Source organism: Syngnathus leptorhynchus, chromosome 4 (assembly GCF_054491065.1).
Source record: "Syngnathus leptorhynchus isolate UIUO chromosome 4, UIUO_Slep, whole genome shotgun sequence".
Lineage (NCBI taxonomy): Eukaryota > Metazoa > Chordata > Actinopteri > Syngnathiformes > Syngnathidae > Syngnathus > Syngnathus leptorhynchus.
In genome coordinates this window covers 17,696,655-18,273,370 of record NC_141198.1, presented here as the reverse complement: position 1 = coordinate 18,273,370, position 576,716 = coordinate 17,696,655, and the positions used below count along the sequence as shown (strand labels likewise).

The following is a 576,716-nucleotide window of genomic DNA, read 5'->3' as shown; positions in this document are numbered from 1 at the left end:
TCCAGATGGGACGAAGATGGAATACGCACCAGGTGCAACCAAAGGCTCGAACATTAAGGTGACAAGGAGGCTACCTGTTTTTGCAAGGGTATATTTAGAGCAGTGGTTGTCAAAACACCAAGTACCACCTAAAAAAAATCACTTAGCTCTCCGAGCATCGCTATCATTAAAACGAAAGGGAGCTTTGCTGAAACAATGGCGGAATAGCCACCCCTTGAAAATAACCATCCGTCGTTTGCCATATGACAAGCAAACAAAATCGGAGCGAAGAAGCGTCAACATCGGCAACAATGAAGTGGTCTTTTAGAGTTGGATGGATATCATTCAACTTAAAAGATGAAGAAGTAACACGTCATGAGCAACATTTCTGCTTGAAATGCAAATTGATCACCTGATTTGGAATTTGAAGTGGATTTGCAAAACTTAAACGACAAGCTGCTAAAACATAGTGACACGACATATGAACCCAGCAACTGTGGCTAATGTCATCTGGTTTTTGGTGCTAACGCTAGCTTCGTCTTGCTAGCACTGCTATTTGGTCGATTCTGGATATGCGTTTGTTGCGACATACCACAACGGGGAGTTGGCTCACTCTGTTGTCTAATCTACACTTTTGTTTCCCTTTACGGACAAATAGATTGAAACGCACTCGTTGTTTTCCCACTCCTCATATAGGACTCGAAGCAATAACAATCTATTTCTTTTATCGGAGACGGCAATAGTCCGTGCTGCGGAGATCTATAGACGTTTTTTGTTTAAGACAACCATGTGGACAAGAGATGAAAGTCAAAAGGAACAAAAAACACATTTTATGTGCTTACTCTGTGCTTGTCAAATATACATACTGTACCGCAGGGCTTGGAACTTCAAAGCTATTTCAATATGTAAACTATTTCTGCTGACCATAGCAGAACTGTATTGTAAAAATTCTAAAAAAAAATACAACCTCAAAGCCTCAGTGGATCTATGAGGTCTGAGTCGAGACGCCGCCGAGAATGAGCTGGACTTGGAATCTTTTTTTTTTTTTTTATAAGCTCCTCTCCACTTGCACTAAAGTTTTCACTCCAACACCCATGACAATTTACTTCTGTAAGTGAGAGCGAGCACAAACGCCAGCTGTAGGACGTGAGGAGACTTCACTGAATGAGCCCATTATGCCGGTTCGGGGTCAGAAGTCCAGCAGAAATGTTTCAGATTTGCATCCTGTATTAAAGCAACAAGTAGAATTGACGACTCAATGCAAAATCAGTATTTGTATTTATATCTGTAACAGTAATTGAATAATTATCATCACGTGCAGTGTTTGACACCTCGCTCGGGAACTGCCCGCCATTGCCCGGAAGTGTTTTTTAGTGTGAAAGGGCAAAGGTGCTCCGTATTATTTTGGGAAGGCAAGCAGGCAGGATACTTGGTTCAATATTGACGCTCTCTGTGTAATTATGTACATTCTTCCTGCTGGGAAACCTGACAATGCATAGGCAACAAATAAGCCCTTTGTTGCTTTGTTGAAAAAACCTCGATGAAAAGGCCTACCTTAGCGTGATACCTTTTTACTTTGCTGCTATTATAGTTCCTAATGTTGTAAACACCATTTATAGTGGTCCAACTATGCAAAACACCATAATATAGAATGAAGGTGTCTAATAATTTCTTCTTAGCATCTGGCTGTTGACTACAGTACGATATATGGTAAACCTCCCGTCTCTAAGACGGTTTCCATAAGACTCAGATGCATTTGCAATTCCAATGCCAACCACTAGATGGCGGTATATTATTGCAGCAACGGCTGTAGGTTAATTTTTTTTAATCTTACATATATCTTAGACGCATCATTGCTGATGTATATCATACGACGATAAATCAACTTAGAAAATTTGCTCAACCAACGAGCGGGCAGCAGTACTTTATCTTTATTTGTAAACAAGTGCCTGTGAAGTAGTTGCGTTTTATGAGCTGAGTACATACTGTGCAATGTGGGACAATATTTGTTTGTAGCGTTTCACATGCCACATACAAAGAGATAAAGACTACCTCTCGGCAATAAAGCCGAGATGCGAGGAAAGTGTTAGCAGAAGCCAATCCCTGAGTACTAGCTAAATTCCAGTCTTGCTTGTGCATGCGGATGATACGCAGACACATTTTCCACCCTCGTCACTCACTAGCCAGCATCTGTTTGCGCCTTTCAACAGACCAGTGACAGTAAAAGGAAATCACAGACATCCTGTCGCTCAAACAGTTGTGTCACTGCCCCCTCCCAGCAACAAATAATGGTCAAATATTCCGACACAATTACATTTACAAGTCATTTTCATTACAAACACATGCATGTGGTCTTTTGTGCGTGAATTGTTTGACATTTCATTTGCATCCTCCAATTATGTAACAAAGTCTCTTTTTAGCGGCGGCTCGAGACTTCCCTGCTCGGTACGAGCTTTATTGAGCTGTGATTGGCCTGAGCATATCATCAATCACTGCCGCCTCCCCAGGTGCCCCCCCCCCCCCCCTCCCACCCACCCCTCCATATTAGTCTCCGAAGAGCCAATGGCCTGAATGGATATTGCCGAGGGATAGCCTTCATCTCCCCGGGGGCCGGAAACTGGAGCGGGGACCACCTCACAGTCTGGCACGGAGATGAAGGGAACACGACGGTTAAACAAACACACCATTTAGGCCTTTATGTGCTATGATGCATCAAGGCCACGTTGTTATCCATCCATGAATTGCTGCATTTCTAGGGAGGGGGATTGTCGGGCAGTGATAGAACATATACATTCAGCCCCATTAGCCAACATGCGACGAAGAGATGCTACCCGTGGTGGTGTACGCGCCCTTTTGTCTTTGCTATGAAGTAGATAAGAGCAAACTAGAATGGAGTGACCCAAGCTGAGTTCAAGTGCATCTATTAAGGGAAGCAAAACATACATATATATTCTCTGCTGCTGATACTGTCAGTGGTGGGGAAGAACAAAAGTAGGAAAAAAAAAAAGTACAAATACTCTGTGCTGTACTTGATAGATGTGGAGGTACTTCACATGACCTTTTTTTTTTTTTCATTTCAGCTTTTAATCCATTTATTGTATCTGGACTTTTGTATCTTTTTGCAAATAGTGTGAATGATGACACTTCAGATGCTGTATTTATTTATTTATTTTGTTTACTTTTCATTCATCACCGAAGTACTTTTTTTTTTCTTCCCTCTACTGAGCATGACTTTTGCCATCTCTGTATTGTGGAATTGCGTAATTATAGAGAGGCACTAGTCTGATGAAGCAAACAACCGATATTATTGAGTGATATCACATTAAATAACACTATTGTGATGTCTTGAAAGGGTTCTAACACATCAGCAGCATGCTGCAGTTTGCAAAGAAAGGTTCAGTAAATGAAGTTAAGTGCAGTGTGAGGTATTGACCGCTAGATAGCACCATTTGACACTTGACTCCCCACTTAAACGTGTTCAGGTTTGGCAGGCAGGGTGTAGTGTAGTCAGACCCATCTATAAAAGAGTCATTCCAAAACAGGAAAACAAAAAATACCACATGAATGTTGTACCTTGAAAGTTGTTCTTGTCATTTTGTAAAATGTACAAGCAATTATTTTGTCCGCATACCAATTTTACATGGGCAATACAGTACATGAATGCTTTTCTTTTGACGTGTGCTTGGCCGCATTGAGAGAAGCCAGATGAGCTGGCACGGGTGTCTAGTTAGGAAGCCTCCTGGACGCCTCCCTGCTGATGTGTTCCGGGAGAGGTCCCACTGGGAGGAGGCTAGACTGGAAATGCCTCGGGATCTCTCCGCAAGTGCTTATGGATGAATGGACGGATGGGCGAATGGATGGATGGATAGATGAACGGATGGATGGATGGTTGGATGGGTGGACTGATAGATGGACAGACAGGAACCGGAGTGACGTATCGTAATTTCTTGGCTAAAAGCCGCACCCGAATATAAGCAGCAGCAGCTAAAATTCGGGAAAAACGTTTTGTTCATTTATAAGCCGCACTGGATAAGCCGCCGGTGTGTTAATGTTGAATTTCCATATATAAAAGAATATGCACAAATCAGACAATATCATAAAAAATCCATCGATAGGCCGCACTGGAGTATAAACCGCAGGGTTCAAAGCTTGCGCAAAAGTAGCGCTTTATAGTCCGGGAAATACGATCATTTTGATGGTGAAGTCAATGCATTGCGGCCACATAGTGTATTTGAACAACCTTCCAAACACGTGTGTTCTCTTCTCTGTTGGAGTGTGTTAAAAAAAAAAAAAAAAAAGTTCATTTTCCCGCCTAACCCCTTCAACTCTCTGTTTGCCGAGGAAGGAATGAAGTGGTATTGAAGAACGAGCGCCTTGTCGTACCCCAGCCTGCATTATTGAACATTCTGCAGCATATCCAGGAGCAAAGACGCCAGGTCAATGTGAGAGAATCCGATCAGGTGTAGTGGACATGTTCTATCTAAATCAAGGTCAAACCTGTCCTTAGACAAGCACAGAAGCTCGCGGGGAACCAAGCATTTGGGAATACTCTTTGGGTAGAGCCAGCTTAATATTATTGACAGGAGAATAATTGCACTGCAAATTGCTCTGATTCAAACTCGGCGTAAAGTGTTATACAGTTAACAGGAAAGTCAAGTGAGGTTACAATTCACTGACATGTCCGAGCATCTCTCTGTGGAGAACCCAAAAAGGCATTTACTAAACATCAGGAAGCATAAAACTGTTAGAGTTGACATTCAGGCACCTTGTCCAACCTCTGATCAATAAAACCACCTGATTAAAATCACTCAAAGGCCCAATTCAATAAAGCCATAAGGAATCAAAACGATAATGCAGCTTCAAATGCAAAAAAAGATGACATCACTGAAGCAGAATGATATCATAGGGAGGGGTCGCTGCAGCAGCTTGACAGCGTGAAGGGTGATTTAGCTATTTCTGGCCATACGAAGAGAAGAACCATGCAGCTTGTTTCACATGACCCGAGGTGTCCTGCTGCTTAATCGCTTGGAGGCATGCATGTCAAGTAGGCCATGGGGAACTACAAAAAAAAAAAAAAAAACAATTCCCGATTAAAAAATTCTTGATTTCTTTCTTTGTGGATTGGTGAAATGTGACAAAATAGACAACCACCCAACAAACTGCTGCGTTGTTTCCATTTTTTTTTTTGCAGATAAGCAGCCTCACTCTTGATGTCTCATAGTACAAACTGTATCATCATTATCTTGCTCTCAGGTTGTCTTGGAAACTTTAGCTGCAGAAAAAAGAAAAAAAATCTACAATGCCTTGTGTGGGAATAAAAGGAAATACATCTGGCTGAACAAGAAAGTATTTACCTTTGAGTCATTATCAAATTATTGTCACAGTTGACTGCACTGGAAGATGAGTGATTTAATGGGATGCGTTTGGGCGACACTGAGCCGGAAAGTGGTGGTGATGAGTGTGTGTGTGGGGGGGGGAAACGCCACAGGGACCTGACACGAGCAACGTCTTTATGACATATGGACCTGTAGGAGTTCAAAATATTTCTCACTTCTTTCACACCTATCTATCTATCTATCTATCTATCTATCTATCTATCTATCTATCTATCTATCTATCTATCTATCTATCTATCTATCTATCTATCTATCTATCTATCTATCTATCTATCTATCTATCTATCTATCTATCTATCTATCTATCTATCTATCTATCTATCTATCTATCTATCTATCTATCTATCTATCTATCTATCTACCTACCTACCTACCTACCTACCTACCTACCTACCTACCTACCTACCTACCTACCTACCTACCTACCTACCTACCTACCTACCTACCTACCTACCTACCTACCTACCTACCTACCTACCTACCTACCTACCTACCTACCTACCTACCTACCTACCTACCTACCTACCTACCTACCTACCTACCTACCTACCTACCTACCTACCTACCTACCTACCTACCTACCTACCTACCTACCTACCTACCTACCTACCTACCTACCTACCTACCTACCTACCTACCTACCTACCTACCTACCTACCTACCTACCTACCTACCTACCTACCTACCTACCTACCTACCTACCTACCTACCTACCTACCTACCTACCTACCTACCTACCTACCTACCTATCTATCATGTGTGAAGACTGAGCACCAAGTCTGTTAAAAAACTCAAATAAACAGAGGTAAAATAAACCCAGCATCACTCCAAAGTATCATATGCATGTAAAATAAGTGGATTGAAAATTTCACTGGGCCAGATGCTGAGCTTTGCAATAAGATTCTTTCTTCAGAGGCTCATTTGTTGACAAACACAATTCACGCCCGGAGGCTGTGAGATTTGACCAATTATCCATGTGCGCCATTGAGCATCCCCGCTCGAGCTGCATCTAATAACGCATGTGTTTGGCTCCACGGCACCCACTGGAAAGGCCATTCAGACCGTTCAGCCAGCGCAGAAGCTGGCGGGGAACCTATCATTTAAATCAGTGTGTGCCTAATAAAGCAGCAATTGCAAAAGGCATTAAAGCATATGATGGTTTTTCTTGGTGCCGTTTGAACAGTTGGATAGTCCGTGTTTGTTTCCATATCAACGCAAAAGGAAGATAACTAAATGTGTTTACGTTCCGTTAGTTCAGAGATTGTCAAACATGCTAAAAGCTATCACGTATTCCCGATGTAGACTATGTTTGGAATTAGATGAGTCGTCACGCAATTGTGTCAAAATGTGAGGTCTTAAATTGTTTGACTATCCAGTTTGGATGAGAAGTCCTCTGAAGGTCAGAAGACTCTCTGGCGCAGAGTTGGCTGCTCAGACAGAGCAGAGCGCCAGTGACAGCCATGCATTATGTAGAAGACGGGAAGGGACCACTGAATGTAACATTAAGACATTTACACGCCAGAAAAGAGAGGCTTGCTTGACTTTGAAAATATTACACTGACATGGACATGGAAAGAGAGGTGTGAACCCCAAGCTTGCGTGGGAAGTGAGTGGGCGGGGCTTGCGGATGACAGTCAGAACCTGATCGTTTGCATGCTTGCCCAAAGATGGATGGGCGGGGATGACCCCTAACCTCTCCACCTTTTGCATGCTTGGAAAATGAAGAATATTCCATATTCTTCTTGAGTTGTCTTTGCAGTGTTTTGCAGGAAGATAAAGGTGTCATTTCCTTTGCAAAGACAAAAAAAAAAGTATCAACAGAAGCCAGGAATACCCTGTGGAAAATGGCCATTATTAAATTTTCTCTGAAAAGACCACGATGTGTCAAACACGGTGGAAGCAGGGCACAACTACCAATGGAACAGGCTTGCTTGTGTTTATTGATGATGTGACGGTTGATAAAAGTAGCACAAATGTATTGTGAGCTGTATAGGAATGTAAAAAAAAAAAAGAAAAGATAACCGATAGGATGGAACTTTTTGTGCAGATAGAAAACGACCTGAAGCTTCTTTATATTATGAAAGCAAGAGAGGAACTTTGGAGGGCTAATGAAAAGGAATATTTTAATGGCTAAGTCAGTGGCCTGCTCTGACCTCAATAGCGCAGCAGATTTCTAACTTTTTACAAGTGCCACTTTAAAAATATACTTAGCTCTCCAAGTACCATTATGACTAACATTATAATACAGTAATGTAATAGGCCAAAGTGTTCATTAAAAATAACAAAGCTTTTATTCCTTATTATTTCCCCCGAGATAAAACTCAATTGTACATGAAATGTATATATATATATATATATATATATATATATATATATATATATATATATATATATATATATATATATATATATTTATATATTTATATATATATATATATATATATATAATATGTGATATGTCTTGTCACCGTGGGATAGTTGGAAACGCAATTTCGATCTCTTTGTGTGTCTTGTTATTTTATCTTTAAACAGCGTCCTTGAGTGCCATGAAAGGCGCCTTACAAATAAAATGTATTATTATTATTGTTATTGACACGTGAAGAAGTTGACAATAAATCAGACTTTGACTTTGAAAAGTTAAAAAAAAAGTAGTTGTGGGATCAAAGTTTAAAAATGCCAACTGGCAAGCTTTATTCTATTTATTTAGATAAATAATCATCTCATCATATTCTTACAGACTGTTGGATTACTACTTTTGAAATCAGAAGTCTTGGATAATAGCTTGTTCCGTAATTGAAAGTGTAAAAATATTTGATTACAAATTACAAACGGGTAGTGATGCATTTAAAGACATTCAGAAATGTCAGCACTCGCTATGGCCCCTCCAACAATAACAAGAATGTAAGCCAGTTCATTACAGCAAAATAAATTAAACTCATACCACAAGGCGCTACTGTAAGTCCAGAGTGGAAACTTACCACCCACCCACCATAAGCTGCAACCCCCTCAGCCTTTGCTGCACTATAATGGCTCCTTTGCAATTAAAAAAAAAAAAAACCCAACTCAGACGGCAAGGGTTATATAATGTATTGGCAAGCGGTTGACGAAGATCCCCCATCCCTCCGAGAACTCTTCCCTCGCAGGGTCACATCTGTCCTCCATTGTGTGTGGGAGAGACGCCTGGAGTCAAGCGCATTCATCATCTTCAAAGTTGTTGATGATATGTTTTATTAACTGTGAAAGATTAATGCTTCAGATTAGGTCACTGCAGGAAGTGGCATCTCGTTCACTCTTCACGGTTGGTTTTACTGGAATAATAGTGATATATTTTAATTTGCTGTAAAAACCCAGATATTAGATCAGCCAAATGTCGTTTGGGCTTATTACTCCCGGCGGTAGGAGTAGCGCCATAGCTTTCTGCATTTTTTTTTGGGTTGTTTTCTTTTAAAAAGAGTGATGGAAATTTCGAGAAATAATTAAAACATTACATTTGACCAAGGGAATCTAAAATATTTCGGAAGCCGGCGGCTAGGGTAAGACTGTAAAGAGACGGCTTAAGAGTCATAAAAAAATGGAGAATATTACGCACAAATATACGACACGCAAGGCGATGTACTCCGCAAGCTTCAAAAGGTTCTGACACGGGGAAGCGTGCCTCTCGATTAGTCTTTCAACAGCCTGCGAGTTCTTAATCTTTATCTCTGGCGTCAGTTGAGGTGAATTGGAGGCCTTCACCCCCCCCCGCCACTCGTCTTCTCCGCATAACTCGGCCATTTCTCCTCATTACCGCTTCAAAAGACGACGTGGCTCGGCATGATAATGCGGCGGAGCGCTTTTGGCTTGTTAACGCTATTCGCTTGGTTTTGCGCTCTATGACTGATGTGCGTTCTCCATTTGGCCGCCCACGCTGATTTTGCACCTCCTGTTAAATTTGTAAGACGGCATATTGAGAATGGATGTTTTATCGCATTTGCGTGGGAAACTGAATGGATATACAATTTGCATATACATGCCGTAGACTCCCCGAATCCCACAGTGCACCATTTTCAAGTTTTACAATCGATTTTTATTTGTCGTTTCATTGGATTTCTATTTTTTTTTTTCCCCCTTCCAGCCAACTGGGACGCCACATGTTGAAAGTTGCCTCCAGCTTTTTAGTAAATTGTGATTTGAATGGCAACAGAGCAGCCCAGGCCCAAAACAAGATGTAAAGAAATGTATGGAGGAATAAATGCGGGCAAAATGGAAAGACAGCACACACAAAAAAAGAAGTGCACCTTCTCTGTTTTGTTTCATATCCTTTTCAATTCAAATAAGCCATCTTAAAGAAAGGTTCTTATTTCACCAATTTATGTGAGCACATGGCGTTTTGACAATTAGCTCACGGCAGCAATTCATCTTGGTAACACCGAGATCGGTTTGCGGAGCTGCCACGCACGCCTCATAGAAATATCTCATTAAAAATAAGATTAAGTTCCATGACAACCAGTTTTCATGCTTCATAATAGTTCCTTTCACATCACAAACATGTTTGTGTATGTGAACGACGGGAAACGCGTATTACACGCGTGTCCGGTCAGCGGATCGGGACCGCACGCTCGTCACAACCTAAATGGGGGGTTTTGATTTTTTTAATTACCATCATTTAAAATGATGTTCTGCCGCAAATATTCATCAAGTTGGGACTTTGGAGAATGAATGCATAAAATCTAGATGAGGAGGGAATAAATGATTGGATGTATCGCACGCAGCAGCGGGGCAGCAAAAAAGGTTTTCAGTTTGAGCCCTCCAGCATCAAACATAAAACAGTGAGCCATCCATGTGGCTTCATACTGTTTGTATCCACTCAAAGCTTCTTGTATTGAGTGAAATACAAATAACTCTTGTCTTTGTAAACATGTCGCCCAAGCAAAGGACAGTGATAGAATTTCGTCACAGCGGGGAGCATTTTATTTTGACGATCGAAAAACATACAACGAAAGAAAAAGAGCAAGAGATGCGTATTGGCGTACGTAGAAAGCGAAATGATTGCTTGATGGAGAATTATTGTTCATATTTGTATGTCCTGCGCTTAGCTTAGTTTTTGTCACCGCAGGGGTGCGTATTCTTTTCAAGAATGGCTCAATCATCATGAAAACGTGGAATCACGTAAGCCGCGAGTCTTATTGTGAGTGGATGTTAGGCTCTCTCTCCATCTGTCAAATGCTGACACGTAATGGAGGTCATGGAACTGTTTGATGAGATAATACCTGCCTGTTCACGTATGTGAACACTTGGCATTTTCCATCATGGTTGTAATTGAATAAATAATTCTAGCTTTTTAATCAATTCTATTTCTAATCATTCTCAAAGTGCTCGTCCCGTCACCTCGGCCACTAAATGTCGACTCGTTTGCCTGTCAGACGTTGGAATTGACAGAAAACCACCGAGTGCACTCCAAAAAAGGATATTGAATGGCAGTTTCATTCCCTTACGTCTTTTGTGTGACAATAGCGAATTGATCATTTTAGGTTTGTACGATGAATATCATCAAATCAAGTGGAATTAGCATGATACATGACAACATGAAATCAAACAATTGATTATATTTCCATGCCGAGATGTCACCAGAAAAATATATCTCGCTAAATGAAAGCATTTTAAATAGATCATTTCATTACGTTCTCTCAACAAATTGCGAACTGCACCCGTGCCGCCTGGACAGTAGTCACGTCGGTATACCGCCACAATGTGATAATGGTTGTTGGCGTGCTTCTCATCAAACAAGCCGTTTCTGATGACCTTTATGTTCATTAGAGCCCGGTGCTAAGTGCAGTGTTACAAACAGGAAGATGGAAATCCATCAGCCTGTCCAACTACTGGCATCATCATTCCTGTAGATGTTCCAGCCTCAAGCCAACAAAAAGTGGTTATACTGTAGTAGGTGGCCTGACCTCAGCAGATGAGAGCCAGCCAGGACAGCTGCGGGGGACAGATGCCATCGTTTGGGGATTTAGAGTGGATTTCACAATATTATTAGGCTGCGCTGTTGCGCTTCCCATGATCCCATTCACTCTGCAGGAACGAGTCCCCAATCCGAGCCAACATTCGTCTGGAGACTTATCAGTCGTACGGCATAGCTCGGAGATTGTGAGTAGGGCTGAATACTGCGTGGAAAGTCCTCATTAGTGTTGAATGTGAGTGAAAGACGCTGAGGTTGGCGCTATCAAAACCATTTCTTTTTTCCAACCTGTCCGATATGTCCTTCTTTATCATATACCTACTTTAACTTTCTGAGCTCTGTTCAGCTTCACTTTTGCCACTTGGTGATTGCTTTTGATTGGAGAAGGTTGAACCTTAGGGACAGAAAAATGTGCTAGGCTGTTTTCTCCAGTCTTTGTTTGACTATGGATGCATATATATTGGTAACTAAGCTATGTGAAATATGTTCATTTGTCCTAAACAGTTTAAAAACACACACACAAAAATTGTGCAAAACTAGAACTTGTTTGCTGACACGAGCTCTGGCGGAGCTGGGGGGGGGGGGGGGGGCACTGTCCCCCTGAAATATGGTTGGACCACCCCCCCAAATGCCATGCCAGCTGGATATTTGAAGTTATTGTCAATTTTGGAAAATGTTGCATGTTGATGTAAATATTTCACGGAAATACACTTAAGTTGAGATGACCAAGGCCACATGGCTTGCTAAGCCCTTGGAGGTATTTCTTACCAGTTGATTGGCAGAGATCCCCACAGAAGTTCCGACTTATCTCGGAGACATCGGGGAAAAGATGGAGTCTAAATGACCTCGCAGAGTATGGACGTGCTGCGCAGTGAAGGTTATTTGAAATAATGCACAATCCCTTCTGATTCTGCCCAAGATGCCCTTGCTCGTTCCTTTCCCCAACAAATGTTTTCTCCATTTGTGTTGTGTTTTCTCACCGCATTGGCATTCTGCTGAAGAGTAATCGAGATCACCCGAATAATGAATGAAGAGAGACTTTAACAGTCTCTTGTGGCTTTCATGGTCATTTTTGTCCCATTCGAATGCGCTACATGTCTGACAAGTCAACCCAAAATAACATTTGCATTGTTTTCATTAGGTGAGCACAAGATTGGCCCAGTTCTGCCCAAAAAAAAAAAAAACTCTCCCCATAGACGACACAAACAAGATAAACAGATATCACACAAAACTTGCTCGCCCTCAATACTGATTGTGACAAAGCGCCACCAAGACAAATTTAGTCCATATAATACATGAGACTAAATATAGCTCAAATGCCAGCTGGTATTGTGATGTTCTACATTTCAGCCGTAAGATGGATGTTGTCATCCCAGATTTTTTTTTTTAGACGTTTTTAAAGAGCATTAAGTGGATGTGCTCTGCTTTGTTCCAGACAAGCTTTAAGAAGCATTAAAGAGCATTTGGAAGATGTCTGATTACGCTCCCACAGAAACTCAAATATGTGAAAGAGATTTGGTTCTAAATGTAGTTGTGGATTTGGTTCCTTTTGGCTGAAAACATTTGCAAAGACTGAGACCTAAGACGTAAGATTACAGAAGGACTGATGGATGATGTGTTTGATTGCCTGTTGACAGTTGCGTGGGACATGTCCACGGCATTTGAGAGCAGAGAGAATGACTTGATTTTTATTCGATATTTCTATTTGAAGCAGCCTGTCACAAATGTTGCACATTTTTTAAATAGTGTTTATTCCCTTCCGCTAACCTGGCGGTCTTTTGATGTGGCACGTCTGCGTGAATCTGCCAATTGTGAAACAGCGACCTAGATTGGAGGATCCATAAAAGCTCGGAAGCATCCACAGCCGCATTGGAGCCAAATTAAAAATCATACTCTTATCTTGTCTCGGAGCATATTTAAAACTAAATATGGTCTATAAAAGTGAAACTCCAACAAGGTTTGAAAGTACACAGCTCAGTTTTGTTTTGGTCCTGTACTCTTGTGATGTCCAAAACATTGTTAAGCATTTCAGAAGCGCATCTGGCTTTGCCGTGTCCATTCCGTATACCCGCCCGCTCCCTCATCAGTCTTTACGATGCTCTTCTCTTCTCTCGTAGTTACCCGTGCGGCGCCCGAGGCGAAGCCGGGGCCGAATAAGACCGCCGTCTTCCTACCGTGCGATCGATTCAATGCCCTGAGAATGAAATGAATGAGAATATTTACAGGCTTGTTTGCAGCCAGCCAGAAAATAGCAAAAAGCACTTCAAGCAAGTAATTCTCCTTTACTCGTTGAAAGGATGTGCTCATTTTAGACAGCCTACTATGCATGTAAGTCATTCTTGAAACCATACAGAGACGGATCACACCTAGGGGGAAACCTAATTCAAATTTGATGAAGGGCCCTTCACACTATCACTCCTAAGTTCATTTTATTTAAACTCTGATTCATTATTTTAGCCACTCCGGTCCATTTGGGCAGATGAAGAAACCAGAGGTGGGTAATAGAGTAGCCAAAAATAGTACTCTAATAAGAAAACGCTCACTTGTATGACTCGGGAAAAGGTATTCTTCGAAATAATTACTGAAGGGGGGGGGCATTATTTATTCATTCGTTCGTTCATTCATTCATTATCTTATTCAATTATTCATCCGTTCGTTCGTTCATTCATCCATCCATCCATCCATCCATCCATCCATCCATCCATCCATCCATCCATCCATCCATCCATCCATCCATTCACGTATTGATGCATTTATTTATTTATTTATTTGCTGAAGTAACTACTTGCATTTTAGTTGCATACACTAGACTAAATAATTTATCTGGAGGGCTGGGGTGTGTGATTTAAATAAGCAGCTTGACATTCTGTGAGAGTATAGAGAATAAAAATGAAGCTGCTGCCTGGAGCCAGTAAGCTTAGATCATCAGACCTACAGTGACTTCCCCAGAGCTGCAGCCGCTTGCCAAGTTGAGGTGAAATCTCTTCTAAAAAAAAAAAAATTGGGAACATATGAATGCAGCTGTGTTTTGATTTTATTTTCCAACTAGTAAATAATTTAAGTATGGTGAGCTTGATATGTGATGGGAGTGTTGTGACCTTACCAAGATGAGCCACACCATCTAGATTCATATGTTGGAAGACCAAACATTTATTCATCTACTATAGGCATTAAAAAGTGCTCCAGAAATATTTGGACAATTAAAAAAGTTAAGATGATGATTTGAAGAAAAGGCAACCACAAAACCTTCACAGATATGGTTTTATTTGTCAAACTGAACTGATTTTTGGGAGTTTTTTTTTTTTTGAACTGTACACAACATCTGGTGTCCCTCAGCTGGCTTGAACCTAACCAGCATTATCCCTCATTACATTTTCTACAAGGACACCCAGGTTGAGCAGATAAAATGACATAGACATACAAAGACACGATGAGTTTCTCTTCCTTTTCTCCCACTTGTACACCACACAAGACAATCATTAGTGAGTGCAAAGTAAAACCTGTGTGGAATGCAACAACTCAAGCATCGTTGTACTATACGCTTCAAACTCATCATGCAAATCTGCTCACGGGCGACAAGGACCAAATACGGGATGAAAAGATTTGGCAGTAAACACATTTTCTTCAAATAAAAATGCTCATTATTTGACAGGTCCATGAAGAATGCAAGTCACGGATTGATGGTTTTTCTGTGTAAATATTGTATTTATACACAATAACACTTCATACAGCGAAAGATGTCTGAGTAAATATTATTACTATTATTTTTATTATTATTTGCTGTGATTGTTCTTGTTTGGACAAAGACTTTTTTTTTTTTTTTTTGCATCCCTAAATTTAAACGCTAAGTGAATGAAACAACTGGTTGGGACATTCAATGAAATCATTTACTTTCTCTTAATACACTTTCATTTTCCGTTTCAGGCTCTAGTGCAATCTAAGATTGGATGTGTTGCCTTTGGACAAGATAAAATAAGCAAATAAATTCCTTCCTGTCATGTGACACGAGAGCTCTTTCACTTCCTCCAAACGTTTTGAACAAATATTAATTGGAGGCCATTATAAAGAACATCCAATTAGTCTAACGCCATTACCAGCCTTTTGTATTCTGAACGAGATATTTTAATCGCTTGTCACTTCCACAGCACGTTACCTACTAATGCACTGCTAGTTTTCCATTGATGTTTTGTCATCGTAGTGCACATTGGAATTATTGTGACAAATATAGCGAGAACCACAAAATACTTCACTTTGAGATCGTAATTGCATCGGCCTTTGAAAGGAAGTATCCCATTCGGATTAAGACGTAATCCGTCTTGAGTTTGAAGAGTGCATTGTCAACTGTTACCATGGTTATTGCAAGCGTGTGAGATCATTGCTTGTGTTGCTGTAGAAATCATCGAGCAGCTCGCCTTTCCAAAAAAAGAGACAATCAAAGTCAATGGTTCACTAATGGACTTAACTCTTACTCACTAACCATTGTGGTTAAATAATAATGCACAGATAATGTATGTGGCTTTTATGAGTGGCATACTGTATATCCTGAGCTTTTGAATAAATTCAGCTGACATATCGACACGACACACTGAAGACAGATTTATAAAAACAACAAAACAAAAATCATTTCAATAAATACAAAACGCACACAAATCTTGGAAAGAATGAACAAATGAATACATAAGAACGTTGGGACATGTCAACATTTGTGTCAATGCTGCAATACAAACGGATGAATCGTTAGGAATATTTATCAACTTCACAATTTTTTTTGTTGTTGTTGTAAATGAATGGGAAAAAAAAAATAAACATCTCGAAATTGAAGTCATTACGTTCCCGGCTGGAGTTATTGACTGATTTGTCGTATTAAGCAGTCCTTTTATTCACGCACCATGCAATTTCCTAGTCTTTTATATATAATACAAGAGCATTAAATAGTGTTTTCTTTGATGCAATAATGCGAGTGCGCATTTAGGTGAAAGCTTGGCCTGACAAATTTCAAGAAAGAATATATTTGACAATATGTTTGTGTGTGCGTGTGTGCGTGTTTGTGTGTTTGGGTGCCAATGCAACATGGCTGACACATATTTTGTTTAAAAAGTGACTCTGTACAATAGTTTGTATGGCAAATCCAGAGTGAGACCCCCCACCCCTCCCAAAACCCGGACCCAAACATGTATCTTACAGTTCTCAGGAACAATAAAAAGGCAAGAATCACACTGTAAGGAAAACTAAATTGACATAAAAAAAAAAAAGAACCGAGCATTAAATTATTGTCCAAATAATAGTTCAGAAATGGTGACCCTTCACAAATTCTTAAAAAAAAAAAAAACTACTGTAAATCAATTTCTTCTTTTTTTTTGTTTTTACAAGTTGCACAGTTTATTTTTCCACTACTGAGTGGCATACGCCGGTATACCGTGAAGACGGGAGAAATGTTGACCCCGAGGCCGTCAGTCTTCCACGGTGCAGCCGAGTACCTCGGCACGCAAAGTGATCCTTCCGTACCACGACCACGGAAGGATACGGATGAACCGAGCGTAGATGGGTGGATCCATCACGTTCTTTCTGTGCGTGTCGTTGTCAAAGTTGCCCTGAAAGACCTGCAAACAGGGAAACATAGCTGAGAGCAAGTAAAACAAAAGAAGACTTGGCGTGTTAGCATCGTGCGAAAATATTTGTACGAGTGGTAAAAATGTCAAAAGTGACATTTAAAGGTAGAAATAGACTTCATTTCAATTTTGGCCCTCACATCTGCCATTTTACGGTCGTGAATTTCCAATCTGCAATTGTAGCTCTCACCTTAATTAAGGTAGCTGGGTTTTTCTAACTATTCTCAGAAATGAAACAAGCTGAAAAATATTTCCAAAGTTCCATTCTTCTATTGTTGGCTTGGCACGGCAAAATATAATCAACATAACACTTTGTGCTGCATGCTGATAGCAATTGTCGCTGGCTCACATGTACACACTGCATTGCAGCCACTGAATCACCCAGGCAACTAATGGAAGCTAAATGAAGTCTGATAATTAATTTATGAATCACTTGGCTTGCAATAAACATTGAAACAACAGTGCGGGGCCCAACTCATGTTTACAAACAGGCAGGATGCAGCATTGCATTGGTAAGTGCTTAATTGACAGTAGACTGAAGTTTATTAAGAGGAAATGAATCTACAGGGGTAGCTTCATTGAAGGATATGATCATTCCAATTAAAAAGCCATGATTATGCCCATTTAATTGGAACGCAATGGGATTCACTGTTGTGCAAAATGGAAAAGAGCAGTGGGCCAAATCCAAACAAATGATGAACGATGGGACATTTTTAAAGCTCATTTTCATTTATTTTTTTTGTAATTCTGAACACTGCTATTATGGGGGTATCGTTGAAACGGATGATCATAGACAACCCACAGGCTTGGAGAATATGAGGCTTTGTGGTGTATATTTTTGAAACAAACTTTGACCTTAAATAACGTTAAAACCTCTTGCCTGAGTATAATGGAAGATGAATTTGGATCAACTAAAATATGGCCCTTTTAACACATGAAGCAATATTTTATAATGATCTGAAATTCATTATCTGCAGATGATGGGTGTTGTATCATTTCATGAAACTCTTACTGACTTACTGTAAATGTACAAATGAAAGGCCCCAAAAGGAGGACAACATTTCTTGGCAAGCAAATAGGCAAAGTCACTCCCTCCCCTTTGTGCCTTCATATAATACTTCATCCTGTTTGAATTTGTTTCTTGCTGCCAAATTTGTTGAGTGTTTACCATTGAATTTTGTTTTCTCATGTGTCACCCTTATCTGTGTCCTGAGACGAGGTTGGCAAAAAATCCTTTAAGTCCTACTTTACAACTTTACGATTCCATCAGAAACTCTGTTTTAATGCCGCAACGTCAACGGACGAGATTGTCAATCCAAACTTGGAGCGATTCATATATTGAGCTCAGACTGTTGGTCGTGACTTTTACTTTCTCATTATAAGGATAGAATTTGCAGCTTAATGTGCAGTATGAAATGTTCCTAATGAAGCTGCATATCCGCCCACTAAATATCTTTAATCAGCCCGAGGCAAGACTGAATTTAATCCTTAATTGCAAACCAATTTGCAATCTCGTCTCTGGGGATCTGCAAAACTCCAGTCATCGGGACTGGATGGAAGATTCTAAAAGAGACACAATTGTGCAACTTGAAATTCTTCCTCCAAACTGACCCTGGAAGTGCAAACTTAGCAATTAACTATTGATTACGTTTTCTGCTATCAGTGCTGTCTTCATATTGCCACGAGAGGCCTTGTGTGCCTTGGGAAAGACAATGTTCCAATGTTTTGTGTAGTCTAAACACCGCATTCTGATTCATGTTGAGTTTGTGGAACAGAATGAAGCAGTAAAATCCACCCATTTTGATCCATCTCAATGACATCACAGTTGCTCAGGTAACAGCCAATCACGGCTCAGCTGTTTTTCCCAGTTTGGTCATGCGAGATTTCCCTGGGCGTAAACAAAAATATACAGTTAGCCTGTCTTTGGCGCGGTGCTGGAACAAAACGGGCCCTTCCCCAAACTGTTGAAAGCAGAAAATTCTCAGAAATGTCTTGGGCCAGAATTAGGATTGACAATGAAAGCCCGATGAATCAGATATGTGACCATCCAGTGAAAGGTCACCCATGTGACACGTCTCTCGTGAAGGAAAGGTAAACAAGAAGATCCCAATATGAGCTGCTGACTGCCCAAATCTGTATTCCGACAGAGGCTCCTCTCTGAATCTCCATCTAACTGCCTTTAGCTGCCGCCATACAAGAGCTGAAGGCGGCGGCTGAGAAGAATACTTAGAGGCATCTAACACTGGGCCCAAACCAAACACACACACATGCTGTCAAGTCCACTATCGGGGTATGGCAGGAGGAGCCACTGGAGTCCAACAGTCAAATGTGTCCTCTGGCATTAATAGCAACTTGAACCGTCAGGGGGTGGAAATGGGGGGGGGGGGGGGGAACACCTTGAAGAATCATACTTGTGAAAGGTCCCCCGGCTCATTCTCGGGACAAAGTGATTGGCATTCTCCGCAGCCCTGCTAAACAAGCCCTCTTCTCTAATACACAGCGCACACGCCGGCAGACCGGCTGTCCTTGTTTTGTTCTCAAGTATATTGCCCAAACAACAAGAGGGAGGTGAAATATCAGATAGATTTAAAATTCATTGTTGCGTACATCCTAGTGAAGGTGCTAAAAATGGAATACCTAGATGAGGCTATGTGGTCTTTTTTTTTTTTTCTTTTTGCTCAACGAAACATTAAGGGAATTTTAGATGACAAAACAGAATTCAACTCACATTCATAGCGACGATCAAGCACCAAAAAAAAACCCCACTTCTTTTTTTTTTATGAAGGAAATATTTCTGCATCACTACAATGCTCCTCCATTGTAGATTTGAATTCATTATTACACATACATCATGTCTTCATCATAGATAAGTCTCAATGTAAAAACAAGCCAATTTGCATTCAAAATTGGAATAACGGTCCAATGAAAGGATGTTATTCTATTTAGCATGATTGTCTGCTTACCTTTCTATGTATTTTATCCCCATCATAAATTTACCAACAACTTCCACACCTTTGCAACACATTCTAATTTCAACTTGCTCTAGCGCAAAGGTCTTCAAAAGATTTCCCCATTTTCCACCGTCATGGTGTCACTCAGTCACAAATAATCACAAGAGGCAGACAGCGCTTATCTGTCAGTAACACAGAGAGCCAGAAAAGTAAACAGCATGGCCAAGACAAAGGTTTTTTAGCTCTGGCCGTATCAACACAGCGGCCACCGCAGCCCCCACCGCCTCCGATGCCGAGGCCGATTGGCGGCGACACGTGTACTCGGCTGAAGGGCCGTAAACAAGATTTTCTCAACGGAACTGGTCAAGCTTGGTTGACGCTACCGTCTTATCTGATCCGAAAGCAGAGAGGCAATATCAGTCTAAAGCCTGGAAGAGAAGATGTCCGAGTGGAAAAAGAGACTCAGCCAGACTACAAAATGGACGTCGGGCATTTTAATCAGCTTCGTCTTTCTTTTTTTTTTTTTTTAATGCTTTTTCTGGAATGTCTTCATCTTTAATGGTGTAATGAATATATAATTCAAAACTTAAGTGTGGGCTCCATCCATGAGCATGTATTTAAAATGACCCCCCCCCCCCCCCCCCCCCCGATATGTGCATTATGCAGAAGGTCGTGTGAACGTTCCATACCTTATCCTTTCCTTGCTTGTCATCTTGGTACACTTTCCACCGCTCTCCGTCATTACTGTACGCCAATTTGTACGAGCCCACAAACTGCACGTGGCCAAAGTCTTTCGCTCCCTGGGTGATTACACCTGTGATCTTGGTAGGCACCAGCAAGTCCACCTAAAGAAACAAAACAAAACAAAAAAAGCTGAGTGAGTGGAAGAGAGACAAAGTGAAGCAGAGTTGAAAAACGCTGATAAGATTAGAAGAATGTTATTTTTGCACGTCTGCGTGGTTTTTTTTTCTTGTCATCATGCAACGAGAGAATTATTGAATAGAAACACGGTCACGAGGGATGGCTTTCATTATTCACGGATATTGAACAGCAGGGGCAAGTTCACAAGCTTCACTAAACAGTGTCGAAATCTCATGCAGTTTCAAAGAGCCGCAAATGTTGATTGGGTTTCATTTCAAATAGGTTCTTTTTTTTCCTTACAAGCAGCTGAAATGTTATAGTGCTTATGGTTTCGAAGTAAAAACATTTGTATTGCAATGGTTGCTTTTACTCATGTAACTTTTGAAAAACATGAGACTCCAAGAAGCTTCCATTCTATTTTTCAAATCATAACATTGTGTGGAACCAATTTTGAGTGTAATTCAATCCAGCGCTAAAATGTTTATTTTTTTTAATTTTTTACTGGAAACACAGATGATGCAACTCACATGAGACCAAGCTGACAAATTTAGAAACTCGAGAGAGTACAAGAGCTACAAAGGTGACCGATCCTTTTGCTGAATATACAACAGTGAGGAAAGATACATCACACTAATTGGCCTAGCCTACATCCGCGATCACAGCGCACTGACAGCGGAACCAAACCGCACCCAGTGTAGGTTAAAAATAATCTTTTCATAAAACATCAGGGTAGGCTCCGCCTTCTGGTTATCTCGTAGCCCACCATATTAGCCAATCTGCAATATCGCAGTGAATAAGTTAAAGGTATCGCTAACGAGGAAGCTATTGCTAGGGCATGTTCATTTTAATTCTGTTCCATTTGCACAGGTTGACTTGATGTTACTCTAAGCAAGCAATCAAGCGTGGCATCCTTGAATCGAAACGCGTAATTGTTATCGCGGGTAGTGGTCAGATAATCCAAAGCACCTTTTTGCAACACCAGCGCTCAGCACTTTGATGGATTAAACTAAATTTGTGAGCGAGATAAGCTTGTTAGAGTCGCACCCCCTCCCCTCCCATGAGCTGGTGCTTGTAGGAATCACTAAACACTGTTGAGATGAATCCATTTTGTGTTTCTTGCATCAGTGGAAAATGAGGAAATACGATCCATGCGCTGCTAACGTTTGTCACCGACATTGTTACACAAGCAGAAGTGACCCTAATTGTCGCGACAGAAGGCAAAAGAGCAACATTTGTACACTTGAGCCCAACAGACACTCTGGTGCTCATTAGCATGAGATTCGCCGGGTATCCCTATTAGGGGTAGCTTTGCTGGTGCAAAATAAACCGACGAGGGCAGTCGCAGGCTTTTTGCTATCTTATAAATACAGCACATGCACGCGTAACATATTGCTGACAGCATCGCTCGAGCTGTGCCGCTTTAGCCGTATGTGGTGAAGCCTCATTTAGACTTCTTAGCCTGCAGCAAATGCATGTTCTCCACTAAGTCACAGTGCAAAGTTCAGAGCACATAAAACTCCCGGAAGCATGAAAGAAACGATGCTATGGACCATTAACTCCACAAACACGGTACGAATGCTGCTTCAAACTGACGAGAACTTTAAAAAAAAATATAGATAAACATTTTGGATTTATCGAAAGAGACAGCCCGGAAAATGCCATTCATACGTACAGTATGAGATGGAGTCAGTAAAATGTATTTATAGAGCACATGAATGCCCAGCAAGTGCTCCACCAAAGTGCAAGAAATACAGCATTTAAAGATAAAAATACATTTACAAAATAGATACAAATCAGAGGTTGAAATTCATCAAACAATTTCAGTCAGAGAGAAAACACAAAGTAAATACAGGTCCAATCGTCTCGAACGATTTGATTTTTCAGATTACTGTCAAACAGAACAGACGAGCGTGGACAATTTAAGATTCTTTGGGTAAGCCAACGTACATCCATGTTTTCAGGGGCCGCGGTGGCCGTCGGGAATTTCAGAAGATTCTCGATTGGCCGGTCCATTTCAAGGTCGTTGGAATCCCTCCCGATGACAATGGTCTCGATTGCTGTCCGACCCGGCCATCGATGAATATTCATTCCCAAGTCGAATTTGGGCGGCTTGAAACTCTCGGAGTGAAAATAGATTTGCTCTAAGGTGACGATCACCACTGTGTTTTGCAATATCCAAAAAAACAAAACCATGCGGATGGTATTTACAAGGAGAAACAAACAAACCTGCAAGACATCAAGGATTGATTCATTTCCTAATGGTCAATTTGGTTAAACGTGTACAGTTGAATCAATCAAATGAGCTGAAACAGATTAGCCAGAAACATAAGAAATGGATTTTGTCTGCCTTAGCGCTGCGCCAAACAAATAAACCTGTGCTCCTTCATTAGTTCAGACCATGCTGGACAAAACAGAATGGATCAGAGGAGGTCATAATGAATGGAAAGCTGATCAGGACCACACTGGAATATCATTTCAACAAATCATAATGTGGCTTCATTTTCATTTACATGCACACGGCGTTATCGTAACACAGAATAATGGCCGAGCTATGACAAGATGCCGTTATCGCTCAATTAACAAGTCCACATATATTTCTGCTTGGATTTTCATCCATGATTTTTTTTCTTTGGTTTGTGCAACATGAATAGCTCTCAATGTGTCATTCTCTATTTAGACAGAAAACGATATAATTGAAGAAAAGTAGTATTCTAGTTTTTCTTGCGCCTCCTCGTGGAGATAACTACAATGTGGCAACCGAGCCTGGTCTCCTCTCCATCAAAAGCACTTTCTCATAAAAAAAAAACACAGAATAACCTCACATTGTGCCATAATGTGAATGTTGCACCTGTGGAAAAATGCTTCTTATCCAGTTTATAGCACCTCATTACGCTAACTTGAATTTAACCCCAGTATGACAAGACGTCATTAATTGCCGAAATGTCTTTTGCATCGGATAACTACATTGAATTCCTTTCGTTCATTTTAAGTGCATAAAAATAAACACTTGACTGGTTTTAAAGGCACTTGATGTAGTGGGCTGAATTACAATCCATATAGCTGCTCACCAGCGTTCCTTTTGAATGAATAGTGTGCAGCGGGCTGAATCCCCCTCCCTATGTAGCCTTCATCACATGCTGAAAAATGTGATGCTGACCGACCTGGCAACGTCTGAAATATCATTTCTGTGACATCAGCCAAATGTGGAATGTAGTAGTCAGTATAGAATGTTACACATCAGCCTGACTTGTTTTGGCAGGACATTACAATGAAGTCAGCCGGTCGCTTGTTCAAAGCACATCTCCGAGCCAAAAGTGTCAACTGGGGGATAAAATATGAGGAGAAAACACAGGGGCGAATGGTGGCAAGCACACAAACAGTTTTACATGGCACGGACATCACCATGCATTAGACACTAGCTCCCTCCTGCACTTCCACACTCCCTCTTTATATGGCAGTGGAGCAATTGTGCAATTTCGGCGTACCTGTTATTCCGAGCGGACATATTTTGGGCTCTACGATGTGCGTAGAATATTTTAAATATCCATTAATTATGGATAAAATAGATGATTTTAAATGAGTTTTCTTTCTGGAGCACATGAGCAATCATGACAAACGCTCACTGGTGAGTTTGTCTGCAGTTTTCCTTTATGAATAAATGGTCAAATATTTTGTTGTTGAATCATTTGATTGGGTCATATTCTTTTTTTTTTCCTCCTTTACAGTCAAGCGTGTGATACGCATTTTGCCTAAAGTTTAATTTAGCATACGCTCGATAAAGAGCTTCAATTAAATTTGTGACTCGCTCCGCATTTAGTCAAGCTTGATCATCACGCCAATCTGTTCAGTGTTTCATGTTACGTATGCCATCGCGTTCCATCCGCAAGCGTTTGCGCTACCTTGGCATTCAATCGAGGTGACACGAAGGGTCTACAAACCATTGTGCAGCGGTTATGCCGGTTTATTAATTGTGGACCTCGTGACGAAAATCTTCCGTGAAGTCATTTCCACATTCATTGGCTCCACAAGACTCACATTTGTCGGTGGAAATGAACAGCACAATGCATACTCACAAGTTTTTGAATCGGCAGTCTTTTTTGCCAGCTATTATCGTTTTGTATTACAAAACGTATTGTAGTATGGCATTGAGATTCGACTGAACAAATCGTAAGCATACCGTAAAATCACTGTCTCGTATTTTTCCCCTTCTCCGACGAGACTCAAAATAATCCGATAAGCATACTAAACTAAAATTAAATATGTTTTTTTTTTTCCAACAATGGGGGGACACTTTTCAGCGCTTCACCTGATGTCGTTGGAGCCACTTAATGGTAGACTCCAACAATACAGATGGAGCCCCAGTTCAGCTTGTCAAGTTTACTCGAAATGGCTGCGGGAACAGATGAAGGGAATTGGCCATGGCAACACCAACAGGAAGGAAATCAAGCGTGATGCTGTGGGTCATTTAAAGCTTTCACGGCAAGGAGAACAACATCTGTGACTTTCATAGTGTGTCAGTAAGAGTGAAGATGAAAAATGGCCCAGATATTGCCTGAGAGCGAGACCCGGTAGATTTCACTCTTTTCTTAATGTTTACCGTGGCTGAGCACGTGACGGACACTGTGACGATATTAGCAATAAGAAGTCTGTTCCGATGTGTGTCCTTGTCGAGAATCCAATCTGCGGCACACGGAGCGTAGCGCGCATCAAAAGAAAGGTGGGCTTCACAAACTTGAAATATTCCTGCGGTCGACATGATTTCGGATCAGTCTTTGATAAGTACGACGAAACCCTCCATTTGAAGTCACATATTTGTGTTAATTGCATTTCATCTGCGTAGAAGATGTTCTGTTTTGTTGGAGATTCTTCAGAAGTCATTTTTTTACAGGAAATAGTGGGTCAAGTCTCCTTTGCCTTTACAATATGCTTGTTATCTCTCAAAATTGTTACTGTAAAAGTGCAATTTGTACAAAATATTACTGGGGATATTTGTTTGTGGAGCACTAGCTTTTCGTGCTGGCGTGCCAACGACTAGTATTGATAAGCCTCACGTGAAGCCGGTTTTGTTTGTGTCGAATGAATACGCGGGGATATCGAAATGTACAAAGGTGAATGGAAATGAAAGCAAAATATTCACATCCAAAATGAATTCTAGTTCAGGTCGTTGCACTCCAGACAGTTGTGGCGGATTCCACATTTAAAGCGAGAGCTGCTGAGCACTCGTGGAATCCATCATCACCCCGATAAAACAGATACGCGCGCCCTAAGTTCAACTGAGAGTCAGCAACGAGAAGGTGGAGAGCAAGTGTGTGACGTGGAGGCGTGCGATGGATGTGTTGTGGAATGATAAGATGGCGTCCTTGGATAATGAAAAGTTACACAGGCACCAGCAGCCACGTACAAAACATTTAAGCGGGTGTATAGGTGGACGCCAGGGATGCTAAAAACCTTCCAACGTAAGTGAATCAAGGCAGCAGATGGAGTCGCCCTATACGTATTCCGTAATTTAATTTGGTAGCAAATTTAATCATACTGGTTGTGGGGAAATTGAATAAAGCAGAGGAGGAAAGAAGTCTAATGAAGAGAATGTTATATAAATCAATAAAAACAAAAATAGAAACTTCCAGAATGTTGAGATAAAGCCTTAAAAAGCCATAAAGCAAGTAGCGGAACGGCAGGTTCCACTAATGAAGCCATCTAAATATTGGGTTTATTTCGGGAGGTACGTATTTCCAACACCAAACACAAGAGTGCTTTAGTAGAATTAGTCATTAGTGTTTAATGTTGTATGAATATGTGGGGTTAGCTATCGGCCACCTTTTTTTTGTTTGTCATTTGCCCATGACTAATTTAGCTCCCCACTGTTGTTCTTCTTAAAAGAGATAGAAACAGATACAATTGACGTGTATGTTATCATCCGCAATCCGGGGACACAATTCAATGTCGTAATTGAATCAATGACAACTAAAATCACAACAAATAAAAGTGAATGGGACAGGTGGAATGAAAAAGTGTTCAAATAATGAGCAGCCAGTGGAATAAAGCAAGCATTCATTGAAAAACTGATGAAGAGGCAGACCACAAGGGAAAAGCACCTTTATCTCTGTACAAGTAGATCAATAAAGCGTGACAACAAGAAAGATGCTGGATTCGCCAACAAATATGATCTTTTTTTTCCCAATATATATGTTATTAATTTATTTTGTGTCTGTGTGTGAGGGGGGGGGGCGGCAGAATCAATCTGGAAGAAGTCAGACAATGACTCAGTGGTATAAGTTGCATTGCTCATAAGTCAACAAAGATGTCGGCTCCCGTTCTCAAGATAAAACATAATTATTGCTTTTCAACTTGATCCCAATTCACTTTAAAAGTCTTTTTGATACCGTGCCTCAGTGGATGGAAGGAACAAAGAAACTAAGTCTAACTAATGGATAGAAATACAGCGCTCCATTGGAGGTGACGATTAGATCGGGAAGAAGTGCCAAAGTATCCGCCAACTGATAAAAGCCGGTTTGATTACAACGGCATGCTCGCAAACACGGACGGAGCGCTAATCAGTCACACATTAAAAGCGTATTGTTCCCTGAGGTCTCCCTAGCACGTGGGACATCTACAGCGACGTGTGTCGTCCTGCGGCTTGCAAACAGATGGCCTATTTACCTTTTGTAGGATATCAAGTCATCCATTCCGCAAAGGGCATTCTGAATTTTATGACGGGAACATACTTTAGAAGACTTACAAACGGGATGAGCAGACTGAGCCTAATCGTTATATTAGGTTATATATATATATATATATATATATATATATATATATATATATATATACATTTAAAAAAGATTCAGAGGCCCTTATATAAAGAAAATTGAGCCAGCTCACTTTGGTGTAATTTATTCACGAATAAAATTGATTATCACTGTCACACAAAAAAAAAAAGTTTGGCGACTACATCATTTTTCCAACTTGACACATTTACTGTGAAACTGCTTGATTCTTACTGCTTTAATTAAAGGTGACTAATTAATTCTCTGTAAGTTCTGGTGTTAATTTCTCTCCTCATCTACTTTTCCTAACACTTGAGTTTTTTTCTCCGATAGGGATCAATGTTTGACAAAGCCTTACAAAGCAAAACAGTGCAGAGTAACTACTCAGGCCCTTGAGTAATCTGGTGTTTATGCTGAGATTTGAAAAATAGTCCCCTCACAAAAAAATCACCTCACACCTTATATAACATACAATATAGGCACTGGGTAATTTTGCATTTTTAATTAGCACCCGTATACATTTAACATTTTTAAAATGCTAAATTATATAGAAAATTCTAAATGATTATAATAATATATCATGAATTATATGAAATTATATACAATATATCCAGACATCATTTATTTAACAATAACATTTGGAAGTTTCTGAATTCAACGCTCTCCCAAATTTCCCTTGGTAAAAACCCATCAGAGCTCCTTAATGAGTAAACGCCTTCCTCTCGCACTTTCACACTTGTTGCCACTGGCAAGTACAATCTGTCACATTGAGCAAACACGCGTCACACCTGATGTTCTCTCGGCAATGGCAGGAACAAGCCGGCAAGGCGTGCCCTCGTTGCTGCAGTAAAGAAGAATTTCAACAGCCGAGCCCAAAATTTGGTGTGAACAGCAGATGTTAATGACACCCACAACTGCAAAGGCACGGCGGATCCGCCTGAAACGACTGACTTTAATGTTGTTGACAAAGTCTAACCATGGCTATTAACCACTCTTAGACTTTTTAATGTTTCCTCATGGGATCTGTGAGAATGCGAGAAAACGTGATCACATTTTAGAGACTTCTAACATTCCGTTCGACCAACCTGAGCTGACACACAAAGCTACTTTGAATAAAATAATGGACGTTGGATGTAAAAGTTGATTTGGGGTCACGTAGAACAGGTGCACGTTGCCTTAACGGGGAGACTATGAAAGTTGAAAATAATCAGGGGGGGGGGGGGTTGTTGGAGTGTATAATAAACTAATCTTCTTCCACCAGCTGGAGCACTCGGCAGCTCAATCTGACAAGCTTGAGCTTCCCTCTTTAAAACATCTTGAACGCTGATTTTTTAATTTTTTTCTCTTCCGCACACAGCCTGAAATCATTCCGTCTTGGACAAATCCCAAACAGGCATGCTTCTTCTCGTCTGTTGAACCTTTTAGAGCTTGTTGGCAGCGCCCAGTTTAACTTTGTTTTCGTTTAGGGAAAGCCGAGATCAGCTTTTCAACAAATAGTTCTGTTCAAATATTTCATCACATGGTTAAACTGTCCGTTATCCTCCGTTGATGTAATTACGTATGGTGTATAATTTCATCGTTTAGCCGACGAGACGTTTTTTTCTGGGAATACAACTGTTGATCTAAACAAAGAAATGGATGTCATTTCCAATGGATGTAAGAGCCGAAGTGACTTCCTGCAAAGCTTGTCGTTAACCTTCGACCTTCTTCCTTGCTGGCCTCGTCTTTTTGGAGCGGTGACTTGAAAAATGAGTTTAATTTGTTCCGTGACCTCGCTTGTAATTCACAATCAAATGGAAATGCCTTTCATCTGTTACAGCTTCAGAATTTCTTTTATACAGTATTGGAAAAAAAAATAGCACCTGTAAAAACATGAATGAATTAATTAATTAAATAAGACCAATGACGACAAAGTGAGGTCGTATAAGCAAGACCATAGAAATGTAAATGCAAACAGAATGCGAGGAAGCTGCCTAAAAGATTCATACCGAATGATTTTTTTTTTTCTCCCATTAAAGTAAAGTGAATGCATCAAGTAGTCCGGTTTGAGATTAGTGCCTGAACAGTTTGCAGCGAGGAGAATAGTGCTGGGTGTCTTGATTAATTGGAATACTTAACTTGTCATTAAGGATGATTGATTTCATTCATTTGTAAGGTTGAAACGAATTTCGGAACGTGAATGAATTATTTGTGACGGTGGCGCAACAAAGATAACAAATTGATTTGAGGTTGAATACATATAAGAGTGATAACTTCTTGATTAGTAGCAGTGAAGTAGGACACAATGGCCAAGTCTTAATGTTTTCTCTTTTTAAGCCTGTCGGGGAGCATTGATTTTACTCAGCGCAACTATATAGCGTCTAAAGATTCCTGCAGGCACAGCATGTAATATGAGACAAGTTTTCTTTGACCCACAACGATCCATTTTGCTTCGCTCTGGTCAGGATGCGGCCGGCCGGCTTAAGTACCCGTCTGCTCCGGTACGCACCCTGCCATACCTCCAACAAAAGCTTTCAGAGTAATCACAAACATATCTGACAAGAGCCCAACCAATCTAATAAGGTCCGGATAAGTCCACGGGCAGGCTGCACCAATGGAGCGACGGTCACGGCAGAAAGGCCAATAAATCAAAGAAATCACTCTGATCTTCAATTCCCTCGGAGGATGATCCACATCGCCGTTCCCTCCGCGCTATCGGTTTTACAGATTGAACTTGGAGCCGGGAGGCTGGCTGGAAAAGAAGTCCGCCTTTTCTGCCTTTTTAAAAGGATTACGGCCACGCCACAGATCGTATAAATGAAGACGTGCTGCTAAATGGACAATAATCCTCAAATGTATTGGTCTCATCTTGTTAAACACAAAGCGTGGGGGCTAATGGTTCATTTAGAGGCATATCGTTTTAGGAGACATTTTTGCCCATCACTTACTGTCATGAAAACAAAACGAGTGCTTTGATGGTGATAATAAACCTCAGCCAAAGCCAAAGATAACGGCGCCTATTCAACGATGGCAAGTTGAAGACATTAGAAAGGCAAGAAATATAAGTCTAGCGCCAACCGACGCCACTTGCAAATTGTCCGAGCACGGAAGACCATCTTCCAAACGGTACTCTGGGCTTTCCTTACCTGGAGCCACTGCGACTGGTCACTACGTCCCGCGGTCCAAGCGTTGACTTTGCCCTGCTTGTCCAAACGGGCTTTTCCAGGCTCCCAAGTGAACATGTCCATGTTGAGCGTCCTGAAGATGGAGGAGGCCGTCACTTGGTAGTCCTGAACGTGCCCAGATTTCATCCCCAGTGGTTCAGAGCAACCTGGAGATGACGAGAGCGGATTTCTTTTGATTTTCCGTCGGCCACGTTGCAAATATTAAAATAAGGAAGCGAGTTTACGATCGGGTCACTTACCCGTCACCTCACATCCGAGCAGTTCCATACGTAAGGTGCAGTGCCTTCGGCACACTTGGGGATAAATGCGCACAAACTGGGCTTCGACGGGTGGAGTGAAGGAGTTGGCTGACGGAGCGTTGTTGTCGACGTTTCCTCTGAAAATCTGAAAAAAAAACGTACAGCATACGGTGGTGACGAGGGTGCCGGAACGGATCAGTACAACTAGCAGTCTATCTGGCGCCATGTCTCTGGTGTCTACTTAACACTCTACAAATTGCTCTCCCTCAAGGTCAATGAGCTCCAAGTATTGCGAAAATAGATGGTTTCTCGCACGATTTGAGCCGGTAATTCATAAGAAGAGTGGTGTATTTTAGATTAGTGCTCCAATTATAGAACTATTCCTTCTGATAGTCTGACAACGCTCCCTTTTCGAAGGACTTATGCAGCGTGAAATGTTACGTTTACCCAAGCTTCACGTTCACTGTAAAAGCATTTGCGGTTGTGCTTGAAAACATCACGCGGTTGAGGCGCCCGGCTACCATGTCACGAATATGCTGTTCAGTATTTGTAAATTTGCCATTTTTTGGGGTGCTAACCTGTAGAATATTGGAATTGTATAAATAGCCGATATAGTGAATTTTGCCATTACAATTTCCACGGATTCTTTTACATTACCGTATTTCTTCGACTTCAGCTATTTAAGTTCTATTCCGTATATTTCTTTGCCCATCTGTGATATCACGACAGTTTAAGCTCGCATATTATTGAGGCTAATACTGTGGATGAGGCTCATGTTTTGTTTATGTTGAATAATTTGACTTTGAAATCCAGGTATGTAAGATTGAAAGTAATAATTTTAGTCCGTGTCCTGACTTTTTGTTCGAGTCTTGATCTTTAAACCTTTGGAGGTCAGGGTTATCCGGCACATAGCCCAATGTGGGACAGGGGTAGTCTGCTGTCAGGAATGAAAAAAATATATAATATATGAAAAATATATTAAAAGTCCGACATGAAAAAAAATCATAAAAGTGAGAGGGATAAGGGGTAGCGAGCTAAGTGCTGTGTCTGCTAGCTAATTAAACTGCAATCTCTGCTTGTCCTCTGCCCTGCCCTTGACTGAGTGAACAACCTTCTACTGCTACGTGTAGCTTCAAAAATGGAGACACCGTACATGGTGGCCTCCAGTGGTGTTTGGTGCAGATAGATGTGTATTCCTCACCATGTCCTCATCTTTGCCCTTGACTTTGTATGTTCTCCATGTCTTCCCATCCTCACTGTAAGCCACTTTGTATGACTTGACGTACTCCGGGCTGCCAATTCGTTTGGCTCCCTGGGTAATTAGGCCCGTGACCCTCATTCGCCTCTGCAGGTTAATCTGTGGGAATGAGAAGAAAGAAAACAAAAAAATAAATCATGCAAATGCCAGAAATGACAGGCTTCACGGGGCTTTGTGCGTCAATTGAAGTCATAGAAATCAATGCAGTCTCTTCAATCTCCCTTGTCGGGGCCATCCATCTTTTCAGAAAGTCTGCGATCAGATAGAACGTTTAATCAATCCTCCCATTCCAAAGCCAATCTGCCATCTCTGTGCCGACTGCCAATATGGTGCCATGTAAATCGTAGAAGAAGATGAGTTAAAGAGAAGGAAAGGAGAAATGTGTTAGGAGCGCACAGAAAGACCATTACCGAGACACGACGTGTTTTTTTCTTTGGCATCCGTGTTAAATAGCTTTGAAACGTTTTTCGGGCTTTTTACCAGATTGAATTGACTGAAAATGGCAACATGATTTTCTTTTGATGGTCATGTTCCATTTGGTGGTTTTAATGGCACAGCCACACCTGTTAAATGAAAATAAGAATAGAAAAAAAAGACACCATGCAGGTGTTCATGTTGTAAAATTGGATATTGACACAAATATTTACACCAAAACTTTGGGTTATTTTTCATTAAGTTGAGCTAGCTCATCATTTTATTGTTTAATCACCAGCCTTGTATGATATTGTCAGACACAGTCGCACAAGGCTTTCTTGCAGTGTTAATATAGGCCCTAAAAAACATTTTTTTCTTCTTCTACAAACCCAAAGCAACTTATTAAGTTAATCATTTATAAGGACAGTACTTAGAGCCGCATAGCTGCAGTGACCCTCTAGTTTCCATTCAGGCCGTCTTTCTGTTCACTGCCCCTCCACAGAGACGTATATTTCTTTCACTAATTAGAAGCTCTCTTACTAAAAGGCCACTGCCAAGGTAATTGGGGTGATCCTTCACATTTTTAATGAGCACTCAGTAACACACCTCTGACACTTCAGTGCTAATAGTGATGCATATATTTGTTTGAGTGAGGCACCCTTGGAAGCATCTTGCTGAAATGGTGGCTTGCAAACTTGCATGCATGACCCATTTTCAAGGAAACATTGAGAGGCAATTCACCAAAAAATTCCAGTTTGGTTTACATATTTATCAAAATGATTGATTTAAAAAAAAAAAAAAAAGAGCGTGTTTAAAACAATAGAAATAAATCACATCTTTCTAAATAGAAGATGAAATATTTAAAAGAGCAACGAGTCTGTGGGTTTTAATTCCAACTCAGACCCTTCAAAGTCTCCCTGTTCTTCTGTTCCACTGTCAAAAATATGTTTTATGTATGTCTAAATCAGCAGGCAGACGGCTCAACCCCCGTGACTCTGCACAGAATAAGCAGTAAGCAAAAGGGAGATAGAATAGGAATGCTAATAGCCACTCAAAATCACAACACTCGTCAATTAAATCACTAATATCTCAAACCTTTCCCCATTTAAATGAATGGAAATCATGCTTTGTGTTGATGCTTCCCAATTATGTGTTAGCATTAAGCTAGTGGGCGAAAACTGATGTGGTTGTTTTAAATACACTTCTGTTTATTTTGACAGAAAATCTCAACTGGCAAAGACATGCTTGGAACCTCTTTTTAAAAATGTTTTTCTTTAAATACCAAAATGCTGATTATTTTGAAGTTGAGATGAGTTTACTGCCACCATACAACACTCGCATCTCAAATGAGAAAAAAATGAATAAATCAAGATGACAGTTCATATGGCAAAACTCCCAAGTCTGTCATAAGCATCTTTGCTCACAATTTTGCTCCATTATTTTTCTTTTATCATCTCATACAGGCCTGTGGAAATGAAATTCCTTTTTACAGCACACGTCCTGCAAATGTTGACGTGTGTCTATTATCACATTAACTGTTTAATATCTTCTCAATTATGCATGGACTTTCACACGCGCTTTGGGCTTTTTCAATCCCCCAAACCGTATTTTACCGATATTGGTCAGACCTGTAGTACGTATGTTTCCCTGGAGTGCTCAAATGTGTGAGCAAGTTGGTGAAAAAACTGTGGGGGAAACGACACTCACATCGATGTGTGAGGAGAAACAAGTGCATGAACCAACACAAACAAGCACAGCGCATGCGAGCTCGTAGGCAACGCTGTGATGTATTATTCAAAGTCTGTTGCTTTTTGTGATTCATTTGTTGAGGTTCAGAGGAAAAAAAACTCCACTGACTAGCTTCCAAGGATGCCACACTGCACCAGAACAAGACTTTCCAATAGCCAGAAGAATCTGATCTCTTCACAGACGAGGTTGTCATGTGTCAATATTACCGTGGCACATTATAGACAGTCAGCCAAATGGTTTTGTGACACAAAAGCAGCCCCAAAGTACTGATACAACTACTCGTCTGTTCGTGTCCCAATTATCTGAACCCACATGTTGAAGAAACACACAATGCCTACAGCATCCCGCTCAACATCCCACACGACATCATTAAAGGCAAACAAACTGCCTGAATGTTTGATGTCCTCTTCTCCACAACCTCTGCATGTGCCAAGCCCCTCGTCTCGTGTTAATGTTGCCTTCACGCTTTTCTTCGACAAATCCCTTTTTTTGTTGTGTCTCATTTTTCCTGGAGGTACCATTTCTATGTCTCTGTATGAATGATAGAGAGGTGCTAAATTGTATGTTGTGCTACAGGGTTATGGCTACAGTTTTATTGACAATTTAAAGGGATGACTGGCGTGTTGTGGATCACATAGTAACCTTTCATATTACTGCTGGCCCAAATATAATTCCATTTGTAATGTCAGTCATAGAGGTAGCCAGGCTGCCTCTCAAAGTTCAAGTGAACTGGGATGTAGCTCCATGCATTATGAATTAAGAAGCAAGAAAAAGGCCATTTTTAACATTGAAGCATCATTTCAGACTGCTTATTGGCCTTAACTCAGTTTTGCGTATTTACCTGAATCCACGGCCATCTGTCGTTTTCAGCCGCAGTCCACGCGTTCACCAAACCCTTCTTGTTGAGGCGTGCAAAATACGGGTACCACTTCTGCAAGCCAAATAAAGCCCGGTGGGTGGAGGAAGCTGTTATCTGTTGGTTGGAGATTATGCCGCCTTCCATGCCCAGTGGTCCAGAGCACTCTGAGCAAAGAACGCACAGTCGAACAGTTGTCATATTTTCGCTCTCAATGGTACACAAGTGCGGCAAACGGAGTCATGCTGATCTTAGAGGCACGTAAGAAAAATAGCATACATTTGTAAACACATTTTTCATAGCGACTGGATAAACAGCTGATTGATTTCTTTTGTTTGAGATATTTCCAGCTCATCTGAAACATTCCTGGCTTATTTTTTTGCACGCGGCACTCAGAATAACAGCTACCGTGTTAAGTCTAATCGTTAGTAACCAAACGTCAGCGTGTTGAGAGAAAATTAATTACAGGACTGACACACACGCACACACATACAAATCATACTTGAGTCCTATGACAGACCTTCCAGAGTATACAGCTGTGAAAAAAATGTTGCCCAGAAGGAAGTGTTAAGGAAGAACGACCCAATAGGAACAAGTCAAGCACATCATGTCCAGCTGCTAAAACAAACATGGAGCCAGCAATGTCTCGCAACTGTCCAAAGGGACGCAATGGAAACACAACGAGAGCAAGTAATATCTGTCTTTTTTTTTTTTTTTTTTTTAATACCACCGTTGTAAATCCATCTCACCTCAGATGACCTTTCGTGTGTGTGTGTGACTCAATAATTCCAGACGGATGACAGAATGTCGGCGGTGAATGTGGCATTGCACTATTTATCTGATTTTTCCCACATCAAATCATTTGACCCTCATTTTGGGAGACTCCCATCTCACTACAGAGTCCTTTTGTAACGCTTTTCAACAAAAACGACTCCTAGCCCGTGATCTATTAAATGGATTGAATAAATTTATGAATCCATAATGAAAAGGATAACATTGGATTTGAATATTTTGCCAAACAAGGTAACACGGTCATCATGTAAGAGTGGGTGCGAGAGTACAACAATACGCTAGTTGTGGATGAGAATAGCCGTTAACTTCACTACCATTCCCAACGTTGGTCCTCTTCAAATAGTCATACCGACGGGACTAAGGGAGTGTCGTCAAGGAACGAGGACAAAGCGAAAATGTGATGTCCACCAAGTGTGAGACAACAAATGTATTCATTTGTAACCGATATCACAACACTTGTGTTGTTTTGTGAGTTTAGAGAATGGTAATCACTTCAAATTTGTGGTCAAAAGACAAGCAGTCAACCAACAAGACACTCTTGCAAAGCCACGGTCCTTCTCACCTGGCAGACGTAAGCCGCTACTCTTAATGATCCGCCTGCCGGTCGTCTATCAGAGCAGCAGAGGCGGGCGGCCCCCGAGCCTTGGCCTGCTGGCCCCCGAGCATACATCAGATCTGAGACAGCCCCCATCACTAACGGCACCGCCGCCGTGTGACGCCTGGATCCATCTCGCGCGAGCCCTACCAACAGCCTCCACGAATTAGCCGAGCAATACTAATGAGCACGAGGCAGATGGCGAGATAAATAAAATAATAATAATCATATCCACCAGGCAGCAGGTGACAACAATGGCGTCATTATGTGATACGTGAGGCTGGATAAAATTAAAAAAAAATACCCATTAGAAAGCCTTTAAATGTTGCACGCTAATCTAAATGATATAAATGGTAATATATGCTAATTTGGTACAACAGAGGCGTTGCCACACATTCGGCACATACCAGAAAGCTCCACTGCTCGATTGTCTCATTGACCGTACTGAAATATATCATTTGGCAATCATAGAGAGAGAAAAGTGAAATGTAACCCCTTGACAAAAGCTATATGTATTATAATACAGAAGAAGCGTACTGTATCTTCTCCGCCAGACACCTGCAAAGTAACCCTGGAATGCTTTCTGTGAACTGTAGACATGCCGTGAGATAGAAAAGCAGATGAATACATTGGTGAGTCACAGTGCAGCGGAGGCTCACGGTTCCGAGTGTACTGGAACATTAATCCTAATCTGCTCTCAGAGTGAGTGGGAAAAATCCTCAGAAGAAGCATAATAAACACACTAAGTTCCTTTTGAGCTCCTGAGCATTTTGTAAAAGAGAAAGCCACTTGTGATAAGACAGAAGCTCTCTCTCGTTCTCTGTACAGCCAAGGGGGAGCACTTAAAGGAAAACTAATTGGTCGTGGTAGTTGTACTGTTTGAACATGTCATTACTTTGTGCTTGGGGGGGGGGGGGTCTCATGTGTTTTTGTAAACATGCATTTTATCTTTACAATTTAAAAATGTATTCGTTGTGATGTGAAAGGAAGGGAAGCTGAGTTGTGTGAAGTAGTTGGATCTTAAGCATTTTCGGATGAATAACAAAGCAAGTACATACTATGTTGGCAGTTCCTCCCCATGTACTCCCCGGGACATTCGCAGGAGTAGTTTGCAGCGAGATCGGTGCAAAGGCCCCCGTTCTTGCATGGCTCTCTTTCACATTCATTCATATCTGAAAACACAAACATAGATTCACAGTAATCACATTTTTATTTCAACTAAACGTCAGAACTGATGAAAATTCAAATAGCTATGCAAATTGGGTATTCTGGACAAATTGTGGACAGTAAAAGAGATTTTTTTTTTTCCCCCCCAAACTTTTGAATTGTGATTTATTCCATTCATTTCACTCGATACTTTATCTTTGGACATACATCAATGATGTGGTACAGGAATAGACATGATTAGAACTCAATTTACACAGCGTGGTAAATACTTGAAATAAACACCAGCGTTAGTATTTAGCCTTTATGTAGATAAAAAAAGGCTTTGGTGTCAATCATGTTAATTGTATTACAGCTAAATGAGGTTGTCAATCGCCTGTCTGACCATCAACACATTGCCAAACTACAACTCACAAGATACATTATAACACCGATGTATGATAACAATAGCCTCCCGTATTGATTTTTCTCAGGCCTTGGTCCTTGGAATGTAAGAGAAAAATGAAAACAGCACCCACCCACAGAATGACAGAATTATTTCACCACAGCACAAAACAATACACTAGTTACTCGTTTATGTTTAGTTTTTTTTTTAAAGTTCAAATACAAAGGTTATCGGGGGGGGGGGGGGCAAGTCACAAAAATAGCCCGGAGTTGAACACACAACAGAGAAAAGCATCGTGAGCACTTGTACCGTTTACCTTCATTTTATGAGCAGTCATAAGCCCCCAAGGAGATCAGAAGCAGGACTTCACAAGCGCAAAATCATAAGGGGGAGAATGATTGCCTCAAGGAACGTAGTACTAAAAGCAGTCAATGAAAAGGAGACAGTGAAAGAGTGACAGCATGACAGACCGAGCTAGAACCTTAACAGATACGATGGAAGCCAAAGCCGTTCACCCAGTGAATTGCTAAATAAACCACTTCGGGAGACTTCTTCAAATGAAAAAGCGATGGCGATACGCTCTTATTAGTGGCGGTAAACTAAATTAGCTAATGATGTTGACGTGCTGTTTTGTCAATAGAGGGAAAATAGATTTACCTTTGTGCTCTTTTTAAGTGTGAAATGATGAATTTGGTTATGTTTCCTACTACTAGCCTATTCTACTGTATGTAGAAAACCGATAGGATCTTTGCTAGGAAGCAATATTTTGGTCAAGGTTATGACTGCAGGTAAAAACAAATTGAACAGCTCCATTTAGTTGCACACTGCTCTCTGGGTCCCTGTTCTGACTCTGAAACTGTTGACTGAAACGTCCCTTTCTTTGCCTCAGCTCCTATTATTCTCAGAAAAGTGTCTCCGCTGGACAATAATGAGAGCAATGAATAGTGCTATATGTCAGGGAGCAAGGCTGGCCGTGAGCGTAAATTGGCTGCCGAGTGTCCAGGGAGCGAGAACATGCCTTCAGGTCTGCATGGGTATGACTCTGCGGTGACCTTTCTACTGGACTGCAATGACCTCCGTAGTGCTTGCACCTGCTGTGGACACGTGGCTGGAGAAAATCTGTCTTCCAGTTTATCCAGGTCACAGTAGAAAAGTGCCTCTTTGAGATTAAAGATTAGCATATAGATGGAATTGTGAGACCGACCAAAGTAAAACAATGTGTGGCTTTTATTTTCAGAGAGCCAGTCAAACATTTTAATTGTTTTCCTACGAAATACATTGAATTGATTTGATATCTATGATCTATGTAATGTAACCATTATATCCCTTTTTTTTAATCCTCAAAAACAAAATTGAATGAAACCGTAGTCCACTAACTTTACCTAGGCACAACCAACCATACTATCGACATGTTTTACTCTAACCTAAATACGATGACTTTGTACAAGACCTAGATCTGTTCTATTGCTCCTAAATGGCCGGGCAAATTTTTTTCTCCAATTCTGCCCTCTATGCATTAACAGTGTCTTCAGCTAAAGTAAATATCGTCAGATGAGTGGAGGCCACCCACGGCAGAGACTTCTCAGTTTCACAAGAAGCAAGCGGCTCCTTTTGACTTTCAGGCTATGAACGTTTGTCTGACCTCTCTCCGGTGATCGTCAGGAATGAGGCAGACAATATAATTAATCTCTGACCCTGACTACTCAGAGCTTGTTTGAAGTAATCATCTCACTTCCTTAAACTGTGCGGTTTAAGCCCGGAAAAGCCTCCCTGCTGATGTGATTCATGGTGGTCTCGCAGTCAGACGCTACAGAAAAGCTTGCAATTCTCTAGATAACGCCATGAATTTATTAAGGCTGATTTGCAAATCAGACGCCCAATGACGTCAACATTTTTTTATGCGAGTCTGGGTGGAACCGATCATCATCGGTTTGTAAGCTTAACGACTGTGGCCGAAAGGGTGGGTTCTGCTTGTGTTTACCTAATCGAAGAAAATCTTTGATTCTCAAACGAAACCGAGTGTTATCGTTAAAGTGCTTCTGGAGATGCGACGATTCATGAAACTGCGCTTGCGAGATTAAGAAAGGTGTACAGTATTCCAAGGACTGTGGCTTTTTGAAGTGGGATTAGTTTGCAAAGGAGTTAATCAGAGGCACTCGAGAAGCCCTTTAAAATGGTTCTTAGCGAATGTGATGCTGAAAGCCGTCAGTGGAGAATACGTAACTGGACGAATTTTAGGGAATATACAAACCAAGGATTCAATTCGAAAACAAAGTTGTAAACAAACTTCAATCACTTTGAGTTGAATTATTCTTTTTCTTGCTGACCTTAACTCTGAACGCTTATCCGATTATATATGTATTCTGGAGGAAATATTGTTCTATGCTTTCTTATTAAAACATACTATTATGGGCCAAATCTACGTTTGCAAATAACATCCTATGTTTTTTTTTTGTGAACATCTTAACTGTGATTGTCTGGAGCAAATGCAGCTTTGTTTGCTCGAGCGTTTCAGTGTGGCTGCTAATGCCAGACAAAAGCCTAGGGCAGGATTGAGCCAGGGTTTAGAAATGCCTTTGAGCTGATGCTGTCACCATCTTCCAGGTCCTGCAGGTCCTTCGTTTGTGGAGAGGCCAGGAGGTCACAGTGTAGCTGAATTAAAGCCAAGGGGGATGTAAAGTCATCGGCCAAACTTTTTCACAAAAAGGGAAAGGTTGAAGAATTGCTTTATGTCGGTGGGTTCTTTAAAAGGGAAGAGAGATGACCTTCAGCAAATGTGAAACCAAATAGGTTTCTATACTTTTCTATTTTTTGCAGAGAACAGCGAGCTTTCCATAGACGGTTATTGAAGCAAGATTTTCCACTACGCTTTTTAAAGATGTGCACTTGCAAAACTAAGGGCCACTTATCTGGTCTTGTTCTGTGTTGAAACAAGGAAAACCGTTTCCAAATATAAAGATAAAGGCTTCCTTATAAAAAGGTTGAAGAACATATTCATATCAGGAGCTCAGGCAAGAGTAGTCCCTAACACCTTGGGCCTACCTTGTTCACCTCACTTTGTGCCCTCTGACAAAGAGGAGATAGCTTTCTCTTTACACTACACAGGATGAACATTCAGTCGCATAAACACGCGCACACTATAGACCTTGGATGGAACTTGATTGCATTGTATAGGAAGGAAGACAGTATTATGATCTGGTGCACACAACTGTAACTACTTGGTATACAGACTCTAGTATCCAATCACACAAAAGCGCTCTAAAGTAGTTTAAAAGCAAGGTTATTCAGAATAAAGAGAGACAAGAAAGAAAACATATGACCGGAGGCAGATGCCACGCTAACAGAGCAACGTGCTAAAAAGGCAGTCATTTCAGTCATCTATTCCAGTTCAGTGTTCAACCACAACTATATGAATAAGATGACACTTTGAATTAGCAGCATGAGAAACAACTGTGAAAATTTCTGTCAGAAAAATGTTACCGTGGCTGATTACATCGTGAAAGGACAAATCTTAGTGATTCCATATGTGAGCCTGAACACTGTACGGATTATTGTTCTCGTTGGAAACCGCTACTTCTGGTTCTCACGGGTCTGTTAGCAATGATTCTGACTATTTTAGCATTCTCCATTGCTCTGTGTCGCTTTTAATCCAATCAAACTATCAATCAGTCCACTGCACAGTTTCCTAGCTATGTTTGAACAAAATCTTTCCACAGATGATCAACAATCTTCCACTCCTTTGCAGCCATAATTACATTTTTTTTTTCTTTTGCTTTGTGTGGTTAAAAACCTACGGTTGACTGAATGGCGTAAATGGGCTAACCTTAACTATATTTTTGTATTGAGCCTCAGAGACCATTAGCAGCAAATCTGTGAGCTGTTCAATCATGTCTAGAGGTCTGGCTGCGTGACTGTGGTCACCCTTTGAGGTATCTCGTCAACTGTGGAACTTTTCACCCCGGAGACGCTCATCTCTTCCTGTAAATGTATCTGGCCACAGTTTGAAAAGAGTAAAAACAGTGGGTGGGCTGTCGCGGTATGTGAAAACAGTCGTAACCTCCGTACAGATCTATACGGCACAGTAATTGAGCACAGTGGCAAGCCTGTGTGTTCACTATCAATAGAAATCGAAATTTTCAAAGAACTAGTTACGCTTCCAAACACTGGAGAATATATTGATTGTTGGATATAGTTTAATAGTGTATCCTACGAAAATGATTCCCTTATTTTTGCATGTACATTTTTTTTCTGTTCTTCTGTTTTGGTGTTTGATAATAGTTAGCAAGAGAGATGCCATAACGTCTCAAAACTTGATGACTAGAAACAACCGGTTAGCTCGACTAAAATAGACAATGAGGCTATAACTAAGCACAGAAAAGGCAGCAGAAAAAAAACGACTTCACCACAGACTTGGAGATCTATTTACATGATTGGATTTACTTTGAGAGAGACAGAGACCCTAATGCCTCCAGCCAGAGCTGTCACCAAAGCAGAGGCAGAACAAAACTGGTGTGCACATTACCATAATATTCATTATCCTTCACAACTTTTATGACCCAAAGTCAGATTTAGAAAAAAAAAAAAAAAAAAACAAGAACAGACCTAAGGCACCCTGACTGAAACTTAAAAGTATTCCTTCAGCCTGTTTACATAGGAACGTCTTTCCTCGAGCAAACATTTCTTCCAACTTTTAGCTGTACATTTTAATCAATTTAGCTAATCCTTCCCCCGCAGCATCATTTTTGGAAGGGTGAGGTGAAAATCTTGGGTTTTGGCGCTTAAATAAATGAAGGCTTTGAGCAGCTCAGATGAATAGCAGGCAGATTTTGTGGACACACTGAAGTCTATTTCTTGGAATTACAAATATGAATACCATCCTGATTGTGACACGTACGTCAGCTCAGAGTATTTCCGCCTCCCCAGAAATCTGCAATGGGCATGCTGAGCGTTTTGGCTGCTCTTACCGTGCACAATGTGAGCAGAAAGTTAATTGAACTGACTTTTACCGAACTTCAAATTCAAGTCCAGGCGTGATGTCAGCAGTGCGGTGAACATTGCAGAGGATATAAATGAACATAAAGGGGAAAAAAGTACAGGCGCATCAGCAGATTGATGAAAGGTAGCCTGTGATCTGTGGCAAAAGAATTGATTAAAAGTCACCACGCGCAGCAGATTTAAGTCGGAGCGATTGTCCTGTGGCAAGAGCCGAGATAACGGCTGTCGATGAGCAAAATACGTTGTCTGTCTTATTCATTCACGTTTCCTACATTTAGTCCTTATCGGTTCTGGCCGACTACCACGTGCTCCGAGAGGAATGGCCAAACGTCCGTAGTCAGCAGCCGCCATCAAAAAGACAACCATCAGCAATTCAGGTTGCAGCGTTCATTTCTTTTGTTCAACAGGCCGCTGCCATGTTGAGCGTGACTTACGGTTTGCGGTGAGCGGAGGGAAAAAAAATAACACACTTGCTGGGAAAAAAAAAATATCTCTTTATGCTTCATTTGTCCTTGATAAACTTAGAGCACGCGCCCTTAAAATGATTTGGCACCCACATGACAAGCAAGGCAATCAGTTGCTATCTTAACGCGGTGACAGTTCATTACGATGTTTGACTCCTTTCCCGATATCGGTTGGCTCGCTCTGGTTCATGACACACGCTATTACGAAAGATGAAGGACTGTGAGGATGAAGGCTGAGACGATGAAATCGATCAGACTAAAGACAACCTCCAATTGGAATGGAATATTAAGCTTGGAGATTTGAATTTAATACGAATACATAATGTTATCTAATGAGCTGTCTGGTGGTGAAAGTCATATTTTTGGGGGGGAAGCGAATGCCGAGTTTTTTTTCTCATTTGAATCACATTTGTAGAAACTTCAAACTGTCGTGTCCATAAATGAGTCTCAACATTTAAATGATGCCCGTTCCCCTAAATCCAAGTACAGTACAGCTCATTTCGGAAACTCGGGAACTTCTAGTTATTTTTCTCGTCCACGTGTGACACTTTAATAGCAGAGCTTCATAAAGCAGCTCTAACAAGCGGGATGTGCTATGCACGCATTAAGGATAATGTTCAAAGGTGTGAAATTGGATTTAGCTCTGACAGAGCAATAAAGCAAATGCAGTAAAAAGCGGCAGGAAGATAGTGTGTTAAAGTTCAAATCCACAAGCGCTTTTAAAACGCGGGATTTGCGTTTGGTTTAATATTTAACTACTGCTAATGCTTCCAGGACGTATTCATAGCCTGACGAGACCAAATATACAAGCCCGTTAAAGAAAAGACTGTTCCATGCAGATACACTAGCGGCTGAAGCAATTAGTTGACTTTACTCTGCAATGACGTTTATAGCTTGAGGTTGATTATGCGGCAATCACTTCTTTGCAACAACACGGACTGAACTCAACAGGTGCTCGTGCTGGGTTTAGACTCAAGCGTGCCCCCCCCCCCCCAATAATTATCCAGTGTATTTCAATTTCAATTGATTTAAAATGTCGAAGAGATTCTCCTGAAATAACGTATTTATTTATTTAATTTATAATCATTATTTATGATTTCTACATCTTTTTTTTATTTTGTAGTCTGATCATTTCCCTCAGCATTACGTTAGACGGCCAAGTAGCAATTATTTATGTCTGTTTATCATTTAATTGCCATAGAGCTGTCGATTGGATTATTTGTCTCTCCAGATGAAGAATCGTCAATCTCTCGCTCACTCATTTTCTCACATTGAACTGTAATGACTGCGAGGAAAATTGGCAGCCATTAGTGCATTCAACCCATTTCAAATCAGCTTCCCGCAACCCTGAGGGCTTAAAAGAAAACAATAACTGAATGATGATGAGAATGCTTGCCAGCGGCGCACTGTTTTGGCTGGAGACAAATACGATAACGTGATAGCGATATGTTGACTTCATCCGTTTCCCTTTTGTGGGATATGTCTTTTAATCAAAACATGACTTGTCTGGTATCAGTGTTCGTCTACGAACAGCATCATTAGAGATCGTAATTGAGAGCTTGCTAATTGAAATGTTGCATAACATATTTACTTTGTGGACTTGATGGAAGGACCTGAATTTTTTTTTCTTTTCAACTTACTGTGTTGGCAGTGAACCCCACTGAAGCCTGGTGGACACTTGCAGACATATCCAATGAAGGTGTCCCCCCTGTAGGTCTCACTGATCTCACATGCCCCTCTGTTGTGGCAAGGGTTTGGGTGGCAAGGCCCTAGATGGGGGGATAAAAAAAAAAAAGGTAAGAATTTGGTGCAGTTAACCAAAGACCATTTCAGGATCAACCTAAAATTCACTCAAACTTTTTACATGTAAAATGAATTTCACCTTCCCTAAATTATAAGCATAATACATTAAGAATGTGGAGAATTGCGTGTTGAATGTGTGTCACGTCCAAATTTTTCAAAGAATGAATTACCGCAAAAGCATGTCATAAAACAACAGCGTGCTGTTCCACATTTCGCACCACCATTGTTTCAATTCAGCGTTTTCCATGTCGAGAACGCTCCGTAGCACTTAATCATCTGTGCTTTGGAGGGTTCGAAAGAATGGAAACATGGAAAGCTAAAGATGATTAACAACTCAGGCCGTGACTGATAATTAATATTTAACACCCCCTCCTTCCTCTTATCGCTAATGGTGATGATCAAGACATTGAGACTTTTACAACTATTGAAAGCAGAGCATATGACACATGAATTAGCTTCGAGCTACTTTATATTACTTCCCGAGTAAATGTGCAGCATGTGCTTTATGACAAGGTCTTGAGTGAGGGTTATTCCTTTTATAAATGAATGCAATGCAAATGGCTGACTTGTAATGGAGTGCTTTGAGGCAGACCAAACTTCAAAAAGATCAAGCAATTTATTGGTTATAGAACAGAAGAATAAAAACATGTCATGCAAAAACATGCTTTGGAAGTATATAGATTGCGTGCGTCATCATCAAAATAAGGCCACAGTCGAGAATTGAACCACAAACCTCTTAACTCTAAGGTAGATGTGCAAACCAATTGAAGACAATAAAAATAAAAAAAAAAATCTGTTCATCAAATACTGTCAAAATTGTCAAAAGGAAATACTGAATTTTCATCCGCTTGCCGATGAAGGTACCTTGAGGGTTTCGGGATCAGAAAGCAAAACATTTAATATGAACCAGTCATTCACCGTCATATGTCTTCCACCAAAACCTCAAAACGTCCGTGTTGACAAACAGCCGTCACATTTTGATTGTCATGTAAACAACTCCGAGATGCAGTGCAGGTTTTACTACAAATAAATGAATACAGTTAGTCAGGGGGGAAAAAAAGAAATACAACTTAACATCACAAGTAAGCAGATTATTGTTCTCCTTCGGTAATTAGAATTCCAAAACAAGGTAATCCCATCCAAGTGGTTGCATTTCCAAGTGTTACTAATAATGAGAGTGGCAGCAAATCAAGTGTGTAAGAGGCTCGGCCTGCCGAGGGAGTCTGCTTGACAGCTTTCTGCCATGTTTTGACGTGACGATCTATAGCGCCACCAAAGCGTGCTGACACCTCGCTAATGGAGAATGCATAAAGCAGAAAAAAAAATGGGAAAGGGGTGGGAGGGGACATAGGTGTCCGTCAGTCTGTCTGTCTGTCAGATGCTCTGAATGGCAGACGGTTTTTAGGGTTTTAAAGAGAAAATCAATCGGAAAGATAGTGAATAGCAACAATGATTGATCTGCTGACACTTTGATATGTGGAAGTGGATGGAAACGTGAGCTGGAAAATGTAACGAATAATAAAAAAAGATTAAAAAAAGCTCCTTTTTACTCATGGAAATGTGAAGCCGTAGACATCTCGACATCAAGACTATTTGGGGTCTATTTGAGCCACAGCTGTAATCTGGATCGCAGAAAAGAAAATACTTCAAGTCACTTCAGGCCAAGCACGGAAAGGGTCTCACCCCAAAATATCCCAAAACCTATTTCCGACCGTTCCTCAGACTGTTGTGACAACAAAACCTTCACCAACTTTCCATGATTGAAAAAACTTTAATCATTTACTGCCTTGTCCAGGAATGATAACCAGCAGACATGACAGATTTTACCTTTGTGGTTTCTAATTTGTGTTATTTTTGTTACCCTCTAATACAATAGTTTGCACGCTTTCTACATCAAGTGTCACCTAAATAAAGACTTAGCTCTCCAAGTACCACCGCTCTAGGCAACATTACAGCGGTATAGCAGGCCTAAGTGTTCATCAAAAACCAGGCAGAGGCACTGCATAAATATTGTTGTTACCAACTGCAATTTATTTCATTTGAACATATACATTTCTCTTAAATCATCAAAGTTAACTCGACTCAGCGATTAGTCACCGATACCCATACCCAAAACAAGTACCAAAGCCACTCATACTTATGATAAAAAAAAAAAAAAAACACATCCTAGTATAGCATCGTAACCATGGACCATACATGTCGTCTCGCATCTCTTTGGGAAGTCAGTAATCTTTCCCCTCACCGCTCCATGTTCCTTGTGTGATGTCGGACCATGTGATGCATGTCTGAAGGCAAACGGCGGCAGCTTTCCCGTTTGAATGTCAACTACTCTAGCCATCGTGCGCCCTGTGATTGATGTGACTTGGCGCACGGTCCAGCGAGAGCGTTGTGATTTTTTTTCCACGGCTGAAAAGAGAGTTCAATCAATCAGGCGCCAGAACATGTCCGGTGCTTTAATGTAGAAAAATAATATTTGTTTCCTTTTGGAGATATACCACCAGACGCCTTCGGGTTTAAACAATGGGTTAGGCGCTCGTACATCTTAGCTGACAGGTGTCATGGACGGGCTGATTTCTAAAAACTGCCTTTCTAATTCAATCACACTATAGCAATTACAATACAGGCCTTCAAGGTGAACTATCGTAATTTCCAGACTATAAGCCGCAGCTGAATATTAGACGCACCAGCTAAAATGAGGGGAAAATCCTGAATTTGTTCATCTATAAACCGCACCGGACTATAAGACGCAGGTGTTTTAAACGAAACGTCCTCATTCCTATAACCTGTATCACCAAAACAGATACGATATCACAAAAATCATGAAAAATCCATAGGTGAACCGCATCGGACTATAGCGTCTTATAATCTGAAAATTACGGTATATGGGTTCCAATAGTAGATCTTGACATCCAGTATATTAAAATATTAACCAGTATTGTGATCTCATTTTTTTTCCCCACTCCTAATTAAGATTCAGTGTAAAATTCCCCAAAAGCATTTGAACAGCATCACCAATGTTGTGTTTCCTCCAACTGTACATCATTATGGTGGGTCACAGAGCGGTCAGACACAGTATTGCCCACTGGATGGCTGATTTCTCCTGATCCCGGGGAAATATAGGTCAAGTTATGGATTGAGCGAGAGGAGCAAATACACAAGCAGTGTGTTTAATCCAATGCTTGACAAACAAGCGCGTCTCACACAGCTTCGATTTCACCGAGCGTAACCGGCGTCTTGAAACCGACACCGACATTGTCGGATCAGCTCCGGTTCCGTGGTGCCGACACATCGACCGCATTGTTGTACTATAAACGTAACAAACGGGTTTCACGGGCCTTGGGAGACATGGGAGCTTGAACGTACAGCCGGCCTGGTCTCAGTCAAATGCGAGGTGGCCTAAATGTGTCAAATGTGGTTTAAGCCGGCCTTTCTGTACAGTTGCGGTTCACAAGCTCAGTGAACCCATCCTTCACCTCCACTGATCAAGGTTGGCACCAAAATGACATCAGTACTCCTAGCAGGGGCTGCAAAGTGCTCAAGCTGCGAGCGTCTCCCGTACCACCGCGTTCTTGCCATTTTGTCATTTCAGCCCATCAACGTTTGACAAAGTCAGACAAATGCACTTAGAGTTGAACGGATTAAGATGCGCGCAAAGGCAAAAACGGCCGGGAATATGTCAAAGCGTAATAAAAGCCGAGGGTCACGTTGAAGATCGCCATCTCTCTCCAAGTCTTGTCAGAGACAAAATGTCACCCAAATGTCACAGCACCAACCTTAAAGGTCTCTTCAAAACAAGGTTTTCTTCTTTTTCTTTGATTCTGATCGTAAGCGACTGAAAATTGCCGATAATAACATGAATTACCATGTGGATTTTTATTTTTTTTTTTTCAAATAATCAAAGTCGTTGGTGTGAAGTTTTGAGTAAACTTTAAGTTGATCACAGTTCTAGTCACATAAAGTTTTCAAGTCTTTATCAATGGACAAATAAATGTGAGTTTGAAAGTTCTTGTAACAAAAAACAAGCAGATTTTTTTTTTTATTGTCTCATTCAGCCCGTATATGATAATGTATATGCTTTTCAGTCCAAGGTAATGCAGTACATGAAATAAAAAAAGACATTTAAAATGTATTTCACAGAGTGAAATTTGAGTTCTTAGATGAATAAGTAACTCAATGACTCGTGCTGTGTTCTTCTCTGGCTTCTCATTTTTTTTGGCACCCACGAGAGCATGTAATAAATGACAGTGCATTGATACTGAAGAGGGACATTTGGAAATTTGAACAGTAGAGCCTCTTGGTACATAATGGAAGACTGGCATCTTTTATAATCAGACGTTATTAACCCAAGATGGGTTTGATAATACTTATCCAGATTTGGTTTCATACAAAATGAGACCGCATTCGGTAATGACGATGAATTTGTGTCGTAAAGCAACTGTGAATTTCAACACAAAAAGGTGAGGGCCATTTGTTCTCATTGTATTCATGTTCCACATTCAGCAAAGCTATTTTCCCCCCCCTTCAAAGTTTTGTCGCTAAATTCAAAGTGGGTCACAGTAGCGAAGAATTTTCTATTTGTAAATTGGTGAGTAGGCATTCTAACATAAAGAAAAGTTGAAATAGAGCCAATTTAACAGATGCATTGCTGTTGAAAACAAAATGAAAGGCGATACTCTGCCATGTTTAGCAGACTCGGCACATTATAGTCCCGCTACTGTCAAGTTTCAATGCAAATGTGGATTGAATAGATGAAAAGATTTCAGAAGAAAACTAACAAATAATATTCCTTTTACTGAGACAAGAGGACAAGAATATGTAGATGAGATATAGCTCGACGTACAGACGATATGCAAATTGTGTCATGAGCAATGACAAGCTGTGTGGTCTCATGCGTGACTTTCCTCATCATACTGTCCTATTTTCTCTTCAAGTCCAGTTCCAGGTCAGCGGTCACGAGTCACACCTAATTTGGGTCGATATGAAGTCGGATAATTGTTTCTCCGGCTGTTCTTCTCATTCTGCCTGTCATGTCAAACGTGGAAACCTTTAGCCAGTGCCTGTCGTATTGAACGCTATTAGACTAATAAGGCACAAACAAGATTATCCTTTTCGATATTTTTGCCATTGCTTTGGATTTCCAAATAGTTCCAAATGAGATCATTATATTCAACTGTGATGCTTTGCCATACTAGTGACCCGACTCAGTTTCGATATTTGTGCTCCGCGAGGACTCGGCACACTTCACCGCAGATAGTAAACAAAACTTCAAAAAAAAAGAGGCTTCACTCAATTCTCAATTACACTCAATACTCAATTCATATTTGTCAAACTAATTGTAAAACTAGAGATAATTACTGATTGTTTTTAATGCTAACACGTAATTGAAAACACCATTAGCATATAGCATTAAGGAATACATATTTGAACACTTACAGAGGTGCAACACACGTAGACCGACAATATGGTAATATTCACGTTATCGTTATCCTATCCGCTCTACAATTCAATTGAAAGGAAGCATCAAAGAATATCGCTACACTATGACTGGCACTATAAAGAAGGAAGGATGAAGCTCAGCCGAGACTCACTGTAAGACACTGTTGTGCATGCCCACAAGACACAAATCAATGGAAATCATGTTATCAAGCATAAAAATCCCCCACCTGCTGAAGTTGGTTCCTCGCCATCTGCTGCTACGGATGGTGAGAGGAGGGGAAGATGGAAAATCCAGCATCTCAGCTATCTTGCACTATGCGCTCGTCTGACTACTACTGAGCCAACATTAATTACAATATGTACTCACATATGGGTAGTAACAGTTTGCGTGCACTCTAAAAAGGACACACCTGGTTCCCACGTTCAAAATCCTGCCAAACCTTCCCTGCCCCACTTACACCAAGCAATTATCCCATGTCCTGGTTGGAGGCCTTGGACTAATATGTATCCATCATTCTGGACCAATGTCAGATTAACCCCTGTGGCACACGAGCTGGCTCCAAATCTGTAGCCGCCGACTTGCTCGGCACCACTCCGGCCCAGTGGCTGAGATTTGGCTCATGGACAATCATTACGGCAGTCCTCTATCTCCATCATCGCTCATAAATTTGCCCCCGAAATGGGCCAGACAACTGGACGCTCGTGAAAAAACAAGGGAGTCTGACAAATGGGATGACAGATCGGTGGTTGGGGTGGTGAATCCAAACACATATGGGATCTCCATTTAAAAAGAAAAAAAACTGGTAAATATTAGTGTGGTTTTTCTCGTTGACATTCCCGCTCGGCTCTTTCCACGGGGGTCAAGACACACAACCCAGCGCATGTTTGTGAAGATGAAACCAATATAATGGCACCTCGGAGTGCAAATGAGTTATATACAGTAAATGGAAAGACGGAGGAAAGATAAATACATGTTTGCTTCATCCCTTTTACCGACTAATAAAAGTGGTGAATCATAAGGATGCATAAAATTCCACACAGCGGACCCATTATCTGCCTTGAAACCTTTTTTTTTTTTTTTTCCCATCAGGACTTATTTTACAATACTTAACCTCATACGGTAGATAAAAAGTCCTGGTGATACATTCGGGGATGGCATTTGAAAACAAAAATGCATGAAATGAAAGAACCCAACGTGACAATATTTGTTTGTTTCTGGCATTTCTAACTCTCACCTCCTTTTTACCTAAATAAGCGTTATGCAGATCTACCGGTTTATACCTTTCAGACTCTGTATTTCGAGACGAAAAAAAAAAAAAGAAGCAAATTGTCTCAGCCTTGATGAATCATAAAGCTGAATTGATCTATTTGCATGTCTTCCTCTCAGTATTTCAAGTGCACAAAATGAACTGCACTGAAACGCTGTCCATTTGGCAGGCACAATTCTGGGTGAGCTCCGTTGGCAGATGAGCTTTTATCGTACCCGAAGCTACAGTTGATCGAGTGAGGGTTACAAATGACTCAATAGTGCAAACCACGCTAACATACCTTGTGCTTAATAAATAAATGAAACAAAGAAAGAGATGAATGCCTTAGGATCCGTTTTCAAGCACGAGACAAGTCCATCCTGGGACATATTGGTCTTATCTGACTGATAGCCAGGAGGCAGGAACAACATCCGTAATCTAAATGGGACCAGCTAGTCCGTCCAACATGGCGCGGATACGTCTTCCAATGTGTTTAGTGGAGATAGGAAGGTCTGTGTGCAGGGAACATGATACACAATACTACATTTGCATGTCATCACTGGACTCCATGACGAAGATGTTAAAAAGAAAAAAAAATATATAGACACTCGTTGCGTCAAGGGTTTGGGCTTCTTCAGTCTGATAATGATGATTAGTACAGGCAAATAAAAAAAGCTAGAATACTGAACTGCCAAACAACGTAAAAAGAAAATATCCACCATTAGAAATGAGACATGAAAAATAAAATGTGCACTCGCACAAATTGAAAGCGGAGAGAAAAAGGCATATCACAGGGGTGCAAAGATTAATCATTAAATTAGCAATTATTCGTTATTAATACATTTATGATAATATATTATATAATATTTGATTACTTATTAAGAGTCTGTATATTTGTCCAGATCCTCAGAATTTTACAGTAACTATTTTCAGATTTTTACAAGCACATTTGTCATTCGTATGATTGATTTCATTCGTATTTAATTCATTTTTATTATTATTACATACAGCCTAAGGTTTTCCTCTTGTTTGGACAGAAGCGATGAATCCTTCACTGACGACTGGATTTGACTGACTTTGATGTCCAAAGACGCTATAAAGCTCATGACTTGCACCTTCATGGCAACTTACCACATGGCCATGTCAAAAACAATCCGGCTAATGGATGGTAGCCGTATTGAGACGACTGACAGTCGGCTGTCACTGCTAATGCCGGCAGCCTAGACGCCACTCACTGGGCCAGACAAATCCTGTTTGTGTCTGTCAAGTCCAAGTCCTTCTTGTCCTGAATCTAAAGCAGTCAAACTTTTTCACTCAATTCTTCACGGCATGGGAGCCCAATGAGGGAGTATGTCAAAGTATGACTTTTACCAAATACGAAAAGAATCTGCGTGTAAATTCAAGTCCTTTTCTTGCAAGTCCAAGCAAAAAAGAAAATCTGCCAAATGACGGCCCCTATCACAAAAAAACATAATTAGGCTGCTTGTATTTCAAGGCCTGACTGTATTTAGAAATGAAGCAATTATGCGTAATCATCTAAATTGCCTGATTAAGACTGTATATAATTACTGGATCAAGTTGACATGTCAGATTTTTTTCTTTTCATTTGCAATAATTCCACCTACATAAATTAAAGGCAGCGGCGGTGTCAGACGGAAAACAAAGGCTACAAAGGTCGTTTTAAAAACTCAATATCATCTATTGATTGTGGCGACGTAGTTAAGCATCTGCTTGTACTCTTTCAGGCACGGACTAATTTAATTGGCCTGCACTATTGAATCGACATTTTTTTGGATACAACTCATTTTTATTTCTATGCATATTTACATTTCATTACATTTATAGCTTGCTTTTAAACATTTACTAGTTGGAAACTTGATTGTATCTTCATGAATCTGCATATATTGGCGATTCAGTTTAACGTTATGGCACACGTACGGCAACAATTCTCACTTTTGTGGACAGAAGCTACACACACACACAACTAGTTCAATCCACAGCAGATGCTCATAGCACATCCATCTCCCACATAATGTCACCCTTCGAGGTGTTTGTAGCATCACGGCAGTCCTTATTAACATTAAATCATCTCGGTTTGGAGTGGGTGGCTGGCTGGCTGGCTGGCTGTGAAATGACTCACACACACACACACACACACACGCGCACAAAACAATAGCAAGAATAATTAGAAAGACATTGTTGATGCTTCACTAAGTAAGTGAATAAAACACAGCAGCCATTTTTAGCCACGCCATTTTGAATGTGAATAGCTCATCCGTCCGTGTCAGAAGAGAAGCATTCGAGTGTGAGATCGGGAACATTTTCAGCTTTTAGAAAAAATGTCTTGCTGTCCATTTGCACCAAAAAACTGTCATCCATTTGTTTTTGCCGCCAGTCGACAGATATCGAAAGGCACAAATGATTTGAAAGTTCCAGAGCATGCTTGTAAACACTACACGGCATCTATTTGGATCGATGGCACGTGTGTACCAAATGAGACGACATCAAGAATACACAAATAGAAAACTTGGCAACATTATAACAAATGTCAATAAAAAGGCAATCTCTGATGTTAGTCATTACAGTTGCACCATTGATCTTCGGGCAACTCATGCACGTTGCATCCAATACGTCAAGACACAAAATGTTTAAGAAGCAGCAAAATGTAACCTGTAAACAGCACTTGGAATTACCTCGGAGCACTTGAAATATTGAAATGATGGAGGGTGGGAGAGAAACCCAAATATGATTTAAGTGTAGCATAAAATGCGTTACAGCCTGTCACGGTTACCTCCCGTTTTGGTCTCAATACATTTTGGTCTCTCGTAAAAAAGGAACTTTGTGAGGAGTAGTTTGATTCAAGGTGAAATGAAGAGATAGGGTCAAGTTAAAACGCTTCTTATGAAAAAGATCAATGAATCATTGATGACAGAGAACACCGTGACCAAGTCAGGTCTAAAGTCAAGTTAAAGATTAAAGACAGCTTAGATATGGAAAAAGATGAATGACGGCCAACATTGACTGTCCCCAAATTTATTTGAAACATTTTTCGGTGATATGAACTGACATGTTTGGTATCAGTTATTGATCCTGCCAGGCAAAAGGGGCTGTGTTTTTCAGGTTTATCAAATGTGACAAGTAGAGTTAATGTAATAGAAAAATATGCCACATCCAAAAACCCAATCATGATATCAAACAGACTTATACCCTCAATTTTTAAACAATAGTGATGTAATTCCCCCCCGGTGGTATTTTCCGACAGCAAAAGAAGTGAGAACAATATCAATGACTTCCTTTTTGTCATAATATCGCAACTTCAAATAAAGTCCTGGCGCCTTGCAAATCACACCCTGACAGAAATTTGCGTTGAAATTCTTTCATATTAGCACCGGCTTTGATAGTATTACGTGTGAACTAACAAAGTGTGGCATTGCCTAGTACCAGCAAAACATTTGGATAATATCATATTATTTTAGTCTGGGGTTTACCTTGTAGAATGACTCATGGAAATCCTAACCCTACCAGTCCAGTTCTTACCCCAAAACAGTTTCTAGTTATCTGCAACGTTTTTTTTTTTTAATGACTGGAAATATAAATTGACTTGTACAGCTCCTCTCTCTCTGTCTCTGTCTCTCTCTCTCTCCAAAGTGTTGTCGAATTGCAGCTTGTGGCAACGTTCAGCTTCACAACACGTTTCTCCATTTCTAAGACCCCCCACAAGCACCCCCAAAGCTCATTACAGATGCCCTAGTTTGCTCATGAGCCAGGAGAGTCTTTTTAGCCTCATTACAAACTTGGACACCTCCCATCGTTTGTACCTTCCTACCAGACAAGCATGCACCAGAGTTTCCCAGAAGAACCTTAAAGAGACAAGGGATGGAAGTTCTTCTACAAATGATCAGAAAGAACTGAAACAAAGACAGAAAGAAACATTTTTTTTTTTTTTTTTTTGGACCAGCCTGAATCAGAAACACACGGATGACATTTTAATGCGTGGCTTCTGTATGAGCCAATAGCACTTGAAACTAGGTCCAGATATCTGGTGTCGATCCAAAGAATTGTTGGGCTAGGGGTTTGTGTGGTGGCCACGTGGGTTGCGGCTTCATCCCAAAGACATTTAACAAAATGAGCGACAGAAAATGTGATGGCAGATTGATGTCGTTTAATACAACAAACATTAAACATGTCAATACTCAACGTGAACACAAATAAAAAGAAATAGAATTGATTTCAACCAAAGATCGAGTATTCGTGTCTGAAGAAACAAGTTTGCCTGAGCAAGTCCTGCCCCGACCTCACTTTACTACGATGTGTGTTTAATTTAATGGAGCAAAAGTTACTGTGTGCTGATCTCTTCAGCCCTTTTATCTCCGTGTTTAATAATCCCCATGGCTTGTTGGAACCCTTGGCCTTTTACTTGATAATGGAGTGTGATAACTCAGTGGCCATGATGATTATTTTCCTTGATTTTATTTGAAGTTTTATCAGTCGTCGTTTGTTGAAATAACTTTTCAAGTTCACTCCCTCTCTTTTGACCTTGTCATTATTTATGCAATCCAAGGAAACAAAACATGCAGCGTTGAAGTCTATGCAATGATCTTTTATTGTTGTTGAAAACTTCAAGTCCAAATATTTTCCTTGTAATTGTTTATGCAATCCAAGGAAACAAAATCTGCAGTGCTTAAGACGAGTGAAAGACTTCAAGTAAAACAAAAAAAGTAAAAATTCCCTCAATTTTGCAAGCCAGTGCTCACTCCACTGTCTTATTATAGCCGTTCTTCTCTCAGATCGGAATAAAGTTTTTGGATAAGCACCTCCTCAGCATGTGTCCTTGCACTCTCCATAACTGTCCCTCTACTGTCCTTCTAATCAGTCAAGCTTGAAATGTGGGCGGCAGAAAAAAAAAAAAAAAACAACCCGGAGCAGCATGAAGACAAATAGCGGTGTATCCATTAACTTGTCAGCATCACAGACAAATAAAATCTCCTTCAAATCCTAATGGGACTCAAGTCCTGATCAAAAGTGAAGCCACTGACCAATGATGAGCGATGGCATTATGAAGATTGACTCATAAATCCCCATCAAGCATTAAGTACGACTTGTCCTCCAATGACTGACTTTGACTCCTTTTGATCATTATGGCAAAAGTAACCTTGGCAGTGGGGATGACCTCTCTCGACTGATTGAAGACGGTGACTTTTAAAAGTGGAGCGGAGGACGCCGTAGAGGTCGGCCGCAAAACCGTTGTTATTCAAAGTCACCTGGAACACCTTTGCTAGCCTGAATATAATGAGCTTTTAAAAAGATTGCTATCATCTGCTATACATTTAATCCATAAAACCGTTCATGGTTGCAACTCAAAGTCCAAGCCAAGACGGGGGGCTCAATTCCCGGTTTGACTTCTGTCAGCTTAATTGGCTTTTTCCTTTGTCCAATAAGTCGGGTCATTTGGTCATTGGCCTGCTTACCAAAAACGCTGCTAGTGGAGGTAATTTGCGCCACTCCTCGACAAATTCAGGGTAACATTTAGATACAACGTTCCCTCGATTATCGTCCATCGCCGCGTTTTGGTTCGTAACAGTGACATGGTGAATTACCGGTTGACCTCACCTTTTTCATTTTCAACGCGACACATTTTTTGGACCTGACGAGCTCTAAGCCACCGCTAAATTTACAGATCCACGTATTTCCGTCACATCTGAGCAAGGAAACTATCCGAATCCGCCCTCATACTGAATATCCATATCTAGCGCTTGTCAAACTTGAAACACGCATCGCTTACAAAAGCAACCATTGCTGAAGCTTGCCAGTCGACAGCATCTAGAAGTGTCAAAAAATCTCTCGCTCCGCCTCCCCCTCTGATCATACCGTCAGAATATTTGAGTGGCCTGGCCCATGCATAGTTCTGCTATATTTATAGTACTTGGCCATCCAGTGTGAAGAGTGCTTACCATACAGATGAATTTACTCTGTGTGTGATTCCGCTAGCCATAAAAAAGAACTCTAGTCTGTTTTTTTGGGGGGGGGGATTTTGAAAATGTGAGCAACTAATTGTGCCCATGCACTTAAAAGGCCAATGATCACCAAACATGTCATGCTGTGTTTAACAAGCCTCTCTTGGCTAACGTTTACATAAGCAACCCGAACGGCGACCGACGGCACAATACTTGTCATGACTCATCAATGACAAACAACCACGACATTGCATTTCCAGATGGCCTTCCATTTGCCTAAGAGACTCTAATTTCAGAGCCATTATGTGAGGACGGAACCCCAAAACAAGATGCATAATATTCATTAAAGCAGCCTTTCGAAACAAAGCATCATTGCATTCACGGACGGGGGGGAGGGGGGGGGGGCACGAGTGGAGTCGTGTGCGGCCTCCTAAACAATGCGTGCGACTCGGCACCAGTAACCAAGCGGAGAAAGAGACGTATTGCCATGCTCCCTTAAAACAATGCAGTCTGTTTTACCTGAAGGCGAAGCGCTTCCACCACATCAATTTGCTCTGGAGGACAAAAACACTGGGTGATATCCTCCAAAGGGTGTTTGCTAGCGTCTGTCTCTCAGAGGACACTTGTCACCTCGAGCAAAGAATAAAAGCCTGTGCAGGGTGTCAACAAAGAGAATGCCTAATGAGACCAAGTTCCATGTGGTGGGATTTCTGCTTGGAAGTAACCTCCAGCTGCTCAAGACAGCTTCTGTCTCTGGATGTCTTTTCCTCCCTTTTGGGCGTAAGACAACGGTAATTAATTGGGCTGGTATTTTTTCCTGAAACAAGTCAACATTCATCAGAAGAGTCGAGCGACCCCACGTTTGACACCGAGAGACTCGGGAAGCCTCGGGAAGTCGGTCTGTCTAACATGTGTGACTCCCGAGGCGTGCGTGTTACTAAATGAGCACAGACACAGAGGCTGTCATGACCCACTTCCATGGAGAGCTTTTTCTCCAGCAATCCCACAGGTAGGCCTGCCCCTGACTCTGACTGCAAAATATTCACTCTGGAAACGCTTACACGGTCCTGTCACAACACAACTGGAGGGCAAAGATGGAGGAGGATGTTTAATCTCCAGCTCTACTGTATAACCAAGTAGAAAATGCGATTCCCGTAGAAACGGAATGCTGATGAGATGCCGAGGATGAGCTAAACAGTTGCTACGGGTGAAAAAAAAATTGGGAAGGAGGTTTAAAGGTAAATTGAATAAGAGCATTTTGTGAAAATGTGGGAATGGGAATAATTGCCCATATTTTCTGCAATAGATGAGTTGGAATCGTTCAAGAAAGATTCTTTTGGAAAAATGTGGAACAAAAGGTGCTCGGATGTTGTAAATGACAACAGGGACATTTGGAAATACAAATAGAGAAAATGAGAACAGGGACATTTGGAAGAACACAAATATTTTGAAAAATACAACTTGTCTTGGGAATCTGCAGCTGTCACCTTTCACTTCAAGTCATTCTAAAAGGGGCCACCATAAAAAAAGGGTCTTCATGTATCATATTTGATCTATTTTTTGTTGACCCTGTTTTATGAGATGGATCAAAATCACATCAACCCAAACCCAGACAAATAGCAATTTAGTTTGAGGGGAAATGAAAAGTGACGTCTCTGTGTCTGATCAGGTTGTTCTCCAGTGACACCGAACCCACTTCGGGATGAAAGTGCATTCCACCTGACATATGCTTTCCAAACGCCCCTCGGCTGAAAAAAGAGGAGACTCACTTCAAAAATAACCAGTGGTCTGATTCCAATTACGCACGGGCGACAAACACAACCACAGTATTATTATTTTTTTTATTACGCACAAAAACTCATTCTGCAACAAATATCACTTCATGCAATCACAAGTGGAAAGATCCCCCCCCACCACCACCACCACCAGCACCACCACCAGCACCACTCACCCATCACATGCTGCGGGACAGCGGCGCTCACGCACAGGGCGATGGAGAGGAGGAGCGGTCCCATCCTCTCAGAGCGAGAAGAGACGTGCTTCTTCGTCAGTGATGGAAGAGAAGGATGGGGAGGGGAAAAAAAAAAAATCACGACGAGATCAACTCAAAGTTGTCCTTCCGTCACCCCCAAGCGAGAACAATGGAGCGTATAAATATGTCCTTTGTGATAAAGTCCTCCTCTGTGCTGGAGTGGAGTGGAGAGGAGAGGAGAGACACGCCGGAACAAGTGGAGCGAGGTTGCTTGGTGCTGCTTGGCCCCTTACTACCGCAGTGAGTGGAGACAGACAGAGGTGCGCGTGCTTGCGCGCAACTCACCAAGAGCGCTGTCAAAATAGCTGTTATACTGTGAGAAAGCATTTCCGGTCTTGGCCCTACAAAATAAATTCAACAAACGCGCTCACACCGATGGCATCTATTTGGTTGATATTCTGGAACTCTTTGATAAGTACTATGGCGTATTTGGCTTATTTGATGCGGGTTCACCTTGATTTTGGTAGATCAAGTTAGACAGCAAAATATTACCCAAAATATTCCAATGGGCTATTTATGGATTTATTTAATTGGTTGGTTGTCCGTTCATTTTTCTCAGTGGTCATTTGTCCGGCACTTCTATACTATTTTAGAGTATATTTTGTTTTTACAAATCAATAAAGAGCATTTGATTGTTTGTTTGTTTGAATCCTAATTTAATATTAGAGTCACCCATTCTATCTATATTTACAACATACAGCTAGCTTTAGGTTCCAATTCTGTGGGGCTTTTATTTTTTTCTATTGTTATTTCTATTGTTGTTTTTAATATTGTTTCTATTGTTCTACCTCTTGCAATACTAAAATAAACACGGCATCACCCGTTTGATTATTTGCATGCGGTGAACGTAATGATAGGCCAGCAGGTGAATTCAGACGGTGCTCCAATCTTCAACAGTATCGTGTCAACATTTACAAGGAGCGCAGTGAGCTCGCATTCCATGGATGTTGAGATGTTACCACCTTTGCTATGGGTTCATTGGCGCCAAATTCTGTAGCATCCTTCCGTGCGTGCAGTCTATACATCACAGAAAGACCAAACAGCAGCTCTGTAACTCCCAGAGGGGAAAACATCAGTACGGAAGGGGTAAATGTCTCAATGATGGAAACGACTTCTCGACTCTCTCCTGCTCAGCGGCACCGCAAGATCTACAACGAAGGCTGCTGAATCAGACTCTACACATTTGCTTTTCGTCAGCCTTGCTCTCACCTCTTTTCATGGCCTGTCGTAACACGTTCAAGCTCAAGGAGCCTGGGTTTTTATTTTTCCCTTGAAACCGCCCTCACTTACTCTAAAGTTAGCACCCCAATCATCCACGTTGACTTATTTGCTACCTGCCATGTCCCTGCAAACTGGATAGCAGTCATACAATATTTAGGATTTTATAGTGTAGTTTACACTATAAAATTCCAATAACAGGCTGTGGCTGTGTTCAGAATTACATTGAAGGGGTTTATTTATTTATTTATTTATTTATTTATTTATTTATTTATTTCGTCTGCTTTGGACTCCTTTTTGAATACATCCGAAGCTTTCATTGCAATTTTACCTTTGTTTCTTCACGGGCCATTGTAATAATGTAGAAGCAGGGGTTAAATGATTTTACACTTTCGCCGTTCGAAATTTACAAGGCCATTAACCTGCAGCGGGTACTGTAATTAAAGTTTAGATCATGCACAGTAATTACCGAGATAATTTGCATTTATTTATTATGATTCATTTTCTGTCGGATGTGTTATTCACACTAAGATATACGTTGCAAGGCGACAGTTCCTCATTTTGTGAAATCTGTTAAGTTTCGTGAAACATCCTCCAACTCTTCCTTCTTCTTCATCAGCCGACATTGCATAGTTATCAGCGTGACCTTGAGTTATTCGCAATCTCTGCTTCATGAATCATAAAAGATATCGAGTGTCCTTTTGTTTCATGCAGATATAGACCTCTAACTTTATGCACTTAGTCAAGTCCAATAAATCATCCCAGTTGGCCACTTATGTTCCCCGACCGTCCGTCCCTACGATCATATTTTCATCTTGTCTCACCATTGCTTTTGCAGAAAACAAGATCCGTTACTCTAATGACAAATAACTTCCCCCAAATAATTTCATGGGATTGGACTCTGCAGTTACAAGCAATAAAATACTCCTCACTGGATGTTTGACCTTTAACCTGCTTCCACTCTACGCACTGACTATATTCCCTCAGCTAAATCCTTTTTATCCGAAACATGGGTCCCTTCTCTAACTCAACTTTCCTCGTTTTGTTTGCCCTTCGCCGAACTCAGACCACTCAGTCCCATACAGCTCACATCCATCCTCATTAAGATCCACGGGGACCCGTTTAGGATGACTGGAAAACGCGGCGACCTTCTCATATTTGATTTGATTTTTTCTATTATTTTTGCCAATGTTTTCATTGCTTCCAAAGTTGGAGGGTTGACGGGACGGCTTGCCTGACAGACAGCAACGCTTCCCCTTTTGAAGGATACAAAGATTTTATTCTCTCAACCGGGGCCGTGATGCAGAAAATAGCCTCAAATTAAAATGTGACGAGTAAGCGTTTTGACTGAGTATGTACCATTAGCACAAAGCTTTATTATAGTATGTCACGCCCTGAACATTTCCATAAGCACCAAATTAATGAGGTTAACCTCTTGAAAACAGCCTTTCTATCACCCCCCCCCCCTCTCCACCACTCACTGGACTTGAAGACTTTTCTCATAACCACTCCATCTTGCTCTCCAAGTTCCCGCCCCTCCCAATCAGACATCTAGGCTCGAGTTTTGTGTCTCTCCCTCTTTGCACTCTCCACAAAGAGAGTCTAACAAAAGCCCAAGGCAGAGAAAATGTGCACCGCCGCCGCCGCTTCCTTTTGGTGGTAGTGGTGGTGGTGGAGGGAAGGAGCAGGATGGAAACAGAAGACAGAGAGCGAGAGAGTGTGGGAGGTGGTAAGGAAGGCAAGCGATACTAAATTAGACGCTCTTGGAGAAAAGACATTGAATTAATTCCAAAGAGAATATTGCATTGTGTCATATTTTCCCCATCTCCCCTCGGCACTGGAGTTCTATTACCCACTGTAAGCGTCTAGATTTCTCTCTCCTCTCCTCCTCCATCCCAGACCACTGAGCCGGCCGGCCGCTTGGCATCAGTGGAGACGTCTCACACTTTCGTCAGCAAACATCTTTGCCGGCCGGCCTCTCGTTAAACCGTCATCTAGGATGACTTTTCATCATCAAATACTTTTTGGGGAGATATTGCCGTGTCTTTGTGTTTCAAACCAATTCAACAACTTTCCAGAATGTGGTCCCAGGATGCAAGTGTAATACGCTTCACTGTAACCCATACTGTGTTTCCACCACCACCGTGACTAAGTCAAGAATTTGTCGGTCGCCTCAAACTCTGGAAATTTTTAATGTGTGTCTGGAAACACTGAGTCGTTCTTTTTACTCTTCTGAAGCTCCATGTGTCAGTTCCGAGGACATCAAAAGTTGCATTCAACTTAATTATAGTGATGGCTCACATATGACACTGGTTCACTTTTTAAAAAAAAAAGAATTCGGGTGAGTTGGGTTTCCCTTTGGATTGTCAAGTCTTTTCTTGCTGCTGAAAAGATCAATTCACGTGCTTTTTATTCTGGTTTTAGAGGTCGAGAAAGTGGAACATACACATACTTGTGATGAAGAGTTTTTATGAAGTCCACCATTTTCTAATTCACGTATTTTCTCTGTGGTTCTCCACAATGACAGTTGATGAATGATGTTTATTTTGTTTGGGGGGGGGGGGACTGGATTACCTACAAAGTGTGCCATAAATTTCCAGTGAATTGAAAGTGAACATGCGAAGAAATGTGTTTCCAGCGTGTCAACACGAGGATGATGGATCAAAACCGAGGCACCCGCAGACACTGGCAAGCGTGGAAAAGTAGTCGACCTTTGCGCCAAGTTTCCACGCAAAAAAAGTAAACCACAGTTGATGCTTTGAAAGAACATGGTTTTTTTTTAAATTGAATTCAGATTACATTTCTTTTGTTCTGACAAGCGAAACATTTTTAGATGTTACCTGCTGACAGTTTGGACACAGGTGCGTCATGCGACGTGCTGCTGACTTAGATTGGTCTGCACGACCATAATGATGGAAAATGATATTGAATTAAGTACTAACTACAAACTGAGTGGAGTGTGAATGATTTACTGTGCTTATGAAAGGCAATGAGAAGAAAATTTGATAACTTTATCATGAAAATGTTTCTTTTGTTTTCTGTCACGTTCCTTCTGCAGTAACTGGTAAGGCGCTGCAGTATATTTAGCAAACTTTGTGGATGTGACAGTAATGGTAGAAAATATGTTTTCCTTTATCCAACCATCCATTTTCAAAATGCTTATCATGTCCAAGGCTTTGGCTGAAACTGATATTTTAGCCTTTAAGACTAATACGCTAATTTGACCGACACAAATGTAGCATCTGTACAAAAAAAAGTACATCTTTAATTCTTTCTATTTGTATATTGAGTGACTTTAGGAAATTTCCTTAAAGGGTGCAAAAATGATTTTTTATTTTTCTTTTTTTTTTGCCATCATATGCTAAATTAGGTCAAATATGACTCAAACGTTTATTTGAAATGGTTGCATCCTTTGTTTATGTACTAGTATTCAAACAACAGCGGTATAAACCCTAATGGCCAAGTAGTGCCGCTTTTTTTTTTTTAGCAAGATCCAGCAAAATTACACGTATCGCCATATTCCTTTTGCTATTTTACACAAAGCTAAGGGCATCATAATATAGTTCCATAATTACCGACAGAAAAAAAAAATCACATTTGATGGTAATGGTGTCATCAATTGCTTTCAATTGCACAGACTGCACTTTCAAAATGACAAGATAACAAAAGACATTCATTCAAATGAAGCCCTTTTGAATATTATCTTTTGGCTGTAAATGATGACAATTTCCAAGAACACCAGATGTAATGGTGAATGTGAGCCCTGGGTGGAACAGAACCCGCATAAGTGCAAGGGCTCCCTCGAGTCCCCAACAGCATCACCCACGTCCGTAGCCATGGAAACGATACATCTCTGGGGGCGTGCAAGTATCAGTAACCAGACAAACAAAAAGCCCCAGCTGTCATTATGCTTGGCATCTTAAACCAAAAATAGCTTAATTTCCCGGCGTCTTCTAGTTTACTTATGACCATTTGCATGCTTGATGTGAAAGATGGTTCGATTGTTTTTTATTTTATTATTTTAGTTTGACAACACAGAGACTGTCTGCTTCTCAGTGTTTTTTTTTTTTTTTATATAGTTCAATAAATTAAACAATCTGGGCAGCTCTTTTGTTTGAATTGAATTATAAGATTCTTAGATTTGTTTTATTTTTTTTCATCAACTGCGAACACGTCACCTTAAACGCGTTGAAGTTTTTTTCCAGATATGAGTGACAATTTTCTTTTGGACTTGGAGAAAAAGATTCTTTTGGAGAAAGATTCTTGCTCATGCCATCCTGCTCTGTGGTTATATTGATCTTCTGTCTCTCCTTGCCTCTCTCACAAAGAATGAGGAAATCAAGGCAATCCTTCAAGATCCTGTCATGGATGCATTTTGGTTTCTTTGAGAAGTGTTCATTTTTATTCTCGTAGGAGAACATATTTTAGTTCTTTTTTTTGAGTCTCATAACGCCACCCCAGGTCATCTTGGGTCAGTTGAGGATAACAATATTTTTTTTGTCTGAATTGAAAGACCATTAGTAAGTCCAAAGTACTGGTTTTGTAAGTGACAAGCAAAACTGAAATTTTGTGGAAATCAAATAGTGCATGCAAATTCAAAAAGGTTCAAAAGAGTGACTAGAGTCTTCACCTTCAGCTTTAGTCACACTTTTTTTTTTCCCTGGTCTTGATACCAGGCTTCCATCTTAGCCTAAACGTCTCACACATCACTTAGTTTCATGCTGTGAACATGTTGGGAGCACTTGACAGCCTAAAACGCAGCTGCCTTAAAGATTTAACCAAGAAAACTCCCCCGTGGCTGTAAAGTATATGCAGGATTGGCAAAAATGCCGACCATTAATCCGTACAATATAATAAGTACATCGTTTGATAGAATTAATATGACTGATTTTCATGTTCCCAGAACCTTCCAAATTATTTGAATAAATTCAGTTTTACAATTAGTCTGTGCTTAGAAAACATTCGATCAGTACAAGCATGAAAATTAAATTTGCTGACGTTAACATGATAATGTGACAGCACATACATATTTTCCAATCAGTTCAGCACAACCAAAATCATGTACTCATTCATACCAACATCACAATTGTAATGCATATTTCACGTCTATTGTCGTCATTGGTATGGAATGAGTTTGTTAAGTGTTTTAAGGCTGCGGTATGAAGTCGAGTGCGTTCCGTGCCTTACACGTTGTTACATCTGCATGCAGGGTGTGTGTGTGTGTGTGTGTGTGCGCTTGCATGTGGGGGTTGTTGATAAACACCGCAGAGAATGCGGCATATCTAGATGTTGCTGGAATAAGGAATGCCGAGCACACGCTAACGTGACCTATGCTTGATCACCGTGTTGGGACTTTGTTGGGACTGCTTGAAATGCTCTGACCATGTTAGGTCGCCTGTTTGTCATTCAGTGGTGGCGCCTTGTTACGTTTAATCACTCGTATGCATTTCAATGACATTGGAAACGAGACTGGTTTCCCATCCAAAATTTCACAGCCATCTGGCTGATGCAGGCAGGACTTGCTGCTGGAGTCTACAAACCGCATCTTTGTTTTATTTTTTTCCAGAAGCATTAAACAACAGCCTTTATTTCGTAACAACAACCCCAAAACCAATGTAAGATTTTGCAACAAAATTTGATAGCATTTCAGTATTTTGCCCTACGATGTACTACGATTGTTTTACGCTGACACACTCAACTTGGAGAAGTGATAGTGATCGGTGACAGCTTCATTTTTATGGCTCCGTTTGCTTTCCTCTCCGCTTGTAGCGATGTGTAGAGAGGTAGAAAACAATGTTGATGATGTCATTTTTATTTCATTGATTTCATTTAAACGAGTCGCTTTCCCGACACGGTCTGTATATTTAAGCACGGTCCATATATATATATATATATATGCATATATATATATATATATATAGACAGAATTCCACCCGCTGTTGTAAAATCAAATCAAATGTCACTCTTGAATGATGCTTCAGTATTGTATTGTAAAGCCATCACCACCGAAAAAAAAAAACTTTTTGGAGCTGACCTTTCAAGATATGTCCAATCAGAACTCAAAGTACTATGTTGCTCGGAGATAAAAACAACAGTTTTCCATTTTACAGCAATCACTGCCTTTCTTAAGAAACATATATGAAGCTTGCGCTCACCATAGGTTGATTCAAAAAGATGCTAAAGCCACTAGCACTTGATCGTATCAATCTAAATTGTACATTTCCATCACTTATTCCACTAATGATATAACATTCGGATCAATTGAAATGTAGCAACAAAAGTACATCTAAGAAACAAGGACATTATATGAGATAGTTGTAGAATTCGAGATGTTTAAAACCCACACGGCTTTCTAGAAAAGTTGCAGAAATGCAGTAGTGAAGCAAAAAAGTCAATGTCACTCTTTAACCTTGTTGTCACATCCTTTCTTGACGGATAAATAGCACATTGTTGGATGGGTAAAAGAAAAAAAAAATTCTTTGCTCATGACCTTGAAGATTGGGATTGATCGTAGTTTTCTTTTCTTCCGTGTAATTTTATGAAAATCAATAGTGCGTGATTTCCGCTTTCCGATCTGTGGCCAACCGTTTGGGGTGTAGTACATTGCCTCTTGCCCAAAAATCAGCTGGGAGCTTACTTGTGAACCTTAATGAAGAAAACGCTGTCGAAAACGTCCACTTTTCAATCGAACAATTGACGTTCCTGCCACCTAGACCCGCATTTTTTATTCCTACCATCACAGATGAGAGCCACGATGGTTCTATTTGTAGAGTTTAATGTCCCCCAAAGAAAAGCCACATTGTCACTTGCAAATGTACCTCTCTGTCTCACGCTTACAGTATCCTGCAAAATGAAGCACATCAAGCAAAATCAAAGTGCTGAGTCTCAGAAACCTGCTTTGGCTTTTTTTCTGCTTACGGTCACACTTTATCCGCACGCTATATTTACACGGAACGCAAGCGTTCTACTCGCAGACAGGAGAATGCAGTTTCTGATTTCTGCTGGAGCTACGCTTGATTAAAATCACTCATCTATTAAAAAAAAATAAAAATGGTGAGGTTGTCTTTAATGATGAATGAGAGTCTTGCAAACAGGAGATGTGGGATATGCAAATGAGTCTTGCGTAGTCCTGTGAGGTCCCCAGATATCACATGGAAGGGAAGACGCTTCGTTGTGTTGGACGAAGAAGAGAGGGGGGCTTCTTACGAAAAGGCTTCTCGGGGTTGGTGCTCGCATGTTTCCGGGGAATTAGCTTGCCAACTGGCGCAGGCACTTTTTTTCAGAGAGACTTCAAAATGACACCTTTAAATGATACAACTGTATCATCGTGTATAACTTTGGAGCAGAAAGCATTTGGAAGTTCGAGTTATAACCTGATGTCTTTGGGGCTTCATGCATCATTTGGTGCGAAATGAAGGAGAACATTTAGGAAGGCTTCAAATAACAACATGCCCGTGTTGGAATAAAGCAGTGGCTTAAAATCAAGTTGACTTTAGTCTGCTTGATCAAAATCATGTTACACAACCTGCGCTATAACTTAAACCTGCTTTTAGCTGGTCTAAGGTTTAGTCTACTTTCTGTCAGCAAAGTGTCAGAAGAAATGGAAAACGTCAGGCAGGGTCTAGCTCAGTCTGTCAAATTCCCAATCACAGTAAAGTAGTAAGTAAACTGGCAGGCACATTTTTTATAGAGATGGTATAGCAAAATCACGTATTTACAGCAGGTCGCCTTCTGGAAAATAAGCCGATGTATTTTGTGTGTAACAAGGTAGCGACTACGATTGACTGGAAGGTGTCATGCGGTCAAGATGAAAAAGAGTCCAGATGGGGAAATGAGCTGAGTTGATAAAAACTAAATGTTTTATGTACCGTAGTGTACATCCATATGCAGGGTGCATGAACATATATCAAAGAGAACTGCAGCGGGGAACAAAATATATTTGTACCATGACAACTATGCCTCGCTTTAAATTCAAACCAGTGCAGGGTCAGACACTGTACAGTGTTCCTGTAATGATTCACACGAAGGATGCGAGATTGATCATTAAATGTGATTAAATTAAATCAAATTATTATTTATGCAATTGTTAAAGCAGGCGGTTCCCAACCAGAGGAGGATTAAGGCATCGCTGTCCTTGTAAGATTTAGCAAATGTTCGGACTGTTATGTAATATACTTAAATGTTTGTTTGTACAATTTAAGCACATTTTTTTTTCCACGCGCTGTTGTCAATGTGGCCGAATGAGATTGCGTTAAAACACATCTAAACAAGTGGGAAAAGGAAGATGTCTGTGCCGTGCGTGTGTACACTATATAAATATACAGTCTGTTATGATTTATTCATTTTTCTTGGCAGACTTAGCATGCCAAGGGGAGTTGTTTTTAGTTTTTTTCTCTCGAATGCATGTGAGGGTGTTTTTCATACAGAGAAAAAAAAAGAAAAAAAAAAAGCAAGGAGACCACCAGTGCCTTCCATTGTTAGTATGTGACCTGATTGTTACGGCAGTAACGATGGACAGGCACAGTGTGCGTGCGGCACAGCCTCCTATTTGCAATTCAATTCCCTTCAATTATATTTATACAGTGGCAAAGGACTACACGACTTATCTGGTGGCCCTTTGCAGATGCGGTCGCACTTGCTAAAACTCTTTCTATATTGAGAGGAGCGGTAAATCCTCTCCAGTGGTAAGGAAAGACTCCCCGGTTGCACGGGATTTAAAGCTAAATATAGTCCATAGGAGTGGAGGTACGTTATGGCAGGAAAACTGGTCACGTGCTGCAAGAAGCTGCAGCGCCACAGTCTGAGGTAGCTTTTTATTTTCCCGGTACCATGCTGTTGTTAATGTGCTACTTTGAAAGGCGGTGTCACACATTCTGACGGGTGCATCCATCATCCAGAACATTGACTACAGTTATAAATGCCGTAAATGATGAGACGTTCAAATCCTAACCCTACTTTAAAATACCACTTTCAAACCTTAAATGAAATGTGTTCAATGAATATATTTGCTGGATGTCATTTATAATAATCATTATATGATTGTCATGAAGTAAGACTCTTCAAATTATATCTAAAAAAAAACATTGTTCCGTTGCTGTTTGATGTGTCGGTGTTGGTAGTTGTCCATCTTCCCACGTTGAAGGCTTTCTTCTACCAGGAGCTGCCGTTAATATTTCATGCCTGACTTTTTACACAGCCTATTTGTCTTTTGTCATGGAACGGCAGACGCTCTCATATTTATAATACTTTCAATGCCTACACAAAAGCTGCCCTTCACTGAGACTATTTGAATATACAACTGGCTGGCTTGTCCTACCGTGCGTACACAGCGCTGCAGGTAAAAACACTGTTGGGATAATACATCTGGTTTTACTAGACGAGGTCACAATAAATTTGTCGTGCATTGTGTTGCACTTGCTATAAAGTTTCTAAATATGCCTGCACTGTTGGCCTTAGCTAGCTGGCTATGCTCAAATTATATTTACAGAGTGCGTTCTTTCACCATATTATCACCTGGACTACCATCATCTAAGATTGTTTCAAATGGAAATGAAATCACCAGGAGTCTTTTGATGATATAATAACTTTGCTGGAAGTCTGCATGCTCCCACACAAGTTCGATTTTGTGACACCCCGCAGCTTTCACTGCCACAAAAAGTCACCTAAATATTCAAGGAGAAGAATAAATCTGCCTGAGACTAATGAAAATTTGGATTTGATTGTTTAAAAAAAAAAGATTGATTTCGAATGAAATACTATTCAATGTCACTTCAAGAAGGCCAAAACAAGTAGTTACATTGTGATTCGAGTACACGTGGGAGCTGCATCAGCGCTAATGCTTTGAGACGTCAAACAAATCAGCCAACATTATTTCAACTTGTTGATTACATTTCTTAAAATCTCAGGGGTCATTGTCATTGTGGAAAACAGATTTCCCATCAAGATGTATCAATTAACGCATGCCGGCATAACATTACAGTCGCATTACGAAAAGCGCCAGAGGCTTATGGTGACAGGGGAATGAATACTAATCAAGTCTACGGCTGTACCGTTACAATGACAACACGGAAGCATCCAGATGGAAGCAGTGTCAGTTGTACAGTCATGAATGTCATTCCATGTATCTTTTCCTGATCATAAACTCATTTTAAAGTTGCATATGTCATCCAAACTTTTCTTATTTTCAAAACCCCAGCCTTCCATATTCACACTGCGTATCACACACACATCGTCTCATTTCTAGGCTAAGTATTCAAGATGGCAATGTCATTATTTTTCTATTGAAAACTTTTCAATATTTCCTTATGAAAAGCCGTAATACACAACACTGCCTTTAAGCGCTGGCATACATGACTCCAAACACTTTATATGTAAATGCTAGAAGTGAGAATTATTGTAATCAAAATAGGCTTTTAATATTTTATAAGTTGTGGGTGGGAGTAGGCATAAAAAAAAAAAAAACTGCGGCTGCAGCACTCAACCTCATTGTTTAAAGCCTGCCGTGACGACTGTGCACATTAGAAGGCACCGACTTGCCTTTGGTTCCACGTAATTGTCAGTTAGCCTCTCGGAATTAGCATGTTTATTGTTTACTGTTGCCTGGTCACACGTGTTTGCATATTAAGACTTTAGTGAGTCCAAAAGGTTTGCAATTGTCTATCCGAGACGCACTCCTCGCTTCAGGCCTGACAATTGTTTTTCACCGAATTCAAAGCTTGACACTACGAGCTGTTCATTTTTCCGCTTATTCTTCTCCGGGGCTAATTACAACAATTTTAATTAGCTTCTACTTGAGTTCTGACTCGAATAGAAATGTTGGAATTCATACATTTGCTTGTTGATTGGAAACTTTCTTGGGGACAAACAAGTAAACAGTTCAGAAAGTTTTCTGGAGAAAGGAAATATTCTTCTCTGTCAACTGAAGCGCTTTCTGTTTGTTTTGCTGATTGATCAACCACACCTGGATCTGATCCCTTTGTGGCTCCAATCTATCAAGCTCTTGTGTGACCCCAGAAAGAGCATCCACTTGCGCCCAATAAAATGGCTCAAGCCATAATGAGTCTGTAGAGAAATAACAGTAGATCAGCTAGTTTACCTGTGTCTCCACAGGGCCTAGCACTGAAATCTTGTTACGGTTCAGAAACGACATGGAGGTAACGGGAATTGGTAAAAGTGGGGCCGCTGACTGTAACGATACTCGGGCTCTCTAACTAGACGGCAGGGAAAGCGCTCCGTAGCGCAATTGCACTCATTTGATCAGAGGACATCAATTTGGCAGACCACGCTGCGTCGTGCTAGCCGCACTACGACGCACAAAGGGCTTTTTCTTTTATCCGACCGACCCTGGTGCACCTGACAATTCGGGGATGGAAAAAGTAAAGTCGCTTTTAAACCAGCTTGGAACAGGTCAAAGTTGTGGCGCAGGTGTTGGAACACAAATTTGGTTCATGTGATCAAGGTGCAGGCAGACAGACTATGATGAGTGTGAATGGATATATTTCATTCAGAAATATGACAACACACATTATTATCATCTTTATTATAAAAAAAATAATAATAATACAAGGTATATCAAATTCCGGTACTGGAGTAGCAAATTAACACAAAACAACCAAGCTGAGTCAAAAGAATAGCTCTCATTTTTGTTCTTGACCAGAGCAAACGGTTTGCATATTAGGATTATCAACATAACATTAAATAAAACTGACAAACCAGAGAAAGTACATTTTTCTTTTTTTTTTTTTTTAATCAAACAACATTCATTGTCGTCACGACTTACCAGCGCACTGACTGTATGCTTCCATTAAATCACCGAAGAGAATCTAAGATCAGACATAACCTAATTTCTTACGGCTTATTTCCGGATATATCCTGAAATCTCTTTAATGTGGGCGACAAGTAGGATATCACACAGCCAGTTAATCACTCAGACATTCTGTCTTGTGCACAGAATCTTCTGAAGAAGACACTTAATGACACCTCACTAGGCAGATTTGAATCACCACCGATGACCTGCCTTTTACCTTGTTGTCTTCAGTGTTCTTTTCCTCCACACGGAAATATGACATGAGAAGAGATGGATGCTGGCAAATCCCCTACGTATCGAAAAATTAGGTCATGTTATTGAGAGAAATGAAGAGGCTTGGCTGTACAATGTACTGTAGTAATTTATGCAGAATCTCAGCGCTTCTCACCTCTCTCCCCACAGACTTGGGTGTTCTATCTGAAGATCATTTTTTTTGCCAGAGCTGTGATACAGTTAATTAGAGCACACTAACAATTCTCTCTCACAGTTAGTCACACAGGTAGGAAAGGCATTCATTTCTTCGGGGCTTAGTTCCTGAGACAATAATGCATTATTCATTAGACTGCATCAGATGTCTTATTATAAAGTTAAAAACACTGACTACATCAAGTTCATGTTATACTTGCTTATCTTTTTGTCATTTTTATAATATGGAGAACAGCAGCAACCAAAGATGAAGACTTAAAGTTGTTCGGTGTTAGATCATCATTTATTGATAACTTTTGAGTTGACTCCAGCATGCCATGAAAAGAGAGAATATTTGGAAGAAAATATGGACTGCAACGGATATTTATGACGTAGCTGGAGTGGACCAAAGCTGTTCCATGGCAAAGGTTCTATTCTTTCCTCTTTGGTTCTTACCAATGGCATCCAAGTAAGGCGGCATTTGGGAAGGCATACCGATTTGGCACTTCACAATAAGAAAAGAAAAGCGCAGCGCCCTATTGACATTGTCTAAGACTATACAAAGGACTGTCAAAGAGTCAAGCAGCCAATTTCGAGCTCACAATGGAGCCCTTCACTAGTTTTGGTCACATGGCAGACAAGCTATCTTGAGTTGAAAACATTGCAGTAGCTTGCATGGTCAAAGAATTGGACTTTGCTCCCGTCAAAAGGCTTTCTCTGTCACATCTGTGCACTTCATTGCGGAATGCATTTGAAATACTTCAGAATGTACAGTGGACATCCGAGGTGAATAGAATCCAATACGGGATGCTGAAAGTCAAGCTGTCAAAGACTTCTCATCAATATGAGAAAAGTGTGAGCTGATTTTTGATTTTGAAGGCAAAGTCCTCTTTAAAACAAGTCCTATCCAATTAGCCGGCGAGTCACACCAACAATGTACCCTTGTGGATCTCACTTTTTTCCAACACCTCTCAATTGTTACAGAAGTGTTCATTCTTTCGCTAGTACAATATAAAAACAATGTTAATGCTATAATTAACTGAAGGTGTATATTCTTCACTTCTTAATTTTGTGTTAACACCAGCAATAATTCTTTGACATCACTGTGGCTCGATACTAAAACTCACAAAGCGAAGACAAATCTGCAGCTTTGTTCCTGATTGAAAAAAAACGGATTGCTGACAACATTGGTTATGTACGACTTGCGATATGGCGCACGAACACGACTTGATGCCGTCACAGATATTTCGGAGGTCTTACTTACTGCAGCTGTACAGTTGTACTTGTCCCCCATAACTCGATCCCCTCAGGCAAAACATATGTGTTCCAAGCCAGCCATCCCTGAAATTGCTCAAGATCTCACAGACAAAGAATGGAAAAAGGCAAAGCCAACACTGAAGGACCAATAGGTTCCGGGGAATGATAGATGATTGTGCTCAATGCATTTTTGCAGTTCAAGCAGTTGCTTTATGTCTCAACATTTCAATCTTTCCTCCAATAGGGCCACCCAGGAAGAATATTGTCACATTTTCTATTTAAAAAAAAAAAAAGACGCACATATTTGACATTTATAAATAAATTAATTCATTAAAAAAAAGAATAAATAAATACATAAATTCACAAATAGACTTACTAGTGTGAAATCTGGGCCTGTGTGGTTGAACTTAAAGCTAACTCCTAATTGTATATTCAATACACTATATTGTGTGCTGTGCTGCCATGTGGATAATTTTCCCAACGACATCAAAAGACACCAAAAAGCAGCCTTTGAAAACCGCATGGCGATTGTTGACCCCTCTTCAGAAGCTGAGCTTTATATTTGAAGCTCAAGGCCAAGCTCTGTGATCCGTGATTTACTTTCCAAGATCGGGGTCTAAATAAACTCTTGAGTCCAGTTCTATGGTGTTCTAAATTTCAGCGACTGTTAGATGAACTTTTTGGGCTTTTCTTTTTTCCCCCCCATGCAGCACAGACAAAGTGACTCATCATCACCAAATGACGGGTTGGGGTATAGTGGGAGATGAAATTCCTATTAGCACTAATTAAGTTGCTCTTTTATCCTTGGCAATGACATGAAGATTAATGACACCCTCCACTATTTTAGGCAAGGTTATTTAAATAGGCAATTTTGCTTTCCTTACATATCATTGCATTGGTGTTAAGCACAAGTCAAGTCAGCCTGCTTTTCATTTTTTTCGACTCGCCTCTGGGACATTTTCGACGATGACCTTTAAAGAGCATTTGTACAAAGATTGAAGGACTGAAGTGGTCATTCATTGTGGTGGTGGGGTACGTGCCCCCTCAGAACTTGAAAGACACAGAGCCATTCAGTCTCATTATGTCGCTCCCTTCATGACCTCTGACCTCAATGCGACTGTCTCGAAATATCGAACTCCCAAAGCGAGAGCGCAAGGATATATATATTTTTTTTATTTGTATTCATTTATTTTTGTGCATGGATTAATGGATAAAATGTCCTTCAGTTCTGGAGTGAGTCTTCTATGATGTTTTATAGTCAAGTGCATTTCCCATCAATTCCACTGACTGATTCATAAATGAAAGATGAGTATCAATAATACCAAATTCTGCAGACGTACTGCGCTTTTTGTTTTTAGCACTTGAAAAAGCCTTTTATACAAATGATGCAGCCATACATTTGAAGTCAAACCTTTTAGAAGCGACAAGCATATTGTACACACAAATTTCACTGCAAATCACACCTGACTCAACACATTTGACAAAAGCAGCTATAAAAGAAAGAAAGAAAAAAAAAAAAAACTCTTCTCGTGAATCCCAACAGCCTTTGAGGAACTAAAACAGAATGGCCCAATGTGCTTGTGTGTTTCTGTTTTTGTCTCAATAGTTGAAAGGAAATTCTGGTTTTCAGTCTGAGTATGCAAAACTATATCTCATTTTCACCGTACACTTTTAAAATACCCAATAGAGTCGTTTACCTATCAAACATATCATAAAAGACCAAATTGAAGGACAAGCCACAAGTGCAAGTCTTTCTTTTCAAACTTGCATTTCCAACTACAGGTTCGGCGCACTTACGGCAATAATTTGAACGGTGACTGTTTTGACAGTCTTATCAGCAACACACACACACACAAAAAAAATCCATTTGGTTGTTTGTGCAAATTTACCCTTCAAAGGACGGATATATCGAATATGATGACAGAACGCAGTGGAATATGTTGATTGTGCACACAACAGCAAAAAAAATTGTCATTAAATGTGAATGTCGCAGTTATCGACGAAACTGTCATCCAACCCGAGTGCTGCAAAACCTTGACTTGGTAAATGAGCGCATTATAGCACCTTTTGCCTGGCTGGATCGGTGTCCATGTTGCCACGGAAGTGTAAATACTTGGTCTGTAAAACTAAAAAGATAAGGGAGTCATGGATTTTGTTTTTGTAGTTTATCAATAGGAGACAGATGGGAGTGCAAGAATCCGAGTGAAACGATTTCTCTTGCACTCACACAAGCGCAACAATACAAGCTTTGCTATCAGATTGATGTGTCAATCCGCAAAGAAGAAAATAGGCTGGTAAAAAAATAAAACTTCTTGTTATTCTCAATTTAGCTCTTGAATGCTGCCTCTAAAGCATATGTCTTTTGGATGCAACAATGTCATTCCTTATGTTTGCATTGTAGCCAAAGATTTCAATAAAACGCGAGCTACAATTAGGAGATGGCATCAGTGAAACATTGTCTCCTGAGGGACAGATGGATTTTTGCTTCTAAAGAACAAAGCTCATTTAGAACAAACAGATTATAGGCTTTAGTGTAATCTGCATATAATGCGTTCTACCCCCTCTTCTTTATTTCCGGCATAATCCGCAACAATCCCATTTCATTTCATTGGCCGACAGATTACTGTGTTTTTAAGAAATGCAATTATCAGACTTTGATAATTGATCATTGCCGCCATTTGTATGTATGTTTGTTCATTCAATTGAAAAGAATAGCATTGTACTCCGGCGCTATCCATCTTCCAAAACAGAGCTATTAATGTTAATGATAAGGCAGAAGTGCACAATGTGATCTGGTTAAAATATTAATTCCATCCGTCAGATGTGATCCTTTTTGATTTACTCTCTGCGGAGTGTAATTGAGACAACCTCATCATTTAATTCAATTTAGTCCAGCCCACTGTCCTTTAGAAATGACTCTTTTGGTATTCTTGACATTTTGTTCCTGTAATAATCATTTTGGTGTCCACGACTTTTACTATCTGAGATGTGAGACCCGCAAAGTACAGTCTCATTCATGCTCTCAATTGTAATGGAGAACAACACGATAAAGTCATTTCTGTCCAATAAAACCCAAACCAACAATCATTTCTAAATGGTAGTGTATTTCATTCCTATTGGAGCCCGGTTACATCAATTGCTCAGCCTATAAATGATGGGCGAAATGTCAGGCACAGTTCCATCCTCGTGTTAATGTGCCACTATCTTTTCATTCTCCCATTCCAGTTCAATTATGTAAGCTGCTATTGAGCTATTTCCAACATTTTGAAATATTAAGGAAGACGAAGAAAATTACCGAGTGACACCAATCATTTAAAAGGCCGCGCGTGACAAATAAACAAAGTAGTCGTTGATGAGATGATATTCAAGTTGTTATTGACCCTGTTCCAACTCTGCGTCATTCATCAATAGCAAATGATGCTCTTACAACAAACTGCAAATGTCAACACTGCTCCCATTAATCTCCCAGGTGCAAATGTGATTCATATTCCATTCAACAAATATTTGAAGGATGTCTTTAGCTTTAAAATAAATCATTGTGCATTTCATAAAAAACAAAATAAAATGCAAATCTACTCAGCTGTGCAGACAAATCTTCATAAATATCTTGGAAATGAATACTAATGATAAATGTATCAGTCTAGGGTTGATACATCTTGATGGATCGCCTGTACAAAAAAAAACCCCAACAACACATAATTTCCTGCAACTACTTGATGATGTTAAAAAACATGACGGAAGCGACTTATAAATATTATGAAAATGTATGCTGGAGAATAATTAAGACGTAAACACGCTGACTCCAGATTACTGCAGTTTACATTTAAATCGTCTTGGGACATCTTATAACTGTTATATTGAATTATGCACCAAATAACCTGCTAAGTGTTATTCTTTTGGTAGGTTAGTATCTCTGACGGAGGAAGTGGGTCAACCTATACTTTGGTTGCATTTTGTACATTTTGTACCGTAACAATGCAAATGATATAAATCATTAATTCCAGAGAGAAACTGTCACCTGTATGACAACGCATAGACAATTTCTCAAGTATAATATCAACACTGAGCATTAAAAAATATATACAATGACGAGTAAGTGACACCATTGTATCTTGTTTTATGACATGTCGCATTTCCCATAATTGATGACATTAGATAAATAAATAAATAAATAAATAAATAAATAAATAAATAAATACATAAATAAATAAATAAATAAATAAATAAATAAATAAATAAATAAATAAATAAATACATAAATAAATAAATAAATAAATAAATAAATAAATAAATAAATGGATAAATAGATAAATAAATAAGTAAATAAGGCCTAGTTATGATGAGATGTGAAAGATTGACAATTAAATATGGCCACTACCTGGGAGGGTCCGTCACAAAACACCCTGTTAGGTGTAAGACAGCATCACGCCGGAGCCATTAGCGCACTAAAAGCTCCATCTTCCCCTCGAGTGTTTTACACGGTCTGGTTCAGCTGAGTCGGTGTTACCTACCCAGCTGGATTCCCTCCACCTAATAACAGCGGTTCCGTCGCTTTCCTTCTGAACTAATGAGGCCAGCAGTGATGGATTATGTATGTTGAAAAATTACCGGCAATTTGATGGAGGGACGAGGACATTGAGTACGGGCCAACTTTCCAAATTCGATTCTTTCAGACCATGGCTGCCGTCTAAAAACATGGCAGACTCAATACTGTCCGTACAATGTTTCAAATAAAAATATGTTGGAGTGTTTGACTATCCCTGCCAAATTTCGCTCATTTGTGAATTCATTCATCCTTGTGACTCCGTCTTATTAAGAGGAGTCCAGAAATCGATATTTGTGTGTTTTATTGCCTGTTCAGCCAATTTCATCTGCTGGTACATTTCCCTCTACACTAACAAATTCAACTCAAAGTGCAACAAATAAATAAAAAAATAAAAAAAAAGTATTTACAATATTTCTAGGTCCTTGGATTTCTGACCAAGCAGCAGTTGTATTTCTCCTTCCTTGTATTGATTTATACATCTCACATCGCCTTCACCTCTAATTCGTTTTCTGTTTAATTATTCAGGAATAGTCCATAATTTATCATACATGTTTTTATGCATGGAATCCTGCCCATGGGTGTTGTTGTTTTTGTTTTTCTTACCAGTACGGAATACTCGAGACAAACTGCCGACTGGAGGCGAAGGGTGTAAATGTTCAATGGAGCAACTTTAATGTTTGAAAAGGAATAAAGTGAAAAACACTCTATTGATTCTCGGTCTGAGTACACATATTCACATTTGCTGATTAAAAGTATTGATTTGTGGAAAATGCTGGACATGTCACAGCACTCTACCACGGGGAATACCCGTCTTTTCCTTTAATTTACTGCTTGTTCACAATAAAAATGCGATTCATATGATTTTTTGTTTGAACCGTAAACATTCAAAGAAATGCACTTCAAATTTCAATCATGATGACTTGAACCCCTCATGATCACATGTCCAACGGAACTAAATTAAGCTTGAAATAATGGACTCAACCTCCTGTGGGAAATCAGTTATTGATCGAAAAACACTCGACTTCTGTGACCTTTGACTTTGTTGTGGATTCTACAGCATTATAGCTTGTGATCTTACAATACAACGCTCCAGGCTGTCAATAAATATGGAGGATGTGGGATTTGGGAAGAGGTGGGGGCAGCTGTTAAAGTCACTATGTTTGGTTTGATGTACTCATAAAATGTTTTCGTGATTTTTTTGATCGATGACCGATTGGAAGAATTGTTGCGGATGCCTTTGAAAAATGACATCAAATGAGAATGTTTTTTTCTTTTCTTCTTAAGCTTTGTTTACTCTGCACAACTCTCATGAGTCCGAGCTTGGGAGAATTTGGATCTGAAAGCAACAAAAAAAGATGGAACCTCATCACATAAACGTCCAGGGGAACAACCTCAACGTGATATTTTTGGGGGAACATTTTTCTTATGACATCAAAGCCCCGTGAGACGCGAACGCTGCACTTGACATGCTCCATCAGTATTAACGACTCTCCTCTGTGGTTGGTTACTCTGCGACTTTTTTAAGCAAAAATGATGGAAAAACAGTTGAAGTCATCAAAAAACAACCATCGCTATATAAAATATATTTCAAATGCCAATATAAACTAAATGAAGAAAATACAAACATATATATATATATATATATATATATATATATATATATATATATATATATATATATATATATATATATATATATATGAAATATATATGATATATATGAAATATATATCAAATATATATCAAATATATATCAAATATTCAAATACAAGGTGCCAATATAAAGAAAATGAAGAAAATACAAGCAGGAATCAATATGTCATAGAAATGGCATTGGGCCGGAATGATCCCCCCCTCCCCCTTACCTGTGTTTTGTAATATTGCCATTGCCAGTGGACTATGGCAAGTTGTGATGGATCTGCTCTGGGCGGCAGGGAAGCAGTGCAGCTGGCAGCTCCGGGGTGTCAGCCATCGCTCAAATCTGAGCTCGGGGTCTGGCCCCTGTCCCATAACATGAGATTGCGCCCTTTGAAATATTAAGCAGAAGCACGGAGAGGAAAGGGCGCGGTGTTTGATGATTACGCGTGTCAAGTTCCGAACTGTGCCATATGCGCTGACGCTAAGAGGCAAACGCTTCCTGTGGCTTTTAGTCCAATAATGCATGAGGTCGGTCGGTCGGTCGGTCGGCTGAAGGGAGACAGCCCGACAATGTTGCTAAGTATAAACTGCAGCATAGTTCACAATTGCATGCATTAGCTAACACAAGAGCTTTTGTGAAGCATTTGTGTTGCTTTTACATCTTTTGGTTTCTGTAACAGTATTTTAACTGGACCTTCCTAAAGGAAAAATAGCATCTCCGCTCATTTTTTATGCTATTTTATATCTGTATGATGACCTTGAGTGCCTTGAAAGGCGCCTTATAAATAAAATGTTATTATTATTATTATCATTATTATGATCAGTTGCCCTTTTTGAGCTCATGCAAGTGTTTTTACAAAGACAGTTGTGCACACACCTTCAAAGGCTTCCAGTTCAGGATAGATTTGGAAGTTCTACAAATCGTCCTGATACGAGCCCGTGCCTTGATCCTTTTGGGGGGTATTGATTGGAGGTGGGACGGTATTTTTCTTTGGGATGTTTTAAACGCTCCAATATTCATGCTTTTTCTCGGATTGAATTGTTCGTTTCACCTTAGCCAATCCGCTAACAGGCTTCCCTTGCATCTTTCTCAGCTGTCTCATGTTTAGTCTCTGCCTCTGTCTACGATAACACGAGGTTGGAAGAAAACATCATCAAGGACTAAAAATTGGAATTTCCCAGAATGCTAGTTTTGTCATGTTACGTTATTCCGTAATCGCCGTGGTTGAACAAAAATACATTGTTATTCTCTCCTCCAATAAATCCAGTCGCCTTGACTTGTATACGCGCCATTCGATAATTGCTAGATATACCTCAACCATCTATTTGTGCAAGCCGCAAGCTTTGACGCCTGTTCCTACCCACACACTCCCGCTAGTGCAAAGACGGTGAGGCTCCAGGTGCACCAAACGACAGATAGCACAAATCTTATAATCCGTAAAAGAAGCTGGCAGGACCAAGAGATCTGTTTACAGGCCTTTGGCAAATGAGACGTTTCTCTTTTGTATCGAAACACAGAGGTGGGTGGGGTTGGCTGTGTCATAGCTGTTGGGTGCTTGGAATGATCCCATTTTCCTAAATTCACAAGTATTCCAATATATGAAGAGAAAAGATATCTACGAACAGAACTTACTTTCCATCTTTGACTTGGCACAATGGAAAAGCACAAGACATGGACAAACCACGGCACACCGCTCCCACCGTCGAGCCAAATTATAGCCATGACGTGGAAAAATGGCTTGACGAATTGTTCCCAGTCCACCTAACGGGAAGGCAAGAGATGAGACGGGCTCTAAGGAGATCTTGGGCAATCTGGCCCGGCTTGCGGAAGCGATAGAAAGATATTTCTATTTTTGGGCTCCCCTTGTTGTTTGTATTCTTGTCGAAGCTCCTTACAAGTTTTACTTCCAACATTTCACAAGTGAAAACCCAGGAGAAGCGGTCAATTATTATTTTGCTTTTCCAACCATCATTCGAGGTTGCTTGAAAATATTTCACTCCACGACAATGGTCAATTTTGAGAAAATGTCATGAAGGATAACCTTTTTGAATGCACCCAAGCGAATCGGCGCCTCTCTGTGGCTCTACAATAGGATTGTTCTCGGAAAACAACGTCAAACGTGTCACTCCTGGTGTGATTTTTATAATATATTACGAATCCAATATGTTCGCTTTTCTCTGTATGTGCTCTGAGGGTCCAAGGTTGGTATTGCAGTACGGTTGTCGTGACCTCGGGCGATGTGACTCATTCCACCTAGTTTTTCTTTCCCCTTTTTCTCGCTGGCGTTTTTCTACCCGAGTCTTGTCACTAGCCTACGTGATGTGCTTGTAACTGCTTTTTATGAACAAACGTCTCCCAGGAGGCATTTGTTTCTTTTGAAATGTATGATGACCGGAACCCTCACTCGCCCTTATCATCTTTCTTCTTCCGTTCGTAGTACAGCATCCAAACAACATCTGTCAATTTAAAGGATCGGTAGCTTCCGAGCCATATGACATCAGCGCTCATCCACAATGAATGCTGTTTTCGTTTTATGGTGATGGGAAAGGATAGAAAACTTCCAAGCGCAATGCCTGACCGGCATGGTGTGTGTTTGCTGCTAATAAATACAAATTGGAATTCCACAGCTGTACTTTTATGTTTAATCTAAAGTAAGTGGTTCATAAAAGAAATGTTGACACCGTGTATGATGAATACTGCAAAAAAAACAAATAGTTTATATACTATATAAGAACTGCAATCCAGTAAATGGGAAAGTTGGACCCCTGGAACAAATATTGTGTTCATTCATTTGAGTCAAGACAGCAGTCAGTTCTCAACTGCAAGTTTTGGGATGCTGTGTGCGAGACACGTGAGCACTGCTCTGCTAAAAGCACACCTTGATTTTTATCACTGAATATATAAATTGAGTCTGATTGAATTTTACTTCATATTAGCCCTTCCTATTATTCCCTAAAATTGCCAAATTCTATCCTGCCCGAGTCATTGTTTAAATGTGTCGGCTCTGGATGCTCAATGCCAATCTTCAGTCCTGTGTAAAGAAAAATGAAATTTAATGAGTTGGTCCAAATTGTCACTTTTATAGCTAAAAGGGAAAAGTTAGGGGGGGGCTGATGATCCACATTCATAGCACAGTCACAGGCCAAGTGATTATGCTGCTGAGGGAACTATTTTAGCTGCACATGAAATCAGTCTGCTTCATCACACAGGGTCAGACAGTGGAAAAAGACTATTTCTGTAGCACAATGTGAGTGATGAATGCGAATGTGCAAAGCAGTCTGAAAAATGAGCATAGCGGCTTCGACCATTTAAATTATTTAGATTTACTAGTTTGAAAGCGTCCGACCCCATCGTCCTCCATATTTTTTTGATTATTACGAATCTGGACAGACGGACGGACAGACATGGGTAGGCAACTCCCCGTCCTTGAGGTCTTTCTATGTCTCAGCTTCTGCAGACCTTGCAAATTCTCTGACCATTTGAATCAGGTGTGACTGACGTTTCTCAATCAAATTAAAGTGTATGAATCGATTCGTATTGAAATGAAATGTATGTTCTTCCTACTCACAAACGAACTCCAATCTGATACAGGAATCTTTCAAAACTGTTTCAAACTTTTCTGCAATATCAGGCCATTTAATAAACTGGACACATCTACAATTATACCATTGACAAATGAACCCTGGCATCCCTGACACGGGCTCCTCTTTCCCTATTTGCACTGGCAATATAAAATATCCAGACAGTATCATTTCCCCAAGGCTGGCTGAGTTGAGTCTCAATTATATCCCTTTTATCAAAGTTATAGAAGACGACTTGAAATGTCGGAATAGTTTACCCCTGAATTGAATTGGTGGCACAGCAACTGACCTACCGGATGTATGAAAATTGACTTACATATGCTCATTCGCAAAACCAAAGATCAATGGTTAATTGCAACGCTACACGGAGAATTTTATTTTTTCTCGCCAATTACTGGAATAAAACATTTGATGAGATACAAATTTCGAGTAGCCAGCTGAATTTCAGAGCAGGCCTATTAATTAAATCCATTAAATAGACCTCGCACAACTTCAATGAACTTGCCCCTATGCGCCTGTACAGTATCAAACAGTATGGCATGCTGACAAATGTACTCATTATTTTTATATTAGCAATGCAGAGAAATCTTGAATTATGAATGCAAGTCTTTGACTAGCTCTGATTTGTATTGAATATAAATCTTTTAATTATTTGTGTGCACGTACAAGAAAACACTGGGGGAGCAGGGATTTTTTTTTTTTTTTACCTGGAGAGCTCAGTTGTGGTGACCCGCAAAAAAAAAAAAAAAACGTATACAGACCCATACATTTCTCCCAAAAATGCTGAAAAAGATTGATTAGTATTTTTTCTTTTACGGGTGCCTGGTGGAAATTTGGAAGTACATCCTGGAAAACTTAAAGTCGATTATCTGGCCTGGCATTCATACATAATAACATTTCATGTTTCCAAGAGCAAACATACTTATTGAAAATCTACATTTGGATTACAAATGCTAAAATGAAAAAGTCCGATTTTTTTTCCATCAACCTTGCCTCTACCCCATTCTTTTCCCTTCTTGTCAGACTAATGATGAATTATCGGTACACCGCTACGGTTTGCAGACTCGGTTATCTGTTTGAAACGTGTAGGCCATGTATACGCTCGAATAAATCATTACTTATCGAGGTGTATCACACAAAGAGCTTATGTGACCTTAGTTTTAAAATAAGTTCTTAAAAAGGTCTTTCACACCCTTGATCAAGATAAATATACCGCTAACGTGGACTCGAAAAGCCTTTAGAAAGTTGAAGGTCCAATTTGGAGTAGCTTCAATAAAACCATACCAAAATGTGCAAGTTGCAAACAAATGCATTGTCCAGAAACATAATTTTGGTGAATTACAAATTATAGTGCCGAGAGTGGAGAGAAAATAAGCTTGAACTCACTCAAATCCATCTTAATACATCCCTTGCAAATAAAAGTAACATTTGTTTTGTTTGAGCAGAATTATGAATAATGCATTCTTTTGGCTTGAAAAACAAAGAAAATGTTTTTCTTCACCCAAACAGTAATTAAGCACTTGAACGTGTTTGGGAGCCAGCAAGTCGAGGAGCTACAGAGAATGTTTGGCTAAAATAAAAAATAGAAAACCAACATATGTCATTCAAAATTCACATTGCCTTGGTTTCATTCATCAAAAAGTCAAAGTGACCTTGTATTTTTAGTTACAAAATCCACATGTAGAAAAGCAATCGAGGTGCAATCAAAAAAGACGGCATGTGATCTCAAATCCGAGGCAGAGTGCATTGCTATTTTTATAATAGCACGTTTGTAAAATGATCCAATCTGCAGTGCCTATATGCTAATTGCAAGATGTAGCTCTGCATCATCTAAAAACAAATGATAGCGCCACGCAGAGAGAGTTAATGAGTCTCGGGGCCTTACGTATATGCTAGCCTGCTTTGTATTCTCGTGTGTGTGTGGAGCTTAGTAGACTCTGGTGTGCAGATCATTTCTCGGCCGCCGTGCTTGTTTTAGCCCTGCGCAGCCACCTCTTGACATCTTTGGGACGATTTGACGGCAACATGCTGCCTCAGCGTTAATGACCTGAGCCACATCCCATTCCGACTTTTGATGTTCAAATATTGACCACAATCTCAACCATAACTACGAAATAAAAAAATAAAAAATGAAAATCCACAATCATGGCACAGCATTTGTAGGAATTGGATTTAATGGGGGGGGAAAAAATACAGATGGTGTTTCCACTCATCTACAAAAACAAAGTATTGTAGCGATGGTGCGATAAAGACCCATGGCAGAATTGAGGCTAAATTTGGACATGTCTTTCACTGCTGGAAAATATTCTATATACCCTCCCTGTCTCTAAGCTCCCACTGAAAAGTCCCAGTGGTTAAAGACCCAAAGGAGTAGATTAGCTCGATGGCTAGTGAACAAGGATTACATTGTCTGTTTTGGCTTCAGAGGGCTGGGAGGATTTCTCTTCCGACAGCAATGTTTCAATCCCTACAAAAGATCCTCACCTTCCCAAGGGAGAGTCCCTCTTCAGGTCATGATCCTAAACGGCAGGTTTCCTCCGACTGAAGTGCAAGCCTAGCAAATCTCAGGACTGAAGATGTCTATCCGTGGTACCTATAGCTCGCTTTTGGTTTGTTTTGAAACATGCTGTCTGAATCAGGCACCACCATCTCCCAGTCATTAGTCATTATTGAGCTCTGTCTTTTACAATGACTGAAAGGACCCCTCGCAATTTTTCAATGTTGCTTTTCGGAAAGGGCAGACCATCACATGGCTTATTTTAGCACTTCAAAGTTTTGTTATAGTTCTTCCCACTAATGTGAAAGTAGCACAGGAGTCTTGGGCGCACAGGAATAAACCGCGGAAGTAGTCCACAAAGCAATATTATAACCAAGTAGAGGTTGCTAAACCGGCAACAATAAGAATACAATGTGTGGTGTCATTGCAAACCTCGTTTGCAGACTCTCTTCCCTTTATAGCGGCAGAGGCTTTATTTGCTTATATTTGATAGGAAAAGCGCCTTGTTTAGAGACCTTCTTCTGGTTGTTGAACGCAACAACACAGAAAAGCACAAGAGGATTCCTGGCAGAGCACTAGCAAACTGTTTTTAATCACGGAATAGAGTGGCATCAAGCTGGCTTTCGTTCTCTGGAAAATAACAAAGCGGTATCATCGGGGAGGTCAAGCATGAGGAACGGATCGAGAAGAATCCAACAGTCTGCTTTTCTCAAATGATAGCGACTCATAAAAGTGAGGAAATGTGATGAGTCCATTGCTCCATGTGCAATTGCCATTGTAGTGATTATTAGGTGATCCAATAAAATAGAGTACAAAGACAACCTTGACTTCACATAAGAACCACTAGGTATTGTGACAGGTGTGAACCCGTGCTGGTCTAGATTTCATAAATAAATAAATGAATGAACTGTACTGTCTCAGAGAAATAAATGTGAATGGGGTGCTATTGTATGTTAATGAATCGCCATCCCTTGTGGAAGCTTGAAAGAACAGATGAAAAGGTTAACGCAGGCTTTGATGATACTCATGATGATTTCCTATAAAGGAAAACAAAACATGATTTGTATTCCCAAAAAAGGTCATCGTGCCGGATGACCTTTTGCTTATTTCTCCAATGCATCTTTTCTAACTGGGGAGTGAAGCAACAGCTGCAATATTTTACCTTGTGGTTAATATCCCAATAAAGACCTTGGACCATTGCTGCCTGGAAAAGACCATTCCCTGTCTCATGGTTCAGAAATAAGACATATTTTAACACAAATAGTCCATAAATACATTTCATGTATTTTTCAGACTATAAATCGAAGCGGATTATAAAGTGCAGGCTTCATGAAAATTGGGATATTTCCATTTGTGGGGTTACAAGGTGCGTCACAGCACATTACGGGAAACAAACAAGTACGGCAAGTGAGTCGGACTTTATTCAACTTCAATTTGACACCCGTGCATAAATCGCACCTGATGATAAGGTGCGCCTTCAAAAAATACGGCATATATTCTGTATTCTCTGCTCAAAAATACAACTAAGATTATTGAGTCACTTGTAGTAGTTGTGAAACTCTTCTTTCGCCTCTGCATGACTGTACTGCCTCCTTTCCCTTTTATTTAACGATGACACTACCATGCGTTCATATTGTAGTTTATTGAAAAAAAACAAAAACATCACACGAGCATTTTTTGTTTTTGGTTTTTTTTTCCGGAGGAGGTTGAAACGGATTAATGGCGTTTCTATTATTTTCAATGGGGAAAGGTGATTTGAGATCTTCATGCTTTGAACTTGGTCTTTCCATATTCATCCAATATCACACACTATGCAGAAAATGTTCATTTTCGGCCCACCTTTCAAGCAGGCTTGTAATTTGCTGCACTTGAATGCCTGTATTTCTCCACCTGGCTGCTAAACTTAGTGAAATGACGTACCTCAGTCAGAACATCAATGATTAGTGACAAGAACAGCCACAGGTCAATGAATGGAACCCGTGTTGCATCGCCCTGTAAATATCACTTACATTGCTACGAGGCAATTGAGAATAAAAAGGAATGACTTTGCAAGTGTAACTTGCCCAAAGTGATTTTAGAGCTATTTATGCAAACATAAATATGTGCACCCAGCGGCATATTTTTAATGTTGAGAAGAGCATTTATTTATCCCTTAAAGGTAGTCAGGAACGCTGGCAATTATTCAAATGGTTCATTTCAACTGTTTTGTTATTTCAACTGTGCTTGACCTTTGAAAACAATTCAAACGTTTGCTCATGACGGTAACGGCAAATCTGTCCAAACAGCTTGTCCGGTAATTCCCATTCAGCAAACTTGATTGAATGCAATCTAAACTAAGGAGATATGAAATGCACGAGTTGCTACGACTTTTAAAGGCCAGATGCCAGCGCTCATTTTGAACCTACACACACGGCTTTCTTGCCAAGTACCTTTATTGTTCCGATAGCCAGCGTGCCCATCTGCGCATCCATATGCACTATTTATTTGAACCGGGCCAATCACTTGCTTGGCTCATTCTGACCTTATTGTAGTGCAAAGCAACAACGCATTTTATTACGGGAACAGGAAGAAAAAAAAAAAAAAAAAAAACATCTAAAAGCATCAAGTGTCACTGGAAGTATTTTGTTGACTGGGATACATTTGCGTTTGGCTTTGGAGATCCCAGTATGAGATCGAAAGTGTTTTCACAATCCAATTTGACATCTCCTAATACTCAATACAATTTCACTTTATTTCCCAAATTTGTAACGCGTCTTCTTGTAAGCACAGACTGATAAACGACAATTTATGTGTCATTGGCAATGCACTGATCACGCCACGCACGTGCCTCTAACTCTCTCCAGCATCTGGCAATAACCCAGATTGATAGTGGAAGTTACAACAGTCATTTGGAGCCTGATCTATCGCAAGGCTTCTCAAGGGATGAAGCCATCCCATCACGCCTACTCTCAACCTCCCGCCCAAAGAGAATGCTCACCACCACCGGCCAGGAGATGTATTTATAAAGTGCTCTGCTCAGCAGCCCCCCCCCCCTCCCCCCTCTCCAGTCTACTAAATTTGAGAGGGAACTAAAATGGGAAAATGTCACAACCCAAGGACACTACAAGGATCTCGCCCTGACAGTGCCGCCAGGTAATTGGGGTGTGAGTGAGTCAAGGAAAGCTTACACCTTCTTGCGCTTTTTTTAGTGCAAAGGGGGGAAACGGAGACGGATGAGTGGAAAAAGAACAGCAGATTCATGGTGGTAGAAACACAGATGCTATGCAACCTTTGTGGTAACTCATGAAACAGCAGATCAATATTTTGACAATCAGATTAAATATGGTAATGATGGGATCATTTATATATACGTGTATATATAATGAAAAAAATATATACTATATATGGAAACATATTTATAAATATATGAAAGATGACAGATATATATTCTATCAGCGGACCAAATGTAAATAAATAAAGGGGAAAAAATGTTGCACTATATTGTTTTAGAACTTCATTTTTTTTTTCCAAGATGGAGCAGCTTTCCCTTGCTGATACAACTTTCCATATTAAATTCATCTAATGCTTAAATATTCAATTTACCATTACCTTGTCCATATGGCATTTTACTAAATAAAATCAGGTGAGTCTAAAAATAATTAGTCTGCTATAACAATTTTTTTTATCCGCACGCAGCTATTAATTTCTTCTGGCCCATTTTCCTGGCAGATTGCAAAACTCAAGCATGAAGCGCAAATTTTCCATGAAGGTATTGATTGTGTTTTATGACAAAATCTATATGAAACGCATTGAAGTATTAAAAAGGAGAGCTGAAGAAAACAAAGCGGTAGGAAGAGAATCGAGTGGCCGCAGTCGCTCGAGTGCTTGCACAGTTGAGCTTTGTACAGTCACAGGATAAAGACATTTTCATGGACTGCAAATGATGTGGGCGGCTCGTGAAATTAAAAGCCCGTGTGTTGCGGTAATTGCTCAAAGGGAGCTAGGATGAGCTTGGAAAATTCCCCTGGGAAAAACCATGTTACATGGATGTCCTCTTCATTACCTAATTAGTAGGACGGGGCAGTGTTTAATGTATCAGATTGTGTATAAAAGTAGGGCTGCTTTTAACATGCTCGCTTGAAGTGGATCAAAACGATACTTGCGTGTGAATTCTCATGTAGTGATGTTGACGACCGCTCACACGCTCACTATTTTTACCATGCCATCAATTGCAATCCTGTGACGGTTTTCTTTCTCTTCAGAGTCATATTTTTCCAAATATTCCATCAACCCTCCCCACTCCCCCATTCCAGGCAATTAAAGCCTGTGCTCTGTGCTGTTATGTCAACATTTCTGCTTACATGCTTTATTCGTATTTCACTGCATGAATCCAAATGACCGTAATTTCTGGACTATAAAGCGCTCATTTTTGCAGTCGTTCAATGGGGCTTATCGATGGATTTTCATGATTTTGATCATATTGTATCATTTGTGCATATTCTCTTGCAGATGGATATTAAATATTAAAACACCTGCGACTTATTGTCCAGGACGGCTTATATAAGAAGAAAAAACTGGATTTTCCCCGAATTCTAGCTGGTGCGGTTTATAGTCCAGAAATCGGTACGGAACTTCAAACACAAGAGAAGGAACATCCAAACATATCTCAGGATTGTGCCCCACATTTTACAGACAAATATGTCATTCAAAGTGTTGAACATTATTATTATAGTCAAGGCTATAGTCATCCTAAAATGGTGCTTGGGAATAATGTCGAGCATCCGTCACCACTTAACTGACTGGGGGGAAAAAAAAAATGTTAAGAAGGCAGGAAATGTGTCGGTTGCTTGTCAAATGTACGCTGTGGGTGATTGTTCTAAGTAGTCGAGTCGATGGGCATCAATCTCATTGGAGTCGCTCTATCGAGCACAAAGAGCCGGAGACTTTCAACCTCCCTATCGTTTCTTGGTCGGATCATTAAATTCTCCTTTGGTCATGGTAAGAGGGCTTTATTCCTCCCTGGGGTCCAACTTATCCTTCCACTCCTGCAGATTGGCGATGTGACAAGTCAAATCATTGCGCGGAGGAGCTTGATGTTCCAGATGGATGGATGGACGGACGGTACATTTAAGGTTATCATCATCGATGACTTTATATCTGCTAAAACGTATTAAAAAAAAAAAGTTTGGCATCTCTACCTGTCTTTACCTGGTGAAATAAAAGATATAAATGAAATGGTTCAACCCAGCGTTCTTGAGAATACAAAGCAAAGTCTTGATATATAATGGGAGAAGAATTCTTAGGAGCACATCATGAAAATTTGTTTCAATTGTTACTTGCCAGTAAAAAAAAAAAAAAGCTGTGCCCTTCAGAAACAAGCAAAGTGAAATCTAGTTGGAGACTGTTGTTTGTTTCATTGAATATTGATTTTGTAGAAAATGAGCCACTACTGGTCCTTTAGGAAAAGAAGGACAGACACATGAACATCTGAACTATGAGCATCCAAGGTTGAAGAAGCACAAAGAAACTCTCTTTTCATATATTTATTTATTTGGGACAATTTTGTGGGAGTACATATTTTGAAATGTCACAATAATTCCTACATTGAAAAGGAGTGTAAAAAAAAAAAAGAAAATAGCACTCGTAAATGTAGCAAATTGCAATCCAACCTTTCTTATATCGTACAAACGTGTCTACGGAGGCTTTTTAAAAAGGCCACAGGCAGATGAATAAACTGCACCAAAGCTTTAATATAGCAAGATGAATTTTAACACCACAATTTTGGGGAGGTGTGTCAAAAAAAAAAAAAAAAAAAAATCCAGTTCTCTACAAAACCTTTTGCATGAAATGTCTCCAGAGGTATGAAATAAAACTGGGCTGACTTTCCCTCCTCTATGTGAAAAGGGAGCGTTACACTGAGCTGCAGGTGGCGAATTGTCGAAACATTTTCTTGAAGCGAGGCTGTGCTGGAAATCCGCACAGTCTCTTCTATTTATTTCCTTCCCCTCCAAGAAAATATTCTCTTGAAAAGAGCGACGTCTTCACATGCCATTCATCGTAATGTGTTTATCTTACTTCCACTGTCAGTGAAAACTATATTTGACAGAATAATATTCATGCTTTGGAGGAAACACGCAGAGTTCTGCAAATACTTGTATTTGGATGAAGTACCTCCTGCAGATTTATCAGTTCAGATCATGCATATGCAGCAATGAGAAGAAGTATTATCGCATTCATCACATTTTTGTAGACTGCTTTGTTTTTCAATCAAAGTGTACATCAAGAGAGTTTTACTGCTTTTTTTTTTCCACTTTGAAAGCGTATGAAAAACACATTGATGAGATCAGAGGAGCTGGGAAAGGAGCACTTTCCTTTCAAATTCTCACTCAGGCGATGACGACTGTTTTACCAAGGAAAACATTTAGCCGACCCCGGATAAGCGAAACGAGATGGATGGATGGATGGATGGAAAATTTATGTATGCATTTTGATTGGAGATAAAGAAAAAAATGGGAGTTGCCTACCCATATTAGATAAATATAATCTGTTATATTTACATTTGTTATACAGATTCATTAATGCGCATTGTCCGTATTCAAATAAATAAATAAATACACAAATAAACAAATGTATTACATATGTTGTATATATTATATATGTTTGTACTATTGTATATTATATTTGTTTGAATGTATTTGCAAATATGTTTGAACGTATTTAATTAAAAAAAAACAAAAAAAACACCCTTAGCCACTTTTTGAAGAAATACGGTAACTGATATTTCCAGCCTTGTTAATTCAAACAAAACCACTTTTGCAGTAGGGAAGTGAGCAGATTTATAAAAAAAACTTTAGGTTTTAGTTCTATTCTTTTATTTGATCAAGACATTTTACTCGTTAACAGGCGACAGTGGGAGTGTAGGGTCAATGTATTTGATGAGTGGGAAACAGTGGCTGGAATGCCTGATCACTAATAATCACATGAGTGTGTTCACTAATTGCCTGATTATAATTTCTACTTGCTTGTATCCTCCGGGACAGCGCCTCATATTCTCAATGCTCCAGTTTATATTAAAAAAAAAAATCTCCCGCAGGCATCACTCTTGCCTGAGCAATTTGAACATGAACCCAAAAAATTCTTATTGTTGTAATGTGTGCACATTTATCAGTGATTCATTGCACGCAATGTTTTATTCAAACTTGGCTGGCAGCGGTGGGTGATGCCACGAAAAGAAAAAGAAAGGAATCACCCAAGGCGAGATGAGTCAAATTGTTGTCATCAAAAGCGGTGATGATGATTTTACTTGCGTACCTCCTACTGGCTTTTGATGATTTCAAGTCTTGAGATACCTTATATTGATCAACCTAATTATTTGTGTTGAAGAGCATCAACATGGCATTAACTGAGAAAAGTCCAAGGCTGAAAAATGTGATTACTACCTACAACACTTAGAAATAAATCACCTTGGTTCTCACCTCACTGAACATTTCACGAAAGCCTCGGCAAGGTTTTTTTTTTTTTGCTGTAATCTATCTAACTCCTTCACAGTATTCACTTGAGAGATGGACTTTCTTGGCAAAATGGCCACCTTCTCCTCTGTGGCTGTTGAAACGCAGCCCATAATTTACTGCCCATTAATTCAGGCAACCACTGACTTGTCTCCGTTGTTTTTGCTTTATGTTCACAGGCTGTTAACATTTCATGTCGCAGTGAAAACACAGCCAGGGAGGTTCAAAGAAGGAAGGCAGCAGGTAAAGACAACCATGATATTGTTTGTTTGAATGGCAATATCAACATAATGCATGCAAATGATACTAATGGCAATTACCCTACTTTCTGTTGAAGTTCTCTGTTCTCGACTTGCTCTCTTTATTTTCTTCCCCGAAGGTTTTGCTTGAGTTCACTTCAGGGGCATCATTATTTATTTGACTGATTCCACTCGATTACATTTCCGATTTGTTATATATTTCAAGTGGGTTAAAAACAACCGTGTCGGTCCCCGGGCATACCGGCACACGAGTGTAATTAAAAGATGGCGTGCAATAAAAAAAAAAAATGTGATGGATAAAAAAAATAAAAAATAAAACTTGGAAGGCTTTTGAAATGCGGCACGGATATGCCGGATATATTTATTTATTTTATCGCCTCCCCAGACTGGATTGTCATTGACAGGGTGGTTTCTCAGGTGGGTGAATACCCACGCAAGGGAAAGGCAGGCAGCCAAACAGACGGATAGAAAATAATGATGAGATGAATAATTGATGACTCCAAATTTTCCAAGAGTGTAATCAAAAATAAGCATATTGAGCCAAAGAGCCAGCCCTGCATCTGCATGCGGTAAAAACATGTTGGAGCTGTTGTGATGAATTTTCACTCTATTAAGATGGCCAATGTGATCCCCCAAAATTTTCCAATGGAATAATTTCATCTACTCCAAACATGAATGCAATTAATCATTCAGGCAATGAATAGATTGCGCACACACATACTGGATGCATAAATGATCGTGTCTTTTTTTTTTTTTTTGGTATAAAATACCCAAGGTTCTTTTGTAGTGTGGGCGTAAGACCAATGGGCATGTTGGCATGCAGAGCGATGGCTTGGTCAGGATATGAGGTTTTTTGCTCTGGTGATCCATCAATGTAAAATATACTCATATTCTGACCTTGGTGTGGATGCATCAATAAGTCAGAGAAAGGCGAAGAAAAACATACCGGTCCCTCCGCTCACTCTATTCATAAATTTCTCACAGAGCCGGAGGACGGGCATCAATTATTTACCTTTCCAGACAAGGCAAAGATGGAAAGGAAACAAAAAGAGAGCTAAAGGCCTGAAGAGAACAAGAGAGGTTGATTGAGTCATCAAAATGTTCAATTAGTATTCCGATAAAAGGGGCAAGCACATTGACGTTGACACTGCGACTTTGATTGCATCGCGCTGATTTATCTTCCCGAGATCTTATGCAATGACAAATGATGGGAAACTTTGAAAAACTGACGGACTAAGCGGCAATGGATACGGGTTTCCGTCCGTCGCCGGAATCGTCACTAACAGTAAGTACCGACAGAACACAGTCCGTTGGTGACGGAGAAAATACACTCGAGTTGCTGAAACGCTTAGCTTTGATCTGCTAAAACAAAACTAAGAGTAGAAGAGGACCGAGGCCAATGTCGAAATAACGACGTACTGACGGCCCGGTCGCTGGCGTTACGGCTGACCGTCAAAATTGACGTCGAAACCCATTTCTGGAAAAAAACTCAATTGAAGTCTTTCCAGTCGTGATGGAAGAGGACGCATCCCCTTTTCCCAAAGCCAGCAATTGCCTCAAGATACAAATGGTCGCAAATCCTTTTCCAATATGGTGTCAGCCCGCACCTGCTGTCCCCGCTTAAACCACCTCGTTGCCTTTGATTAAGGTCCCCGGGTTAAGAAAATGTCGCCCGCGAGGTAGCCCGTGGGGGTACCCTTTTAACAATTAATTCTCACTGTGCTTCTGACAGTGACAAAACACCCAGCGAAGCCGCTAATAACTCTCAGCTCATTTGCTATGAGGATATGCGCCACCCTCATCTGTTACAGAGATAAATGAGTCTGCGACCACGCATGTCTTTTCTCCCTTTTTCTCCTTCCCCACAGAGCAAGGTCTTCGGGAAATGGGTTATATGACAGAATCACTTTCCACGGAAAGTGATTTCTAAGATGGCTCGCGAGACCCGATCGAGCGCCTCCGAGGTGGCTCTGACAGGGAGATTGGGCAAAGGCGCTGGGCTTAATGACATCACCTGGAGTAATTGCAATTAATTCACCTATAAGGTCGCGTGTCGGCTCAGCGCTTGATTGATGTTTCTCATCTTCCCCCCTTCGGACTTGTTTTGTCAATGACAGTCGAATCAACACGGTGACATAAATAGTTTGTCAAACTAGCAAAGTAGGTTGAAATGAAAGTGCCTGTTTGGAATGGTTATGAGAGATATTATCAAGCTGGCTAGTCCCCTAATTTCCGTTCCCTGTCGGCATTTTATCACGCGACCGCCCCCGGTTTTATTGCTATTCACCTCGGCGTTGGGAAGGCATGCATACAGTATATGTGGTGACAAGACGGTGACAGTTTTATTAGCATGTTGAGATAAGCCCGGCAAATAAAGCTGGCAGACAGTTCAGCAGTCATCCCCGCATTTACATGTAATCGCCTCTTATAAAGTGACACACTCGGTCAATCTCCACCAGCCATGATGGGAAAATGAGATTTTAAAAAACAAAAGTAGCTCGTTAGCATCTTTCTGATTCTTTTCTAAAGCCAGGACAAGATGGATCTTCTCTACAAATCCCGAGCTGTCCGTTTGGAAGCTCTCTCACGCATTCTTGTATTTACTAACAATGTCATTTACTCTTCTCGCCAGCCATGCAAACACACGGCTTGATTTATACACCTTGTGTTTGTAATTCATCTTCGTGCTCTGTGCTCACAGATGCAAAAATCACCTCTCTCACCTCTCTTGTATTGCACTTAATTCAAATGGCAATTTCAGTGTTTGGGGCAATCCCCATTGGCCTGCGCAGCAACAAAATGACACAAACGATTCTCTTTTGGCCTGTCCACCGCACCCACCTCCACACATACGCACTATATCGCTCTCATTTCCTGGAATACTGAAGAGAGTCGATTTTTTTTTTTTTTTTCTCCTCCGTCCCTCGTCCCGATACTCCCCCATCTGCCGGAAGCCTTGCAAACAGATTGCCAATAAGTTTGTCGCCAACTTCATCCCTCCCCCGGTAATGGCCTTTTCTCCAGGGAGGGAGCTGCTACCTGTCACTGATCCCACCGCCCTCATAACCCTAGCCTGCCCCCTGATCTGACTTTCCCGTTTCTTCCCTCTTACACCGTTTACCTGCTGGAAGGTAATTTCATTCCAATTTGAGGGACGAGCCTCTCGCGGGATACATTTGGCTCGCTAATTCCACACGGACGAGCAAATAATTAGAAGAGATGAGTCTCATTTGCGGAACTGACAATAGCGCCTCAAGTGTGAGTTTGCTTCCGAACTGAAAAAATTGTTTTCAACTTTGTTTTTGCTTGTACAGTTCCAAGTCTTGATCTGTGCTTTGGTTGACTTGGATTAGATTTGGTTCAGTTTTTGTCCTAGCTTTCCTCTGTCTCATTTTTTGTTTCGCTTCCCACCGGTTGTGATCAGCCTTCCTCGTGCCAGCCAATCAGCTCCTTCCCTTCAGCCAATCTGACTGTCTTGTCGGTTTGCTCGTATTTAGTTGCCAGGTTTCGTTCAGTTCTTCTTGGTTCATTGTTGCTGTGGTGTGTCACCGTGTTTGTCACGTTCAACAAGTCCTGTGTCATTTTTGTGTTGGGTTCATTCAGTTAATCCTGCCAACTGGAATATTTTAGCATTTAGCTTTTGACACAATTTCACAAAATTCCCAGCAATTTTAAAACATGCGTACATTTTCTGTGGTACAAATCTACTCCCTCTCCCATTCATCTCACTGGATCCACTAATGGTTTCACATATTGATGATGGCACATGACTGAAATGCACTTCGATGTCTCGTGTAACCTTTTACATACCGGCTGCCGCTCACTTGCGGCGTGGATGGCGATTTAATGATCCCGATTAGCCTTTTATCAGAAAGTGTCAGAAACCAGCAGGGGTCGGAGAATGTTGGTCTGGGATTAATTTTCAAAGAGTGACACACTCAGTTCTGAAATGGCATGCATTTTAGTTATAAGCGAGGATTTCTCCTTGGACAAATGTCTTTGGCTGTTGCCGCTGTCACCATCTCCAAACAAATCAACATCAAACTGCTGGGCTTTTTCTCCCGCTCGCATCAATGAAGGAGCCTCATTTGACATCTGCAGCGGTATTAAAGGGCAAGCGTTCATTTATGTGTGGGCAGCCAATCTATTATTGCTCCAGCGAGTTGCGCTGCTGTGTTTAGGTGCGTTGGTTTTTCATGGATGGCTGTTTGTGTAAATCCATCAAGGGGGACAGGTGCGCCGCTGCAGCGCCTGCATGGCCTACTTCTGCACGGGATCTATGACTAATTCAATGCTGTAATCCAAAGAAAAGTGAATGGAAACTTTTTCTCGCGCACAACCACAATGCAGGAATGGATTTAGGCCTTTTTATGCTCGGATACAAGCAGGCAATCCTCAACAGGTTGGATTCACCTCTCATCCCTCGACTGCTTTTCTCCTACTCCCACACGTAGCCTATTTTTCACCATTGCATCACTTGTTTTTCCCAGTTCTCCCCCTGCTTTCCTAATTGGTGCAATTAAGCAGAAATATCTTGAAACGGCAGGTGGTTCTCGCTCTCCAACTGAAGACGAGCAGTTTCTCGCCCCGAGAAGACGACACAATAATTGCTATGAAAAACTCACATTTGTCGTGAGTCTTATGCAAGCATTCAAAGTAGGCGAGTTTTATTTTCTTGAAATAGGTTGCACACAATGATTTTTAAAATTCATCCATACATTTTCTGTACCACTTATGTTCGGGGTCACAGCTACGAAGCTGGACCCTATTGTAGCTGACTTCAGACGCACTGGCGGAGCTAGGATTTTTTTTTTTTTTCTTGGGGGGGGCCAAGGAGGGGGGTCTGGAAAAAAAATTACAAACCCCCAATATTATTCCGAAAACAGTGACATCAAGTTAGTGATTTGCGATTCCTTTGGTCATTTTAAATCCCAGTAAATTCTGCAAGGCAAGAATTGAGAATATTTGAATGACTTGTGCATTACATAATGCCAATATCTGACCGTTGATATTTAATGTTTTCATAAAGCGGTTTTCTATCATTCCCCAAGCCATCTCATCTCCTTAGTAGCACTACGGAGCCCTGGAGGCATCTGAATTCCCCGCTCTCATCCTTTATTCCCGATTATAGCGTCAACCGCCAAGGTCTTCGTGACCTCAAGAAGGCTCTCAGGATCAGACAGCTCCTGCTTGGCTTGCATTTCAGCCACGGCAACCCGGACGGCTTATCTGTTTCATTTTTATTGAATGGGTGAAGGTATCCTCATACCCTTGGGCTCCAAGGGGGAACGCCCACACGCTGGTCTTACTTGAGGAGCTTTTTATGCTGACTGAAGGAACATGTTGGATCGCCTACGCCGGTGAGAGGGATGACATGTCCACGTGCTTTACCTGCACAAAAGCACATACACTAGCCCCCATTGGAGCAAGTGGTGGTAAATAGATTTCATTTCAGGAATATTTTGTCTTCAGATGCTACCAAAATGGCTTCCTACTCCCAAAAAAAGTGCGAGTAGTCTGCATTTGATGTTGTAAAATCCCAAAACATGAAAGCCACATTTGGCTTGAAACTAAACTAATGACATCATAAAATGAAAGATATTCATCTCAGTTGGGATCAGTCTACTTTTCGAGAGATGCCACACCTCAGCAAACCAACACCATTATAAACAGTCGAATCTTTAATGGCCCAACACAACTGTTAAAAGGTCTGAGTCACAATAAAACTTAGGCTAACGCTCGGAGCGCTGCGCTTACATTAATCAACAGTGACATGACTAAATGGACCATGATACCGTTTCCTGAATGAAGGTGCAAACAAATCTATGTTACAAAATGCCTCCAGCTGTTGACCTGATCTGAGGTGGCGGAGCGGCGAGAAGAAAATAAAGAATCAAAGTCGGTATCACATGGAAAATGTAGACGTCAATATAGTGGAGACGGGAACACACACAAACAAAATAGATGGGGTAACAACTGGATCGTCTGTCAGGGGAGCTCGCTTGTCAAGTCAATCAATTGTTTTGTGGAGAAGATGAAGAAAAAATGGCCAATTTAAAAAAAATTATGGTTAAAATGTTCGGCAAATATGTAACGTGAGGCTTGAAAACGGTGTAAAATCGAGTCGTTCTCACCGCTCTCAAACGACGTGAACATGGCTGCTAAATGCGCTCAATGCTACAGAAAACTAAATCGAACTTTTTTTTTTTTTTGCCTACACAACTTTAAGCCTTAGCTGAAAAGAAGACAGTATATCCCACCGAGTCATCCATCAGCTTTTCCCCACGCAGCCGGCACACAATGTGCATGTGGGAAGAAAACTCTGTACAATACTTCAGATCTTGAAATGTATCTAAATGCTGCATCCAGCTCCTAGCACGTCACGGTAAAAACTCTTCTGGGGCTTCAGCAGTGTAAGCGGCACAACACTGTTGACCTCTTAGCTAATGATGCACTATGTGCATGTCTGGAGCAAGAGTTTCAAAAGCACTGCATAAATGCTCAATTGACTTTTTCTTAACAATAACTAATGACCCCAAAGGAGGCAATTACACTAAAAGGGGGGGGGGGAGCATTTTTCAGCCGGAGCGCTTAATAATTAGTATACATAATATTTTCACCGATATCAGATACAGTTGGCAGCTCGGTCCCAAAGAACGGCGCTTAATAATAGCGGCAATAAAACACCCCGTTGGCAAGAGTGTTTTGTATTGTCATAGCATTTATACTGACAAATTTGCCAGTGTTTTTTCCTCCTCTGATATTATTAAAACACAAATACGAACTAAAGAAAGATGAATGATCACCAACAGATTTTATTTGCACTGAAGCTCTTCATAGCATTTCCAAGGTTTGTTCCAATACGTCAAATTTTAAAAGACCATTTTATTTGCACTTCACAAGGACTTTAAGGTGGAACCACAGGTTTTGTCATCGCACTTACAAACACACAAGCTGCCTTAACGAGAGATAAAACGCTTTTACCGCCGCATTTCGCCAGATAACTTTCAAGTCGGCTCTGGTTGATTTTGCCGGAAGCTGCCGTTTATTCAGAGTGAAGCAGATGTCGGCCTGCCACTTAGATGTGATGAAATCACGCGGCTGTGTCTGATAATCACTCAGTCGGCCCGAAAGGTGAACGGAGATGAGTAGAGCTCGGAAAGGTCGCCGGTAATTAACGCCTTACGTGAGAGGTCTGAACTTTCCGAGCCACTTTTTTTTTTGAAGGTGGGAGGGGGAGAGACAGTCACATTCCATCAGAGGAGGCCTCTCCGACGACTTCATTCCCGTCGTCACCGAAGGACACGTTTCATGACAATCCATCCCGTATCGTAACTTAATCAGCGATATTCCCTAAACAGAATTAAGCCAATCACGGAGAAGACAAGATGAACGCCCGATAGGGCCCACGGCACAAGGTCATCGAGCTACCTGAAAGCGGAGTGATTATCATCCTGTTTCACTTCATTTGATTGCTACATTCTCTATGATTTGGATTCCTCAGAGGTGCATGTGATGTCATATTCTGTTTTCGTTGCCATCAGGCCGCACACATGACCAAACAAATGTAATCATCGTCATCACAGAAAATCCCCCTGGACTCATCTTTTCTTTTCTGCTCTTTCCTCGGGTACCTGCGTGACAAAGAAATCGCCGACAATGCAACAATTCCCCCGGTGTCACATTTATTAGCATGTAAAATGTGTGCGCATATCGAGAGTTAATGGAATATTCAAACAGCTCAGAGAAGACTGCGGATTGACTTCTGCGAAGCTGAGTTAACACCGATTGTTTTTATAATAGGCAGACGATCTTCCCGAGATTGCATTAACTCCCCACGTGTTGGCAAAATAGATTATTTTAATGGTACATGAAAAGCATGTCGATAAAACAGACGTATCTGCAATTTCAAACACGGTTGAGTCGGCCATGTATATATTCATGTGGTGATTTTATACATGAGTTGCCTGGAGGATGAATACAACAATCTGCGTTATGTATTATCTTGTCAGTGGGACCGAAATGATATTTGCCATTATTAATCTAATGGGGTAGAGATGCACCAATCCCGATATCAAACGATATTAACCTGCTTCTTCCATGCGTTGAATACTCTAAACTGTGTCCTTGTGGGTGTGAATGCCTGTTCCATCTATAGCAGTCATGATAAACAACACCAGGATGTTAAATCATGATCTCACCTGGAGTTTATGGCCGTGCAAAAAATGTTTTTTAAAACTGCTCTTGTTGAAATGGATTATTATTTTATTTATATTTAATATATATATATATATATATATATATATATATATATATATATATATATATATATATATATATATATATATATATATATATATATATATATATATATATATATATATATAAAAATTTAAAATTGATTATTTTTATTATTTTTATTTCATTTATATTTTATATATATATAATTATATTTATTATAATTTTTTTAAGGCTATTTTTATTTGCGTGTCGAATGAGGATAATTTTCGAAACTAATTGATTGTAGATAATCAAGTCAAGTCAAGTCAAGTTTATTTGTATAGCCCTAAATCACAAGCAGTCTCAAAGGGCTTCACATAGACAATCACAACAATTAATCATTCCTTGATTAAAATTGGTGATTTAATTGACACGGGGCTGGCTACATGACTCAGTATGTAAAAGTAAAATTGCAGAATGACGTTTTGACACCTAGTGGATTGTATATAATCACAAAATATCTTGTAACTAAAAGTAAGTGCGCCTCACTCCATTTTCCAGCTAAACTTGAGCCATTGGGCAAAAAAAAACGGAAGATTTGGTGCAATCAAGATTCTGACGCACCGACCAAGTTACAATCAACTCAACGTGCAAAGTTAAAAGCAGCAACGCCCCACTTTGAGCGCTAAACAACGCTCGACTCTCATTTGGATGACCAGCTGTGCATCTGATTGTCGCTGCTGAAGTCATGCGGTCGGCCGATGGCTCGGCGTGCTGAGCCACCTGCAGCACAAAAGATTTTAAGAATGGACAAACAAACGTTACCTTTGGAGAAATACAAAACCTTGTTTGTTTTGTGACGCCATGTGAGATATTTATCTCTTTCATAGCAGAGCTGAAAAATCCATAACACATGATGGGAGGGTTGTGTTTGAGTGTGTTCATGGATTCGTGATAGTTTCAGAGTCATGATGGGGAGAATCTATTGACGGCACCATCGTCGCGGTTCTGCTCCAACCGTTTTGTTCCGATGGTGCTTTGGGGCTATAGGATGCCGAGCGCTGATTTTGCCTCACTCATACATTCTGGCAAGAATGAACCATCGCTAGTAGAAGGCTATTTTCTCCATTTCTGCCCTGTGCTGAGGTTTCTATTGAGAAGGATCAGAAACTTTTTTGTTGCCTTTGTGTCCCTTCCATGGCGGAGGGCTCGCAGCGGGGCGGGGCAGGGCAGGTGGTCACCTGTCAAATGCCATCGTGCAGCTATTGAGAAGCAGCGGGAGCGCAAAGTGGTTCCCATACACAAAAGGATGATTGAAGCAAAGTGATGTGAAAAATCAGCTTATTGTTGTGCGCACACAGACCAATAAGGCCACCCACAATCACCAATATCCTCCCGCAAAGCAGATGGCCGGACGTGACTAAGACTGACCTGCGAGATGCGCCGGGCAGACTGAGAAGGAAGAAGAGAAACAGACAACAAGAGTAACTAGATTGCAGTTGCAAGCTCCTCTTTCTGTCATTTTAATGTGGTGAATAACTTGGGAGTTATGCAACAGCGCAATCTTCAGTTCACTTTCTTTCGTCGGGTGGAACTGACTCATCATAATAATTGTCATGATAATAGTAATAATAGGTGGAACCGATGAATAATAATAATAATAATAACATTCATGATAATAAAGAATTTTATATTTGAAGGCAATTCTCAAAGTGCTAGCTGACTTGAGCACAGCTGTTCCTTCCTGTTGTGTGAAAAGCTTCAGCGACCAAAGTGGCAAAGTGAGACACCAGCATGAAATGCAGCAGTGACTCAAAAGTGAGAAGCAAAGTTTTTTTTTGTTTTTTTGGCAAACAGGAAATTAAATGGTGTTGACACTTGGCGTACTGCGCATGGCTTGCAGAGTCAATTAAACAGTAAGGAGCATTTAGGGAGTGAATATTCCTTGTATAAAACTCCATAATGAGGGTTTTCTTTTCAGACATAAACCCTGGAGCGCCCTATCATCATCTCTAAGGCTTGCCGAATTACTGGACTGTTTCCAATGGGGCCTTTTTAATTAGGCATCAGGCTAGTTTATGAACGTGCTGCTCTGTGTTTTTATCAAATGTTTGATTGCTCCGTATGGGTCGGAGTAACGCTGAGGTCCCCCGGCTTGAAGTGGAGTTCCTCTCGGGAAAAGCGCCTTCTCCCTGTGTAATTGCCCGGGTGTGATTGACGGGACCGCCGCCCCCGACTTTCTCATTGATCAGATGGCCTTTCCTGCAATTTTACAGCTTGGCATCCCAGCAGGGTTAGAGGTTACACTTTTGAGTTCAGTTTCTTCTCACTGGAATGGAGAAATCTGCCACAGGCAATCCCGCCTCCCTCCCCCCGCCTAAAAAAAAAAAAAACAAGACATGGCTGGTTTCCTTTTTTCATCGACCTTGACAGTGTTCTTTAAAGTGTAAGGTTTCCCAACTGAGGGTGCTGAACATAACCTTCATCAGCACGAAAGATAAAAGATTCACTTTAAGTCAAAGGAAATGTTAGCCTTTGTGCCTTCGTGGAAAAAAAAAGAAAAACGGTACGATGCAAGCAACGTCTCAAAAGACAATATTATTTTGGCTGCGTGACGATGTTACCTTTTCCGCACGCCTCATTAAGTGAAGGCCACTTTGCACATGATTCCTGCATAGTATGAATATTAATGACTCTGTTAGCATAGCTACTTAGCAGCACTTTGTTGGTTAAGCATCGCGACATTGGACATTCATGTGGGCCAATTATTTGGAAAAGATCAAAATCAAAACCGATGTTGGTTTGATTTCTATACCACGGGGCAAATTTAACCACCCCCTCCAATTGTTGCATTGATCGGGCTGCAGGTTAGCCGATTCCTGACTCCAATTAAGGGTTGTTGAAGTCATTAACCGGAGGTTTGACATGCTTTTGCGCTGTAAATGTCTAAATCATGTGTCCACTAAAATAGTTTGGTTTATGTATTTATTTATGTATTTATGTATTTATTTATTTATTCATTCATTCATTCATTTATTCATTTATTTATTTATTTATTTATTTATTTATTTATTTATTTATTCAAAAGGCATGAAATAATTTCATCCAAAACTTGAGCTGTTTATTTATTTTTCCAAAACGGCTAATGCTGTTCAAGGTTGTGGGGAGCAGACTGGGAATGAATGTTGGACGTGTACGCACACTAAGGCTCACCCAAGACATCTATTGAGAACCTCGAAGAGATCTATTGAGAACCTCGGAATCATTCACGCAAAGACAAAAGACTGTACGGGTAATTCCAAAGGAGGCTGAACTTCACATGAACTAGACGGGTTGCCTTTCACAAAGCCTCTGACAGACGACAGGTGACGAGGGAGAGGTGTTTCCTCGGGCATCTTGCAAATGAAGGCGGCAGACAGAGAGTTGAAGCGCTGCGCCGCTTTTTCAGTCCATTTCGCTCGACTACAATTGAGTAAAAGGCCAGGTCATGGCGTCAGTCAAAGGTTGGTCCGTAAGAAAACAAAGTCTCCCTGTGAGTTCACCTTCATGTTCCTCCTTAGTGTGTTAATCAGAAACCAAGATGTTTGACAACTGTACATTTTCACAGAAGCAGTGTCGCCAATCGAGTGGAAAGGATGAACACGGCGTTCGACATCTGCGCGACTGCGTCGGCATCTCCTGTGTTGATTAACGTGTCTGTCGCGTTGAACTAAATGGGAAAAGACGGAGACCACCATTCCCATTATTAGCGATGATGTCATATTCAAAAGATAGTCTATTACAACTCTGAAGTCTAAAGCCCGTTCCTATTTGTGCAAATAAGCATTTAAATAAAATGATGGTATCATTCAGTCATATAAATTGTGTTTTTCCCTCCTACGGCATCAGTGATGAATCTAATTCCACCAAGCATGCATTTTATTGCAAGCAGTTTTATTTTCCACCTTGATGGTGGCCTGCAGCGAGCGAATATTGGCTCGTGCATACTGATTAAATGAGTGAACAAGGTTTGTGCATCCATTACAAAGTTGGGCTATATCTCCTCAGCAACAACTTAGTTGTGACTTCAGTGGAAAATGTAGGACAGGCCGTGATAACAAGATGGAAGCGTTTAGATAGCACCTGTTTTGAAACGAGATATTTCCATGCTCAGATGAATAGATGGCTCAAACTTATCTGCTAAAATGAAATTAAATTCAGCATGATGAACACCTGCTCCCAAAATAATCACAATAAATAACCAATTGCCGTTGTTCCTTAATGGGAAAAAAATATATATTGAATCCGTCACTAGATTTGTCAATATGCTCAAATGTGGAAATTGTTAAAAGATGTCAAGTTAATAAATGTTTTTTTTCTATTGAAAAATATAAAAATAATCTCAGAAATGGTTCATTGACTTTGTCATCAACCCATGAAGCCAATATGTCTTTGTTGATTTTAGACTTATTAAAATTCAAATAGCATTTTTTATATCATTTGTTGCTGGAAATGATTTGATCTACGACTCCAACCTTGAAAGAATTTAATCGTGCTCAAAAAGCCACTCATTAAAGATTTAGACGTAAAAAAATTCTCAGGCCTGAATGGAGAAAGTAAAGAAACTCTCATTGTTATTTTTATACCTTGAAAAAATCTGAGCGGTTCCACATGATTGGATTGCACAGTTAAGGTACAGCGTGTCGTCTAACTGCCAAGTATAAATTAGGATCGGCGGGGAAAAACGGCTCCATTTTCTAATCAGAATTTTTCACAGTGGTTGAAAAACAGGGTCTCTATTTCTCCGGGGAATGATTTTTCACTTTGAATGACTCACTGTGTCCATTCATCTCCTGGCCAATAAAGTCCAGGATCCTGCACCCACCTTGTCATCTTGGAGATTTGTTGTCAATCCAGATGAATTACATTTGATGCCCATTCTACTGTGCTCTTAATGGCCACAGCAGGCTCCAGCCTAACGCCACAATTCATTCATTCAAAAAATGATCCTCAAAAGAGGAAAATGTCAAATTATGCAGCAGGATTCAAAACGGAATTATTCCTCCGGAAAGCAAATGACAGTTTAAAATGGAAAGTTGTGAGAAATCGTTAACAATGAAAGTGCGCAGTCACTGGCGGAGCTAGATTTTTTATTTTGGGGTTGGGAGGGGGGCGGGGGGCAAGGCTATCTCAGGGAGTCTGCAGAACAAAAACATGATCAACAATCAACTACCATTTGGTTCATTTCATAACATTTACATCATATTAATAAATACATTAACCGTCCCCATTTTTTTTTATTAAAAAAAAGATACCACAGTAGCCAATTTTTACCTTCTTGGCTGGCATAATTTACAGTCACATCAATTGATCAAATCTCCAACCTCCGGTTAGAGAAACTAGACCGATGTTGATAGTAACTTTAATATTCAAACTTTTCCACTAGTCGACTGACACACTGTGGGAGTATATCGATTTTGTGTGCCCCGTGTCCTCACGAAAACCCCCCAAAATCCCGCTAAACATTCCTTCAATGTTCCCTATGGGGAATGAGTCGATAATGTGACGTATTTCTGGTGGGAGGCAAGTGTCCCCCTCCCCACCCCCACCCCCGGCCCCCGTCTGGCTCCGCAGTGTGCACGGTGGAAAATCAATATAAACAGTGTTCTTAAAATAAACAACCACAGCAAATGTATCAATGGCAATCTGGAGAATAGTGAAAGAAAAACAAAATCTTCATCTAAACTTTGAACCCAGATACATCATTAATAGATGAAGTTGTTCTGGCACAGAAGAAGAAAATGAATGTTTTGCAAACTGGGGAGCTGGGAGGTGACGGCTGGGATGGCGCCACAGGGGTCACAGGGGTCATCAAATGCTTGAACCACAACATCAGTGCAATGCATGTACTGGATAGCCACCACTCCAAATCTATACGGTTCTCATGTTGATCATTTCTCTTTTTATCACGTGCCAAAGCAGCCCTAATGTAAGCTCGGAGCCCAAGTTGTCAATAAATGTCAAGGCCAGCCGTTTTGTACAGTAAACGCTTGTCGCCCACAGGCTAGCGTCAGCTCGCCGCCACGTTGATTAGTTTTATTTGTTTCTCTGGAGTTGTCTTGTGCATTCCCAGGAGATATCAGTATGAAATTGCTTTTTGGTTCAGAAGCTTCTCAAATGCATTAGAACTAGTAATGGACTTTGGTGAAAGCGTCACACGCTTTATTGATTGTGCCTATTGGGTACAAGCCAACCTTCTTCACACTGATGAATAATTCATGGCGGCGGCGGCGGCATTATGTTGATTGTCCTAATTGTCGCAGCGTTTTGATGGCAAACTGCTTGGGAGGAAACAAGGCTGACTTTGTCTGGCTGTATCATTTCAAAAGTGGAATGGTAATGTGATGATTTTTCAAACAATATATTTGTATGCATTACCAAGATGATAAGTTACGCCGGCTGAAAGGCAAACAAAGTTTCAAAGGGGCGATGCCTCTTGGTTTTAATTAAAAAGCACAGACAGCTTAATTGTAGTGCAGTTGTGCTCTGGTGGCCCGTGATTGCTTCAGACACACAAAATGAGATTGCAGGAGGTTGTTGCTGCAGATATTGCTTTCCACTTTCTGCCCCATGCTGTCAGCATCATGTCTGGACTTGAACCAATTTATCTCCCAAACTTTCTTTTTGGGCTAATGAAGTCCCCGTAGATTTCTTCATTTGTTTGTAGATAGGTCAACACTTGAGGGGAAGAAAAAAAAAAAAAAATGTCACTTGAACTTGTTCTCCATGCACATGAAAGTCAAGTGAGGCAATTAACTTATTTGCATCACATAAAGTAAGTCACTTTGGCTTGGAATCTACTCGTGGATGGATAAATGCGGGTTGCGATTCAGGACAGGCTGTTCAAAACGTGTGAGATAGCGTCAGCCGTTGGCATACATTTAGCTGATTGTGCACCTCCGCGACTCCAGCAGCCTGATTTAGTCTTCATCCATCATCATGCCATGAAATGGAGCATGGCCCAACATCTCGCTTTGTTGTAATAAATATGGATATATCTATATGGAAATCAAAATAATTAAAAATGATCTATTTTTTAAATCTATATATCCTTTTTTTTTTATTTCCATATCTATTTAATTTAACCTCTCAGCCTTGTTGTAAATTGCTCGAATGCTATCTACCTTGGGTTGTTGTTGTGCACGTCTTGTACACCCAGATGCAAATGAGTTCAGACTCCTTCAAATCTGATCAAATACTCGTCAATGTGGTCAAGCACATTAGCTCAGTGACACCTGACAGGCCTGTTTATCCCTCCTTCGCTTCGGGTGAGTGCAGAAGTTAAACTATCAAACTTTTCCCAAGGCCGCTGCAAAGTGGTGAAAATTGCTCCGACTCAGCGCTTTGACTCCATCTAAAAATGCCGCCGAAAATCTTTTTGGCATTAACCCCAAATGAATTCCATTTGAATGAATTTGTAGGAGCACGAGGCAAAGTACCTGCAGATAAATTTTAGAGTGCCGCTCTGATAACAAGATAAAGTCGCTCCACCTGCAGTCTCCTATGAATACCTATTAGGGGGGGGGGACATTTGTCAAACATTATTCATGTAAAGTGCTTATTTTGATGATCTTTCTCTGACAAAGTCAAAGATGAGCTTGCCCGCCAGTGAGGGATGCGTGTTTTCACAAAGTGCGAGTTCACGTGGCAAAGTCGGCGTGTTGGGAGCGCTGAATTGTCATTGCGAGGCGAGGATTAATAAAGAATGAGCTTCTTTAATGTTTCGCCTGAGCGAGCTCATAAAAGCTGACATGTGGCAAAGTCAGAGAAGGCGTACAAATAACATCAGGACCAATAAATGTCACTGCGTTATTTTTGCGTCTGCAAGGCGTGCAGGAAATGCGAGTGTCGGCTGGTCCGGAATCTGGAGACTTTTTTTTTTACTCATCGCTGGAATTGGTCGGATGTGTTCAGAGGGAGGTTTGTTGTGGTGTAAGGTTGCTCTTTCAGCTGATTGCAGTTGCTTCAATGACCTTTTTGCAAATGCATATTTTTCACATCACCTTCCTGGTGGTTTTCCTTCGCCGTGGGTTAACTGTCCATGTTACGGATCAAGTTTCCCGGAGCATATTCGTCTTGTATGATTTGACATTGTAAAGGCAAATGCACTATTTGGGATCACTCGGTGTTAATATGTAATGGAGTGGTGCCTTACGATACGGGTTTAATTTGTTCCGTGGGTAATTCCAAACATTCCTATCTCAAATCATCTTTTCCCAATGATATGAATGGAAATGCCATTAATCTATTCCAGCTTCGCTTCGAAAAACACTGCATTTTGGTTTTCTTCTTTTTTTTTTTTTCTTCTAATAATTTGCATTATTTATTTACATTTTAAACACTGCATTTCATTGGGTTTCTTTTTCTTCTAACTATTTGCCTGATTTATTTTTCAAGGCCAGTTCTCTAAAATGATCATTTTTGGCTGTTGGTGCTACTCGGAGACGCTCACAGAATAGTAAGGAAACAAAAACTCAATTGGTTACAACTGAGACAGGATTTTTAGACGTTTGAGTTTCTTGTTTTCCTCTTATAGCTTTCTTTTCCTGCAGCTTTTACTTCCTGAGCTCATTCACCAACAATTCAAATCAATGGGTAAAATGGCACCCACTTGTTTGAAACATTGCTATGGGTTAGGTAATTACAGCTAATTGGGATGGAAAAAAAAGAGGCCTTATTGTATTGTTGTGCCTTATGAAGGGCGGATCAATGTTAACGGGCAAACAATTTATCACCAACATTTTCCTTCACTTCCTTAGTAACACACGCCGTAAACTGAAAGTCATTCCTAAGTCATTCCATTTTTCATCGACATATGTGATTACAAACGCGTTTAGTCACCGTAAACCTGGCTCAAACAATCTCAAACGTAGCACACAAACACATACATTGCGTCTATGCCTTCAACTCTGAACTAGCAGAGACCCAGAAAAACACAGACTGAGCCCTTGGGCTAGAAGGGCCGCAGGCGAAAAAGAAACTTAAATCAATTCCATTTGATTAGGCGCCTCAGCTACACTACATCATTATAATTCCATTAACGCAGGCATGGATTTTCCAATGAATGTAACTGCAGGCAAACGCTTGGGCATAATTGTATGAAATGAAATATAACTGGGTTCAGAATACAAGTCTTCACTTCTCCACCCTTTGCAGATAAGGACTTTGGCTCATCCTTATCCGGCACGCTTGATCGCAAAGCTACATCCCGATATGCTACTGGAATGCTTAATTTTTATATTTTTTTCGCTGGCTTTCCATCATATCGGTTTCGGCTCAGTGGGCTTCGGTTGGCGGGGCCAAACCTGTCGCGCTGTTGCGATAAATAGATCGTATGCATAGCAGTAATTACGGCACACACAGGTTAAGCACTTCAGTAATGCTTATTATTATTCTCATAGTGAATGACCGAGGTCAGCCTGAGAGGCGGTTGGAGAACCCTCATTGACAATACAAAGGTAGGAGGAAGAGGTAGTGCTTATGCTCTGGACTTCACGCAATCATAGTAGCGCTTTTGTTTTGCCAGTCATTTTGTTAGGTTTGGGTTACAATTTGTTCCAACTGACGGGCACTATTGCTCTTTTCTTTTGTCAGTCTGAACAAAAAATATGTTTGGGTTACAATTTGTTCCAACTAGCGGGGACTATTCACTTAGCAAACAAAGTGCAGTTGAGTCATGAAAAGATATATCAAATAAACATATCAATTCAATATAAATAAATAGATAAAAATCTGTGTTGCACTGAACCTGCCATATTATATTGAGAAATGAGTGAACACAAACAATATTGCTTACAAATGTCTACATCGGTGTTTGTGAGAATGAAGTCATTGATTGTAATGGCACATGTGGCCTAGCACATTTCAAGAAACAACCATGTGAAATCACTCAAGCAGAACCATCTTCTTCTGGTGATGGCCACTGCTGAAGTTTACTTTCTTTGATTTCTCTGTGAATACTTGGCCTCCTTTTTTGGGGGGTCTTTTTCCCAACATTGATCACAGTCAACCACTCCTTGAGCAAGATTGGCAGACTGTGCTGCAACTTGAATGCAGTATACTCATCAAATATTTCTGCCTCTCAACACAAGCGCTGACTGATCGCCCGCTTGCACCTTCTTTGCTGAACGGACGCTGCATGCATTTATGGACACACAAAGTCAAAGGTCACGGTCCATTCGGCCGGGAGGACACATGATGATTCTGTATTCAAGTTTTCGATTGACATGAAACAGAGAGCAAAACACACCATTGTTGCTACTTTATGAAGTGAAAGCCAAAATAAGAACATTGCATTTCTTCGGCCGGTTCCATTACTCCGCTGGCCTTTAAACTGGCCGGGTCCGAATGTGTATTTGTGAATCAATTCCAGCTGAGATTTGTTTCTCAGCTAGATCAACACTCTTCTCTTGGCTGCCCTTGTCTCAAGGTCCCTCGAGGGCAACAGGATAAAAGCCCTTCAAATCCACTTGTGTACATAATCGTGTTCTTCACGGCAAATTTCTGTGAGCCAGAAGCAAACGGCGCAATTGTGCCACTTTATTCTGCACAAAAGGGAAATCAAGAAAACATTTATGGGCATAATAATGAATTGCGCGTCTGCTTTAATTACAACAATCCTCGGCCGTTTGAAGTATGCTGCAAAGCGCTCGTCTTATGTCGTAGGCCCTTAACGCCGTAAGCAGGCATCCCGTATTGCATGTTGTTGAGATGCCTTTAACAAACTGCGGCAAAAGAGGCTTAATTGCCAGCTCTGCCTGCAGAAGTATTTCACGTGTATTCCCGGGATTATTCAGGATGACATTTCATTGTCCGTTATTGAAAGGAAAAAAAAAATAAAAAGCTGCCAGCATTGGAGTGTTTGTGAAATCTATCCCACCGGAAGCCGCTGCAAGAGTCATGAGCACCTCTGATGTCATCCAAGCATCATTAGAGGGGCAGAGAGAAGCCAACACAGATGCTTTTTACTTACATGGCCTCTGCTGCACCTGTCCCCGCCATATGTTAAGAGCTTGGAGCGTTCCAAAGCAGGCTAAACAATGCGAGCGGGTCAAAATGTCCCGCCAGAGCAGGTGTGTGACCGTGCCACCTGTGTCTCGCTTCATCCCACTTTTACACTGATAATGAGTTCTTTCTCTGCTGCTTAAAAAAAAAAAGAGAGATCTGTCAGTTTGCTGGCAGGCTGGAGGTCTCCAATGAACCAAAGCTCCCACCTGCTCTGATCATGGGATGTTGACAACCCAGCGGGGTTGCATATTGATCATTTGAGTTTTTCTGCATGGCCTCCTTCTCTCATTTGACAGAAGTAGTTGAAAAACAACACTTTTTCTTTACTTATCAGCGATACAGGATATCAAATAAAAGACAACTTAGCACTTGTAACTTAGCTGTTTGCATTTTGGTGACAGAGGCTCTCCATGCTTCACTTTTTAGGAATGATGGGAAAACTTTTCAAGCTCTCTCTCGTCCATTCCAATGATAAAGACTCTCCATATTTTGCTTTTTCGCCCTGTCAAGTTACATCATGGTGTTTCATCATGTACCGAATGTTGGCTTTTCACCGCTAACTGCATGACCCTGGGAGCTTTGTGTTTACAGCTGCCTGCTGGGCTGGGCTGGGCTGGGCTGGGCTGGGCTGGGCTGGGCTGGGCTGGGCTGGGCTGGGCTGGGCCGGGCTGGGCTGGGCCGGGCTGGGCTGGGCTGGGCTGGGCTGGGCTGGACCGTGAAACAGCAGAGTGGCAAGTTTGCCTTGCGCAGCCAAACAGTCATTGAAGTTGAAAAACAAAACAAGTTGTGTGAAGTCAAGGGAGTGTTGGAGAGGACAGTTGTTTCATCCTTTTGACTTTAATCTGGCCATTCATCTCTGCCTAATTCAAACCGCCCGAATCAACACAGAGTTGCGTCTTTTAACTAAAACGAATAAAAGCTTTTGAAGACTACACTGAGAGAAATGAGGTTCTGAAGTACCCCACATACGTATTAGCGAATTGTCCTTTAAGAGATGTCGATGGAGCCTTAAGCGACGGGATCCCAATAGGAAGGAGCTGGCTGAGACTGACGCGGTGCTAATATGCATATTTTGCACGCAAATACTTTCCATGCAAATTGACTTTGAAGCGTTGCTGTTAAAGCAATTAGGCGGCTAGGACATTGGAATGTAATTGTGTTTTCTTCCTTATCTTATTTTCCCTAAATGGAAAGGCACAGGACTAGCTCCAATTGATGGCGCTGATTGTCCCGTGTAATCGACTACATGTTCAAAGTTGACTGAAAGCATTTCAGCCTTCATCCACAAGCCACTTTTCTCAACCTTCTGTTTCAAGATGTGTTCTTTTTTTGCTGTTTACAACGTAGAGTGAAACAAGGTCAGACAAAACCCAGGATACTGCGGGAGCATGTAAAGTGAGATGAGAGGAGGCGGAGTGGTTTTGATGGATGCTTGCTTGGCTGGATGACAGAAGTGAAGCATCCTCACAATGTGTTGGCCTTTCACTGGTGCGCGCTGCTCTTTTTTTGTGTGTGGGGGGGGGGGGGGGGGGCAGTGTGGCAGATGGCATCAATGGAGAGTGTGCTTTTGAAATTTCCCATTCAGATGGGAGTAGCATTGTCTTTCCTATTCTCTTATTTGGGAAATCTATAGACAATGGTACCAAATCATCATTCCCATTTGAAATGAATGGAAATACCATGAATCGGTTCTGAGCACTGAAAAAAAAACGATTGTTCTTTAATCTGAAATTGTCGCTTTGAAAAACAGAGGAATAGCATAAATCCTAAATGTGTATTTCTAAGAAATATATGTCAACAAATGGAATAGCATCATAAGGCTAAATCAAATTCCTGACAGATACGAATGTTATTTTCGAGCAATCGCAATGATTGACCTTGATGTTTGTGTGCTTTGTTTGAAGCAGATGAATGTGGGGTTTTTTTCCATTTATTTTTTTCAAGCTACATTTCGTCCTTTGATGTTGTTGGGCTCCTCTCAGTAGAGTGGAAAAAAAAAAAGTGTCACCTTTAGAAACCCACTGCTGAAACGCAATGATGGGAAATTCCTCAAGAAAACAACTCTCTATCATCTGTTTATTTCATTTGCGTGCAGTTTTAATGTCCTTGTCAGCATTTTGTTGGCACATGCTTGTTTTCTCGCGGCTGCGTGTTCTTTCAATGTCACTCACGACAGCCAAACGGAAGGAGCCATTGTTAGCGAGGAAGAGCGACGGCGACGGATACGACAGCTTGACGGCTCTCATTAGCGTATTAGACACAAACATTGGCGCAGATGCTCCCGGTCAGTCCTTGGTCAGCCCGGAGCTCTGCATAAGCGCCAACTGACAGGTGGCTTTGTGGCCTTGTCTCATGCTTGACAGGGTGCTCAAGCAGGAGCTCATCTTCAATGGACTACTTGGGATCAACAAATACAAGAGCTGTTTCAAACACATTAAGCACACACATATGGAACAGTGAATGAATTAAATGGAAAGATTTCACATGATATTATTGGCGGATAGGTATATGATGTTCTCTTTCATGTAAAACAAGGAAATTGCAAGTCATGTCGTGGTAATTGCAAAAGCACGAGCATGTTACTTCAATCATTATGTCTGGTGAATGAAACAGTACTGCTGTGAGATATCAGATTTGAAGGCAGTCTTCAAGAGACTAATTGACGGCACCAATGTGCTTTCCCAACTCAACGTAAATTGCCCAATTTCCAGCTAATGGGTTTCTGCTTCTCAGAAGCGTGAGCGTGGCGATTTTAAACGGGGGACGAGAGTAGCTGCTGTGACCAAAAGTCGGCCGTGTTCACGCCCACAACAACGCAAACTCTGCGCGTCCCAAATAATACCTAAATGACTCTGGCGCATGCTTGTGCAGATTTACGCCCTAACTTGCACTAGACTTGCACTAGGCACAGATACAGAGCCTTGAATGCGTGTCCTACTGGCAATAGTCTCGCTCTTTCCAGACGGAGCAGAGTGCTTTGCAATTGTTGCAGGAGTACAGGGTACATCAAGATTGCTCTATAAAGACACAAGTCACAAGCAATTAGATCCAGTGCTACTGCAGTTCACTCGCTGCTGAAAACACCATCATCTTATCTAACACGCCCCATCAATCTTGGCCAGGTGCTGACTGAGAAATCCCAAGACAGCTAGAAAGTCGTGCGGCAGTCGCAAAGGCTGTAGAAACATCCAATTGATTAGCATCTCCATGGAATAACACCTGACATGTAAGCGAGCATGCAAAGTAACGCCAAGACACGTTCCCGGTGTTCTCCTCCAGTGATTCCCTTTCGTGAGAAGTTTTTCGCCTCTACTGTAACTATTGTCATTTGTCACGGCAAATTTTGTTCGTTTCTCACTTTGAAAAAGAAAAGAGCAAAAGGAATGCTCAAGGCACCAATGTTTTGTAAAACTGGGGGAAAAAAAAAAAGACATTATTTTTCCCTGGCACCTTTTTGAAGTTTTTGAAATCCTCAAGGGTGAGGCAGAATGGCTCTCACATGTAATAGAGTCAAAGCGGTTTGAGAGAAAAAGTGGGACAGCTAAAAAAAAAAAAAAAAAAGACATTGAAGACTGAGTGACCCTTGTAAAAGGAAGTTTCTTTTAATTTCCTTGGCTCAAAGTTTTTGTGTCACAGAATTGTCTTGTGGCTCTCATGAAGTTCTCAGTCAGCTCGGAGTGAGTCAACAACATGACAGAATGATTTGGCAGCTCACACTTTATTATGATATAACACTACCAAAGACATTTTGTTTTGACTTTTCTGAGCTCTTTGTTTTCTTTCATGAAGAAAGCAAGGCCCATCAGGCCTGCCACAAAACAAGCCATGTCGCCGAACATGACTGAAAATAACAAACTTCACAATAAAAGCTTGTTTTCATCTGAAGATTATTTTATAAAAAAAAAAAGCAACTTTTCTTGCTGAGTGGGTGAAAGAAGAACATTTGGGAGATTTAGTGCTTATATAGAAATGCATATCAATGCAGTGTGTCCAAATACTTTGATGTCATTGAAAGCGCTCACTGTAGTAACATTGTGCTTTAGAGGCCTGCAGGGATCATCAACTTTTATCAAGGTTCTGCTATTTTAAGAAGCCTCACTCACCTGGAAGAGGAAAGGGCATAGACTCGCTCAGATGCGCCCCCCTGTTAATCCACAATAGAGATTCATGTCAAATCCCAGTGCAGTGTGCATGCAATGAAGTCCCCTGGTGATTTAGCTGCCGGCCGCGAGGTTGTTTCAGTTTCTATAAATTGCATCCATTGTTTTTTTTCTGACAGAGTCTCACGCGGACCTACCGAGGAAAGCATCATCTCAAATTAGTTTGACAATGGACTGATTTCTTTTTGCAAATTTGGAGGATTCCCTTTTCTTTGTGTACCTTGAGACACTGTAATCATCTAAATGGAGCCCCATGGCTGGCAATTATGCAAGATCACCTTTCAAGCCAGGCATTAAATGAACTGTCCTCTCTGTTGTCCTTATTGATTATCATTATCCATCTCACTGTTTGAGCCAGGTTGTTTACCTCGCCACTTCAGCCTGCTCTCGATCACAGCCCACTGTCGGAATATTAAAATCCAATTGCAGTAAGTATTTATGGCATATGCTGATATTTTGTTTTCTAATGACTGTGTGAATCCAACGAGTAATTTTACACGCACTGTGATTATGAACGCGGCCTATGAAATTATGCAGTGTGGATGCCTCATTAAAGGTTTGTTTACTGCTGTGACAGGATCAAGGTAACATCAGTTCAATGCTAATTGGAAGTGCTAAATGATGATGCAGGTTATTATTTGAGGTGACAGCGTTGTTTGATTATTTGCATTAGGCTGTTTGTTCACATTTTCTTTCTACCTACATGACTGCTGAAAAAGCACACAAATCCAATAAGCTTCAACAAAAAAAATGAAAAGTAAAACAGAATAGCCATCTATAGGTCAATTCAAATAACTCAACAGCAGCTAAACTTTTTTTTTTTTTTTTAATCTAAGCACTAGGAACAATCGAGCAGAAACATGGCAGTATGCAGGAAAAGAAATAACGTTTGACCCATTTTGGCTATCTCACTTATGGCGTGTTCTCAATGGTGTGATGGATGGCTATGAAATGAGAACTTTTACTCAAATCAACAATTGATCTTCTTTGATGCCCTTTCAAGACGGGACTTCTTTTTAATACATTTTTTATTCCAAGAGCAAATAAATGAGCTTCAATATGAACTAAATGTACAAGTTAATGAAGATCTGGCTGTATACAAGGACAAAAAGCAGGCAAGCTTGTCTCAATTGAAATCTCTCAATTTGACAGAAATGGCCACTGATCTTTTTTTTTTTTTTTTAGCTGATAAGCATCCTATCTTGCAGTTATGGCAAAGTAGCTGGGACTCATCGAGCAGGATCCGGTTGGGCTGCTTGCTGAGTACTGCCAAGGCCCTTTCCCTTAAGTAAGGATGTGTATGCATGTAGTACAAAGAAAAATAAAATACCAAAATAAATAGCCTAGTCATTCTTTAAACTCATGAATTTGTATATCCACACCATCCCAAAATATTCCTTTGACACAATTTGAAATCTGCTCATTTGGAAAGAAAACAAAAGAATTGTTCACTATCTGCCAAACTGCAGGTAGTGAAAAATAATTTTTTAAAAAATGTTACTTTTAAATATTTTCCATTCTTCATTTTTCCCTACTTCTTAAGTAGGCGTTCAATTACCTCGAAGTAATGCATCCATCCCAAAGGGAAGTGCGACTATCCCAATTGAAACTACATTTCCCATGAGCGTCCGCGTTTCCCAGCATGCTTTGCGCCGCGCGAGCGCTCTCCATAGCGGAGAAAGCAGAAGGTCGCAGCCAGTTAGCCGCAACGCAACGCAAAGCAACGTAAGGACTCCAATCAACACATCACCATCACCATGCTGGGACAAGCTGTAAGGCGATTCACAACGTCTGCTGTGCGTTCTTCGCATTATGCCGAAGGACCAGGACAGGTAAAAAAAACAACGGATTGAAGCAAAAGTAGAAGGTTCAATGTGGTGTGTTGGAAATCGCGGCCTAGTCTTATGTCCGGACCTTAATTGCTAAGCTAACCTGGAGGTCAATGCCGTCACCTTCTCAACATTATGAATTCGAATTTCACAAAGCAGAAGCGACTACAAATGGTGCCGTGTAAATAACAGTTATTTCTGTAAATGTAGTATCGGAAGTTGTTATGAATGCGGTCAACGATTGCTCTTGCTCAGGCTACGTGCAGTTAGCGTTAGCTTCGTGGCTAAAGCTAGTTGACGTTTGACTCGTACTGTACGTACTACGAAATTGTCAGTGGACCAAATCTAACAGATATTTCTAAACATTCCTCTACACGTTTGTGTTTTAGTTATCAACAAATCAATTAGGATGTAATATGTCTTACTATCACGGGCAGCTTGCTAGGTGCACTGTATTTGTTTTGCACTTGTCATTCCATGGCAAGGTTTGAACTCCTTTTGTGTTTTGTACAGAACCTTCCCTTTTCTGTGCAAAATAAGTGGCGTCTGCTGGGAATGATGGTGCTGTTCTTTGGCAGCGGCTTTTCATTCCCCTTTCTTGTCGTCAGACACCAGATCCTGAAGAAGTAAAATGTCTTCAGAGGTAATTATTGGTTCTTTGTCTTTGGCAAAATGTCAACGATGTAGTGCTCTTGCACTTTTATGATTGATGACAAACCAATATGTTATCATCAAGTGTATTTACTCATTCTTTTTCTTCTCTTTGCAGGTTTGGTCATCAGACTTCTTCTACATGTGCAGAACATTGGGACTAACTTAACAGTTTATGTAAATAAAATTCGCTCAAATATGACCACGTCTTTATGATCTTTGACCAAACTGCATCGTTTTATAGTCGCCAAATGAATCCCCATTATGAATTTGCTTTGCAACAAGATCATTTTAAATCTGACTTAACTGATAAACATGGAAGTCAGATTTAAAATCAGTCTTTGCCACAAACCAATAAAAAAGAAAAAAAAAAAACCTTCAAAACAATACACCGCCGTGAAAATAAAAAATAATTGAGCGAGCAGGCTGCACCATTTGATAATTCTGCAAACATATACGTATACGGTGACTGCACTTGTGTCCGGGGCTCGGCCTTGTCTACGGGAAGTTAAATGCGCCTGAAAACCTCATGCATCTAGTTGTCCTTTGACCTCGAATCTGCATTAATCAGCTTCCGTATAACATCACTGCTCCAAAGTACTTTTAAACATGAAAAATTAAAGCTGTGTTGGGACTTTCATTCTTGCCTCCTGATGGCTATACGGCTCCACTCAGTTGAACTCCAACTAACTTATTTCCATTCAATTAACCTTGTGCTCACGGCGATAATTATCCAAGGACAAAGTATTGAAAAGCTTGGCGGTAATGTGATTTTGTTTAATTCACCGCGCAGCGCCCGAGTTGGCACGAATGCACGAGAGGCACTCGATCCGACGCGAGCGTGAAAAACAACCTGGCAGACCTTTTTGTGGCTCGCAAACACATCCCTAATAGTAACTTGCGAGCCTGCCAGCAACTTGCTCGTGTGTCTGGAATATTTGATATTTTGTGTGCGCCGCTCTTGCTTGGCTCCAAAAGAAATATCAAACATAGGGTCGACGAGTAGTGTTTTATGTATGTTTCACATAGAATAGGTTGTCCTTTGCATATAGCTCAAGGGGGGAGAGAGAGAGAGAAAAATGTGGCCTCACTTTAAATCTCCAAAGACTTTTCACTTAAGCCTACATTTAACACTCGTAGCAACCTTTAATTTTCCTTGTTTCCGCACGTGAGGAAACAACCTGGGCGTCTCGTGAGAAATTGTCAACACTGCATAATGCATGACATTGAAATTCGTCGTATCTTTTCTCGCCCGGTACAGACGACAGCGCAGAGTCCGTCGTCACCGCCGCTAACAACAATCTCTTCTCGGAATGTTCCCTCATATCAGCGTGTAATGAGGCATCCTTCATGTCGCTCATTCTTTTTGCAGACACCTCTTAAGAGCTCTCCAGGCATCTGAGACAAATACGTGTCTCTGAAGTGATGTTTCATCCCGGCGCCCTCCGCTGAGTGCTCGACAAGAGGCTGTGAATATGCGACTTTTCATGATGCCATTTGTCAGACAAGAAACGGCAGCAGCTCGTAGATTTCTCCGCGCCACGTTTGGGAATGTCGAAAGATGAACTTTTGTTCATCTGAACTTTGCAAACGTAGCGGTGACTATGTTTGTCTTTACGTTGCTTTTTCTGTAGGTTGATTGGTTGGAAAGTAAAATTTGTGATCAATGATTTGAAGAATCGACCTTTTTATGTCAAATTTTGATGGACGGCCACACTGATCACTTGCACTTTGTTCTTGCCTGAATCGTTTCATCCTAGTCCTATTTTGACTTTGTCAACCATTGTCATGTGTTTGACAATTCAAAAGTATTTCTATATTTGGACCCCTTTTCCCTGGAAAAAAAAAAAAAAAAAGGCACTGGATGTGAATCTCTCGAGAAAGTACAAATTTAGGATTAAATGGAGTGGAAAATCACATTATTTGGTCGTCTCTGAGGGAGAAGTGCAGTCTTTGGGCATTTATGCTATAAATGTTTGATCTATTATCTAGCATTACGCTTGCGAGTGGGGCTTTTAAGAACGCTAGGTGATGCCCCACTCCCATCAGTGTGGACAAATTACACACACACACGCTGGCCAAGCTGCAAAAGGCAAAAGTCTGCTGGGGGAGGGCATAATGCAGCAGGGGATCGCTCACAATAGCCCACATGACACATTTCAGTTGGGGAGCTGGAGGAGGATGACACCAACATGCCAAGTCTATGGCGGGAATTTGAATCAGGAAATGTGTGTTTCTGCTGGGGGGGTTTTGTGTGTGTGCGCATGCGTGCGTGTGGTTATGGCAGCATTTGCATCTTCATTAAAGCAAGTCAACTCATTATTGTAATTGTTGCACCGAATGCTTTGCATTCCCGGGCGGGCGTACGGGCTCTAATTAAAACAAAGTGTAGTCATTAAAGATCAATTGCATGCCAGTTTATACTCATTCAAAGATTGCTTAACGTCATGCATGCTAATCAAATAAGTAGGTTATCCTCATTACGGCAGCAACTAAAAAGGTACGTCTTCAACATAGCAATTACTTGGAGAATTTGTCCAAGTGGCTAAATGCTGTTTTATGTGTCGTCCCTGATAAGTCGCCATATTTGCAACATCTGTGGCCACTCATCACTACTCGCCTTTTCCACATCACACACATGGAATCTAATTATAGGACTCATTTGCACTTCTGAGCAGAACTTGGCTCAGTGCGGCCGTCTCATAGAAAGACAGACTCAATATTTTACGATTCTCTTCCTCTTTCACGTTAGTTGGATGGATGGATTTAGTCTGTGATGTTTAAGGTAGAAACATTGACGTGAGCCGTGACAAACATTCCGTAGATGACATGTATTTGATGAGCTCCAATGGTCATCTGGCACAAGTTGATCGCCGCCAGAGATGAGCAGCCTCACGACTTTCGAGTTTCAAGGACACACTCCGGTTTCCTGCTAATCACATTCACTTATCCTCTACTGTCTCTGTTTACCGTGCTAGAGCTCAAAAATGCTGACTCATGAGGAAGTGCGGAACTGCCCATGCGGAAAAATGAAGCCACCTGCACATTCCACTCTGGTAGAGAAGCCTCAGTCATGCAGAAACGCTTGAGTGTCAAGAGACTGTTTTTTAAAATGTGCTCTTAGTCACACTGTGTTTGACGCTTTCATTCACTGCTTCTTCAACTTTTTACACGCGATAAAATAATCATGAAATACTTTTGCTGTAGAGCGACCGACATCATGATGAAAAGTGAAAATCTGGGTAATGACAGGTTAGCTTAGCATAAGCTAGCAGGATCCTGGAAGATAAAGCAGAAGAAGTGAAACATTTGTGTGATGTTCCGCTGTTACACACTTTGCAGTGACTGGACAAAAAAGCCAACAGTGAATGATAAAATTTCCTCAAGTGACACTTTCAGATCTGTTGGAACAGCGTGCATGCAATGTGGGAATGAGGTCTAACCATGTGAGGTCAAGCCAGATGGAGAGTAAGAGCCAAACAGTTATTGTTTTCAACAGCTACGGATTTCTTTAGAGAGAAACTATCGATTTATTTATTTTGCTAAGTGTCCAATGTTATCCCTCCCTCCTTCCTGCAGCCCAGGGTCTGGTTGCACTCGGCGAGATCTGGCCGGCTCCCTTTTCACATCTGTGTTTGCACATATTTAAGCTCCCAAACAGATGTACAAACACTGCTGGAGTACTTGCCACTCAAACAGTGTGTGCTTTGTGTGCTGAAACAAACAGACAGCCAAGCAGCCCACCATAATCTGTCACATTTATGCCAAGGCCGTGTGTTGGTGAGTACATCTGTTTATGCGTTGCATAAATTAAACGGGGTTTTGTCAGCAATCAGCATTTCCTATTGAATGCCATTAAAAAGTAGTTGCAAAAGTTAGCTAGCTAGCATCTTTGAGCATGATCAGCCACAAAGGGTTCAAAAAAGAACCTTTTGAAGTACTTTGTCAGAAAAGCAAATCGTCAAATAGCTGCAGAATCGACATGGCCTCTATTTGAGCCAGTCATTGTGAAGTGTGAGAGTCAGCATATTGCTGGAAGTCTGTTTGCCGTCCTTTCTGGATCTTTCGTTGAGCTCAACTGTGGCGTGACAGTCTTAGATGCCAAAGAGGTTAAAAGCCTTCCTTTAGTTCTGCGGAACAGCTCAATAGCGCTCCCATTTGGACAAATGTAACTTTACACCTAGACGGCACATATCATTCAGAATTCACTCTGACTTTTCTGTACATCATGAGAAATCCATTTTCATTTGAGGGCAACGTTTACACAAGCACCGTTTGGATGGAGCTTGTCACAATCTTTGACATCATTCAATTCCACCCCTGAACGCGAATCCAACTATAAAATAATGTAGCCGATGCACAATATGGTCTGCAATGAAGCTTGCATGCATATTTTTATTTTTCATAATATAAAAGAACCTCCCAAGCATGGCAACTTTCTGCAAAAGCAAAACACAGCTCAGAGTTGAAGCTCAAACCTCTGAACAACCACTAGTCCCACCGTGCTGATGTCTTTTTCATTCCTTGAGCACACAAAAAATAGAATTGGGAAGAAAATGATTCGGGAGTTATCTGGATTTCTCACTGCAGACGAAATAGCAGTTTTGGAATTGATGTCAGAGATGGGATAGATTGTGTTCGGCGCGCGTCACAGGGTTGTGGTCTCTTTGAGCGCTCGTGCACGCGCGCGCACGCATGCTATCTTCTTAAAACACTCCTACTCTCATAGAAGAGGTTGTGATATCCAATTAATAAGCAAGGTTAAAGTTGACTTTCCGCTGGGTGATTCCAATCACAGTAGGTGCCCAAGTTAATTTGGTGAACAAAGTCATGGCAGGGGTGGGCGGGCCACTCAGGGAAAAGTGAAGCAAAGAGAAAAGGATGGATGAGAGGAAGCACGATAAGGACTGAAGGAAAGATTGCGGGCCTCCTCCTGACAGCTCAGCTTGCATGGCAAATGAGGAAGCCGAGTGAAGAGAAACATCTGCTGAATGTGTAATGGGAACGCCGAGATCACTCCGAGTCAGAGTGGTGACGTTGGAAAACAAAGAGCCAGACCCCAATCCCTAATGACAAGATCTTGGATTTCATGTGTGACGTCATCTTAAAAGTCTCTTTGATTGTTCAGTCTTTGCGTTTGTATTGATTGGCAGTTAGCAGTATGAAGAAAGTGAGAAAAAAAAAATCCAATTTGAATATTGTATTGGTTTAGCTAATATAGCATAGCGGGCATAGCATAGCTCAACAGACACTGATGAAAGTTGAAGTGATTAAGTCAGAAAAAGGAATTTGATAGCCCAATGTGAGCAGAACGATACGATTGTTTCATCCTTTTGAGTGCAATCTTGTTGAATTCTTTCCATCCATCTTTGCTGTCATTTCCACTGGAATACGTTCAAGCAAGTGAGCAAAGTTAATGTGATGCACCTTTGCTCTTTTCCCACTTTGAAATTGGATTTCACCTATACTTCAAAGTTGGGCTAACGCAATTAAGTCAAGTTCTTGGGACTTTAAATGCCATTTCAGTCTGAAGTGTCTTTGTTCTGAATGCCTATTCTCATAAGTTCATTTATTTCTCAGCGGGTGTTGTTCAGCAGTACATAATGGCCATTTATATGGCTTATTGGGCTGCCCTGTCGTCAAATACCTCGGCTGCGAGGTGAAATGAATTCTCGCCGCCTTGTGGAGAAGCTATTATTGCTTTCTTTCATGGATTGCACCTGGAGTAGCTCGTGTATAATCTTCATTAGAATATTAAAGAGTAAAATGAGATTGGTGTTAAAACGCCTTTCAAGTGCATCAGCGGCAGCAGCACGAGTCGGAAAAATCGATTAATCGAACGTGGTCAATGTTGATTGATGCAAAAAAAGATCCTGTTTTGAGGAATTGATCTTGTCAAGTGTATTGTAGAATGCATTGCGGGAGCACGGCAGCCATAAAGCTTGCGGAATTGTCTGGGAGCTGCAAGTCGGAGATAGAAAAGGCTTCTTGCCAGGGAGCAATTTTGCAACGCTGCTCCAATGTCAACTGGTGAGCCGTGGGCAAAGGGAATGATGTGCTCAGAAAAACTGCAAAGCTTGTCAAATGTACATCTTGTCTATCTGATGACTACCTGAAATGAAATAGAAGATACTCCCCATGCACGCTGAATACTTTTCTTGGATGGTATTTCATTGCAGTATGATCTTTGCCCTATAAAGGGCGTCTGTCAGGGTGAAGCAAAGAGGATACAACATTTTGGAGAGGATGCAAGCCTGCAAAAGCGTCCCTGGCTTTGGATTCCTTTCAGCTGCCATCTTTGAAGGAAGCGAGGAAGGTGGAGCGTTTGGGAATTTGGGCTGAATCCAATCTGTGGCAGCAGCTGCAAACAACAAAAAGAAAGATGGTGGCTAGGGAGACGAGCAAATAGAAGAATAGTGCGAGTCGAGGAGAAAACTTTCCCTCAATGCGCTGTAAAGGCGGCGGGGGGGAAATAAGCCTCAGACAAACGCTGGCCGGGTTCCAGGGGTAATGCGACGACACAAACGCTTGGGAACTCTGCCATCAGCTGAAGAGCAAATTCAAACAAAACACATAATTACACACATTTGTATGATTTAACATTATTTGGACGAGGAGACGCGCAATGACGAGGAAGTGCGGGGGGAACGGACGAGCGCTCTATCGTTCCCGCTCAGACGCCACGGGGGATTCCGAGCGAGAGACTAATCGCCTCTCTTGACCTTTGAGAGAATAGCGACATACAATGGTAATCCACTGAGCAGGTCTTAATATTGAAGCTTTTCACTCAAGTGAAGAGAATGCTGGCTGAGAATGATAAACCTCGGGAAGGATGTAGGCCTCATCACCCCGACGGACTTGTGCTCTTGTACACGTTGTATCTCTTAGGCGATTATGTTGGAATTCATTTATTTTCACTCTTAAAAAGGAAAGCGGGATGCCTCGGCTCAGCGAGAAGGCTCGAATCGTTTGAAAGATTTGTTCCAGCGTCTTTGCTTTGGGCTGCACTTTTTCTCTCTCTCTCTCTCTTTTTCTCTTCCAGCCAGCAGTGCGTTGAGGTTTTCCAATGCGGCGATTCCCACTTGACTTGGCCTTGTTAAATTTACACTCAGTTGATTCAAAAGCTCTATTTGCACGAGTTCTAACCACAATGTTTTATATTTATAGATATTTACACCATTAGAAAAACGAACACACCCAAATGAACAACGTCACATCATTAATTATCAGACCTTATTATGACAAATAACAATGAAACATCAGACAGCTGGTAATGCAAGCAATTTGTCTCTGTGAGAATCGCTAATGACGCAAAGCCTCAACTCACCACATGGAAACTTTGGATTGTTCTCGCACTTTTCATTCAAAAATGGAAGCCCGATCAGTATCGTAACGCTAATCTATCCAGATGATCATTTCATTTGGTTTCTAAATCGGTAGAGGTGCTGAGTGGAAGAAAATGGCGAGATGCAGATCGGACTGCTTTTGCTGAACAATGCACTATAAATTGCCTTGTGCACTTGCTCAGCAGCTTCTGGTGCGTGGGGGTCACAAAGTCATGATCCCCAACTTATAGGATTTCAAGACACAATATACCCTCGGCGCTGATAAAAAGCAGTACAGTAGAAAGCCAGAAGAGGGAAGTTGTTGCAAAAACGTGCACACGTTGCAACCCGCCCAGCCCTCACAGCCATTGCAAAAAAGAATTGATGGCATTTAATTAAAAGGTTTTGCACCATTATCTTTATTTACAGCTGTGCGCAGCAGGCAACGAGGGAAACCGTGGCAGACTAACTGGCAGTGGGAGCCAAACATCTCGAGCCTTCAATCTCCTTGTTGTTTTCAAAAGAATATGCAATTACCTGTTTGAATGGAGTGACAATTTGACATTTATGGAACGGAGTCACAATCCGATGTATAATGATGGAAAGTCCTATCTGCCTTAGCAATAACACAAGATATAATGATTTTATCTTGATGGTATCCTATTTTTGTTATCAACCAATCTTCTTTAATTTAAGAGAAGATGAGTCTTGCCTAATGAGATGTGCTAATGTGTTTCACTACTGTGCGTCATTTTGGCAATGCGGCGTGAGATAATTGCATCAGCAGCGCCGCCTACTGGACAATTTAAAATGGGAGCACATTAGTTCCATAAAATAATGTTTGCAATTTAACAATGTTCAGCAGCCTTAATTAATTCATTCATGTTGAGAAAATGTCTCGGAAAATATTGCAGGCACCCATTCATTGTTAAATCATGAAATAAAAATGATTTGAGATGAAAATGAAATATTATTGTCATCTTTTTTCATGGAGGCAATATTAAAAAGAAAATGTAATAGTGTGCACTGTTCAAGTGCTGGACTGCACAGTATATTTATTTTTTTCCAAGTGTGTCCAGGAGAGGACGCTCCCGTTTTCTATAACTGCCACCTCAGTGTTTTCTTCCCTCTTCCTTTTCTTGATGGTACTTTAAGGTAACACTGAAACCATTTCAAGTAAATACTTTAGAATAAAGGTCCAGATAATTCCAACTAAACTAGACTCAGAAACTTTGTTTGTTTTGTTGTGCTAGCTGATGTTACTGTGAAAAAGAAGGAACATGACATCTCGGTTGTTTGTTTGTTTGTTTGTTTGTTTGTTTGTTTGTTTGTTTGTTTGTCTGTTTGGGACTCTGGGAGATGCTTTTAAAGATTCAAAAGCAATTTAAGGTGAGTAGAGGGAAGAGCCAAACAGAGTTGTCACATGATGACTCAACAAGTCATAAATTCAGTACAGATGCACAATTCTAATGGTGAAAATTTCAAATGGAGCAGTTCAATTCAAATCCTCTGCTCAATGTACCTCTGAGAATAATTGTCTGGGTAAAAATATAAGCGGCATTCCTCATTTGAAGGCATGTCCTAGATTTTGCTACTTGCAGTATCCTATTTTTTCTTTCGCACTCACATCCACCTCCTAACATACTACAAAAGAAAAGCTTTCAATCCCAAATATTTTGCAGATTATGTATGAACCAGCTTTGGCCTATATTGTCACACTGTAAATTGCCATTCCAGGAAGTGGATGAAATACAATGAATGCTGTGTAGTGATTTTTAATCTAGCTAATGTAGAATGTAAATTTGGCATCTGACCTTTCATCGCAATCTGTCATGTTTTTTTTTGTTTTTTTTTTACCCAATAATATGAAAATACAGTGCACGGCCGCGTGCGTGGTCAAATGTGTTGCATCTGGTGGTTGCATATCACGCCGTGTTAAACAGCATCCACAGCAGTGGCGAGGTTGCACAGGTGATTGTAAAACACAGCCCACCTATTTGCTGAATGGCTCCACCGATCAATAGACATTAAGCTCTGTCGAACAGGTCGTGACTCCCTAAGGACGACTGTTGACGGCTACTATTGTTTTTAATGGGTAGTCATTCCGTCGACAGCGCTAAAACCCAATGATGCATATTTGTATTTGATATGGATTTTATTTCTTCATCAATACTTGTAGCCTCCTATCGAATGATGGTTGGGGATTCGGGCAAATATCTCATTGATTCCACCTGTGCTGTGAATAGTGAGAATAAAAACTAAACTAACCATCGATCAATATTCCCGCAGCCAGAGAATGATGCTTGTGAATGTACTATTTATACATAGCTACCTTAGCTTTGTGGGATCATGTTTTGAGCATGACATATGTGTGAAGGTAAGTAAGGCAACACAGAGGTACGTGTCCTCTCCACCGTGCAGCTGTGACTGTCAACGCGTCTTTGGGGACGCTCCATTATTTACACCGTGTCTTCCTGTGACCCCGATAAGACATGACAGGAGCTACAGGAAGCTCATAAATTAAACAGAGGGGGCCTAAAAGCACAAGAGGGGGAAGGTACCGGGTGACGGCGAGGGCCGGCACAGACAGAAGTCTGCAGATTGCCTCGGGCGCTGAAGGGAGGTGAGGCAGGAAGGAAGGGATGGAGGGACAGGAGGAAGATGAGAGTTTTTTGGAAAACAAGTAGTCAGAGGGAGGATGGAAGAGAAATGCTGGTTAGGCAATAGCATGCTATTAGGAGGCTACAATGAAGCATACTTGGGGAGGAGGAATGGGCCAACTAGCAACAGCAGCCTTAATTTAGCCAGAGAGACATTAATCCCTTCCTGATGCACATAAAACACAGCAGCAAAGATGATGTCATACATTGAGCGGACAGTCAGCGGGGAGTACGATGTCTCAGCTGTTGCTCAAATAGGACGGCATGCTCAGACGGGATGGATGGGATAACCTCATTTAGACACTTACTCACTCGTGCAGCAAAGCAGCATGCAGAAGCTGAAGGCCATAAAAAAGGGAGAAGAAAAAAGCACATCCATCGTATGAGTGAAGTAATACAATTTGACTAATGGCTATTGAGGTCACGTGCAATTTGATGGATGCTCAGGCTTTGCTTGGCTTTGTGTTCACACAGCCGCGGAGGTTTTGCAAACACGTGGCTATTTGTCCAGCTCGATGTTTTCTTTGTCGTGATCTCATGTATTATATTAGGTTTTCTTTGTATTGCTTGAACAAAATCACCAAAGGAAATATTCTACTTATAGAAGCTACCAAAAAAAAAAAAATGGGAGGGGAATGAAGACATTTGTTGCAAAAAAAGAAATATTCATTTACATATAAAAAGTCTACACCCCCCTGTCCAAATGCCAGATTTTTGGGGTCGAAAAAAAAGGGGAATCATTACATTATTATCCACCAACGTTATTGAATCCCCCGCCCCCCCCCCCGAAATTGTTCTTCAATGCAGTTCGTAAAAATAAATAAGCAAAGTAAAGATTAATTATGAGCACTCAGAAGCCAAAAGACAATTGTCGGGAAAAAGCCAAGCAGAAGATTTGAAATTTAATTGGTGTAATAATAGCAAATTCTAATCCATGAAACAAACCCAAGCAGGCAGGATGAGCCCTGCGGCTGGAGATTTATGGATTTTTCTTCTCTCATCCTTAAAGATGCACACACACCATTTTTTGATATATGAGGGTAACTTTCTTTTTTGCTTCGAATGTCCGTTCTCTTCATTGGCCCTTGGAGAGCGTCTTTACTTCACATCACTGATGGTAGATGAAGAACCCGCCCAGACATTCAGTGCCAGGGTGATATCATACCTAAAAGACGGGCACTGAGCCACGCGCTACATTTTCATATCGAGGATAGACCTCATCCCAGACTTCAATATATGACGTGTATCCATTGTCTTATAAGATGCGGATTTGTGAACGTCATAGATCTGAAAGGAAATGAGTCGTATCAATTTGAATAGTCAAATATGACTCCGACCCCGTGAAGCTTCACAGAGCTTGTTTTATCGATGTTGTCCATTCGTTGTAATTGTAGTCGCTCTTTGGAGTCTCACTTGTCCGTCTACGTGTACTTGAGTGCTTTTAATCCCCCCCTGGAGTCCATGTGGACCAGACTCTTTCCCAGCAGTATGACAAAGCACAAATATGGAAATGCAGAAATGCGTCCAAGTTTTTTGTGACGAATAAAATCAATGTTAGCAGTGACATGACAGCAGACATGGCTATTATTAGTCATCTATTATTCTTAAAGCTAGATGTTGTTGAAAAGAGTTCCAGCAGAAAGAAGCGGATACGAAAGTTGACATTTCATATAATTTCAGTGTCATTCGTCATTTCGACATCACACGCCGGTGCGGCTGTAAACTCGCCTTGATCGGGAAGGACAGACACCGCAATGACCTTTGTAGATGTTGCATAATTAAACAATCATGGTGAGAATGGAAATTGACAAAAAGAATGTAGCACCTTCAAAGTTGAATGCCACGACTTCATTTGGTCCCCAGTCGTCAATTTTGGGTAGTGATGGAAAAATGAAGCTTCAAGATGATTCGTGAACCACTTGTGATTTATTGAGCTCTCTAGATGGCGCTCTCCGTTCAACGTAAGGCTGCCATTTCTTAACAGTGCTATCTAGAGGAGTCCAAAAATATAACAAACAGTTGGTTCAAATTTGAAGCTTCATTTTCCCATCATGAGGGGAAATATACGTCAAGGGAGGTCTTGTTTTGGGCAAGGCTTCTGCAGTGACAAAGTTGCCAGCATCCCTGTCTGTCAGAGTGTGACTGAGCAGGACATGTGCTCAGCCAAGACCCCACCCCCAACTAGCACACCACCACTTTGCCCATATGTGCACTCAAGTAGCAGCTGCAAACTTCCTCACTTGCCCTTTGAAGAAAGAAAGCTGAGGGGGGGGGGGGGAAGAAATATGAATATATTTTGCTTTGTGCCAGTTGTTTAAAAAAGGTAACCAGTATTACACCAATGCTCCAAGAAAAAGGTAGGTCCATCATGTCCATTAACATAGATAGTATTGAGTATTATTATTGTAAACCACTGAAAGGTTTTTGCACAATTTCAAAGTTTCCTCCAGAATAAAACCAGGCACTTATACGTAACTGTTAACATCGTACTAACGAGCGGTAGGAATGACAAACGAAATATTTTCAATTAATTTCAAAGCAGCAGCAAGATCGGATAATTAAGAATCCATAATATTGTTTAGCCTAATATAATAGCGTTGTCTATATTAGCAGGAAAACACCAAATTGCGTGTGCATTTCTTTTTTAGAGAATTACATCAAATGACATTTGATGTCATCTGACATATTAAAGTTGAACCACCTGCTTGACATTGTATAGTGCACGGCATGAGCGTAAGTCATTATTTCATAAATCACGTGTCGGGAAAGCACACCCTTTGCTCTCGCTATTCATGCATTTGTCACTCACTGGCGTTCCTAAAACATTTATGTCAATGCTGTGAATTATTCACTCTCAAATCTGGACTCATACACAGACTTGAGCATAGAATAACACACACAGCAGCAAATGTCTGACTGAGGACACACACTTATAAGATTGAATCAAAAGAAGATTATTTTTGATCAATAGCCACTGCATAAACAGGGTATTTGAGAATAAAGTCATTTCTGTCAAATGTGTTTGTTTTGTTTGACAGCAGAAAGAAAAAAAAATCATGGTATTCAAGTCAAACCCGACACTTCAGATTTTCATTCTCAGGTAAAGCTTACTCTCAAGATTCTTCAAGTCAGTCAGTCAGGGAAAACCAATTATCCGCATCTTGTCCAAAATCTTATTACCCACAGTTTGAGGATCCACAGCACACTGGCTGTCACATTCAGACAGACTATGGTAACTAACGGGCCGAGCAGCAGGAAGGCCTTAGCGCCATAGAAATAGCAGCGCTTGTTTATTTGGATGTTTGTAACTCATTCTTCTGCCTCGTGCAAGGAGAGGGGGAGGATAAATAAGTCCCTGAAAAAAAACCAAAAAAAAAACAGGAGCTCTCTGAATGACCCATGGGAATCCAAAGCTTTTTGCACATTTAGGCCCATTCATTTTTGGATCCATTGCTTGCAAGCTGAATTGAGAGAGTGACATTAACTCAGAGAACACTGCAAATCAGCACAGGTTTAAATACATTGCATTTGTTTTTCACTTGTATGTGTGTATCTTTTCTATTTTACAGATATTGCAACAATATAGCCATTGCATTGTTTTTTGGCCATTATTGCCTAAATATTAAATGTGACATGAAAGAATAAACACTCTGTCTGCAACTTTGCTATAATGCCAGAATGTCCCCATAAATAAAGCAATAAATGAGCGAAATGCGGTTCAGCCCTGCTAATGATGGCAGACTGCATGGATTGAAGGAAGCGGTGTCGCTCTTTGCTCGATTGGTTTGGTCTGCTCAGTGTCTGGAGGGGAGTGGGCGAGGGAGGGAGGTTGAGAGAGAGAGAGGGGAGGGGAGGGGGAGAGCGGCTAAGCCAGCAGTGCAAAAACCTGGAAATCAACGCAAACTTCGCTCCCAGCGCGCAAGAAATGTCGACTTGGACATAGCGAAATGCTCGGGGTTGCCAACCAACGCACCTCGCCGTCGGTTTAGGCGACAGGAGCGGCGGATTTGTGGGCAACGCTCGCCACGACCGGACTCTGGACGCAAGAAAGCAATATCAGTGGTTTCAAAAAGAGAGAGAGAGAGAGAGAGAGAGGGAGAGAGCGAGCGAGAGAGAGAGAGAGACGAGGATTACACACACAACAGTGACAATAAAACAACATAGTGCCGAAGGTGAGGTCCAAGCGAAGAAGCAGACTCAAGACTTGATGTTCACTTTGGAATCGTCGGCATGTGCTTTTACGGTGCAAACTTTCATCTCAGGAAACAATGAGGGACGTAGGAAAGAAAGAAAGAAGTCATCAAGTGTCTCGGACCTGCTAGCCATCCAGCTTGCGAGCGAATGCGAGGTAAAGCTAACGCGTGCTAGCAAAGTTAGCTTGTGGGCTAACGCTAGCTGACGGGCTAAAAGGCATTTTGCTCAACTTTTGCTGTTGTTTCCCGGGAGCCCAAACACTGACGGAGCGTCTTAACAAAAGAGGGGAAGGGCGGGCTCCCTTCTGGACTTGTTCCCCTCTACGTATTTCCCCGGAACGATGGCAGCGGAGGTCAGTAGTGAGGAGACGGGCTCGGTCACGTCGGGGACGGGCGGAGGAGGCCCGGAGACGGCCCCGTTCCCTTGCTATCCCAGGTCAACCATAGTCAGGGCGGCAGATTTGGGACCTGTGCCAGCCCTCCGTCAACACTCAAACACATCTCCGGACTCGCTCCCAGACACGAGTGGGATCTATCCCTTCACAAGTGGGGATATAAGCGGATCTGCCCTGTCCGTGGCAGGGAGTGGCGGAGGTGGACATTCACATTTCCAGGGAACGAGCTCAGGGAACGTGGGCGGCATGTGCGGCTCTCCCACTTCGGAGGCACCGGCCTGTCGGATTTCACCCACATCCTCAGTCCCGGACTTCCCCCCACTACCGCCTCCACCTCCTCCCCCACCTTCTACAGGTTGTGGCGGCACGATGGATGAAAACGACCTGCAAGATGGACCGGAATACGAGGAGGAAGAGGTGGTGTTCCCCCTCTCTGCGCCGCCCACAAACCAGTGAGTACAATAACAGTGATCGTCGAGCTTTGCCCAATGATGAGTGCAAATACTCAATAGAGTTGGGAATTTTCCAAGTTGTAAACTTGATATAGATTGTAACTTCATTGCCCAGTTTGTCTTGAAGATCATCTCAGGAGTCATCGGTTCATGCAACACGGTTTGGTTAGGACAGACCATGCTGAGTGTTAAAAGGAACACGGATTTATTTTTCATCATTGCTTTATTTCAATCCATCGATCACAGTTGTCCTTTTTATTTTTTAGTTTGTTCTCTGCTGCCTGTGATTCTCATTCTCTATGCCACATATAAACGAATTAGTTTTTTTCTCCCGGCATGCATTTATGCCCTAACTGCATTGACTAATTGGAAACGCATCGGCAGAAATGCTCAACGGACAATTTGTCTGACTGCAGACTCATTGAGGGTGAATGCATGGGCCAATGTGGATTGCATGATCTTTCAGACAAAGATCCAGTTTGTTTCTTCACATTCCCGATTAGTTTTTGGGGTCATTGTTGAAATGCTAACAGCCACGTCATTTCTATTCAAAAAAGGGACCAAGGTGGTCAAAATATACATGTTACAGTAGATTTACATACAGAAGAGAGGTTTTAAGCCATGACAGAAGCCTTCTGCGTGTCTTTCTTTGCCCCAGAATTGTCTCAAATAGTTTGATGCCGCAGCGGGATCCTATACGTCATCTTTTCTAGTGCTACTTTGCGCTGCTCAGTCTTCAGCGATGTCACGGAAAAATGACAACATACAAGAAGTCATTTTGACGATGCTTGTAATTGCTTTTCATGACTAAACTGCACTTTGGACTTTATGGTCATCCATTGTCTTATCAGCTTACGTGATCAATACTTTTGACATTTGTGACCCATTTCTGAATGACTCCCATGTACTGCAACCAAAACACTCCCCCATCTCCGCTTTAAACACTGAAATGACTCGATACAGCCTTGACATTAGTTTTATTCTCATGAGTAAAGTTCAGCATAATGTCATTTTTGGCCCACGTGCTATGAGATATGGATTCAGCTTTTATTTTGGGTGGTGCCCTGCCCTGCCCTGTTGATGAGACAAGCAAGCATCCAAGTGTTTTGATTGTGCTGCAAAGTCTACCATCAAATTGACTTCAATCAGAGATTTGACCTGAAACCACATTTTCGGTACATGGATAAGAATTGTTCTCTTGCTTTTATAGTAGACTGTCTGTTTTCACCAATTGATGTTCAATTCCTTTGAGTTAGCGGCTCGTGAAGTATATTTTCGAAGAAAACAGTATTGCACACTGACCGTGAAAAGCTTAACTCGCCACATTGAACAGAGTGCCACGAGCGAGAGACATTCATAAACACCTTCTGCAACGTGCCGCACGTTCTTAATCTTGCCGCCTGCAATAAGAACGTGACACTGACCGTGAACAAAAAAGTCAAGCGCCCATCGGCCCCACAAGGGTCGATTGCTACTGCCTGGAGAAAGCGCCGGCTTAATGCCCGAGCTTAAACAAACAACTCTGGGAAATGAGTGGTAGATTTTCAAGTTTCCACGAAGATTAGAGACCGCCTAAATCAGAGAAGGGTTTCCCAGAGTTAAGCGAGGCTTGCTTTGAAGATGATTACCACGAGCGTGATTGACTTTCCAAAAGGGCCCATCGGTCTCCTTTTTTTGGTCTCTTACCTATATGTGCAACACGTATTTGAAAGTTTCCATCCATTTTGGCTGCATTATGCAATGTCCTGTGGTGCCCTTCCAATCGTCTCTCTGCCCTGCCTTTTCTCTTCAGCATCCTGTTTTTCAACACTTCTCGGCCATTCATTGTAACCTTAACAGCATCCTCGATTGAATGCATTCATTTTAACTGAGGGGCAAAGCTGGGGCCATGCTTACTTAAATTATTGTCTTGAAGCACATCACGGGATTATGATGATGATGATGATGAGTATCTGCCCATGTGCATCAAAATGTGTACCGTGGGTGCAAAATTGCCACTCCCTACCATTTGTGTCCCACTGAGTCAGAAACCAATCAGCTGCATGCTGGTGGTTTTTATGGAACGGGGGGGCAAGGGAAGAGAAGTAGTCAGAAAAGTCAGAGGAGGATAAGTAAGAGCAACAACTGCAGGGCTACACTTTACTTGACTCTCCTTCTTAAGAACCATTAACCCCCCTAATGGATAAAAGGCATCGTTCGTCGAAATGAATGCTGGAGTGACGCTCGTCTGAGTCTTTGCGCCCTTGTCCTATTTCCGCCGACGTCGACGGGGATGAACGCATCAAGGCGACAGCGGCGTCGCGCGCTCATGGCTTATTTGGATTTCAAGCCGCCTGGGCTGGGCTCCCCGTGTCGAAGCCGGCCGTAGCCGCATCAGCTCGGGAGATCACGGGACGCAGCGGAGGGAAATGCAGCAGAGGGTGAACTCATCGTAAGTGGGGCGTCCGTAAGCCGTCGCTACGTTCCCGACGGCACCTGCTGATTTGCTCCAGATTCCGATTCATCTTCGACTCTTAACATCCCATGTCTTGACTCGATAATGTGCGTTACATCCTTTGAGTCGACGGCACGATTTGTTATCATTCTGTCTTCATGTATTGTACCCCCCCCCCCACACTTAATGAAAACTTTGGTAGCTTTCTGACATTGCCATTTCAGTACACAAGCATAGAGTTCTCTGATGACTTCAAAATAATTAAAAGCGCGCAAGCTAATCCATTTATTGACGATTGCCTAATCACATTTAGGGCGAGCATAGAAACTGTTGCTAATCCTTGAAATACTCGTTCATGAGTGGTGTGCACATTCAATACTCACGCAGTGCAAATTGACAAACGTGTTTGATACTTTTGTTAAATTGCACACAGGACAATCAAGTGGCAAGTACCACAAAGTGGGCCAGGTCTGTTTATTTCTCTTTTTATGTGAGACACCGTTGAATATTTTCTAGGTCAACACAAAATGATAATCATTCATTCATGTTGAGCTGTTTTTGACCAGCCATCTTGGTCACCATTTTGTGTCCGTGGAGCTTGCTAAAGCGGGCCCGCCGAGGTTACGGCCTTATTATTTGGACAGATTCAATTTCAACAATCTTAAGTGATACTTGACTTGACAGCCAACTTGCTTGCAGGAAAGGCTCAAATGATCTCGCCTCATGATAACATGACACTGGACCGCTCCACATATTTTTGTGCCACTGCGCTGTGGTGGGTCTCCCTCCAGTCTCGTACTCGACCTCATTGCGATATTGTTAAAAACATCCTCGTTCTGCTTTTGTTTAGCGAGGGGGGGGGAAATGCAGGACCTTCCCTTGAGTAGGGTGTCAGTCACGGAGAGAAACAGAACGTCACCGTGCCGCTCGCTGTTCATGTTCAGACATGACGGGGCATTCCTCAAGTCGAGAGTAGGGTCTATTTCTATAACCAACAACATCTAGCGTACTTTGGAGGTTTATGTATGTATTGGGCCATGAAAATGAAGCTCACGTGTCGGGCGTATAATATGTGTTCTTTAAATTTTACACGTTTAATTAATAGTGGGCAACCATAATGTGGTCATAATTGGAGGCAAAGTTGTCCCAAGTGCTGCTTTGTGACACATTTTGTCTTTCCCGCTTGGCTCGTCTATCTTCCTTCAGAATGATTTCCCGCCCAGCGTCCTCTTGGCTCCTTGCTGCAGCTTGGCCCAACTCTTGAGCTGCACTCAATCGCCCTCTTCAATACTCTTATCACCGAAAGCCCCACTTCAACTATCCTGCTCCTGGCTTCTTCTCTTTGCTAGCAGGCTTCGTGGTGTTTTCTTTCCAAAAAGTGACTACACGGGAGCCCTTTTAGCTCTCCTGTTACAAGAAGTGCTGCAGGAGTTGTTGGTTTCTTTTTTTTTTTTTTCCCCTTCTTCACCTGAATGGTTGCCCTCTAAGACATTTGGATAGAGCATGTTAATTTTTTAGTTCCGTTGAGAACGGAGAGCCTCACCTGATGAAAATTTGAGTAAGATTTCTAAAAGCCAGTAAGCACGAGATCAAGTCGTCTTTTGAGCTTTGGAGGAACTCGGGCACCGCTCAGATTTTTCTTGTTGCTTTTTAATAAACAAGTTCAGTGTTTGGAAATTGTAGGTGATCGATTACAACCAACGGAACACACTTTATAGTAATTGCTTGGGATAATGTTTCGGATGCTACCGACTATGTCTGTTTTTTGTCTTCTGGTTGTGAACCATGTGGAAGCGCACAGTAATGATGGCATTTGAACAACTAATAAGTCTCCTCGTTTTGTCGTCTCAGGTGGTACCATGGCAAGCTGGACCGAACCATCGCTGAGGAGCGGCTGCGCCAGGCTCGGACCCACGGCAGCTACCTCATCAGGGAGAGTGACCGCCGGCCCGGTTCCTTTGTCCTGTCTTTCCTCAGCATGACCAATGTGGTCAACCATTTCAGGTACGTTTCCACACATGTCAAAGGAACACTGTGTGGCACGAGCTGTATTCCGGTACTAAAGTCCAAAATATCTCTTTTAGTATATGTTACATGAATGACGATGTCTTTGGATGTAAATAAAGCAAGTCTTACTATATCGACCATATTTTCCACCAGTCATTTTGGAAACTACATGTGATAGCATCTTGGGTCCAATTCATAAACGCTGTCACGTAGCTCGCTCGTTTGACTTCTTATGTTGCCCAATCATTTCGCTGCATTGGATTGTGGTTGGAAAACCACCGAAACTGAAGCGATGATAAGGCAAAGAGCTATAGTTTCCGGTGGACGATTTTTGTGTCAAGCTGACAGTAGTTGCGTGTGAGAATGTACAGTGTTAAGCAATATTTCCTTGTATTGTGTCCTTCGACTCATCTTAACAAAGATGTGTGGGGGTTTACTGTATGTTTTCCGACTTCAGGGATTATATTTTGTGCGCTGGAGAAACTATGCTGTTTTGTATCAATGACTTCATGTATTTCACTCATTGCATTAGTTGTGAGGCCATGATGTAATTATTGCCGGGCGGAGGGCAAAAAGGGCCCGCTTTAAATGAATTATGAACATCTGCTTAATTGCATGACTTCAAATGCTCGGTGGCATTTAATTTAAACGCAATCAACAAATTAGCTGGAATACATTTGGAGCATTTTTCTTTTTTGTGGGGGGGGATACACAATTGCAAACGTTTTTATCGTCTTAATTTCGACCACATTTCTGCCGTAGATAAGCAAATTGTTAAACATGACTGTGACTTGTTTGGATTGTTTTGTGTTTCAGGATAATTGCCATGTGTGGGGACTATTACATAGGCGGAAGGCGGTTCTCTTCCTTATCCGACCTTATTGGTTACTACAGCTACGTGTCTTGCCTGCTCAAAGGAGAAAAGCTGCAGTGGCCCGTGGCCCCTCCGGAGGTTCGACTTTCGTCTCTCGCCGAAATATTGTTGACGTTGTACAAAAATATCAGGAAAGCGCTAAACTACATGACATTCGGTAGAGCAATTTGAGGAATTTGCATCATGATTCAGAAGAAAATGCAACATACGGTAAATGTCACATTCAGAAGGTGAGAGACATAATTGCCTCCATTTTTGTCTCTTTGTTTAGCCTGTAGAAGACAGGAGGAGAGTAAGGGCCATACTGCCATACACCAAAGTGCCAGATACTGATGAGATCAGGTAAGCAAGCATTCATATTCAAATTGCATGTCGAGCTGAGCACTTCAAATGTTGCTCAAGTCCGACCTCTACTGGTTAGTTCATGTTACATCAGAAATACCAGGAAGGGGGTCGTGGTTAGTGGGGGTGATTCCGTCCCCCCCCATTTCATGTGACATCGTCCCATTTACGAAACCAAACTATGCATCTCCAGCTTCCTGAAGGGAGACATGTTCATCGTTCACAACGAACTGGACGACGGCTGGATGTGGGTGACAAACGTTCGCACGGAGGAGCAGGGCCTCATCGTGGAAGATCTGGTGGAGGAGGTGGTAAGCGGATCCTACATTGTCTTAGTTTACCTCATTTTATTTCATTGCAACTCTTAACAGAAGCAAAAACTATCCATTTCAAACATTATACACAAAAAAAGAGGCTGTGTTAAAAAAAATATATATATATGTATGTATTTTCACAATTTTCGATTAATACTTTTCCAGTGCCGGGAGGAGGATCCACATGAGGGAAAAATGTAGGTTTTCCGGTTATGATTATTTTATGGTTGGCATTTATGGCTAAATAACCAATATTATTTCTGTTGATCCTCCCCAGCTGGTATCATGGAAAGATCACAAAACAAGAAGCCTACAACCTGCTGATGACGGGTAACTCTCTTTTACCACTCCCACATGCCAAAGTTGTTTGATCAAAAAGTCTTTTTCCTTTCCAATTTTGAGTGAATAATGACTCTCCTGCACAGTTGGCCAGGTGTGCAGTTTCCTCGTGCGACCGTCAGACAACACGCCTGGGGACTACTCCCTCTTCTTTCGCACCAATGAGAACATCCAAAGGTTTAAGATCTCTCCCACTCCCAACAACCAGTACATGATGGGAGGGAGGTACTATAACAGGTGTGTTGCCACCCCAAAACAAACGTACGCTCACAATGATCACAATTTCAATGTACCGCCGTCGTGTCCGGTAGCGTCGACGACATCATCGACCATTACAAGAAAGAGCAGATTGTCGAGGGTTACAACTTGAAAGATCCCGTTTCAGTCCAGGTAGTGCATTCATAACCAAATGATCTCTGTGTGCGGTTATAAACTCTTGTTTGTATTCAATTAGCACCAAGAACAAGTCATCACTGACACGGTGGACGGGAGAGAAATTTACAACACAATCAGGCGAAAACCAAAAGATGCGTTCTATAAAAACATTGTGAAAAAAGGCTACCTCCTCTTTAACAAAGGTATGTCGCACCAATGAGGTTTTTGCTGGCCGTTGTGATGACTTTCCTTTGAATTTCAACGCTTCCAGGCAAAGGCAAACGGTGGAAGAACCTCTACTTTATCCTGGAGGGTAACGATGCCCAGCTCATCTACTTTGAGAGTGAGAAAAGAGCCACCAAACCCAAAGGGCTGATCGACCTAAGCGTGTGCTCAGTATATGGCGTTCACGACAGCCTTTTTGGCAGGTAGGTTCTTTTTTGGTGAGGCTGTTTGGGGAAAGTGTCGCCTATTTCAATGCTCTTCTTTTCTTTCTTTCTTTTTTTTATTGCTCATTTTCAGGCCAAACTGTTTCCAGATTGTTGTCCAGCACTTTAGTGAGGAACAATACATTTTCTACTTCGCCGGGGAAGCTCCAGAGCATGCGCAGGTAGACGTCTCGAGTCGTCAAGCACTTAGTGTTGAAATATTATTGACATATTATTATTTGTAGATAGAATATTTTATATTTATAAAATACTTTTATAATATTATTTATAATAATAATGATAACTTATGGGACAACGTTTCTTGTGATTTGAATGTCCTTTTTCTGTTCTGTTCCAGGATTGGATGAAATGCCTACAAACGTTCTGTAGTAACTTGAGAAAGACAACTCAGCCCACCTCCAACAAAAGGTTGAGACAGGTATGCGAGAGTGACCGCTCACCTGATGGAAACCATTTTGAGAATCTGTGAATGTATTTGACAACAAAAGACAAGTTAGTATCATGTCGTTTGAAGTCTGAGCTGCTCCCTTCTATCTTAGGTGAGCAGCCTGGTGCTCTACGTGGAGGAGGCCCATAAGCTGCCGGTGAAGTATTTCACCAACCCTTACTGCAACATCTACCTGAACAACGTCCAGGTGGCCAAAACGCACCCGAGGGAGGGGCCCAACCCCGTCTTCACCGAGGAGTTCATTTTTGAGTGAGCCCCCCCCCCCCCCTTTTTACGCTTCACATTGGAGCGCCTTGCCTACTTCGTTAGAAATCATCGCCTTTGTCTGTTTCCAGCGACCTCTCGAGTGAAATCAACAGATTTGAGATCAGCCTGAGCAACAAGACAAAAAAGAGCAAAGAAAGCGACATCTGTACGTGCATCCGCCAAATGTAGTCTGGCCTGTTTTGTTGTTGTTTTTTGCATCTTTCCAACATTTGGGTTCTGCTCTTCCTGGAATGCCGCTTCTACGGCGTAGTATTCATGCGTTGCCAGCTGAGCCGTCTGCAGAAGGGCCAGATGATTGACGAGTGGTTCCCTCTCAGCTCCCACGTGCCTCTGAAGGGCATCGAGCCGGGCTCCTTACGAGTACGCGCACGCTACTCCATGGAGAAGATCATGCCCGAAGAAGAGTACAGCGAGTTTAAAGAGGTCAGTTCCGCTGCGATTGAACGCTGTCCAAAATGACCACATACATGTGTGTCTGTCTTCATGTAGATGATCCTGCAGAAAGAGTTCCACGTCATCTACGCTCTGGCCCACGTGTGTGGTCAGGACCGCACCTTACTGGCAAGTCTCCTCCTGAGGATCTTCAGGCACGAAAAAGCCGAAGCTCCTCTTCTCAGGACTCTCAACGATCGAGAGATTAGCGTGGAGGGTAAGGAAGTGGGGAAAAATGCTTGGCGTAATCAATTTCCATTGAGCTAACTCTGCTCGTGGACAGATGAAGCCACAACGTTGTTCCGGGCGACCACATTGGCCAGCACGCTGATGGAGCAGTACATGAAAGCCACGGCCACGCCCTTCGTCCATCACGCTCTCAAGGACACCATCCTCAAGATCATGGAGAGCAAACAGTCTTGCGAGGTAAAGCCAACATCTCTACTCATAGGGAGACGGACGGGATCACTGCCATTTTCTTTTCAAATAACCATTCACCGCACACATCCATTTTTATTTTTTTATGTAATCAATACAAATGAAAAGATAAGCAACACAAACACTCCTATTTCTACCGAAGCGGCCAATATAACTGTAAATAATTGATGGACATGCAATGGTTTCTTTCCATCCCTCCGATTTCAAGTTGAACCCCTCCAAACTGGAAAAGAATGAGGATGTCAACTTGAACCTGGCTCACCTCCTCAACATCCTGTCAGAACTGGTAGAAAAGATCTTCATGGCTGCTGAGATACTACCACCGTAAGCACGCCAATGACTTTTAGAAAGCTCCTTTTCACGTTTGAGCTTGGATAACACGAAGGCAATGTCTCAAAGGAGCCCCGATCAAACTCTTCTTGTTATTGTTCCAGGACGCTAAGATTCATTTATGGCTGCTTGCAAAAATCTGTGCAGCAGAAATGGCCAACTAATACCACCATGAGGACCAGAGTTGTAAGGTAAACAAACACACTGATGAAAATCAACTTCTTGCTGCTTGAACAACAACACGGAGGGAAAAAGAAGAACTAGATTTTCACAAGTCTGATCAATAGATAGATAAATAAATAGAGGCACTATAAGCAATTTCAATAATGTTGCAATTACTTGGGAGCAAATAAAGATCTCAAGTTTGCTTTTCATAGCTAAGCTAACCTTTTGTCTCTCTCCTGTCTTTTTTTTTTTTTTTTCCTCCAGTGGTTTCGTCTTTCTAAGACTCATCGGTCCAGCGATCCTCAACCCGAGAATGTTCAATATCATTGCCGGTGAGCAGCCGTCCAAAGCCACACACAAAGCGCCCTATCGAGAAATTCCATCGGTCATGTTCTAACGTCCGCTTCGAGCTCTTTGAGCGTGTTTTCATTTCCGTTCAATCGATGTCTGAACGTGATTCCAATCTGGTTTCTGTCCTCTTGCAGACCCTCCGTCTTCAACAGCCGGCAGGACCCTCACGCTGGTGGCGAAGTCCGTTCAGAACCTTGCCAACCTTGTGGAATTCGGTGCTAAGGTATAAAACAGACCCAAAACCAGGTGGTGTGATCGATCGTCTGACATGGTGTCATTGTGTCCACACACAGGAGCCTTATATGGAGGGTGTGAATCCTTTCATTAAAAACAATAAGCATAGGATGATCATGTTTCTGGATGAGTTGGGGGTGAGTACCAAATTTTTTTTTTTTAAACACCATTTCTGCCGCCAATCACACATTTGAAACATCCGACTCTTCACACCTCGTGACTTTATTTGCAGAACGTTCGCGATCTCCCCGAAACCACAGAGCACTTTAGGACGGATCTGTCCCGAGACCTGGCTGCGTTGCACGAGCTCTGCGCCACGCACTCAGACGAGCTTCGGACGCTCAGTAACGAGAGGGGGGCTCAGCAGGTGAAACGCGAGCGCTCGAATCAACTGTAGGAAGGCAAAAAAGTCAACCGGTGTCACTTTCTTTCTGTCCCAGCATGTGTTAAAAAAGCTGCTGGCCATCACGGAGCTCCTCCAACAGAAGCAGGCTCAGTATGCCATGTCCAACAGCAACAGGTAGTAGCGCATCACCACCCGAACGCCCTCCATCTTACTTCACTCCCATCTCCCCTCCCTCCCCGCCTACGACAAGTCTCCGCCACTGTCGGGTGGCGCACTGGGGAGACTTGGCGTGTTCTACCCTCATCTCCATGGCAACCGCCAACCATAACGTAGGTGTCGGATAGTCCCATCCGTGTTGTCCCATTCACTCACCATGAGAGCTATGCAACAACAGCTGAGTACAAACAATGCACCAGTGACTGACAGCTGGATGCACTTGACTCCCCCCCCCCCTTTAGAACTGTGTGAATGATTCCAACTTTGGGTACAATCGGTTCCCTTGCACATAAGGGACAGTGTTTGGATTCTGAAAGCTTTCTCAGTACCTGCCATGCTTTTCTAGCACAAATTGCCAAAGTCTCCCGCTTCGTATGAGGAAACTGACATGAAGAAGCTTGTTGTGTCTTGTTGAAACTGGATTGCGAGCGAGGATGCTTTTATACTGTAAGTAGTGACTGACTTTTTCAATTGGTGACAATGTAAGGCCAAGCGCTGAAATGAGCATGCTTCTTTTGTTTTGTTACCTTTTCTAGTCTTTTGAGGAAAATGTCTGGTTATTTGATATCAGAATAAATTCTCTTGCTGGAATCATGAGCATTTAAGAGAGATGAGCTGAATTATTCTTTGGCAGATTGTACCAGCTGTTTAGATTGGTTAAGATCTCCCCACCGAAATTTGCAATCCAGGCAAAAAAAAAAAACAATCTGAGAATCCAAGTATGATGCAAAGTGTTTACAACAGATTTTTTTTTGTTTTTTTTTTTGAAAATAGTACAGACTGTATCAGACATGCATGCACTTATTAAACTGTTTTTTTTTTTAAGTAGTTGATGGGCTTGTTCTTTGTCATATTCAAGACAGGGTGTACAAAAATACATTTTATTTCTAATGCACAATGACAGTAAATGAATGCATTTTGTCTCAACTTCAAATTGGTCAGATGAGGTCTTCATCCGTCCAATCCTGTCATACAAAACAACATATGAAGACAAAAAAAACAAGATTTGGAACCATGTCGATCCAAAAGGTAGTCTCACCTCTTCTTGTATTCGCGGCTCTTTGGCCACATGTCCTTCCTCCTCGTACCCCCGCTTGCGTTTGCTGCCACACACACAAATAAAAAACAGTTGACTGTTGTTGAGCTCTATAACCAGTGTCGTGACCCAAACATCTTTCATTTCCATTGATGCAACCTTAGATTGTAGTTTTCATTAGGAGTAGTTGTTCCCCCTCACTCCATTTCAAGTAAGTACATAGATGCAAGTGTTTTCCAAGCTTTATTACGTTACTACCCGTATTGACAGCGTGTACCTTCCACTTTATCTTCCAGGACAGAGTGCACCATCATGTCACTGGCAGCCGCCATCCAGGTCATGTGAATTTGGTGGAATAACACCTGAGAGTCAAAAGTGCTGGCCAGAAAGAGCGAGGCCTTGTCCGAGGCGAGGCCCGGGGTTATTTCTCAGCATGTGGCCTACTATCTCCAGAGTTCAAATGCAATAATAGCTGCCCCCCCCCCCCTACTGAGATGAGAGCAAGGGGGTGGCTGCATATGTCGACATTTTACTTCCAAAGCCTTTCCCAAAATATGCTATAGACACTGTGTTGGAGCCATTGATGATGGACCTGAGCTACGTTCAGCTGCAGAACTGAATGAACTCCCTTTACATGGATGTGGATTTAAAAGGAGGGGGCGCGAGGGTTAAGCAGTAAAGTAGCATCGTTTGCAGTCATCAGGGAATTTGAACAGGAGACTACACAAGCCTTAATTCCCCTTTGGACAAACCACCAACCCCACGACACTTTTTTTAATCTGCTGCTTTTGGCGATAGAGAATCAAAATGTGTTTGTATGACGTAGCTAAACGGCAGAAAGGTAGTCTTGTTTAGGAGACGTGTGTAACTTGTCTTGTGCATGTGTTGATCCTGCTACAGAAACGCTGTTCTTCTCAACTAAAGATGTCGGCGCGTTGATTTTCGCTTTGTGAGCGGGGTACACGCGTACTGATGATGTAGGACATCTTAAACGCCTGAGGGGAGGAACAGAACAACCTGTCGTGATACCCGGACTGACCTGCCGGCACGCAGACTGTCAAAACAAATACGCAGAGCAAGTTATGGAAAATGAAAATACAAGGAGCTGGAGTCACGGTTTCAAACTAAACCAGTAAATGCAACTCCGTTCTACCTAAAGGTTGAATACAAGTAAGCTTAAACTGACATCTGGTTCAACTCAAATGGCCCACTGTAACATTTTGCAGTATGTACATTTAATAATATTGCGTACCACTAGAGGGAGCGATTGTCCTGAAAATCTTTGCTCTAATCTTGAATAGTTTTGAGTCGCATTAAAAGGAGCACTACTTGGGCTCGCTTTTAATGACGTCACACGTGTACCCCGCTACATCTCCAGTCTCTTCGTTTCTCCCGTGCATCTCTGTTGTCTTCCACGCTGGGGTTGCAAAAGGGGGTGTATATCATTTCCTCTAAACGGAAATGGAAGATACCCCCACTTCCAACTGATTTTCACACCCAGCAAGCCTCGCCGGTCCTAGTCTGGCTCGGCCTCCTTGTCTAAATGTTGTCGCCCGTCACGTAACGATACCACGGACCTCACCGGGCGAGGTGGGACCACCGCCGTCGGCTGTGCCAGCAGGTACGGGAGACCCGACGGCGACGCTTTCTTGTTCTTTCATATGCTCGACGATGTGTTCCTTTTTATTTTTCTACCTGAAACTCGTACCTTTTTTGCATCTTCGATATGAAAACCTAGTCAAATAAAAGCAAGTGTAGTGACGTGACGCAAAGTCGGTCGGGCTGGTTCACTCGAGCCGGAGAATGGAAACTGCTGGGCGTGCTAATTCTAATGAGCGGGCAGCGAGCGTCAGTTAGCATTGAGCAATCGGCACACGCTTCATTTGATGTCAGTCAAGGTGATCCTTACTTGCTTGAACTTGTCGCGAATTCCGCGTGGATCCTCGCCAGCTTCTGCTTGCAGGCATTCACCTCGTCCGGTTTTGGAAGTTCATATCGTTTCAGGAGGCTTTTGATCCCTGCAGCGCAAAGCGTGCAAGTCATGGACAAGAGGCGACCTGGCCATCTTGGTGGACGGGTTACTCACGTCTCATGGAGTCGTACATCTTGGACAAGGTCTCTTGCTGGCCCTTAAGTCCCAAGCATTCAGTAAGGTAGCTAGAGAACAACACGTGGTTTGCGTATGTTTTTCTCTCATTTCTCATGTAAGTTCAAAAGTCCTACCTTTCTATGTTGAGGCCAGCTCTGGAGGCACTGCTTAGGATAGCAGTGAGTGCAATTTGTGAGGGGGAAAAGAGCAGCCCCGCGTCAGTCATGGCTGCATATGCCAGGAAGTCATCCACGTTCTTCCTCAGAGACTCTGGGTTCTCCAGGGTATGGTATCTGGTCTGGACAGTCAGAGTTGAGATAAAGCGGGGAAAGGCTTTAGTTCTTGATGTTTCATTTTTGTAAGCGGGTTTGTATTTGAGAGCCAGCGGGCTTACCTTCAGGTCAATCAGCAGCCCCTCCAGGGGTCTGTAGGGGTTGTGGACCACCAAGTGAAAGTTGAGTTGCTGGACGAGCAGCAGCTCGTACTCCAGAATCTGCTCCGAAGCCCGTTCTTGTTCGGCCGGGCTCTCCTGCACCAGGTTGCCCACAAACTGGCTACTGGATACGTTAAACTCTTCCACCTTGCAGGCGAGATAGGCGCACGTCAGCCTGAAACGGAGAGGAAAGGAAAATGACCAAGCAGTCGGAACGTGTAAATATTTGTATTTAAAACAAAAAACAATGACTGTCAGCAGCCACTGGTACTCACATAATAATCTTTGGATGGTACTCCATGAGAGAGTTGTTCATGTAGAATCTTCTGAAGTACATGATAGCAGTCCCCTGCATACAACACAATTGACACAATTGACATATCGCCGCTCCAAATCAACGGGTTCAGCTTAAAACTGAAAATACATACAATAACAGACTTCGGCATTGCAGGTTTGAACACATTGCAGAAGTCCAGCAGTGTCCTTTCATAATTTCGGAAGAGAACATCTTCTTCGCGACGGTCCAGGAACATGGACTCACTGAGCAGGTGCTGTGGAGTCAGTCGCACAACAAGAGGCTTGGTCAAATTCAGGCACGCAGGATGAAGTTGCAAGATTTGTTGTATTACTGGAATTGACCTTGCCGCTTTCTCTTATCTTCTTCCCGAACTTCTGATTGGCTTCATATCTCAATTGTTCCAACTCGTCTTCGTTGTTAAACGTCCAATATTTTCTTTGTGAACTATTATGGAACATGGCTGCAAGAGACGACGTCAAAGAAAGAAAGTGATCGATCATTTATCGGCTGCTCACAGTCATACGTTTTGCACATATAGTAACCATAAAGGCATTTTATTGAACGGCCTTCATGAGCAGTGATCAAAAAAACGATAAACAAATTGCTTAGCTGTTTACTGCACGTTCGTGTGCAATGGTTTCAAAGCATCGTTCACCTACGGTTGTCGTGCATGTTAAGTTACGTCGGCTCCCAGTAAGTCCGACCTAATACTCCAGATATGGAAAATAAATATTTACCGTTGACGACTACAATTTGTCAGATAGCAGGTTGTTTGCATCCGTTGATTTCATGAAATGGCTTGCATTTGATGATGGTCTCATATGTTTACGTCACACCATGCCGTCGCTTGCTGATGACGCAAGTGTTGGCTCACAAGTGAACGATTCGTTCAAAAGAACGAAGCTTTTCAGTGAACGAATCACTTCCTAGTGAGTCGTTCATTTTTCAGTTCATATGACTTCAACCAGTAGGTGTCGGTAATGCCCATTGAAACTGGTGCCACCTCGCCGTAAAACAAAACGAAGGAGAAAATGACGTCACTTCCTGTTCACGAACGAGTCGTGAATTGCATTTCCCGTTCACCGACGAACGAATCTGAGTGAACGAATCAGTGAGTGAGTGATTTGCATTTCCAGTTCATCGCGAGAAAGAACGGATCAGTGAGGGAACGAATCCTGACTTTCTCGTTCGCGAACGAGTCAATGAGTGAACAGCCTTCCCGTGCATCAACGGATCAGTCAGTGAACATATTGCGTCTCCTGGCGTGTATTATGTAAGCCAGAATATAGATTTACAATTTACTTATAGTAGGTTTTATGCCTAAATATTGTTATGAAATATATCGACTGCAGTTTCACATTAGATTGCTGGTTTACCTTTATTATTACTATTTTAATAAACATGTATGTTTGGTGTTTTATTCCATCCATCCATCCATCCATCCATCCATCCATCCATCCATCCATCCATCCATCCATCTATCCTCTTTCGCTTATCCGGGGTCGGGTCGCAGGGGCAGCAGCTTTAGGAGGGACTCCCAGACTTCCCTCTCACCAGCCATTTCATCCAGTTTATCCCGGGGGATGACCGAGCTTCACGACCCATATTAGGTACACCTGAAAATGGCGGTGTACCTAATGGAGTGTCCAAGTGACGTCACAGATCAACCAGCCAATCAGGAAGTGGGGGTGAGGGCGGATGTGGCACTTTTCACTCTCCGTTAAGCTTTGACCATGATTTTTCCCTAATCAAGTGGCCTGTTATTAGGTACACCTAAAAATGGCGGTGTACCTAATGGAGTGTCCGAGTGACGTCACAGATCAACCAGCCAATCAGGAAGTGGGGGTGAGGGCGGGTGTGGCACTTTTCACTCTCCGTTAAGCTATGACCATGATTTTTCCCTAATCAAGTGGCCTGTTATTAGGTACACCTGAAAATGGCGGTGTACCTAATGAAGTGTCCGAGTGACGTCACAGCTCAACCAGCCAATCAGAAAGTGGGGGTGAGGGCGGGTGTGGCACTTTTCACTCTCCGTTAAGCTTTGACCATGATTTTTCCCTAATCAAGTGGCCTGTTATTAGGTACACCTGAAAATGGCGGTGTACCTAATAGTGTCCAAGTGACGTCACAGATCAACCAGCCAATCAGAAAGTGGGGGTGAGGGCGGGTGTGGCACTTTTCACTCTCCGTTAAGCTTTGACCATGATTTTTCCCTAATCAAGTGGCCTGTTATTAGGTACACCTGAAAATGGCGGTGTACCTAATAGTGTCCAAGTGACGTCACAGATCAACCAGCCAATCAGAAAGTGGGGGTGAGGGCGGGTGTGGCAACTGTTCACATTCACTTAAGCGTTTTTCCTAATGAAGTTATTAGGTACACCTCATGGACACTTCAATAGGTACACTGCACGAGGTGAAAAAAAAGAAATGAATAAATAAATAAGTGTAGCGAACGATTCGTTGAACGATTCTTTTGAACGAATCTTTTGAGTGAACCGATTGTAAAGACTCAGTTCACTTAAACGAACTGGAATGCACATCACTAGATGACGCTAGCGTATTTGCGCATCAAAATAGTCTTTTAGTGAGTTTTACCGTCTGAATCAAACTATTTTATTTTTATAATAAACATTGACACACTCAAAGATGCAAAAAATATATATAATATTCCTGTGATTACTCTATAGATTGCACTTATCACCAATATATTATAATACAGTTCACCACTGTCAGGTCTAAGTACCATCAGACATTAAACCACACGCTGGAACAAAGAGGAGAAGACAACCAGGATAGGTTGACTCGCGAGGAGAACTATAGAGAAAGGAAGCTCAGTTACAATCTCCATCAATTCTGAGTCGGAAAGATAAGAGAAGGACAGGAAGGATACATAAAACCGATAGGGGGTCAAAGGACATCCCTGGAACTCGATAAGAAGAAGAACTTAGTTCAAATAAAAGTCATAAAATATAAGGCCCCAGTTGTGTCAGACCAAGGCTTCGTCGCTAAATTATTCCAACAACTACTCAATGTACCTTTGGTCGGTTTGCACAAAACGTGCATTAGTTTAAGAGCATGCGCTTGATCAGTGATCACAGGCTGTTTGAAACGTCGCCACTCAACAGCCCGCCCGAAATACCGCACACCGCAATTTGCATAAACAGGAGTCATTTATGAATAATGAATGCACATGCATTCGGCGGGAGCCGCTCATTTGCATACCAGCACGAGCTATGGTTTGATTTGGGTGCTCGGTGTTGTTGGCCTTAACAGCCCTGCCTGCCTCCCTGGCTGCAACCACGAGTGAGGAATTATTGATTGTGTGCTTTCTTGGAGAAAACAAACAAACAAACAAAGCAAAAGCAAAAGCAAAAGCTCCTGTATTCTGCCATTACAAGTTAAGTCTGTCTGTGATTTGCTTGTTCGTAGGAGCCCTGTGCGCGTTTACCCCAACTCAGCCTTTTGCGCCGTTCAGCTATTGCATAAACATAAGGAATCATGCAATATTGATGAGATCATTGCAGCGTGTGTGTGTGTGTGTGTGTGTGTGTGTGTGTGTGTGTGTGTGTGTGTGTGTGTGTGTGTGTGTGTGCGTGCGTGCGTGCGTGCGTGCGTGCGTGCGTGCGTGCGTGCGTGCGTGCGTGCGTGCGTGCGTGCGTGCGTGCGTGCACACGCGTGTATGAGCACGCAAAGATACCTTGAAATAAGGCCAAGAGCTGGGCCAATACTGATACCCGGTACTGGTACTCATCCCGACTTTCTTTTAGACCGAAACAATAATTATTAGTTTAAAATCAAAAAACAATGCAGTTGTTATGAGACTTTTTTTTGGGGGGGGGGGTCTTCCTGGAAATCTCAGAAAGAGTGTGATCCCTTTGCAAGACAGGAGCATATTTAAAGCCCATCTCAGCACTCCTAAAATACCACAGGTGATCAATGTAGTTATTTTTATTATGATCAATGTATAATATGATCTTCAAACCCTGCCTTTGAACCTAACAGGGACCATTTCAGGTGTTCTAAAGTCCTCTTAGGGCTATATGAAATGAACGGAGCAATGTTTGTTGTTATTATTATATCGTGTCTTATGAATGTTGGTGGAGTAAATGTTTTGGGTCTGTTCGTCTGTGCTTTAGTTCTTCGAATTCCAGGCCCCTCCTCTGCTTTCGAAGCTTGCTCTTCTAAATTGTTTGGATCTGTTTTAAGTGTTCATTTGAATTTGAAACACATTATGTAAAGTAGGTACGGTTGACTGCTGCATTTGATCCTCTCTACATTGTGTCTTCAAAATGCAAGGTAGTTATATAATTAAGTTAGTTCGTTTATACGATAGGTCTTACAAAAACAGTTTTAAACTCATTTGCCCAGTTTTGTCCATTTTATTAGGACCGTTATTTTTTAAATGCATTAATTCCGATGCAAGTTTCCATCCTAGATTTGGCCCTGCTGTCATATTCTTGATTTTAGTGCCTCTCTAATCAAGTTAGCCTCCACCTTGAATGCTGGCATATGACAAACCCTTTCATTTACAAAATATGAAAAGATTGCAATTTATGGATACAATGTCACCTGAAATCCAAGCACAGACTGATGGATTGCTACATTGTCACCTTGGCCGTCCGTACACATCTGGTAGGAGGAAGGCTGATACAATAGTTAGCGCGCCACATGCTGTATCTGAAGCTCGTCTCTCTTGTATAAAAGGGAAATCATTTGGAAATAACCTTGGCAGCCATGCAAATGATTTCTCTGACCAATGAGCTCACAAAAATCTCATTCAATTTCATTTTTGTCAAGCAGCTCAGCTTCACGCACCAACAAATGCAATTAAAGCCTGATTCTAAATCCCACCCCCCACGTGCATATTAATTCTTCTTCCCTCCATTACAACATGCACCCCCTTCTGTTTTTTGTGTGTGTGTGTGTGTGTGTGTGTGCAGCCGTTGCCACGGCAACCGGCGCTCGATGTCAAAGCCACCTCCAAGGACATGGGTCACGCGCGCCCAAGCTGGGCATGGACACCAAGATGGCCACCGATCACACCCTGCTATATTTTGCCGCATGGGTGAGTGTGACTTTGAGCAGGAAGCGCATGCTGCTTTGATGGAAAGCCCCTCAGAGAGCCACAGGTTTGGGAAAGGAAATTAGAAATGGCTTTGAATGTCTTTGCTTTCCTCTGGGTGGCATTGTTTTGGGTTTTTTTGTCCTCCCTTCCCCCTTCCCCGCAGACATTTTAACGCTGAAAATGCCCCCCGCACTCGCTCTCTAATTGAGCTTTGTGTCTACCTCCATCCATCCATCCCTCCATCTCTATTCAAACACAGGCTCATTTGCATAGCACTGCAGCACCGCGGACAGCTCCCCCCCCCAGCTGTACAGTAGAGAAAGAAGTAAATGAGGAACACAGACCCACTTTACGTGAAGTGAATACTAAGCAGCTGGCGCATCCTTGTCAATGTTTCCGGAAAATACAACAAGCACCTGAGAGATGAGCGAGAAAACCAAATCAGGAAAGACATGCACGCTTTTGGGTGTCAAAATGGTTTGTTTTATAAATTCATGAAAAGGAGCCATCGAATTTGTGTCTAGGATTGATACTTTCCTAACAATTCCATTTTTTCACTTTGGAACAACGTAAAGACTACAACATTTATGAGCCTAATTACTGATCTGTCCAAGTTGTTTTGAATTTACTGTCATAATATTAAAAAAAAAAATTCAGTCAACATGACAAGAATGCTGTTAGGCTAACAATATAATAATAATAATAAAGAGCAAATTAATAGCCTGCAATTTTTTTTGGTACCCGGACAGTATCACGCTTTGTCTGAGTCCCACTGACATTATAAAATAGTAGCCAGGGGTGCTAAGATTATTTCTAGGGGGGCATGGGTTATCCAAATAATAGTAGTTGCTTCTTGCTAACACTTTTATGATTCCCGGGATTCCTCCGTGTTTTCTGGCCTAACACGCCTGTACCACATCGCAGAGTTCAGATGTCGCAAGCTGTCTTCCAGCCCAGCGTGGATCCACGCCGGCTTGCTTCAATGCACAGAGACACAATTACCATGCATTTTTTATGCCGAGCAAACACACATGTTAAGTTTATGGAAACCGAAAAAAAAGAATCGGGTTTTTTTTTCCACTTCAGGCACATTGGTGGAGATTTAGGATATTTTCTTTTTCTTATTTTGAGATTCATGAAGGGGATCGTGGGAAAGAAATGCAGTCAAATGGGACTTGAATTTTACATGGCAAAGATTTTGAAATGTGGGTCATCCGTGTTCATTTGTAAATAAATGCCAATATTTCAATCAGTCTTTTTGGATGTAAAGAATTGTGTGTGCGTGTGTGTGTAAACACACACACATCTCACGCTTGCAGTAAACAGTTGCAGTATATAAAGGCTGTCACGTTTTTAAAGTCGGGACATTTGATGAGATTGAGTATGCTCAGGTTGTGTTTCCTTTCTTTGTTACACATTCATTTTTTTGACCGTTTGTAAGGCCCTGCAGAGTGTTTGCGTGTGTGTGTGTGTGTGTGTTTTTGTGAGTGTGTGCGCATGTGTAATCCCGTACAGTATGCAATGCTATTATGTTTGTCTTTAAATCATTTTTTACTGCACCTTAAATGATTTGTTAATTGTCAACAGTCATTTTACATTTGTATTTAATCTCCCTTGTCATGTGATCATGACACAAGATGGTAAAAAAAACAAGTTGATTGATTGATAACCTTTAATAGGTGAAGGAACCAATAATGCCAATGATAATACCCTAAAAGTAAATATATAGAAGACAAGTAGCATAACCATTCTCCTGACATACCATGATGACTATTATTATTTCAAAAACCTTTGATTTTTACTTCATCATTTTCCAGAGTTCAAATATCCACTGGTGCCGTGTAAAGGTTAATAGTGTGCATTCTAATTAATAGCAGCATGCTGGAATATAAGAATTGGTTGTTTAAGGTCGGGAATGTGGCCTGCTTGATCAAGGCTGGTTGCCCAGCAACCCAAATCATAAAAAAAAAGATTTAATAATCAGGTTGCGGGCATTAAAATGCAAAGCAGGCTGTCGGCTGCACCTGAAAGAAAGACTGCAGGAATTAGATGAGGGGTAATTTTGCTACTTACAAGTGAATAGCTGACCTTCGCCAGCAAGTGGCTGTCAAAATCACACTCCAGCGCCTCAAATTAGGCAAGATAGCTTTTAAATATGGTGGATAAAATGAAAGACATTTGATTTTCAGCAGAAAGTCCTTTTTGTATTGTCAGTAATAATTCCAAAATATAGATTTGTGTTGTGTTGCCGCTGGTTGGAATTTTTGTGTAATCTCAGCAGTCTTTTGTTCTCCTAATTGTGGCCATCCCCCTTTTGTCTTCTTCTTTGGCCTCCTGTAGACGCCCCCCCCCCCAAAAAAAAACCCTGTCAGGTGGTCGCAGCACTATACTTTTCATTCCAAAGCGCTCGCTCTGTGCCAATTACGTGCATTTGAAAATCTGGAAATGAGCAAAGGAAGCAAGAGATGCCACATGATGATATGTTAGCAGAAATGTTACATGTCATTTGGAATATTTTCATGACCCTGTCATAAAATTGACCAGGGAGCCAAACATTTTGTTCAACAATATTTGATGAGCTTTTTTAGTCCTTGCCAGCCTTAAATTCTCTTCTCTGGCCGTACTAAGATCAGTAATGTGAAAAGAATATATGATTAATTTACAATATTATGATGATAAATTTTGAGCAGTACTTGATGTATTTTCATTTTGTTGAATTTTTCTCTGAAGGGTTCATTCATAGGACTGCACGCGCGATTTTACACGCGCGCGCACCAACGCAAATGAACTACTCTCGCTCTTCACTAGATGGGGTAAGAACATCATTCAATGGAGCTTTATTTTTTTTCTAGATTGGACCTTAATTCAATGCATTTCTGTCCTTCTTGAAAATCATGGACAATGCATAATTTTTTTGGGATTGATTTTGGACAATGTGCTATATAAATGTAAAGCATCATATCAAGGAAAATGGTTTTCAACCAATCAAAGATTATTATAATATGTCATATTATTATTATGATTGAAATCAAATCAGATTTATTTATCTAACATGTAACAATAGCAAAGTCGCCATATCATTTTCCATCAGAATCAAATACATACTTAATGGAAAATCATTGAATCAATCATGGATGATTGGAAAAACAATAAAAAAAAAAAAAGACATTAAAGACTACTAAGAAATAGCACCGCTGACACCTTCCGCTTACGACCAGATCAAGAGTGCCTCTGCTGGTTGCAGCCAAGTACTGCACTCAAATAACGACGTAATTGAGCATTTTTGTCGTTTGAACCTCTCTAATGATGTTGCTACGTACTTCATGTTCCTGCTGCACATGATTCCAAATCTGTAGACTTCAATACTGTTGTTCTTAATGTGGCGTACTTGCTTAATTCCCCCCCCCCCATTAGCTCATGGCCGTGTTGCGGCTGGCTCGCCGTCGGTCGTGGCTCCGTCTGGGAAAGAGACGAACGAGCGAGGCTTAACCGGCCAAACGGCGGCGATGACAAGGAGCTCCTTGATGAGCCTTAAAGGCCGACTGAGCCCGGCCACGCTTTGGCCGTGTTCTTTATTCATTCATTCCTTCCCCTCTTGTCCTTTTCTCCCCGAAAGAGAGCCAATAGGGCCCAGCAGGTGAATGTAAAGAAACGCCAGAGGACTCCCTCCGGATGGGCCTTTCAGGGCCAGACAATGGGGCCGGCCCACCTCTTGTACAGCTGCATTAGGAGGCTGATTAAAGCTCTTCCTGTGAGCCATTGATTGAAGATGCAAAGCTAAAAGCAACAAAACCCTGCAAAACACTGCAGCCACACTGCCGTCTGATAATGATGGCTTCAAATGATTAGTGGGGCTTTGTTTTCTTAGTAGCCCCGTGAGTGTGCGTGGAAGGAGCGAGCGAGCTCTCGCTTGTCTAACCGTAGCAGGAGGTCTTCAAACAGATAGCCGCCTCCCTGGCTGAAAATTTGTAAGATCTTTCCATTGCAATTAGCAGAGACAGGACGTGTCTTTGTTCGGTGTCTGCCATATGTAATGTCAAATCTTATTTGAATATTTCAAGCGCTCACTGGCTACTTCCTCTCAGAAAAAAAATAGAAACTGAAAAAAAACAACAACTTTAATTTTAAGGAGTGGGCAGACAATGGCTGTGTTCAAATGTCCAGTCTTAAAAATAATGCTCAATTATTTTTCACACTGCCAACTGGTTCTAATATTCTTGTTAGCTATTAGAGTATTAGCATAATGCTAAATGGTATCAGTTTGTATTTGCATGACAAACGTTGAATAAGTGACACCACTTAACTTGTTCTTCCTCGGGTCGGGTGGTTTCTTGTAAATTTGGAAACACACAGATTTTGTACATATCATATTTATTGTACAATGTCGGACATTATTTAATCAATAAATGTTTTTCTTTATTGTGACACAAGCAGGGAGACATTGGAAGCGAAGCAGCTCTCAGAATGGTTGCCCTTGAGCATATTGCAATCATAAACATTCCATAAAACTAAACGCCATCATAATTTTTAGAAAGGTCAAATATTTGATCGAGCCCTTGTAATTATTAGTTTGCACGTCTGAAATGAGCTACTGATTTTTTTCATTTTATTTTTTTATTCATATTATATTTACTGTGACAACCATGATAAAATGAAGGGCGGGGCTTTTTTTTCTTCTCACCATCAGAGTTGAGCGAGCGCCTTTGATGTACAGTCACTTTCACACGGCGATTATTACATTCCCGTTTTAAAATATGGATTTTTAAACACTTCTATCATTGTTATGTTAACGGAGCCTTTCTGCATGGTAATCCCTTTATGAAGGAACGCTATAAGGGAGACGCATAAAGATGTGGGAAAAGATTTGTGGACGGAATGCCGAGAATACTTAAACAAGCCGTGTGTGTGTGTGTGTGTGTGTGTGTGTGTGTGTGCGTGTGTGTGTGCAGGCAAAACCGAGAGTTCTCGGATGATTCATAAATATTGCATTTCTTTTGGAGATGAATGTGTGACACGTTTTCATGTTTCCGCAACAAATTTCACTGTCGTAGCTCTGCTTTTGTCAGTCGTCTTCCAAACGGCTCATCCTGACAATTATCCCATAGAAACTCCTGTGTGTGTGTGTGTGTGTGTGTGTGTGCCTCTTCATACCCGTTGCACACACATGATTTGATTTTGAGCTTTTCAGTTCTTGTGATTTGTTTTTTTTTCGCCCATGTTTTGCAGATTTGGAATTGTTTGGTGGCCGTCTTACAGCTAATAAGAAAACAGCTAGCCGACGTCACGCATTAGCATTATTTGCTTTGGTCTCCCAGTGTCCTGAAAGAAACAAAACCTATTTCCGTAGACTTCTTCAAAGGAAATGCGTTCATTAAAACATTCCAGTTTTGCAATACGGAGGAGTAAAGTGCAAGTTGCTCTTCAACGGCCTTCGGCACGGCACTACAGTGAAGGCCCATCAGCATTTTATCAGAAGAGTTTACGTGGAGAGGTGCGCGCTTATTTGGAGACTCCATCCGCCCGAAGCCTTTTTAACTGGCTGCACCTCGTCCTCCCACTCTACTGTTATTAGCCTCAGACACTCAGACTGGCTGACTCCACCTCCCGCCATGCATATGAGTCACGACGACCTTGGTTCTCACTTCTTGTCCGAGAGTGTAATTGTTTCGTGCGGAAGCCGTGCATGGGCGCGTTACTGGGAATTTGCAGGAATTGAACAGGGGAACACATCATTCTGTTTTGGGCAAAGAGAAGTGATGGGACAGCATTTGTTGAATATGGAACAAATGGCATTATTTACCTCCATCTTTACACAGAAGAATATTTAAGGTATTATATTTAATAATTGTTCAGATAAGCCATGAACAAGTCATTAAAAAAAATGGATGTATTGTGTATTGTTTTATTTATAAACCGTGGTCTGGTCCACGGTTATTATGGTTAATGAAAATAAAAGTAAAAATGGTTGCTAGAAATATATGAAACTACATTTTACATCTACAAAACTCACTAAAATTGAAACTAAAATCTAACACTAAAACTCATATAAACTAAAGAAAGTATATATTTTTTTAAATATAAAAACAAGCCAACCTGCTCGAAAGAAATGAAATCCAGCCGAATTTGAAACTCAAATGAAAAAACAATCTAATATAAGCTCAATCTGGAGAATCAAATTGACCGCGTGTTTGCTGCCTCCCAGTAAGTGGCAACTTTTGTCCTTAGCACCGAACCCCCCCCCTCCAAGCACCTTTGTCCTTGCCACCAGCCACACTCAACAAGCCGTGGTCCTCCACAGCACTTTGTCAGGAGCTCGACCCTTTGCGACAGCGCCGGGTCACAGAGGTGACGACGTGTTGTGTGTGCCGCTAAACGCACATGCCAGCCAGCGCGACGGACTGTCACCTCGTCACCGACTGTTAAAATACCTCTTTAGTCACACGCCCGACCCCGTCGACGACCGCCAGGATGCCGACGCGACCGGCGACGCTCGGAATTAAAAGCGCCTTTGCCGCGAGATGGGCTAATGGGATTTGACGAGCCGACGTGATTCGAGTGGGCTCGGATGAAGCGCCGCGGCGTCGAGCAGCTCGGTTTATTCACTTGATAATGAGAGCGAGCGAATGTGGGCGAAGGAACCCTGAGGTTGCACGCCTAGCTCATCGGGACTCTTAACAGTTGGCCAGGTCTCGGTACTCGACTTTAGACAGATCTGATTGGCTGGGTTAGATCGGCATAGATTTCTACGACAAATCAGCGATCGGTCGTCGTTTCACGATTTGCCGATCGATCGGGGTTTGCCGTTCTGAAGCGTACCCGACCCACCAAAGTCAACTTTGTGGACATCTGGTCTGACAACGGAAGCAAAGCAGAGTCAGACCTCCATCTGCTCTCACGATGACCAGAGTGAGACCTCGCTTCTGAGGACGAACCCCCTCGCGGGCCCGCTAATCCTGTCTAAAAGAACCAGGAAGATGGCTTCACTCTGAACTTTGGCCCTCCGACACCTCCCAGTATGTGAGGGGATTAGCCAAGCGGGCAACGGGCCTTCCTGCTGACTCAGCGTGGCGCTGACCCTGGCCAGCCTATGATCAGGTGGACGGCGGGGATGGCCGGGCCTGAATTAGCGTCTCTCCAAATAAGGTGCCCCCAAGGGCGCCAGGTAGGACGGGGTGGATAAACCCCTGCGGTGGGACACAAAAGCAAGCACGGGATCACCTGCCCATTGCCAGATCAAATGAGGGCTTAAAGAGGGGCTCCTCTCTTGTCCAACCTCTCACCATGAATAGTCAGGAAGGCCACAAACTAGCGCAGTCTCAACCTCCCGCGGACCCCTGAGCCTGTCCACTTCTAACATCAATATGTAGCCTAGGTCCCCTCACAGTGGTCATCAAGATCTTAATTCGTACTCTCAGTCCTTCACTAAAGTACCGTGTGCATAATGGAGCCATAATCAACCGACGGAGTCTTTTCTCCCAGCGTGTCTGCACTCGCGTTGATCCCGCGTGTCGACTCGCAATGATATGCTAATTAGCCCCGGCGTATCTGCCTGCCGCCGGCCTAATCTGCGTGTTCGCATTCAGGTGCTTTTAATCCACTCGGTAGTGGAGCGTTTTGCTCATTTACGCCTATTATGTCGAGGCGGCGACGTGATTTCATGAAACATTAGGAAGAAGCGTAGAGGTGTTTCTAAGCGCCTTTACAGTAAGCGCCATGTCGCTTGGCAGCTAACGGTCAGATGCTGTTCTGGCTAGCAAATAACCTCATCACGCTACGCGGCGTGACAGGCTAAGTGAGGGGTGTGGCGCTCTAGGTGCCCAGCACAATGCCCCTTGTCAGTCAGCCTCATTCCTGGGGGGTGGGGGGGGTGCAATGGAGGTAGCCACAGGCCCTTGGGTCCCTGCAATTGGCCTTAATCCGCTAGATAATAAGTTGAGAAAGGGGCCATATGCTGCAGTGCAATGTGTGGGGAAGGGAGTGTTGCCTCATGTTACTTACACCGGGCCGGCGCTTTCTCAGGTACCGCCCTCCCACGGTCTGTTCCTTTGTACTGGAGGATCAGGCCTCTCCACGCTGTGAATGCTGCGAATTGATTAAACCCCACCGTATAATTGTCAGCAAATCCCAGCGAATCATTTCCCATCCATTTGAAAAGTACAATGTGCATTTCTTCTTTTCTCCTCGCCTCTTTTCTTCCACAGCCCTCCCCAACCCTTCAATCGTCCTTCCCCTCCTGTTTTCTTCCTCTTTTCGGCTGCAGATGAAAGTGGAGATGTGATTTAATCGGTGACTGGCTGAGTTGACCTGAGCTGGTACCTGCCTGAAAACAGCCAGGACCAAGTCTTTGCACGGCATAGAGTCAAAAGCGAGCATGAAAGGGGACGGGGAAAAAAAAAAAAAGCCTTCCTCATTTGTTAGTTCTTCAATTTGCAAAGCAACAGCATTTTTCGTATTTTTTATTCGTCCAATGCTGAACTTGGCTGCAGAAAAGTGAAAAATGATTCCCACATGACATCTTTTTCTTCCCATCAGTCACCCATTATGAACTCTCATGTTCAACATCTTTTCATTGATCTCGGGTGTCCCTGGACGATGGTTCAAGACTATTTGACCTCATTTAACCTCTGACCTCCACCGTCGGCTGACAGGAAGCCACAGTCTGGGGATTCGTTTGATTTCATTTGGCCCTTGGCCTTTGGGGCATTTCTTATTTTTATGGACGTAAATGTTTCGGCCGAGGTTTTTGAAAGATGCTGTAGCTGTGATTTTTTTTTTCAACCAAATTTGGTGTGGCGTCAACTCGCATCAGGGTTTCGGCACGGCCACCACGGAGGGAGGCTATGACATACGCCTCACCTTATTTTCAAAGTCTTGGTATGCGCCATCTACATTCGTTCTGATTTTGCACTCTCCTCTTGAATTTATCTGCCATCTACGAGCTAGCGGGCCCTGTCAGCGATCCCCAAAGCTGACATTGATCTCCACCTTTGCCGCTCGCCTTTCATTAGCATCTTGAAGGGCGTTGTTTGTGAGAGTGATCTTCATGTAAAGTGCTCATAAACGTTCACAGGCCACGCGGGCAGATTTATGGGCGGCGGGTTACAAGGAGATGCGGGACAATGCGCCATCTCATCTTAACTCACATAAACGGGACAGTCGGCTAGCTTTGGGGTTTGTCATGATGATGAGAAGGCAGTGGAGGTGAGAAGGGCCCCGGCCGTTGCGGTTGGGATGATGTTGCCGTAATGACTGACTGATTTGGTGCTATTTCCCTCCGTGGATGCTCATGTGGAACAGCCCACACAAATTAGCGTAGCTAATGGTCAGGAAATGCCGCCCCTTTGGCCTCTTATTGCCAACTTGGATAATTAACCTCCACATCAATGATGGAAAGCGCTATATCCAAAGACCCCTCGAAAGCGCTGATTATTTTTCTCTCTCTCAAAAAAAAAAACGTTAATGATGATGTTCTGCATTAATGCCTCCCTGTGCGCGCTGTAGATTTACCCTCCACCTGTCTGTTTCAGAAACTAAAACTGAGGTTTACTTGCGGCTCAAGGTCAACGCTACTTTGCTGCAACTACAGCTGAAGGTGGCAGCGTTTTCCTCTGATAGTTTATTTATTTTTAATTCATGATTTTTTTAATTTATTCATCTATGTATTTATTGATCACATTCGGAAAATAATAAATGATAAAATGATCAAATCTCAGGGTGAAAATTTGCCATTTAAGGTACTTTTATTTCTGTCAAATGTGGAACCGGGTCAAATTTGACCCCTAACATTAATTGTAAGGATTAATGTTGTGTACTAAGTCGGGAGTCCATCGCGACTACCCTCTGGGAATTAGGTGGTGGTGCTGGGTTGGCGAACCTTGACCCGCAGTGACCACAGCGGTCTGACCCGCACATGTTGCCTGTGTAGCAATGAGGTCATCAATGGAACCTTGTCAAGGGCCTGGAGAAAACCCATTAAGCGCATTGTTTGCTAAATAGGATGACCAGCTGCCTCACTGCCCATCGGTGTCATTATGTTGGTGCGTGGCAGAAAGACAGCAGACGCACACGCTAGGAATCATATTTTGAGAAATAAATGAATGAATTTTTACCCACAAACAAATATTTTTATACTCAAAACTGTACTAGATAGATGACATATGGTAATATTACCAGAAAACAAATAAAAGAAAGTAACAAGAAAAAAGTTGTAATGGGCGAATTTTGCAGTAATATAGTTTCAAAGATTTATTTAGAGTTATAAGATTCTAATGTTTGGATGAAGTCATGATGTCAAAGAATCCTGGTTTATTTTGACCTTTTTTTCATATATTAGTTTTGTGTCAAAATCTTTACTTACATATTTTTTCTCTTCAAATTTGCTGTCTATTTTTCTTAAACTACAACTTGGTTTTCTGAGTCATATTTTTTATTTTATTATTTTTTTATTACATAGCTTGGAAACGTTCACCAGTTAAATTGGCACCATTCAGTGCAGCAAGTTCGGTTTAAAAAACAAAAAAGTAAAAATATGAAAAATAAAAAAAATATGAATTCCAGCTAAACCGTGGCCAGCCAATAGGTTGGGGGCGGGGTCAGTTGTTTCATGCTAATCATTACCTCATTAAGCCCTTACAAATTGCCCCCTGACCATCAGTAAGAAGCATGTCCATGTCCATCGGGTGCAGCACCCCTTGACCTTTTAGATATCCTCATCTGACCCCTCTAAGCCATACGGAGCGTAGCCTTGGCCCAATTGACCTGGATGGCGAACAAGATGGGAGGTCAAAGGTTAAATGACCAGGACTGTTTACAAAATGATGGGCAGTTCAAACGGTTGTTTTCTCAGTCTGTTTAGATGTCTTGACTTTGGAAAAAAAACCAAAACTTGAATCAGTTTCCCGCAAAGGAAAATTCCGATTTGAGTCTGAGCCCGTGTCAGGTTTGGGCGCCTGCCTTCATAACATCTCCTCACATGGGTTATGAATCTGATTAAGGCGCGCTTTGCCTTTGTTTAGTGTTTACATAAAGAGGCCCAGTGGGACCAGGCCCGCAGGTCAGCAGGTCGAAACGAGCTTGTCAGAGAGCCTTGTGACATTTCTTTCCCACGTTCCCAGTCTTCTATTGTCTGCCACCGGGAGCCTCCTTTAACGTTTGGCCCTAGGAGGTAGTGTGGCGTGAGAGGGAGGCCTCGGGGTATTGGACCCTCAGCGGGTCCCTGGGAAACGGGCGTAACCAGGCGGGGCTGAGGCCAGCGCAGACAGCATGGGGTCATTTTCCGGCTTGCTGCCCCTCTTAAGGGCTTTGGAGCCCTGGATTGGCCCCTGGAGGAGAGATGCTGTGGAAGATGGTACAAAGGCCTTTGTCTGTGTGTTCGTGTCTGTGGAGATGTTTGTGTGTGTGTGTGTGTGTGTGTCCTCTGAATTCATGAAGAACTAGTTGTCATCATAGCTGAGGAAGTACAATAACACACAAGAGTTTAATTGATTCACGATACCAATCTGAAGCAGTCGTTTGGCATAAAATGAGCAATATTTCAAATGAAAGCCAAAAAATGACAAAGCTTTACTTCCAGTTGAAGTTGACACAAAATGTTTAAAAAAACACAAACATTAGCCTAAGTTCGCTTAGCTTAATGCTAACAAATAACAGATATTTGAACACAAATGGTGCAGCGATTCATGTAGACAGATCATTTGAAATCAAAGCGTGACAAGAATTCATTCAACTTTTATCTCAAGGCACCATTTGTCATCATTTCAATCGAATGACTGCCTTACTCTGATAAATGAATTTGGAGCCGAGCTGCGCCAAGCTGTAATTTACACAGACAGTAAAGTAAATAACGTCACTTATGCATGCTGTTCATTTTTTTCCCCCTCTTTTTAAGAAACAGCACTGTCTCGCAACATTAACACGTATTCCATCTTTCTTCCGCTAAGTAGACGCGCATTTACATTTCGCAGAGTGTCGTCCGAAACACGCGGCTATTGAATAATAAATTGACAACAGCAAAATGAATCAATAAAACATTCCATTCTGCCATTCTCACTCTTTTCACCATCTCCACGCCAAAAGGAAAGAAAGAGCCCACATTCTAACTTGTAATAAGGTCATCTGCTGGTAGGAAAGGACGTGTTCTCCTATGTAAGAGCACAGCGTTTCACAAGTGGGCCGAACGTGCCGACAGCCTTTCAGACACATGCTGGTCACTGCGCACACAGACATGACCTCCGTGACACCTTGGGAAACGGAGAACGGAACACAAATGGTGCAGCAACACACTCTCTTTTGTAAATTGGCCTGGGCTAAACTTAATACCAAACACATATTGGCTTCTGGAACTAGATTGATGGAACTCTTGCAAATTGTAGACAAAACAGCTCTGTGTTGGCTGATTGTAGCTATTTTCTTTCCTCTTTCCTGAGCAAAATTGTTACCTGCTCCTTCCAAGTGTGTCTGGTAGATGTGTTTTTTTTTTTTTTTAACATATAAAACTACAGATTACATCAGAATAATATATTCAATGGAACAGCTTTTGCAAAACTTGAATCAGCAATTTTTGTTGTTGTCTGGAAGCAAAACATTTATGTCCCTATGATTCGTGAAAAAGTGGCAAAAGTACCAGGCTGGGATTTTCATAAATCATCTGCCAAATAATTTGCATTGTGCTCATGAACACAAAGTCTGCAGCAAAACATGTAAACAGACAATGCGTCAAAGTGGATGGAGCAGGGCGACCAAATGCAGCTTGGTTTATTGAAGAACTCAAAAAACACACTAGACTCGACTCACCTAGGGACAAGACTAAAACAGAACCGACTGGAGACCAGAAACAAGAAGACCAGAGACGAGAACAATCCGACAGGGGCGTGACACGCAGACGGGACTTATATACGCGACAGGTAACGCGAGGCAGGTGACATGGATTGAGAGTAGACACAGGAAGGGAGGGGCGAGCACACAGACTAATGACAACCTCCACAGAATGGGGCGAGTCGTGACACAATGGAGCAAGACTCACAAGCATACATTCTTTAACCGTCATGAAAAAGGACAAAGATGATAATAATATCAAAGTAGTTGTACATTTTTTTTTCATTTTTATATTTACCCGAAATAGCAGCCTTGTTTTAATGATTATTTTCTATACCCGGTCCTACTAAATGTGTGCGTTCTTTTTTAGCTAGGTTATAAAAAATGTCGATTTATATGCATTGATGGCAGGGTAAATACACACACACACACACACACACACACACACACACACACACACACACACACACACACACACACACACACACACACACACACACACACACACACTAAGCCAAGGTTCTCCCTTCATCATTGCCCACGCACACCGCTGGGTGTGTTTGCCCAGCAGTTAAATTCTTAAGCGAGATTGTTTGGTGAGTCGACAGCAGCCAAACTGCCACTTCAGCAAACACAAGCTCTCCTGATTGGCTCAGCCAAAACTGGCTCCAATGGGCTGCCGCCTGTCAATTAAAAAGGAGGTCATCTCTCTTGTCCTGTTGGATTTGCGGAGATAGCCGAGGTGTCGTTCAAGCTCAAACGGGAAGAGCCTGTCAATATTCATCTATTTAATAACCCTCACGCTGTCTTTTGAAGACCGCGTCTGGCTTTGATGTACTTTCATTGTCAGACTCCATCTCAAATCTCCCCAGATGGAATAGGTGACATTTTCTCCATTTTCATTCATTCAATCCAACCTCAAAGGTTTTCCCGCGCTTTCTTTTCCGTCCGAGGACGCTTTGTTGTGTTTTACTTGGCTCTAGTTACTGACTGCCATTTCAATCACCAGGAGATTTTAGCTGTGGACGCTACTGGCAAAAATGGACATTTTGATGTCATCCTGAAACTTTTGGCTCTTGATTTCAGTTTTACTTCCTTAGTGCCGAATCATCGAGTTAGCAAACAGTGGGAGATTTATTTCATAGCTTTCAATCACAACTGGACTCTTCTGGTGGTCTTAGACGTTTAGCTTCATCAGATCAAGTCAAGAGATCTCATGCCTGAAGCTGTAAAGTCCAACAATCTTCAATTGACCAGCTCCTTTTGAACTCATTCGGGTCCTTTCGTCTCACCGTGCGCCGCCCAAGTCCTCGTTGGCCATTTTGTCTCATTTAGGCTCGGAGCACCCGAACTCCGCTAGCAGATGAGAAGAAACAAAGTCTCGCCGGAACACTTTGAAGCCGGATTTGAGCGCTTCGATGGGTAAAATAAGGGCCTTCTGGTTAAAAGTGCTTTACCTGTGATCTCCCACGGATCATTACGCTCATTAAACCGGTTACGTTCACATCACAATTATTTCCAGCACTAACCGTTTAGCGGCACCGGGGTCGGAAGACAAAGAGAAATGTTTTGGACATTTTCTTTTATATCTAAGATGGCATTCAAACACATCTTAATGTGGAAAGTAAAGCAGAAATGAACCTTAACCTTTTCTAAAACAAAAATGTGTACTATTAATCTGCACTGGAAGTCGAAAAGTGTTCAAATCAACTTGGTAGCTTCTGTTTTGTGTTATCACTTGCTTCAAATGTGATCGGAAATAATCCTGGCAGGATTTTTTATTTTTTTTTGTAAGTACTTACTATGCTGCTGTTGAATGTGTGTGTGACTTTAGATTTGAGTTTGACCTCTAAGATTAGAAGCATGAATTTTGTCACAATGTGTTTAGCTGTATGTTTGCTTGTATGTTTACTCGAATGATGATTATAAGACGTAGAAACAATAAAACGATCCATTTTCATATAGGGCTCATCTAAAGCTGACCACTCCCACAGCGGCGCAGCCCTCCCCCTTTGCAAATTTGCTGCCCTGTGCTCATTTGTGAAATGACCAAACGTGGAGTATTGATAGAAATGTGAAAGGGCAAAAGTGTGTTTCAACAGAGAAAAGGTCAGACTCGTAGCAAACCCAATGCGGCGAGGTTCCTCGTGTGTTGCACGTGTTTGCGTTTATACCGCATGCGTAATGGCCACCGGTGGTTAGTGCCCGAGGCAATAACACACGAGGTAATCCCGCGTATGCCTCCAGTCGCTTAGCTGCCCGCATGGATGTGGAGAAGCGTTTGAGCCCCTGTAGTTTGCTGCAGGGCACAAGCGCTCGCCCTCCATTGCGGCTAACTGGCAGCAGCCACCCGGCGCGGCTCTGACCAGCTTTTTTTTTTTTTTTTTTTTTTACCCGCGTGACACTCGACGCCCCGTATCTACGTAGCCCAGTTCAATTTGCGGCCGGCAGTAAGAGAGGGACTCGAGGAGGGACAAATTGACTTTTGACAGCCATTATACTCAAGTATGCAGACTTTTACAATTTTTTATCAGTGTCTGGAGGTGAGGAGCCCTCGCTTGGCAGGAAATCAAATCATCATATGAATGTGTGGCCTTATCGTGATTGGCACAAAAAGCTAAGATCCTCTGCTGCTAAATTCAAGCTCGCTGACAGCCAATCATAATTCATTTGACAATGGAAGCAGTTAGACACTAGATCCATAAAAAAAATATGATCTATTGAGGTTTTGGGTGTATTCATTTTCTTGGATCAAACCATCAAACCGCAGGGGGGTTAAATAGATTCTTAATAAACACAATATGTCTCATTGTTTTTGCCGACCGAGCAAAAAAAATGTCATTGCGTTCATCGCATTTTTATTTGCCCCCCCAAATAAAAGACACAGTCCTGTCGCCTTAAAGATGAAGCTTTGCGAGTTGCCATGAGGTTGTCACGGAGTCAAGCTGCTAACCTTTCATCCTTTCCACCATCACGAAGCTTTCTCATACACCGATCTCACCTCTCAACACAGCAGAGAGGCGGATCAATAGGTGTCAGAATCGATAGGTCAGGACGAGGAACAGCGGTGAGGTCAGCGCTGATCGATTCCCACATTATTGCACCGCAAGCTCTTCTGCCAAGTGTTGGTCATTATCTGCCAGAGCCAGCAGGGGCGCCGGCACCCCCGCCCGCTCTGGCTGGCGTCAACTAATCCTACTTATTAGTTGAGCTCGGGCCGGATGAGCAGATGACAACATTTTCTACATCAGTGGGTGATGTGATAGCTGTCTGGAGCTCACACCCTTGACCCATCTCGCCGTGAGACCGGTCCTCGTTAGAAGGAAGTGGGCCGGCTTCCCGCCGGGTGGATCTGCTTCCGTATGACCATCAGTAGCGGAGCGAGATGGCGCACGTGGGTGGCGCTCCGTGAGACTTCAGGATCGGCATTGGAGAGCTCGGGGAGGCCATCCTGAAGCAGTGGGGTATCTAGATCAGAAATCTTACACATAAGAACAATCATAGTCCAGCGGCGACTGGTTGACCAAGTCGGATTGAATGTGATTTCCATCTCTGTCGGGTGATGCTTCTTTGATGGAGCTATGCTTGGCTTGTCACCATTGAAGTCAGCGTGTATTATTCATTCTCACTGACAGCTAGCGTAGAATCTGACAATAAAATGCTAAACTGACCTGTAATTTCAGGAATTGTGGGCGGTGAGTTAAAATAGATGTCAAGCTGAAACCTTGGGTGACACGTTCATTTTGAAGAAGCTAACAAGCTATAAAATAGATCAAGTCACAAAATCAAAGTCATAGAAAAAAAACAACGTGTCCGTTACTCCCACAAATAATTGACTCACTCCCGTTCGGTGATCCTTTGAAACCTGTTCTGTCGAGTGCTCCTTTGCTGAAACGATATTAGCAGAACCACCCAAAAACACACTGAGGTAATTATAGCGTTAAATGATCTCTGTCTTATGTCGTTGTGCCTCAGCCTTCGACCGAGTCTTTGGCCAATGCCAGGTCTTTGCTCTGTCGGGAATGCGTGAGTGAATTTGACACGGAGGGCCTTTTCTTTCAAGGGTTGCAACTAATGAGACACTTTTCCTTGAAATCCAGGCTGGTGGTGACGGGCGAGGCCCGAAGATGATATAGCCAGAGACGAGAAAAGGTGTTTTTGGTTTTAATTCTTCTTCTTTTTTGTGTTGTTTGAGAAGGGGCACCCCTCCCCTGGACCAACCCCTGAGTCGACCTCTGCAATTTTCATACGTGCCAAGAAAGAGTGAACACCAGCTAGGGTCTCCTCCCTTTTCCATACATGTATTAGGGCCCAGACTGGATACAAAGACAAGCTTAAAAGGCTTCGCGCAGAGGTGGCAATTAAACGCAGGCGGTAAAAAACGAGTAGGTCCGAGCCAGTTGTGGAAAGACGGCCATGAGAATCAAAGGGATGAGTTGTGGGCCCCATAGAAAGAGGTCTACTTGACAGTTTGCGGTTTGGGGATCATCTGAGAGACACCGCGTGGGCCGCGTTGATGAAAGGAATCGAGAGCTTTGCCTCCTAGGGGGTTGTGTTTTTAATCAGGGGCCCCCGAGGAGAGAAGCACGCAGCTCGCGGGCCCCTGGCTGCTGCTAACCACTGTCATGCTAATAAAAGAGACTCAGGGTGTGAATGGAGAGACTAGCTTGTTACCAGCATCCTAATTAATGCACGCGGTGTCACTATGTACGATTGTGTGATGCTTTTTGTGCATCCTTAATGAGGATAGTGTGTGTTTGCACGTCAAGATGACGGGATGGCTACAGAGTGAGACGGATGAGAAATAAGGGGCTCTTACTAGAGAAATGATTTTCAAGGAATTACCTTGGTTTGAAGACTTCTTATTATCAATAATAAGGTCATTTTTACTTTCAAAGTCTAGCAAGCTTTTAAAAGGAGACGTGTTTGAAAGCTTTTGTGGTTTGTCGGCCAGCGGTGGCGGGAGATACTGTGGAAAAAATCAGGATATGGATTTGTAAATAGGAGACAGTGTACTGACATGGAAATATTTTCATCAATTGACTTTTGTCATTCACGACTTAGAAAATAGAAAAGAAATTGGGGAAATACTGAAATTGCAAAATCAGGCACAAGGTTGTTAACTGTGCCAAGTTTGAGATGATTTTTTGTGGGTTTTTTTTTTTTTTTTAATAGCTTTTGTAGATCTCTCATAGGATGTGACCCACTGACTGAATATCTGGGCTCTGCTTTTCCCTGTCAATCATTGGACGTCCTTTCCAAAAATCCATTTGGCATTTTAAAGGCATCTCCTTTCAACTGTAACTGAGGTGCTTTGATTTTGTTGTGCCAGTACAGTCGCATGTATAGCAGGCTAGCAGCCCTCCCCCACCTGACCTTGCCCCCCCTTAAAGTGCCATTACAAAAGTCGAGGGCTTCTTCTCTCTCATCCTGCTTGTCAAAATCAAGCGCCATTATGCAAATCGTGTTTGAACACACTCTCGCCAACATTTCTATTGTTAGCCATGGGGAATTTTCATGATTGCTAACCTTGCACGGACTGTACTCATTTATGAAATGTACAATTTCTTGATTGTGATGATGATTTGCAGAATTCTCTTCTAATCTTTTCCAGTAATGACTTTGCAAATGTATTCATTAATATGACACCACCCATTTAAATATTATAAACATTCTAAAAAGCACATTTATCTTACAGTATCAACATGAACAGTCATCCATTTGTAAAATGTCCACATGATTAGAGCTCAAATATTGCATGTGCACCACATTTGACTAAAGTGGAATACATTTCTTTAAATAAGGCGAATTTTTCACCACTGCTGCTTGACTGATTGAGCAGATCTTACCAAGCGGTCAGATGTCAACAGCACTTCAAATTGGATTCAAAGTGATTTTTGCCAGTGATGATAAATGCCTATTTTGCATTTCTTGACTTTCACTGTGGTTTGAATGTTACAATGGTGGCCTCTGCTGCAATGTGAGTGAAGAAAAGTAGAGGTCAAGAGAGGTCACCATGGGAGAGAAATACTCGTCGCCATTTGCAGGGGCATAAAAGACGTTTACACTTAAATGTAATCAAAATGTGAAGAGCAGCATGTTCGTTCATCCTTCTGCTGGATTTTATACCGACTGCGACGTTATCGACGAATCAAGGAAGGAAGATACCGGTCAGTGGTAGGCAAGTAAAATTGGATTTCCTAAGATACAACTGCACTGCCACACATCAGAGCGTCCATTGAACACGTTTCGAAAGAAGAGCCGACTAGCGATCGGGCCTTTTTGTTTTGACACCCTTGATGCGAAATATAGCTCCGCATTATTTGTTAGTGCAGGCAGCGGAGTCGCGTGAGTGACAGCGAGGGTGATGTGCGGCGACGTACGAAGCTGCTTCGCATTTCCTCTAATTGCTCCGCCGGCCTCGCGCGTTCGGCATGTTAAGTTAGTCGGCGACATACATTTGGCGCGCACAAAGACAAGGAGGAATGGATGCGTGTTTGTGCGTTTATTATTCTTGAAGGACAGAGAGGTGACGGCCTTGTTTGTACACCTCGGTGGCATAATAATGTCCCGCTTTCAATCTCTAGCCCTTTAAAGAGGAAAAAAAAAAATAGCAGCAGGGCCTCGCCGGCCAATCAGGTGTCGGCCACGCAGGACGTAGGTTTTGTTCAAAGCCGCGGCAGACACGGCGTCACTTTGGATTTGCTCACAGATGTCGGGATTGGAGGAAATCCTTGCAAAGGATGGAAAACGCCCTGATGTGCGCTGATGCTGTTTTAATTAAATAGTTGCTAGGTTACACCACGCAGGCTGGTGTGGCACGGGTGCCTCAGAATGTGTGTGTGTGTGTGGGGAGGGGGGGGGGGGACATGGCACTGAACAATGCAACCCCGCCCTGCACCCACCCCATGCAGCATGGATAAGAAACCTAGGGCCCGTGGGCCAAATACGTCCCGCTGTTTGATGCCACCCACCATGTCATTCTAAAAAAATAAAATAAATAACTCGTAGGAATCATTGTGGAATCCCGAACTACTCCAAATTGAAGCCTTGATAAACAAGTGTGTGCTGGCATTATAAGCCTTCAAATAACGGATACTTGACCACAAACGGTGGAGCAGCAAATGCGGACGGGAAATAGCACAATACTCACAATACAGTCAATTAACCATAATGCTAAATGTGGTTAATATTTGAGAGCCCCAAAAGCGATGATCTAAATCAATATAATTTGAAGCGGAAACTCTTACGCACTGGCTTCAAGTAGACGGGGTGTGCTCATAGCTTTTCCTACCCCCCCCATTATTGTTAACGTCCGACCTCCTCTCCTCTCCTCTCCTCTATGCCATCAGAGATAATGGCGTCATTTAAAGCAGCTATGCATTGTGCACGGTGACTGATGCTTGCTTTTCTTATTTAATATGCGGCCGCCGACGCCGGATAATAAGTCTTTTTGTCGCGAGAATAAAGGCAATGCCTTCAAAAGGAGCCACGCATTTTACGTTAGATTCACTAATGTGGTAAAAGTGTGAGATAATTCTCTCCTTTCATTAGGAGCTAAATTGATAATGATGAAAGACTGCTACATTTTCTATTGTAGACTCAAATATGGCAGGACCAAAAAAAAAAAAGATTCTCAGACATTCTTTCCGCAGCAAACGAAGGGACCCCTCCCAAATGCCCTTTTTCCTCCCAAGAGACTTATTTGAGGTGACCCCGCCCGCCGCCTTTGACGCTGGTCAGCGTATGTGGCCGCTTTGCTGTCAAGAGGTCACATGTGTGTGTGTGTGTGTGTGTGTGTGTGTGTGTGTGTGTGTGTGTGTGTGTGACCCTCTCAAACGCAAGCCAATGCTACAGACAGGATGGTGTCATTTGAATGTAAATACAATTGTAGATCAAATTGTCCTTGTAAAATGGACTTCAAATGACTGACCAATGGCATTCAATTGATTTGCCAGCACAATCTTGTCGACACGTACACATCCGTATTCTAACGGCGCATCCTCGAAGGCCGTCAGAAAAATGCAGCCTTGGGAGTAGCCAGACACTCTTGCATTCAATGTCACGCTTGTTTGGTGGCACCAGGGGGCACTCCACTCTGTGGCTCGGCGCAAAGGAGGGGAACAACAGCAGGAGAACAAATATTCATCTCTATGTTATTCATCGCTATAATGTCATAAATGTCACATGTGTATTAGTTGATGATGGATTGCACAAAATATATGGTAGTTTAATCGATTGTAGTCAATTCAAAATCAAAGTCTCATATAGCACAAAAACCTAGGTTGCCTCATTAATCTAGCCCTAGTTTTCAAGCCTACTTTGAAACCCTTGCCCTAAGGCTAACCTTAGCCCAAGCCTTAGCTCCTAACATTGCACGCGGTTTGCATTCACTCTGGCTTCACCCGCTTTCCTTGAATCAAAATATCGGATTCATCCGATTGCACTATCCATCTACAGTGTGAGAAATATCTCAAATTTCTCGAAATATGATATCTGACACAACCGCCCGGTCGCTAAATGTGCGAATTGAAATTTTGATCGAAAAGGTTACGTCCAAGTGGCCATTGACAGCCTCAATCGGTGCTTGCTAATGCAAGGACACACTTTGTTCAACGCCAATTAAAGTAAGATCCATTCAAACGGGAACATTTTTTATTACTTACTATACTTTTATTGTCGTCAATACACTTGGCAAGGGGACTTTTCATTTCATTTTAGTCAGGACTGTGTACATAATCTCTCTTGAATGACTCTTTCCATTTGAAATGGTCTAAAAATGGAGTGGCCAAATCAAGTGAATGGGGGACGTCCAGTCTATTTGGAAAGCTCATAATCTCTTATTGATCTGGACCTACCGATGCATCGCTCTGGTTTGGCCGCTCGGCCCGACAAAGGCACTTGAGGCCTTAAGTAATTTTCGTGCGCTAAGAGGAAGCATTTGCCGTTTCCAGCAAGGACACAGTGGCAAGAAAAGCTAAATTGATCTTAATCAATAGTAGTTTACACAAGGACACATATCTCAACTGGAGTGGTAATGGTCTTATTGAGGTATTAAAGACACGGGCGGGGGCGCTGGAAATCACAATGGTGGTACTTTCTGCAGTTGTGCACACTTATCTGTAATACATTTCAACAAATTCATTTTCCAATATTTGTCAAGTGCGAAGGATGAAAAGATACACAAAGTAAAGAACATAATTTATTCAAAGAAAAATTCCAATGCTGAAATAAATACGTACGGGAGCAACATCAGTACATGACCGTGAAATAGAATAAAAGCAAAACTTTTAGTGGCACTGGACTGATGAAAAGCCAATCCTGAAAGTATCCCAGCTACTTCCCAACCGAACAGGCCGCGCTAAAAGAAAAAAAAAGATGAAATTGAATTGTCCTAACATGTACAAAAGTGATTCAAGTCAATCATGTTTACAGGCCTAGACGTCTTTAATAAATACAACAAAAAGATCAGTAAAACAGTCATTAGGACAAAAAAAATAAATTGCGACCGTGTTAAGTTGGTAGCAGAATGACTCATAGGAAGTGTGGAGAGGTTCCAAAGGAAAATGAATCACATCCAATTCAGGCAGACTTAATACATTCGTTGTTTCCCCCATTTTGTCAAAGTCAAAATAGGTGGGGAAAACGAGGGCACAAAAAGTGTTGGACATTGTACCCTGCTTTGTTGAAAGATTTGGACATTTGTATTAGCTTTGTCAACAAATACACTTCGCTCTTGATTTGCACATACAAAAACACACACACACACACACACAATTCTTCATGAACTGTAAGGCCCTTAAGGTGGAGATGTGGTTTGAGACAGGCATGGGAACACTTGGCACCAATCAACTTGATTTGCTAGAAAAACTCAAAACGGGGGGGGGGGGGAGTGATTGGAGTTAGCAAAACAATCAAGGGAAGAAAAACATAAAAGGCATTTTCGCGTCAACAACAGTAGGCGACACATCTTGTCCTAATGGCAACGGCGTCCGCTCACCTGAGCACGGCCCCTCCCCTTTTGAAAACAGTCACAGCTGCTTGGAAAGAGCTTCGCGCTTGTTTCAAAATGGCTCAGTTTTATATTAAAAATACAAAAAAAACAAAGTTGCTTGTTTCAACATCTTCTGGAACGTCTTCAACTTCATTTGGACACATTCAAGCAATGGAATCCCCCGTCATGCGTCAGCGCTGACAGAGCAGCTCATCCTAGCGACTCTTTCGCCGTGTGTCTTGCACCCAACAAGTTAACTCTCCAAACTCAGTCATACTTCCTGGTGAATAATTGCGGGAGAAAAAAATGAAATAAAAAGAACGGCTGTTTGCGTGTCCAGCATGATAACCACCATTGTTACTTTGTCAGTCACGTGTTTGTGATCGTTACTAAATGTAAGAAATGTTGTGATGTGAATAAAAAGGAGTGAATGCAAAAACACACAGTCGTCATCTGCGGAGGAAGCACTGGGAGTCAAACCGATAGTTCCGACGATATGGTAAGTCAGTGCCGCCTCGTTTTACGCCGCCATGAGATACTGATGGTAGAAGAGGCCAAAGAGGGAGGTGGAGAAGAGGCAGGCAGCGATCCACCACGTGAAGAAAGAGAAGAGGCCCCGGAAAAGTAAAGGGCTGAAGACGGTCTTCAGGCCCCCCAAGGCTACAGAGAGTTGGGCCACGGAGGACCGCGCTCCCGCCTCCGCCACCGGGGGCGCTATCGGTGCTTCCACTGGTGCAGTGTCCATCTGATGCATGCAAGGCAGCTCTTCTTCAACATGGAACCCCCAAGAGTGTCCACCTGATATCAACAAGCGACACGTTACGTCAAAGCGGGCTCAAGGGGAAGCCCATTATGGCATTTCATCAAAATTCAACACGATTGGTTTTTTTTTTCTCCTGTGCTTGTTCCATCCTGCTAAGCAGCAGCAGCAGCGGCACAATCACTCAACAAAGTTTGGATTTCCACACCTGTCAGCGTTCTCATGGAACGCCTTCTTACGTTTGCTACCAAATTGTCTCCAAAGAACAAAAGAGATGGGTGTCTAGCGTCAGGATGATTGGGAAATTGCTTTTCTGTGGAGTTATTAGGACGGTCGTCAAGAAGGCTCACCTAAGGTTTTTAGCAGCAAAGTCGTATGCAGCAACATCACCAGCGGTGTCACGTACTGTAGCGCGATGACACACAAGTAGTAAAAAACACGTGCAACCTGAGGGACAAACAAAAAAAGAGAGCTGTGTTGATGAAAACAAGTTGCTGCTTTTGGGAATCAGATGACGCCAATCACCATCTTCTGCAGGTCGACGGTACTTATTCGCCCCGCCTCCTTCTTCATCCGCTCCACCGCCTTCTGCGCCAGGTTGAGGTAGGCCTGCAAATGATGCCTCATCATGGCCAGCCGCAGCGCGCACATCACTACGATGGCCCATAAGCGCAGCGTGTCGTACGTCTGCTCAGCCATCCTGACACGGAGACACCGAGCGCAGAGTCACCAGACGGCGGAGGGAGGAAAAAAAAAAAAAGAGCCGTTACGTTCCGATCCGGTTTACTCACAAAGGTGAGTTGTCCTTTCCCAGGGTGGGGTTCATGATGTAGTCCTTGGTGATGGGCTTCACCCAAAGCAGGACCATGATGAGCGGCGACAGGAAATTGATATGAAGTAAAGTTCTGAAGCGAGCGGGAGAGTCAAAGGTTAATGTGTGCATAGGAGATGAAACACTGGGAAAGAAACAACAAGTGATGAAAGCTACATAATGAAATGCGGGGGGCCTCACTGCGTAAATTTGCCAGTGGTCACATTGAGGGCGTCCAGGTGCATCTGGGCCAATCGCAGACCCGGGAAGGTTAAAAAGGCTCCGATCAGAGCGCAGAGGAAGGCCAGGATTAGCTTGAAGCTAAGTTTTGAAATGGGACCCCTGGAAAGTGGAGAAATCGTGGAGTCGGGAAGGAGTTTCTCAAGGCAATAAACATTGGTGAAAGCAAACTTACTGCGACTCCAAGCCTTGGTGTTCCAGGAACTGCAGCGCGCTGTCGGAGAAGTTGGCAAAACCTCGGAGAGAAGACAAAGAGACAGTTCAGCTTGAGGACGGCAGAGAGTTGAGGCTTGAGGACGGAGCAGCGTTCACCGGTTTCCAGACCAAATTCCAGGTAGTTCTCCGTCACGATGAGAATGGCCATGGCTTTGACGAAGAAGAAGAAGCCGAACGTTATGCAGAGGGAGCGCTCGCCTCCTTCCTCCAGTTTAAAATAGTGAGTTGTCAGAGAGAAGAGAATCTTGCTGGAAGGGAAACGGTCAAGGAAAGAGTTGGAAGGGATGGAAGACTACAGGCACGAGGAGGGCTGGAGGTCACGCGGACATGCAAACTTATTTATACAGGCTTAAGGTCGAATAATAATCAATAAAAGCTATGAAAGTCCAACAACGTATTTTGATACAGCTCGCTCGACTATTTCTCGACGAGTGTATCTATGGAGTTCAGACACCAAAGTGATCTTATAAAAGTGCTTTCGGAGCCCACGGCAGTTAGGCCGAGGCTATCGGCGCCGGCGGCGGGTCGGGGATCCTCTTAAACATTGTCATTACAAATGAAACGGGAAAAAGTGAAAATCAAGTGCTCCATTAGCACATATATTGAAGAAACGCGTTCCCTCATCTTCACAGTCGCGTGTCATCCGCTCCTTGCTCTATTCCTTCCCACCGAGCAGGTCGGGTGCCGCGCTGGGAAATTTTGGTCTCCAATCTCGGACGTCGCCGGGAAAATGACACACCATCTGACCGCGGCGAGCCGAGGTTGACCAGGAGCACTGGAAAAGATTGATTCCTGTGCTTGGCGCCACGGATAATGCATATTATTAGGCCATCATTCAGCGTAGCAAAATAGCGGGGGAGCTGCGGACCATAAAGGTGCCGCTGGCGGTCGGGCCAAAACGACAAGGAGATCCCCGCATCATTTCCGAGACTCCGCTCGGATCGACATAATCACGCCGAATTGATTCGACCTCTCTTACAGACAAAGGCGTTTAATGTACGAGGCCACTGAAAAAGAGAGTTTGCTTAAACTGTCGCGTTCCTTTGAGAACAAAACATTTTTCGTGGCACGGTGACGACACGTCCGTCCGCCTTTGCTTTGCGTTACGAAGGAGGGTCAAGCTCGAGTTTCTCGTTTGGAAATTTGTCCCACGCTTCGTCGGCGAATTGATGATGACATCACACATTTGTAGCCATTTATTGTCTCGTAACACATTTGAGCGAGCGTTTCCCAACCTTTAGTGAGCAAAGTGAGGCAGTAAGGATTTAGGAGAGGCGTCGATTTCTTCCCGAAACCCGACGACTAATTGAGACACACCGTCCGTTAGTCGCCGGGCGGCGTTTTGAGGAAACACAATATTTTTCTGGCGACATCCATCTGATATTAAAGGTTATTTTTTGACAGGACCGTCACGATAGTTGTTTCTTTTTACAGACGCTCGCCGTCTGAGAGGCAACGAGAGGGATTTCTAGCGGCTGCTTTTGAAAAAAACAAAACAAAAAAAACCCCAGACCTTCTGGTGTCATTTTGAAAGCCCGGCGACACGGAGCAGATGCTTTCAAATGCTTTTTGCTTTCCAGATGACTCACAGCGCGACGCGGCGTCTATGTGATTGGAATACACCGTCGCTCGACGAGACATCGTGCCGGGAGCGATTGAAGGATACACCACAAAGGCGAGCACCAGCATGGACCAGACCACACTGATGTTCATCTCTCCTGAGGGTTGAGCGACACTGTAGTAGAGCTCCGTTATTAGATAGACCACAGTCGCCGCTACCGTGAAATCAACCAGCCACTGGAACTCGGGGAAGTAGTGCAATGCTGAGGGCGCAGGAAAAAGACACTTTGAAGGCACATCCAAAGCAAAAAAAAAAAGAAAAAAGAAGCTGTTCATACCTAATGTGTCGACCTCAGTGATGTATTTTGACTCGAGTTGAAGATCGATGTCCTTGGGTACCGTTAGCGGCTTGCTGTCTATGTGACCATTGTACTTCCTGGTATAAAGAGCAACAAAAAAATGAGTCCAATTGAATTTTACATTCAAGAGAATCTTTTCGTCATACACGAGTACTTATCGTTTCTTTGAAAATGCGGTTTATCGGGCAAAGGCAGAACTAAAGCGCTCGCAGCGGGTAAGGGAGAGCTAGCCTTTGAGCGTGAACGACTATGTGACGGGCCTCCTCGGATCTGCCCAGTGTGGGCGCTACATTCCCAGGACAATGCCACTGGAAGAGTCCTGAGCCAAAACACACCCAAGTCACATTTCTTTCCCGAGGTACCTGACGGCCCCCTCCGCTCGGCCGAGGGAGTCGGCGAGCCAACAATGGAAAAGGGGGCGGGGGAAAAAAAAGATAGTGGCCCATCTTATTCTTTTGGGGGATTACTGAAACATGTGGTGCCGCCGAACACCAACCTGCCTCATAAAGGGTGAGAGAAAAAGGAATATTGTGGAAGCCAGCCCCCGCCCTTTGCGGATTAACTTCCAGTAGTGACTTCAATTTAAAGCCCTATTAAGAAATAAAGCACACGGGGAAATGCACTAAATTCATGTGTTTGACCGATGCCACTGACGATAAAATTGTCTTTTGGCAAATTTGGGGGGAATTCTGAGTTTCCTATGAAACTGTCATTGTCACAACTGAAGGTCTAAAAGCCTCCTACTAATAAGGAAAAAAAAGAAAAGCAGATTTGTCTCTTGACTCCAAACATGATTGAAGATCTCATTCCAAGCCATCAACATGATGTCCACCTTCTCTTCCACATCTTTACACCATGGGCACACTTACCTGTCTTTCTTCTTCTGTCCCTTCTGCTTCCCCGCAAGGTTCCTCAACTCATCTTCCGTAGGGTGCTGATACCAGCGCAGACTGGCAAAACAAAACTTTTTCAAATGCAAGACATTCGACTGGAAAAAACAAAACAAAAAACAAAGCGCTGTGACAGTGCGAATTACCTCCCGCTGCAAAGTAGCCATCTTGCAAAGGAATAATGAGGTATGATTTTTTGTATCACACTGGCCATTACCATGGTAACCACCAGCTGCACACCGATCACACCCTGGGAAAACAAAACGCTTTAAGTGGCAGTGAAACGGAACAAATATTTCACCTAAAGTAGGTGGAGTGATTCATGCTTTGGGTAGCGTAGCGACATATTATACTGGCAAAACATTGATGACCATCTCCGAACCAGATTTTTGCCCAACTGTTTAAGTTCTATTGCATCTGAAAATGTCTGCCTACTAAAGCATGGAAGAGAATGAAAAGCTGGCACAGTTACGACTTGAGCAACACAAGCGGCTCAATATCCAAAATCAATATTCACTTAGTACTTAGGGGCTCAATCATCACCATCAAGCTGAGCTTTAATCCAATCGCTGTTAGTGAGGTCGGCAAATTGACTCAAGCCTTCAGATATCAGAATGGCTTTTCACACAGGGCAGCAATGAATGAATGAAAGCCTTTAAACCACCTATACAAAAAAAAATCCTCTAACGGTTTGTGCTTTAATTATAGAGCTACTCAATCAATACAGTTCTTCGGAAAATAGTTTTAAAATGAAAACAAATTTGATAACTGCTTTTGTACTTTTAAATACAAGCCCATAAAATACATTTCAATGGGAATTAAGCCCACGTCAGCCCAGACAGAGGATGCAAAATGTAGACAGACTGGAGACCTACATATGAAATTGGTCACAGGGCTCATGCGCACTTCACCTGGTCTAAGCTCCAAAACCATATGTCAATACTTTTTCTCAGGTGTCAGAGCGTGCCAATAACGTGGCAATTATCTTTGCTCAGAGGTGACTGGTGGCAAAACCCAACCTCGCATCATCCCACTTTGTGCTATGTGGGTCAAAAGCCCACCACCTCAAGTTGCTTGGATGGACGCCGATATGGTCATAGGAAACCTGCAAGGATCTCTCGCACCTCGGGGAAATTGAGCCAGCGTGCTTCCTCTTATCTTGCCCATACTGCTTGACCCCCTTCCTCACCAGACAACCAATTGAAATCTGTAGGGGGTGGGCGGGAGAAGGGAGGTGGGTTTTCTACGCAAGAAGCTCATCTCCGAACCTTATTATTATTTTTTAATTTGTGTGTTTCAAGACCTTCTCTCACTGTAAAACGGATCAATTTAAAGGGCATTGGAAAATAAGGCAAATTGGTTTAAATAGTCAGGATGGGCTTCAAACAAGGTCGGCTGCTTTTGAGTTTGGATGGATAAATAAATGAACTCGTCAACAGTTTGGGACCTGCTGGTATTTGTGTTTGTTTACGTCTCCATGTGCCACATACGCAAAGTATGCAATTTTGCCTATGCAATTGGCTTTTGGTCAACACTTTAGCTCTACGCGGGAAGGCTTGTCGACCCACGACTGCTGTGATTGAACGTATGAAAATGAGAATATTCAGCTTTTGGATTTCTGACCTAACAGGTGAACATAATTTGACCTCTAGAAGAATTCACAGAATGAGTGGACGACCTGATGAAGAACAAAAATCGCAAGAGATCAAATTCCAGATTCTAATAGATTCTTAGTTGGCTTTTAAACTGCTATCAGGCATGAATAGTGGAAGCCTTTAAAAGGGTCAGACCACCTGTTGTGAAAGGGCATCCAGGGGTCAAATAAGATGCTCCAGGTGTATCCAGACACCTTAGCTGCCCCTGCAACACTCACAGTAACCAATGCAGACTCCTTAAATCGCAAAATATCGTCGGCATCCACCAGGAAGAAAGCAAGCCTAGAAGCCAAACCTAAAATGCTTCCATCAATGCATGCAATGAGATAGAGATCAGGTGCACCTCAGAGTTAGCTACCGGTTAGCTGAGCAAGAAGCTCCACCTGTAGCACTGCTGCAAAATGGATTGAATGGGATCAAGACAGTCAGGACAAATGCGTCCGATGACTTTGAAATCATATTTAAACGAAGCAAATGTAAGAAAAAATGAGCTCGCTCGCTCGTCTGTCACGCTTACCATGTTGATGCAGTGCAGCTGAAACAGGCTGCTCAACGCCGACAACACACAGCACTCCGAATCGGAGATGACACGGCGAGGAGCACATAAGCCCTTCTTGCGACGTTTAAGTACAAAATGAATGAGTTGTTTTCAGTAAGGTTGCACCGCGTCCACCAGCGCGGTTTACATCGTCAAATTACACCGAAATGTTTGCAGCGCCGCCACCAAGTATTTTCAACAGCAGTAGAGGTCACGGTGAAACTCCGGGTAAGCAGGTGTCCAAAGATATGCCTGAGTATTTATTGAGGGGAAAAAAAGCCAGCCGATTTTTTATTTACGGTTATTCTATTTAAAATCACATAACATTTTAATTTAAAGATGAATGATTTTTTTGGTTTATCAAAATACACCTCGAGGACTGGTTGCAATGTAAATATTTGAACAGGCTTTAACCGTAGCGCTATGTAGGGTTTACGGACCAAGCGGACCGGAGTGTTTTTTTTTTTTTTTTGCTTTATTGACAAGCATGTCTAGCAAATGGTATGCACATTGCGAGAGAGAGAGAGAGAGAGAGAGAGAGAGAGAGAGAGAGAGAGAGAGAGAGAGAGAGAGAGAGAGAGAGAGAGAGAGAGAGAGAGAGAGAGAGAGAGAGAGAGAGAGAGAGAGAGAGAGAGAGAGAGAGAGAGAGGTAGTGGAAGAGCGACTCGGTGGTGCACTGTTTAGCCCACCCACCGCCTCCTAGTTCTGAGGGTGCGGGTTTGATTCCGCCTCTGCACCCGTGTGAAGTCTGCATGTTCTCCGTGGGTTTGCTCCGGGTTCGCAACCACATACATGGTTGGCTGATTGGGCACTCCAGCACTCCAAATTGCCCAAAGGGATAGATGGATGGATAGACAGACAGATAGATAGATAGATGCATTTCATGTACTGTACAACAAAACCACGCAGTCATAATCCAATTTTGGAATCATCTCAATCTACTTCACAAGTCCCATCATGCGTGCTGGCGTTAATGTTTTGAAATGTCATATCATTGAAAGCACATCAAGTTTCTAAATGCACTTCCCCAATGCAAGAAAGAGACCTTTTGCTTCCATAGCTTCTGCATCTGCTGATTATGTATAATTAAAGTGAGCTAGCTGTCTTTCGACTGTACATTCTGCGACTTGTCTTCTATATCACACTCTTACTGTTTGAATGTGACTCTCTCTGGAGTTTGTGTGCCTTTCCTTTTCTTGTCTTTTTAGTCAGGCTTGTTATTTTTAGATGAAACATAATCGGCAGAATCTTCAGAGAATCTCGGCGAGTTCTTCCGAGTGTTTAATCCATATGACATCTCCTCTGCTGCTGCTGCTGCTGCTTTTGCCTCCTCGCTCATCTTCCAATATAAATAAAGATGTTGAGAATATTACAGTGAAAAAATCTCAGTCCAGTCAATCAAATAGACTCACTGTTGAATGTCATCATTCATTTTTTATGTCAAGGCCTTTTTTTTTGTGGGGGAGCATTATACGTGCTTTTCCTTCTTTTATTAATCAAACAGCAGTTTGAAATGTGTGTCAGTGATCTCAGCAGCGTACTCGCTCCAAGCGCAGGAAGAAAATAGAACAAAAAGTCAACTCCTCACTCAGCAAGCGGGACTGAAAGCGCTGGTGAATGTAATTCTCTTTGGCGCGACGCCTCCTTCTCCAGTCTGTGTAATCTACTGTACACCAATGCAAATTACAATGCAAATGCAAATAGCACTGAATAATTTATTTGCAGCACACAAGGCACAGAAGCTTTTTTTGCTCCAATTGGCCATTGTGGCATTTAAAACAGGATGACAGGAAATAAAAGTGCATGAATTCAAGAGGTGAAAATTGGCAAGGGATTCATATTAATTATGAAATCAAGTAGATATGTTTCTCTCATTTGCTCCAAGATGTAGTCTTCAAGCACATCCAAAACACTTTTGAATGAAGAAAGAAAAATGATTATTCGATCAATTACATTTCGCATTTATCATATGCACCTGCTCAAGGATCTAATTCAGTTTAGTTCGATTTCTCATTTGTTTCTAAATTAATCATTTGAAAATGTTCCGTTTTGATACTGTAGATAGTCATTTCACAATTTTGTTTATTAGGGTTGTCGTTTAGAATGGACGCGCAACCGCACCGCATCTTCGTTGAGCGGACAATTTTGTATTTTTGTCACTATAAACTACAAACATAATATTCAATATTTTCACTCAATTATAGATGATATCATTTAACAAAGCTCTTGAATGTTATTTTTTTTTTTTTAGGTGTGCCTCATGAAGTGGCTAGTGTGTTCATATTTGAATTCTAAAGGGCTTCTTTTTTTTTTTTTGTTGTCTGCTCCCACATCAGTGGTTTTTTTCCATCAGGGATTGTAATTAAACAAGAGCATTCATGAGTGGGTCTGCTCATTTAGCTTAGATAGCTTTCGGGCGACGGAAGAGCAAATCCCGCTGGAACATGACGACCGTGACAGTTCCGTCAAAGTGAAAGAACACTGCGGGTTAAATGACCACGACTCCATCACTTTTGATAGAAGGTCACATTCTGACCTCACATAAGACAAAACTAATTTGAATCTAAAATGTCGACTAAATCCTTCTCTTGTTTTTCACATTTAGCACCAAATACGACCTTATTGCAAACATTTTCTTCATACACAATATTTGATCTCACACGTGCACCTTTTGATACCTTTCTTACATTTAGAAAAAAAAATGGCATTTATTTGTCACCGATCTAATGTTGACATTGCGTTAGCTTCCCATTTGTCAGTGTAATGTTTGCAAAGCGCCGCAATATCAAAAGATTAGTTTGAGCATTAATTTCCATGTCAGCGTAGTCATTTTAATGTATAGACGATTTATTGTAGGCGCTACGTTTTATCCAGCGCCAACTCAACGTCATGATATATGAATACATATTTTCCCTATTCATATCAAGACTGATTTATAATACAAATGGGATACAGTGTGTGTGCCAGTGTGTGTGTGTGTGTGTGTGAGCGTGCACAGAGAAATAAAGGCCGAGCTAGATAGGGGAGAGAGAGAGAGAGAAGCTCATTATAATCAGGCAATTATGCTGGGAGAATTAGAAGCGTCCTTATTTTCTCTTGTGGCGGGCGGCGTGAGCGTGAAGACGCTTTGGTGAGTGCAGACTAAAAATCCAAGGATGTGACTGACTGTGCTGTGTTAACACGGAGCATATGTTGCCATGTGTGACAAACCCAACCTGAGATTTTTTTTTTTCTTCCTCCCTTCCTTCCTTTTCGGAGAGTCAAATGAGGCTTTTCGGGTTCTCATTTGCATTGATGGGAATTTTTCTTTTGTCTTGAGCGGAAATGAATGAGACAAGAGAAGTTATTCATTGACGCCTACAACTCGGGACGACTCGGCGGTCCGCAATGTGTCATCCAGACAGTGGTACATAATTATATTGCATGTTATTGTTATTATTGTATAGATATGTATATTTGTTGATGTATTGATGTTAATTCTAAAGTAGTGGAGCTGTACTGTTGATTTTGCCGTTTGCACTTTTTATGCCTTCACGTGCATGAATACTTCAAATACTTCAAACAAAAGAAAATAAATAAAAATTTGAAATAAAAATCTCATTTGCATAGTTTTTGTCTGGGTAAATGCTGCTCTGATATTTGACACATTCAATTGTTTTCAAATAATTCAGGAAATATTGCTGGGGACAATGAACCAAAGGCACACTTAAGTTAAAGACTTTGACCTCTTGTCAAGGGTGTTTGACCAGAATTTGACCCTTGACCTCAAGTACACGTCTTATCAACACACTCGTTAATGTGTATTGATTGTCCCTCCCTCGAGACGCGGCAACATTACACGAGTAGATCTTCCCAAATTGTATTTTGCTGAACTATTTATGCTACCACAATGACATTGACATCCTCCATTTTGTATTTGTTTGGCATAGCCTGTGTGTGCTTTATTCTAGCTGATATTTGGTGAAAGGCAGGCTGGCCATTTGAAAATGTATTTGAATCATTTTCTTAGAATTGAAATTGTGTATTATGTGCAGGTATTTCATGAAAATAAGTACATTTTTTCAAACAAATACTAAACAAATGCACAACGATCGTATGTTTCATACAAAATGGAGCCGCGTGTCTTAAAAAAAAAATGCACCCCCTTTTTCCTGTATACTCTTGCAAAGACAGTGACAGAATTTTCCCTTTATATTTGATCATAAAATTGGTTGCATAATTACGATTCATTTAAATATCCAACATATGAAGACATTTTGATCATTTGTTTAATTTAAGACATCAAACCAAGATGATATCAATAGTAATAATAATCTAATATAAATCATCTGAAAATAAATATAATACGAAAGAGATTCTTTGTTTTTACAATATTTTGGACTACAGTGTACATTTCAAATACAAAGCTATTGCGGCAGGTCTTAAAAGAACAACCAGTCCCAACACCCACGTTGCCCCACCCTTTTTTTCTGCATTAAAAAAATGCTGGATTGTGCATGGAATGTGTCAAGGGGGATTGTTTGTGTATAGGCTGGGGGTGCTAAGATGAACAGCGGAATGACGACTGACTGAAAGTTCTCAGGCAACTTCTTGTGTCTGGCAGCTGATTTGGGCAAGTCAATTAACATAACAAAGCACCCGAGCCTGTGAACTCGGGGCACCTTTCGACCTTGGCGCTGTGGGGATGAATGGTCCGTGGGCCTCTCCACAGGCACCCCCATACACACATGGTTTGCGTGATCGTGGCTAAATTGTTAATCAGGGTAATTTAATATAGTATTTCACCATCTCTCAGCGGCCGCCCCAACCTTCATTGAACGAGACGAGACGGGCAGCTGCAGTACACCGCCATCATTGTTTAAGCATGGCGGCACATATTTACGCTGACTCCACGATGAAATGAGACACCGTCTGACAACAACCAGACAATCTTGAACACATTGTTGTGTGGGGGCCACATACGGCCCAATTTCATGTCAAGGGGGCCGGACAAATTCAAACCTCAGAGTTTGCGTCAGTTTTCTCCTCTACGTGTGTCATAACTGATTACAGTGATTGTATATCAAATTGAAATGAATCCAAAAATGTATGCATAACATTAAATGCGTGAAAGCATGCCCCACTGAAAAATGACTAACATGGCGCAATAAAGCCCTGTGATGAGAGCCATCAGCTAGTTTACGTCCACTCATGAAAACTAAGCTACATTAAATGTATGATTTAAAAAGAGACAATGTCAATGGAGGAGACCAGTTTTTAAAATGGAAGAAAAAAACGTCTTTGTGGTCTTTATATAAAAAAAAAGCACAGATGTGATGTGCAAACACAAGCTAATTAGCATAAGATCTAGCCATAAGTTAGCATTGACCGCTCTTGTATACATTGTTAATTTATGCTGTGTGACTAGACGATAATTCATGCCCAAATCACCAGACGCCCCCACCCCAAAACATCAATGTGTGGGAACGCTGGGCCCAAAGTCAACTCCACGCATTCATCACCTCAACAAAGACAATTCCACACTTGGTTAACCAGCATTAAACAATTTATCAGATGAAATACAATGAAAAATGTTTCCAAGTAAAATCCGTAAGAGTTTTTTGTGGCGTTTTTTTGCTTTTGCTGTAGTATTCATTTCATGTTTGTAAAATGGCTTACCGTTACTTTACCCACTTGAGTCACTTGGGTGTTTGTCGTCCAACAAGTTTGGATATTAGCGTGTCCATCTACAATGACAGGAAACAGAATTGATCAACATGCAAACAAAGGGCCCGTGGTAATCGGGGGGGCTAACAGGGGTCAGGAGTGAGGGGCCTTGTCTAGACGCTCTGCTTTGGTGGTTCTGGGATTTCAGCCTCTGTGCATACTCTCAAAAGAAAACTTGACCTGTGTCTGGGATCAAGGAATTGGGGAGACACACGGATGAGACAATGGGACAACGCTAGTTTTTTTTTTTTGCAGCAGCAGCAAAGTGTAGAGAATTGACAATAAAATCTTGTCACCGTTACCAACTCAACACAGATGTTCCCTACCTGTGATGGGATGAGTTTGGCTGAGCAAAAATCCAGAGCCACTTTCAAGCGATGGCTGGTACGTATGAATCTTTTACGATGCTCCTAGCCGAGATTGAACTCGAAAAAGCTAGCGACACATTTGGTCACGGAATCTGGGCACCGTATTCAATATTTTTAAAATACCAATACCTATAATACTAAAGTTAATACACCCCCCCTCTCAGAATTCCCTTTTTTTTAAAATAAAAGCCAAAATCAAATAAAAACTAACTTGAATGAAGAATCCAAATCTATTAGAACCCTCTTGCAGACGAGTATGTAAAGTCAACTCGTCCACCACGCAAATAGTCTGCGCAATCTCTCCAGTTCTGTCGAAAAAAAGAAATGCTCAGGAAAATACGCAAGGAAAGAACCGGTACTCTAAACAATACAGAGTAACAATGTGCTATTACTGCGAGGCATGCAACTTTACATCTGCTCGCCATAATTTCCTGAAACATTTCCTTCAGATGTCTTCTATTTGACATTCCTTTAACATTCAGCGAATATCTGGTGGGGAGTTCTTAAAAGCAGCCATTCACAATGCCAATACGCAAGAAGAGAACCACACCCCTCCCTCCCTAACCCTCCACCAAACACCAAATTCAATCACTCCTCCCACTCTCAGCTCCCATCCCGGCTGATGTGGTGTCAGGCGGGGGAGCTGCTGCGGGGCATGGTATAATTGAAAGGCTGAAGAAGAACACAGCTTGTTTAAACCAAGCAGGCGGCGGCGAGGCCGTGATGGGAAAACAAAGCCGGGGCCTCGGGAGTGGCTGACACCACATCGCTAATGGCGGAGCACGGAGGAACATCGCTTGTGTTTTGTTCCCCCCTCAGTCGTCATGATGAGCAGCGGCTTGATGATGCACTTCAACCGTCCAAATGTCAAGTTTGCACAGCTGAGCTGACTTACTGTCTGTGGTTCAGCGCAGTCTAGCGCCGTCAGACTTTCTTTCATTGTAGGATGTTGTCATCCACTCCAATTTCTAGATTCAAATATGGCGGGTGGAAAATGTCATTTTGTGCTCCCTTCAAAAACACACCACCCGTTTCCCAATCTTCACTGAGCCAAGGAACTTCATTGACAAGAAACAAATTTAACAGGACGCCACCAAACGGAAATTTCAAAAAGGTCGCTGCGACGGAAGTGGACATTGCGTAAAAGCTGCCGAGTCATCCCGATTTTTGGTTGTTGTGAAAAAGAGGAATTTTGCACATACTTAAAATTTGCCGTTTTGTCATAGCCTACATCTGGTTGGAAAGCGCGTGATCCGATCTGTGATCCTCAGCAGTTTTCTGAAGCTGAGGCCGTGATTGGTTGTGACCTGATGGCAAATGTGATGTCATCTCCAGTCAACAGCAAATGTCAAAATGGCCGCCCTTGAGATCGATAAAAAAAAACAAGTTTTTCTGCTTATTACATATCCCACAAACGCAACATTAATCAGACATGTCTAAACTAGTGGGGACACATCCGAGAAAACTTTGGGGTGGCCTTCCCCTTTAAGTTGGCCACGCTTGCTTCATCTAGATGATGATCTATGAAGTGAAATTTTGAAGTATTCCTGAGAGTGCCCTATAGGAGACGGTGATCCCTTCTATTTACTTCCTTCCCAAAGTGCCTTCAGAAATATCACAGAACAGCAGATGGAGCACAAATTGATCCATTTGCAGCTGTGCATGCTGACTTCATTGCATATACGTGCAAATATACACATACAAGTGATTGCTGACTCTACAGATTGGAGAGCCAGCACAAAAAAAGTGATTCTATTTAAGCAAAATTGAAAAGCTTTGATGTTCCATTCCCCATCACTCCCGCTTCCTCTACTTTGTATCTCGACGCGTTTGACACAATATGTCTCTCCATCTCGCTTGTATATAGGCTACAGCGGCTGCGAGTTAGCCTCTCAGTAAATTACCAAGCATGTCTGTCTTTTATTGACCCGCATAAGGAATGTCCAGCCACCAGCGGCAAGGCAGCGGCTCATTTCAGCCGGCAATAGATATCAATGTTTCCTATCAATAAAGCCATCGGGGGGGGGGGATAAAGGAACTGATATTGAAAGTGGATGGAAGCTGGAATGAGCAAGGGCAAAGGTGGGAGAATGGACAGTGAGGTGGAGAAGGCGGCGAGGTGTCGTCCCAACCTCCCTCCCGGGTTAGCACAACATTCAGTCAACATTCAACACTTGAAAATCAATCACACTTTCTAGCACACTAACATTCACACATCCAACATAAATCTTTTTGCAAAACATGGAGCCGTCTTTCCACAACTTGGGAAATACTTTGTGGTTTTTATCTGTTCGGCCAACTGAAAAAAACAACAACACGTGTGTTGCATTTACTCCATTTTAGTTGGTCAAACGGTTGCACAAAATGGAAATCATCTTAATCCAGATACCTTTTGTGTAGTCGATTTAAAAATATATCTGGATTCTGATATTTTTATTTTGTGCAACCGCCAGACAAAATCAAATTGAATAGATTCAACATTTATTTTCAGTGCGGGCAAAAAAAGATGAATCAGTCCATATCTCTAGGCAGAAGAACATTCAAAGAAAATCAGGTAAAAAAAAAAAAAACAACCTAATAATATGTATTATGCAACCCCCCTTTAATTCAAATTAATATCGGGTTTGTGGAATTTGAATTAAACCGCAAAATGTATCCGTTTTTATCCATCTCATGATTGTTAAAACCCTCAGGACTCCTTTGGCTGGATTTCTTTTTTTTTTTTTCGTGTGCCTGTTAGCTGAAGATCCGACCGCTGGCTCGGGGGCATCCTTTGTCTCATCACACGAGCCGCCAAACATCATTGGACACTGCGGGAACACACACACACAACATCTCACCTGTCACGCCATTGACATCTGTGGTGTAAACACAAGGTGTAAAAATGTGCTCGGGCGGCGCCATTCGACCACCGCCGCGCTTGTTTGTGTGATCCTGACTGCATGTGGGGGGGAGGGGGGGGCGCTATAGGTGGAGGCCATCTTTCATCCCTTGCTGGCGATTCGCTATTCAACACGATATGATGATCCAGGCCCAATTAAGGGATGAGGCTGTGTGAAAAATGTGATGACAGGGCAAGCGGAAGACAAGAGCGTCTGATGTGACATCTGAAAGGAAGAGCAACACAAGTGAGGGAGAGAAAGAAGGGCTGCTTGAAAAGAAGGGAGGAGTGATGTCGCCAAAGGAAATGAACTTGGGCCAAGAAGGAGAGAGAATGATAGTGAGGATTAATGTTAAGTAGAAAGCGACGGGGAGAATAATACGGTTCGGGAAAGGAGAGGGGAAATGAAGAGGCACATGAAGATGAATGGAGAGGAGAGCAGGAAAAATTATGCGCCTTTCTCATATGAAACAATTTCTCAAACCTACTTTTGATCTTCTTAGATTGGATGGCGTCATACTTTTTTTTTCTTCCCTTCCTCCAAAAAACAAAGGAAATACAAGAAATGCAATGAAATCGAGATATATATATATATGCATGTGATTGGAGACACAAGAAGAAAATATTCAGATGCTGTTGCTCATATTGCACACGTAGCTACATTTGATTTACAAGGCGGAGGATTCATTGTGCACAAGCAGGCTGGGAAATGTTTTATGAGTTTTCCCCGTCAGATAAACCCCAAAGTGTCGGGCATCAGTTTGATGGGGATGCTTTGATCAAGCCACAGCCTTTTATCAGTACGCATGCTCGCCGTCATCAGCAAACGGGACCCGCTCAATGTTCTTGAAGACTCAAGGAAACATCTCTGGCTTGAAAAGTGCTTTTATTTGGCTGTCAACAGACAAACAGTCAACTTGACCTCATTTCTTATATGAACAGAGGTACATTGATTCTCATCACACAATATGTTGTGCAGTCATTTACAAGAAGCTGACACCAATGTAAAAAAAAAAAAGCACATGACTTCTTCTCTTCCAGTTGTTGTTGCACACCTGAAACAGACAAATGGGAAAAAATTACAACAAATTCTGGATGGATCATTTGTATTGGAAAATAAACGACAGGAAAAATCCATTTGAAAAATAAAAATCTTCAATCGTCAACGTGCTTTGTAGATATGTTGTAGGTGGTAAATTGGAATTTGCCTCAGCTAAACTTGCCACAGAAAGTTCTCAAACACGCTCCGCCCCTTTTCAACGCTATCGGACTCATGTCAAACATGACTGTGAATGCAATGTGTGTATTATTCTGTCTGGGGGGGGGAAGAACTAGTCGACTTACAGGACTTCATGAGCTGTGAGGTCCCAGTCAACTTGAAGGCCAACAATAGCGGCGGACATTAGCCCCCTTCTGCACCCCCACCTCACTTTTCTCCCTTTCTTCCCGCTGTACTTCTCACATGTATAGTCTTACATGATATCCTCGAGAACATAGGTGTCAAAGTCAAGGCCCGGGGGCCAGATACGGCCCGTCACATCATTTAACAAATTGTGGATCGACTTCATGGGCCAATAATAAAATTGCAAATGGTCTTCACTTTTAAAAATGACAGATATTGCTATGACAATTCATTTTTTTAAAATGTTTGACCAGTTTTTACTAGACTCTGATTTCAAAGCTAGCCTTCATTTTGGGTGAGACCCCTTATCGCATCACCAAGTCTTCCTCAATTAGTTCCATCCACTTTCCTCCTTCTGTTCTCTGAAACGATGGAATCTTAGGCCCAATGTAAATATAATGCATGGCTTTTTACAACACGGGAGAAAATCAGTAAATATCTCCAACGTCCTTGTCTGCAAACAGCTGATGCAGAACAACATCAATTTGCATTACCTTGTCCTCAACATTTCCAAGCGGGTTCACTTCAAACCAGATTTATCTGGTGGTGAACTTGAAATACTGAAAGTCACTCCCCCGCACATGAAAAGTAAGCGACTGGCCTCATTTCTTCAGAAATTCAGTCAGTATAAAAGTGTTGCGGCTAGGTTTTCTTTTTTGCGCAAATGCCTCTGATGCTTAGCTGACAGAACAGAAGAGTTCAGGGTTGGCAGGCGGAGGCTCCCTCGGCCATTCACGGGCTAACTCAGCCCATTTCGAAAAAAAAGATGAAGGCCAGCCAATTCAGATTGCTCAAGTGGCAGATTGTGCCTGCTCGTCCCACGTCTGTCTGTCCGTCATCAGCTGACCTCTCATTCATGGTAATCAACAAAGATTGAACTGAGGTAACGGGACTTCTTCTTGATGTTTGAATGATTTTTACAAGTGCTTCCATCTTGACTAAAGGTGATTCCAAATGGTTTCATGGAGCAAAAACAATAACATAGCCTTGGTGAAACAGGATAAGCAACACTGGGCTTGTTTTTCTTCACTTCCATTTGACGCTTTAGTCAAGGCTTTTTTTTTTTACAGCAGAATAAAAGAGAAGCACAAAAAGATGCAAAAGAAAAAAGATGCACATGAATTACCAAGCAAGTCAAAAATATAACTGGCACACAAGGAAGAGAAGACATGTCTCCACCACGCCACTTTCTACCTTTGTCAGTTCCTCTCAACCTCAGGGAGACATATTCTTTTTCATCTGTCACGATGGATGGAAACATACATGTTCAGAAAAAATGAATAAAACACAACAATGGTCTTGTCAACACAGAGGAGGCTCCATGTTTTGTATGCTCCAAGCAGTGCATTATGTGCTAAGTGTCTCGTAGCCCTCCTATAGTAAATAATGAATGCTCCTATTCCTTCTCTCACTTCGGGGACCAGCCGTGGTTTACCTGTATAAATGCCCTTTCGGTGTCTTTGGAGACACTAAAGGATGTGGGTCAGATGATTTCATTAGCACAGCATTTCTCGACACGTCTCCTTCAATCAGCGCTTTGACACGAATAACGTCACTCAAAAAGTCTGACGGACGGTAAAAGGGATGCAGAGGCTGCTGATCCATTGAGGCGGACGGAGTCTTTGAAATATAGCCCACATAAAAGAGAGGGCAGAAACAGTAATGCACGGAAGGGGGGAAAGTCACCTTTGCGATCTGCTGGATATCCTCCACGTGGCGGGATGGAGAGGGAGGGTGGTCTTCATCAAAACTAAAAAAAAAGGAAGGAAAGATATCAGATTTGACGCATTCGAGAAAATGTCCTGATTGTTTCTCTGGAGTTGAGTCCAAACTCCAATTTGGATCAAATGAAACTTAAAGTGTGTTAGAATAGCATCTTTTGGTCTCCCCCCCATCGGTGCTGACGTTACACTGAAAGAGTTTCAGATGTTGTGAATTATTTACTCGATTCAACATTCGGCCCTTTAACCTCTCAGAAAATGCACAGGGCTGTCAGGGTTAAAAATATACTCCCATAGGATCTGCTTCAGAGAGTGTGTGTGTGTGTGGGGGGGGGGGGGGGGGGTAAGGTGCATTTCAGGATATATATATATATAAAAAAAAAAACAGTGAAGCACTGTCCCTTTTCGCTCCTTCTGTCTCACTCATCAAACTCTATTGCACAATGTCGTCGCTCTTAAAAATCGTGTTGACTTTATTTGATATATTTTTGACATTGTTGTCAGGGGCGGAGCTAGGTGGTGGCCATGCCCCCCCCGCCCCGCCCCTTGTCACTCTCTGGCTACCGCAACAAAATCTGTGACTTTTTAATGCCATTTTCACAAGGGGGCAAAATTCTTCGACACATACTCTGTCACAAATTGTTCACATGAACTACATAATTAATCAAAAAGATATAAATACTATTGATCCGAATGCAAACTCTTTAGTCATCCACGTCTCCCAGTTAATGTAAATCCAAATAAAAACAACAGTTTACAGTTTCTTGAAATGTCACTAAATCGTAGTTTGAGCACGCTTATATTGCCCAGAAGTTGTTTGATCAATTGATTTACATCCCATGTTTTCAGATATCGACTCTGATTCCTATGAGTTGCATAACGTGAGTAAAAAATATGAAGTCATTGAGTCAAATCGTGTATGACGGGCCCTTCCAGCAAACTGACTTTTCAGTAAGACTGAGTGAATATTAATGTGATTGAGTTTTGGGCCCACATGCATTTGTGCACAATATAAATATTTTAATAACAAACACGCATCAGCGCCAAGTCGACTGTGGTATGTCCCTGGCATACAGCAGTGTTGTCATGGATACCTCCAGACACATCCGCCATCCTATGCTGCTGAGCGCCTCAGAGGGGTTGGCGCCGATTCTCCTGCACCCCCAGAGCCCCAGCATCCCCCCCCCGATACGGAATCCCTATTCTCCCTGAAATGTGGCTTAGCATTACATCTGCTGGTTGACTCTCTGACTTTGGAATTGATTACGGCCAATGTGTTTTTTTGCAATGTCTGGACAATGATCCAACGGAAAGTGGGACAGAGTGAGAAAAGAAGTGGGAGAATAAATGTCTTTGGCAAACAAGCCTAGATAGATGTTGAACGGAGGAACTAAACTCGATGTATGTGTGAGTGCGCCTTAGGGGAGAGAGGGGAAGGGAAGGGCTGGTGTGTTAGCCTTGGGGCTTTGCTTAAGCCCATAGTTCATCCTGAACTGATCCTTTTCATTAGCAATAATCAATAATTCAACATCACACTTGCTTTAATGGTTTAATGTGGGCAAACCTTCACTCTGGGTGTGCGAGAACTTCTTAGCTTGTATTCACTGGCACAAAAGCAGGAATAAATCCACATGTGAACGTGCACATGACATCATCCCAATTGGCTCTACTTGGGCTGTAACGTTTTACAAAAGCCACTTCAAGTCCATGTGGAGGGATACAGTAGGTGCACTAAAAAAAGAATTCTTCTACTCTTGAGATGGAGGAATGAAAGGGTTAAGCTTTTATGATGTGTCCCCCCCCTCCTTACCTCTCCTCCCTCCCTCCCTTTCATATTCTCCAGTATGGCTGCACATATGCTGGAGGAGAAATAATCCCCTTTGATTGGAAGGCTAACTTGAAGTGTCAATTATTCTTATGAACTGACGGTACAGTTTCCCACCTCTGAAATGAGGTGGAGCCCCAGACGGGTGCCTCCAAAACATCCTCCGCCTCCTACTCTTGATCTTTACCTCTTTGGGAAGACAGCTGACATACAAAGCCACGACGGGATGTGGATATCTGCGTGCGCAGTGTGCGGACCCAAAATGCTATAAAACAAGAGCGTGATATCAAATGGGCTGTAAAAGTGTGTGCCAAATAGTTCAAATGAATAGTTGACGTCTATAGCCGTCAATGGCAGTGAATGAGTATTGGCGCTCTTCTTTTAAGCCATTGAATCTTCTGACTGACTATACATGAAATAACTCACAATTATTCTATTCTGTGTTGGTTTAAAAAAAAAAATCAAGGGCAAAAACAGGAGGAAACAACTGGTTGTAGAGTTCAGTTTCAGCACAACAATGGCTTACATTCACTCCCATCCTCAACACACAAGTTTTACCTCAAAGGGTGTGCAAAAGGGGGTGGAGGGTGCGTGAGGGCGGGCATGAAAGGGGGCGTATGGTGATATCTTAGACGATAATGGTGCTACTGGAGAGATTAGATGCTTTCAGCCTAGCATGTTTGTTTTCAGCTTGAGCCGAGTTCACGGCCGACACGGTGAAAATCAACTTCCGCTATGATTGCAATTGAACTTGCAATTCCCATTTGAATGGACAGTAAAAGCCACAAATAAAGCTTAGATGTTCCAGTAGGCTTTCTTCTGCTTTGGCATGAATGCTTTCTTCCACCTTGTATACTACTCCATTTCCAGCTAAAGAAAAAAAAGTTCAACTTTAGTTTCCTTCGACCTTAACACATTTCCCTTCATGTGTTTGGGAGATAACAAAAAGTGATGCATGGAGGTGGTGGAATCTTTGTATAAGCTGGATCCTGCCCCTTACTGACTTCTCCTTTTTATATCTTGAAAAAGAGGTTCTTCATCTCAGTGGGACCGAGCCGGTTAAATAAAGGCTAACTGACGTAAAAGAAGATACACACAAACTCAACTACGGTCGGTAACCGGCGATGCTACGAATCGCACGGCCGACAAAGATCACCCGTAACGTAGGGCTGAGATAACAATTTTCTTTTTCCCCCCCATCTCGCAAATTCAGCAATATAAATCGAGCGATTCCCTCCGATGATTTTTCTTGGTCCCGTCACACGTTGCAAAGAACAGTACATGAAAAGCTAAGACTGCTGGATCTGGCATACAGATACTTTCGACTAACTTTTAGCAATTTGCTCGGGTCTGGTTCAGTAGTTGAGAGTAGAAATTAGTTGCTGGGTGAGCTTGTCAGCACAAGGGGGAAATTTCAGCGGATGGATATACATCCAAGTCGACAGCCTAAATATTCTTTTTCACAAGAGTGCAGTGGGAATGCCCGCTCTCTGTCTGTCTGTCTGTCTGCCGCGTCTGTTCATCTGTCAAGACGCTCACTCTCGCCCCCCCCTCCCCAAAATTCAGCGTCTTGTAACTCAAAAATCTTAAGGCTGGTTCTTTTGAGATTGTTGCGCCGGACCATCGAGAGAGAGAAAAGAAAAAAAAAGCCCAGCCAGCGATGTTAAGGGAAAGCGATCTCGGGCTCTTCTCTGGCTGTGGCTGCTGGGTTCTCCTGGGAAACACACAGCTCATACAATGGATAGAGGAGGCCTTTTGTTAGGTCTCTGGGAGCTGCAGGGCTTTCTCTGGATCAAACGCGTTTGTGTGTGTGCGTGCGTGTGCGCTCTCGCAGCATTTCACTTCCATTCGTATACGAGCGGCTGGCAGGAAAAGACTGCACATGCAAAACGTGCACACACGCACACGCACACACACCTTCGCCCACACGGCAGACTTTTCTTATCTGCCTAAACTCAGTGTAACAAAGTAAACTTCTTCAGTCTTCCGCCGTATCATTTTGGAGAGTGGAAAGATGAATTTGAATCGGGTGAAGCCACATCGGAGACAACGGTGACGTGAAGCACTTTATCGGGATTGCTTTTGTGTCAGACTATTCCGAGAGGCTTATGCAAAAGGATAAAACCTTACTTTACCTTGATGGGTATGATGATGTGTCACCCTTTTGTATGCTTTACTTTTGACTTTGGAGCAAATTGGTACCTTTTTTCACATTTATTGGATTCACCAAGATTGGATTGAAAGAAAAAAAAAAAAGCTTAAAACGGTTTGACCTCTATTCTTTTATTTTATGTATCGATATTATATCGAAGGCACTCATTGTTTTAAACGTTACTCAATCATTTATAATGTACTTCCTGATTATGGCTGTTCAATTTGGCTTTCATGAAAGACCTTGTGACGTTACTTTGGGGTTTTGGGGCTGAGAACGTTCTGGCAAAGCCTGCATTTAAGTGACTTCTTTTTCTCCTGTGTAGAACTCCTGGGAAATCTTCTCCCTGAAAAGAAGTGGCACCTTCTCCGGGACTCCCCCTTTTCCAGTCCCACAGTTTCCCACAGACCCCCTCTCTTTGGGCTCTTCTGTCTCCGCATCCTTGCCTCACCCTTCCTCACGGCAAGCCCTCCCACCCCTCTCTTAAGTCTCTGCCTTGCTTTCAACTCCAATTTTGGGCACAATGAAGTTGTTCTGGCTGACAGTTTGGCCGGTGGAAGTAAGTGTTGCTGGAGCGGGCTGTGTGGCCCTGAAGTGGGCCCATTCTCCCCCTTGCCGGCTCAGTTACCGAGTGCTTGGCTGCTGAGACGCGGAAGCCGCCTGTCCCCCACGCTCCCACCGTGACCCAAACAATTAGCCTCAAAGCGCAATTAGGCTGGCTCCCATGCGCCCGTCCGTCCACGCGTGAACGCCAGTGAATATTTCACGTCGTCGACGTTATGAAATAAACCGCGTCGTTGGTGTCGTTGGCGGGCTGACTTCAGCTCTCGTCGCTGAGGATTCCCAATCGGGGTCATTGGGAGAGACAAAAGCCCGCAGCCCTCTCTCTTCTGTCGTATCCGCTAAGCGTCAACAACCTCGACTTTCTGTCACCGGCCTCTGCTTTCATTCGGCTTTTCTCTTTGCAATGGGTGAAAATAGAGAAATCAACAGTATAAATATTTCCATCTACACAAATGGGGCAATATATGAGAAAGTGGCTTTTTGGAGGCCCTGGTGTGGGAAAGGGAGCGGGGCGGGGGGGAGGGGACCATATGTCCAGGCGTTGAATATCAGTTGTCTGGCCTCCAGCGCGCCGCCGGACCACCATAACTTAGTTTGTCTTCAGCACAAAGTTTGGTCCAAGCTTGGCTGGCTTCGTTAGGAAGCTATTCTCTGCGGCCAATGAAGCTCAACGGAGCGCCAACAAAGGAGCTAATCACAGCCACTGCTGCGACTCCCCCTTTTCAGCCTCGCTCCCCTCCTTCCCACTCTGCCTCACCTTTACTGTGATTTTCAACAACGACAAAACAACTCTCTCTACTATTTCTATGCGGCCTAACTCTTCGCTAAGTAGAAAGCAAAATAAGCACTCATTCAATGCCAACAATAGTCCTGTCAAGTAAAAGGTTAACAACGCGGGGCAATCTGAAGAAAAAAAAAAAAGATACAATCCATAATAGCAGCTTGACAATATTTGTATAACAACTAAATGATAAGTTACCACCTGCAGCTATTTGCATCCGTCTCACCCCAGCGTATACGTTTGCAGTGCCTTCAATCGTCGCCTAGCTACAAATGCGTTTTGTGGCTCGGCGCTTTTTTTCGTACGTGTGTGTGTGTCCCCCCCCCGAAACAATCGGGGTTTGAACCGGCAACACACATCATCAAAAGAGGAGTCGATTGACAAAATTCAACCTTCAAAGCGCAAGACACGCTTTCAAACACGTACGATCCACACTACGGCAATATAAACACACTACGTACGGGAAATGCTATTTATCGTCTTTTCCTCAAAGGTCAAAAGACTAGCCGGCACCCATCTGAGGCACTTTGAAGAGCAACAAAATACATCTCCCAATGCACTCCGACATCAAATACTTTCCAGATCCCTTGAATGGACATCGGGATGTGTCTTCTATTCATGGTGCATTATTTTGAAGTGCTTTTTCATTGCATGTTGTCCACAAATCCAGGAGCCATGTACTACTTTTGCAACATTACCTGCGTGTGTGCTTTATGTTGCATAGTGGCTGCTGGGATTCAAACAGTCCATTGCAAATACAAACAACATCAGACACGGTAGCATGGCTGAATCTGTCACAGGGGTCGGATCTTGATTTTAGCACGACTTCATTACTTTTGTCTATTGTTTGTTAGAAAGATCAAATGTTTGATGAAGAATAATCAGGAGGGTGACGTTAACCTCACAACTCGTCCGCAAAACTTTGGATTTTGCCTTTTTCCCAGTATAGATGGCTGCCATTATCTGGGTGCTATTTTTCTAGATGGCACACGCTAAAAAGAGACAATATGGAACAAAATGGAGAAATAAAATTACTTCTAAATGCCTGGTGAATTGCTGATGTCAGCATTAGTACAACTTTGGTTGTCAGAGATCATTTTCCCAGTAAAATTTCAAATATTTTAAAGAGATGAATGGTACTCAGAATTCCTAGCAAATTTCTAAAAGCTAAATCCATTTGTAATTTTAGTCTTTTAGTCCTTGCACAATTTGTCTTTGCGGGCCACATAAAAGGATGTGGCCGGACGTATCTGGCCCCCGGGCCTTGGGTTTGACACCTATGGCCCAGCCGCACTGCACCGTATTGTTAAGAATATTTTGCGTCTATGAAGTAGGTCAGTAAGGTAACCAATGATTTTGCAGCACGACAAACAACTTCATATCACAGCAGATTAGCGTCGCCTCACTCTTCACGGATCCTTTCGAGCAATTGTCGCGACCGCTGGCGTTAAATGTGGCAAAGATGGACAAGCGAGGTCACGCAATTTAACTGTGAATGAGGCAGAACCCATAAACACACACAAAAAAACGGAGTTGCTATAGTTTTTTTTTTTTTTCTTTCGCTAATTGATTGCTTCTACTAACGCGAGGATAATGTATTCTATTGTGAGCATTCTTCGCCCGTGTTCATTAAGCCAGGAAGCAAGAAAAAAATCTTTTGTCTTGTTTCTTGCCACCCCCCCCCAACCTTCTCCCTCGCTCACTGGCTCACCCCCACCCAGGCAGGCCTCTTTTACTTCCTCACTTTTCCGCACCGGGTGGGAGAAGGTGACGTAAAGGTGGCATGACTGCCAAAGCGTCCCTCGCCTTCCCAAATGCACAGGCAACGAGGGACAAAGTACGGAATGGAAGGACGGACGCGGACGTACACATCTTGCTGTCTTCCTCCACCCTTTTCAAAAGCTCCCTGTGACATCCTCTGCTTCTGCCAGCTCCACACACACACACCCTTCTTGCCCCATTTTCACCCAGCAGCTCCCTTCAGAGCTTCTGCCATGCTCGTCCTAATGAGAGCTGGCGGGACAATGGCCACATTGTTGGCCATGTTTGGAAAGCCCGTTGTGAAACAATCGCTGTTTACCCGTGCAGCGGCACAGCCAAAAGCGTACCTTCGTCACAGCGAGGCCGAGCGTGATGAAGTCCTTTTCACAAGCGCTACAATGAAATGAGCTGAAGGGAAAGCGCTTCATCGGTCATTTGGAGCGACACAACTTCCCTTGTCTGCAATTAAAAGCACATCCTTTATGTATGATGCAAATCTATTCACCAAAGTCTATTGGATGAAAAATCAAATTGTCTGTATTGATTGTTTTTCACGATTGCAATTCTACACAAAACGACCAGATGACCTTGGTTAATTTCTTCCTTTAAAATCCACATTAGAATTGAACAAGCTGCAGGCAGTGGCAGTATGACTGACTGCAACAAATAAGAGGAAACTCTTTTGGGTGATGGCCTCAGATCCAAAAAAAAAGATGGAGGCATGGAGGGAGAGTTATCAAACGGATGCTTGTGGCGGAGACGTAGTGAATCAGTGGATTGACAGCTCTTTCACTGGGATGCATCCCTCGGCGCTTGTGGCTTGTATGCTAGCAGCTCTATGCAAAGCAGCGTCATGAATATGCGCAATTAGGTGGGACTGCTGTAATTTTTCTGGGTTATGGGACGCCACGTGTGCGAGGCACAAGCATACATCAGCATAAAGAGTGACAAATGCATACGGCTCGCCTTGCCAATAAGGATTTTGATACGTTACAACACACTTTTGCTTTCATACATTTTCACAGCTGCACGCAAAAAAGGAAACAATGTGATATTTTGATAAAGTCCATATATATATATATATATGATTTGATTTATTTATGTATTTACTTATTTATTGGTGCAAATGAGGTGATCATAATCAAAGACACACTTCTAAGTTTGATGCAGTGCAGATATCGACATTGTAAATGACAAATCTCGTTATTGAATTGATACAATGCTGACAATCAATTTTTGCTAAAGGTCTGAAAGTCATGCAAGTGTACTCAATGTACTAGGCAGTGAGCATAAGTTACAATTTATCCATCTTGGAGGTGCTCAAAGACATCACTTGCCAAACAAAATGGTTAAATAGACTGGGAATAGGTTTTAGATCTTGTTGGTAACTACGAGCTGCAGCTCAGTTAATGAGAAAGCTCCAGCAAATTTCACTACTCGGCTTTGTTGCGAAATACTTTTTGCTTTTTTTGCCACCCTATTGAATTATCAAGCATTTATTTATGCGTGTGTGTGTGTGTGTGCACAATTCAATTCAAATGAACCTTTAAAGGAGCTGTACATATGAATGCACAATAAGGATAGGCAGATGGGAACAGGAGCACTGACAAAAGCATCCATTAATAATTGGATCATATTTTGCACACTAGCACACACACACACACACACACACACACACACACACACACACACACACACACACACACATATACGCACGCACCCATACACACATGAATATATCAATGCATGTGCACTTCCACACACTTTTCCAGCCCTTCGCAGGGAGCCAATTTATAGATACTGTACTGAAGCTACCCTCAGCAACCCTCATCTCTCTTTTTGCCATGCCCCTGTCCACCACACACACACACACACACACACACACACACACACACACACACACACACACACACACACACACACACACACACGCGGTGGCACGTTCGGCACCCTGCTACACATACCGAAGGGGAGGACGTATCGCTCATAGCACCCAGGAAATTAACTTGACATTTGATGCAGACAGAAAATATATTTCAGTGGGGGAGGAAAAGAGGGGGAAAAAAAAACAAAGTGTACCAAAGCAGAGACAGCATAAACCCATCCCTGCCCCCGCCCCCCACCACCACCACCACCCCCAAACCACCCCCTTAAGCCCAGGGACGCATTCGGAGGGGGGGGGGTTAGCGATCTGCAATGCAGACGCCACTGGGTGCCCACGGAAAATGAGCTTCATCTTTTGCCTGTCCCTCTCGGTGTATGCTGTCTGTGCCCCTTTTGTTTCCATCTTTTATGATTCCTGCATGCCCTCCATTTTCATATGCACTTCCCCTCCCCTTCGTCTTGGTGCCTTTCTATTAAGAGGCAAGTTGCAAAAAAGCAAATGGAAGATGGGCACTCTCTGTGTGTGTGTGTGTGTGTGTGTGTGTGTGTGTGTGTGTGTGTGTGTGTGTGTGTGTGTGTGTGTGTGTGTGTGTGTGTGTGTGTGTGTGTGTGTGTGTGTGCGGTTGTGGGGGGTGCATTTAATAAAGCCACACAGACAAACTAGACAATGAATCGGGTGTAGAATTTCTAACATTGATCTGAAAATTGAGTGTCAGAAAAGGTATGGAATAATCCTAATATTAATATCCAAATCAATAAAATGGTCTTGACACCATAAGTGAAGCTGAAGATGTTTTTAAAAAAGATTAGCTTAGCATTTAGAGAGGACATAACTACTGCTTTTCCAAGCCGCGTGTACAATTTAATGCTAGCAGATAGCGCACGGCGTGGTCATGCATAATCCGACAAGATGAACGATCACATCCTGGGCGAGGAGCCCCAAACACTGCCGAATGGCACGGGCCGCAATTAATGCATCATTATGTACGTACGTACGTGCTGCTACAATTTACACCTTAACAACAGACTGCAGGAGCAGCCAGCTTCCATCCATCCTTCCCATTAGACATGCGGGAATGTTAACATGATTATGCGCAATTGTCAATGCCTCGTCTGGGATCGCAGGCCCCCCCCCAACAATATTGTCTGTGTATGATGTGTTAAAAATAGATTGGTGCAGTTATTCGCACATCAACTGTTGGAAGAGTATGTTGATTTTAGTGCAAATAGTCTTATTATCAGAATTATACGCAATCGAGTTTAAGAGGCAAATTCCATAATATATCGACAATATGGAGACATAAACTCGTTTTACACAGAGCCGCAATGTTGTGTGAGTCATAAAAGTGAAGTTGTATTATTTATAACAAATGTGAAGTGACAAATAGATTTGGCACGTTCTGCATTGATGAAAATAGATTTGCCTTTTTGGAGGGAGTGGAAATATTCATCGAGACAAAATTCCAGTAAAAAAATCTATACAGGCAGGTTTTTATTTGAACGTAGGCTTGTAAAAATCAAGAGTTTGATTGGAATCCGTTTTGGTGCTGTATTTTCCTTAACTCAACATATGCATCATCCTAACACACACGCACAAAGCAGGCAGCTTTCTTTTTCGATGGCTAAATTCCTTGGTGAAGTGCATTTTCATGAATTATGTGAATAAATAGCCAAATGTAGACACAGAGTGGGTTTGTCCTACACCTTGTCTATACAAAGTCACTGGCCTCCTTCTCTGCACGTGCAAGCGGCCCCGCCCCGCCCCTCTCTATTCCTCACTGCAAGTGATTTGCATTCATTTGCATGATTTCACAATGTGCATATCCTTTGTTCTGCTTGTGTGGTGATGCACAAGAAAGAAATCTGCTTGGATTTTAAGATGCTGTTTGTTAACTGCTGTTGTGTCTGCTTTGATGAAACATTTCCACGTTGTATGCTCATAGAAAAAATCACAATATGGCGCATGAGGTTTTTTTCTGCATGTAATTGACATTGTGTTATTGGCTAAAGCACGTCATTCACGCACATAGAAAAACTATCGATGGAAAACTAAACGATACACAAAGAATTATTCAAGCTATTTTCTCCTTTCAGAATCGTTTGATTGTGATGGATTTGGAGCTTTTTCTGTTCTGTTGTTGGGTTTTGACCATTAAGACTCACTACATGCTGGGCATCCTTTGTTCTGCGTTCTTGTTTATCTCACCACACGTATTTACGAATATGAAATAAATATATGGGAGCTGCTCTTTGATTGTTCATAGCTGGCCGGAGGTGATAATGGTCAACTATTATTTGAAGTAAAAAAAGAAGTGGGAAGTGTGAGTGACATATGTTTTTTTTTTTTGTTGAAACTTCAACCATGGAGGTCCATCTTGTATAGTCCTTTTGAACACTTACTCGGACGTGATACTCGTAATAGTAATTGAAACATCGGCTGCGTATATTTCTTTGTACACATTTACAGTATAGACAATCGCCACGTCTCCTGGATTCAGTAACGGCTATTCTAATTTGCCAAAAACCTATAACTACATTACCCAGCGTACGATCGAATCGACATTTCTTATTAAAGCCGTTTGTCTCTCTTCAGTGACATCAAATTTAACATGGAATAATGACGGACGGGCCGGGCCTAATTAAAAACCAAGTATGTCCTCCACGGGACATAAATGAGACCAATTAATGTTACTGCATGGATTTCTACAGCCTACAGCAGGGTATGCTTTGAAATGACTTCTGCACATTTGTATTTGTGTGTTACTGTGATTACGTCCGATGGATAAACTAGGATCAACTAAAAAGCTGGCAAGTGGTCACTGCGACTGTGCCCACAATCGCAAGCGGACGACGGTTGTCCTCTGAACCAAAACTAACATCTCCACACACGGGCTAGCACACATCACACACATCAGCAGAGATGAGCACACGACAGAAAGCAAGAAAATAAATGCGTTACGTCGGTGATCATTTCAAAGGGGTAAAACAACCATGATCAGTGACTATGGTATACTGGGATTCAAAAAGAAATTGGGATGGAAGTATTTCTATATTATAAAAATATTTCATATGTGATTTGTTGCTACGTATGTAATGTATTTAATATAATTGTACTGGCAATTGAACTCATACACGGATTTGATAGTTTGATCTTACCTCAGACAGGTGCAGTGAAAAGAAAATTCCACACATCATATGGACGTCCTCTTGCTTGCAGCTCCGGTTCTTCAACACTGCAGCAATGAAAGATGATGATGTTTAACAAGCATGTGTAAAATTGCAATTTTGCTCATGAAATGGAAGTTAAATGCATTTTAAGATTTCGAATCCAACTTTCTTCATGTTGACATGCATGTGATTTATATTTGGCCCATGACCACGCCTCATATTTAAGTGTTAAGTGTCACTACACTTATTCAAAAATAAGGACATGGTCAAAGATCGAAGCAATGCAAAAATGCTAATCAACCTATTATTAAATCAGCATTGTGCTTAATTTTTGCACAAGTACTGCCACACAACTTTGATGAAAAGTAATGTATCAGCATAGAAGCTAAATCTAATGCTAATACAACAATTTGACAGATTACAGATAAGCAAGGAAATAACAAATGAATAATTTTCCTTGTTTCCAGTGTTCCAACACATCTTTTTTGGTGCGAGTAAGATCAAAAAATTCAATGGTGTACTTTTGCTTTGAGTGTATAGTTGTGGCTAAGAGTTATCAAAAATGAACATTTTGGTTAGTATTTTTCCTGGTTAAAATAAAATATTTAGTTTTTCACTGACCATATATTTTTATTTTGGCGTTGATTTTGAAAATATAAGCAGAAATATTGCAATCAAGGATTTGCCACTTCCCTTTGTGTTACTTTGAGTCGCCTTTAATATGATGCACGCGCAAAACATCACCACACCATACTTTTTGGTTGAATAATAATTTATTCATGTTTTAGATCATCAAATCCAAACACTTGTAAAAAATAAATAAATGAGAAAACCAAAACAAATACATTCCAAACAGTGATGAGCAAAGACAACACATGACACATACTGACAGACATCTTTGTCTAAAACATATTCTTCTCATTCCCGGGTGTAATGTTCGACTTGCGGGCCGACCTCTCCGAGTGTGTGTGCGTGTGCGTGTAGCCCTACGGCGGGGTTTTGGGGGAACCATTCTCCACTCCCACCTTCCCTTCCCTACCCTGCATTTTCTCTGGGTTCATTCTCTTTGCCGCTGGTGTAGCATGTTTCATCCCATCAAGCCCCCACCCCCTATTCCATACATATTCCATTATTTACCGGGGTGGCGGCCATACTGGCCATCACCAAGATTGCGATGATGCACCCCGTGGTAAACTGTCAACTTGGTGGCCATGTTAACGTCTCGTAAACACATCTAAAGTAAGGCGAAACACCTGCGGAGACCTGTTATTATAAAAGACGGAAGGTGGCCGGCCGGCCGGCCTTCAGTGCTTCATTATTCTTATAAGTCCAAGTCTGCTCTCCCTCCCGAGCTGCCTGTCTCATTTCCTTCCCAGTTCCAATCCATTAGCAAGCGCTAGGCTCAAACAAGCGGCCGTTTAATTATTGTCTCTTTGTTGGCAGCACGCCTGTACCACTCATCATCATGGCAGGGGAGGGGGGGGGGGGGGGTGTCACGTTGATAATGTGCATGCGAAATTCGACAGCATGCGTATGCGATCATACACCGACTTCTACTTCATCATCCATGCAAAGGTCCAAAGAAATGTAAGACGGTGACATGGACGCAAAGCTGCAATTCTCAATATATATCATCAAATAGTGGCCGCGTTTCCAAAATAGATGCATTGTGCGGTACAATTCAAGTCGAATCATTTCCCGCACATTCTTCTTTATACATTGCCTTAGGAGCACTTCAAGATGAAAGAAAATGCTAATGCTCCAGCTGTATCTCACTCAGCGATGTGTTTGTGCTATTTATATATATTTGTGTGTGTGCAAGCACTTTTATGGTAATTAACAGATAGGGGAGGTCGGCCTCCGTCTGTGTGTGTGTGTGTGTGTGTGTGTGTGTGTGTGTGTGTTTTGCACAGTAAGAGGGTGAGTAAAAGTAGAGGGCAGATTTACATATTTTTAGAATACTGTCATTTCCTTCATTTATAAAATAGAGAATTTCCATTGAGTGAAAATACACTTCAGTGAAAATACATAAGAATTCACAATACAAGCAAACTTGAAAGCTCTTTTTTTTTTCACAAATAAAAGCCCTTTTTTTTTTTTTTTTTTTTTTTAAACCTGCAAAATATTGGGTACCGATTTGGAAATCCCACCATAGCAGCATTTAGTTTAGCAAGCTAACGAAGAGATACGCGAAAGACTGGCATCTTGCAGGTGACGCTAATCGGGGCACATGAATCCATCCAAATGAAAGGCTCAGCCGCCCGCTGTAATTGAATATGCGACTTTTCAGACCTCCGCCTTGCCGTCAATAGAAAGCGTGCACGTGTGTATGCCAGCGGACATTTTAGGTCTACTGCCAAACGCCTTAAGATGGTGGCACCTTGAGGCGGCGCATAGAGAAAGCCAAGCTCCTCCTCGCATTTGCTACCTTCCTCCAGCACGAAAACGCGGGACAGGCCCTCTTCTATCCCAACCCCGAGCCCCGCGTTATAAATATTTAATTCTCAGCCCTCTAATAAGGATATTAAGGCGAGTACATCCCCCGCCCGAGCGTATATGCATGACTCCTTTCTCATCAAATTTACATAAAAGGGCCAGATGCTAATGCGAGCGTAGCAACTCCTGCTCACTATTCTATAAGAAGTGCTACTGGCCCTCCAGTCCAAAGCAGCCGTATAATTTAAATGGCCAACACCATCATATATTTTTCAAATCCTTTGCTGCATGCCAAATGTAAGCAGGCCTCCATATCCTTTGCTTCAGAGAAATCGGCTTTCCACTTGTGCCGCTGCAGAATTTATTATGCTTCTGTTAGTCCTTCCTGAACCAATTTTCAATACAAATAAGGCTTTACATTTTTCATCCACTTTTTTTTTTTTTTTTAGGTTTTTCACCATATACAGAGAGGAGCTCATTCCATATTTGCAAAAAAAAATGATACTCGCATATTTACAGAATGTGGCCATACACACAGTTTGGTGAAAACATTCAGTAAATAGCATTTTAGGAGTGTATGCGCTACTGTTTTGTAATTAGTCCAGGATGAATAATGCAGCGGCAGAAAATTTATTATTTACATCCTTTCATCTGCAAGGGCGATTGAAAAGGCATTTCATGGCGCAATTATACTAATTTATTTATACACCATAGTATTTGCATAATCAAAAGTCAGTGGAGCACAGACATCCGAGAAGCCATGCATGGCAGTCAGCTTTAGAACCAAGTGTAAAAAAAATCGCATTTTTAGGCACACATTGAGATTGTGCATCACTGTAATGACATCATTTTTGGATACTTTTTAGAAATGAGTTTTATCAACAAAAATTCCAGTACAGTATTAGTATTTAAATGTAAAGGCTGGGTTTTAGGCACAGCTTTTACAATTGCTTTCATTAAATATCGCCCAGTGAGGATAAGAAAAATCAAATGTATTTTTAAAAAATGGTGAGGTACTACCAACTATATTATTTGTTACTTTTCTTCATGCAACAGTGAAAGAAGCTTAGAAAAAGCTATTTTCATGCCATTCCAAAAAATGGATGATTATTATTGTCATTCATCATCACTTTATCCAATCAGGACGAGAGCATCGGCGGTGCGTCGGAAGCACGTGACTCCGATGCTCACAAATGACCCGAGGCTTCGTTCACGGGTGAATTTGAAAGCGTATTATTTTACACATCCTAAATTGAACCAGATCCTTCTGCAGATCTTCCAGCACATCAAAACACAGAGATGAGGAGACTAACACGTCGGCCATCAGACGGGGAGGCTCGTCCGGCATGGCGGAGCACAGCATGCCCGCTGCTTGCAACAAGACGGTCAAGTGGCCATGCATGATGTCATTAAAAAGGGCCTGCCTGAACACTGCAGCATTCCTCACTGGATTATTGCAAAGTATGAAGTGAGAGCATCAGATGCCTTTTGGGTGAGTCGCCATGCTTACTTCACTTCTTGTGAAAGTACCGACATAAGAGGTAAATATGACTAATGAGGAGGAGGAGGTGGCACTCGACACACATGCAGAGCAGGAACCTGGCCCGCATTGGCAGGGGCTGATGCTGCCATGCGCACGGTGATCTCACCTACCGTTGCCGTGGCGACACCAACCAGAGGGAAAAGCCTTATTGTGTGTACGCATGCGTATGTGCGAGCGTGATTGTGACAGACGCAAGAGGAGGGTGAGGATGAGGGCCTGCAGGAATTCACATTGTGCCTGGCTTGTTTAGGGGTTCATGCCTCATTCACTTACTAGCCCCCTTTTTTCCAGAGGAAACAAGCAGACCTTTCAATTATTAAGGCAGTCCATTCAAAATGGCGCTGCCGATAAAAAGAGCAAGCCGGCGCTTTGGATAGAGCTTGATGATGAGCGGGAAGCACGTGCAGACACATGCCGTGTTCTATCACTACGCATGCACTTACCCTCCCCCCCCCCCCCCCCCCCTCAAGCAGACAAGCAAAGTAAAGTCGCCTTCCTAGCAGCTGTTATTGTTGAATTCTATTAGTGATGAAGAGCTAACTCAGACTATAGGGGTCATCTGCTCATCAATGGGTGGTGGTGGCCTAGGCTCGCTCTGCAGCCATGAATGCACTGAATTCATTAGCCCTGGTGCACAGATGGTGTCTGGCTGCCTGTCTCAAGTTCAAGTTCATGTCCAGAAGACACACACACACACGGGCAGATAGATAGAAAGCCAGCGAGAGAGAGCGAGCGAGCCATCTTAAGACCAGACAGACAGACGTGGTTGAACGAGACACAGCTATTGTTCCCTTTCATCAACGTGATGCGGACTCACTCTCTGAAGAGGCCTGGGTCAGATAACTGTGAGCACAAAACGCAAAACTGAAAACGGACGGGTCAAAATGAAGATGTTTTTCCAAAGCTTTTGTTGAGCTACCATTAATACTCCCTCCTGCCCCACCTATGTCGACTTTGCAAAAAAAAAAAAAACATTGCAGGGGGGTTGACGCAATATGTAACAAATGATCACCCAGATATGGGCTATTCATATGCTTAGTGAGGGAACTCAACCAAGGCTGTTCGACATTTTGTAGAAGCTGCAGCGGGCGAACTCCCCGCAGAATAGCACAGAAAAAAAAAGCATTCAATGGAAAATAGGCCGATTCCCCGGTGGATGAATATTGAAAACACTTTCCATGGTCACCCTAGGTTTGCAACCATTCGACTAATGAGGGTGCTGGTGTGGACACCAAGAAGGCCGAGGACAAGCATGGCTAGCCAGATTTACGCTAATACGGTATATGCAAATGGCGTCTCCAGATATGGAGCAAGAACATTTACGCCTTTTGTAACAATTTGAAAATGACACACGGCTAATTTCTGAAAGCTAATTGAAGCATACTGAGCAAGTCTGATCATGAGATGCTACTCCCTCTTGGTAACAATAGCCCTCGCCGTTCAATTACTTTTGCTGGCTGCAGGGATGAATCCTTTGGAATATTTACCGGCTTGAAATCAAACACACGCACGCCATGCACTGTTATTTTTTTTCCCCCCCTTCCAATAATAAAGTGCAAATAATTTTAAAAGGATAAACGGACAGAATTGTCAAAGACAAATACGTGAGATAATGCTGTTGCAGACGGTGAGGGAGGCCAAGTGCTTTAAAGCGAGCTGTGGGTTGACATCGAGAGTGACCCCCCCCCCCCCCCTCACACACACACACACATCCATATAATTTGAACACTAGCCCCTTTCATAAAGCAATGCTTGCGCTTAACCAGTGACGATTGTTTTACTCACAACAGCTCAGGCCAACTTCCTCTACTCAAATAACCTGCTTTTCTAGAAAAGGCTTTTGAAGAGCAAACCTACAATTCAGCCAATTGATGGGAGAAAAAAAAAAGTCAAAATATGGTTCACTTAAACTTTACAATGACTGTGATTTGTGTAAGAGTCCATTAAAAATGACCTTTGGGGCAATTTGTCATTAAACAATCTGTATTCAAGGTCTCCACACCAACCATCACAGAGGGGAAAAAAAAAGTGTCAGGGATCCCTAACGCCACAAGAACCGCCCCCGTCAGGTGTTTGCTGACCTTTTTTTACTACATAAGGACAAAATGCTGCAGTGTAGTTGAGTGTCAATCACACGATTGTTCTTCTTGATCTTCTCTACGTAAAATTCAAGCGACATCTCGACGTGCCTGATATTCCTCGGCCCCTAAAAAGACCCAGTTCCAATTCCATCAACGCACAATACAAAGATGTCAGCCCATTCAAATTGCACAAGGTACCTAAATGTCGAAGTGCAGTGTGTTGAAGTGGCGCCATATGTAGTGCGAGCCTTTCAAAATCACCAAGACTATGACTAAGGTAGAGGCCAACGTCATTATGCATACAACTGGCATAGGCGTGAGGCCTTCAAAGACCGTTAGTCTCCTCCACGTTCCCCTCTTTCTTTGGGGATGCAGATGAGTAGGGTGCACTTGACATCTTTTCATGACAACTCCCCCCTACATTTATTACCCCCCACCTATTCCAAGCCCTGTCATATTGGGCCCGGTCATGGCATTGCCACTTGCCCCCACCGAGCGTGGGAATGGGATCGTCCAGCCGTTCACATCTCCTGCACTGCGGTTAACGGAATCAATTAAGTCCCCCTCGCCCTCCCAAACACAGCCACTCTCCCCCCCTCTTCTGCCAGCGCAGTCCTCCTCACACCCCCTGACCCTCATCCCGCCTAGCCCCCAACTCTCCACTTTTTTGTCAGCCCCCCCCCCGCCCATACATCCTAATTATTAGGCCCTCGCTTTGGGATGCCAGCGCCGTTTGTGACTCAAACATGCAGACGTACACGTGCGCACTAAATGTAACTCTTTCCCCCGTCAAATATAATCAAGCCAATATTAGGATGGTTGATGTATATACACTGTCTCATAAATGACAAAGTTATTAGTAAATGACAATTACATTGAAGAGATAGATTTTGACGTGTCAAGTCCATGAAAAATAAATCTAAAAAATAAAATAAACGGTGCATGTCCTCGATGAGTCTGGAAGTGGTTTTTACTTTCGGTTATCTAGCTTTATGACGAGCAGAACACTCATACAGCTAGATAACCAAAGATAACAACCCACTTCCTAATCTTCTGCAATAATCCACATGCACACCTCCGCCTCTGGTCTCCAACTTTCCATCTCTTAGAATTCAAATAAATTAAAGCAGAAGGAAAAAAAAAAAAAAAAAAAAGACATCCTTTTTGAAAATCACATTCTGCTTTATATTCCCTTTTTAGCCATTGCTGGTCACTACACAGGATGGAAAAATTCTTCCATGCCAAAGAGGTTGAAAAATATAATCCCAATGTTAATGTTAGATTCACTTGACATGAGGCAAATATGAGTGAGTTGAAGCGGGCCGGCTATAGAGTGCAGTCATCCTTGCACGGAGGCCCTCATCTGCAATGCAAATAAGGCCGAATCCCACAAAAGACTCGTTCGCCTCTATTAAGTCGTTGTGGAGCAGCCATAGATATCCTGTGAGGCCGGAGGAGAACCACCACGCGGGGAAGAAGGCGTGAGGAGGGAAATCCCACTTCCCCGTGGAAAGTGCAAGCACAGCGCAGGGAATAAGGACGCCAATGTTTCAGATGATGAAGTCGCGAGTTTGCTTTGTGAGAGTCATATGGTCCGCGCGCACCTCCAACATGCCGGAGAGCTGGAGAGCCGATGCCTCGCAAGCCCCCAGCCCGAGGGTCCCGTGTGCAGGCGGCGAGCAGGCAGGCTCCCCTCCCGCTCTGCAAGCAGTGTGGAAGTAAAGGGGCCATCCCCAAAGCTTGATATAGGGAGGCTGGACAAAATATGGACCAACCCCGGTGAGGTCAAAGGCCTCGGACCACGAGCATGTAAATACGGTGATGTCATATATATATATATTAAAAAAAAAAAAAAAAGCAAAATCACACCCCCACCTCCTTCTCATCCTCCTCCTCATCCTCGTCCCTTCTAATCCGCGCACACGTCCGCGCTGGAGGGAAAACGTCCGCCTTGTGCGGCGAGCAGCACCGCGCACGTCGTCTTTCTCGGCAAAGATCTTTTTTTTTTTTTTATCATTTTACCTCGTGATGGGAGCGACTGTATTGCATTTTGAATGGAGGATGCGCTCGCCAAAAAAAAAAGACTGAGGGGAGATAACTGCGACAATATAGGCTGCTTTTACGAAAGCAATATTAAGCTCCCGCTTGCTGTTCCATGCGTCAAAAATCCTTATCGCTTCTTTTTTTTTTTTTTGCGCATCCGCACCGTGGACTACAATGGCATCGTCGCCTCCTTCAACGTGTCCGTGTATGACTACTCCCCCCCCCGTGCACATGGCGAAGTGTGAGTCGTTGGCTGAACATCTCCGAATATATGAGAGCAAAATATGGAAAGTATTATTTCGCCCGGGCATGCATGCATGCTGCTTTTTCGTTCATTTGAATGCCATTAAACACCAATCAAATCTCTTAATTTGTAAGTGACAATCAGATGTATGTTTGTCAATCACGTCATCCACTTTCCAAGAGGTCCCACTCAAGCCAGTGTCGGAGGTGGGCGGAGCTAACTCGGCAGGTGTAAAAACTGAGCCAAATGAGACCCATGCATTTCGACATATACATTAAATAGTCGATGTTTTCATTCCAACATTCAACTTCTATTCTTGCATACATGTATCCACAATGTGGCACCTTCTATACATAACATGTATCCAAAAAGCATGAATACACACATTTTTGTTTTGTTTTGTTATATTTCTGTGATCTTGAATTAAGACCCCCTTCATATTGTAAATTATAGTGATCAATATAGAAAGGCCACCTCATTAAGGCTCCACAACGGGCCTGCCATCAGCGCGCGCGCACACACGCGCAAATGCATGAATACAGGTCACGTCATCACAACGCATTATTTAAAAAAAAAAGTGGAATAAAACACATTTTTGAAGACATAAATACGCACTTATATGTGCACAAATGACACGTTTCTTTGGGATGCGGATGACGAAATGGCACAAGCGCGTGTGACGTTAGAAGTGGAACTATAGGATTTTCTTTCACATATAATGACCATTAAAGCAATTCGATCCGACTTCATCAAATGGAGTTATTTTAATGACGCATCGCAGCCATCTAAGTGTTACTACAATACATTTCTTATTTTGTTGTGAAAAATATGTCAAGTAATGGTTATAAAAGATCATTTCAGCAATCTCAAAGTGGGTCAAAACCCCCCCCAAAAAAACATTTCCAACCCGAAACTTTGTTTTCGGCCGAAATCAATGCGTGCAACAAACGCCGTTACCACATAGCTAGTTCAAGACGTAAAAGTTCCACTTACTTCCTCCAAAGGTGAGTCAAAAGAAGTGAGTGCTCCGTGGTGCCCTGGTCGTCATCCAAATATCCCGTTGAAAAAGAACCAAAAAGGGAAATGGGGTGCGGTGGGGTGGGGATGGACACTTTGGAGAATAACCTGCATTTGAAGCATGCTGCAGCCGCTCTGAGCACACTGGGATCATATCCCAGGCACATGATAGACGGGGAGGGAGGGAGGAAGGGAGGGAGGGAAGGAAGGATGAATGCAAAAGGGAGGAGGTGGGGGCACAAGACAACTTTCCCATACTGCCACCAAATAGAAGAAAAAGTTTGCAGTCGGTTGGTTGGGTTGATGACGATGATGATGGTGGTGGGGATGATGATTGGCGGGGGGGGGGGTGAAGTCCATCCTTCTGCGCGAGGACGTGCTCAGAAATTCAAACAAGTGCCCCCCCAAGTTCTTTTGTTACAAAAATGTGCTTCTGACACCCCCGAAAAACAACAAAACAAAATAAAAACAAAAAAACCGCGCCGACGCACAAAATACACTGAAATTCCATTTTGGTCGAAAGGCAGCCTGCACCCGGGACTGGTCATCACAAGCATTCCATCCATCTCACATTTATATTGTTAGTGAGTGTGTGGGAACTGAAGGCTTGAAATAGCCATCACATTTATAGTGGAAAGTTCGAAGAAATAAAAACAGATGGAACCCATAGCAAATTTTCTTGTGGATAAAATAAAATGTTGTGATTAGTTTGATCGAATATTAATGAAGAAATGGTGTAGATCATATACAATTTATTTTTTGACTAGTATGACTTTTTATTTATGAACTATTGTCATCATGTGGCAAATGTGCTCTATGATTATTATCCTAACGACTGTGAAAAAGGAAGCCCTCCCTGTCTAATTGATTCAGGCTATAGTTAGGTTGCGCGTGCACGTCCAGTGACGTCGAACGCGCAGCCATATTTAAATACGCCAAAGTAATTAGCCAACCGAATATGCAAATTCAGCTCCAACTACCCAGTCAGTGTGCCTGCGTGGCCGCAGACGGACTAATGGTCCACCCTTTAGATGTTTTTTTTTTTTTTTAAACAAGTGGGCGTTTAAATAGACATCATTGTCTTATTGAGCTGCTTTGGACCACAATGAAGAGAAGTAGAAGAAGACGAGCGAGCGGCTCCTGCATGGGTGGAAACCTCGAACAAGATTTTTTTTTTTTTTTTTCTTTCCCCCTACTGAGAAGACTGCACGCTGCCTGCCACGTTCTCCGACGCGGTATTCTTCTTTTCATTTCGTCGCTTTTTGTATTTATTGACGCACCTGACTATTTAGCGACAATTCCTGTTAAAACGGTTCAATCGTGCGAAAAGCGGGCTTTTGATGATAACACAGGTAAAAATGGTAAGATTGAAAAAAAATGTTATTCAACGATGCAAATGAGCATCGAGCAAGCATTTCTCCGATGCCACAACAATGGCGAGGGAGAAATGACACTTCAAATAAAACAAGACATCATTTGAAAAGTCTTAATACCTGCTTGTTGGGAGTGCAGTGAGGTGAATTATTTGCAGACGAATTGAAATGTCTAACTTATATCCATTCACCATGAAAACGCCACGTGACCTTACCTCTCATGACAGCGTCTTGAAGTTTGCACACAAAAGGTTGGTAAATGATGTGGCGTCGTGCGTGGCTCATCATCACGAGTGGTCAGCGACCTGGCTGTCCCCTAAAGAGTCAAAAGAGGAGGATGATGATGATGATGATGTTGTTTGCAAGACACGTTTGGATGTTACATTTCCCCAATACACACATTTTAACATCATTCCAATCATAATGGCTTTTTCGATTTTTATACAGTTTAGGGAAGTGTACAAATTGTGTTTTCCTAATTTTGTCATTGAATCTAATGCGGAATGTTGACATTACGTCTCTTTTGGTTTAACAGAGCAATCTTTGTTACCGCAGCACGTATGGACAGAAATAAGTAATAAGTAATATAACGGCCCTGGAATTACAGTATAGAAATTAAGTGAGAATGAAAATTGCTTTTCTCAAATGTTCAATCGTCAGAAATGTGTGTGTGTGTGTGTGTGTGTGTGTGTGTGTGTGTGTGTGTGTGTGTGTGTGTGTGTGTGTGTGTGTGTGTGTGTGTGTGTGCGTAGCTATTTTCCATCCCTATTGTTTGATTAGTAAAAGAACGACAGAGGCTAACATGAAGTTCAAAACGAAGTACAATATAGGCTTTAATCAAATACATTTATGGCAATTAAAAATAGCAACTTCACATTTTACTTAATTGTAGGCTACATTTGATCAAAAGGTCTCAATGAAGAGAAAGGTAAAAGAAAAAAAGAAAGGGTAGAAAACGCTAGAGACCTTTTAATTCTTGCCTCGCACTTGTTAAGGTGCGTTAATTAACATGAGCGTGTATTGTCCTTTAGCATCTTTCCATTGTCTTTCTGCCATTGTTGTTTGTTAGTTATTCACAGTTGAACTCATATTTGGTGATTGGAAATGGCCTTTATCTGTACTTAACAGTTTTAAAATTCATGTTTGTGAGAAAATAATGATAATAGAATAATGGAAAATGTCATACTTAACCCAAGACAACGAAGAGCGAGCTCTGCGCCACTCCACGACCTAATGCTGACATCTAGTGGCAGAATGGAGAATGGCTACAACTGGACTGAAAAGAGCGGCTGAGCGGTGTAAATGATTAAATGCACGTTTTCCATGAAGAAAAAAAAGATCATTGATTTATAGAATACTCTGTGCAATCGATAAAAATTATATACATTCAAATATTTTTTATACTTTTACATTTTTGCAGTTTCAAAATGTGAAACGTGACTTGATGTATTGACCAGGTCGATGATGTTGAAATGCAAATGTTGACGTGATGTTTGTTTTAATTTCTGCTTAATTTCTTTTATACAAAATAAAAACGTGCATTTGGTTCAATTTGATGTGCATACAGTGCAAAGAAAAGGGAATTACAAAAAGTGTATAGCGCCACACTGATTAAATGGAAAAAAAATATAACATTTGGTCCAATTGACCATTTAAATTTCCATCCACCCTGTTTATTATGTACTCGGAATGATATTTTTTTATTTGCAATTCATTTATATTAGCCTATCCTTGGTATGGTGCTCATATTTATTTTCAACGTGTTTTCAAAGTTAATCCAGCAGGATGTATTCGTTCAAATAGCGCAAATGTTCTCATTGTTTAAATATGCACAGCTAAAATATATATATATATTTTCTGTTTGGTTATCTTAGAACCACAATGGATGTTTTTATGTGTTTATTTATTCATCAATAAATATGAATGCTCGCTAGTTCACACTGCGTAGACATGTTACTGGGTTATAATATTCGTTTTACAAGCACATTTAGATGAATTATATTATTACCGACAGGAGCTTCTTCAATACATTATTTAGATACACATGCGTTTTTGTCAATGATGGAACGAATTGAACAAAGGTGAGGTACAAAAGAACTGATTGAAACATTTGTTAACTAAATAGAAATAAAAAAAAAGAACAAATCCTACAATATCCAGTGGCAAAAAATTCAAACAATGAAATGTTCGGTTTATCTGACTATAAATGAAACACGGGAGAAAAGACAAGGGGCCTTCAAATACTTGCGATCACGACAGGCCTACTAAAGGTTGAAAAAAAATATACTCTGTATTGTATTTGCCGAATAGTTCGGTTGATTCTTATTATTATTATCATTATTATGATCTGCTTTGTTTGCTTTCAACGAATTTAAATAAGCTCTCCTTGTAATTAAGAGAAATTGCGATTAGTTTTGCTTTGCACCACTTGCACGGGTTTGGGCTCTTTTTTGGAATCCGCACTGAAACAAAACGCCGCATGCAGAAACGAGTCCAACACAATGAAGTCACACCAAGTCACGATGAGGATAACTAAGAAAGCCAGTAAGTTTACTGAAATCTCTGCAAAGTACAAACAGTTCAATTCCTCTCTAGTTGAGGACACTTGTGTATTCCAGCCCCACCACAAGCAGCTCAGCCCAGCCCAGCCCAGCTCAGCCCAGCTCAGCCCAGTCCAGTCCAGTCCAGTTCCACACACGTGGACTTTTCATTGAACACCATCACCATGAGTCAAGTGGCGACAAAGGCCAGCTTATGCCGCTCAAATTCTGCACCAAACTTCTCCGAAACTGCCCCAGTCTCTGGGTTGACACAAGCTACATTTCACACTACAGGCCGACGGATTTAAGCATTGAACACAAACAGATCCCGCTTCCAAGATTGAAATCAAACCACACAAAGAAGCATGGTTTGCTATTACACATGGCTGTACAGGTGGGATCAGCGGAGGTACTGCTCGGGTCATTTGGAGGTACCAACATGACTTTTCATTTTTAATCTCAACCAAAACACAGCAACTGATCAACAGATGAAAAGGAAAAAAAAATCATCATAATTGCTGCAACAACAACAACAGCAAGAAAAAGAAAATAGAAATATGCTTCATGTCTTTGGTTAAATTGGAACTGTAATTGATCACCAGGACATGTTGCCAATAGCTCAAGGTAGGAGTGAATATAATAGATGCGAATGACGCGGTCACGTGACTTTGCGCTTCTCAGCATATGCGCGCGCGCGCACAAATTCGATGCACAATAAGCTGTTGGCATCGACACAAAGTCAACCTGGACTTGAGTGGAGTTCAAATGTGAAAGAAATTGTGCATTTGAATATTTTTTTTTTTTTATTGTCATCTTTCAATGCTTGCAAAATAAAAACATAAATGAATGTGTAAATAAGAAGTTTACAACACACAAATGCCACTGGCTTTGGTTTCTCCACTCGCTCGCCTCAAACATCTTTTATTTTTTTCCCCTCTCAGCCTTTTTGTACTGAATTAAAAAAAAAAAAAGAAGAAGAGTGAGAAGAACACTGCTATAGAGGCTCTGCCCCCGTTTGAATGCACAGACTATACAGTAACAACAAAGTGAACCTGCATGAAATATGCACATTGAAATATCATAACACTTAAATGACAGCAGATACATGACTCAGAGGCAGAGATAAGTTTGGGTCATCAAAAGAGCTATCGATCAGAAATTAGCGACCGGTGATGGCCTTTTCCTGTCGAGCAAATGATGTTTGATTGGAAAATAATTCCACCGGGGGACATACGGAATCAAATTAGCAATGCAAATGATTTGGGAGTTATTCCTCACCATCCATTTGCAAAAATTGCATGAGTTCAATTGCTAACGAGGGAAATTGTACAGCTCAAGTTGTGTGGAGCTGAAGGAGGTTATGTTCAATAAGTTAATTAAGCTTAAGGATGAAACATGTGAGACGACAAATGCGTGTCGGGGTCAGATCGTGATTGTGTGATTTCTTTGCGTCCACACAGACCGCTTGCTTGATTGAAAGTAGGAAATACACCAGCTCTGCTCAGGGCTCAAAGGAAAACAAAACCAAACATGTGCGACTGCACATTGAAACTCCACTAAGAAAACAACAACAACAAAAATTATTATATATATTTATATATTAGAAAGCTATACACAAGCATATTTTTCACAGATTTTTTTTTTTTTTAAAGATTCTTAATATTACCATTATTATATATAATTAGAAATACACGTTTAATAACAAACCTCTACAAAGATAAAACAGTTCAGCAAAGCATTGGATCTCAGTCTGTTTGATGGCTTTGGGCTCCAAAGCCCATGCACTAACCCCCGCTCCCCCCCCCCCCCCCCTCGCCTCCCCCAACCCAACAAGGTGGGGTGCACTCATCCTTCTCTTATTAGCAAAGCTATCAAAAACACATTCTGGCTTATAGAAACTACAAAAAGCCACAAAATGCTTTGCATTGTATTCCTTTCATAAGAAAATATAAGCAAGTGTATCGTACAATTGTTTTTTTCTTTGTTTTCTCCTTTAATAATACTGATAGTTAATACTAGATCCAGAGGCTTATTGATTACGCCCAACTCTTGGATCACCCCAGCCCTCCCTCACCCCATTTTTTCTTTTTTCTTCTTTTACACACCAAAAGTTCCAAACGTATTGGGGTCCGATTACCTGTACAGTCCTTCAAATGTTGCATATTAGCTTTTTCTTGAGCGAGTAAATAAATCTTGAAATGTCCGGCAACCTCTTGACCCCCCCCACTACCTTTGACCTCTATTTACATAAATACGTTGAACCTGCAACATGACATCATCTAATGTTAACACACACTTGTTTTTGCGAGGGAGACGGTACATAGCGATGAAACTGTACACACGGCGTGTATGTTCATTTTCTTTTTTTTTTTTTTGTCTTTTCTAGTCACTGATGATTCTCTGCGGTGAACTTGTATGGAAACAGAGTACCTGACTATTGTTGGCGATATGCATATATGTACACGGGTGTGAAGATATATGCATTTGTGATTGCTCGTATCCAAACGCAAAGCAAGTTATGCGTAGTTCCCCAACTAGAAATAGAAGACCCCGCCCCGCCCCTCCCCTGTCCCCCAATGACATTTACAAGAGCCCGCCGGTTGATGTGATGTCATATGTATAGCACACACACGCACTCAGCAAAAATACAAACTAAAAAAAAAATAATAAAATGTGTGGACTTTTTAGAGGGGCTGTCAAATGATGGTGGTCTTGACAAGGGGGGGCTGTTGTTGTTTGGAGGGGGAGGGGGGGTAAGTTGGGGGAGAGGGCAGCGCTATCATGTGGCCCAGCCCTCGGACAGGCGCACCCGCTTGATGGAGGGGCTCTCGCGCTCGTCCAGGGTGGGCCGGGCCAGTCCCAGAGGAGAGTGGAACTCGTTCCTGTGCTCGTCGCGGTCGCTGCCTTCGTGGGAGCTGCTACAACTGCTCAGGCTATCGACCGGGGAGCGTCCCGAGTCCTGGCGGGAAGCGGGGTTCTGGGGGGGTACTACCCCACCGCCACCACCACCGTAGCCCCCCGGTGTGCTGCTGGTGCGATCTCTAGGAGGAGAAACAGGTTCGGACTTGATGTGCAGGCTTTGAGTAGAGGGCAGGGAGAGATTTGAACCCTGACATAAGTGAGAGCTAGAGCAATTTCTGTTGGAAGGAAGAGGAAAGAAAGGAAAGGCGTTACAGACGTACGGAGCACACAAACATGCATTTGAGCATTTTCAAGAGGTGTCGTATTTGTGCTGCTGTGAAGAAAACGCTGACATACGCTAGCTACAGTGGCGCCTCCACGTTTGTTATCATTCCTTTCCAAAAGGGAGTGCAAATGCCCCCAATCGTAGGAAAAACAACACTCTCAATTATTTGACTTTCTACCCCAAAAATGAATCAATAGAATGATAAGAATGAAACAGTGCTTTCCGATTTGGACGGCATGGTCAACAGGGGGCAGTATAATGCCGACAAAGGGTCATAAATAGGGTCAGTCGAGGTGCCACTGTACACTCTTTGGTTGTGACGTGATTCTTGTGTGATGGATGATCCATGCGTTGCACCCCAACTAACTCACCCGAGTTGTCCGAGGGCCGAATGTTGCATGTTCTGAAGGTGTTGCTGCTGCCAGCCGCTCATTGAACCCAAGTGCAGGGAACTGCCGCTGTTAAAGCCGGACAACGAAGACAAGTCTGCGCTATTCAGGGAATACTCTGCATAAGAAAAAAAAATCAAATCAAAAGTGCTATCAGGAATTTGTGCACGTTGCAAGGAGTGTGTAAGTGGGTTGGTTGAACAACCATGCCTAAATGAAGCTCTCTTCAATTTGTGTGACAACAGCACCCTCTTCTGTTCAAATGTTGAACAACGTTTCTAAAATGATGGCTAAATTTATCGAACACCAGGATTAGGACGGTCAAGGGCCGTTACCAATGTGCCATTAAATAAAGAAAATGAGTTGGATTTTTTTTCCCCCCCCAGAGTTGTGATGATGACACACTGCAAGCATTTATTTGCAAAGACTGTCAGAGAGTTCTTTATTCAACATTGAGTTGTCATTTGAAATAAAACTTGACCCATTCCAAAGGGCACTTACCTGTACCATAAGAAGTGGAGATGGCCGACGGGTAACCACCCATGCCTTGTCCTGGTAGAGTCGGAGTCGCTACTGACACAACTGGGGTGGCCAATGACTGAGCAGACTGGGAGTTGTTTATTCTCTGGTTCTGTGACAGGAAAAGATAAGACAAATAAAAGAGATGAGGGGAGCCTTGAGAACATTTAACGGACGGGCACAGCCTAATCAAAGCGACCGAGTTACACTCGTCTTTTTCATTTCCTTTCTCTCACTTAACAGATGCTGCGATGCCAACTTGCGCAGGGAAGCAATTGCCTGACACGCACTGAACTCAGCCAACCCTGTCATTTAGCCTTAGTGAGGGCCCGCCGTCGCTATAGTAACACCATCTGTCTCCAAGGCAACGTAGGGTAGCGATGGCAAAGGGAGTGGACATGCTTTTGCCGTGGCGAAGGTGAGCCTTTGCTGGATAAAGATGCAATAAAAAAAAAAAGAAACCGGAACACAAATCACAGTAATGAATACTGTGACTTGTGTGCGTACCTGTGCATGTGTGTGTGTGTGTGTGTCAAATGCACAGAGAAATGGGAAAGGCAGAAACTAAAAGTCAAATCAAACTTATGAAAAAACTAGATGTCAGGTCAACGTGCTGTTACAGACACACAACGCTAGGGGGCACTATGTGTCCTAAGAAAACAAAAACAGCCCACTTTGCAACCTTGAGCGCAGACAGCCAGCCAGCCACAGAGATGGAATAAGTCAAGTGGAGTCCGAAATATACGACTCCAACAATTTTAGTGGTGGCAGCACATGTAAAGCCAGTTTTTGCAATATTGCTTCATTAGAGGGAGGCTGCTGGGATTTTCGACATTTGAGCAGTCCGACTTACCAGGAGGAGATCGACGTCATCAGACTGAGGGCATTGATGGGGAGGGTGATAAATTCAAATTAGAGAATGTGAGTGAATAAAAAGTGACGACTAGTTGCGGCTCTTAAGAAGAAGCGGCTATTAAGATCATCACTACGCTATGGCAAAAGGAAAAAGGTCAAAGTAGACAAACGTTCAAAGACACTGTTGAAGTTGGAATGAAAAATGCATTATTTTACTCCCCACTTTTCATAAAACCAGTGAATGCATTTCAATAGGAGTAAAATAATCTTTCAGAAGTATTTTTTACACATTTTTTTCTTTGTTTGCAATGCATTTTAATTCAGTGATTTGAAGCAATATATGAATTGTTCTTTTCCCATATTTTAAACACAGCGCTAATGCACAAACTGCAACAATTTGATATTTTGATGAATACTTTTCAGCAATAAAACAATTACATTTTTGTATTTTCAAAGTGGTCAAATTGAGAACCACATAAATTAGACTTGGTCAGGATACAAATAGGTCCGATACAACTACTTAAAAAAAAATGGACAAGCTTGGAGAAAAAAATGAAGCAGATAGGGTTTACTCACAATGGAGGGCATGTTGTTCTTGGCGCCGTGCGGGATGAGAACACGGAGGTCGGGTTTGCGGTTGTTCATGCCTAAATTCATGGGCGGGGGTGACTTTGCCTGCATGTTCTTGTTCATGCCGGCCTGAGAGACCAGCAGACCGGGGGAGTTGCGGTGATTGCCATATCCGTTTCCTGGCAAAGCAAAGCAAAGATGGCACCGTTAGAAACACTCCAAAAAAACGTGGCCCTGGTGGATTGTGTGTGTTCTACTATTCTTTTCAAAACTCCACAATATTCCATTTTCACCTTGCGGTCGGTCCTTTCAAGTGGTTCCTTTCTGACAGAAGAGCCTGGAGCGGTCCTATCGTTTACTTGGCGGCTGTACAAAAAAAGCCGACCTTCCCCTCCAACTCTGTCACACTCGGTTAAGGCTACATGTGCCCGGCAACAGCCAGTGAATCATGTAAAAACATCAAATTACGGGTAGCAAGACCACAGCGGGATGGGGCCCATCATTTGGCCATCACAACTAAACACGTGCGGTCCCTCGCTCGCTCGCTCGCTCGGCACAAAGACCCTCCCCTCCCTCCCTCCCCTCCCCGCCACCGGCTCCAGGACACAAGTGCAGCACACGCTTGAAAAACCATGCGGTGAAAACCTCGCAGTATCATAAAGACAAAAAAAAAATTGGAGGGGAGCATTCCTGAGAGCAACATATTCTTTGTTTCTAACCCAATGCCACAAGCTGGTCCCCCCTTCTCTCAAGGGCTAGAACACAGGGCGCAGTGTGGACTTTCCCACTTGAAAGACAGGCAGGAATTATACGTTAGACATAAATGAATTTCCTAATCATATACTCCGGGGGGAAAATGAGTCGCAGATGTCTTCCTGGGCAATTTCCCTTTGCTGATCTTTGTTTAATTTGAGAGCGAGGTTTTTGTTGTTTGGAAATGAAAAAGTCTCCAAAATGTGAACAGTAAACCGCCACTAGTGGTGACGGGGAAAGAATGATAAAAAAAATGAGTGTGTGTGTGTGTGTGTGTGTGTTGGGCTCACGTGTGGATGCTTCACGTCATTCTGCTAATATACGGTGCCTTGGCTTTTCCGTGCGAACGGCAGGCCGTCGAGGAGCGAGCGGCGTCTTTGAAAGTCAAAAGCAATCTTTGCATATGGATGCACGTGTATGTTTTGGATGAGTCTCCCCCTTCTCAATCCTCACATTAGCAAAGTGGCAGCTGCCTCTTCAGCTTTCCCGCTCTCTTATTCTCATGGCTGGCCCTTTGTGAGCTGGAGTGGCTGCATGTGGAGATAGATGAATGCCACCTCACACACTCCTAAAACACGCACGCACACACTCTTTGGTAAATAAGCCTCGGTGTTTCGGGGGTTTGGTCAGAACGACGTGCGCTTGGTTGTCGGTAAGGCTTCAATCAGACATCTGCGCGGTGGCATGGCGTGGAGATGGCTGCCGTCCAGTCGTTTTTAGCGCTCCATGATCACCAGCGGCGCACGCCGCTCCTTAAAGGACTTCACGAGTCGAATCATCAAGTCATTAAGCAAATGAAATGGGGAACTGGGAGTCAAGTCTTTTCATTTGCCCCCCCCTCTCTGATTTTAGGGCAGATGCTCCGACTCAAAGTGAGTCCACTTGCGAGCGGCGTGCGCCGCAACCGACCGCTTGGAGAGGAAGTTAGAAGACGCAGCCAAGTCGAGAGGCAATTAGGTGGTAGCGTTCACATATAGACTGATTATATCGACATTTGTTCGAGAAGTTAACTCATAAAGTTGGACTCATTTGCCGTATTTAAAACTATCCGAGATCACGGCTCCATAATGAGACCTTGTTCGGATGCCTCGCCTTGTTTTTGTCTCAACTTGTGCAGACGTTGAAAAGTGGAACATGTGCTGTAGATAAAAGCCGCCATGTTCGCTGTTCCTCCGCAACATTTCAAAAGAGGACGCATGATGACTCAGCCTTTCAGTAGCCTGTCCTCATTGCACTGGAGTGGAAATAGCACATTATGAGATTCTGACGTCATGCGTGGCTACTAATGCTACGTATTTTGCTTTGGTGGACCGGGCCCGAATAGTTTCTCGAAACGGGACTGAGATCCACGTACCGTCTTTGGACATCATTGAGTGAATGGTCAATCGTATTTGAAACATCTGTCAGCCGAGTTTTGGAAATTCCATTTCACTAAAATGGCAATTTAAGCTGAAGAACCTGGTCGTGTTTTTTTAAACAGACCATGAAACAATTAGAACAATGGAATTAATAAAACGTGTGTTGGATTTAGGCACAAAACCATTTTTTTTTTCCCCCAACAATGCTGCCACACTACAGGGGGACCCCAGGTAATAGTAATCCCATGTGGGAGCTTGCTGTCATTTTGTCTCTTTCGACACACCGTGGAAGCATGACATCTATGGAAACACACACACACACACACACACAAACACACGCCTCCTTTTTCTTGACACTGAAAAAACACCTGACAGCTATTTGTACAATTTTTGATCCAAACTTGTGAAGAGCAGAGGCCCTTGTGAATAATAAGATGATTGCGGTCCAGCCACCTCACACTGACTCCCTCAACGTCACAATGAGCGATCAAGTTCACACAACACTTCCATGTGTGTTGCTTTGCAAGCCCCGATGGATATTCATCAACCCCCCCCCGCTCTGCCTCTAGATATGATTTAAGGAGCCTTTTGAATAGAATCTTTTAGTTTGGCACAAGACTCTCTGTACGTCGGCGTGTTTTTTGCCGCTGCCGAGCGACGCGCCGCCTGCCCGCCCGCCGCACTCCTCACAGAGCGTCTCTGTTCATTGGTGACACAAAGAGTACATTGGGAGCACTGCTTCGCAACACGCCGTCCGTCCAAGCAAGGCACGCCACAATAAACCATCCTGTTGTGCGCGTGCGTGCGTGCGTGCATGCGTGCGCCACGAGTGACCAGACAGAGAAACCAAGCAGTGACCTCGATGACGGGGCCCCGGGGGCCAGACAGGGCTGGCCCAGCTGTGCCCCCACTGCGCCCCATTTTACACTGTCAAATATGTTGAGGCTATAAAATGTCACCCTTTAAATAGAGGTCTCTTTGCTATAAACTTTGGCCTGACATGCCCTGAGGGACAAACCCATTGGCACACAGAAGCTGAAACATTACATTTGCTTACATAAGTTTGGGGGTTTGCTTAAATCTCTGTAGGTTTTGGGGCTACGGTTAAGACACTAAAACACGGCATTAATTGGGTTACGAGACATATGGTAGTTGTTAATGTGTGGACAAGTGAAAAAGCTGCTTGTGAGGAAGGAGACACAAAGAACTTCAAATGGATTGCTTTTAGACAACCACAACGTTCCCCTGAGCAGGCTCCAACTCACTGGTCAGTTGAGCACCAAATCCAATTTTCTTTTAGATACACTGATTCTTTTATTTAAGAGACTTTTCCTTTTTTTGTTTTTCTTTTTTTTTTCTAAATCAGTGGTTCTCAAATTATTATTTTATTGATTTTTACTCTCAATTCTTTTTCATTCTCAAATTATGACTTGATTTATTTTTTATTTATCTTTATGAACTCTTTGAACGCTTATTTAACAACCATTTGATGTGTGAACTGTTTTAATGAAATATTTTCTTGACTAAAATCTTTCTTAATTTTCCGATATTTAGACTCAGCGTTATTCTTCAAAACCGGTTCCCCAAAATACAAGAAACGTTTGTCTACGGTTTAGCGCCTCTCTTCACCTCATCAGGAACTCTGTTTCATTTCTCCTCCCCCCTCCCCGCCTTGTCTGAATTTATTGCAAAATTCAACAGGGGCAGGATGTGTCACAGCCTCAGCGCTGGGTAAACATTCCCAGTTGAACTCCACCACCACTAACATCAACAACATCACCGAGAAAATCTCCATTTGGGTTTGGGTTCATATTAGTCATGCGTTACACAGCACCCAGACAATAGTGTTGAGAGTGAGAGGACATTCTTACCAGCACTGGTGCCTGCGCCAGTGGTGAGGTCGGCACCCATGAGGCCACCTAAAACGCAAAGACACCGACGAAGACACGTGTTACAACATCTCACTCATTCATTTAACACCAGTGCGTCAAAATCCATATTGCTCCCAGGAAAAAAAAATAAAAATCCCTCTCGAGCACACCGAGCAACTAGACGCCGCGGTCCAAGAAAAATGACACATTATTATTTTTAAGCCATGTGAGGTGGAAGGGGTGGGAAGGTTCAGAACTGGTGCGGTTTGCTATGGATGCTGCAAGCTCCAAAGCTCATATTTAGTTTCTCCCATCCACTTGTAATGACAGGGTGAGGGTGTGGGCTGAAGTTTTCAGACCAGTGGGCCTGAAAAAGGACTCTGGACAACAATAACAAACCAACAGGCTTGATTCTTCATGTCCTCCACACGCGGGGGCCAGACGACGAGTCAGCTCGATTCCAATCAACCGCACAGACGTAAGTGAATCAATGAATCGGTGAATTTAGTCGCGCTCGGCGTGCCGGAGAGAAACACACGAGCCCCCCCCCTCCCCCTCCCCTACCTGTGTTACCTGCACTGGGGGGTCTGTGTGTAACTCCGGGCGACATGCTGTTTCTCTGTAGTCCGTGGTGCGTCAGCGGTAGCAGATTGTGATTTCCGAGGGAGCCGCCGGGATGGCTGTAGATGAGATTGTTCTGGTTGCTGACTGGGATGGAAACGGGCATGTCGTAGTTGGACGGGGGCATGGCCTGCTGAGACAAAAAAAAAAAAAGGGACGGGGGAGACAAGAGAGGCCGGTTTGATTCCATTTGCAAGTTGTAAATACAACAAGACTGCATTGTTTCAGAAAGAGGGATCAAGTCAAGGGAAATTAAAAGGGCGGGGGGGACGGGACGGACAGAAAGGGCAAAAGCTAACATCAGGCAACCATGCGCAACTGGATAAAACAGATGACAAGACCACAAGGCAGTAGCGAGCGAATGGGTACGTCAGGGAAGTACTGCCGAGAAAACAACTGGCACAATAACCCAACGTGCTCTTAATTAAACTGATGGCTCCGAATCCTAACGAGTCACTTCCTTCATTCCGAGAGAGACGAGTAGTCCAAATAAGTGCATTTCCCTGCCAGAAACGTCGTCCAATTTTACGACAGTTCATCCCCAAAAAAATACATGACACACTCAGCTCCGAAAGGCCAAATCTACTCTGGCTTCATCTTTGTGCAAATCTGCTGAGACTTTTGCAAAATTCCTTTTGAGGTTTAATCTGAGATGATTTCTTTTTCCATTTCATGGCGCTAATGTAAAGTGTTGGTGGTATTTACTCAGATCAGCGTGCAGCCTCATCAGTACCATTACAAGCCCCCAAGCACCTTTTTTTTTTTTTTTTCTCTTTCCATGTGACATTTTTGTGTCACTTGGCACAAGGGCTTAACCTTGGGAGTGCCCTGGAAGTGGTTGGATTCTCAATGTTAGCTTTAGGAAGTAGAAAATAGGGCTCCAAATTACTGCCATGTGCCTGAAAGCAATATAGGGAGAATCAGCCGGGTTTGTATGGAAAACATACTTTGCTGCCTTTTCCACTTTTGTCACTTTTAATCACTGTTTTACTTGTAATTTTCCTCATTAATGGAGGAGAGACACCCATTGGTTCTTTGTACAGGGGTGTCAAACTCATTTTCATCATAGTTTCCTTCGGAGGGCCATTACGACAAACCGATGAATAAAGGTCAATGGTAACAAACATTTCTAGCAATATCTGCATTTTTTAAAAAACATTTCTAGCAATATCTATTTTTTTTTAAAGTGAAGATAATTTGTAACTTTAGTATTGACAGATGTCTTTGGGGGCTACATAAAATGATTTGGCTGGCCCTATCTGGCCCCCGGGCCTTGACTTTGACATCTATGAGTTATAACATGTACATAAAATGGTCTAGACTTAAACTCTCAATTAAGCGAGGATTAAGTGTATTTTAAAGGATAGTTAAAGCCTTCATTTAGGAAAATGAATGACGGTCTAAGGAATGCGGACACCCTGTTTTTACAGAGGATCCGATCAGACTTAACGGGTGCCATCCTTCCTGCTCTCACTCGTCTCCCGCAAAACTTGGCAGCCAACCCTGACCACACACTGAACTGCCACTTGTTTTGCGCACAACACACACACCGCACACCCCAGCGCCGATCCCAATCGCATCTCACCCAGAAAGTCCCCCCAGCCAGCTCACCAAACCGCGTCTCTCTTCCTTCCATGCAAGGTTTTGTCACACACTACTCTTTTGGTCCAACATAGAATTACTGTAAGCATTTCAATATGATACTTTGTGAATGGCGGGAAGGGTCCGTTTACACAAAGCCGCTTTGACGGCGTGGTTTCAGCCAAGCGGCTCGTCGGTCAAATCAAAAAGTTTGACATGCTATATTTTGAGGGACGGTCTTAACAGAGGTTACACTCTTGTGCATGCGGCTCCTCGTTAAATGAAAAGCAAGGCATCGTGGGGAACAGGTTCACGGCGGGGAAGCCGTTGAAATGAGAGAAAGTGTGCAATTATGAAGCAAAAATGGCTGCCGCTTGTGGCTGCACTTATGTCAAATTAGAGGACCTCTCCTCAATAAGCAAAAAGTGAGAGCTGTAATTTTTTTTTTTTTTTTTCCCCATTCTGTGTATACATTGTAATCTGCGGTCGTACTCGCACTCTCACTTTGTGTATTTAGTCTGGTGGCAAACAATGGCGGTTAGCTGGGTTAGCTAGAGCAACACCAACCGGCCAGTCAGCATTTTGTTAGCTCGCCGAGCGAGGACGCCGGGTGACGTCAAAAGCCCGTACTTACAGGAATCTTATGATTTTTAATCATGTGATCAAACTCCTCGTTAATCTGTTTGTATTTCTCCTCAGTTCGCGGGGTGAGGATGAGAGTGGATTCAAGCTCCGGGCTCTCGCCACCTTTGTTCTCCTTCTTGCTCAAAGCCTGCCGGGTCCCGCAACCGACACAGGAGGGAGGACGGATGGCGAGGAGACATGACGGAAACGTGGAGACGAGGACGAAGCAACAAACATTACAGCGGGGTTGGGTTGGGTGGGGTGGGGAGAGAGGAAAGAGAGAGGTGAGGAAGACTCGGGGTTCAACAAGAGGTACTTACACACAGTCTCTGTCTGCTGATCATCAGATCTATGTCCTCGTTTATTTTCCTGTATTTGTCCTCGGACTCGGGGCTGTGGCCGACCGAGTCGTCTGCATCGGGGTCGGGGCTGTCACAGCCATTTAGGCCCTTCTTTCTCAACGTCTGTAAACAAAGCAGTGGCACAGCACAGTTGAAGGGCCGCACTTTTTTTTTTTTTTTTTTTACCCCCAAACTCGGTACTTTTTTTTTTGTTCTATAGAAATAAAAGCTAACTGGTGAAACTAAACCGTGACCCAAATATGATCTATAATTGCAAAGGATCTTCCATCAATGCGTTCTAAACAATGATCCAATCAAATTTTATTTGATTGAATAAAACAACCAAAATGACAACTGAAAAGGAAAGAAATGACAAAAGAAAAAACGCATACTATGTACTTCTTCAATTCAAGTCCGTTTTTTATGATTATTATTATTATTAGAAGCTTGGTGGCCCTTAAATGGAGCTCGATAACAACACCACCAATGACCAGTGGGATGAGGAAAAAAAGACCAAACGTGACGGTGCGGGGTCACTGAAGATGCACTATTGAAGGCAGCAGTTTCAATTTTGGCCACCTGATGGCCACCTGCCCCCAGTAAATCAGGTCGGCCATCCAAAAAGATTTTTTTTGTTGACTCCCGTGATAACCAAAAGAAGCAGCTCCCGCTGATCCACATTGTGTTCATTTGTAAAGTGAGACAAAGACGAGACTGCGAGTGAAGAAAGTACAGTAGCTGACAGTTCCAGATCTCATCAAAGGCAGACCCCCCTTCCCCACTCTCCCATCCTCTCTCCACTCCTAACCACCACCAGCCCCCCCGTCTCTTCTCCCCCTGGCTTTAATAAAGGGAGATTAGTCTAGTGGAGGAATATCACGGGCCTGCTTCTGCCTGTGTAGTCATTGCTTCACACTGCGCTCCCCGACTTTCATCTGAGGCTCCATATCAGACGGGCGTAATTAAATTTACTTTAGTACACCCTGTATTTGATGCTGATGAAGTGTGTGTGTGTGCCCGTGTGGGTGTATAAAGGAGGAAGGTAGATGCTACGATAAGTTAATCTCCGTGAACTTCTTTCCTCTTTGTTTGTCTGCGTTGGCGCTACGTGTGATGCTAGCTAGCTGCTCCATCACGAGCGGCAGCCGGTGACAGGGAGCGATCTGCCTGCTTAGAAAACAAATAAGGATCCGCTCATCTCTCATGTCAGCACAACAAAGGGCTGTTTGGAGTGTGGTTTTAGTGAACTTAGAGGGCTCCTTTTGTGTGCGTGATTGCTGTTTGATTCCGTCTGCCGGCGAAGCAGCTACTGTATAAGCGTGTCAACATTCGTCGGGCTCGCCTTCTTTCTCTACCCAAAAAATCTCACTTGCCCGCTGAGGGTGGAAATCTGGAATTGGAGAATTTGAAAGCATCTCTCACATCTCTGACAGTCTTCAGGAAATCACACCAAACAAACGCAAGGAGATCTGACTTCTAACGGAGCAGCTGTGAAACAGGCGCTCTCGCTTCGTGCGAGGTGTGTGAGTCAGGAGAACAAAGGGGTTGCAGAGGTTCATCACGCTGTCTTTTTTTTCTCGGGTCCTAGAGATGCATGGTATTGAACTGACGAAAAGTTGAATTCTGCCCTTGCTCTGTTGACAAACCAAAACTTGACTTGCAAACTTCACCAATCCAGGACAATCGTATAGCAGGGATGGCCATTGAATTATTTTTGTTGAACTTTTTCAATTGTGTCAATACCGTATCGATTGTCCTTACGTGAGCCCATATGAAGTACAACTTTCAAAATAAAAGTCTGTTCCAGTTAGTCAAAGGCCCATCCCTAGATGAAATATACAAGCCCCTTTTAGCAACCGTCAGAGGCATCCAAAAGACCCGACGAGCGGTCACGCAAGGAGGTCGCAACGCCGCTCGTGTCGGGTGTTGATAGGTCGCAGAGTGTTATATGACTCGTGGCCCCTCCCACCCGGGCTTAGCTTTCCAGCGGGGCTCAGCACTTTGAGGGAGTGCTGCTAAGGGCGCTATGCCACTCATCCCAGTTATGACCACCTGTCCGCCGACATCACACCTGTTGCCAAAATCCGACACCCGACCCGACAACCAATCACGTCTGCCGCGGCGCTCGCATCACCGTAAAAGGCCCGCTCGTGTTTGCACCTTACACGCCAACGTCATTGTATGTATTTATACATGGCGTGTGTGTGAATGAGCCAACGGGAGAACGAAGAAGAGCTACACTTCTTGGGAGAGGAGGGGGGGGGGGGAGAAATCAGTTTTTGCTTGCTTGGCTCTTATGTCTTTCTGCGGCCCCTTTGGAGGCTTGCTCCTAATTAAACTCCTTCTTCATGATGCTCCCTCATGACTCGACTTGTCACAGGGCCTCTGCCAAGCGGGGACGGCATAGACACGGTGGCCTACATACTTAGACACCCGTCTCATCAGTACCCTTTAGCTCTTCACTCAAAAAGTTAGGAAGGCCGACATTGGCAGTCCGTTCGACAGAACTGTGATGTCGTCAGGTTGGACTTTTTTTTTAGTTCTTAGCTAATACCATGTGGTTGTTGTGTAGCCAGCAAACCGTTTGAGACTTCTTCAACGGTGCCACCCGTTTGTTTCAGTTGCTTGAAAAGACAATTGGTAACAATCCATCCCGACTGAGTTCTACTTGGAATAGACCCACTTGGAATATTCCGCTTTCTTTTGTTTCTGAAGTTCTTTGTATAGCATCTGTCACGGAAATGTGTTTTAAATTGTAACAGTTCCTTAGCACAGTCCAGGGTGTGAGTAATAACTCCGAGGATCCTCGCAGGATATTTGGGTGTGAATTCTGATCGGCCCCCTCGGGGGGTCTGAAAGGGACAGCTGATGCCCACCGTGGCCGGGTCCTTCTGTTCGGCATTCTGCCACCCTTTCGCACCCTCTCCAGCCCTCTGATCCGTCTCTCTGTCCCAGTCTGCTTCTCAGTCTGTCTCCCTCTGCTCGACTGTGCGGCCGTTCCCCTTCCTTTTCTGGACTCCCGTCACATCTCGAGTCAAAACATTGTTGGCTAGAAGGGTCCGGTCTTTATTTTTGACAGACGCGTGTGTTAACTGTTGGGTTATGTTTGGAAAGCTCTTTATTGCTGACCGCCGCCTTGGCAGTGGCTGAAGGGTAAGACACGTTCTCAATATTGTGTTTATGGCTATCGGTGACAGAGCGTGGATCTGAATGTCTTCAAGCCAGCAGAATTGGTGCAACACGCTCTCACCAAAACAGCTTGTTTCCATTCATTTTTGGTCTTTGCCAAATTGTCGCTCTTTTTCATAACGGTTGAAATACAATATCTGACACTTTTTCCCCAAATGCTTTACCCCGATTGCGACGCTATTGTAATTTATGAGGACGGCTACGAGTAAGTATAGAACGTGACATTGCGTCAATAGAAGTGAAACAGGTGAAAGTGACATTGGCCCGTTTTGGGTCAGGTGGTTCTAAAGTGGACCCACTTTCAGCACCACTTCAGTGGCAGCAGTCATGGCGTGAAGATGCAATAGAAAAGGGATAATAATGGCTTGAAGATTCTCTCATTTTTTCCTCTCTCTCGCTTTTCATCTCGTCACTCACTTGGACATTCTCACTCTTTTCAGAGTTGCTGGTGATAGTGGTGGCGGTGGTGGGGGGGCATCCGAGAGATCAGGCTGGCTTAGGTTATTGGAAGCAGATGGCAGACCAAAAGGCAAAGAAGGCCACAGTCTCATGAAATGTGGTTTGAACATGCCAGGACCATATCGAGGGCCATGTCCGCAGACGACGACTGCATGGTGTGCACGTGCGAGTGAACATTTGGGGAGGGATTCTTTTTTTTTTTTTTTGCAGGCTAGCGATGAGAGGAATGCACACCCTTCCTTTCTTTCTACCTTATACCTACAATCGTCCATCTTCATCAGGGGTGTCAAACTGATTTTCGTCGTCGTAGTGATCATTTCATTCGGAGGGCCATTATGACTTTCAACGCAATATAGGCGACACAACATACTGGATGAATAACTAGTTTTGAAATCACAGACTAGTAAAAACTGTTCAAATATTCTAAAAAGATATATCTAATCAAATTGCAAGCTAAGTCTTTGCGGGCCACATAAAAATATGTGGCGAGCCGTATCTGGCCCCCGGGCCTTGGGTTTGACACCTATGATCTTCATAAACCCGGATTGGAAAAGTGAAGGACTCTTTAGCGATTCATTCTGATGCTACGCCACCTTTCATGGGCATAAATGGTTCAAAATTTACAAGGGATGGATGATGTGCAGAACCAAACTCCAAACATGATCAAACCATGGCATTGTGTGTGATGTGCACGTGAGAAAAACCCCATTGGGGAAAAACCCCCGTAGACAAGAGCCCACTCACACCCAGGCGGGTCTTAGCGAGCTGGTCCGTCCATACGTACGCAAGCCAGCAAGCACAATAGCAGATGGTGCAGTGCTCCCATATGGAAAGAGACACACACTGAGCACATGTCACAATCCAACACGCTTTGCTACAGCGGCGGCATCCCAGCCCAGTGAACAAAGTGGTCATTCAGACAAGTCACCACACTGTATAATTACCCAGATAGACATTATGAGACAATACAAGCTCAGATAAGTGGATAAAGAGGGCACTTATGTCTACACTCTACCATTTTTTATTCTGTCTACACCCCACCTCACCCCGGTCTTGATTCCAAACTACAAATATGATCATGTGTCTGCATTGATTTTAGATTTCATAATTTATGAGGACTTTATTTAGCCGCAACCGTGACATATCAATCCTAAATGGAAATACCAAAACTTGGAGCCTTTTTAAAACAAGCGCCTCAAGTCTTGGTTATTTTTTTTTTTTTCCTCTTTGCACTGCCCACCAATCATGACTTATCGTCTTTTGTCACTCGGTCGCTTATCGCGTGGCTCCACAGCAGGAAGAGGGAGCCTGAGGGAGGCCTTGAGTAACAATGACCAGCTGCTTGACCTCTGTAATGTGACCTTGGATTTCCAAACCCTGCCCAAAGCTGCAATTATGGTGAGGAGGGAGGGGGGGGGGGGCGGCATGGGCGGCGGCAGAGGAGGGGACGGAAGCGCTGGGGCCGGGTGAAGGGAATGCCATGTTTAAAAATAGATCATTATTTGAAATTTTCCACAAATAGTTTCAAAGAACAAGGCATCATTTCATCTTATTGGCTAGCTTGAATTGTTTTGGGATTGGATAGTGGAAAAACCTCGGCTGGCGGCCTTGGCAGCGTGGCCTCAGAAGTGGCCGGACTGTCCACACCACAGGGACCGCATATTGGCACGTCAAACGCTCTATTTTTAAAAAAAGCTCCTTTTGTTGTCATGTGCCTACCTCAGAGTTCCGTTGCAACATGTTGACCTTAAAAAACACCATCCAAAGCGGTCGTAAGTTTAACGTCTGAGGTTCTGCTTTTCTGGACAGTCTGGGCTGTCTGATGTGGAGCAAAAAAAAAAAATCGAAATGCTGAGCTGGTACATCAAGTACATTATCTGCCTTCTTGTTTTTAGCCTGTCCTATAAAACTAAAAGAGGCTTAGTCTGTTAAAAAGGAACTCAGCAAAGTTCTCTACTTGGTCTGGTCTTGGTGCCGGGCCTGGATAACGCTCGAGGGGGGGGGGGGGGGGGGTCGGTCAAAGGTCATTTTCTCAATACCATAATTTTAAACACACGGACAAAGAGGGTCTTAGCGTTAATTGTGAAAGGACTACATGTGTTTCTTTATTATGTATGAATTTCAACAAACAACAAGACAGGAAGCTTCTGTTTGGTTTAGCGTGGGGAATGGGGGAGCCAAGTGAATTCAATAACAGGCGTCTTTATTCAACGGATCAAATGTTTATAGGCACCGCGGGGTCTTGGGCCGATGGTGTCATGCATGTGGTTGATGAGAGCAATTATTCATGCTGGATGATCACAGGGAAAAAGAAAGGGGGAGATGAGGACTCAATGAATAGCAGCAAGCTCTGCTTGCTTACTCACTCTTCTGTTTGAAAAACAACACACACACACACACACCAACAATCCAAAGTGAGGGGTGGGTGGGGGGGGGGGGGGGGGGAAGAGTCCTTCCAGCATAGACCGCCAGCTACTAACTATTTTTAGCCTCACCACAAACTATTTTTAAAATCACTTTTTTTAGCCTTTTATATAAAAGCATCTATTATAAAACAAAGAGGTCACACGCAGGGAAATGTAAATGATAGCGGCTTCTGTAGCAAAATAAAGCGGTCATTGTGAAAGTCTTAAAACATGGCGGAGGAAAAACAGCCACTGTCGGTAGCAAGGTTTCAGATTGGAATTGAAACATAAAACGACGGTGAAGCTGGTGAAGACAGGAAGAGGGAAAGGAAACACAGCTGCATGACACATGGAACATTACAAGAGGTTTTGCACGTTTACAGTAGCCTGTTTGCTTTTCCACCAACTCATCAGCTTACTTACAGCTGCCACTGTTGTTAACACAGAGCCTATGAAAACAAGTGCAACCTCCAAAAAGGAGCTGGGACGTCCCGGCCCGGCCATTTGGGAAACATTTCAGGAAATATACGTTGCGAAAGCTGCACCCAAAAAAAAAAAAAAAGTTCCCTCTCCTTTCTGTTGTCGAATGTTTACTACTCTTATTTTATAACTCTTATTTTATTTTCCATTTTATTTTGGACAATGTAGGATGTTAATAAGTCACTCATGTTGGCAAAAGCTTGAGCCTGAATAATTTAAATGTCTTTATTTATGACGGGATCCAGCATTGAAATATAAATTGTGACAACTGCCGGCTAAATATGAACCCCAACAATTCCTCAGGCTACCTTCGGCTATACCTTAAGCAAAATCTTCATTTCCTAATCTTCCCAGTGTCATAATGTTAATTGACTTAGGCAGTCAAAGCGGCTTCGGACCTTAATCCTCACCTCAGCCCGTGTGGCCCGTCTCCGCGCCACGAGCAAACACTGAAGCACGGTGATCGCCACGGCGACCCCACCCCGTCACACCTCCGAGTTTACGCAACACTTTGGACAACCGTGGGGACAGAAGACCCGACCGATTCCATGTCAAAGTCGCGGAGGATAAATTAGCGTGGCTATTCAAGCTGCCACGATTACACAGCCTTTGAGAGGCATGAGAAGAAGTCATTCAGTGAAGCCGATCAACACTGAAACTCCTTAAGGCTAATGTTCTCCACGGTGTTTAGAAACCAAATAAGCACACAGAATAGCACACATGCTGGAAAATATTTTCGCAAGCGCGAGGCAGAACACGAGCACACTGCTACTTCTGAGAGGGAGATCACATGTCCTGCCACTGACTGGCTCTACACAGTTAATGTACACTTACTGTATACCGGATAGAATAGATTGGATGTGAAAAAATAACCAGCTGCAACATCTGCTGGACTGACTTGATTCCTTTCTCACCAAACTACACTCAACATTGCTTATCGAGAAATCAGCGCGCAAGTGTACCTAATAATCTGTCCGCCCAGGGTTTTTAATGTCCTATTTACAAGGCGACGTGTCTTTTGTTCTTCTAATTGCCCCGTAAGACGTTCTTTCCCGCTACTTTGCCACCCGTCGCCGCCGTGCTGGACCGAGTACACACCTGTGCCTCGCACACATCTTGGCACATCGGTGAAACATACGCCGGGTGAAACATGGCCAGGGAGCTTTGCTGAATCTCATTAGCCGAGCGGGTAGTCATTAACAGAATGACCTTTGGAAATAATTACCAGCCTTCCTCCCACCATCCCTCTTTCCCCTCCCTCCTCCTTTGCTCACACTCATCCATCCCTCTGTCCCCCCCCCCCCCCCCCCCCTTGCATGGACTACATCCTCCTAGGTGAGCAGAAAAAAAAACAGGCAGGGCGGGTGAGGGATGGAAAGGAAGAAGCATGCTAACGCTCCTGCTGCTGTCGAAGATTACGAGTAGAGCTGAACTTTCAGATTAGATTAATCTGCGGCAATGGGATTGGCTATGGGCCCGTCTCCTGACAGGTACGGTCAGGAGGCGGCGAGGTCGGCTTAACGCCGAGTGCCATGTGCCGCGCCATGTGATGCTCTCACCAACGGCAAGGCATGAGGGTGGTGCACATGTTGAGGTCACCAAAAAACACATCCTCAAATTCACAATTACTGTTTGCAAAATGTGTTCCCATCAACGATCAGACTCGGATTGATCTAAACTACAACGTTTTGTATTTTCACAAACATCCCAACGCGGAGAACTAAAACGACTCCATTAGGGATGCGTCGTTGGATTTTAAAGGGGCAAGCCATCACATGGAAGGTTCGCAGGTACTGTCATCATCACGAGCGCAACCAAAGAACTTTTTTGATATACTCTGGCAATTAACAACTCCCATAACAACAGAATGCCGCCTATATAACTTGAAAGAGAAAGGAAAAACAGAGGTGGATAGAATTTCATGCTTTCCATTTTCTTCTGTGATATCATTCACATGTCCAGGAAAGTGGCCAGGCAGAGTGCAAGGTTGGGAAATGTGTCTGTTTTATCTGGAGCCAGACTCAGGAGTTTATTGCAGAGCTGCCAGGAGGACACACTCGGACGTCATATGACTGAGGAGGGAGGGAAGAGCTGCCTCTGCTTTTCGTTGAGTTCACAAATTGTATTTGAATCCAAAGTGTGCAAACTATGGTGGCTGAAATGGTTGTAAAGGGCCTCGAAATTGAATTTGTAATTGTAGTTGTATTTTTTCGACTCTTCCGAAAGCACGCTTTCTTAAAACCCTGTCATTTCATTTCTTAAAACCCTGTCATTTCATTTTTTTTATTTTAACAGTGCCTTGTACAGGAGTCAAAAAATACAACTGGTTCATGAAGCAACATTGCTTGTTTTCTTTGGTGTATTTTTTCTTTTATGCAAACATAGCGTCAAGCTTCTGGAAAATCATCTCATGATGAGATGTAACGTTTTCGACGGACACTGCAAAATAAAAAAACGTGCAAAAGCCCTGAAGCTTCTTGTAAACATGCAGTAGCTGCAGAGGCTGTGTAACACTTTCAGTGGCACTCTCTCAACAACGCTAATTATCAACCAAAGACATGCTAATTACATAGAGTTTTATTGCTAATGTAGCGGGCCTCAACGCCGACCGCCCACGCTGAGCTCTGCTCCCCTACCTCTGCCTCGCCTCCCTCCCACTACACCTTCAGGCGAGAGGAACGGAAACCTTTTCTGTGTACTTCTGAGAGAAAACCTACTTGACAAATTTGAAACAGGACGTCAGATTTTAGTCTTACACTTTGCATTTTAGTGGACATTATTGTTGACCCTTTTTGTCATCTTGGCCTTCCCCCAACCCTGCAAGCCGCCCACGTTCATGACAAAGCACACAAGGCTCCACTGGAGGGTCCCGACCCGACGTTCACCTCCCTCCGACACGCCGCCACCCCGTTCGCGTCCGCGCTAAACGTGCCCGCATCAGCCCTGCGGCCAATCCCGTTAGCGCGTAGAGGCCTCATCGCATCGATTTCCGAGCAGAGACCTCTGGGGGTCCCTGCGCTGGTAAGCGCTGTTCAGCTTTAAAGGCCTCTTAAACATCTTTCCCGACACGGCTGTTTCTATGTTCTCCATCTTGGGCTCAATAAAAGCGACACGGTTACAGACGGCATCAAAGCGGCAGGCACTTGTTGAAACGTGACGACGCTTTAGTTCAGTGGGTTCACGTGGACAATAGAGTGACTGAAGGGCTTTGTGCACATCGCCTTCATGGGCTCATGTATGTAATGCCTAAGTGATTCGATTTGATTTTATAAGTCAAACATTACAATTCACATACAGTGTATTTGTGATCATGGGAATGTAACATAGGCATGGATGAAGGATTGCAATGCATGTACTAATTATAGTTATTCAGAAAAGCTTCATAGTGGAAGAATGAAGCGTTGTGAAATACAGCACAGAACGCATGTGGGTGCCTCTTAATAAAATGCCCACTCTGTTCTCTTTGTTTTAATTATCAAGGTCAGCCCATATGCTAACTGTACACCACCTAATGTATAAAGCTACCTTAACACATTTGACGGCACCGGATAAAAAAATAAAAAACTGATCATATAGTAACAAGAGCAAAGTGCTGTTAAGATTGCATGCCAGCCATTTTATCAATGTCTTTGAAAGGACATCATTGGAAGAATGCAACGCAGACGGCACGTGATGCAAATGTGCAAATTGAAAAGGTTCGCCGTGAGGGGCAAATTGCCATCTGGAGAAGCGGGAAAAATTCCCAACGGACCTGTCCACCCGTGTTTGGGCACGGAGCCCGGTAACACCCATATGAAGAGATAAAAACACGTCCCATGCTGTGGGCGCCTGTATTAGGCCGGCCAGCCGGATCCATAGGTGCGTGTGGGCCTCGACTATTCACTCATTACTTCTCATTGGGCTTGGGTACATGTTGTCTTCTTAAATTCTGAGCCAACAATTTCAGACTGGTATGCATCATTTGTGGTGAGGTAGATAGAACAAATAAATGATAGCTTAATGAGGTGCCGCTTTCATTAAATACCAACAAATTGTCGAAAAATGAAAGAAAACAAGGGATCCTTTCATTTCAAAACATTGACTTATGCAGTGGAGTCTGATCACCGCCATCAATAATAATAATAATTCTTGAATCTATTTTGATTTCACGTAACCTTCACGTATGTTCTCTTCTAGCGCATTTGACGAGCAAGCATGGCACGAGAGATTATGCGCGTGTGGGTACAGGGAAGGGATCAACTGTGGCTTGGTCAGAACACCGGTCGGTGCTAATGTTGCGTAACAGGGTCACGTCGAGATCTTAAGGATCTTCTCGCAAAGCGCCGGCCTCATCCGCTCTTTAATCGGACTGCTCACGAGCTGCCGTGAGAGCCGCGTTGGCAGTTGTCGACAGTCACGTTAGCAACGTGTCAACTGTTTTCCAGCCGTGTCCAACTCAATGATGACAGCCCAGCTCAATTTATTTTCAAAACTTTGTTGGCTTCAATTTCTTTCTGGCACGGATGCCCAGGCGTGGTACAGTTGAGTTATCGTTCAACAGGCAACAAGAACCACCAGTGGAAAAATAAACACCGATACCCCTTCGATATGCTTTTTATAGGCCAAATTGGGGGGAGCAACCTGTAGATCAATAAAAAAATGGTGAATAGATAGGTCTCAAACAGCGAGTATGCAGGTGTATGTGTGTGTGTGTGTTTTATACAATACGATTCAGAACAAGGCAATACCTTGCTTTTTGTGTATGATACAATTCGATATCAAATTCAATACAATGTTGCAAAGTGATATTTTAATACAGACTTTTCTGTAAATAAACCTACACTAATTAAAGGTAACTACGAATAAATCTTTTGTTCTAAATCCAATTAAAATGTACTGATTCCAAAATGTAAAAAAAACAAAACCATTAAATTGCAAAAAGTTAAATGGACAATTACACAGAATTTTTTTGGGTGCCCCCCGTTGGCGCCTTTTGCAAGGATAAAGCAGTTTGGATAATGGATGTACTGTACCACTATAATTTATGTCGCCACTTTTGAATTGAGACTATACAGAACTTTACATCCGATTGTTCCTTTCAGTGATGAGTGGAAAGACAAAAAGAGAAGTCATGAGTCACCACCATCTGGTGTGTTTGCGTCTTTCTGCGGATGATTCAGTGCGTTGGGGCGCACGTGCATTTGCGTCGACTTCAACACTCACCTCCACAATGTCCGAGTTGGTCCTACTCTCGTGAGGCTCGTTGTACTCGGTGTATTTGAGCAGGACCTTGTCCATGTCTGTGCTGGCGTACTGGAACAGCTTGTTGGTGCTGTTGAAGATGATCAGGGCGATCTCGCAGTCGCACAGCACGCTCAGCTCGTAGGCTTTCTTCATTAAGCCAAACTTTCGCTTTGTAAATGTCACCTGGGGGGGGAGGGGGAGAAAATAATGATTAGTTTCTGTTCATAAATGCAAAAGGACAGATGCAACTCTTGTGCTCGTCATTTAATTATACTACAGTATTAAAAACAATCCCAAAAAAATCCTGGCTAGGACATCCAAAAAGGAACCCGGAACATTGATGATCTTTTTACCATTCAACTTAAAAGTGCCTTCGAGGAAAAGAGAAATCCGTTGATGTTTGAACAAACCCCCCGACTGATAATACAGTCCAACCACTAGAGCAGGAAAAAGAACAAAAAAAAAAAAGCTGCATTTTAAGGAACTGAAAATACGCTCGTCTCGGAAAAATAACGGCCAAGAAGATCCGTTAATGTTTGTACATCAAAGTACACAAAGGGACTTATGACAGATTCAAATGGCCCTTTTTTTTTTTTTCTTCTCCAAATCGCTCGCTTCTTCTGGGCTATTTAAAGAAATAAGATCCTGCCGACTACCCTCGGTCGAAAATAAAAAGTTAGTGTTGCCCAAGTAACTACCTTTCAATAAAAATAGCACCTACTCATATTAATACCAGCGCCATCAAAAAAAAGAAGAAAAAAAAGTATTTTGTAATGGGCTTTTCTTGTGGCATATCAAAAGTGGTCACATTAGATTTTTTTTAATAGAAGCTCTCCGTTGTTCAAAATGAGCAAAAACAAACTCTAAGAGATATAATTCAAGACATGACGAGGTCCCTTCCCTGGATGTTTTCTTCTGTATTGTTATTTACGTTGGAGATTTGCACTTTTTTTTAAAAATGCTGAACATTGCATCAGAGCTTCTCTCAGCTGCATTATTTGCCTATTCTCTTCCGACAAAATACAGAATTGAAAGCTCGCAAGGATAATAAAGACGCTCAAGTCTTCTTTCACGCTGCCCTTCACACTTTGAAAGCTGAAAGAAGAGCTAGGAATGACTTGGATATTGATAGATAGTTTTGTATTACACGCAAGCACGTCTCCCAGGATGCGTGGAGGAAACTGAATCTATCCCTCACCTCCACCCTTTCCTTCTTTCTCCCTCTACGTCGAGTTGGTAACCTTGCGTGAATCGCTCCGGATTCATTCCAAAAGGCTTTCTCGAGTAAATCGACTCGATTCACCAACGACGGGAAGAACATTCTCCCGTAGGCTCACAAATACCAAGCTGACATTTACGCCATCAGACTTAAATGTGAAACAATAAGATTCATTGCAGCGTCCCCCAAAATCCCTTGTGGGGCACGACGACGAGTTTTGGACGACAACACAAATGAGAAGACTCGTCCAACGTGAGGTCATCAACACCAAACACGAGGTGAATGATCAAGAGCTCCTGGAAGAGTGAAAAAAAAAACCCATCCTTTTTTCTCTTACCACCATTAGATTATAATTTCTAATCCTCTCAATATTTTTTTTTCATATCATCCCGAATTGGCTTTTTATCACCATCCAGGAGGCGAAGGAGTGATTGAACAATAACACCTAGATGGATTTCACACCACGCCCACACATCTCAATGTGACGCATGCAGTACAAGCTGCTATGTAGCATACATCCACGCAAACACGCTTGGTCCAACAAGCCATTCATCTGAAAGGAATCGTTTGCTGAAAAAATACAATTCACCGGAGACTAATAATAGATAGACTGTGAATTTTTGACAGTGTCAATCAAAAGTCAAACTTTTTAGCGGCACACTTCTTGAGTCTCATTAGATTTTGCAGGTGTACCCAAAGGCAAGTGTATAAAATGACTTTTTATTTTTTATTTTTATTAAATACCCCGTCAAGTCCTTTCATCTTCTTCCTGTCATCTTTATTCATATACGTATGTTTGTCTGTGAAACGGCAATTATACGTCAAATGAGCATCGATTTGCTCTGCATAAAATGACATGTCACATTTCCGCTGGCAAACGACGAGCGAGGCGGCCCGGGCGGGATAAACACACAACAAGGTGGAGAGGCGGCGGCAGATTCCACGCCACATGGGTGAGAGAGGAGACGGTGGGGAGGGGGCGGCCGGGGGAGCACAGGAAGCACATTTGTATGCATTTCCTCTCATAACAGGAAGAGGCCAGTGGCTTCCCCTTCACAATGGCTTCGCTTCTGCTTCCCACCTCCTGCTTGCTTCCCCGGGGGAGGCATAGGAGGAGTGGAGAGACAGGCACCTTAAAACTACTTGTTAGCAAAGCAAAACGTGGCGCGCGCACACACACACACACACACACACACACACACATGCATGTCAGTCCGTTTTGGTTTTGTCCTGAGACAAACACTTCATCCATTGTCAGGGGCCAAGCAGGAAGACACCAGCTTACGCAAAAGGAATACAAGAAGTGCAGGACCTGTTTCTGAACTCTGCCTCAAAGCCAAGGGGAACATTTAAGAGGGCCATTTTCACAAAAGGGGCTTTGTCACTCCTATAATATATGCCGTGCTCTTCTCTCTCTTCAAAACGCCACTGATCGGATTTTTTTCAATGCAAAGAGGCACCGGACTGAAAATGGTCCTCCCCCCCTCCCCCCTTCGTTGAGTCTGAAGCAAGATGCGCCGAATGAAGTGTCGGCGTTGAGTATTTAAAAGCTTCGTGCATTATGGGAACCCTGCTAATACTTCCCTCTTTTGAAATATTGCTGTCAAAAAGGTTGCGAGTAACCATCATGACAGAACTAGTCATTTACTGTCAACTTTTCTCCGCGCGCCCAATGCATTCTCAATTCTACAAGGACTACATTTCCACATCTGCTGTGAGAACGTCACATTCATTGGAATTTTCACACATTCAACTCCATAACCATCATGCGCTCGCTCAGGTGTGACGGGGAAAATGACGCGTGGGAAAGACGACAAAGAAAGTTGAGCAGTCCAAAGAGGAGTAAAACAATGAGGCGAGAGCTCGGTAAGCACTTTACAGGTGGGGGTCTTGCCGTGCCGACCAGATGACAGAGCCAAGGTGACGCTCACAAAAGGGAAGTTGCTAGGTGGGAATGAGGGAATTAAAGGGGTGACAAAAACATACCCTGCGGGTCTCATTATTTCCCTGCTGTTAATTTCACCAGCACATGTTCTCACCCTGGCACCATTGATTGGATTAAAGCTTTGTCAGAAGGGGGGGGGGGGGGGGGGGGATAAATAAAAGATTTTTCTTTTTTTTATTTCCTTTTCCTCTCCATGTGCCTAAAGGCATCACTGTGCATCTTCCATGTGTTGTTTGGGGTGGGAAAGCTCGGAGATGGGAGTTATTTCCCTTCCTGACACTGATGACCTGCTCCATCTTTAACCTTTGGCCTCGCATCCTCCTCGGAACCCTAATGTCTCCATGGCAAGACACACACACACACGAATGCGCAAACAAGTCGCCCTGAATTTTGCCCTCCGAGCACACTAGAGAGGCTCCACTAATTAAGGGCAATTGCAGTAAATGACTTGCTCCCCAGACTAGCTCAACTGAGATACAGGAGGCTGTTTATACTTTGCAACATTGAACCAGTCAATATATAATGATTTTTTTTGTACTAGATGACGCAGTTAAAATTCTTTTACATTTTTAAAAAATAGAACATTTTGCCAATTTTCTTCTAACTTTTTAAAAAAAAATCTTTTTAAAAATTGGACAAAAAATCTTTTAAACATTTAAAAAAATGTATTTAAATAAAAAAGTAATTAACAGTCAAATTCAATAAAATGTGACTTATTTGCTGTACTAGTTTGTTTCCCTTAATGTGGAGTGATATGCCCTTACAAAAATGTTCATTTTTGATTGACACTGTCAAATTGGTCAAAGGGTCATAATGTTGCCTGATGGTTGTTTTTAAAAGCGGGCTCCAATTAAATTCACCTTTGATCAAAACGTCGAACTGAATTATTTGCAATGTGTCAACTCTATATACACACACACACACACACACACACACACACACACACACACACACACACACACACACACACACCTGTGGTTGTATATTACAAGTGAGCGCGTCTGCTTCCCGTGTGCCGCCCGTCCGTCCGTCCGTCCGTCCGTCCATGAGGGGTTCTTTTTATGTGCCTGAGGGTCTGAGTGGTCAGGAGGCTGAGAGCCAGCCAGGCCTCACACACTGCTGTCCACTGTCCAAAGCTTCGGGCAGCCAGTCAACAACAGGGAGGCCTGGCTCTTCTGCCTCGGCCCTGGGGAAGTGTTTGGGGGGCCCGGGGGGGTGGCGGCCCAAAGTGGCCGCCCAGGGTGAGTGGCCCTGTGCCCAGAACCATACTGCCGCTGATGAGGGGCAATGTGGGTGGGATGGTGAGGATGGTAGCGAAGCTGATTTTTTGGGGCCCTACAGCAGAGGTTTTTGGTGACATGTACATTATCCATCCATCTTTATTCTTGCTGTAGTCATTTAGCGTTTACTCATTTGTCTATCTCTTCAAATGATCTCCCTCTCTGTCCATTTCAAAAACTCGCTGGGTACCTTCATTTCAGAACTATTTGGACTACTGACTCATAAGGTCAAATTTATTCTCTTGTCTAATTCAAGTCTGCAGTTGATATCAAGCATTTTATCCATCTCCTCTTATCTTTATTATGATGATGTGTTTCTTTGAAACTATGTGAAGAATGCGAGGTTGAAAGCAGCTGGATACAAACACCTCTTTTGTTTATTTGGTTTGGGCCGGGTGGCATTTTCTCAAAAAGGAAGTGAAAACATGCAAAATTCAACTTCTGTTTTTTTTTTCCTTTTAAGAAGCTCGGACTTTCTGCTCTGTCTTGTGATGCTGTCTAATGCAGTGATGTCATACACGCCATAAATGGGAAGACTAAAGTGCCGCGCTGATCACGTGACAACGCCTTTTCATGAAATCATTCCATTTTGACAACAAAATCCAGCTGTTTATTGACTACTCTACTTTCCCTGAAGCTTTTCTCCTCTGCCGTTCCGTTTGGTTTCTCTCTGTAAGCAAAGCCCGGATATCGCAGGCATCGATTCCCCTCAGGTGTCCTTCCTGTCTCCCTCTTTCCCTCCTTATCCTCAGGAGCCGGATGGCCTGGCGCATGTGGCTGAGTCTAAGGTGAGAGAAGGGCTGAGATAACAGCGAGGAGGAAGCCAGGGTGCCGCCGCCACCGCAACACGATAGCTCCAGTCCTCGTTGGGAACTCGGTGACCTCTCTGGCTGCTTCGGTCGCTCGATGACGATGACAAAGTGATGCCGCTCGGCGCTCGCTTCGCCTCCTTTTCCAAAGAGCCAGCGGATGCTGTGTCACAACCAGTAGAATTACTGGAAGCTTGTTTTTTTTTATCTCAGGTGCACCCACTGTCATACTAGTTAGTTGGAATGTCATTTATAGAGACCAGTCACGACACGGGTCAAAAGGACTCCTCCAACATTGACAAATCTCTTCCATTTTATTTTTACACCAAATGACTCTGCGGATGACTTAACCGGATACAAAGAAGAACTGAAGAAAGCGTTACTGTGTCACACTTATGTCAGAGAATTGGGAGAAAAAAAAAATGGCCTGAAGCTGATCAGTGTGTGTGTGTGTTTTTGACCTGTGATCCAAGGGCCACGCTAGATGCGTATGGATCCAATTTGAAACGTCGGCAAGCTGAAAAAGTGTCAGTGGTCAGTTGGAGCGCAGGAAGTGATCGATTGAGTGCCTCCAGGGCAGCGATGGAGGAGCGCTCGCTTTGTCTTTGCTTTTACAACCGCGGGCGGACCTCAGAGAGGGCCAGGAAGTCACAAAATCCAATTTTTGAACAATCGCACGCTGAGGCTTCCGCAACGATTTAAAGAAAGTTAAGAAATAACATGGGCTCAATCGGAAAAACCCACACAAAATTTGTCTCTTGCTCTTTCTCTTTGCGTCACGTTGGCTTTCTCCCAGCCAGAATGAGTTTTGAGAATATTCCACCCGCCCAGATTGCCTCAACGCCGGCTGGTGAAGGGAAGGAAACGCGCCTTGTCATTAGAAGGCAGGAACACTTCACCCCCAAAGCAATAACTCTGCTCTGCCGGCATCGCACTCCCCATTTGATATTGCTGGCAATCCCGAAAGATTTTCATTGTTGAGGGTAGTGTGTGGGGGTGTAGGGTGTAGGGTGTCCCCCCCCCCCCCCCACCCTCATCCATCCTCCCATTCCCCAGAGACATACCTGTCTGTTGCGTTCATCCATAATCCGCGTGATCTGAATCTTTTTCCTCCCCATCGTCCCCGTCGCTTTCTGTCTCTCCTCTTCCCAAAGAACTTCACTCTTTTCTTCTTTCCTCTTCTTTCTTTCTTTCTCTCTCTCTCTCTCTCGTTCTTTCTCACTCACTCGCTCGCTCGCTCTTTCTCGCCGGCTTTCTATTTGTTCCAATCAACTCAAAGATCCCAGCATCTGTACCTGCAAGAAAGAGAAAGAAGAGAGGGAGGGGGGAGCGGATGAGCATTCAATGAAATGAAATATGGCAAAATGAAAAAAAAAAGATATGAAAGTGGCATCATGGCAGCCACTAGGGAGGGCGAAGAAAGACAAAGAATCTGTCAACAATGTTGTGAGAGTGGCTGTGTTTTTCACTGTCGATATCATGCAAATCACTTTTTGCTTCTTTTGGTCTCGCTCTCTCTCTCTGCCGGCACAGGCTACGAGAGGAGACAGCGCTGTCAGGATCTCGCCTCGTTCACAGAGAGTTTGACAGTGTTTTGGAAGTGCCGCTAACTTAAACGCTCTAATCACCAGCGCTGTAACATTAGCTGCAGACTGAGCAAAGCTTTTTACTTCCTCCTGTAAAAGTTCACTGTACTGACAGTAAAAGCGGCATCAGGCTTTACCCTGCTTCAAATTGTCACATGAAAGAAGTTGATGTGTTTTCTAAACATGTTAAAGGTTATTCTGGGTGAGGCACATTTTTTTTTTTTTTTTTTTAAATCTGTTGACTTGGATTTTTTAAAACAAATGATAATGAGCGGTTGCTATGCTAGTAGCTGCTATGCTAGCAACCCATAAAAACATTTTAGTGAAACAATACACTTATCGGTGGAATTCAGATGGAGAACTGAACTCTACTTTTCCCCTTTCTGGCTCAAGAAAAAAGGCAAAATAAGACAAATACTTCATCATGTTAGGGAAACAGCATTCAAACAAAATGGCGGACTTGTTCTTGGTTAAAAGCCGCCGAGCTGGACTTTATGTTGCGCGCGCCCCAAAAACTTTGCGTGACTGTACATGTGTGTGTTCTTTATTTGAGCTTGGCTAAGCCCGATCTTGAGCGCATCTCTCTGGAGGTGCTTAAGTAGGCCAACCCAATCTATCTGAGGGAGGAGCACAAGAACTGTTGTTGTGTTTTCTTTTGACAGTAGAGGTGATAACGTCCCTCGTTATGCAAATGAGCATCCCATTATTTAAGCTCAGTGCAATGCAGGGAAGCTGTCAGCGCCATCACATCAAAATAAAAAAATAAAAATCCTCCATCTACCCGGCCTTTTTTCTCCATCTTCGCTTTCTTCTCTCCTTTCTGAACCAGATTTCCGGCACCTGGCAGCACGAGCATCAGACATTGATGTGTGAGACGACACGGCTTCACCAAAAGACATGACAGTCTCTCTCTCTATCACTTTTTCTCTCATGCACCCTTGCTCTCTTCCACGTTTGTCTCACATTCTCTCCTTTGCACGCGCACACACACTGTACTGCACTTCCTTTACCCCCACCCAGCTCTTTTCTCCTCATCTCCCCCCTCCCCTAACCCGACTCCATGTATTTATTGAGTAACATGCATGAGAAAGCAGAAGAATGCTTTAAACCCCCGAGGTGAACACAGCACACGGCTACGCACTTGACCTCTTTTTTTTTTCCAACTAGTAGGACATTGATAATGAAAGTATGCAATAGGGACATTCGGCGAGGCCCGCGCGCACGCCGGCGACACGGCTTTACACGCAACATAAAACGCTGCAGTTTGCAGAAAGATACCAGTGTTTATGATGTGTGCTCACTGATGGGAGATAAGCAGGTCACCAGAAATATAAAACTGCAAGTCACAAGTACAAGAACATACAGTGGATATCTATTTGACGTATAAATAGCAAAAGACAGTTTTTTTTTGAATATTTAAAAAAATAAATACATTCGGATCTCAAAATTCTTTATCAAACCAAAGTTTGGATCCCTGGTTGGAAAAACATGCAGTGTACTTGATGAAGTGTCTTGCAGGTAGAGTTCAGTGAACAACATTAGTTTAAAACAAAAAAAACTTGACATGTGATTGTCTGCAACCCTCAAACGGGAAAAACGGGATGTAGATACAAGGCATATTTGGCAGTTGGGAAAACAATAATAAGATCTAAAATAACTCTGCCAGTTCTAAGGAAGCGATCCAGAACATTTTTGTGCAAACACGCCCATCGTTAAAGACAGAGAAAACCAAAACACAAAGCGATGCCCTCTAGAAGGAAACAAAGAGGGATGTTGTCAGACAAACAGGGATTACAAGCCAACTAAGATGCTTGGCACAAGAAAACCAGACGGGCGTATCAATCAAGCCAGCAGCGTACCTCAATCACGGGCTGACAGCATCATCCCCTCCCTCCCTCCCCTCCCCTGCCCTGCCTTTGTAGTCAACACTCGCCAGCTCGGGCAGGGCTCCAAAAAGCCAGGGGTTACTTGACTGATCCTTGCCTCCTGGCCTCTACCACCTCCTCCTCAATCCTCCCAAAGCACTCGTGAGCAGAGCTGAACCTCTCAATGTCAACACCCGCTGGGGCAACACCTTGGGCCTCACGTAACATTAAGACAAAGCCCGTGTCCTGAACATTTAATCCCTACTTTTGGCTTCCAGTGCTAACCATGCGCCACTCCCCCGAGGAGAAACCAACCGTGTGAGCGCTCCCCTTCAATCCCAACCATCACCACCTCCTCCTCCTTTCATCCCCTCGCATCTTCACCACCTTTTACTCCTCCTACACATCACCGCAAGCCCCCCTCCCTCCTTTTCCTCACACCTGCCCCCGTCCCACACGAGTGCCAGGTCGCTTCTGGATATACATAGGCACATTGCCCCACCAATGGCATCTCCTCCTCCGCCTCCCCTCGTGGCGATCAGTTAACAGATTACCAAGTGACTCGCTGAATCCAATTTGGCCCGTTGGAAGCCAAGGAGGGGAACTGCGGTGGAAACAAACGCCGCTTAGTGAGCGCGGTCACGTGGCGTGCGGCAGTAATCCTCCAGAGGAATTTTTCACAAGCGACCTCTGACCTGCTGAGGGCAAGTGAGGTGAGGAAAGGCCGCAAAAAATAGACCTTAAGGCACAGAAGCTATCTGAGATGCATTGGAAGGAGGCCGCCGCTCATGTCAAAAGTAGGAAGCCAGAAGGACAACAGTTGCTCCTCTGGCTTGTTTAATATCACGGCGCCGGGGGCTCGGACGGGTGACACGAGAAGGGGTTGGCCGACGGAGAGACAAACGTGGAGATACGTACATAGGAGAAGGAAATAGAGTGAGGCAAAAGCGAGGGATCTTTTGAACAGGCGCCGGGCCTCTCCAGGGGGAAGGGGAAGCGCTGTAGCCATGACCCTCCCATCTGTTAAGCAGACGGACAGAGAGACCGAACCAGAGAGCGAGAGAGATGAAGGTTGGGGGAGGATGGGAGAACGGGAGAGAGAAATTCAGCACATAGATCTAATGAGCGCTCCTTCTCTCGCCGTCTCCGAAGTGGGAGCTGAGAGGACGATGAGAACACCGACACTCCAGTGTGCACCGCAAGGCTCGATTCTAGGTCACCTCTCTCCCAAGCGTTTAGTCGCTCAAAACTAATACACACATTCTAATAGACAGTCTGGGGGATGCCTGTTAAGATGGACCGAGTCTGGGCTTATGCAATAGCGTTGCCGTGTCGCTCCACCGTCGTCGGTCTAGTATGAAGTTAAAACTTGCTCTAAAGAAGAGAAGCTAAAGACGCATTGCAATCATCCACCGGATTTATTTCTACATTCAGAGAATCGCGCGGAGGGAAAATGTTGAAACCGAAAGTGACACTTCTGTATCACGCAACGTGTTTTCAAAAATCTGCTGAGTTGGGTATTCTCAAATCCAAATTCTCTCCAGGTTCTATACAGTGTGGAGCAAATTGGGTAAGGTGATTTATCATGACAGGATTTGTGATGTTTTTCAAAGAATCCCCACCTCGGGCGTATGGACTCATGCGTATCATATCGTACATCTGCAATGCATTTGCTAATAGTATGTGTCCTGAAATATATACCTAAGTCTATCTCAATATAAATACCTATTTGTATATATTACCAGTAACCTCTTACCCTCTGAGGAACTGTGGTTATGAGGATTTGAAATAACATACTACACTACGGTAAGTCAACCTTTGTAGGTGGATGGTAGGTACATTCAATAAACATGCTCTCTTTTTAAATAAACTCATTTCCTTGAAGGGGGGGAAGGTGCTTTTATATCATTTTCCAAAAGGAATGGGAATGTTCTGCCGAACGTTCTTATTTTTCTTTTACGGCTTTTCCTCTTTTTGTCTGTTGTATCTCTCGTCTGCCAGTTTACATGTGGATTTGGTTGTAGAATAAGCGGCGCACTTGGCACACGTGGCGCCTCCGAGGATTGATGGAGACGGCAGAAATGAGTGGATCCAGCGAGTCAACGGCCACGCCATGCAGCATGGGAGAGAGAGAGAGAAGGAAAAATGTGCGCCGGCCGGGTCTCATTGTGCCTCTAATGTCATTAGCGGCGGTGACTCGTCTATGTGGGACGTAGCGTTTGCCGTCTGTCACGGCGAGATAGGTACGGTGACGAATGGCTAGCGCTACTACTTCTACCTCCTCCGTTTTCCCTAATGTCTATATCTTCTCCGAGTGACCCAAAGCTGGGTGGTAGCCCACGCGTAGGTGGGCCTCGTGTGGCTTTGAATTGCAGCAGATATTAGGGCTAATTTAGCATGTTAGCGGCTAAAGAGATTACCAACATGTACACCCGGGGATTAGCGTGATAGCGGCGGATCATCTCATAATGTGTTCATTCTCCTCAGAGAAGGTTTGAGTTAAACCAACCTGAATTGGAATGTTTGTGTATGCGCCTTGTAAAATATTGGAATATATTCCTGCTTGTCTCTTCCTATTAGCTCATGATCTATTCTGATCATTAGCAAGACAGCAAGGGTTTCATGCACATCCAATTGTCAATCTCCATGTACCTTAGAAGTGAGATGACTGTCTATTGAAAATGACTTTTATTTACATAGTCTTACTCTCCTAACTGGGACTGACATCACGGTTGGAAGAAAAAAAAAAAAAAAAACCACCATCAAAAGTATCTTCTCGAGTGCTGAACTCTCCTCGACACCTCCGGCTCAAGAAGTTGTTCAACTCAAGTTAACTTGAAATTGAATTGATTGTCATCCTAATGAGACTCTTCCAGCAACGTTTCCCTTCTTGTGCCTCACTCTGTCAAAGCCAAAAAGGGTCTTAGAGGCCAGAAAGACAGGAAAGATCATGGAAGGATGTGACATCAGCAGCCCAAGACAATCAAAGTTGTTTCCTTTCTTAAATCTCTTCAAACCAAAACCTAAAGACATGTACGCTTCCTCACATAAGTTACAGAAGCAGTGTGAATGCAGATTATTACTGCACATGTTGACTTCCCCATAAACTTTATTTTAAGCAATTTGCTAAAAATATTTCCATGAAGCAACTGCAGGCTATTGTGAAAACACATCCATGGAATCTCGACGCAAACAAAGCAATTCTGGTTTTTTTTTTTTTTCCTATGGTCCATAAATAGAACACTTACAAGGAAGTACAAGATAAAAAAGATCAGACGTATTTGGAGTCACTTGAATGAAGAGTGAGATCACAGCTTGTGACCTAACAATTATCAGGAAAAATGAGTATTCAAACTTCTGGGTGGGGAAACCTACAATCTTGACCGTCATGTGTGGCCGAAAAGAGTATTTGATATGGCTGGCCACACAATTTCAAACCCCAGTTAAAAAAAAATCACCATCCACATGAACTCATTCACTGTCATTGACGCATATAGACGTCAAATTTGCATTTGATCTTTGACGTCTAGATGCGTCAATGGCAGCGAATGACTCAATCCGGTCAATTCAAACTTATCTCAGTGGACTTTCAATTCAAACCTCCTTGCCGTGTGACATTCTTGAATTGCTTGCCCTTATAAGTGAATTCATTTTTTCGTGATACGTGGAGAGTTTGGAAATGCGAGCCTTCAGGTGGGCAGCTGCACATCTCACTCAGCAGCAACAAACAGTAGTCGACAAGAGTCGCCGTGTAGACAGGTAAGTCGTCCGTCAGAGAGACAGGTGAGAGCCATCTTTCCATAGAGCCTATTGCTGACTTCCCCAAGGACGCGGTGACTTGACACAATGCGTCAGCTCCCTCTCTGAAAGCAGGCCAAGGGCTGTAAAAGCCACAGCTGCTGGGCCAAAGGCAGACAAGCTAGAGGACACACACGTGGAAATGAGGGAGGGGGGGGGGGTATCAAAACTGCTTTGGCTCAAGCAGACGGAATTATCAGATCAGATCAGGGGATGCTTAGAGAATAATTGTCAATTGATTGTCTATGTGAAGCCCTTTGAGATTGCTTGTGATTTAGGGCTATACAAATAAACTTGACTTGAATTAAAAGATACGCATTTTGGGTTCGAATTACCCAAGGATGGGACTGAAGAGAAATTGGCGCAGGGCTACATTTATTGAGTTGTGTATTTATTCGTCATTCCTTTTTATTTCGATGACATTCCGTCAACGTATGTCGATTTAATGTTGATGTAGGCGTTTTCTTTCTTGAAGATAAAGATAAGAATTTGTTTTGTAATCTATGTGTTGTCAAAAGTTCAAGTGGAAATGTTCACACAAAAAAATAATAAATTCTAATTTGCATGCCAGGCCAATAGGTGGCAATGTAAAGAAAACACGCACATGCTTATGGGGCTAATTCTAAATATGCTTTTAAAGACTTTTCTCCCAAAAATTCGAAAGTGTTTTCAAGGCATCCAAAAGTCATTTGTAAAGTAAACAAAATCAGATTTTTTTTTTTTTTTGAAAGAGTGTTGCAACTGTGATGCAAGTTGAGGTCCGGCAACATGACCACGGTTTCTCTCCCTCTTCCTCTCTTTCTTTCACTCCCACCTTCCTGTCATTGTTGGGCCACTTACTCATGCTCTAAGTCACCTCCTCAAACCAAGACTCAAATGCTCCAAAAAGCTGAGTATCAAGAGACCTACATTAACCCGACTTATCTATTGTGTTACAGAAAAACAACAACAATCTCATAAATAAATAGCTAAAGCAGTCAACATCACGACCCCCCCCCCCCCCCCCCAGCGCGCCCGTATCGCCTAATCCCACCAAGAACAGCCGCGAGTCATGTCACGACACAAAGCACTGACATATTCACCCGATTATGTTCTCTGCCGACAATGTCTTTGTCGTCTTCAGTGGGGGGGGTTAAGGCAATAAGCGCTAAAAGTGAGACACGTTCCGGAGACCTGAGCCCGTGAACCCCCCGGCCCCCGCCTCCCCTCTTCAACCCAGCACCATATCATCAGCAGACATGGCGATGAGGGTGATGATTTCATCACACCCCCAGCCCTGACTCCTCCTGGCTGCCACAGTCTTCTAATCACCCTAATTAAAAGCTTTGTTCATTTAGAAATCTCTGATGACAATTTGTTTCACCCCCCCCCCCCTACAGCAGTGGTAGCTGTGAAGAGAGGAGAATTAAATTTGATCTTCTGACAGCAATTATTAAATGCTCCCTCCTGGCCTCAATTAAGGCCCGCAGGCTAATGCTAACACTGCTAACCTTCATGCAGACACGAGGTGCACTTCCCTTTTTTCCGTCAGAGGCTTCCTTTCGTCACCTCTTTTGCCTCCGCTGCTTTTGGGCGGTGGGCTAGTTTGCATCGTAGGATTTTCATTCTTGGGTATTTGTGCTAACTAAGTCAGTAAATTGGCAATGGCAGGTCTACTGGGAAGTTTCCCCCCTTACTTTGTTAATCAGCAAGTTTGGCCTCTGCAATAACCAAACAAAAATTTTGAATTGTGCACATTTTTAGCTGACCGAAATTTATTTATTTATTTATTTATTTATTTATTTATTATGTAGTTTGGATAGCAAAATTTAACCCTTGTTCATGTTTGACGACGCGGCTCCGACAGAAATATAGAATGGTGATCATTTTTCACTTTTTTAAATTTTTTTTATTCTTGCTAGGATGTCACTTTGCATGGTGTGACAAGTGACAGTCACAGGGTGGGTGTGATTTGCACAGAAGTAGACGCTTGCACGCTCGAGCAAGGATGTCCTTCATACTGAAAATACGACCTTCTGTTTTTTTTTTTTTTCCTCCTCAGGTCCCTTTGCTCTACTCGCAAACCGAGTAACCTAGATTGTAACGTATCAAGAGGCGAAAGAGATTGAGTGCTGGTACAGTCGGGCATTCAAATAAAAAAAAAAAAAAACTGCAAGAAAAAAATGGTTGTTTTGACTTTTTTTGGGGGGCTTTTTGATTGATAATTGTGAGCATTGTGCACATCATTAAACACTGCCGCAGTGTTTGCTTAAGCAAGGCTGGTGTTATGTTTCCAGGCGTTGTCTCACCACCGCACGCACGCACGCACACGCGCGCACGTAAACTTGATACACAAGCAGCAAACTGAATTCATAATTAATGCCACTCATATTCTTTTGTTTCAATCAGAAATTGATCATTTAAAATGCCAAGACACCGCATTTTGAGGTTTGACTGCACATAACTTGCTTTCTTCACTTGGAACTGTGCTTTACAGTTCCCTGGGGGGGCGGGGGGGGGGGGGGGTACAGTGTATGCATGTAGAAAAGGTTGTCTGGTGTGTGGCGGGCGTGTGGTGGCATGACGGCACCTACAGATGAGCCTCTGTTTAGGGGAGTGGCCCCCACCGAGGCCAAAACCGAGCCAGGCCCAGCCCAAGCCTCTCATTAGCCGCTCCTCTTTGGAGTGGTTAAGAGGGGAAAGGGGGGGGGGGATGTTACTGGCGAGGGACTGGCAGCACCAGCGTCCTCCACTCCCTGCGCCATCACACGGCGACCTCATCAAAGCGAGCGCTCGTAATTTGTCACAGAAAGCAGCCAATTAACATATGTTAAGGAGGAGGGAGGATGAGGAGATGGGAGGAGGGGACGGCGGGGTAAGAAAAAAGAAAAAGAAAAAAAAGATAGTTTATGATTAAAGAGTCTGCACAGCTGCATGGAATCAAGATGGCAAAGGGAAGGTTTGAAAGAGACCTCAGAGCTAGTAATCGGATAAAGCTTACCGTTACTTCAGCCCCATAAGCAGAAGGGGGAAGGTCGGCTGGAGAATCAACTAATGCAGACAAACAAATATCAAATTACCGCCGCCAGGCTACGAGCTTTTGGCAGAGTGCCTCGGGCTGGCTGTGTGGCTACAGTGCAGGCCAGTGTATGGTACGGACCCTCGGCCGCCCGACGTCCTGCTGTTTGACCACGCTCTATTTTTAGCATTGTGTCTGACCCGTTATGCTAAAACTTCCAGGAATGTACAAAATGCTCATTGGCACGACACTATTGGAACGGCAGGTGCACAGCCATGACTTCTTTTATTGTTTCTTAGGCGAGTTACATTCTAAGTTGAGTGGAAAAAAAAAAAATCCCATTCCGCCCTTGTTCGGTTTTTACCATCTTAACTGACACTGTTATTGTCGATGTTGTCGGAATATCTTATATGATAGTTTGCCTTGTTGTCGCGGCGCGGTGGCAGGTTGAATGCATTAAGCAGCGCCCGCCCGCCCGCTCGCTCGCCCGCCGATGCCATCCTGTTATCTGTCGTCTCGCCTGCGCTTCGTCTCCTCGGCAGCGACTGATCGCACGAGGCTGACGAGCCAGTTTGGGTTGCATTCTGCAGCCACATTCTTTCCTACGAGTGATCTGACTCAAACAATAAAGAGGTGCGGGAAGGAGGCGTTCAAAACTTTGAAATGATTGACGGAATTGAATGCAAAATTTTGCTCCATCACAATAAAAGGTATGACGTCGATGCCCTGCAATGAGGAAGAAGTTGTCACGCACGGGCAATTAAGACAATTACTGATCATTAAAATAATTAAATGATACGGAATGGAATGAAATGTTAACACTCTCACTGTCATCTCAAAGTATGATTTCTTTTAAAAGGCATTTGGTGATACATGTTTTATTTAGGCAGTTAAAATATATCGGTAAAATATATATACAAAGATTTTGAAATGACACACATTGCCTTTTCAATGGGGTTTAGGTCTGGGGACTTAGATGGCCAAAAGTGGATTTTCAGGCTAAACATTTGAGGGACACCATAAGTGAAATACATCATTTGCGTCACTGACAAAACTACAAATATATTCAATGTGTCAAGAAAAAACAAGCGTTATAGGAACATGTCACAAGGCTCGTAGTGAATGTTGGAGTCCATGCATACCTTTAATGCACAAACGGTGGTGAGTAAGAAAGTAACTGGACACACTATATGTATAAATCATGCCAGCTTCCTTTTTCCTCTCTCCTATCTTTGCCATCAAGCATCAGTCGTTACTTATTTATTTTTCCTATTTGGGAAGTAAAGAGCGAGAGTGGCGGGCCGAGAAGAGTTGTTTGGTTCACAAGGTTTTTATCTTCCGGTTCAGCGACGGGACCTGGCGGCCTGGACTTCCCCCAGCGCCGCTACCATCATCTTCATCATCAACATCATCGTCAGGAGCACTCAAATCCCTCCGCTACGAAGACAGCTGCATCGTTCACATAACCTCGCTTGCCCCCTCCCAGTGCTCGGCCACCGCCGCCCCCGGCTAATGATAGCAGAAGCATGTCCCCTTTCGCAAGGCTTTTTTTTTTTTTTTTCCACAACAAGAAACGAGTGGGCACACAACACACAACCCCCTCTTGCGCTTTCTCCTCCCCTTCATTTATTTTTCTCATATCACTCAATTCCTTCCCTGAAAAATCCCCCTTGCCTTCTGACCTAAAGAAGGCCTGAGAATGCTAGACAACCCCCACCCACCCACCCATGACGCACACTTAAGCGCCCCTCCGATTCCATACTGTTTTCTCTCACTGCAAGTGACCTGCATCACAGCTGTGTGTGGGAACTTGCATGGTGGAGTGTGTGAACGCATGTGTTTGCACATACCTGCACACGGTCACGATGCATGTGCCATTACTGTTGTTGGTAAGAAAGTTGTGCCCATTGCTCTGCCGTCCCACCCGCAGTTGCTCAACTTCTCCGTCCTGTCACACTCCCATCGAAAAATATGCCGAAAACCCAACCGTACAAAAACCAAAGCGACACGTGCCACGGGAAATCATGTAAATCGGAATAATCGGTTAAAGACAGCCCAAAATATATGAATATAATCTGGATAATTAAGAAAAAAAAAGTCTACATTGGAGCAATTTTTCCATATTGTGTAACAACAGTTCTCCAAAACATCAAGGAATGCTTTTATGCACAACTCCGACAATAACAAGCCGGTCTGCTCGGCAACACTCTGACAAGTTTGGGCAACATCGACGAATCATCCTTTCAAAAGTCAGCCTTTTCAAATAAAAGCACTTACAAAACGCTGAGGATTAAAGCGCATTCATTCTGGGGAATGTGTTGTTTTGGAGTGGATATTGAAAACTGGGATGGAATTTAGATCATGATCATGAAAATCGAATTGTGGAAAAACGTGCAATTCCACTCAATTATATAAAATATTTCAATCGTGTACTTGTGTGTGTGTGAGGCGGTGGCGGGAGCGCTGGCTTCTGTGGCTCCTACTGTGCATTATATCAAATAAACAACGTATTACATGTGTACTTAACCAAGAGGAGCCGCTGAGCGCCGAGAGCTAATCCCTGTTATCGTTTCAAGCATTTCTCCCTTGATTAGGGAAGAGGAGCCCAAGATGGTTGAGGAAGGCAAGTGAGGAGGCGGCAAAAAGAGAGCGAGGAGAGAAAAGAAAAAAAAAAAAAGCATTTGTGTTAACTTCCCACATACTATCTATCTATCCCTTCTCACTCTTGTTTGGCGCACTCGCTAGCCTCTCTTTGGCTTCTTCTCATTCTTCTCCCTGTGGATTTTGCACTGCTCTTCCTTGTTTTTCGACCACCTCTCAGAAGTGGGTCATCGACGGGCAGCGTTTTGAAGAACATGGGAGAAGAAGGAGGGGAGAAGAAGAAGAAAAAAAAAAAAAAGCGTGTTCTTTCTATGAGAACAATCTGAGACTTCTTTAACAAGTAGCCCGCTTATCAAATTAAGCTGTCAAAAGCACATTAATAACAGGCAGCTCAATTCCCTTCACACACATAGGGGATGTGAGGGGGGTGCATTGGAAAGAAAGAATGATCTCTCTGGCTGGCTGTGCAAAAAAAAAAAAAAAAAACAACAGAAAAAAACCACCAAGGGCAATAATGATTTTCACAGATTCTCACCTCTCTCAGTCTGTATATTTCTCTTTCTCAGGCCAACTTTTGATATGATTATTGGCCATCAATTTTGGTGGAGGGGGCGGGGGCACATTTAAAGGGCAAATAGCAAAACAATAACCCCCGCATTGACTTGGAAAAGTGATTTCGTCGTTTTATCACTCCGAACGTGAGGCGACGAGAGAAAGTTAACACACTTGACACTGCTCACATGACATATGCCTGAGATGCAGAAACAAAATTAACACTTTGGCGTGCAGATGGCAGGGAGGAGAGAAAACCACCCTGTGACCTCGCATGCCGAGTCCAAGTATCATACTTCAGACAGTGCTCTCCGGTCTAATAAATGTCTCAAATATAAATACATAAATAAATGGAGGGGAAAAAGAAACTGATGTTAAGTGTACTTAATCCAATGTGTGTGTTGCTAACCAAAACAGCAGCACCAAACAGTGAAAGAAAAAAATTCACTCAACTTCCTCAATTTTACGCAAAAGTAGGAGTCTATTTTAAACACATATTATTTTAATCTAGCGTCATTATGGACTATGAAATAAAAATGGAAAAATATTCATCTGCAGTTGAGTTGTAAATGCACTGCGCTTCTGTGTTGCCGCAACATCCTTGTAAACCGTGTCCCTAATTTTCTTTTTTTCTTCCCCTGTCAGATTTTCTCACACCCTCATCCTGTTTGCGCGGCTCCCGAGGGGGCCCTTTGTAGCGAGCCGGCCGGCGGCGGGCGGATGGATGCGGCCGGCGAGGAGGCCCTGGGAGCCAAGCCGGCCGGGAGCAGTGACAGGTATCTCCCACACTTGCTGGGCTATTTTTAACAGTCGGGCCAGCAGAGGGCCAAAAATAAGCCAAGGGGCCATTTTTATCCCACACCATCCCGGTCACGCCCCTTTTGGCTTACTCACACCAGCGCACACTGTGCCAAAAAGTTAACTAGCAAAGGGGGGAAAAAAAGAAATCTCACGAAACAATGGAAGTGTCACTCTATAGCGCACACGCACGCACGCACAAGCGGCAGACAAAAGTCAATATCAAGGCTGAGCTATTTCTGTAGAGTGCACTATTTAGGAAGTATGGGCCGGGTGCCAGCATTCTCCTCTATCGTCTGGGCGCTATACAAGCCTCACCTCTTTCCTCCCTCACCCGAGCCTCTCCATTGTGAGCCTTCTCCTACGAGGCTATTTGTTTTTCCAACGAGTAGAAGCGCAACGCCAGCCAGGTGAAAGCATCTCAAAGCCATTCCAAAGAGAAGCCTCCCCCCCCCCCACCCCACCTCCACTCTGGACAGCTTGAAGTGAGGCGCGGGGCTGGAGTTTCAAACAAAGTGCCTGCCTCATTCATTATACATGCTCCTCCACTGAAAATCTTCTTCCGCAATAGCATCTCTTCTCCTTTCTCACCATTCGACACCGGACGACGCATCCATAAAGTATGAATGAAATTAATGACATCATGAGCTGCACTTTTGAATGCTTCGCAGAGCTACTGTACACGAGCCACTGTAAAGTTTCATTTTCTGGAGGGCCGAGCCAGCAAGTCTGGGAACGGCCCAGATGACGGCGGAAAGGAACACCAGTGTGGACTTTGGCAGGTTGAAGCCTCTTGTTCGAGACGGGGAGCGCCGATTCTCAGAAATGCCAAAAGACTTGAAACATTGGTGAATTAGCGCCGTAATATTGAGGAGATTTACAGATTGCTTTTTGTGAGACAGTGGCAACAAAAAGGCTGAAAAGTGGAAATATTTTCCCCTCTTGGATTCATGCGTCAACACAAGATGGTCTAAAAATACTGGATAGCGGCGGTGCAGAGGAGACGTTTCGGATGGATGCGTGCTCGCGCACACAAGCCGCCTCTGTGCGTCTCGCCGGACTACCGGATGACTCCGCTACGTCGCAGGCGTGACAAAGATAAATTACAGAAAGACTTTTCAAGCCTTTTCTTGTATTTCCATGGCGAGTGGCGTCCAAATACGGACCACGTTAAAGCGTTGCCACAGGTGGGGGGGCCCTTGTGTCATCATCGTGGCTTGAGCTCCCCACAATTCATGCATGTCTTATCTAAACAGATAAACAAGAGAACCAAAATGTTTCATTCCTCAGGAAAGGAGGGAAAGATGTTTCTTCACTAGTTTGCTAGCTCATTTAAAAAAAAAAAAAAAAATCCGAATACCGAGCCTGTACGGTTCAATATTTAGAACGAAATGTACAAACGTTATTCTAGTGTAAATGTTTCCTTTGTCTTATCACGCACAGTCCAACAACTCCCTTCTCTCGCTTTCTCCCTATCCAAATATTTCAAGGAGCCGTCCAACCGGCCTCCAGCATGGCGAGAGGTGTTTCGGGTGTCTCTTTAGGTGGGCTACTGCTGACGATACCATTGTGTGGTCAGCCCGCGGCTGCCTGCGGACCACCCAGCAGGCTGCCGCCGCCGCCGCCATCGTGACCGACAGGCCAGGCAGGAAACAGGAAACAGGAAGGAGGAGGCAGGACGTCCTGTTGGACCAGATCGCCGCCGCGTTCACTACGACATCACTCTGGCGTCATTTTAGTGCAAAAACACAGTGGCGTGATTAACCGAGGTATGTTGTGATTTTTTTTTTTTCCCCCCCCTCAATCTTTCTCATTTTCCTTTCCAACTTCTTTTTCAGATGAGAATAGAGATGACGGTACTTTATCATTTTCAATACACACCAGCAAAAACCTCACGCAATTCGAGACAAAAAAAAACAAAGACAAAGATATAAACATTCCTATGTGCAAACAGAGACAACAAACACACACACACGCACAAAGGCAGCAAACACAAAGCAGCCGCAAACAAAAATCAACTTTAGAGAGAAAATATTCTAAAGTGTGTTTTACAATACAATTAAACATCAAAGACTGATATATTCCGCTGTGATCTTTAACACCCTAGTGAACAAGCCCCCCCCCCCCCCCCCCATCCCTTCTCCCCTTCCACCCCCCACAAACACACAGACAGAACGATGCTGAGCACCAGCGCTAATTACTAGACAGAGACTTGGCATCATTATGTTAAAAAAAAAAAAAAAGATTTTTTTAAATGTACGCATTCACCCTAAACGACACAAGAGTGCTATTTCTGTTCTAAAGTTTGAAAAGATGGTGCAGCCAGTTTGAAGAAAAACTCAGGTCACGAATCTGATTTTATTAGTCCAATAATAATTTCATTGTGGGCATAAATTTATTATTATTATTTTTTTTTTTAAAAAGCCGGCCTTGTGTAACAAACTACATAACAAGCTCTTGAGTTAGTCTGAAACTTTTCATCTGCTTGAAAACAGCCGGTGGCAAATTATTGTTGGTCAAAACTATCTTAAGAATGAACTTTGTTGTATCATTTTGAGCTTGTGATTTTATTGGCGTTCAACCTGTTCCTCATGATTTGATTCACTTGACTCCTCTCTCACCTTCTCCTTTCAGCCAAAGGGGAATGAAGTCCAATTACTGTACTTTGATATCTCCCGCCACATCTTGCCAAACTGCACTTTGCAAATGAGCATTCTGCTGATGGTTAACTGAGCAAACGCTGCAAAACCCCTTCCAAAATATTTCAAGCACCGTCGGAAGACTACTTTAAAGCCACGCAAAGGGGGGGCTGATGAATTATTTGCTTAAACATGAGCGCCTCTGATGTTTCGATGAAGCTAAATGTTTTCATAGATCTGCTTTTCCATGAGGAGCCAATTGTGAAATGTGCATTTTTTTTTTGGTTCCTGGTACACTTGGCATATTTTCGGCGACATTTAGAAAGAAGAAATAAAATACAAGAATCGCGAATTTAGCCCGCTAAGGGAAAAAATGAATTATCTATCACCTATGCTCAAGGCATTACACACACACACACACACGCGTGGACACACACAAAGTTCTTCCTTTAAGTAAAGCCTCACTGAGCCCCCAGTGTACAGCAAAGTGCCCTGACAATCGGCTCAATGCCCCGGCCAATCACAGGGCCACGTGACCCTCTAATCCCTCTCTGAGAGGGGCAAGTGCGTGTTGTCATTGTTGGTTTTGTGAATCAGTGCCCAAAATCCCACATGATTTGGCCGCAGGGAGAAAAAAAAGAAAAGGGGGGGGACAAAAAATAGTCAAGACAGTGTTGGGGTGTTTGAGCGTTAAGGGGACAGGGCATGCTTTTTGTCTGTGCATGTGTGTGTGTGTGTGTGTGCTTGCACGGGGTCCTTCAGATTACAGTGCTTGGCTGACAGAGTCCTCAGTGTGTAATCGTGGGTCCACATGCGAGCACTCACCTTCCTCTGAGCGGATTAAGCCAAGTCCCAAGAGAGCAACAGGCCAGACAGGACAACTTCATTGACCGTGGCCACGGGAGAAGGGGGGGGGGGGGGGGGGGGGGCAATGAGACTAACTAATATTTGGCTAACACTGAAACTATTTTCACTGTAAAAGTCACCAAATAAAGGGGAAAAAAAAATAACTTTGAAAAAGATTGAAATGTATCCTGTAGAATTTGGATCAATTACATTTTTTCAAATCCAATTTATAGGCTGACATGGTGTTGGAGGTGTAGAAAAAAATACTAAATTCACACTTTAAAATGAATTGTTGAGTTTTAAAAAATATGTTGTTGACTCCAGCTTTCAACTACAAAGGGTCATTGGAACAAAGGGTGTTTTTCCTGTTTTAATCTAGTGTGTGTGAATAATAACGAGAGCGAATGCAATAAGGAAGTTCTACGGCTGCTTTATATTTCAACATCTGCTTTGGGAATTTTAAAATATAACTGTGCTCATTTAAAAATAGATATACATCATATACAAATTAATTTCTAATGTGCCAGCCATTCAAAGTTGGTAGGTCGATTCAGGTAATTTTGTTAAGACTCCAAGATTCCAACAGGTTTGTACGAGACAACGCTAAACTACAAATAAAAGAAACTGCCGACAAGTTTTTTTTTTTTTTTTTAAATGATACATTTTATACAGCCTGAAAGGGCCATCATTACTTTGGTATAATTGACCTCTTCTCTATTAATATTTATCTATACAATAAGTTATTTCCAAATTTGATCAGGACTGTTAGTTTAATTGTAAAAACTACAGTAATTTTTTTTTCAAATGAAAAATGAGTGCACCAATACGTTTACACGGGTCCAATTATTACCCATAGAAGCTTGCTTGCAGTGTCTTTGGTCAATATTCCAATTCAACTTTTAGATTTAATTTACAATTTTAAAATGTGATTCAGTGCCCTTCAAGAGAGTGTCCGTTTATTTTCACATAAAGTCAAACTAACCATGAAATATCTTACTGATATGAGTTATGTTCAATTCCCTTTATTTCTGATGAAGTCTAATAAAGTGCATTTGGTGAAGTGTAAACGTTGATGTGTGCGCCTGCATGTGGACACCATGAGCCTAACTCTCCAAATAGACCAGAAATAACCATTTCACGAGTTGACACCGTCCGCAACTGGAACTTTGTTGAGAGGTGCGCGCATCACAAGAGTGGATAATGAAGAAAAGAAAAAAAGAAAAAAAAGAGACGGAAAAATAAATGTAGTAACAGCCAACTATCCAAAGCGACGCACGTACGCGCGCTCGGCTCGCTCGTACTTACTTTAAGAAGCCAGAAAAACGCATCCGTGTGCTGGTGTCAATGTGGAAGAAGGTTGCCAACAGAGACGATCAGGTCCGCCGGTGGTCGGGCTCGGGTTCGGGCTCCGGCTCCGGACGGCACAGCACTGACAGGACAGGACGGGAACGGGGACGGGACAGGACAGGACGCGAGACAGCCGCTCGGTTGAAGAGGACGAAACTCGGGGGCCGATCGAGCGCGCACTTAAAATCCAGGAGCGCAACTTAACAGAGGACGCCGCTGGGAGGGGAAAAAGTCATCTACAGTACACGCTGGGAGTCTCGACAATGTCACGGAGAACTAAGAGCGCCTTCTCTCTCTCTCTCTCTCTCTCTCTCTTTCTCTCTCTCTCTCGCTCTAATCGCTCAGTGAGCGTGTGCGCAGGCTGTCAGGCGGGCAGGCAGGCAGGCAGGCAGGCAGGGGCGCATATGCAGCAGGGGTGTCCGTCGGTACCGCGAGGCCGGGTACAGATCGGTGCCGGTGCTGGTGTATAGTGGAACGTCTGCTTTGCTCTTTTTGCTTGATGCTCTTGTTTCTTTCTTCTCCTTCGCACTAGTCGTGACAGAGTCTTTCCATAAAGGCTCTCTTCTATTTCCTCTTAACGCGTGGCTTCTTCTTTTTTTCTTTCTTTTTTTTTTTTTTTTTTTGGAGTACTGAGAAAAGAGGGCGGGATCACATTTGCCCGGGACAGGACTTTTATGAAAGAAACACGTCTGCTCTAATGGTTTGTTATAGTCAATACTGCTCTAATAATAACTTGAGCCGCTCAAAACAAATAAACAGGAATGCACTCATTGCCATTGAATTAAAATTGGAATTCATTTGAGGTACTTTCCAATTTTGTTGAGCACTTTTTTAGGTTTTTTTGTTGTTGTTGTTGCAGGCAACCTGAAGCAATAGTTTTATTAAAAGATCCCTTTTTATTTCTCAATTTGATATTGCGTTGCATGTATAAAGTACTATACTGGCGTAAACTACGAGTGACACGCTGGACCCATTTCGTAAAACACAAATATCTTTTGCCGTATAGCGGGAGAAGATTTCATTGTGCGTCTCACGATACGTCGATGGCATGGATAGATGGAAACAGATGTTTGTAGTCAATAAAAAGTACTTTTCATTGATAATGACTTGTTCTACTAGGTGGCCTCTGCAGATTTGGCGCAATGTGAATCTCTGACCCCCCCCCCCCCCCCCCCCCACCTCCCGCATGGCGCCAATCATTGTGGAAGAAGGCGCTATCTTCAAATGATAAGGCCCGACGCAGACAGTAAGCATGGGAAATTAGCAAGCCCTTATCCATCCAACTGAATGATTTCAAAACATCCACTCCACTGCCGTGACGATAACAATTAAAGCAGCAAGTTTGCCACTTCAGATAAGCGCCAGACAGGCATCGCCGTGGCTTCATGTGCAAAGATGAATCGCAGATAGGCCTTGTAATAATCCTGCTCTATTATTTGAACATTATATGGCCGTCGAAGGGAAGATTTTGTAAGCGTGCTGCGTTGGCGCTAGTTTGGTCTGTACTCAACCCGAGTGTACAAAATCTGGAAAACAAGTCTTACTTGAAAATAAAGAGATTTAAAAATGGCATCAATACGAGTGCTTTAATATAAGGAGTAGGGCATCTTATTGCCATAGCAACCTATCATAATGATTCAACATTGTTTTCAAGAATATGTGCTGTGCTTTTTCGCACATTGGCTTGAAAGTAAATTGTGAATATTTTCCCACGACTGATACTCAAGTAACTATAAAATGGTCACACACGTTTCTCTCCATCTGCTCAGTGCAGGGGCGGTGCTATAATAGTGGGATACGGGGTCATGGGTGGCTGGGGGAAAAAACCAATTGCCTTCTTATCTTTAATAAAGAAATTTGCTTGGGTTACAAAACAGCACATTGTTCAAGTTGGTATTACACCTTATATCCCTATCAACTAACAAAGTTCATGTAAATAGCCAAAAGAAAGCAACCTCTTATGGAGCTGTCATTGGTCCAAAATGGTTCAGGGCACATCCCTTCGCATCAAAGTCTCGACCGGACAAAAAAAAAAAAAAAAACCCTTTAATACCTCACAAAAACAAACATCATCGTTCCTAAGCTCTTTCTTTTCAAAGGTCTTTGGTCACGAGTGATGCAATAAATCCAACAATGAGCAAAACAATCAAACTTACCTTTGCGGCTGACGTGCTTCTGAAGGATTGTCGCTATCCATTTTTTAAAAATACGTTTTTTTTTTCTATGTCGCCCTTGGAGAGACAAATTTCGATAGCCCTCCTCTATGATCCTAATACCAAAAAGTCCATGTACTAAGAAAGAAAAAAGAGCTCCCTCTATGTGCCTGCGTAAGTTGACACCAAGACAAGCAGCTTTCAAGTTCACCGGTGAAGCGTAAGCTTTGTGCCGCATTCACCCAATGGGTCGGCACGTTGCTGCCTATCAAATCAGTTGATAAATAAATCAAGCTGTCTAATCTGCTTGAGGTTTTTTTTTTTTTTTGTAATGCAACCTTGCTGGTGTCTGATGCCACCTTCACATCACCTGACCTTTTAATCTTTAATAGCATTTCCTCTGCCCTCCCCGGACTTGGGATAATACTGGTCAACACACTTTTTTTAATCAGTGATGGCCTTTGCTTAAATTTATTTTGAACACTGATTAAAACAATGTATTTTTTACTTTCATCCCTGATTTAAAAAAAAAATAAAAAATGTGTTGATCGGTATAACGGTGAACGCAATGGTATAAACACAAAGACCCGATTGATTGCTTTGCAGCAGCTATCTATCTATCTATCTATCTATCTATCTATCTATCTATCTATCTATCTATCTATCTATCTATCTATCTATCTATCTATCTATCTATCTATCTATCTATCTATCTATCTATCTATCTATCTATCTATCTATCTATCTATCTATCTATCTATCTATCTATCTATCCATCCGGTCACTTATTGATGCGTGTTCTTACAACATACCACGTTCAATGTTCCTTCATGTACCGTCTTGTCGCTTTCTTAGTCATTCATCTGAGAGCTCCTCACAGTGTTCACAAGGCTTGAGTTCTTCTTTGGTTGGCACCTGCAAAGGAGGCAGAGGCGGAGGAGGGGGAGTGAGAACCTGTCACTGACACGGTAATTGTTTGCATAGAAGTGTGCACGAGCAACATCATTGACGTAAATGTGACCGTTGGTTTCTGTGCCACACACTTTCAAATATTCCGTGTGCGTCTTTTAATACATTTAGAAGTGATGAGAGTCTGAGGCCAACAGTAATAGAGAGCAAGATAAATCATTTCAAAACTTTATACACCAATAACGTGACCAACGTACTGTATAAAGTCCAAGTGGATGAGATGACGTGGTTGCAAAAGTATGCACACCCTCTTCGAACCGGGGATGGGGCTGTGTTCAGAATCAGATTCCAGCTCATGCAACAACAGTTTGACTTTTACCGATTAGATCATCCATCCATCCATCCATTTTCTGAACCGCTTTTATGGAAACTTTTCCGATAAATCTGTTTTTAAATGCCGAAAAATAATCAGCGGTATTATTTATATTGGAGTGTGCAATGAGCGAGAGCTGTAGCATATTTGACTGCCGAGTGCTTAGTCAAGTCAAAACATTGTTTAATGAAAACATTAAAGACAGACTCGGACGGCTTCATGGAGCGCATAATATGATTGAGATACGCGCAGTGCGTAGTTGCGTGCGAACAAATCGACTCCACCGTAGATTGAATAAATATACTTTTTGCCATTTCTGTCATTCTCAGCCAAAGCGATTTATCCTAAATGGAAAGTAATTACAGTATAAGTTTGCCTTCCGAAACACTTCCTGTCCAACTCAATACATATCTGAGCTCTTGATCACAGACTGTATAAATGTGATCCTAAGCTCATTATTTTAGACTGCTGCGTGCGCAAGTGCAGCTGACTGTCTCAAAGTCAAATGAACTATTTAGCCAAACAATTATGTTGATTGCAACACACCTAAGGCGTTTGGGCAAGTGGAATTTTGCAAGGTTTGGCATTCACCGTAAAGGAAAAGTGTTTGGGTTTTTTTTTTTTTTCTTTGGAGAACACGAGTGGACCAAACACACACGTGTGGTTTGCAGATAGCGATCTCGCTCGGATTGTTAGTTAAGCCTCTCCTGGCAGCTACTTCACAGCATGTGTCACAAACACGCGCACAGAGAAAAGCTTGCCTTGAAAAATAAAATGTGTGTTTCTGTAAAAGAGGTGGAAAGAAAGGAATGTCTGTCCCGAGCAAATCATATCAACACAAACGCATTTCCAGGGCGATGAGGGAACAGCACAGGCTCGTCCGCTCGCCGCAATCTGTTGTGGCTCCACAAGCTGCCACTCACTGGAGAAGACGTTGTCAGGCAAGCGCGGCTCTGGAGAATTAGCCGGCTATTACAAAACACTCAGTCGTTGTTATGTGTCACATACATCTGAAAGATGCTTATCAACTATTTACAGCTTTCCATCATTCTGTCTGTGCTCAATCCCAATTGGGGCAAGTTTGATGCCATAACTAGACTCTAGCCAGATCATCAAACTCAAGAAGCCGCCATTAAGTGCTAAATACCATATTCTCCGGACTATAAGTCGCTCCGGAGTATAAGTCGCACAAGCCATAAAATAAATAATAAAGAAAATAAGACACGAGTCGCACCGGAGTATAAGTCTGACACTCTGTACCATCAGAGTGATAATTAACTTTGATTTTTTTGACATGACATGATACTTATAGCCGGCATTTAACCTAGCAGATCGACCTTTGTTCTTGGTGTTAGTCATTCAAAGTATTTTATGAAGTTTAATTTGGCTCCTCTTATTAATCAGATTTGTAATGAAAGTCAGGGCAATATCACAAGTAATTAGAGTTGGAGGGAATTTTACCAGTGTGCACCATAATTAGGAGAGCAAAGGTGACAAAAATCACTTAATTAAGTCATGTAGCCTCATATTACAAAAGAAAAAAAATTGTTCATAAAATAGAAGCTCACTTTCAAGGGGTATTTTTTACTGTGGTCACAAATACACATTTATGACAAAAAAAAAAATCAAATGAGCTAGGAAAGATAGAAACATTCTATCATCTTGCCATTTCATTTATTTGGAATTTTTGCAGTTGGTATTTTAAAGTCCATCTGGATTTTAAGACCAATACGTCAAGCAAATGGCTTGTATGATATGCAATCTTATACGTATATTGTTGTAGAGAACAGAACGCTGCCCTGCAGAATCACGCTACGACCGCTACCATCACGACTCCTTAACTGAGAGCAGTGTCAAAGGTGAAACGGCGGAGGCCATTTTGCATGTGCCGTGTTTAACCAACAGTGTTCTAACTGTACACCTTTTATGCATAATGGATGAGGCACAAGCTGAACAACAAGCTCTGCCTTTGTTCCTCCTGATGCTCCTGTTACATCACAGGAAGAGCCCCATGGTCCCGTGACCGAGCTGCACCGCGACGCCACTGGCCCCGGCTGGCAGGCAGCACGGACGGAGTTGCTGATTCCACACTTTTTAAAGCTCGCTAGACTTGACAGTAAAGGATCCAAAAGATTGCTCGGTGTTGTTCAGGGAAGTTCTACATCATATTTAATTTTCATAATTTCATCGGGATTCTTTTAAAGGTGACGTTGCCGTGCACCGCTACCTTTTTTGTGCGTATACGTCGTGGTTATTGGGTTCTAACGATAGCGGCTGCTGGGGTATTTTAACGGTGCCGCGAATCTCAAAGCAAACCTTTGCCTAAAACCCAAAAGCAGTTCCGAGCGTTTCCACTCCCGATACTCGTAGTAACCGCTACGCAGCAGCTCCTCCTGCAGCTGTTGACCTTGACAATTAAAGATCACTCAGCATAGTGACGCTACTTCTTCCACATGCTCTACAAGCAGCTGATAACATCTGACTGTGAAGAAGAAGGAAAAAAAAACCCGACGCTTCTTAACGAGACTCCGACGCACGCCAGTCGAGCTTTCGCGACCGCGCGCCGGATCTCAGCAGATGAGCGGCTGCGTCTAAAGCTCTTTGTGCCTCCAGGATGGCCCCCCAACTCATTCTTATTCAGACATGATCAGAGGGGAGGCAGGCAACTGAGATTAGCTGCAGATCAAAAGAGCTGCCTCGCGCCAGCGCTCGTGTTTTGTAGATTTAGGCCGCCCCGGCGCGTTGCCGTTGTATGGCGGCGCCGGAGCCTCGCACTGATATTTTCTGGCCTCGACGGAGCTCAAGGGGGGTCGGCGGAAGGGGAGTTTGTGCGCAGGAGGTCGGACGGCTGTTGGAAATGTTAAAAATATTAAAAAAGATAGGAGGGTAAAACAATGATACGATAGGCTCTTACGGCTTGACTGAAAAAAAAAAAGACGCGCTCACTTCTTTCCATGCACAAAAAAGTAACTGCTTCCATATGTGTGTGTGTGTGGGGGGGCTCTTCAGTGATAATTTGTTTAAAAATGAAATGTGCTTTCTCCGGCAACACGCTTGGAGTAACGACTAACTACAGGCCTGCGCTCTGTCAGAGGCCTTAGCAAAATACTTGTCAACAACAGAAAATTACGGCTATACTGTATCAAAACCTTTCACGTTTATTTACACGAACCCGAGTCAGAACCTCAAACAGCAGATACGGATTAAATAACATTCCACTTGACATCCGCAAGACTCACAGGCATGTCTGAGAAAATTGCAAAAAAACGGTCGACTTCATGGACGTGACCGGCGACGGTAGCTCAAGACAATCGCTTTCCGAGTCACATGACGAAAATGAAGAGAAACGATGAGGCGAGGTGAGTTTCGACAAATACGTAAGCGCGCGAACCTCCCGACGGAGAGAGAAAACAAGATGTTTCCTCAACTGGGCTGCCCATCAAAGCAACGGAATTCAGAGGGTAGAAAAGCTAATACGGGAAGACTGAACAGTTACTGTAAAGTGGCTCCAAGTTTCCGAGCTCTATGTGAGAAGACAGTAACTCTTCCTGATTACCGAGGACTGAGGCAAAACTTTCCGAATTTTGCTATTAATTCAACTGAAATGATGGAATCATTTCTCCCAAAATAGGTGAAAACATTTTATTTAAACAAAGTATTTCAACACACGGCCGTTCCACTCGGTGGCTTTGATTCGATGAGGTGATTCTGAAGGCTTCTAATTTGGCCTCCCAAAACAATTCAACAAGAATAAAAGCTGCATCAAAGATTTTTCATTGCCTGCAAACTTCATCTCACACCAAACCCCGTGATGCGTGTTCTTATTGAAGCGTGAATCTTCTCCATTTTTCAAGCTAGCAGCATGTCGTAGCTCCGTTTCTCTCACCAGACTGCTTACGGAGATGTTCTAAGCAATTACCCTTAAATGTAGCGCTAACCTAAACTGACTGTGAAGAATTAGAAAGGGAGAAATAACACTATATTAAGTTACACTTTCACGCCTCCGACCATTTGTCTTGCTTCGGAGGTATAAAAACCAGAGACGTTAAAAGTTTAAGACACACTTTCCCAGGTTGCTTTTTGTCACCTTTTCCTAAAGTGTTCAACAGAGACGATTGGCAACAGCTGGGACGCGACCACGCCTTTGTCGCCGGAGCGTCTCTGGTGTCATTGTGCTGCGCCAATGCAGGGGGGGGAAAAAAAATTGCTGAATAAACAATGATTTAACCTTTGGGTCTTGTCGACAAAGCCCCCCGATTTACTAAAAGCGTGAAACGAGAAAAGACATCTATTCAAATCGAGCAAAACATTTCCCAATAAGAGGATGGAATAACAAAATAATCTGTTTAGGAAGCCTCGACCCACTGTGCGGTCTCGATTCGATTTGGGAGGAAAACGGACAACTTACCCGTGCCGTTTCTTTGCTTCACCAGGAAGGGATACCTTGCAGCACCAGCTGAGGCCCAAACAAGTTCAAATTAAAAAAGTGAAAGAAAAAATAAAACTGAGGGCAAAAGAAGACAAATGGAAAAACTACAAATGCCCACAAAGTGCCCGAAATAAATGCCCAGCATGTGATAAAGCCAGACCAGCTGGCTTTGAATAGAAACCCCGAATTTGGGTTGTGCGTATGCCCCCGATGTCTCTCAGCATCTGAACTGAAATCAAGTATATGTCTTTCCAAACACCCGACCACTGTCCCGACTCTATCCACCTGCTCCTGTCAATCACACGTTGGGTAAATTTAGCCTTTGGGGGGGATCAGTGACAGCCTTGACCCCCACGTACAAACCTCATGCATGCTGTAGCCCGGATCTCTGACCTCGCAAGAATGCGGGCGTCGCCCGAGCGACAAACAGATGTCCCTCCCTCTTTTCACCTTCACGTGTGCCTAACTTATAGCGGACGCCATTTCTGGTCAAGAAAGTCCTAGATGTATTTCATGTGGAACTCAGAGAAGCCAACAGACAGCAATGTCATTTGATGTCTACCGGGAAATCTTCGAGCGCTTTATGCTTCCCGCTACTGACGAGCTTTTTGGAGACAATGATTTTATTTTCCAGCAGGATTTAGTATCTTCCCACAAAGCCAACACTACCAATACCTGCTTTAATAGCCATGGAATAAGAGTGACTTGAACCCCATTGGAAATTTATGGGGTTCTGTCTTTTTGTGTTTCTCTGCCATAATCGTCAAAATTGAAACAAATATGGGCCTGAAATATTTCACTTTGTGTGAGGTGAAAAAAACACTGAAGTTTTTTGGGCACCCACTTGTCGGCATTGTCGACATTTTTTTACTTTCCATGACTAAAACGCATGCAAGACGCTAATTGGCGCAGTCATCCAAATTGCTATCATTTTGCAAAGTAGCAAAATTGATTTGCAAGATCATATATTTTTCCAGCTGCCTCGCAAGGTTTAAACATAACCACTTTTCTTTCCACGCTAATGACCCAAGTTATCGACGCTGCCAAAATCATGAATGAATAAGCTTTCCTTTCAGAACCCGCATCACCCAAATATGCCAATGAGAAATTATCCGAGGCAACAGATTAGCTAGCATCGATAGCATCTTATCTGGAGTCCAAATAACATGCAAAGTGGTACCCGCCTATAATTGAGTAACTATGAGCTCATTTAATTATGCATTTGTATTGCTGACGGGTTTTTTTCCCCTCCCAAATGGCCACAGCAGGAAACACACTTTTGATGGATAAAAATCATACACCTCCATCCAAGAGAAAAGTTATGAGTTTTCCAAAATTGCTGACATTGCTGCTCCAAGTCATTTCTCCTGCTAAATGATTCATTCACTTGAACGCAATTATCAACACGCTTAACAAGCACAATATGACTCTGACTGTTTTGGGAGCGGATCTTTTTTATTTCAATCAAACTTGAAGGGCTGCTGCCGAAATTTGGATGCAAATGACACCGAGGCAATTCTGCTCTTCAATCGTGAACATAATTTCAAGTGGAGAACAGAGGAGTAAAATATCGATTTTTTTTTTCCTAGAAAATTAAACAAATTCTGCTTTGAGAGGAGATAAAAAATAAAATAAAATAAAATAACAGGCAGTGTCCCTCGATGATAAGTCTACGTGCCCCCCCCCCCCCCCCCGCGCGACTGCAAAATGGATTTTGCATTGATCTGGTTGTATTGTTTACATGTTTCTGGGCACGGATAATTAAGTCATGCGTTTGTTTTTGGTTATTTCTAACACTAAGGCTACTTTACATTCAGCGTCAGTCTGCTCTGACCTCATGGACAGGAATTCAGTAATGTGCGAGGGTGGGGCAAGGGGTGCGGTAAAATGATGCACGCTGGTGAGACTTAATTGAATTACCACGGGCCCAGAAGACAACAGCGAGCGAGGATCAAAGTAACCGCTACCAGTAAATCCCTTCATTGTTTTAGCTTTAATACACACCAACTTTAGCACACGCTGACTTTTTTTCATTTTTTTTTTTTTATAAACGGTAGTCGTTAGAAACACAAGATGAGAGGATGATTTTTCCAAACGGGAGGCGATAAAACATGACGTTAAGGTCATGAAATGGACAGGGTGGACTCATTCTGTAATTATGTCAATACTTTTGAGACATTTAAAGTGAAGGTCGTCTTCACCCCCGATTTAGTCTAACATTAAAATAATTAGAAGAGAAATGACGTGTACAACTCACTCCAATGTTTAAGGACTGAATATCAGAGTGGAATTGTTTTTTAGTACGACAATCATCCGTGCAATCCTTCAGCAGGAGGAAAAAAAAGATTGAAAATTGAGGCCTTGGAGTGAATATTTGTGTGCAAATTTACACGCTTTCCTCTTTTGCCAGCATTGCAGTCCAAAGGGCGCGCTGACTTCAGCCCTCTGCTCCACACAAGGTCGCTCTGTGTGTGTTCAAAAATTGGAGAATGAGGCGAGGCACAATCCCGCGAAGCGCATACCTTTCTGCCCCACAGGCCCGCCAGTCCAGACACAAACTCTGGAACTGTATGTTTATCGAGCGTCTCAGGGTAAGACTGCTGATTTAGGACCCCCTCGCTCAGGCAACTCCGAGCGACGTTTTCACGGTGAATCACACTCCGGGAAAACATTGAGAGTGATTCATGATGAAAATGATGCATCTCAAGCGCTGACCTTAAGTCGACGCTCCAGATCTGATACGGCTGATAAACACCGAGCCGGGTCTTAACCTGACCCAAACCGGGGGCAGATTAACGAGGGCTGACCCGACAAGGTCCTGATGAGCCTTGAGGGCTTTAGGAGGCTGGACCTACGGGTAAAGTCTTAGCGGGAACAGGAGACTACTAGAGAATACTGTAAGTTTGGGTGAGAGCGATACGCAGGACGGAGAGAGCGCAAGAGCCAGTGTGCTCCTCAATCCAAAAACAATATTTGGACTGAAACCTTAGCCTCTCCATCTGGCTCTTTTGAAGGGTGGATTATGACTGGTGCCATGGCTAACTCTTGATCCCACACTGTTCCTTCTCTAAGTGCACTCTGACATTTTTTTTCCTCAAAGGACACTACTGTTTGGCGAGTGTGAGCAAAACCTGCTGTGCTTTGATTTTAATTCAATAACTGTTAAATCTGAGTGTTATATGGCACAGTGCTGCGGAGATGTAAATCTATAATTGTGTACCAGAACGTATGATTGATTCTGGCGTATTGCTCTGGACTGAGGTCATTTGACAAACTGGGTACAAATAACTATCAATGTGTTGTTATTTGAATAATTTATTTCTGGATGAGAGACTCTCTCGGAATATTTTTTACTTCTGTTTCGATACGGGTGTCATGTTGAGCAGATTGACAACAGCGCCTCTGCTGGTTACAGCCATGTATTGCACTAACATGGGCTGACTCCTGGATTGAAGGTTTAAAAGTCAAAATTCTAATAATGCCATTTATTTTTTATTTCTTATAAGGCACATGGCAATGAAACAGGTCCACCTTTCCAAATTTCCGTATTTTGGGTGCACGGGTAAGAAATGTGAAAAGTCATCCAAGAGACAAATGGGAGATTAACACACACAAAAAAAAACCTCTATACATTCAAAAACCAACATCAAGTAAGATTTTGAGCTTGGGTCCCTCTATTATTCCATAACAGTTCACTCATTTTCTGTAGCTTGAATACAACAACCAAAAAAAACAAACACATTTACAGTGGCCATGGTAACCCAGGGAAACACTTTCCTTTGCACTCTGTGCTCCCTGTCCATGTTCTCTCTGATACAAAACCTCTTTCCTTCTCCTACGCTGGGATGACAACCGTTTGAGCTAAAATTGAAATGTATTGATTGCATTTACGTCACCTTTCTTTATCCAGCTAAGGCGTTTAAAATCAGGTTCTTATTTGTAATGCCCAACTAGCATTTTCACCAGACATGGTCGTTTGCTGCACAGATGAACAGTAAGATGATAATTTCATGCGCTATTGACGGTAGTTTGATAAACGGGCATTTTTATTCTTCATCCCTTCAAAGTATTGGTTGAAGTTGCCAGTGCTAAAAAGTGCCTCCGCATGTTTTGTGGCACTTTTTGACCAAGTATGAGTTGAACACTGGCACCGTACGAGTGGCATACAGCAAATCAGTCACCGTCGGCAGTTTCGAGACCAAAATGAAGGGCGTACAGTGCGTCGGTGCCGAGGGCAAACAAAGTCTCCCACCAGAGGTTTAGGGTGTTGCCTTGCTTCTCTGTCAACTGTGTTTAACATGACAGAACACAACTCTGACTTGGACCACATAGATAGAAACTTTTGACGACGTCAGGGGAAAAAGTGATATGGGTTTCATTGCAGCGTACGTCGTGTACACTTGCCAAAGAAAAATGTAAGAAATTATATGGAGTAATATTTAGATGTATATATTTTTTTTTGGTCCTTTCTGAATGCTTGGGGTGAAGATGGAAAAAAAAAATACACAGAGTTTAATGCAATTAGAGGAGACATGCCTGTGCTTTGTTATGCCTTCTCGGTACTGTCACAGCTTCATCTGATTCATATTTAAGCGCCCAGTGTGATATTGCTTAAATTAGTGTCCTCATTAAAGGTGTCTTGTTTCTTCCATTAGATACTGTCATGGCAGGCAAGCTGTAATGCAAGTGATGTCAGTGCTTTCTGTTAATGTGGCTGCTGGGATATGACTTGGCCCACCACTTACCCACACAGACTGTGGACAAAAGGCACACAGCTATTTTTTCCCTTTCCACTTTTTGGCAAATTGTGCCAAGTAAGAGGTTTTGTTTTGATTTCTATTTGTTTGGCTTGTTCTTAGCAATAAGATTATTATAACGACAGTTTGAATTTTCACAAGACACACGGGCCAAGAAAGACTTGGTAATCTTGTTGCTCATGATACAAGGTTGGAATTGAGCTATGTATAGTACATATCCACATTTGTCGCGACTTTACACTCAATAAAGCTTTTATAATTTGATTTAGTCCCACAAGAGATGAATTCAACTTTCTATGGGTAGAATCGTTTTAAAATGAGAATAAAGAACATCAACCTTTCCCTGATTTATATTAAATTGAACTGGCTTGAATCTTGTAAGCTGAAAAAGTATCGATACAGGCTACGCCGCTAGATTCTTGAGCATTTTTTTTTCGCTAAATCTTGACAAAATCTTATTGTTGTACAACAAGCGCACTCGAAGATAACGTAAACAAAACTATTATGCATCAGTTCACGAGGAAAAAAAAAAATCGAGCTAGGAAAGTGGGACTTGTCAGCCACCTGTCAGCTGCTACAATCATTTCAAAGTGAGTCTCTGTGCGGCCTCTGCCACACGCCCTCCGTGTTGAACACATAAGAATAATCATTTAAATGTCTCCCGATCAGCCCTTTTGCCATCTTCAATTACACCTTTCCACCCTCACGTTTGTATAATTTTCTAATCTAGCCGAGGCGTGGAGCTGTCAAATTTGTCGGAGGAAGGAAGCGGCAAAGCGCGAGCAAAGACTGACAGATGGATGCATGTCCCCGGACCATCCGTGTGTCTTGGCGCTACTCGAGGATTAGCTTTGAATTGTTTGAAGGGATCATTGTGTAGTCCATATGAAGCTATGATTATGTAAACGTTCGGAAAATGTTGGAACAGAACAAAATTGCATTTAAACACGATGGATTTTTTTTTTGTGCTGTTCTGGGGAGATGGATGTGGAGAGAGCGAGTCATCACCCATTACAACGTTTTAGGTTGAAGTGTCCCACTGACCGACACTCTCGTCATACTAAAAAGCACACAAAAGGTATTATTGGGTTCTTCAGCTCTTTCACTTTTTTGCTTTATTTTTGGAACTGCAATGAAGGGGGAACATTCTTGCTGTGATACGTCCCAAATACATCTTTTGTATATTGTGTTAATTATACCATTCCCTGAATTAAAAAAATATACGAGTCCAAACTTTACTAAGCGGTAGAAGTAATGAGGTAACAATCGGGAGATCGGTTAAGAGTAAACATTTCCCAAACAACTTGGTAAAATTGAAAATCAATAAGATTAAAATAAAATTCAAGAGTGTCATATTTTTTTGCCAACTTTATAATATAATATTACCTACTTAATATGATCGTGTTTTGGGTCGGATATTACAAATATCTTCATCTTGGCAGCCCAAAAATAATTTTCTCTAGCTTTTACATAACTGAAAAGAGGCCTCTAATCATTTTTTTTTCTTTTACTCTTTGAGAACATCCTTGTAAGCATGGAGGGCACCCACTCATATTTTTCTCCACTTTCTTGCGACTTTGATCAAAGCGCATGGAACATGTTTGGCTGCAGCTTTACAACACAGATGTGACAATTTAATAAGGTAAATGTCTCTTCCACGCATCAAAAAACAAACAGCAACTCTTTGGCAACCATCTGCACGCACGTGGAAGTCTTATCCGAGTCTCCGCGCTGTATTTTTTCTCGTTGCAATGTTGACAGGTGTGATCACGTAATAGTAAAATATAATCTGTGACTTAAATGACAGTTGATTGGCTGTTCCATCCACGTATTCAAATTTTTATGGTCCCAGAGCCCCGCCCACCGCACGACAGGTCATTCGGGTTCGGCCGCGTCGCTCCGCGCGCTGTTACCATGTTACAACGTTGCTAAAAGCTTGCCGTGTTCAACGATTTTCCCAAGTGGGACTTCTGACAGATGCTTAGACAAACAGAAATGCAACACCTCAGCATTAGATTCCTCACCATGGCTGCAGAAAGAAGTGAGAAGGAAAGAAAGAGTCGTGGACTTGTTGTCAGAAGTCTGACAGCAGTGGTGTAAAGCAACGTGTTTTACATACTGTATATGTCAAGATTGATGTAAGATCACATTTCCTACGCAACAAAGATTTGTTCAAATTGCTGGCTGTGAATGAAGTCATCCGTCAATGCCATTTTTAGAATCACTTTCTGAAGGGAATCGAAACTAAACTAGGTTTTCCTCTAAAACAACACACGGGAAAGTCGACACAAATCACCTCAAATAATCTTTATGCTTAAAGACAGCTGTACTAAATCCTTAATTGAAAGTTGGAATGAAACGGACCATGACTGATCTGCTTTACAAGTTTAAGGGTGCAAACAGAAACGGGATGTAATCCACCGGAGCTGTTCCGTGTGTTAAGACGGCGCGAGACACTTTTATGCTTTTCCAATAATGTAAAATGACAGTAAAACAGCAAAAGCAATGTTTAGCATTGACATGTGGAGGCTGAGCATTGTTCTGAACATGAATTTTGCATTGCGGCGCAGTCTTAGTGACTCACACGGCAACTCGCTTGCATGCTGTTCAACACAAAGGCTGTCAAGCACTTCACTGTGTCTTTAATCCATATTCTCTTAAGATGAACTTGAAATTCAGCTCATGTTTTCCAGGTTCAAGAAAAAGACATCAGAATTTTTTTTAGGCTGGCCGAATTTTGTAAGCATACAAAGCTGTCAGCTTGCGGCAGTTGGATGTTCTCCACCTACGGGAAACATAAACACTCCAGTTGTACATTTGTGCTCGTTCTCCTTGTGTGACGATGACCTACCTATAAGCATTTTGCGATGATTGATAGCATAGCAATGTTAGCAGCAAGGCATCTGTCTAGGGCCGGCGGGGTGGTCAGTGCCCTCAGTGGCCCACCCTCTAGCTATGCCAGTGCAAAAGGCACATTTAATTTTTTTGGAAAACATCGAGACACTCTTGAGTGCAAAATTAACATACTTTGCATTCCGCATAAGTAGGACGAGTCATTTCCCAATAAACAGTGGTTAATATGTAGCATCTCTGACAATAGCGGGTGTCATGTCTGTAAACATAAAGTTAACGTCCGCCACTTTATTTACCAACAACACGGTCCCTTTCTTGTTTCCAGTCCAGTGAGTTTAACCACAAACATTTGAATCACACTCATAACATTTCCCAAACATTTCACCTCTACGGGAATATAGAAGCGAAACTTAAATTCTACCACAGAGCACAAAAACAAACCAACACAAAAGCACAAATGCTGAAAGAGCAGAAGGCCGTGCCGAATCACCGACGACTAGTAACTGCCTCAGCAAAACATTGCTTTATAGCCAGAAAAGCAAAAGCCTGGGCCTTCACTGTAGCTGATAGTGCTTTGTGTGGGATGTTATTTATTTGCAGGGCAGGGGGGGGGGGGGCTGCAACTGGACTTTATTGATTCAAATTAATTAATCCACTTAGAGAGGAAGGGGTTTCTGTGGCTCTGGAGCGGCTTAAATAGTAGACACAAATTAAACTGTAAATTTGCTGCCTTTAATGATATTCCCATTTAATTGAATTGAAGGAGAAGGAAATGTAGGGTTTGCATGAAAAACATGTTTTAGCATTGGATAACCCAAATAAATGTGACATTCATTAATTTTTGATACGGTTAAAAGCTCTTTAGTGTGCTTGTAATTACCTTGTATAGCGTGAAGTTTAAGTGGCTTTTACAAGGAACAGCAGATAAAGATGCAAATGATTATAGAAATTAACATATTGGCAACTAACATTGTATGGGGAAAAACAAGAGTGAGTAAATTGCTGCAATCCCTGAAAACACATTGTATAAATTATCAAATTGATCCGACCTTACAAATCTTTTAGAGGAAATTATGCTGCCAAACTAAAACTATGCTCATGCTTCACATTGTATCGGTCATATATCTTGGTGGGATTGACTCCTGCTATAAATAGCATTCAAGTAAAAAAGTGTTGTAAGTTATATGTAAGGAAATAGAGAGAGAAAAAAAAAACATTCCCTACCAATATCCAAGACACTAATAGCACAAGCAAAGTTCAGGAAGAAGCAAAATCCCTCACAAACAAATTGAGGTAATGTGTTTAATCTTTCCAAGCCTGGCAGTGAAGTCATAGGTGTCCCATATTGCTCACCTTCCTCGTAAAAGTCTAATCAAGGATGACACCCGTGCAACAGCATCCTTTGCTAATCCAAAGAGTTCAAGTATAGATGATTCACTTTGTGCTTGCACGGATGATTTGACATGCACTCCACAACAACTGCCAAAAACAAGAAAGTGTTAAGGGAAAGACGTGCTGGAAAAATAAGGACCACGTAATGATTCCTTTTCATTGAAAGAGTGAAGTCAAATTGGTGGATTTGAATGCACCTCCTATGCTAACTCTACTAAAGTCATAATTAGTTTGCAAAAACATTTCTAGGCTAAAAACGTAAAGCCATCAAATGAAAAATAGGGTCCCGACCCACCAGTCGGGAATCACTACTGTAAAGTACTGCACATTTTTTTTTTTTATATGTGTGTACAGTGTGTGTGTTTGTGAGTGACAGCAAGAGACAACTTGAGACAGGTGAAAGCAACTCAACACACACACACACATCAATTAACATACTATCAAGGGGGAAAAACATCATCTCACCCCCTGGTGTGTCTTGTGCATTTGAATGTTTTGGAAGCTAATGTGCATTTTTTTGAGAGAAAAAAAAATCTTTACTACATTCACACTTTAACCAGTGTTCATAATCTAATTTTATCTCCCCCTTCAAAAAAAAAAAAAGCACTGTCGTCATAGTAGTTTGCAATCGGAGAGATAAAGGCTCAGCAAAATTAGCGGAATGAAGTCGTGACATTATCCCGTCTTATATTTTGTACACATGCAAAATCTCAAGTGCAGAATTCCACATTGTCTTGTCAACAAACATCAAACAGTTTCTGGGTTGGAACAAGCTACTGTCCAAACCCCTACAGGCACCATATTTCACATCCACTTAAGAATCAAAGAAAAACATTGCAATCTACTGCCTGCTTTCAACATTTATTTCCTAGATAAATGTGTTCAAAAAGTGAAGTTGATACTTTATTTTTATTGTCACCCTGCATAATTTAATTGCAGCATAATGCATGTACCGTTCCCGTCACCTTTCCTCTACCTCGTCTCGTACGGATTATTCTCGAAGTTGAATTTCCAATTAAATCTGCTGATGTTTAACACCACTTTTATTGATCTATAGACTTTGAATCACAATTCAACCACCTGGCTACACTCCAATTAAACAAGTCGTGCTTACCGTTCCATAACATCCAGTTACGGTTTCTGTGTCTAATTCATTAGTACGCTAACAATGGTTCTAATTTCATTTGCAGATTCCAGGAGCATACTTTTTTGATGTTCTATGTTTATCTCAGCACTACATTTACTTGTGACCCAACCTTTGCAGTCTACAATTCTTTTACAGAGAACCAAAATGTCAACCCGGTGACATCAAATGGTCTATGTTGTACTTTAAATGACAGTACCTTCGCCGTCTCTGGATGATGATAAAAGATGCAATGTCATTCTCAGGTACGGAATGTGTCCTACCAACAGAAAAAAACACAAATGGATTTTGTTAACGTTTTAGCATTCTATTGATCACCAGTTTTAATCTGACATTTGAGTTCAATTTGCTTGCTTATGCTTCTTATCCCTCGTCATAGCTAACGAACAAGGATCTACTGACCCTAAAAAATTTTTTTTTTAATGAATCACCAAATGCATGGTCATCAATAAAGGTGTTATCTCCTCACAACTGATGCCCCGCCTCCCCTTCTAAACGGCCCCCAGGCTAATGAAATGCAACCATTCCCCTGCTCCCGAGCGAGTGGAAGAGGAGTCTTTTTCTGATTGAAAACTTCCTGGAGCTGTCTTGCTTGGTTTGTGAAACGTTGTAATTACCGCTGGGGGTCTCCTCCTGCTCCGTTTGCAGGGGGCCAAGCAGCATTTGTTGGCGCTCTAGGGTTCTCTCTCAGTTCAACACACTTAGGCCCGTCTAATTAGAGTACGCGCCACGTTTCCGATCTGCTGTCTCCGCAGCTGGGGACAACCTCCACATCAAGCTGTGGCGGGCGCAGACGCTCGTCAAGCGGCGTACAGAGAGCAACAACGCTGCCATGTGAACACAAGCTTGCTTCCCTCTCCATCTTCCTCCTCTCTCATTCATCCCCTCCCCAGCCCTCGCCCACCCTGCCTTATTTTCTCCACCCTTCTTTTTCCTTGGCTTTGTTCTCGCTCTTCTCCTCAGCAAGCTCAGGCACGGCGGCTACAAAGAGCCCCATATAGGAAGATGAGAGAGAGACTGAGCACAGAGTGAAGTGGGTTCACATGCTGCACAGCTTGCGAGTGTGTGTGTGTGTGTGTGTGCGCGTGTTTGTGTGAAAGCCTTGCGAGAGTGCGAGGCGGCAGGAGATCGCCAGGGTAGTGAGAGTCGGTAGTACACCTAGAGGCAATGAGAAAGAACAGAGGGAACACTTGCCCCCCCATCAAGAACAGTTGTTCAACCCCCCCCCAAGGCGAGGTGATGCAGGGATGGTGGGGGGGGGGGGGGGGAGCAACGCAGGGCGGAAAGGTGGCAGGCAAAAGCTACAATTGCAGTTTTCTTCCACCTGATCACCTTTAACGTCTTTTCAAAGTCTCCTACGCCCATTTCAAATACCCAGTTGGTGCACACGGACCGGTGCTTTGGAAGCGTACTTGTTTTTTTTTACGGTTTTCATTTTAGATAAAGTTGAGGAAAAAAACTGCATTACTTGTAAATCCATAAACTACAAGCTGCTCAGATACACCCGAGTGGACATTTATTTTGCACACTGTGATGACAGGAGATGTGATTTGACGCTGACCGCAACAAGAGATTTGGGTGGAATTGTACATTCAAGGACAAGAACAAAATGGGAAAAAAAGAAAAAGAAGTGTCCCAGTTACCAAGTGACGTACTGCGACGTAGTAAAGGCGGCGCAGTGATGGACGGATGACCGCCACACTATATAAACAAGATGGGTTGAAAGTCAAAGAAACAAACAACTTTAAGATCTTCAAAATCTAGAAATATTCAATAAAAACAGAATATAGGATAGCCACAGATATCCTCCATTGTACGATCCATGAACCGTTGATGCAGCGGCTATTCAATAATGCGATATGCCCTTTGATGCTCGGTAAAGTTTGGGAATGTACGTCTTGTGAAACCAGAGAACGGTGCCATTTGTTACATCCATACGGACGTCAATCTCAATATCACATTGTGACAACTGTCCTCCGACAAATGTGACAGAAAGCATGTGGCCGTGACATAATTTATTGACGTTTGCTGGGCAGACGTTACACAAGTAGTGGTCAGATTCATGGTAAAGGATCCAGGAAATGAACGTCACTCAATCTAATGTCCAAAGAAATAATCAGGTTTGTGCCAAAGGGTGAAGCACAGAAAAAGGGAGGGAGTTGAGTCACATAGTATAAAAGATGAGAGGGCAGAAACATAAACACACACACAAATAGAAATATATACAGTATGCTGTAATTAGAATAATAATAATCACAATAATAATTATGGAGGAAAAAAAACAACAACTCATACCCGCATTTTGCAAGTCAGTCACATTTGTAATATGTGATCATTTTTTAAATGTTGACACTGTGCAAGAACCTAGCGAAGAAGTCGTTAGCCAAAGGCTTCGCCCTAGATGCTTACGTAAGAGTGGTCGAAAAAAAAATCTTGGCATCTTGGCATATGTTAATATTCACAATTGACAGGAGCCATTTCTTTGGCCAAATTGATGGATTGGGTTTTTTTTGTTTTGTTTTTTTAAATAAATGTTAATAATGTCAAATTTTTGAAAACTCGAAATAGCCAAACGAATAAAACAAACAAGTTGCTGCACCTGGAGAAGTGTGGGAAGTGACAGACTATACCAAAGAACAGTAGCATTCTCAGTTCTGCTCTGCGTTTGGTCTCATGTCTGTTCGGGAACACACACCTGCCATAAAGAAGCACACGCTATGCCAAAAATCTGCTGTGATTCACAGCTTTTTGCATGAGGACAAGAATGCCTGCTAACAGCACTATGATTAACGGCTTTTAGAGCCTCTTACCAGACACATTCGCAAAACCTACACATGTACCGGTGAAAATAAAATAAAAACAAGCTAAATGTTTCCTGGCTGATGTTCCAGTGAGAGTGCATTAAGCATAATCACAGTCCACATACTATATATCTTCATGACAGTGAATCCGTGGTACACACTAGACCGCTTTTATGTAAGCGTTCTACAAACAGCATTTATTAATAGTAATAAGGCAACAAAATATATATACATATAGAATTGGACTCCATTAATACGGATACAAATGCTAGCTAAAAATGCTAGCTACAAATGCTAAAGAGTTAGCAGTTAGCGCTACAAGATAATGTAACAAAAAAAGGTCACCAGTACATTAGAAATGTATATAATTTGTTCATTTAATTGGTTATTGGACCCCATTAATACAAACACGAGTTACTTTTAGTGAGGGCTCCACGATGCACCACAAAACAAGTGCAGAAAAACTGTAAATCTCCTGCAATTTGGAATTGTGTTCAATCTAAGGGCCGTATAGGCTAGTGCCTAAATATACGTTAGAAATTTCCCAACTTTTGAGTCCCTCACACTTTCACCAGAAACCTATAATTTGTCTAACCCTGGCAAGAAAGCATCTCTTCCACCTTTTTTTCCCCCATGGATGGAGTTGTCATCAGTCTCGTCGTCACCCTTGTTTTTACGCACCTCCGGGGAACGTTTCTACTTGAGCGGGAATTTACATTTACTCTTTTCATGTTTTTTTTTTTCCCCCGTTTAAACTTGCTTCTTGGCAGATTGACCTGTCGAGAGGGAGCCCAGCAGTGCTTTTCAGAATTGCTGTTCAAATCATCTCCTCTGGTTTCAAGCCTTTGAGGAGCCCATTGTGCTTCAGAGAAATGATCTTCCATTGAGAAAAGCTGAGAATTGATATTTTAATAATACATGTATATGATGCGATGGATAATTTACATAGAGTGACTTTAAAATTGCTTGAATCATATTGAAAACCGATTAAAAAGATCTCTATTAAGTCTGACTGTTTATTTTTAAATTCAGTTTTGTTGGTTGAGCTTTAGTTTAGCAAAATTGCTTTACACTCTGACTAGAAGAAATTAGAAGTTTGCCATTTGAATTTTTATTGATGGAATCATTCTTGGATTTTTTTCTGACACACCTCGTTTGTATAGTTTTTTTTTTTCCCCCAGTCGTAATTTCCTGCACAGTCCTGTGTGTATTTATCTCACACCCACAAGCATGCAACCTAAATAAGCAACAGAGGTGGAGGTAAAATTAACCTCTAGAATGAAGCCAGAGTTTTGGGGTTTGTGAGACAGACAAAGACGCAGGCAGACATGTGGTCTCCTATCTCAAGAAGTGATACAAGTGAGAAAGCAAGAGGCCGTGGGAGGCGAGCGGGGGCGCAGGGGTGAAGGAGAGCCCATCTGAACTCATTTAAAAAAAAAAAAAAAGAAGAAGAAAAATCACAACTTATTTTCTAAAGTCAGCATTTCAAATTGGAGCGTGTCCCCTCTCATTTAATGCATCATTTTGCGACGTGATAAATTTATGAATTAGACATACATCCTTTTTCCTTTTAAGATACTCGGCCTCATGAGGGAGGGAGCAGTGTGGAGGATTTAAGAGCGTTTTGCCGTGTCAAACATTAAAACCCACGGGGAGAGCATCAGCACAATTAGACTGGAGTGAAGGGAAGGGAGAGAGAGCGAGAAAAAGAGAGAAAGAGCGAGAGACAGAGAAAGAAAGGGGGGAAAAAATCCACAGACAAAATCAGGATCTTAAGAGCAGCGGCGGCGTTATTCGTCAGTACAGTAACGTGGTTATCTGTCGCGGGTGATCCTTTTAAACGCTTCCTTTGCAGGGATAAAAGCAGAGCAGAGGAAATAAACTTAGTTCTGCCTCCAATCTGTAAATCCTTGGTGGTCATGGAAGATGATCCCAATTTGCTTCTAAGCACCGCTGTCAGATCTTACAATAATAAATAATTTAAGACTTTAAGCAGCAATTATGCTCCCTAAATGTAGAAAGCCTGCAGACCAGTGCTTGCTGCTGTAGCCAGATGATGGTGGGGTTCCTCAACAAATACGCTAATCACTGCTTATGTCATAGCCAATAAACCAGGTAGAAAGCCTGATGAGAAATATTGTGTTTTGCATCAGGTTGGCTTTGCTACTGAAGATCTGCGCTTGGCCCAAGTTCAGGCTCCTAATTTAGGTGGGCGTTACTTTTAAGCCTGCCACAAACCATTTGATTGGCTGAGTCGTGTCACATGGGAGGAGCTAACATGCACTCTCCACTTTCAAACATTCTTTTGTGATTACGTAGAAAGTGGGAAGTGGCAACAACGATGCGCTCTAAAGCGGCCTCGCCAGCAAACTACCTGGGAAGACGCCTTTTCAGGATTTAGGCGTAGCTAGCTAGCTCGTTAGCTAAACGTACACCGTAAATACTGGTCAACCGAATGAAGGAGCTCAAGTACTCAAGCTGGATGTTGAAGCGTGTCAATGGATGGCATTTGCTATGGATTCACTTTACATGATTTTTGTGACTGATGTGAAGAAATTGAGGACTGGAAAATAAAATGTACCCAACAAGAAGACTACAAAAAGTTCTCTGAGAACCATTAGTCGAACTTAAAGCATTAAGAAATGTGCTGCCTGCTCGGCTCCCGAAATATTCATCTGATTGATTGAGTTGGCCAATACCAATGAATGGAGCGGGGCACAACAAAAGGGAAATTGCTCTTCAGTTATCTTTTAAGGCAACAATAGCTTGCTTGAATTGCAGTTATAACTGTCAAAGGACCTCCAACGTGAAGATAGAAAACCCAGAGCAGCACTAGAACTAACGTTTAAAGATGGAGAATTATTGGAGAGAGGGAATATTTAGTTTTAGATGAAGACTGCAATCAGTCAAAGACAAAAGAAAACAACAAGTAAATAGAAATGTGAGCCCAGGTGAGCAGAGCTGGGCCGTTTGGTTTCACAAGGTTGGCTATGATTTGAAATCATCTCTCGGTGGTGAAATGCTCTCTGTCGAGCCATGTTTGTCTTTTGTTTCTTGACACTTGCAGGCAGATTTCACATCCGCTCAGGTGGGACGCTCCATGTTGAAAATGAATTACACACTTTAGCAATAAAAGATGAGGAAAATTACTTCTTTTATTCATTTGCTTATTTTAGTCAATGTGATGCGCCCGAGTTTAATGTTTGTATACAAGCAAGCTTTCATATAAACGAGTACAAACACAGCATGTTTATAACTGACCTGCTGCTTTCGTGGCTCCGATGCGTACCGCGAGGTCTGTTAAACAGCATGCGCATTGCTCTTTTCGGGACAGATTAAGAAAAAACAGGGGGAGGAAAAAAAAAGCTAAATAGCTCAGCAAGACAGTAGAATTTTCAAGTTATAATGTTAGTTGTCAATATTCCGCCAAACCAATCTTCCCCAAGTTAAATACGTGATTGAAATGATGAGCAATGGCATCCATCCATCCATCCATTTTCTGAACCGCTTAGTCCCCACGGGGGTTGCGGGCGTGCTGGAGCCTATCCCAGCCGTCATCGGGCAGTAGGCGGGGGACACCCTGAACCGGTTGCCAGCCAATCGCAGGGCACACAGAGACGAACAACCATCCGCACTCGCATTCATACCTAGGGACAATTTAGAGTCTTCAATCGGCCTACCAAGCATGTTTTTGGGATGTGGGAGGAAACCGGAGCGCCCGGAGAAAACCCACGCGGGCTCGGGGAGAACATGCAAACTCCACACAGGGAGGGCCCGAGGTGGAATCGAACCCGCACCCTCCTAACTGTGAGGCGGACGTGCTACCCAGTGCGCCACCGAGCCGCCATGAGCAATGGCAATCATTTTAAATTCAAATTGTGACTTCTTTTTGTGTTAATAGACAAATCCGCCATCTTGAAAAGTTGACATCAGCAGTATCAAAAGTACCATACACCGTAGAATGAAATTTTCGAGTCCAGGTGGCTTTCCAGATATTAGTTACGACTAAGAACTCGGAAGTACCCACTTCCGGGTCTAACTGGAATGCGGCATATTTTACCAGCAGAGTCACTGTGTCCGTTTGGGGTTGGACGCTTTGGCCGCTGGAATCCAGTATGTGAATACTCGCATTGAGCCGTCGGTGCAAAGGAAAGGCTGTGAGGCAGCGGACAGACAGGAGCCACCGGTCACCACAGTTTCAACATGGCATCCTCATGCTGTTTGCTCCTCTGCCGCCTCCTCTCCTGCACGCTGTTTGCTCATGTGTGGATATAAAATAGCAGCAAATATGATATGATGTGTAGAAGTGAGAGCCATCTGGCAGGAACTGAGATGAATGTTGAATTTATTTCATGATTTTCTTGTGTGTATATTTGTCTAACCTCTGCTATCCATGAAATTCCAGCACAAATAGGAGTAAACACCGGTGTCCGTAAATTATTAATCATGACAGGTTGAGAGGTGACAGACAGTTTTACTGAAAGGCGTAATTTGTAAAGGGATTGGTTTACCCTGAACACACTATGAAAATAATGGAGGGGAATATTTTTATATGCCTGCAGCCCATATAAACATAACACTTCCTCGTTCCCCATTGAAATGACCGTTATTCTGTTCCGGCCTCTAAAATCAAAAACAAAACGTTTTTTTATGCTATAGGAATTAGCACTTCGTAAAGATATAGTAAAAACACAAGTAGGATTCCTGTGTACACGTGTTGCTGCGCCGTTTATGTTCAAACAGCCGTTACAAATCTACCACAGATGCTAACCCTTTATGTGTTAGCATTGAGCTAGCGGACTTAAAAAGTTATGTTGTCGTTTCAATTTTTTTTAAACAGGATGATAAACAGTCAACGGGAAAACGAACGAGACTGAGGAAGAGTGGGAATTCCCAAAGAAAGCTTTTTTCTTTTTTTTACAAAGCCAATAGGTTTTTCCGTTCTCTGTTAGGATTTTGAATCTGGTGGACTAAAATGTTCATATTTGTCGTGGCATTATGGCATCGTGCACTACTGACAGAATCCTCTCAAGTCATCCAATTCAGCCATTAAATTATGAGTCCCAAAGGCTTGAGTATATCACGGCGCCTTGGAAGGACGGTTAGCTGTGGGGATGTGAAATAAGCTCATTATCAAATACGACCATGAAAATGGCTCATTTTTTGAAATGTACTGCCTCTGCTACAAGGGTGGCTGGCGATGCCGAGCGGCGGCCACTCCACGACTGCACCGAAAAGTCCGGCCAAGGTGATGACGTGATGGCAACCGGCGGATAAGAATCGTTGTCTACAACAGAACCAGATGTTGCTTCCATTTCCACCAATTACAACTCGCTAGGCAGCAGATGAAGAAGTTCTACTGTCACTGTCACCGGTGAAGAACAACAGAAGTGCGGCATAAAATAAGACAGGAAACGAGACGTAAGAAAATCCAAATGTAAAAGAAAAACAAAATGTTCATCACTCCAGATTGATTCATCTTCTTCCAGGAAAAGGACATTATCACATAAAAGAGTGATATTTTTTTCCCCTCGTTAAAAGTGACTGCGTGGTTTAAATATCTACATTCCGCTCGAGCATGTTCTGCGAGAGACATGTCATGTCCGTGTACAAAACTATAACCTATTGTTTGAGAATTAGGCACAGCATATGGGCCTGTAATTATACCTCCACAATAGCAGGTTTTCAAAAAATGTTTCCCAAAATAGCATGGGAGGCTTCCGGTCTGAGCTTCAAACTACACTGCAGCTAACAAGCTGACTGGCTGTAAAACGCTCCAGAGTCGACAATAAATCCAAAAGTCCTCTCTCAGTTTTTCTTGCCAGTGGATAGATAAGTGGCAGCGACCACTACTGTCCAAACACTTCCTGATTTGTCCATGAGTTATTAAAAATGTGTAAAGTTATGACATTATAGTCAGAATATAAAGAAAAAAAAATGGAAAAAGGGACAGACTTCAAATATACAGAGAGCAATTAAGTTTTCCATACACGTACGATATTCAGTATCCCCCATTAACACTGCGCTTTTACCTTAATTTTACAAGTGAGACGCCTGGCACGCTGCCTAATTGCCCGGCAAATAAAGGGAATAATATACAATGGTAGGAAATCCCAGTGGTGAGCAGACTGCAAGAGCATCTGTCTGATAAAGACGGGAGGCATGTGTGCACTATTAAACGCCGTACAGTACGGTCCAGTCCAGTACGTGTTGGTGTGTGTCGCCACTGAATTTGGCTTCAAAGTAGTTTTTTTACCTTGGATCTAGTAAGTCATTGAGCCCGAGTCTCTCCTGGGACTTTGCAGCTGGGCTGGCGGGGTTTGTGTATGTGTGTGTGTGAGACTAAGATAAAGATTGTAAGTGGGGATGGAGACATGTGCTGAACATAACGGCCTTCAGGGAACCAGTTCCTCTCCACCTCACTCAGTCTTACTGCCCAAGGCTCGTTCTCTCCAACTGGACAGAGTCAAGGTGATCTTCTGCTTGACAAAATACCGCCAAAGCTACACACACATTTGCATTGTCATACTCAAATGACATTTTTTTTTTGAATTAAGGTGAAATTCCCTCATTCCCAGATGTCGATGGTTGGTTGTTTGACTTTGGCTATTTTGTGTGTATTTGTAAGTGGAACTGCCAATGAGAGTTAAGTGTTGGCAAATGCCTTCGGACGTACCGGCAAATACATTTGAAAGTACTCGCGAGTACGTTCGATCATACTCGCGAATGGGTTCAAACGTTTACAGTGACATGTCGAGGCTTGCCTCCATCCTTCCTTCCGCTTCTATTAACTATTTACGCTTGACCTGCACAGAGCAATAAAACACCAATGTTGACTGAGCGCATTTGCCATCATTTGCCAGCTTTTGTATGCGTTCGGAAGGGGTCTGTTGATTTTACACAATGATGTGAGTCACACAGCTTCAAGCGCCTCCGCGGCCTTCGTCCTAAGGGTGAGCGGGTGAAACCGCAACACCAATCAACTGCTAGTCCACAACCCTCCAAAACAGCCACCTGGAGAATCATTTTAGCAGAAAAAAAGAAGTGACACTGTGGAGAAAGGGTGACCATGGAGAGGAATAGCTATGGTAAAAGCGCTAGCTGAAAAAACAGCAAGTTACCATGACAAAGAATCACGGGAATAAAACAAAAACATAGGCGGGTCGCAACCACGTCTGGCAAACTTGACGAGAGGAAGCCGGTCTGCTACTCTGGTCTTCGTTTTTTGTTTTTTTCTTCGTCCCAGTTCACGACAATCTCTGAACACACTTCATGCAATTTGTTCATTTCAATTGTACTGTAATTCGCCGGACTAATTCTCCATTGACACAGTTATGACAGGAAGACCACCTGGAGCGTATGGCAGGTCAGCTAAACTGTATGTATATTATTTTTTTTCTAGCATTCCATATATTGCGATACATCAATGAAGGGACAAAAGTCAACGTTAAGAACAAAGCATCAATGATGTTACCCAAGATTAGCTTTGAGGTCAGTCTGAGTCTCAGGTACATCAACGAGTCAATGTCCTATTCATAGAAGTGGCGAAAACGAAAAGTGCGTTTGGTGTACGGTGAGTGTGTGTGTTTATCTCTGTAAACATACACACGGAAAGCCCAATCTACGGCGGCATATGTAATGCGTGCGCGTACGTTTTCTTTGTCGATCGCATCGCCATCAAATCTGTTCTCCGAGCTCATCACAGATGGCCATCTGGGATAATGGAAAGACAATAACTGCGGGGACAAACCCAAACACCAGCGAGAGCCGGCAAAGGAGAGCCAGCTACCCTTAATGGAGGAAATCTAAGAAGATATAAGATTTATTGAACCGACAAGGCAGAGCAAATGAACAACAAACGAACAGAGGCCCAGTGAAGGATAAAATAACACAGCGGAGGAGAGGCATCCACAAACTGCAGTAAAAAGCCATGCTGTATCGATCGAGAGCTGAGAGCCTCCGTGCTACTCCTAACGTCACCTTTTTCCAGGAAGGGTCGCTTGTTTAGGTCAAAGAATGTTCTGAGCAAATGTTATTCAAAAAACTCTGCCCATGCTGGACAGTGACAAAAGATTACATAACCCTGTTTTGCCTGTAATAGACATGCCAAGGGTAGGTTGACACGTAATCATCTCCACTGTGTATTAAGTAGGATGAAAGATCACAAAGCCCACCATGACTCACTTCACCACCGAAAATATGACACCACAGGAGATCCCCAGAATGAGGGAACCAGGTCAAGATTAAAATATTCATTCTCTTGCTCTCTTTTGCACACACACACACACACACACACACATACACACATTTATATACACACCTACACGCACACACACAGATTCACATTTCACAACTGCTGCTGGCCTGTTGCTATGCTGATGAGGCACCTTTGAAGAAATGTCCACTTTACGAGGGCGTGTGGTGTCTACGACGCGAGTGTGTGCGTGCAATATAATCTGTTGACAGCAGATAGAGTGGCAGCAACTGGGAACTCGCGCAGATATTTGGAGTCAGCTGCCCCAATGTACGTTCACCCACACTATACTGACATTAACACGTCTGTGAATGTTCATCCGTGTGCATCTGGATTGACGGCAAATGGAAACCAGTACGTATGATCAAATGCAATCCCTGGATAATGCAAAAAAAAAAGTCAAACTCTTTATTGGAAAACCACAATACTGAGCTACATTAGTCTGTAAAATTGAGTTTGAACTTTCGTGGAGGTTTGCTTGGATTTTAACATGGGTCTTTAAACATGAGCTGCTTGTTGCATGTTGACCGCAGAGGGTCCGGTGGCACAGCCTACACATGACGCAATGTGACATAAATACTTCCCAGCGTCATTGGGTGGGTATTAAGTCAGATGGCAAACTATAATTACATGTGATTTGGCCGCTCGCTGACAATTCATTACTTATGACCAATGTTTTTTTGTTGTTATGTAAATAAGATTTACACACAATCGTGATGACAGAAAATTTGCCACAAACGTGTCAGGAAATGTACATATATTATATGATATTTTTCTTATTAAAAAACACCAAACTTTTTAACCTGCCTCGCTGAATGAATTATTGGCTGTGCTTTGGCGCCAAAACTGTCAGCGCCTCTAAACGTCTGATCCTCAAATCGACCCCATATATCAAGCAGGCTCTCGCAAGAATTCTACTTAGATCCAATCATTTCACACTCACAATTCGGCTCCAATACATTTAAAAAGAAAGTAGATTTGTTGCAAAGTTTGAACCAAGAGCATCCAGCGGATTGGCACCTGGATGAATTATGCAGTGAGATGTTCCAACATCTTATTTCACCTTGCCTGGTGTTCCGTACGTTTTATACTGTAAACAGATGTTCGTGCTATACAGGAATAAAGTTTGTGCTTCCCAAACACCACAGTGGAACAAAAAGAACCAGACTCAGCAGTGTTCCTACCTGCTTTACATCCACACACACATATAGGCCACACACACACACACAAACAAACGGTGAGCAGAGAGAACCTAGCCTCGGCACAGCGGCACAAACAAACACACTAAAAATACAAACTACGCATATCCAAACACTCTGGCTCCTTAATGAGCTAGCACTTTTAAAAGAAGACTTACAACTCTGTGCCACACACTGATACCTTGAGGAGAAGTCGCGATCGGAAGAGACGCGCACTAGAAAAGGAGCACTCTGGGATATGAAAGTGGGGAAGGTAAGAGCAGGAATCAAAACGCGCTCACTAAGAGGGACGAGAGCAGGAAGGGGAAAGTGTTGCACCTCGCTCCTCACATCTCAAAGGGGGATGAGAGGAAGAGCGGAGTTGGGAGGAGTGGGCTGTCGCTCCCGGCAAACAAGCGGGTGAGTAAATAGACTCATGGGCGTAAGGGGTGCTGGGTGGAGGTGAGACTGGGGGGGGCTGCTGCATCTCGAGACCCTTATATGCTGATGCCGTCTTCTCGTTTACAAACGCATCCTCACCCCTGCGTGGCTCTGCCATCCGCACTCCCCCCCCTCCGACTGTCTTCAAACATCCCTACCTAACAACCACCCCCTCTCGTCCCTCTAAGGCCTGCAGGCCCTTAACCCAGCCTTGGTCTCCCTCCCCCACCGACGCCCTTCACCAGCCTCGCCATTCCCCATCGCCCCGCCACCTCCCCCTTCTATCTGTCAGTCGTTCTTTCTCCCTCCCCGACGATGGCATCCCTCGGGTGGGTAGGCTGCTCGCCTGATGAGGGGGAGGATATCGCTTGCAGAGCTTTGATCCCACGAAAGCTGATATCCAGTAGAAAGATGCCGATCGCGCCATCGGGCACCCTGGCATTTGAACGCAACGGCTTGGTGCCAAAAGCTCAATGAGGGCCGTTCTCCTATAGCCTGCCAGCTGGGAATGCCCAGTCTAGACAGGTGGGGCGGCGGCCCGCCGTCCGTCATACCTGAGATGGTGACTGAAAACAAACCTGTGACAAAATAATTCACTTTGATTCATATCAAAGGTTTATTTTGATGTTATTTCACCAAAAGTAATCATTAGGGAAATGTGAGAAAAATATATTTAACTGTAGTTTAGACCAAATAAGAATTTGTATTATAATAAGCGACATTGGACTCAAAGCAGTTGAATTGAGGTCATTACATCCAATTATCCTCACGAGGGTCGCCGGCCCCTGAATTCAAAAGACGAAAAAAATCCAGACGGTAAAGGTAAGTATTTATTTGTAAAAGGCGACAATTTGGGTTCAGCGTCCACCATTTGCGTTAATTGGATGCAAAATAAATACAGAATGTTTCAGAACTACAAGCGGGTGATCCCGTACTCGTCGCGGTAGCCTTCACGGGTGTTTCTAAACTAAATAGCGGGATGGCTTCCACCGGCCCCGAGGTCGTATAGTGTCGATTTGGAGGGCGTACGTACACACCCTTGTTTTCCTTTTATATTTCCCAACTGTAATGGTTTTCTTTGTTGTACTTTCAAATGATTTTTTACGAGCGCTCGATTTCTTCTGCGGTCGGTCCGAGCGTCTGCCCGCCCCCACCCTAAATTTCACTAAATACTGCCGAGTGCTGATCAGGCATCTTGGGACTTAAAAGTCAAGCGAGGAGAGCGCAGGCTGCTTAATTACAGAAAGCGGCGTGAAGAACACACCGCCTACTGCCCAGCTCTGCTCCAAAAAGCTGCGTGTGTTATTTCACTCCAAGCCAGATGAGGGATTTCTCTGTTTTGTTTAACAAGCCCTTCCAAAAGCATTTAAATGGCTTTTCCACAGAGCAGATAAAAGATAACAAGACTGCCCGGCAGTTCCAGCGAACGACAACCCAAAGTGTTTGTCAAGGGAACCAAAATGTTTTTCGACGTATTTAAGAGGAAACCGAGGCACATTTTGGGGACACGGACACCATCTATTTAATTTACTCCAATTCACATGTGGGAAACACTGAACTAAAATAAACCCTTAGTGGAATGGCAGGCAATAATTATATATTGTAAGAGTATCATGGAAAATATTCCGTTTCCAACAGACTTTCACAAGTGTCTGGCTGGTTACATCAAAGCAATTGTGAAGAAAATAAACAATTAGCCATGGACTGGGAATATGTTCATAAATAATGGATTCCCCTTTTCTCTTAGAAAATAAGTTCTGCAATGAGTAACCTTATATAGATCTAAAAGTTTCCTGCTGTGAATTGACACACAAGACATTAGCCTTTCCCCCACAGGCCAGCACAAGGAGAGGAGAAGAAAAGAATGCCAATGACATCTGCAGATAACCAAACAGCCAATAAAACTTGGGACCAAAAGTTATTACAACTTGAGATATCATTGAAAACTGCTAATACAAAGGCGAAGAGTATAAAAAGCCAAGCTTGACTCTTATTTCTTGTTAAAACTTCTTTCATGCAGGGGCCTTTTTTTGTCATTCGCAGGATCTTGATTTTCAAAGAAATTGTTTCCTCCGTTCACAGAGGCAGGCTTCCAATTTACAATCCTATATTTATATTCAAAAGACCCTCACCCAATCTTAAGAGCAAACGCAACGAGACACAAACAAACACCTCCGAGTTGCAATGTAGATTGTCAGCATTAGTGAGGGGGAGGGGGGGGGTTGGGTGGGGAAATGAGAAGAGCTGGCGAGGGAGGGGGGGTAAAAGTTTCCAGGCTGTCCATCACAGAGTTATCGTGGTGGTGTTATCTATGCCAGACGCCCACCATCCTCAGCAGCGTTACCGAGACAGCTTCCAGGACCTCGGGACGCCTCGGGAAACACAGCAGGACACCGAAAAGAGGTGTGACAACGTCACCGGGATACGGCAGGCGCACAAACTGTACAGTACGCGCCACCGCCTCACAATGGCTCCGGAGACAGACAGACAAACACCGTCTGATATTGTAAAACTGCCTCGCCTACGCAAACGAGACACTTGGGACATTTTACGACAGATCAGCTTATACAGTAATGGAGTTTGACTTAATTGAACTTACTGCATGTATTGCTATGGAAAGAAAAGAAATATATATTTTTTTTCCATAGCAATACAATATATATATATATTCTTCCCCCCATATATATATATATACGTATATACACACACACACCACAGTATATATATATTTTTTTCACAAATGCTCCAACTGACAGTCCAAGTCAGTCAATGAGTGATTCACTCCCTTAACCCATGTTCTCCTTGCGCCATGCGTTTTACCACAAGAAGAAGAAAACAGAGACAGCGAGTCCAAAAATGACTGAGAGAAAAAAAAAAAAAGTAGCCATGGCATGTTGTTCAATATTTAGACGACTTGGTGACTGTCTGCTCAAATATTGCCCCGTGGCCGCTGGGTTTGAGTGCGGAACAGAGTGGCAGTGAGACTGACAGTGAGATCTCTGTCAGTAGCCAACACTCTGTTTATCCGTCCGTCTGTCTGTCTGTCTGTTTATCTGACTGTCAAATTATCCCTCTCGGCAAACATCTCGCTGTGAGCTGAATGTAAATAACAGAGACAACATTGGTCACATGATTTGAGGGGCAAATGCTGAGTAAATGCTTGAAGATGTTTGAGTTGCTGCTATATTTTTGATTCTATGCTTAACCGAGACAGTTTTATGACCTTTTGTTGATATTTAAACGAATATTAATATATATGGATATAAAATAATCTTTTTCAAAATACAGGCTAGCAATATCATGTCTGACCTTTTGTTAATATTGATACAAAAACCTTTCAAAATACAGACTGTCTGCGTGCGAACAATAGCGTATCTGTGCGCAATTTAAGGTCGTTACAGTCGCTACCTATTTTTTTTTCGGAGGGAAAAAGGAGCGGCGCCTATTTAGGGAGAGGCATAATTGACACGGCATACAGTATATTAGCATAGGGGCCACTATTTCAGGAATAGAGTCATTTAGTTGGAGACCACAGTGGTAAAATACAAATTGACAGTGGTAAATGACAAAAAAACAAAAAAAAATGCTCGATCGGCTCGTTCAAATGATTTCCTTGCAGAAGGCAAAAGTCTTGGACAGAAAAATGATTCGGGAGCTGTCAGTATTAAAGAGGAAAGAGGTTAATCTCACATTTTGGATCCACCCAAAAAGAAAATAAATGACTGGCAGATCTCGTGAAAGGCTTTTGGAAAAGAATGGGGTCAAATGATCCGGTTCCCTTTGAATCACAGTAATTATCATCACCCACCAAAAATTTCTCCTTAGGAATCACACATGCAGACATTTTGACATGTGCAAACAAAGACTCTGCGAATACTTCCTGGAGAAAATACGCGTTAAAAAAAATGATCCTGGATGTTTCCGCCTCACGGTTTAATTAGGTTTATCTGTCAAGCCTCCCGAGATCAAGACCTCCACGGCGGAGCCAAAGCAAATAGTGCGCAAATGTCAGTGTGTTATTCGTTTGATTAATAAAGTTGCTCTTTAAATACTGCAAACAAATGCAGAGAATAACTTGGATACTCAGAGACAATCGGTATTCAGTCGAAGGCTGATATCCAACCGGGAAGATAAGTGAGACATCACGACGGAACCCTGGGTAATATCAGCGAACAATAACTTCGGCGGCCCGCCGTTGGAAGCGTACAAAGAGCGCCTTTGTGCCTATGTGAAATATGGCGTGACAATATACTTGTCACATTGACACAAAGACAAAACCCAGCGCTCAATCTGAAGGGAAAATTCAATTTTGCATTTCTTTGTGGACTTCCCCTGCAAATCACGGCAGATGACACATTTGTGCTACTTCAGCATTGTCTGCTCCCGAACAGAGAAGAATAGCGCCGAGAGGAAGGAGCATAGCGGGAGACTCGGCTAGCCCTCTTTGACTGCACTTCAGGTCTCCGTGCCACCCAGAAGGAATGCCAAGGGTGCTGAAAAGGGGGCAGAGGCCACGGGGACCGGCACCGGACCACTTCACAGGAGCCAGCGGGATGTTTTGGACGCAGCGCTGCGCTGCACAAACACGGCCGGAGCCTAAATCCTTCACTGCCACCCGTGTCAAGGCCCACCTAGAGGATTGGCCCAGACAAAATATATAGATGTCTGTGTGCCGGACACATCTGTCCAATAACAGAGCTCCATTTAGCGGCCAGACCCACGCTCGGGCCTCGTCTGTCAGTGTCGGCGTGTGATTATGTTTGATTATGTGTCTGGAAATATATATATTAATGAAATCCAGATTTGTGTGCGTAGGTATCCCCCCGTGTGTGTTTATTTGTATACGGTCTACGTGTACTGTATATCACGCTCACTGTATATACGACGGAGGAGGAGAAAGGTGGCGTGTGGAAAAGTAGTCTCGCTAGGAGCTGTTGGCGTCTGGAGCGACGCGGCTGCCAAAGAAAACTGTGGTCGGAAGAGTCTGCTAATAGAGCATGAGGCATGTCACCTGAAACTAGAATCATCCCAAACGCAGAAACCGCAGCGGGCCGCCATCTCTGTGGTCCTTTATTAAAGGAGCGCTAAAGGCATCGGGTGCGTGCCGCTCTCCCGCTGAGGCCCCCGGCCCGTTTGCTCGGGTTCGCCTCCGCTCGCGTGACCGGCATATACCTGCCCGACTATTAACACGAGCTCGTCTAACCTCACGGATGGGCTGCAGCTTCCCCGTGACCCCCGGCCAGGATAGAAATGATGTCAAATAAAGAAATAGATAAAACAATATATAATGTAATATCATCAGAAATAAATTCATCCGACAAGAACTCCAATACATCAGAATTCAGTCGATTGTGACAATATACCAAGTGCCCTTTATTTTTTGCAAAAATAGTTTTTGCCAAAAGCGGGACTGTCCCCGATTACAAAATTTTCAGGCATATTTGTAGCCAGCCAAAACACAGACACCTTTTTCTGTCTACTAAGCAAAAGCAACAATCCTGTAAGGAGTAACTAACTTGTACTTGAGTGATGTAAAATGCTTTTCGTGAAGTGCAAAATGGGAAGTATCGCAAATAAAGATGAGTGGATAGAATGCATGAGTTGCTGTGGAAATGGGGGGAGGGGGGCATTCATTTTCACGTTTTCTTATGTCGACTTCTAGTTTGTAAGTTGAAATGTTGGTAAATTACAGTTTCAGTCCATTTTAGTCTTTTATTTCATTTTAGTGCAGGAGTTGAATCAACACTTTTTTTTTAATCTGTACTATTACTCAAAAACAACATACCAAATTACTTTTGCCATCTCAACGTCATGCCCAATCATTTTTCTATTTATCAACCAATGTTGAATGACAACAATTAGGATACTTTTGTCAGCCGACGTCAAATGTTCAAGTGGCTTCTCTGAGTACATTTTGGAAATAGCGCTTTCTTTGCATACTATCACACCTGTTCCAGGGGCAAACTTCTTCGAAGGCACACATCTCGTCTCCGCCGCACAGGTGCAATAAAATGCAGGCCTGCCGCAACAGCAGCAATTTGGTGACAGGCTGTGGGTGGCGGGGAGGACCAATTGTGTCAATGGCAGCCATTAAAAAGGACCACACACCCCTCCAGTCAGCGGCGAGGCATGATGGATGATTATCTCAAGGTGTGACAGGTGCTGCCATGCTGCTGGGGTGCAGGGTGGGGATTGGGACGCTCCCCTCTCTGCCTCTCTCTTGGTCAATGCTTTAACACCCCACTAACATGACTCTATTGACACACTCCAGATAGCGTCTGGTGGCTAATGAGTGTCTAAGTACCCCCCCCCCCCCTCACTCCCTCGCTCTCTCCTCCTCATCTCCCGTTATCCTCTTTTCACTGTCAGAGCCGTGCAGCCTGGTCTATCATACACACGAGCCATTAAAGGGAGGATGGTCGCAAATATTGCTTGTGATGCACAAACAGAAATGCTTTTTTGGGGGAATTGCTGAAAATTTCAAAGCTGAAAGATTTTCATTGGACTGAATAAGGAGGGTAAAGATTTCTAAAATGAAGGTGGTCTGATAATGGGGAAGTTAAATATAGGTGATTTTTATTTGAGCTGTTGTTGAATGGGACTTGTTGGAGGGAGAGGTTTTTTTTTTTTTCCATTTTACATTAGGATGAAACTTTTTAGGGCAGAATCGGAAGCCAAATTGTTTCCATGTGAATATTGCTTTTAACTGGCAACAAAGGGCAATCAAAACACACACTGCCTGGACTTACACAAAATGTTTCCTGAGAACTACTTTTGAATTTAGCTCACAAACTCAGAGTCTTGTTCAGTTGTAAACATTTGACCTCAGACAAGACTAAATCACTTTATTTTCCCCAGTGACGCGAAGCGAAGGGGATTTCCCAAAAGCGAAAAAGAAGAGGGTCTATTATTTGCAATGTCATCTCTATTTGCGACCACGCATTGAGGGAACTTCAATCTGGTTTGAGAGATTGTATTTTTTCCAAAGGCAGATGTGCTTTATTATGCAGTTATGTAGAGTTAACTGGGCAAAATCATTCCTCCACTTTCACTCAGTGTGGCTTGGCAAAAGTAAAGTGTTTCTTTGGATTAGAGGCATTTTCACTTGTGTCTGTCTTACTCAATCCGATTCTGATCGTTTTGGGAAGGCCAAAAGCTCTCAGTCAGCAGAGAAATTGTTTTTTGACAAAGTCCAAAGTGGAAAAGTCCGCTTTACATTCCTTATGTATTCCAGCATAATGAAAAATAAAAACATTGTCTGAGAGTAAAATTATTATAAACAGACGGGCAGTGAGTTAAACACCTCCGGCAAAATTGCGTCAACAAAGGACTATTGCCAAAGAACGTTCACAGTCTTGCATGGATGAAACTGGAAGCTTATGTCTTAAAATACATGTCAAGTAAAAATGTAAAATTTGACACACCAGAGAAGAGTTTTATGATAAATAATTATTACATTGAAAGCAATTAGCATCATGATAATTATTTTTTAATATAAAATAATATATTTTTGAAAATAAATGAATTCATTTAAACATAAAATAATATATATTGTTTTGATAAAAAAAATTATACAATTTTTTTAAAGCTAAAACTAACTCAAACTAGATCTTTTATTTATAAAATTAATTAACCTTAATTATAGTCACATTTACCATTAATTTAAATGTTTTATTAAAATAATTGCTATGTAAATGTGTGCGAAAAAAATGCACAAAAAAAAAAGAAAAAGACCATACAGTTAGTCAAAGTTTAGCTCTATGATCTCCACTATATAATAAAAATCATTTTTTACACAAGCGGTACTGTGCACGGTCCAATAAAAACAGGAACCTTTCCGTGACACAAGCACAGACGTTGACATCTAAACTACCAGCAGTTATTTCTGCAGCCCTTTTATTGTTTTTGCTTCCACTTTGTCACATATGTGCTTTTGCACGTGCTTTCACCATTTAAGTCTCTGCAAATTAACTGCAATTTAGGGACAATTTCACCAATCACTTCTGAAAATTCAGATTGACTTTTTTTTTTTTTTTTTTTTTGATGACATTGTCGGAGGCACCATATAATAAGTAGTGAATGTGGACTGGAAGGCAGCCAATGTGCGTGAAGGCTGCCAACATTTGTCTCACTGTCTTGGGCCATGTGGCACCGTGCCGGGCTCAGTTTTCTCTGCCAGCAATCACCACACATTCTCCTTACTTGGTGAAAGACTTTCAAATCTTGTCATTTGTGTTACATCCCCGGACATTCGATCTCACACCTTCGCTTTCATCTGCCATGGTTCATTTTTTAAAGATGGTCGCATTCTTAGCATCTATGAGGCACAAATACTGTAGCGATGATTCTTTGTTTTTTTTCTTTCCAAATTGAAAGTTAAGAACAAACTTGAGATGAATGCATTGCCAGTGTGCAGTAAAACATTTGAACGTCTGGAACAGAAATTGCAAAACCCGAAGCTATCCCGTGTGTCACAATGACGCCTTATTTATTGAGATGATATTATCAAGAAAATTACATTGATTCATGGCAAAAGCAAGGTAATTTTTTTTCAAGCGTTGTCAGTCTTCATTCAGTATGTAACATTGCACTGTTTTAAACAGTCACTGTTATTAAACAGGGAAATAAATTAAGTCAACACTGTGGCCTATTTCGGGGGGGGAAATGAAATGTGAAAAACCGCCAATTAAAATGAAGACAAGACAAAAACAACAAATAAATACAATGTTCATTAGCCAGTGTTGAATAATGGCTTTTAAGAAAAGAAAGTGTTAATCCCCAGACAATAAGATCCTTCTGATACCTTCATTAAAGATTTCCTTCCTGCACTGTATGCTAATGTGTCTTTGTCAGATTCTTTTTTATTATTATTATTATTATTATGATCTGGAAAGAGAATGTTTTAATTTTCACCTCCTGAGTTTGTAATTAAATTTTGAAATAAGACTGCCACTGGTCGTTTTTGACACATTCAAGCACACACAATGTGACAGAATTATTCAGCGAATACTTTCGGGCTTTGTGCTACATGACAGAACAGCGCCGGGGTGACAGACACATCTACGTCGTACACAAATGAGTGACACCGCTTGCCGCAAAGTAGATTTAAGCCACAGACTGTGAAATGCGCAGGCTTCCCCGCCTCGCCCCGCCCGACCCATCCCCCTGGGCTGATGGTATCTCCCGTGCTGTATCAATTTCACTTTTACTTCCAGGCTCAGTGAAATGGTCCAAATAGCGTTACAAATGGCAGAAGATAAAAGGGTTAAACTAATTGCAGTTAGATAGTCATAAAAGCGATTCTTTTTATTCTATGCCTGCTACGCAAGACTGTCTCGCTCCATATCCCCAATAATACTGAGCCTGATTAAACTTTTCCACTGGGCTATTTTATTATTAAATGAAACATAGGGCTAGGAGACGCGGCCCCATCGGCCTATCTCGGAAGACGGACAATTTGACATGCTGATTTGGAATTATCACACTTACAGTAGCGCGTATTCTCAAAAGATATACGGCCCCGGCCGGCTATCTGGCTTATTCTCCAGTTAATAAATTCTTTTGTGTTCTTGGATTTTTAAATCAATCCCCCTGACAAGATGTGACCGAGGCAGAAGCGCTTAAACGGCACAAGTTGCTGACACGGCTTTGATTTTTCTGGATGAAGACTTTTTTTTTTTCCCCCCCAACTCGTGCTTTGTTTCATCGTACGACCCTAAATATTGGAAAGGAGAGTTGAACCATCAATTCACACTGCCGTATGTATTGCAAGCATTCATTGGTGTTTGAGCCACTCACTTGAAGCGCATATGTTTCTAATCCAAACTTTGGCATCACCAGCGATGAATGAAAAATACAAATTGTGGCATGGTTCCTAGCGCTTCCTGACAAGCAAATATTTTCCTCAAAATATATTGACTAAGGTGCAATTTTAGATATTATTTGCCATCTCAAATGAGTGACAGGTGGGTCAAACAAAGCCTTAGAACGGTGCAGCGAGCGCTGTGCCCGTACTGTCAATGTTTATGTAATGCCGGGCAAAAATCCATTATGTCAAAACTCATTTCCTCCACAAGAAAACTAAACAGGACCCGTCAGAAGAGGGAAGAGAAAACGGTGAATATTGCACTTTGAAAAATTGATTCAGTCACCAATGCTGAGTAATGAGGTTGGGGAAAGATGTTTGGATATTGGATCTTCCGGGAACTACTACACATCTGCATTGTACTGTCTCGTACTTATTCATGTAAAGCGAGGAGTGCATCTTTTAAAAGTCATGCGAGACAGGAAACATTTTAAAAAAAAATATAATACAAAGGTATCTTTTTTTATTCCCGGCTCAGTATTGCAGCCAAGCTTTACGTTTTATGGTTGAAGTTTGCGCTACATCTTGGGAGCCACTACAAAGGAACTGTCACAACAGAAACATTTAGAGTCGCGCACCTCAAATAAACTTTTCGATTATTTGCCAAACAGAACTAATGACCTTGAAAGGAGAGTAAATTAGCAAACATACAGAGCCATCTGTGTGCCCCGCAGGCAGGCGAATTATTCCGTCTTTGCCAAGGTAGTGTAATGAAGCTCGTACATTTTACATGCAAATCTCCGCCTAATCTTACTCTTCTCATTGGCAGTGTCTTCCAAATAAATATATAAAACCCAATTATGCTTTAATTAATAGAAATCTACCGTACTGGGGAATCGTTACTCCGGCTGGCTCGACTCTGAGACATAACGCATGAGATGATCGTTTCGAACATTAAATGGCCTCGCACAAAAGCTTCATCAGCTCCCTGTGCGGTTTAGGAGGCCTCCTGAAGTCTCGACAGCACAAAACCACGGACCCTTACGGGTGAAGGTAGCTATACCGCTGGGAATAGAGTGTCACTCACCTCATTACATTTGTCTTTTGTAGATGCAAGTAACGTGTAACGCTATAGCATCGAGACCATTAACTTTTCAAGGCAGATGGACCTGTGGGAACCCCCAAGATTGATAGCTCACAAATTTTAATCGAGCCAAACATATTCACCTGGTATGCGTACTCTTTCTATGCACTCAGGTTTTTGTTCGGAAGCTCAAACAAACTTTGGCCCGTCTCAATCCAAATTGTGGACTTTTTATTCCACCGATGCTCTTTTGGTTCAATTGCACAATGGCCTGTATACCTATCAATGTGATTTTCGATGGCATAACGCCGCTGTATAAATAAGAAACAACGTATAATCGCAGCCACGAGGTATTTCACGAAAGCGAGCACCGACCGCGGCGACTTAGTTGATTTGGCCGAGGCAATCTCAGACTTCAAAGTGCATGACTCATTCTCCTCAATCAGATGCCAGACAGGCACTTCCTCCAGAACATTGTCAGTCATTTGCTCCTGCTGAAATATGACACCAATGTGACTCACATGAACTTTAAAATGACACCAAAAAGCCGTTACATGCAGAACCAACGTATATTAAAACAGCTTGAAGAGACTTCAAGCACTCCAACGAAGTTTTATCCTCGCAACTAGTGTGGAGCTAACCCACTAAGTGCTCTGCATCTGGCAGCCCACTGATAGGAGAACTTAGCACTGCTGACCCGACCTGGCCCGGGCCATGCCATTCCATGTCTGCCCATACAAGGGCATGCCTTTGTCTCCTGCTCCCCTTTGTCCTTCATGCGGCGTTGGCCAATCCCTACCGCAGTCTAAACGTTTCCCTAGCAGACATTAGAATGCAAGTCAATAAAATGGGAACCGATTTCACAACAAAGATGAACTGCTCCTGTGAAAAGAATACGTAAATTCGTTATGCTCTTCTGTCGGACTTTAGAAAGATTTGAGTGCCTCTCCAGCTGTAGTAAGCAGCATCTAAGACTTCCTTCCTTTTTTATCGCTCTCTCTACGTTTTCTTCCTCTGACAGCTCGTCTTTTTGGTCTCTCATAGGTGTCCAACCTGTCTTTCCGTGTCCCCTTTCTGTGCTTTTCCCACTCTCACTCTTGTCTAAAGTTAGGGATCCAATGACTGATAGGGAGTGATTTTCCCAGGACTATGGGGATTGCCGTACAGATATCACAGTCTTTCAATCTTTCCGACGAGGAAGGCGATAGCAGGATCCTAATGGGCCTGTTCTATCAGCAAGCGACTGGTCCCTTCTTTGGGAAGCAGACAGAGAAGCAGTGTGGCGTTTGCGGTCTGTGTGTGTGTGTGTGTGTGTGTGTGTGTGTGTGTGTGTGTGTGTGTGTGTGTGTGTGCGCGCGCAAGAGAGACTGATCACTCTGACGCCTCCATCTGATAGCATTAGAAGTCCCCTGTCAGATGACACATCACAGGCTCAGTTTTGTCTGTCTAGGTTCTTTTTACACACAGATCGAGAAACCGTGTTAAAATATAAGCCCCACTTCAACATCAATTGGAGTGTTTTGCTGGACAGAAACGTTCAGAAATGAATTTCCTCTTCCCAGATTTCCTGTTCATTCCTCAACCACCTATTATCATATTGCCGCTGTACAACAACAACAAAAAAAAGCTGTTATTTCCAAGTTCAAATGAATTTTCATTAGGTCATGACAGTACATTTCATCAAATTGCAAAAACGTAAAAAAAGGCACCTGTAATGAACGTGAAACTCAAACTGAAATTTGTCAAAACTGTATGTATCACCTCTACCATGCAAAAGCAGCTATTTATCCCCCATAAACACTTTGCATTTGGTTCTCACTGCTTTGCAACAATTATTAGGAGCTAACAGATTTGCAGTGCTGCCATTCGGTGATCCAATTACTAGGATCTCCATTAGCAATTAACTTCTAGCTAAAAATAACAATAATACCAATTACATGCACACTTAATCGCATAATCAACATATTCTGTCACTACACAGTTATTGTGATTACCTCAATGTTTCATGAATTGCCTTGCCAGAGGGATGGGAGCGCACATCAATGACAATTTTGATTACACGAGAATCGCAAATGCAACATCATGTTCTCGGATAATGAGTGGGCCAGAGAGGCCATTCTGTGGTTGCTTAATTGATTTCCGTGGATGACAAAAGAAGACGAGGCTCGGGTTTGTTAAGTGGATGGACTGTAAATTAATTGTGACCACTAAGCTGGCAAACGTTCACAGACAATCTAGCAATATTTTAATGCGTCTGTGATTTTGGTTGACTACTCACATTGCCAGCCTGTTCATAAATGTGTCTTTACTCTTGCCAGAAAATTAGGAATACAAGGTTTTTGGAAGAAAGCATCCAGCATAAGACATATAGTTGTAAGAGGTAGCTCAGTTAGCTTTTTTTCTTATGTGTAACAGCTGTTTGCATGCCATCAAAGTTGGTTGGATGAACCAAGTGTCACCTGCTATGACGTTTAGTTTTGTTTTGTTTCTCATTCTAAGATGACTGCAGAACACTCCATTGAATGACATACTTCAAAATTTCATCGACGAGTTTTGGTCGGATTGTTGATATATCATAGGTTGTCAGTGATCCATCTGTAAAGTGGGTCAAAGTTCGAGTCCGGCTGAGGACAAATGTAAAAATGGCAAACAATCGAATCTGGCTACCATCGTGGTGGACACGGTACCCAAACAACAAAAACCAACGTCAACGCAAACAAAATGACAAACTTGGGTCAATTTGTGTCAGTAATTCCACTTGAGCTCATCAAATTGTTTTGGTTATAGCGGGATGCATATTTCTCTGAGCGGCCCCGGCCCCCCTCGGTGAGCGAGGCTGGTGTGTACATGGTGTCTGGTGTCCGCAGTAATGAGCGACAGGTGTGGCCTATTGTTAGCGCGTGAAGACGGACAAAGATGTACATACATGGCTCCGAGCGTCTGTGCAAATGAGCCGATAAAGTATAAGCGAGCCAAAAACAAGATAAGCAAACATGGTAGATTCTTGGTCTGGTCTCTGGTTTTTTGTTTTAACTACAGTTCAATGAACAGCCTTGTAGTTTCGTAACTTTTCGCTTTGAAATGCCCGCAAAGCGGTCGTAAGAGATCCAAACCACATCGGGACCACTGACTCAGACCACTTTAGGAATGTGCATCTTAGAATGTGGAAGCACCCGGCTAAGCAATGGTGATGGTTGGAATTCTTCGACCATGACCAAGCCGTTTTTACGGTCGCATCTGTCCCGGGGCTCCGTGTTTGTAGGAGCTTACTGGAATGTAAGCCTGGATGGTTAGAATTTTTTTCTTTTGAGACTCTTTAATATGGCAAAGTTGAAGCAGCTGAAGTTCGCAAATGATCAACTTTTTGGGAGGATAAAACAAAGTTAAGAATAAGATATTAAACACTGTCATTGCATATTCTAGGCTAGGAATGCGACCAGTAGTTTTGCAACAACACAACGTGACCAAGTCAAGCTGACAATCTAACAAACTTCCAAGCTTCCAATTACTTCTGAAACACTTCAATTGAATCTGAAATTAAACACCAGACTTTGCAGCACGACTTTTTTCTTTTGCCAGCAGTGAGTTTCTTGCTTCTATGACCAACAAGTGGCTATCCTCTTGAAAACAAAGCTGGTATAACCAAAGGCTTTAACTCAAGCCAGGAATGCTTTCCTAGGCACTGCATAAACTTCAACTGCACAGAATTAAATGTGTCTAAGAACTGACAATGTGCAAGTGTGTCATCCGTTTGAAACATTGGACTGGAGACCTAGCAGCATTTAATGAGTTGCGAGTGACAACCGGCTAGATGGTGGTGGCAGCACCCACCCGCCCCAAAAGAGGCTCTGTCTCCCTGAACAAGTGCACCGAGTATACTCACTCAACAAATAATAATAGTTATGTGGCCTGCCTCACTGGTCCAGGGTACTTTCCTCTCTCAGTCTCCCTCTCGTCACTGACATTAGCTGTCTGCTCTGGACACACACTGTTATTCAAAGAAGAACTTATTAATAGGCCGAGAGCAAACACCATCAAGTCTGAAAGTTTCCAAAACACGGGCCCACAGACTAGAATTTCAAAAGTGGATCATAACATGGAGTGGTTACTACATAACCCTACTTAGCATTAACTTGAACTATATGACTTTGTTTTGATTTGATTGATTCAACTGCTATTTTGATTTCCAAATCCACTTGACTTGAGAAAAATATTCAGATCTGAAGAGAGTTAAACATTGAGTTAAATGTCTTCTCCTGACCTTGGTCAAGATATTTACGCCACAAGATAACCGCTGTGTCCACAGCCTGTGCTGCACTGAGCACCACCCAGACAAACTGGACAATCTACATAAGAATTTGGCTGGATGAACCCACCAAAGACAATAAACCCCAAATTCCAAGCGAGGTCAGTGATCCCTTAGAATTGAAATGATGCTCGAACTGGATGCATCATCTACCATGCGCAATTCTTCCGAAACGAGTGCAAATGTTTCCAAGGTACGGTATTTTTTGCTTGACAAGGCACACTTAAAATCCTTGGATTTTCTCAAAAATCAACAGTGTGATTTATAATCAGATGTGCTTTATGTATAGATGACAAATTCAAGATGAATCAAGTTTGACTTATTTGCCATTTCGGTTTCTTCAACATTCAGCTTTGTTGACACGGAGTCGTTTGAATTCTTCCAAATCATATTTCTTCCAAGTCTGCAAATACTTAAGGTTGCTGTTAATATACACGCGTACAACAAGAGTCAGAATTTGGACGCAATCTTACTTCTTCAACTGCCTGAGAAAGTGGATCCGAGCTTTCGTCTGGCATTTTACAGACCGCTCCATCAAAACAAATGATCTGTGATAACCAACGATGTGACAGTGCACAAGTCAAACAAAATTGTACGTAATCCCTCAAGGCATGAAAACGATAACCTGTTATTTCTGTTGTCATATGATATTCAAAGGGACTGGGCAGATATTGCAACTTAAAAGGTTGCTTTTGGCATGATGACATTGGCTACGCTGTATTCTGTGGTTCATTTTGACATGGTGGGTTATTAATCTAAATATGCAAGCGTTCCAGCAATTCTCCTTTGACATACGTTCATTGGAAATGTGCGGACAATGATCCGCTTGAGAAACAGAATGAGATTTTAGATGGCAATACAAGACCATATAATATATACCTCCAGAAGTTGGTCACACGTGTGCTTTTATTGCTGAAAGCCGGCCAACAAACACCAGGGAGGTCTTTCAGCGGCTTTCTTTTAAATGTTCTTATGCAGGGGCAATAAGCTCCGCCGTTGTCTGACCGCAGGAATCCGGCCATCCCGGCCGGCCTTTCTTAATGTGGTCAGCCGCCGCAGCCTCTCGCATTCCAAAGCGCACAAACATGTTGACCAAATGGGACTCATCAATCCACATTATTCCTGCAAGCTGCTTTTAAACATCCACATTGCCTTTCACTTGTTTCCTTCCACGTCTACCTGCCAACCAGGACAAGATGGTTCTCATTAAGCAGTGGCTCATTTTCTTCAAAGAAGAGCTTGCGTCCAAATACAAAAAGGTAAACTCCTGAATTCTTATTTGGAAATATACTTCTACACTGCAGGACTTAAGTTTGCCAGCCAATGTCAGAAGAATAGCGCGCAGATGATCATTAGCACTACAAGTAATAGAAATATGTCAGCAATGATGCTGATTAAGGTTGCTGGCTAGGGTCAGTCGTCTTGTATGAGTGAGTGTCAAGCTCTGGCGATGACTCTCACAACAGGGTGTCTGGGTTACACCGTTTCCATTCTTCTTTGAGTTTGATAGCTAATCAATGAGGGGCCTCGGGGAGGACCAGCTGAGTTCCGATGAAAGGATCCTAATTGAATCTGACAATAATTTTCACATATTTCTCAGACCCTGTCTCTGATGCCATTAGCGACATCACGGCGATAATAGTTGCCATGACAGCATGAGCAATGCTCATTAATGACCCGGCTGGTGGTAATGTTCTTTGCCATATTTCCTTTACTTCTCTCGCTTTTGTGTCGTTCTTTTAAACCATCTAAGATCACACAAAGGTTGCAAAAATAAAAATAAAAAAAAATTGAAAACGATACCGCCGTTTACACAATTGGGTTGAAATTGCTTAAAATCTCGTGGTTTTATCAAAGGGACATTAGTATAGAACATTTTCGGGATGGTTCATTTGATGAACACAAAAAAAAAAAGCTTCCATTTTCGCGAGAGTCAGATGACATGAATTCAGACACATTTGAACATTATGCTTCGGATTTGAAGATATTTTTGTATTGCTTTCTCTTGTACGCATCTAAAACGGTCTCCAGCAATCGAGTAAATGTGGACATAAGTTTCTGCTGCGTGTTCTATTATTGTACTGTGAATGCAACAAAAGCGAATTGATGCAAAGCAAACATCTGTTGTGGACAGGACTGTGTTTTCTGTGAGGTCGGAAGCCGCTGAGCGGGAGACACAGACAATTTCCAGAGAAGCTTGGAACGACAAACTCCTCCTCTTTGACGAAGGACAAATGTTTCTAAAGGCGATTATGTCTGTCTGTACTGACTAAAGACAAGGGTGTCAGGAAGCAATGTCACAACCGACTGGAGGGTGACTTCCGGGTTTTTGCGGGCCAACTCGTTTTGTGGAAACCGACAAAACCTTTTTCTCACTATGACCGGAACCGACCGAAACCTGCCAAAATGCCGCATATGGGCTTAGGTACTCAGCCCGTGTCTGAATGAAGCCGTGTATATGTCGAAGGCCATAGAAATCTGAAACGAATACGACCGGATGCACATCTGAACGCCGTTGTTATGCGTGGAATGAAAGGAAAAAACATTTTGAAGTTGGCTGACAGATTACATTGGTCCTGGGGCTGTTTGACGTGCCGCATCTTGGCAAATTAAGGTTAAGGCAAGGTAGATGGAATCTATCAGAGCTCGACTCGGGCCTCATCAGATAAAGCTCGCAGCTGCGGGGCATCCCTTGTCTCGGTCTCCTCACTACACGTGAATACATGCGCTGCAGAAGCCGCACAGTCATCTTCACGAACATGTGGGCACAGACACACAGACACAACTGGCATCGTTTTTACAAAGCAAACACAATGTTGGTATTTTGTTACGATTCCACTTAGATGCCACAACAACCGACGGCACAAATTCCCTAAAATTGTGGGGAAACCACACGCTACATATTTCATATCTTGATTCCCTGTCTGGGTTATATTTAAGGAAGTGGCGATTGGTCACTGGGTTTTATGGTCGCACATGTGCCACTACACAATATTCAGAGCGGTAGGATAAGAGAGCAAAATACCCCGAGACTTTGCAGCTGCTTTCTGGAAGAGGAAGTGAGACGAGAAGTGCACCAAATAAACAAGTGAAATGTAACGAGGACTCAGACTGTGATTGTAAAAACCATTTCACAATACTTCTACTGTCACTTTGTGCCTACTAATTCATCAACTCAAAAATGAACCGAATGAGGATATTTGACGTCAAACCCCGACACGTCCGGTGCATTTCAGGAAGCGTCTGCTTCACGCCACAGCTGGATAGAGCAATTTTCAAAGGGGGCTTTCCAAACTCCAGATTAAAAAAATACACATTTTTATTTCTTAAGAAAACTGCAATGGTTTATTGCAAGGTTTATGATCAAAGGATTTGAAGCAATATTAACACAATAATCATGCATTCCTCCAATGCCCATCGAATTTGAAAAAAGTATATTTCGTGCAACTTAAATGAGAAAAATCAATAGATAACCGAGTATAAATAAGAGCATTGCAGTTTGTTATAAACATGAATCAAAATCCAATCAGGAGGGGTAGGAGGTGGAGTGGCATTTTAATATTTGTTATTTCACTTTTAACAGATGTCATTCCTGATCCAGCTTGCTGACCAATTGAAGTGTGGGGTGAACGTCAACACACAGTCGGTGGCCGCTTCTGTTTATAGCTGTAGCCTGGGGTTAGTGATGTACTAAGAAAACTACATATCCAATTAGAGGGAGAACATTTCTCCCTTTATTTATATTTACAGAAAATCCAGAGGAATCAATGAAAACTCTGAAATTGCTAAAAATGATTTGAACTTAATACACATTTATGAAAATGAGTTGTCCTATTGGTGTTTAGATAAACCGTCTTTAAAGTACTGCGTGCTTTTGAAAGGAGCTGAACCAAAAGTACCAATCGGGAACTGTATCAAATTGGTTCCAAAATGTTGACTAAACATGCCAAAATACAAAACGGAGATGCCGGCCAGACAGACTGCCTTTGCCTGTGTTTGTGATAATTGCGTTATCAGTAAAAAAATTACTAAAAGTCAGTTGCACTTCTTCCCCGATATTTCATAAAAGGTTTGTGGTGTTTTGCTCTTAGCATCTTGTTTTCAGCCAAAACCAATATGTGACTTTAGGGTATTCTCTTAACACTGCATTTGAGAGAAAACCAACTTGAACTACACCCTTTCAGAGGCTTCCCAATGTTGGAATTGGGAGCCATGAGGGGGATAGGTGGGCTATAACTCAGATGGGATTTTGCCATGAGGTAAACTGGCAGCAACCCAATGAAGGAGAGATGTCATAGATATGATTTAGAGGTGCTTTGGAAGGGGTGCTGGGAATAACCTCGACTGATCTTTACAGATCTTGGGAGGGACATAACCGTAGTGATTCTGAACTACAAGAGCTCACAATCAGATCAATGAGTAACTTGAGGCTTACAATACAGACAGAAATAGTCTGGCCCCGTCTCATCTCTGCTGAAAACGACGATTACTTCTGGCTGAGGTTTTATGATTTTAAATGGAAGTGGCTAACTAGCTCCATTCGTGGCAAGAGACTGATGATTAATATACGCTTTCAAATAACTCGACAAAGTCGACGTAAGCATAAGCAAATTCAGGTAATCAAATTCATTGGCGATAAAATCCAAACTCGACAGATGAGCGAACGCGCAGCCGTTAAGACCCATGAAGTGGGCAATAAAGAGGGTTGTTCCGCGGAGAGTATTTACTCTCATTATTCAAATTAACCCCATCCAAGTGTCTCTCTGGGTCTGCTGCAGTGTAATTGGGTTCTTACTTAAAACAGGAATTACTTTCTGTGTGTTTCATCCGCAATTGTTTTTTTTTTTTTCTTTATTGTCCCCTACACCAATGAAATTAGAATAAGGTACCGGCAGGAGCGATTTGCTAAAGTACCCAATTTTGCACCAACCCATAATTTTCGAGGCTTCAATCAGAGAGCAATAACTATTAGTACAAAATAAAGTTTGAGTAACAGAAAATCTGGATGGTGTTTTTGGATTAGGGTGGGTAAAAAGAGTGCACCTCAACGACCCGGCTTCTGCCAGCGTGTCAGCTTGAATCTCCGTCATAAGTTGTACTAAGCCATACCCTGGGTCCTGTTAACACTCCAAACATCCAGCGTCACCGAACCGTGTCCCTAAGCATTTATTTTAAACATGTTCAAACTTACGTTTTCTTTTGCAATGTAAACACACAAAGAACGACCCCTCTGGGGCTTCCACCGCTCTATGCTCTATAGAATTGCGCGGCCAAAGGAAAGACCTTCCGTCTGCTCGGCTCTGATTGAGATAGAGATCAACCCGAGTCGGAGCCATTGGACCGACACGCTCCAATGCCGCTGACCTGCTGTCTAAACCTCCTAAATTAGACTATTGAGACTCTGAGAAGCAAGGCTAACGTTACCACTACCTGTGAAACCTTGGCAGGCCTCCTCAACCTGAGTTGGAGCCTTACGCAAATAAAAACGGCCTGGCCTGTCTACGCTCTCTCCCTGCCCACAAATGGACGCTGAAAGGCAATATGAGCCTCAATGACAGAGCAATATTTGGCAATATTCCCTTCTGGGCCCCTTAAAGCTCCCAAGATCTTGAGTACCCAGTGGAAAACGGAGTACGAGTCTGTATAGGAGGTTTTCATTGTCAAATCCAGAGCCGGTACAGACGAGTAGCATCTTTCAATTTTAGCCGGGACTTTTTACCGCAAACTAGTACTTCGCATGAGCACACAGTACACTCTCGTTCTATTTCTTTCTTGCACTTTTTGATACTTGTATGATTCCTTTCGGTATATTGAGTGGCTCCAATTGGAAAATAATGGAGAATTATTTTTTGGCTATCAATAAACGTCTCACAAAGCGCACTAGATGCGAGTCGGACATTTCAAACTCAGAAAAATGTAGCTACGTATTTATTTACTGAATATTTATCTATAAGGTGTTAAATCTCAATCAATTAGTTAATTAACTCAATAACAGCTGTTACCCACCTCCTAATTTACCTGGCAACAGTCAAATAACTAGAGTACCGGTACATTTTCTTCCTTACTTATAGTACTGGTCAAATCAATGGATAGACAGAAAGAACAGGGACTCCGGGGTAAGGAGAAAGCCAAGAAGGAGAGGAAAGACATTTCAAAAGAAGTTAATATTTGAGCAATTTAGTTCGGAAATGGGATAAGAGCTCTCCCCTGCAGACACAGGCTTGTATGCATTATTAAGAAAAAGATCTTCAAGTTGTATCGCCTGAGCACAACGATACAGTACGTACATGCTGCCACTGTTGCTCAAACAAAAACAACATGTTCGTGTCACTCAAATTAAATTATTAGTCAAAGACTGTACGCTTTAGGCGCATACCATTTAGGTGAGATTGAAGGGTTTGGATTCGCACGTACTGTCTGATGAGGGGGGAAAAAGAAAAACATGAACGTATTAGCGCAGACTTGAAATTGCCTCTAAGCATCTGAAATTATACTGTAGTCACAAGAGTGTGGACCACTTTGTGCACGGCGCAAGTGAGGAACATTTCTGTAATAGTTTCCTGCCTTTATTATTTTTTCCAACCTTGAAGTAATGAAGGAGAAATGCAATTCATCTCGAGACGGACGAAGACTAACTTCCTCTCTTTACAAACGTAAGGTGGCGGAAATAAGAGAAAAGATTACGGACGGAGCGGCGGCGGGAAACTTAATGGGAGGAAATCATTTACACGTTACCGTCATTTTAATGTCCTCATGTCTGTTTCTAATCACTCTTGTCTGGCGCTTTCGGCAAGAGAGGTTGTTGCCTTTAGTGTAATTGTGCTCGACAAAATTTCGATTGCCATTGAATGCATTTTGTGGATTTATAATTGGAAAATAAAAAAGAAAGTGTAAAAAGAAACATACAGAAATTTGATTTTCTACTCCTTATTTTACAGATGCCCTCCAACGGTTCTTTTGCACGCTAAAAGACTTTGTAGTGAAAGGCTGAACCGTTGCCTCTGCCTGTTCACCCGCCCGAGGCCTTGTATCTTCTAAAACCTGTTTGTTCACAAGTGGAGCATACGAGGTGTTTGAGCAAAAGTGCAAGGTGGAGATGCGGCTCCCATTGTGAGACATTTGGAGAAAGGTTGGCAATTTGTCAACACAACGCAGCGCTGCACGGCGCAGCGCAGCTTCAACCTCGGATGAGAGAGTCCCGCTTACTGCACAAACAAACCATTACATTAATAGTCATCAAATTGAATTTAATGACCACAAAATGATGAGCTGGCAAAGCTCAAACATTTATTAGACGTCTCACTTTAAGAGGAAGAATGTTTTGAAATTAGACACAAAACAATCGCGGTGGGCAATCGGACCCTTGGATCTTTAATTGGGGGTCTGTGTAATTGTTAACCTTGGCTCAGTTAATGAATCAAATCAATACTTCTCTCTACTGATCCATAATTATTTGAAAAGAGATGAAAAATTAAACAAGGCGAGCCGATGAGGTTATCATGCCACGCAATTAGTCCGCCGGAGGGAGATTATGTTACCTAGATACCATTGGGGAGGTGTAATTTCTCTTGCAGATGGAGGTTTTTTTTTTTTTTTTGTAATGAAGAGTGCAATTATCTAAATAGGTCAGCCAAAGACATGCTGCTGCTGTTGTTGCTGCTGCTGCTGCAGCTGCATGCCGCTACTCAGCGTACCTGAGAGGAAGCTTCTACACAAAAAGAAATAAATAAAATAACAATGCACCGTCTGCAACTGTTGTTCCTCCCTCCAGGATCCTCACTTGTTTTTTTTTCTTTTTCACTCTCCTTCCTAACCTCCCTGGGTGGTGTGTCATCTTTTTTTTTTTTTTTTTTTTCCATTCCCAATTAAAAAGTGCCGGCGTAAAAGTATTTCATGTGTTTGGATAGCAACGGTAGCGATGACTAGTGATCACATTCCGTTCACAGATTGTGCAGGTAGCAACATGCTCGGTGCATGATATTAGTCAAGATGACATCTCTAAAGTAGAATTCTCGAATAAGCATTGAAATATGACTCATTATTATCATTCCTAATTATTGTATGGTCATCTTTTTTTTGTGTCGTGTAAAATTGTGTATAGTCATTCAAACATTAACGCGGAAAAAAAATGATGTGGCGGGCCGCATCTGGCCCCCAGACCTTGTATTTGACAGCTATGAGCTAAGATATCATTAGCATAGCAATAGCGACTTTCATTCCAATGTAACCAGGAAAACATAACACACGACAGCAGGCTGCTAATACTCAGAAGTAGCTAACGGTGAGCACGTACAAGCCGAGTGCAGACGACTCAAAATGCATTCGACGTGCTGTTTGTGACTAATAAATACATCGACATGTTTTGTGGGTTTTGATCCCGAGCCAAATGTGAAATATTTGGTAGTATTCTCTACAAGCAGTGTGTGACATGATTGAAAGAAGTATCTGGCACAGGCGCTCTTTCCTCGGCACATAACAAGCGACCTTGTGAACTGCCAAATGGTGCCTGTTTTAGGTTTTCGACGTGGCAGGTGCCTTGATCACGATTCAACCGACTTGTCAACAAGCCCCGTTTGCCTGAAACTTGGCAAGCGCTCCGTCACCCTTTCCAAGTTGGAACTTGAAGCATTACAGGAATTATTCTAATATATATATATATATATATCTATATTTTTTTTTTTTCTATGATGGTGCACTACTTTATTATTTGTGTTGGCCTTCGCTTGAAATCTCCGCCTCGGTGGAAAAACCATCAGAGTAAATGTCAAATGTCCCGTTTACCATGCAATTCGGAGCGATACGAGCCGTAAATAGCGGAATCCTCGTCTTTCTGACGGACAGGGTTTCGCCCAGCCCTCCCACACACCGGTACGTAGGAAATATGTTTCCAGCGACGACACTAACATAGCCTCTTTACACTTAATCATTGTCAATCACTCAGTGCATTTGGCTGAGCGGCTAATAGGAAGAGATCCAGCATTGCGTCCCGTCCAATCTGTTTGGCTCTCGCACGGGAGGTGCATGCTGTTTTCATGCCTGTGTGGGATGGCTTCAAGCTGTTTTCTTATCAAAAGGCCCATTCAGACATTGGCTTTGAGAGGCATTGCAAACCTCAGATATCACAGCCTCCGTTCAACCACATGTCTTGATTTTGGAGGCCAGGCATCACATTCGCTGCCACCACGAGCTGTCGCTGCAAAGGAATGGGATGGGATTTATCGTCTCAAAGCACACAGGGCGCTGATTATCGGCGAATTTGTACGCACGTGTGCATACAACCCCCCTCGCAGTCCAAAATATAAATCACACGGGCACACGATCACTCAACCTCTGCCTTAATCTTTGCAAAAGCAGGTGTCTTGCCTCTTGTATGTTTTTTTTTTCCCCCCTATAAATTATAACTACATCATCTTCCATCCAGGGATACTCGAAAAATGCTCTTTTTTTTTTAACCTTCACTAAAAACATTCTCATTGATTTTATGTCGCTGTGTTTATTTTTTATTTTTTTTTCCTCGCTCTTCCTTTGGTTGCAAGCGAGCAAACACAGATGAACCCGAGCACCGTGTGTGTCATGTTGGGTCTTCCTCAGAGTGCTGTGATCATAAAAATGACCAAACAAAACAAAACAAGCTACGTTGACCAAAAAAAAAAAAAGGTAAAAGCTGCGGATTTTTACTTTTGACTCTTTTCAAATCTGTTCAGTCAACTTTGAGATCCAAAACATTTGCTGTAGTCTTACGCATCGTGATGAAAGCGTATTAAGGAAGATAATAAGAAGACTCAACTCACCAAAGGCTACTGAGTACAAGCTGGACTTTTTTTTTTTTTTCCTGTTAGCTCAGCCATTTTGGAGCGGTCAGGCCGTCTTGCCACAATCACACGCTGGCGCCACAATTGCAGTGCTTCCACTGCAACCCTTTGACTGTATAATGAACGCATTCAGAAATAAACATTAACCACTCGTATGCCCCCCCCCCCTTCTTCTCACCCCCCAAGGGTTTATGTACAGAGACAAGACTGGAATGATGTTTGTCCTGTGCCCCTGGAAGGTGGCACGCTCACCTGGCCCCAGCACGTCGTGCGGTGACGACTCGGGTGGTTGGCGTTCAACACAGAAGCAGTCAGTGAGCAGGGAGGGCGGGAGGGAGGGAGTCCATCACTGGCCACTGTCGCACATTTGCGGGACCATACGCGGCGCCGCTCCAGGGGAATGTTGGGGGAGGATGTGAGCGGAAGGGTGTTGTTTTTCTCCACATCAAATTTGAATGTTCACAAGGGATGACTAGCAAAAACAAAAGATGTGTACACGGAGTATATAGTTGAGCAAGTTTTCATTAAGATAGTTTAAAAAAAAAAAAAAAAAGTGTTTTTTTTCCTGCATAGAATTCTGTCTGTATGTCGCTTAAAAGCAAAGTTGATAGCCACAAAAGATAAATATACCTGCAAAACCCACTGAGCATGGAGACTTTTTTTTTTTTTTATGTATAAAGGCTGCTTGTAATTTTCCACTTGAATCTGCTTTAAAGGCATTTTCTGCACTGATTAATCCTACACGCGTCCGAATCCATTCCCCCCCCCCCTTACTAAACGCATCTCTACACGTGCATCTGCATCTCCACATTTTTATTTGTCTTAAGTGATATTGACATAACAGCTTTGGATCTAATATGCCATTTCTATTTATAAAGCCATCCATCACTTTTCACGACGCAAACAAGCAGACTTTCATTTTGGATTTCCATCTGTAATAATTGAAATCAATTAAGCCATAGTTTTGAATTAGAGAGGAGGAGATACTAATTTGCTCCTTAAGTGTGGTTTCCACAGCAATCAGAGGTTCCTGCGGGGGGTCGCAAACGGAGGTGTTGGGTGGGAGTGTGCGCAGTGGGGGACAATCTGAGTGCAAAAGCTTGCGGCACTCGTTGCACACTCCTCTGGCATGCATTTAACAGACTCGCATTCGCACACATATGTCCGTAGGTAAACATACAGCCAGGATAATGCAAACATTTCCATTTGCCACCTCCATTGGAAGATATTAAAGTTGTCTCGAGGTAATTGTTGCATTTAACTGGTACAAGCTGCTTCCTCCTTATGAATTGCCATGAGGAGAGGAAATATTTTCTTAGTCAGAAAATCAGGGAAGTTGCTTCTCCATCTGTCATCTTTCATATCACATCTTTCTGGGTTCTCCTTTTTTTTTATTTTTTATTCCCATGATGGGTATAAATGATTCTTTGAAAGACAATCAAACGTAACAAGTTAATCAATATTGAAGTAAGGGCAAAGTCTGAAAATGCAATGAATAAATAAGGGCAGTAAAAAGTTGACCAGGCAGACAAGCAGACTGGCCCAGGGCTATTTATAGCTCAACTTTGGCAACTCTGTGATGAGGCTTTAAGCTTTTAATTTACTATATTGCAGAGAGACACTCAGTGCTTCAAGATGGACTTTATGAATACATCTCTGGGAAAACAAGCTTACAAAGCCATTTGACAACATTGGTGCAGGTTATGCGGCAACAATAATCTCCACTGGCATCTGAAAAATGTTTTGGGGGGAAGAAACTATTTTGCAACAGATGTACAAGAACACAAGCCTGTCTTCAGTAAATGTTCTTATTTGATCTGCTTTTAAATTCTATACATGATGGCATTTTGATTTAAAAGCTAACCGTTGTAGTCATTTGACAAAAATGTTTTTTTCCTATATGAACAAAAAACTACTGACGGGTAAAATGAAGCTTCAAATTTGCTTCATGAACCAGTTGTTATATTTTTTGACCACGTTAGATGGCACTGTTGGTTGATGAACTAAAGGATAGATGGATAGGAGTAAAGAAAATCGAACATTTGAATTGAATTGTTTTATTTTGTTGAGGTGGAGTTTGAGAACTGCTGTTCTAAAGTGCTGACAAATGTACGTACTTATAATTATGCCTTTGCATTTTCTGCCAACCAAAATGAACATCAGAATAATATTTTAAAATGCATTTTAACATGTATATTTGAGGATCATTCCAACACCCTCAAGTTTCCTCTTAAAAACATATTTGAAAACTTTTGGACTTGCTCTTGCATATGGTACCAACTATTCCTGTGGTGTGACAGGCTGTGTGAAAAGGTGGAATTCCATCTGCCAGACTGGATCTGACATAGCGCCCCATAGTTTGAGAAAGAAGTTGAAGCTCAGACAACAGTTGTTTGTCACACCCAGAAGTGTTCCACGGGCAGAGACAGAGAAAGAGAGATGGAAAGATGGAGGGAGGGAGGGAGGGCATAGAGGAAAAAGGATGGAGGGAAGCTGCCTCTTTTAGGTTCATCTCTCATTACCGAAGGATTCCTCTGACAAGTTTAGCTGTATTTCATTACGGTGCACAAAGAAAGAGATAATCAGCCTATTTTCTCCGCTATTCTGATAAACACACACCACACAAAGGTGGAGGCATGAACAGGCAGTGTAGCTGTGAGGGACTCATTCTCTCTGCATGCCAGGGGACTCGTCAATTATCTCCCCAAACGCACCCGGTCCTTGGGGGAAGAGGGGGGGGGGGGGTGACGGCAAGGGAGACAAGGCTGTTTTTGAGAGAACCTGGAGTTTGCGACATTCGCTTGAGTGACAACACATTCCCGCTCTAATTCTAGGCTAGCAGATGTAATGTTTTCTCTCGCTCTTTGTCTCACTCCTTCCTTCTCTCTGCGTGCGTCTTATCATTTCCACTTTGAGAAGTTGGAGCTCCTAAAGGCTTTAGTCAATGTGTGCGCGTGTGTGTCTGTTTTGTTTAGTTTCAACTGGATTGTCGGCGTGTGTGTGTGTGTGTGTGCGTGTGTGTGTGTTTGGGATTAAAGAGAGTATGCTTTCAGTTTGATCTTTTTATCTAATGCAGGCAAGGTGGTAATCCCAAAAGATTTCATTCTTTTCCCAGAGCAAATTTGAGGATTGTCTGCAAAAAAAAAAACAGAAAAACAAAATCCGAAAGAAAAACAACAATTGTATCATATACATGGAATTAATTGAGCGGTGATTAGCAAGAGAAAGCCTTTTGTGTTAATGTAAACAATCTTTCATGAATATAAAGATTGTAGTGACATCAGTCAAATTGATATTTACGTACGCTCGTAACAACTTCACACAATAATATTAACAGATGGCTTGCGATTTTGAAGTCTTGCGTGAATGTAATTGTCTTGTCCCTTGACGATCAACAAGCAGATTGCTTTACGAAAAAATAAAAAAAATAAATCAATAAAATGAAATAAAAAATAAACTCCTCATCTGAGCTATGGGCTGCGAGACCACTTGTACCAGGTTAAATTAAAGAGAATATGAATAATAAATGGAGAGAATGACACTTCCGCAGCTAGGGGTAATGAAAGACCGACTTCCAGCTCCGTCCTGTCGCCCCCTCGGACTTAATAAAGATGACACCTGACAGCTAACCAGAGTCGTCACGAGCGAGGACATGCACGCCAAGATGGAAGGAAAAGAGGGATGAAATGAACGGAGTGAGAAAAAGAGACAACAAAGGAATAAAGGAGAGGAGGGGCACCATCGAGTCAAATACATTTTTGCTCAACTCAACTATTACTTTCAGGGTTGCTACTCAAATGAGGGGTTTCAGAACAATGAAAGAAAAAAAAAAAAAAAAAGGTTTCCCGAGATGAGACAAAAGACATTTTGAGTCGTTCAATATGCGTATTAGCTCAAGAGGATAATCCATTTGATTTAGGATATACAGTAACAAAAGATTAGTGTCGTATTGGAACAGTGGCTGGGAGGTGAGGAAAGCCCCGCCCGCATTTCGCTGGCAGGTCAGCCTCTGGCGAAGAAAGAAGGCGGTGCCATCTCTTACTGCCCATGTATTGGGTAAACAATAAACAATGAAAAGACTGACAGGTTGCCACCTCCTCAGCTTAATGTTGCCATTTTAGGAACAGCCCCCCCCCCTCGCCGCTCATCCCATCCCTCAAGCCGTCAATTTTCTCCCCCCCCCCCCCCACACACACACACACACACTCCCGGCCTCAGAAACCCCAAAGGGGCGGTCGCCCTGCCTGCCCACGTTGCCCTCCAAGAAACCACGAGAGGGTGTGGTTCCGCCTGAAACAGGGAAGCCATTTATTTTGGGCGCATCTCTGCTGACTGACTCATGTGTTGACTGGAAAGTTGGCTCGGTGTTCTATAGGGCCGAGGCTCCACCAGCCGTACGGGCTGGCGCTCCCTGACCTTCCCTTCCCTTCCCTCGCTCCGTTTGGAGCTCCTGATCCTCAGTCCACACGCACCAATCGGCACCATGCACCCGCCCAGCCACTTTCAGCAGCCTTCATCACCCTTCTAATTTTGTCCCGCTATCAGTCCTGCCACCAAGCCAAATGAAGAATGGCCTTTGTTTCAGCGTGACCTTCAGCTGCGGTGTTGTAATTGTAATCGCGCTTGATTACTTGTTTTGAATGAGGCCAGCCGCTCGCTTGACGTTACGTACGCCTCGCTTGTTTTGTTTCAGGCAGGGGATTGCTTTGTGATCCATCACTTGCTTTCACACGAAGAAGAGAAGGACAACCAACGACGCAAAAACAGTCAAGCTCATAAATGTAGCCATCTTTAGAGAATATGAAAAAGGAAAAAAAGGGATTGATTGATAAAAAAAAAAAAGGCTCAGCGCAAGTGACGAGACAAACTACTTTGTATACATTGATATGTATATTATTTTTAGGCGCGTGAAGTTAAATATACCAGAATGGCAGGCTTTAAAATAAAAAAATTCAATCAATTTAAGTGTGAAAAAATGACTCTGTAATCCAATAAAGTAGCCATTAAACGTCAGGAATACGACACAATTGAGAGCCGTCAACCATTACAATACATTGCCTTTACTGTTCCTGGTAGACCATTAAGTGACTTATATAGGAAAATAAACATTGATTTTATGTTTGTAATAATTGCAAATCGCTATATGAATCACGCCAATCAATTTGACGAACATGTGTGTTTTCCACACGCATGAAACGATCCCGTAAATGGAAACACGGTCTGATCAAAAAGGAAAGAGAAGTACACGGAATTGAATTTTCACAGCTGGAGCCTTCCAGATGGCACGAGTAGTCAATAAAAGAAGATGAGGGCTCATAAAGAGGAGAAAAAAAGGAAAGAAAATGCCCAAGTGCAACAGGGCTTTTATGTATCTGCACGCCCATGAACAAGTCTTGCTCTATACGGTCTGGTTCAAATTCACATTTCCTTGCTATAATAACATACTAGTGGATTAAATGTTAACTTTACTGTTGCATGCTGCACAAAATTGAACTGAGGCCAAAATATTTTCCAGAAAAAAAAAAAAAACTATAAAAAATAAAAATTTCATGAAATTTTTTTTGGGGGGGGATGATGACAAAGTATTCCGAGACGAAAGAAACATGCAAATCTACTGCACTGGCTCCTGTATTTCTTTACCTAGAGCCTTTATTATGCAGTGGTCAAAGCTGTGAGGTGGGTGCTCTTCATCTCCTCAGTTTCTCCCCAGGGTCCCCCAGATTGCTTCAGAGACGTCTGTGGGTTTTGTGCAATGGCGTAGTGCTCTGACATTCCCTCCACACCCACACTGGCAGCCAATGTGCCAATTAGTGGCCTTCTCCGCAGGGGTGGGTGTAGAAGGAGGTGGAGAACACACAAGCCCGCAAGACAGAGGCGAAGCGGCAAGAGCCAGTGTGCGCTTTGCGACATGCGTGTCTATGTGTGTGTGTGTAACAAGGCCTCAGACCTCAGACATTCCTTTCACTATGACCTAGGGTGCAATTAAGGAGACGTCCCTCCCCTTCCTCCCCTCCTTGGTGGACCACATCAACGGAAGTCCTGGCCTAGCTGGAGGCTCTAATGACGGGAGGGAGGCCAGGTCGCGACCCTTGGTGAGCCTCCTCGGCACCACACCCTTCCTGTTTAGCTGGCGATACGGGCTGGGTCAAGAAGGAAGGCGGCGGCGGCGGGAAGGGGGACGAGTGAAATGGAGGGGAAAGGTGTTTGGAGACTGGGAAGGCAAAAATATTATGGAACAAAAAGGCTCACAAATCTCACCGAATTGTTGATTCAACAATTTTGTTCCACCTGATTCGGACAAAGGTTTGTTCAAATCCGGTGACGAATCTATGTTGTCAAAGTCTATTCGATTAGAAGGCACACGGAGCTGACATAATGTACTATATTTAGATGTTCATAAAAGCAACGTATCAAATGACTACTAGTGGAGGGCGCCACTACAGAGAAACTCTAGTGACTAGTTGGTTAGAATAATATAATTTGTGGGGATCCCACCGGGTGTGACTGTGCAGCTTTCAGACTGTTGTGGTTTTGTTTTGGACATCCACGCAGTCTCGTAATTTATAGGGAACATTTCAGAAGCAAGAGTTTTTGCTCTTTTAAAATATTGAGTTGGCAACGGTAAGCTCCGGCGTTGTGTTCTTAGCGTCGTTGACAAGGCTGAGGGATTTTTTTTTTTCAGCACTTTTGACTGATGTGCCCACAAGTTTTATTCATGATGATGGGTGGTTCTCTGAAAGTATGGGCCATTGTATGTTCATCCATTCATTTTCTGAATTAATTCTCTTCACTAGGAGAACTTGCTCCAAAGTCCCTGAGTATCCTACAGTTCCTTTATGGCTGAGAAGAAAATTGCCTCACCCAATCTTAGTCCCGGAACTTTTCTGACAATTATCAGGTTACAAAGGGTGAGATCTAAAGCTGACTGGCTTCGGTTGTGGTGCTCAAGATGTGGTCCTCGGCCATACAATAGGAAAGGCAAAGATAATGATATGTCGGAGAATCAGACTGTCTGTCTGTCTGTCATGCCCCTGAATTTGCTTTCTTCACACTGGTGAGTGAAGAACAGCAGGGGCATAATGTGGGGGAGATAATGTTTGCGTCCTTGTACATGTTCGGCTTCTTGGTAGGAAGATGCATGAGGAGGATAGGCAGGCATGTATGTGTCATGTGTGTGTGTGTGTGTGTGTGTGTGCATTGTCAGACAGATTACAGATGTTGATGAGTGCCTGCTCAGCTTGGAAACCGAGTAATTGTCACCTTACTCCATCGAGTAAGGAAAAGGGGAAAGATCTGTATTGGAGTTCCACAATGAAAAGTAGCAGTGACAGAACAGGAAAGCTGAAGACAAGACAGGTAGATAGGGGGGGGGGGGGATTACAATATTCCTGACCAGGGTTGAATTTTCAAGTAAGTTTTGTCATTCAGACACATGCGTTAGTTTTGAGATATAATGTGAAATGATATACCCGAGTTACTCATTAAAGTTCCGTCAAGGCCAGATTTTCTGTACGTTTCTGACGATCCTCCTCTTTCTCATTAGCTTGTATTAATCCATTTACCCTTCAGTGGCCTGACACCAGCGCTAGAACCTCAGCCTTTGCCATAACCGAAGTGACACCGAGCCTGCGGGCGAGGTTGGGAGGCCGTGAGGTCATCGCAATGACGGCACTCGCCGTCGACTGGTGCGATGTAGGGCCCGTAGGCGGAAGGGTGCTAGGTGGCTGCAAGGGGGGGGAAGTGAGACATTCATTAAGAAAGCCAAGCTGACGCTGTCACCCTCGCCTGCTTCTAAGGAGACACACGCCAGCCTCAGCTGCTAGCAGCTTGCGACCATGCTCTGCATTGATATGCATACATTTGGATGCACTTGAAGGTTAGGATGTTGTTATTTTGGCTGTGCCGCACTGCCACACAAATGACGCGTAAAACGACAATGGAGCGAGTTCAAGATGCATGGTGAGTCCATTGTGAAATGCAAGTTCAGCTCCTCCTATGAAATGTGGTTTTCATAATTTTGTTTTATTGTGTACGTTTGCTAAAAGAGCGTGCCGTGTGTTGGATTCTGTAACCATGAGGAAAAATAAACAATGCAACTTTTTTTTTTATTTTTTATTTCCTAGCCCTGGGTGAGTTCTTTTTGGCTAAACCTGACAATTCCAAAACTATTAGTCAGACACACCTATGTGTAGTTTTGGAACGGCAAGAACAATTTGTCAATTTTTTCTATTACATGTCAAGTTAATTATTGACAACACCTTCCCGAACAGAATAACTCTCATCCAAAACTGAACTGATTTTTGGAAAGACAAAAATGTAAATGGAATGATCACAAACAGTATTTGTCCAATCAGACAAGATTCCACCTGAATGTTTAATTGCCTAAATAAACTCATTATGTACTTCATTAAACTAATTTAAATCAGTGTCCAAGGTCACATCTGAGAAAGATTTAAATTGACTCAGCTGTAAACCTGGGAGACAAGAATCAGTCAACCGAAACATGCAGGAGGCATTGCGGGGCAACAATGACACTTAAAAAAAATAGGTAGAGTTGCACTAGTGAAAATGTGAAAATGGAATGAGACACCCCTGACAGCACATTAGTTTATAAAGTCTTTTTTTGATGAAAAATAAAATATACTCAGAGCCCAAACTTGGAGAACTAAGCAAAAAAAAGAAGTTATTAAACATAATTTAACAGATTGTTTTTTTTTAATGGAGGTATACACCTCGAGTTTCTCACTTTTTTTTTTGAAGCCGTTAAATTAACTCAACAGCACCTCTGCTGGTTGCAGCCTAACTGTGTACTTTTACCCCCCCACGCTGTCTCAACACATAGCTGACACCTTCCTGTTCATGTTTGACTTTGTGTGTAGAGAAGAAAAAAAAATCATCTTTTGTTTTTGGCTTTATCCTAAAAGAGTTATAAATCATAAAAGGGATTTATTTTGCATTCGGTTGTGCTCGGGGCAGGATGGTTGTGATGGATAGGCTGACAAAGTAGAGGACAAACGTACCAAACACGGAGAGAGGCAAGATGTCCATTGTACCACACTTGTTCTCCGCTTTTGTGGTGTGAAAATTAACTGATCTTCAGGAGTATTTACGTATACCTTATTGTTTCTTACAATATGATATGCATGCTTCTAAGGCTTTGCTGGCACCTTCCGTTCGCGCCATCTCTTATCTGGCTCGGCTCGACTCGTGTTCCCAGGGACCGTGGGGAAGGACAAGTCCTGGCTGTCCTGGCTCTTGACAGAGGAGATAAATCACTCGGCACACCGGAGGATAGCCTTCCAGTCGGCAAGCTGGGAACTTCATTATCCCGCCCCTGCCACACATTACCATGCAGATCGTCACTGATTGGGCCGACGCTGCGGCGAGCGCAGCCTACTTCTGTCACCCCGACAGGAGTCGCAGATCAGTCTCGGCGGAGAAAGGAGAGGTGGGGTAAAAACTAAAAAAGTGCCAGTGAAAGGGGAGACGACGTGGGTGGGGTCTTTTTACTAATAACACCTCAACTGCTCTGTCAAAATATTAAGCCTTTCCAGAAGTATAAAGGGCCAGTATTGGGGGATATTGTTAAAAGTAGTCATCATTTAGCAATACATCTGTGCCTTGAGATAAGAGTTGAATTTGTTCTGTGGCCACAGTTGTAACTCAAGACTCCTCTCTGAAATCCACTTCCTCCATTGGAATTAATGGAAATGTTATTAATTGGTTCCATTTGATGTTAATTCAGAAAGCTGTGTAATATTTTTCCTCCCCCAGTTATACTCGGGCTGTATTGTAGGTATGCATATGATCTTCCGTGCAACGGAAGGTTGAGGCTCTGAGATTTTTTCCACAGTGTTGCAGTTTCTTACGGAAAAAGGAAGACTATCATTTCAACTACACACGCACGACTATGTCAACACACTTTTGCTCTAACACCTTGTCTGTTTTGAAATAGGATCCCTACGTTGGCCACAAACCACCCATCTCGAGAACGTCGGAGGGCATTGACATTTATTTATGGACATTGAACATACATGGTATTTATAAACCACAAAGGTATTGCGTTACATTTTCTTCCTTTACCCTATGCTGCCGTTTAATAACTCTGGGGTTCATTTGGAAGTAGTATTTTTTCATGATTTAGTGAAAACTAATATTGTCTTTTAAAACAGGATATGGATGTGGTTTCTTCAAGTTACTTTAGATGTACAAATACACAGAAAGCCTGCAAAAGGATGTACTACGGGTGTATTACGACGATAGCACATAAATGTTCAACAAAAATTGTAAACCGTTTAAAGTCGCCCTAACAGTATCACTGAATCACATTTTGCCCTGGGAAAGGCAGATAGACTTATTTGGTTTATTTGTCCTGTTAAGTTTAAGGGTCGATCTTACTACTACAATGGGCTTTTTTTTTTTTTTTTTTTTTTTTTTTAAGTGCGTGCGTGCGTGTGGTCCTACGTAATACGATCAGTGTTTAGCTTCACGGTCAGCACGTGTGAGATCACTACCTCCCATCTAACCAACTTAAAGAGGAACACACAGGCACATGTACATGCACGCGCACACATTGGCAGTTTCCCGGCAGAGTTGGGTAGCTAATCGACAAATAATTGATTTTTTTTTTCTTTTTAGAATAAATGGAAGTGTAAGTCAACCAGCGTGTCATTGATGGCTTATCGGCACATTTGAGTGCAGGCAGTGTGTGTTCAATTTACACTCTGTGACTCTGAATGGGAAAAGGAATGCTCAATTTTATTTTATTTTTTTTAATACTGCTGATCCCAAAAAAAAATCGATGTGTTGAACTCACAACGCAGAAGTAATGCAGCATTAGCCGATCGGCACCATGCGTCTCGTCCCAAGTCAGCTGGGATAAGCTCTAGTGAGGAACAGCGGTATGGAAAATGGATGGATATCAAAAATGAAGTGATTAAGCAGAAAAATCAAGAAGGCGCCCATTTACATAGACGGCGGGGAACTCTGACATCTGAAGAGAAACTCACCAGGGGTCAAAGCTATTAAACACGTTACAAGGTATTGCAAAGACACCTCGGCGAGAGATGGACCCACGCGCAGCATCTGCCGAGGACACCGCAGTCTGCTTGTATCATCACAGCGTGTCATAACGGGAGCAGGTGTTTTACGTGCTCTTAACAAGAAGTAAGGTGATGTGGAAAATTAACAAACATTTCATTTGGCACTTCCGAACCATGGGGTGAGTGCAAATGACGGTGACTGGTGCACCTTTCAGCCTCCGGTTGCTTCTCTTAGCTGTAAGCAGATGTCAGTTCTCGGCACACCCGCTCAAGACGAACCGAGCCAATTCTGTAATCACATACTGTTGTGATGAAGGGTTGCAAAATTCCAGGAATTTGGAAGATGGAAAGTTTGCAATGGAATTATTGGGAAGAACCAGGAATTCAGAAATTCTTTCGGTTTTGGCATTTTTTGGGAGGGAGGGGCGGAAAGGGGTTGCGCGTTTATGAATATGCCTGTAATATAGCTTTGTTTAAAAAAAAAAAGAAAAAAAATCATTATGATTACATTACTGTTATTAGAATTCTGGAGAAAAAAAATGAAGGCAGATTCAGAATCAACTTGACAAAATATCGATAAAAGTTTACTTGCACATCGGGTTACAAAAACGAATAAAAATCTGTTGACCCGTGTTATCGCCTGGATGGTTTGGGATGAGGGATGACTAGAATGAAACTCAGTCATGACTGTGTTCTTGAATGGAAGAAGTGATTTTTTGAATAGAATATGGAAAACTTGAAACATTCAATTACCAAAACTCCACAATTTCTTCTGTACTTTCTCACCCAAATTGTCGACTTTCTCCCCCTGCAGTGCTTGTGTGTCAGAAGATCCCCAGGGTGTGTGTGGGCTAATTAGGGTGAAGGCGATCGGAGGGAAATACAGGTGTTAGCCAGACCGCACTCTCTGTGCAGAGTAATGACGGTACTGTACTGAAGCCCCCTCATCCTCACCAACCCTTCCCGCAGGGTAATTTGTCGCTACACCGTATAACCATGCATCTCTCTGCTCCACTTCTGTTTGCCTTTCATTAATTCCTTCCATACCGTTATTTGTTAGCATTATTTATGGCCCGGCACAAATATTAATGCCATTAGCCTGATGCACAACAAGAAGCCACCGGGGTCCTAATCAAAGCCGCGAGGGCCGGAATTGTTGAGTCTTTATCAGGTCAAGGTGGTCTATTCATGTTCCGTGTCGTGTGCTACATTGTTTTAAATTAGAGACGTGCCGGTTGCCGACTCGCTTCATTCTCTGGTGTCTGTGTATTTTGTCTGACCAACTAGTATTTTTTTGACTAATAGGCTGCATTTCTGACATTTCATGCAAGGGGATGACAAGAAAAGACAGATACGAGATACGAAATGATAAGCTAACCTAAGACTGACACGGCTAGCGCAATTAAGCTAGCATCCGCGTACTTCTGCTGCATTTTCTTTTATTCAATGACTCCGTGATATAAATAAGTGTAAACTGTGTTCTCGATTGAGTGCGAGGCCTGTGACTGACTGGCAACAAGTCCAGTGTGTTGTCTGCCTTTCCCACGCAATGCCTCGCACAGAACTCAAACATCAATCAAAAATCTAAAGTGTCTATTAGCTGGCCATAATGTCAGGACTTGTACTGATTTTCCAGCAGCCTCCAGGCGAAAGAGGGCGGGTATCGCTGTAACTGAAATTAAGTCAAATGAAATGATGTGTCAAATGAAAGCGTGTGCGGCTCCAACATGGCATGACAGTGCAAATCTAAGAAAAAGAAAAAAGGCACGAGAGCGTCTCTCGGCTTCTTTCTTCTGATCATTAAATTATAACTAGGCTCGGAATAAAGAATTCATGAGCACAAATCGACAGAGCTGGAGGAACAGACAGTAAAGGGAGAGAGTAGAAAGGGTGAGTAATGGGAGGAGTGGGAGATGCAAAAAAATGTTGAGACAACTGCAAGATCGACAGAGGATGAGAAAGTGTGTGTATGGGGGGGAGTATGCTTCTGTTAAGTGCATAAGCGGCAATATGCACCCATCGAGGTGGAACTGGACGTGCTGAGAGAAGACTGTCCCGGGTTAAACCACGTCACAATCACTTGGTTGACTCTTGTTCGCTCGAGCACAAAACAGCTGAGGGGAAAAACTGGGTGCGAAGCCTGAGTCAGCGCCATTTGGCCACTCCTAAAAATGCTTTCCGTGCCACTGTGATGTTTTACGTTGATGACGGAAAAAGAACTTGGCGATGAATATTGATCTTGTCTTACAAAACCGTAAATAGAGTGAATCCTATTTATTACGGGGGACAAGTCCCAAGCCAGTTTTCCAAGTAAGAGACAAAGCGTGCTGGCTTCAAACTGTTTTTTGTGACTCCCAGTTGAGGTTTACTGTAACTGTCATAAACAAAAAAAGGAATCGTATATTATAACATGAAAATATTCTAAACGTGATCAACAATATTTCACACCTTATGTGTTGCTGGTGGAAAATAAATCTCCGCTGACTAAAACAAAGCCCAAATTAAAAGCAAAATAAAAGCGAAACTAAAGCAAAGCAAAACAAAAGCTAAACTAAAACCAAAGCAAAACCAAACAAAAAACAAACAAAACCAAAACAAAACCAAACAGAAAAATAGTCCAATCCGTTGTTGATGCATTAACAAACTGACACCATCAAAATATGACAAACGGCCGTCTCTTTCATCGAAAATGTATACGTTCCGCGATTCTTCCAAAATGTACAATATTTGCCATTTAATTCTCATTGAAATCCAAAATGTGCATCAAAATAACTCCAGAGGCGGCTGAACAAACATGAATACACCCGTGTAACAAATCACCTCCATCTCATTTTTAATTGACTAATTTATAATTTAACAGAAGCCATTAGGTTTGTGATGTCAGAGTTTGAAATATTGTAAGTCATTACTCTACACCTGTGCTGTCCAAAGGGACATTAATGCTGTTGAGATTTGATGCCATTGGAAATAATATGCCGGGTGGAGACCATCCTCTCAATAAAAGAATTCATCTGAAACAGTGCAAACTATTATTGCCTCTTCTTATTCTAGATTAGGGAATTATATTCTTTTAAACATAATCTGCATAAAATGAGGCTGTTTCATTATGTTTTCCCAACACACTCCTAAAGATACATATCAAAATAATTTGACATTGTCCCATTGTGCCATTGACAAACACAAAAATCTCATCTAAAACATCTGAAATATTTTTAAGTGCTGCTTTTTCCACTTTCACTCACTGTAATTGGTTTAAGTGAAATGTTTTATTAAGTGTCAAAAGCACCAGAGGGGCTTTAACTACACAATCTGTCACATGGGCTGCCAAGGCATGCGGAGAACAAAAAAAAAAAAAAATACCTTGAGCAGGTTTGAGCTCATAAGTTGCGTTACACAGATGAGTGACTTGTTCATTCGTGCTTTTTCGTGTGTTCGATGATTGCAGACCTCTTGAAAGCACAAGTTTCAATTTACACAAAAAAAAAAAAAAAGAGACAATGACGCCGCTCTTGCTTGTGCTCTGCGTGGTGGTGGTGAGAAACAAAGGGTGATATTCTCAGCTATCATCCTATGTCACCATCGCATGTTTTCTAGGTGTTGGTCTTGAGATTTGATTCCGACAACACGCGGAAAGAATAGGAACACCCCATTATCACATTTTTCTGACATTCTGCAATATATCATGTTTTTTCTCACAAGAAACTAAAGCAGTAGACGCAGGTGATGATGGAAATACAATTAAGGATTTTGGATTCATGGGGTTTATTTTTCCAGAAATTTGGATTCAACTGGAATTTATTGAGCATAGATAATGAGTAGATTTTGTTGTATTACTGATTAAAAGTTGAAGTCCGTCCAAAGGTCGTGAACAAGTACGAGAAGGTACGAAATTGACTTTTTTTTTGAGGTGGTAAAAGTTTAAAACATGAACAGGCATGATTTATAAAACACAGGCCTCTTTGTTTTTCCTTGTCAGATTCGATTCTCATCTCTAAAGCTTCGACTATCAAGCCTTTATATTCCATTTTGGGGGTGAAGACCCAAAGACGCCTCAAAGACAGCTTAGAAAAATATTCATTAGCTGGGCTCTGCCTAATGTTTTCTCTGCATGGGTCTGTGTATTATCCGCAGTCATTTCTCCTCCTGCCGCCTTTTCAACTACGTTCGGCGAGTCAACTGCATCCCTCCATCTTAGTAGGTTAGAGAGTTTCCACATTTAATCGAGGAAATTTGAGAGGTGCAAATGAATCCTGATTGGGATTCATCATGGTCCATTTAGAATCAGAATCAATGGTCAGACCATCTAAATCTTAACTGCCATCACCCCGGGAGCCCCATTTTCCAGTCGCTGCAAGGTCACGACCTTCTTTCATAGGAACAAAGCGTAAAAAAAAGAGTGGCTGGGATTATTTTCATCAGATGCCGTTTTAAATGACCTTCAAAATCGCTCCCAATAACGACTGCTATCCAGAAGCTGAGCTTCACTGTGTTTGTTCTGTCTGGTTAGTCCCAACTCAGCAAAAATGTAAAACGTCAAATGACATACGACAAGATGACTTAAAATAGATTTCATGGCTTGTATTCCGCCAAGTTGTTTGTGCCAGGATGTACAGCAAAGACAGGAAAAGTCCTCCAATTCAAGCTGTGACAGTGAAGGAATTGGACATTTAGCAGCCCAACACTATCAACACTTGATATGATTTCCTTCATAGTAAACGTACTTTGCCGACGGATACAAGTTTGTAAATTCCTTGAAATGCTTTGGATGTTTCAATCCTTTCACAATAAGCGATCCCCAGCCTTGTTTTCCTAATGATGCCCTGCACAAAGTGCCCATCTGCAAAACCTGTTGAAAAGGTGATGCTCAAAATTTAGTCTTGAGCTCAGACCATAAACTAGGACGTTAAGAAGAGCTGCTAAAAAAGTGGATCTGTTTGAATAAAAATATAGAGCACTTGATGCCATTGCTAATTTATGAGCTAAGGGCTTTTTTTTTTCCCCGCCTTCAATGTTTGGCTGGCAGTGGGACTATGTGTCGTGTAGCCCAGCGGTGATCCACTCCCCTGTCCTCAGTTTTGCCTCCCACCGTGCCCCTGCAGTGCAAGGGTTCATGGGAATGACCAATGGGAAGAAATGCTTTGCTCCTTCCCACAGCTACGAGACAGCTGTAATCCTTTCACTCTTTTTCCTAAATCAGTTTAAAAACACACACACACATGCACAAACATGCGCACTCACACACATTCTGAGCATGTTTGGGCTCAAAGAAATTTGAAGGTACAACATGCGTATGAATACAGCTATTGAATTGATGGTGGGTTCGGCTTCTGCGTCCTAGAAAGCCTTTGAACATTAATCAAGTTGCCCTTTGGAGGCAAACTGTGGCCTCTGGCCTTTACTCGCACGCCAATGTTTCCCAACACTTACTAAGACAAAACACCCGTTACGTAAATTGAACAGGTGGCTAAAGAATCACAAATAAAATCTGATTGGATCATTTTCCAAGGCATGATCCTTGTCGGGTTATCTGGATTTTCAATCCCACTCGTGTTTCTCGCCCTCCGGTCTCAGAGGACCTCCGTGCAGTTTCCTCTCAATCTGCACCTCCTTTTGTTCAACTACAGCACCTCCTTCTCGTGCTGCGAAGGATTTGGCCATCGACTGTGGCTCAGAAGGTTGAGGGGGCTGGAAAAAAATGGAACAGAAGGCAAAGCGATGGGTGGGAAAAAAAAAATAAAAAGGTGGGATGGTGCATAAGGAGGAGTGGGAGGAGAAGGAGCTATGAGTGTGTATAGTCCTCAGAGAAGGGCAGTGGAAGCCAAGCGTGTTCATCTAAGCAAGTGAGAACCGTTTTACTTCAGCATCACAATGACTCCACATTGTTCGTAAAGCCGCGGGGAGAGACTCTACGCAATCGTCGGCCAATATGGGAAAAGTCATCCCAGATGACAATTGCACGAGTATTATTTTCCTTTGTGAACATTGACGGCACGCGTCCCACAATGCACCGCGGCAAACAACGTCACTATGGCAGTATCATATCAAATGAGCGTTTAATATCACGCGTCCCACAATGCAGTGCGGCAAACAACGTCGCTACGGCGGTATTACGTCAAACATCACGATAAGAGATTTTATTTGGGAAAGAAAACATTCTTTCAAAATGTAAATAGATGTCCCATTAACTCTGATCCACGCAAAACTCTCTTACCTTCGCGGCCTTCGCTATAAGCGTCTCGCAAAAATCATGAATAATAATGGGCCTTGGCTAGCATAAGGCCAATGTCAGCATATTCGTTGCTTTTCACTTGATTCCCCGAGGATTAAGATAAGCCGCGGAATGACCACGGGCTGTGAAGCAACCGTCTTTTACCACGAGAGGAAGAAAGCAGGCTCTTATTGTACGGCATCTGCCTGCTTGAGCGTGGAGGCGTTAATGTCTCACTAATCACGTTAAGGCACGGCGCACGCCCAATCGTAGGGACGCAACAACACCACTATCCATCAGCTTCTTCTGCTCCAGAAGAAGCATTGTCGCGTCAGCACTTAAGAACAAAGATTTCTTGATGGGATGAGCGAGTGCTATTTAGCCGCCATGGTCTCAACAGTAAGATCATCTGTTTAGCGCTAGAGGAAATTGGGAAGAAAGAGACAATATGAGAAAAAAAAACTAAACAAAAGGGGAGACAATCTACCCGAGAGTCAAGTCTTTAAGTAAGATCAATCTAAAGGCTCAATGTCGAGGAGCTTAGCTCTCTCACAACCGTGCTTGTCGAAAGGACTTAATGTATTCAAAAATGATGCATTTTTGCGGGAAGAAAAGAGTCGAGGAGGTGTCTGCGGTCTGTATTCCGTCACAAACACGACAATAATGAAGTCGGCGTGCGTTTGATTCAATGAAAACACCGCTTTGAGGAGATGACAAATTAAGAGAACCTTAATCACACGGGTTGGCTTTGGAAGAGCGACGACATCGGGTAAATCTCCATGCTCGCAAAAGAGACGCAATCTCAATAGCATTAGTGTCAAGCGTCACTGTCACCTGTGTCACTTGCATACAATTGCTTTCGTTGCATCCGAGCGCTCTCGTACGTTCTTTGTTGACATCTCGGAGGCAGGCCCTGTCTCTTCTGCCTGCCCACTCGCTAATGCTACGTGGCAGAACAAAAGCCCATAGCGCTGGTGCCAAGGCTCATCCTGAAGGAAGTTCCTGGGCACCAAGGTAATATTCGGGAGACGGACGTTGGGAATGCAATTGTCATGTTTGCTTTGTTTGCCGTGCAGTTGCTTCTCTGCGCGTCTGGCCTGTCTGTCCCGTTTCTTATTTCACGTTTGCGTCTCTGCATCTTCACCTCCCCCTCATACTCTCATATTCTCTGCTTGACATCTCGTTTGAGTTGTTTTCTCCGGCGCGCTCACCTCCTCTCTCTGCTTTTGTGTCTTTGATGCCATCACGGACGGACGGATGAATGACTGAAGCCATAAGGCTGATCCGCCCACACGCGCCGGCTGAGCTGTCCTGTGCTGTACTCTTGGATTCTCCAGCCCATCTGAAAGAGACGGCGGCGGGCTGAGTGTGACTCAGATGCTGAGGTGGGTGGTACGGGCACAGGTGGGTGGTTAAAAGAGAAAAAAAAAGTGTAGCATCTTCAACACGCTCACTTTCGCTCGGGAGATGCTCTGATGAGCGGCTGAAACGAGGCAAATTGGAGATGCGAACCGCTTTCAAATGTGATTTACGGTTCAAAGATCGTTGCTGTTGTATCTCTAGGTTGTTTTGGAGGAAAACCAAACGCGCTCCATTTTTGATGCGTGGGAATAAAACGGCTACTCGTTATGTTTGCTCCCGCAGCTTCCGAGTCAAAATAGCACAAACGAATCAGCATTATCATAATCAGTCAATCCGTGCGATGCTTCTTAGTTTCATATTTGCGACATCAAATGTTTACACTACAAATGCTTTCTTAATTTTATTAGCCGGGTGAACTGAGGCTGTTGAGGAACTTCAAAAGCATAGAAACAAATTGGGCTTGGCCAAAAGAAATATAAAAGCTATCAATTGTGCTTCTGTGTGTTTGGGTTTTTTAGGATTTCGGAGGATACCAAATGGAAATCAAGGCACTGTTGGTCCATAAGCAAGTGAAGAGGTTTTAAATGTGCCCAGAGTTGTCCTATAGGCTTAGATTTTCATATGTGCCACGGGTAATTCTCTCTGGCAGGCTCAAGTGACTAAGTAACATTGTGTGCTCCAAGGCTAACTGCAACTGGCTTATCTTTGAATGTGATTATCTTTATATAATTTGGCTGTCTGTAAAGCAGAGAGTGAGTCACTTATCTGAGGGCTATGGAATGTCTCTTCTCTGAACCACACAACACAAAGCCTTCGGCTGGATACTTTTATATTGAACTGACAGGGTTTTGTTTTTTTGGTTTTTTTCCACGTTAACGCTCGAGTAAGAAGAGAATGGTTTAGCTAGCTGCTTTAGAAAAACACATACATAGATCTAGATTTACGTTTTATTTTGCAATAATTCAAAGTTCTTAAGGCTTTGGTTGACATGAATAAAACAATTTCAATGAGAAAAAAGTGAATGCAGTTACTACTTTCCTATTGAAAACCTGAATGCATGTACTACTTTCCTGTGATATATGGTCCTACAAAACAAAAACAAAATCTCAAGTGACCACTTGCAAGCAAGACAGATCACTTCAAATCACTTTTTAACCTCAATAATGTCTTTGGCTGTGTGCCCTCCAAATCAACTCAGGAAATGGGCAAACAAAACACCATAAGTTCATTTAACCACTGTTATTTTCTCATTTACAGTCGAAAGCTATTTTGGGGTCTGCTTCCAGCATTCTTACAAATCGATAGCCATCAATTAGAGGGAAGTTAGCGCCTTGACTCGAAGGAATTCGGTTTCCCAGAGGCCCCTGCTGATGTGTGGGGAAAAAAAAAAAAGGGATTGAAGTCTGCTCTTCCTTCTGCCTGGAATCTGGTTTAAAAATTGGCTAAAATCAAGTGAGCTGACTTTGAAGATTAATGCTTCAAAGTAGGTTGGCTTGGTGGTAAAAAAAAAAAACAAATAAAAAAATAGTTGGTCATTTTCTTTTTTTTTTTCCAATCCTGATTTCAACAAGATTAGTGGTTTTGTAGTATAATTTAGCAAGTAATAAATAGTGACTAAATTACACCGAATATATTGGTACCAGTATCCAATCTGGATCGTCAACATCACAGCTCCATGTCTGACAGAGACATCAACAGAGCTTTCTACCTGACACCCACAACCATCTGTCGGGAGCCTGCGGTGGAGCCTTTACGGCCGCGCATTTGAGCCGTAATTGAGCCTGAAATGTGCTTAATAACGATTGTCCTGCCTAATACGCCACATCAGGAGCTCAGAGCGGCGTGACAACCTCCAGCAGCCGACACAGGCGGCCGAGCAGGGCAATCGGAAAGATGAGCAAAAAAACCCAATTGCTCTTTCTAATTAGTCTCAAATAATGAGAACAGCCCACATAAAATGCATCACTAAGAATCAGGCATAAAGAGAAGGGAATTGTGGACATTTTCCTTGATTGTGCAGTACTTAATAAATATAAAATAGTGAAAGCAATTATCCGACAATAAACTAGTCAAGAAAAAAAAGCAGGGTGTGCTTTTGAAAAAAGGACTAAAGAAAACAAGGCAAGCCAATACAATCAAGGTGGGACGATGCTAACGATGCTTACGAAATACGGGTTCCATTTTTCCTTTTTTTTTTTTAATGGAGCCATGCATTCCAATTAGAATGAATCAGAGTGACCGATTAGACCGAAAATACTCCACGGAAACACCCCAATCGGATTTCAAAGGCAAAAAATTCAAGTGGAAAGGTCGGGGCAGATTATGATCGGAAATCTTCAATCCCTTTTACTAATTGAGATGAACCAAGTATGAGCATATAGGCGTTTTCGAAAAACCAATTGTTTCAAACTTACCTACTCAGTGAACAAAACCCCTCAGAACAGGTTCTCCGCGTTATTAATGAGCATAAAATGAGTTGTGGCTATTTGTGTGCGAGTCACCCTGACAGAAGCCCCAGGCAAACAAAAGGCCTTAAGAGGGACTTTTTCAACCGACAAAAGGCAGGCGTCCTCCCGAACGACACGAGGTACGCTCTGGGATCGGAGGGCGGTGCTCCCATGTCCAAAGTCCCTATTGAGGATTTAGCCAGCGCACCTGTCAAACAAAACGGGGAGTCAGTTTGACGATGTCACACTCTCTCTCGCCCGAGGTGTACGCGTAGGCTAATCATCACGGCTTCTGTTTCAGATCTACAGTATAATCACTCATTCGACGTGACACCAAACACTGTGCTCTTGTGTTGTGTTTTGCTACAGCTCAAGACATTGGCTGTTTGTGGTTCGGGGAAAGGGTAATTGCCTGACAAGTGAAGTGAGTCATGAGGAAATGAGCATCCACTGAGAGTGGGGGGGGGGGGGGGGGGGAGAAAATGGTTTACAAAGTAACTCATACACACAACAAGCGGAGCCTGCTGGTAGAGCATTACTTATTCCCTCTTAACTGCCTATCCTATTCATTTGACGTTGGGTTTACAGCGTGTGGGCGCCGCCTCACCCAGCTGCACGTGTAACACGCTCAGCCAGCGCTACCTAAATGTTACTCCGGGGACTCCGGGCTTCATAAGAGCAATCGCATGCATCACACAGTCCGCATTTAAATACCAAATATTGCCCATTCGTTTCTCCCTGCGCAGCTCTGTGTTTAGTGCAAGCCGGGGGGATTTCAGCATGCAAACAGTCGGGACTGGAGAAAAGATAGGGAGAAGGTACAAATGAGAACAGGAGGTCTCCTGAGAGCCCCCCCCCCCACACACACACACACACACTCCTTCTGGCACCCACTTTCATGGTGTGTTTATCGCTTTACTCTGTATGAATTATCAACGCTCGCATTGTATAGCGTTTTGGATGCGAAGTGCGCAAAGTTCTAGAAGGTAGGAGAGCGGTCGGATTATTTTAGAGTATAAATCAGGTACGTTATGGAAAAAGTCGGGATGTTGTTCTCAAGTTACCAAAGCAGTAAAAGTCCAATTTTATTCAACTTCAATTAGATATCCTTGCATAAAGCTCACCAAGAGTGCCATATAGTCCCAAAAATACGATAACGTATTCAAATGTTGCAAACGGGCGACGCAATACTTCATCTTCTACTACATCTTCATGGGTTCAATAAAAGAACCCAATCAACATTAAAAAGGCTTTGTGGAAAAATTCTATATTCATCTCTTAAGATGTTGTTATCAGTGCAACCTTTTTTTCCCTCTTCTACGCTGACGAGACATGTAGGAGCAGAGCTGACAAATCTAGAAACAAGATGGACGTTCTGACCTTCCCCTGGCACAGCGCCTACGGCCTGAAACCCACTCAACATGACGGCTATCTGAAACCGCGCCGGGCGTAATTGCGCCTCCCGTCTAAGTATGATAAAGATATTCTTAAGGACCTTTTCTCTGTGCATCTCAGAGTCGCGACTCAACAAGAGGGCTCGTCCTAATCTAAGGATCCGGCCCCAAAGGTCTCTTGTGAGACTCATAAATGTAATGAGACACTGTTAATTCCGTGAGGACAAAAAAAAAATAAAGCCTCAGCAGACGGATTAGCACGCCGTTGTCGGCTTTTGATTGCAAGTCCAAAGTGGAACGCCGTTGCCGGTTGACTTCAAAGTTGTTCCGATTTCAAAACACATACAAGTGAATAAATGTAGTTCAATAAATTTGCCGTTTTCATAACTATGACAACAAGCTTGGGAAACCCTCATACAAAAGGCACCGAAATCTGAATCTCTTGCGTACATGCACATTTTTGACATTGATGGTGGGAAGCCACTCCAGAGACTCAACTCAGTTTTTTATAACATGCCCTTTTTCAGACAAATAGTCCTGATCCAACAGTTCTGGAGCAGTCAAGGGGCATTGTTCAGATGTCCTGACACGTACTGTACACAACCTGCTCAGCATGCACAACACTAACAAAGAATCGTCGCCTTAATGTGTGTCATACCACCCTTTGAGAAGATCTCTGTCACAAAGAACAACACGTGGCACGTTTGAGAGGCTGAGGTCACGCTGAACTGTGTCACAGTAAGCCTACGAAGCAAACGAGGTGAGCCTATTATTTAAACACGCGTGGACACGCTCAGCTTTGCAGAGAAGTTGAGGGGAAAAAAAATAAAATAAAGGTCACACTTTTCATCCTCCTCTTGAACATCACAATTTGGCACATCAAATTAGACCCTGGTTTTTGCTTCCTCTCTGTTGATGTACAGCTTGCCTTCTTTTTTTGCAAAAGTGCTGTACATAACTTCTTGTACTTTATGCATCTGGACACCCAACGCACATGTGTAAAAGCTGCTACACTTTAAAAACATTTAAATCGCTGGTATTTCCTATGGTGGAAAATATTATATTATTGCATAATAAAATAATATTTAAAAAAAAGTAATATTATTATTCACTTATTATGATTAAAAGTATTATTAAATATAAATAATATTGTATATGTTTGACCTCAGAGGTTCCTTTATATTTGAATGTGAATAAAATAACTGGCCATTTATTTACCGGATAAGTTTAGTATTCATATTCCAAGTGTTTTTTTTTTTTTTTTTTGTCTCCCCCAAGTTGTGCTAAAACATACCTCAATCATCTATACATCTGGCACTACTCTAGGTCCTTCTTGGGGACTAAACAACCAAATGGGTAGCACCAAAAAGCCTGCACTTCACACCTGACATAGGGGAGGGAGGGAGGGAGGTAGGTAGGGAGAGGGTGATATAAATACCTGCCAAATCATCAAATGTCCACTACATGAGATGGGGGAGAGGGCAATCAGGTGAATAATGGCCTTGATTTTTACACAAGGGTCTGCAGCACTGGTTACCATCAGTAGTAATGTCCACCTTGAACAACTCTTACTGTGCTGTTTGATCAATGCCGCCTGATGGGAAGAGAGAGAAAAAAAAAAAAGCCCATAAACAGGCCCTTGGATGCTAAAAGGGGAGCCAGACCTGAGGGAGCAAGTGTTGCAATGTATGCTGAGAGGTGTATTGACAGGTGTATTCCCACAAGTACAGGTGGAGACCCTATAGGACACCGGTGTCAAACCCAAGGCCCGGGGGCCAGATACGGCCCGTCACGTCATTTGCTGTGGCCCGCAAAGACAAATTGTGCATCTAATTTGTGTCATGACTAAAATTGCAAAATTTCTTCACTTTTAAATCATTTTTTTTTAAATATTTGAAAAGTTTCCACGAGTCTGATTTGAAAACAAATAATGTGTCCGTTTGTTTTGTAGCTTATACCGTATATGGTAATGAAGATAAAGAATGTCCGTCATGATCTGAACCTCTTTTAATGCTCGAACCCTCAACCTCACAGCTGCGAGGCAAACATGCAAACCGGTGCTCCACCGTGCCGCCAGATTAAGAACGTATCAAGCGTTAACATCACAGACAGACAGATACGACCTTTTTGTTTGTCTTTTAAATCATCCTTCCATGGTTGAAAAGTTCATCTCTACAAATGGAAGTGGGAATGTCGACGACTCTTGAAGCTGAGAACAGCCGCAGAAGAAAGACAGCGAGAACGAAAATGGGGGGGAAAAAAAAAAAAAAAAGACTCGGCAGCGAAGTTTCTCTTCTCGACAAAGAAGGCGGCATGTTTCTGTGTCGCTGTTTTCCCTTTTCATGGCAAAGGGAGAAGAGCCAAGGTCGAGCGTGTCAGTGTGAGTCAAGCCTGAAAGTGTGAAGCCTCCAATTAGACATAGCCTGGGGTCTGACTCCAAAAGACAAGGATAACATACACCCATCCGCGAAAATGTGCCAAACAACGCATAGTGCAAACACACACACACACACACACACGCGCATCTTCACATCCCTGTTTTACATGAAATGCATCTTGATGCCACAGCTGTTTGCACCCCATCTATCATCTCCAGCAAGCAACAGGCACAATTATTAACAAGCAAAATCTGTCATGGCCTATTAACGCAAGAAGGAACCTGCGAAGGCAAGTAAACAATTTATTAACGCACGGCTCATGTATCTAATTATGTAGATGAAAAAATATATATATAATTTCACAGTCTATTTGCACTTAATTCAAAACGCTGTTTAACTATAATAGTATCGATTATTAAATTCATGGCAGTAGGGCGTTACATCATCTTTTACTTTTTCTTCTGTATACTTGTACCGTCAGGTTTCCCATTGAGTTTATTTCCAAGCCGCAAATCTCTTAAGAAATATATAAACATAATTCATAAGTATTACTTTACTCTTTTTTTTTTGGGGGGGGGGGCGGTAATAATGTTTGTGGATATACTAGACAACATCTATCTGTCCATTCATTTACACAGATAAATGTCTACATTTACATATAGCTTTGAGCGACTGCATGGTTAATGTTTAGATGCCGAGACTTGAAAAACAACTCGCACCTTAGGTCCACTTTAATCGTGCACTTAACTGGAGTGGCGGCATATCTGAAGCTTGATTGTGCCAGGAGTTCTGCCTCAGAACGCAAAAAAATAAAATTTATCAAACGGAGATAGTTTCAGCAAGTCACAAAGTCGGTAGATGTAATGACCATACAGAGAAGAAAGAAAATGTGAATAGGAAGCAGCAAAGGACGATAACGATAGGTGTCATGATATCTACATGCGGAAGAGCAACTTTAAGGAAGCCAGAGTGGGAACGGATTTTGCCTTCTGGTCTGCGGCTGTCTGTGTCAGGGGTACAAGTGACCCAAAACCAGATAGACTCCCTGCTGTCGCGCATCTCCCGAGACCTTCAGTCCGCCGACCTAATTTATTAAAGATTGATCTTCTTCCAGATTCTGGATGTGATCTCTGCGCCACTTTCACTCGCCCATAAATTTGGACTGGAACTTTACAGCCATTCAAGTCTCATAGTAGCTCAAAACGAAAGCAAAAATATTTATTCCGTATGTTCTGGTATATAATCAGTCAGGTAATTGTGTTGGCTGTAGCACATAGCATTTGTAAAAAATGCTGCATCGGGGAAAGCAAAATGCATGTTATTTTAGTGAAGAATTCCTGCCACATCATGTAAGTGTACTAGACAGTTGCAACCACACTATAAATAAGAAAATGTCAACTTTTTGCTCAGCCTGCACAAAACCTCGGCCATAATACTGCAGTACAAAATTAGACGGGACTTCTCTTTCCATTTTCACTCGGGTTTTAGGAACAAACAGTATTTAGGGACAATATGATCCTCATGAGATTGCATCACATTTGCAGGGAGGTTCAAAACGCTACATATCGTTTTGTTTTTGGGTTTTTTAGTCCAACTTAAAAAAAGGTGCAGTAAACCTGTGAAGAAAGCTCGAGAGATTGAACATTCCTCTGTAGTCCTTAACTACGCTGGGCTGTCCAAGGAGCAAGAGTTAGACTGAGTGGCCCTTCTCCAGCACGTTGAATAATGAATTAGAGGCTGATATCCTGTGACGGAGACTGGGAGAGAGCACTTCCTCCCTGGGCCAGAGTGGGGCTTGAATACACGTGAATAATACATGCTCAAAAGTGGCTCCGTCCAAATGACTCAGTACGAGGAGTCAAGTGCAAGATTATCCTTCCGTAGTTATGAAAATATTACAGAATGAAAAGAAAGGTGAGAAGATGAGGAAATGAAGTCAATAGTTGTTGACAACTTTCGATTTTATTTGAAATGATATGGTTTTTTTCTATTGTTTACTTCAATGTCATCATCAAAACAACAAAATGTGTCTTCTGACATTTGTTCATCAGACAATTATAAGACTTTGGAAGAATCATAATTATAGTTTTGCTTATGATGAGTTGTTGTATAACTAACTTCTCTTGTAGGATTCAGAGGATCAAGATTGCGAGACCTCATGGTCGACCTAAGAAGGTACTCGAGAACATCTCTTTGCAATCGGAGAAGAAATGGCGTCAAACACGATATCCATCACATCTCCGCCTGGGCATTAAAAAATGCAAAAAAAAAAAAAACAACCCTAATATGTAGCTTTGATACACAACTAACCCACTTGTGACAAATCAAATAAACGAGTCTGTTCCGCCCGACATCCACAAAACAGTTCAACCTTATTCCTCGGTTTCCTCTTTCTACGTTTCATCCAGGGATTCTGGTTACATGGATATGGAAAACTATCATAACCGTGGCACCTGTCTGTTGAAAAAAAAAACAAATTCCCTTTGACAGATTTATAACATATTTACTTATCTTTATACAGATGTCAATTTACACTTGCAGTCCTCCCACATGAGCAAACGAGGGGCCCCCCTCTCCTTCCCGGGGCCGAGTCAGCCTCCAAAAGAGCTTCAAACCGCAGGCTCCCACTCGGCCCCAGCGCGCCCAAGCTAACCGCTAATCCATGTGTTTGATACATTAGACGCTCTGGTTGGCTTTGTTCTACTGGGATGTGTTGTCCGTTCCCTTTGCCAAGTCCCGCTCTATCCTCTTCCTCTCCTCTCTCGCTCGCTCGCTCCCACCGCGGGCCGGCGGATTTACGCCGGAGTCCACGAGATTTGTTTAATTGTGTTTCATTAGGGACGGTTCAAGACAGAGTCACAAAGGTCAGGCTGTGTGAGCGACTGGAATCCGATTGCTTGGCGAACACCCGATCATCAGATCTTTTGCCTCCGAACGGGCTTGAGGGACTCGTAGCTCACGATGCAATTTATGTAGTGTTTAAGCAAATTGTGGGTCAGGGACACTTTGCTTTGGCATGATGGAATGTGTTCCCATTCAAATAAATTCTCCCTTGACAATCATTAAGAGCAAGAGAGTCTTTTGCTCTCGTCAGTCGAGAACTCCGCATGCCTTCGAGGCGGTGATAAGACGAAGCGCAACTGTCTGATTGATATCTACATCCGAGTGAATTAACACAGACAATGTTCATTTAAGCTACTGTACATAGTAAATAACCGTTGCAGGATTGGTTCTTGAAATGGATCTATTGTGCAGTATCTGTGCAACTTCAGCAATAGATACTTCAGGGGAAAAAAAAAAAAAAAAAGTTTCATCGCCTCGGACTACAGATGGAAGAAATGAATCGGACTTTATTATTCATCACCACGTCGGCATTGCGAAACAGCGAACACCACATATCCATTTGCATCACCCTAACATCTCGGTCCTCTGTCATTGCAGACATTAACAATTGAGCTGCAACACCTTTTGGAAATCTCAGCAGCCTCAAGACAGAGTTTACGCATTTCTCACTGATATGATGGAGATGCTTTAGTCCGTTTTGTATCGAAAACAATGAGTAGTTATTCCATCCGAGTAGCATACCGCTCAAGGTTTGATAAATTAGCTCGGTTGCGAATGCTAGTTAGGGTTAGAGACATGTTGAAGCGGGATTGAAAATATGTCACGCATATGTAAGTCATATAATTGGTAAACCTGAGGTGAAATCATTGTGGAGCGGAGTGAAGACATGCCAGACTTGTCATTGGCCTTACAGCCATTTTAATCTGGCATCTAGTCAATCTTAAAGTCACCATTTACAAGTTCAAAGAAATGAGTCACGTATTTAAATTAATACAAAACGATGCTCCCAATTTCTGGGAAAAATATGAGCATAAAAGAGGTTTGATCTTCAACAACAACAAAAAAAGCCTTTCAAATTGATTACAATCCAATATTTTCATCCTATATCGCAACCAAGTAGGACATATTGTGAAGTGCGCTGGCCCGACCGACTGCACGGGTTCTAAGTGGGACACTGGCAGACTGAAATTAAAGAGAGGGCGACAGCAGTTGCATGCATGCACAAAACATTGAGGCCGGTTGCCTAGTCACAGCGGAACAAAGCGCTGCATCCTGGTCCCGCAGAGATGCTGACTCAGCCAAATCCCTCAATTGCAGCCTGCACTTGGCCTCCAGGAACACAATCTGACCCACATACAACTCCACGTGAAGTATCGTGCGGCAAGTTGAGCACAGCACCTTTCCTAAAAGATCCATTGACACCTGGGACCGCCTCTTCAAAATCTGGAACTTTATTCAGCTGAATTCATTTACAAATAAAAATAATTGGAGTACTAACAGGAGACGGTTTGTGTGACCACGTAGTTAAATCATCTCATTTAAAGCGAATCGGTTTAATTAGTCTTTGAAGCTTGCTATTATTAATTGAGTAAATTGGCTTCATTTCAGCCCCAACGTACTTATCAAGCGTCGGACAAGAAGGAGGAACAGGCCGTAAGCTTCCTGCCTGTGGCAAGTGACCGCGCGGCAATCGCCTCCGATTAACCCGCTCCAAAAAGGAAAAATACTGCAAACAGACAAGGGCCTGGATCTTTTCTATTTAGAGGTGCACAGCCAAGGCTCTGCTATGACCTTTTTCTATTCATGTTGCACCTTAGAAGGCAATGGCAATATCCCGGCGAGAGGTTAGGCACACTTAATGTGTTCTTCCCTTGAGAAAATATTTGCCCGCGCAGCACAGTTCAGGACATCTCGGTGAAAATGGTAGAAATTGCCTCAAACTGATGTTGAAGCCGTGGCCCAGGGATGAGCGTTTACAAATGATTTTTACTTTATTTTTGTATTTTGACAAGCAGTGTTTTGGGGAACTGTTTTTGACATGCACCAAAAGGAAACATTTTGTCTGGAACTGAAAATGAGGTAACCACGGCCAAAACCGAAACATTAGAAAAAAATTATAATACCGTTTAAAAAATAAATAAATACAAACTCTCCGCTGTATCATTTTTTTGTAATTTCTTTGCTCCCTTCTGAGGTTATTTCCTAAATGCTGAACCACTTTTCCACCAAATATCACAACACTAACTGAATGATGCGATAATCTTTTCCCTAACCTTGAATGACTCAATGACCATTCCCTACAATTACATTTTTTCTGCTTGTCACAATAAATTAATGACGGGATTTTTTTTTTTTGACAAATTACTGCTAGCTGAAAAAAGCAGAACTGCAATGTTTGTATTGCAAAACATGCAAACATGTTGCAAAACCTATCTACTGTAACAATTGGAAAATCAGGCACGCATTTTACACGAGAAAAATCTCAGGCGAGCCAACGAACAATAATATCACAAAAGTATACACGCTCATCGAAACAAAAGTAGAGCTAACATAACGTGGCAATTAATTGATAATAGTCTTCCCGAGAAGCCTTCCGCGTGTAATATTGTTCTGAAGGACATCTTTGCTTCCTTTCAATCAATAATTCAAGGTGTTGTTGGAGCAGTGAGTAAACAGGATCCAGATCTAATCGGATAACTTGACCTCCATTATGACATCACGAAGGTCATCGATTGGCGGCGGCCCCATCGGCGTCTGTCGAGTACGTTCGGCGGCGGCTGGTTTTAATACGCAACCTTACGTGGTTGTCGATGGAGAGCGTTTGAGTACCCGCGGTTTAGAGAGATGGACACTCGGCGCTGTAGCTCGATTGAAACTATTTCCAGCGCGTTTTAAGAGCGCTCCTCGGCTAATGCAAAACATCAAACAGGTAATGAGTGACATCATATAAACACTTTAGGTAAGACGACATGAACTGTTTTATTTCTTCGTCTGAAGCGTGGTCGCTTATGTGTACTTTTCCACGCCAGGTTGAATCAAAGTCCTCGAGGTAGAGGGTCGTCTGGAGTCTGTAAGGGGAAAGTCGTCTTAATTGTGAAAACTAACACTAACAACCCGCCGCTGTGTTCTCCGAGGCCAGCGCCTCGGCCGTCTGCTTCATTTTGTTGTCAAGTTGCAGGAAGACGCCGAGGGGAGAAACAACATGAACTCGTATCAAGGAAGATGGGCGATATTGTGAAGCGTTTGCGAGGCCGCCACGGAGAACAGAGGAGTCTGTGTGAGCTGCCTTTTCTTCCCCCAGCCCTGAATCCTATGAAAAATGAACAAGGCAAACAGAGATGGGGTTGATGCGCGGACCTTGCTCCTCTCTGACTAACCGCTACACGTCCAGTAGCATTACTTATTCATAAGGCATAGCGTGTAAGTGGCGGAGCGGCTTCGCTCGCTCGCTCGCTTCCCTCCGTGCCATAAGGGCACTTTCATCACAAGCCCTGTTTATATTTCCACCGCCATGAGAGGAATGATAACAAAAAAGGGATCGCCAATAAGTTACAGTGTCCAGAGTTGCGGCTAGACGGCGATCATAATGAAGGCACTGATGAGGAGTACAAGTACAAGTCATTGGCCCGAGCTGGTTATGTTCCAAGTTATTGCAAAAGACCAGTTGAATCTTTTTCAGAGGGTCTCCCCATTGGTTGCAAAAATGTACAGAGCAAAAGTGGCACACTGTGATTTGATTTGATAGGATGGTTGTTGTTGTTTTTTCCCCGATACCGATTATTAGTGGTTAACCAATAATTGGATATTTGGAGCTGAAATTCATTATTCGTGAGAGGGCTTATTGACGTAAATTTTTTTACAATTTAGCATATGAGATGACTTTATATTTAAAAAATGAAATAATGATTATTTAACAAAATTGCACAGTACAAAAGTACTCTACAAGTATTATAGCCATGCCACAAAACAAAACCTGATTGATTTATTCATATTAAAAATTCAGATTGGTGGACTATGTTCTCATTAATCATGTGTATATAATTGATATAATTCAAACAAAAAAAATTTCAGCCAATTCCAAACACACTGCAAACCAGTCAAAATAGAAATCAGAAATTTTGGACGCTATGAAGCCTTTCATTTAAAAAGCATTAGCATCAAAGTAAGTGGGAGGATTCAGTGTTCCAGAGTCAACAAAGCGCTGTGACAAGCTAATACCCTTTGCTATTGTTTTTCAAACACAAAGAAAAAGATGACAAATGGATTAAGACTGAACTGCCGGTGGCATTTTACATGAACCCTTCAAACGCAAACCATCCATGCCTATAATAATAATAGAAAATACATTATTTTACAATAAAATGTGCCTTATGCAAAAATCGTGATGCAAGTTGCTGCCATGTTTTTGTAGTTCAATTAAAAACAATAATAATAATAATCTAAGTCAGACAGTGTCACAATTGATGAACAGTCACTGTAATTCTTTGCCATGGTTCACTTCAGTCGAGTTGAGCCACCCAACACGTTTTAGAATTGGAGTCCCCAAATAAAGGCCACAAAAGGGGAAACTTGCAAAGCCTACACAGGAGGGCCCGAGCCAAGATTAGAACGCAGCGCTTGTCGACTGCGGTGCTTCGTATATGAAGGCAGACGCTGTAACCGCAACTCCACCCTGCTGCCGACACGATTACATTTTGGATGGAGTTGGAATTCCAAGAACTGCGCCGCGTGTAAAAATGTTTTTGAATGAGAGCAACTTGGAAGTGGTAACTGATCAACTTCAGCGCTTTCAATCAAGTTCTGCGTGCGCAGCCTTTAGGCTAATGTAGGTCACATTTTCCTCCAACCAGGCCAGACTGGTCCAATCTCTGGTGGATGACAGAGCTTGCACTACCTCATGGGATCCCCACTCTGACAGATGTTGAGCCAGGGAAGCCTCAAACATCTTACCATACTGCATCACTGTCTGGAACCTCCATCCCCAGACCACGCCTCATAGACCCTGCCTCAGGCCAGACCAGACCAGAACTGTGATCCAAGCCAGACCCTTATGACAAGTCCACCCTGCATCCTCATCAGATCTCACTCTCTCAGAGTATACTATACAGCTTGAGAGGAAGCTTTGCTGCCAGCGTCCTTGCCACGGCCATCTGCTCGAGGAATGGCTGTGTGCATCTGCCAGTCAGCGAGCCGCTGTCGCAAAAGACGGCGCTGTCCAAAAAAAAACACTGTGCCGTGGCACGGATCCTTAACACTCTGTCACGGCGCCGTCCGGCGTGATTGATCTGCTCCATTTAGTTGGAGCAACCGAGCCCGGAGGAGGCCTGGTCATTCTTTGGCCCCATCGACTGCCCTTCGCATTGCAATCGGCGGGACTTCCCAGCTCGAAAGCTGCCAGCTGGCCCAGAGTCTTAACATGCTTATCTATTTTGGTGCTACAACCCTTAAGTGAGTGCGCATCATCATTTTTGATTTTGCAAAAAAAAAACTTTTGTCGGTTCGGTTTGACGTCGCAGATTTTGGGAAGGATGGGAAACAGACACGGGCTGCCCGGCCGATACGTCTTCGGGATTGGAAGTCATTTGAGGTCGAGGTGATTTGTTGTCGTGGGTTTGACGTTTGTCTGAATTGCTTTCAAGCTTTAACGGCGACCAAAGAGGCAGCAGACCTTTTAGTTCGAGGCCACGAGTGAAAGGAGAAATGGACTGGCGAGCTGAGTGGTTGTTGGGAAACTTGCGTGTCCTCACGCTTCAATATTTTAAAAGACCTGAGCTTTTTTTTTTTTCTTTCTTTTATCTAACTTTCAGAACATTCTTGGACTTTGACGACACTTTGGGCATGTTTTTCTTCTACCGGGGCTCCCATCCTCCAGTTTGTCTGTTTGATCTTCAGACAAAAAAATTCCAATTTAACATGAGATCTAGTGAACTTTTTTTGGTCAGCATTTTTTTTTCACCCTATCTTTTACCCGAACTAGAAGCCGCACTGCGGTGTGACAAGCAAAGTAAACTCTTGATCCGACTGAGGAAGTTGGAACGTGCGGCTGTGAGCCGTCCAAGGACCACCACCATGGGAATTTTACGCAAAGGCTTGGCTCGGACCATTGTGGGAGTGCAGTGACAGTTGGGGGACTTTTCTCATGTGAAAACGACCCAGTCATGCCATAGAAAAACAAAGAGCAACCGTGACCTGATAATAGGGCACCCTGAGTTTGATCATTTTAAAAAAGTACTGACAGAGCCCTCCTTTTTTTTTTTTTTCTATTCATCTTGCAGTCGGGTTAATTAAGATTTTTTTTTTCTGCCTCCTTCCAAATTCCCCTGAATATAATCACACGGGCAGCAAGGTAACAGGAGCTCTTATTTTTTCCTTCGCTGACGCTAACCATGCCGCAAAAAGTAGTTTTAAGCGCGTCTCCCTCCAACAGTGACATCTCATCACGGCAGAGTATAAAATGGTTCCCGAAGTTGAATGAGACTCAAACAAAAGCAGGAGGGAATTAGCGCATGTGAGGCACATTTCCAGAAAGTGTTTATGTTCTTCTTAAAGCCTTTCTCTGGCAGAAGCGATTACATGAACGTCTCCTACTTATTTGTTTTCATCTGAACATTTGGCTGAGGGGTTTATCCATCTTGACAAGCACATAATATGGCTTTTGGTGCTGTGAGGGGGAAAATGAGCCTGATTGGAGAAGAGAGAGAGCGAGAGAGAGCCAATGTTAAAACAGAGGCTCTGTGGTGCAGTTTTATCACTTTGCGAGCTCTCTCCTTAACACCACGCAAAGATGTGTTGAAAGATCACAATAATCCCCTCGAAATGACATTAGGCCTTACTTTTTTTCCCCCTCTTTGAGTAGGTGGAATGTATCCGAGCCAAATTACCAAAGACACTCTAGGGTGTTGGGAGCGATGTGATAAACGCAAAGTTCCCAATGTAAATTTGATTAAGTCGAAAAAGTATAAATACGGCGTCTTTTCGGGATGCCGTGCTAAGCCAATTAGGGACAGTAAGTGAATTTCGACTCATTGGGATACTTTCTCAGTTGTCAAAATGTTTAAGTTTGAAACGTTTTTTTTTTTTTTACAGTTAACTTTTTTTCTTTCCCACACTTCAAAATTTCCTGAAAATGCTTTTGGGTTCTTGAAATCCAGAACAAACATGTCGAGCAGACCTGAGAAAAGAAAGAAAGCTGCCCGCTAGAAACAACTTGACCATGACTTGAAACACGTTTCACGTTCTAGAATGGAGACTTCTCCCTCCCAGCAAGTGAACACCAAAGTGCTCATTTCTACCGGATCAAATGGGAAGCCGGCGAGGCTGAAGTGTACAGCTCCTCAAAATAATAGACCGCTGACTTCTTTTTTTTTTTTTCCCTTTTACCGAGTTACCTGCCCGAGCGAACGTCTGAAAGTGTTCTTGCAACAGGCCACACGGGTTTGTGTGTGTTGCTTTGTGTTAGCTCATCCACTTCCCTTGCTGTGCAGACATGTTGGATAATTAGCCGCCTTATCAGCCTGGGACACGGCCATTCTCCTCTCTCCTGACAGGTCATGCAGCCCAGGACCAGCAGGAGGTAAGGAGCATGGGAGGGGGTGATGATAAGGCCACACACACCAGGAGAGAGAAAATGAAGGCAAGGAATGAAAGATGGAATGGCGAGACGGAAAGAGGAGAAGATGGAGAGATGAAGCAGTTAAAAAGGGGGAGACAGTTAGGCCCCGCAAGGACAGAGCAGCTGCTCTGGCCTATCAGCTCTTCCATGAGATCTTGGCACTCATTAGCATAAATTCAAATGACAAATGTGGCCCGCTTTGGCAAAGACTAATTAATTCACAGAGGGGGGCGGGAAACTCACCAGAGTAAGAATTCAAATCATTCAATGCCACGGGCGCGAACAAGTGTGAGGAGAGATGATTTAGACCACTATTGTTTTTTGGAATTAGGACTGATCCCTAACATGACCTGATCATGTTTTCATTGGAGTATTTGCACGTTTTAAACAGAGTTATATTTTTGGGATTGAATTCAGGAGATTTCCTCGCATGTAGAAACACTCGTGACTTCTAATAAGAGGAACAATAGGCTGGAAAAGATTGTGACCGCTCCTGAGTAGCAGCAGGGATAGGATAAGTGCGCCCCCTTGTGTTCACAAGCCAAATTACTTCTTTTGCCTCTGCTTCACATTGATTTCATTTGAGCACTCATTGCAGACCGGTGCAACCACGAGGTCACATACAAGCAAATACATATAGATATATTGATGTTGTTGATCATAATGTTATTCATAGCCATATTATTATTAATAAAAAAAAAAGTTGTTTAATTACTAGAGTAGGAAACTCTAGAGAGAGATTAGAACAATATCAATTTCAGTCATTTCATCAATAAAAAAAATTCTATTAATAATAATATATTATTATTAATAGAATTTTTTTTTTTTACTCGAGTAAGAAACTAGAGATTAGAACAATATAAATTTGCCATTAACGTCATGTGATTTCATTACTAGTGGTATCGATGCTTGGTATCGGTATTGGTGACTGCTCAACAATTGAGTACTCTGGTATCAGTCTAAAAAAAAAAGTGGGATGGAATATCCCTACTACAAAAAGACGTCAAAAGTCCCAAACGATCTATTTGAACAAAATTATAAATGTCAAGATTCCGTTTCAATATATGTAATCTTTGTTTCCTCTTTGCAGCCGAGTTCCAACATCTGGCCCTCATCACGTAACTGTGCAGGAGCGTGCTTCCATTCCATCCCTCAGCGCTCGCTTCGTCTACGTCCCCAAAAAAAAGGCAGCAAGCTCAACCAGGTGCAACCGTTTGCAACAGCTAACCCCTCCGTTAAAGAGTTTAACAGTTGCCCGAGAGCCCTCCCAGCTAAACCAGGCTTTTCCTGCGCCATAATTACATCAAAACAGAACATGTTGTGCAGTGTGAGGACTATTTATACATCCCAATCCCGAGAGCCAGCTTTGGCTGCTTCTGTTTCCAAGGAACATCTTTCCGTGCAAGGAGTAAAGAGGTGGCGGTTAGCAGGAGTAGTGCGATTCTCCAGGTGGCATGGGGGGGGGGGGGGGGGGGGGGCTGCTGCCACTGCCCATTACCAATTATCCCCAGACTCCTTTACGCCTGAAAAAAGCATTAGAACTCACTGGACATATGTGGGTCGCTTTTGGTCTTGACAGCAGTGGACAGTTTAAGGGATTTGAAGGCAAACCCTGGGCCGGCCAGCCAGTCAAGCGCTGTTTCAAAAAGCCACAACTATTAAAGGGCTACTATTCATATCTTCTGGACCATTTCCAGCCTAGAAGAGTTCTCTGTTGAAAACGACAACATGTTCCTTGTTGCAAAGATCACCAAATGGTGCAACTGATGGGCAATTACACTGCAGACAGAGTCATTTATTTATCTTAGACCAGAGCTACCATGGCAATGACATTTGTCACATTGGTAGCAGCACGCTGTGATTGAAGTAAGGCGTCCAAATTGACACGCTTGCCAAGTGAAACAAGTCTTGGGGTTCTTACAATTCACCCTCAAATGATGAAAACTTGAAGGAAATACTACCATTTTAAAACTACTAATTAAGGAAATATTAAGAGGTTAGTTTTGCAGATAGGACAGACATGTCTATTATGATAAGACATCTTTTCATTAAACACAAGACTGGAGTCAAATTACAGACCTCATGCAAAACTCTAAAATGTGAATGTGAAAATTCCCCACTCAAGTACTATGCTGCAACCTCATAAAATTTGTATCACTACACAACTGTTTCTAACATCACTATCATGTCTTTTAAAAAATGATTTGACTAATACAAGCAGCCAAAATATGAGCCGCACTGAAAGGCCAATTTATCATCACTTTTTTTTTTTTGAGCGTTGCAAACGCTGAGTATCGTCAGCTATTAAATGGATTGCATGAAAAACGTAGAAGAATACGAAACAAGGTTTACCTTGCATGACGAGCTCCATTTCTGCAGCGGCATCGACAAAAACGGAATAATAATCATAATAATTAACGATCGCGTTACATTTCTATGCCACTTGCATATAGGGCCGTGACGCGTAACGCCGCACTGTCACTTTTGAAGAAGCGTTCCACAAAAATCCGTTCGCTTTAGTATCCCAAAAAACACAGCTGACCTTCCTGTCAATTACGTCACGTGACGGCCTTTGCTTCTGGGTTGTCACAATTTACATTTATTTGACTTTTATGAGAATCAAGAGTAGAGAAAATGAGTCATCTAGAAAATGTTACAGGTGGTATTGCATCTACATGTATCATTTTATATCTGCATCAAGCTTTGTTCATGAACTGAAACGTTTTCTACACTTTAATGGAAGATTATTTGTTGCTTATATATATATATATATATATATATTGTGCTTGAAGCGACTTGCACATATAACGCCAGACAACATAAAAGAGTGAAAGAGTCATTTGAAGCACTTGCTGTCACAAATGCAGCCACTTCAATTGTATATCAATGTGTCACTTTAGGCAACGTGCCACTCTAAAACACAAAACGAGCTGTTAGAACCTCTCCTGTTCTTTGTGGTAGCACCCGAGGCAGCGCAGAAAACTAACAACAGTATTCATTTAGATTGAAAACAAAAAAAAAAGACAATTATGCAGCACTTTTACATCGTACACATGAAGTGTGACGGGACAGAACGATTCTGTAGACTTGCTTCCCTCAAACAGGACTGATGAAAAGTTGAACATTCTCCTCAGTTTGGGCTGCGTCATGAAATGCGGCCTTTGCAGACTTTGGGATGTCCTACACACAGCAAAGGAGTCGAGGAATCAAGGAATGGTTTCAGCGTGACTCTTTGGATTAGTCTATTTGCAATGGGCATCGTCTGCTATCACTCTGACATGGTGTTGCTCTTGCCTTTGGCAGGCGTCCATCCCTTCAGAGTGACACTCACACATGGTATTGCATGCAAAACACACGCACATCTCGCATTCGACTTGCCTTCCTCCGACCTCGCCGTTGTGTCTGACACAGCACCCGTGATCCTTTGCCTGGCGGGCTGTGAGCTGTCAGACTGACAGCGATGAGGAGGCTGACATGTGACGCCGCCAGACGGGATCAAATGTGTCATCGTCTTCTCAAACAAAGAAGAGCGAGGAGGGGGGAATCAGACATTCCTTTCCAAGCAGTGAAAAAAAATGTATACTTGGAACATCCTAGCCAAGTCAGTGTTTTTGGTGTTAATTACTTTTACCATTGACTTGGATTTCTTTTTCTAACTTTAATCGACTTCATGTTCATTGCTTTTTCTTTGACTATACTTGAAATGTTCATAACACACGTCGCATTGATTCATTCCAAAAAGTCATTTGTACAAAGACCTCCCCCTTCGTAGGCTTCCTGCCATCTGCCGTTGAGTAAATAAATGCCCCGAGTCACTATTTGCGGGAATCCATTCTAGTGAAAAGTGTTGAAGTTCCAGTAGCGCAGTCCAACCTGTCCTGGAGTGTCCATGCTGCTCTGCTCGCAGACCACACATCCCCACGTCAGCTCTTTATTGTTCCTTCCACTGTGGTAATGGAAACAGTCAATGTGGCATAGAGGAAAGGAAGTGGTGGCCAAGGGCTGTGCATGGGCCCCGGCCGGACCCTGCATGGTCCCTCCACGGTTGGCATCTCATTACTCTTTTTTTTATTTTTTACTCAGACACAACCTGTCTCTCTCTCTGGCTGGCTGGCTGACACATAGCCACACACGCCATTATGAGGTAGGAAAGCCGCAGTGTAGTGAAAACACACATCGCCCCGACATCCTTTCAAATGGAAGGAAACCCTGGACATGTCCAGCACATTTAGAAGCATACTTGAGGTTTGTGAGAAATTGGGATCACCTCATCTCGGAGTAACACGACGCTGCTTATATTAAAAAGTGGAAGGGGTGTCCATCTGGAAGCCATTTGCAGAGCTTGTGCATACACATCCAAATCAAAGCAACTCCAGTCTGGCCGCTAATGAGGGTGACCATGACGTTGTTATCCAAGAGGCGGGGCTTCATGCACACACGCAGGGTTGCTATTGTTCCAATGCTTCTTTTCTCCTTTGAATCACAGCTATAAGATTTGAAAAGTTAGCTAACGTCGACAGCGAGGCCTGCCCCGTGTTTCACTTTCATACTTCCTAACTGTGGGAATGTAGATGTCATGGCAATCATTGTGTGAGTGCTATCTGCCCTTGATTGCGTGTTTGTGCATCTGTGTGTGTACTTGCGGGCTATCAGTCTTGGTCAGGTCTCCACCCGGCTGCGTGGAGGTTTGTCTCCCCGTGTTGTTGCAGCCTGTGTAATCAGGGTATTAATTATTAGCTGTTTGCGCTCTGTCATCCGCCTCCCCCGGGGCGGGCGGGGCAACGTGCTTGTGCTGCCAAGGGCTTGCTTTGCGTGTCTTATCCACTATAAATCTACACGATTAACATCTATTTCACCGGCACAGCATCTTAAAACCAAGCGTGTTTCTTAATACAATTACAATTGATTGAAGTACAAAATGCAATGCGTGAAATTGCGCACGCACAGTGAGAGATGAAGATGAATGAACGACAAGCTAATTCCGCTTCATACATCACAGGAAAGCATAGCGATCCCCAGACACCGTGCAAATATCTCATTGAAGGCAATGATTCTCAAAGTCTGCAAAGGAATCAATGCCCAAGTACAGTTTAGTTGTATTTAACTTTAAAGTTCAATGCATTTGAATGTAGTGTTTAAAAGCGATTTATTTTTCAACGTTTACTTGATTTCAGGACAACTTGAATGTACATAAAGAGATTTTTTTTTCTCTCTGCATTTGGGGAAAAAAAATCGATATTTTCAAAAACATGTGTCCACACGCTGTATACTGTATAGACAGCCTGAGGTCATTCAGTACAATCATAAAAAAAGAAATAAAAGAATGCGTCCCCATGGGCGTTGCTTAAATGGTGTGAGAAAAGATGTCTCACATTATCCGCGTGTCCTCGGGCAAGGCTGTGAATGAGACTCAAGCCAACCTCATCCCGTGTGTCCTTTTCCCGCACCCCCGGTGGCGTACGGCCATCATTCACTGACGCACGCCTGTTTCTGTTCATTTGTCTCCCTCCAATGGCACCGTCGGCATTGCCCCTTCGGATGTACTTGTGAAATGAATTGTCTCGGAGAAAGTCACAGCATCGGGCAGCAGCATGCGATGTGTGAGGTTTGGTTAGTGTGTCACAACGAGGACAGGGATGATTAACCCTGTTGGTCTTTAAGGGAAGACAATTTGCAAAACACCTTTGCATATGGATTTTGACTTAACCTTCAATTCTTCAAGCTTCAATTTGGCTGGATGCACAGTGATTGGAGAATGAGGCTTCAAGTTTGCTTCATGAACCAGTTGTATCATTTCTTTTAGATTTGGATGAAAGCACGCTAACTTGCGATTTTCACACACACATTTAAAGCAACAATGCCATCTAGAGGTATCAAAAAATACAGCTGGTTTACGAAACAAATTTGAAGCTTCATTTTCCCTTCACTAGTAGAACCTTTTAAGTCGGGGTTGAAAGCTATTTAAAAAAAAAAATCACTTAACTCAATAAAAACAAAGAAAAATCCAATAAAATCTAGGAAAGCTGAACAGACATTTTGTTGTTGTTTTCTGGAACCCTTTCTCAGAGGAGCAACATTTCACCATCTAGGATAAAGGGGGATGTCGATGGATTCAGCGCAAAAAAAAAAAAAAGTTTGTTTTCATCTTTGGAATCAGAAAAATAAATCATTTGTACAGTCTGTTGTATTAATTAACAACTCCCAATGTTCCCCTGTGGTGAGCAACTGCTTTGAAGATTCCTCCACAATAGAAGGAGAGACTTAACCATGTATGCACGAAGGGGGGGATGAAATCCTGTGATTGGATCACAATGCCACATGTTGGCTGATTGCAAGTGCAGCAATTGTGTTGTTTTAAAAAAAAAAAAGAAAAAAGCCTCTCGGGAATCCCAAGACGCTGCCAAACAGTGTTCACCGTGGACTAGTAAAAGGAGATTTTTCTTCTTCGCTTGAAGATAGCGAGATATTCTAATCCTCTGTTCATTGTCAGAGTTGTGTGAGACCGGCCGAGGATAATAGTGTGTTTGATGGCGACGGAGGGGAAAAGGGAGCTTTGCCAAAGAGGCCTTCATAAGTTAATGGGCCGCTTTTGATGCCGACAGTAAAATCTTGGCTCTAGAGCCATGTGCGGCGTTATCTAATTCCGCCGTTTTGAAGATAATCTTGAAACGCAACAGACGAATGACAACGTGAAGAAACCAGAGAGACGTCTAACGGCAAAGGTTTGAGCCGGCCATAAACCGGGCGGAAAGGAATTAAAGCAGATTTGTGTCGAGGAGGCACGATAGCTTGGACGATATTCTTCTCGGGAATGAATGTTACATAGCCTTGAGAGGGTGTCAAAAGTAAACAAACTCGTTGGTGGATTTTTTGCAGCGGCATCACTTGAAAAGCAAGCTCCTATTGGCTGGGTAATCTTTGATCCGCCGGCTGACACGTTGCCTGAGGTAAACATTGCCCCGGCACAACAACCACCACGAGCCAGAAAGAAAATGAGATCAAATTTTCTCAGCGAGCACAGGTGCCTGCCAACCTTTACTCCGGCAAAGGCAAAGAACAAAACAGGAACTTGGTAGGTATTTTAAGAATAGTATGTTATAGTGCCAAACAACAGCCGAGTAGAGTAGGAACTGGAAATCCAACGGCATCGGTTAGAGAGAGTGCGGCCCAACTTCCCGAACGACTCGGGAAGTGGGCTAAAATATTGAAGGCGATGGGCAAATAAAAAAAAAAAAGAGAGGATGAGCACTGCCTGCTGTTATAAGATGGCGGCAAACACAATTAATCACCAAAAGTTGTAGCGAAACATCACAAAGGCAACGACAGGCCGGGGTTGACGAGCGGCATCCGAAACGGGAGCTAAGAATAGTCCCGTCTCCGCGTTGGTGTGTACATACGTGTGTGTTGGTGTGTGCGCGTATATGCTTATCCTTTCCCTTGAGAGTATCTCGGAGGTCTGTCGGAGAGCGGAGCCGCACGCGGCCACCAGCCATCAGCAGCCAGGTCAGATTAGGTTGCTGTCGTTGGCCTTTGTGCTGATAAACACGCCAATGAGTGGCACCTCCCAACCACCGCTTCACCCCGCTCATCCCACACTTGATAGGCTTTGACAGTTAAGTAAGAGATAAAGGGAAAGTCAGAGCTGTGTGTGTGTGCGTGTGTGGTTTTGTTGAAGGGGTTTTGTAACAGATGAGGGTCACAGAATGAAGCAAGAGCCTTCGGACAAAGGGGAAGGGGGAAATTGACTGGCACATTAGCCGGTGTCTTCCTATCAGTGGCTTTAATGAGAAGAGACAAGGGATCTCTTGGTTGTGGGGATGACCATGGGAAGATGGACACGGAGGAGCAGGACGCAGCTGTCCACACCCGTTTGTTTTCTTTGTTTTAATGCCCCCCACCCCTCCCTGCTCTGTTGTCTTAAAAGGAAATTTGTTGAAATTAGGAATGACACAAAGTCGAAGTAAAATTCGGCTTTGCGGGCCACAGAAAATAAAATGGCGGGCCGGGCCTCGGGATTGACACCTATGAGACATAGACGATAGTCGGCCAAAAATGTTGCTATCTCGCATATGAAATTGTTGTTTGCAATCCTTGTTAAAAATAACGTGGCTTGAACAAAAAAACCTTTCCCCCCCAATCATGAGATTTATTTTTTTTCCTGCGTTCCACCCAATTAGTATTTAATATAAAGCGCATCACCTTTTCACAGTCATCACTGATGATTAGCCTTGCGGAATAAGCCTGACAGAATAGTCAGCTTGAAAGATGGATTCAGTCTGTCAACAAGTATCATTTCAAGCAGGATGAGCCCCATGTCAAACATGGACTTTCTCTTCTTTCTGCTAACACTCTTATTGAACTGGCAGCACAGGAGCGTAACCTACAGCCCTCCCTCGACGTCCTAGAAATGTGAAAATGGCATGCTTAAGAAATATTAACGTCACATTCAATCAATCATTATTACCCAAGTTGGGTGGGATCCTATTTGAAGTGTAGCCGAATTAGCCATTTTTAGCTTAAAGACTGTCTGGATGTAGCACTTTTTAAAGTGTGCCTAACAAAAAGAATCCTTTATTGCTTGTCAAAATATTTGACTTATTTTGTCCTGAGGAAAAGTGTTCAATTCAGGTATATTGGAAAAGCCATTGTCTCCCCCTATCGGCAGGATTGAAAAACTACACCCAGAAAAGATGGCTAAAGTACTCACAGTTTGTACTTGAATACTTAAAAATAAAAGTACAAGTACGTACAGATCTTTTTTTTTTATTCATAACTGTTTTGTGTTTTGTTGTAATATTTAGTCTTGTATGAAAATGTTTCAGACCAGTCACAAACCAATTTGTATTATTTTTCCAAATGCAGGGTGTCCTTAATGAAGTTATTATTGCTCGATACAGAAAAATATACACTTCTAATAAAGGATGGTAGAGGAACATACAATTGTTAATCCAATTGTTTGTAGACACTATTTTTTTGTAAGTTTGGCGTAAATAAGAAAAGATCCATACAACATATAACACACAACCAAATGAGATGAGATTATTTGTTGTTGCTATACATTCTTATATACAAGGTATGATTATATTTTAGCCGATTAAAAGATGTTTTTCTGTATAGGGTGGCTGTGTCACATGACTTAATTAAAATCCAGAGGGGAACAAGAGAAGACAACTTAATCAAACAATATAAGTATAGACATCACCATGACAACAAAGCACAGGATCGTCTCCGAGATTGATATGAAGCAAACACGGAGCCTTTCAACTCTGCCGCTGTGTTCCGCAGCAGTTAATCAAGAAATGAAAGAATATCAGGAACAAATATAGTCTTGTAAATTGTCTCGGGAAAGTTGAGGAGATGATTACAAGTTGAGGTCTATGTGTATATCTTGATTATACGGTTTAATTATGAGCAGTGAAATAAGTTTTCCGAATGAGAACTGAAGGCTTTTTTTTTTTTTTTATGTTTGACGCAACAAGAAAACATATACACACACAAAAAAACAAAATCTGTGATTGTGACAAGGAAATGCAAGTTTGTGATCATTTGTCATGTAGCGTGATCCCGCCTTCCAACATTCCTTCAGTAACTCCTGAGGAAATAAGTTATTTTGGTCCCGAGTAAAAAAGGCTTGTTTTGTTAGAGAAGATGAGGTTGTGGAGTTATATTTAATGTGTGAAACTATTGTATTTTTTTTTTTTTGACAACACAATCATCCAAAGACAGAGGTGCAGTCTTAAGGGATGATGGCGTCCCTGAGAGCGAGCGTGCGAGCGTGCGTGCGTGCGTATGTGCTATATGGTCTCCACATAATTGGCGGGGAACAAGCCTTGGCGTCCATCTTTGCTCCACCCCCTCCACCAAGCTTTATCCACCGTTTCCACGTCCCGGATGATGTCACCAGGTTGAAAGGAGATCTCGGATTCGTCCTCTGTGGAAAGCGCAAGATAATATGCTGTGAAAAGCCGCTAATCGCACAGTCATTATGGTAAATGGAGACACTTTATGTGCTCAGGAGAGATTATCCCCTAAGTGGCATTTTACCTGCTTGGTAGTCATACAGAGCTCTGACGCATATTTGTTGCTCAGCTAATACAGGTACCTTGAGTGGAGAGGGCAAAGAAAATCATAGTGGAATTAAAAAAAAAAAAAAACAACAACTAACCTTTAAATGACAAGTGAAATATTATATTATTAGAGGAGAGAGAAATGAATTTTATTCATTCCGCGACCAGTCTCAGAATTCAAAATTGAAATCGTCATTCCCCATTAAAACAAATAGAAACGCCATTAATCTGTTCCAGCCTTCCCTCAAAATTCACCAAAAGTCTAACCTGACAACATTTTGCATCTTAACATTATGTGAGCAATAACATGAGCTTCATTCCATGTGACATTTTTGATTTACGAAAGACAGAACGTGAGGCAACATTTTTTTTTTTGGTCTGTTGTCTCCACATATGACTAGAAAAACTGCACTCCTGCAGATAAATGTTTGACACGGGCAACAATTTGACGCTGTTCTATTTACAGTATCTATATGATTAAGTGTGTTCCTCTGCTTCCCTTTCCTTCTACTCCAATTTACAACTACTGATTTCCTCTCCAGCGAACCACGAGTACATTCATCAACAGAGCAAATCTGATCCAGATATTACTTTGCATACAATTAAGGTGACCGGCGGTTTCTGGAAATGTTCTCAAAGGAGACTTTTATTAGTAAGCACGTTGGTCACATCTGGAAGCAAACGGGCTGGTGGCTGAGCAAGGCACAATTATGGTGTGACAGGTGGAAAAGCAGGAGGAAACTCCAGATTTTACTGGCAAAATAATTGAAAGTCACAATCGGACTGAAAAAGAAACATAAGAATGAAATTGCTTTGACCCTTTTGGAAGCACTTCATCTGTATCTTTCTCACACAGCAGCAACAGTTTGCAAACAGCATTTGCTGCCATCTAGAGGAGGAATGTGAAATGCAACTTTTTTCCGTCAGCGTTTATTACCTCTCGTCCATTTTCCGATATCTCGTTGTCTTGGTTGATGTCATCGCTCTCTGCTGCGTTGTGAAGGTCGTAAGAGCCGCTCAGTTCCGGTGAGCTGATTTCAGCATCAGACGGGCTCAAAGATCTCCCTGGGAAAAAAACAGCAGTGAGAATCGCGCTTGAGGTTGACGCTTGAAAGCTAAACTACTGATTGTTCAAACCAACCTATGCCATTTTCTTCTTCTTCATGCGTGAACCCGTTGCTTGGTAGGATCACCGTCTCGAGCTTGATGCTTTGACAAATGCCCTCCTCATCTGAAATGATGATTTGACCTTGAAGTTTTGGATTTTTTTTCAACACTGATCACGGGAAAGTACCTGTGGGTTCGGGCGTTTGGAGATCTGGGTTGTGAATGTCCTCAAATTGGTCATTGTGCTCTTTATCTTCATTGACTTCCTCTTCATTGTCCCACAACTCCTCAGTTTTGTCCTCTGAGGTCACATGCTCAACTTCTTGCTCTGATTCTTCTTCCTCCTCCTGCTGCACCATCTGTTCTTCCTTCACCTGCACCTGCTCCTCTGATTCAGCCTTGGCGGGTTCCTCAGTGGACGCACAAGGTTGCTCTTGCACGCCAGCTTCCTCTTCTTGCTTCTTCTCTTCCGCTTCATTCGCCAGCACATATTCTACTCGCTCCTCTTCATCCTTCTCCTCGACATCATCTTCCTCCTCGTCCACTTCCAGCAGGACGGCTTGTGCCTTGTAGCCAGTGTCGGTATGCACAAACATGGTTGCGTGGAGATCTGTTGATGAAGCAACAACGAGAGGGACAAATTTAACTTTGGTCAGGAAAAAAAAAAGTCGAGTGTACATTTCCAGATGGCATCAAAGTGGTTAACGGGATCTGCTTTAGGTTTGAAGATGTGTTTTTTTTGTCGTTTTTTAATTGTGCCTGGCCTGTAGCAATATGGCTCCGCGTAGCAGAACTCTGATTCAGTTTGTTGGCAGTGTTAAGTGTCTGGAATGTTGCGGATTTGACTTTGGCACAAGCATCCATGTAACTTCAATCTTTCATTTCTGACAGACAAAAATAGATGACATGATTCTCGCGATGGGGGGGGAGTGGTTTGCTCCAAAAAAGCGTCGCGGAAAGTTTATTTATACAATCGTCACCTTACCCGTGTTAAACTGCGCTATCTCGGGGAGAGGAGATGAGGGCGGCTGTGGAGGAGGACCTTCCAAGTAAAAAGTGGAGAGCTCTGGCTCCACCGGCGTGTTTGGGGGTGAGGATGGCAGATCCCCGGGGAGTGACTCAGTAGGGATGCTTGTTTCCAAGTCGGAGAATGAGGAGGCTTCCAGATGAATGGAGGCCGGCGGCGGAGCGGAGGGCTCTGCGGGTGACGGAGCTTCCGTTTCAACAACAGGCTGCCGGTCGGCAGGGGGCACGGCGGGCGCTGCGGCTGAGGTCGGCGGGACGTTGCCAAATGGGGACGTGGCCGGTGACACGGGCGAGACTTTGGTCCTGGTAGGAGAAGCGGCAGGGCGGAAAAAGGGGCTGGTGGGAGGAGATGCGGCGCGGGGAAAGGGGGAAACCAGGGGAGATCTGAGCGGGGAGGACGGCGTGCTGTCTTCTGCTTTGGAGAAGATGAAAGCCGTGTCGGTCAGGCTGCGCTGGTATCGTCGGAACGGTTTGCCTGGAAGGAACAGAAAGGTTCACTGCCAATTTGGTACCCACTTATGTCATGCTTAGAGCTAATTAGAGCGCCACTGCCACCTTCTGTAGTGGATGTGCAATTACATTTTATTTTTGTACGGGGGGAAAAATAAAAAGTTGTGGTCACACAAACCAATACTTGAGAAGGATTGATACATACCAGCACGTGAAGATCCGGGGCTTGTTGGACTTTGCGATGATGAAGACGACAGCTGCCTGAAGAACTCCCGCGGGTTCATGGAGCGCTGTGACACCAACACAGCTGCCTCCTGCCAATACCAAAGACGTCACAGATTGCCCAGCATTTCATACATTGACGCTGTTGACTTACAGAAGCCATCTCTATAGACTCGCTCCTTTTCAGATGAGCCCTCATGTCCTCCTCGTGCTCTCTCTGCTGTCGTTCCTGTTGGCGTGGACACAAGTCTTTTGAGAATAGTGAAGAATTCTTTAAAAAAATGTCCGTAATTACAGTAAATATTTGTATGAAAAACGTTTCTCGGGCACAAACGCAAAGCAATCGGGTGAAGAAAAAACATTTGATTCACCCATTGAAATTTCTCCTTTCTACGAAGTTCCTCTTCTTGCTCCGCCTGCTTTCGTCTGCATGTCAGTACAAATAAAAGAAGTTTGACATTTGCCACAAAAAAAAAAACAAGGCGAGGAGACGGGCCTTCTTTTCACCTTTGCTCCTCTATCATCCGTAATTTCTCATTCATTTTTCGATCTCTTTCCTCCGATTCCTTGCGTTCCTTCAAAACTCGCTCTCTTTCCAGCCGCCGTCTCTCATCAACAGCTCGTCTCCTCTCCTCTTCTTTCCTCAATTCTTCCTCTCGCTGATAAAATGGAGACGAATGCTAGATGCGCTGCTCGTATGATGATTTTTGGGCTTTTTGAAAATACCTCTGCACGTGCCCAAAAAGAGTCTCTGTTGATGAGTCTCATCTCCATGGCAGCATTGGTCTTCCTGTAGTTTGTACCCTTAAGAGTGAAAATAAAAAAAATCACTTTTTGGATGCAATTACTGAAATAATCTTCCTATGATATTCAAATGTATCTAGAGAAATCTGTCCACCGTGCACCTGATTTATAAAGTAAGTCTCTGACCCCATCTAGCGGTCACAAGGAGGATTGCCATCTACTCACAACTATGTCCTCCCTCTCCGAGACTCTGGAGCTCTTCTTGGCCCACTGAGGATGAGCTCGGGTCTTGCTGAGCTCGGCTCTTATCTTCTCCTCTGTCACGTCATCTGCTTTGTGCGCACTAATGAAGACGTGCGCCTCCTGCACAGGAGAGGACGCCAATTAGGCTATGACAAATGTAAAGAGAATGGCCGCTCGTGCAGGCACACCACAGTCCCAGAACAAGAGAGCAAGTAAGGGGCCTCTGGTGGTTTTCACTTGGACGGATGGAAAGTTATGCAAAGCCGGAGCCAAAGTGTTGTGCAACTAAGGATGGAGTAAGAGGGAAAAGAAAGTCTTCCTCAGCTGTCAGGATGTTTACAGATAGTAGAGGGGAGTCATTGACGATCTATCAAAAGACTTAACTATTAGCTGACTGAACGGTGGGTTGCTTCAGAAGCCGCTGATGAATATTCATATTTTCATTAGGGTTTAAATGTTGAAAGTAAAAAATCTGAAGTCAATTTTCTGGATGGGAACATATTGTCGGGGGGCGGGGGGGGGGCCTCCGCCAGTGACAGTGTTAAGAAAAGCATTTTTACCAATAACAGTGGATGGTATACGGCAGTTCTTTTGTTCAGACTGAATTTTTTTTTTAGATTTTACCTGTCTGAAGAAAAGAACTGCCTTATATAATTTACAGAGACATGATGGATCTTATCGAAATAACACTAGATGTTTTTTGTCAATTGTACGCTTGCATGATGTTATTTACAACATTGCCAGCACTGATCATAAAAGCTTTTATGATTATGACGGTTTTACCACTAGTATAAGTGCTTCCTGCTTCCTGCTTGCTTCTTATTTACAATACTGGCACTGAGTACAAAATCTCCCGTGGCAGCTAAACAAAAAAAAAAACCGAGGCCACGCTGCGATAATGTAGCTATAATAAAGTTAAAGACAAATGTTATGAAAATATTCAACTTGTCCCATGTGCTCATTTTGTGTTTCTTTAGCCTTTTTGTATCGAGCTTTTTCATCTCCAAGCCTTGTGCCTGGATTGTGTCTGAAACATGCAACAATACAAACATCTGCAGTCTATTCATATGTTAGCCTTCAGTGCAGCAGAGTATGGATGGAACACACCCAGGACTCGCCTTGACACAATTCCCCCTTTGGCCCGAAGGAAGATGGAAAGAAAGAGATTTCAGATGGAATGGCGAGCAGACCGTTAAAAATAAAAACTCGGTTTCATTTTTGATGAATTTGCTGGAAAAACTAGATTACAATATTTGAATATTGATGACCATGGTGGTCCTTAGATGCATTTTTTTTTATTTGGGTGAAACTTGGTGTAAAAAGAGAACCACCATGCTACTAATTAAGAACAAATTGGAAGTCACTCATCAGTTACTCAGTACTTGAGAAAATTTGTTTTTTTACTCTCACTCAAGTTATGATTTGGAGGACTACTTTTTACTTTTACTCTTGCCGGAGTAATCGTTGGCTTTGAATGCATGGGAAAAGGTGAAAGGTTCAAATTCTCAATGTGTGCATTGAAAAATATGTAAACATTTGTAAATAATTTGCGTCAGTGTTTCACATGCGGACACACACACACACACACACACAAAAGAGGCTCGGGGGTCTCAGACGGTGGCTCACAATGGCCCAGACTTGACAAAAACAACAACAAACATTCCACAGAGTTGACATGGTGATTCCTTTACATAGAAACTCGTAAACCTCGGGGTAAGCCGCTTTCACTACTAAACAAACTGATCAAGAGGAGATGCTATGCTATAGCAACTACAGGACTGGCCGTTCCTTCTAATGCGCTTTTCCTCATCCTCCCGCTTGTGGGTGAGGAGGAGGAGGAGAAACAATAAATCTTTTAACACCAAGGCTAGCCTAAATCTTCGCCCGGTATCTCTCATCGCCGGCCGCATACCACCGACGCAGGAATAGGACAGGAAGTGCAGTCGACACAGGAAACTTACAAAACAATACCCAGTCGACTCGAGTGCGTAAATATAGAGAACAAAGCCTAAAAAATGTCTCTCCTTGGAGACAATTTGGAGAAACGAGCACTCTTTGGGGCACTCGCAAGCCTCTACCACCCCAATTGATTTGACGTTCACCTTGAAAACATCTTCAAAAATTAAGAAGAATCGACTCTACTGAACCTTGAAGAAGTGTTTGATGGCTGGAATGTGTCCGGCACATTCCGTCCTGCGGTATTCTTCCACATGTTCACCGACCTGCAAACAAACACAGGATGCAAACGCTCACGTTCATTCCCATCCCAAACTGGAAGGAACATAAATAAGAAATGCCATTGGTTTCAATGAGGAAAGATTCTTTTGAACGGAATTACGGGGAGATTTATATTCAAGCCAAATAAAGTGGCCAAAATATTAAATAACCAGACTAATGCCGTACACTTGTTGCCACATTAATACTTCTAGTCACTCCACTTTTTTGACTTGCGAAAAGAGCCATCGGATTATGTCAGAACATCTCCCTTTTTGTGTGTGTGTGTGTGTGTGTGTATTTTGATGTTTTTGTTGTTTTACCCAGACAATCATAGCGACGCGGGGGCCTCCTGTGTCTGCACTTGCCACTCTGCACAGTCCATATTGTGGCTTAGATGAGTGGAACTTGGTGGACAACTCTGCAACACCGCCCACTTACACAAACACACACACACACACACACACACACACACGAAAAGTTGGACACACGCAGGCACTTGAACTCTTCCCAGGCCAAAGTTAAGCTGCTTAGGAATGCAAAATGTGTATTTGTGACATATTTAGATAGGACGGTCAAACCTACCCCCCGAGTCAGCAAGTTTCAGCTTGTTGGTCAGGCCTTCGTATACAAATAAAGCCCTGTGGACACATAAGAGGTCAGAATAGGAGACAAAGACATCCGACGTGTTGACGAAGAGATGTGATCAGGTAGAAGGGTCGCATCCGAAAACAAATCCAGCGTACGTACGCAACTGCGTTTTTTTCTCAACGTTGCATCGCAAAGCGTCTGCTACTTTAAAACATTTATTACAACCATTTTTTTGGCAGTGAGCACAAATAGTGGAGCCATCTATCATCATCTGCGCTTTGATGACTGCTCAAAGTTTGAGTAAAAGCAGGTTGTGAAGCGTTGCAGGTAAAAAAAAAAAAAACGTCAGCCTGTCAAACGTTGGACCACGAGAGGAAACGTGTTTATGCTCAAAGATCAGACGCAACTAAGCATCAAAATGGATAATGGTGAGTCAAAACATTTTCTGGCAAGTATTGGAAGGCTTCTTGGTTTTCCGTTAAACATCAGTAAGTTGGCACAAGGACGTTCGGCGGGTATCCCTGGTGGAGCCAGAGCCTAAATATCAACGTAAGTCATTCATCTTGAGCTGAACCCTTACTGGAATGTGCGCGTCTGCATTCGTCAGTAAATTTTTCCCTCCGACTCCTGAGGGAATGCCAATAACATCTGGAGCTGCATAGCGAGTGCACAAGGCCACCGGCAGCTATAACGTCGGGTCAAAGGTGAAGGAGCTGTCTGTGTGTGTGTAGCATGAGAAAGTATTTCTACAAACTATTTTGCCTGATGGAACTACTGTAAAAAAAAAAAAAAAAAGCCATCTCTAACAACTCGCAATGTTGGCATCAACTGAATAAGACCATCAAATGTACATCAACAAAAACAGAGCCAGTTTCCCATCACTGTAATACGTCATTTAAAATAATAAAATCAAAAGAATGATAACAAAAATGATAATAATAATAATGAAATAATGAGAATTAAAATAATAGGAAATGAAAAGATTTATTTGACAGACAACAGTCATCGCTTGTCTTTGAGCATTGCCACAAAAACAGCCTATGACGGCTTAGTAATTAGCATCTTGATATAAAAGGTCAGTGGGAGCACAATGAACAAAGTCCGACCAAAGTCAATAAGTGTATTTTCGTGCGTGTGAACACAATTACCATGTTGTTTGCTCTACCAAGTATACTGCAAGCACAGGGCAAGAAGATGCAAGTAAGCGTCTTTGCACAGATTTTTCATTTTATTGCTGCGCTGGTAATTATTAATATTTACAGAGTACACAGATTTATAGGGCAGAATGATACTAATATACTTTTACACGACAGCGCTAATAAATCTTGTACAATGTTCATTTGAACGGAATGCCTGGTAGACAGACCTTGATTTATTCTTATTGGATGTTTTGGAGACTGCAATTTGTGAATGAGCTTTTCAAAACACGTCGGTGGAATTCTCAAAGTAACAAACGAGTGGCGTGGCTGTCTGGCCAATCAGGCAAGGAACATCGATCATGTTAGCGCATATTTGAGCTTTGATAAGAGAAGGACGCCAGCTGTCAATCAGCAGAGAGTTACAAAGTGTATGATCGGCCTCCGGACGGCATTCTTTAAGAGTCTCGAGCACGCTTCTAATGTTTCCAGCAATCAGGCATAAAAAACAACCATCCGAATTAAGACTCCAATCCAAGTCCAGACATTCCAGAAGGTCATTGGTGACAAGCAGTCGCGCTTAGTCAAAAAGTCAGCGTGCGTCTGAGGGAGTCTTAAGTCCACGTGCACATTCTCCACCTACAGTCAACAACGTGATGTCGAGGACTAAGTTTCTGTTTCTATTTACTGTATATCTTCTCAAAATAAAATCCAGGCGCTTGTATTGTTTCCTTTCTAGGAAATCTTTTCCATAATAGGCTATGGTTGATGATGCAAAGGCCAGAATAGAAAAAATATGGAAGTTGTTTTTGTGCCTAGTTTAGTCGGGTAATATACACATAAAACATTCTTGAGAATGCTGGAAAAGAAATGACATGTAATGAACAAGCACGCAAGAAAAATCCCAGCAATAAATCAAACATTTCCGTTTCTTCGGTGTTATGTGACTATAAAAATGGAATAAGTCAAAACTTGTTGCCAAGCTTAATCCTTCTGAGCCTTTTTAAAGCCCTGTATTTACATTTTAAAAAAAAGCTCTTGTTTACTTTTTTACGCAGCACCAATGATTACCGCAAATACGCAAAAGAAAGCGTGACGAGGCAACTTTAAAAAAAAAAAAAAAAACTAAAAATACACACAGAAGATGTAAATGTAGCTTTGCTGATGGCAAAAACAGAGAAACCGTGTCACTGAGCCAGCTATGACCTCAGGAGAGAGGAACCAGAACAGAAGAGGGAGGAGCCAAAGCCAGGAAAACACCATGATGTCATCATTTGAACTAGAATAAATGAAAGCTTTTCGACGATGAACGAATTTGCGTTCATCTCAGCGAGAAGAACACATCGAGCACATGTGAAGCGCGAGCCAGTAACAATGAGGATGGTTTGTTTTGGACTACCCTGTAATACGTCCGTGTAATGCACGCGGCCGGCCTCCATACAATTTCAAGATGAACATAACAGAAACAGATGGTCAAAATGAATAAAGGACTAAATCTTTCTCTGCAGAAAGCAGAAATGAGATTCACGGTCCATGTTATGCCTATTTTCCATCAATGACACAATTCTTTTTTCCAACCTCAACCACCACATGTATTTAATCTAGTTTTATATCTTAGAACTGCGCCCGTAAAGTAAATCCTCATGCTCAGACTCTGTAACACATATTTCTCTGTCTGTGACAGAAAATCTTTCAGGTTGACCCATACAATTCATTCATGATATCTTATTGATTGATGACCTCTACATGAAAAAAAAAGATCTGTCAAAATAAATATCAGTCCATCACATAAGGTTAGAAACCAGATTTGGTAACTTGAACTTGAAAAAGGACAACATGCCAAAACATAACGTTAGTCTTTTTGAAAGGGATGACTTTAATGGTAGTTTTGGATAGGGAGTGCATTTTTCTTTTTTTTTTTTTTCATGGATTGGGTCTGGGCGGAGGAATAATATTTAACTCAATATTGATGTTTTTGTTCTTCAGTGAAATGATTCATCTTTTATCATCTCTTTGCTGAAATGTCCTGCTTTTTAGTTGTAAACAAAATTCAATGCTTACATCTGGCTAATAAATGAAATGATATCAACCATTGCATGAGTTTGATTTTTAGTAGACGTTTATCTTCACACCCTCAAACCTGGTGACCCCTCATACTTTGTTTAGTGCCGACCTGAGATCCCAGTGCTATTTTTAGCTGTCTGTGTTTCTGTAAAAGTCGGAGACGTCCCCGACGGCGCACAAAGCTCATTTCCTTTCTCCAAACATGGGCAAAAAAAAATAAAAATCATTGCATGTCTTTCCTCTTTTTGTCCAGTGTGTTACTCATGTAATACCCCCTGTGACTCATATAACGTCGTGTCTATGCGGCAAGTCCATTAAGCGCATTCATTCCGAAACAGAAATATGCTCAGAGTAAGTCAACTGAGATAACAGAGCAACGCAGATGATTTATTCTTGCCATCAGACAAAATAAGCTTGTTTTTTCAACCGAAGTAAGTTACAGGAGCCTCTAGAGGTCAAAGGGCAAGCATGTTGTTTAACAATACGATACGCCGGCACGTTTTGCAAACTGATTGTCCAACTTAAAATCCAGTCAGCCATTTTCTTTTCGCCTCTTTTATCCCATTGAATGAGCTGATGAAAGGCGGCTGTCAAAGCCTGGCTGCCAACACATTGGGTGGAAAAACCTTACTGACCCGCATCCGGTGAAAAGAGCAGAAGAAAAAAAAAAAAAAAGTTGGAAGAGGTGCAAAGGCGAGAGAGATTGTGCAGGTAAACAGAAGGCTTGTGAGTGTGTGAGAAAGAAAGAGAGAAAGAAAGAAGACGTGTGAAGCATGTTGGGGCCCTCTTAGCATGGAATCAGGTGTGCCCAACACGCGGTAATCCTGGCGAGCCATCGGACAGGGGGCCTCTCCAACCAGAGTGGAAACATACGGCTGCGGATTCCCAAAGGCCAACTCAAAATGATGAAAGGTCTGTCATAGAGCCACAAAATACAACCTACTTTTTTTACGTCTTGCAACTCACCGAGAAGTCCTGTTGTCTGATGGCAAGTAAGTTTAAACAACCTTTGGCATTAAAAAAAAAAAAAAATAAATATTTCACATTCTTTAGCCGGACTGACTGCAGACTAGTTTCAGGTCAACGGAGTCATTTGCATTAAAAAAAACTATTTTGCGTTTTTCATCACGACCAGCTGAGTTAAAAATTGTCTTTTGCTGTCAACGGTAGTTCCTTAAGTCAAAGTTGTACTTTAGCGCCACAAAAAAGGCTCGTTCATTGAAATTCAGATGAATCTGAAAACAGATAAACCACCATTACGTCAATCTGTTTGAAGAGCTGGGGTCCACCCATTGATTCACAGTGACTGATATTTGACTGGGCGGAGTACATATCATCATCCCCTGGAGACCATTAACGGACCGCAGAGGCTTTTTTCGGAAAATTGTCTTTTTTTTTTTGGGAGTGGCCGGGATTAGCAAATTGATGCAAGATTGTAAGCGAGAACAGCGTGTGACGACGAAAACGAAACTTGAAATCATTGAGCTGTGAGGGTATTCCTCGCCTGGAATGCTTAGAGCGGAGGAAGAAAACCGTTTTCAGTGTTTAGGAGCGGACAAGGAAAAGAAATAAGTGAGTGCCAAGATCCAGTGAGAGGAGAACGAGGCTTCTTGATGCTGAGGGTGGAAAGCACGGCGGGGGATACAAAGAGTTTGGCAGAAGGAATGCATAGTTTGAATAGAAGCCATTTTTGAACGTGTTCAAACTTGCCTGCAATATATATTATGATCAGAATTGATTCATCTTGGTCAGGTGAGCGTGCCAAGTGGGATCGCAATCAATTCATCCTCAATTAACACGCAGGCCTGTGATTGCGTAAGAGTAGGACCAATTATCCATCTGACACGTTTCCTTCCGAGTAATCCGATACGAAACTCGGCGTACATATTTGGCCTCGAGGTAGAATCGACGACCGGGACTATTTGTAGACTGCGTTTTAAGTGACGGGTTGACTTGACCTGACTGTGCGCAGTACCTTTAAGGAAAGGAGGGGGGCGATGAAGAGGAGGAAATGGAGGATGAATGGGAGAAAGGAAGAATGAGGAAAAAAAGAGTGATAAACTCGCTAAAATTGGAGGCTGCTGGGATTACACTGGTATTTCCTGTACATGTTGTCCCACACTGCACACACACGTACACACACCCTAAATTGCATCATTAAAACATTTTATCTTGAACTATTTCCATATAAACAAACCATGTTTACATTTTTCCCCTCAATCTAATCTTTGCTTCCTTGTCACTCGTATCCATCCACCTGTGCTGGCCTCCTCCAGCTCTTCATCAGCCTCACATTCTCTGAGGACCACCCAGCATTTTGTCTTCCACGTGTGCTTCTTTTATTTGACTTAAGTGCGCTTTTACTTTACGAGCCTTGCCAACGTCCGCACTCATTGAATTGAATGCCCGCCCCCCCGTTCAGGTCACCCCTGACAACAAGGACGCCCAATCCCTCCTCGTCCAGCTGGAAAGTCGAGAGTTTGAAGTTTGCACCCAAAAATATATATTTTGAAAATCTTTGTTTTGTTTTTTTTTGTTATATTTTTGTTTTTTGTTTTTACAATTTTTGTTTTGTACAAACTTAAGGCTGAATGCAATGTGAGCAGAAAAAAAATAAGCGTCGTAAAAATATATGAGGAGTTTATTGCTGGGGAATAACTACTCTATCTTATTCTAAGAGTATTACAAACAGGCCCGAGGGCAGCTTGCAAAATATGGTCTTTCAAGCACAAACCATTGGAAATATATATATTTTTTTCTTACACAATTATGCAAGTCACTATCTGAAAACCACCTGAGCTCTAGGGGGTTGACACTTGAATGGGTGTTTTAGGATTGACCATAAGAAAAAAAAAAAAGCATGGGGTCACACATTTGGTTATCTCCAAGTCAAACCATCAGACGTATAGATTTCAACATATCAGCTTTCACCAACGTCAGTGTTACGCATGTCACTCCTGACAGAGAGAGAAGTGACAAAAAACAGAAGGCTGCTTTTGTCACTTCTTCTTCTCTACTCTTGGTTCCCCCTCGACTGAAGATATCACCTGTTTGTGTGCACGCTTGGTGTTTTGCCAGGTGCGTGTTCATCTGACCCGTAACTTTACACCCATCCCCGCTCATGCATGAACATGTGGAAAATCTGCCATACAAACACCTCAGCTCGATGAATTGCTCCTGTGTGGCGACGCCATCACAGGAGACAGGTGGACAAAAGAGGACGGCACCTTGTGTACTGAATGCATGCAACAACAAAAAATATTGATGAGTTGGTGCATGATTAATAGATTTGACAGCTGGGCCGCTGGAATAACGTGATGGTCAGTAGGGTCATAAAGTTAATGAAATATTGGCTTTATATTACTCGCAAAACAATATTCGCTAAATGTCTGTGACCTTTAGAATACAGAAATTTGGTTTGGGATGAAATGGAATGTACCACTGTACAAAAACAACTCACATGCATTTGAAGGTGTTGAATCATTTTTCAGTTTTTATAAAAAGATGAAATGGCCGCCAATGTAGTGAAACCATCAAAATCCTAATTTGAATCACCGCCATATGGACATACCACACGACTTTCAACACTTGTGCCAGCGAACAAATACAGCAATCCAAACATTACGATTCTTTCTATCGTGATTGTTTTATTTATCCTGTCCCTGCCTGTGTTTGTAACTGGGACATTGTGAAACACAAATGTGCCGCAAGCCGACCGTGTTTGTATTGTAAAAAGAAAAAAAAAAAAAAAGCGTGACCGTGATCACGGTTGGCTGGATACATGGCCCTCCCCGCACCCATTTGTGATGAATACCAGGTCAAGCTAATCACTGGCCTCAAATCAGCTTAGCAATGACACAATGTTGCAAACATTTCTCTCAGCTGATTCACACATACGCATTTTTTTTTTTTTACGACTGGCTAATCTGGCGTTGAGCTGAGTGGTTTACACTTGGCAGGAATACGTCTTTATTGGCGGCTGTGTTGAAAATTAATACTGTGTGCAAACCTAACTGCTATGCCAAAGAATTCCAGAGACATGGAAAGTTGAAGACAAGGAATTGTTTGGAGTTGGGGCACTAACCTTTCACCACTCTGCTTGTATGACTGAACGATCTTGGCTCATTGCTAATACAAGACTACATTAAATTGGGGCAGTGCCTAATGAAGTGTCCATTGAGTAACAATAGATCAGTTATGAGACTCCGGTAGATCTATTGCCAACAGCAGTTTACGTGAGACCATCCCGTGTGATAACAACCTGCAACTTGATCACATGACACCTGCACATCTCCATGGTGACACATCCAAACAAGCTCTCATTCTGTCCCACACTCTAACTCCCATTTTTTTTTCCGTTTACGGCAGCATTCCCAGCACACATACATGAGCCCCACTCTTTTTTTTTAATGAGCAAAACTATCCCAGATTACAAGTTGTATCTCAGCCAGGAACTGCAGAACATGTGTGGGAGTGGAGCATGGGTGACGTCCACTTGGTTTTCATCTTCCTACTTCCTACTCGTCGCTCCATGACGTTATGCAGACTCCCACTGCATGAATGAAGCTCGACCAACTCAGAACTGAATGGGCCGGAACGGAAAAAAAAAAAAAACCTTCCCTGTCTCTCTGTTTCCTTTCTTCAGTGCATTAGGTGGCATCTTTTCCAAGTTCCATGTCCATCATCATGTTGGAGAGTCAATCCCACGCAGGGACTTTGTATTGAACTTCCACCCAGGCTTTCATTGGATTGTTTGTCTTACAATCTGCCGCTTGTCAAACAATCCCATGTACACAATCATCTCCAATACGCCCAGAGGACACAAAGTCATGAGTCATCTGTCAAAGTAGACACAATGGCACTCTGTATTTATTTCTGGATGGGAGTGTATTGCAGACACTATCCCACATACTACCATTAATTTACCTCAAGGTTTGCACGAGTATTATGAACTAGAGTTTAGAATTTTTCCATTTGATTACATCCAAATACATGACATGCATTTGCAATGGAAATGCAGCATTTGAGCCCAAATGCAAACAAGAAGGTCCCGGAGCTCCGTGCAATCAGCGTACAGCTGTCTTTTGTCCATTTGCACCGTTTGATATCTGCGCCAATACGTTGTCATTTTTCCTCATACTGGAAAGTATTTCTATTATTTAGCCCCCATTGTTTGGATAATAGAAATATTAGAAACTGCTCTCAATATGATACAGTGCAATTTCATAATAACGTCGACTGTTGAATTCTCACTCTGCGCTCCCTCTAGTGGAATGTGAAGGAATCACTGCCTGAGTTCAGTTATATTGAACTTCTAAGTTCAAGTTATTGAGAGGTGTTTGTTTTTAAACCCTAACAACTTTTTTGAAACCTTTATTTGAATCAAATCATTATTCTTTTTTTATTTTACAATAGTTTTTCCTTTATTTCCTATGGTTAAATAAATGGCAGTGTTCATGACCAAACTGTGCTTAATGCGACAGTGTAGCTTCTAATAGTATTAAATATACTATTTACGGAATAAATCCTGTCTTGTTTTACTTGAGTCTCTATTTTAAAGCAGGTCATGATGGTGATACCTCTGGAGTTGTATTGGACAGAAGGAACTACAATATTTAACCCATAAGAACAACTGGATTTCTAACGGACCTACTGTTTTAATGAAAGTGTGCCTTCGTGACAGAGAGCGAGAAGAAACCTGATCGTTGGTAGCAAAGAACACAAGCCTCACGTTACCTTTGGGCGAAGGAAACTTAGAAGATCGGGGCCACTGAGTCATGCAGTGGCTGCGCTTTTGCGTGCGTAATGAACGAACATCAAAACATTCTCAAGGAGGAGGTGAGAAGGAAGCTCTGGTCTACTTAAAAGTGTCCCACTATGAGTATAAGACAATGGCGTTGTAAAATAATAAAATAAGAAGGACACAAGATGCGTGCACCGTCTTTTGCAGAACACTTTGCTCATTGGATTAATGAAATCAAGTCTCCAATGACGCAACAGCTACTCGCGGTGGTGCATTTATACACGCAACGGCGAGTGTTATGGATTTAATGAAAGGCAAAGTGTTACCAGTTGGTGGAGGAGCGATGGTTGAGGATATCCTCCTTGGCCGTGAGCAGTGACAGGCTGTAGGTATCAAGGTTGACCGTTTTCATGCTCATGGTGCTTCTTCCTTCCCGCAGGCTCGTCTCTTTCTTTACTGGTCGGTCCCCCTACTTGTGCTCGGGGAGCGTCGATTTGCTCGGATGAGCCACAGCGGGAGAAAAAACAACTTCGCCGTATTTGGGTGGAGAATGAAAAAAAAAAAAAAAAAGAAAAAAGTCCAAGGAAGGTTTACACGCAGGTTGAGTTTCAAAGTGGACCGATCCGTTGTGCAGGCGCCGCGCACTCCCTGCGTGGATGAGACCGTTAAGTTGGTGTGCACACTGGTTAGGCTTTGTGCAGAGAGCGAGGGGGCAGCGGAATAAGTTTTCAGCACAAAAAAAAAAAGCCCCACCTCCTGTTGAGTGAGTGGAAAGCGTCATGACTGAGTCGCACCGTGCACACGCAGCCAACCAACCTTAACACCGTGTCAGCGCGCACAACTCATTTCAAACCAAAGTTAAATAACAACATCTTACTTTTAATTAGTAATACATTCGTTTGACTATTTCTTCCACCTTAGAAAAATACCAAGTGATACATTTTCACATTCTGTCGTCATAAATATATGGGAGTATTAAGTTGCAATCCAAATTAGAAAAAATAAAAAATAAAAAATCAACCAATCAAATCGAATATTTGTCCATCTTTGTCTTTTTCATCACCCCCAACCACACGAGCCCAAATGAAGCCATTGACTGCAAAAGAAGAAGCAATTTCATGGGAACTGAGTATGAAGGAGCCTGTCTGTGTGTGGCACCATACAAAGCTGAAGGGGAGGCTTGTGTGGCTGGCTGTCAGATTGTGACTGCTTGCACAATCTCAAACATTGCTGTGAACTGATGCTCAGACATGAGCAAACATAAAATCACTCACACTACTGTAGGAATCTGTGAATGGACCTGCACGGGGCGCTTTGTGGCCGATGAAGCACCCACATTTTTTCCATGCCGTTCAATCTTTTAATCGTGATGGGAAATGGGAGGTTACTAAGCAACAGAAGAACTAAAATGATAGTTGTTTGTTTACATGTTGCACTTCTGGTTTGCAGTGCATGCCCTATGATTGGCAACCAGTCAAAGGCGCTCCCTGTCTCTTGTCCAAAGTTAGATGGGATAGGCTACAGCTCAACCGTGACCCTGAGCAGGTAAGTGTTTTCAAACGGGTATAGGCACATTTTTTTTTATATAGTAGTAAGGGTTAGGGGCCACTCCCACAGCGGCGCAGCCCTCCCTCTTATGTAGCCGCTAGCCTTCACTCATCTGTGAAATGACCAACATCGAGTCTAACCTGCCTCCATGCAGCGTGCAGGGTTTACGTCGGTCACGATAATAGAGTCTTCACGTGAGCGGCGAAGCCTTGCTCACTGAGATACGGGAAATTCAATGTCCACTTTCTGTTTGTTTCTGGTTTGTGGTAGAATTGAGAAGATAAATGTTGACTTCGCAAAATGTATTACCAAAAAAATCAATAGTAAGGTGACTGGGGTAAGTTCAAAGTACAAAAACCAACAAAGTCCCAATAAAAGTCAAAGTAACACAGAAACATTGGGAAAGTACTGCACAACAGTATGTAGCACTGACAAGGACCAAACAAAAACCGGCGACTAAACATAAAGACAATGAGAAACACCTGAACAAGCCAAATAAATGCATCCGTGTAAATGTAGCCATTGATCGCAGGTAGCTGCGCGATACTTAACGCAGCACTTCCGTTCTGAATCGTGCTTGCGGGGGGTTGTTGGAGGCGCGGGGGCTTCCGTGACATCCTCATGCTGCTATTATTCTTTCAACTTCCTGTTATTAGAGGCTTTCTTGCCACCCCCCCCAAGGCCCTTGGTCCATATCTGGACATGTGAACGGCCTCCACTTTAGAGGACTCTGGCATTTCCTTTGCGAGGGTGCGGCGGTTATTGGCCATCGGGTCTAAATGTGGGAATGTGCTAGGACATCCAGTGGGGACTTTGTACACATGTTCGTGCATGTGCGTGTGTGTGTGTCTCCAAACGAGCATTTTTTCCTAAATGTGTCCTTTGCTAATTGCCACAAGCTCTTTGTCCAGCCCCCTGCCTTCCTGAGAGTCTAGACTAACAGCCTGTGCTTGACAGCTTGCGGAGAGCTCGCAAAATCCTCTCCTAGCCTCTTAGAGTACATTTAATTCACTGTCCGTTGGCCAATAAGTCTCTTAGATGGTTCAGTGACTTGTCTCGACTGGATGGATGGATGTTCCTCTATGCTATTAGTCACAAGCGGTAAAAAAAAGAATGTAAACACCTGACAGTGGAAGTCATTTCCCGGACTATATGTCATCATCATGCCGACAGCTCATTCGCAGAATGATGAAATGTTACATGCGTGAGAAAATATTAGGCGTCTTCTAGGGACTGTGTTTTTGTCAACGTGCCATGTGTGTGTGTGCAGGTGAGAGGGGTCAACGCATGCGAGTGTGTGTGTGTGTGTGTGTGTGTGTGTGTGTGGCCTCCAGATGAGGTGACTGTTCAACTATGTGCCTTGACAACAACCTTGAGATATCTTCCCCTTGGGCCATGTGTGTGTGATCGTGTGAGTATGCCTATTTGATACACACATGCAGAAAACTACATAGTGGAGTAACACAATCCAAAGTATTTGTATTGTTTATCATCCGCCATTGTGCAGACAAAATCAATGAAACCAGATTAATGGACCAAGCAAAGACTAAATCCCTCCCTTGAAATCAATCTGAACATCTCCATGGCAACTGCAGTAACAAAGACTACAATTTGGGGTGTTCACGCTCAGTTCCATGGAAGACTCGGAAGTGATAAGCCTTTGCGATTTGCATTATATGAGGCCTGCTGAAGGAAATGGACTCACCAGGTTCAGGCGTTTTGTAGAGCGCCCTCTGTTGCAGATTGGCTGTAATTGCATGACTTTGTGAATATTCTTTCATTCAGAAGAAGCTCTTTGTTCACAGTCTCTCAAGTTCTTTTCGGTTCTTCCACCAAACAGTTCCAGGCATGCCTTTATGGATGTTGCTGTACCTACAGAAAAGTATCGAATGTACAAAAAGTCTTAGTAAGATGAAGGAGAAAATGATTTAATTAGGAGGTGCGTCTCTATTGTGACTACTGTACGCCTTATGTACTTGTTCAGTTCATGCATTTTCCTTCTTTGGTTCTTTGCCCTCAAAGTCAAAAGTTTTTCATCTCCTGCTGAGTCAACCACTGGTAATAAGAGCCAGATGTGATGATGTCACAGCCGCACATGTGTGCGAGATGTTTGAACACGAGGCCGCTGACATTGTCATGCACGAGGCAGTCAATTTCTGTTCATAACAGAGACACGTGACAGAGTTTAGAATTGATTTCAACTTTTCATGGCTTGAATGCAAAGATGGCAAATATATTGGACTTAAGAAGTCAACCCCAATTTTTTTTTCTTGATAATAACATGTTCTATGTGCCCCCACTAGTCTAAACACAGCATTGGGGATAGATCATATTACGTATGTGGAATAAACAACCAAATTCACCTGGTTTTGTCCATCGCAGGGCGCGGCCATTTTGCCACTTGCCGTCGCCTGAAAATGGCATCATAGCGGCAGGTCACAACCAATCACGGTTCAGCTTCAGAAAAGTGGTGACAGATGGAATATATCAGCAAGAACTCCACATCCCGGAACCACTGACGTCACTCGTCTCAAGATGATGACCAATCGACCACATCACAGACGCCATGCCACGCCACGCCGCTTTTCACGCGTGGCTTCTTCAGCGCAGCAGCGCCTTGATCAAAAGTTCCAGCTCATCGTGCACCACTTTTTTGGCTGACTCAGTTGCAGTCATAAAACTTTGGTGTATGACTTTTAACTTTTGATGGACACTTTTACAATATTAAAGATGATATTTGGTATTTTTGCCATCTTATACGTTTTTGGGTTAAAAGTGAACACGCACTCAAATGAAAGGTTGGCCTAATTTTGTGGCTAACGAGTAGGAGCAAAGAAATGAGTGCATTCATGTTAATTGTTACAAAATGAAAAAAATACAAACGCCAGAGACAAGAACAGCCTCCAGGATCAAGTTCCCCTTTTGTTTTGACCACTTCGTTTACCCACTAGAGGGCACTGCTGCATCACAATTTTCTAACCAGAAATAAGGGCTAGAACAATCCTTTGCAACTCTAAACATATTAAATTGCTGGATGTAAAATATATGGTCCGTTGGATTATGTAATACAACACAACAATAACACAAGTTCAAAAGATTAAACTGTTTTAATAAAATCCATGTCAAACATCAAAATACTGCAATGGCAAAAAAGAAAAAGGTCATTTTGTACAAATCATAGCGGTTCAAAAAATATTACAAACCGTTTCAAAACATCTTTGCAAACAGTAGCAAACATTCTGATTGTTTAGTTGTTGTTTTTTTTTCTTTCTTTTTTGAAAGCCCTTAACAGTCATAGGTTGAAGGTGGTACGTGTGCTCTTTGTTTTTATGGTACTACACATGAGCCGTGAAGGTTAATAAAAGTCACATGGAAACAAAAGTGCACAACTATACTATTCAGTCCACGCAACCCTCCGCAACTCTAACATAACAATCCTAAATACTTGACAATTGAAGGAATTCATTAAAGCATCATATTAAACATAGTTGTCACAGCAAATGTTTGCATCTGAACAGTGGAACACTGAATGTGGAGTAACGATGAAACCAGTACTAAGATGAATCCAAAGCTTGTTATATGAAAACTTGAGCAAGTTGAGAGTATCCATTTCATTATAGGCTACATAATAGAAAGTGCAGGCACCTAACAGAGAGTGCAGAGACCTCATTTGAGAACTGCTGGTGTGCAAGGTTGGTTCACAATTCGACTGTTGCGTAACTTGAGCAGATAAGACAACAACAACAAAAACTCGTGTCATCACTGTTGCAAAAAAAAAAAAAAAAAAAAAATCATCATAATAATTATTACAAGCTGCCTAGCGTTACTTTTTTCATGTTATTTTTTGGCTTTGTTGACTTGAAGCGGCGCATGGTAGTAGTGGTCAGCCTGTACAGGGCTACAAGTGTGAACATTTCACTCAAGGCACATGAACGGAGACACACACAACGTGTTTTGCGCTCAAACTCCAATGTGATGAAGACAAACAGCTAAACATGACATGACATCAGTGTATATCGTTTAACTTTGGCCTGTGAGGACACCGTAGCAATACAGTAGCTCAAAATCATTTTGGTTTTTTTGTCCCAGTTTCTTCCATTTCAAAAAGTCATACCGTTGATTATGCTCCGGTATACTAAGAGGAGACCCAGCAACGTGCATATTTTTCCCAGAATTCCCAAATCATGAATTGCATGTAAATCCAATTGAAGCCATTTTTCTTTTCTTTCTTAAGAATTGCATGATGATAAGAACATAAATCACCTGCAGTGTTGCTTTGAAAAAAGACCACACCCTGTATTAATAACGTAGAAACCCCAAGTATATTATATCTTGTATTACAATGCAAAGTCTGACGATTGCCTCTTAGTTATTTTTAAGTTTATAAATGTCCCTGCATATTATTCTCATTGTTATTTTTCAGACAAAGTTAAATAGGTATTTAAATGCGCCGAGTGAAAATGATCAGTGTACGAAAAGTCAGAGCTTGTAAAAAAAAAGGGGTTATTTTAGGTCAATCAAAAAGTGTGCTACAATCATTGGAGACAGGCTAAGCGTAGAAAGGTCAAACAAAAACATAGACAACAGAAAATGCTTTCCTAAACAAAATGATATTTGTGTCTAACATCTGCCCTCTACCAATAACAGTGTTAACTACATTATAGTCACTTCAGGAATCAATCTGGCACTTTTTTTTCTTTCCAATTTGAAATCACAATCAATCTATGGCCTTCTGTCTTTCTCTATTCCTCCGTCTAAAAAAATAATCCACATAAAAACAATAATCTGAGGGGGGGCAAGGATTAATTCAAGATCATCTGCTTGGAAAAAGGAAGTTCGGATTGTGGTGAGTAAAGCACAACCTATTTTACACAAAACAGCCTGCAACCCAAACGTTGACTTATGTTGTCCGTTATAAGGCACATGGACTGAGAGAAGAGGCTAATTGGGCCATAGCAAGAATTCATAAGACAAATAGTAGCCATCAAAATCTGTTCTTCTTTGGGTCACCTGAAGTTGGATAAGAGTGAGTAATACCAGGCAATGTTTGAATTGAACTGGAAAATTGGCTTGGTTCTCACTTGGCTCTCACGAGATCCAATTGGAAGTCTATTTCAGGACTTTATCGTGTCTTTCTCCGGTAGAACAGGGACATGCGACCCAGGTGACTCAAAGGCATCTCATCTCCATCGCTTTTCTAGCTAATGCGCAAAAGAGTGTGATCAGTGGGAAGAAGGAAAAAAATAAATAAAAAATAAGAGCACACAGCTCAAATTTGTGTGGATACATCAACAACACTTTGGTGGTGAATATATATATATATATATATATATATATATATATATATATATATATATATATATATATATATATATATATATATATATATAAAAATCTCCCATTCCCCCCAAAAGCACTATGTGTGTCAAATCCAAATGCTACACATTCTAAAAACTGCTGAAATTGGTTTTTTTTCTATTCTTTTTTTTTTTCAAAATAAACACATGTTCAACTGAACGACCTTCTTGGAAACTTGCCGAACTTTTCATTGAAACACTGGACACACACTGGAAACTGAGAACGAATGTGTGTGTTGTATTGTGTCTTGAGCACCATTTTGGATTCCAGCGAAAGGAACGGAAGGCAAAGTGAATCTTTTCTTTTTTTTTCCCCCCCCTCGTGAGGAGGAAATCAAACACCGTGCCTCGTAGTAGGAACCGCTTGACCACCGCATCGCCCTCTTTGCAACAAGGATGCAAGCAAGGGAAGAAGAAATGAAGCAAAGTGGGGAAGAAAGAGAATCACAGCTTTGGTATTCCGATTGAGGTGGAAAGAGTTCATAAATGCACTCAATAACATGTTGCATGTGCTCTTGCTGCTTTTTAACACTCATCACAATACTGTGCCTACCAACGAAAGGAGTACTCGGGCCAAATTGAAAACAAAAGTAATCATTATGAGGGGGAGGAATTCAATCATGTATAAAAAGTGCAATGTTGCGAGAATAAAGTAAAGAAAAAAAAACATGAGGTTGCGAGAGTAAATTAATATGATAAGGAAAGAAATATTTGAAGAACATCAGAAAGTCTCATTTTTGAGGAAAAAATAATGCAAAGAAAGTGCTATTAAGAGATTCGTATGAGGATAGTTATTTTTATCCGAGTGCGTAAAGTGGCAGAAATAAAGTTGTCTCAATTGAAAAGTCTTACAGTAGAGGATTTAAAAAAATTATGCAATAGTGACGCCGCCGATATTCACATTTCATCTTTTTAATTCATTTACTACCATCTCACGGCATATAGACCATTTGGAGGTGGCGTCAATCAGACGGCTATATTACGCCAATGAAGTTGTTGCAATTCTGTGTTCATGTGTGTAAATACTGTATTGCAACTTGACTCAATACTTGATGATTTGTTCAGTGCAGCCCTCATACTCCTTGTACATACTACTCGTGACAACAATGTCTAAGTCACAGGCATTAAAAGTGTGACTATGTAGTGGTGGGGCCCTGAGCAATGCTGCCCCCAGTGGTGCAGTGGTGTAAAGGCAGGCTTGCTGAGGCGCTTTTATCTAGTGGCGGCGATGGACGTTACAGATGCTTTTGTTTAATACTGTATCCGTCATTCCTCCAGAAAGAGACGTCAAGTAAGGCTCCGGATCCCCGTCAACGCTATTCGGTTGTCACTTGGAAAGTCTCAAAAGTGCAGTTGTCTTTTTTTTTGTTTTTGTTTTTTGTATGTGTGTTTGTTTTTAGAAGGGTGCGGGGGCGCAAGGTACAGGATCAAATTCAAAAATGTGCTCCAATTCGGCAATCCAGACAATCACGGAGAAGGTCTTCGATGAGAGTCGTGTAAAAAGGTGCGAGGGGTTTACAAAAAAAAAAAAAAACACAACTTGTATCAAAATGAGTTCTATCGTGTCACTTCCTGGATATCCAGTGCTGGTTGTAGAAAGGTAGATCTTGGGGAAAGGGTCTGTGTGTGCAGGCTAACAGTCTGTGTAGAAGTGAAGGCAGATGTGAGCCCCTTTACAAAAACTCCCCAAGTTAAATTAAAGCAGACGTGGAGCCGATCAAGACAGACGCTGGCGACGAAGAGAAATCGACAGCCCTTGCTCCCGGTCCAATCACACAATGGACGGGATGAAGGGGCTGGGGGCGGTCGAGGAGGGGGGCTCGTGGGGAAGCACTTTGCTCTAGTGACGCCATTACGTAGGCAGAAGTGCACTGGCGCCGGCAAAATACTGTACGCTGAGCCGGCCGGGGGTGGGGGGGGCAGATGGGTCAACCGGGCCCTCTTCCGTTGAAGCCTAGGAGACGTGCGGAGAAGAGGATGGGTGTCTCCAGAAGCACCAGCCTCGCTTGGTGTGCTGCTTGCGCAAGATCTCCTCCTCGTGCTCGCGCTCCTTCTGCGAGCGCAAATAGCGATCCTCCTCCTTCAGGAACCAAACGGGAGGCCAGCGCTGCTTTTCAAAATGCCTCTGGTTATCTGCAGAGCAGTTGGAACTGTTAAGCTAGACATTCTATGCATTCGCCATGTATGTTCCAATTGAATATAGACCCATGCCAAAAATACACGCATATTTGGCTAAAAAATAATTATAATAATAATCTTATATATTTTGGGATTTGGAAAAAAAAAAAAAAATACCACCTTTACAATCTAAAAAGTGCCTGTCGGATTTTTGTAATTTTTTTCAAATTCATTGTGTTCATTTGTAATTTGCTGACATTTGCTGCTTTACCTGGAGACATGGCCTTCATGTCTTTTGGAAACTTGCGGCAGATGCTGTTATAGTTTGTGCAGATGTGATGGAGACACCAAGCTGATAGCTGCTTGGCATTGTGGAACTGAAAGAGGAGAAACATCGGTAGAAAATAGTTAACTTCACAAAGGCGCTCCACTATTCCGTTACACCGACCTGGGCGAGCTCCAAATAGGCCAAGACGTGCCCGTCGATGTCAACTCCCTTCACTGCCGACTGCAGAAGCTCATCGACAGCGTGCTGCTCTGAAAACGCGCACACGCAGAGAAGCATGTTATTATTTGCCGTCTCTCCAATCGTGAAAATGATAGCCGGAGGGAATCTTTACCGGTCAGGGCGACCAGGCGTGGTAAACAAAGACGGTTGGCCACCACTATTAATTCAATGGCCTCCAGGTCAGGACAAGGAGTCAACATGGCACAGTACAGGAACTCCAGCACGCCTCGCATACATGCCGTACTGGTGGACGGGATGGGCACCTGCGTAATGAGGATCAACCTTCAGGTGAGTTGGGGGCAGCAATGGAGCAAAACTTAGCAGGTGGTTTGTGTGCAGACTCGACTATCAATATAAACAAAGCGGTGGCGGGAGGTAAAGGGTAGAGGACATCCTGTTCTGGTTCTGTTCCAATTTCCCATTCTCTTTGATCCCAGCTCGGTTGGATGCGTGATGGCTGAGTTGAGAGCAGTGTGTGGAAAAAAGACAAAACATGGCCGAGCACGGGAAGCGACATCACGATGAGGACATTGTTGACGAGCATGTTCGCAACTACATAGAAATGAGGACACGCCGACAGATTTGAGAATTAATATTCTCCGATGACACACAGAAAACTAATTAATTTCCAGTTTTGACTTTCCTAGTATATTTAAAAAAATAAATTAAACTTTTGAAATTCTTTTTCTTGGTGTAATTCTTTCATACCATAAAACACCTGGGCAGGGGTGTGTAGACTTTAACAACACCGTGTAAATGACAGAACAATTAGAACTGACTGCATTTTTACATTTCTACAGATAATTGCCAAGGAATAATTAACTCAGAATTCAAATCCATTGTTAAGACTGTTGAGCACAGATGGTGTGAAGTCATGATATCACACGGCGGGCGAAAGCTAAAAATACAGAGCAGCAAGTGTGACATGAGCATGAAAATAGAACAACGCTGGCTGATCACACGCTACTTTCACAGTTTGAGGAGTTTTTCCTCAGGGGATGCTCCGCTACAACCTCCAATTGGAGTGAGATTTGATGTCATGTCACCTACTTTGGATTTGAATGCAATTTCACTAACGTCGCTACGGGAGGTCAGAAATTCTTTTTACAACAGCTCATATGGTCGGAAATAAATGAAATAAAACCCAATGTAGAAAAATAATAGAAAGAAAGAAAGATAGATAGAAGAAAGCCCTCACCTCCTCGACGTAGCTTTCCATGAAGGAGCCACGGAACATGGCCGCCATCCAGTCACAGCTGGAGATGAGCAGCGGCTTGTGTGCCGGGAGGAAGCCGTCGTCCAGCCGGAACACCACATCTAAAACCGGGGTGGGAAAAGAGCATTCATCTCGTGGAATGCCACAGAAGCCCGAGCTACAGAAGGGGGAAAGACAGACCAGGTAGACAAAAGACGGACGCACACACACACAGACACGTAGACAAACAGAGAGGTCAATTGACAGAGGGACAAAACAGCTCTTGGGAGTAAGGGAAGGAGAAAAGACGGAAGGTATTGGAAATGGGATCAATTGAAATGTTGTCCATATCCATCAAAAGAACCGTGAATTATGACGCCGACGGCGGATTCATTGAGACAAACTTGTTACGAGAACGTTCCGACGATGACTCGGCCTCGACACAAAGAGGTGAATGGAAAGACGAGCAGATGGATGGCGCTAGCTGTGAGAGCGTGCAAACGTGACAGCTTGGGGGGGTGGACACATACGCAACACGACACAAACAAAGACAAAGAAGGCACGGCGGGACTGACACAAGGCAACCAAGCAAGTGTCAGTCAGTCATCAAGTCATTGGATGACAATTAAAAGGAAAATGTACACTTGGTGTACATTGTCGGAGAATGCTTGGATGTTCCACTCCCAAACATTAACTGATGGAAAACATCTGCAACGTGCTTGTCGAGGGTTAGCTAGCGCAGAAGATTACCGGCAAAGGTGCCTTTGTTAAGGCACTCCTTGATACGGTTGGCTCTGCGGACGTGGAAGGCCTTGGTTATCTCCTGGTTCATAAAACTCTCCCTGTTGAGGACATTGGCCACCATCATCCGTAGGTCGAACACCTCAAGTAGCTCAGCGATGGTGGCCACCTGCATCAGGTCTCCTCGACCTTCATCCAGGTTGCCGGTGTATAAGTACTGCAGCACGGCCTGAAGAGAGAACACAGATAAACAGCTATTATACGTCTTCAATAAAAAAAAAACACAATAAATGGAGAATATCCCACAGAACCCCCATAAAGTTAAAAAATATCATCAGCAAACATGCAAATTATGCCAGACACGCATTAAGATTTGAGTTGTAAGAACAACATTCACCACTAGATGGCAGAAATGTTGCGTAAACCGACTGAGAGTGGACTATATGCGTGAAATAAATACATATTGTGTGTGTATACTAGTTGAATCACCTTAAAGGGTTCCTCTTGAATGAGCACATCCATGACTACCACAGTCATTAGCCGTGGTCGTCCGGTCACGGGGTCATCGACGTGCTCCAGACATACACTCAAGAAGCCTCTTCCCCATCCCGAAAGGGCCCGGCAATTCACGGGAGTTCCCAGAGAGTACTGCGCTCGAGAAGGGAGCGCATTATCACTCTGGGAAGTCCGTAAAGAGCCGCGCTGGAGCAGCGGGGGTCGATTCAGGCCCCGCACGGCGCCATCGACCCCGTCTTTATCGATGTCCAGGCTCTTGGTGCGCCCGGCTTGCTCCTTGGCTCCTCTTCTGCTCAGCTCGTCTTCCTCGCCGCTGTCCGTGCTTTCCTTGCTTTGGTCCTGTTCCCCTTGTGGCGCCGTGCAGGATGCCTCCAGTTCAAGGGTGAAGAGGTCATAGAATTTGGAGCAGGAAGTCGCCAGGTAAACTTTATGCGCAAAAACGCGAGTGGAGCCGCCCTGCAGCAGGAAAACCACATCCGCGCAGAGCGGGTGGCAGAAGAGGGAGTCGGGGCCCTCGCCGTTGGTGGCCGGGGGGTCGGGAATTCCCACAATGGGGCGCGGCGGGCGAGGAGGCAGGAAGGGTGCCTGGAGGAGAGGCCGTTGGACTTTTTTCAGGTGAGATTTCCAGAACTGCAGGTGACGGCGAGAGATGAGGGCAGCTCTGATGGCATTGTCAAAAACGTCCTTGACCCCAAACTGGGCCACGATGCTGGTTTCGTAGTAGGGTATCCCGAGCTCCTTCGCCACCTCGTGACCTCTCTCGGGAGGGAGGATGTCTGTCGGTTTGATGGGCCTGTGGGTTGGAAAAGATCATGATGGTATTAAGGATGCTGATGATGATGGGGGGGGGGGGGGGGGGGGGGGATTATTCCCCTAAAAGCACTAAAAAGTCATAAAAAGTGAAATTCCGATCCAAATCTGTCCATTAGGGACGAATATGAAAGGCTTCTTACTTGGCAAGTGGTCGACGTGCACGATTAACTGCATCCAGGTCAGCGTAGCGGAGATCCAGCTGGCATCCCACAAGGATGATGGGTGTCCGTGGACAGAAGTGCTTGATCTCCGGAAACCACATGGTGCGGACGTGGCGCAGGGAATTGGGATTAGCCAGAGAGAAGCAAAGCACCACCACATCCGACCTGGCCATCAGGAAAGAAGATAAACAAGTGATTGACGAGGGATTGTGGTGTGTTTCAGCCCAGGTATTTTATCATTGCATTGCTGCCAGCTGTGGCTCCAATAAAAACATTAAAAAATAAAAATAAAGTCATATTCATCTTTGCATTTGAATGTTTTGCACGGTGTGACTGGGTGGTGACTTTTCAGGAATGATGTGAACGATATAAACGGATTTAAAGATTGTATTAGGGCTACTGATTGACCGCCGGCCGGCTCTTATGTGACATAAACTGGCTTGTCACTGTTGCATGTGGTGCATCCAAACTACAAAGGTCACTCGTTTCCCGATTATGTAAGAGGAGACACAAACACAAGCGCAAGAGACACATGGCGATTTTTCTAAATACAAATGAAATGTGAAGTGGCGTGCTTTTAAAACAATGACCAATGCCTGTTAATTCAATCAATGCCATTGACGGTTAGAAACGTCAAATATATGAACTTGGTTGGCAGTGAATGAGTGAAGAAGTTGCAGGAGAACCGTTTTCTTTCATAATTATATCAATGTAGGGTGAAATACAAAAAACACAGTCGTGAGCTTATTTTCATAATATGATCTGACTTTTTCCCACTCCTAACAAGGCATGTGACAATGTTTTGAGTTTTGGTATCAACAAAGAGCAGCGAGATCATGTGTGCCGTGAGCTAGTCATGCGATCATGAGAAGCGGAGAGACGTGCGGCGCTGAACGAGTGAATGGACAGAGAGTGCAAGAGGAGGAGAAGAAGGAGGAGGAGGAGGAGGAGAGCTTGATGGTTGCCTCTGCAGACGTCAGGCAGGCAGGCAGGCAAAAAACAGCTGAGCTGGCGCTGCGTCTTTATCAGCTGACTGCAGGCTGACAAAGCATCTGGAACATTAGGGAAGGTGTGGAAACATACACAAACAGGGATGGACAACACACTCAAGGGGAATGAAAGAACAACAGAGGCGCCACAAAGTACATCGAACACTGAAAACAGGTTAGGAAAACGCTGTGCTTGAGCTCAGCTTTTTTTCAATTGAGTTCAACAGGTCAGATATATGTAGGTCACAATATTAGCGGGAAGAAAAATGAAGCGATTTTTTTTTTGTTTCTTTCATTACTTTGGCATTTGGGCAAGGGTGTGTAGACTTTTTATGTCCACTGTACATGGATGACTGTGCAATGTTCTATTTCTGCATATCTCGAGCCTATTTTCATGTGAATTGAGTTGGATTTGGCACAAAAATAGAGTTAATGCCCTGGGATTAGTTGGAAACCACGGCATATTTTTACTTTTAAAAGCCGTCTTGTTTCTAAGCCTTTAGGCTGGTGGCCATATTTGGTTACGTCCTTCTCGCTATTAAGCAGGAGAGCTGAGTCAAAATATGGCACCTTTTGAAGGGGGGTCCCGGAACAGACTTCCGTTTGTTCATTTTTATATGAGCGACCTCGTCTCACATTTACATGGTAACTTGATCAAAATTGTATGAACATTATGAAATATAATGACAATAATATAAAGGGTCCAAATGATGTCACGTATAACAAAAAGGTGATGTTTTGTATGATTACCTCAACCAAACTTGTTAACTCTTATTAACAACTAAATGTTTCAAATTAAAGTTGATCTCCACATTCTCTTTTACCGGTTGTGCTTTAATTACTTTTGCATTTCATGCCAATAAAAGCAGCTTTGAGCCAAGCATGCCGAGTAAGAGGATCAAGCCGTGATCCAATCATGTCTGCTGGAGGAAGGATGTAACAGCAGCCTGAGGGCAAGGTTCAGCTAAATAACGCCCATGGATGAAAAAAAAAAAAAAAAATTAAAATCTCTGGATTGACTGTTGAGTTATGTCACAATCATGTCTGTGATTTTTCTTTTCACTCTTTATGTTCAAGGCTTGAAAATATCTGCAGTGGAAAAAAAAAATCATGTGAATAAGTGTGTGCTCGCTCACCTGCCATAAGCGAAGCGTCTGTCCTTGTGATGGTCCCCGAATGTGTCCCAGAGCCTAAGGGACACACTGACCTCGTCCACAACGTCACGGGACCTCTCTAGCACCTGTAGAAAAAAAAGCCCCACACACGCAAACGTGACTTTATTCAGTGCAACTTTCCTTGTATTGGTTGGTGTCTGGTGTATGCGCGTGCCCACCTCCTGGCATACACGATACTGGTCGATGGCCCAAACGGTTGGCACGTGGGTGGCGAGCAGCTGATACTGTGTGAGGGTGGCATTGCAAGCCCGGGCACATATGAGCCTGGTCTTGCCCACTGCATTATCCCCTACCACCACACATTTAATGGTTTCCACATTGGGTCGCTCATAGTCTGTGTCTATATCCATGGAGAGGGCCCTGGGAAGAAGAGCAGAGAATGGGAACAGGTCCGTTTATTTATACTCATATCAATTTATATTTATGTTCATATTGTATATTTATATATATATTTATTTAGATTCACATCACATATATAAATATTATATTTATATTTATAAATATATTTATATATATTAAAAAATAATTATATATATATATATATATATATATATAAATGTATATATATATATAATCTATAAAATTGTACTGATAAGTCTTTCCAAAGGGAATGAGTCATCACTGGGACAGTCGAGGCTCCGGGCATGTAGGCCGCAGTGACTTCTCCATGCGAGCCAGGCTAAGGGAGCGTCACTGACCAGTATTTGAAGGACTTTGCCAACTCCTCTCCAGAACACATGGAGGGACTGCAGAGCTATTTCGGTAACAGTAGTCAGAGAAGGACAGAGAAAAGGAGAGATGACGTGGTTTGAGCTCGCTGTCCTTTTATCACCTTGCATATCTCACCTCATTGCTAGTCACCTCGCGCATGCCGGACAGCACGTTTCACAATTGTACAAGGAGAACATTATAGGTGACGCTTAAGATGCGCAAAGAGCACCACAAGATAAGGCAACATAGTTGTTTCAAATCTGGGTTTGAGTCTTTGCTGTTTCTGATTGGTCCCTGGCAAGAAACAAAAGGTGAGCTCAGGTAAGGACTGACTTGAAAAAGAATATGACTGAAGACAGCGCTCCCATTTTTTCATTTGCCAAACCACAAAGCAAATATGTGAATGCCAAGTATTTACACACAGCTCTTGTCCAATCTTCTCTGTTGCATAAGCGTCCTCCGCACACACTTTTACCGATCCAATAATCCCTGAAAGTTTTTCAAACAACCTCTCGCTTGACTCACAAATAGAACCTATGAAAGATTCATAAAAGGCCCCCCTGCTTGGTATTCCATTGACGCGGTTGGCTTTAAAAATGGCAAGCTCCATTCATTAGCGTGAGCCCTGACCTGCAATTTGTGGCGTCACATTTCCAACCTGCTTCTCGACCAACATCTGTTCCTGAGCCAAAGTTAGTTCCACTTAGATATATTCTTCACGTTCAGAGGCGGCCATCTTTTTGTGATATCTTTATGGCTGGTCAGTACAAACGTCGTCCAGTAAAAGAAATTGGATCCAGCGTAGGGTAAATCAAATTGTTAAATGTAAGTCGGACCAAAACCACGCTTTCAACACTATGACTCATGTTTTGTTCACAAAGAATCTTGCTAGATGCAGTGGGTGGAGGGACAACTTAGTCCAATCATTTCTCTTTTTAATAATCACTTATTCATCCCTGGAACTAAATGCAGAGATGTTAGATAACATAGAAAACAAAAAAGGGGGCCGACATTTCTATCAATATTACTGGAGATGCTTTTTGCACAGATACAATCTGAAATTGTAAACCCTCGTCGATCTTGTGCAAACATCCTGCGGTGTCGTTTCGCAACATGTTGAATTATTTTAAGAGCAGGATGAGTGATTTATGCGCGTGCCTATTTCGCAAGGATAGTCTTTTTGAATGGACTCGTTCACTGCCATTGACGACTAGAAACGTCCAAAAATCCAGATTGACCGTGTTAACGTTTACAAAGCCTCAACTACTCAAAAACGAACTCGTGTCGACCCTCGTGTTGACGTCTATATCGAAATATAAACGAGATGATGAAAGCGTAGTAAAAAGCCAAAAGGATTTGGACTCTATGGATTTTGATGATGTAACACCTCCAGCATCATTTCAGAAAGACACCCAAAAAAAAAAACGTGTCAAAGCCTGGGGTTACGGAATTACAGCTCTCAGGGGGATCCGACGAATCAGATGTGCGAGTGGGATTCCCGAAGAGACGAGCCAGGGAGGGATTATTTGAGTCCTAGGGAGAAGAGTCCGTCACCCGCTATTACAGTCATGCCAAGTCATGCCACGGGGATCAAAAGTGCAAACCAACAACAACCAAATATGTTGGTGCTAAGAATTCAGTCCTTATCCAAGTGCCTGGAGAAAGGAAGGAGTGATTCCCTTGTTTGTGCATGTTTCGTGCCTCCTGGTTAGTAAACAGCGATGGAAGCAGGAGCAGCCGCTGATGTGGACACACACACTCAAGGGGATCCCGAGCAAGCCATCTTTGCGATCCTACATCTGGCCCGGTCGTGTGTCGGTCAACACCCAGAAGCTAATTATTCCCTCGCACGCTACCGACATGTTAAGCACCTGCTATCTGCTCTGTGTTTGAGTTCTCAGAAGAACGGAAAGAGAAGCCGCAAAGATTAAGTTTCATTTTCAGCCAGTGACCTCTTGTGAACTGCACATGGTCGCCTAGACTTGATCTACTTTGCTAGTCATCACCTTTGCACGGCAGCAAAGGTCTACCTGAACTTATGCGGGGGGGGGGGGGGAAACAACCAAAGAAGGATCGTTTTGATTTTTAACACTATGCAAAAAATGTTGACTTCCGAGCTTTTTGTTTTGGTTACACAGCTGTGCATCTTTTTTTTTTTTTTTTTTCAACTTCCTTGTGAAGTCATTTCATTCATCTCTCTGCTGCCGAGCACTTTGTGGAGGGAGCTACTTCTCATGCAGCTGTGCCCACTCAACCACTCCTCCTCTTTTTCTTTAAGATTTTTTTTAATCACTGTAACGCTCTCATAGATGCTCACTCACATCCATCTGCAGACTTATAAATCTATCTCTGGACGTCCCACTTTAACCGAATGACGGTCAAGAAGCAGCATTAAGCCCCCCCCCCCCGAATCCATGTTCTGTCTGCCTCTCTGTTATGCAACACTATTCAGAATCCACCGGAAGCAAACACTCACACCCCTTTTTGGGTGCATTTTTTCTCTTTGGTCTAGAGTTCATCCATGTTCACATAAGCCTGGCAAGACGTGAGTGACCCCTATTTGGAAGCATTGTTGGAGGAAATAGGTCAAACGCTGGTACATAACCTATTGTTAATTTGGTGACAAGTGTTTTACTAGCCTTTGTTTGTGTTACGGAGATGTTGGGAGACGGCGAGTGCCACAGGCGCAGCTGGCACAGACTGCTTACATAATGGAGTCTGTAGCCTCTGCTCGGCTCCCCCGATGGCTGACTGGAGACCTCGTAGACACGGACGGCAAACCTTATGGTGTCCTCTCAACACAACAATACAAACATCTTCATGATCTTCTTTCTCATCCTACGTTCCTCCTCGGCTGACCACCTACTCTTTGTCCGCCTCTCATCTGTTTGGTGAGCAAAGGCCTTTAGCCATTGGCGATGCCATTTTCAGTTGACAATGAGTGGCAATACAAATCAAAATGGCCGTCCCCTGAGATGGATAACATTTTTTTTTTCTTCTTAAATCACCAAATAATAAAATGTGCGCTCTATTACCTGAGTTTACCTTCCTCCTCGACCTGACATGGGGGCATTGGGAACATCCACACCAGTCACATAATGCAGGCTTGTCAATGTTGAACTAAGCAGAATATGGAACTTGATTCATCTTTTTAAAAGCAAATATGGCACACCTGCAACCAATACAAAATACGTATTATACAAAATGCAACATTTCATGATTCTGCCTGTTACAGATGGATCAATTGTTTGTAGTAAAGGAATCATTTTGGGACTGGGAAAGTTTCACAATACCAATTTGGCAAATTGCATGAATTGGACTTCATAACATTAGCTTATTAAGATGTAGATCATATTGTGGTTCATAAAGCTCGACATCAGACTACTCATAGTCCCTCTGGAAAACAGGTAGATTTGATTCCACTTAGCATGCACGCTTTGTCCCCCTCCCTGCCACCTGCGTAACGCAAACCCTCTGCTGACGTCATAGCCACAGGCTCAGTATCACCTCTGTGCGTGTGCTGTCAAAGTAACATTTTTCTTTCAAGTAATGGGCTGCCTGGCATCGTCACATCCCAACCAGGACGGCCACGCACAGTTTTTTCCATTTCCTAGCGTGTCCTGCCTTGCCGGAGAATGAGATCACACTTATCAATGAAGCACCCCCCCCCCCTCCCCTCCCATTCATAAGCACCTGACTCATTCATAATTTGGGGGAAAGTGAACGTGCACACCAAGGTAAATGCATCATGGGATGCGAACAAAACCAAACAAAAACAAAAAAAATACTCAACACCTATTTCAGCAGCAAAAAGGAAGATGTCATCTTCCCACATGCCTAAAAGATGCAGCTGATAAGTCTTGCATAACACGCCAAGCCCATCCGCTGCACGAAGACACGTAACACCTCAATAAAAACAGGCAGGGCATCAATAATCCCAACCACTGTAAACATAATCTGCTTGCAAATAAAACACCATGCATCATTGAGGGGCTGGCTGCTATTAAGAACCAAAGGAGATTAAAGAGTGCACACCCATACATGCATGTCGCTAACTTTTACAAGCAAATAGGGAGCTTGATGAGATGTCATGATAGGGAGCATGTGCTCATTTTCTCTTGCCTTTGTGGAAGTGAAGGGAGGGGGGGGGGGTCCCTACCTACCTTCCGACGCTTCCAGAATTGACCCACATGCCACTCTGGTGGAGTGCCGGCCGGTCTTGCAAACCGGCACACGGGGAGAACAAATAGATGATCGTGTTCAGGTCCACTTGACACAAAGAGCATGTATAGTATAGCTTGCAAAAAAAAAAGCACCTCTGCCCTCTTTTCCTGCTTTCCCGCGGCTGCCTTGTCAAAGCTGCACCAGCTTCGGTTCACTTGCAATCATCCGCTGTTGACAATCGGAACTGAAAAGAATACTTTGATAGCTTGAAAGGTGCAACATTACTGGCCCAGACACTCGGTTGCAGTCTGAGCCACCTCCTTTTCTGTTGTTGTTTCCCCAGCTGATTTCTTCAAAGGACACGCCCCCGCGCCGTGACGTCAGCACACTACTCACCCAACTCCTGTTTTGCGGCGTTCACGTGATGTCGGAAAAAGCATACACTGTGCAGTGGACGTGTTCCTCCGTCACGTACAAAACACTCGCACGACAGAAACGTAATTCTCACGAAATATCAATATTATCGTAAGCCACTGCCCCTAAATTTAGGGGGGGAAAATATACTTCAATAAAGACTCAGTTCAAATGTCCGCTTAAACAACGATCCCCATTTTTTCTTTTCTTCTTTTTACTCCAAACACTAATCCTATCATTATAGTATGAGTCAAGTGAAAAAGAGCCAGCACTACATCCAAATGAGTTGTAACACACAGATTCGAATTTTCACAGCCTAATCCTTCTGTAATTCACTTTGGCAAAAAATGTCAATGCAATGCAAGAGAGAAAACGAAACAATAGCCTGCATTGGAAAACATTCAGCCTTGTGAGTTCATCTCAAGGAATGAATTCCTGGAATTTCAGGATGTTGCAAGAAAACATGGTTTTATTTTGAAAGTATACAATAGTATGACGGGTTTTTTTTCCCTGCCATTACTTCTGCTCACCTTTTCCCCAGTGGTGATGGAATTTGTGGTGCAATGTATTTGATGGAGTTGTGCAAGCGGGACTTTGTGCAGTCTCCCCCGGCAAGCTCATCTAATGACATACATATCCTTTGTGCGCTTGTGGAAGACTGAAGACTGACATCTACTGGCAGGTACGGGTACTGAGCGCTGAAAACAAAAGGCAATCAAAGCTCCCTCAACATTTCAATGATGTTCATGCAGATGTTCAAGGCCACGGCGACAAGAAAGTCACACTGTGCCATAAAGACGTCTGCCAATATGTTTCTCACCGTTTTGACCAAGGAAAAGAGCGATATGAAATATCTAAAGACTTGGAATTCCATTTGTGAGGCTGTCAACATCACTGACCAATCAAAGTCAAATGGACTGTTTATGTACTTTGGTGGTGCTGTTTTTTTTTTTTTTTTTTTTTCTAGCTGTGACCAGTTTGGTCTTTTTTGCACCCTGAGAAAACAGTGCCCCCTGACCCGGCTGGCATGGGCAGAAAGAAGCCTCATGAAAGATGGTGTGGAATGCCGTGGGATAAAGTAGAGCTTCGAGAGCATTGGCACTGCAAGGTCTTAGAAATGCAGAGAGTCTGCCCCTTTGTTTGGAACCTTGTGAGAGAACTATCAAGCAGCACAGCCTGATGGGACATCTGGCCTTTTCAGCCACGGCGCTACATAAACAGCGGAATGCGCACTTGTGATTTTGAACTTTCTCGCTCGTTCATCCTCCGTGTGGGAAGTTTGCTCCTGTTCCGCGGGAGTCTTTAACATTGAGTAAACACTTCAAATCAAACCAGGGGGAGGTCGATATATGGCAGGTAATTGACTCTTGGGTGTTTTCAGATTTTTTTTAACATTTTGTTTCAACATTTCCAGCTCAACTCTGGAACATTTAGTGAATCTTAATGAGCATTTTATGAAGAGGTCTATGACCTTGTGAAATTGATTTTGTTTGTTTGTTTTGTAGGCCCACAAAAAAAATATATCTTGCTCAAATGTGTAAAGAATTCACTCTCATCTCTAACCCATGCCATTGCCGCCATTGATTTTTTATCAAACTGGCTTGCAACGGTCCTAAAGCTGTCCAAACATTCCAATTCTCACACTGCACGTGTCCACAGAGAATTTGTCTTCAACCCACACCATCGAGTGCACTAACAAACATGCACACTCTTCATACACACACACACACACACACACTCAATGAGCAGAAGATAAATGTGCGCGTGTATACCCCGTGTGCTGACACAAGTGGGTCAGAGCTGCAGTGGGTCTTCAAAACAGTTCCAGCACCATGTCAGTGATAACAGTCCCGAGGATTAAATTCTAATACACACAATCACACAAACCACAAAACATGAGACATGTTGTCGATCATAATTACAATTTAAGATCATTTTGTTATGCAAGAGGAGTTTGGCTCATGTTTTTGTTTTTCTTGTTTGGCAGACAACGCTGGAATTTCAATGTCCTCCCCTAAGTGGGTCAAAGTTCAAGGGTATGAATGGATTGACTGAAGGGCAACATCAAAAAGTGATTTTGTGGGAAACTATTTGACCAGGATTGCCCAAATATTCTGTTGCAATGTGTCAATCTCTTGCTATCCTTCTTAATTTTTTCTCACACACAAACACATACTGAGAGAGAGCTACATGTCAGCGCCGCCACGCTGGCATGAGGTAGAGCGTGTTTTGTAACGGCCGGCCCATTTGGCAATCGGTGATGAGTTTAAGTGGAAAAACATTCAAGGCTCGGAAAGGTCTGTCGCCGAGGAGAACATATTGTTGACTTGGTAGGTTATCTGTAGATTGTCTTATCTCATTTGTAGCCAGATGTTGTTTCCTCATTATAACCTAAGGAAGATATATCACTTTGTTTTTCTCGAACAAAAAAAAAAACCGACACAGTGGGGTACGTGTCAGAGAGCTCCTGAATGGGCTATTTGTTTGGATTAAATTCTTTGTGGAAGGGCTCGTTTCCTGCTTGCGACAAACACATTATTTATTACAAAGCAGGCCCATGAGTAAAGTGTGGCACTGGAAAACACTTCCTGCATGTGTTTTGCTTTTAAATCCAGTTCTTAAGAGCAGTCCAAATGTATCTAACTTGACTGCACAGATTAAATGTGTTAAGTAAAAATGACAATATGCATGCAAGTAGTACAAACCCAAACAATAATAATCATAACAATAATAATAATAATAATAATGATATGCACTGCTTCACTTTATCATGAGAAAAAAGGAACATAAAAATGTTAGCATTTCCAAGAATTCCAAGCACTCGTGGGAACCGACCACACGAGGATGGACAATCTTGGTGATGACTGGTCGTGATGGAAGGAAATGTCAGGAATTTTAAGTGGTTCCTGGGGGGGGGGGGGGTTAAAGATGGGCTGAAGGAGTGAAAGAGCAAGGATGAAGTAGAAGTTGCTATTGTATCTCTGTTTAACTACACAATGTTTCCTATTTCCCCACTGGAGACCTTTTAATAATGTTTACTAACAATGGGCGCCAAGGTACTTCTTTGTGGCCGAACGCAAGACTACAGCTGATCTGAACTACAAATGCTGAAAACATGCCAGTAACGACTGATTGACCGCGTTACTATTTTGAGCCAAGTAATCAGGTTATAGTTACTCTTCAAGTAACACAAGACGGCAGTCAGCATTATACTTTATCATAAGAACTGTATTTTGGATTTAAGAGTTTCCACATATTGATATGGCATAAATCTTAGCTCGAGAGTTGGGCTAGCACTGTACAAACAGCATTGCATAATATACACGATATATAATAGTGCTGCTTGTAGTGAGGCGTAAGATTTGAGTGTCCTCAGTGCAGCGCCTGATCAAACAAAGAGGAACGCCAAGTCAAACACCTCTGGACTTCAGACTGCTTCAGACCAGCCGTTCAGTCCGTACATTAGCGCTACATCATACCTGCGTGTAGCACAGGGGGCCGACATTTCTACTCTGGAGGCCCTAAAAAAAACGGAAACGTGATCTTGCTCCCTGGTTGTGTCTCGCATATGCGTACTGTCTTTGATTGGTTGGTTTTCTTCGGGCACGGTGGTTCCTTGCTAATTAAATTAGAGGCACTGTTTTAAGAAACGTGTGTATACGTATGTGAGTTTTTTTTTAACTGCAAACACTCTCTTTAAGGATCAATGTTAGCAGCTATAATTACAGAATGACTGAGATTATCTTGCCATTATCATCTAAACATCTTTCCATAAAGAGTAAAACACACAGGAGCGACCTCTAATTGCGACATAAACTATCCTAAAATAAACCCTACAAATTATGGCAAATACCGTCTTTCAGTCATAAAATATACTTTGAGAGGATTCTTTCCAAACTACAGTGCAACCATTCCATGTGGATGATATGCGATTTCCATTCCCTTGTGTTGAAATCTATCATTCGTCGGGCAGTGTGTGTCTGCCTCTATTTAGACGTTGCTCACACATACCGAAATAGCGAGGAGGAAAAGGAAGGGAGGGAACGAGCATGAGTGCAAAAGCAAAAAAAAAAAAATGTCATCGCAAGTGAGACGCAGATGGACAAATCAATCACATTATGGTGAGCTGAGGCTTTGCAGGAAGTCACCGCTTTGTGTTTACTTCAAATAGCCTCGTCGCATCTTGTTTCACTCGTGTTGTTTGTTCCTCACATTTTTCAAGATGACAATATCACAATGATGAACGCTCTTTTAATGTGCTCTGATCATTTTCAGAGTGTATACCTAACATCGGAATTTCTAGTTCCACAGAAGGATTTTTTTGAAAGCTTGGAAGGGAGACACACTAAATTTACAGATATGCAATGATATGAAAACTGCCTGAAATAAGACTTGCAGGAATATGATTAAACACACATGCATATCTATGCACAATAGGTGTCCATAAATAGTGATGGAAAAATCGATAGTGGTGTCGGGTTATTTCCGCTCGACTGCCGCACGGCCTGCACGCTGGCCTGTTCAAACAACAGTCAGCCAACGGTCACTGGGACCACATGTCGCTGCACCGCGTAAGGCTTAAAGTATCAAAGTCAAGGTCAACGGTCAAGTGGGTAGAGGCTCTCTGGGATGGTGCATGAGCCGAGCTAATCCGCCAGTGAATATGGCAATAATGGGACAAAACAGCACACATCGGCCTAAGGCAGGGGTGTCAAACTCATTTTTGTCACGGCCATTGTGACTGTCAACTTCTTGTAGTATAGGCTACGCAACTAACTGATGAAGAACTACCTCTGAAATCAGAGACGAGTAAAATCTGTTCAATTATTAAAAAAATGGAGTGGTCATAAAAATTGCTAGCGATATCTTTGTCTTTTAATTGTCTGAAGACAATTTTTAATTTTAGTATTGAGAAATGAAGTCGATGCATATATCTTTGCGGGCCACATTAAATGATGTGGTGGGCTGCATTTGGCCCCCGGGCCTCAAGTTTGACACCGATGGCCTGAATTGTGCAAATGCATTAGCATTAAGTAGTCACGAGAACCTGCAATACTGTTGATGATATTAATTATTAATGTTCAAATGAGAGCGAGGGCTGGAGAGCCGGACAATTCTATGGTCATTTCAATGCTACTTGTCGGTAATGAGGATTTAGGGTCAAAGGTCACATAATCTCCCCAGTGTGTCTCTGCCCGCATTCCAAAAACATGACTGTAAAGGCTACTTGAAGGTGAGAGTTGAGTGAACTCAAAATTTCAAGAAAACAAAGTTTGATTTTGAAGCTCACTGCGATAAACGTGGAGTGACTAAAAATGGGTCCAAATGGGCTGAAAGTGGCAAACCCAACCGGCGGTGAGTCAGTTTCACATTTCCATGTGGGATGTGAACCACAGAGAAAAACAGTGACTAAGATCATGACAGATCTCACTTGAACTTGCCACTCTACAAGGCGGACCTGCGATATCAGATCCTTCCGTGCATGAGAGCGAGCGAGCGTGTGCGTGTGTTGGCGAGACACAGAGTGTGTCAGCCAGCTTGCGTCAGCCAGCCAAAACTGCAAAGCAGCAATCTTTCAATGTGTTGTTGTGTATGAAAGCAGATTACGAGGTGAGAAACACCTTGAGCGTTAATGTCCGTCCATCTAGGAAAGTACTCTGCCCCTGATTAGCAGGAATTTTGGCCGTATCTCTCACTTCAGATTAGAGTTAAAGCCAACAACTCTTACCGGGCCAGATATGTGTCGCATGTCAATATGCTTGCCTGATTCAAATGTTTGCACATGCAAGGTCAGGAGTTGATGCATTACGTCGTAAAAGAGAAGGGAGGGGGTGTTTTCTTGTGATAATAAATGCATCCAATGAAAGTGGCTACAAAGTGTTAGCTTCCATTTTTTTGGATGAGGTGAAGTTGTTTTGAATAGTGGGCCAAAAAATGAGGTCATATAACCCATAGTCTGTAAAAGGTTTCCCAACCAAATGGTTTTTAAGAAATGATAAATAAAGAAAATAACAATGTAACAATAAAATAATCTTCCCTGTTTGACTAAAAAGAACAGTTTAAATAGTAAGCTTCAAATTGTGTCTAAAGTGGATTTAGCCAGCTGTGGCAAACTTCAGGCCCTGGACCCTTGTCCTCTTTCACCACATTCTATCAACAATGAAGTTGTGTAATGTCCTCCCTCTATCACTACATCACCCCCACCCTCTTTCGCTCGCTTTGGCACTGGCTAAACAGACATGTTGTTCACTATTCCTGTGGGCTTCTCTTATCTCCTCTTACCCCTTCAGCCCTGCCCTTTCCTGTCGTCACTGGCGACACCTTCTTATCCACATACGTTGATGCTTTATGAGCTGTTAATGGAGTGATCTGAACAAGTAAGCACAATTCTGACCAGCAGAGGCACAAAAGGAGTCTAGAAGCCATCATGTTCCTACAGCAACCTAAGCAAATACGCTGGGAACAAAAACAGTTCCATCAACTCGTTCCTGAAAGATGGACATACAGTTGGCATGACTTGGAGTCAAAGATCAACAGGTGCATGTTACTTGACTAACTGGTGGAAAAGTTTCATATCTGTTTTAACTGTTTGAACGCCAGGTGAGTTCATGGCCACGTGTAATCTATAGTAGTAGACACCCTACCCCTCCTCCTCTATTTCACCCCCCCCCCATCACTTTAACCTGCCGCAACGTGCTCATTGAGAGCTTGTTTAAAAGCTATGCAGCGAGTGAGTAGAAGGCGCCATCGCCTATGCACAACATCTCGCTCGCTCTTTCACTCTCTCTGTTCGCCCACTTGGTGTTCTCCCTCTGCAAAACTTTCCCAAGAAACCAAACATCACGCGGTTCCGGGAAGAGGCGCACACGCTGTGTAACGTCTTTGTTATTTCTTGTTTTTTTTTTTGAAATGTGCAAATGTCCAAGGACCGTGCTTTTGACTTTTGATGAGTTTGGCCTTGCATACGTGCATCGGGGCACACAATGCTGGTGAACCTATCAAACCTAGCGCACATTGGCAGACAGAGGAACGGCCTCGCCCTCAAGGGAGAATGGTTCAAATTCCACAGCTGATAGAAAAACACAAGAGCGAGACGCGGAACGGAGAAAACCGACAACCATCCCCTTCCTTCATCAGTTCTCTGCCCAGATTCAGTAAAACCTCCTATTGATCCCGCCTGCGGTAGAACAAAGGCAAAGAAAGCAGAATTCCCAAACAGCAATTTGTAGTGTCACTTCATCCAAAGTAAATATACATTAAAAAAAATCTATTGTTTGCCGACTGATAAACTTCTTATTACACTCACAATCAAACAACCAAATTAAAAATCTATTGTTTGCCGAGTGGTTAACTTCTTATTACACTCACAATCAAACAACCAATGTGCATGAATGGATTGTTCTCAACATTAAAAGGAGAATGATGCTTTTTTTTTTTTTTTTACCCCCCTGACTGCTCTTTTCATCTGCATTACATAAGAGTTTGCGAAACTCCAAAACCCAAAGTACTCAATTGGCGCAACACAAAAATGACAAGGTGATTAAATATCTAAATTCAAGACATTTTTGTGGCTTTTGGACAAACGCCAACAGACATGATATTTAGTCGCTCGCTTAAAACGACACACCCACTCAAGTTTGTTCAAATGTATTTTCCTTTAGTTAACCAAACACCTTTATTCCGAATGTGCGCTCTAACAAATGTTTAGTTAAGATAAAGTACAACTTCTGATAAGTGCACAACTTTTTTTTTTTTCATGCAGTCCACACCAGCCGAACCGTTGCGCCAGTTCTGCAGCATGCACAAGCTTAATAAATTGTCTTTTTTTTTTTAAATGGACCAAGTAATTCCTACCTTTACTTTAACATCCACCTCCCGAATGAATCAGTTGTCGTCTCTTTCTCCTCGACGTCCACTTACAGTTGAACACGTCCCGGTCCGGCTGCTCTTCTGTCTGTCTCTCCCTGCAAGCCACACGCGCATGCAATGATGATGATGATTGTGATTAAGATGATGACATCTCATCAGGAGCTTTTTGCCCTTGGTCGACCAAGAGGAGCTCTATAGTTAACCATGTTTCTTCATGTTGCAAAAAGATACACGCGTGGTATTTTGTTTTGTTTCCAGACCAACATCCCCCCCCACCCCCCCCCCCACCCGCCTAGATTGTGCACGCGTGGAACTCCTTCAGGGTTGTTCTGGACCGGTCGAGTTTTGATGTTATTGTGTCTCACCTACGAAGCAGACGCGCCGGGAAGCCAACAAACGCACCGCTACTTTATTATTTATTTATTTCTGAAAATTCACGCTGTTTGTAGAAATGGAAAAAATTCCCAGTCCCCCTGAACGCATCCGATCCCAAACTGCAGCAAAGTCATGTTTCTTTCTCCTCACCGAGTTGAAGTCTCCCGATCGTCCGTGGCCTCTCTTCACGGTGGTCGCGCCCACTTGTGTTGATGTTCTACTCCGGGCCAGGCTTCAGTAGCAGCAGCAGCAGCATCAGAACCAGAAGCGCAGCGCAGCGCAGCGCACCCCGCCCGACGTCAGCCTCATCTATGGTGTGCTCAGAGCCACACCCATCCATTCATAAAGTGGAGCGTGCGCGTCTGCATGGGCATGTGCTTCAGCTGACAACCAATTTGGATCATATACTATAAATGCATCACAGTATTATTAAGATTTTCGGCTCGAGCGACAATGAACCAGAGATAAGAAAAGCTGCCTTTACAATGATTCAGAACAATGGATGAATATGTCTTGACTGTTTGCAGCTTCTCTCTCAACATTTGACACAATTTGTGTGAGTGTTATCACGATTGCCATCAAAGATTACATCTGTGAATTTTTCAGTGTTAGGAACATCTTTTTTTTTTTTTTTTTAAGTTGCAGACAATTGCATCATCTATGTAGGAGTCGTCACCACTTCCAACCCCAACGACAACAGCTGGGATTGGTTATTTAGCCAAATTGTGGTTATCAAGTAGAAAGGGATAAATGCATGGAAGTCACGTTTCCTCATATTGTTCTTAGTCTGGTGGAATTCTTCATGATATCATAAAAAGCCGTCCAAAACCTGACTCCAGTCACATCATATGGAACATAGCAGCACCCAGTTCAACCAAACTCAGCATGTCCAAGACTTCTGTTCATCTTGGCCGGCGAACCCGCCCAGGCTCGCTCCCATGTCTGTGACAGCACTTTTCTATGCCACGCCGCTATAGATCGAGCAATATGGCCACAATAGGTCCATAATGGAGGATGTCCACACACACGTCAACATAAACCAGATTCTCGATGCGTCTCTCTCTCTCCTAAGTGGGCAAACTGCTGATCCCATGCGTGGTGGAAAAGGCTTGGATCAGCACAACGATGGAAAAACAAACAGTGTGGCGAGTGCACAGCGCCTTTCGCACAGACACAACACAATATTGACACACACAAAGGAGCCATCTCGGTCCAGTTTGGATCACTTTCACTTGTGCACGGGAGGAGCCAAAGCGGTGTTTGACACCAGCCATTGAGCGGCCACAATGACACACGTTCGGGAGCTGAGCGGCCACAATGAGCCTCTATTTGCTCTGGAGCCTCTGTTATTCTTTCTGATGATCGCTGGAACTAAGCACGTGACAAAAGTTCCAATTGAGCTCGAACAATCGCTCACAAAGGAGCCAATGACTTGGGTGTCTGTGGACCTCTTTGCCAACATCATGGCTCACACGTGACGGTCACTTTTGGGAAGGTAGCCGGGATCTGCTGTCAATGATTTAAAATTATAATGATAAAATTTTAAAAAAATAATAAGAATGAGGAAAACTGAAGCGATAAACTATTTTCTTGGTTGTAATTTGTGTCCCCCCAAATAATAAATTATATTTAACATCACTTTTGGGAAGATAGTCGGGATCTGCTGTCAATGATTTAAAATTATAATGATAAAATTTTAAAAAAATAATAAGAATGAGGAAAACTGAAGCGATAAACTATTTTCTTGGTTGTAATTTGTGTCCCCCCCAAATAATAAATTATATTTAACATGTTTTAATGATGCACAACCAATGTCCGATTTGAGCAAACCCGATGGAACCACCGGATTTTTTGGTTCAGTGATATATTTTGCTAACAGCAAACTTGTCTCGGTGTAACGATGAGTCCAAAACTATTTTTGGCTTCTTTGGCCCACAAGCAGTGTCCCTGTATGGCGTCACTGAGGTGCTGGCGTAGCGTCAACGCTGTCAGCTGGGCATTGGCACGTGTGTCTCACGTCAGCAAGACCACAGCGCAGTACTTGTGACTGGTGTTGCTTCCCTGGTAGCACATTGCTGTTACCATGGAAACAAGAATGAGCACAGCTACCCCTGCCCTGACATCATTAGTTGTTCTCAAGATAACTCGGGTCCTCTTTCTTGTATTTCGCCTTTCTTCCATGCAGTCACTTCAAGTCATGTACAAATGTGTCTTCTTCCAAATCTCCTCTACCTCCACTTTGTGCGGGTCAGCGCCTAATTGACAAAAATGAGCAGATTGCAGTGTTTGTATTTCTGCTCCATGTACTATACTTTGCGTCTGATCACTTTGAATTTACTCTGCACCGATGGTCAGGCAGGAAGCCATATGGCATGTCTGGTAGGAGGTTGACAAAATGAAACAAAGAGCAAAAAGGCCCAGGGTACTCTTCAGCTGCATCCTCTGCCTTCTTTTTACTCGTCACCTGAAAGCATTTGGCCAATGTAGAAACAGTTGTTTTATTTTTTTGTTCAATGCGTCCAGGCCCTGAGGTAGCAAAGCAGTCCCAACTTTATTTATAAGGATTGGGTTTTTTTTTATTTATTGTAGATTTGATGTTAGCATATGCGTCTCAGTCAACACTGGAGAATTTTCCTTCAGCTGACTGAACATTCATCATGATGAGGTGGCCGTTTCTAGGGAGAGTAGCAACACTGCTGCACTTTCTCCATTTATAGCCATGGACTGATAAACATCAAGAGTTTTAGAGCTACTTTTGTGATTCTTAAAAAAAAATGTTCATGTGGGGATTTTGGAAGCTCAGCACTTTTTGGTGCCGCCTCAATGCAGGACCGGCTATGATGTGGCTTAAAACACGTTACGGTTCCTCGACTGTTATCGAGGACAGTTACATGAAAAGTAACAGCACGCCGCAATTATTTTGCTGGCTGGTTTACATAAAGTGAAGATGTGAGCATGGATGTGTATGCTGGGAGCACATTTGATACATTTGTCTGTGCGTGGGAGTGACAGAGCAGCTGGGGAATGTCTCGGGCAAATAGGGTCATTAGGGCCTAACTACAAATATATTTGACGCTCCACCAAACTGCACATGAACTGCTTGTATGCATTTCCAGCTTTGACAACATACAATAAGAAATCTTACAAATGAGATTTCGATTTGAAATTATGCTTGATGATTACATTTCTGGAAATCAAGTCACTATCATGAGGCTTCCAATCCCAAAAAAGTAACACACCTTGGGATAGATTGGATTTATGAATGGCTTTGAGTTCATGGCAGATTCAGCACTTTTGTGTCAAAATTTATTTTGTTTTTATTGATATATTGCTGTGAAATGCGTAGCACTATCGATAATGTTTGAATGCTGACTACATTCCGCCATCACTCACATGCTGACAAAAGCATGCCCTGATATGTGCTAAGGGTGCAACACAGACCATCTGTCAATGTTTTTTTCACTTCAGTGCCAGCCCATGGATAAGTGACGTCTGTAGCCGTCAATGGCACTGAATGAGTTAATCGTGTTTGAGGAATATTCCATTTATTTCTTAGCACAGATGAGAGTTTTCTTTCTCCCGGGATGATTCCATCACATACTACTTTGTCCCTTGCCACTCACTCTCCTATTGTGAAGTGGAAAATTGGTGTGATGTCTCTGCGGTGTTGTGTGCTCTGTAGCTGTCATGACGCGCGTGCGGACACCGATGTCACCATGAGCCGTCAAAACACCTTAAGTGTGCCTCTAAAATGATCCACGAAGACGCACAATTCAATTTGTGCCGGTGATGTTTGCGTATTCAGACTTCCTGTAGTGCCCTAAAGAGGCTGAGTCATATCACTCGGAGAGAGAATTGAATCTGACTTGATTTGGAAAACATGAATCCATCACCATTTCTGTGATGCCATCTATCCATATCCACGCAGGCTGCATCCTGGCTAACGTCAAAGAGCGCCCAGTAGAGCGCCCAGTGCTAGGCAACGATGCCATCCCAGATGGCAGGCTCTGATGTTTAGTTTGCTCTCTTCTAATGCACTTAAATCCCATTTCCTAACCAAGCCGCCTTGATGACACATTAGGGGAATACATTACGGAGTCAGCTTTGAGAGTTTTTGGATAATGTCAATTTGGAATTGATGAGGTTTTGAACACAAAGGAGTGAGCTTCATTCAGGGTGAAGTTCTTTGCACATTTTCAAAGTACCACCAGCGTATTGGGGAGCTGCTCAGCTGTTAGTTGCTCCATCCATGGCAGCAGACTGGAGGGGCTTTAGGCTCGATCCCGGCTGGCTCAGACAAACAGAACCGGCAGCTGCCACCAGCGTGGACGGCCGGGCGCGGGATAAACTGCTCACGGAAATGAAATTGAGCACGTCATGACACTATTTGACGCTGCATTGGGTAAAACAAGTTTGCTCCACATCTGAAGGCTGATTTTTTCTTTTTCTTTTCTATTAACATTTGAGGCCAATCGTCTCTTGACCCAAATGTTTCCGGCAAAAATAAAGAAACGAGCCTCACTGGTCTTATACGTTTGGAAGTGGAACGTACGCATATATGCCAAGTGCGCCTCATGTTCTTGTCTCTCCTTTTTGTGTGCTCAGCTGGAACAGGCAAGAGTCAACAAGTATTGCAGAAGAGGCCCTGGGCTGGAGAAAAATACCGCACTGATCCAATGAAGACTAAATTACTAATGTTTGTCTCTGCGTTTCGGGGAAAAGTGACATCATCGTCGCCGATTTCAAATCCTTTGTTTGACAATCCCTCCCCTGCTCCATCATGGATTTTGTTTTCATTCATTTGCTTTTCAGCAATCTCTCCCTATGTGTATCTTCCTGTCCCAGAAAGTTACGTAAGAGCGTCTGTGTTATTGGAGACCTCATTTTAGCCATCAGGTCTACCGCTGAGCCAGTCGACCGCGAGATTTGACACAACGCGACCTACTAAAAAGTATCGACTCCATTAAGAACCCGTGACGTTCGGACGGCTCGGTGTGACCCGGGCATCAGCATCGACCCTTACGGTCAGCTGGCACCTCTCAGATTTAAGTTACATAACATGTCATGGGTGTGTGGCATCAAAACAAGTCTTGTCACTTGCTGTTATGTGATCAATGTTGACTGGAAACCAGGAAAAAAAAAAAACCACAAATACAATTCTGGGATTTAGTTTAGCCGCAGACTGACAACAGCGTGCAATTCCTCGCTGACCTGATTCTTCTTATCTCGTCAAGGTTTATTTGTGATACCTCGCCACATGATAAGAGCAATTCACTGTGGGGTTGTTTCTTCGTTTGCGTCACATCATTTGTTGGTGGGTTAACAATTTTCATACATGTATTGAAAAATGCATGATCAAAAATGAGATATGTATTTTGCATGCAGGTATTTGCTCCACATTTTGGTCATACTATGACCTGAATAGCACTGGTAACAAAATATGGCTCCCCTACAGCATTTTAATTGCCCATCTCCTGATTTGGAGCCTTCAATCAACCTAATAAAAACTACAAAACCACAGGAACGTTTTGAAATCACAACATCTGAAAAGATATTCTTCTCCAACTTTCAGATGGACGTTTTTCAGTCCATTATCAAAATGACACTGTCCTCTAGTGGCATTTCTGTGTATTTGAGATATTTAATGATTGAACTTCATTTATAAGCAAGTAAACATTTCCTCTGAAAAATATCTACAAATTTCATTTAAACATTTGATTTGTCTTTCATAAGCATATCTGAAGAGTATTAAAAACGATGCAATTCGACCCCAACGCCCTTCCCAGATCTGTGACCTTCTGCGTTCGTCCATCTGGATCGATAGCGGAAATATCGTATGATACGTGTTTGATGATGTCCTATGTCTGCGAGTAGCGTATAATTTCATTGAGGTCATATCCCGTCACGGCAAAGGCGTAGCCGTCGCCATCGCAGAATTTGGCGCCGCAGATTTGTGTGTCTGTCACACACTCGTTGTGTAGATGGGCAACCTATGAAATGGAAGCATTCATTGAAAGAAAGAGAAGTTAAACGAAATAACGTGCTGTGTCTTACCTCCACACTGTTGCTTTCTGGGGTTACCGTCAGGTGCCACACCCTCACAAAAGAGTCTTCGGCTGCCGACAGGAGCTGCGTTGCACGAGGCGCATTGAATTCGACTCGTAGCCCGCCAACACGTAGTCTCGCTTTCCTCAACTCACCAGCCCCGAAAAAGGCGCAATGTCCAGTGAGTAGATCCAGCGGGCGTGGGCGTTGACTTCAGCGTGCAAAATCCCCGTCACAGCCTCGTAGAGACGGATCTGGCCTGTTCCGTAACCTGCCACCACTGTACCTTTCCACAGCTTTACAGATGAGCAGCTCATACTGGCAGAACAAAAAGCGGCAATTACATTAGAGGAGCGAGTAATTGGATAAGAGATAAGATTGAGCAGCGGAACAAACAACCAAGAAGAGTCTGGTTGCCTTGATTCAACTTAAGTGCGTTCCCACAATATATTTAGAATGACTCCACTGTAGTTCACACTGCTCCAAACGGTGTGACAATTAGCGACGAGACAAGAAAAGGGCATTTCGTTCTTACTCAAATCCACCAATTTTGTTGAGGAGCTGAAACTCTTCCCCAGACTTCCACACGCACAAGGTGCCGCCGTCATCGGCACTGACCAGGTCGGCAATGCACTCCTGCGGGAGGGAAGACAGATGTTATTGAGCTGACTTGCATCAATTCTGCCAACAGAATTCAAAAATCTATTTTGTAATAAATAATACAAAACTTATTTTATAACAACACCTGGCTGCCTGAGCACTCTGGGGCCAAGTCAGTGATGGGCTCCTTGTGCTCCTCCAGAACCTCAGACAGGGTGATGTTACTGCCTTTAGTGGGAATATCAAACACCAGGATTCCACAAGAGGACAGGCCTGGAATGACAGGAAGAGACATGAAATATGATTGAAATATTATTCTAAGCTCAAGGGAAACTTGTTTTGCTCCCTACTTACCCACACATATGTAATTCTCCCACACAGCAGCAATCCCCCGAGCAAACACTGCCTGATCTGGAGATAAAAGACACATTTATGACACATACTGGCATAATCATAACTTAATAAAATGTTTCATCAGTGAAATGGATTTTTCTTGTGCTAATGTTACCTGTTGGTGTTTCAGGAGTATCCAGTGCATGCCAATACACCATGATGGAGCCATCTGATTCATACATCTTGAAAGGAAAAGACAAAGATTCTGGAGTTAGAAACAGGATCAAGCTTTGATTCATGACCAGTCAAACATTTGTTTCATAACGTCTCACCTGGATGCCTTTTTGCGAAGTGACTACCAGCAGATCACGAGAGGGCAAAACACAAAATGCAGCCTATTGCAAGAAAACAAATGTTTCATCACAAATCAAATCTTAAAAACAACCAGAAACAAAACACTTTGTGGTCGAAAATGTCTAGCCTAAATTGTCCTCCGATTCTGGAATGATGCACAACGTAACCTGCATGATGAGCGATGGACTTGTTGCGACGTTGGGCTCCTTGGACTGCAGCTGACGGTGCGAGTAATTGAGGCCGTCCCACGACGCACTGACCATGTTGACCACATTGGCGTGGACCACCGTGAAGTAGTTGAGGCGCCGCGGAGCAATACGCAGCACGCACAGGTTGTTGTACAACGCTGATGCGCTGTTCTTAATCTGAATGCTCTTCTCTTTGTGATACATGGAAAGGATTGATGCGGTACCACTAGCAACTAGGCTAACTCGGTAGCTGCTAGCAAGCCACTAGCAACAACGCCGTAAAAACGCGGATAAAATAAAAGTGTCAATGTTGTACTGTAAAACTTCCATACGATCGATTGCCAACTATAGAAAGATTACTGGTGCTCGTGATTACTACGAGTGAAGCAAGCGCTTAGCTCGATCGGATTTCCTCGGCGTCTACCGCAGCCATAGAAACAAAAATGCTACGTCAGATCCGCGTGTTCTGTTGCTAAGCAACAGATGTCTACACCCGGAAGTAGACGCGACAAAGTCAAAAAGGCTTATCGGAGGATAAAAACAGCAACACAAAACAAATGTGAGCCGAGTATTCGGAGGTACGTTTGTATAAAAATGCATTTTAAATAAATGTATTGAATGACAACACGGTAAAGTTATGTTGCAAGTGAGTCTAATGCAAACCTTGGCACACTGTAAAGAAAAGCCATCATGAAGTACAAATAGTTATCCTCAAATAAGACACAAATGATACACTGTACACCATACGTTCAACTGAATCAACAGAAAATATAGTTGATATTTTCTACCATTGTGCATCTTCACATCAAAAGCTGTTATGTCGTTCATCTGTTAATATATGTGGCAAATTGATCAACCTGAAAAATCAAAGCGCATTAAAAAGTGTTGCACGAGTCTTTGCAGTTTTAAAAACCGCCACGGGAGTGTGCTACTGTTTGCCTTATTATACAATACTTGCCGTATACATAATTATCTTTTGATTGAAAATGTTGCTTTGTCATATTTACATGCAGAGTGTTAACACGTGTACAACCAATACAAACTTTTTTTCGTGACAAACCTTCAAGACATTACGGTAATCAGTGTTTCTGATATTTTTCCCTTCTTAGTAACGTAATATTGTCAAGATGTCGCGCTCAACATCTAAAGCCCAAGCTGACAAGGGTAAGACGCCTGCTCGACTTTCCCCACCGCCCTCCCAAGATCCAGAAGAGGAAGACATTATCCCCGGATGTCTTACTCAGAGCCAATGGATGGAAATGTTGGCCCAAGAAGAGGCGGATGATGTGGTAGGGGAAATAATGGCTGACCTGATGACCAATGTTATGGAAGGCTGTTACAATGTCCACATTGAAAGACAGGTAAAAGACATCTATTGCATGAGCATCAGAGATAAACAACTAAAGTGAACATTGTTTTTCCAGTTACCATCTTTCACTGCATACTGGGCCATGGATTACTTCATACAGACTATGGAGCAGAAATTTATGTGTCGAGATAGATGGGAAGATGTGATGGAATTGTCCGCAACAGAAGACTCAGAACCAATACCAATCACTCCAGATGTATGGGCGGAAGGTTGTTTTCCTGTTATCCACGGAACACCTCCATCTGAGCCTGTGTCACCACCACAGGTATCTTTTAACTATCACTTCTAAAAGTCTCAAGCTCAATAATCTTTTTTATTATGATAATGACAGCCTAAGCATGGAACAACTTAATTCACCTCACATTATTTTGTAGGTTTTTAATCGCTCGTGCCAATGAATTGTGTCTGTGTTTGACTCTACGTGTTCAAATGATGTAAATTAATTGATCAATATTCCACTTTGTGTATTTACATCAACCAGGAAGCTAGTATTTGTGAGGACCTTGAACTGGCATATTCTGAAGAAAATCAGCAAGATGTTCCCATCCCACAAACCAGCATCACGACTGAGCAACCTGAAGGGAAAATAAGTCCCAGCAGGCTGGTCGGTGAAGAGATTTGCCAAAAAACAAGTCCTGAGCCACCTGAAGGGAAAATAAGCCCCAGCGGGCATGTCGGTGATGAGAATTACCAAGAACCAAGTCCTGAGCAACTTGAAAGGAAAATAAGTGCAAGTCGGCATGTCAGTGACGAGATGTGCCAAGAACCAAGTCCTTGCCCCAAAGCGAAAACTTCCACCAAGAAAAAACAAAAAGCCAGAAGTATTGTCTTGCCACCTGTATCGTGTGTAGCAGAAAAAACGGAAACCAATGGTGATAATAAAGTCCCTTCTGGTTCTAAACTTACAACCACAGCATCACAACCTTCAAAAGCGAATCAAACGATAAGTAAGCTCAAGCATTCTTCCTTGCCTCGACATTGGATCACTCCTCACTATGAGATAGACAAATGCACAAAATCCAGCTTGAAAAAATCAGGTGAACATTCCAAACCTGTGCCTAGTAGTCAGCAGATTGGTTTAGTAGGAACGTCGCGGAATCCTGTGACCCGAGATCAGTCTGAGAGGATTTCTTCCGTAAAGGATGAGAAGATGATGGCTAGAGCGTTGAGGATGGACACCATCAATTTGGCCAAAGGTGTATCTCTTGTGGAGCCCCATAAAACACAAACGGGCCCACTCCCATTGAAATCACAAGCTCACGCTGCCAAGCTGAGGCCGATAAACAGTGAGTCTGTGGAAACAAATTTTCCCGTTGATCAGTTGACAACAAAACGTCCACCTCAGGTTACCCAGTTGTCGCCGTCTGACAAATTTAAATTTTGATTGGAAAAAAAAAAGAACAATTCTTTGCTCAAATCTTTAATGGATTCACCTTCATCTGAGAGCAATGTGTGTGTGTGGGGGGGCGTTTTTAAATCAAATTCTTGATAAAAGAAAACAATAAATTATATATTTATCATTTGGAAATGAGGGAATATTTTTTGGGGGTGGGGCAAAAAATTTAATGAAGCATGGCTGTAATTATATTATTTGAAGTATTCCGCTATGAATATGACTCACCTGACTTCGTGCAATTATGTTTAGATTGAACGTTACGAATAAAATTATAAATTCAATTGTGTTTTTTGTGTATTTTTATCATATCTTTTGCAATATTTTGGTGTGACGTTTCAACCTAACTTGAGAAAGCCACCCGGAAGCATATCAGCGCCGGACCAATCACGATTCACATGTACCCAGTGTGACCCAATCGGATAATGTTTTGCCAGTTAGCAGGTTTGAATGACCCGTGCACATGTGAGACAACGCTACAGTGTCTAGTGCAGTGTAGCTAAAACCTGAAGAAATTAAAAAATTAACCTCACTTTCTCGAGTGGATTAGACATGAAGAAGAAGCGGGTAAATGCTGCGTCAGTCAAGGTAAGCCTACATTTAATTTTGATTCCTAAATATCAATATGAGCCTCAAATAGTGTTTTGGGTATGCAGACATGCAGCACTGCAAACTTAAAAGGTTCAAAAGTATACAGTCATCACATGTCTAGCTAACTTCAACTTTTCTTATGACATCTCTCCTCATCGTATAATTTAAGAACAGTAAATAGCCTCAAATACCTTGTTTGTACTGTACTTGAATAATTCACGTTTGAACATCATGTCTTCAAAATGTGAGTTTGTGAAACTTTTTTTGTTTGTGTCACTAGATGATTCCAACAGAATTGACCAACAACGTAAAGGAGAAGGAGGAAAATGAACCTCCTATTAAAGTAAAAAAGAGCAACTCTGGGGAGCTGGCATACCGCCAGGTGAAGATGTCCAGAAGCGACCTGTACAGACCCCCAACAGTGGAGGAGCTCAACCAGCTGAAAGAGGCAGAAAGTTTATTTCACTGCAGCTTGCTCAAAATGCAGGTAAGACTTCAATCTCAACAACTTGAGTGTGGTGAAAAAGACCTCCACTCAATTTTCTTTTCCACCCCATCACAGATGGAGGAGCTGCTGAAAGAAGTCTCCCTCAGTGAACGCAGGAAACTACAAATCAATGCTTTTATTGAGACGGTCACGAAACTCCTGAAGAGTGTACCAGTCTCACCTGAGGTGGAGGTGCGTAATACTTATCCTACTGTGGTTCATACAATATTTGAAAATGTAGATGTGTAGAAAATTGAGGGTTTGCTCATAAGGAACCTATTGGGGGAACGATAAGAACATTCTATTTTAAAAAATGACTCATTTTAACTTCCAATGGAAAGTAGTAAAATGGCAACACACACCATTTACTGCATAATCTTTTTTTCTGTCACAGGTACACGACCTGTCATGGTTGTCCAATGATGTGAAGGTTCCTATCCTCCTGTTACCAAAAACACAAAAGGGCAAATTTCACATGGCGCCTCCCGCTTCGATTGATCTGATCGGAAGTTACCCGTTGGGAACCTGCACAAAGCCACGCGTCGTAGTAGACCTGACTGTCACAATGCCAGCTGTAAGTCCCGCTTTTCTGAGTAGAGAACAGTACAGCCAGTTTGAAATGTCTGAATATGGGACTGATGTACTTTTTATTTCATTTTTAGGATATCCTCCATCCCAAAGACTTCTTAAACCAGAGGTATCCCAGGAAAAGAGCCATCTACCTGGCAGGTCTAGCTCAATATCTGTCAACCTCCTCGGACATAGGATCCATGTCGTACTCTTGCCTTCATGGTAATCGGCTTCGACCAGTTCTGCTGCTGAAACCGACAGGTGAGCTATTAAAAGTCACAACTATTCTCTGTGCATCATATTATTCACTGTACAGGAAGTACAAGCTATTTATTTTGTGATTATGTTTTAGGTAAAGAGTCGTCCACCATGACAGTCCGCCTTCATGCTTGTCCACCTCCTGGATTCTTCAAGCCCAGACGCTTCCACCCTCAAATGAATAACATCAGGACAGGCTGGTACACCGGGGCAAATAACACACAGTCCGGTGAGACGAATGACTTTATACTGGATGTTGTCACAGCCAGAAAAATGTACCAAATAAATTTTGTCTCCATTTTGTTTTGTTTTTAAATTCCCTGCAGAGGACAGTGAGCCTCCAACTCCACATTACAATAGCTCCCTTCTTGGTGATCTGCTGGCCAGGCCTCACCTCCAGTTCCTGTCTGCTGTGAGCGCTCAATGCTCCGCTTTTCCTAACGGGGTGGCTTTGCTCAAAGTCTGGCTACGTCAGCGAGAGCTGGACCAGGTGTGTTTCCTCCTCCGCACATCGGGCTGAATGTACGCTATTGTATTTGTACAGCTTTCTCGGCGTTCCGGTGTGTACCCGTCTCTCGGGCATGTCAGAGCGAAAAGTTCCAGCTAAACCGCACCCTACTAATGATTCAAAATGTCAATAGATGGCTTGAAATATTTCCTAATCTTTTGCCTCCATTTAAGGGCACCGGGTGCTTCAACGGCTTTCTGGCCTCCATGCTCTTGGCGTACCTTCTGACCACACACAGAATCAGCAACAGCATGACTGCCTATCAGCTGCTGCGAAACACTTTGAACTTTCTGGGTACGTTGATGAAAAGCTTTTTAACGCAAAGTTGCAATCAGAACTTCGTTTTAAATTTCTTTTCGCATAACTCCCAGCAAACACAGACCTGACAATGAATGGAATCACTCTGGCTAAAGATCCCGACTCGACGGCAGTGAGTGAACCTAAAAAGACGTGAAACTTTCACAACACTGCCATTTGTGTGTTTTCCCTTCACACGTAAGTCCTTTTGTCATCTCTTTGTCCCACAGCCTTCAATGGCAGACTTTCACGATGCATTCCACGTCGTGTTCATCGATCCGTCCGGACATCTCAATATGTGTGCCGATATGACGGCTTGCACTTACAAGCAGGTAGGTACGCCCTGGACTCTAGAAATAATCTCCGCTCAACGGGTCTATGTTTTAACCACTCGGAACAAATCTCTCAGCTGCAGCAGGAGGCGTCCATGTCACTGCAGTTCTGGGATGACCCCAGCGTGGATGGTTTCCACAGCCTCCTCATGACCCCCAAGCCTATGACAAGGACCAGTGACCACATCTTCCAGTATGGCTTTTGAAATGCCATTTGATCGTCTTTATTTGAGCCTCCCATGTTGATGTATTTTTGTAACTTTCCTAGATTGTGTGACCTTGTCAAGCTGCAGTTCAGCTGTAAGAAGCTGAACTTTCTCAATGAGCTGATGGACCATAGCGGAAACTACGTGCACACGGCGCTCCCGTTTATACTGTCGCTGCTTCAGAAAGGACTTGGCCAAAGGATGAGCCTTCTCACCCACTCACTTTCCTTGGAACCTGAGGTGAGTCATTATCCAGGCATGCAAAATGAGCAGATATTTGGTTTTCTTAAGAAGCGTAACGATCGAAATAATTGGGAACAATCAGTGTGATTTCCGATTGCTTGACAGTGCAGAAAATAGATGGGTGAATGATAAATTGTTCATATGTAATTGTTCCTATTTTTCTGGTAGTGGTCGCTGGATAGCGAACCCCCAAAGTACAAGGCCCAGCCGCCTCTCACCTTTGGTTTGGTGTTGCGGCCTGAGCTGGCCACGTCTATCTTGGAACGAGGACCTCCAGCAGACAGCCCGAAGGTGACTTTAATAAGACACAGGGCAGATAGTGAAGAAACATTTGGTCAAACGATAATAAAAACAAAACTTCTTCTGTCAGGCTGCCGAGTTCCGACAGCTTTGGGGCGCTCGCTCGGAGCTCCGTCGTTTTCAGGACGGCGGCATCACTGAGGCTGTCCTGTGGGAGGGAAAAAGCATGTGGCAGAAACGGCTGGTACCGCAACAGATCATCACACACCTGCTACAGCTGTACGTACTTGCATTTTTCCAAAGTATGACTTTGCGTCAGATAGCCTGAAATTCGACTGCTTTCCATTTTCCAAACAGCCATGCAGACATCCCTGAGTCTTGCGTGCGGCATGTCGGGGCAAAGATTGATGATGTCATCAAAATAGAAAGAAAGGTAAAAAAAAAAGAAATCACACTCACCAGTTAATTTTCATCATTAAATTTGATAAATATCCTAATAAATATGACATTCTGAAAGGACAATTCTATTTACATTGCCTTTAGGAGCCGAGTACTGGAGAGGAGGAAAGTTTGCGTGTGGTTCAATCATATGATGACCTGAGCAGAAAACTGTGGAAGCTGGAGGGTCTTCCATTGTCCATTACGTCGGTGCAAGGTGCCCATCCATCACTCAGATACACACAGGTGAGTTTATTTGAAGTGGACGATAGTTTTTAGTCTGGTTTTCATTTTAAATTCCCAACCCGTGCTCTCCAAGGTGTTTCCTCCTCTGCCACTGAAATTCGACTACTCCTTCTTCGACAAAGGAAAGCCTCTCCGACTTCTGATACCCAAGGAGGGTAAACCTTGCCCGGCTTATGTGGACCCCATCACAGGTTAGTATGTCATCCAACCAATGAGTGTTTTTAGTGACATTTGCTTCTGCTTACTGGTACGTTGGGGGCTTCAGATCAGGGGATGCTTTGAGAATAATTGTCAATTTGTTTTGCCCTTTGAGACAGCTTATGATTCAGGGCTAGATAAATAAACCTGACTTGCCGTCTAAGTCAACAATGTCTGATTGATCCTTTGGTATCCCGCAGTGATCTGTCACATGGAGGGCAGCGGAAAGTGGCCTCACGATCGCCTCGCCATCCGCCACATCCGAGCCGCCTTCCACATCCGCCTGGGAGAGTTACTCAATATGCAGCATAATTACACGTGCATACCCTGTGCCACACACTTGGACGTCTGGAAGGTACTTTTGATTTGTTAGGAACAGGCATCTCTGTGCTTTTTTTTTTCCTTTTTTAACAAAATATATTTTGTCTTTTCCAGGACGGCTTTGTATTTCGCATCCAGGTGGCGTATCACAGAGAGCCCCAGGTGCTGAGGGAGCGAGTGAGTCCCGAGGGACTGCTGATGGTCCGGGACAATGAGGAGGCTCAGAGTTTGGAGATGAGGACCCTACACAAGCCTCTTCTAACCAGCACGCTGCACGGGTAAAACACAGTTTCCCACTTCAATTTATACTCGGGTACACTTTAGGCCTACTAGCGGTTGAGAAGACAAATGTTGACATTTTCTTTGTCAGTCTCCAGCAGCAACACCCTAGTTTCGGGGCCGTTTGTCGCCTGGCCAAACGTTGGCTCGGGTCCCAGCTCTTCAGTGACGATATCACAGAGGACGCGGCGGACCTTCTGGTGGCTTACCTCTTCCTGCAGCCCGCGCCATTCACCCCTCCCGGGTAAGCGTTTTGACGCCATGAGTCTCGTTTGTGGTTTTTTTTTTTTTTTTTTTTCTTGGTATGTCGGTCACATGAACATGTTTTGCCTGTCCTCAGTTCTCCTCAGGTGGGCTTCCTCCGCTTCCTTCATCTGCTCTCCTCCTTTGACTGGAGGAACAACCCGCTGGTCGTCAACCTCAACAAGCAGCTCACAGGCAGGCACTCTCACACATAGCCGTAGAAAAACAAACAGTCGCTGACCTCTTTCTATTTACACATCTGACATACTTTAACATCCCGCTCGTCGCTACGTTGTGATTGTTGTGCGCCTCTCCTCACGTGTAGCGGCCGACTACACAGAGATCAAGAATGACTTCATGGCCTCCAGGGAATCCCTACCAGTCATGTTTATAGCAACGCCTAAAGACAAAAATGTTTCGATATGGACCAAGCGAGCCCCCACTGTCCAGGTCAGTGGACCGACAAATACAAATGGAACCGACACTTCATCCATTTACATCATTTATTAAAAGAAGCATCGATATATCCACGTTATAAAATCAATATTTTCACACTATAAAACGATTTTGAAAATGTTTACAGGTTTATAGCACCAATATCAAACGGTCAATTGAATACATAAGTTAAAGTTAGCTTGGGATGGGGGTTTTTTTTTTTTTTTAGAGGTTAGATTGTATCATAAACATCGATGTAAGAAAGAATTGCATGTTCTTGGCGGGGAACAATCGCACAGCTTCCCGATCCTGGAGCCTCTCCTCAGTGCACACTGTTCTCCTGGATCACACTGTAAAAAAAAAAGGAAAAAAAGCACAATAAAGTATTGTGTTACTTACAACTATTCTCAAACAGGCTTCGTCGTATCACATACCATAGGCAGGTGGCCGTGTTTTTTTCTCAGAGCTGAAAGTTGATTTTTCTGAAGTCTATCCAAAACTTCATGCAAATCATTGATCTGGAAACAGAAGCACAAATGATCATTTTCAAATTCTAATCAAACGGCAAACATTTTCTGCAGGATTCGAGTGCTTAAGGTTTGTGCTCACCAACTGCTTTTCGTTGCCATCCGTGTTCATAAAATATCGTAAATGGCTAGCTTGGTATTCCTCCGTGCGGATCTCAGCCTGGGAGTAAAAGCTTTTGGTGATGCACACCAACGTGCAGAGAAGGTACACACAGCAGCTTGTCATGATGCGTCGCTGACCCAGATAAACTTGCCGTGCTCCACCTTACTCTTCCCCCACAACATTACAAGGAGCCTCCAAGTTGCCTCCCCTTATAAGGGGGCCGGAGGGCAGGAACTTTGGTCACGTTTCTGTTTGAGGTACCGTTTTGGGGGTTGTCGGCATTAGATTTCACCAATCCACAACTTTGGGGGGAAAAAAATGAACAAAACCGCTTGAATAAAAAAATATATACACGTAAACTCAATCGTGACAAATTGTTTTAGCAGAAGTGGCCAGCATCCTGAGAAGGGAAACAAAAATTCTTAGGCCATTATTTTTTTATTATTATTTAAGGCTGAAGAAATGCTGAACTTAAATTAATAGATGAACATTTCCCCCCAACAATTGATCTTTTCTTTCTTTTATTTATTTATTTTTTCACTCTCAGCGGACTTTTTATTTTTTATTTTAATATCGTACCACAAACGTTTGATCAATTTGAATGACGTAAGGATGTTTTGACAAGTTTACACTGTATTGTCAGTTTTGCCCCAAGCTCAAATTGAGTCATCTGTCGAAACGCTTCCGCTTTTACTGATAACGCCGACAAGTTGAAACAAATTAGGCGCCTGTTGGTCAGAGTTCATTTAATACTGTGGGAGTCATTTGTGTGTCTCAACTTAAATATTCTGATGTAAATACATTACAACTCCCATCCATTCCTCAAAGCGCAAACTATTTTGTACATTTGTTTCCTCAGATTTTGCAGCGGGTGGTAATTCTGGCTGCTGAGAGTCTCAAAGTTCTCGAACACCAGCTGATGGATGGCAGTCAAATCCAAGATATTAAGGTTAGTTGAGGTCGAGGGGGGTCATTGGAGAGATCCCGTTTGAATACATGCATTTCCATCCCCAGGTGGTCATGCGTCCTCCTCTGCAAGCTTACGACGTATTGATCCACCTGAACGTCAAGCATATTCCGCTGGTGGGCCAAGCAGTGGACCCTCCCACCGTCAACTTCAGCAGGGGCGTGGTCCCCAACGACGTAGCCACCTCAGGGGGGATGATGCCCGTCACCGACTACAACCCCGTCGCGCTCTACCTGGCAGAGCTGCGGGTGAGCGTCGTCTTGAATTATTATGGAAATAATTACGGGGGCCGCATTCTAACCACGTCATATTTAAAGCATGATGACATTTCTCATTTCGATGTAATTGGTCAGAAAGGTATAATGACTGAAATCTGGACTTTGGCATTCCATGTTTAGGACGCATTCGGAGACCTGGCCCTTTTCTTTTGTGACCCCTATGGAGGATGTGTGATTGCCGTTTTATGGAAGCCAAAGGCCTTCGCCCCTCTGCCCTTCAAGGTAAAACAGATGAAGGCGGAAATTTGCACTTAAGCCCAGAATGATTCATACCCAGCCCTCATTTGGAATCGGTGTATGGATAAAATCCTCCAATGTTTCTTCTGTCTTCTTCCTGTAGACGTCCCAGATCTCTGCTAGGAGTGTGGAGGTAACCGGCAAAGAAGCAAAGACGATTCCCAATGTAGAAGCTATACTGGAGGACTTCAAGATCATTGGAAAGGATTTGATCAGATCTGTAGAGGCCAGGACTGAAAGGTGGTCATTTTAGTCTGATATATGTTTTCACAATTTTCTATACATTTGCTTTGGAAAACACATGTAAACAAAATTGTATTTCTAAAGTTTTGAGTCATAAAAAATGGAATCATGTTGAAGCAGGTCTAATAAATATAAAGACTTTATTTCCGTTTATTTCTACTCATCTTCTCTTCACCATCAGTTATTGTTGACTTGTTTCCACAAGTATTCAGTCTGAAACATATTGTGGTTGTGTTATTTCTCAACTCCGGAATATCAGCAATGTGATGCAACATCCTTTGTATCATTCAGAGATGCCATCAATTTTCAACCATCCTTCCGCGTGGGTTCACTTCTCACTCAGTTACAGCTCACCTGTGACCCAAATGAGGATAACTTGCACCCCAATGAGCCAGAATGAGGACAAGTGAGATAGAAAATGAATCAATCCAAGTTTTGGAAGAGATCAATCATGATTTTTTTTTCTCTAGCTGCTTGGCACAGCGTTGAGCATTTTGGTGTACAATTTCACCTGAAAGTTTTTCCATGCTGGTGAAAGGGCAACTCAATTTTAGATGCTGAGGGTTCACATTAACAGCTATGAATATCAAGTGAAAGATCATGACCCGGATCTGCAGTTTTATTGCTACTCTGAAAACGCCTCCTCGTTCTCGCTATTCTGTGGTTGTCAGATCTTCCGAAAGGGTAAGTGCTTTGATTTTTCTTTCTCCCACACTTGTAAAACCTATTGACTGTCGATTGCAACAAATTTATTGACCACACTCGAGATGCCTTGACATTTTAAATACTGCATTAAAACCCAAGTTGCATGCTTTGGCGTATTTCTGACATGACAGGCAGACCGATTGGCGGCTCGATTGCGCAACAGCACGAAAAGCAACATTTCTCGTCACGCTGACACATTGGGATGTCATAAGGTGTGAAAACACGAACAGCTGTTGAAGGGCAAAATGTGTTTGGACTGAAGCAGCCCTGCGTAATTATAGGGAAAGCGGAAATGTACGACACAGGCGCATTATATAAACATCAACAATGCTATAAAATTGTGCAACCATAGTTGAATTGTACTATGTTTCTAGTTTTTATCTTCGGCTACAATGCTGAATGAGTTCATATTTATGCGAAAAAAAACTTCCTGGAGTGAGTGTTAAATCTTTTTATGCTGGAAAGCAGATGACGTGTCAAGGGAATGAGAAGAAGCAACTAATTGTGGCCGTTGCTGTCTACTGATGCCATTAGTCACGAAAAGTTGCGTTCCCTTTTTTACGTACTTTGTCGCCATTAAAAATGGGTTGCGCAATCTGTCTACCTTTCCTGAAGCAGTGTGCCTATTTGACTTTTTATGACAATGGAAAACATCTTGTAACCTCTACACTGATAAACACATCTGGTTGACACATGCGCCATACTATGCTCATCAAACATTTGCAAAACAAGCAACACCTAAGCAGACATTGTGTATGTTTCTGCTTTTCTTAGTTTGTGGTTGGGGAGGGAGTATTGTTTTCACTTCAACATTCTCTTGCAATTTTTTTTTTCCTGTAAAAGAACAACATCTGGTTTCCCTCCTTATAATACATTTGAAATTCAAATTGGAGTATTTGTCGAAATCAGCACTAAATATGCCCCACGGTCAGTCCAAATGACCTAAAAAAAAAAAAGGATGCAACCAAAACATGATGAATTAATATACAACGATTCCTTATACCCGTCCTCCATTATTTGCTTACGAAAATAATTTATAAATACATGTAGAATAAAAAATAAATAAATGCAGGACTATAGCACCCCCTAGCAAAGTTTTAATTTACGTCAAACAGTGTGACAAAACTTGCAACTTGACTTTGAATTACACATTTCTTATGGCTGAATGTTTCTTCATATATTATTCTCTAATGATTTAATTTATTATTTCATATTTGGTGATAATGTTGGACAATATCTCACGTTTCACATTTCTATTTTATGTTTTGGATGATTTGTTATTCATACTGATTAAAATGAATCGGAAATGATCCCCCTGTTACGATAGTACCGAGTAAATATCGTAAAATGTATTAGGTAGACTCCATTTAACTTCAATTATAAAGTATCAGTACTTTGACTCGAGTACGTCTTCTGGCTGACCTGATTACTTGATAAATGTGAAGCCAGGTTTCACACCTGCGCAGAACTTCCTCAAAACCAGTTGACTTCATGCGTTTCTCCTGGTTTTATTTCAGACAGGGAGAAAATGTTCTAACTACCACTGGTAGTTCATCTTAATCAGCCAGACGCAAGCAGAATTCCAGACGCAGGTAAACTTTGACTGAGATGATTCACGAATTTACCTGCTGGGCTTGTTGGTGGTGATGCACGGCACTGCATTTTTTTTTTTTATGACGCAAACAGCTCCGTTCAAAACTTCCATTTAATCCTCTCCTAATCCACCTTGATTATGCGTTGGGCCATTAAATAGCCACAGCCAAGTTAAGAGAGTCTCAACTGATTTAGACCCGAATGTAATGTCGGGCATGTTCTCACAGCTCCATTGAAACCAGAGATGGAAGAAGAATGAAGTTTCAGAAGGGAAACAAAAGAACAGGTCAGACCAAGTCTCCAGAAGGATGCGTATAAAGTGGCAGATATAGACATCTACCTGGCCACAACATTAGGTACACCTGTCAATCGACTCAAATTTCGGCCTTCATTGTGATAAGGCTCACTTATTTACTTTTCGACAAGTATTTTCATTCATTCTTTTTTTGCCGGCTTGCCTTTTTCATTTTTTTTTTAACAGAGCACGCTCCCTCTGTCGAACTAATAATCACTGTTGTGCACCATCATTAAGAAAATACAGCATGTATGTAACAAATGGCCTGTCAGTGAAAGCATGTTCTGAAAACCTGTCTGTGAATCACAGTGACGCGCCAGCCACATGTAGGCGTGTGTGGCAGAGGGTGGGGCTGCCCTCGGGATTGGCAGAGGCCCAGTTCAAAAACTCTGCTCTTTATAACACCAGTCCGATCCTTCCAGCTTCACATCTGCTCGGCGAAACTGGCTGATCGCTTTCCGCTGGACGTCTAACGAGACAACATGGGTAGACAAAAGATCTATTTGGAAAAATTGTCCAAGACCTTCCAGATCCGCAACCTACTGCTTCGCCAGGCTTTGGCAGAATGTCTGGGCACCCTCATCCTTGTGGTAAGGACTTATAGACAGATATGTTTTTTTATTCTGATTGATTTTAATTGTCACTTTGAAAATAGTCACTTAATTTTGAGGTAGGATTAAGGGATTTCATTTGAGAATGAATGTGTTTCATATCAGTGTGGTCAACACTGTCATGAATGTTTAACTTCTCCTTTCAAGAGTCACACTTTCTATTATGCTTGAGTGTAATCAGTTGAGCGCCACATGCCAGTCTTTCTTTTAATCAATTTTCTGTGACAATATTTGTTGAGTCAACTCCAAGTTATGTATAGAGCACAACAAAGCAAGCATTCTTTGAATTGCTGCAATGTAAATGTTAGGTTTGCGTGTACTTTTGACCTGAGGGGATCAACAATGCACAGCAAACTTAGAACCAGGATCCAATTGACAATAAAAAAAAAAAAAAAAGATAACGCAAGAATGAATAAACACAATACAATGTTTGGTGTGGTCGACATTCAATGGCGTAAGCGTAAGGTGTGGAGGCAGAACAATGTTACGCGTGATATAATTTGACTTCCGAGTGTCACTTAACAATCTTTTCGCTCCGATGATGAAACTTGAGTTTCTGCTGGTGACAAAGCAAACGAGAACGCAGGGGATAAGCGAGAGTGTGGAAGCTGTTTGTGGATATGAGCTCACTGTTTTTTTTCTGAACTTTTACAAAGCCAGTTTTTCCAAACATGTCTCATCCTCAGAGTAAAATAAATTTAAAACTGACACGAAAGATGATAAAGTAAAGCATAGACACCTTTCAATTTTAGCTTGCTGACCTAAAGAAACAAAAAAAGACCAGATGTTTGTTTTGGTACACTGTGTGTTGTTTTTAATGAGCGCTGTCCTTAGCCGCACCGTTCTACAACTTGCTGAATCAGTCACTTTTTGGTTGGTAAGCGGTGAGGTGCTCTGAGCCAACGCCACATTTTGAAAACAAAACAAAAAAAAAACTGGAACATTACTCACACATTGGAATCATATAAAACTCTCAAAACATCCCAAATCTTTTTAGAGGGTTAAAAAAAAAAATAGTCAGCATTTTTGTTGGGTTTTAATGAGCATTACCCTCTGGGTGTTTAGAGGATAAAATCCAGATGCTTTGAATCTGGATACTTTGCTTCCTGTCGTCTTATTGGAAAATTAAGAGCTTTAAAGCCGCACATTACTTTAACCTACCAATAAAAAAAAGAAAAAAAAAAAAAGACACACAGTAAGCAATGTTTGCAGTACGCTTTAATGTTTTCCGCATGTGGAGCAAATCACTAGTTTGGAGAAAATGATCTGCTAGAGACATACATTCATGAAATTTTTGGGTGACTTGATTATATGGACACAATAGAGCTTCTATAAAATTCTGAGCAGACTCTTTTGAATGGGCTTTTGTTGTTCCGGTGATAATGATCATTCTACCTTGGCTTGAACTTGACTGGCTAACAAATCACATAATTACACTTAAATTACCGGAACATACTGTGGAACCTCTGAAGGTCATTCGGGAATGCTGATTGACCTCTTGATTATTTTAATCTTGAATGAATTTTGGAGAACTCAGTGTAGTCAGTGGCGGAGCTAGATGGGAGGGGGGGGGGGGTTGGTTAGCGGGGGCACTGCCCCCCCTTCTGAAAATACTTGGACTCCTCCCAGGTGCCAGAGCAGATAATGAATGACATTTGGGTATTTTTAAAATGTTCCTGGAATTTCCTTTCCACAACGTCAAAAATGTTTTGATGTGTTTAATTGATCACGTCATCTTGTTTTGCAGATGTTTGGCTGCGGTGCCGTGGCCCAGTTGGTGTTGAGTAGTGGTTCTCATGGTCTGTTCTTGACGGTTAACTTTGCCTTCGGCTTTGCGGCCACTTTGGGAATCCTGGTCTGCGGCCAAATATCAGGTGCACAATTATTTTTTCACTTAGTTAAGTGTTACATGTTGCAACCTTGCTCACTGTCTATGTACTCATCACAGGAGGACATCTGAACCCCGCAGTGACCTTTGCCCTCTGCCTGCTTGGGAGAGAACGCTGGAGAAAGTTTCCAATGTACTTCCTCTTTCAGACAATCGGCGGTTTCTTTGGTGCGGCCATTATTTTTGGAATGTATTATGGTAAGAAGGAATCTCCATTTGCTATTCAGTAGATTAGGCCTTTCCAAAAGCGAATATTTGAATATCAAATTAGCATATACATTTATGTTTCTTTTTTGTTCCATATATAAACACCATTCATTGACACAATTAATTGATATGCTTAATAGCCACAAGGGGCGCTGTATCAAGAAGACAAGGCGTGCTATTTCCGTTCCTTATTGTTTAGTAATATGTGAACTCTATTTTGTGAGCTAAATGAGTTTTGTTGTCGGGCTGTTGTTTTAACATATAAAGATATGTGGACAACATTAAATGTCTGTCAACGGAGTTGAGTCATGATTGAACACGAAAGAAATAACGCTAACTTTAAATTGGGTGTGGCCAAACTTTTGATTGGGTCTGGCACATTGTCCAGTTGCACATCTTTTTACTACTCTGCAAGTTGTAGCAAATCCGCATACATAAAACCACTCAAAGGAAATGTCAAAATCCTCAAATAACGATGATTCAATAGATACAAATCTTCCATCGCCAGCCAATATGCCCCGGGCTTGGAACAATTTTGTTTTGATAGTCCAAGCTCACACACACACACACACACACACACACACACACACACACACACACACACACACACACACACACACACACACACACACACACACACACACACACACACACACACACACACACACACACACACACACACACACACACACACAAAAAAAGAAGACATGGCACTCTGAACCACAACAATCCTAACTCGGATAAACAATGGTGTTATTTTCTTTTAGATGCCCTGTGGGACCGTCCTGGTGCGTTCAATGTCACTGGCCCAAATGCCACAGCTGGAATCTTTGCTACCTATCCCGGAAAACATCTCACCCTTGTCAACGGCTTCTTTGATCAGGCAAGATTTTGAGCAACAGCTGACAAAAAAAAGAAAAAAAATCATTCCTTGACCTCCCAATGTTTATTTTTGGCTTTTTGTAGATTATTGGCACAGCAGCATTGATTGTTTGCATCCTGGCCATTGTGGATCCCTACAATAATCCCATCCCACAAGGACTGGAGGCCTTCACTGTGGGCTTTGTGGTTCTGGTCATTGGCCTGTCTATGGGATTCAACTCTGGCTACGCGGTCAATCCCGCCAGAGACCTGGGACCTCGTCTTTTTACCGCAATGGCCGGCTGGGGAGTCGAAGTCTTCACGTAAGCGCCGTGCATTTTCCTTTTCATGATGAACTTTTGGAGCGTTGGTTGACGATATTCTCCATAATGCTTTTCAGTGTCAGAAACGGTTGGTTCCTGGTGCCCGTTTTTGCCCCATTTCTGGGCACCATCATCGGCGTGATCATCTACCAAATGATGGTTGGCTTCCACGAGGAGGGAGAAGTACGCGACCGGAGGAACGCAGAGGCCGAGGAGAACCTGCGACTCACCCACGTCGCCGCCAACGACAAATCGACAGAGGCCGCCAAACAAGTGCATTGAACAGCTTTTGAGCATTTTGTTGAATTTTTTTCCGACCATGGTTGGCGGGATGTTGAAATGAAGCTAATTTCCGTTCTTTGTGTTTGTTAGACTGCGTCACGTTTGTAGTGGAAAGACTGTAGAGGGGTGAAACATAACACAATTTTTTTTTCAAGAAGAGATGAAAATGTTGACATTGTGTTCCCCTAGTCTTCAAGTTAAAACAGTGTTTTGTATTTTGTACCGTTATAATTTTAAAAAATGTTTTATGAAGAGATTTATATCTTAAATGTCCAAATAAGCACTTAGGTGGATGTGGCTCCAAGTTAATATCCATATTATTCCGGACAATTTCAATATTTAAATTTGAATTCAAATTTCAATTTTGCTGTGGGGAAACAGTTCTGATGATTGTCAGTCTCTGGCGGTGTTTTTTTTATTTTTTTATTTCACAAATCACCCACCCCATTGCCCTCACACGTTACGAATTACACAATGTTTGCTGATTCACAGCTGCACCTTTTGTGACTCGTATTTTGGTGCTGGACTGGAATTTGAGCCTTTTTGTATGTAAGTTAGTGGGTGAAGCTTTTGTATCAAAACAATAAAGGTTTTTATCCTTTACACGTGGATGACGATACTTTCTCAAGCTAATGTAGTCGTCAATACCCAGATGTTTGAAAATCCTGAAAACTTTTTCTACAAACATGTAACTTGGGTGCCAATCCGAACAAATGTAGCATTTGTCTTTTGAATTATCATATTTTTTTCTGTGGAATCAAGTCGGAAGGGCCGCAGTTGCTATGCGCTCAGAATCAAACATCAAATTTGGTGACTGCATCGTACACAGCTGGATCTCATGCACCATTGACATTTTGGCTCTATGATGAAAATTCAAATATGGAGCTTGACCTTTCAAGTGCTCATTTCCTTTGGCCACATTTGCCATTTTTTTCATTTCTTATTTTTTGCAGTAAAAGCGCTGTACACAATATTTTCTTTTTTTTTTTTTGCCTTAACTCGAGTCCGGTTTTGCCACAGCGGTGACTCACTGTGTTCATCTCCCTTTGGTCTGCATCATCTCTAACTCCAGCCGTCTGCCCATCTTAATCACATCCATAAATTTGTGTTTTTACGACCTTGCGGCTCCACTTCCAGCATCATACTACCAATATATTTGGATATGTGTCCTAGCCATCTTACTGGTTTATTGTTTTCAAGGAGTAAACAATCCTGCTACTATGAAGTGTTTTAAACAATATTTAAAAATCTTTTTGATGAGTTTCATTTGGTTGGATGTTGTCCACAAGTCAAGTGCTTGTATTTCATGCTTGGGGGGCAAAATGTCCCGAGTCTACATTCATGAGGTTTAAGTCCTAGGCCGAGATGTCGCAGAAAGGAGGAAATGTAGGTCTGCTGCAAAATAACCCATTCATCCTTACTTTCAAACACAGAATGCTTTCATCCTTGAAAAAAAATAATTCCCTCAATATGGCATCGTACATACCAAGTTTGTTTCATTTGACATCATTTGTCATGGAGCATGGCTTTAAAGGCTGTATTACAACCCTCTGGGCCAGGTTGTACATACCAAAGTCTCAGCCCAAACATTTGCACCTGGCTGGATTTCAATATGTGTAAGGGGAAAAGAAAAAAAACAAAAACAAAAGACAGACGTGGGAAACTGGAATTTTTTCATCCTTCACTTCAAATGACCCACAATGCACTTGTGGAGACTTTGGACGTTCACTCAAAAGTTTATTATAGCGCGAACTAATGAGTCGAGATCTTAATGCGCCGCTTAGTCATGACACGCACGACGGTCATCTGATATATAAAGTAAATAACGGGCTGGTATGCAATAATAATAATAATATGCAAGTGCAAATAAATCTTGCAAACAAATTGCATTTCCACTTCTGACGTCATGACTGGAAGCTCCATCAGGAGAGTGAACGCACGTCAATTGAACGGACGGATATGAAGACAGCTGAGCAGGACGTCATTTAGGTAATAAGCTTTTGGAGATTTGTTTAAGGAATGAAACCACTTGATCCATTTAGTAAATGCAGGTTGGGATGGTTGAATGAAGAAATGACGCGAAGCATAAGAAAAACATGCAGAAGTGGTTTGCGTCGGCGTGGCGTGGCGTGGCATGCGGTGGTGCACTTTGCAATTTATTCCATTTGGCTCCCTGTCATTAGTTTCAAGAGTGCAAGCAGGGGCGGTGGCTATTTGTATCCCAACGCCAAGAAATAATATTATAATGAAGCCTTCATTCTAACAAATTTGCTTTGGCTTTTCCAAACGCACATCTGCTGATTGTTGTTGAAATGCAAGGGACTTAACACTCGCAGCAGCAGCAGCAGCAGCAGCACTTCTCCCCCCCCCCCAAACTGAAGAAAAAAAAAAAAAGACCTGCTGTGAATTTTCCATGCTACAGGCTAGTGTTGTGCTCTTCAGAGATTTCATGTTATTCCTTTACTAACTAGAGCAGGCATGGGCAAACTTTTATGGCTTTGTGTTCAAACTTTCTGGGATGTTGCCTTGAATTGTTCTTTGTCTTACACATACACAATATATGGCCCATCATCTTCTGTATGTGCAAAGCAGGATATGCCAATCTTTAATAATTGTACAAAAAACAAAGTCAGTCAATCATTAATCAATGTACAATAACATACAAAGTCAGTGGTTTTAATAGAGTCAGATAATGTTCTATTTTCTTTTTGAAGTTACAGGACTTTTATTTTTGAGCCCCAAAAAATCCTTAACTAAACATGTTAAAGCTGAACTAACAGAAATTCCTTTCTTTATTTAGGCCATACTTTAGAATTCATCTTCTACATGTTTGACATGAACATAAGATCTTAGAACTGTACAAACATAACGAACGTGTTTACAGTTTGTAAAAAAAGTGCAGTAAAAATGCATGAGCTAGTAAAAAAGATAAAAAAATGTTAATGCTGAACTACAAATTTTTTTTTTTCCGACAGAGAGAGGAGAAAACTTTTTCAATGACCAACAGACTCATTTAGAAAATAGTTGCGCACTCAATTACTAGCGTCAAGGTGATAGGGCCCAAAATGATATTTCCACAGCCTCTGTTGCCAGTTGCCAGTTTTCCACTGTGATGACTGCACTTCAGGCTTCATACAATGGAGTGACCGTGCCATCTTTCCACTCAATCAGGATTTCTCCTCTCTGCATAGTAGGGGAGGAGAGCGGGTGACGCATGGCGTGCTCTGTTAACGGGGCTCTCTCGCAGGGCACGGGGGACCCCGGAATGCCCGCCTCCGCTCTCGGAGCGTACGACTTCAAAACACACACCACCTTCTTCCTCCTGCTTCAGTCAAACAAGACATTTGAGACAGTGTGATGCGATTGACCTCAACTTTACACTCACCTATTGGAGTAAACGTTGAAAATAAGAATGACAGTCCCGAGCACGAGAGCCAAGGAGCTTAAAACCAACATGGTTATTTTCCAGCTCATGCCTGTAAAGGTACATAAGCAACACATCATTGCTTTGATACAACTACTCATTAAGTCTTTTAAACAGTTCCACATGCTGCAGTGGTTCTTGGACCCTTTACACCAAGCACCATCCAAAAAATGTACCACCGTCAAGACCAACATTAAAGTACAGTAGTGTAGTAGGGAAAGGTGCTCGTGAAAACAAGGCAGGGGTTTTATTCCTAAAATGTCAATTTCAAATGACTTGAAAGGAGAAGACAACTCAAAACTGTTCTTTGAAATACGTTCTGTGCAGCCTAACTAGTCGAAACACAATGTTTTGTTGGTGGAATATGACTCAAACAGGCAAAATGTTTTTATCCAACCCGTTTTGCAACATGCTGTCGACGATATTCCACTTGCTAGGTCTCAGGTCGCAACCAATCACGACTCACCAGTTTTTTTTAAGCTTAGTGCAGTGATTTGTTGTGACCTGGCAACTGTGATGTCATTTTTAGTCGACAGCAAGTGGCAAAATGAAATGAATAAAAACGATGAATCTTGCTGCTTAACTCGTATTGCACAAACACAATATTAATCAAGAGCTGTACAACAAATTAAATGTACATATAAATAGAAAATGAAGTTCAAAATTCAGATACATGAATGTTACTGCATCCTTTCCAAACTTCTTTGTACTATAAATAAATGAATCATATTAGTAATGGCTTGCTTCACTGTAGCGATGGAAGTAAATAAATATAAAATGAATATCATATCCCAGTCTGGTCAAAACATTCCCTCTTATTGTTGTACTATAGCCCCATCTAGTGGTAGAAAAGAAACATTTAGTTTCGTAGCCAAATTGCAATTAATCTTTGCTCTCTTCATACTGCACAAGGGGGAATCCATTGAAACATTTAATACTGTACCGTAGTCCATCGTGAAGAAAACCATGGTAGGATCCTCAGGGGATTTTGTGCTGTGGGAAAAAACATCCGATACATCTTTTACTGAAAAATTCTCTGTGACGCCATCATTAAATGTAGCTTCATCTGTCAGGGAGGAAGAAGAGAAATACATCAGATTAAACTGAACATAGATTTGGACAAAATGACTACGTTCTCCCTAATGTCTGGAGATTCAAGTGAAACCACAAGATGCATTTCCATGCCATTCCATTCCAAAGCTTCTGTCTGTACAACAATTCGTACATGCTTGTCTATCCATATCAGACAGGATGGGTTCCATTGATTTCAACGGCGGGTAGTGGTGTGGTTGGTGATTTTGGTGCTGGTGGTGTTTGGTGTCCCTCCCATCACACAGTGTCTGGTTGTCCAGTGTCTTCCACCTGCTGCCCTGCTTGTCAATCCAAATAGAATGGCACAAACATCGTTTTTACCTTCCTCACGATCAAATCTCGATCTCAGGGGGCGGCCATTTTGTCTTGTTTTGATATTCGCTGTCGACTGAAAACGATATCATGTGATGTCGTTTTCAGTCGACAGCAAGTGACTATAAAAGACAAAATGGCCGCCCTCGAGTCAATAATTGATGGTCCGGATTAAAGAATCAACTAAATCCTTACCTGTTTATGGTCCTGCGATAGGAAGACCAATGTGGAATCTTGTGTAGCACTCAGGTGCAGGCCTTTACCCAGCAAAGTCAGGTGGCCTTTTTTGGAACAGGACCATCGCTGGCTACCTGCATGGCCGTCCACCTCCGATGCGGCCACGAACTGGCCCCGGGCCTTTCCGTTTTGAAGGTGGCAGGGTTGCAGGTGGACACCCTCAAACTGCTCCTGGGGAGCAGTCAGACACTCGCCGGTGTACTGGTTGCTGAGGGACTGGCTCTCAGGCAGCCACAGCCATTCTTGGAAGACTGAATGTGGGTCGCATTGTCCCAGCGAGACCCTCCCTCCAGGGGAACTGTCCTCCGCTTGAAGGCATGTGCCCAGCAGCTTGTTTCGGATGTTTAAGCCAGATACGTCTGTACAGGGGGAAGGAGAAAAATAATAGTCAGCATTGACAATCGCACAATACATTACTCTTCATAATCATTTCTCAAATAGTGCCGAACCTGTTTTCATCGTTCCCCCTCGCAGTTTACAGTATGACTTCTTGTTAGGTTTAATTTATTGATCATAGATTTTTGTCTGCATTTTTGATGTCTTGTTTTGTTGAATGCACCTCATGACCTCCTCAAAAAGTGGAAGCGAAAGAATGCTTTTAAGCCAAATGCAAATCCTCGAAATAGCTGACTCAGCTTTTATTCCAAAATATAATTAGGATCGCCAAGCACAACTGCTTTGGTGTGAATGCTTGTCTCACTGCATTTATACAATATTATATAATAATAATATATCAATATTTTGATGCATCATAATGCATTTACAGTTGTTGAAATGGAATGAGTTAGAATCAAAGTTCAACATTTGAACAAACCGTACCAATGTTTGCTTAGCCATCAAGAAAACCTTTTGTTTGTGATAGTGAGCTGTGGAACATACACAAATAAGACAGCACAGTTTGTGGATACTAAAAGCAAAAGCTAGTAAGAGTAGCGAGACACTTAAAAAAATAGGACAAATAAACTGTCAACAGTTGAATAAACAAACCGTTCCTAACATGTCTCACCAGTGAAAATGAAGAGTGGAAGGAGGTAAACAGACTTCAGAGTTCTCCCCATGGCTGCAAACACTTCAGTGGGCCGGTTAGACAGAACAAGTGCAAGTAGCTGGAAGTGGACTTCATGCTGCCTCTCTCCGCTCTTGCATGAATTACTGCAGTGAGTGGATGAATGGAGGCAGGGGTGAGGGAGGGGGGGGGGGGGGGGGGGTGGCATTCCTTTCCGAAACTCCCAGGGACCGCTGTAACTCCCAATATCACTTTCCATTTAAGAAGCACAAACAAACATGTTGGCAATTGCTGGTTTATTAATGCATCAAAATGTACATCTTTTTCAAATTCCAATTCATGCTTCCGTAATTCCTTCCTGGAATTTTTCCCACCGTTGTCGGCGATCTAATCCTGTGACCATGCAAATGAGCAACAGTTGCAAATAGTTTTAAAGGGCATAAATCTGTTAATGGAAGAAAACATTGTTCCAAGTTGAATAGGATTGCCCACTCATTATGCTGAGAAATGGGACAGTCCTGGAGGCCAGCGTGGTCACGTGATGTTTTTCCTCTATTGTGATGCTTGGCAAACAACCCACAAAATCAATCCTTCTTCGTTATGTTAGCTGTAATTTTGAATCATTGAATAATTCTGATTTGATGATACTAGATAAATGACTTCACGGGAAAAGCATTGAATAAAACTCAACAGGCCACCATTGTGGAATTTTACCCACATTTCTAGTACTACTTTGAAACCCTAACCCTGGTTTGAAACCCTGACCCTAGTTTTAACCCTGAGATGCATACGTGGGTAAAAAAAAAGACACGTTTTTTTAAGATCTTCATCATAAATATATCAACTTTTCATATTCCAGGTATTCCTCAAAAATCACAATGTTCACATTTTCTATGACTGTTCTAGCTAATTGTCTTTTTCAAAGAAGTTCAAAATAAAGATATTTCAAACATGAAGACATTGTTGTGCGGTCCTAAATATAATACCTAATATCATAGAAGTGAATTACTCGCTACCAAAATGACATTAAGAACACGTTGATTCTAATATGGGTCATTTTTGACCCACTTATGGAAGAGTGCAAGTCACTCTTGCATCTAATGGGGAAAAAAAACCTTTGGTCTGATCAAGGTACATTCTAATGAAAAAGAATAGACAGAAAAGCAAGTCTCAGATTCATGCCTGGTCATTAAACTAAGTGCTGCCTGGCATTTTCGGGAACATAAAATACCGTGTCCCGGCTGTGACCAGCATCGACAACGCGTTTAACACAAACTACCTTTTCTTGTTCATTGTAAACTGTACTGTAAGACGATCAATATCAAGTGTCTTTAGTGTTCCACAAGATACATTTAAAAAGACTCGCACCTCTTCAGTAAATCCCTTTATAGGAAAAATCAAAATCCCAATCCACAGCACAAGCTCATTAGCCCACGGACAGGTACGAATGTGCTCCTCGTTGGGCAGGTTGTATCCCTGTGATGACACAAAATGGGGGCTGCGGTCAAGTAGAGTCTTTATTAAGATTAACGAACAGCTTGACATTTTTAGTCCTCTGTCGGAATCGATCATTTTAATACCTGCAAGAGCCAATGGTGGAACACGAAGCTTGCGGAACACGCGTCCTGGCCGCAGAGTGAATGTTAAATGTCCGAGGGGGTAATCAATTCCAAGAAATTAGCTATTGATCTCTTATAGTTTTGTAATGGCTTATCTATCGCTTTGCTCTTTCGTCAAATTCCAATATCAGTCGGATGGAATTGTGCTAGTTATATTGCTGTTGGGTGTGTGTGTGTGCGTGTGTGTTTTTGTGCCGGGTAGCATTGTAATTAAAACAGAGGACAGATTGGAATTGAAATGTGTTTGGAAGAATTTTAGTGTCTTTCATCTTCAATATTAATGAGAAGAACATGGAGTACAATGTACCAAGGTGATGGATATGAACTGTTGTATTGATTAAGTGAGACATCAAATAAAAGAACTAACTGTCATGTCTTGAAATGATCCAGGTTTCAGAGAGCATGCTGAAGAAAAAACAATCTTCTCCGAGCGAGCAGATATGGTTGACGTCAGCCTTGAAGACCCATGTGGGCAAGGTCAGAGGTCAGACTGGGCAGAGTGAACCAAATGGCATTGCAGTTCCAGGTATGCCCCCCTCCCCTTTGTATTTTCTTGTTTTATTGATGTGGTTTTTTTTTTTTGGGTGATAGAAAATTGATAGAAACCCCAAAGATGAGAAAGAAAGACTCTTTTAGTACATTTGCCAACAAAAGACATAAATCAGTCGCCAGGATGAGTCTTAGTAGATCACCCCATACCTCGACTATCATTACAGGAGAAAGGTGACACGTTTGATTGATTAAAATGGTACGCTCCGGCTCGGACTAAATCATGTTAAGTGATGTGACATTGCAGTTTCGCGTATCATATTTCTGTCAAGACAATGGCACTGTCGAGGTACGATATCTGACAACAGCAGATTTCCGGGGGTGGGGTGGGCTGGATTTATGAGAAGCTTTTAGTGGTCTGCGGGAGATGAGAGTGTGTGAAAAAGTGGCCCTTTTTTTGTACATCGCGACTTACCGGGTCGATTGTAAATTTTACAGCAGTTCGGTTTGGAAATGGAGACGTTTACACAATGCGACAAATTGCCCGCTGTAAAAGTATTTAGTGGTCTTGCCAATGCGCAGAAATATTTACCCACAGATTATTTATGTGCTCAAGACGTGTTGAAAGAAGCTGTCTGTTGTTAATGTTTTAATAGAAGAGGTCTCGACTAGGTCGTAATGGCTTTGTGTCGGATAAGATTGTCTCCCAAAACGAGCCTTCTAGCTCAGAAAAAATCTTGATGTCTTAAAGTTAAGTCACAATGCTCAATTTGGTGATCAATTTTTAATGATTTGTTCAATTGTTACCGAATACGCATTTATGTTCAACATTTCTTTTCTCAGGCAAGACCTGATCAATGATTACTTTCATTCATCATAGCCCTCTATTTTGGAATTGACGTCTACATTTTGAATATCAGCCACTGGGTGGCGCTGTGAGACTACCTATAAGAATATAAACCCAAGTGGGTTTGCTGTGGACTCAGTCACAGACAGAGCAGTCATTTCCTAATAGTCTGCCATTGCTGTTATCTTTTAATAGATTGAAAACAAGCGGCTGTTGTTAATGCGTTCAATCGGCCAAGTTAGCGTGGAAATCTCCGGCATCCATCACTGTGGAGAATGTTGACACCTTGTCTTTCTACTTCATGCGGTGGGCCGGTTAACAAATGGTCCCTTAGATGGCCACATAAACATCTTAAGAGGACACATTGACTTACCTACCACATTTGGAATTCATATAAAACAGACGGATTGTTACTAAAAGTGATATCCGTGGTATTCCGCTGACTCTGCGCCATCCGTTAAATTTAATCTCTGTCAACTTTGCCCCCGTATGGTTTTGAATTCTTGACCTCCCAGCTGCACTCTGGAGCTCAGCCGAGGACCGCATGTTGCTTACGGCACCCTGAAAAACAGCCCCGTGCAGCTGTGTTTAGAGGCGGGAACGGAGTTGGGAGCTATAGCCGAGGTGCCTGCTAATGCCTTGTTAGAGGGCTCTCAGTTGCCGGGTCTCTGCGAGGTCAGTGTCAATTGTGCTTTAGTTCAAGGCCCTTGATCTCCTGGATAAAGCACAAAACTATGTTGGCTGTTAATGACCTACTTATTATTTTTTTTTTCCTTGCTCTGGAAACTTTGTAGATTAGCTATAATGATTCTGCTAGTGTCAACGGGAATTTTATTTGGAAAATAGCTTGCTCTTTATCTTAAGTTTAGAAATTTACCCAGGGCCTCGGGATCAGATGTTAGCTAGCAATAGTTTTTTTTGTAAATAGAATGTATTAGGGCTGCCATTATTTGGATAATTGCGCAATCTGTTGACCAACTGGTTGATAAAACAGGTTAAAACAATTGACCTAAATAAATTAAAATGATCATAAATTGTATTATTATACACATGGGTAAATTATTATTATTATTTTTCAGTTACTAGTTTGGCCCTTTTTCTATTTGATCTGTCTTTCAAGCTTTTCTTGTAGCCCGAAGCACATTTACATTTATGTTTTATCGTCTCGTCTAATGTTTGCAAAAATGTGCTACAATTGTAAAAAAATGACCAGGCGTTACTCTTACATGACAACTCAAGTATTCATGTCTGCCTGAAACTGCAACAGAGAGCAACGCTTGCTAATAATTTTCACTTGATTTTTTTTTTTTTTCCTGCTCGGGAAAGGTGAAGGAGCAGCAACAGGGGGAAAATAGCTCTCGCTTCCTATTTGACTCTCCCCTTGATCTCGGTGCGAACGGGTTGAGAGTTCAGTTTTGCACTCGGTTGCTTTTTCAGGTTAATAGTTGAGCAGATGTGTTTGTTGCCACAATAAGGCTTTAACACCCTCAGCAGAGTACTTGAAAAATGCAATTTGCCATCCACCTGACCACGTTCCTCTCTCTCTACCTCCAAAACACTCACCCACCCACAGCTGATGAGACAAAAAGTTATTCAGAATAAAAGCTACGAGGGGGGTGAAGGTGGGGGGGGGGGTTCTTGCCTATTAGCGGCTAATGAGACAAACTTGAGGATTTTCAAAACCTAAACGTGTTAGCTTTCATGGTGTCCCCCGATCTCAAGACCCCTTCAACGTGCACCACCCTGATCTCCCAATCTGTCTTATAAGGAGACGAAAGTACCAATGAGGCCCTCCCCTGTGATTGTTCACACATGCTCCTGGCATTTTAAAGCTACAAAAAAGTGTGTGTGTGTGTGTACATTTAAAATACAAAAATGCTCATCTTATTTGTATTAAACTAATTTACTCTCACCCCACATTTAATGAGCTACACGCCATCCGTTCCCATTTATTTTTGTGTCTAATATGACAAAGCCAGGAATTGGGTGGGCAGGTTGCGGTCGGGAAGTCGTTGTGGGAAGCACATTAGATAAATGAAAAATAATAAGCCCAGTTGCCTTTGCCTCGCTGTGTTGGAAGCAAATATAAAATGTGTTCTTGTAATTGAGATCTTTTGGACAGCCTTGAATGATTCGCCTAACACTGGCTTTCTCTTTCTGGCCTCATTTTCTCCTGAGCGTGTATTGGAAGTGAGTTCTGGGTTGATGTCAGCAGGGAAAATCAAATGTGAGTTGGCCTGGAAGTGTTGCAGTAAACAGTGAGCAAATGCAAAACACGGGCCAGTTGGGGGAATAAAAAGCCCAGCACTTGAAAAGATGAAATGCGGCACAAATTTCACCCTCCGAAGGGATCTATAATTGATTCTGCATTGTTGTCCGCTGATCGGACAGCTCAACATAAATCTAATTAATAACCGTTATTAATTGCTAAGGTAATAGCTAATCACCGAGGTTGGAGCTAGGGAAATAGAAATGAGAGGAAGAAGCATAAAATATCCACTTGATGTGTTATTTGTCGGGGGCCGTACATTGGCATGTGTTAACTAAGTGTGCCACTGGACTTGGCCGGCTCATAATGGGGATCCGCAGCAACATTTTCTCTCCGGGATTTCTATTATTAATTCCATCTGAACACAGCCATAAATGAATCATGAAATAAATAACAAAACCGTCTTTTTGGCAGCTGGGTCGTTTCCCCATTTTTTTTTTCTTCTCCTATTTGCTTGTTTCCTCACTAATTAACTTTCTAAGGAATTGTCCTCCTTTTTCTACCGAGTGACTTTCTTCAGCTTGAAGGATGAGCCATTGAAAGTGTGTTGATAGTCCACATGGTCTTGTGAACACACGGTAACCGGGGCAGCACACAAGTTTATTTACGAGTTAATTATTTATTATTATTATTAATTGATTTAGTAGTTACTAGGCATTGATCTTCTAATATTTCTTGTTTCACTTTTATTTTGATGTTGCATAGTAAACAACTGTTGTGGTGGTTAGCTCCATTTGGCGGGCTCCCCCGCTAATGGCTACATGACTGAAAAAAACACATTTAGTTATATTAATACAAAATAACATATTGACTTTTAGAAGAAAAAAAAAATTATGTACACCATATTAGTCATATTTTTCATTTTTTTTCCCCAATTTTTGTGGACACCATATTAGTCATATCTTTCATTTTTTTTCCTGACACTCTTTAAGGGTTAAGCTTTAAACATTTAATTAATTGCACCACAATAGTTGAATTCAAAATGAACATTGTCAGCAGACTTTTATGGGCCTTGAGCAAAACCTACTCCGTCTAACTTTAATTTACTTTCCACATTAGTTTTTTTTTTTATGTGATGGGCTTTGTATCCTTCATTTAGGCTAATTATGAGACTGAGGGAGCCTCCAGCTATATTACCCCCACCCCGGCGAGGCTTTAAGATGCATGCCCTTTGCCCAGCGTCCTGCTGTTAAAGCCTTGTGTTTTTGGACAGAGGCTTGGCACTAAGTAGTCTGCATTCATTGAAGCTCTTAAAGACTCCACTAAACTTAGTGCGTCCCCCTCTCTATTCCACTTGCACTACCATATTGATGACTGCTCTGTCTCTCTCTCCTCATTAGAGTCATCACAAATTCTTTCAAACGGCGCCGCACTTTTTTTTTTTTTTTTTTAACTGTTAATTAGTTTGTTTTGTAAGGTTAGACGCGCGGACGGTGCAACTTCGCCAGCGCTCGGCCGCCATCTGCGTGCAAAAGGCGCTAACTATGTGCAGATGGCGTGTGCTTACAGACAGGTTGCCTCTTGTTGGAGGGAAACGGCGCAAGAGACGCTTTTGCTTACTTTAACAAGATTTATGGCCGTTCTCGCAGGTAACTGCTTTAATGATGATGGCGTGTCACTTGTCCAATGATAATTTCAGGCACAGGGAAAGAGGAAGGAAATGAAATGATCTGTTTCAAATTTTGCATTCAAAGAAAATATTGAAGAAAATGGTCTTGCCTCTAGTAGCATTTAGTACACTATTCGGATTTTATTGGACTGATAATTGCATGACAATTTACGTGAAAGGCAAAAAATAAAATAGATCTAATATATATTTACATACTTGAGATCTGCCTTTAATCTTTGCATGCAAGGTGCCTCCGCTGGTAGGGAACCTGCCCTTGTCAGTTGCAGTTCAGCGGCTTAATGCTTTCTGCTGGGCATAGTGAGTGACCCTCTCACAATTAAGAAAGGGTTAGCAAAATTATTGTTGGCCTCTTGCCACATAACTCGGCGGCGGATGTGAGAGTCCCTAAAACGTTGACTGGTCGATGAAATAGCAGGGTGTAATTAGCAATTTAGCAAGCAAATGAAGACGTGCCATCAATGTTCTTATATAATCTTGTACTATTTTCCCTAATTGTCCAAGTAAAAATAGTTTCTACTCTTTCTCAGCCAATTAAAAATCATTTTATGCGGTAAATCAAAGTCAGTAGTTTTGGGTGTACATTGGTATGTCAGGAAAAAAAAAAGTGCTTATTTATGTATTCAGAGTGATTAATGTGTAAGAGTATTTTCGCAGTTTTGTCAAACACCTTTCAGTAAAGGTTTATTAATGATTATAATTTGCTGTGCTGACACCTTTTCTTCTTCTTCTCCATGGTGAAATGGAGCGTTGAGTGGGCTGAGAGCTTTCGCCGTCCACGTCAGCGCTTATGGATTCAGTCATTTTCTTTGATCGGCAACAATGTTCATAATTACGCATTGACGTTAAATGGAAGCCAGTGAGACGCAAACAGGATGAGTTTTTACATTTTTTTTTTATTTTTTACGAGTGAATACAAAAGACCACTTTTGTCTGTGACAATTTGCTTTTTAACAAGCCAGAGTTTCATTTCTCTTCCCTCTCTAAAATCTCAAGCTCCCAAGGATCATCGACAAACAATTCAAGCGGCAGCCCCCAAAATACCAGCGAGAGAGAGAGAGAGAGAAAAAAAAAGCCTTTGTTCATTTCTTGCCCTGGCTTTCTCTCTTCCCCACTCTCCCTCCCCAAGGTTCTATTAGGAAATAGATCCCAGGTGTTCGATAAGCCTGTAGTGGACATGACAGCAGTGCAATCAAGTGTATAAATTTAATTGCAGGCCCATTTTGTGCCATTTATTAGCCGTTTAGGGGCACATTGCTCCACTTGAACCCTGTTATTGCCAGACAGAACAGATGTTTGGCTCCTTTTTAACTGTTGCTTTTAAAAGCCAAATGCTGCTGCTACTAAAAATAAATGTCCAACTCTCTTTTGAAATGTCAATATTGCTACAACCTAACATTTGCTTAGAGACTCCAATGAATTCAAGGAGAGAATGACACAAAAAACAAAAACAAAAAAGTCATTTATATAATATGTAAAAACAAGACACTTATGAATGCTTGATATCTTTTATTTCACTACTTTGTTTTTCTTCTGCCGCACACGAAGAGCCTTGCAAATGTGGCTACTTGGTGGACGCCTTACCCTCATGTGACACTCCATTAATAATAATAATAATAATAATAAAAAAAGCCTGGAGAAAGCCATGTTAATCGTAACCATAGACTCAACTGTAGCACGCCTATAAATCACCTGGCTAATTGTAACAAATTACAGGCTGACATTACGCTATGATTCCAAAGCGGCAAATATTCATCAACATTGCGAGCGGCCCCCTGTAAAAGTGCCGGCCATTTCCCAGGGCAAGCGTATATCCATCGTGGAACTTGCCCATTATTTATTACTCTTCCTTGTCCTTGCTATTTAAGTGCTGTGTGCTAATTGAATGGGATGGCGTGTTGTTTATTTATCGTACGGCTGGATGAAACCCAAATGGCGCCGCTTGCATGACCAGCGAGCGGTACACCTTGTTTTCCATTTCTTCGACTCGGTGAGCTCACAGCCCTTTATCGATGACCCAATTGCTTGTTGCGTCACAATCACCTTGAAGCGAGCCTGCTTAGTTTCAAGTCACAAAGAATATTTTCAAAACGGATCTCGTATTACCATCTGTTGCCAAGCAGTTATCTCGTCTTTTTTTTGAAACAATTAATCAATACTCTCTCGTCAAGGAACTATTTTTTCAAATGTCCATCCCAATTCATCTATTTAAGCATATTGATAGACCACAATAACGATGACCAGGCTAAAGACGAAATCCCCCTTCTTGACACTGTTAAACATTGACGGCCTTATTACGTCCGGCCTTCTCTGATTCTGCCGGATGTGTTCAAGGATCTTCTCGGCGGTTAAAAAGGTCAGCTGCTCTTAGTTGAACACTGGCAGAATACTAATACCGTCCTTATTCAAATGATCTGCTTCAGCGCTTATTAAATTGATAGCCTCGCTGCTCTGATTTAATAGTGTTGTTGTCCAGAAGTGGGACACGAGTTAGGGAGGTGCTTCAGAGGTAAAACTCAAACATGGCGCACATTTACTTTTGGGACGCCACAATTGATTGCAGGAAATTGTCGGAAGCTGCGGACCGAGATTTCTTGTATATTGTTGGCAATCACGTAAGTTCGTCGTACGAACGTAATCAAATGTCCTACACAATCGAATTGAATAATGAATTCATCGGCAAACCGTTTTATGTGCATCGTTATTCTCCCCCCCCCCCTTTTGTCCGGTGGTGATCGCCGTAGCGACCGTGTAAACAGCACCGTTTAGTCCTTTACTTACGATATGCTTTGTCTGGCATTTAAGCGCTTCTGACAATTTTGTCGGACATCGACGCCATGCAAAACGCTGAGGTGACAGCCCAATGTGTTTTGCAATATATCTCTATTAGAAAGACACACACATACACAGCAATTACAGTTTGTCCCTAATAAACGGAGGTGAAGCCAGTCAGTGTCGTATGTGTCTGAGTGATGCGACCTTGATGCTGTTTAGCCCGGCGATTTGTTTATTGGCACTTACTTTTGACGCAAGTGGAAGTGAGCCTTTAAAGCGCTGCCAGTGACACTTGTACACTTCGCAAAATGAGGGAGATAAAAATGGATAAAATGGCAATGAAGGAAGGAAGGAAGGAAGGACGGGGAGAAAAAGCAGAAGAGATGGAGTAGGAGACGTGTACTCCTGGGGCAGATTACATAATGTATCACTCACAAAGCATTGTTGCCAATTGGTCTTTTATGCTCCTTAAATTGCTGTTGCCATCCCACAGCCATTTGACAAATGCATCACAACACACACAAACATATTGTATTCTCTCTCTGTACACTTTTGTGTATAGTTAGCGGAGTCTATCACAAGCCCCCCGGGACGCTGCGGCGTGAGCGAGGAAAGGAGTTTGCGCCGAGCAGAGCTGCAGAGTATTGATGGAGCCGTGTTTCTGTTAGGCCGTGAAAACAAAGTCTCCCCCATGCGCGGCGGAGTGGAGGGGGATCAATAGACGCGCGGCGCTTCATTTCCTCGGGCTTTTACTGAAGAACCATTCACTGATGTGTCGGTCGGGCCTGCCGCGATTGTTTTTTTGTAATGCTAGGAGACTCGATGGGGAAAAATACACAATAAAATGCACAATAGGGATGAACGTGATGCACTGATTTGTCCACTGACCATAAAGCATCAACACGAGGATTGTGCAATAAGTTTGTTTTGCAGTTTTGTTATATTATTACTATTATTAATAATACTATTAATAATAATAATATGACATTATAATTATATATGTATATAATTATATATATATATATATATATATATATATATATATATATATATATATATATATAAATAAAATAATAAATAATCATTATAAAAAAATATTATAAAACCAAATCATTATAAAAAATAACACTTCCCAAATTATTCTTACCCTGATTTGAACCTTCAGCCTAAGAAGAGGTGGATTTGCAAACTACCCACCTTTTTTCTGTAATCTGCCGTCCAACATTAAAATGAAACATTGATTCATCATGTTACTTTTCCTATTTGCCGATCCGGCCGCTTTCTGCGAATCCACACTCCTAATATGATCGTCGTAGCCTATATGGGGGTGAAAGGTCAAGGTCGACGTAGCGTATCGCACGGAGCCGTGTTTGAATAACAAGAAGCAGGCATGGAGCAATCTAGCAGGTTTGAGCTGACACGCGGGATATAACAATGAGTGAGCTTGAGTGATGGCGAAAGCTTTTGGCCGCAAACCCCGCATGCGACTGTACGTATGCATGCACGCGAGGACGGCGTTAGCTGGCGCGTAGGATGACACGGGGCCAGAGCCTGGGGCAGCCAGGGAGAGTTGAGGACCCAGCTGTCACCTCAGTCAGCCCGTTCTCTGGGGGCAACTGTCAATCAGCAGCTTCTCATATCGCTCCGTCATTGAAGCTAATTGCTATTGTCAACCCTAGAGACCCTCGTGCCATTGCTCTTTTGGAGACAATACTGCCTCCAAACATGAGGAACCGCATCAAAGCTGCTTCTGGATGGAGTGTTAATAAGGTATTAGAAGAAAAATGAAAGGCAGGATCAGACAATAACAGATCTACTGGCAAAGGCTCGGCGGAGAGGGCGTCATAGCGGAATGGAATCGTTAAACGTTACATCGATGTTACAGCCTCATGCGTAAGCAGCAATAGACCTAATGAAAACAAGATGGATGCTCTCTCAGAGATGGCTGGCTGTGTTATTAATTGCTGTCCGTCCCCTCCTACTGATAATGATGGGCTGCATCCTGGAGAGTTTGCAGGGAATACATTTTATTTGGAAAGATTATTTATCCTCCTCCTCATTGGGGGGGGGGGGGGAGTGTTTAGAAAAGCCAGCCTTTAAATAATGGCCTGTGTGAGATAAGTCCTCATGTTAATTCCTCTTTCTCTTTGGGCATCTTCTTAACCAAAACCATCAGCGCTGCGAGGAGTCAATTGGGACATTCACAGCCTGCGTTTTCAATTATTCATTTCAAATCTCATGCCAAAATTGGAATCGGAGTGCTTGATAGGCAACGTATACAGTTTGCACCGATTTTGTCATTTTCCTCTAATGGTCTTATTGATATTCGATTCCGCCGAGCGTTGTTCCAAAGTGGACATGCACATTTAGAGCAATTATTACCATAGAGATTCTGGTTTTGTCAAGCAGCACTTAAATTAGAATTAAAAAAAAAATAAAAATAAAAAATACAACCCCCTCCCCAAGAAAGCACGGGAGTATGAGGCCTCATGTCTAACACTCAGCATTATCATAAGGTAACACTGCCTCACTCCCATCACCCCCCTCACAACCCATAAATCAGGATGCTGCTGTCATGGCGACTGTAGGCGTGGTCGCCGTGGTGACACGGCGGAGCTCGGTGTGGGTGTGAAATCACTTGACCCCGAGTGTTAACCTTTGCGGCGTGAATGGCCGATCTCCTCAGCAGGCAGGGAACAAAAGAGGCCTGGTATTGATTAAAGTCCGTCAGGCACACTTGATATTAAACACTCGCTTAGATGCGTATGTCCCCCCCCCCACACACACACACACACTTGCTTGCAGATTGCGTCTCACTCGCACAAGTGTAACAAATGTTCAAGTCTTCACAGTCACCTCCCGAGCAGACAGTGCGTTACGATGACCGTGGCTTGAGGTCACAGCCAGCGTCGGGAAGGTGAAGGTCTCCGGGGTGATCAGTGTTTTGTCATCGAGAGCGGTGTTTACTTTTTCTCGGCGCAGGTTGCCCTCCCCGTTATCTCCTCGCCATCTTCCCGATCGATAGCGTGCATCCACAAAGGTCCGTACCAGCGTCGGACTCCGTCAACAACAACTTATGCTTGCGCAGCTCAAGGCAATTGAGTGGAAATCTCCTAGTGAGAACTTTGGCTTCTTTTTCTTGCACGTTTTAGATATGAGGTGACAGTGGCCACGCTGTAAAAAATACTCTATTTTTAAATTTAATATAAAGCGGCAACTAAACTATTTTTAATCATCGATTTTTTTTTTTAAAGTAAGTTTCATTTTTCAGCCTCTTATACAAAAACAGGACAGTCATTGAAATTGACAATGTAAAAACGCACATTGAAATTGAAATGAAAAAAACTTTCAATGTTGATCATTATTTTCCAAAGTAATAGCAGGTGTTTGCAAATATTTTATATTTAAGAGACTGACTGACTTTCTGAGAATTTATCTAAAGTCAAAAATATGGAATAAATTAATAAAGAAATAAAGAAATTTGATCTTGATAAAGTGATTCATTGTTTTGTTACTTCAATATTAAAATTGAAAAGGTACGGTGTATATTTTGGGCTATAATACAAATATAAATAAATGTTCCCCTTCACATTCTTTCATACGTACTTAATCCAGAAAGAATAATCATGCGAGATTTAATCATATCAAATATCTGATGATAAATAATCCAGTAGAACGAGGATATTTGTTCCCTTTCCATCGTGCAACCTCAGACCCAGGCCGGACTGCCTGGTTCTGGTTTAATTGTCTTTCCAAAACCAGGAGACGGCTGGTAAGTGAGCTCGGTGTGGGAGGGGCCTTGGCGGGGTGCTGTCACATTCACGTCACATCCCAATGGTCCAGTAAATAGAGCGTGTGAGTGCACCCCCCCCACCCCCCCTTCTCAAATCACTGACGGACCACTCCCCAACTCCAGCCTCCTCTCCCCTTTATTTATCTCCACTCTGTCATGTTCTTCACACCGGCTGAAATTTATTAATTACTGTGCCTTGTGATGATTTATGATCGTACTGACATAATTAATGATACACATCAATTCTCCACTTTAATTGAAGGGGGCTGCCGAGCCTACGCCGGCCCCCACCGAAAGGCCGGTGCCCCGAGAATGTGACACGCACACACGCCACCCTCAGCTTACTCTTCTTGCACTTTTTCCACTCATTCGTCTTCTCTTTATTGGCCTCTTCGCCACGGCAAAGTGCTACAAGTTTCATATATCACACCAGGAGCACCAAATAAACTTGCTCTCGCATGTATTTATGCATTCCTACATATATGTGTGTGTGTTGTGTGCACGAGGACCCCATGATGGCGACTCCGAATGTGTGTAGGTATACACTGATATATGATTCATGAAGATGCGTGTGAGGCATATGTAATTCCAGCTCTACCCTCAGGACTAGAGACAACAAGGTAGTACATGAATATTTGATTTGGAGGGAGAAGGTAAAGCATCTATGCACAGCATTTTAAACAGACAAATGAGCAGATATGGATCTATTTAGTTTTTGAAGACTAAGTCAAAACTGTCCAAGGAAAACTCACTGTGGCTATTGGGGTCTGACCGATTTGATGCTGACGTTGGTGTTTAGCAAACAAAAAAAAGATACAGATGACCGATTAATCGGGGGATTATTCGATAAATCATAATGCAATAATATTGAAATGCATTTTTTTCAGTAGCTGTCAATTATATGCAGATTTTCCACTATTCCTTTGAACTGCAGGCGGTCAATTGTCAATACATCAATCAGGATTGGCTTTATCGGTTCTATGGTTATCATCACACTTTTTGTAATAAAACGTAAACACACTTGTAAACGTATAGTTCCTGTCAAGGATGTCCAAAGTTGCCATAGTATGTCATAATAAAAGCAAAAAAGTTAACTGAATAAAAACTTTGCCAACTTTTGGTTGGACATTCCACTGGACTTCCAAGAACTGTGTGACAGAATATGAAAATGGAGAGTGTGTAGCAGGGGATTAGTCTCCATAGTAACGGCAAACTATGTGGATTTGAGCAAATTTTTGTTACATGTGAAAATGATTGGCAGCTCTATTCCCTTCACAGATGACCCATACAAATTAGCCGCATTGACGCAGTCTCCTCACTTTTGAAAACTCTTGCTTCTCTTTCGGCCATTTGCATACGAAACATGGCATGCTTATTGGCGGGCGGGCGGGCTCGGGCTGGTTGTGGGCCGCTTTCCTATCTTACGGCTTGACGGCTTCTTTGTGATCAAGAGGATTGAAGGGGAGACGAGAATAACTTCATTTCAACATGAGAGGCTCCGAGTTCATGTTAAAAGTCTCACTTATGAGCAAAAGGAAAATAAAATGATATTCTGCACAACGTCCATGCGGAGAAGAGGCCACAAAATGGTGACAATTATCATCTTCACACGCTTGTCATATCTGCGTGACCACACATTTGCTTTCCATTAATTGCGGACCAAAACCATAGGGGGAAAAATATGTGTACAGGCATCTGGGATATTTTAAAATATGACACTGCAGGAGGACCTTTTTTGGGGGTTGAGGTTTTTTTTTTTGCAACTACCCAATGACTGAAGTGAATAAACATACTTAGGTTGAGTCAACAAAGCTTAAAACTACCTACTAATAATACAAGATCTATTTGGCATTCTCTTAAATTTCATTGAATGGCAGTATTAATTGCAGTGTACATTATCATACTGAGAGTTGTTATATATATCATATAATATACTCTCAGGTAAATTAATCATGATCACCAAAATATTCATGTTGTAACCAAAAAATTATATCAATTTTTTTGTAAGAACCAACCAATGTATAGCTTTCAATTAGATGACATACTGTCCAAATTTAGTTGATGAAGCTTGATTAAATATTTATTTAAAATGTGGATTTATTCATAAATGTCTACAATTTAGCTTCCAAAAACACAGCTATTTTCTTCTAACAATGCATATTCCATATTTCCATCCAGAAAAGATTGAACTTGTATCACACGACGTCCACTAGGTGACACCAGTGTTCCACACAATATTGTACAGTAAGCCTTTCCCAACTGGGAGAGACTTAAAGAAAGGACACAGAGGCTGAGCTTTTGGCAGCACAAAACATGTTGTCGAGTAAAAAGGAATTACAAAGTAGCCCTGCAAATATTTTAATTCATTTTGACAAGCCTTTTAGAAAAATCAAACTCGCGCTGACGTTCTGAATAATTTTCATTTGACAGTGGTGCAAGGGAATCATTTTCTTTTCAGAAGAAGTAGAAAAGTTGGGGTCACGCTACACAAAGAAGCACGAATAAAAACAATCGTCTGTTATGTGTGCTCAATTAACTAAATATATATATATGATATTTTCATATTGAAGTTTGGGAATTTATTTAAATACTGTAGATTAAACTGTTTTTTTTTCAATTGTTTTCCATTAATATTTAAGTGAAGTGAAAATTGATCAGAACAAGTTTAGATTTTTTTTCCCCCAAAATGGTAGTTTTATCATTGCGCATGATATCTATACAGTAGTGGCTAAAATATTTTAACACGTCTTTTCAATGTCATTGTACTTTCATTCATTTATTATATTTTTGCTCCTGCAAAATGACTCAAGGGATTTCATGCTTTTTTTTTTTTTAGTCCAAATTAATGGCAAATGCCCCGAGCTGTAAAGGCGAAGCCATAAATCGCCTTGTCGTCTCAGTCCGCACATATTCATACATGTCTCACATCTTGAATAATCGTAGCTCAGTGGGCCTGATCACTGTGTTGTCACTTTTACCACATTAGAAACAGTGACACACTTAAACACCTTCACACACTTCCAGACCTTGTTATTTAAAGCACACACACACACACACACACACACACACACACACACACACACACACACACACACACACACACACACACACACACACACACACACACACACACACACACACACACACACACACACACACACACACACACACACACACCTGACTTGTGTATGTTTCGCCTTCTTCATGATCGCTTCCCTTCAATAACTTTATGATAGTTTTAATTTGCCGAGTCGAAAAGAAATGGCGATATGCATTTTGGTCGACGTCGACGTGAGCGTGTGTGTGTGTTGTGATGTTCCCTCAGGGGCTGAGGTCATGGGCCATCATAAGCCACACCCTGTGGATGCTGATTGGTTTCCAGTGTGAGGCCAGGGAAAGCCGCCTTCCCCCTCTTTTTGTCCCTGAACTGAATAGTAGGCTGAATAATCACATCGTGATGTGAATGTACAGTAAATTATTTGGTGAAGCGTCGTCTTTGTGATTCTTTCATAATATAAAGTGCTTCTGGAAAAGTATATTCGGTCAAACTATGTGAATATGCAGGATCCTTTAAAAAGCCTCAAATTGGATAAAAATAAATAAATAATTCGAGGCCTTTTTTTTTGGTATACATGTTTATATGGTGCTCTGTCCCTGGCATCTGGCCGTGACAGCCACTCGCCGGGAAGCGGCAACTGGCTTTGTAAAGCCAATCATTTACATGCCACAACCTTCCGGCCGCCTTCTGTCTGACGCTTTGCTGAAAACCTTTTGTGGTGCCTTATTAGTTTCGACTGCTGAACAATTGTCCGGCAAATAGTGATTAAGGATATTTGCGGAAAGTTAGGGATGAAAACGATACTGATGCTGATATTTCACGTTTGTAACTCAGTATCATGTTACCAGCCTGTCATTTAGAAACTATTCTGACTTGTAGAGATAATTAAAAATGTTCAATCTATATTGTAGGGAGGGCTTTATTTACCCTAAGATGGTGGCACTGGTGAATTAAATTTTTCTGATATTTTTGTGGTCTTTCCATATGTGCGCCTGAAGCTGAGAATAATATATAGCCTAACATTGACTTTACTTTTCTAATAGGAGTAAAAAAATAACAAGCAAAAGTAACAAGAAACTTTGCATGAGCAGTGAAGGACAGAAGTGCGTCAGCAATGTCAAATAGGCCAAACAGTGAGAGAATGCTTTTTTGTTTATTTATCACTATGTGTGCTAGAAGTCTAACTTGGCCTTGGGCTTTTTTGCCATACGTGCTGCCGTACAATAAGATGCTCGATATGCACACAGTAAATCACAACGAGTTGGAGTTGGAGAGTTGGACTTGATTGACCATCCTGCATCCACCTCTTTTTCCAAGCTCAACATAAGTCACAAATTAGTCCAATTTTCTGCTTGACTGTCCAATGCAATAACACATACCCACCAGCAGGGGCCAGTGTTACTTGCAATGCAAATTGAAAACGGTGATTGAACAAATACTCTGTACGTTTAATTAAAGACTCAATAAAACAAAACAAGCGGCTTGTTTTTTGTTGACTTTGTTCACAAACAAATTTGCATCCTCTTTTAAATGATCACTGTGATTGGATTTGCCCAGCAGGTGTTGTGGCACGAGCACACACATGCACAGAAGCCCACAACTTCAAATGGCTGCATTGCTCCACTTTCTTTCATAATGTACTCCACTATATGGGTCATATGTTTTAGAAGGTGGAGAATAAGGGGAAATGGGAATTGGTTTTGTTTTTTTTGAAGATTTTGCCCAGTTTTACATTCCTGGACACACACCTCCAAACCTCGATTAAAAAGGAAGATCCATCAAGTGAAACTTAAAGCAACTAGTTTCTGGCTATGATTGCCATTCTATTAGGTCTTTGGCTCATTGGAACTTTATGGAAATAATGGGAAATGATGTCCGTCCATTTGTCCACCTCAAAATGGCCGCCTGCTGAAATGATTTTGCTGCTTAATTCATTATTTCAGAAACACAATACTGATCAGAATAACACGTTTGGGTCGACGTCCCCTTTAAGAACGTACAATATTCTATTTATCCTGAAACTCTCGATACTATTTTATGTAGTATTGTAAACAAAACCGTTAGGGTTGTGATTTGCATTTTTATGTTTGCAGCATTTAACCAATGCTGTCTCTTTTGGGGGGGGGGGGGGGAAACTTTGCCGCTAATTAAAGCTCATTACATGTTTTATGGCAACTAAATTCCCACGAGAAGCGGCTCTGCTACAAAGGGGCAAAGATCTGGAGAAATCAAACCCTCCTCGGGCTAATCATCCACAGGCACATTTCCTATTAAAGTGTCGTATGTGTTTGCATGCGGCAGGCACCTTTTACTCCTGGTGTTTGCCACTGTGCACTCGGGTGCCTTTGTATGCATGCGTGCACTCGCGGGGTGACAAGCCAACGTGGGATGTCAGCCGAGGTGAGCGACTACGAAATGTGGAGAGCGCTAGAGTGGCGCTCCGTGTGACACCGGTCCTGGAATGGAGGGGTTAAGCAGGGAATAGGGAATAGTGGCGGGGTAATAGCATGGTTGATGAAGGGTGAACAAAGGTGATGCTGTGTTTTACAAACACGACACCCTGATATGCTTTGTTGGCTCATTTGATAGGAGCATGTGACTGAAGGAGCGTGCCCTCGGGGGAAATTTAATAGCAGTCAACATCAGCCTCCGGGCTTTTGAAAGTTAAAATAGGGTAAACACGTGGCTTTGAGAGTGGAATAATTCCACTGTGTAGTGGCATAAGTCAGGATATGTAAGTGGGGACGTGTTCGCTAGCCGTTATTGCGCTTGTTACTCATGCCGTGCCTAAAAAAAGTGAACCCTCGGTGTATCCGTTGCGATTACTCAACGATCTTTTCTCCTCCAAGCAATTTTCCGACTCGTATCGCATTTTTAGCCGCTCTTCTTTTCTTCAGGTCTAGAAAAGAAACCGACACCTTACTTACAGAGCATAAAGATGATTTTTCCCAGATGTGAAACTGATAGCGTCCCTAAAAGGGTAGCGGGCCAAACGCTTGACCTTCCGTTAATTGTCTCCTATGCATAACCACTTGTTAATTACTGGAAGAGCCAAAATGGCTTCTAAAGCTACTTTGTAAAAGGTCACTCGCCACTGGGTAATGAACAGTCTCCGAGGCGCTCAAGTTTGATCGTATGCTGTTTTAGCTGAACGACAAAGTTATGCTCACGATGCTTTTGTGAGTGAGACGAGAAAGAGGGAGCTTGCTTTGGCTTCTTTTTGTGAACGCAGTTGAAGCCGGGGGCATTGCTTCGGCTGGAATCCGACTTCCCTCGGGGCAGTCAAAGTGGAAGAACGGAAATTCTATGGATGTGAGAGGTGCCAATTCTTAACCGCGGCGTTCACGACTTAACTACGCACACCATTAGCCCCTGTAGCCGTTCTCTTCATCTTTTCCCCGAGTCTACACAAGGACTACATCTATTCTTTGACGTGACAGTATTATCAGGCGAGGGTCATCTCTCCTGCCTCGTTCACAACGTACGACAATAAAGACGTGTGTTATTTTAAAGAGCTTGTTAAACGAGACGAGCCATCATACAGTGATAAAGCGATTAAACATCAGCGCTTTTTATATGATACGCATTAACAGTTTGTCCCCCCCCCCGTCCGAGTCTCGAGAATGATTAGCTTTAAAAAAGTCGCTAACGCTTTCGTTATGTCTTATGAAAACATCTTGTGAAAACATGAACGAGGCTTAATAGATGTCGGGACTAACATCAGTCATCGACTCACTTTCTCCGCCATTAATTAAAGCAATGCTAGGCTTCTATTTAATATTTTTGTCAACTTCTAATTTGTGGAGCTTGCAGACTGATAAAAAAGGATTACAGTTTGAGTCACAGAACGATTTTCCAATTTTATATTGCAAGTGTGAACTCTGTTTTTTTTTTTCCCCCCCACTAATCGGATTACCGGTCAGGAAAATGTGTTGGTTTCAACTTTCCAAAGGTCTGTAACCCAGCTATACGAACCTCGCTTACGTTAAGCGGTTCATTCGCACATTCTCCACTTTTTTTTTTTTTTTTTTAATAACTCCTGCTATTGTCTTGGTCCTTGCTGACAACAAAGGGGATAAATGAAATGCCTACTGTAAGTCCCTGTGGTTAGGCCTTGGACATGACATGTGTCAGCACATGATAAATTGGCCGTGTGTCTGTTCAATTTCAAATGCAAAGCTCGAGAGAGGATGGGCGAGAGAGGCAGACAGAGAGAGAGAGAGAGAGAGAGGGAGGGAATGGAGAATGCGATGTGAGGAAGAGAGATGCAAGCCTATTTCTGGCACAGGGCGAGGAGGAAGCCTCAGTTGCTGGATGTTTGCGTGTGCGCTAAAGATAAGCTAGCGCACAAGTTTCAGTGCAGGATGCCCACTTGCCGAGATTTAAGAGGTGAAATATTGGCAGCGGGACAGCCGCTAGCTCGACCGATGGAAAAACCACAGCTCTTCTCACAGTGTTATGAATCCCCGTTTTGATGAGCAAGCCACAAAGAACTGCTAACAAATTGTGCTCAGTCATTGAAATAATAAAAAAAGAAAAGGGTAAAATAAGAAGTACGCCGCGTCTGGCTAATAATCTTTTTGAGCTAATCGGTGCAGCTGGGCTGGGAGAGTTGGCGCTCGTGTTGGGGAAGAGGCAAGGATGTGAGCCAAATCCTGCTTGTATCTCCAAAGCGGTATGGGGAGGGGGCTTGCGGGGTTAAATGAGGGGAGAAAGTGTCTCCAATACCTTGGAATGTTTTCCTGCCTGCCTGTTTGATGGCAAAGGAGGAAAGGATGGCACTCTCCTTAGCGATTGGCCTGTTGGCTGACAAAGCCGATATTATGGTAATGTCAGTCTAATCACTGAAAGCGATATCTCCGTCAAATCCGTAGGAGAGACCTAGGGTCTCTCTGAGTGGGTCCCTCTCCCACCTAACCATCCTCTCGGATGTTTTTCACTCAATAGACATTGCCTTTCTCGATTTTTTTGGAGGCAGCCCTTAGTGTTTCACAAATTGGAAACCGAGATGAGCTTCATTGCTCAGTTGATAGTCTTGACTAGCAGATTCACCTTTTACAAATTTGGCAACATCAAATAAAATGTGTCTAGTCTAAATTTTGGCTCCTGTTGGTGGAACATTATTGTGATTTGGTAACAAGAGTATATCAATATCTAAACTGCTGTTTTTGCAACGAGAAGGTCAGATTCAAGTGTAATGCGTACACTGATTGCAGAATGCGTCGGCAGGCCCGAAGGAACTACTGGGCAGGCTGGATTAGCTGTTGGGGTCCGGCCTGGCGGGAATTCACCGGAATGTACAGATTATGCAATCCGGGTTTGTCAAAGTAAAATGAATGTCATTATATTCCAATGTCCTGCAATAAGTGACCCAAGTAGATTCCCAACACACCAAACTTGCTGAACACCCCTAAAAATATTCTAAAATATCTGCTGAGCAGTCCAAGAAATGTGAAGAAAGCAAGGTTTGAAAACAGATGGTGGACCAAAAGAAAAGTCCTAATTGTGCTGACCCAGGAGCATTTTTGGCCATGCGATCCATCCACGCCTGAACCCTTTGACACCTCATCCGGTGTGCTGACGAGACGATGCCGTGCCTTAATTGAAGTGGGTTTGTCTCATCCCCGCTCTCCTATCATCCTCTTCTCTACGGGTCAGTGAGAGGTGGGGGGGAAAACCCCCTTGAGTACGACACATCGGCGGGATTGCTATTTGCCTCCGACCGCCCCGCTGAGAGGATGTTAGATTGAAGTTATTTTATGCTTGGCTTACCCCTCTCTTCCACTCTTCTGCATCGTACCTTCTTCGTCTTTTCTTTTTCCCTTTTCGCCCTACTGCTCCCCCTATTACACCATTCCTAAAAACCTCTCATCCTGCACGCGGTGTGCAATGTAACAGTTTTAAAGTGTGGTGATTTTTATGGACGGTCCTACGGTTGAATAATAGGCTTTAACCAATCCATTGCAATAATCCTTTTTTTTTTAATTTTTTTTATTCAAAATTCAATATACCGACAGCAATGTGTGTGTGATATAAAATAAAAAATATATATAATATACATATAAAAATACCCAAACTTCGAAATACAATAATAAAATACAAATAAATATAAAAATCCCCAAACTTTTTTTCCAAGCGTGTTTTTGCCGTGTGTTCTGAACTGGTGGCTGTGGGTCGCTCTAAGTGTTGAGCACATTAAGGCGGATGAGGGTAATGATGTGCGAGGCACTTGTGTTTTGTGCCAGGGCGACCCTGCGGCTCACACCCCATTCCCGGCCCAATGTGTTTCTGATTCTCTTCATCTTTCATCACCAGGCAGCTTGTACGAGCTGCAGCCATCACCAAGAATACAGGTACATAAACTGCTAAGCAGTTAAAGATATGCATGTGCACATTTTTATTCCTTTTTAGCGACACAGCAGTCAGTTGAATGGACCACCCCAAGCACAAAGCAATATTCCACCTTATTCCCAAAGTGAATTGATAAGGTCATGGTAGAAGTACAAGTCAGCCTTGATATACCATTTTGAGATGCAAACGTGGAGAGGCTCACTTTCACCCATATCAATGTTGTCCAAAAAAACCCGTCAGAAACATGTGGCTGCATATTGAATACTTGATTGCCGTTATGACAAGACCGCTGTGTGGGATTCCGATTGTGTTTTTCCACCTCCCAATGTGACACACGGGCAAATATAGGCGATTAAAAAACTTCTCACCATGGGGCTTACCTTTATGGTTCACTGCAGTAATTGGCCAAGGTTGAACATAGCCGCTCCACACTGGCAATAATATATTTGAGAAGATATTGAAAACGCTGACGAGGGAGACACAAGATGTCGTAGGATTCAAAAGTTAATAATGGTGTGGATTTTGATGAATGGATCTCTAAATATATTCTGATGTCGTTCTAAATTGCATCCTGAGGTACCACTTTCTGTGATTTAATTTATACCTTCCTACCTCAATGAGTGCTGTAAATAGAAAAGCCCACTGAAAGATAATATATGCAGAATATATGCAGGAAAAAAAACATATATATATATATATATATATATATATATATATATATATATATATATATATATATATATATATATATATATATATATATATATATATATATATATATATATATATATAATTTTTTTTGGCTTGTTTAAAATTAGATAACATTTTATAAATCACAAAAGAATAAAAATATATAAAAGCACTCCATCAATGGAGTCTCGGACTCAACACACACATTCAATGTGCTTTTGAGTATATCCATATCATTTTATCGCCGCACATATCAGGCTCACACTAAGTCATCTAAAGGAGAGCATGATCTACAACGAAACATTAATCATCATTCATTGTATGTTAATAAATTCAGAATTTCTCCATTTACCATGCGGACGTCCACGCGTGCTGGAAATGCAACCTTTCCAGAGCTCATAAATCACACACACACACACTGAGTCATGTGACAAAGTATTCTAAACACAGGCTGAGTTGCTGTGATCCCCGGGGCACAAACACAAGCCAGCTAATGTGACGGAATAAGAGTGGGAATTGAAGATTTTTGAGTTTTTCTAATCCCCGTGGCCACACCTGATGAGACAAAAAATCTCACCGTCCTTTCGAGTTTTACCTCAATCCACTTTATACAGTCACCGCTCATTTGTTGCTTGCAGTTCAGTGTGATTTTGTTTCCTCAATTGTATCTGCATGGAATACAAATCAGTATCAGAATCTCTTAGTTCAGCCCGATTACCAAAAAGAGTTGAGAATCTGGGCCATTACTAACATTGCTTGCTATTCAAGTGTAAGGCTGTTGTCCTTCATGACAGATTAGATTATTTTTAGCCTTTGGGGAAAGGATCACCATTGTGTCTGCCTTTGCACAGCAATAAGCGTGTCTTTTTTACCTTTTTGCAAAGTGGTCACATGATCTCTGGGCTGTTTATACTCGCTTTATTCTTAAGATTAAGAGATTAAAGGCTTTGCGCAAAGGGGGAAGACACGGTAGCCATTGCCAACACGAGGCCATTGAAAAGGCTGATACTGTCAAAAAAAAAAAAAAAAGGTTTGAGTCAGTGCTGCGGTTGTGTACATTCTAAAGTCGATTCTCTGAAGTGTGATTAGGGAGATAATGTCATTGCATATTAATGACCATTGTGTTTGCAGTGCGGAAATGAACGCCCTCTGATCTGCAAAACACTTCTGCTGACTCTGTAGAATCGCCCGTGTGGAAACGCAGGAAAAATGGAGACGCTCTCAAAGAGAAGGCATTATTTATTTCTCGCCTTTTCTCTCGTTTTCTCTTTTTTACCCCCCCCCTTTGGGTCTCGGGATTCTTTCCCATCTCTCCTCTGTTGCCAGGGCCTTTTGCGGGCTCCTTGGAGACTAGAGGACGAGTGGTTATTTCTGACTCCGCAAGATGGTCGTGATTAATTGATTCGACATCTGATGGAACGTGTATAATGTCTCTTGCTGCTCCAGCCTCGCCACTTGCTCAGATGAGCGGCAACCATTAATGTGTTGTGCATATATTTATGTAGTATATGGCAGTGTTTGATAGGAGAAATATGTTGATGCCAGGAATGTTCCTTTGTAAAGCCCACGTTGAGTTTGGGTCCCTGGCACTCTAAATTATTATTGTTTGCTGTTACCCTTGGAGAAAACAAATTCCGTACGCCGATGTATTCCCGTTGGCGTCATGACAATGGGCTTTATACTACATGGCTAACATTCAACATACTCTTATTGATGTATCTGTTTGATCACTTCAGATTGTCTTTACATGATTTTGCGATGTTGCACCACATAAACAAAATTGATTCCTGAGGCGCTTTAGTGGGGATGCCTCTGTTTCATCTATTGAAGTTTAGACGGCTCCCTATCTACAGTCCTGCTGTCTTCTCATTTGGGCCAGTTTCTTTTTTTGTTGTTGTATTGGGGAAAATCGCAAAACATCTGAACGCTGGAGGTGGAGTCCACTGCAGAGGAACGACGTGATTTGACGATTGTCGGTGTACCGGAAGCCACTTGAGACGTCGATAACGTGTTTACTAGGCTCGCTTTTGAATTGTCTGGATATATGCCGAAGAAAACTCAAAGGATCTAGCTTCATATTCCAAGTCACTGGAGTGTCTCTTTGCTAAAACATTTTGTTGAATTAAAAGTAACTTTTTTCCTTGCTCATCAAAACTTTCACTTTCTGACTAAATATTCAGTGAGCGAGAGATCACCGTATTTTTTATAGTATAAAGTGCAGTAGTGCACCTAAAGGGAGGCAAACCTGCAAACAACTCAAACTTGATTTAAATTTAATCCGGCCATCCATTTGAGAAAAAAATGACGCGGCGGGCCCGTATCTGGCCCCAGGGCCTCGAGTTTGACACCGGTGATTTAAATCAAGGGATGTGAGCATATATATATATATATAAAAAAAGGGAGCTACCATTTACATCTTAATAGTTTGCAAATAGACTTTACGTTATGAGAAAGACACGCTCGGTATATAGCCGAGCGACATGGAGTAAAAGCCACCGGGGAATGATCAAGTGTGCATCTCATCGACCCACATCCCCTTCCCCATTAGCCTGACATTTCATCCCTACATTTAATTTCAGGCCTTTCTAAAGAGCAGGTAATAGTGCAGAGGGGTACAGGGACCCAGAATTAAGCAGTTTTGCACCGAAGGGTAATTTGCTGTGATAAATGTGCCTTGCTTGCTAACTAATAATACATATTTTAAGTAGCGGCGGCACGGCTCCGTGGCCCAGTAAAGGTAGCATCATTATTAATGTGGGAGTCTCGGCGTGTTTTAGTCAGGGTTACGGCACCAAGGTCAGAGCCACGTTTCACCGAATTAAAAGCCATTTTGAGCTATGGTGCCGCTAATCAAGTCAGACCTAAAGGTGCATAGCTCACTTATAATGAGGCACCAATGAATTTAAATAAACAGCAAGATGGTGTGATTTATAAAGGCAATGCGCTGCTACCCTTATAGCTCGTTAGCCAGTGACGGATACACTTTATTTTTGGGGCCGCTTTACCCACAGGAGCTGGAGCTTTTAACCGAGTAATGTCTGCCGCCATTGTCAGCCGATACGCATTGAGAGCAGGACACTTATCGCCGTCATTAGAAAAAAGTGGAGACACAATACAAGACTAATGCGAGCCAAATAGGTGATTTTTTTTTTTTTTTTTTTTCCTCCTCCTCCGACTCTCCCCTCCCGGTGTTAAAAACTACCCCCTGAGTTTTAGGCCTGTGAATTCATCATGATATTTTCCACAAAGGGGTTTTCATATATCCTGAAAGGAAAGCCTAATCCTTGATAGTGGAAATGTTTTGCATTTAAAGGACTGCTTTTGGTCGGGGGAAATGATGTTTGGATGGGGAGCGGGGGAGGTTTGCCAAAAGAGAAGGAAAAGTTCATTTTAGAGTGATCACTTGTATATATTATCATATTTTCATGACGGGACTAGAATATTTAAAGTATTCTCCTTTGAAATACTCCAAACTTTTCCACTAATGTGCCAACATTAATATGCTGAATGGAGACTTTCCGCCTTAAGAATGCTTGAGTGTGAGAATCTTCCATTCCGTCATGTTAGGAATGAATTCTTATGCAGTCCCTTGACTATGAAGTTGTTTCCCTTTTCTAAAATTGATCCACCAGTTTTGTTTACTGCCTGCGTCTGTATTTCTTAATCTAACATCCCTCGGAGGTTATTTGAGTCTGGGTGTTGGGGCCTGTCTGGCGTGATCCACTTTCCCATTGACTTTGTCGCCTGATGTTTTTGTGTTGCCCTTTTAAGGACATTGCATGCAAATGTGTGGATCTGGCGTACTCTTGACGTCTTTATATACACTCTGAGAAATTAAAGTCATTGGAGGGTTTTTTTTTTTTTTTTTTTTTGGAAGCTGGGATTGAGGACAACATTTTAAGATTGATTGAGCACTAAAAGCATGTTTTCTCTTTTCTTTTTTTTTTTTTTTACTAGAATTTAGCAATTGAAGTGAAATTAACCCATGTTTTACATCTGATTGCTGAACAATGGAGAAGATAAAGTGTTTGATTTCCCATCTGTATCTCACCCGTAGCAAGAGTCCAATTCTTAGCGTGCGCCTCATTTCCGAGTAATTTTCACTCCTGACACCACAGCTCAGCCTACCTGCCAATTTCTGTCTCGCCTCCTGAATGGGTGATTTGTAAAGCCATGTTCACCTCAACACTGTGAAGATTTACTCAGGAGCAAGCTTGCCAGATGTTTGAGCTGTCAGTTCGCGCCGTGTTCACAAAGTCGCCGAAGGGAACGGAACGGCCGAGCTCAGCAAATTGACTCGGAGTTGTTTTTTTGTGCGTATAGTGAAATGGTTGTAAGTATCGATTCATATGGAAAGAGGCAAGCTAGTATTATGCCTTGAATGATTTTCTTTCTTTTTAATAGGAACCGCTGCACACAACGTTTGCGATGTTTAAAAAAATAAAACAGTTGACTTCATCCTGGAGATTGGACTTGACCTCTAGCTTGTTCCACGTACTTTCCCCTCGTCCCTCTTCGAACTGGCTGGAGATATTTTCGGGCTGGAGGTCGCCTCTTTGTCTCCCTCTGGCTGTAGGTCATTGAGGTCGCAGTGGCCCTCAGAAGCTTTGAAAAGGAGAAGCCCCGCTTGGCTTCCCCGCTTGCAAGTGGGGAGCGCCCCTTGCCCGCGCCTGCCCTGATGATTAATGCCGCCCCTGTCCAGCCACAAACCTTTCTGCCTCAGATAATGCCAGGCAGCAAGCGTGGCTGACACTTTTAATGTATAATTAAGTAGAAAAAGTCAGCAGCGGCTATGCAAATTTTTTTTTCCCAATGATAAATGACGCTGTACGGCAGCAGGGATTGATTTGGTGTAAATGAAACTAATTAAGGAAATGTCAAACATAATTAATAAAACAGGTTTAAGCTGCAAAACATTGTCAATTGAATGAATGAGGAGGCATTGGCTCCCATTGTTGGGGCTTTATTTAGGTCTTGTGTTTAGCTTGTTCCCTGCTCCAGAATGCTCTCTCCCCTCCTCGCTCCCTCCTCCACCAATTCCCTGAGAGCAGGAAAATAAATTTGCTTGTCTCTCCACTGACTGTAGAAATTAATTGCTGAAATCTTGTCCCATCCAAGTGTTACATTCACATGCAGGACATTAACATAACTAATTTGAAAGAGCTCAAATGACTGCATAATAGCGCTCCGTCACCATGCATGACAGTCACTGGTCATACCAAATTAGCTTGGTTTTATAATTGAAAATCCCCCCCGCCCCCCCTTGCCTATCTAATTTTTACACCATTCTCCTTTTCTTCATCTTGTTTCCTTTTATTCCTCACGCCACGTCACTACTTTGCATTTACTTTTCCTGATAAGAACAAAGGTTTTGTAATTTACAAAGTCAGAGTGCTTGACCTATAATTAGGGTGATGGAGTTAGGGGAGGGGCTGCTTACCACATTGTGGTGGCAGAGTCTGATCCTTAGTCTTGGTAATGATGCTGGAGACCTTGTGCCCCTCTAGGGAGGCAGAAGAATAATGGCATGGACTATTTTTATGGGGGTGCAAAGCGAGAGGCCACCAGCCGCCGGGATGCTTGTGCTTGGGTCGAGCAGGGGGGCTGGCCAAGTAGGCTGAACACTCAACCTGCCATCCCAGCCTGCCCATCAGTTTTGTATGTCAGCCTGACGCACTGCTGGTGGCCTCTGTGCCCCCGTGCCAGCCGCTGCCCTTGCCACAGAAGGAGACAAGTGAGAGGCTTGGGGGGGGGGGGGGGGGGGGGGACAAAACATCTGCCACCATAACAGAGAACACAAAGATACAAGGTGAGGGAGGAAAGTGATGCAGCTAAATACTTTCATGAAAGTACATAACAAAAATTGTTTGTTTTTGGAATAAACACAACATTGGCTTCACTCGACCATGCAACTTTGCAGCAAACTTGCAGCATCCATTATTTTTGTTTTGGTCTGTATACTTTCTAAGCATCGCTATTCATCTTAATCCCGCTCCACAATTCTCTTGAGTGGCACCAAAGATTCCAAAAACAAAAGAGCACAATAACAACAGAAAACAAAAGAAGGCAAAAAAAACAAGAAAACAAGGCATTGGAAATGCCACTCTTTTTTTATTCCCTCTGGATATTCATCTTCATCTTTCCTTCAAAATTTTCAGCAAGGACCCTCCTAAGAATAAACTTAAAGGCAGGCCTTACCTTCTTTTTTTGGTATATTTATGTGGCACAATCGTGGTACCGTGCATTGCACTGTGTCCTATTACTCTATTTTATAATGATTATTTTTTTTGTTTTTAAATTCTATCTTTCAGTTGTCTGTAGCATAAAGTAGCAAATAGATTCGATTTTAACACATCACGATGCACGCCAACGACACACTATGTGCACACAATTAATATAACATACTTGCATCATGACACATTTGCTGTCATCTTAAATTGGAAACAACAATTCCCAGCAGCGTCTTCAAAGTTTCTTTCCAATCTTTCACCCTCGCCGTCTTCCAGTGTGCTCCAACTCCTCCACGCAACCTCTAAAATGCCAAGGGTCACGAGTCAAGCATATGCAGCACGGATTACAATTTATTACCCCGCATTTGCCTGATAATTTTTCTCCTTTGACAAGCTTAGGTAAATCATAAAGCCTACTCTATAATGTATGAGAACTCGGCCGGCTTGATGAGTACGCTGTGTTGCTATTGGCTCTTTCCCATGTGGCTTTTGGGTTCCCATAAGACCAATAAGGCTCGTCTGTACTCCGACACGAGCGGTATTACAGGTAGAGGTCCAGGTATTTATAGCCGGCGTATGCAAATGCTTCGCTGCCACGTTGGACTGTTAGAGCGGAGAGGTGACAGTTAAACACATGGACGTAGGAGCGGAAACATATTTCTCCCCCCCTTCTCTCTCTCTCTCTCTCTCTCTCTCTCTCTCTCTCGGAGGCAAGCCTAATCAGTTAGAAAGGTCTCGTCTCGTTTCATTGGAATATATTCATCTTGGATTCTTAAGTGTCCCTCTTCTCCTATGCATAGTATTCCTTCATGCTGAAGGCTCATTATTTTCAGGCAGCGGCTGTGAGCGTTGGCCTCACTCTCTGGACTCTTAATCAAACTTCACAGGTTCCCCCGCTCGTACGACGATCCGGTAGTGTTTGCGAGAAAAGGCGTGGGGTTGAATCATGAAGTGTTTGTTGCTGTTGCAACTGAGATCAAGTTGAACACATCTGTAGAGAAAAATGAACAAATGCTGTCAACGCTGGTATTTCTTAAATGATGACGTCCTCTCTTTCCTGATATGTGCAAGAACATTTTTCAATGCATTCTCAAATGAAATGAGTTGCACATTGGACTGAATGCTGATGTCCTTGATTGACTGTAGATTAGCGTTGTAGAGATCAAGATTTTTTTTGGCCCACCCTTTTGTGGCTGTTTTACGATCAGGAAGTAGAAATGACAAGAATAGAAGAAAAAGAAATTTCCATTCATTTCATGTAATTTTAAGAAAAAAAAAATCTTTAAAATGATCTGTCACTGCCTTTTTGGGAGTAAATTTTATTATTTTAAGTCATTGATTTATTATTAATTTTATTTAGCACAGTTGAAATGGATATTTGACGTCTATAGCCGTGAATGTCAGTTAATGACTTAAATATGCTTAATATATTAATCATCTTTTTCATTTTGCATTCCAGTGGCTTTGCTATAGTACATTGTAGAGGTGCAAGTTCTACACAAACTTTTGTTGTTTTAAAAACCCTTATTTCGACTTCTCTTACGATCTGCCTTTCATTAAAATTTCAGCAAGTAGTCAAACAAAAGACCTCTGAGAAACGTTCCCCAAAAAACGCCACCGCACATTGTCACCTCGTTATACGGCGCTGCGCTAACGCTTTGACCTCTCCAAGCAGGTTGTTGTGGCTCACCAGTGAGCGCTTATAGTTTGAGGAACCTATAGTTGGCGCTCCGCAACACCCACTTACGGAGCAAAGGGCGAGCATTACTGTTGTACAACTGGCACGCAGATATCTAAAAAGTCTGCCGCTTTCCCGTGTGTCTCACTGGAGGCGATGGATGGGTGGAAGGCGAGTAAATTTAAACTGGCAAACTTTCTGATGGAAATAGCACTGACCCCAGAGTGGTCTTGTCTCGAGTTGAAGCATTGTTGTAATCAATACAGGCTCTCGCGGGGGAAGGCTGGCGAGGACCTTTCGTTCCCCCGTTTGTGGAAATAATGGAGAAGACTGTTTGTTATTTTTCCCAGACATGTGGCAAACTAGCAAATATGGCCAGGGCATTGCAGGTTATGAAGCTGGCTCAGGGAAACAAATACAAAAAGGAACGCTTTATCATGAAACAAACAGCACAGCTCAGTTTGAAGCTGGAGGGAGCAGGCGGGGTCACCGGGGCGATGGGGCCGTGTTTGACCAGCTCATCTTAAAAAGGACTCTTGTTCACCGACACTAGGGACTTGGAGGCCAATATCTAAACTCCCGGCTGAGACCGACGTGAAGTCATTTATACGCTCACAAATTTTGTTCCATCGTGTATTGTATCTTTTTCATGGGCATGATTGTCTCCAATTAAATATGACTTTTAGATAATAAAAGACTCTTTGTCTTCTCCACAGAATTGCTAGGACATAAATAAAGGTCTTTTTAACATCCTCATAGTTGAATCAATATTAATCCAAACCATGTCTATATTTATTTTTATTAGATTTTTTTATCCCTCGCATGTTCATCTATGTCACCATTCTCATCAATTCATCTGTAAATGAATGCTAAATTGAAAATACTAATTATACATTTTTGGGTGGGAAGGCTAGAACAGATTAATGGCGTTTTCATTCATTCCAATGGGAAAAGATGATTTGGATTGCGAGTGTGTTAACGCATGCGGCTAAAGTTGCAAAACTACGTATATTCTTGTTGACAATTTGGTCACACCTGTGCTTTCTTTGTTCAGGCTTGTAATGACATTTCAAAAACAGACAGGGCGCCCGCTCAGTGGTTTGACAGCTTTATTTTAATGTCACGCAGAGGGACGTTATATGCCCGATCAGGAATGAAATGCAATCTCTTTTCGCTCCTGTTCTGTAACGTCGAACTCGGCTTCTTAACGTGAAAACGTTCCACCTATTTGTACAAAAGCAATCGACGTGAACTCCTTAGTGCGACACAGGCGCAACTCCGCGCTTGACGCTCGGCACGGCGTCCACGTTCAGCCTGGCTGAGCCCAACTTGTTTGAACGTCATATTTATTCCCGTGTTTTGTCAGGAAATTGACTTCCTGCGAGTTTGCGGCGGAGCCGAGCATATGGCCGCGGTTCTCTTGAGACGAACAGCCTAGCGGAGCGGGAGCTCGCCGGTGCCGCTGCCCTGCTCCGGCGGCAGATGCTCCGGGCTTCTCCACGATTAAGTGGAGATCATCACTGTTTTCTTTGAGCACCGCTGTGCCTTGTACTCTGAAGTGTTCCGTTAATCACTGGCTGTCTTCCTCTGCCTTCGCCACACAAGCTGTCAAAGCATTCATTAAGTTCCAAACTCCCTCGCTCGCTGGCTGGCTGGCTCGCCAGGAAAATAAATTGCGGGACTTGCCAGACAGGAAAAGATCACTTTGTTGCACCTCTTTGCTAGCGGGAGCATGAAAGCCATGTTTTTATATGCAGGCTTGTTAGAATGGTGAATGCGATTGCATCTGTAATGCTCTTCTTCGCTTCATTCATATTTCAAGCATTTGTTGTGGAGTGTACGCGATACCGATGAAGAAGAGTTGGACTTTGCGCCACAGAATGTTTTCCCCGTTCCTCCACGGGCCTCGTTTCCAGTACAGGCCTCCGAGGAACCCAAAACGTTTTTTTCTTTTTTCAAATAGCGCCCCACCCCTTCCTTCTCTTTCTGAATATTATTTGTCACAAATCACACTGGTGCTATTTATGCGGAGTTTACCAAAACCAAATAGTATGAAATATACATTTTGGTAACAAAAGGGATTGAGGCGTCCGTCTTTGTTTGCTCCTACATTCAGCCGACGAGGCGCAGCACCTGATCCCACCTCCGGTTTTGCCGCACGCACAATAATCCGTTGTTGTTAAACATCATGACACGCTTGAACCCTGATTGATCTTCATCTCCCGCACAAATAATAATGTGATTACAGGCTTTTCTCTGCCACTCTGCTCACAGCAATGAAAAAAAAAAAACCATTCGATATTTCCCTTTCACGTTAATCGCCTTGCTTTAAAGTCTACCTTGGTTCGCCATGGACCCTCTAATGCCTCCTTTCTTCTACCCCAACAAAAAAAACAACAACAGCATTCCGAATAACCTATTTGTTGAACACCCCCACATGCACATTGCTTCTCTCTTTCTTTCACAGCATTACTCCGCCACCATCAAAAGCCTGGCTTGCGTGTCCCGCCCGGCGTAGCGCTCATTCCTCCACAATAGCACGATGGCATGGCGGCGACGGCGCTTGTTGAAAGCATTTGCCTGGCAATGCAATAAATCTCAAGTTTGTAAATGAAGGATCCTGTTGGATTTCCAGGATAAAGCGCCACATCAACTTGTTTGGATAAGCAGAGATTGGTTCTCAAGCCTCTATGTCTATTTCTACATTTTGTCAGACACGCAGAATATGACTTTTTTTGCATTCGCTCAATCGTCCGATTTGTCGTTAGAAGTCTGGCCCTATTCATTTACTGGCTCTTCTGTTCACAGTCAATTATGGACAAACTGATTTGTATTCAGAAATAAGCAAGGCTCTTCAGATTACAGAACAAGAATGAGTTGATGGAACAAGCGCAAGTTAATGGAAAGCGAGTTAGAATCCCATCTTATGATTAACAATAAACAAAAGTGGTTTTAATCACAAACTATAGAGCCTGAGTACCGCCGTGTGCATTGCCCCCCCCCCCCCCCCCCCCCAAATTGCTCCACGACTCGCTAAACGTATTATCTCATCTACTCAGAAATCTATTCATAAGCGTACAAATTGCCACAGCAGTCTTGGCTCGGAACTGGCAAATTTTCCGACAAGGAAATTCCTTGTCAGGAGCAGCCAAGGGAGAAGGTGTCAGTTTGACGGCGCACGCACACTAACGCGGGAGGGAGCATAAGTGTTTGCCGCGCTTGGGTAGCGGTGCGTTTGATTTCCACGCTGACCACCGTTGATGCCAACACCGCAATCCTCATTCCATCTGCCTCCCGAGACTCTCCTCCCCCACGCCGCCCAGACTGAGGGATAGTGTGTGAGATGCTGGCAAAGTAAGTCCAGTGTGCACTTTTGGAACTTCCCCATTGTTAACGCACAAGTTGGAGGCCATGTGAGAATACAGTGTGGGAGTATTGCGACCTAAACTTCTATATCCATATCCCTCGGGGGGGGGGCTTCAAAAAGACGCTTGTTCTGCTCCTTCTCTCAGGCCTTGGGCTCTTCCAAGAAGTGAAGAGAGGTGAAGTAACGAGGTAGTCTCAGCTCACTTGTGTAGGAAGCCTATCATGACCCCTTTCGGAGACCTCGTCTCTAAATACCGTCATGTGACAAGATTGTTGACGGCACTCCGGAACTCTCCGCAGACGCTTTTTATCGTTTGCAGTTGATGATGTATTTTATCCTCCCCATGTAAATGAGAGAATATGGTTTTTGTGACCTTGTTTCAATCGAAGCCATACCGCGCTTAACTGTTCCCTAATATGTCCCCGGTCGGTGTATGTAAAACTGAAAACGCATTTAAAAGACATTAATAATTCTCTACATTTCCTTCCCCGGAAAACAAATTCTCATAATAGGATTTTGTCAATGTGATTTGAATAATGATCTCAAAACATCCAATTTTAGGCTACTTAACTAAATAGAATATTACTGATTGCAACACTTATTCATGGTAGGGCTTTCGGTAACCTTCTTTTCACTTTCTTGCCAACAGCCAATTTTCTCTCAATTAAAGCATGATATTAGCACTCACGAGGGCATAAACAGAAATAACTGTATGCAACTGAATATCATGCCTTGATTATGAGCTTAAAGTGTGGCTGCACAGATGGATTCTCTTTTCTATACTCATATTAGGGTGCTAATGTTTTTTTTTTGGGGGGGGGGGGAGTGACAAGATGAGAGGCATTTACCACCTGCTTGTGCACAAGTGGATGTTTACTTCATGTGAGTCTATTCAAAACAGGAAATGATATAACAACTTAGTCTACCGGCAAGTTGTAAAATTTGGAGTTCAACTAAGATTTACAGAGAAAAATGCATCAAAACTGATGATGTTGCGCAAGACCTCAGCAAACCTTGTGCATTTAAAGAATTGCTTCCAAAAGTGTTTGCTTTTCGGTTTGTTTTTGTGACGCCAAAGAGGCAATTCGTGATTATGAAGCTGTGCTATCGGAAAGGGTCTGGCTGCAAAGTGCAAAACAATCAATCCAAAAAATGTGGCAAAAACTGTTTAACATCTTTACATTTTATTACTGTGCAAAATTAAAAACAAATATGTCCGTTTTTGGAGAGGCTGGAACGGATTGATGACATTTCCATTCATTTCAATTCGGAACATTGATTTTGATTTGAGAACGTGGTCACGGACGGCACCACTGTAATTTACAATTTATTATGCGTTATGGAGAAACAACTGTAATATTGGCTACTGGTAGGGATTGTGTTGGCCGCATTGGCGATTCTACCATATTTCATCAAAACATCTGGAGACACCCCGAGGAAAATAAACATACATGAAGACCAGAGCCGTACTTGACTGCTAGTCAGCGGTGAGTTGGCTGAAGTTAGCAGGATGCTGTCTTAGTAAACGGCAGCAGCTGCTCTCAGTTCGAGAGAGCATGTCCCAGTCAGAGGGAAAAAAAAAACGGATGGCATCTACATTAATACTACCTTAATGGCCCATCTGGTGCTCCATAGGGTCCCTGACTGCGCCATCGACTCCTCGGCGTTTGACAGGCAGTCTCCAACGCACCAGACGCGCATGGCATGCCAAATGGAGGAGAGACGCCTCCGCGGTGCACAGATCTGTCAAACTTTCGCCGTCGACGCGCAGGCGAGCGAAGTCGAGGCAAGTTTTCACACGTGATTGCTTCCTGACACCATCGGAGAAGAAGAGGGGGCATGAGAACCACTTGGCTTGTCTGTCTCTTTCCTGTGCGCTGGCCTCAAATGTAGGCACTTTAATCACGTACACTAACACACAGTTCCCGTGGATGCTAAGAAGCCGTGACCAGATTAAACGTGAGGGAGAAAGCCAGGTTAAGATTAGCCAGTGGTGGATTCTCTGTGCTCTGATGGCAAAGTCAGATAGCAAATATTATTTTCGCTGCGAGTCACAGCCTCTCTCTGTAAACAAATACTGGAACAAATTACTTCATTGGAGGAAAATGTGGAGGCTCTTATCAAAACACCACAGGGGGTTCTGCTTATAATTGGCATAATTGGTTGACGGAGCAGGGAGCAGGCCATGATGTGCCGCAGTGATGCACTTTAGAAGAACTGCACCAACATGGCTTTAGGTCAAAAGATTGGGCTTTTAGATATTTCTAAATATGTAAATATGAAATAAAGATGAAAAAATAATAAACATGGTATTTCAAAATCTTTCAATATAAAGTCAATATAATAAAAACTAAATAAATACACATGATATTTGTAAATAATAATAAATATGATGTTTCAAAATCTGTAAATATGCAATAATGATAATAAATAAATGAATACATAAATAAATATGATATTTCAAAATAGTCCAAAAAACATTTGGGGAGATTCTTGTCAGTAGCTTTTCTTAGCCGGTCCACCTGCTTCCATTAAGAAGAGCCCCACTCTCCGTCGTGATTGAATCCTTTCGAGTTTTTCTCTAGCTGCCAGCAGACATCACAGTGCCGCAAGTATGTATCACAGTGCTCGGGCTGAGCTTCTTTTCTAAAACGACTAAACTTCACACTAAGGTAAAACACGGCTATGTTTGCCACCACTCTGTACTGCATTTTACACTTTTTCTTGAGGCCATTTTGGAGTGATAGCAGCAGTTCAAAGATGGAATGGAAGGCTCTTTTAGGGAAATGCATTTCAAAAGGCTTATCCTGTAGGTATCCCCGGAGGACACCTCAGGGATAAACAGCAAAAAAAAAAAAAAAAAAGAAAGAGCTGAAGATGAAAAATGAAAATTGGAAAGAAGGCACAGCTGTCACTACAACAGAAAAATATTGAGAAAATAAGGATCCTCTTAACCTGCTGACGTCTCTTCAGCTACTCAACTTCACTTTCTGGAAATCCAATTGAATTTTAATCAAATCCATGATTGTGTGATTTAGCTTCATTCTGACCGTCTCCTATTTAGACAGCCTGCCTGTGATTTGAGTTTCATCATTGTATTGCCAGATTTGCTTCAGAAGTGTCAAAATGAATCAAATGATCGGCAAGTAATCGATTGTAAAATGTTTTCATTCATCGAGTCATCGTTTCGAGCCTGTTTGATCACGTCTTTTTCATTCCTTGCAACATATCACAAATGATACAACTCAGCACAACAACACTTGGGACATTTTAATGTAAGAAGGAAGAGTTGATAAAAAAAAAAAAAAGTTGAGGAGGTGGAATGCTCGACACAAAAATTGGTTTGGAGGTTTTGAAAGCAAAAGAGGAACTCTTCAACTTTTTCCTCTCATTCCCAGATGTGTTGCAGGCTAGGCGTTGCCTTTGAGGAGCTTGTGGCAAAGGAAGCAATATGCAAACCTCAATATGTGAATACAGAGGCCCCCCCCCCCGCTCTCATCTCTTTTCACAGTCTCCCCCAATCTTCCTCTCTTCATCGTTCTCTCTCTGGACCTGGCGGCTCCTTAGTGGCAAGCCCGGCAGGAGAAAAAGACTTGGTGTGGGTGGTGGTTGGTGCTACTGTGAGTGAACCTTCACTATCTCCTCAAGCACATCACTGTCCCCTTATTACAAACCCGCACTGAATCCACTCATACGTCCTCCAATAATATCATTTAAGGAAAAGCTCAACAAAATGACTTTTACTTTAAATATTCAGGAAAGCACTTTTGTAATATACTTTAAAGCCACTAGGGGGTGTTTATATTATTGTACAAGTTCGGTGCCATAATTTATAGTTCAAGGTCAGAATCGGGATGGTTTTTATTTCTAAAATCAGGCCGAGGGCAGAAAATGGGTGACCTCAGCGTTACGCTTGATTTTAAAATCTAGACGAGATGTATGAGGTCCTCGTGGGTGTGAAGACTGACGTCTCAGTGTGTGAATTTGGAGGTGATAATTTTGCAGCGGTGCAGAAGCTGGTGCTCGGGTGTTTCTAATGACAATAACAGAGAGCGTGTCTGGGCGTGCTTTCAATCGGCTCCCCAAAAAGTAATGAGTCTGACTAAGCCCGGTCATCCCAACTTCATCAAAAAACAGTAGGAAATCTGCAAATGATGTATTACATCCTGTGGTGATTCATCAACAGCACATGTCAGAATGATGCTGAGCTGAAAATTAAAAGGCATTCTTTCATCAACGGTATTTTTATAATACAAATGGAAAGTGGGAGACAAGATTGTTGAGGGTAAACTTGAGGATTTTTTTGGCGACTATTTTGAAGATCTAGCTATAAACGACATTGTTTTACTCAAGCGCATAATTTGATTTTTTTAATAAAATAATAGTTTCATAGCCAAACTCTCACCGTCATGACAATGTATTTTTGAATTATAAACCAATGTATTTTGACAATGACAATGTATTTTTCAATTATAATTCTTAATTAAAAAACAACAAAACTGGGAAGTTAGTTCATGAAATGGTAAAAAAAAGTTCTGCTCATAAAAAAAAGTATATTATCGGCTATTATTTTTTGAAGACGTAAAGATAACGACAATCAACATTTTTGTCCACATCATCCAGTCAAAATTTTTGACCTCATAATACACATTTCTTTAACGTCCCTTGTTTGTTCCATTTAGAGCAGACCGCAAGCTCAAATATTGTCCACGCATGCATCATCCTTGTGTCATCCACACTGGGCGACTCCCTACCTAAAATCCACAAATAACCCGCAAGACAGATGCAGCCGTAATTAGCCCGTGCTGTTGTGTTAAGACTGTCAGGTTGCGGCGAAAACCAAGGCAGGCCATTTTTAAGAAAGTGAAGGACGACTGCAGCGATATAGATGAGGAGGAAGAAGGGAGTATTAGAATGATAGCATGATGGATGCGCATTATAACGCCGGCATCTGGCAACAGCTGCTGTATCATTTCTGACCGCCAGCTTGCCATATAAATATTGCTCCGATCTGTCTTGTACTAGCAAGTCGAAATTACTTTAACAAGTCAATAAACCGCTTTAAATTGGTTTTTTTTTTTTCTTTTGCCATTTCACAACATATTGATCTCGTGTGTCTGTTTAAACGACTTGGATATTGTTTTGCCCATCCTTTGCTTGCCCCCTGATCAAGAAAGTCTATTGCTTGTGTAGGTATATATATATATATATATATATATATATATATATATATATATATATATATATATATATATATATATATATATATATATTAGCTGATATGTCAGAAGGAGCAAGGCCGGTTTGATGAGTTTAACCGGTCTCATTTGTTAGATTTTTTATGCCTCGAAATGTAATCTCTGAAATAAATGTAAAGCGGACCGACATTCCGTGTAACCTGTCATGGCATGTGATTGTCAAAGGAATGAATTTGTTTCATGATCAAATTACCGCCAAAATAAAATACATACAGGCTTCTATTTTTTTTCAAATACCTTTTTCAGTATTTGATATGTACAAATTGGAGAACACAGCATCTTTTTGGCAATGGCGTACGCTTTTGAACAGTTTGAACATAAATGGCGGTGCAGCACATGTAGACAGTAAGCTAGAACAATACTCGAAGAACCCCAGCAAAGACATTTGAGATGAGTTTTTTTTTTTTATTGTCATACCAACAAAGCTGTTAAAGCTGCAAAAGGGCAGAGCAAATCTATCCATTTCCTTCTTCGGCTTTTCCAGCTGCGGCTGTTTGTCGATACAAGATATTAAAAATGCAGAACACACGTGCTGGCTCGTCAAAAATCTCAGCAGCCTCGTGTCTGTTTTCATTGGGATTTGTTCTTCTTGACGAGAACAGATGTTGGGAAAGCCAGCAAATTGGAGCTGAAGCGGCTCTATAATTACGATGATTTTAATCAGGGTCTGGCATTTTGACCCATTTATTTTCTTACAGTGCTGATTGCACCACTGCACAGTTGCGACAAAAGTGGAGCCAATAAATAACCTTCACATCAGATGCATATCACAAAACCAGCACACAAAATCTGCTGAATTAAAAAAAAAATCCCCACATGCTTCCACTTTGATATTTTATAATGATAACCAAGAAAAAAAAATCCATGATGTGAATATGGAGTTGCTATTATTTCTTTCCAAGTTCAAATTCATGAAATGCAAAATAAATGAGATTCACCATAACAGCTTCTATGAGCACGTGGAAATATTCCAATCTTCTCTTATCCATTTGCACCACTATCAGTAATTTTCACATCAGTGATAATAAAGCAGATTGATTATTCATTTTCATGCGTCAACACCATTTAATTGTGTAGCGAGAACACTCCAACTCGGGGTCAGAGGCTCTCTCCCTCATTTACAAAGAGGCCCATCAACAACACAAAGACACCCCTCACATCTCACACAATCTTTTCTCTCCATCACAAGCACACATCTCACTAACATGCCCAGACTGCATTTTACAAAAAAAAAAAAATCCTCTATCAAGCACACACTGTGCTTGGGTCTTTCAGTCCCATGCCATTATTTTTTTTTTTCACTTTTCAATTAATACCCTTTAGGTGGCATAGCACCCTACAAATGCCCATTGTGGTTATGGAGTCTACCAATAAAAGCACAGAAATATTTTTTTGATCCAGAAGACTTGAATCATTTAAAATTCCGTTTTGTATTTCACTGCAGCCAATGGATGTTTGCGGTTTCCAGGATCTGCTTTGGAAATGTTTTCCTGTAGAGCTCGAGGAAGAAGTGCCCTCATCTGGCCCTTCCGTCTGTCATTAGGCCTCTTCAAACTTTTTCTCCGCTGGCCTCTGAGACCTCAAACTACCAAATTGGTTGAATTATGGTCAGTTATGTGAAGCGGACCAAGAGGCCCGAGTCAGTGGAACAAACCACTTTTCACTATAAAGAGGTAGTCTGATACTTAGACAACAACACCAGTGAAAGGACGCCATGATGCACAGATTATTATTCTTTTTTTTTTTATTATTTTGTTTGGTTTTTCCAACATTTTTGCCGTCATGTCTTATAGCGCGGAATAGTCACAGCCTACTGTTGATGTCTTGAGACTGCTTGTGATTTAGGGCTATACAAATAATAAACTTGATGTCTAATTGACAATAGCGAGGAATTGTAAGTGGTTGAATAACCATAATCATTTTTAGAGGTGATATTTCTTTGGCTCTTCTACTTACAATGACTGTCTGCGTTAGCTCAGCAGAAGAAGGACTTTCTATTCGGACCATCTGAGGGTAGGGTCGGAGGTCAACTAATAACCCAGGTTACAAATAGTTGCTGAGAAGGGCCTACGCGTGTGGAAATTAGACTGAGGTGCTGTGAGAATGACTTGGCCCCACGAGTGTTTGTCGTACAAGGCTGTATTTTGCAAACTGAAGGTCCCACCTTTCGTGCGGTGAATTGGGGTCAGGTTCAAGCAATCTTCATTGCTAGAGCAACTGGAATACATTTAAGGTTTTTAACATTTTTCCCTTCAGTCTTGTGTTTCAAGGTTGCCGAGTCCAGATTCTGAAATTCCCTGCTTGTCATTGTATTCTGTAGAATTTTATCATCCAAAGTTGTTTTTCCCCCCGGTTAACTGATTTAAGAGGTTTAAAGTGCTAATATCTGACCTCCTTGATTCCCGATTCATTTATGCAGTCATTCACGCTTTCTCGTTTTAAGCCCAAACTTACAAGACCAACAATTAAAAAAAAAAAAAAGCCTCAACGAGGAAGGCTAAACTATTTCGCGTGGCCTCAGTCTCCACTCCAAACCTTCTTCTTCTTAGGAACACAAATGCAAACGCCTGAATCCATCCTGGTACTTGACATTTTGGAGGTTAGAAAACATGCCTTCTTTTCGAATGTAATGGCCCTTGAGAACTTTCAGTGAATTGAGTTTGTTCTCAGCAAGTCACACATAAGCCGGCCTTCGCTGATGTGTGAATCTTTGTACTCGAATGCAGTCAATGTATCAAAACTTTAGTTAAAGGCCGAGTCAACCCGGCTCTGCTCTTAACAATAACTCGTAAAGGATCCCACTTTTTAGCTATTGTTTTAGGGACGCTCGTCAAGTCGTCTTTTGTCTCTTTTGTAGACTTATGATTTCATCAAGTGAAAGCCGCAGTGCCAAGGCCGCGATTCAACAATAAAATGCTATAAAATAGTGTCGTACACACAAGAAGGACAGAGCCTTGCTAGCAACCGAGAAGCAGGCGGCCAGCAATGAATAATTACTCTCTTATGACATCAAACTTTCCTCGCTGGAAAATTGAACAAAAATGTAAAGCTCAGAAAAGTAGAGTGAGCATTTTTTTCATGGGTGGAATCTGAACTTGGATGATAATATCCAAAGGAATGCACATTGTATGGCCCTCTTTGTTTTTTTTAGTCTTCCCCTTATCAGTCCAAGGAAAGACTTGAGTGCGTAGGTTGTAGAGAAGTCATGTCAAACGGCTTGATTGTGTAAAGGGAGCGGATTAAAAGCCTTCTTTGCAATGGGAGATGAGGTTCCCGGCTTTGGTTAGTCGCTGACATCTTACAATATCCAGCAGCCCGACTGTGGCCTAATCTGTTGGTTTTACACGACTGCAAATAATTTCCATTCGTCAGACTGACAATAGAAGCGCCACCTTGTTCTGCATCGTGGATTACTGTACACAGCCTCCTGTCCTGCTCCTGACAATGGATTTAATTGAATATCCACCCGTAGCTAATTTGTTGTGCGCTGTGTGGGAACACGCAGAGACAGAATGTTACAAGCCTCGACAAAAACACGTGTGACGTGTGTTCCTTGCTGTTTGAATATTCAAGTTCTTTTTTATGCTCACATAAATAAACATGGGCTGAATTAAATTGTGACTAACTTACAGTTGAGTCACATGGAAGCGATCATTTACCCTTGACCATAAATCAACTCTTAAATACATATAATCATCTTTTTAGCTTGGCATTACACTTGCGCTTAAGCTAATTAATCCTCAATGTTTGTCATACACAAACAATGCCGATTGACTCGTATATCTTCCGGCATGACGCTTTTCAGGTAAATACTCGTTACCGAATGACTTTGACGTTGACATTGGAAAATTTGGACGCGATGAATCTTCTTTTGAAAGACATTAAATTCCTCCTCTGACATTGGGAGCGGATCCGTGTCGACTTTTTGAAGTGACAGCGGTACTCCATCCCGCATGATTGTGTTAACTAAAACACCGCCCACATGTTTGCCTTCAACTAAGTAGCCCTTAACTGTTTGGACAGACAGCTGGCAGTTGCACTTAATGTATTTGTTTATTTTCCAGATAAGCGGCCTCTTTTGTGGATAAGCAGCTGATGCTTCCCCTTCTGTCAAGCTGGGACAGGCTGCAGGAAGATAAAATAGTCTGTTAATCTGGTGCTGGTGAGCAGCGAGAGTGATGTTATTGACCTACGCTGGCAGCAATGTGTTTCAATTATACTCTGCTAGCCATTTGTCAGGCAAGCCGAGTGATCGGCTGGGGGGGGAGGGGCGGAGTTCAGGCAGGCCCGCGTTCGACTCGTCCTCCATCACTTATGATGTGTCTTATAGGAAAGTGCTTTAATTGAATTACCCAATTTATTCTTCAAGCAACGATGCCCTGACTCCGATCGCTGATGTGAGACAATTAGATACGTGTTTAAAATAAGACCAGTGTGCATATGTCATCGCTCCGTGGTGTAAATGGAGACTGACTGGATTATGACAATTATCTATTATAGTTGTATATAGTACATATTATGTAACAATCCCGAATGAGGTCATCGAATTTGGATTCCGCTAACAATATCATGTTTGTCCTCCTGACTGTGGTTGGAGCGTTTATATCGAAGTCGCAAACTGTTGCTATGAATGTCAACTCCATAGTGTCGTCCTGAATAATTGGCTAAGTAACATCCGATCGTTCGATTAATAATCGATACAATAAACGATTTTAAAAATATTTGATATTCACAGCACTGCTGACTCCGGGATGCATTTAAGACTTTTTCCAAAGAGTCTTTTCAAGTGTCTATGTGTCTCGCAAGAAAACAATGTAAAACAAGATCAAGTCAAAAGTTTGTTCGCCACTCCGAGAAAACAAAAACAATGCCAAACTAGATTGAGTGAAAACTTTGCTTGCCACTCCAAGCTCAGCAGATTCTCTTGCATATTTTTGGTTGGATTTGCAAATTGCAAATGGTTACACGAGATTAATTCCCATCAAGTTGAATTTATTCAGCTCGAGCAGCTGGAAGAGGTCAAAGCGGTTCTTGCCGACTGTCTGCGAGCTGTCTGAGACGGTCGGGGCCGTCAATCACCTGGGCCGCCGTTGCAGGTGCGGGGAACGCCACTGGCCTACTTGCACTCTGGCCCATACACCTGCTCGTTCACTACGCTCTAATTGTCAATTCATTTATTTCCCACAAGTCTCCAACTCCTGCTGAGTGCGCCCACTATCTTCCTCTAATCTCGCCAGCTCCTCTTGTTAAGAGTGAAGAATTGTGAGTCGGAATGCTCTCGGTAAGCGTGTAATGTACACCAATTATGGTAATGCGCCGTGTTGCAGATGGGCTAGTTGTGATTGCTGATTTTGGTGTCTGAAAGTGCGTCGTGAAAAGCCACGTGTTGCAATAAGTCCGTGACACTTTGTAAAAATGCACATTCGGAAAAGAAAATGCCAATGCTATGCAGATGTTTCTTAATATAATTGAGTGATTTGCTGATGGATGAAAGAAACATTGAATATAAAATAATGAAAGTCAACAAAATGCTCAGCCAGAAGCAATTTGTTGCCTCAAGTCTTGCTACCTTTGTAGCACGGGGATTCCTGCCAACATTGATTCTTGTTTAGTGTGGTAATTACTGGGGATGCGCTGCAAATGTCACCGGCAAATAAACTGTAAGAATAACCTTAAGAGACCCTTTTATTCAATCTGGATAGTCAAAATTGGCAGCAAATTGGTCGAAAATAAATACAAATGGAAAAAAAAGGGAGTCAAATACCAAAGCAGTGGAGAAGCAACAAAAGCCATTCTTGATGATGGATTTTTTTGAGATTTGTGCAATAAGATTTCTTTGCCAGGCACACTTCAAGTATTGCACATTTTGTATTCTAGTGCTGCTAATAAAAAAATAAAAAAAAATTCATTCCAATCCACTGCATTTCTTGATCAGTGGCTGAATCTATCACCTAGTAATGGCCTACCAACACTTGACCGCAAAATGGCCTCCATGACATCGTGAGCTCGGGGAAACGGGAGATCCGTTGAGCGGGCCGGCCGACCGGCGTCATTCTATCACCTCCTGAAATTGATGCCAGAGTATCTCCTCCTTGATTAACTTTGTCTGGAATAACAATGATAGCTTTAAGTGGATCTAATTGAGGCACCCCCATGTGAAGTACTTACTCATTTTGTCTGTCCTTTTAATAATTACATGATCACTTTACACCCCTGCCTTTTCCTCGGGAAGTGCGACGGCGCTTGTGTTGAAGTGAAATCTCATTATTGCTACTGAATTACGAGCAGTTTATTGATCCCCGTGGTGGATTATGGAGCGCTAAGTTAGTCTAGACAGAATAGTTAGCCACATGACGAAGGGGGGTGGGATTGGATAGCCCCCAAGGGGAGAATTATTTTGCTCACTTAGCAATTAATGCCTGGCAGGTAATGGAATTTAAGTTCATGCTAAATTTGCCAAAAGCCTTGACATGTGAGGTGATGTACTCGTAAAAAACATTAAGAGGAAAAATTAACCAAATGAGTGGCCAGACTTCAGTCGGGTACGGCCTTTGCTGATATCCAACGTAGGTCGGGTGAGGTTGTTTGTGTGATGAAGGGCTCATTGAATGGCTAAAGGCCAAAGTGCTGAGTAAGAGAGCGAGCAGGATATTCATCTCAGTAAAGCCAGGGCTCGGTTTTAAAGCGATCCATTATTATCTTGATGAACGTTTCCTACCTTGCCATCCACGGTGAGCGGACGCCTGTTTGTCCTTCAGTAACCGACATTGTGTCGCCGCTTTATATTTATTTTACAAATAAATCTTGCATATTTATTGGTGTTAAAATGTTACATTTGAATGTCTCAAAAATAAATAAAAAGATAAAAAAATATATAAATATTATTTTTTCCAGTATGCTTGATGAAAAAAAAAAACAAAGTTACTCAAATTTATTTACAATATAAAGCCCGTTTCATACACAAGTCAACTTAATGTGCTTCCAAGCATTAACAAAGAGAACTAAAATGTCTGACAGTAATATTCTTGCCAATATGAAACAAGGTTTAATTCTCTGCCCGACGTTTTGGCTGCCTGTTTGATTTTGATCAAGGGATATTTACTGCCATTTCCAAGTAATATGCGCATGTACAGTATTGCCGGGTTAGGTTGCAATGCACAACGAGTGTGGCTTTAATCAAAAATCCCGCCTTGTTAGGTGCTGGACCTCCAAAATGAGACTTTGCGTGTCTTTCCTGCGATTTGCTCTGTCATCTTCAATTTAGGTAAATACAGCACATATGGTACATGGATAAACCTGGCTGCAGTTGGAAGAGAAAAGCAGTGGATTTGAGACAGAGATGAGAAGGAAGCGGCTTATTATCCTGCTTTTACTGCTCCTCTGCTGACTTGGGAAAAACACAGCAGCCTTGACCTTGCATAGCGCCGCCCGTATACAGTACCTCTAATGATCGCTGAGTAGCTTAATGATAGGATATGTTGGTCCCCGACTCTTTGACTTCATTTTGACGATTCGTTTATGCGGTTGTGTCGCACACACACACTCAGCCTTGGAAAACTCTGTCAGCAGTTTGAGCTAGGAGTGTAGCAAATGAGCTGTCCTATTGAAAAGAAATTGAAAGTCGAGTGTAGTGTTTTGCTGAAAGTGCTGCTTTGGCAAACCTGAGAGGAGACGGAAATGTACCAGACTTTGAAGATGTTGTTCCTCACTTTATTTGTGTTAAAAGGGGGCATGAATTGGGAATGAAGCTTAGAACATTACGAATAATTTGTAGACCGGTTTTTACAATCTAGTGGCCAACTCAATGCAGAGAGCTCCAAACGTTTAGGACAGGCTTTTACATTGAACATTGAAGTTTAGATGATAAATTATAAACGATACTGACCTCAAGTATTATATTTTACAACATGAGTATTCTACTCGTCATCATTTTTCTTTCAGCTATTTGTTTTGATCAAATGATATACATGGCCTGCTCAGAGCTCAAGTTCTTCCTTCAACCCCAATTAAGATTTTATTAAGCTGTGAATAGGAAGGCTAAAATTGAGGGTTATCACCCGGGGCCCCTCTCGGCTCACCCAAATGAAACACCTATAGTGACCTCTCTGATTCACCCAATATCGGGGTGGCCCACTCCCCTTCACATCTCCGCCTCATCAACCTTCTTGTTGTGTGGTCTCTCATTCCTCTCAGCGTGAAGGCCTTTACGGTGGGTGGCAGGGGAGGAGTTGGGTGGCCCCGGGGATCTTCTGTCCCCGGGTGAGTGAGTGTGGACAAGAACTTGTTTGAATTCATAATTGTGCTCTTGTGAAGGAAGAGATTTGTAAAGCAAGGCTGCCTTAATTGTGTGGCCCGGCCCAGTCCGGTGAAGGGTGCGAGCGGCTCAAAGCTAATGTAATCTATGCTATTAGAGAGGGTTAATTAGCCGCTGAACTGGCTCCTGAAGAGCAGCCGCTGAAGTGGGTGGGGGGTGGCGGGCAGAGGAAGGCGGGCAGTCGGGATAGAGAGGTCTTCAGGGAGTCATTAGAAGCTGCTTGTTGTAATACAGCCACACAGTCAATAAGGCTACTCCTCGGAGAAGTGCGAGAAAGGCAACGGATGAGCTGAATGGAGAGAGAATTTTACAATGTGGGGCGGGAAAAAGTGGATGTTAGAAGCTACGACTCGTTCGGAACCCGAGATGGTACACCTATGAGTGTAATGTCGGCTTGATCTTGAAGTTCGCCTTTCATCCCTGTTTTTACTGGTTTTTTTTTTTTTCTTAAAATTATGTGCTAGCAGTAGCAGCTTAGTACTTGGTAAACCCTGTCACTGTTGCCATGGTAATAAAAAGCTATATACTAGCAGTTGGCCCCATGGTAAAAGGGCCAAGGTGAGCTTTTTCTAAATCGATTCGATTTCGATTCTGATGGTTCTAAATCGATCAATTGCGATTTGATTCGAGTCGAATCGATTCAACCTGTCCTTAATTAATGAAAATAGCTAAAGTCTGAAAAATAAATATGAGTTTATTTTTTTTATTTAATGTCCTATTAATCGATTATGTCAAATTATAATAGTATCGATTCAAAATCGATTAAATCAATTTTATTTCTTTTTTTTTTTTTACCCAGCCCTAGTTATAAGGTTGTGGAAAGATATGCTGTAAATATTAGCATTAGCTCTGCTAATTTTGGTTGATTAAAAATGTAAGTTCATCTTAAATTTTCAAATGACAGTTGAGTCACATTTTATAAATTCAATATGTATTTAAGTACTACCATAATCTTACAGAAAAAAGTGATTGATTTTGAATAATGATCCGGTCTTTTTAAGCATAGGTAAAGATAAAAAGCAAGTGCGAGTGACTTTTTGCGATAGTCTACATTAGTCGATCATGGGTCTGCTAAGCAACGAGTAGGCTGTTAGTGCTTTGGGCATTTTAATGCTGATTAATTACTTTCCCAGGCTGAAGCAATCCATTTTTGTTTGTTTGTGGATGATGTGGCTTTATCTTGACCTTGAGGTGAAGAAAGAGGAAGAAAAACGAGAGAGAGACTTCCACAGTAGAGTTATACCCTCAATCTAATCGTGGAGTGAGGTGTTTCTCCAGCCTCATCAGATCAATGGAGAGTAAATAGCCCACACTTCTTGTTTCACAGCTCAGTATTGATCTTTTGCTCAGACTCGGCTTCCTTTCCCCCAGCTTCTTGTGTCTTTCAACCCCCGGGACTGTGCTGATTGCCATAGATTGGACGAGCTAACAAGCGCATGATGAGGAACCAGGTTTTCTTTTCTTCTCATAGGCTGTTTCATTTTTTTTTTCCTTTGTGGCACTGGCATGAAAACAGACAGACAGACAGACAGACGGACGTACTCTCAGAGACTTGCAAAAAAAAAAAAAAGCATCAGATCTACACAGCTCGGCGCAATGAAGGGCTACGCTGTTTCTTTCTTGTTGCCTCTGTTGTCAACGTTGTTCCGTCTTCTGCTTGAAGGATCTGCTAGCTGCAAGGAGTACACCAACTTAGCTTCTTCGACATACTCTACGTGCTTTTACCTTGATGGAAACTTTTTTTATTTTTTATTTCCAGCTGGCATCACGAAGGTTTCCGAAGACTCCCGTCATCTTTGAAAAGTGGCCTGTGGAGAGCGACTCGGCGGAGTGGCGGCTTGTGGGTGAGTTCAGTATCTGTTTGGAGAAGTCGTGATGTGATCGGGGCGGGTGAGGAGATGAGTGGAGAAACTCCTCCCCACTCACATTGTTACACCCCTGATATGACTGCATAGGTAAATTAAAGTGAGGAGGAAAAGCTCTTTTGTGTACCTTGGATGCTCCATTTAATGCAATGAATTGAAATATTTGACACATAACGGTAAATATTACTTCACACTGTGTTGCTGAAAGGCGGGGATCAATACAAAGTGTGTTCATCGACTCCAAAGGTTGTTTGTGCGGCAAGCAAACAACGTAAATGAAATATGTGATATTTACGGTCCGAACAGAAAAGCATTGGATTGCTGCAAAAAAAAAAAAAAAAGATTGTGATTGTTTTTTCTTTTGAAGTTACTTATTTGAATCCATCAATCAGTCTACCTGACAGTCTTACTACTATTACTATAACAAGACAACTTTATTCATATAGGTCATTTACAACAGCTGGAGCCATAACAAAGCGCTTGACATTTAAATCAAAAATAAACTTTCAGGAGCAGTTAGTTGCTCTTTTAATATCCAGACCATGGAGAGCCGTAGTACAGTATGTCATATTCTTTTTCATTTGTAACTTATTTGATCCCATTGCCCCCAATTCCTCTCCGTCGGATGTAACCACGCTCCAATTCTTCCCTCTCGTCTTGGCTTTGTTTGCATGTGATATTTTAGAAGACGGTGTGAGGGATGACAGTTCTAACAAGGCCTATTAGGCAACCCTCAGGGTGCCCTCAGCACTGATTTGAGCACCATTAATTTTCTATTATAGAGTGCTAAAGATGTGCCCCTGCACAGTCATTCACCTTGCTTATTGAGTCTCACACACCAATTGTGGACTTTTTCCTGGGCAGCTTGCCGCTGTAAGTGTAGCGTGACCTCTCTGGGGAGCTAATTTATTATTTGCAGATATTGATCTGGACGTGGAGGCCAGCCAAGCTGTGTCCTGTGTTGACTCTGCTCTGGCCTGTGGCGACTTTAACCGTTGCCAAACTGGAGCACACATGCTGTACTTGGCCTGTGTTCAAATCCTTGTATTTCTATGATTTTCAGATTGTGGGGTTTTTTTTTTTTTCTTTTCCAGTTTCTTGTTAACCATATATGTATTAAACAGAAGGCAGCATTATGATATGATGTATGGTAAGGTCTTATGTTTAAACCTTGGCTTATCATATAAACGCAGACACTAAAACACATATTTAGATATAGACGTACTCGTCCAAGGGAAATAAAAAAAAAAGAAAAATTACTGCTGAAAGAAAAGAAAACAAATGTACAAGGTCAGACGGAGCATTTATCAAACTATGCGCATCGCTTTGGTACACAGCAAAGGAACAGTAAAGGTTATGACTCCGAAACGGCAGATAACAGCAGCCCGTCATGACACACCGTCTGGAGATTCCCCTATGACAAGGGATATTTCTCAGAGGGCTGCCCTTGGAGCATTTCTTCATATTCTTTCTCATGTATTGCGGTTTTATTTTCAGTATAATATTGAGTTATACTTCAGACAGCCATCTGACCAAAGATGTTATGAAGAAAGGGACTCAAACTAGGAACTTCGGTACGATACATCAAGGGTCGGATTCCCGGCTTTAGGTTGCAGAGGTATATCGTCTTTAGTAAATTGTCAAATAAATCATATTGATTCCATTACATGTTACCCGCACATGGAATTGGGTGGTCGTGACTACCAACTGCCGAATGCTATTTCCAAAACCTACACGAGCTGTTTTGGATTTGTGGATCAAATAATTTTGCCGGAATCGCTCGGCCTTGGTTTGGGCACTACCGAGAGCCATTCCGGTAACTGCTACTTTTACACGACTGAGCGCATTCCATTTGAAGTGTTTTGGTCTTTTTCAAGTGGCAGCTGGAGGACCTGGACTGTCTGGGTGGGTGAACTCTTCTATTCTGCTGTCACCACAGCCTGACCCTCGATAAATAATAAACAAGATCTGTCATTAACTTGAGGGTATTAAAGATAAAAGAAATATTTGGACATGATATAAATGTTTGACCTAATGTGCTGTAATTATCAAGGCTTGGCAAAAAACAAAAATCAGTTTTAATGATTGTAATTGATCATCTGCATCAAGAGTGACAGAAGGCAACTTTTGGCAGAACCAATCAAGCGCGTCTCTTGCTATGAGGCAATCGAAAACAAATGTCGACAGGAACGCCGTTTTTTTTTTTTTTAACCGAGAGATGAGAACAGAGGGCATTTGAGCACTCTGTTTGATAAAATATCCAGATGTGGAGCATGTGTTTGAAGTTGGAATTTGTCCGTGGGGGAATTTGTCTCCGCTATTGATGATCCTCTTACATAAACATACTCTCGCATAATGTATGTACCTGATGGCCATTAAATGCACACACATTGATGTTTTTTCTTTTTTTTTTCCAAAGCATTCTGCTATAGAAGTACCTATCATAACTTTGACATCAAACAAATTGTCAACTGAGGTCTTAACTCTCAAAGAGCTATTCATACTTGTGAGGTCCAAAGTAGGACCTCGACGTTTGTTAGTTTTCCGACCAAACTACACACACGAGGTCATGTTATCCAGAGGGCTTCTTGACATCCTCATCTTGGTCAAACCTAATTGGTATTTAATCTTTTTGTTAGTCCTCAGAGGGCATAAAGCAGTGTGTGTTGTTTTTCCAAGGAGCTCGACTCAATATATCACTGGAAATATTACCAAGCAAAGGGCAAAAAAGTAAGATTCAGATATATGTGCTGAGATGCATTGTAAAAGATAGACCATAGTTTCCTCCCTGTGATTTATTTGGATAGAATCTAACTCGATCTTTATGGCCTTGAACATAAAGAAAAGGTCAGGAATTTTCCCAGCGACAAAGCGCCTGTAAGAAAGCCAAATTTGTCCACACTATCTCTGCAAAGATGATTTCATGCTTGACAAGCTGTTGTTGAATTTGGCTCGACCTCAGAGGCTGGCACGTATTCATCTCTCATATGCGAGTCACTAAACCTGAGGCAGAGGTCACCCAGAAGACATCTCTGATGAGGAAACATGGTGGAGTGGATTTTCCACTGTTGCTGAATTGATGTCTGCTAATGCTGTTATGGAAGAGCGGGCAAGCGGCCCGTGGAGTCCTGATGGAGAAAGAAACAGGGGGAGGAAGCCACCTCAGGCACCCTTTGTCTGGTTCCGTGCAGCTTCCAAAACTCAATTGTCTGCCCTCTGCCAGAGACCACAGTCTGTGGAGACACTCTTCACAGCTGTCTATACTCTTGCGGGAAAGTGCGTGGACAGAAATGGAGAAAAAGAAAATACGTGAGATGGGACCAAGTGGATCTTAATTTTGATTTTCCAAGTGAAGACCTTAATTATCCTTAAACTGTTATTGAGTCGTTAAATTAAAGAGCCATTGATTTTGCAGCAAATGAAAATTATAATTGCCGGTAAACAGTCAATCAAAAATACACCACTTCGTCTTCATCAAACTTAACCCAAGTGTGAAATAACTAAAACATTCGATGCAGTAGCTGCCATTTTTGTTTGTAATATTCTTACGTTTAAAATGATAATTTTATGGATTACCGTCCATTTTGGATCATGGGTGTGCAAATCATCAAGCCAACGTTCTTGTCTCATCAGTAATCCAGGCAATTGGCTATACCAGAAAATGTCCGCAAGCATTGATGGAGATGTATCTTCAACTTCATGGTGTCTTGTGAAATCCAAATCAAATGTTCCCAAATTTGACAGCAGAAGCGTGGAAATGGCAAGACTATGACGACTTGGATTCAGCACTTTGCATTAAGTTTGACTAAGCACTAATTGGACGCTACCTGGCTCCACATCACAAGCTGCTCTGAATGGGATCAGGATCTGGCTCTGGCTAACAGCAGGCTCTTTGGTGTTTCTGGCTGATTACCTTCTTGCAATGGGAAAGGGATGATGATGGTTGGTGGTGGTGGTGGTGGTGGGGGGGGGGGGGGATGAAGATCCTCTCTTCTCACACAGGCCCTTGGCCTTGTTGGCATGGTTCTAGCTTTTTGATTTTGCCTGATGTCCCTGAAATTGATTTTCAGCCATGATTGCCTCTGTGAGGATGATCAAACATTTGGAATAATTGCTGCAGTATGACTGTGCAGCAGGGAATACCGAGACTTCCCCTCGCCGTCCTATGTGGATGATTCTTACTGATCTCTGTACAGTATGACTTCATATCGTACCTCTAAAATCTTTTCCAGTTATATGGATTCATTAGACGTGTCCTATAGAATCTGGGAATGAAAGAAGGACATCCAAGAAAGGAGCTGGCTGATGGTTTTTGGTCGCTAGTCCTGTCAACAAAGTTTGGTTGGTTTATATAATGTGGAGATCTTTTTTGACTCATCCTGGAACTTACCTGATATTTTTGAGGAAAGTTTCTAGATTAAAATATTAAAGCTGTTCTTACAGTGACCATTCATTTTATTTTGAATACATTTAGAAACATCTAAAAAAAAAAAAAAGAAACCAAAGCACCGTGAATACTTTCAATTCAAATCCTCACCAACTAATCAAACAGTCCAGTCTGGTTTCGCTAATATTTGGACTCCACATAATGTGTAGTACTAGTATTTTTCCAAACACAACACAGCACGCTGGCTTCACTCGTTTTACTGCTCATCATCTCTCCCCGTCTGCTCCAGCTTGCACACATTTCCAGCCATATCTTTTTGACACCTGTAAAATATGGAAGTAATGATGTCTACTGCGGACGGATGGCTGAGTGAGCCTGCAATGGGGCCATATAGCTCCATGTTCACCTTGAGGTCACTCATTCGATTCAGGGCCTGCTCGCTACTGATCAGAAATCATTTCCATCTAATGGCCGAGCGGAACGGAAGGAACCGAGCGTCTCGGCGCTTCCCGCATTCCCTTCATAATACGGAACAAACCATTAAACCCTCGCTTGCTTTTGCCGGTGGCTCGATCCAGAGAAGTGAAATTTGTGGCGGTTGGATGACCGACCGCGGCTATAAACACACTACGTTTATCATGTCTTTCATCTCGCCGGTAGACCATTCAATTGTGTTTATAGTAGCGCTGCACCACTTTCTTTTTGGTATTGTATCATTTTACGGTGACTAGAGGACGGTTTTATTATTCTTATTATTCGACGAGAAACATCTCATAGCTGCGCTTGCCTACAAGTCTTTCTCTCACCGTCGACTTGTTTGCTTGGGGATTAAAATACTCATTCCACTTATATCGTACGATTTGATGTACTATATTTGTCTAAAAACCTTTGTCGTATGTTTGCAGTGAAAGGTTCCCGGTTCGAATCTTCTCAATGGAACATCGATGTGGTGATTGCGTATTCTCCCCGTACTTGTGTTGACTCAAACAAAGAAAACTTTGGGCTTTGGGTGGACAAGTGGTTTACGTGTTAAGCAGCCAAAGGATGGAGCGTCTAATCCGGGCGACTGCACTGAGACTCGGCGGGGTTCAGCAGACTACGCCACCCAGCACTTTCCTCTCACAACGTTAAATTCTTCTAAGTCCCCGTAACAAAGAGCTCGCTCATGCTCAAGTCATCACTTCCTGTTTCAAAACTACTTTCACAGCTCAAAAGCTCAGGAGACACAAGTGAAGGTTAGTCCGTTCAATAAGTTATCATCTCGCCGTGTTTCTTCTCAATTATTTACTCCTGAGGTGTTTATATAGTCCCGATTAGCTTCATACACACATTTGAAGGTAATTATATTTTGTTCCACATTTCGCTACAAATTGGGACACAAACATAAAGAACAATGGCCTGCTTTTGAGTTCAAAGAAATTCTAACCACATTCCCGTGCCATGTTTTTTTTACACGGGTTCTTGGATCTTCGTTTTGCTGTGTATTATCTAGTCTGATGCCAGCTGAACAGGGGCAGGGGATGACAATGGAGTGGTGTACTGCGAAAGACTGAAAGCTGTGCCAGCAGGATAAGAGAGAGAGAGTGGAAAACAGAGGGTGGGGACTTCATTAGCATAACTAGCTGGATGCCCAGAACCTTTCTGGAGTGGCATGTTTATGGCACCGAGCTTGGCAATAGCGTACTCGTTTTATAGTGTTTATTAAGAAGAAGACAAGGGGAGCTATAAGCAGAATGCAGGATTTGGGATATTGTTTTAGCATGTCTTTGTATGTTGCTATTTGGTACGTGCATGCGTTCGCAAGTAAACATCTGCTTTGATTTCTTTGTTCACTTTGCATGTGTGGGGTCTGTAACGGAGGTGTGCTTGATATTTGTTGGCAACTCGAGTCGGACTGCACGTTTGTATTTGGGCTTAATTGTCCTTTTTAGACAGCATACGGGCTGCTTTCATAAGGCAATCCTTAGGAATGATCACATTTCAGAACAGCGAAGAATGGGGCTCTTTGTTGTGTCCCGACTCCTTTCATCTCTCCGTGGTCATTTTCACAGAGCAAACAGGGACGCTCATTATCAACCTGCACCTGAGAGGTCAGAACCTCACCCCCCCCCCCCCCCCCCCCCCCCTACCCGGTCCAAGCCCTCCCCAGCTGTGCCTCTGTTCGCTGCTTCCCCTGCTCGGCTCTCTGCTTTATTAGCACAGAACATCTTTTCCAGTGACTGAGCTTGCCCTTATTGTCTACAGTGGTCAGGGTCAAGTCAAGGGCACTCAGGCTAGATTGGAATCATTTGTCACTCGGTCCCGGACCGGAGCTGATTTCAGCAGAGACCAAAATGAGGTACACGGTGGTTCCAACACAACCTCTGACACAAGGTACAAGGGGGAGCAGACACCGGACTCCAACATATTACGTCGGGGCTTTTGCCAACAAAACCTTTCCCCCTTTATTTCTTTTTGCAATTTTAAGAAGGCAGAAGACCTGATTCGGCAAGCAAGTGCTCCACAATTGCTGTTCATGTGACTGTGATAATGACCGCACCTTTTATATCGTAGGTGGGGAAAGAAAACGCTCCTCTTACCTCGGAGGAAGGCTTTTAAACGATGTAAACCGTGCAAGCGTCGTAATTTGGCTTTTGGACTACACGAGGGTCGTTTTGGCCTCCCACGCTCTTCATGGTCAGCAGGAGCTTGCATGAACAATTGATCGTGCTGAGCTAGCATGTGGAAAATGACTTTTAATTCACCATATAGGATGGCTTATTGCTCCGGTCAATAGGAGCGCCGTGAAGACGACGTCTCCTGCCGCTTGGGAAGGTTAGACCTGTCACCGGGCCACGGTGACTGATATTCAGACTCTGCTTATGAGCTCCATAATAGGTGTGCATGTGCGTGTAGGTGTCGACAGGAGGTACTGACTGACAGGAGGGTTATAAGGGTTACATATGACATATACCTCACTATTAAGCCTGGGAACAATCTGCCATTTTTTTTTTTTTTACTTTTACATATGAGGCCGTTTAGCACATGTGATACCATGCCAAGGTCACAGATGTCCAATCACAAATATTAATCTTATAAATGGTAAAGGAGGACCCAAATCAGATGTTTTCAATAAAAAAAAAAAAAGAGGGAATTGTGGCAAAACAAGGGGAAATGAAAGATTGAACATTTAGCTTGTTTTCCCTCAGAGAGGCCAAGTGTGGAGGTGAAGGTCACAGAGCGACTAAGCACACAGCTCATAAACAGCACAGCTGGAGGAATCATTGAAATATGGCCCTTTGTTTTCGCTGCTCCGTAATTGGCCCCGCAGCCTTCTTTCCCTTTTCACTCTCGCCCTCTCTCTCTCTCAGTCTATTTCTCTGCACATTTTTTCCACCAGGCATGCTGCAGTTTACAGAACATGTCTGGAAGGGCTAATGACATTGGGGTCACCGAAACGATACACAATACAACAAATACACAATTTGCCGATTTTTGTCTAGCCGAAACTTCTACACTGCTAATATTATGAGGCACGGTGTAATTTAAGGCAAGCTGCTAATTATTTTGAAATTGAAAATAAATTCATTCATACATTTTCAGCAAGGATCGCCGCAGAAATAATTAAATGCTCGCAGGGGTCAGCTTCTGTTTATTAGAAAAATCTTCAGGTCCGTAAAAGATAATATTTGGAGGTCAGCATGTTATGAAATGGAGTGAAACATGTTTCTTTGTATTATTTATTCATCTTCCAAAGTACTTAATCGCCACGAGCGTCATATGAATGAAATTTAAATTTAAAGTAAGTCAGCTGACTTGAATAAGTATATTTCTGAATTCATATCATGAATTCAGCACACGGAGACTTTTTTTTGTTTTTACATTCTTGTCAAATGTGCTAATATTGACACAGTAGATATCTGTTGTATCACGGTAGGACCCCTGTCTCATATGTTTGTGTAATCCAATGCATGAGCTCGCCGCATGCTCATTTTCATTGCCACAAGACCTCTTGAGGAATTAGCTCTAGAAAATAGCTTCTGTCAGGAGCCCTGAGATCTCGGTCTGGAGACGAGAATAACAGTATCAGATCCGAGCTTTGCTGTATAAATACCATGTTAACCTAAATGATTTTCTCTGATCTGTGCAAACATCGGGGCACAGGCCGCGCCAGGCTGGCTTAGGCGTGGATCTGTCACACTTCACTGTGGGACATGCTTGTGTGCGCTTTACAACCCAATATGACTTGGCATGATCTTCATGTGTTCACTTTGTTGCGTCCATTTCTCTAATTTCCAATTCATCAACCTGTACACACTCAACCAAATTCTTAATGAAACATTCATATGTAAAATGAAATAATCTTGACCTTGACAAACATACACAAAAAAGAGAAGCAAACCTTTTTTTCCGTCGAGTGTTCCCCTCACTGAATGTGAGAGGTGAATCTGGCTTTGGTTGCTTGCTTTCTAAGCCTTATTGATCCGTGGGCGTTTTTTTTTTTTTTCCCCCCTCGGCCCCATTCTCCAAAGTCACTAAGCTTGCATCAATTCATCTTAATCTGTTTGCTCCTTAAACCCGGAACAAGGCACGTCTTGTTCCTGTTTGTTGGAGTATCTCGGCCGGCTTCACTCACATCCTTCCTAGCCCGGCTTCTCCTGGGTGGCAACAAGAGGCTTTTCATATCGAATCAAGTGTTATTGAGTTCACCCCCCCCCCACCTCTTCTAGTCTCCCCCTACCTCTTCACCTTCTCTGTCTTTTTCCCCTTTCCTCCATCCTCTTCTAACAAAGCATTCCTTTAATGATTGCGGGATTACGGGCAAACCTTTTACAGCCAGTCTGCGGACTCGCCTGTAATCTGACCTCATTACATCCACTGAGACAAGCTCACGGGTCACCATACAGTCACTAGACTTTATCTTCAAACTCGGACTCAAGTCCCGCAAATTGACGGTCTCTCAACCGAGTCGGGTATCCAGGCCTCGCTTTGCTGCCTTATCTGTTACTACCTCCCAAAACATTGGATTTCTTTGTTTTCGCTTCCGCTAGGTGATACGTGTCAAACACAAGGTTCGGTGGCCAGATACGGCCCGGCCCGCCAGGTCATTTTATGTGGCCGGCGAAGACAAATTTTGCTTTGACTTTGTGTCATTATTAAAATGACAAATTGTCTTCACTTTTTGAAAACCGAGATATTGCCAGCAAGATTTATTACCATTCATCTTTTTAAACTATTTGTTAATGATTAAAAAGCAATGGTGTCCCACTGGCAGCGGAACCAAGATGCAACGTGATGGCGCCAAAATTTCAAATTTTTGTGTCGGTCCCCCTTCCTACAGGTTGTTTTTGTGTTCGTTCTGTGGACCTCCGCAATCTTCCTCATCATGGGGTCCATTGTATCCCTTGATCAGGTGTTGACAGCCACCTGATGCTCCGCTATGCAGGATCATGCTGTTCGGCTGTGCTTTCAAGGCCACAAGAGGCCAAGGCAGGTCCGTTACGTCACCCCCCACCACCACCACCACCACCACCAAGACTGATTGGGCTCAGGATGGAGCTTCCATCGTTGCTCATGAGTCATTGGCCAAGCCGGACCCATCTGCCTTTAATGAAGGAACAGATGTGGAACAAAGACCTTGATCTCTCGCTCTCTCTCTCCCTTTGCTTTTTCACTCCATCCGACGTCAACACAACCTTAAACCAGTCCGTTTTTAGGCTATGCGTGCTGAAATGCTAATTCATTCTCAACCACCTGTGGTCAAGTATCTCAAACCTCATACATGGCTTTCTTGTGCCATTAAGATCAAGCCTGTTTGCATTTTGGCCATCAACGTACTCAAGCCTCCAAGACCTTGGGCACCCGTGTCGACAGAGAATAGGATATTATCGACTGAGTGAAAGAGGCAAGGACATCTGAAAGGTTAAGTGGATTGACAAGTAAATAGACCAATGGGTGGTCTGATAGACATAACACCTGAATGAGATAGGTGGGGAAGGTGAAAAGGGGATGAAAAAGGAGTGATATGATGATAGAGGAGCAACGGAGCGAACCCAGCAGGAGCTGACTCGTATTGCCTGGGTTACATCCTTCCCGAGCTTGCTGTGCCAGTGCAGTACAAATACAGCCAATCAGGTCCTGAGGTCGCTGGCAGCTCTTTCGTAGAAAGGGATTAGCAACCCCTCCTATTGGGCGCTACAAGGCCTCCCGGTCTGAATTCATCAGTAATATGGCCGCCGAGATGTAAGAAGCAGGTTAATAGATACTCATCAGACATCTGCCACTGGGTTAGCATCCAATAATCTTCTCCCTGAATCTGCTGCCAGCAATTGATGACCACATTCCCCCCCCTCCCTAAACCCTTCAACTCCCCTCGCCCCCACCACTACTCTCTTACCCCTCTTCTCTCTGCTCCTTCCAACCTCTCTTGTGAGTACATCCTGCTTCATGCGCACAATTACGTTCCCAGACAGGCCTCTGGCTGGGTCATGAGTCAGAACCATACATATGTTGCGGCACACCAGTATGATGCCAGAAGAATTTTTCAATTTGGAGAGCTCGATCTGATGCCTTGTGGTGACAGAGTTTTGGTGTCCACTCTGCCGTTGTCCAACCTTAATCATCTCTTGCTAACATCAACAAGAATTGTTTACACTGTTCATATGGTTTGTTGTTTTAGTTGATTCCACACGAAAGCCTGGAACTGCCAAAGGGTAAAAAAAATATTTGTGTGAACGTACTCGTGATACGAATTTGCAAGTTCAATTGAAAGGACTCGTAGGCTAAATGCTATAAACGTAGACATTTTTTTTTCTTAAAGCTCACAGGTACTCACTATAAAAACATTTTTTTTTAGCATTTGGCCTCCATTAGATCAATACGTTCCAAAATAGAGTAAATGTGTATTTGTAATTTTATGGTTTTAATATGTCAGCAGTGCGTGATTTCTTTTTTTTTTAAATTATTATTATAATGCCATGGGGCATGGACTTGCGCATCACCCACCTGCTCAAGTAAAAATAAAACGCTATTTTCATCAGAATTCGTCCTAGATTATACCAATAAATATGTTTGAACATTTCTTAAGTAAATATTCTTTCGTGGTAATTTTATGGATTTATTATGTCGTTTTCTTTCAATAATATATTGTTGTTTGTAAGATTGGGTCACTTCCTGTCGGGTAACAGCGGTATTATTTTACCTTGAATGTTGCCTTGAGCCGCAAATGATTTGTTTTTCTTCGCCATATTGAACATTCACAGTTATCACAGCACTTAAGGGGATATAATGGTTCCGCTAATGATTACAACCTCACAACTCGGGCGAAAATCATGCGGTTCCTCTCTTATTGACTGTTTTCTCAACCGGGTTCAAAGGGCAAGGAGAGAGCGAGTCTCCCTCGCTGCCACGGTTATTTATGACTTTTCTTCCGCAAAGTTATTTTTCTTTCTGTGATTGCGGACTTGTGTGTTCAAGCCGACGTGTCAGGAGATTACTCAACTGGCTATCAAGTGCACATGGTCAATTTGCCATGATGAGAGGCACTGGATCACAGAACCCCTGAAATCCCTCAGTTGAATCTCTCGGGAGCCACCTCACCGCACGAACGCCGCCACGCACACATACGCACGTGGAGGATGCCAATGTGGTAGTCATTTTAGCTGCCAAACTCAAATGGAGCTTCAATTGTTTCCACATTTCTTAAGATAACATTATGAGAAGGGAGAGCCATCTGAGGGCCCGGGCAATCAACCGTCTTCTGCTTAGTGAGGTTACGATGGGAGGAGAAATAATGGGGTCACGGGATGAAAGGTGAGACGTTGCCGGGTTCAACTGTAGGACAGTACCACTTGTTTGCCACGTACGCGCAGTTCACTGCTGTCAAAACTAGGGCCCACTTTTCGTAGCAATTAGCGCAATTGGATCTAATGACATTGGGAATGACTAGGAAAAACAGGAAGGGAGTGCTGAGGAACAACAACCTTAGCATACCGTGTGCACATGTTGGAGCAGTTACGTAAACATTATCCGTTTTAATTTATGGGTGAAGGACATGATTGCGTATATGTAAAAATGAGTCACGTGAAATTGATATCATTTGATCCTGGAGTCGCGTGACGGCTAATTGGCGAGAGGGCGAAAATACTCCGACTCCTCACTCGGTTTGTTTTTGACAATAGAGAGGCATGTGCCCGTTTTGAGGTCTCCGAAGGGATTTGGGGACAAGTCGAATGGGCAAATGGGCGTTTCCTCCGTTCACACTTGAGCTCTGCCCATCCATGCTGAACCTCCTGGACTCCATCTTTTCTCTGGGCCATGTCAACAGACGAGTAGGGTGGGAACATCAGGTCTAGCGCGAATACTAGCTTAATTGACTTCAGCTCAAAGACCAAGCCATCGCTACTATTATTAAAATCGTCTGATGTGTCAAGTTTACAGAAAAACAACAGTTGCTATTTTGTGTGAATGGCATTTTAGTAAAGATGATTTATTCCAATGCCACAAATGAAAGGTGTAAAAATTTAGAATGAAGAAATCTTGCATGTGTGAATTATAGATGCTAATTACTGTAAATGAAGTTTCACCGCCCCCCGACCGACACGATGACAATGTTTCCTATCATGTTTTTGGGTGTGTTGGACCGACCCGATATGAATACAGGCTGCGTATGTCCCACGAGGTCCCTGTGTGATCCAGAATAGGCGATGGGCGTTTCTGCGTTCACACTCCAGCTCTGCCCAACCATGCTGAACCTCTGCGGCCTTCCTCTTTTCTAAAAGCATCATCCCCTCCACTATTCTCGCAGCAGAGTAATGGAGTGGATAACATTAGGGTCGTAGCGGCTAATGTCGGGCTAATGGGAATCAAACAGATGAGCAGCCCACCTCCGAGTATTATGCCTGCATGTATATGGAAGACACTTTTAAGAGCAAAGGCAGGACGGTCCAAGCACCAGTGGGTTTTTACTGCTCTCCGAGCTGCTCGTAATAGCTCATAATCATTTTCTCCGCTCACTCCTAATCTTTCTATTACTGCCACCGTGCGACTTGATGAATTTGATCTTTCCAATATGAAAAACTGCGAGCTTGCCTTTTTTTACATGACACCGTTTAGACGACATAACGTGAGATTAAAATAGGATTACTGTTATTCGGTATAGCGAGCCTTGTTCTTTGTGTTTTGATCTCATATTTGATCTATCTTGGGCGGCCTCACAGCTTGTCCGTGTCTCCCTACCTGGTCAGCGGGTATTGGAAGAAGGCCATTATTCAAGATAGAGGTGTTATCCATGCTGGGCCGACCTGTATTGATTGCTTGTGAGCGGAGACTGAGTGGGGGAGAAGGACTATTTGCTTTAAAGTTCAATGCTTCTCCACGGCTGTTAGTGTTGCAGCCACAGGAGCAATCAATACCTGGACAGGGACTCGCGTCATGAGACACGCTTCCCATTTAGAAACATAATAATGCTGTGCTGATGCTGTTACCCCACAGCCACAGCTTGTGTTTAGTTTTTTTTTTTCTTTTTTCCCCCGTCCCTCTACTCCCTCCCTTGTGTCAAGTTCTCCTCTCGCACCTTACAAGCGGCTTTCTTATTTTCCACTGTAGGCCGGGTTTAGAGGGGTGGGCCCGAATCAGTGTGAATTGTAATTATAGATGATAGACGTGGCTGGAAAGGAGCGATAGAGGGGAAAACAACAGAATAAAAGGCAAACAGGTACAGTAAGTGTCACAATGTAAGCCATTATATAAAGAACAGGGGTGGACTTTGCTATTGTGTGTGGGGGATTATTATTATTATTATTTTTTGCCCATAGAACACAAAAATACATACACTATCATAAAATTTGCTCCCTGCATTTCTTGGCAGCGGTTCAAGTGCTGAAGGGGCTGAAAGAAAGGCTGCAATTGTTTCTAGTTCAAGGTGTATAATATACAGGGCCGTACATACTTAATGGGATATTGTCAAGGAGGAGGTGAGGGGGGGGGTGTGGATATTAATGCCCGGGTTCGTCTAGCCTATTTGGTGCAGTGTCGTTCCCAGAAGGGAAGACGAGGCCACACTAACTACTCCGCATTCCTCACCCCGAGGCCCTAACTAGAGGTCACTCTCTTTAGTACAGGAGACCAAATGATGTACTAAATACATTCAAGCCCTATTCTCGCCGCCTTCCCCCTTTTTGACTTCCTCCACCCATCCCCTCGGTTGGTAAACATAAATGCTTCATTGTGTTTCAAGCGCTCACCCTCTTTTTAAACCCTCTCAGTGTCTCTGCTCATCCTTCTGTGTAATCCTTCTCCACCCATATGCATATGTATAGCCACTCTATGGCGGTGCATACATTTTCGTCAGACCCCCTTTTTTGCCTCCTCCTCCGCCCATCACCTCAGCAATGAGCTTTATTTATTTATTTATTTATTTATTTATTTATTTATTTATTTACTTACTTACTTACTCACTTACTCACTTATTTTGTATTTATTTATTTAATCCAGGGCTGGAATGGAACATCTAAATATTTGACTAAAATCTTTGACTTGCTAGTCGGAGGAGAAATACATAAAAATAAATCTAGTGGGCATTCTGGACAAGAGGGAAGGAGAACATTTAGAAAACGATGCAGGCTTAAAAGCTGCAATCTTGAATGTAGGCTGCATTTCACTTGAGATCCGCAAGAGGGTGCTGCTCTACAGTCCATTTCAAAGTCTTAGTGTGATAATGGGAAGAAAACTCCCAAAAGCCACATACTATTAGATACGCACAGTTCAACAACCTTCACTCTTTGGCATTTAAAAAAAAAGTTTATGTATTTAGTCTTAAGTTGCCATCCTGAAAAGTTAAATTGATTGTCCTTGCACTTTTTCAAGTGCTGCTATTGTGCTGGTGTGACAGTAATTACATGCTAAGCTGTCAGGGACATCAAGCAAAAATGACTTCCCTTGAATTGTCAATCTATCTTTTCCCTCCCTGAACAAAAATGTGTCTCAGAGATAAAAAGTGAATGGAGAGGGGTCTTGACCGAGATGAGAAAAAAAAAAAGTGAAATAATGAATCTTCATGAACGTCTATTAAGATTATAATTTCTGGCCAATTGGGAAAAGTAGGTGGCCGACTCCACCGTATAAAGCCCACCGAGGTTTCCCAGATAAATTTGCCCTCTCACTCGGGCGGTTGACTGGTTGTCACATCTGCTTCGCAGTGTAGAGGTCGTAGGTTTGATTCCAGGCTCTGGCCTTCCTGTGTGGAGTTTACACGTTCTCCCAGTTTCCTCCTAGAATTTGTCTACATGTGCCTTGCCATTGGCTGGCAACCAGTTCCAGGTGTCCCCCACCTCAAGCACACCTCGTGAGGACTAAGCGCTTCGTAAAATGAATGTCTGGACGGATTTACGTCACGCTTTAGTTTTAGCCTCCCTATCTATCAAGATGCATGAACGCCCTTCTTTAAATGAGTCATCACAATAATATTAGCACTTCATTCTACCGAAACGGCAGTGGTCCGTGACCGTTGCTGACCGTAATTCACTTGTTATCAGGAGTTGTAATTTCTGATCTTTGCATTTGTACATTCTACCCTATTAGCACGCCGTCTGCCTTCACCTTTCTTGTTGCCGCTACAGTTGTATCCTGCCGTGGGATTTGCAGTCGTGGTGTCTGTTGTCATGGTTTTCAGAGCCCATGCCAGATGTCATAGTGAACTTTGAGGAAGGAAGAGAGAAAGAGAGAGCGAGCGAGCAAAATCATGCTAGAGGCTATTTTGTTGTCAGTGATTTAGATGAAACACAGAGATGTTAGAATGTTAGACTTGTCCCACAAAGCTTCTCCGTTTTGCTGCCTCTTTTTATTTGGCGAGATAGTCAATTTACCTTGAGGGAACGCAGCCTTTTGCTCTGAATACAAGAGCCAGGCAGAGCACATTTGAAATTAACAATGAATTATCACAGTAGGTACGTATTATACTTTGATCCAATCCCAAATTAATAGAGGAAATCAGAGGGAGCATTTTGTCACCTTTTTGTACGTGTGTAAAATCACAACGTACTTGTTGTCCAAATGCGTCGATATACTGTAATAGTCCAGATTATTAATTTAATAGCGGGAATGTCCTGCTGTGCCAACATGTGCCAATTCTATGAATGCATTGTGCTCAGTTTGACATGTACTCTTTCTCTCTTTGTGCAGAATGATTTCATGAATTAAACTGTAAATAACAGCAGTGTAGTAATTATATTATTTACACTGGAGAAATACACGTTTATAATATAAACGCCCTGTAAATTAATTAAACTACTGCAATCACATTTTGTAACGTGTTTAAAAAGGATTGGACGACTCTCGGTGTGTAATTTATATTGTAATTAAATTGGCCTTTAAATTTTTGATAGGTTCTCTATTCTCACAGTGCAACACTTTTGATTTACAGTAAATAGTTGAGTGAACGTTAAATGTAATCCATGATGATTTGAAAGATATAATCAAGTTATTGTAGGCTACTTTTAGTTACCCAAAGTGGTTAATTACCAATGTTAATTTTTCCCTGTATGTAGATTTTGTATTGTGAGATGATCAGCATAGCGTTTTTATTTTTTATTTTGAAAATATATTCATCACCTAACTTTTATTAGTTTAATTTATGGGAAGGCAATTTCCACTACCAGCACTGCAGTAAACATCGTTAATCAAAATACATTATTATAATGAAGCTGTTTTTAAAGGAAATTAAAGCGGGCCTATCTTTTCTTAGCTTTAATTTATCTGTGATAGATAAAAGCCAAATTTTCATTTTCAACTAGAGATATGTTTAACCTTGAGAGAGGAATGTGCACATATTACAGACATCTGCTTTATTCTTATTCACGGAGACAGCAGAAAATGATTAGTCGCTACAAATAGCCTTAAGTAGTCGACTGTTAGGTCGCCTCGTATGCTTTTATGTCCGTTTATTTTAATGGAGGCGTTCAACCCTCTTGGTTCACTTGTATGACAGGCGAGCCCCTCACCCGCCCCTTGGTGAGGGATCACCCAGTGCCACTTCCTTGAGCGCAATTTCTTAATGAAGGCCAACGTGTCGGATGACACGGTCGAACGTAAGCGATCTCATTTAGGAGTATTAAGTTTGAATTTATTGGGGGTACTTTGAGGGGACATTGAGGCCGTGACCGGGCCACAGAGCTGAGCGCATGACTGACAACAGCAATGGCCGAATGCTTCGTAACAGTTTACACGAGACGCGTTTAGTTCTTTGAAATTTGGTTGATTAAGCCCGTTCCAATTCCGCCTTTCATTCTCGGCGCTTCAGCCGAGCCCCGTTGTTGTGATTATAACATTCTCGTATGTAACGAGCTTCGGTTTCAATGCCACCTTTTCAATCACATTTTATACACGGTAGAACATTTCTTTTGAAATTTGCATCACGACTGGCATATTTGCATTGATACGTATATAGGAAGGAAATTAAGGACTCCGGTTTTCTTCGTGTTCTGTAATTCCAAAAGCTTGTACGGTTCACGCTTAAATAGCCTTTGAGTGTTGTACCGACTAAACCCAGATTGCAGGAAAGTGTCGTGAAGAGTCCTCCAGTATCTCGAAACAATGTAAGATGGAATAACGAAACAGCGACACCTCGTATATGCAATCCCACACGTGTTTGTAAATACACTACCTGGTTAAAGAGCGACGCTGAAAGAAAATCAAAAGCAATGTTAGTCGTAGTGTAGAATAATGAGACTTAGCTCCACTTTACAAGCATTCTCACAAAGATCTACAATTTGAGAACAATCGATGGCTTCACGAGAGCTTGTTACCTTCTCCATCATAAGAGAAATGCTCCTTCTTTGTTTCTGCACCAAGCTGATTACACTTCAAGTGTATACGTAAAGCATTCTTGGCGTGCATTTATGCGAGCAAAAAAGACCTGTAGCAATGTTGTTATTTATGAGACTCCCACCTTTTTCTCTATTCTTTTTCTTTGTTGGGTGACATACAAGCAATCAGCGCAAAGAACGCACAATGAGGCAGAGAAGTGTTCGGCGGAAGACGTGCCAGGCTTGTTAGCGAATTGTCACAAAGGCGTTTTAAATATTATCGTGTGAGGCGGCTGTGGTGCTGAGTTTTTTTTATTGCTATTGAAAAGTTGAATTGTCATCATTTTAAAAAATATGACAGACTTTAAGAATCTGTTTTGTGATTGCTACAGCAGCAATTTAGGATTCTCAGTCAACAGAGTATTCTACCATTTGGATGCTATTTTCATAGCTCCGCCAGGCTTCTGCTCACGGCGCAGCTTTTATTAGTCTTCCATTTTTTTGTTTCTCGAGCAAATGACCGTTTAACCGTCTTTTCCGAAGCCTGACGCCTCGCCTGTTATTACTGCCATTGTCTGTATACACATGTGAGGCTGGGCCCTTTAATATGCGCGGAGCTTTTCCGAGGCTTTCCTTGGGGCACGCCGGTCTATGTTTATTTCTCCTTTCCACAAGTTTGACATGCCTTTTTATTGCCTCCCTTCAAATATATATTTTTGCCTATTTTGGCCTGGATGTCTTTTTATCTCAGTGGTTTAGAGTCTGTTGCCCCCAGGGCCAGATTTAAATGTGTGTGGGTCTTCAAGGATTTTTTTTTTTCGCAGAAAAGCCGTTTTGGATCACAGCCCTGGTCGCTATACAAGTGCGACAGGAATTGTGTCATTTCAGATTTTTGAGCTATCGTTGGAAGCAAAGGAAAGTCCAAAAGAGAAGCAAAAAACGGGAGACAAAAGCTGATGAAAATGGACTGGATTGGATTATGTCAGACTTGGCATGCGTCTCGCTATGAGGGGAAGTCGTCGTTGTGTCTTATCGCGCTCTGCCTTGCAGCTAACTGAAGAAAGAAGGCAAGAGCACACAGCTCGTCTCCTGGAAACACAACAGCCGTATCCTAGCGGTAAATACTGCCTCTGCTTGATTTTTGGTCACAAAACAGGAAGTGACACCTAGAATGGCATTGCTATTGAACTTTTGAGTGAGATTATTTACGTATCTTTTTTTCAGTTGCTATATATACTAGATCACCATCCTAGATGCATTTGAATTCTAATCTAAACACAGTTATCATTTCTCCACAAAAGACGATTCAAAACAGTTTGTAACGCAGGAGGATCGAATCGATTCAAGGACGCTTTGATTTGAACGATTCACTTCAATTCGAGTCAGTATGGTATTGTTTAATTTGGGAAAGTATGATGTAATCACTTTGTCCGTGGTCATTTTACCTACACTTGCCAGTACTACTGCAACTGCGCCAGATGTACCGCTTCAATAAAAGAAGGTTCAAAATCAAGGTTAAAATCAAACCACATCAACCACGATGCTCTCAATTCCAGTTTGTTCTTAAAATCCACAAGCATCATTATCAGACAGAGGATCAATTTTAAGATTTTTTTTTTTCTTTTTTAATTCAATTTTGCCCATCATTGGTCTTTGATTTCAAATGCACTCTTTGTGGTCTTCAATCTGATCTATATGTTTGGGAGTTGCTTATTTACCAAATTCATCAGGCTGATTAGGCATTTAGCATCACTTAACTGCATCACACCTCCTGAGCACACTGTTACCACATTGCAGTCTCCATGAGGTACTTCTAGTGTCACCGAGAAGCTCTTTAAGTGGACTGTGACATTTCCCAATATCCTCGTTTAGCACGTCTTTCTGTGTGTGCTGCGGCTGTGAACTGATACCCGGTGTCAGTCAGTGTCAGGGGCAGAATGGCACAAGACAGATAGCAGAGGTATACATAAGCAATGAAGCGTTAAGGATTAGCCTACAGGATGTTAAGAGACACTGGAGAGAAAGTAGTTCAATGGACAAGAAATCGGGCTACGAGCACAATGAAATTTCCAATTAAAATTAAATAAATATATTCCAATACATTTTCTAATCATAATTCCAATAATTTTTTAAAAAATATTTCCCCCCCCAAAATTATATATATATAAATATAATATATATATATATATATTATATATATTTTATTTTATTATATATATATATATATATATATTTTTTTTACACACACACCCATACACACACGCACACGCATTCAAAGTGAAAAGCTGGAGTTAAGCAGTGAAACCCTTTTGATTGAACTCAAGAAATGGGTTCTGGTAATCCCGGACCCTCTGCTCTTATGGGATCATCCTTGCCAGAGGATACGGTCCTGTGTATCCATCATATCCAGTCAACCAACTGTAGCAGCATTACAAATGCAATCACCCCTGTGATCTGATGTTCACAGCCTTGAACACAAATAAATAGAAATGTCAAAGATATTGCTGGAAAAAAAAAAAAAAGGGAGTGTGAATAAGTCATCCACGAAAAGGGTCATCTGTGGAACTAACTCTTCCAGCTGGCCTTGATGGTTTGGGGTGATTCAAGTAAGCACCATGCTACAAAAACTGTTGTAATCTAATATGGACATCAAATCATCATTGTTATGGCATCATTTCATTGCAGCTGCGTATGAAAGCAACAAGGGCAGATTGAAGCCAAATAGTCCATATTTTTTCTGAAACTGTTGACTAATAGAGTGTAAGGACATTGTTTACTAAACTATAGTCTTGGAACACGGTTTACATTTTAGTAGTATTGTCATAAGCAATCCAGATCAAGGACGAAACACACCTAGCAAAATGTCACAGTTCATCAACTTTGATTGGTTAACGCCGACACTCAAAAGGGAAGTCATCGTAATTTCGAAGCTGTTGGCCAGGCTACATCTAAATGTTTAAAAGTCAAGTGAAGGAAGGCGGCAGTTAGACCTGAAGTTATGTCCTCCAAGGGAACTTTGCAAAGATCCTCTCGTAGATTTATGACCACTTACCTTGGAGCCCGAGTCGATATTCATAAACACGGCTTCAAACAAAGCCCCCCCCCCCCATATACTCGGCCCGCTTATAAATAAATACAGATATGCCTCTTTTACAGACAGCCGCAATCCAAAGTATTACTACCAGCATCATTTTACCACGTGCATTAATATTTTACAGCATGTTGTATTTTACCGCATTGAGGCTTAAACGTTCATGGCCGTCCGGAGGATTTTTATCCCTTGGAAGTTATTAGACAAAATGAACGGCTCAACCCTTTCGTTTGGACAAAATGAATCGTCAACTCTTTGATTTACGTATTTGCTTCTTGAGACCTTCAAAAGACATTGGAGACAATGACGCATTGAATGCTAGCAAAACTTTTGATTTCAATTGCCGCAGTGCTTATTTTCCTAAACAGTAATCGTACTTTTTTTTTTTTCTTCATTTTTCCATGCCAACAAGTGACACCCAACCTGTGCCTGCCTCGTTATAACATCTGCATACGTGTAACGTTTTGTGCATATGGCTGCGTAGTGATTTAAGTGCTTCAAGTGTCAAAACAAGTCTAATGAGCTAGCGTAATAATTATCAGCCATTTTGCTCTCACTTACGTTAATTGAGGCTTTATATCTTTCGTCCTTCGTGCTTATATTCACTGTTTTAACTGTTGCGAAAATGTTTGGCCGGCAGAGATCGTTCTGATAATTTAGAATTTTTTTTCAGTGTCTACCTATCAACCATAATTATGAGTTTCAATAAGCCACTACAGATGGCGGACATTGATTATATAGAAAAATTTATCTTTTCTGAAAACGTTTATGACGTCCATATGTAAATATTGTTGAGGGGAATATCTTTTAAGGCCATAAAATGAAATTAAAAAATAAAAAGCCTTCAATGTTTTTTGCCGCACCGTAACTGAAAAAAAAATCGCACCTTTCCATTTAAGTTTGCTCAGCACTTTTGTCTAAGTTGTCTATCATGTTTCTTTCTCCTGTCTTCTCACTTTGGTATGTGTATTTGGAGGGCTTTGTAAAATTCCCGTCTTATCCAGGTGAGTCGGAGTTGATCCCCAGGCCCTTTGCTCTTTTCAGGAATCTCTAAGGCTATTGGATTCTCCCGGGGACTCGTTTCACACACCAAATGGATGTCTCCGAGTGGAAATGACACTTTGGGCGGGATTTGCCATTCTAAAGCACCTCAAGCTCATGTGATCTCACCCGTTCATTCTCAGAGGGATTGCTTTAAAATGCTCCGCATCTTCAAAAGCCAATGAGCCAAAGATTGCTCCAACGAAAGGAAGCCTGATACATATCCAACAAAATATAGATTCTAAAATATTCGGCGATTTACAGCTACGTGTTTGGCTCTGATGAAAGACAAACATTGGCATGAATAATTAGGAGGGTCTTGAGTGAAGTAATGAGGAGGGTAAAGCTTGAAGAAAATGATTACGGCATTCATTTCCATTTCAAGGGGGATGTTCACCATTTTGTGTTGCCTTTGCTTTTTTGTAACCAACCACTGTTAAAATTGGGTGAGGAAATAAAAGTGTGAGGAAAATGCACTGGATGTGACTTCATGTGGCTGAAAATGCAGCCTTGTAAATTTGAACACACTTTTTTCCCCCATCTTTATATATTTTTTCTTTTTTTCCCCCCCACTGTTATTTGGAACCTGTCAAATACTTTTTGGTGCATTACTGCCAATGGGAACAAAGCGGCTAGGGATGCACAGAACAAATTTAGGCAACGGGGATTTTGGCTGCCCTAATTTTAATCAATACCATCCCACCTGAATATGTCATACCCCCAGCTAAATGATATGAAAAATGCGATTCATTCGAAAATACAATAATCCAAATTGTGTGCCGGCTTGATGATCCATAAAGAAGAAGAAAAAAAAAAAAACACATCTCCAACCCAATGCAAAATGTCAGTACCTTCCTTAAGTTCGTAAAGCTCCGATCTATGTCATTCAGCCCTCGACAGAAAAAGAAGAACGCCGAGACCATGTCGCCGTCTGGAGCACCATCCATGATATAATCTGACACTGAAGTAGGAGGAGGAGGGAAAAGGTGTGACCGAGAATCCCTCCCGTGACTTATTTCCAACCTCGAGTCTTTTTGGACCTGCACATTTCTCTGAGGGGGCTCTACACACTGGCATAATGGATAAGGGTGAGAGTGTGAAAAGAGCACCTTAAGGCTCCACATTCAACTCCCTCAATCTCTCCTACACACACTCTTGAGCTGTGAAGACCCTCTTTCTTTGCCCCGCTAACATGGGAGCCTTGTAATAGGCTCTAATTTATAGGGAGGTGTCGGGGTCTTTCTGTATGGGCTCGAGAGCGAGATTAGATGCACGCATGTGTGGTAGGACGAGGACGGGGGAGGAGGAGGAGGAGAGGCTGCCGAGCGGTCCAGGGCCCGCGCGTAATGACTCATTAATTTCTAAGCCGTTTTGTGGCAGTTGGCTCATTACTGGCCTGCAGAGGAGCCGGAACAAAGCTCCGGGTAGGTAGGAGGTGAGCTTAAATAGTTGGGCCTCAACACTTCCCGACAAAAGGAGGACGAGAGCTCTGAATGGCACTTGGAACAGATGCAGTAAAAAAAAAAAAGTGGCAGATGCAAATTGCCCGAGACCGAGTCTTCCTTCAAGCACTTTTCTCTCTTTATGTTGTCAGAATGCACCCTGAGAGTCTAATTAGTTAGCGAGGTGTTTCTCCTCTGATAGGGCCTCGTTATTGTGGTTATTGTCACAAAGGGGGACCCGTTGGAACACACGGATGTCCGCATTCCCCGGTGGACCCCGATCACGGCGACACTTTAATTAATTTGCCTATTTTCATTACCCTATAGAAAATGAAGCATGCTCAATATTTTAATGTTCACAAACTTTCTTGTTTATATTATAAAATATGATGAAACTGGAAGAAGATGACACCCTCAGGTAATTAATTATGGTTTTTAATAATGTCTTCTCCCCACAGGAATGATGATTATGGACAAATTGGCAGCGTTTCTTTTTTTTTTTTTTTTTTTTGATGAGGATGTGAGCGTTCTTAGCTTTGTGGAGGTTTTGGACCACGTGCCTGAGGTCACCTGTGGGGCCAACCGCAGACTTGCATTGACAGGTGCAGTCATGGAGTGTGCAATGTATTGATTGGTGATTAAATGCGATGTGAAAATGTCAGCATGTTTTAACTGTCTGAGGAAAAGCAGACATTTCAGTTTTTGTTCATTGGGTTAAATGATTTGGTTCCAGGTTAATTTTAAATGTTATTTTATTTTCGGGATAGGGTAGTTTAATATGGATCGGTAACGGGGAATTGTGAGGAAAATTTTGAGAGTCTAACTTTTTTTTCCCAAAAAGTTTTTTTATTGCAAACAAAAACATAAAAGTCCCAAATGTCCACATAACTATAAAATGAATTAAATTGAAAAATAGGTACAAGATGAGCACACTAAAAGTACAATCTGGATGACTCGGTTCACGTACGATTGAAATCCACGCACGTCTTATTCATTCCACGACATCCGTGTCCACCAAAAGGTTTTTGAGCAAGGCTCTCGGAATATCAGCCCGACTCTAATTCCTCACAATGGTTTCATCTTGAATCTTTCACTCCAAAGTGCGCCTCTTTCACTCCATTTACTGTGAGTGTCAGAGGCCCCCAGCCCTCAATCGACACATCAGGCGTGAGAGTCAAGGAAGAAGGGGCGGGGAAGGGGAGAAAAGTGAGAGAATATGGCCCTGGCTCCTGATCCATAACAGTCATTGCCTGTTACATACATTTCAGAATTCATTCAGGCTATGAAGATAATCGAGGTAGTCGACAGTTTCCCCCGCAGCCCAATGGATTTATGATAGCACTGTCAAGAAAATGAGGCGAAATGACACAGTAGCTGACTTTAGCTGCAAATAATGTGATAGGCTGTACAGTGGTGCAGCAGCAGCTGCTGTCATGGCAGGTAATAGGCTATAAAGAAGCCTGATAGCCATACCTGTCATTTCTTAATGGCTGACTTCACTGAAGAGCTTTTGTGGCCTTTAACATGAAGATAATAGAAGATACAACAAATTTTACAGCTTTTGAGTTGCATCCATAATTTATCACCGGAGGGGCCCCCGCGCTAGCAACATAACAAGGACAACATGCTCCTGGAGGTGTGCTGGAGGGAGCCGAGTGTTCGAGATGAGCTGCGGAGGGTTACGTCCCTCGCCTGCTATGCTAACCGAGAAAGGTTTTCCTTCATTTTCAGATGCGCTCAATGGGCACTTCATTAGTAGACACTGTGGCCAAAAGTTTTGTCTTTACACAATGCAGGGCGTAGACCTTTTTTTGAAGCATTGTCAGTAAAGCAAATGCCACATCATATTTCTTTCTTCATTTATTTATCGACAAATAAATTTTTTGATTGATGTATTTTGACTGAAATAGGGACAATGCACATTCATATTAATTAATAAAGCGCTTGCATTTATTTTGTAAATGTGATGTTGCCTTTCACCTTTTCTGTGTCACCTGTTTTGAAAGCTACTCTGTTTTTGTTTTGACATGTTGGTGATGGGCAGTTCTTCCAGTGGTAATGTGGACAAGAAAAAAAAAAAACCCTCCATCCACTAGAAGCAAGGCTACAGAGTTCACAAGTGGCTGCAGGATGCTGGCACAGTCTTCTTCAAACAGGTCAGTGCACGGCTAAACTTGAATTTAACACTTTGACTTTTCCCCCTGTGCAAACTCAAATCAGCACTGCCTTTGCTCCATCCATAGACTAAAACATATATGCTGACACGTTGCATAAAGTTTGCATAAATCCTCCCAGCGCCTCGGCCCTCATACAGATGTGTTGCTTTTATCTGCGGCGTCCATCTTTTCACATCATTCATTAAGAGCGCCCCCAAAGGCGAGGGAGGCCATATATAAAGCCTCTGCGGCCGAGGACACCTCTGCTCTTTCCACCTCGCTGCAGAGGACTTCAAAGTCACCTCTCAGCTCGCCATCTGCATGGCTGATATATGGTTCCCCGCTGCCCCCGCCGTCGTCTAACTGTAGCCGTTCCAATGAGGACCCATCACAGAGCCGAAGCGTGGCCATTTGTTAGTTTCAGAGCGACCACCAGGACTTGAAGGAGAGGACATAAATCTTGTAGAATCGTGTTGCTTATGTCGTCTGTCCTTAAACACACTTAAAAGCATCGAATGTAAAATACGAGTAACCCCATCGATTGAGCTTTTTTTTTTGTTTATCATTATTGATTATATTAATACAGACATTGGTGAGCACGTGGACAGAAACTGTGCCGGTTGTATTACATTTGCTCTTTGAATCTTGTCCCAAGCCCAGTTCCATCCAGCCGCGAGGGAAGGGAAATAGCCATCTTTAATAAGGACCTAATGAATAGCCCGATGAGTGTCGGCCAGAACTGAATTACCGCTTAAATTTGAAGAGCGCGGGTAAGAGTCCATGTTCGTGCGTGATGGCTAGTTAGGGGGGGGGGGGTCATTCGAGAACATGTAGGAATTCGCTCTGTCTGAATTTAAAAGATAGACAAAAAAGGAATTATCGAATTCTGTCACAGGGTCCGGTGTAATCGCCTTTCTTATCATTCCGGTATGAATTTCATTTATAGAGGTCAAGCTCGGCACATGGGACAGAAAAAAAGGTTAGCGATAAAGGGACAGATGTAAAAATTGGTTTGAAAAAAAAAAAAAGAGGGTGAAATGAATAGGAGAGGGAGCAAAAAGAGAACATGCTCGGCGAGAGTGCTGTGAGAGACAGCTTGCCTGGGCCGGAGCATATTGAGGGCAGCAGGTGGAAGAGTGGCACAGTTAATTAAAACGCCTGTCTTAATGTCTCAGCCCGTCACTCCAGGGAGGGAGGGGGGGGTAGGAGACACTTGCCAGGCTGGAGCTGGGACGCACCCAAGCAGCCATCGAGACTGCACGCAAGCATCCAGCCTGCCCGCCCGCCCGCCCGCCAGCAAGCCCACTAGCAAGCCCACTAGGCCACATGTCAGACAAGCCCTGACACTATGCCCTTCACCCTCCCTGCAAAACATTCACAGTCTCACACCCCGCCTGCTTGCTCGTTCGCACACCCGCCATCAGCTCTGATCTACTGTGCTCAAGACATTATTAAAAGAGTTGTTATGGTAGATTGCGGAGGAACCACTGGATTGTCCACGAAGAAAATGATCTCCATTCACAAACAGTTTGCAGATAATCTTTACAGAGGTCTTTAAAAAAAAAAAAAAAAGTAGTAATATATATTTTTTTGCCAACAATTGCTACTGTAATAATTTCCCGTTATTAATTAAGCTCAAATCTTTTAGTGGCTTTTTGCACAGGACTGTATATCAACCCCAGGTTTCTTGCGCAGCATAGACGCTATCATGCCTCCAGCTTTGCACCGTAATCTGTCGCTTTTAATAATTCAAAGCAAGCGCAGCCTCGTGCACCATGTGCCGAACGGCGAGGGCAATGGAGGTGTTGTGATATTTCCATTTGGGCCCGTCTGGAGCGGTGAGCCAATCAAAAATCCGATAAGGAGTCATTTCAGTGTCACGGCACCGCCGACTGCCGTCGTTTCTTCACGTGGAACTTGACAAATCAATTTGACTTTGTATGCCAGCAACAAAGTGGTGATACACAGAGGAGGTGCTCCTCTTTGTTGTCACTATTAGCTTGCTCCAAACTGTGCGAAGCTGAAGATAAATGTGCACTCAGAAGCACACTGTATTTATTTCCCCCCCTCTATGTTCACTTTATGGAACGCAAAGTGCATACAGTGCTCTCAGAGTGCTATAGATTGACAGTGCCTCAATATTAATGTTGTGTTTTTCGCGATTAAAAAGTGCTTGACGTTAAACTTCATACATTTGAATCTGACTGGCGCTCTAATTTTATATCTATCAGTCTATGATCTGTCTGTCTGTCCGGTCTATCTGGTCTATCATGTCTATATAATCTATTGTGTCTATACAATCTATCATGTCTATCTTATCGTGTCTATCGTGTCATATCTATCGTATTGTATCGTCTCTATCGTATTTAACGTGTCTATCGTATCGTGTATATCGTAATGTATCTCTCTAACCATCAAGCCATCTTTCTATCTTCCAAAGACACCTATCTGAGAATTAAGACATACAATTCCAAGCGGTGCATGTAAAATGTGTTCATGACAACTAAAGAAAAACAACAACGTCCGTTGTTAACTGGAGCCGTACTGTGAATTTGTTTATTGTGTCGTCATGCGTCGCTGTATCACGTCGCCAGGCTTGCTTTGTCAATATCCAGCCTGGCGCCTCACTGAACAACAATGCGAACTTGTCAGACCAAGCGACAGGTTTGAGATGGCCGATAACTCAAAGGAATTGGAAGTGTGAAATCTTTAAGGGCCACTTGGTAACACGGCAAATGCCAGGGTATCTTTCCATCAGCGGCGAGACTCGCAGGCCGGCGTGTTGTTAATGGTGGCCTGTCTGTCCATCATGAGCGCTTCAGGAGGGATTTACACTTGTTTTGGCATCTTATCTCTCTTGACGGCCTTCCGCCAACACGGCCGTACTACGATCAATAACGATTCGGCGAAAAGATTTAGTTTTCTTATCATTCAGTTACTTTTTAATATTAATCTATCAAGTCCATTATGCTTAACAACGTTAACGTCATTGAATTTGATCACAATTTTTTTTTCTTTTCCAACCTACTGTCACGAAGGTTTTGCACAATTCTGAAAGCCGGTCTGCTCAAATAATATTTCCTTCAGTTTTTGCAAACTAATTGGAGCATAAACATGCTTGTTCGCTTTCTTTTATGTACAAAACAGGACATTTCCAGAGTCCCTAACTTAAAACACATCAGGCTCTTCAAACTTCCATTAGGTCGTTTCACTCTACCCGTTACCGATCCAGGAAGACGAGGCAAAAAAAAAAAAAAAACACAGGCAGGAGCACGAAAAGCAAAAGCTGAGGAAGGAGAGATGAAAGAGAGGAGCTGATGGCAACTGCAGAAAGCGAGCGAGAGAATTCATCCAGAAACGGGTGTGATATTTAATGATCCTTGTATGTGGAAAGGGAGCCAGCTTGTTCTCCTCCACCAAATAGCGATCCCTTAACTTAATTTCCTGCTCAATTGCTGCGCTATAGTGCATAGTACAGCGATACAGGCTGGTAATATAGAAAACAGATTGCCTGTGCAGCCGAGTGGATAAGACTGAGGCTTGTGCTACAGGAGACCCGCAGTCTCCAGGGGGGTCTTGTCGGTGGGCTTCACAAAACCAACAAAGCCCATCTTTCCTGGCGACTGGCAGCAGCTGGCAGGTAGATCTTCAAGTGCTGGAGGTGGGGAAGTGAGTCGGTCCGTCTGTGTGTGTGTGTGTGTGGAGCTCCAACAATGTGTGTGTATGCGCCGCAAAAGAGTAATGCTATTGTTTGGAGCCAAGACTTCCACATCTCGTCTTCGCTCGTGAGTCTAATCTAGTGGAAAAATGTGGGCCTGCGATGCGGTGCCACCTCAGCTCATCGTGTTTTCGCAGAGACAAACTCCCTCTAGAACAAAAGCAATTTGGGATAAATGTCTACAATTGTATGTGTACAACTTTTGATAGTCATTTTATATTAAACTACATTTTTATGTCTGGACTCTAAACACTGAAACCTTATTTTATCTTCCCCCATTAAAAAAAAAAAAAAAAATACTTATCGTAAATGAATTTTTTGGGATTCAGTCAAGCTAGATATTATGCTCCTTGGCTACCAGAGGTCAGTTTAATACATGTCAAAGATAGTATTGATCTGTAATCAGAAGATAAAGAACATGTGCTCTTAATGTTTGTCTACATGTGTTGCGGGACTGTTTGTGTCCAAATATTGGTTCTAAAACTGCAAACCCATTGTTAGCTTTTCTGTGGCATTTTGCCTTGTGTGCAAGGATGAAGCTGGTAAACATTCCCAAGGCAGTTTTGCGGTTGTTTTAAACAAACAACATAATTAATTCTCTTTGTTTTTTATTTTGTGTGGCAGTAAACTGGGGGTGGCAATAAACTGCTTTTTTTTTTTTTGGAAGATGGCTGGACAAGGCAAACGCTGTAATAACAACTGATGGGAATTTTACAGTGGTACCAAAGTAAAAAAAAAAAAAAAAATCACAGTCAATGAATTTTTGTGGTTTTTAACGAGAGACATATCGGCAAGACCGTATATCAAGTTTTTAATAAGGACCCACTGTCACAAATCAAACGAAAAAAAATTGGCTTTGATGAATATTCCCATACAAGACACACTAATGCATGTTCCAGTCAAAGTAGCCTCACATTTGTTGTCCTGATGGTGCCTTACTCACCACCGACTAAATGAATGCCGTCTCATCATGTCCATCTGAAGAATTGATAAAAATCTGCTTCCCAGATCTGTTTTCTCTCTCGCACATTTCCAAATTCACGTAACCCAGATGCCGTTTGTTTTTTTTGCGAATGCTAGCGGTGTGAACCTCCCCTGACCTCTCCAAGCGACAAGGTTTTTGTTGTGTAACAAACTTGTGTAATGAACTTCCTCCCAGGAGATGTCATTAAGAACGGGAATGTTTGCCTTCCGCTCGCACCAAAATGAATATTCAGCTATTATCACTTCACAACTTCCAGATTTCAAGTCTTGTGTTTCATCCTGAACAGAAGAGGGACACAAATCCCTTCCAGATTAGTTTCAGTGATTATATTTGTTTGAATGCCATCACTCTCACTTTGCAGACATTACGGTAATATGTTTGAGTCATAATCGGACAATTTAGTTTAAATCGGCAAATTAGATGGATCAACGCTGTTTGTTTGTCTACTTTAGATGTGGAAATATGTTTCTTATATTTAAATTGAATTGAGAAATAGTCACTTTTTGTCCTTGTTGGGAAAGCAGCCTCCATCTCCCGTTGCCGTGATTACTTATTCCCCTTTGAGCGTCATCATCATCATAATCATACTGTACGTATAACTGCAGGAAATAGAGGCCCCTGCTTTAAATGATGTGGATGTTTACACAACTTGTCAGTACAGCAATATGTTTTTTCCGATCAAAGATCAACTGATACTGAAGTTGTAGTGGGAAAGAGGAAACAAGTGAGTCCCCGTAGACTGATGTACCATGTAAAGCAATCCGCTCTCATTGCCAAAATGCTGCTTGGGAGAATTGACCTCTTCACATATTGCCAGATAGGAATTTCTCAAATTCCAACCTCAAAATGAACCGCGACCCAATTCTTCACCCTCATCTCCTCCCTCTTTTGTTTTATTTTTACATCATTAAGGGGAAAAGATGGTGTAAGTGTACGGCTTCTTGGGCAACCCATCTTGGGTTTTGCCGCAGCCCTGTCTGTGTGGAGCGCTTAAATACAGTGGCATAAATTCCTGGCAAACACTGCTGACACAGAGCTAGTTAAATGCAACATCAAGTTTAATTGCAGAGTTTATAGTGAGGTGTTTTTTTTTTTTTGTAGCGCTAACCTCCAACTGAACTGAACTATGCTATGTCCTACTGTATATTTCATGCAAGTGATGAAACGCACAGCATCGAAAAAAAAAGAGAGTATGCAAGATTAATGCTTAGGTCATCAAGAGGATGTGCACATATCTGAAATTGTGAAGTCATGATTAAATGTTTTATTTAGCTGATGTGGTGATTGTTTGAATATCCTATGAAAGTTTTTTTTTTTTTTGACAGACACTTTTATCGGATGTTTCATTCTAATAACAAACCTCATCACAGGATTGATAGATCCTTGAACAAGGGCAGGCTATATAAACTTTATAGTTTGTGTATGACATCACCAAGGTCTGTTGACTGAAATTCTTTAGCAGAGGTCATGGACATTTCTCATATTTTGAGCTTTTTTTTTTTTCTTTCCTGGTTGAACCACCCACCAAGTTCGAGGTCACTATCTAGCGAAGATGAAGAATGTTGACTGCAGCTACCTTGGCAACGTTCTTGTAAGACTCCCTTGCTAATCTTTGAGCCGTATTACACAACTTTAATGCCAAGTCAAACATCACATTTTGTGAATTTTCAGAATAGAGTGCAGCACGACAATAATTGTGTTTTGGCATTAGCAACATGGCCGCTTCATAGAATGTAAACAATGCTGCTCTCAATCATTTGGACACCCCCCCCCCCCCCTCCAACAACATAAAAAGATCAGTTGTAATTTCTCAACTTTTGTCGTTATGTCCATCTCCTGATCATCTCGGTGCATGTAATGGGATTGCGGTCCTATTGACCAACACATTCGAGCAACTATTTCATATGTAATGTTCTCCTACGGATAATTACTTGGATTTATATCAGAGTGTTTTGGTGGCATTTCAAATATCAAATCCATAGCATGCGGCTGTAATCTTCCGTAATCTTCAACATGTGTGTAATAGCTTTTTATAAAATGCCATTAAGGTCATGACCTACAAAACGACATAGACTGGGAACATCAGTAGAGATATTGTTGAAGGAAAAGTACAGCCGGACCCGAGTTCCCAGGACCTGTGTGAAAGATTTTTTTTTTTTTTTTTAAATACATGCACACATACTTTCGCCCAACCTTCTCCTCTCCATGCGTGCACACACCACCGTTGCTCATTGTCTGGCTCCAATCGTTCCGTATCCTCATTCTCCACATCATCTCCACCCACCGTTCCATCCTTTACTTTTGCTGTCATTTTTTTTTTTTTTTTTTTTTAACTTTCCATTTTTGATCTACTGGCTGATAATGATGAATTTCCGTCAGCTCACCAGGATTTGGCAGAAAAAGTTTGAGCAGCCAAGTTTTGAAAGTGGAGATAGTTACGGAATTAGGACTAAGTTCAACACGATTGTCCATATGAGTTATTTTTTTCCCCTCGTGCCACATTTGTTGTATATTTCTTTTGGTACCGCATAACTGTTTAACCTGTTTATTTAAATGTTGTTTTAATTTTTGTCACTCTGTTTTTTTAAGTGACAGGTTTCTTACATTTAAAGTTTCTTGAATGGAAATACCACAAGTCGTTTATGAAAAGGTCAATGAGCAGCGGTTACTTCAAGCGGGGTTGTTTTTTCCCCGCATGGGCTGGTGAACATACTGCTTTTCTTGAATCCTTTTCTCATGTCAGCATGCGCTTCCCAGCATATGTTAGTATTGTCATGGATCATATCCATTCATGTATGTCCCACCGTGCAACCACTGTGAAACTCTCAGCAGGGTACCACCGCTAACTTCCTCAGACATTTGAACGCTTCATAATTTCTTCTTCAAATGTGGAGATGTTTTTCTTAATCTCCTGTCGTATTGACTACTGCAGTGGACTTTTTTTTTTCTTCTCCACACTCAGCATATCAGCACTGGCTTGCTACAAACTTCTTTTCAAAACGTTGCTGCATGATTACTTCTGCATTTCCTTGGCGAATTTATACGACTGCTATGACTCTATTCCAAACTTTCGCCTTGTTCTGTCACTGATGTTATTTATTGACATTTATTGACTTCTGAATAACAATGCAAACTGTATTTTCTACAACAACACAGGTATTCCAAACAGCCGACTAATTGGCCTAAAGCTCCCACATACACTAATTCAATTCCTCCAATGGGCCACCTCCTGATTATTATTATTTTTTTCCTCCTACCTCTTCGTCACTTAACCTCTCTTGCTGGAGGATTACGTGCAGGTTACGGAGCTAGCACAGTGCGGATTAGTCGGGTCGCTCCTCCATGCACGGTGCCTTTTCTTAATGTGATTATGCATCATCAAGCCTGTTTACGGTTAGCTGGCTCATTGTGGAGACCTGACAAAAGTTCAGCCCCACTACGCCCACACACTCGTACTCTGCTTAAACTGTCAACACTCATCCCTGCACCAAAAAGTAGTTCTAATATTCAAAAGCGGCACACTATAAAACCATGTTATGTTTTTTTTTTTTAAGTCAGATGTGTGCAATATAAATCAAGGCCACAACTCTTTTTTTTATTATTTTTTTTATATTTATTTTACAAGAGATCAGGTGTCAGCCAGTGTTCCGACGCATCTCGCTCTCATTAGCTTAATGAAGCCGTCACGCCAGCCTGTTTGTACAGAGACTGTCCGTGCTCTGTCAGACTTTGCAGCCACGCACTCCATCAGTGGCGAATGAGTCTCCACGTGGCCTGAGGGGGGGTAGTGTGACTTAGACTCGCTGTGTCATTAGCCATCGATGTTATTGGCTCATTATCTCCCAATTAGGCCGCTATCGGAGGTAGCGGGCGTTTTCATTACGACCCCGGACCACGGCGGTCTAACAAAGACCACGGGCGCTGATTAAAGATGGTTTCAGCAATCATGTGTAGTGTGTGGTCTTTGAACTCTCTGTGATATAGTTAGTGGCAACACAATGAAGATGATTAGAAAGGGCATGTCTCTTATTGTGCCACGTATTGGGGTTAAATCAGAGTAATCCAGTTTAATGTCTTCTCGGTACCTCATCATCGAGACTTAATTACGAGCCGGAATAATAATTCACGTGGACAACAATTGCCGACCTTTTTGAAAAGTAAATTAACTTATGTTGACAATGTATGTCAATAGAATGGTTAGAGTGGTTTTCCTTTTATAGGCCATTCAAACTTTTATGGAGATCCCCCCCCACACACACTATGAATGTTTTCTCCTTGGGTACATGTACAAATATTACAATTGCTATGTTTGTCCCTAAAGTTGGCCATGGAAACAAAGTCTGCTATGCAATACTTCTCCCTCGTGTTGTATTATCTAATATTAATTTAGCATAGCCTCTTTAGAGTGACGAGATGTATTAGTGTTGTCTATTAAATGCAATCACTTATCTGGCTTTGTTGCGAGAAAAGATTGTCGCTAATTGGAATGCCTGCCTCATGTTGCTAATGACTACAAAATCATTTAAGATCAAAATGTCGATATATTGTAAAAAATCTCCATTCCCCGCGTTTGAAGCGCCGACCGCAAAGCCTTCCCATTTGTGTTTACCCAAATGAGGGGTTAGTTCCCAGATTCATGAGCACCCTTTAAATGTCTGGTGATTAACTTCACATCACAGCACTTCTTCTCCTCTACTGCATAAACGGGCTTTAATTGAGAGAGCCCCATTCCTTAGCGGGAAGCCTCTTTTAGTCGCTGTCGATTAAAACGTCATTTTACAGCCCAAAAAAGAAACACGTTCCCAATCACTGCCCTTGAATTATTGTTCTGTAGCTCCGGGCTTGTATTTTAAAGTCACTGAATAATTGCAATCAGATTATTCTAATCAAGTGCTGGCACAGTAATTACAGGTTGCAGTGATTTAAACTGCAAGTCCCATACACAGTGGATATTAAAAGTTTATGTCATAGGAGATAAATTTAATGAAGAGGATTCTAATCATAGCAGCTACTTTCGGATATGTTGCGTGAGGAGAAGTGGCAGCTCAGCTCCGGTGGCAGTTAATGACAGATATTGTCTCATCTGACGCCGTTCTCCCGCTGCCCCCTCAGTCAAGTGTTAGCACCGAACAGGTCCAATAGGACTCGACGCGTGTCCTCCCACTCATCTACCCCCGTTGATAACCTCATCCGTGCCCGGGTCCTCATTTCATGTCGAGGCAAGCGTTAGGTGACTTAGTGCCGAGCTGTCAGAAAGGCATGAGAATTTCAATCTGGGGGTTCTGTGTGACAGTGAAACCCGTCTCTCTTAATCCTGTTTACGCACATCCACATCAGCCCGTACGGAAATCACAATTTGTGTGTACGTCTGTGTGTATTTTGATGAGATTTTCTACGACTGGCGCAGTGTGCGTTGCGTGCATGCGGGTGCATACATTTCTGTCTGTTTTCATCACGGTGTGAGCGCATGTGTGTGAATGACGAACTGTATGTCTATGTTTCCCTGTGTGTGAGTCTCCCGGTGTGTTGTGTTGATGGGGAAGGTGGCGCACATGCTCCCAATGTATAATTCAATATGACTAATCATGGTGGAGACTGCCAACCTAGAAGCACTGGCTGACAGACTGGGCCCAAAGCTAATTTGATGAGGTTACTGTACTCTTGAGCTGAGATTCACATTCAGCGGTTGTAGCGGCTCAGCAGCGTTGGTCTACCCACTTGCGCTGCTTCCGTTTGCGGCCCTATTCCACACCCAATTTCTGTTGAGATGACTTGGCAGCTAAGGATATAGAGTCTATCTTTGTCTCATTCGCTCGTCAAGTTTGGAAATGTAGAAATCAACTTGAATTATATTGGTCTCGGTATTACAGGTCTTGTGAATTGTAGAAAACATTTTTGGTCTTGGAAGCCATTTTCATTTTGTTATGACAACAAAACAGAAGGTCAGCAGAATCTTTTTTTCATCATTGTTGGGAAAAAACAAAGATCATGATATGAAATTGGTGATATACATTTGTGTCACTGATGATGTCATGGTTTATTTACCAGCGTGGTTTTTGTTCTCACGCACTGACAGTTTGAGTGTGATTTCCTTTAAAAATGATCAGGAGCACTGGCGGAGCTAGAGGGGGACCCCTGGAGGCACTGTCACCTCCCTCTTGAATCGTTTTGATATTTGTTTATCTTTTAAATGGGCTTAAGGGCCAAAGACTCTGGACAATAACTCAGAAGATTTTGTGGTATGTTATTATGCAAGTTATGATGCAATTGCATGCAGTAAAGAGCCTTTCTTGACTGCCATAGAAAGCCCTTGTACTACCTTAAAGTGAGGCATCCATTTTTATCCATTCTCAGTTGCTTGCCGAAAATGCACAATTATGGCAAGCATCCATATTTACTCTAGCTAACCATTTCTACTGTGGCCATAAGTCCAAGTAGCTTCGTCGTCCTTCTTTCGCTTAAATGTCACTTCAACAAGTGCGGCTGAGAGGTGTGGGATGTTAGCCAATGGTTAAGACACGACTGGCAGGTTATTACACTTTTTTCTTCCATTCCAAAGTCCAATATAAAATTATAAGGACAATCAATTACCCCTGCAAAATGGCAAGTGTGCATCCTTGTCAGGTGGAGTGCACTCTGATGGCCTTTCCTCAAACAGAGAATGTGAAGACTTGATCTCTTCTAATGGTTCTGCAGGAAAGGGTAATTATGACATGGTCAAAGCTAATTTGCTTTCTGCCAGATGAACTGTTGTATTTTATTGCCGGCTGACATTTCAAAGTAATTATGGCACTGTTGACCCCAGACAATTTCAGTTGCGCCGCGGTCTTGGGTGAGCCTAGCTCACTCCGGCTTTGTCTCCGTCTCTCTTTTCACTCTCGTTCCCCCTCGGAATAAAAGTCGGAGGCGTAACAAGGTAATGACACGGACGGAGAGAGCCATATGGGGCTCCCCCATCCGGCTCGCAACTTGGAACCTTCACATCATCATTACCCACCGTGCATTTCACGTTGACTTTGCATCCAGAAAGAAATATGTGCCACTACTTTAATTATAGTGTGCGGCCACGTGCTTTCTTGCACGTGTGAGCATGTCGGGTCCGAGTACTTGAGTGTGAGGGGAAATGTGTATTGTCCTTTCATCCCTGGGTCGCCTTCACGGCCCATCCCATAGATCCATGTATCGATGAGGGTGTAATTATGTGCCTGGCTGATCATCTCTCCGGGTCTTTACTGCATAGACATTATGCAGGCAAAGGTCAGCGTGTGTGCGCCTTGAAAATTGCCTGCAGAAAATCAGAAGGTGATGAGAGCAATAATGTTTTTTTCCGCACGACGGACACCCTCTGGCCCCCCCTTGCATTGTTTCTTCCTTTTATCAATAAACATTTGAGCAGATGTCAATCGATCCGTGCTTTCAGCATCCCTATTATTTGCACCACAGCGATGATCCCCCCCCCCCAGTCAAATCATCTCCACCTTATTCTCGTGTTTCTATGGAACGTGTGCCACCAAAATCTGAGCAGTCAAGTGTTAACCGGTGAGAAATCGTACTCATGAAAACAACAATGTGGAGATGCTTCATTAACCGAGGAGATTGTGCGATTCGTTTTGCCGGCGTGTACGAAATACATGTTCGTTTATATTTCCATATATTTATGACAGTTGTTAGCTGACAAGTTGAAATGCTAAAATGACACGTTTCTTCTTTTTGGATATTTTATTCATCTCGGAAGCCGCAGAGGGATAATCCCCCCAATGTCAAGTTTTGAACGAGTGACGATTTTCAGTCGGATCCCGTGAATCAATGTTGAAATGCAGAGCAGGCTGATGCAGCTCGGCCTAGCAGGTGTCTCCCAAATAACCCGGCTTGAGAAACACTCCCTCTCATTCAGCCTGTCAGTGAACACAAAGGCACAAAAAGCTCCTCGCCTGATACGCACACAATGACCACCGTGCACAGCTCTGTGGCTGCTGTCTTACATCTAAGTACATTTAACATGCAGCAAATTAATTGACTCATCTATTTCTATGCATTTTTATAATATTTTTATAATATCTTTCAAGGCAATATTGACATTATTATTATTATTATTATTATTATTATTATTATTATTATTATTATTATGCTCATGTTTTATTTCACGAGTTTGTCTGTTTTCTTTTTATTTACTAGATATTGATGAGCAATTATTTTCATTATTATTTGTTTTATAAAAGTACTCTTGTTGCACCACAAAAAAGCCAGATTTTTTTTGTAGATTTGAATTCAATTATAAACCCTAACTCTATGTTTTAAAATTAGTTTTCCAAAATTTTAATTTGAACTAAAATTGAACTAAAAGAACATGGAACCATTCAAAGCTATACAAATGTTGCTTAACTATTTGAATAAGAGCCTCCCATTTCGTGCAAGCACGTTACGACTCTCGTCTCGCTTGCATTTTGGCAGCGTAATTGAAGTTAGTCTCAGTATAAGGGGGTTTGGGGACCTCCGCAACCTCTATAAACAATGGAGTGGAGCGATCAAAGGCATCAAGGCTCTTCGCCGATGCCTGTAGGGGTCGTGCGTGAATACTTAGCCTGCTGTGCATTGTGTGGCTCCAATTTCTTCATAGTCTGTCAACAGCATCCCTAATTACAGAAGCCTCGTCGATTGCTTGATATTACTTTGACAATGGGAGCCTCCAGCCGTAATGTGCGGTACATTTATGTTTTTTCAGAAGCGACACTGGAGACCTTGCTCGTCGTCTATTCATCTTAGCTGAGAAAGTATTTCACTTATAATGACGTGTTTGAAGGATAATGGCCAATGTGATTAAAAATTGTATTGTTACTATAAAATTATAGTATAATCAGAGCCTTTTCATTTCTGCTGAGCTTAGCAATGTCCCTTTCAGCTTCATAATGTAATATTCTGGATAAGCACAACCACTTATTCTTATGTATTAATACAATACCGTGTATTATTCAAGGCGATTGATTACATTTTGGTCAGTCTGTTGCTTCGAATCGATGACACGGGTTGAATCGTGTTTATAGTTTTAGAATTGCCTTTGAGTCGTTCTACGTATGTACTGAATTACGTATATCTTCTCCTCCCTGCTTTGTACCTTCTAGCCCTAAAGGCCATCACTGTTAGATGAGGTTGGTAGGAAGGAAAAAATGGCTATTAAACTCATCACGCAATCAACCAGCCATATAATTTGAATACCTCGATGGGAATTAGTGTAATGTGTGATAACTGCTGAACAGTTCAGCATAATAATTGTCTTCTTATTATGGTTTATAAATTATCATGAGAATTTAGATGGTTATAGTGAGTTTGTTGGTGTAACGGAAATACATATATATATATATATATATATATTGAGTCCGGAGGTATCTCGGGATCGATTGCTGCCGACCCTAGCGAGGATAAGCGACATAGAAACTGGGTGCATGGGAGTTTCCCGTGAGTAAGAATCATTGAAATTGTTTCAATTTCATCAGATGACATAATATACACATACAGTACGTGGCTCATAAAACACAACCCCAGTGATTGCTGCTTTCACAAAGTTGAACAAAATCAAAATATGACTTTCTTGTATTCTTTTTACACGCTTTGTAACATGAGCTTATTTTTGAGAAGACCCGAGCGACTACACGACTCGCACAAACGCAATATACGCTGTGTGCGCCTCTGTGTATATGCGCCGTGTGTGTACCGTGGGGGCAGGGACATTGCTTTCACAGCCCATCACCTTCACTTCCACACCCAATTTGTCATGAATGTCACACGTCAGGATGAAAGCTGAGGAAGTCGCTGCAAGAAAATGGCTACTTCCACAACACAAATGGAAGAACAGACGAGGGCAATGGCTCTGCAAGAGTTACCGGTGGCGAGACTTTTTTCATTTTTTTTAAGCTTTCAAATGACAAATTACAAAGCCCATTCATTTAATTCCTTGTTTATCGAGTCGAAGCTTGACGACAATCACCATCAGGATTCCGCAAAACTGCACTGTGGCCATGCGAAGTGAGTGGGTGTGCTAGTTGACATGGCTGCCAAGGCTGTGACTCTGACTGATGAGCTATGCGGTTGGTACTGGGCATCTATAAACATCTGCCCCACTTTTGAGTGACAGGTCATTAGTAGTTTAATCAGATTTTAGCTCCTGCGCTGGTTTTGATTATCGGTTCATAGTACCCCAACAACGATTCTGCATGCAATTACAGCTGTTGATGGCTTCGTCTGCATTTCGCATGCCTTCCGAGTACACATGCATGTATTGTGGCGTTTATAATCATTTTCTCTGTGAGAAAGGGTAAAACAAAGAGCACTGTAATGACCTCTCACTATGATTAATATCTCCGGAGCTAAAGTGGAAAGCACCACAAAGAAACAGAAGTAGTGCCGCTGGATCTTTGTGTCCTCCACACGCACATTTCCATCCCGTTGCTTTTGTGTTGGCCTAAGCCGAGCGCTCCAAAAAGCCATTACAGACGGGTAATACTTGTAGCCGGAGGATTATGGATTATTGCCGTCTATGTTAGTGGCAAACTGGGAACTATCATTGACATCTTCACCGGGTCAAATCCGACAGCATTAGCCTCTCGACTGCTTGACCTGCAGTCACAAAAAAAAAAGGGGCTCAAGTCGGAGACCTGCACCACAATGCGAAAAGATTACAACCTGTGTGGATTGAGGTTTGAAATAGAATGATTTGCTCTAGATTATTTGACTCTGCCAAGGAGGTCAGCGCTGCCTTATTATTTGTTAGTTAGATTTAAGATAAAGTCATAAAATTTGATGAATTGAGTTGGCTGAAGTCAACGTCCCAGAGTTCATTATGGAGTAGTATCAAGTACATTTTGCTTTTTCAAAATATGTTTGTAGACCCTGGCGATTTTTAGCTGCGTGTTAACTATAACACGTACAACTATTTTTGGAGTTCTATAATCTAAACTGTCAGCACTTCATTACCAAGCCGTCAAGTGTAGTTGACGACTTGGTAATGAAGTGCCGCTAATGTTGTCACCGGCGAAAATGCTGTAACACAAATTCAGATTTTTTTTTTCTTTTTTGCTCAGGTGTGGCTCCAACCTAACTTTGTATACAGCCTGGTTGGCAAAATTGAATATTTATCTCTTGATTGACAGGTGATTTATTTTGGTACAATGTTCTCATTGAGCCTGTTGTGAAGTCGGTTGAGGGGGGGGGTTGCATGGCAGAGGTTTCAACCTGATTAAATCCACCCTCTCAGTGAGATGGCTTCACAAAAGGCAAGCACGGAGACAAGCCCGACCAGCCAGAAGCCCGGAGACAAAAAGAATAAGATGTCGTAACACAAACCAACAATCCAGGGCTGAATAAAAAAAGAAAACCAGCCGGGCATATTGAACTGTAGAGGATCTATACGTCTTTTTAGAAGTTGGATGGGGAATAAGCATTAAGTGAAGCAGGGCTAAAGAGACATCTAGAAACATCTGAGTAAGCCATGAAGTATGAAGGAATGAAAGCTGCACCCCCCACCCCCTCCCATTGGATGACTTAATTTGCACAGGAAAAGCTGGGCTCCCTCTGAAGAGCTTCCTCACTCTCTCTTTTGCTTTCTTCTTCTCCTCCTCTTCGCCTCTCTTTGGACCGCAGCTTGACCTTCATTGGCGTTCCACCTGCAGGAAGCCATGTTTGATTCTCCGTCCGCCGAGACGCTCGCTTGACAGCAGAATGGTGTCATAGGACCAAGTGAAGGAATTTCTTTTTCTCTGTCATCATTAAGGGGCTTCCCCCTATGGCGAGGGGGATGAAAAGTACGATTTAATGTTCTCCAGAGAGTGGCAGCAGAAGAAAAGCTCAAAGCCCCCCGCATGCTGCTTTCTGAGTGGGTCACTCCAGTCCTTGCAGCGAATGGGATGTCCCTGTGGAATTTGCCATAGACCGGCCTGAAAGGATGGGGATTAAGACTCTTTTAGGGATGGAAATGTAACAAAAGGAGCACTTTTATGATGTAGCAGCATAAAATGAAGGGGGGGCCATTGTGGTAGTGATTGCAAAAGATGGGCGAAACAGCCAGGCCCCGCGCCGCATGGAAGCCGGCCGGGCCCAGTGGGCTTAAACGGCTTGTACAAAATGACTTGTCTACATCGGGGACGGAGCGGCTCGCCGAGACCGAGATTATTGGTTTGTTTCTATTTGCGCCCGCCGCTCCGCCCTCTTGTCCCTCCCTCTCCGGCACTCATTCCCTCCTCTCCGTCTGCTATCAACGCCACGCTGAATGTGACCACAGAGTCCCAGTGAAAGTTGGACAGAGTGAGAAGGTAATTAGCATCCCCTCAGGCGTGGCTAGGACAGAATAGGAGGCACTAGTGTATAGCCCGCGTTTGAATGGGAACACCATGCTGGATTTCAGAGGCAATCGGGACCAGATGCTGTCACCGGGCTCGATGCGGAGGGCCCGAGCCGTACCCGGGCGACGTCACCGTACTGCCAAATGTAATTGTAACTCGATGCTAATTATTAGGAGTCTCAAATGCCATTTTGCAGATTTTTGTATACACATAGCAACTCTTTGGAATACAGCCCATTGTAATCAGAGATAGCTTGATGCGGCCCTAAATTCATTTTGGATGCTGACTTTTTTTTCCTAGCGCATCAGGTTTAGGAGTTTAATTTTTGGTTTTGATGTTTGACCTGTAAAACTGCAGATTTCACCATGCGTTGTAATTTCGAGCTATGACATTTCAGAAAAACAAAAATCACCTGTTGCAGAACTGAATAAATATTACAAAATATATTACTGTTACATTAAACTTCATGTGCTAGAGGGGAAAAAAAAAACAATTCTTCTAGAAAAGTATACTTGAATCCCTGATTAAAAAACTTAGTGAGCATTTGTTGATCAGGATAATGAATTAATTTAAAGTGCTGACCTGGTTGCCTTAATATGTATGTTATTCCTACTGCATTGTTTTTGAATTTGCATTCCACTCAAATCCTAACTTTTGTCTTTGCCACGTGAAGACTAATGATCAGAGTGGCCAGAGTGGCCAGTGAACACTAGAGGGGGAGCTTAGCCGTGATGCAGCCTTCTCGCCGCCCTGATAGAGGGAGCTGTTTGTTCTCAGGGCCCCTCCGAATCCATTCAGCCCTCCACCCACCAAGGCACCCTCCATTGCCACCCCTTCCCCTGCACCGCCATCACAGCCAGCAGTAGACCTCTAGAGATCAGAGGTCAAGGGTCAAGAAGAGCGACGGGCCTTTTTATTGACATTCTCCCTTGAACGAGAAAGTGGGCATATTTTTGCATAGTGTGTGTGTGTGTGTGTGTGTGTCAGAGGACGAGGGGTAAAATCCATACATTTGATTGACTATAAAAACGTTAAATAAAAAAGTGAGATACTATGCCCATTATGGGTTTGTAAATTTTGATCTGATACATTTTGTCCTCTTTGAATAGGGGGGAGGGCAGGGGTGTTGGGGTCAGGCTGCTGAGTTGCTAAGTAGGTACCGAGAAGTTTGGGGGTGTTGCTCACTATGATACGGAGCCCTTAAAAGGCCTCTGGAGGGAGTGTAATATCAAGAGTGGGATTACTCCTCAATCCTTTTCACCCCTCTGCAACCCCTGTAGCTGTTAAATGTCTAAAGAGCAATTCAATGAATTATCATGAATATTTGACAAATAATCGACTCTGCACAGTCAGTCAGCCAAACATTTTCTTTAGTATGGAAATAATCATGAAATAATTCAACTTGTTTTTCTGCACAAATAAGTTTTTTATTTTCCCATAACATTTTCGGAATCTTGCTCAAGACTTTTAAGGTGATGCAGTATATACCGTATCCATCCATCCTGCACTCCTCCATATTCAGACCGTGCTAAATTCTTTCTCCCAAACTGCAGCCAGTAATAACGTGAAAAGGAACCTTTGTGGGGGATGGAATTTAGCGCTGCACACAGACTGTTCTCTCTGACCTCGGCGTTCCCACATCAAAGGACCTCCCCGGCCCACTTGCCTCGACGCGAGCTGAAAGGAGGTCTTTAGTGCGGAGGCTTGTGCTTGTGTGAATGTGTTGCACTGAAAGCTCCAGGCTGCGAGCTTGCATGCTGCCAATACGCCAGCACTCAATGGCAACTCTGGGTTATTGGGCTTTGGCACAAGCTGGCTGGCTGGCTGGCTGACTGGCTGGCTGGCTGGCTGGCTGGCCTTCAAAACAGAGAGTAGGCAGGATGGATTTGCGTGTATTGTCTGTGCATCTTTGCTTAATTTGCGAATCCTTTCCTTAAACATGACCTCTTCCAATTTCTATACCATCACTTCAATGTCTTTTTCAATAACCCATTATAGAGTAAGCATTTATATTTATTTTTCATACATCTTTTTATACTTATACCATGTCATATAATTTAATTTTAAATTAATTAAATTTAATTGGAATTTTGGGAATTAAAATATTGAATCCAGGTAAAAGCTTAATTATTATTATTTTTTTAATGAGGCTCAAAAGTAGCAAACCACCACAGATAATAAATAAAAACAAATATAAATACATTCATTAATACATTTACCAGTGTGAATATGTACACCCCCTCAAAAGCTTAGTGAGAATGCACACGATTTGGGAGTATTTGCTTGCCCTCACAAGCCTGGAAAAAAAAACACGCACATACGCAGAGGGACAAACACACCCAGTGACCTTTGAGCTTCGTAGCACAAGGCCGTCCCTGATCTTCAAACACAACGCAGCATCAGTCATCTCATGGCTGCTGCCTCTTATTGTGGTTTTTTATTTATTTTTTTCCACTCTGTGTCTGAACTTTTGGTCGTCAACCATTTCTCTTCTCTTTGAGTATTCTTACAGGCTTTCGTTCTGTTTGGCGCAGCCTGAAGAGCATAGGTCATATTTAGTTTATCTCTTAGCTCGCCTCTCACATCAGCAGTGCAACATATCCCAAAGAGACAGAAAGGGCTAATGTATGTAAATCCAAATTGTTATATCGCTGGCACTTATTTATTCCACTTTTTTTTATGGAACTCTTTTGATTTCCTCCCTCCTCGCATGCCCCCTCCCCACTCTCCGCGCCCTGACTCAAAGTTCCTTTGCGTCATAAACTTGAAGGATGCGCAACTGTTTCATCCAAGGACAGTAACCCCGAGAGAACCCTTGCCAGACAGAAAACACTCAAAAGTATCTCATAAATCTCTTGTAATCCAACTTTGATCAATTCAGCAATGTTTGAACAGTATGTTCTAATTAAAGGTAGTTACGAAAGCAAGCGCAGAATCTCATTTCGAACCGGTCAACTGGAGTTGTCAATATCGGTTATTCTAAAAATGGTGAAAATGAATCAGTCGTCCCTCTTTTTATACCAATCAAACTGTGCTGAACACATTTTGGCCAATCTTTGCTTTTTACAACAACATCCATAATGCTTACATTCAGTTGCCCAATTAAGTGTGGCGGTGTTTATTTTTAGCTTTAAGGAAAATGAATTAAACTTCTCCATGGAAGGCTATAAGACATTTCCTGGCAGTGGCAAGCAGCATCCTGCCGTGCAGCCAGCTCTCTGCTTTGGAAAACGTCAACCCCGCAGAGCACATAATCGTGTTTATTTGGTCCAGCTCCCAAAAAGAACGTTATCTTAATTAATAAACAAATTACAAAATAATATACCCCCCCTAAAAAAATCGTTTGCATAAAAGTTCATCAATTACAGGGATTAGTGGACCAAGAAGCATGTAATTTACACTGAGACATTTATAGGGCAACGATTATGCCACCTTACCCATAAGCCTGTATTGTGATGAAATTTGCAGCAATAAAGCACCTTCCAGTTCCCCTGACAAATCCTCTACTCCTACTCAAAATCAAAAGGTGAAGTATTTTCCAGTCCGATAAAGCGGCGTGACGAATGAATTGCCCTCCACGCATCTCGTGCCTGCCCTCGAGTCTGGATAGTCAGAAAATTAGCAAAAAACTAAGGATCAGATGTCATCGAGATGTTATTTGTGATGGTGTAAAATTACTCAGCTGTCATAATTTTCCCCAAAATTGATGACATTACAAAATCTCCATAGTGACGATCTCGATAACCCCCTTGAGCTTGGAAGTGAAGTCGGGAGGTTTCTTCAACACAACAATGTTGTTCTCCACCGGGAACTGTCAGATGCTCAGTGCATTGCGAGCAGGCCCTGTCAAAACATGCGTCTCTTCACGCGCTGAACAAAGCCAATACCACAAGATCTCTTTGTAGACTTGCTGGTTTCTTGTCTGGTCCACATTGAATGTGAAATCTGTCGTCTGGTTTTGAAATATATCTTTGATGACAGCAGTTACAATTTGCATGACACACGTGGAATGTAGACTTATAAGCACTTCAACAAACTGTTCCTCCTACACATTTTTTAGTCAAAACAAGCATTTGATTATACAAGAGTGAAACACGTATTGTCTCAGCCGGTGCGCCGAGTCCTACTTTACGTCTTTCCCAACACTTTATTTCTGGTAATCTGCTGATAGAATGTATGGATTAGCAATGGCATCACACCCTAAGTAGGTTTCTGGCTCTCTTACCTGGGAATTTGTGTGAGACCCCTCTCATCTCACTCAAGGAATGAGAGAGAGGGGGGGGGGTTACATTGATAGGATGCACAGGCGAAGGAAATCTCCATGTCTCTCCTTTGATATGTATATTTCTAACCACTCTCAAATCGGATATTTTTATTCCACGCACTCCACCACTGCCACCCGCTACCGTCGTCCTTCTTACCGAGGATCAGTTTGTGTTATTTTTTTTTTTCTTCCATCGTTTTGCTACGCCAGAGTTGACACGCGTACCGGAGCTTTGATATTCCGTCGACTGGCATTTTCATGTTTGTATTTCGTTGCCATTTCGTAGGCAGCTGAACTAAACTGTTTCTTTTGATTTATGAAAGAAAGTTCTGTGTGCCTTTTTAATATTGGATGTTTATTTCTTTCACAGACAGACGGTCTCGTGTCTACACATACGAGGCGATGTGGATTACATATGAATGAATGAGTCAAGACTGAATCAACAACACCTCTGCATTGGGCTGAAAGTAAATTGACTTGCCATTTCTCAAACTCCTTTATTCAAGCCCTCAGTGCTGTTAGATGAGTCAAAACGTACAACTGGTTCATGAAGAAAATACGAAGCTTCATTTTCCCATTACGACATTGCAAGTGTAGTATTAAATGTCTACGCTTGTATACAGTCAAGTATTTTGTGTTAAGTGACACTCCATATGTTTGTGGCCATTCTTAAATATTCCAAGTTAATAACAGAAGTTTAAGGAATGGTCTCACAAGGTGTAATGAGCTCGATTGTTACCGTGGGTATTTCAATCCCGCGCCTGCAACAGACACCACATTCTGATAATTTACAATTCCCGTAGTCCCCCTCAGCAGGGATTAATTTTGAATTATTTATGCTCTTATGCGCTGAAACATTTTAGTAGGTGTCAGACGCTCCATCACAGGCGAAGCTAATGTGCTGACTAGCAGGGGAACGGATAGCACTCTCTTGTTATTTAAAGTCTTAGCTTTTTTTTTTCTTTCTTTCTTATTTCCTTCATTCCTCATGGGAGTCGAGGGGCAAAAGATGAAAACAATGTTTCTCCTTAAATAGAAATATACAATTCAGACAGTGCTGGGGGTGATACAGAGAGCAGCGCTGGAGGAGAAAGATTTAGAAGAAAGTTTGCGGGGGGTCGGGAGCAGCCTTTTGGTGGTGCTTTGTCTGAGTAAACACCCAAGTGGTGTTCTTTGACGTATCACTGACGTCATGTCTGAACCTCTTTTGTTTGTTTTTATTTAGCATATTGTTTTTCATGTCAGGAGTTAAATATACAGTTTTATTTTTTCCCCACAAATCAAAATTGATTTGAAACGAGTGGAAGGCACCGGGGCTGCAGGTTAATTGTTGTTTCTGTTTTGGATATTTTGTACGGTTAGTCATTTCTAATATCATTAGGGAAATTAGGTGTGAGCAGATTTATTTTTTGGATGAAGTCATTTAAACTCTCCAGTGGAGGATGAATGGCCAACTCATTGTGGCCTTATAAACCGGAGGCCACATAAATCAGGTAATACACTAACAACATGTTTTGCATAGCGCTAATTAGCCGTGTTTTTAATTTGTCCGCTTCTATTTCTATGCGCCACATCTCATTGCTTTCTCCTGAGTAAAATGGATGATGTGATTCAGCCTCATTCCTGTTATGGATACTCCTCCTCGTGTGTGCTAATTTAATAAGAAGCTTTCTTTGAATGTGCAGAAATTATGAAAATGATTTTGGTGTTAATTCTCAGTTGAAGTCAGCCTGGACAAAAAAAAAAAAAAAAGAAGCACACAGATACACAGTGCTGGGTCAGTGCTAAGCCCCTTATAACTCAAGCCAAGCTCTGTAATTGTGTTGGCAGCAGTATTGTCCTTGCCATAGGATCAGCGAGACTATTTTGGAGAAAGGTCCCCTTTCTCGCTGCCCAACAATGTCTAATAAATCCTGGGGTGGGGAACATTGATGCCGGGCACTGACTGTGACACAAAAGAAGGGAATTTGGGAAGAGGCTGCAAAGGATAATGAACAGTATTTTAACTCGGCAGTTTAACCTCAGAGCCTGTCACCGCTGACCTTTCGCCAACCCCGGCGAGAGTCCGATTTCTCCCGTATCAGTTTTTTATTTATTTTTCGGCTCCTCCCTCCTCCACTCCCGTCTCTCTTCATGCCCCTACCTCTGCGTTCCCATCGCTTTTATTCTTCTGCTGACAGAGTACACTCGAGTAAAAGCGAGGGAGTTGTGTGTGGTGGTGGGAGGGGGAGTGGAGGGGGGGCAGCAGATTTGGGGCTGGGATGTGTAAGAAGTGTCAGTCCAAGACATTTACATGAAAAGCAGTTAGTAGTTGAAAGGCGAGCTGTTTCACAATCTGCCTGTACATTTTCTCCTTTTTTTTTCTCTCTCACCCTTTCTCTCGTGGCTAAGTCCTCCCTCCATCTCTTTTATTGCCGCGGTCCATGCCTGGCGAATTGATGTGAGAGCAAGGGCGACCCCCACATGTCTGCAGCAGACTGGGAGGTGTTATTGTCTGTCACCGAGTCCTACGCCGCCACCGTCATCCCGCTTGACCTTTAGACAACCTTTCTTGCGTCACCTGAAGTTGACCTTGAAGAAATGTGCCGCCCTGCTTTTCGTGCTCTGCTCTTATTATCTTCTTTTTCTTTCATTTTCCTCCCTCCTCATGCTTTCCAATGCTCTTTTATCCCCCCCCCCCCTCTCTCTCTCTCTCTCTCGCTCTCCCCTGCTAAACAGCAGAAGGTAGTAAGTGTAAATCAAGCTGGAACATTTTCTTTAGCGGGGCCCTGATTAGTGCTGATGATGTTTCCAAAGAGGTGAAGGGGGACAACTCAGAGGCCACGGCAGCTGCTCTCCCCTATTCACCAGGTCCAGATTTATGTGGCCGTCTCCCCCGCTCTCACTCTCTTTCCTTGCACATTTCCAGCGTTATCAATATCGATCTGGCCGTGCACTTAGAACCTCTCTTTAACAATTGGCTCCTGCGGTTGATGGCATTAACGGTGAGTGCTTGAGAATCCAGATGGGGGGGGGGGTGTAAAAGAGTTTAAAGAATGTATCTAATTCCACATGAATAACCCTCCGATGTCATGAAATAGGAATTCAATCTAGTTGCCCACTTTTTGTCCAGTTTCATATCATCTTATCGTCTCGTCTTTGGCTGTATGTTGCGAATGGATGTTTCATAGGGCCGTGCGATGAGGTCACAGTTGAGATGCTCGGGCTGGTTGATGCTCGCCCGTCGCAATGTCCTGACCCCTCTCCCTTTGATTCACGATCACAGGAGTCTGCCAACGAGTTGATGGGCTCCAATCCATTCACTTCAATCACTTAATGAACTTGACAGTGGTCTGGAAAGGATATTGCTTCATCTATAAATACCCAATCAACTTTATTCATCCCTATTAATGGAACGATTTTGAGTGGGTAGCCAAAGAATTACAACAGTTAATAGAATCAAAAGTAACCACATTTTTATTAAGATGAGAGATTGGCACTGTTGATTACTGAACAAATTGATTTTTGAATTTTATATAGAATTTGATCAATATGATGTCAGTCTCAGTGAGTTTAGGAACAAAAGCTATATTGTAGCTCAGTAAACGATGTGAATGTGTACACATTAATTAAGCCAGGGGCTATTGACTTGTGCGTGCGCGTACCCTGTGGCATTCTGGGAAAAAAAACAAATTTCAGACCTAACTAAACCAATTACGTATCAACGGTATTTACTTAATTTTTAAACGTATTGTCGGCCAAATGCTACAACATAGTTGTTCTTTTAACTCACGCAAGTCAATATAGTGCCTGTAGCACTATAGGAAAAAATGCTATGTTTGTAGCATTTAGCATACAAGTACGTCCAAATGTATTAGCGAATTGAGATGAATATAAGGGAAGATCAAATTCAAATCTCTTCATCTATAAGCAAGCTCAAGTCTTCTCCATGACAAATCAGTAACGGGCCATATTGGGCTCCAACAATGCATGGTTATCCCCCCACAAAAAGGCAAGGTGTGGAAACAAGAAGCTGATCAGATTGAAAAATAATGGAATTAAATTTTCACACGGAGCAAGCCGAATGAGTTTTTCCACCGCATCCCCTTCCGCAACATAAATAATTATGCACGGGTGACTAATTTGAAGACACTGCATGTTAAGTATACAAATCCCCCTTTCTTCTCCTTGCTCCAGGCTCGGAGAGGAATAACACATAACTGCTAAACAAAGGCGACATCAAGCTCATAAAATTAACATAGCAAATGACCTGAAGAAGAGGCACGATAAATATTCCGATCTTATCGTCTCTAAATACTGCGAGTCGTCTTTAGAGCAGCCAATGAAAACTCCCTCGTTAATCTTCCGTACACTCAGATAAACTTTTTACAGGAAACCATCTTTCCAGCAACCCCACAGGGGTCGGGACAAGGGCGCCTTCTCCTCAACTTGATAGATATTATTTTGGCGAGATCTACGACTTTTTTGTTCAGAGAGCTACGCACTGACCTTGGACTGAAACTCTATTTAGCTTTCTCCTCTCATTTTGCATATCCTTCCGATTTGGAAAGTAGAAAGAACTGTCTGAAAGCGAGTGTGTTTTAAAAGCGTGTCTCTATTCTCCATCTACAAACAGGCGTGTGCGGTTTGCGTGTACGTTCGTAACACATTTTCTCCTGCCGTCTTTCAAAGGCATTTATGCAAGTGAGGCATTTGTGCAAGTCTTCCGTCTTCCTACAGAGTCATTGTTGAGAGGTGAGGAGACGGCATCAATCAGCCTTACCTTCCTCTCCTGCCACATGTGTCGTGTTCTCTTGGCCTGTCATTCTGCCTGTATGCGTCGCAGGTAGATAATCCTGCTCGCTTGATTTTGCCCCTTTTGGATCAAGGAAGTGTATTTCCCTCATCAGAGTAGGATTCATCCATACTATAGCACTTATCCTCTTTAGGGTTGTGGGATACCGGGCCACGAGAGACACGGGATCAGCCTTTGCCTGATGATCTGTAAAATAACTCTGAGGCATTATATTCGGATAATCGGCAAACCAATAAAATGGCCGGGCCGGGCCGTAGTTTTAGCTTTGCGACAATTGCATGGTCTTATCTCCGTACAAAGCTCCGAATGATGTTTTAGACCTTTGATAGTATTGCTGCTGTGTCTAGGGAGTGATGTGAATGGTTTGTAATACTCAGAGTATCTTTTATCTCCGACATCTTAAAAGGCTCGTATTTGTCAAAAGGTGAACGCCAGACAGGGAACTGAATAATGTTTCAATTGTATCGTCACATGTTGCACGGCGTCGATGCGGCACCAAATTCTTGTCAGTAATGATCTCTTGCCTCCTTTCTTTCCACTCGATATTGACACCTGCCTGGCACATCAATGGCGGGCGAGCAAACAGGTAGACAGAATGCAGAGTGCATTGTGCTGCTCTTTCTCTCTGGATAATAAGTTCCCTTGGGGGATGCCCGAGACTAGCACTCCTGCTTTCCCCTCAATAAAAAAAACTCTGAGGCAATAATGAAAGACGGGGAATAGAGGAACCCGAGCACTTCAGAAATTACGATTCGATACAAATCAGTATAAATCTGGGAATTTGGGTGAGTGAAGATTATAACCCAAGTCCAATATGATTTGTATTCCCTTCCAGTGGAGTCTTACAGAGCACATTTCAAACATGCGCATAACTCATTCATGGGCCAAAGTCAAGTTCAGCCTTTCTTCTGTACATTTGTAATCCTTCTCGGTCAGATAGACAAATACCAAGTAAAATTTAGATTTAAGGGTCATGAACTAGTCTGTGTGAGGTGTGCAAGAGAGCTGAAAAAGCACCTTTCTTTATGACTGGGTGAAGACTTAAGACTTAAACAAACTGCTTTTTGTGTGGTAGTCCAACACGTTTTTTCTCAGGATTCCACTTCCGGACTTGAATTGGACAAGCACATATTATTAATTGTCATTAAAAAAATCAATCAATCTAAGAATACGTTAACCACTATTAGCCAATATGATTCAAAACTATAAAACACTCATTGACATAGTGCGAGTTCACTTCCACAATAAGAAAAATAGTAAACACGATATAGCATTATAGTCAGTGCGTGACTAACTAACCGAGTTAATGAGTGACTTATCAGCTTCCTGTGCAGTCATGAAGATTAAATGTCATTGTTTCATTCCTGTACATCATCCATCTATTGTTAGCACCCTGTTGACATTTAAGTGCAGACCCCTCATTCATTTTGTTGGATCTCCCTTTGTGTATGCTCGTACTTAAAATGTACACCCGATACCGCTGTTTTATTAAACCGGGAGATATTTGACCTCTTCTCCGATATTGCCATTAGTCCCCCAAGAGAGTAGGATGTTCTTGAGGAAAGAAGCAATGATATTTGGAGTAATGGGACACATTGCAGGTGTAACCTACCTTCTGCTTCTAATAAATGACGTCCAGCCTCTTAAAGACAATTCTATTACCTCCCCAGTCGTCTGCAATATGTCTCTGTCAGGGAAATGGATATGCACACATGTTAGCAAATCACTAGGCAAAGCCCTATCAATAGTGGCTGATCTCGAGATTTATGCCATTACTTTGAGTCGCACATTGCCGTGTACGCAGCTTTTACTGAAACACGGCCAAGCCTTTTACTTCGGTTTTTGTTGAGGGTGTATAAAGTTGCTGACCATTTCAACATTTCCTCTCTGCTATTTTTAGCACTGTTGACCTGCGATGGACCACTGGGATTGTATCATGATTTCTAGCCGACTCAGCATATGTTGCGAATGTGCATTTCTCGCAGGAGTTGACTTATTCACCCCCTCAGTCTACGGTTTGATGCAAAAAAAAAAACAAAAAAAACCCCAAAACATATGGTTTGAATTGTTCTGTATAATCCTACATTCTGTTTGTTTTCTTTCACACTTGTTTTTTTTTCTCGCTGCCATTTTCTACTTCCCTGTGAGCCTGAAAATGAACTCAATCAGAACCTTTAGTGAGGGGATCAATGTCACATACGGGGCTGGTTAAATATGGGATGGATCTAAACATACGCGGATCAGAGTTTTACATAAAGAAAAAAGAAAAAAAATGGGGCCTCTGAGTAATGGCGTCATTTTGTAACTTCATATCAACAATTGCATACTTAGGATATGGGAGCACCATGTTTATAATGAGAAAAGCACTGGGGAAATAACCCAGCAATGTACTAATGGTGTCATGATGTTATCAGCCACTTCATTAGGTCCACTTGTACAATCTAATGAGATCCAAGACAACAGCTCTGCCATAAAATTCCGCCTTTCAAGTGACGATCATATTCACTTTTGATGGATACGATGAGGTGTGAGATTAAATGCAATCTAATTATATCGCAATTTAACCAATGAGAACAGAATAGTCGCAATTATTTTACCAATAACCACTTTTGTTTGAATCAGACTATACTATGTGCGTACTACATCCAACGTCCTGTTGATTTTATGATTTCTTACCTGCTCAGTTATTCAAGTAAGTGTTGTTGAGCATCTCAAAATTGTTTTGTAGTTGACCGTAGTGTGATAAATGTCCAAGTCAATCAATGACGTTGGATATTTTTTCGGTAGCTTACAGCAGTCCCCAACCTTGTTTTTAGGCATTATGGACCAATTTCAAACACCCTCTCTAATGAGTAAAGTTCCAATTAGCCTTTTAGTCCGTTACAAGTAGCAGCAGACCTTTGCATCCGTGAAGTGATTTACTTCAAGTAAAGATGTCAAAAGCTTGTGATTATTTGACTACAAGCGATTATCGTTCATGGAAAGTTGTCAATTTGACAGTCCACGTTACGTCATCGTGTGTTTGGTTAGAAAAGCAGCCAAACATATCGTGATTAAAATCGCACCTTGTCCTCTTTAGCCGTGACAAAGTGACAGACAGGCTAGAATAACACACTTGTTAGAATAGAAGCTATGTTTCGATTAGATAAGGTGAGAACAGAAAGCAGTCATCTTAGGTTCAACTGAGGCTGTGATATCTGTTTAGACTGGCAGTTAACACGCCACCTTCAGAACCAAGCAGCCATGTTTTCTTCTCTCTTTAGCTAATTTGTTTGTGTACTTTTTCAATTTGCATCATTTCCATCTTCAACCATCCTCTTAAACTTTGACCTTTGCGGATATCGTCCGGTCGTGCAGGCTGGGTGGCCAAGCCGGTGATGTGGGGAAGGAGGAAAGGCTTTGCGGACTCTTTGGGATTTGTTTACACATGATGGAAGCTTTTAGGCGGGAGATTAAAGTTGGTAATGGGGCCAAGTGCTTTTCCCATCGTCTCTGGAATCCTCCTCACAGCGACCCTTTGCTTGTCACTTTAACAGATGTTTTACTTTGGGAAATGTAAACCATGTCTATATTTAGAATTTCAGTTCTCTTTATTATATTATAGAGTGCTACTAGAAACTGTCAAGGGCTACTATCCGGTTACGTTCTAAACACAGCACACAAGGGGGGCGTTTGTTTTCTTTGACCGACACGGTGTGCAAAAACTAAGGAGTTAATGCATGTAAAAATGAAGTCCTCTACCTATGACCCGGTGTTTATCTGTGTAAACTGCTCCACTGTAATCCCTTTAGTGTTGAATTAATCCACTGTTGGTTACACTCCGATTGGTATAACCTCTCGCATAAGCTCCCTATATCTGTGTTAGCTCAGTCCACTTTTTTTTTGTAACCACCGGCCCAGCACCCAAAGAGGTCGGCGGGAGGGGTCGATATCAAATGTGATGAATGCCTTTCTATCCAAAAATTGAACAGATTGTCCTTGAGTTTTATTAAATTTTTGTTTTTTTACTGGGACGGTTATCCGACAACGTTGACATTAATAGCAACGTGAATAAGGTCAAGCAAAATTGGGATTTTTGCTCAAACTTCAGAGCTGCTGCAGAGATTATTGTTGTTTGGAAAGATGACGTCACCTTCACGTTGTGTGAGGTTAACTAGACTCTTCCATTGCAACTCAAGTCTAACAAGAATGAAGTTATGAGGCTTTGATCGGAAATACAGTGGTACCTTGACTCAGAAGTTAATTGTTTTCCATGACGGAAATCGCGTTCATACCAAATCAATGTTCCCCATTGCAATGAATAGAAATGCCAATAATCTGTTCCTGTGGCCAAAAACCACCCACACATTTTAATAATGTTTCAATAAGGAAAATTAGCACTCGATTTTAACATATCATTATTAAAAAAAACAAGTAAATGGTTGACAGTCCCGGCCACGTTGGTACCTTCTGTACATCGGCAAGCATCAAACGGCCAAACACAGATGATAAGCAGCTCTCAGTGTCTCTGCTGCACATCCCTCACTGCGATAGTACGCTCCCACGAAGTCTTTTCTGGGCTGCCGTATAAACAAATTGGACATGAGTGATTTGACAGAGGCTGGGAGATAAGTTCATCGCCCCTGTACACTCTAATAGAACGAACTCGGATCCAGGGCCAAGACAACACTGCTTGCCCATCTGTATATTTGGATAAAAAGAAAAGGGGGTGACAGATGTGCAGTGTTTCAAAGGGTCAGTTGGTGAAATTCCATCTCAATTAGCTTGGACATTAGAGAATGTTCTCTTTTTGGACGCCGTGTTCCGAAAAGTCCCAAATTTGATACTCCTTAGAAATGGAATCGTGTTGTACTAATTGTGGTACACTGAAAATGAAAAGAGGGGATTTACCCAAAATAGCAAGTTAGATAAATATTGCAAATGTGCCTTCCGACCAAATTTTTAGCCAATTAGTTAACTTCTAACGCCTACTTAATAATGTGTGCAAATGTTCCGTACTCTACAAAAATAAAGGTTCCTCACTCCAGTCCCTCTAATTGGAAAAGTGTACACTTTTGGAAGCATGAGTGATGCGTGTCTTTTGTGCTGTCACAGTCAATGCAAAGCAAAGCGGCAGTGCATAGATCACAATCACAAGAGCCGTTTGCTTGAATCTCACATCGCCGACAGAAAGCTATCTAGAGAGCGCCTGCCAAAAAAAAAAGTGTTTCTAATCCCTAGATGGCTCACGGGCGCAACAAATCTTATCTATCTACATGCTGTCAAAAAATGTCACTGCCATATCAAATGGAGGCGATGATACCCATAGAAGAGGTGCTGCGGGGTGGAGTAAGGGGGGGAGGAAGAAAATCTTCAACAATGTGCATTTTCACCATTCACGCATGCACATGTACACAAATGCAGCGGGGAGACACGGAGCTGTTGTCTGTTGATAAACAAATGACAGACGGATGACATGTTGGAACACCTCCACCGGGGATGATCGCTATGGCAGATTGTTGCTAGTGGCATCTCTGATAGAAGAAGGTGAGAAAGTGAGGCAGGAGCCAGAGCCAGGCCCTTTACACGAGCAAACTATAGCGTCTGATTGCGCTCACCGTCGACTGTGTCTCATCTAATCGCTGTCAATCAGGCTTGCAGGCTGTGGGTGGGGAAGATAAAATGATGGAAAGGTAGAATGGGAAGAGGAAAGGAAAAGATCATTTTATATAGGTTTTATTTCACATAACCAGAACATGCTTTGGAGCAAAAAGATCACATGTTCATATATGATGACCGCTTATTTAGGTTCAAGGTGTCACATGATATTGTTTACAATATGGCCTTAGCATCTTGTTTTTGCAGTCCAAACCACACATATAGTGCTTTTAATGATTCGGAACCACATTTTTCTTCTCCCCTCATTACGTTCTCATATGGTAAAAATATTTGTGCACCTGTTCGTATCGGCCACTCTGTTTCCCACTACATCCACTGGTATAGGCGCCATGTTGTTATTTGAATGCCGTGTACCCAGAGGTGAAGCCTGTAGATAATTGGCATCAGGTCCTCTCTTGGTGTTTTCAGCTGACCTGAGGGGGGAAAAAAATAGCAGTGAGTGGAAATATAATAACAGGAATCCCATTTATTTATTCCACGAGTGGAAATGTGAATATGGTGATGTTTATGTTATGGCGTGTAGGCGTCGGAGAGTGCGTGCATTTAAATTCAGACTCTGGGTGAAAATACAAGCACACGCGCCATATGTGAACTGGGTACTACTAGTTTTGTATCGCAAGGAAAAACAGAAGTTGTTGCATATTGATTACTTGCTTAAAATCGTCCATACGCCAACCAGCCATGTTGTTTGGACCACTTGTAAAAATATATTCATTCACTACCAGCCTAGTCCAGTGATGTTTAACGTCTCGTCACTGACAGTAAAGGAATTAGTGATTTCCAGCAGAAAAGAAGCATCAAATATTCTAATGACCACAAACATCAGTCAAAGCTGAACGTTATTATTTTTGTTATAGCAGAATATTTGATACAAACTTATCCATGTCCTGTTTTGGTGTACTATATGCACGTGTTAAGCCCTGGACCCCGCTGTAGTCGGACACATCCTAATGCCCATCCTATAATTTAATCAAGCCCCTCCCACTGCCGTAGCCTCTTTATGCCGATTCGATTAGTGCACTAAAGCCATCAAGATTTCCTAGACAAAATGAATGCTTGTATTAATCCCAGCAATTTCCATTTAAAATGTAAGGGCATCGACTTGATTAATAAGGGCTGATGCTGAATAATTACACAGCAAACACGGGAAGGGGTTATAGGAAAACCACAGCTGGGTCTGCCCCCAAATGGCCTCTGGGACTCGGACGAGTCAAAGTAAAGCAATGGCAATGACTGAGGTGATGAATCTCTTAGCCGGCCCCTCATGCAATTAACGAGCAGCGCTTCTATTAATTTAGTTCCCCCAGAGTGGTGACTGGTCAGATGTCTCGGGGTCGAGGGTCAGGGGTCGAGAGCACGGGTCAAGCCAACAAGAATCGGAGCAGACATACAAGAGCAGCCATACGAGAGGGTAGTGCTGAGAAGAGGTGGGGGCCATTCTGCCTCCATTGATTTGCCTCAGAATTTTTTTTTTTTTTTCCCTCACAATAAGATTACTGTGTGCCGGGATGTTGTTGTGGCAAGACGCGTTTAATTGGGAAGGACAAAAACACACCAATCAATTGTTTGTGCGGGTTGGAAGGTAGGTGGGGGGGTGCCATGTTGATTTCACACAACTCGGTTACTTTCCACTCCATTTCTGGGAGGTACAGAATATTGCATTCTTCTCAATTCATCACGGTTCATGTACATTTGCTTTGTCGTTATTTCTCTTTAAGTATCAAAACAAGGATGACTGTTACACATTTTGACTTTTAGTTTAGTGCCCCAAGGCTTCTCCGCCGCCTTGCCTATCTCTCCTAGTTTAACCCCAGATGAATCAAAAGGTGATTTCATTTTGACACATCTAGCAACAAGAATCCCACCTGTGTTTCCTTTAAATGCTCAAATTAGATCTACCCCCATATTTAAGTTTGGAAATGCTAATAACTCAAAGCCACCCTTCATTAATAGCTCTCAATGACAGACAGGCTGACCTCACTCACTCTCATGCCACTTCAAAGGAGGTCTGGCGGCCTCAAGGTTAATGCTGTTTCAAATAAAGAAGGAAGAAGCTGTTAAAATTAACACTGTGCCAAAGCGGCGCTGTTTCCCTTTAGACTAGCGGTATACTTTCCGTCCTTTTATGTATTTGAGAGAAAGCATTACCATATGTTTTCAAACATAGTGGAAACGCTCCAGGGACATACTGTCATCATGGCCTCCTGTACTCCTTCAAAAAATGCCCCTTTGTTTAAGTGGCGGGCGAGAAGGAAATGAAGCCTGACACTATTTTGATTTTAAAAACACCGTCCCGACTCGCCCTGCCTGGACGATTATGTTGGTTCTTTAACGCGTCGCATGCATGGAAAGTGAAAACTTTTCTCTTGTTACAGCGACCCCCATTTTATTGTCACTTCCTCGGTCTTTTGTGAGCGTCTCGCTCACTTTTTGGTTCTCGCTAAGTAGACATGTCACAGAGTTTGTTATTTAAGTAAGTAAGCCAAACTGTACAACGTCTAAGGTTAACCTTTACATGAAAAAAATGACTCATTTAAAATAAATAATAATAATGATACAAATATCAATAAAAAATTAAAGCTTTTGCTATTTTTATTCTTTGTGTTCATGTAGATTGTTAATCATCTGTTGTAGAGATCTGAAAGGGTTGAACAAGCCAGCTGGACTTTTGTTTGTTGACTTTTCTGCAATTATGCCATTAGGCTAACAAAATGGCGATGCACCCAAGTGGCACTGAAGAGCCAAGAACCTCACATGAACAGAGGCTGAAAATGGAATCGGCTTGTACCGCATGATGGTAGATGGAAGGGAATTAGGATCCCAGCAAATCTCTATTTGAATCTGTCTTCTTGAAGGCCAACACAGTCCTAAGCCTGGCTCAAGGGGCTTATGCAGATTCAATGACCTTTTTCCAAGGGACCAGATTTTACACTTAAATCACTGTTATAGCCGTGCTCTCCCCTCGAGGGGCGCACAGACCAAGCTAACCCCCTGCAGGGGTTAAAAGCCAACGGTAGCACCTCTGCCTGCTTAACCATGCATAACACATGTAAACTACAGAGAGGCTTTGCTCTTAGCAATGACTTAGGAATGGAAAGATAGTCCTGACCTTTTGCTGTAAATATCAGTTTAATTGGGAAATGTCAATGTTGAGGTGACAAGACAATGAGGGCTACTTTTGTCCTGATTTTGCCCCTTCCCGACCAAGAACATCAAATGGGCGACTATCTCATCTTCTATAAGATGATCCTAGCGAGATATGCTAGAAGCTGTTTTTTTTTTTTTCCTTCTGGTACGTTTGGTTGAATCAAACCTATTGACTTGATGTTGAACTTTTGTACCAGCGCTCGGCTGCACATATTGCCATTTGCAGACACAATTTCTTGTACAAGGCTTCAGTATCTTTACCGCCGGGTCGGTGCTAGCTCGATAAGAAAGACATGGGTGGAAATGAGAAAACTGGACAGTTGTGCCCTTATTACTCCCTTCAAACATACGAGAATGATGGCCAACTCTCTACTTACACTCGAGCTCCATTGCAATGGCACACAAACACAATTTCACCTCCTCTCGCCTCAAGTTTGTTTGTCTTTAATTCCCTGCTGTTAGGCTTGGGGGGGTGGAGGTGTAATGGGGACGCTGGGACAGCTGTCATTCCACCGTGACCTCAACCGAGTGCAGATCAGTGGTGGCACGGTGATTGTCAGGATCAGGTGTGTGCGCCATGACGGTGTGCGTGTGTGTGATCGGGCAGGAAGGAGAAGCGGTTGGCATTTGATGTGAAAATAGTGGTTAAATACTGAAAGGGACTTCCTTCACTCCGAGAGCGCCCCGGGCCTAACAATATGCCACGGCGAATATGTTGATTCAATGTGAGACGCATTCTGACAGCGGGCCAAAACAAGACTCGCACACTCAAAGTCGGATGTGACACAGGGCATTAAGCAACACAGAGGCCAAATTCAAGGAGAGCGGATGGAGTGGGAAGTGTTTCCTACATATCCAGCAAGCTTTGATCCATTGAACTACTTTATTCGAGATGTATTACTTTTTCGGGCTTCATGTCGCTTGATTTATAGCCCCTCGTGTGTCTTTCTGTATTGGGTTGTTATTTGTCCAGAAGATGTTTTGCACACTGCTTTTCAATCCTCAAATCTAAAACATGGCAAGTAAACGTAACAATGTGTGTGGGTGTGCTATTACCATTTGTTACACAAAATGTAGCCACAAATGAGTAAATGTTGCATTTTGAATTTGCAGCAAATTTCCATATACACTTTTTTATAAGGCTCATTAGTGAACTTAAAGGGAAACAAACCGGTACAAATACGAAGTCAAACTTCATTTAAGTCGAGACTAGATTTAGCCCTATTCTGGTATTTGTGCTGATATGTAATCATTTATAGGTAGATTTAGCAAGTATTGCATTTTTTTTTTTTAAATCTAAAGAGAACATCAATTAGAAGGAATCTGAATTAAAGATGACAAACTGAAAAGCTGACAATTATACTTATGGCGCACCTCATTATAAGGCGCACTGTATTTTTTTTTTTTAGAAAGCTTTTTTAAGTGTACCTTATAGTCCAAAAAAAACGTCCAACGCAAGCCAACCCACGTAGGCGATTCTTCAGCGCCTCACCTTCATCGACCGTGTAGGTCTTGCGAATCGAGACACGGCTACTGACTAGAAACTTTCCTCGTTTGAACACTCGAGGCTTTTCTGTCTCTCAACGTGAAGGTGTGTGTGTATGGCCCTGCCATTGTACGGCACATGACTCATCCTAATTGGGGAGGTCCCTGCCCGGCAGCGGATCCCTCTCCTGCTGTTTCAGCCCGTTTAAAGCCATGAACCTCGGAAGACATCAGCGGTCGGACACCTCAGCGGTTATTGCCACTGCGTTTGACCTCATTCTGTCTTTCTCACCTTTGTGTATCTCGTGTGTGTGCGTGTGTGCGTGTCCTAGCATATGCCGGTGTATATTTATCAAAATTACCCTTCCATGAGTGAGAGTGTGCATATGAAATATATGAGTCACCTGTGTGTGTGTGAGAACTGCATTCAGTTTTTCTCTACTCTAACCATATCTGTGTTCGCTGAAACACACACACACACACACACACACACACACACACACACACACACACACACACACACACACACACTCAGCCCTCTAAAACGATTATATGTCAGCAATCCGTGCAATTTAGTTCCTGCTTTAGCCGCTCTGAACTCATCACACCCATCTGGGGAATTATGCAAGCCGTAATGCAGGTCTCACCTGCCAACGCACTTGGTAAGGCCTGCCGGGGGGCTGGCCGCCGTGTGATAAGTCTGCCCTGACCGGTTCAAAGCTGATTTGGTTGTCGGCTGATTGCTGGCAGCGCATCATTTTCGCAACTTAGCAGTGAGTAAATTTACGGAACGATAGGAAAGATGGTTTGTGGAATGTAAGGCAGTTTCCAGGGTGTCTTCTCTCCTCCTGATCTGTGCCGACAATACATCGTTACTTTCAATTTTTTTGACCAAAACAATTTAATCATTTGGCTTGTACAATGGCTTGTATTTGGAGAGGCTCTACTGTTACCATGGTAACCCTGGATCAGACTTTTAACTCATTTGTTAGCATTATTATGTAGCAATGCATTTTTGCTAATGTTTTTGGAGTAAATAAGATGCTCTCTCTACATTATTATTATGAACTAAAAAAAAAATCACTTGAGTGACGGCTGGTATTTTGATACCACTGTTGGCAAACAAAGCAGTCAGGTTCCAAAACATTTGTGTTCATTTCAGTTTCCAAAAAAAACCGACATGTTATTGTTTCTGCACGCAGCATTTTGGTCCGAAGCCTTGTTTTTACTCCAGAGAAAAGCAGTAGGCACGCAAACCCGAGGCTACGGGGCTCACGTGAGAGAGAATAGAAGATAAAAATATCTCGTTCAGTGGGCATAACAGGGTGGTCTGTTTGCGTTTGTCTTCTTCTTGCCTCGGGAATAAAACGTGGGATTTAGTCAATTCAACGTCCCTTTTGTGCTAATACAGTATATAGACTCCGAAAGCCACCTTTTCTTTGTCACGACTTATTTCTGGATCCTCATATATATCGCACTAAGATCCATTTTTATTTTTTTCTAGTTGACAGAAATAGTCAGTATGTCATAGCAGGCTATGCTCTGAACGCCCCCTCGGTGCTTATCTCCCACAAAATGTGAATGTGTTATTCTACTGTAATGGAAACCATGTTGCTAACATCTTAACATATTACATTCACTCCAACACACTGTGAAACTCTATCTTACCGCTGCGTCAAAGCTCTTTTTATACTGAGGGAATGTGGAGGAGAGAAACACAATGTTTTGCCCAAAGCACAAAGTCGACACACACTGCTTGGTTTATTTCTTCTTTTTTTTTTTTTTTTTTTTTTTTTTAAAGCGGACAATTTGAAAGAAAAAAAAAAAGTGAAAACTCAGGAGTATTGTGCCTTTTAATGTTTTGAAGCTTGTGTATATCTCTCTCTTTACATTTGCAGACTTGTAGTGGTTTAGATTTCTTGAGGCAATTTGTTTCAGGTAACTGGAGCTTTCAACTGCAGTTGAGTGTATCCTGGGAACTATTAGAGGGGGAAAAAGGAGAGTGTTCAAGCTTTTCACAATGTTGATGGATCCGACATAATGAGCGTGTAACTGATCGCAAAGATAGACTGATAAGACTGGAGGGGAGGTGTTACATAGGAGAGCGAAAGAGCCAAACACAATGCTCGCCAGCAGGATCGACGCAAAGCTAACTTGACTCGTAGCAGTGCCGCGTCATTCCTTTTCTGCCTCCGTTGGGAGAGCTACAGGCTGTTTTTAAATGCAGAAATCTTGGAATAGTCACAGGCATCATACTTTGTGAGGCAATTAAAACTGGAGTCAACAAAAAGCCTGGATGTCATTTTTGTTTTTTTTAAAAGTATTTTACACCAATCAATTTCATAGAAACACATGGCACAACCAGTAATTGTACGTTTGATGTTTGATAATAAATACCACGGTGTTTCTCTATGACAACGGCATATTTTGAAGTAATTCACGTTTCTTTTAGGGTATCAAAAATTCCCTCAACGCTCATTTTACATCAGTGTGAGTCATAGTAAATTTAGCTATCCCATTTTGACTTGCCTTGTCAGACATGTCTCGTGTTCCTAGTCCAAGGTTGCCCACACTTGGGTTATAAAATATAAATGACTGTAATTGGCTTGATTGACTTTCTTGGGCTTCTTAATAGCATCCCGAGTTTCTTAATAGCATTTTTCACATCATGCTCTGGAGCCCTACTGAGGGCTAATTTACAAAAACAAAACAAACATACCTAAATTAAGTGACACGTGTAATGAATGATGTTTACACTTTGTCAGAGGAAATTTGGATGCTTGCAAGTATAGCATGAACTTGAGCAATATTGTCCAAATAATTTCTTTGTAATCCAATTTGTTGGTGAAATGAGGTCCCACCTTAATCACTCTTTTTGTTGTTGTTGTTTTTCGCTTTCCTGCAGTCGTCGCGGGTCTACGTTTTATTGAAACAAATAGTGAAGATACCTGCGACAAGAAATCGAAGGTAGATGACAATTTGACAATAACAATTTATTCTACATGCTACTTAGTCCTTATCCCTTCACTTAGCTGTTTTATTTTTTTATAAGCACATTCCGTTTCCCATCGGATGCAGTGGTAGAAGAATGAGGAAAGAGGCCCCAGGTAAAACATGACTATTTAGGGCATGGATTCCATGGAGGGCGGCAGAGAGACAAGAGGTTGGAACAGGTGTTTCTCTCGCAGACAGCGCTCGCGTAGCCTCCAGTCTTGTAGTCGACTGAGAGTCACAACGATGGCGCCGCTTTAGAGGACATATGCTAATGAGTTTAGGCTGACTGACATGTGACTCAAACCGACGTGGGTCCACGTGGTCGTTGGACAGGTTTGCAGCTCGGACGCAGGGGCAAGTTTAAACAAAATATGTCGGAGTTAATGGAAGAAAAGAATCAGGGATCCAGTCCCAAGAGGTCTGTTATTCCAATGTCCTTGAAGTCTGTTCCTATTTATTATTATTTCCAACCAAGACATTCCATTTAACTACTTGTTCTCTGACCTGGATCGCAAAGATATCATGTGCATAAATTAGCTAATGGATCTAGAAATGTGATTGCTGAAATGAAGTTGACCTCTGTCGCAAACGCTACGCCTTAACTACAAAGCGATTTAATTAATAATTAATTAATTTGCCACGTAAGAAGACAGCTCAAAGCCACACCATCAGATAATAAATAATTAAAATATGCCATTGCGTTTGAGACTTGACTCAGGCAAAATATTGTCGATGGAAATCCCCGAGCACACTGCAAGTAAGTGTGCCGTGTAAATGAAGAATAACAATTCACCCATTAAACGCTTTTATGGTTTTTCCAAATTTTCAGATGTGTCCAGTTGTGTTTGAGTTTTATTGCGGTGGTGATGCTTTGATATACTTGCGGCAGGTGCAAACAATAATTCTGTGCATTATTTCACTAAACCACATCTGGACCTCAATTTCACCGTTCTGTGAGACCAAGAAAGGAAGTGTTTCATGATGTCCCCGTAGATACAACGAGACAATTTGATTGGATGGCTGCAAAAAGTAGCTATTGCAGTTTTTAGATTTTTCTGTTCAAACCACTAAGATTTCTCATCTGAACTTTTGCATTTGACCTTCAATTTGAATTAATTTTCCTCAACGGAAACAATAAAATAATAAGTTTGCTAACATGGTGGTGGCATGTGTTTCCACTGACAGCAACTATATTGGAGGGGAGAGAATGACACAAGCATATCCACAAAATCGCTCCACGAGGGCCGAAATTGAAATAGTGTGAGTGAGTGGCACTTTTTAAGGATGGCATCACTCTCGGGTCCTCATTCCTACCACCCGCTGCATCCCAAATCAGCCCACCTGACTCGTCCGTGATTGATTCTCTGCCCCCGGGGTTGTAATCCCTGAACCCTTCCTCTCTGCTGGACCTGCGCTTCTTTTTGTCACTCCGCCTTGTCTCCGTCTGAATGGCATCATCAGCTATGACAAGAGAATAAATCCGGGAGCTTCGGCCGTCATTGAGCATCCACGGAACTTCATGACAGCTTTCAATATACCCCACGAGATTGTTTTTTTTTTTTCCTCCCTTCCTCTCCCTCCCTCCCCTCTCCTATTTTAATCCTCATCTTCAAACAGTGGAATCTTGCTGTCAGCATAACAGGAGCATAGTAGCAAGGCAAGGCCTACCTGGACCAGGCGCTCCCCGACCCGTCCCCTCCCTGTAATTATCCCCTTGCCCCTTTCCCATTAACCTGTTCCCTTTGATCCCCACACATGCTGATGTTATGCAAAAGTGCTGAATGGAGAGACGAGGATTGTGCAAAACAGCAAGCAGTTAGCCTATGGTTCTGATTTTCCTTTTCACACTATCTCTCCCTATTTATCTTCTTCTTTGTCGCGGATTAAATTAATTTCAAACGAGCCTGAGAGAACAGAAATGGGACAGACAAGAAAAGAATGTATGGGGGGGGGAAGTGAAAAAAAAAGTATTTGACACTTTTACTAGCCATCCAGGATGAATATGCGGACTTTAAAAAAAAAAAAAAGAAGGTGCCACAAAAGAACCGTTTCTTTCCGTCTCCCCTTGCGTGTATCAAGTAAAACGTCTTCATTAGGTCTGGGGGCCTAAAAGCAAATATCAGGGTCTGTACAATGCTGAAGGTCTGCGACTGACCTTTCTTTGGTTTTAATCATTGCAACTCTTGACAGCTTAATAAGTTGAAGGTGCTGGGTTGCAGCCTAACTTAATAAGACCCACACCAGAGTCTTGGCCACCTATGATTGCTCCCATAAGTCTTCGCACATCTGGCGCCGTGTCCTTGGCTGAAAGTTATTTTCCATAACTTTCTCTTTGCTCAAGTCACTATCACTCTTTGCTGTGAAAGTCTGCCGTCTTGATCGTCACAGCGAACGCATATCTGAAACAAAAACTAAGCGAGCATTAGCGCTGGAAACAAGCTAGCGTTAGCGATTGCTGCTACATTCGTAGTAGGACTTATTTGTGTTGCGATTATACTAAATGATATCGGTTTAAGTTTTGTATTTTGGGAATGTACTATTTAAAAAATAAAAAATAGTCTAGAATTACATGATTTTATTATTCTAAAATGTTACCTCGATTGTAAGTTACTCAAGGTCTTATGACGACTTTCACCCTGGAAAAATTCTTTTATTTGACATTAATTAAGAGAAAGATTGCAAATTTAAAGTCAATCTGCATCTTCGAATGGATTATTTTCTACTTGCCAGCATACTTCAGTAGACCGGACAACTTCCTTTCGTGGTTGACCCACGAGAGCACTGCTTAAAGTAGGCCGTCCGGGTGTTTCAACCGTCTGCCATTGTTGGAATTAAGGAGCACATCTTCCCTGTGTTGAATACCTACGGTTTGATCTCTGCTGTGTTGGCAGAGGGGCCGAGTGCGGGAGTTTGAACCTTTGCGCTTACTGCTGGATACATTTTAATGAATAGCCTTTGTTTGGGGCTTCAGCTCGACTTTTGTGCAATCTCCATAGGGCCTATGGAGAACCGATGGCCAATTGGGTACCCTTAAAGGTGAGGATGAAAGGCCTTGTGGGAGATACAGGGGGCTTGAAAATGGTGTTGTAGAGGAGGAAAAGATAAGGAGGGTGCATGGAGACGGCATGAAGGCATTAAAAGCAGGCCCCTTGCTCTTTTAAATCCGCCCGTAACGGAGACAGTGGAAATTTAAATGTAAATTGCCTATTAGATTTTCATGTAAAGCATCTCGATCCCCCTTTGTGGCTTCTGTTGGATGACGACTCGCTTCTCATGAATATCACAACGAGTCAATTATGTGCAATGGAGACACTGTACTCATTCTCAAAAATGAGTTGTTCATTTTCGATATGTTGAACAAGATGAGACTGATTCACAAAAGCAAACTTTGGATAATGGCAGCACTTTTTTTTTTTTACACCACCACAGTGGATTTGAAATAAATGTATCAAGAGGAGATTGAAGAGTGGAATTTTTTATTTGATTGAAGACCATTTAGGAACTGCAGCTGAATGCATCCATTTTTGAAGCTCAAATGGATCTGGACATAAAGCTCCAGACCTCAGTCTATAACTCCAGGTTTAAAAAAAACATGTAAACCACTGGGAGATGATTCATCAGTCACAACACATTACGTGAGCCCCGCATAAACTTTACCCACTTGCTTCACGTTAACCACACACAAGCATTCACGGGAGTGTTCACCAGCTCTGAATGTTTCCTTCAATTAAGAAGAATCCCTGGCTCGTTAATATATGCAAATTAATGTTGCTTCTCTGTGGGGTTCACACGAGAACATTGGTCATTTATGCAGCCTCTGGGACTCTAAGCCAACATTGGTGTCCACAAACAAATTCACTTTTGTATATACGGTTAGCGACAGAATTATGAGGACATTGACAGATTTTTGGATGATTTCATCATTGTACAGAAGCATAACCGATTTGTAATAAAAAAACAACACTAATATATATGTATATGTATGACTAGACGGATGGATGGATGGATGGATGGATGGATGGATGGATGGATGGATGGATGGATGGATGGATAGGTGGATGGATAGGTGGATGGATAGGTGGATGGATAGATGGATGGATGGATGGATGGATGGATGGATAGAATATTCTTGCAAGTGTTAGAAGGGGGAAATCTTCACAAGGGGTCAGTCAAGGGACATAGCACAGATAATGAGTGTGAGAGAGGGAGAAAATTGAGCAGAAAAAGTAGGCGTGGAGGCGATAAGGGGGGAAATAAATGTAACACGGACAAGAAAATCATTTTAATAGAATTACAGGCTTTTCAATAAACTGAAGAGACTGAATGAAAATATTAGGACAGAAAAGTGCATTCATTTATGAAATAAACTCCATGTTATTTACAGTACTCGCTTTTGGACGAATAATAGAATCATTTGGTCTTTTTGTTTGGCTTACCTTGGCAATGTAATTAGCTGACATAAAGCAGTACAGCGCATCTCTGCCATTATATTTAGATGGTTTTCTTTTCAAATGAATATTATGTCTTTTGATGAACGGAGCAAAAAAAAAGTCAACATAAACATGCCAGTGATTATATGTTGCTTCATAAAATAGTGTTTATGGATACTATATAACAGCTGCCAGGCTGCGACAATTCACTCAAGCTAGACAATAAACCGGGGCACCTTCTTTAATCGGAGGAGCAGCATTTGCTTATTACTATACACAGCAGTTAACCTCTTTGGCGGCACCGAGCGTTAAATCTTTTTTCTATGGCTTTCTCACTCGCTTAATGAAAGCTTTTACGTTTTTTCAAAAATATTGCTGTTTTGCATCAACGCATTTTCTAATGACAACTTTTCTGACGCAATTTTTCTATGGAATGAACATTTGCTTATATTTTTGTCTTTAATCTTAAATTTATTCCACAAGTCACTCTATGCCAGCAAACTTTAATCTTGCAGCCGCAACCTCCACAATGTACTTTTGCAGTTCTTCAGCTGCTCACTAGCCTTTGCAGTTATGTTCTGTCATTGAAGTATTTCGTTACACTTGTCTACCACCTCTTATTATCTCAGTGTCATATTATATTTCCCACAGAGAAGATGTGTTCAACAGCTTCCTTAGCCTTTCTTGTGTGATTTGGACTAATTCCAAAGACCCTGAACATCTTAAAGTACCACTTTTTGAGACTGTTGTTAAGACGGATTGCTTTCTAATTCATTTCAAGCACGAGGAGTCACATCCAAAATGTCTGCCCGATCCCTCTTGAATTCTGATAGCCAAGCAATATCTGTTTTAAGTACGGAGACGGCGGAAAAGCGGCTATCGTTCAGCAAACTTTTTTTTTTTTTTTTTTTCATTGGGCGAAGAGGGCGGGGAAATGTTTTGGGGTTTTGAATGTCTCGTTTTGATGACTTTTGACAGTAATGCAGCCACATTGGATAACGTAGCAGATTTCAGTGTCACGCATGTCACGGGGGCTGTGGGTTCTGCTTCTCCTCGATCATTAGGGAAGACTTCAGAGGGAGACACGTGTGAATGACTAATGGTGCTCAAGCTCACTTGTATAAACATGTCAAAGAGCAGAAAAGTTCTTGTCTCGTCTTGCTTGGTTATTCTTCAGGAGTGACAAACTTAATAGCTCAAATCCCTCTGGGCTAAAATGTCTTTGACACAATTGGCTTCTTATACCTTTAAAAAATGGAACAATTGCCTCCGAAGCATTTTTTTTTCTTTTTTTTTTTTTGCAAGGCCTTACTCCGACACTTTCCTTGTTAGCAAACAATGTTTGTTTGCCTTGCTCCCACCCTTCCTCCCTACGTGTTTCATAGCAGGCAAGGCTTTGGAAGTGGTGATGAATGAGTGGAAGTTGAGACATTATTAAAGGTGGGAGATGATTTATAAGAACCATGTGTTTTCTTCTGTAGTGTAAATAAAATATATCATTCACGTAATGCGAGGTTGGGCGGGGAGAGTGATTTATGGTGTGTTAAAAATGCCCAGAGAGTAAAAGGCTGAAGCCCTTTCAGACATCCAGCCATGACAGTGCCCTACCCCGACGCGCTAACGTCGCTTCGGAGATCTCACGTTGCTGTTCTTGCTATCTTTCACCATATCCTTATCTTCATTTCTGTCATACTGGATTTATTTGTCTCCGACTTTTTTGGAGGGTTCCCAGGATTGCTCTGAGGTCATTCTGAGCGCAGATTAACGATCATCTAAACACGAGACACTTGATAGCTAACCGTATATGTGGAATTTATGTCTTATTTTGTCACCGGTGCGGTTCGGGGTTGAGAAAAGCAACACCGAACTAAATGTTTTTTTTTTTTTTGGGGGGGTAATCCACACTTTTATGTGTAAAAAGGAAGGTCAGGGTCACAGTGCCCAGAGTAGGACATTTACAATGAGCAGTCCACTGCTTAAATGACTCACTCCTCATCCTTGAAGAAACACCAAGAAGCATTGGATGTGCCAGTTTCTTTGGCAGGTGGCCACCCGTCTACAGCCAACGTATCGATTCACTTTAGACCTCACTTTATTTCTCAACTTCAAACCTTGATACTGATGGAGTGTCTCTATTTAGGTGTTTGAAAGCACACTTAAGCCACAATAGTCTGACATAGGTAATCTTCACATCAATCGTGGGGAGGGAAGAACATATTTTCAGATGGCTCTGCTTTGTAAAACTCAATGTCCAAACGCTGAAGGACATACATACGTTGACATTGCAGTGTCTTTACTCCGATCACAAATTTCTGGTTGACATTGTAAATGTCAAAGTCGTATTCACATCCTGTCTTTTTCTACAGTTTCTAGCTCGGGGAAAGAATCTGTCTGATATTCGGTATGAGCCTCAGCTACCTCCCAGTATCACATCGCATCGTTTTTAACAAAAAAATTAGGCGCACCAGTGAAGGTTTCTGGCTTACTGCAGCCCTTGATGTCTTACGACTATTGCTGAGATTTTCTTTTTAAGTCAAGCCCTTCCAGGCCCACTAACGGCTGCTCGATGTTCACTGGGGGCATGCCCTCATTTCACGTGTGATGTTGTAGTGGGAGAAAAGAAGAGGGGGGAGCGGGTAGGGGTGGGGGATGCTCCCGTTGTGCCCCAACCTCACTTGGGGTTGACATACTTAGCAGGCGGCATTCTGCCACCTTGCCCAACATGGCAACCAAGATGTAAATTGTTGAACCTGATTTAAATCACCTTGTAAGCTTTAAAATCACAACCTCAGTTTGGTTGAGTATTACCTTGTAGTACTGCCAAGGAGCCAATATAGTGACTCACATCTTTCAATATGCGCAAGAGAACTGACTCGAGTGAAGAAAATGTGTTTTGCTCACCACACATTTCCTTGGAAATGACCAACTATAAATACTTAGACTGACCAGTTTCCACAAAAACGACCTGCTTTGTTAAGACTGCTCCCGAAATTACGTGACTGCTTATGTAAATGTAGCATGCTTACATTGAATGATATTTGTGACACCAATCCTGGTGGGCAATTACAAGAAATTAATTACCAACCATTCCTGTATTAAGGGTTTATTCCAAAATAAAGCAAGTTAATTTATTCATTTTGACGCTGGAAATTGATTCAATGCGGATTAGTGGAAGCTATTTGCTAAACAAAATGGAAGCGTAAAAGGGGGAAATGAAGAAGGGGTTAAAAAAAGAATATGTGAGCAATCCTTTAAAATGCCGTAATTAGTCGATGATGTGCTTCCAGTGTCTTTTCCAAATTTTCACTGCAGTCATTTAGTTAGAGTCTTCATGAGATTTTTTTATGTTGTGTCTTCTCAGGTATCTTTCCCATTTCTGAAAGTGGAAAGAGGCCGTTTCCAAAAAAGAAAGGACAAGGAGAATGTGTAAGTACCTTGTGGCACTTGAAATTTGGACAATATAATACAAATAAATAAATATGAATAATAAACTCGAATAAATATATATAATCTCAGTGCACCTTGAAGTCTGAAAACATAAAGCAGCCCTATATGTATAACGGCATAGTGTTACAGTTCAAAACCTATAATTCGGTAAAATCTTTGTGTGTGGGACCGTCACTTTCGAAACGACAAAAGCGAAAGAACACAACACTCATTAAGAGCAGCTGTCAGACGTCTCATTTGATGGACGCAATGGAGACCGATACATGGCTTTTCTTCCATTCATTTCACTACTCACTCAATTTCATTCTGCTTTTCTTGCCCCCTTTTTTTTTGCATCTTGGGGGATGGGCGAGTCTTTCGAAGGGTGCCGAGACCTGAATAGACTTTTGTCTTGCTCATTTTCCTGGTTCTGTGTCAGCTGCATTGTGCCCCCCCCCCCTGTGAAGGCCCTTGCGGCCTTAGAGGCGAGCCCGCTATCTTCTTGCTTGTTAGCATTCAGCAAAGGGTTGCAAACACCCGATTCCACCATTGGGTCCCATCTTGGGCTGGCTTTCCCATAAATGCAAGCGTCATTATGTGGGTTTCTTTTGGACTGACAGTTTAGGACATAGGCTCTGTGTGTCACTACATGACCACATGTTGAGAATTTTTTTGACTAACACACACACACACACACACACACACATAACATTCCCAACCTCCTCTGTCTCCCATGGTGCAGGTCGGCGACATGATAGATACCGATATCTGCATGGAATGTCCGAGCGGGCGGCCCGGAATCTTTGGAGTGTACTCCTATCGGGAAGTGTCGCCTCAGTAACTATGCGGAACATTGTGAGAAGATTGGAGTGCATTCACAGGGCCTTCATAATAATGCTGAACATTTTATTAGTAGGTCTTAATTAGAAACAGTAGCAATGCATCGGTGCCATTGTTTTGTTTTTGTGTAAAGACAACAAAATCATGGCATGGAAAAATACTAATGTCGATCTCAAGGCCCTACATTTTAAAAGTGGACTGGAGCATCTTTTGAGCTGAAATGATTGTCAAAATCACATGTATATGAATTGTTACACATGTGCATTGCTATTCCCCTCACATATCTTAGCAAATGCACGGATTATAATGCAGCAGGGCTGTCAGGCTGCCTAATTGCTGTCTACTCTCTACACGCACATGTACCAGACAAGATATGCTCTGCTCTGGTAATTCTTGATGGGAGCATATGTTCATATAAAGTCTCGGTGATTGCCCAGCAGTCCGTTGTCTCATGCGTCTTGTTGTCCGTGTGAGAGGCGTCTCTTGGGCATAGACAGAAAATGTTATCCAACTCAGCATTTCTTTTGACTCTATGGAGGTTGCATCTTTTTTTAACATAAAGTCCTAAGAAATTGTGATTTTTAAATTATTAGGTTATTTGGTAATACAAAGACACCAGGAAGTATCTTGCTTATAAGAATTGCACTTTAATCCAAATCTGCTCGATTGGGAAAAAAATGTCTCGTCAATTAAAAAAATGATGAGTTCATTGACCACCCTCCAACTTAATCTCTTTATTTTGTTTCCTTATTTTGACATCTAATCCCTGAATGAAGTGTACCTTAACCTATTGCATAAAAAAAAAATACATAGCAAATTTAGAAAGAGGATCACCAATCTATATTATGTAGCTGTGTCAACAGGAAAGCATGTTACTCCAAAATGTACACTAAATATATGAGGCGACTGGATGTGTGGAAAAAAAAAAGCAATATTATGGTGAAGGGCTCAGACACTCCTGAAATAAATCTATTATCTTGCTGTGCAGCTGCCATATTCGATACAAGATGCTTGACAATTCCTCGGCGCCATTATAACTCCATGACATTTGCCCATTCATTCGGCTTGCTGACACCGACAGGATCCCGGCCTTGTCGCCAAATTAAGGTAACAAGTGGCGGGAAATGAGAGCCCGAGAGCATCTCCTTGTGTTTAGAGATCCGGACCGAAGAACCTCGCCCCGAGGCTTTGCTGAAAATAACACCTACGCGGGGACAACAGTGCTATCGGCATAGCAGGTTTAAAATGTGTGACGGGGTTGAGGTGTCCTTGGATAGCTCTTGACTCCCCTCCGTCTCACCTCTACTCTTGCCTCACTTTATAACAAACTGGCGAAACCTTTGTCCAGGCAGGTTTTAAAACGTCCATCTCCGAGTGTCATTGAAGTTGGCCCCACGCAGGTCGTCCGGTGTCACAACATAGTCTGAGTCCTGACAAGGGCAAAATCAATTTGTTGGAGGTAAAAAAATAAATAAATAAAAATAGTGGATGAGGAGTCGAGATATATTGTCGAATGATGAATAACCTGAAGGTGTAGGGATACTCCACACAGACGATGAAGTGTGAAGTGAGGTGATGGGAGGAAGCGGTGGGGGTGTTGTTGAGAAGAGGGGGCCCGTGGGGGGGGGAGAGAGGGAGGGAGGGGGGGGGGTTACAGATTGCTCTTGTCAAATGGACAAGTTTGTATTTATTTATCGTGCCTCTGCTTTGGAGGGATGGTCAAGGTCGGGCTGTGTGTCTGCTTCCCAGCTTTGTTATTGTGGGTCGGATCAATCCTCCAAATATGTCCGTTAACAATGTTGATGTCATCTGTCTACGACTCTCCATCCCTGCCACACATTCTCATCTTCGTCCGACACCTCTGCGGTGACCATGGTAACCTCACCTTTGTTGATACCGCTCCCGTAACACGGCTGGAGGACGATCGCCGGTCACTGTCATTTTTCTGGGAAGAAGTCAACGTGGTAAATGTGATTTTCTCGCGGTGGAGCCTCTGTCAGCTCGGATGGCAGTATCGGCGGTTGAAGCGTGTTTGCCCGTGCCGTGGCCTGTTATTTATTGTTTAATAGCGTACGCGGCAGAGAGATCTTTTGTAAATCAATTGCAAGTGGTGTATATTCCAATTGTACATCATTGGCTTATCCATTATATTCCTCCTCTAGTGCATGCATTTGTGATTGATCACCACCTTTTAAACTAATTTGCTACTGTATCAAGACTGCTCAGGATTGTATTTATGCACGCCGCTTGTTGTTGTGTGTATGGCATAATTGATGTACAGGCTATTTGTGTCTTTGCTTTTCATATGGCAGGCTATTGCTTTGGATTCAATTCCGCATAACATGATCAAGCCAATGGCAGCTGACGCTTATTAAGACACCTTTTGACATGATTGAACAGCGAGCCACAGCGAGCCACCGCTTGGAGGTAAGCACACTCGGAAGGTTTTCCAAGCGAGAACGAAAGACGTCAACGTTACATATGGTTTCTGCATAAACGTTTGAGAAATCTATGAGTCGGAATTTTGGAAAGATTTTTTTTTTTTGTTTGATATATAGTTGCTGTTGAGCAGATCGAATGAAACCCAAAAAGCGGTATGTTTGTTCAACCAATAACGCTGAGTCATCAAAGAGTCATTTTCAACACTTACGCATTCGTCAATTGGATGCAAATGCCTTAGCTCTTTCTCCAAACTGTGGATTCATGTAGATTCTATGAAACAGGCAGAAACATTTTTTCTTTTTTATTTGCCCGCCTCCTTTTATTTTATTTTTTTATTTTTCACCCTCAGAGTTCAGAAGCTTGTCGCTCTTTAATTATGTATAATAGTCTTTTGCCCCTGTTTTATGGAAACTCCAGACTGGATTCGCTCAAGTCATCGACTTGAAAGTTTGAAAACCTCCAGTGACGAGAATATTAATGTGCCAGCAGTGTCATATCTGTTTCAGCTCATGCATATTCAATGTCCCCCCAGCTCTCCAAGATTTATGTCAGACTTTGCCGGAGTGTGGTTTTCCAGCATTGGAGATAATGGCATGCTAAATTGATGTTATCGGGGGCAGTTTTTCCTTTACCCCCCTCCCTCTCGGCTTCTCTTTAGGTCTGGGGGTGGTGAAGGAGAGTCACCCACTCGCCTCGCTGCCGCTATTCAGGCTTTTGGCAGCTTTAATGCTCACCTCCACCCACCGGTCTGTCTCTCCAGTAGCCGTGAAGTAAAAACCTGCCTGCGTGTTGCATGGGGGGGGCGGGCATATTTTGGAAGGAGATTAGGGGGCCATCCTGTGGATTATCTTTTAATTAAGGACGGTTGAGTTGTGCCCACTCTGGTGGAGCAAACGCCCAGCTGCTAATGAAGTTTAAACAGACATACTTTATTTAATTAGCGCTAATCGCTGGGGCCCAAAGTCCGGCCCTCTTTGATCTGCCTGTCGCACTGTAATCTTCCTGGCAGATAGCATCTCCCGTTCTACCCGGATCGCTTTTAGAAGTTGCTACGGGAGGTCCGAGATTAAGCGTGGGTTAATTGAGACAGCCGGGTTGGACGTGCCCGTGTACGCTTGAGTGTGTGTGTGTGTGTGTGTGTGTGTGTGTGAGACGGAGAGCGTTATGGGGGTGGATAGGCCAAGGCTTGATTGATGTGTTTGTGGCTCTACAAGTCATCCTGTTTTTGTGGCCTCTGTGCTCTCACCGGCGAGCTTTCTCTCAGGGTCAGCTGTGACATCATCTATTGGTCACACTGGTGGTCAAGAGGGTAGATAAATGTACATGGATGTTTTTATTTTTTTATTTAATGCCTTTTTTAATCTAAAAATTGGCTCATATTGAAACCACCTGTACCTTTAAGCCAGAATGGTTTTGTGTGACTAGATATGTCTCTGGAAATTTCAGATTCGAACAAGGCGATTTCATTTTTTTTTTTTACGTTTTTTTTACGATAAAAAAAAAAAAAATTTTTAAATTTTGCCCACCAGTGATATTTTTCAAAGAATAAAAGAAGATATATTTGCTCTTGTTTTAATTGACTAATCGCGTTATTTCCCCCCTTATATATGAACGGCAACGCCTGCTAACTACCACCGACACTGTTGTCATTGTTCATATTGATATAAGTAGATGGTGAGCAGCTGTTTTTTTTCTTTGGGTTCAGCGAGGTCAGCAGGGGCAGCAGAGAGCACTTTGAGTTATGCGTGTGTGCATGCGTGTGTGCATGCGTGTGTGTTTGCGTGTATATGTGTGTGTGTGTGTGTGTGTTGGGAAGCAGTGTCTTTATCTGACCTGAGGGAGCCATTGACTTCCTGTTAATTGGGTTAGCTCAGCGACCAGAGGCAAGCCGTGTGAGTGGAGGGAAAACACAGTGAGGAGGCGAGGCGGGGGGAAAAAAACAAAAAGCCCCAATGAGGCACTTTTGTCTCGGCTGAGACTTATGGCAACCGAGCTGTGAGAGCATACTGAGTACTCATGGGGAGGGAGCAATCTTCTCACACCCACACCTACAATAACAATGCTTTCAATAATTGTACTTCCTCTGTCTTTTTATAGTACTCCAGAGCTGATATTTCTAATAAGTGAATGGTTTATACTGTGATTAGGAGTGTTACCTTGAACACCACATGCATATTAACAGAAAAAAAATAAACATTGGTACTTAAACTATATTAGCAATAACCAATCACCTCAGACATTGACAGACAGACATATGATGACCCTATTCTTGTAAAAAAAATGGCTCTCTCTAGTCTGGTATTTAAAATATTGCTATCTCATGAAAAAAAAAATCAGACTATTCTTTATTATTGCTACAACACAGCCCGTTGAGTAAATGACGACCATTTCATGGCTTCCAGAGATTTACAGCTTTAATCAGTCAAAGAGAAACAGCAAAATAAAAATAAAAAAGGGAGTCATAGCCCTGCTTGAAA

General features: G+C 42.4%; 14 protein-coding genes and 3 long non-coding RNA genes across 40 annotated transcripts in view; 7 read left to right on the top strand and 10 right to left on the bottom strand.

The window, feature by feature from the left end:
• Window positions 1-94,801, top strand: part of LOC147058604 (uncharacterized) — a 113,392-nt gene extending 18,591 nt beyond the window's left edge. Inside the window, exon 3 of the long non-coding RNA XR_015065907.1 lies at window positions 94,664-94,801. This is a non-coding gene — a long non-coding RNA (uncharacterized LOC147058604). The remainder of the gene's footprint in view (window positions 1-94,663) is intronic.
• On the bottom strand, window positions 14,616-60,210 carry edil3a (EGF like and discoidin domains 3a). The gene is made up of 9 exons (XM_085910490.1): window positions 59,968-60,210; window positions 45,217-45,345; window positions 37,627-37,740; window positions 35,167-35,348; window positions 32,106-32,261; window positions 30,905-31,049; window positions 30,627-30,811; window positions 20,566-20,721; window positions 14,616-16,916 (listed from the first exon to the last, which is right to left on the bottom strand). The coding sequence occupies exons 1-9, from the start codon at window positions 60,029-60,031 to the stop codon at window positions 16,767-16,769; spliced, it is 1,281 nt and encodes a 426-aa protein (XP_085766616.1). The 5' UTR covers window positions 60,032-60,210; the 3' UTR covers window positions 14,616-16,766.
• Window positions 94,802-119,793: 24,992 nt separating the features above from the next.
• cox7c (cytochrome c oxidase subunit 7C) lies at window positions 119,794-120,852 on the top strand. The gene is made up of 3 exons (XM_085910141.1): window positions 119,794-120,002; window positions 120,513-120,642; window positions 120,769-120,852. The coding sequence occupies exons 1-2, from the start codon at window positions 119,928-119,930 to the stop codon at window positions 120,627-120,629; spliced, it is 192 nt and encodes a 63-aa protein (XP_085766267.1). The 5' UTR covers window positions 119,794-119,927; the 3' UTR covers window positions 120,630-120,642; window positions 120,769-120,852.
• A 13,635-nt stretch (window positions 120,853-134,487) lies between these two features.
• LOC147058602 (ras GTPase-activating protein 1-like) lies at window positions 134,488-146,861 on the top strand. The gene is made up of 26 exons (XM_085910019.1): window positions 134,488-135,675; window positions 139,961-140,113; window positions 140,933-141,068; window positions 141,262-141,332; window positions 141,526-141,643; window positions 141,812-141,843; window positions 141,924-141,976; window positions 142,072-142,222; window positions 142,297-142,375; window positions 142,440-142,563; window positions 142,632-142,788; window positions 142,883-142,970; window positions 143,147-143,227; window positions 143,349-143,506; window positions 143,593-143,669; window positions 143,775-143,947; window positions 144,014-144,173; window positions 144,240-144,382; window positions 144,603-144,718; window positions 144,829-144,915; window positions 145,154-145,221; window positions 145,375-145,463; window positions 145,534-145,611; window positions 145,707-145,841; window positions 145,915-145,994; window positions 146,071-146,861. The coding sequence occupies exons 1-26, from the start codon at window positions 135,170-135,172 to the stop codon at window positions 146,162-146,164; spliced, it is 3,207 nt and encodes a 1,068-aa protein (XP_085766145.1). The 5' UTR covers window positions 134,488-135,169; the 3' UTR covers window positions 146,165-146,861.
• On the bottom strand, window positions 146,752-150,762 carry ccnh (cyclin H). Of its 2 annotated transcripts, none has more exons than XM_085910017.1 (10): window positions 150,552-150,712; window positions 150,234-150,352; window positions 150,023-150,145; window positions 149,870-149,943; window positions 149,556-149,769; window positions 149,296-149,459; window positions 149,159-149,229; window positions 148,982-149,090; window positions 147,076-147,139; window positions 146,752-147,001 (listed from the first exon to the last, which is right to left on the bottom strand). In XM_085910017.1, the coding sequence occupies exons 1-10, from the start codon at window positions 150,562-150,564 to the stop codon at window positions 146,975-146,977; spliced, it is 978 nt and encodes a 325-aa protein (XP_085766143.1). In that variant the 5' UTR covers window positions 150,565-150,712; the 3' UTR covers window positions 146,752-146,974. The 2 variants fall into 2 exon arrangements, with proteins under 2 accessions (XP_085766143.1, XP_085766144.1); XM_085910018.1 differs by having other exon boundaries at window positions 146,755-147,001; window positions 150,630-150,762.
• Window positions 150,763-176,959: 26,197 nt separating this feature from the next.
• On the bottom strand, window positions 176,960-185,047 carry tmem161b (transmembrane protein 161B). 3 transcript variants are annotated; one of them, XM_085910729.1, is made up of 12 exons: window positions 184,773-185,047; window positions 182,747-182,850; window positions 182,580-182,660; window positions 181,690-181,787; window positions 181,458-181,614; window positions 179,888-180,039; window positions 179,751-179,811; window positions 179,537-179,677; window positions 179,316-179,429; window positions 179,050-179,224; window positions 178,875-178,971; window positions 176,960-178,562 (listed from the first exon to the last, which is right to left on the bottom strand). In XM_085910729.1, exons 1-12 carry the CDS (start codon window positions 184,773-184,775, stop codon window positions 178,285-178,287), a joined length of 1,461 nt encoding a protein of 486 aa, XP_085766855.1. In that variant the 5' UTR covers window positions 184,776-185,047; the 3' UTR covers window positions 176,960-178,284. The 3 variants fall into 3 exon arrangements, with proteins under 3 accessions (XP_085766855.1, XP_085766857.1, XP_085766856.1); XM_085910731.1 differs by having other exon boundaries at window positions 176,960-178,044; XM_085910730.1 differs by having other exon boundaries at window positions 176,960-177,131.
• Window positions 185,048-194,640: 9,593 nt separating this feature from the next.
• Window positions 194,641-218,550, bottom strand: LOC147058599 (uncharacterized). The gene is made up of 4 exons (XR_015065953.1): window positions 218,347-218,550; window positions 208,995-209,071; window positions 196,837-196,900; window positions 194,641-194,803 (listed from the first exon to the last, which is right to left on the bottom strand). It is a non-coding gene; the product is annotated as an uncharacterized LOC147058599 (long non-coding RNA).
• Window positions 218,551-224,639: 6,089 nt separating this feature from the next.
• On the bottom strand, window positions 224,640-364,528 carry mef2cb (myocyte enhancer factor 2cb). 8 transcript variants are annotated; one of them, XM_085909400.1, is made up of 14 exons: window positions 364,322-364,528; window positions 345,144-345,274; window positions 289,201-289,260; window positions 273,957-274,059; window positions 253,026-253,256; window positions 246,688-246,891; window positions 234,932-235,075; window positions 234,622-234,759; window positions 232,359-232,536; window positions 231,786-231,833; window positions 227,810-227,982; window positions 226,361-226,490; window positions 225,842-225,977; window positions 224,640-225,420 (listed from the first exon to the last, which is right to left on the bottom strand). In XM_085909400.1, the coding sequence occupies exons 5-14, from the start codon at window positions 253,077-253,079 to the stop codon at window positions 225,063-225,065; spliced, it is 1,563 nt and encodes a 520-aa protein (XP_085765526.1). In that variant the 5' UTR covers window positions 253,080-253,256; window positions 273,957-274,059; window positions 289,201-289,260; window positions 345,144-345,274; window positions 364,322-364,528; the 3' UTR covers window positions 224,640-225,062. The 8 variants fall into 8 exon arrangements, with proteins under 8 accessions (XP_085765526.1, XP_085765518.1, XP_085765524.1 ...); XM_085909392.1 differs by lacking the exon at window positions 234,622-234,759 and having other exon boundaries at window positions 232,359-232,539; XM_085909398.1 differs by lacking the exon at window positions 234,622-234,759.
• A 6,188-nt stretch (window positions 364,529-370,716) lies between these two features.
• LOC147058597 (uncharacterized) lies at window positions 370,717-391,625 on the bottom strand. 2 transcript variants are annotated; one of them, XM_085910142.1, is made up of 18 exons: window positions 391,488-391,625; window positions 390,830-390,996; window positions 387,903-388,672; window positions 378,628-378,683; window positions 378,366-378,478; window positions 377,976-378,050; window positions 375,811-375,948; window positions 375,568-375,645; window positions 375,349-375,500; window positions 375,213-375,267; window positions 374,996-375,070; window positions 374,825-374,933; window positions 374,129-374,644; window positions 373,331-373,753; window positions 373,178-373,267; window positions 372,974-373,101; window positions 372,014-372,071; window positions 370,717-371,900 (listed from the first exon to the last, which is right to left on the bottom strand). In XM_085910142.1, exons 3-18 carry the CDS (start codon window positions 387,992-387,994, stop codon window positions 371,764-371,766), a joined length of 2,295 nt encoding a protein of 764 aa, XP_085766268.1. In that variant the 5' UTR covers window positions 387,995-388,672; window positions 390,830-390,996; window positions 391,488-391,625; the 3' UTR covers window positions 370,717-371,763. The 2 variants fall into 2 exon arrangements, with proteins under 2 accessions (XP_085766268.1, XP_085766269.1); XM_085910143.1 differs by lacking the exon at window positions 387,903-388,672.
• Window positions 391,626-392,212: 587 nt separating this feature from the next.
• Window positions 392,213-417,279, bottom strand: rhobtb4 (Rho related BTB domain containing 4). Of its 10 annotated transcripts, none has more exons than XM_085909437.1 (12): window positions 416,381-417,279; window positions 415,841-415,950; window positions 402,856-403,057; window positions 402,659-402,762; window positions 400,513-400,698; window positions 399,533-400,352; window positions 399,053-399,272; window positions 398,306-398,424; window positions 397,220-397,370; window positions 397,048-397,136; window positions 396,871-396,976; window positions 392,213-396,614 (listed from the first exon to the last, which is right to left on the bottom strand). In XM_085909437.1, exons 3-12 carry the CDS (start codon window positions 403,045-403,047, stop codon window positions 396,436-396,438), a joined length of 2,166 nt encoding a protein of 721 aa, XP_085765563.1. In that variant the 5' UTR covers window positions 403,048-403,057; window positions 415,841-415,950; window positions 416,381-417,279; the 3' UTR covers window positions 392,213-396,435. The 10 variants fall into 10 exon arrangements, with proteins under 10 accessions (XP_085765563.1, XP_085765559.1, XP_085765556.1 ...); XM_085909433.1 differs by lacking the exons at window positions 415,841-415,950; window positions 416,381-417,279 and adding exons at window positions 407,572-407,626; window positions 407,725-414,620; XM_085909430.1 differs by lacking the exons at window positions 415,841-415,950; window positions 416,381-417,279 and adding exons at window positions 406,444-406,580; window positions 407,725-414,620.
• Window positions 417,280-421,851: 4,572 nt separating this feature from the next.
• Window positions 421,852-424,420, bottom strand: wdr54 (WD repeat domain 54). The gene is made up of 9 exons (XM_085910914.1): window positions 423,730-424,420; window positions 423,541-423,603; window positions 423,384-423,450; window positions 423,230-423,286; window positions 423,021-423,148; window positions 422,811-422,911; window positions 422,431-422,593; window positions 422,285-422,359; window positions 421,852-422,220 (listed from the first exon to the last, which is right to left on the bottom strand). The coding sequence occupies exons 1-9, from the start codon at window positions 423,952-423,954 to the stop codon at window positions 422,089-422,091; spliced, it is 1,011 nt and encodes a 336-aa protein (XP_085767040.1). The 5' UTR covers window positions 423,955-424,420; the 3' UTR covers window positions 421,852-422,088.
• On the top strand, window positions 423,735-426,765 carry c20h2orf81 (chromosome 20 C2orf81 homolog). Of its 2 annotated transcripts, none has more exons than XM_085910913.1 (4): window positions 423,735-423,894; window positions 424,860-425,111; window positions 425,175-425,384; window positions 425,601-426,765. In XM_085910913.1, exons 2-4 carry the CDS (start codon window positions 424,878-424,880, stop codon window positions 426,501-426,503), a joined length of 1,347 nt encoding a protein of 448 aa, XP_085767039.1. In that variant the 5' UTR covers window positions 423,735-423,894; window positions 424,860-424,877; the 3' UTR covers window positions 426,504-426,765. The 2 variants fall into 2 exon arrangements, with proteins under 2 accessions (XP_085767039.1, XP_085767038.1); XM_085910912.1 differs by lacking the exon at window positions 423,735-423,894 and adding an exon at window positions 424,253-424,328.
• Window positions 426,766-426,911: 146 nt separating this feature from the next.
• On the top strand, window positions 426,912-434,902 carry nol6 (nucleolar protein 6 (RNA-associated)). Its single transcript, XM_085910798.1, has 26 exons — window positions 426,912-427,100; window positions 427,384-427,590; window positions 427,666-427,782; window positions 427,985-428,164; window positions 428,253-428,421; window positions 428,513-428,647; window positions 428,745-428,908; window positions 429,100-429,220; window positions 429,298-429,356; window positions 429,454-429,555; window positions 429,633-429,748; window positions 429,824-430,001; window positions 430,173-430,295; window positions 430,375-430,523; window positions 430,602-430,677; window positions 430,788-430,928; window positions 431,002-431,119; window positions 431,327-431,481; window positions 431,562-431,725; window positions 431,818-431,970; window positions 432,067-432,164; window positions 432,295-432,419; window positions 433,894-433,983; window positions 434,049-434,249; window positions 434,400-434,501; window positions 434,620-434,902. The coding sequence occupies exons 1-26, from the start codon at window positions 427,065-427,067 to the stop codon at window positions 434,767-434,769; spliced, it is 3,429 nt and encodes a 1,142-aa protein (XP_085766924.1). The 5' UTR covers window positions 426,912-427,064; the 3' UTR covers window positions 434,770-434,902.
• On the bottom strand, window positions 432,647-433,157 carry LOC147058593 (cocaine- and amphetamine-regulated transcript protein-like). Its single transcript, XM_085910799.1, has 3 exons — window positions 433,014-433,157; window positions 432,839-432,922; window positions 432,647-432,754 (listed from the first exon to the last, which is right to left on the bottom strand). The coding sequence occupies exons 1-3, from the start codon at window positions 433,155-433,157 to the stop codon at window positions 432,647-432,649; spliced, it is 336 nt and encodes a 111-aa protein (XP_085766925.1).
• A 2,894-nt stretch (window positions 434,903-437,796) lies between the features above and the next one.
• Window positions 437,797-442,141, top strand: aqp3a (aquaporin 3a). The gene is made up of 6 exons (XM_085909910.1): window positions 437,797-437,942; window positions 439,711-439,837; window positions 439,912-440,049; window positions 440,826-440,941; window positions 441,025-441,242; window positions 441,320-442,141. Exons 1-6 carry the CDS (start codon window positions 437,835-437,837, stop codon window positions 441,522-441,524), a joined length of 912 nt encoding a protein of 303 aa, XP_085766036.1. The 5' UTR covers window positions 437,797-437,834; the 3' UTR covers window positions 441,525-442,141.
• Window positions 442,142-443,289: 1,148 nt separating this feature from the next.
• Window positions 443,290-571,827, top strand: LOC147058589 (uncharacterized). Of its 2 annotated transcripts, XR_015065863.1 has the most exons (6): window positions 443,290-443,513; window positions 449,605-449,740; window positions 497,720-497,804; window positions 523,612-523,723; window positions 570,893-570,957; window positions 571,700-571,827. It is a non-coding gene; the product is annotated as an uncharacterized LOC147058589 (long non-coding RNA). The 2 variants fall into 2 exon arrangements; XR_015065864.1 differs by lacking the exons at window positions 523,612-523,723; window positions 570,893-570,957; window positions 571,700-571,827 and adding an exon at window positions 520,129-520,530.
• On the bottom strand, window positions 444,204-447,732 carry LOC147058590 (uncharacterized). 2 transcript variants are annotated; one of them, XM_085909908.1, is made up of 6 exons: window positions 447,596-447,732; window positions 446,548-446,948; window positions 446,174-446,321; window positions 445,892-446,014; window positions 444,910-445,000; window positions 444,204-444,846 (listed from the first exon to the last, which is right to left on the bottom strand). In XM_085909908.1, the coding sequence occupies exons 1-6, from the start codon at window positions 447,645-447,647 to the stop codon at window positions 444,648-444,650; spliced, it is 1,014 nt and encodes a 337-aa protein (XP_085766034.1). In that variant the 5' UTR covers window positions 447,648-447,732; the 3' UTR covers window positions 444,204-444,647. The 2 variants fall into 2 exon arrangements, with proteins under 2 accessions (XP_085766034.1, XP_085766033.1); XM_085909907.1 differs by having other exon boundaries at window positions 445,892-446,008; window positions 446,165-446,321; window positions 447,596-447,662.
• Window positions 571,828-576,716: the final 4,889 nt, after the last annotated feature.

Bases quoted from the DNA above. Each gene is read 5' to 3' on its own strand.
- edil3a (XM_085910490.1), bottom strand. From the start codon at position 60,031: ATGGGACCGCTCCTCCTCTCCATCGCCCTGTGCGTGAGCGCCGCTGTC. The intron at 45,346-59,967 runs GTGAGTGGTGCT...CCCCCCATCTAG, and splicing joins TGTCCCGCAGCATGTGATGG to GGCCTTGCCACCCAAACCCT. The intron at 32,262-35,166 runs GTAAATACGCAA...TCATTCCCACAG, and splicing joins ACAGATGGCCGTGGATTCAG to ATTAACCTGCAGAGGCGAAT.
- cox7c (XM_085910141.1), top strand. From the start codon at position 119,928: ATGCTGGGACAAGCTGTAAGGCGATTCACAACGTCTGCTGTGCGTTCT. The intron at 120,003-120,512 runs GTAAAAAAAACA...TGTTTTGTACAG, and splicing joins ATGCCGAAGGACCAGGACAG to AACCTTCCCTTTTCTGTGCA.
- LOC147058602 (XM_085910019.1), top strand. From the start codon at position 135,170: ATGGCAGCGGAGGTCAGTAGTGAGGAGACGGGCTCGGTCACGTCGGGG. The intron at 145,222-145,374 runs GTGAGCAGCCGT...GTCCTCTTGCAG, and splicing joins AATGTTCAATATCATTGCCG to ACCCTCCGTCTTCAACAGCC. The intron at 145,464-145,533 runs GTATAAAACAGA...GTCCACACACAG, and splicing joins TTGTGGAATTCGGTGCTAAG to GAGCCTTATATGGAGGGTGT.
- ccnh (XM_085910017.1), bottom strand. The intron at 150,146-150,233 runs GTCAATTCCAGT...CTGACTCCACAG, and splicing joins AGATAAGAGAAAGCGGCAAG to CACCTGCTCAGTGAGTCCAT. The intron at 149,770-149,869 runs GTGAGTACCAGT...TCTCCGTTTCAG, and splicing joins TACCATCCAAAGATTATTAT to GCTGACGTGCGCCTATCTCG.
- tmem161b (XM_085910729.1), bottom strand. The intron at 182,661-182,746 runs GTAATTCGCACT...TTGTTTTGCCAG, and splicing joins TGGCTACTTTGCAGCGGGAG to TCTGCGCTGGTATCAGCACC. The intron at 178,972-179,049 runs GTGATTGGCGTC...TTTGTCCCTCAG, and splicing joins CCGTCGACCTGCAGAAGATG to GTTGCACGTGTTTTTTACTA.
- mef2cb (XM_085909400.1), bottom strand. From the start codon at position 253,079: ATGGGGAGGAAAAAGATTCAGATCACGCGGATTATGGATGAACGCAAC. The intron at 232,537-234,621 runs GTAAGTACGGGC...TTGTCTCAGCAG, and splicing joins TTAAAAATCATAAGATTCCT to GCCATGCCCCCGTCCAACTA. The intron at 226,491-227,809 runs GTGAGTAAACCC...TTCCTGTCACAG, and splicing joins AGAACAACATGCCCTCCATT to AACCAGAGAATAAACAACTC.
- LOC147058597 (XM_085910142.1), bottom strand. From the start codon at position 387,994: ATGAGCATGAAAACGGTCAACCTTGATACCTACAGCCTGTCACTGCTC. The intron at 378,479-378,627 runs GTAGGTTTGACC...TGTTTGTGTAAG, and splicing joins GAAACTTGCTGACTCGGGGG to TGGGCGGTGTTGCAGAGTTG. The intron at 374,645-374,824 runs GTATGTATCAAT...TGTTCCTTCCAG, and splicing joins CCCCGGATCTTCACGTGCTG to GCAAACCGTTCCGACGATAC.
- rhobtb4 (XM_085909430.1), bottom strand. From the start codon at position 406,490: ATGTTCCCAATGCCCCCATGTCAGGTCGAGGAGGAAGGTAAACTCAG. The intron at 402,763-402,855 runs GTGGGCACGCGC...TTTTTTCTACAG, and splicing joins AGTATCGTGTATGCCAGGAG to GTGCTAGAGAGGTCCCGTGA. The intron at 398,425-399,052 runs GTAATCTTCTGC...CCCCGGTTTTAG, and splicing joins TAACAAAGGCACCTTTGCCG to ATGTGGTGTTCCGGCTGGAC.
- wdr54 (XM_085910914.1), bottom strand. From the start codon at position 423,954: ATGTATCACAAAGAGAAGAGCATTCAGATTAAGAACAGCGCATCAGCG. The intron at 423,451-423,540 runs GTGAGACGTTAT...TTTCCTTTCAAG, and splicing joins CTTCGCAAAAAGGCATCCAG to ATGTATGAATCAGATGGCTC. The intron at 422,221-422,284 runs GTAAGACACAGC...TCCATTTCATAG, and splicing joins CAGAAAGCAACAGTGTGGAG to GTTGCCCATCTACACAACGA.
- c20h2orf81 (XM_085910913.1), top strand. From the start codon at position 424,878: ATGTCGCGCTCAACATCTAAAGCCCAAGCTGACAAGGGTAAGACGCCT. The intron at 425,112-425,174 runs GTAAAAGACATC...TTGTTTTTCCAG, and splicing joins ATGTCCACATTGAAAGACAG to TTACCATCTTTCACTGCATA. The intron at 425,385-425,600 runs GTATCTTTTAAC...TACATCAACCAG, and splicing joins AGCCTGTGTCACCACCACAG to GAAGCTAGTATTTGTGAGGA.
- nol6 (XM_085910798.1), top strand. From the start codon at position 427,065: ATGAAGAAGAAGCGGGTAAATGCTGCGTCAGTCAAG. The intron at 427,101-427,383 runs GTAAGCCTACAT...TTGTGTCACTAG, and splicing joins TAAATGCTGCGTCAGTCAAG to ATGATTCCAACAGAATTGAC. The intron at 429,556-429,632 runs GTAGGTACGCCC...CAAATCTCTCAG, and splicing joins CGGCTTGCACTTACAAGCAG to CTGCAGCAGGAGGCGTCCAT.
- LOC147058593 (XM_085910799.1), bottom strand. From the start codon at position 433,157: ATGACAAGCTGCTGTGTGTACCTTCTCTGCACGTTGGTGTGCATCACC. The intron at 432,923-433,013 runs GTGAGCACAAAC...TTCTGTTTCCAG, and splicing joins ATGGCAACGAAAAGCAGTTG to ATCAATGATTTGCATGAAGT. The intron at 432,755-432,838 runs GTATGTGATACG...TTTTTTTTACAG, and splicing joins AACACGGCCACCTGCCTATG to TGTGATCCAGGAGAACAGTG.
- aqp3a (XM_085909910.1), top strand. From the start codon at position 437,835: ATGGGTAGACAAAAGATCTATTTGGAAAAATTGTCCAAGACCTTCCAG. The intron at 437,943-439,710 runs GTAAGGACTTAT...CTTGTTTTGCAG, and splicing joins TGGGCACCCTCATCCTTGTG to ATGTTTGGCTGCGGTGCCGT. The intron at 439,838-439,911 runs GTGCACAATTAT...TACTCATCACAG, and splicing joins GGTCTGCGGCCAAATATCAG to GAGGACATCTGAACCCCGCA.
- LOC147058590 (XM_085909907.1), bottom strand. From the start codon at position 447,647: ATGGGGAGAACTCTGAAGTCTGTTTACCTCCTTCCACTCTTCATTTTC. The intron at 446,949-447,595 runs GTGAGACATGTT...CCCCCTGTACAG, and splicing joins TCCACTCTTCATTTTCACTG to ACGTATCTGGCTTAAACATC. The intron at 445,001-445,891 runs GTACAGTATTAA...GTACCTTTACAG, and splicing joins TTTCTTCACGATGGACTACG to GCATGAGCTGGAAAATAACC.